At 40.2% G+C, this 436,192-nt stretch overlaps 4 protein-coding genes, 1 non-coding gene and 2 pseudogenes across 14 annotated transcripts; 3 read left to right on the top strand and 4 right to left on the bottom strand.

The window, feature by feature from the left end:
* The first annotated feature begins 28,846 nt into the window (after positions 1-28,846).
* Positions 28,847-314,177, top strand: USP34 (ubiquitin specific peptidase 34). Of its 6 annotated transcripts, none has more exons than XM_007970503.3 (80): positions 28,847-29,285; positions 80,628-80,715; positions 96,298-96,718; positions 106,401-106,451; positions 106,638-106,787; positions 116,882-116,949; positions 119,585-119,777; positions 121,512-121,573; positions 130,004-130,085; positions 130,170-130,262; positions 149,223-149,348; positions 149,536-149,665; positions 150,645-150,680; positions 151,043-151,173; positions 151,444-152,054; positions 154,584-154,798; positions 158,892-159,007; positions 159,098-159,225; positions 164,818-164,907; positions 167,733-167,828; positions 173,550-173,632; positions 179,501-179,655; positions 181,097-181,210; positions 184,249-184,348; positions 184,478-184,637; positions 187,312-187,438; positions 187,535-187,682; positions 196,158-196,258; positions 196,450-196,659; positions 201,333-201,458; positions 202,951-203,073; positions 203,205-203,288; positions 204,722-204,808; positions 209,361-209,561; positions 212,989-213,071; positions 214,504-214,544; positions 214,683-214,807; positions 216,693-216,845; positions 217,586-217,690; positions 219,396-219,451; positions 219,545-219,665; positions 231,943-232,126; positions 232,541-232,701; positions 238,360-238,425; positions 240,799-240,945; positions 241,041-241,097; positions 241,201-241,278; positions 241,669-241,763; positions 249,786-249,958; positions 252,829-252,982; positions 254,027-254,105; positions 257,735-257,788; positions 257,899-257,994; positions 262,873-262,937; positions 263,023-263,098; positions 263,187-263,234; positions 263,356-263,421; positions 266,685-266,765; positions 269,768-269,853; positions 270,417-270,585; positions 270,693-270,767; positions 272,088-272,239; positions 276,029-276,077; positions 276,161-276,265; positions 276,657-276,701; positions 277,714-277,818; positions 278,857-279,004; positions 284,843-285,477; positions 287,598-287,755; positions 290,556-290,634; positions 292,655-292,781; positions 293,413-293,520; positions 294,944-295,048; positions 295,165-295,289; positions 296,282-296,405; positions 308,700-308,779; positions 311,039-311,179; positions 311,282-311,425; positions 312,587-312,746; positions 312,946-314,177. In XM_007970503.3, exons 1-80 carry the CDS (start codon positions 29,243-29,245, stop codon positions 313,551-313,553), a joined length of 10,641 nt encoding a protein of 3,546 aa, XP_007968694.3. In that variant the 5' UTR covers positions 28,847-29,242; the 3' UTR covers positions 313,554-314,177. The 6 variants fall into 6 exon arrangements, with proteins under 6 accessions (XP_007968694.3, XP_072879128.1, XP_007968696.3 ...); XM_007970505.3 differs by having other exon boundaries at positions 29,117-29,285; positions 187,613-187,682; XM_007970504.3 differs by lacking the exon at positions 238,360-238,425 and having other exon boundaries at positions 29,117-29,285.
* Positions 84,054-84,189, top strand: LOC119627423 (small nucleolar RNA SNORA70). Its single transcript, XR_005243617.1, has one exon. It is a non-coding gene; the product is annotated as a small nucleolar RNA SNORA70 (small nucleolar RNA).
* LOC103220194 (alpha-endosulfine pseudogene) lies at positions 88,544-92,354 on the top strand (annotated as a pseudogene).
* On the bottom strand, positions 314,097-324,437 carry AHSA2P (activator of HSP90 ATPase homolog 2). 2 transcript variants are annotated; one of them, XM_073023030.1, is made up of 7 exons: positions 324,016-324,437; positions 322,412-322,602; positions 316,806-316,894; positions 315,996-316,112; positions 315,532-315,633; positions 315,111-315,162; positions 314,097-314,990 (listed from the first exon to the last, which is right to left on the bottom strand). In XM_073023030.1, the coding sequence occupies exons 1-7, from the start codon at positions 324,093-324,095 to the stop codon at positions 314,818-314,820; spliced, it is 804 nt and encodes a 267-aa protein (XP_072879131.1). In that variant the 5' UTR covers positions 324,096-324,437; the 3' UTR covers positions 314,097-314,817. The 2 variants fall into 2 exon arrangements, with proteins under 2 accessions (XP_072879131.1, XP_072879132.1); XM_073023031.1 differs by lacking the exon at positions 324,016-324,437 and adding an exon at positions 323,818-323,897.
* Positions 324,438-335,014: 10,577 nt separating this feature from the next.
* On the bottom strand, positions 335,015-339,391 carry C14H2orf74 (chromosome 14 C2orf74 homolog). The gene is made up of 4 exons (XM_007970510.3): positions 337,233-339,391; positions 336,886-336,999; positions 336,609-336,789; positions 335,015-335,486 (listed from the first exon to the last, which is right to left on the bottom strand). Exons 1-4 carry the CDS (start codon positions 337,346-337,348, stop codon positions 335,313-335,315), a joined length of 585 nt encoding a protein of 194 aa, XP_007968701.1. The 5' UTR covers positions 337,349-339,391; the 3' UTR covers positions 335,015-335,312.
* Positions 339,392-373,884: 34,493 nt separating this feature from the next.
* On the bottom strand, positions 373,885-374,710 carry LOC103220197 (chromobox protein homolog 3 pseudogene; annotated as a pseudogene).
* An 8,909-nt stretch (positions 374,711-383,619) lies between these two features.
* Positions 383,620-435,822, bottom strand: SANBR (SANT and BTB domain regulator of CSR). 4 transcript variants are annotated; one of them, XM_073023025.1, is made up of 22 exons: positions 435,707-435,820; positions 434,931-435,089; positions 433,728-433,914; positions 431,627-431,720; positions 429,454-429,573; positions 427,752-427,990; positions 423,452-423,510; positions 421,647-421,807; positions 416,418-416,504; positions 416,195-416,305; positions 412,250-412,373; positions 407,116-407,268; positions 400,694-400,839; positions 398,291-398,390; positions 396,609-396,641; positions 395,371-395,470; positions 389,907-389,998; positions 388,592-388,620; positions 388,437-388,510; positions 387,864-387,952; positions 384,790-384,881; positions 383,620-383,940 (listed from the first exon to the last, which is right to left on the bottom strand). In XM_073023025.1, exons 1-22 carry the CDS (start codon positions 435,731-435,733, stop codon positions 383,904-383,906), a joined length of 2,313 nt encoding a protein of 770 aa, XP_072879126.1. In that variant the 5' UTR covers positions 435,734-435,820; the 3' UTR covers positions 383,620-383,903. The 4 variants fall into 4 exon arrangements, 2 of the variants coding, with proteins under 2 accessions (XP_072879126.1, XP_072879127.1); XM_073023026.1 differs by lacking the exon at positions 429,454-429,573 and having other exon boundaries at positions 435,707-435,810; XR_012095297.1 differs by lacking the exons at positions 383,620-383,940; positions 384,790-384,881; positions 388,592-388,620 and having other exon boundaries at positions 435,707-435,821.
* Positions 435,823-436,192: the final 370 nt, after the last annotated feature.

Below are 436,192 nucleotides of genomic sequence, written 5' to 3'. Positions count from 1 at the left end.
AAACATTAGCCTTAGAATGAGAACATAGATGTAACCTGGTACAAATATCAGTTGTATTCTTATAAAATGTAAGTAAGCTAAGTAGCCATAAGCCTTCTAAAAAGGGTGAGTAGAACTAGGTTTGGCAGCTCACACCTAGTAATCCCAACCCTTTGGGAGGCCAAGGTGGGTGGGTCACATGAGACCAAGAGTTCCAGACCAGCCTGGCCAACATGGTGAAACCCTGTCTCTACTCCCGGTAGGAGCCCAATGTACAACATGCAAGAAAGAATAAATGAATGTACACACAAAGTAAGAGTGAAGGATTGAGGCAATGGTCCATGGTAGTTGTTTCTGAAGTTACTTGAGCAAGGACATTTTCTTTTTTTTCTTTTCTTTTCTTTTTTTTTTTTTTTTTTTTGAGACGGAATCTCCCTCTGTCACCCAGGCTTTAATGCAGTGGCATAATCTCGGCTCACTGCAACCTCTGCCTTCTGGGTTCAAGTGATTCTTCTGCCTCAGCCTCCCAAGTAGCTGGGATTACAGGCATGTGCCACCATACGCAGGTGCGTGCCACCACGCCCGGCTAATTTTTATTCTTCAGTAGAGACAGGATTTCACCATATTGGCCAGGCTGGTCTCAAACTCCTGACGTCGTGATCCGCCCGCCTCAGCCTCCCAAAATGCTGGGATTACAGGCATGAGCCACTGTGCCTGGCCTTCTCTATACATTTTATATAATGTGTGTGTAAATGGACAACTAAGGACTGAGGGCAGTCTCAATACCAAAAAATGGAAATAAACAGAAAAAAAGGCAAGTTGGAAACAGACGACATAGGCAAAAGTAAACAAGCAAAAACAAAAAACTATCACCAATACCCTTAGAAAAGTTGAGAGGTTTTTGCAAGCAAGAAAAACAATACCACAGTAAATGTACATCAAGAGAACAAAATTTTGGAAATTAGAGAATAGCAGAAATAGTTGGAGAGGCCAGGCACAGTGGCTCACACCTGTGATCCCAGCACTTTGGGAGGCCAAGGTGGGCGGATCATGAGGTCAGGAGATCGAGACTATCCTGGCTGACACAGTGAAACCCTGTCTCCACTAAAAATACAAGAGAGTTAGTGGGCATGGTGGCGGGCACCTGTAGTCCCAGCTACTCGGGAGGCTGAGGCAGGAGAATGGCGTGAACCCAGGAGGCGGAGCTTGTAGTGAGCCGAGATTGCGCCACTGCACTCCAGCTTGGGCGACAGGGCAAGATTCCATCTCAAAAAAAAAAAAAAAAAAAAAAAGTGTTTTTGAGACAGAGCCTTGCTCTGTCTCCCAGGCTGGAGTGTAGTGGTGTGATCTCAGCTCACTGCAATCTCCTGTCTCCTGGGTTCAAGCAATTCTGCCTCAGCCTCCCAAGTAGCTGGGACTACAGGTGGCCGCCACCATGCCCAGATGATTTTTTAAATTTTTAGTAGAAACAGTTTCACCATATTAGCCAGGATAGTCTCGATGGCCTGACCTCGTGATCTGCCCGCCTTGGCCTCCCAAAGTGCTGGGATTACAGGTGTGAGCCACTGTGCCCGGCTTCTTTTTTGAGATGGAGTCTCACTGTCGCCCAGGCCGGAGTGCAGTGGTGCGATCTTGGCTCATTGCAACCTCCAACTCAATGCAATTCTGTCTCAGCCTCCCGAGTGGCTGAGATTACAGGCGCCCACCACCACACCCAGCCAATTTTTTTTTGTATTTTTACCTAGAGATGGGCTTTCACTATGTTGGTCAGGCTGGTCTCGAACTCCTGACCTTATGATCCGCCCACCTCGGCCTCCCAAAGTGCTGGGGTTACAGGTGTGAGCCATGGCGCCTGGCCATAAATAATTCTTGTGAATGCAGTAGCTTGAAGAAATTTGTACCAAACTTGTATCAGAATCAGAGGGAGAAATAAAAGGTGGAAGCTGAAGAAACCTTATGCTCACATGAAGGAAACATTTAGGCTTTGACTAAGAAAAATATGCAGAGAAAGAGCAAAAGACATAGAATGAGACTGTGAAGCATAAAAGTGAAATTAAGATGAAAGGCGGCCAGGTGTGGTGGCTCACACCTGTAATCCCAGCACTTTGGGAGGCTGAGGTAGGCAGATCATCTGAGGTCAGGGGTTCGAGACTATCCTGGCCAACATGGTGAAACCATGTCTATCAAAAACAAAAAAATTAGGCCGGGCGCGGTGGCTCACGCCTGTAATCCCAGCACTTTGGGAGGCCGAGGCGGGCGGATCACAAGGTCAGGAGATCAAGACCACGGTGAAACCCCGTCTCTACTAAAAATACAAAAAACTAGCCGGGCGCAGGCGCCTGTAGTCCCAGCTACTCAGGAGGCTGAGGCAGGAGAATGGCGTGAACCCGGGAGGTGGACCTTGCAGTGAGCTGAGATCGCGCCACTGCACTCCAGCCTGGGCGACAGAGCGAGACTCCAGGTCTCAAAAAAAAAAAAAAAAAAAAATTAGCCAGGCGTGGTGGTGGGCACTAGTAATCCCAGCTAGTTGGGAGGCTGAGGCAGGAGAATCGCCTGACCCCGAGAGACGGAGGTTGCAGTGAGCTGAGATCATGCCACTGCACTCCAGTCTGGACGACAGAGTGAAACTCGGTCTCAAAAAAAAAAAAAAAAAAAATAGATAAATAGGCCGGGCGCAGTGGCTCACATCTGTAATCCCAACACTTTTGGAGGCCAAGGTGGACGGATCACAAGATCAGGAGTTTGAGACCAGCCTGGCCACATAGTGAAACCCTGTCTCTACTAAAAATACAAAAAATTAGCCTGACGTGGTGGCAGGCACCTGTAATCCTAGCTACTTGGGAGGCTGAGGCAGCAGAATTGTTTGAACCCAAGAGGTGGAGGTTGCAGTGAGCGGAGATTGCACCACTGCACTCCAGCCTGGGTGACGGTATGAGACTCTGTCTCAAAATAAATACATAAATAAATAAAAAGATGAAAGGCACAGGAATGGAGAGATGGAAGGAGACAAAATAGGCTGACTGTACGGTACATTCCAGGGTGAATGTTATTTTGTGATAAAGTGCCTCCTGTTCATTTGAGTTGTGGCAAATAATTTAACTGTCGTAACTGGTCCTCAAAATGTTGATCAACAGTTATACACACTTACTAAACTTTCCGTTGTTTCATACCCATAATGAATGCTTCCTTATTTTTATCTTGCAGTGGCTGGTGCCAGGGCAAGATCGCCTAAGGAGGCCAGGTGAAATAAAACTGAAATCTTGTTCCATGAGTCAAAGAGGAAATTTGACATATCTGTCTTCAGCATCAACCAGAGTAATTTTCAGAACCTAGTCTTCCAGAATGAATTGAGGGTCAGAATTGTTGCTAGGCACTCCAACTTGATATAAAATAGTAAAATTTTATTTCATATTCTACCTTATTCTCAAGTTACCAGATAGCTCTAAAGTCAATGAATTTATGGAAACTAGGTAAAATGAATTGATTAGTTCAGAATATTGCTACTGGATAATTCTTCATGATTTAATCATAGACATTAAAGAAAGCACGTAGGAGGGCATCTAACCCCACCTTCCTTCTGAGACATTCCAGCTAACTGGACCATCATGTATGTATAGCGAATACATTCATCATTTGGCACTGCGTAACACAGGGACAGGGAGTGATCTGGATCACTGGAGTACTTCAAATTGATGAGGTTTCTGGGACAAACTTTTCTTTTTTCTTTTTTTGAGACAGGCTTTTGCTCTGTGGCCCAGACTGGAGTGAAGTAGCATGATCACTCAGCCTCAAACTTTGGGGCTCAAGTGATCCTCCCACCTCAGTCTCCCAAGTAGCTGGGACTACAGGTGTGTGCCACCATGCCCAGTTATTTTTTGTAGTTTTTTTGGTCTTGCTATATTGTTCAGGCTGGTCTTGAACTCCTTGGCTCAAGTGATCCTCTTGCCTTGGTCTCCCAAAATGCTGAGATTACAGGTGCGAGTCACTGTGTTCAGCCTAAAACTGTATAATTTCAATTTTGTTTTTGGCCACGTGTGGTGACTCACGCCTGTAATCCCAACACTTTGGGAGGCCGAGGCGAATGGATCATGAGGTCAGGAGTTCAAGATCGGCCTGGCCAAGATGGTGAAACCCCATCTCTAGTAAAAACACACAAAAATTAGCCAGGCGTGGTGGTGGGTTTCTGTAATCCCAGTTACCTGGGAGGCTGAGGCAGAGAATCGCTTGAACCTGGGAGGCGGAGCTTGCAGTGAGCCGCGATCGTGCCACTGTACTCTAGCTTGGGCAATAGAGCGAGACTTCATCTCAAAAATAATAATAATAATAATTTCAATTTTTATTATGCTACCATCACATATTCAAGAGTATTTGAAAAGAAACTACAAGGATAATAGTTTGGATGAGAGGCTCTGCATTTAAAAAAAAAAAAAAAAAAAGGCTAGGCAAGGTGGCTCACATCCGTAATCCCAGCATTTTGGGAGGCCCAGGCAGGCGGATCACCTGATGTCAGGAGTACGAGACCAGCCTGACCAACATGGTGAAACCCTGTCTCTACTATAAATACAAAACTTAGCCAGGCGTGGGGTTGGGTGCCTGTAATCCCGGCTACCAGGGAGGCTGAGGCAGGAGAATCGTTTGAATCCAGGAGGCAGAAGTTGCAAGGAGCCAAGATCCAGCTGCTGCACCCTAGCCTGGGCAACAAGAACAAAACTCCATCTCGGAAAAAAAAAAAAAGAAAAATTGTTGTTCAACATTGAAATCCAGAAAAAAAAAGGCCAAGCACAATGGCTCACACCTGTAATTCCAGCACTTTGGGAGGCCAACGCAGGCAGATCACTTGAGGTCAGGAGTTTGAGACCAGCCTGGCCAACATGGTGAAACCCTGTCTCAACTAAAAATACCAAAAAATTAGCTGGGTGTAGTGGTGCGCACCTGTAACCCCAGTTACTCAGCCGAGATCTTGCCACTGCACTCCAGCTTGGGTGACAGAGCAAGACTCCATCTCAAAAAAAAAAAAAAAAAAGTAAGACAATTTTCCATACACGATGAATAAGATGAAATTCCACAAAAATCAAATTAGTAAATATTAAAATATATCCAGTACAGCCAAGATATAAGAAAATGGGAACTCTGCTGATAGTATAAAATGATACAAAATTAATGCATTTATTAACTGGTAAATATTTAATGACTGAATACCTTGTGCTCAGGATATAATGAAGAATGAAACAAAGGTCCAGCTCCCATGGAGATTACATTGTAGTGGAAGAGGAAGACAGATAACAAACAAATATGTTCATAATAGGTATGGAGATTGACTAGGGGGTGATATTTTACACAGGGTGGCCAAGGAAGGCTTCTCTGTAAGGTAATATTTGCGCAGGAAGTTAGGAAGCAAGCCATATAATTATCTAGGAAAAGTGCATTCAGGTAGAGGGATCAGTGAGTGCAAAGTTCCTAAGATGGAACATACTTGGTGCATTAGAGCAGGGTTTCTCAACCTCAGCACAAATGGCATTTGGGGCAGGTTAATTTTTTTTTTCTTTTTTGAGATAGAATCTCCCTCTGTCCCCCAGGCTGAAGTGCAATGGCACGATCTTGGCTCACTCTAATATCCGCCTCCCAAGTTCAAGCAATTCTCCTGCCTCAGCCTCCCAAGTGGCTGGGACTACAGGCATACACCACCACGTCTGGCTAATTTTTGTATTTTTAGTAGAAACCGGGTTTCACCATATTGCTCAGGCTGGTCTCAAAGTCCTGACCTCAGGTAATCCACCCGCCTCGGCCTCCAATAGTGCTAGGATTACAGATGTAAGTCACTGCACCCAATTTTTTCCTTTTTTCTTATAGACAGGGTCTCCCTCTGTTGCCCAGGCTGAAGTGCTGTAGTGCAATCATGGCTCACTGCAGCCTGAAACTCCTGGGCTCAAGCCATCTTCCTGCCTCAGCCTCTTGAGTAGCTGGGATTGCTGGCACAAGCTACTGTGCTTGGCTCTGGGCAGGATAATTCTTTGTTGTGGGGGCTGTCCTATGCATTGTAAGATGTTTAGCAGCATCCCTGGACTCTCTCCACTGGATGCCAGTAGCACCTCCTTTCTCTTGTTGTGACAACCAAAAATGTCTCCAGATATTGACTAATGTCTCCCAAGGAGAAAATGCTTCTCACTCAAAATCACTGTTTAGAGGAACAGCAAGAGGGTTAGCAGGGCCACAGGGGTATGTGAAGAGGAAATAGTGGAAAACACAGATCAGAGAGGCAATAGAGGCAGGGCCCAGTTGCTTACCCCTGTAATCCCAGAACTTTGGGAGGCTGAGGCAGGAAGATTACTTGAGCCTGGAGACTGAGGCTGCAGTAAGTAAGCTATGATTGCACCACTGCACTGCAATCTGGGTAACAGAGAGAAACCCTATCTCAAAAAAAAAAGAAAAGAAAAGAAAAGAAAAGAAAAGAGGTAATAGAAGGTCAAATCACATAGGGATTTAAAGGTCATAGCAAAGACTATGCATTTTATTCTGAATAAAAGGAGAAGCATGGCTGGGTGTGGTGGCTCATGCCTGTGATCACAGCACTTTGGGAGGCTAAGTTGGGTGAATCACCTGAAGTCACGAGTTTAAGACCAGCCTGGTCAACATGGCAAAAAATACATAAATTAGCTGGTGGCACACACCTGTAGTCCCAGCTACTAGGGAGGGTGAGGCAGAAGAATCACTTGAACCCAGGAGGCGGAGGTTGCAGTAAGCCTCCAGCCTGGGCAACAGAGCAAGATTCCATCTGAGACAGAGAAAAAAAAGAGAAGCTACTGAAGTTTTGACCAGAGAAATGACATTATTCAATTTGTAATCCGGGTATGAAGTGATTGTGGCTTGCACTGGGTGAAAGTGGTCAGATTCTTGATATAGTCTGAAAGCTGAGCCAACAGGATTTGCATTGTTAATGGAATGTGAGGAAAAGATTTCTGACCCAAGCAACTGGTTAAAGCTGCCCTTTACTGAAAAGGGGTAGGTTGGGAAAGGAGCAGATTTGGCAGAGATAATCAAAAGTTCAAATATGGACCTGTTAAGTTTGAAGTAGTCATTAGATAAGTGAACAGTTCAAGTCAACATTTAGATCCAGTGGAGAAGCTGGATTGGAGAAATGAGTTTATTAGCCAGACAGTATTTCAAACTATGGAACTTGATGTGATCATCTAGGAAGTTAATGAGACTCAGTTGGGCACGGGGCCCTGGGCACCTCAGTGCTTAGAAGTCAGTAAGATGAAAAGAAGCCAACAAAGAAGAGAGAGAACAAATATCCAAGACACAAAAGATCCATGTGAAGACTGTCATTCTAACAATTCCTTTTTTTTTTTTTTTTTTTTTTTTTTGAGACTGAGTCTTTCTCTGTCATCCAGCCTGAAGTGCAGTGACTTGATCTCAGCTCACTGCAACCTCCGCCTACCAGGTTCAAGCGATTCTCCTGCCTCAGCCTCCCAAGTAGCTGGGACTACAGGCACGCGACACCATGCCTGCCTAATTTTTGTATATTTAGTAGAGATGGGGTTTCACCATATTGGTTAGGCTGGTTTCGAACTCTTGATCTCATGATCTGCTCACCTCCTCGGCCTCCCATAGTGATGGGATTTCAGGCGTGAGCCACAGCGCCTGGCCATTTTTAAAAATTGGTTCTAAGACAGTAAATAAAACAGTACACAGAGATGTCTGTTTTAGAAAGTTTATTGTTGGTGTTGCTTAAGAGGGGAAACTTGAGACAACTTAAGGTCTCAACTGAGTCCAATTTAAAGAAATTATTGTGAAACTGGGTGAGGTGACTCACACCTGTAATCCCAGCACTTTGGGAGGCTGAGGCAGGTGGATCACCTGAGGTCAGGAGTTCGAGACCAGCCTGGCCAACATGGTGAATCTCATCTCTACTAAAAATAAAAAAACTAGCCAGTTGTGGTAGCATGCTCCTGTAATCCCAGCTACTCGGGAAGCTGAGAAGGAGAATCACTTGAGCAGAGGTTGCAGTGAGCCAAGATCGAGTCACTGCACTCCAGCCTGGGTGATAGAGGAAAAAAAAAAAAGAGAGGCCGGGCCCGGTGGCTCACACCTGTAATCCCAGAACTTTGAGAGGTCAAGGCGGGCAGATCATAAGGTCAGGAGTTCGAGACCATACTGGGCAACATGGTGAAACCCTGTCTCTACTAAAAATACAAAAATTAGCAGGGCGTGGTGGCACGTGCCTGTAATTCTAGCTCTTGCGAGGCTGAGGCAGGAGAATCGCTTGAACCCGAGGGGCAGAGATTACAGCAAGCTGAGTTCAAGCCATTGCACTCCAGCTTGGGCAACAGAGTGAGACTCCATCTCGAAACAAAAAAAGATATGAATTAAGATGTTAACTGTGCCTATGATTGGGAATGAGATAATGGTCAGTATTTAGTTTCTTCATATTTTTCTATAGTTTTTACTATAAGCATGTTTTACTTTTATAAGGAGAAAAGTGGTTACAATAATAAACAACTGCAAAATACTGCAGGTATGTTAAAGGAACAATTGTACAAATATAGGGAAAGATTTGGCTTTCCAGCAAAACATGTGAAAAATACCTAAATATAAGGCCGGGCGCGGTGGCTCAAGCCTGTAATCCCAGCACTTTGGGAGGCCGAGACGGGCGGATCACGAGGTCAGGAGATCGAGACCATCCTGGCTAACAAGGTGAAACCCCGTCTCTACTAAAAAATACAAAAAAAACTAGCCGGGCGTGGTGGCGGGCGCCTGTAGTCCCAGCTACTCGGGAGGCTGAGGCAGGAGAATGGCATGAACCCGGGAGGCGGAGTTTGCAGTGAGCTGAGATCGGGCCACTGCACTCCAGCCTGGGCGACAAAGCGAGACTCCGTCTCAAAAAAAAAAAAGAAAAATACCTAAATATTTTAATTAACTATAGTTTAGAATGGCTAAATATTATGATGTGGCTACATTAAAGTGTGTTGCCCAGAGAGATAATATGCTACTCTGTGCTGTCATTCCATACTTTGAGATATTATGTTTTAATTAAATATTGCTTATTCTCTAGACAAGACTTAATTTCTCACTCAGGATCACATACAGACCTGAAGCTATTTTACATGAGGAAGAAGTAAAAGAACTCTGGATGTTCTGAGCCAAAGAAAAATCTCAAGGGAAATCGGACTTCTGCTTTCAAACATAGGAAGAAATTACTTGAGGAAATAGGATTAAACTTGACTATTGTGTTTCTCCTGGGTCAGACAAGGACCATTTGCATTAGAATTACCTAGAGCACTTACTAAAATAGTTTATTTGCACCAGGCCTACATAGTCACAATATTTGGGAAACAGGCAAAGAATAAGCTTTTTTTATGAGACATAGTCTCGCTCTGTTTCTAAGGCTGAAGTGCAGTGGTGCGATCTCAGCTCACTGCAACTGTCGCCTCCCAGGTTCAAGCAATTCTCATGCTTCAGCCTCCGAGTAGTTGAGGCTACAGGATGCGCACCACCCTTTTTTTTTTTTTTTAAACAGAGTCTCTCTCTGTCACCCAGGCTGGAGTACAGTGGCACAATCTTGGCTCACTGCAACGTCCACCTCCCGGGTTCAAACAACTATCCTGCCTCAGCCTCCTAAGTAGCTGGGATTACAGGCATGTGCCACCATACCCAGCTAGTTTTTGTATTTTTAGTAGAGATAGGGTTTCGCCATGTTGGCCAGGCTGGTCTTGAACGCCTGACCTCAAGTGATTTGCTCACCTCGGCCTCCCAGACTGGTGGGATTACAGATGTGAGCCACTGCACCCAGCCTAGAATATGTTCTTGTTTTCTTTTTTAAAAACACACAAGGCCCTCCAAGGTATTCTCATGACAATCAAAGTTTCAGAAAACAGAAATTCCAAGGAGGCAATTTTTTAAATCTCCAAATAGTAGCTTACATGCTTACATTTAATTATTTGCTTATTATGAGTCAAACACTGTTCTACACACTTCATCTATATTAACCCATTTAATCCTCACAACAATCCTGACGTAAGTACTATCATTAATCTCCATTTTATAGTTGAGGAAACTGAGCCACATAAAGATTAAGTAACTTGCTTAAGGTCATTTAGTGGTAGTTACAGAAAAAGATCCTTCAGATGGAATGAATCTCCCTTAGTCTGTAAGTCCCTGTCTCTACTAAAAATACAAAAATTAGCCCGGCATGGTGGTGGGTGCCTATAATCCCAGCTACTTGGGAGGCTGAGGCAGGAGAATTGCTTGAACCTGGGAGGTGGAGGTTACAGTGAGCCGAGATTACATCACTTCACTCCAGGGCGACGGAGTGAAACTCCATCTCGAAAAAAAAAAAAAGGACAGTCTTGCCTACACTTATCTCAAACACCTAGCCTCAAGTGAGCCTCCTACCTGGGTCTCCCAAAGTTCTGGGATTACAGGTGTGTGCCTGGCCAACCAAGCACATTCTGTAAATGTGAGGCCTCTTCTCTTCCTTTACTGAAATTTTATTTTATTTTATTTATTTATTTATTTATTTTCTTTTTTTTTTCTTTTTGAGACGGAGTCTCGCTCTGTCGCCCAGGCTGGAGTGCAGTGGCCGGATCTCAGCTCACTGCAAGCTCCGCCTCCCGGGTTCACGCCATTCTCCTGCCTCAGCCTCCCGAGTAGCTGGGACTACAGGCGCCCGCCACTAAGCCCAGCTATTTTTTTTTGCATTTTTTAGTAGAGACGGGGTTTCACCGTGTTAGCTAGGATGGTCTCGATCTCCTGACCTCATGAACCACACGCCTCGGCCTCCCAAAGTGCTGGGATTACAGGCGTGAGCCACCCGCGGCTGGCCTTTTTTTCTTTTTTTCAGACAGAGTCTCGCTTTGTCGCCAAGGCTGGAGTGCAATGGAGCGATATGGACTCATTGCAAACTCCGCCTCAGGTTCAATTGATTCCCCTGCCTCAGCCTCCTGAATAGCTGGGATTACAGGTGCACGCCATCACACCCGGCTAATTTTTGTATTTTCGTATTTTTAGTAGAGACGGTGTTTCACCATGTTGGTCAGGCTTGTCCCAACTGCTGACCTCGTGATCCACCCACCTTGGCCCTTGGCCTACCAAAATGATGGGATTACAGGTGTGTGGGCCACCGCGCCCGACCTTCTCTGGCCTTTAAATTCAAAAACAGCTGCCTACTCAACAATTCCTTTTAGTAATCTCACAGGTACTTCAAATTGAACACTTTCAAGATAATGCTCCTCATCTTAACTTCATCTCCCTTTGGTGCTCCTTCAAGTGATCTCTATCTTTGCTAAAGGCACTAGTTTATGGGCACTTAGTCAATGGGCATATTAACTCACCTGTGCAAATCACAAATCTGGAGACAGCCCTGATACTGTTTTTTGCCTCTCTTCATACTCATCAACCATGTCTTTTTCCTTTCTCCCCTAAAACATCCTTAGAGTTGACTCTCTTTTCTCCATTTCTTTCCTATTATCCTAGTCCAAGCTATCGTTATCTTTTTGGATTAATATTCTTCGCCCTCCAGTTTTCTACTTTCTTTTTTTTTTCAGACGGAGTCTTGCTCTGTCGCCCAGGCTGGAGTGCAGTGGCGCAATCTCGGCTCACTGCAAGCTCCGCCTCCTGGGTTCAGGCTATTCTCCTGCCTCAGCCTCCCCAGTAGGTGGGACTTCAGGTGCCAGCCACCACACCCGGCTTATTTTTTGTATTTTTAGTGGAGACGGGGTTTCACCTTGTTAGCCAGGATGGTCTCGATCTCCTGACCTCATGATCCACCCACCCAGGCCTCCCAAAGTGCTGGGATTACAGGCGTGAGCCACTGCGCTGGGCCCAGTTTTCTACTTTCAACCCATGCTCTACAGATTGGTCACAATGTTTTAAAATACAAACCTGGCTGGGCACAGTGGCTCATGCCTGTAATCCCAGCAATTTGGGAGGCTGAGGTAGATGGATCACCTGAGGTCAGGAGTTCAAAACCAGTCTGGCCAACATGGTGAAACCCCATCTATACCAAAAATACACAAAAAATTAGCCAAGCATAATGGTGTGTGCCTGAAATCCCAGCTACTCGCGAGGCTGAGGCTGAGGCTGAGGCAGGAGAATCGCTTCAATCTGGGAGGCAAAGGTTGCAGTAAGCTGAGCTCGTGCCACTGCATTCCAGCCTGGAGGACAGAGCAAAACTCAGTCTCAATAATAATAACAACATACAAAATAAAATACAAATCTGATTTTGCTGCTTCCAGACTTCAAAGTTTCCCATTGCTTGTATGATGTAGGCAAAAATCTTGGCAAGATTTTTGTGCTCTGCAACATCTGGCTCAGGTCTTTTCTGTCAACCACATTGTAGTCATGATGGCTGTTGCAAGTGTGACAGGCTGGGGCTGGTGTCATGGGCAGGAATTTACCAAGATGGTCATAGGTAAAGAAGGGCAGATGTATTAGTGAAAGTATGAAGATACACTGCAAGGGTGCAACGGTCAGCACAGCAAAGAAGGGGCTGTCTGCAAAGAGGCAGGGGCTGAAGGGAAGTTTTATAAGGTCTTGCTGGAGGGTGCTACATGCGGAATGAGGTTATGCCACTGGGGCTATGTGTGGAGCAAGGTAGTTGTGCTAGTGGGTTGTATGGGATTAGTAGTCTCTGAGACACATTGTTCTCCCAGACCTGGCCCCAGTCCCCTTCCTCATTGTTGCTTATTTACCAGGACTCTACAACCCACCCCAAGAACAGTGACAAATCTTTGGCACTGGGGTGGAGATCTCATCTTCCAATTACTTTCTGCTGACCCTGGGCATAGGACTGGCCCTACCTATTATTGTTGGTCTGTTAGGAGACCCTGTGAATCTCTGTTCCTGATTGTGGGACTTAGGATATTGGATTTTGCTGGAGGGAGTCATCAGAGAAGGAGAGCATGTCAAAGTGAAACTGGCATTCAGTTGAATCCAGGGGAGATTTGGAAAGGTAGCAGGCATCACTGGGGAGAGACTAATATCCCATTTGCAGCATCACTGGAAGGTAAAACTGTTGTTGAATTCCAGAAGATAGTTTTGTTTCTTAAGCCAGTTACCGAAAAGGCAAAGAAAAATTTTTTGTAGTGTGACTGTTTTACCTTACTGGAAGCCCATTTAGATAACCTGGAAATTAAACTCAATGAAAAAGTGTTTGAATTTAATTAGACACAGCATAGGGAACCAATTTTAGAGTTTTTTTTTTTTTTTTTTTTTTTTTTGAGATGGAGTCTTACACTGTCACTAGGCTGGAGTGTAGTGAATCTCAGCTCACTGTAGCCCTCACCTCTGGATTCAAGTAACTTTCCTGCCTCAGTCTCCCAAGTAGCTGGAATTATAGGCACGCGCCACCATGCCCAGCTAATTTTTGTATTTTTAGTAGAGACGGGGTTTCACCATGTTGGCCAGGCTGGTCTCAAACTCCTGACCTTGCGACCCGCCCGCCTTGGCCTCCCAAAGTGCTGGGATTACAGGCATGAGCCACCACGCCCGGTGATTATTATGCCTTAATTACATACAATATCCCTTTTATAAATTTCCTTTCATGAATTTTCTCATGACTTAGATAATCTACAACATTCTTGGACTTTTACTTGTCCTAAACATCCTTCTTTTAAAACAACGAGTCATTTTACTTTAGAACAAGAATTTACCGTATGAGATCCTTTCTCATATAAAATCTCTTTTAAATAACCTTCCTTACCAAAAATACCTCTTTACCTTTACAACCTTTTTTTGGTAGGAGGGATGGAGTCTTGCTCTGTCTCCCAGGCTGGAGTGCCATGGTGCGATCTCGGCTCACTGCAACCTCTGCTTCCCAGATTAAAGTGATTCTCCTGCCTCAGCCTCCTGAGTAGCTGGGATTACAAGTACACACCACCACACCCGGCTAACTTTTTGTATTTTTAGTAGAGAGAGGGTTTCACCATGTTAGCCAGGATGGTCTCTATCTCCTGCCCTTGTGATCCACCTGCCTTGGCTTCCCAAAGTGCTAGGATTATAGATGTGAGCTACTGCACCCAGCCACCTTTACAACCTTTATAGTGTAGAAGTTCCCCCTTCTTAAAAAATTGCTTGGTTAGATTTCTTGCCACGGCTTGTTTGAATAAATGTGGGCTTGTTTGAATAAGTATTTTAAACCCCTGAGTTAGGGCTATCTAGGTTGAAGTTATTGGTTAAAGATTTAGGTGGCTTTCCTGGGATAAATAGGGCTATTAGAGGGAAAGATGAATTCAGAGCATGGGTAAATATTAAACAGGCACCCATCTTTGCCCCAGAGGGATGTGGGGTATTTAGACATTACCAGGGACTGGTGGGAGAATGGTAACTGATCCCTTAAGTAATGTAAAGGGGTGTGAATTTGTTTTTTGGAGGGAGGGGTGCCATCTGCCCCAAACCCAACAGGATTTGGAGGAGAGTTGCTCAGAGCAGATAAGTACAGAGTAGGCAGTTCTTGAACCCAAAGGGAAATTTATAACTTTACTTGCTATTTTCAGAGTTGCCCTTGGCTTTGTCCTGCTGCTGCTGATGTCTGATTTGCAAGCCAGCTGGAGCAGAGCCTCTTCAGCTCAATGCCATTGAGGGTTGGGATTCTGTCCTGGGGGCCCTTTGGCTCTCAGGGAAGTCCTATTTTCAGTGACTGAGCTTGTGGCAAAGGGCGCAAGTCACATGGGGCTTTTTCCCATTTATTCCATTGGGGCAGTTTGGCTTCCTTCCAGTGGCCTGTCTTCCTGCACCAATGGCAATTACCTTGAGGAGTGTCTTTAAGGCAACCTGGAGGGGGTCAGGGAGTTCTAGAGCAGCTAACAGTTGAGCCTGCCTCTTGTTCCTGTGGGTGTTTTTTTTTTTTTGTTTTGTTTTGTTTTGTTTTTTTTTGAGACGAAGTCTTGCTCTGCTGCCAGGATGGAGTGCAGTGGCACCATCTCAGCTCACTACAACCTCGGACTCCCTGATTCCAGCGATTCTCCTGCCTCAGCCTCCTGAGTAGCTGGGATTAGAGGCACGCACCACCACGCCCAGCTAATTTTTGTATTTTTAGTAGAGACGGGGTTTCACCATGTTGGCCAGGATGGTCTCCATCTCCTGACATCGTGATCCGCCTGCCTCGGCCTCCCAAAGTGCTGGGATTACAGGCGTGAGCCACTGTGCCAGGCTTTCTTTTTTTTGAGACAGAGTTTCACTCTGTCGCCAGACGAGTGCAATGGCACAATATAGGTTCACTGCAACCTCTGCCTCCCAGACTCAGGTGATCCTCCCACTTCGGCCTCCCCTGTAGCTGGGAAACCACCACCACACTCAGCTAATTTTTGTACTTTTTTTTTTTTTTTAATTTGAGATGGAGTTTCACTCTTGTCACCCAGGCTGGAGTGCAATAGTGCGATCTCAGCTCACTGCAATCTCCGCCTCCTGGGTTCAAGCGATTCTCCTGTCTCAGCCTCCCCCGTAGCTGGGATTACAGGCACCTGTCACCATGCCCAGCTAATTTTTGTATTTTTTTTTTTTTTTTTTTTTTGAGAGAGACTCTCACTCTGTCACCCAGGCTGAAGTGGAGTGGTGTGATCTTGGCTCACTGCAACCTGCAGCTCCTGGGTTCAAGCGATTCTCCTGCCTCAGCCTCCTGAGTAGCTGAGATTACAGGCACCCACCACAATATCTGGCTAATTTTTGTATTTTTAGTAGAGGCTAGGCTGGTCTCGAACTCCTGACCTCAGGTGATCCACCCGCCTTGGCCGCCCAAACTGCTGGGATTACAGGTGTGAGCCACCGTGCCCAGCCTAATTTTTGTATTTTTAGTAGAGGCAGGGTTTCACCATGTTGGTCAGGCTGGTCTTGAACTCCTGGAGTCAAGCAATCCACCTACCTTGGCCTCCCAAAGTGCTGGGATCACAGGCACAAACCACTGTGTCCAGGCTGTCCCTGTGCTTTTCTTTCTCCTTAGCCTTGTCCTCCTTATTCTGCTCTCATTTATGTAAGAATGAGGAGCCAATTTGAGGATTTCTTGCATAGGGGCTATGCTGTATTACCATCACCACCAATAAAAAAACATTTCTTTTTCAGAGGCTGAATGTCAAATTTATCCCGCCTTTTTTTTTTTTTGAGACAGAGTTTCGCTCTCATCACCCAGGCTGGAGTGCAATGGTGCAATCTTGGCTCACTCCAACTTCCATTTCCCAGGTTCAATCGATTTATCTTGGCTCACTCCAACTTCCACCTCCCAGGTTCAATCGGTTTTCCTGCCTCAGCCCCCTGAGTAGCTGAGATTACAGGCGCCCATCACCATGCCCAGCTAATTTTTGTATTTGTAGTACAGACGAGGTTTCATCATGTTGGCTAGACTGGTCTCGAACTCCTAACCTCAAGTGATCCACCTGCCTCGGTCTCCCAAAGTGTTGGGATGACAGGCATGAGCCACCATGCCTGGCTAGCCAATATTTTATTTATTTATTTTGAGACAGAGTCTCACTCTGTCTTTGCACAGGTTGTAGTGCAGTGGCGCAATCTCAGCTCACTGCAGCCTCCGCCTCCCAGGTTCAGGCGATTCTCCTGTCTCAGCCTCCGGAGTAGCTGGGACTACAGGTGAGCACCACCACGTCCTGCTAATTTACGTATTTTTAGTAGAGACGGGGTTTTACCATGTTGGCCAGGCTGGTCTCGCACTCCTGACCTCAGGCGATCTGCCCATCTGGGCCTCCCAAAGTTCTGGGATTGTAGTGTGAGCCACTGAGGCTGGCCTAGGGATGCACTTTTTTTTTTTTTTTCTTTTTGAGACAGAGTCTTGCTCTGTCGCCCAGGCTGGAGTGCAGTGGCCGGATTTCAGCTCACTGCAAGCTCCGCCTCCCGAGTTTACGCCATTCTCCTGCCTCAGCTTCCCGAGTAGCTGGGACTACAGGCGCCCGCCACCTCGCCCGGCTAGTTTTTTGGATTTTTTAGTAGAGACGGGGTTTCACCGTGTTAGCCAGGATGGTCTTAATCTCCTGACCTCGTGATCCGCCCATCTCGGCCTCCCAAAGTGCTGGGATTACAGGCGTGAGCCACTGTCCCTGGCCAGAGATGCACTTTTCTTTTCTTTTCTTTTTTTTTTTTTTGAGACGGAGTCTGGCTGTGTCCCCCAGGCTGGAGTACAGTGGCACGATCTCGGCTCACTGCGAGCTTCGCCTCCCAGGTTCACGCCATTCTCCTGCCTCAGCCTCCTGAGTAGCTGGGACTACAGGCGCCCACTACCGCGCCCGGCTAATTTTTTGTATTTTTAGTAGAGATGGGGTTTCACCGTGGTCTCGATCTCCTGACCTTGTGATCCGCCCGCCTTGGCCTCCCAAAGTACTAGGATTACAGGCGTGAGCCACCGCGCCCGGCCAAGATGCACTTTTCAAAGGGGTGTTCCACCTATTGGAAAGGATCTCCTGGTGCTAGGGCCTCACACTGGATGAACACTGGGTGAGTGATCCCAGGTTAGTCCAGGTATGAATTATGCTATGTGCTTAATCTAGGTATGAGGGGAAAAGGTTGAGGGAAGACTCACAGTTCTGGTGCTGTTTGGGATCACCTGGCTTAAGACATCCCGAACAGGATGGCTGGTTGTCTTCACAGGAGAACTAGGGGGTGAGTTCCCCAAAACGTGTATAGGCTTGCCCTGGTTGATGTTCCGCTGCCAATTGAGCTACCAGCAGTGATTGGGGACTTTTGACCAGAAAAGATGAGAGCCTTCCTCCCTTCTGGGCAAGGCAGGCAAACTTGTTCAAACCCTGGCCTTCAGGCTACAACAGGGAGTGGCCCTAGCCAGTTGCCATCAATTGCCAGAGGGATACTGGAGTTCGTCCACCGGAAGCAAACTCTGAACCTCTCACCTGATTGGGCCGTGGTGGTCAGATGTCTTTCCACCGGGATCTTCTGATCTGCTGGGGAGTGGCCCTGGCCGGGGACCTTCAATTGTCCCTCATGGATTCTGTCCACCAAGAAGCTGGAATTGGAGGAATAGGAGAGAAGGGAGTAGTCCCCAATCACTCCCCATATGGCCACCAAAATGTCACGAGTGCGACTGGCTAGGGCTGGTGTCATGGGCAGGAAAGGAAATGTACCAAGACAGTCGTAAATGTATTAGAGAAAGTATAAAGAGGCCGGGCGCAGTGGCCCACACCTGTAATCCCAGTACTTCGGGAGGCTGAGGTGGGCGGATTACAAGATCAGGAGATCGAGACCATCCTGGCCAACATGGTGAAACCCAGCCTTTACTAAAATATAAAAAATTAGCCGTGCGTGGTGGCAGGCACCTGTAGTCCCGGTTACTCAGGAAGCTGAGGCAGGGGAATCGCTTGAACCCAGGAGGTGAAGCTTGCAGTGAGCCAGATTGCGCCACTGCACTCCAGCCTGGTGAGAGAGCAAGACTCCGTCTCCAAAAAAAAAAAAAAAAAAAAAAAAAAAAGTATAAAGATATGTTGCAAGGGTGCAAGGGGCATCACAGCAGAGAAAGGTCTGCAAAGAGGTAAGGGCTGGAGGCAAGTTTTAGAGGGTTGTGCTGGACAGGGCTACGTGTGGAGTGAGGTTATGCTGCTGGGGCTATGTGTGGAGTAAGGTAGCTGTGCCAGTGGGTTGTCTGTGGTTAGCGGTCTCTCAGAACAATTGTTCTCCCCCACCTGGGTCCCCTTCCTTCTTGTTGGTTATTTATCATGACTACATACTTGCTAATTTTTGTTCCTAGAAACAGCCAAGTTATTTTATGTCTCAGAGGTTTTGCATATGCTGTTCCCTATTTTTGCATGCTACCTGTATTTTTTTTTTTTTCTGTTTTTGAGATGGTTTCATTCTTGTTGCCCAGGGTGGTACAACGGCGCAATCTCGGCTCACTGCAACCTCTGCCTCACGGGTTCAAGCGATTCTGCTGTCTCAGCCTCCTGAATAGCTGGGATTACAGGCATGTGCCACCATGCCCAGCTAATTTTGTATTTTTAGTAGAGACGGGGTTTCTCCGTGTTGGTCAGGCTGGTCTCGAACTCCCGACCTCAGGTGATCCGCCTGCCTCGGCCTCCCAAAGTGCTGGGATTACAGCGTGAGCCACTATGCCTGGTGTTACCTCTATTAATTTTCTATTGCTGTTAAATTACCGTAACTCTAGAGGCTTAGGACAACCCACTTATAGGTGGGTTTTTTTTTTTTTTTTTGAGATGGAGTTTTCCTCTCGTTGCCCAGGCTGGAGTGCAATGATGTGATCTCGGTTCACTGCAACCTCTGCCTCTTGGGTTCAAGCGATTCTCCTGCCTCAGCCTCCTGAGTAGCTGGGATTACAGGCATGCGCCACCACGCCCAGCTAATTTTTGTATTTTTAGTAGAGATGGGGTTTCTCTATGTTGGTCAGGCTGGTCTCGAACTCCTGACCTCAGGTGATCCACCCGCCTCGGCCTCCCAAAGTGCTGGGATTATAAGCTTGAGCCCCTGCGTCCGGGCGAACAACCCACTTATAGTTCTGTAAGCAAGCAGTACAATATGGGTCTCAGCGGGCTAAAAATAAGATGTCAGCAGTGCTGTGTTCCTTTCCGGAGGTTAAAGGGGAGAATCTATTTTCTTGTCTTTTCCAGCTTCTGGAGACTCACCCACATTTCTTGAGTCCTAGTCCCCCTTCCTCCACCTTCAAAGCCAGCAAGAGAGTCCTAGTCCCCCTTCCTCCACCTTCAAAGCCAGCAACATTGTATCTTTGGTGTTGTGTAGTCATAGATCGTGGGAAAAAAGCTGGAAAAGGCACTCTTGTTTTCAGGGCTCCGTGTAATTAATTGGCCTCACCTGAAAAATCCAGGATACTCTTCCCCATCTCAAGGTTCTTACTGTATTTACACTGGCAAAGTCCCTTTGGCTATGTGAGGTACCCAGATTCTGGGGATTTGGACATGGACATGTGGTGCGCGGAGGAGGAGTTATTATGCTTACCACACTACTCTAATGACTGCATTGGGCTGCAAAAACCCAACCTTGGCTTTTGGGTTTTATTTTTGTTAGATAGTCAAAAGCTTTACACAGCAATAAGAAGGCAGTTGATAGCACTGATGAGCCGATTAACAATGCCAACAGGGACCCAGGACTTTTCTTACCATTTTGCCATCTTCAATGCCTTGACATTTGCTACTCCAGACAGCACACGTATTCAAGGCAGACAGAAGAGGGAAGGGGGGCTGGGCACAGTAGCTCATGCCTGTTATCCCAGCACTTTGGGAAGGCATGGCAGACGGATCACCTGAGGTCAGAAGTTCGAGACCAGCCTGACCAACATGGAGAAACCCCATCTCTACCAAAAATACAAAATTAGCCAGGCATAGTGGCGCATGCCTGTAGTCCTGGCTACTTGGGAGGCTGAGGGAGGAGAATCGCTTGGACCCAGGAGGCAGAGGTTGCAGTGAGCCAAGATTGCACCACTGCACTCCAGCCTGAGCAACAGAGCGAGATACCATCTCAGAAAAAAGAGTAGAAAGGTAAGTTGGAGAAGACCCAAGTAGTTTATTCTAGATGCAACAGGAAATTACTGAAGAGTTTTAATCAGCAAAGTGATGTAATCCAATTTGTTTAAATATAATCATTCTAGCAATAACTAGACAGCAATTTGCTGAGCTTATGTACAAACTGCTGTACAAACGATGCACTTGACTGGGTGCTGTGGAAAGTATACAATAGCATACCTGCCTTCTAATAATGGCCCTAAGTTGTACAAAATAGTACCTGGAGTGTGGATGTGAGGGAGAAAAGTATACTCCACAGTAATTCTGGTCTTTTCTCCCAAACGTCAGATACAATAAAGACACAAAGGTTAAAGGCCTATGTTCAGGCCGGGTGTGGTGGCTCACACGTGTAATCCCAGCACTTCGGGAGGCCAAAGCAGGCAGATCACTTGAAGGCAGGAGTTCGAGACCAGCCTGACCAACACGGTAAAACCTCGCCTCTACTAAAAATACAAAAACTAGCCAGATGTGGTAGCGGGCACCTGTAATCCCAGCTACTGGGGAGGCTGAGACAGGAGAATCACTTGAGCCCAGGAGGTGGAGGTTGCATTGAGTGGAGATCATCAGGCTGGGCAACAGAGCTAGACTTTGTCTTTAAACAAACAAACAAACAAACAAAAGCCTATGTTCAATAATAGCAACCAGTATACTAAGAAGGACAAATCATTTCCATGGAAATAGTAATTTTCCAAAGTTGTTTATGTGGCGCTGGTTTTCAGACAAGTTCTTAGGAACATACTACCAATTGTAGAATTAGAAATTTCATATAGTAGATTATTTTTATTCAGAGGTTAGTTCTACCACTAGATGATGACATATAAACAAAATATTGAAAACAGTCAACTTCAAGCTATCAAAGATAGTATGATTATTGCTGATTATGGTTTTGAAAATTCAAATTTACAAGAAATGATGGGATATTTATAAAATGTAAGACATTCTGCTTCACTGTTCTTTTAGAATGCACACTCTTCAAGAACATTAAAAGGTCCCTGTTGATACATATACTAAGTCAGCATGGCAGAGTGAAGGGTCGAGAGTTAGGAGGCAGTTAAAACCTTGTTTCTACTGGCTTCTGTGCCTTATCTTTTTTTTTTTTTTTTTGAGATGGAGTATCGCTGTTGCCCAGGCTGGAGTGCAGTGGTACATCTCGGCTCACCACAACCTCCGCCTCCCAGGTTTAAGCAATTCTCTTGCCTCAGCCTCCCGAGCTGGGACTACAGGCGCACACCACCATGCCTGGCTAATTTTTGTATTTTTAGTAAAAATGGGGTTTCACTATGTTGGCCAGGCTGGTTGTGAACTCCTGACCTCATGATCCGCCTGCCGCAACCTCCCAAAGTGCTGGGATTACAGGCATGAACCACCACCTCTGTCTTATCTGTTAATCAATTGAAGTAGATAAGGGGTTGGTAAATTGCAGCCCAAAGGCTACTTCTGGTCTACTATATGCTTTGTGTGGCTTGTGGGCTAAGAATGGTTTTAACATTTTAAATGGTTGAAAAAAATTAAAGAAAAATATTATTTTATGACACATGAAAATTATACAAATTTCAAAGTCCATAAATAAGGTTTTATTGAAACATAGCCATTTATTCCCCTATTATCTACATCTGCTTTTGTGCTAACAGAGTAGTTGTGATAAGAGACCCATATTATCTATGAAGTATAAAATCTTTACTATTTGCACTTTATACAAAAAGTCTGTTGAGGCTGAGCATGGTGGCTCAACCCTGTAATCCCAGCACTTTGGAAGGCCAAGGCAGGCAGATCACCTGAGCTCCAGAGTTCGAGGCCAGTCAGGGAAACATGGTGAAAACCCATTTCTATAAAAAATACAAAAATTACATGGGTGTGGTGGCATGCTGAAGCAGAAGTGTTTGAGCCCAAGAGGTGGAGGTTACAGTGAGCCAAGATCATGCCACTGCACTCCAGACTTGGCAACAGAGCGAGACTTTGCCTCAAAAAAAAAAAAAAAAAAGTTTATTCAGGTCTGATGTAGATGATTGAAGAGCAATGACCATTTATGACAACAATTCTCTAAATTCTCAAAGCATGTTAAGCATCATGTATGTTTTTAAAGAAACAAAACCGGCCAGGCGCGGTGTCTCACGCCTGTAATCCCAGTACTTTGGGAGGCCGAGGTGGGCAGATCACGAGGTCAGGAGATCGAGACCATCCTGGCTAACACGGTGAAACCCCGTCTCTACTAAAAATACAAAAAATTAGTCAGGTGTGGTGGTGGGCGCCTGTAGTACCAACTACTTGGGAGGCTGAGGCAGGAGAATGGCGTGAAACTGGGAGACAGAGCTTGCAGCGAGCAGAGATTGCGGCACTGCACTCTGGCCTGGGGGACAAAGCAAGACTCCATCTCAAAAAAAAAAAAAACAGAAACAAAACCTAAGAAGCAAGAGATTTTTTTTTTTTTTTTTTTTTGATAGAGTCTCGCTCTGTCCCCCATGCTGGAGTGCAGTGGCACAATCTGGACTCACTGTAAGCTCCGCCTCCTGGGTTCACGCCATTCTCCTGCCTCTGCCTCCCAAGTAGCTGGGACTACAAGTGTCCACCACCACACCCGGCTAATTTTTTGTATTTTTAGTAGACACGGGGTTTCACCGTGTTAGCTAGGATGGTCTCAATCTCCTGACCTCGTGATCCGCCCATCTTGGCCTCCCAAAGTGCTGGGATTACAGGCATGAGTCACAGCGCCCAGCCGCAAGAGATTCTTTAAAAAAAATTCTGTAAGGATCAGAGTGTGTCTTTAACACATCATATTACTATGCATCTACAATAGTTGTTCTGCATGTTTTTTTTTTTTTTTTTTTAAGATGGAGTCTCGCTCTGTCGCCCAGGCTGGAGTGCAGAGACCAGATCTCAGCTCACTGCAAGCTCCGCCTCCCAGGTTTTATGCCATTCTCCTGCCTCAGCCTCCCGAGTCGCTGGGACTACAGATGCCCACCACCTCGCCCGGCTAGTTTTTTGTATTTTTCAGTAGAGACAGGGTTTCACCGTGTTAGCCAGGATGGTCTCGATCGGGATCCCGACCTAGTGATCTGCCCGTCTTAGCCTCCCAAAGTGCTGGGATTACAGGCTTGAGCCACCGTGCCCGGCCTCAAGTTCTGCATGTTCTTTTGAGACAGGGTCTCACTCAATCTCCCAGGCTGGAGTGCAGTGGCCCAATCATGGCTCACCCCAGCCTCAACCTCCTGGGCTCAGGTGATCCTCCCATCTCGGCATCTGAAGTATTTAATGGCGAAAACTGCAACTACTGGCTCAGCGCTGTGGTTCACGCCTGTAATCCCAAGCACTTCAGGATGCCGAGGCGGGTGGATCACGAGGTCAGGAGATCGAGACCAACCTGGCTAACACAGCGAAACCCTGTCGCTACTAAAAATACAAAAAATTAGCCGGGTGTGGTAGCACACACTTGTAATCCCAGCTACTCAGGAGGGTAAGGCAGGGTAATTATTTGAGCCCAGGAGGTGGAGGTTGCAGTGAGCCGAGATCATGCTACTGCACTCCAGCCTGGGCAACAGAGCAAGACTCTATCTCAAAAACAAAAAATTAGGAAAAAAAAAAAAAAATTGCAATTACTTTCGCACCAATTTAAACAGCTGGGACTACAGGTGTGTACCACCATGCCTGGCTAATTTGTAAAATTTTTTTGTAGAGACCGGGTTTCACCATGTTGCCCAGGTTGTTCTCAAACCCTTGGGCTCAAGCAATCCTCTAGCCTCAGCCTCCCAAAGTGCTAGGATTACAGGCCTGAGCCACCGTGCCTCGCCTGTCCTGTATGTTTTTTTTTTTTTTTGAGACAGAGTTTTGCTCTTGTTGCCCAGGCTGGAGTGCAATGGCACGATCTCGGGTTACCACAACCTCCACCTCCCGGGTTCAAGTGATTCTCCTGCCTCAGCCTCCCGAGTAGCTGGGATTACAGTCATGTGCCACCATGCCCAGCTAATTTTGTATTTTTAGTAGAGACGGGGTTTCTCCATATTGGTCAGGCTGGTCTTAAACTTCTGACCTCAGGTGATCCTCCCGCCTCGACCTCCTGAAGAGCTGGGATTACAGGCATAAGCCACTTCGCCCTGTAATCCCAGCACTTTGGGAGGCCGAGGCAGGCGGATCACGAGGTCAGGAGTTCAAGACTAGCCTGGCCAATATGGTGAAACCCCATCTCTACTAAAAATACAAAAATTAGTGGGGTGTGGTGGTGCATGCCTGTAGTCCCAGCTACTCGGGAGGCTGAGGCAGAAGAATCGCTTGAACCTGGGAGGTAGAGGTTGCAGTGAGCCGAGACCACGCCACTGCACTCCAGCCTGGGCGACAGAGTGAGATTTCGTCAAAAAAAAAAAAAAAAAAAAAAAAAAGAAAAATCTCTATCAAGCCAGGTGCAGTGGCTCTCACCTGTAATCCCAGCACTTTTGGAGGCCAAGACGGGTAGATCACTTGAAGCCAGGAGTTCAAGACCCGCCTGGCTAACACGGTGAAACCCCGTCTCTACTAAAAATACAAAAAATTAGCCGAGCATGGTGGCCGGCACCTGTAGTCCCAGCTACTCGGGAGAATGAGGCAGGAGAATGGTGTGAACCCGGGAGGCAGAGGTTGCAGTGAGCTGAGATCGTGCCACTGCACTCTAGCCTGGGTGACAGAGCGAGACTCCGTCTTAAAAAAAAAAAAAAAAAAAAGGAAAAAAGAGTATCTGTATCAGTTAGAAATGTGTTTGGTTACAAGTAACGAAAATCTGAAAAATGGCTTAAAGAAAATGAACTTTTTTGACCAGTCTTGCTCTGTCATCCAGGCTGGAGTGCAATGACAACCGCAGGTCACTGCAACCTCCGTCTCCCGGGTTCAAGCAATTCTCCTGCCTCAGCCTCCCAAGTGGTTGGGATTACACGCACCCTCTACCACGCCCGGCTAATTTTTTTTTTTTTTTTTTTTTTTGAGACGGAGTCTCGCTCTGTCCCCCAGGCTGGAGTGCAGTGGTGTGATCCTGGCTCACCGCAACCTCTGCCTCCCGGGTTCAAGTGATTCTCGTCTCAGCCTCCTGAATAGCTGGGACTATAGGCGTGCGCCACCAAGCCCAGCTAATTTCTGTAGTTTTAGTAGAGACAAGGTTTCACTATGTTGGCCAGGCTGGTCTTGAACTCCTGACCTCGTGATCTGCCCACCTCGGCCTCCCAAAGTGCTGGGATTACCGGTGTGAGCCACTATGCCCAGCCTAATTTTTGTATTTTTAGTAGAAACAGGTTTCATTAAGTTGGCCAGGCCAGTCTCTAACTTCTGACCTCAAGTGATCTGCCCTCCTTGGCCTCTCAAAGTTCTGGGAATACAGGTGTGAACCACCACACTCAGCCAAGAAAAATAAGTTTTATTTTTCTCACATAAGCAGTCTGGGCATAGACTGCTGTTCAGATGCATCAGGGATCCACATGTTATGATTCCGTTTTATCATTTTTTTTTTCTTTTTTTTGAGACGGATTTTTTTTGCTCGTTGCCCAGGCTGGAATGCAATGGCAGAATCTCGGCTCACTGCCAAAAAAAAAAAAAAAAAAAAAAAAAAAAAAAAAACCAAAAAAACACCTCCACTCCCTGGGTTCAAGTAATTCTGTAGCCTCAGCCTCCTGAGTAGCTGGGATTACAGGCACTCATCACCACACCTGGATAATTTTTTGCATTTTTAGTACAGATGGGGTTTCACCATGTTGGTCAGGCTGGTCTTGAACTCCTGACCTCAGGTGATCCACCTGCCTCAGCCTCCCAAAGTGCTGGGATTACAGGCGTTAGCCACTGTGCCTGGCCTGTTTAATCAAATTTTTTAAACAATGAAACTGCAAATGGGATAAAATTGTTTAAAAAATTACAAGATGGGTATTACTTTGTGTATCGAGACCATGTTTCAGGCAGAAAGAAGGTTTAAACGGTATGTTAGCTGAATTTGTCCCTTATTGTATCAGGAAAGGGGAATTCTTCCCAAAGAACCCATCCTGCAGATTTCTGCTTACATTTCTTTTTTTTCCAGAGAGGGTCTCACTGTCACCCAGGCTAGACTGCCGTGGTATGATCACAGCTCACTGCAGTCTCAATCTCCTAGGCTCTAGTGATCCTCCCACCTCAGCCTCCCCAGTAGCTGGGATTACAGGTGCGCACCACGCTAATATTCTTATTTATTGGAGATGGAGTTTTACCATGCTGCCCAGGCTGATGTAGAACTCCCGGGCTCAAGCAATCCATCTGCCTTGGATTCCCAAAGTGTTGTGATTGTAGTCGTGAGCCACCACTACCAGATAAAAACATTTTTTTTTTTTTTTTGAGACGGAGTTTCACTCTCGTTGCTCAGGCTGGAGTGCAATGGCGCCATCTTGGCTCACTGCAACCTCTGACTCCTGGGTTCAAGCGATTCTCCTGCCTCAGCCTCCTGAGTAGCTGGGATTACAGGCATGTGCCACCACGCCTGGCTAATTTTGTATTTTTAGTAGAGATGAGCTTTCTCCATGTTGGTCAGACTGGTCTCGAACTCCCGACCTCAGGTGATTGGCTCACCTTGGCTTCCTAAAGTGCTGGAATTACAGGCGTGAGCCAACGCACCCGGCTAATTTTTAAATTTTTGTAGACAGAGGGCTCCCATTGTTGCTCAGGATTGTTGCTTACCTCGCATCAGGAAGAGCTCAAATAATGTATGGCCAGCCCTAGAGAAGTCAGATCACCATGATGGTTGGTTTCAACCGCTACCTGAAAAAATGTGAGACCAGCACGTTCGCTCACACCTGTAATCCCAACATTTTGGACCGGAGGATCAATTGAGGCCAGAAGTTTGAGGCCAGCCTGGACAACAGAGCAAGACCCTATCCCTACTAAAAATAAAAAAACAATTAGCTACGTGTGGTGGAGAGCGCCTGTAGTTCCAGCTACTAGGGAGGTGGGAGGATCCCTTGAGCCCAGAAAATGGAGGCTATAGTGAACTGTGATCGCAACACTGCACTCTAACCTGGGCGACAGAGTGAGATTCTGTCTCAAAAACAAACAAACAAAAAAAAACCCAAATAAATAAAAATATTTGGGGTTGTGTTGGGAGGGAAAAAAAGGATAGGTGGGAATGTATGTTGAGTGAACAATGAATGTCAACCTCAGGATCCAAATTAAGTCTGCAAAAACCCAACTCTGTGAGAAAGACAAGGAAGAAGGAAGATGATGGCAGAATAGATCTACAATCCTAAGGATCACCTGCTAGTAGGAAACAAAACAGGTTGGGCAGAATGTTTACAGTATCAACTTCAAGCAGCTGAAGGTAAAGCATTTGGAACCAGGTGGTTCTGGCATGGAGAGATGGGCGCGCCATAACCTCCACAAAAGCTATCAACAGAATTACTACAGGGCCTTGATAGACACCTGGTTATCATTCAGAGATTATGTACACGACCTTACGGACTTTGCAGTTAGATGTCTATGTAAACACGTTGGACACAAAAATTAGCAAGCAAGGTGTAACTGCGGGCGGGAGGAAAATTCCCTTACAAACTTCAGTTGACTGCCCCCTTCACCTGTTCTTTATCTTAATATCCTCGTTATTTGCTCTCAGCTGAGAAGCATTACTTGCTATTTCAGGTGGAGCTGATGGGCACATCGTGAGGGGCCCTCTTCCGTAAAAACGAGGCGATGTCAGGCAAACACTCTTTACTCCGCCATTTCTAGTTACGTCAAGGATCTTACTGCTCCAGGACGGAGGACCTTCAAGGTAATCAGGGTAGCGATAATCACCGATACAGTTAAGCGGGGCCCTGGGCTGATGCACTCTCAGACCCCGTGGGGAGTGGCCCTTGCGCCCGAAAGAGAGCAACGGAGTAGCCCCGGCCCGGCACTCCAGTTAACTCCCTGCTTCCCCCACCCCAAAAGCCTGAGCGCGGAAGAGGGGGGACACCAAAGAAACCCGCACCAATTCCCTGACCCGGCCCTGGGGAAAAATGGCGAAGCCCAGGGGCGGGGGACAGGACGGCACGAGTGACCCGGCGCTCGCCGGGCCTCGGAGCCCGTGAAGTGTGTCGCGGTGGGTGACGCCGCGCAACTGCTACCCGTTCGTTGCCTCCGCCATCTTCTCTTACTCACCCGGACTCCCCCCGCGGCCGCGCTGGCTTCGCGTTTCCCTTCCGGCCGCGACAGAGATCCGGGCTGGGCGGGGTGGGCGAGCGCGCGGAGGGGGTGGACCGAGGGCGGGGAGGCCGGACGGAAGAGGAAAGGGAGGGCGGCGAGCCAGCCACGGCGGGGTGTGGAGCGTGCGGCGTGTGTGCGGAGGGAGAGGTGGGGGACGGAGGAGAGGCGAGGGAGGGAGGGAGGCGGAGGAATGAGAGCGCGCGGCGCCTCTCGGCCGCTCCTAAGCCCGAGCGGAAAGAGCCGAGCGCAGCCCGAGCGCTCTGTTAAAATGGCGGCGGCGTCGGCGGTGGCCGCGGCGTCTGGTCGGTGAAGTGACTCTGCTGCTTCTCTCCCCACCCGCCCCCTCCCTCCCTCTCCCCTTCCCCCGTCCTTCCCCTCCTTCCCCGTCGCCGGCGCCTCCGCGCCCCTCCGGCCTGCGCACCTCCCCTCGCTCCCCTCCTTTCCCCCGCCCGCTGCGGGGACCGCCGGCCCCCTCCCCCATTCTCTTGCTCCCCGCCCCGTCCCCGCCGCCGCCCGCCCTCGTCGCCTCCCCGCCCCGCCGGCCGGCCAGCCCCCTCCTCCGCCTCTCTCCCCTCCCCCCCGCCGGTCGGGATCAGTCAGTGTGATCCGAAGCGGGGGAGGGGGGGGGCGGCGGCCGAACGATGTGCGAGAACTGCGCAGACCTGGTGGAGGTGTTAAATGAAAGTAAGTAGCCGCCGTAGCGGCCTGTCGGGGTGCACGGTTTGGGGTCCTCGCGCAGCTCTCTGGCTTCCCCGGGCTGCCGCGGCCTGCGGGAGGCGACGGCCGGGCAGGGCGGCGTGCGGGCCTAGCGCCCTGGGAAGGTGCGCGGTGGCGCGGCCGCCGCGGCGCCTCGGGCCCAACCCGGCGGGGTTACCTGGGCGCCCGAGAGGCGGCCGCCGCGGAGCTCCGGCCCGGCCGGGCCCGGGTGCTCTGGGCTCTGGGAAAGTTTCCTCATTACAGGTGTCAATTAATGAAGGCAGTAATGAGACCCTTGCCGCCTTCACCCCTTTCGCCCCCTTCGCCCTGCCAGGAAGGTGCGGGGAGGTGGGGTCGGAGGACGAGGCTTTCCTCCGCAGTCCAAGCCCTCCGGCAGCCCTCTTTGATTTCCAGCGTGCTGCCAAGGCCTCTCTTACCTGCTAATTTTCATTAAACTCCCCGGGAGCAGGGTGGTGGTTTTTCCCTCCCTTGCGGGTGTGTGGGTGTCTTAAACACTTCAGCCAGACCTTAAATAGCTGAAAACGAACTGTGATAGTGATGACTGGAACCTTCATACCTATTTTAAAAATAAATTTATTAATGATGTTTCTTAGTGTAGCATTCACCGCTTTAATGGAAAATTGTGTTAGGCAGAGCACTGTGCTACACATACCATCCCGGGATAGTTATGGCCTATCTCTCCTGGAAGGAAAGGCCTTTTACCTGATACTTTACTTTCTATTAAAGAGGGTACGTTGATCTTTTCTGGCCTTTTTGTTTTATTTTCGACCCTTGCAAGATGGTGTTTCAGCTTATAGAAGATACATGGCAAATCACCTACTTCTGGGCCTAAAGGCCTGGTTGGCAAAGGTGAATTAGATGGATCAATTTACAAAAAGTTGGTTGTTGAAAAAATGCTCACTTATGAACAGTTTATGTGGGTTTTGGATTTGTATTCTGTTTGTGATATTTCCACAGATAGACTTTCAGACTATCTAATTTTGTAGTACAATTCACTCAGTTGATTTATAATATATACGTTTGTGTTTGAATTTTATTTTGTGTTTGAATGTCAGTTGAATGACCAAAGACAACAATAAAAGTGGAAGGGTTCTAACTTAATTTCAACTCCGTATTTACTTCCTGATAGATGGAATAGGCTTTTGCACATATTCCAACTGTTGGTTCCGGTATTTGTGTCACCCTAAATTGTCCTAGAATTTTAAGATTATTTGTGTGTATTTTGAGATATTTTTATTTCTGGTGCAGGTGGTTTACGATATGATAAACTTAAATCTTCAATACTTACTGTATTTTATATACCAGATACAAGTTGTGTGATTATGTTTGTTATGCTCAACTTGGAAAGTTAATAGCTTTGCAATGTAATATGAGGAACAAGTACTTAATTTCGTTGGTGATTTTAAATTTTTTTTTTTTCCCCCTGAGACAGAGTTTTGCTCTTGTTGCCCAGGCTGGAGGGCAATGGCACGATCTTGGCTCACTGCAACCTCTGCCTCCCAGGTTGAAGCGATTCTCCTGCCTAAGCCTCCCGTGTAGCTGGGAATACAGGTTCCCCCCACCATACCCGGCTGATTTTCGTATTTTTAGTAGAGATGGGGTTTCACCATGTTGGTCAGGCTGGTCTCGAACTCCTGACCTTGTGATCTGCCCGCCTCGGCCTCCCAAAGTGCTGGGAATACTGGCGTGAGCCACTGAGCCTGGCTGATTTTAAAATATCTTAAACTTGGAAAATTTTAAACAAAACATCTGAAGAAAGTAAAGTTTGTTTATCTTTTGAAAACAGGTGGCATCTTGATCATAATGAAAGGTCTTATTTAAGATTATCTGGGAAACCCCTAGAACTTTGGTTAGAAGCACTGAAAAATGCAATGCATTTATGGAGAGTTAGAAATGTGGAGAATTGAGACAGAATTTAGCTTTTATTACCTTTAAGCAAATACGGTTAGTTCAACCAGGTTCACAAAATCTGGTCATGTGCACCCTCTAAGAAACCTGTTTTAATGAATAAGTAAGGATTTTCTATTTGTGTGTAAGCCAGTGCACTCTAAAAATATGTAATTTCTTAATATTGCCTTTGAGGCTCAATATAAAAATTTAACTCTTAAACAATAATCTCACAGTGATGCTTCCTTTTTAAAAAAATTTACGGCCGGGGGCAGTGGCTCATGCCTGTAATCCCAGCAATTTTCGAGGCCGAGATTGGCGGATCACCTGAGGTTGGGAGTTCAAGACCAGCCTACTAACATGGAGAAACTCCGTGTCTACTAAAAATATAGAATTAGCCTGGCATAGTGGCACATGCCTGTAATCCCAGCTACTCGGGAGGCTGAGGCAGGAGAATCGGTTGAACCCGGGAGGCAGAGTTTGCAGTGAGCTGAGATCACACCATTGCACTCCAGCCTGGGCAACAAGAACGAAACTCTGTCTCAAAAAAATTTTTTTCTACTTCAACAATTTTCTGTGTAGTTTATACCACACTATTACAAGTTGTTTTTTTCCCTGTAGTTCTTTACTTATCCATGGCTATGATGGAGTATGATAATGAACATGAGTGGTTGGAGCTTGATAAAACTTGTTGAAGTAGATTATATGTGTTTCTTGTGATCTCATTTGCAGTAATTACCTATAAAGTCTGCCCTTTTCCCCCCTGTAACTTGTGCAAAGATGAACATCAGTTCAACCTTGATCTAGAAATTCAGAGTTGGCCAGGCGACTCTGAATACAGCTCATGCCTGTATTCCCAGCACTTTGGGAGACCGAGGTGGGCGGATCACAAGGTCAGGAGCTTGAGACTAGCCTGGCCAATATGGTGAAACCCCATCTCTACTAAAAATGCACAAATTAGCTGGGTGTGGTGGTAGGCACCTGTAGTCCCAGTTGCTTGGGAGGCTGAGGCAGGAGAATTGCTTGAATCCCAGTAGGCAGAGGTTGCGGTGAGCCGCGATCGTGCCACTGCACTCCAGCCTGGGCGACAGAGCAAGACTCCATCTCAAAAAAAAAAAAACAAAAAAAAACAAATTCAAAGTTACAGTCCTCCCAAAATGTGCTCAGAATTTGTCTTTAAATACAACACCCTGTAACAGTTTAGCCAGCTAAGAGAAGCAATAAAATTGTGCATATTTTTGGGTGGTGTGTTTCCAGGTCATGTTGAAAAATACATAGTGTTAAACCAACCTCACAAAACATGTGGTGATGCGCCCCTGTAATCCCACTAGGCAGGAGGCTGAGGCAGGAGGATTGTTTGAGGCTGGGAGTTCGAGACCAGCCTAGACAACATAGTAAGACTGCTTTTTTTTTTTTTTGAGACAGAGTCTCGCTCTGTCACCCAGTCTGGAGTGCAGTGGCATGGTTTCGACTCACTAGAACCTCTGCCTCCCTGGGTTCAGCAGTTCTCCTGCCTCGGCCTCCCAAGTGGCTGGAATTACAGGCACAAGTCACCATGCCCAGCTAATTTTTGTATTTAGTAGAAACGGGGTTTCACCATATTGGCCGGGCTGGTCTTGAACTCCTGACCTTGTGATCCACCCGCGTTGGCCTCCCAAAGTGCTAGGATTAACAGGCATGAGCCGCTGTGCCCGGTGAAGACAGCTTTCCTTAATAAACAAACCAAAAGCCCTATTTCTTGTGAAATTTACACTGATCACCCTTAGAGAAGGCTACCTGGACAAGCAAGAGTGTAATAATTTTTTTTTTTTTTTGACGTGGAGTCTAGCTCTCACCCAGGCTGGAGCGCACTGTCGGCTCGCTGCAACCTCCACCTCCCGGGTTCAAGTGATTCTTCTGCCTCAGCCTCCTGAGTAACTGAGACTACAGGCACCCGCCACCTCGCCCAGCTGAGTTTTGTATTTTTAGTAGAGATGGGATTTTGCCATGTTGGCCAGGCTTGTCTCGAACTCCTGACCTCAGGCGATCTGCCTGCCTGGGCCTCCCAAAGTGCTGCAATTACAGGAGTGAGCCAATGTGCCTGGCCTAAAAATTTTGTTTAAAAAAGTTTTAGTTGATAAGTAATTTTTACATATTCATGGGGTACATAGTGATGTTTCAGTACATAAAAAGTATAGTGATCAGTTGAAGACAATTAGTATATCCATCATCTCAAACATTTAGCATTTGCGTTAGGAACATTGAATATTCTCCTAGCTATTTTCAACTGTATCATATATTATTGTTTTTTTGAGACAGAGTTTCTCTCCCGTTGCCCAGGCTGAAGGGCAGTGGTATGCTCTTGGGCCACTACAGCCTCCGCTTCCTGGGCTTAAGCAATCCTCCTGCCACATCCTCCCAAGTAGCTGGGGCTACAGGTGTGTGCCACCAAGCCCAGCTAATTTTCGTATTTTTAGTAGAGATGGGGTTTCACCATGTTGGCCAGGCTGGTGTTGAACTCCTGAACTCAAGTGATCTGCCCGCCTTGGCCTCCCAAAGTGGATTAGAGGCATGAGCCACCATGCCCGGCTTGTGTAATATATTATTGTTAACCGTAGTCATTCTGTAGTGGTATAGAACACTAGAACTTAATCCTCCTATCTCACTGTAATTTTGTATCCTTTAACAAATCTCTCCCTATCTCTCCCCTCCCTCTACCATTCCCAGCAAATTTTGTGTGTGTTTTTGTTTATTAATAGAGACAGGGTCTCGCATTGTTGCCCAGGCTGGTCTCAAACTCCTGGCCTTAAGCCGTTCTCCTGCCTAAGCCTCCCAAAGTACTGGGATTACAGGCATGAGCCACCATGCCTGGCTAGATAATTGTGTTTTTTTTTTTTTTTTAAGGAGTCTCGCTCTGTCGCCCAGGCTGGAGCGCAGTGGCCGGATCTCAGCTCACTGCAAGGTCCGCCTCCCGGGTTCACGCCATTCTCCTGCCTCAGCCTCCCGAGTAGCTGGGACTACAGGCGCCCGCCACCTCGCCCGGCTAGTTTTTTTTTTGTATTTTTTTAGTAGAGACGGGGTTTCACCGTGTTAGCCAGGTTGGTCTCGATCTCCTGACCTCGTGATCCGCCAGTCTCGGCCTCCCAAAGTGCTGGGATTACAGGCTTGAGCCCCCGCGCCCGGCTGATAATTGCGTTTTAAATGAAAGGGTAGACATAGTGTGGGTAGTACAGCTTTATATCAGATATGCAGTCTTTTTGATAAGAGTAACAACTTCATGTGGAATGTTTAAAGTTTGGCAGAATGAATATCGTTAAAATAAAAATTAGTAACAAAGATTGTGAACAGTTCCTTTTGTCATCAGTTTTTGGTGAGAGTATTAGTATTATTAGTTATACCTCCAGTCCTGAGAATCTGAAGCTGTAAAGTTTCACTATGGAAACATGCAGAGGCATACAGATACAGAATTGTGCTTACAGGTTGAGGACCCATTGAAGTGTGTTCCTGGAAGCAGACTAAGGATCCTATCTTAAGTACCGCGCTCCCCCCCCCTCCCCCGCTGCACCCACCCTTTTAAAATATAATCTTGACCCATATCATAAAAGTTGAAACTACATTTCAAAATCACGTTTGACTTTAGTGTTAGAATGACCAATCCCAACAATACTAAAATATTGGACTTGCCATTTTCTTTTAATGCTTCATTTTTAAAACATTTAAAAAGCTTGGATGTATTGAGTAAATTTTGCTGTTATCATTTTGTGGGCTTGTATTCTGTTTAGGATAAATTTTAAATTTCTATTCCTCTGCTTCTGCTTGTTCTGTTGAGTTTATATGATAACTGCTTTTGTAGTTACTTTTGTGAACCACTTTACAAAGGCCAAAGCATTTCTAGATCTTGGAGAGGAGTTGGAGGCCTAAAGTTACATACTTTAAGCCATCACCATAGCAAACTCACTAGTAAATTGAGGTTATTTACCTCATAAGGTAAATTTCTCTGAAAGCAGAGTGAAAATTATATCGTACATCTTTTTTTTTTTTTTTTGAGATGGAGTCTCACTCTGTCGCCCAGGCTGGAGTGCTGTGGCACGGTAAGCCACCGCTCCTGGTGTATGTCATTGTTTTAAACCATTTATATGTTGTAGATTTTACTCTCTATATTCGTTTAGTGGATTATAGTTTACCATATTGTCCAAAATGGATAATTCATGTGAGATAGGCAAGAGCAGTATTATATCCCAATACCAATTGGTGAAAAAGTTGAACTTCACAAAGGATAAGTAGTTTGCCAAGATCACTTGTCAACCTGCATAGTCAAATTTGAGATGGAACTCAGCTACTCTGATATCTGTATTTGCAGAATAATTCTGTTGTGTTTATTTTGTTGGTGGTGGTGGTTTTGAGACGGAGTCTTACTCTGTTGCCCAGGCTGCAGTGCAGTGGCTCCACCTCAGCTCATTGCAACTTCCGCCTCCTTGGTTCAGCTACTCTGCCTCAGCCTCCCGAGTAGCTGGGATTAGAGGTGCCCGCCACCACGCCCAGCTAATGTTTGTATTTTTAGTAGAGATGGGTTTTCACCAGTTTGGCCAGGCTGGTCTCGAACTCATGACCTCAGGTGATCCACCCGCCTCAGCCTTTCAATATGTTTTATTATTAAAGCAGATTATTTTATTGAGTTTGTGTTGGGTACTTAAGTACTTTGCATGCTGCTGATTTCTTTGAGGGAGGTACTCTATCCTTTTCAGATGAGAGAACCAAGGTTTATAGAGTTTATGTGACTTGCTTAGGGTCACATGTGACTGTGTTTGGTGGAACCACAGGACTTAATCCCAGATTAGGCTAACAGTTCTTTTTTTTGTTGTTGTTGAAAAGGCGTTTCACTCTTGTTGGCCATGCTGGAGTGCAATGGCATAATCTAGGCTCGCTGTAACCTCCACCTCCTGGGTTCAAGCGATTCTCCTGCCTCAGCCTCCTAAGTAGCTGGAATTACAGGCATGCACCACCGTGCCTGGCTAATTTTTGTAATTTTAGTCGATGTGGGGTTTTACCATGTTGGCCAGGCTGGTCTTGGATTCCTAACCCCAGGTAATCCTCCTCCCTTGGCCTCCGAAAGTGTTGGGTTTACAGGCGTGAGCCATCCTGCCTGGCCTAAAAGTTCTTGCTAGTTACATTGTATAAATTTTATGATGATCTGTCTGAATCATCACTGTTCAGTTGGCAAAGTAAAAATACCATGTTTTATGTATCTTCAAAAATTCAGACAAATTTCTGTGGTAATTGTAGTAGGAATTCAAAAGTAATAAACACAGCTGAATAAGAATCTTTTTCATTGAAAAAAATTTTTAATTTTTTGATTTTTAATTATTTTTTAAGAGATAGTGTATCACCCGTGCTGGGGTGCAGTGACCCAGTTATAGCTCACTGCAGCCTTAAGCTCTTGGGCTCAAGTGATCCTCCTGCCTCGGCCTCCCAGAGTATTGGAGTACACTGTGTCCGACTGAGAATCTTTCTTAATACTGTTATTCTGCAGTGAGCCGTTTAATAAAACTACATGTTTCCAGGGCTTTTTAGATACTCTAAGTATATAGGTACTAAATCAATTAATAACATACCTTTTTCAGTAGACATTTAATCTAAAGTTAGAATTTTTTTCCCCCCTGTTTAGAGATGGGGTCTTATTCTGTCATCCAGGCTGGAGTGCAGTGATGTGATTCTTGTACACTGTAACCTCGACCTCCTGGGCTCAAGCAAGTTTCCTGCCTCACCCTCCTGAGTAGTCGGGAACTATAGGTATATGCCAGCACACCTGGCTGCCTTTTTTTTTTTTTTTTTGAGACAGAGTTTCCCTCTGTCTCTCAGGCTGGAGTGCAGTGGTACAGTCTCGGCTCACTGCAACCTCTGCCTTGGGGACTGAAGCAGTTCTTGTGCCTCAGCCTCCCAAGTAGCTGGGATTATAGGCATGCGTCATCATGCCGGGCTAATTTTTCTATGTTTAGTAGAGATGGGGTTTCGCCATGTTGGTCAGGCTGGTCTCAAAACTCCTGGCCTCAAGTGATCCGCCTGCCTCAACCTCCCAGAGTGCTGGGATTACAGGTGTGAGCTACTCTGTCCAGTCCTCCTGAATTGATTTTTTTTTTTTTTTTTGAGTCTCACTCTGTGGCCCAGGTTGGAGTGCAGTAGCATGATCTTGGCTCACTCAACCTCCACTTCCTGGGTTCAAGTGATTCTCCTGCCTCAGCCTCCTGAGTAGCTGGGATTACAGGTGTGTACCACCATGCCCAGCTAATATTTGTGCTTTTGTAGAAGTGGTGTTTCACTGTGTTGCCTAGGCTGTTCTCAAACTCCTAGCCTCAAGTGATTCACCCACCTTGGCCTCCCAAAGAGCTAGGATTACAGGCATGAGCCATCACACCTGGCTGATTTTTTTTTTTTCTTTTTTTTTCCTGAGATGGAGTCTTGCTCTGTCACCCCAGGCTGGAGTGCAATGGCGCGATCTTGGCTCACTGCAACCTCCACCTCCCAGGTTCAAGTGATTTTCCTGCCTCAACCTCCCGGGTAGCTGGGATTACAGGCACCCACCACCACGTCCGGCCAGTTTTTGTTGTGTTTAGTAGAGACGAGGTTTCACCATGTTGGCCAGGCTGGTCTTGAACTCTTGACTTCGTGATCTACCCTCCTTGGCCCCCCAAAATGCTGGGACTACAGGTGTGAGCCACTGCATCTGGCTGAAAACATGTTTTTATATAAGATTTCATTTTGTATGAAATTTAATGTATCTGTTTCCAGTTCTCCCATATTATGAATAATGCTGAAAATGTACATCTTTCTACTTAAATCTTTTAACTACATCCCTGGTTCTTTTAGATACCTAGAAGTGACTTTACTATGTCAAAAAATATAAACATTTTTCATTATTTGCATACTCTTTGCTTGCGAGAAAGGATATATTGATCTCTTAGTCATGCCTGTGTAAGGACACTTTCACCTGTGTTGAATATTATCATTTAGAAAGTGTTATTTTAGCAGGGCATGGTGACGTGTGCCTCTAGTATTCCCAGCTACTCAGGAGGTTGAGGTGGGAGGATCACTTGAGTCCTGGAATTCAAGGCCAGCCTGGGTAACATAGCAAGACTTCATCTCTTAAAAAGAAAGTTATTTTGGCAGAAAATGTAATAAGCAATTACTAGTAAATTTAACCATTCGTATTTTTATTTAATGAATTGTATGTGTTCTTTTTCTGTGTTTCAGATTTCAGTGTTTTGGGTTTTTATTTTTATTTTTTTGAGACGGAATTTTGCTCTTGTTCCCTAGGCTGGAGTGCGATGGTTTGATCTTAGCTCGCTGCAACCTCTGCCTCCCAGGTTCAAGTGATTCTCCTGCCTCAGACTCCCAAGTAGCTGGGATTACAGGTGCCTGCCACCACACCTGGCTAATTCTTTTGTATTTTTAGTAGAGACAGGGTTTCATTCTGTTGGCCAGGCAGATCTTGAACTTCTGAGCTCGAGTGATCCACCTGACTCAGCCTCCCAAAATGCTGGGATTACAGGTGTGAGCTACCGTGCCCGGCCCCTCTTACCTTCTTTCAAAATTCAAAGCTCACTTTTTTTCTAACTTGTAAGTTTTCTTGATAAGAATGAAACAACAACAAAAAGCTCACCTTTACCAGTTTTTTTTTTTTTTGAGATAGAGTCTTGCCCTGTTGCCACGCTGGAGTACAGTGGCGCAATCTTTGCTCACTGCAACCTCCGCCTCCTAAGTTTAAGCGATTATCCTGCCTCAGTCTCCGGATTAGCTGGGACTGCAGGCGTGCGTCACCACGCCCAGCTAATTTTTATATTTTTAGTAGAGATGAAGTTTCTCCATGTTGGCCAGGATGGTCTCCATCTGACCTCGTGATCCGCCTGTCTCGGCCTCCTGAAGTGGTGGGATTACAGGCATGAGCCACCACGCCTGGCCTACTACCTGTTTTATAAATCGGAATTCTATGTAAGATTTCTTTTGAGGAGAAAAGGGTATACTGTAGTCCCCCCTCATCCAAGTGGGATGTGTTCTGAGACCTGCCGTGGATACCTGAAACCACAGATGGTGCTGTATCCTATATACTGTTTTTTTTTCTCATTATTTTGAGAACTTTGACCTTTTCACTTCAAATAAGCTTTTCTTTGGCATATCTGAATTACTAGTATCGCTGCTCTTGCACTTTAGGGCCATTATTGGGTAAAGTAAGGGGTACTTGAATACAATCATTGTGTACTACCACAGTGGATCTGATAACCAGATGATTCACCTCCTAGACGGGACAGCACAGGATTTCATCATGCCAGTCGTAATGACAGACAATTTAAAACTTATAAATTGTTTATTTCTGGAATTTTCCATTTATTCTTGGACCATGGTTGATTGTGGGTAACTATGGAAAGCAAAGCCAAAGATAAGAGGGGGACTGTTGTAGTTTCTTAATAAGCTTGAAAACTGTTATTATGTGGGTGCTCAAAAAAAGCCAACATAACATAAAACTGTTTTCAAGTATCTTTGTTTTTTTGAGGTGGAGTCTCACTCTGCCGCTCAGCTTGGAGTGCAGTGGTGCGATCTCAGCTCACTGCAAGCTCTGCTTCCCAGGTTCACACCATTCTCCTAAATCAGCCTCCCGAGTAGCTGGAACTATAGGTGTCCGCCACCACACCCATCTAATTATTTTGTATTTTTAGTGGAGACGGGGTTTCACTGTGTTAGCCAGGATGGTTTCGATCTCCTGGCCTCGTGATCTGCCCGCCTTGGCCTCCGAAAGTGCTGGGATTACAGGCGTGAGCATGCCCGGCCTTTTTTTTTTTTTGAGACGAGAGTCTTGCTCTGTCGCTTAGGCTGGAGTGCAGTGGCTTAATCTCAGCTCACTGAAGCCTTCACCTCCTGGGTTCAAGCGATTCTCCTGCCTCAGCCTCCTGAGTAGCTGGGATTACAGGTGCCTGCCACCACGCTCGGCTAATTCTTTTGTATTTTTAGTAGAGATAGGGTTTCATCGTGTTGGCCAGGCTGGCTTCGAACTCTTGACCTCAAGTGATCCATCTGTCTTGGCCTCCCTAAGTACTAGGATTATGGGTGTGAGCTATTGTGCCCGGCCTGTTTTCAAGTATCTTAAGAATTGTGCCCAAATTTTAGGAGGTAGTGTCATGCTTATGAAGTTGGAATACTGTGATGAATTACATTTAATACAGTGATGATCATACACTTCTGTAACTATTTGAACACTGAAATTTCTTAGTGTTTTCTTTGAAGGTACTTCCTTTGTAAGAGTAATGAGAAATAGAATGATTTATCTAAGGTCACACAGCTAAGTAGCACCAGGGGTAGGACTAGAATTTAGTTGTTCTTTCTTCTTCTCAGTGTACTTTTCATTAACCAAGCTATCTTTATTTTTATTTTTAAATTTTTATTTATTTATTTATTTTTTTGAGACAGAGTCTCGCTTTATCGCCCAGGCTGGAATGCGGTGGCGCAATCTCAGCTCACTGCAAGCTCCGCCTCCCGGGTTCACGCCATTCTCCTGCCTCAGCCTCCGGAGTAGCTGGGACTACAGGTGCCTGCCACTGTGCCCGGCTAATTTTTTCTATTTTTAGTAGAGACGGGGTTTCACCGTGGTCTCGATCTCCTGACCTTGTGATCCGCCCGCCTTGGCCTCCCAAAGTGCTGGGATTACAGGCGTGAGCCACCGCGCCCGGCGTTATTTATTTTTTTTTGAGACGGAGTCTCCCTGTCGTCCAGGCTGGAATGCAGTGGCGTGATCTCAGCTCACTGAATGCTCCGTCTCCCAGGTTCACGCCATTCTCCTGCCTCAGCCTCCTGAGTAGCTGGGACTACAGGCACCTGCCACCACGCTTGGCTAATTTTTTGTATTTTTAGTAGAGACGAGGTTTCACCGTGTTAGCCAGGATGGTCTTGATCTCCTGACCTCTTGATCTGTCCGCCTTGGCCTCCCAAAGTGCTGTGATTATAGGTGTGAGCCATGAACCACCACGCCTGGCCTTAATTGCTTTTTTTTTTTTTTTGAGACGGAGTTTTGCTCTGTTGCCCAGGCTGGAGTGAAGTGGCGCGATTTTGGCTCACTGCAAGCTCCGCCTCCTGGGTTCACGCCATTCTCCTGCCTCAGCCTCCCAAGTAGCTGGGACTACAGGCGCTCGCACACACCAGGCTAATTTTTTTGTATTTTTAGTAGAGACGAGGTTTCACAGTGTTAGCCAGGATGGTCTCCATCTCCTGACTTCGTGATCCGCCCGCCTTGGCCTCCCAAAGTGCTGGGATTACAGGCGTGAGCCACCGCGCCTGGCCTTAATTTTTAAGAGGACCCTGACTGTGGAAGTTGGGAAACTCGTAAGAAACTGTTAAAGGAACTGTGGAGAGATTTATTCAGGCTAAAGTGGATTAGGTAAGATTTGTTTTTATTTTTTTCCAAGATGGAGTCTTGTTTTGTCATTCAGGCTGGATTGCAGTGGCACAGTCTTGGCTCACTGCAGCTTTCACCTCCCGGGTTCAAGCAATTCTCCTCAGCTTCCCAAGTAGCTGGGATTACAGGCGCCCGCCACTGTGCCCAGCTCATTTTTGTAAATTTAGTAGAGTTGGGGTTTTACCATGTTGGCCAGACTGGTCTCGAACTCCTGACCTCGCCATCTACCTGCCTTGGCCTCCCAAAGTGCTGGGATTACAGGCGTGAGCCACTGGGCCCCACCAAGATTTTAAGGAAGATGGAAGATAAGTGGGCCCTGTTTGGAGTAGTTGCTGGTAATGAGAGGAGTGAAATGTCCTACCTTGACTTGTGAAGGCTCTATATGACGTAGCCTCTGCTAACTTTATTCCCTTGTTCTCTTTGCCTTCTTTTTTTTTTTTTTTTCCTGTCTTCTTTGATTGATTACGCTGAGTGTTTATTACACTTTTTTTTTTTTTTTATTTGAGACGAGTTTCACTCTAGGCTGGAGTGCAATGGTGCGATCTTGGCTCGCTGCAACCTCTGCTTCCTGGGTTAAATGATTCTCCTGCCTCAGCCTCCCAAGTAGCTGGGATTACAAGCACTACACCCGGCTAATTTTTGTGTTTTTGGTAGAGACTGGGTTTCACCATGTTGGCTAGGCTTCTCTCGAACTCCTGACCTCAGGTGATGTGCCCGCCTCGGCCTCCCAAAGTGCTGGGATTACAGGTGTGAACCACCATGCCTGGCCTGTATATACCTTCTTATGCTTTCAAGTTTTGACTTAAATGATTCTTTTTCAGAGAGGTCTTTCCCGAACACCCTGTCTGAAGTAGCTCTGGTTCTTTTTGTTTATAGCATTTACCACAATTTAGAATTATGTATTTATGTAACTAATTTTTTTATTCTATGAGACTATCAGTTCTGTGATTGCAACTGTTATTACTGTTTTACAGTGCCTGCATGTGATAGGATCAATGTTTATTTAAGGTATCTGAAAAATCTTAAGATCACTGTGGGTTGATAATAGAAGGGAAAACAAGAGTAGGCTACATTTGGTGTTTCTTTTTTTCTCAGTTTTCTTGGATATATCAAGTACTGTCAGTCCATTTTTTTTTTTTTTTGAGACAGAGTCTCGCTCTATCCCCCAGGTTGGAGTGCAGTGACCGGATCTCAGCTCACTGCAAGCTCCGCCTCCCGGGTTTATGCCATTCTCCTGCCTCAGCCTCCCAAGTAGCTGGGACTACAGGCGCTTGCCACCTCGCCTGGCTAGTTTTTTGTATTTTTTAGTAGAGACGGGGTTTCACCATGTAGACCAGGATGGTCTTGATCTCCTGACCTAGTGATCCGCCCATCTCGACCTCCCAAAGTGCTGGGATTACAGGCTTGAGCCACCACGCCTGGCCTACTGTCAGTCCTTGATTTTGTGATGTCTTGCTTGCCACCCCCTTCATAAAATGGTACTTTTTGTTGGTGCTGCTCTTTGTTTTTGGAGACAGGGTCTCACTCTGTTGCTCAGGCTAGAGTGCAGTGGCGTGATCCTAGCTCACTGCAGCCTTGACCTCCTGGACTCAAGAGAGCCTCCTAAGTAGCTGGCACTACGAGTGCTCATGATGACACCTGACTTACTTGCTTATTTATTTGAGAATGGGTTTCACTATATTTCCCAGGCTGGTCTCGAACTTCTGGTCTCAAGTGATTCTCCCGCCTCAGCCTCCCAAAGTGCTGGGATTGCAGGCATGAGGTGCCAGACACACTGCTTTATTAGTTTGTGTTTTTAGCACCTGTGGGTTAAATTTAAGGTTGAGAATTATTATTCTTTTTGAATTAGTTGGGATTCTGTCTCAAGGACCAGAAAAAACAGCTTCTTTGGCAGAAACAGAAAGGTTTTTTTTTTTTTAAAGATGGAGTTGTGCTCTTGTTGCCCAGGCTGGCGTGAAATGGCACAATCTCGGCTCACTGCAACCTCTGCCTCCCGGGTTCAAGCAGTTCTCCTGCTTCACCCTCCTAAGTAGCTGGGATTGCAGGCATGCGCCATCACTCCTGGCTAATTTTGTATTTTCTTTTTCTTTTTTTTTTTTTTTGAGATGGAGTCTGTCTCTGTCGCCCAGGCTGGAGTGCAGTGGCCGGATCTCAGCTCACTGCAAGCTCCGCCTCCCGGGTTCACGCCATTCTCCTGCCTCAGCCTCCTGAGTACCTGGGACTACAGGTGCCCGGCACCTCGCCCGGCACCTCGCCCGGCTAGTTTTTTTGTATTTTTTAGTAGAGACGGGGTTTCACCGTGTTCGCCAGGATGGTCTCGATCTCCTGACCTCATGATCTGCCCGTCTCGGCCTCCCAAAGTGCTGGGATTACAGGCCTGAGCCACCGCGCCCGGCCTCTTTTTTTTTTTTTTTTGAGATGGAGTCTCGCACTGTCGCCTAGGCTGGAGTGCAGTGGCCGGACCTTGGCTCACTGCAAGCTCTGCCTCCCGGGTTTACGCCATTCTCCTGCCTCAGCCTCTGAGTAGCTGGGACTACAGGCGCCCGCCGCCTTGCCTGGCTAGTTTTTTTGTATTTTTTAGTAGAGACGGGGTTTCACTCTGTTCGCCAGAATGGTCTTGATCTCCTGACCTTGTGATCCGCCTGTCTTGGCCTCCCAAAGTGCTGGGATTACAGGCTTGAGCCACCGCGCCCAGCCTTGTATTTTCAATAGAGACGGGGTTTCTCCATGTTGGTCAGGCTAGTCTCAAACTCCCAACCTCAGGTGATCTGCCCACCTCGGCCTCCCAAAGTGCTGGGATTACAGGCTGAGCCACTGCGCCCAGCCGAGAAAGGGTTTTTCTTTAAAAGCTGTAAGTAGGCAGTCTAGGTGTATATTCAGGTGTGCTTTACTTTTAATCATTGGGTTTATAACATCATCAGGACTTTATTTCTCTGTGTGGCTTGCTGTGCTTCCTTGGTTTTGACCTCAGTTTGGCCCTTCCCATGGTAACAGAAATGTCTACTGCACCCTGTTTATTTATTTGACAGGGTCTTGCTCTGTTGCCCAGTCTGGAGTGCAGTGGCATGATCATGGCTCACTGTAGTCTTGACCTCGCAAGCTCAAGAGATCGTCCCACCTCAGCCACCTGAGTAGTTGGAACTACAAGCCTGCGCCGTCAGACCTGGCTAATTTTTGTAGAGACAGGGTTTCACCATGTTACCCAGGCTGGCCTTGAACTCCTGGGCTCAAGTTATCCTTCTACTCCAGCCTCCTAAAGTGCTGGGGTTATAGGTGTGAGCAGTCACCCTTGGTCTGTTTATTTTTTTCTGACAGGGTCTTCCTCTGTTTCCCAGGCTGGAGTGCACTGGCTCAGTCATGGCTCACTGCAGCCTCAACCTCCCGGGCAGGCCCAAGCTATCCTCCTGCCTCAGCTTCCATAGTAGCTGGGACTGCGTGTCTGTGCCACCACACCCAGAAAATATTCGTTTTGGTGTTTATTTTTATTATTATTTTTTTACTGTGTTAATAAATTGAGATGGGGTCCCACTGTGTTGCCCACGCTGGTCGTGAACTCCTGGGCTCAAACTATCTTCCTGGCTCAGCCACCCAAAATGTTGGGATTATAGGCGTGAACTACCATGCCTAGTTATTTTTTTTGTATTTTTAGTAGACATGGGATTTCACCATGTTTCCCAGGCTGGTCTCCAACTCCTGGGCTCAAGTGATCTCCCTACTTTGGCTTCCTAAAGTGCTGGGATTGTAGGTGTGAGCCACTGTGCCCGGCGCTACTGTGCCATTTTTATGCCACATCTTCATACCACAGTGTTTGGACATCACATACTTAAACTATGCAGAGAAAAAGCATGAATCTTTTCTGGAACTTACTGTACAAGAACAAGAAAGCTTCTTTTTCCAAAATCTCCCCGACAAATGTCATTTCATATATTATTGGCTCTATTCCTGAAATAGAGTTCAAAGAGGATGGACTTTGATTGGTTTAAACTAATCAGGACCTATTCTTGAAGCTGATCTCACCCAAATCTCATAACTAAGAGTGTGCTTCTGGAAAAGAAATCTGGCACATTGTTACCATGAAAGAGGTGAAATTGCTTCTGGGCAGTAAGCCCACAGATGTCTAATACACTGAAAACCATTTCTTAATATTTACGGAATTGTCTCACCTTAATTCTGTTTAAATATTTGTTTTTTTAAAAAACATACAACACTTGTGTAAAACATTCTGCTGCATGCTGGTAACTATAGAAATACATTTAGCTGTGTATTTTTCCTTAAGGGAGGTTCCAGAGTCCAGATGAGGCAGTAGAATGGTACTTGAGTGAGTGATCTTTGGAACTTAGTAGGCCTGAGTTCAAATCCTGCTTCTGTCATTTATTAAGTCTCCGACTTTGGCTAAGTTCCCTTACCTCTTAGTGCCTTGTTTCTTATTTGGAAATGAGGATGTTACTAATACATATCTCATAAGGATTTTGTGAGGAGTGAATAAGGTAATGCCTATCAACATTTAACACAGTGCTAACATAAGAAACATGCAAAACAACAGTATGTAAAAATGGTGAATTTTATGAAATAGCTATAGTTGAAGTGCAGTGGGAAGAGTTTAGTTTTGGGAAGATTGGAGAAAACTTTGTGGACTTCATATAATTTAAGTTGCTCTAAGTGGTATATATGCATATACTTTTTCGAGATGGGGGTCTTGGTATGTTGCCTGGGCTGGTCTTGAACTTCCAGGCTCAAATGATCCTCCTCACTCAGATTCACGTTAGCTGGGATTACAGGCACACACCACTGCACCTGGCCATCTTTGAGTGATTAAAAAACAAAAACAAAAAAATCCTGTAATCCCAGCACTTTGGGAGGCTGAGGCTTGTGGCTTGCCTGAGCTCAGGAGTTCAAGACCAGCGTGGGCAACATGGTGAAATTCCATCTCTATTAAAATTATAAAAACTAGTTGGGCATGGTAGTGCACACCTGTAATCCCAGCTACCCAGGAGACTGAGGCATGAGAATTGCTTGAACCCGGGAGAGGAGGAGGTTGCAGTGAGCTGAGATTGTACCACTGCACTCCAGGTTGGGTGACAGAGGGAGACTGTCTCAAAAACAAAAGGCTGGGGTGTAGTGGCTCACGCCTGTAATCCCAGCATTTTGGGAGGCCGAGGCAGGCATATCACCAGAGGTCAGGAGTTCAATACCAGACTGGCCAACATGGTGAAACCCTGTCTCTACTAAAAATACAAAAATTAGCCTAGCATTGTGGTGTGTGCCTATAATCCCAGCTGCTTGTGAGGCTGAGGGGGAGAATCACTTGAACTCAGGAGGTAGAGGTTGCAGTGAGCTGAGATGGCACCATCACACTCCATCCAGTCTGGGCGACTAATGACACTCCAATTTAAATAAACAACAACAACAAAACCCACTGTATTTGCTGGGTGTGGTGGCTATGCGTGTAATCCTAGCACTTTGGGAGGCCTAGGTGGGTGGATCACCTGAGGCCAGGAGTTCGAGACCAGCCTGGCCAACGTGGTGAAACTCCATGTCTACTAAAAATACAAAAATTAGGCTAGGCTCGGTGGCTCATGCCTGTAATCCCAGCACTTTGGGAAGCTGAAGTGGGCGGATCACGAGGTCAGGAGATCAAGACTATCCTGGCTAACACAGTGAAATCTGTGTTAGCTCTACTAAAAATTACAAAAAATTAGCAGGGCGTGGTGGCAGGCTGCCTGTAGTCCCAGCTACTCAGGAGGCTGAGGCAGGAGAATGGCGTGAACCCGGGAAGCGGAGCTTGCAGTGAGCCGAGATTGTGCCACTGCACTGCAGCGTGGGCGACAGAGGGAGACTCAGTCTCAAAATAAGTAAGTAAATAAATAAATAAATACAAAAATTAGGTGGGTGTGGTGGTGGGCCCCTGTAATCTTGGCTACTCGAGGAGGCTGAGGCAGGAGAATCACCCGAACTTGGGAGGCTTAGGTTGAAGTGAGCAGAGGTTGTGTCACTGTACTCTAGTCTGGGCGACAGAGGGAGACTCCATCTGAAAACAAAACACTATATTGATGCAGTCACCAGTGACCTGTTGTTTATGAAAGTAAATGGAGAGGTTTTCTCTCTAACTCCATGGATCCAGTGCTTTCCCTTTAAAAAAAAAAAAAAAAAAAAAAAAAAAAAAAAAAAAACTGGCCGGGCTCAGTGGCTCATGCCTGTAATCCCAGCACTTTGGAAGGCCAAGGTAGGTGAATCACTTGCAGTCAGGAGTTCAATACCAGCCTGGCCAACATGGCGAAACCCTGTCTCTACTAAAAACAAAAACTATCTGGGCATGGTGGCACACGCCTGTAATCCCAGCTACTCGGGAAGCTGAGGCAGGAGAGTCACTTGAACCTGGGAGGCGGAGGTTTCAGGGAGCCGAGATCACACCCCTGCACTCCAGCTTGGGTGACAGAGGGAGACTCCTTCTCGAAAAACCCCAAACCCTTTCTTTTCCTGCCTATAATTTAATCGCCGTAGAAAGCTGTAGAAAATACTGAAGAATCAAGCCTGTAATCCCAGCACTTTGGGAGGCCGAGACGGGTGGATCACGAGGTCAGGAGATCGAGACCATCCTGGCTAACACGGTGAAACCCCATCTCTACTAAAAAATACAAAAAACTAGCCGAGCGAGGTGGCGGGTGCCTGTAGTCCCAGCTACTCAGGAGGCTGAGGCAGGAGAATGGCGTGAACCCGGGAGGTGGAGCTTGCAGTGAGCCGAGATCTGGCCACTGCACTCCATCCTGGGCGACAGAGCGAGACTCCGTCTCAAAAAAAAAAAAAAAAAAAAAGAAAATACTGAAGAAATACAAACCTTGTAATTTTATTGTTAAAATTTTGGTTTATGTAAATCCAGCTATTTTCTGTAAATATGTATAAACTGAGTTTATACTTATCTACTCTTTTTTTATGAGCATTTTCTCATACCTTTAAGTATCTGAACAGAATTTAATGGCAACCTACTTTTAGTCTTCTGAATGTGACACATATTTAACTAGTGTTTTCCTGTTTAAAAAAATATGAAAATATTTTTAAGCATAGAAATCTGGGTCATGTCCCAGGTCGAGATGTAAATTTGGTGTTTTTTCTTCCTTTTTTTTTTTTTTTCCCCCGGAGATGGAGTGTCACTCTGTTGCTTGGGCTGGAGTGCAGTGGTGTGGTGCGATCTCCTCTCAGTGCAACCGCCGCCTCCTTGGTTCAAGTGATTCTCCTGACCTCAAGTGATTCACCCACCTGTGCTTCCCAAAGTGCTGGGATTACAGGCATGAGTCATGGCACCTGCCCTGTTTTCTGTTTTTGAGACAGGATCTTACTCTGTCATCTATGCTGGAGTACAGTGGTGCGATCATGGCTCACTGCAACCTCTACCTTCCAGACTTAAGTGGTCCTCCCATCTCAGCCTCCTGAGCAGCTGGGATTATAGGCACAGGCCACCACACTTGGCTAATGTTTTTGGTATTTTTAGTACAGATGGGGTTTCACCGTGTTGCCTAGGCTGGTCTCAAACTCATGGGCTCTAGCGATCCACCTGCTTCAGCGTCTCTAAGTGCTGGGATTATAGGCATGAGCCACAGCACCCAGCCTACATGTGATTATTTAAGGGTTTTGATTATCAGTTGCCCTCTAGAAAGGTGGTATTTATTGTCTAAAAGCTTTATTATGATAGTGCCTTTTTAAAAAATATTATGTACTCTATTTTTAAGAATCTATGTGATAGGGTGTCCTAACACGATAGGATATCTTAACTTACTGTATTTGTTCCTGCAAGGCTGTGGGTGTTTTTTTTGGAGGGGGAGGGTGTAGGTGGTGGGACACAGTGTCTTGGTCTGTCTCTAAGGACTGGAGTGTAGTGGCATGATCAAGACTGACTGCAGCCTTGACCTCTCAGACTCAAGTGATCCTCCAATGTCAGCCTCCTGACTGCAGGTCTGTGCTGCCAAGTCCCGCTAATTCTTTTCTTTTCTTTTTTTGGGTGGAGACAGGGCCTCATTGTGTTTCCCAGGCTGGTCTTGAACTCCTGGGTTCAAGTAATCCTCCTGTTTCGGCCTTCCAAAGTGCTGGGGATTACAGGCCAGTGCAGTGGCTGACGCCTATAATCCCAGCACTTTGGTGGGTGGATCACCTGAGGTCAGGAGTTCGAGACCAGCCTGACCAACATGGTGAAACCCTGTATCTACCCAAAATACAAAAATTAGCAGGGTGTGGTGATGCACGCCTGTAATCCCAGCTACTCGGGAGGCTGAGGCATGAGAATCTCTTGAACCCAGGAGGTCGAGGTTGCAGTGAGCTGAGATTGTGCCACTACACTCCAGCCGGGGTGACCGAGTGAGACTGTGTCTCAGGGGAAAAAAAAAAAAAAAAAGTGCTGGGAATTACAGGCATGAGCCACTTCACTTGGCATAGTTCTTGAGTTTGTTTGTTTTTTGTTTTGAGACAGAGTCTCGCTCTGTCACCCAGGCTGGAGTACAGTGGAGCGATCTGCAAGCTGTGCTTCCCGGGTTCACGCCATTCTCCTGCCTCAGCCTCCCGAGTAGCTGGGACTACAGGTGCCCGCTACCAAGCCTGGCTGATTTTTTGTATTTTTAGTAGAGACGGGGTTTCACCGTGTTAGCCAGGATGGTCTCGATCTCCTGACCTTGTGATCCGCCCACCTCAGCCTCCCAAAGTGCTGGGATTACAGGCGTGAGCTACCGTGCCAGGGTGGTTCTTGAGTTTTAATGGCAACTAGTCTTTTGTTGTTTAGAAAGGTCGTTCCCACTTAAGATTAGCTACTCAGTTAAGTCTTTTTCTAGCTTTTATGGATTTGTTAAATTTAATTTTTTATTCATTTGGAATTTATTTTGGTATAAAGTATGACGTAGGATCTAACATTGATTTTTCTGAACTATGACTTAGTGATTTTAGCAAATTTGAATAATTTCTCTTTTCCATTGATTTGAAATGCCATGTCTGTCTTTTTTTAGTTTTTATTTTTTTTTTTATTTTGAGATGGAGTTTCACTCTTGTTGCCCAGGCTGGAGTGCAATGGCATGATCTCGGCTCACCACAGCCTCCACCTCCCGGGTTCATGCGATTCTCCTGCCTCAGCCTCCCGAGTAGCTGGGATTACAGGCATGTGCCGCCATGCCCAGCTAATTTTGTATTTTTAGTAGAGATAGGATTTCTCTATGTTGGTCAGGCTGGTCGCAAACTCCCAGCCTTAGGTGATATGCCCACCTCGGCCTCCGAAAGTGCTGGGATTATAGGCGTGAGCCACTGCGCCTAGTGCCATGTCTGTCTTGTACAGAATTTATGAGTATATTCTTGGAGGCCTATTTTTAAGCTCTTTATTATTTCATCATCTGGTTTTAATTTAGTCACTTTATAATTTATCTTTGTACCTGGTACCGTTAAACCAAATAGGTTGTGAAAAGTTGGTCATTTCCTTTTTTTATTTTTATTTTTTGAGGTGGAGCCTTGTACTGTCACCTGGGCTGGAGTGCAGTGGCATGATCTTGGCTCACTGCAACCTCCACCTCCCGGATTCAAGTGATTCTCCTGTCTCAGCCTCTTGAGTAGCTGGGATTACAGGTGCCCGCCACCACGCACAGTCAAGTTTTTTACATTTTAATAGAGATCGTGTTTCACCATGTTGACCAGGCTGGTCTTGAACTCCTGACCTTGTGATCCACCTGTCTTCGCCTCCCAAAGTGCTGGGATTACAGGCATGAGCCACTGTGACTGGCCAAGTTATTCATTTCTTAGGATGAAACTTTAGAATCCTTTTATTTTTTTGCATCTCCTTCATTTCTATTGGAATTTTTATTGAAATTGGATGTTTATAAGTGGGGTAAGAATTGACATCTTACGGTGTCTTTCCCAAAAGGGAAAGGAAATAGCGTATCTTCCCATTTTTACATAATTTTTGTTTCTTCTTGACGTTTTGTATTTTTTCCCTTTATGTAGGTTCTGCTTTTTTCTTTTTACATGTATCCTGGATATTTTTGTTGTTCCCAATTAAAATGGGATTTTGCATATCTTTATCATTTATTTTACTTTATTATTTATTTGTTTGATATTTTTAGTAGAGACGGGGTTTCACCGCGTTGGCCTGGCTGGTCTAGAACTCCTGCCCTCAAATGTTCCGCCCACCTCGGCCTCCCATACTTTATTATTATTATTTTTAAGCTATAGTGAACTGTTGGGTTGGTGTGAAAGTAATTGGGGTTTTGCCACTTTTGAAGCGCAATTACTTTTGTACCAATCTAATTCACATACTTTACTGTCACCCGACTCTGATTCAGAGTTGTGCAGCCATCACCACAAACAAGTCTAGAACACTTGATCACCTCAAAAGGATTCCCCCACCTTTGAGCAATCGGTCACCCTAAGCTACTTACCATTTCTGTAGCACGAAGCAACAACCAATATGCATTCTTAGTATATTTGCCTATTCTGAACCTTTCGTGTATGTGGAATACTAATATATGTTTTTTGTGACTGTCTTCTTTCACTTAGCATAATGCTTTCCACGTTTGTCCATGTTGTAGCATCTGCCGCTACTTTAGTCCTTTTTTTTTTTTTAAGAATTTTTAAATTTTCATTTTAATTTAATTTAATTTTTTTTTTTTTATTTTTTGAGACGGAGTCTTGCTTTGTCACCCAGGCTGGAGTGCAGTGGCGTGAACTCGGCTCACCGCAACCTCTGCCTCCCGGGTTCAAGTGATTCTTCTGTCTCAGCCTCCTGAGTGACTGGGACTACAGATGCCCACCAACATGCCCAGCTAATTTTTGTATTTTTAGTAGAGATGAGGTTTCATCATATTGGCCAGGCTGGTCTCAAAACTCCTGACCTCATGCTCCACCCACCTCAGCCTCCCAAAGTGCTGGGATAATAGATGTGAGCCACTGCGCCTGGCCAATACAACTTGATTCTTTTGCATGAGGCTGTTCAGTTGTCCCAGCTTCATTTTTGGCAAAATCTATTCTTTGTTGCATGGTCTTGGCATCCTTGTTTGAAAATCATTTGCCTGTACATATATAGGTTTTTTTTCTGTACTTTGTATTCTATGTCATTGATCTGTGTGTCTATTCTTATGTCAGTACTACACTGTCTTGATTACTGTAGCTTTGTAGTAAAATTGGAAATCAGAAAGTGTAAACTTTTTTTTTTTTTTTTTTTTTTTTTTTTTTTTTTTTTTTTTGAGAAAGAGTCTCGCTCTGTCGCTCAGGCTGGAGTGCAGTGGCTGGATCTCGGCTCACTCCAAGCTCTGCCTCCCGGGTTTACGTCATTCTCCTGCCTCAGCCTCCCGAGTAGCTGGGACTACAGGCGCCTGCCACCTCGCCCTGCTAGTTTTTTTTTTTTTTTTTTTGTATTTTTTAGTAGAGACGGGGTTTCACCATGTTAGCTAGGATGGTCTCGATCTCCTGACCTCGTGATCCACCCATCTTGGCCTCCCAAAGTGCTGGGATTACAGGCTTGAGCCACTGTGCCCAGCCAACCTTTTTTTTTTTTCCCCCCCCAAAATTATGTTGGCTTTTCAGGGTGTCTTGAGTTTCCTTATCAATTTTAGGATCAACTTGTCAACTTCTACAAGGATGCCAGCTGGAATTCTGGTAGACATTGTAGTGAATCTGTGTATCAAGTTGAGGATTATTACTATCTTGACAATATTAAGTCTCCTGATCCATGAACGTGGGATATCTTTCTATTTATTTAAGTTGTCTATAATGCTTTAAACAATGTTTTGTAGTTTTCCACTTTTTTTTTTTAGAGGGAGTCTCACTGTCAGGCTAGAGTAGAGTGGCATGACTTCAGTTCACTGCAACTTCTGCCTTCCAGGCTCGAGCACTCCTCTCATCTCAGCCTCCCGAGTAGCTGGGACTGTGGCATGTGCCACCACACATGTATCTTTTGTAGAGATATGCTTTCACCATGTTGCTCAGTGTGGTCTTCAACTCCTGGGTTCAAGCAATCCTCCTCCTTCAGCCTCCCAAGTAGTTGGGATTATAGATACATGCTACCACACTCAGCTAATTTTCATATTTTTTGTAGAGTTGGGCTTTTACCATGTTGCCCAGGCTAGTTTTGAACTCCAAGAATTAAGCGGTGTACCTGCCTTGGCCTTCCAAAGTGCTGGGATTACAGGCATGAACCCCTGCACCTGGCCTGCACTTTTTCTTTTTTTTCTTTTTTTTTTTGAGATGGAGTTTTGCTCTTGTTGCCCAGGCTGGAGTGCAGTGGCACGATCTTGGCTCACCACAACCTCCACTTCCCAGGTTCAAGGGATTCTTCTGCCTCAGCCTCCAGAGTAGCTGGGATGATAACAGGCATGCACCACCACACCTGGCTAATTTTTATATTTTTAGTAGAGACGGGTTTCTCCGTGTTGGCCAGGCTGGTCTTGAACTTCCAACCTCAGGTGATCTGCCCGCCTCGACCTCCCAAAGTGCTGAGATTGCAGGCATGAGCCACTGTGCCTGGCCTCTGGCCTGAACTTTTTATTATTCAATACATTTTGGGCAAAGAAGAAGAATCTTATTCTTTCTGATGCTGTTGTCAAATTGTTTTTCTACATTTCACATCTGGATTATTCATTGCTAATGTATAGAAATATGGTTGATTTGGTACATTGATCTTGTATCTTGCAACCTTGTTGAACTCATTTATAAATTGTTTAGTGGATCTCTTAGGACTTTTTTATATAATATGTCATCTCTGGATGGAAACAGTTTATTCTTTCCATTTGGGATGACTTTTACTTCATATACTTATTATTAAAAATATATCTTCATTTGGCTCTATCAATGGTTATCAAAGTATGATCTGTGAGCCATGGAGATCCCAGAGAGCCTGTCAAAGAGTCGTCGAGATAAGACATTATTTGCATTTTTCCCCCCTCCTTGAGACGGGGCCTCACTCACTCTGCCAGAGTGCAGTGCTATTATCAGCTCACTACAGACTTGAACCCCTCGGCTCAGGTGATCCTCCTGGGACTGCAGGCATGTGCCACCACACCAGGCTAAATTTTTTTATTTCTGTAGAGACAGATCTCACTGCATTGCCCAACCTAGTCTTGAACTCCTGGCCTGAAGCAGTCCTCCCGCCTTGGCCTCCCACAGTACTGGGATTATAGACATGGGCCCTCATGCCTGGCCAGTTTGTGTTTTTCATTGTGTTGACATTTGTATTGATAGTTCAAAAGTGTCATGGGTAAAACTGCTGGCCACTTTGTATGAAGAAAGACAGTGGCATTAAGTAGATATTGTATTCTTCACTCCCAAACATTTGTTATTTAAAATAAATTTTGACTTGATGTTCGATAAAGCAAAATTATTTTAAATTTCACAGATATTGGCTTTTGCCTGTAATCCCAGTACTTTGGGAGGCCAAGGCAGGTGGATCACCTGAGGTCAGGAGTTCAAGAACAGCCTGGCCAACATGGTGAAATCTTGTCTCTACTAAAAATACAAAAATTAGCTGGGTGTGGTGGCGTGCGCCTGTAATCCCAGCTACTCGGGAGACTGAGGCAGGAGAATGGCTTGATTCCGGTAGGCGGCGGTTGCAGCGAGCTGACATCGCACCACTGTCTTCCAGCCTAGGCAACAGAGAGAGACTGTGTCTCAAAAACCAAAACTAAAAAAATAAATTTCACAGATGTTGTATTCATGTCTTTTTATATTCTGTGATGAAATGAGTTCATATACAGCATTTCTTTCCTTACCGTAGTAAGATGATTCCTTTGAGAAAATGGGCAAGTGGTTTGAGTTGTGAGCTGAGCTAGCTGCTTTTTTTCATGAAATATCCACTTGAAAGAGTGATGGACTCATCATGCAAGGCTATCCAGATTTTTTATATTTAACAAGTATTTTCTTGAAAAAAACCAAGCTTGTCACTTCAAGGAAGACTGATAATATTAATTGCCAGTGATAAAATTTGAACTTTGATAGAAAAATTAAAGTTTCAGAAAACTTGAACCCGACACCATGAACTTGAAAGGTGCCCAATACTTAACAGATTTTTCTGATGAGATCAATGGGACTACGTATATTTTCTTTTTCTTTTCTTTCTTTCTTTTTTTTTGGAGACAGTCTCACTCTGTTGCCCAGGCTGGAGCGCAGTGGTGCGATCTCCGCTCACTGCAACCTCTGCCTTCTGGCTTCAAATGATTCGGGTGCCTCAGACTCCCGAGTAGCTGGGACTGCAGGTGCATGCCACGATGCCTGGCTGATTTTTGTATTTTTGGTAGAGGCAGGATTTCACCATGTTGGCTAGGCTAGTCTCGAACTCGTGACCTCAGGTGATGTGCTTGCCTTGGCCTCCCAAAATGCTGGGATTACAGGCGTGAGCCACCACGCCCGGCCTGATGTTATTTTCTGATACTATGTAATGAAATGTGTCAACATTGGAAAGATGATCAGCATAACTTAGTGGACCAGTATTTTCCAGATCACTAATATATTATGTTACAAAATTATGCATGGGCAAAGTATCTACTCAGAGGATAAAGCAGATCGGTGGAATTTTTTTTTTTTTTTTTTTTTGAAATGGAGTCTTGCTCTGTTGCCCAGGCTGCAGGACAGTTTCACGATCTTGGCTCATTGCAACCTCTGCATCTTGGATTCTAGGGCTTCTGTCACCTCAGCCTCCTGAGTAGCTGAGATTACAGACATATACTACCACGCCTGGCTAATTTTTGTATTTTTAGTAGAGATAGGACTTCACCATGTTGGCCAGGCTGGTCTTGAGCTCCTTACTTTAAGTAATCCGCCTGTCTTAGCTTCCCAAAAGGCTGGAATTACAGGAGTGAGCTACCACACCCGACCTTCATCACCGGATTTTAATGTAACAGACAGTACTTATGTGATTTCAGTTTTCATATTACAACTCATTCTAAGAAATTACCGTTTATTGAGTTTTGGTGTAATATTGAAGAAGAAAATACTTAGACAAAGCTATTAAAATATTCCTACTTTCAACTTTAGATCATTTCAGGATGGATTTTCTTCATATACTTCAATCAGGACAATATATGTCTGACGGAGTACAGAGCACTTAGAAGGATACAGCCATCTTCTATTCAGCTAGACCCTAGATTTTAAAAAATGTGTAACAGTTCCACTTGTCTCATTGGTGTTTTTTGGTGGAAAATATTTATGTGATGAAGTTATTTATAAATGAATGAATAAATATGTAGACATTTCTAAGTTTTAGGTTTTTTTTTTTGTTTGTTTGGTTTTTTTGTTTTTTTTTTAAATTTGAGACGGAGTCTCTCTGTCACCCAGACTGGAGTGCAGTGGTGCGATCCTGGCTCACTGCAATCTCTGCCTTCCTGGGTTCAGGTGATTCTCCTGCTTCAGCCTCCCGAGTGACTGGGGTTACAGGCGCCCACCAAATTAGAGGCTAATTTTTTTTTTTCCCCCAAGAAGGAGTCTCCCTGTGTCGCCCAGGCTGGAGTGCAGTGGCACAATCTCGGCTCACTGCAACCTCCACCTCTCAGGTTCAAGCGATGCTCATGCCACAGGCTCCTGAGTAGCTGGGATTACAGGTGCACACCACCACTCTGGGCTAATTTTTTGTATTTTTTAAAATAGAGACGGAGTTTCACCATGTTGGTCAGGCTGGTCCTGAACTCCTGACCTCGTGATCCGCCTGTCTTGGCCTCCCAGAGTGCTGAGATTACAGGCATGAGTCATTGTGCCTGGCCTGTAAGACATTATTATTTTATACAGTTTATGTTAATTTAGATTTACCCACATTTACTCTTTCTGTTGCTCTTCTTTTTTGTGTCTCTTGACTTTCATCTGGGATCATTTTTCTCTTAGCTTTTTTTTTTTTTTTTTTGAGATGGAGTCTTGCTCCGTCGCCCAGGTTGGAGTGCAGTGGCATGATCTCCGCTCACTGCAAGCTCCGCCTCCCAGGTGCACACCATTCTTCTGCCTCAGCCTCCCGAGTAGCTGTACTACAGGCGCCCACCACCACGCCTGGCTAGTTTTTTGTATTTTTAGTAGAGACGGGGTTTCACCTTGTTAGCCAGGATGGTCTCAATCTCCTGACCTTGTGATCCACCTGCCTTAGCCTCCCAAAGTGTTAGGATTACAGGCATGAGCCACCGTGCCTGGGCAACTTTTTTTTTTTTTTTTTTTTTTTTAAATGTGGTTCTGTTGACAGTTTTTTCTCTTAGCCTTCTTTTTTTTAAGTGGTTCTGCTGTTGACAATTTGTTTTCAATGTTTGCTTGTTTTCTAAAGTTCATTTTTAGACTAACACTGAAGTAGGATAATGAATTACAAGTTGGCAGTTACTATTGCTTCTTCAAACCAATCATTCTATTGTTTCCTGGCTTTCATTGTTTATACGGAGATGTCAGCCATCAGTTTTACTGTTACTTCCTTGAAGATAAGTTTTTTCCTCATCTGCTCAATTTTTTTTTTTTTTTTAGTTTTAAGGAGCAGAGTTCAGTAGGCAAGAAAGGAAAGATAAGGCAGAAGGAAGAGGCTCCCCTGTACAGAGATAGAGGGAGGGGGTGCTGCAAAGCCAAAAGAGGAGGTCTCTAAGTGTGGTGGACACCAGCCAGGTATATATGCAGAGGCTGGAGGAGGCGATGTCTGATTTGCATAGGGCTCAGGATTTATTTGACTAGGCGTGTCATTCACGTAGCCTGAGAGAAAGCTGGCCCTCCCACCCTAGCCTTTTAATATGCATCATTTGCTCAGTTTTAAGATTTTCTTTGTTTTTTGTCTTTGGTAGTTAACTATGACAAGTCTGCATCTGATTTTGTATTTATTGGGATTCATAGTGCTTCTTGACTGTGAGTTTTTTCAAAATTTATTTTAGAAGTACTTAGCCATTATTTTTTCTAGTATAGTCCCTGTCTCTGTCTTTCATCACCTTTTGATCTTCCTTCTCTCTTTTGCTGTCTTCTATATTTTTCATCCTTTTGGCTTTTGTGTCTTCATACTTCAGTCTGGATATTTTCTTTGACCCATCTTCCTTTGTTGATTCCTCAGTCATGTTTAATCTGGTATTAAAGCCAGCTATCAATTTTAATTTCTGTTGCTGTATATTTTAATTCTTAGACTTTTGAATTTTTTTCTTTTTAATAGACTTTATTTTTGAGACAGGGTTTTGCCCTGTCACCCAGGCTGGAGTGCAGTGGCAGAATCTTGTTGCCTTGACCTTCTGGGCCCAAGTGATCCTCCCACCTCAGCCTCCTGAGTAGCTGGGACTACAGACATGCACCACCATACCTACAGTTTTATTTATATTTTTAGCAATTAAGTCTCCCTATGTTGCCCAGGCTCAAGCAGTCCTGCTTTTGCCTCCCAGAGTGCTAGGATTAGAGGCATGAGCCACCTTGCCTGGTCAGCATTATTTTTTTAGAGCAGTTTTTAGTTCACACCAAAATTGAACAGAAGGTGCAGATATTTACTGTATGCCACTTGACTCCCCACACACGAAGCCTCCTCCATTATCAGTATCTGATACCAGAGTGGTACATTTGTTACAACTGGTGAATCTACATTAACATATCATTATGACTCAAAGTCCACAGTCCACTTTAGGGTTCACTGTTGGGTTTTGACAAATGTGTGATAACTTATCCACCAGTACAGTGTCGTGCAAAGTAGTTTCACTACCCTAAAATCCTGTGTGCTCTGCCTGTTCATTCCTTCCTCCCCACTAACTACTGGCAACTGCTGATCTTTTTACTGTCTCTATAGTTCTGCCTTTCCTAGTACATCATATAGTTGGAATCATACGGTATGTTGCCAGTTAACATTGATTTCTTTCACTTAGTAATAGGAATTTAAATTTTCTTTATGTGTTTTCATGGCTTGATAGTTTTTTTTTTTTTTTTTTTTTTTTTTGAGACAGTCTCGCTGTGTTGCCCAGGCCAGAATGCACTGGCATTCCCAGGTTCATGCCATTCTCCCCACGCCCGGCTAATTTTTTGTATTTTTAGTAGAGATGGGGTTTCACCGTGTTAGCCAGGATGGTCTTGATCTCCTGACCCCGTGATCCGCCCAGCTCGGCCTCCCAAAGTGCTGGGATTACAGGTGTGAGCCACCACGCCTGGCCTAGCTTTTTTTTTTTTTGTTTTAAAACACCTGCTGGCAGGAAGATAGCTTTTTCTTCTTTTTTTTTTTTTTTTTGAGACAGAGTCTCACTCTGTCGCCCAGGCTGGAGTGCGGTGGCTGGATCTCAGCTCACTGCAAGCTCCGCCTCTCAGGTTTACACCATTCTCCTGCCTCAGCCTCCCGAGTAGCTGGGACTACAGGCGCCCGCCACCTCGCCCGGCTAGTTTTTTTGTATTTTTTAGTAGAGTCGGGGTTTCACTGTGTTAGCCAGGATGGTCTTGATCTCCTGACCTCGTGATCCGCCTGCCTCGGCCTCCCAAAGTGCTGGGATTACAGGCTTGAGCCACCGCGCCCGGCGAAGATAGCTTTTTAAAAAGACATTTATTTTAATTGACATATAATAATTGTACACGTTTATGGGATATGTAGTGATTTTTTAATGCAAGATTTTATCATATAGTGATATATTGATACATAGTGATCAGATCAGGGTAATTAGTGTATTCATCTCAAACATCCTTTTTTTTTTTGCGTTGGGAACCTTCTGTGTCCTTTTTGTAGCTTTTTGAATCTGTATAATGTGTTATTGTTAACTGTAGTCATTCCATAGTTATATAGAACACTGGAACTTATTCCTTCTATCTAGCTGTAATTTTGTATTCTTTCACAAACCTCTCCCTATCCCTCCCTTTCCCGTGTCCTTTCAACCTTCTTGTATCCTCTGTTATACTTTTTACTTACATGAGATGAACCTTTTTTTAGCTTCCACTTAGGAGTAAGAACCTGTGGTGGTTAACTTTCTGCTTCTGGCTTATTTCACGTAAGATAATGTCCTCTAGTTCGATGTATGCTGCTGCAAATGACAGGATTTCATTATTTATGGCTGTATAATATTCCTGTGTGTGTGTGTGTGTGTGTGTGTATATGGCTTGGCTGCTGTGAATAGTGCTGCAGTATTCATGGGAATGCAGACGTCTCTGATACAATATTTTCCTTTCCTTTGGATAAATGCCCATCAGTGGGATTGTTGGATCGTATGGTAGTTGTGTTTGTAGTTTTTTGAGGAGCCTTGATACTGTTCTCCATAGTGGCTCTGCTAGTTTACGTTCCCACTAACAGTGTATAAGAGTTCCCTTTTCTATGCATTTGCTATGCAATTTTCTATGCAATTTGTTATGCATTTTCTATGCAATTGCTAGCATTGGTTATTTTTTGTGTTTTTGATAATAGCTATCCTAACTGGGGTAAGATAATTCTTTTTTTTTGAGGCGGAGTCTCACTCAGTGGCCCAGACTGGAGTGCGGTGTTGTGATCTTAGCTCACTGCAAGCTGTGCCTCCCAGATTCACGCCATTGTCCTGCCTCAGCCTCCCGAGTAGCTGGGACTACAGGCACCTGCCACCACGCCTGGCTAATTTTTTGTATTTTTAGTAGAGACAGGATTTCACCATGTTAGCCAGGATGGTCTCGATTTCCTGACCTCGTGATCCACCCGTCTCAGCCTCCTATAGTGCTGGGATTACAGGTGTGAGCCACCGCACCCGAAAAAAATTTTTTTTAAGTTAAAAAAGTAGGCCGCGTATGGTGGCTCACACCTGTAATCCCAGCACTTTGGAAGGCCAAAGCAGGCGGATGGCGAAACTCCGTCTCTACTAAAATACAAAAATTAGCCGGACATGGTGGCGGGCGCCTTTAATCCCAGCTACTTGGGAGGCTGAGGCAGGAGAATGGCTTGAACCCAGGAGGAAGAGGAGATTGCAGTGAGCAGAGATTGCGCCACTGTACTCCAGCCTGGACAAGAGCAAAACTCCATCTCAGGAAAAAAAAAAAAAAAAAGGAAAAATATTAAAGGGAACTTTTTCTAGAAAAATGGAGGGGAAAGGGCTTGAAGAGGAATTCCCTCTGCAGCAGAGCAAGTTCCTTCCATGGAGGAATAAGAAGCTGCAATCACTATTTGCAGCTGGGCACAGCTGCCATGACATTTCAAACAGCAGCCATTGACCTGCTTCCTCCTGATGTCCTGTCTAGGCACATCCTCCAGCAGGGCCACCAGGGAGGCAGGGATGGCAGCCCTTGCAACTTCGCTTTGACCTCAAGGAATTTGAGAAATTGAGGTGTGGGATGGCAGAGTGGTGGTGTTTGGAGGCCAGGAGGGAGAGGCTGATGCCCGCAACTCTGCAAGACTCAAGGAGCCCACCCTGATGCCCTAGATGAGTGCTGGGGAAGGACGGCCATGCTGCTGGCTTCCTGTGCAGCACTCAGGCGCCTCAGTGAGCCCTCAGAACCCGGGAGGAGGAGGTTGCAAAGCAACAGCCTGATGCCCAGGGCCTTGCACCTTGTCTTGGGGAGCCCATACTGTCCCTCCTGGGGTCCCTGCACTAGGCTAGGATGCCCCTGTCCTCCCACAGCCTCTGCTCCCTGTACCCTGTTGGCCCAGCAGCAGTCACTGTCCTAAAGGCACAGGGCAGCAATCCACAGAATCCACACCCAGACACCTCTCTGGGCCACGCATCATGAGGTCTTCACCCAGTTGTGTATGACCTTCATAGTGACAGGGTATGGCTGAGCAGGTCTCCAGGCTCACCCTCTGCCTGTAGCCTCCAGCATCCGTGCGGTGAGACACACATGCAAGGGTCACAGGTCAGCAAGTCTGTTCTCTAAGACTCAGAAACATGCCAAGGTCAGGTGTGGGCCACTTGTGCTCTATGGGGGCTGCCATGCTGCCTTCTTGGAGCACCCAGGTGTCCCCCTCAGATATTGTAACCTGAGTACCCAGAGCTTCTTGTGGTGAAGGCTGACTGCGGGTGCTCACTGACCACCTGCTCAGCACATGGCTGGATGGTGCTGGGCACTGGGCCTTCCAAGAAACAAACGGCCCCTTCCCTCCCAGTGCTCACATACAGCAGGGAAGACAGGATGGCTGGACAGGATGGTGCCACGTGTGAGTGCTGCAGGCAGATCCCCATGGAGGGAGCCAGGGACCGGCTGGAGGGCTGACATCAGAGCTGTGCACATACCTGAGCATTCTTGCTAGCACAAGGCATGAGGGTCAAGTGGCTCTACACAGCTGAGGCACAGCAGGAGGAGGGGGCACATAACCTAGCTAATTTTTTGTAGAGACATGGTTTTACCATGTTACCCAGACTGGTTTCGAACTCCTGAGCTCAAGTAATCGTCCCAGCTCAGCCTCCCAAATTGTTGGGATTACAGGCGTGAGCCACCATGCCCAGCTGTTTTTAGGTCTTTCACTGCCTTTATTAAATTTATTCCTATTTGACTTTTTTCCTAGCTATTGTAAATGAAATTGCCTTCTTGATTTCTTTTCAGATAGTGTGTTGTTTGTATATGGAAACATCACTGATTTTTTTAAAAATAGTAATTTTGTATCCTACAACTTTACTGAATTTATTAGCTCGCAGGTGTTTGTTTTTAGTGGAGCATAGGTTTTACTATATATAAGGTCATGTCATCTGCAACTGTAAACACAGGGACAGTTTGACTTCTTCCTTTCCAGTTTGGACGCCCAGAACTACTTTGTCTTGCTCTGGCTGGTACTTACAGTAGTATGTTGGGTAAGAGTGGTAGGGGTACGCATCCTTGTCTAGGTTCAGTTACTGGAGGAAAAGCTTTTATCTTTCTCTCATTGAGTAAGATGATAGCTGTGGTTTTGTCATATATGGCCTTTATTATGTTGGTGTACTTTCCTTTTATACCTAATTTATTGAGAGTGTTTTTTGTTGTTGTTGTTGTTTTTTGTTTTTTTGGAGATGGAGTCTCACTCTTGTCGCCCAGGCTGGAGTGCAGTGGTGTGATCTTGGCTCACTGCAACCTCTGCCTCCCAGGTTCAAGCCATTCTTCTGCTTCAACCTCCTGAGTAGCTAGGATTACAGCGCCCGGCTAATTTTTATAGTTTTAGTAGAGATGGGATTTTACCATGTTGGCCAGGCTGGTCTCGAACTCCTGACCTTGTGATCTGCCCGCCTCAACCTGCCAAAGTGCTGGGATTACAGGTGTGAGCCGCTGCGCCCGGCAGGTAGTTTCTTGTCAGTTCAATCTTAGTAGATTGTATGTGTTCAGGAATTTGTTCCTTTCCTCTAGGTTTTTAAATTTATTGCTGTGTAGTTGGTCAGCAGTCTCTAATGATCCTTTGTACCTCTGTGGTATCCGTAATGATGTTTCCTTTTTTGTTTCTGATTTCTTTTATTTGGGTCTTGTCTCTTTTTTTCCTTAGTCTAGCTAAAGGTTTGTTGATTTTGTTTATCTTTTTAGATGACCTGCTTTTTTCCTGATCTTTGATCTTCTGTCATTTGTTTTAGTCTCAATTTTTATTTCAACTCTGATCTTGTCTTTCCTTCTACTAATTTTGGGTTTGTTCTTTTTGGTTCCTTGAAATGCATCATTGGTTGTTTGAAATGTTTCTAGGTTCTTGGCATAGGCATTTATTGCTCTAAACTTCGCTCTTAGCAATGCACTGCTTTTGCTGTATCCCACAGGCTTTTGTGTTGTGTTTCCGTTTTCATTTTTTTTTTTTTTTTTTTTTTTTTGAGACGGAGTCTTGCTCTGTGGCCCAGGCTGGAGTGCAGTAGCCAGATCTCAGCTTACTGCAAGCTCCGCCTCCCAGGTTCACGCCATTTTCCTGCCTCAGCCTCCCGAGTAGCTGGGACTACAGGCGCCGGCCACCTCGCCCGGCTAGTTTTTTGGATTTTTTAGTAGAGACGGGGTTTCACCGTGTCAGCCAGGATGGTCTCGATCTCCTGACCTCGTGATCCGCCTGTCTCGGCCTCCCAAAGTGCTGGGATTACAGGCTTGAGCCACCGCGCCCGGCCCCGTTTTCATTTGTTTCAAGACATTATTTTATTTCCATCTTAATTTCTTCATTGACCCAGTGGTCATTCAGGAGCATGTTGTTTAATTTCCATGTATTTGTATAGTTTCCAGCGTTTCTCTTGTATTGATTTCTATTTTTATTCCATTGTGGTCTAAGAAGATAGTTGACATGATTTTTTCAGTTATTTTAAAATTTGGTTGAGACTTGTTTTATGTCCTAAAATATGGTCAGTTCTGGAGAATGTTTCATGTGCTGCTATAAGAGTGTGTATTCTGCTACTGTTAGGTGAAATGTTCTCTAAATATCTGTTGGTCTCATTTGATCTGTGATGCAGTTGAAAACTGTTTCTTTGTTTATATTCTGTCTAGATGATCTGTCCAATGCTGTTGAAGTCCCCAACTATTGGGGTCTGTCTCTCTCTCGTTAGATCTAATAATTATGTTGTATATCTGGGTCCTCTGGTGTTGGTTGCATATGCATTTACAATTCTTATATCCCCTTACTGAATTGATCCCTTTATTATAGTGTCCTTCTTTGTCTCAATTTACAACTTTTGACTTGAAGTCTGTTTTGTCTGATATATGTAAAGCTACTCCAGCTCACTTTTGGTTTCTGTTTACATGGAATGTCTTTTTCTGTCCTTTCACTTTTAGTCTGTGTGTGACTTTATTTTGTTGGAACAGAGTTTTGTTCTGTTGCACAGGCTGGCCCAATCTTGACTCACTGCAACCTCTTCCTCCCAGGTTCAAGCAGTTCTCGTACCTCAGATTCCCAAGTAGCTGAGATTACAGGCATGAGTCACTGCGCCCAGCCAATTTTTTTGTATTTTTAGTACAGACGGGGTTTTGTCATGTTGGCCAGGCTCTGTGGGTGACTTTAAAGATGATGTTAGTACCTTGTTGACAGCATATTGTTGAATTTTTTGTTGTTGTTATTCTGTCTATAACTTCTATTTTTTATTTATTTTTTTGAGATGGAGTCTCACTTTGTCACCCAACCTGGAGTGCAGTAGAGTGATCTTGGTTTACTGCAACCTCCGCCTCCCAGGTTCAAGCGATTCTCCTGCCTCAGCCTCCCTAGTGGCTGGGATTACAGGTGCATGCCACTGTGTCTGGCTAATTTTTGTATTTTAGTAGAGACGAGGTTTTACATATTGGCCAGGCTGGTCTCGAACTCCTGACCTCAAGTGATCTGCCCGTTGTGGACTCCCAAAGTGCTGGGATTACAGGCATGAGGCACCGCGCATGGCCAATGTATAACTTTTAAATGGAGAAATTTAAATCATTTATGCTCAAGGGTATTATTTATAGGTGAGGACTTACTCCTGCTGTTTTATTGTTTTCTAGTTATTACATTATGTATCCTTTGCTCCTTGCTGGTTCTTCCAGATGTGAAATTCTTGAGCATTTCTTATAAGGCAATCTACTGATGACGTATTGCCTCAGTTTTTCCTTGTTGGTGAAGGTTTATTTCTCTTGCGTTTCTGCAGGACAGCTTTGCTGGGTTATGATCTTGATTTGCATTTTTTTTTTGTTTTTCTTTTAGTACTTTGAATCTGTTAGTCCCATTCATTCCTTGCCTGAAAGGATTCTACTGAAGAATCTGTTAGTCTAAAGGAGATACTTTTACCTGAGACTTGATGCTTTTCTTTTGCTGCTTTTAGAGTTCTTTTTTTTTGTTTGTTTGCTTTTTTGAAACAAAGTCTCAGTCTCTTGCCCAGGCTAGGTAGAGTACAGTGGCACAATTAAAGCTCATTGCAGCCTTGACTTCCTGGGCTCAGGTGATTCGCCCACCTCAGCCTCCTGAGTAGCTGGGACTATAAGCATGCACCACCAAGCCCCGCTAATTTTTATATTTTTTGTAGAGATGGGGTCTCACCACATTGCCCAGGCTGGTTTTGAACTCCTGGCCTTAAGCTATCCTTCTGCCTTGGCCTCCCAAAGTGCTGAGATTATACGTGTGAGCTGCTGTGCCTGGCCTCTCTGTTGAATTTCTCGTTAAACTCATGAATTATTTTCCTTATTTCGTTAAAGTTCTTACCTGTATTCTCTTGTACCTCCTGAGTTTCCTTAAGATTGTTATTTTGAGTTCTTTTTCTGTCATTTTATATATTTCTTTATGATTGGGGTCTATTACTGGAAAATTACTGTTTTCCTTGGAAGATGTCATGTTTCTTTTTTCTCTGTTGATTTCTACATTGTTTCTACACATTGTTGGAAACGTCCCCCCTTCCAATTTTATGGAGTAAATGTTATAGGGAAAGACTTAATTTATATTAGTGGATCTTGGATCAGTGAAGTGTGTTGACCTTGGTTCTATGTGGACACAGTAATGTAGTCTCCATGTAGTTTCTTCATCTATAATCTGTACTAGTGACATTTGAGAGTTTCTTAGCAGCCTAGGATGAGGGAGTTTGTGGTGACTGTAGTGCAGCTTTGCCAGGGGGGTTGGGTCATTTGGCTGTTCTCAAATCAGGGACACATGTATGCATATGGTGAGTTGGCCAACTTGGGGTCTGGCTTGCTGGGGTTGAGGCCACAGGACTGTTACTCTGGCCAGGAGCACAGGCATGTGGTTGCTCAGTTGGCTTGATGTTGTGCCTGCCAGGAGTGGCCCATGGTGTGGTTTCTCAGGTCTGGGACACAGGTGCACAACTGGTCAGCCAGCCTGAGTGTAACTGCCAGGGGTTGCCCATTGGGCTGTTTCTTAGGACTGGGATGTGGACTCTTGGCTGCCTGGTTAGCCTGGGGGGATGCCCATCGGGGCGACCTGCGGTAATGTGTCTGAGGCTGTTATTGGGGGCACAGGGTCATTGGGGAGGCCAGAGGGATGTCTACATGGGGCAGAGGTGCTAGGAGCCTTTTTCTTAGGCACTGAGTAAGGGTGCATGGCTGCTTCACTAACGTTGGGGTTTATCACATGCTCTTTGGCTTGGGGGCCTCCCCTACTTTGGAGAGAGCTTATAGTGTCTTGGTTGGCTTATGGGCAGGTTTGTCCTGGATGGGACTGTCAGACTGTTCCTTTGGCTTGAAGTGTGGTCTGGTTGTGGGAGTTGGTTTTCCCTGCTGTGTGGGATCAAAGTTGCAGCTATAGTTGTGGCATTCATTCACATGTGTGGCCTTGGTGTAATGAAGATGGAGCTGAAGTGCTGCAGAGGTACAGTGGCTACTGGCCCCCAGAAAGGGTGCACTCCAGATATGGCTCTGGTTTCAAGATGGTGTCACACTGCCACAGCTTGTTTCACTGGGGGTAAGTGGGGGTCAGGGAGCACATTCCTTGTGCTCCTGATTTGGGCAGTGCAGCTGTGTGGATTTCTAGCAGTTTTTTTGTTTTTTTTTTTTTTTTTTTTTTTTTGAGATGGAGTCTCGCTCTGTCGCCCAGGCTGGAGTGCAGTGGCGCAATCTCGGCTCACTGCAAGCTCCGCCTCCCGGGTTCACGCCATTCTCCTACCTCAGCCTCCCGAGTAGCTGGGACTACAGGCGCCCGCCACTGCGCCCGGCTAATTTTTTTCTATTTTTTAGTAGAGACGGGGTTTCACCATGGTCTCGATCTCCTGACCTTGTGATCCGCCTGCCTCGGCCTCCCAAAGTGCTGGGATTACAGGCGTGAGCCACCGCGCCCGGCCAGCAGTTTTTAAAATTAGGCCCAGGGCTTGCAAGGACTGTGGGATTCTACTTTTTATTTTATTTATTTTTTTTGAGATGGAGTCTCACTCTGTTGCCCAGGCTGGAGTGCAGTGGCGCGATCTTGGCTCAGTGCAACCTCTGCCTCCTGCGTTCAAGTGATTCTCCTGCCTCAGCCTCCTGAGTACCTGGGATTACAGGCACCAACGACCATGCCTGGCTAATTTTTATATTTTTAGTAGAGATGGGGTTTCACCTTCTTGGCCAGGGTGGTCTTGAACTCATGACCTCAAGTGATCATTAGACTGCCTTGGCTTCTCGAAGTGCTGGGATTACAGGCATGAGCCACTGCACCTGGCCAGATTCGCCTCTTGTAAGGATTGTAGGTGTTTGTGGTGGTAATGGGAGTGCTGGTGAGGGATCTTCTGCTTGCCTTTTCCCTGCATCAGGAAGTTCCTGCTGACCGCAGGCAGATCCCATCTGGGCAAGGGGAGATGGGACTGCAGAGGCTGGATGCTTCCATACTGCCTTCCTGGACTTTGTCACCAACTGGTGTGTTTCCATTCCCCAACTGCACTCAGATGGTCTCTCTGACACGCCTGTCAGATCTTAGCTGTTTATTTGTTAACCTTTGTCCTTTCTTGTGTATAGGATGAATGCCAGGTGTCTCTAGTCAGTCTCCCTGATTCTTTTTTAATGTTCTTCATAACTTTGCTGAAATTCTTCAGCTTATCATCTAATATCTTGAATATATTACCTATTATAACTAATACCTTAATCTTCTGTTTTATTGTCTTATTTTCACCCTTGTTTCTGGCTATGTGGTGTGTGGTCTTGTTTTTCAGTTCTCTGGTCATTGTAGAAAATTTTAGATTATCTAGAGTCATGTGCAGAAGTGGGAAAGTTTATGGGCAGTGAACACTTATGTACCCATCACCCAGTCAACATTTACCAACTCATGGGTAGTTTTTTTTTCACCTGTGCCTTACCGCTTTTCTCTCTCCCACCCACTGGATTAATTTGAAGTAAATCCAGGTGTTACATATTTTCTGTATATATTTAAATATATTAAAATAACCATTTAACATTTTTAAATTTTATTTTTGAAGATGGGGTCTTGCTGTGTTGCCCAGGCTGGCCTAGAACTCTTGAGCTCAAACAATCCTCTCACCTAAGCCTCCTGAATAGTTGGAACTAGAGACACACACAGACACACACCACTGTGCCTAGTTTTGTTTGTGTATGTATTTACGAGACAAGGTCTCACTCTGTCGCCTAGGCTGGAGTGCAGTGGCGTGATCTTGGCTCACTGCAGCCTTGACTTCCTGGGGCTCAAGCTGTCTGCCCACCTCAGCTTCCCTATAGGTACGGGATACTACGCCTAGCTAATCTTTGTCTTTTTCTTTTTTTTGTAGAGATGGGGCTTTGTCATGTTGTCCAGGCTGGTCTTGAACGCTTGAATTCAAGCCACCTGCCCACCTTGGCAGCTCAAAGTGCTAGGATTACAAGAAAATGTCACCACATTCCATGTCTTTTTTTTTTTAATTGAAAAACGGTGGGGTCTCGCTACATTGCCCGGGCTAGTCTCAAACACCTGGGCCCAAGCAAATCCTGCGTTGGCCTCCCAAAGTGCTGTGATTACAGGCGTGAGCTGCTACCCCTGGCCATGGCCTGTTTTTTGTTATTTTAAATTGACGTGTAATTCTTATACATATTTATAGGGTACAGCATGCTATTTCAGTACCTTTATATGGTGTGTAATGATCAAACTGGGGTAATTACTGTTATCTCAAACATTTATCATTCTTTGTGTTGGGAACATTCAAAATTCTCTGCTATTTATTTATCTATTTTTTTTGAGATGGAGTCTTGCTCTTGTTGCCCAGGCTGGAGTGCAATGATGCGATTTCAGCTCACTGCAACCTCCGCCTCCCAGGATCCACTGATTCTCCTGCCTCAGCCTCCCAAGTAGCTGGGATTACAGGCACCCACCACCATGCCCGGCTAAGGTTTTGCATTTTTAGTAGAGATGAAGTTTCACCATGTTGGCCAGACTGGTCTCGAACTTCTAACCTCAGGTGTTCCACCTGCCTTGGCCTCCCAGAGTGCTGGGATTACAGGTGTGAGCCACCACACCTGGCCTCTGCTAGCTATTTAAAAATATCAAATAAGTTATTAACTATAGTAATCCTAAAGCCAGGGTTAGTGACTCGTATATAATCCCAGTGCTTTGGGTGGCTGAGGCAGAAGGACCACTTGAGGCCAGGAGTTAAAGATCAGTGTGGGCAGCACAGCAAGACTCTGTCTCTAAAAAAGTTTAAATAATAATTACTTGGATGTGGTGCAATGCGCCTGTAGTCTCAGCTACTTGGGAGGCTGAGGCAAGGGGATTGTTAGAGCCCAGGAGGTCCAGGCTGCAGTGACCTGATCCGTGATTGTGCCACTGCACTCCAGCCTGAGTGACAGCTAAATCTCTTCTCTAAACAAAAACCTGAATAAAGCTCCAAAGAACAACAACAACAAAAAGTCATCCTGCAGTACTATAAAACAGTACAGTGTATTCCTCCTGGCTAGATATAATTCTCTGTTCATTAACCAGTCTTTCCCTACATTCCTCTTCTCTACCCTTTCTAGTGTCTAGTTGTGTAAATTTCTTTAGTTTTCTTTTTGTTTTGTTTCATTTCTTTTCTATTTTTCTTTTTTTAAAGAGTAAGGGTCTTGTTGCCCAGGCTTCAGTGTAGGGGCACACGATCATAGCTCACTATGAGCCTCAAACTCCTGGGCTCAAGTCATCCTCTCTTCTCAGCCTCCCAAGTAGCTGAGATTACAGGCTTGCACTACCATGCCCAGTTAATTATTTTATTTTTTGTAGTGAAGGGGTTGCCCAGGGTGGTCTTGAGCTCCTGGCCTCAAGAGATCTCTTGCCTCGGTCTCCCAAAGAGTAATTTCTTAATATGAAATAGTTGGCATTCAAGTTCCCTTATATTCTCAGTTTTAAAAAATTCTAACTTTTCCTTCGCAATTTGAATCAAGATTCACATGAGACCTATTAGAATTGCTGATTTTAAAAAATTAAATCAACTAAATTGTTATCTAATTTACATACAATAAGGTTAGTCTATTGTAAGGGTTTTTATTCATTTTGACAAATGTATACACTCATGTGAGAACCACCACAATCGAATGTTTCCATCACCCAATTATTCCTCATGCCTCTTTGTAGTCAGCCCCACCACCAAGTCTGCATTGTCGTAACTGCTGATGTGCTTTGTCACGTAAGCTTTATTTTTAAATTTATTTTATTATTACTGTTTTTTGAGGCAGTCTTCCTCTGCCATCCAGACTGGAGTGCAATGGCACGATCCTGGCTCATTGCAACCTCTGCCTCCTGGGTTCAAGTGATTCTTCTGCCTCAGCTTCCCGAGTAGCTGGGATTACAGGCATGTGCTAACGTGCCTGGCTAATTTTTGTATTTTTTTGATGGAGTCTTGCTCTGTTGCCCAGGCTGGAGTGCAGTGGCACGATCTCAGCTCACTGCAAGCTCCGCCTCCCGGGTTTATGCCATTCTCCTGCCTCAGCCTCCTGAGTAGCTGGAAATACAGGCGCTCGCCACCATGCCCAGCTAATATTTTGTATTTTTAGTAGAGACGGGGTTCACCATGTTAGCCAGGATGGTCTTGATCTCCTGACCTCGTGATCTACCCGTCTCGGCCCCCCAAATTGCTGGGATTACAGGCGTGAGCCACCGCGCCCAGCCTAATTTTTGTATTTTTACAAATACAAAATTTTAGTGGAGATGGGGTTTTACCATGTTGGCCAAACTGGTCTTGAACTCCTGACCTCAGGTGATCTGCCTGCCTCGGCCTCCCAAAGTGCTGGGATTACAGGCATGAGCCACTGTGCCCAGCTGGAAATAAACTTTATGTACTACTTACATCTAGTTGATACTCTTTTTACTTCGCATATGGTTAGATGTCATCCATGTTGCTTATTGGTGCATCAGTAGTCGGTTTCTTTTTATTGTTGAATAGAATTCCATATATTGGCATATATATGATAACTTTTTTTTTTGAGGTAGTCTTGCTCTGTTACCTGTCATATGTGGTGCCATTACGGCTCACTGCAGTCTTGACTGCTTGCTCTTAAGCAACCCATTCACCTCAGCCTCCTGGATAGCTGGGACTACAGGCGCATGCTACCACACCCAGCTAATTTTAAAATTTGCTTTGTAGAGATAGTGTCTTATACCATTGCCCAGGCTGGTCTAGAACTCCTAGCCTTAAGCAGTCCTCCTGCCTTGGCCTCCCAAAGTGCGTCCTTTTTATTTATTTATTTATTTTTAAACTCAATCCACTCTAATGGAAATTTGGTTTGTTTCTAGTGTGAGTAAAGTTATTATTTTGTTTTGCTCTTTGTGTTTTGTTTGTTGGCTACCTGTCTGAACTAATTCTGTGAATTTTGGCTGCCCTGTAGTTCGTAGCCACTGATGTCTCTGGTGGTTATTATTAGTGTTTTAATACATAATTCTTTTCTCTCTTTATTTTCAAGCCTCACTTCCTAGGAGTTACCTCTGAATTGGCATAGCATATTTTTTTCCTAAGTCTGTTTTAATTTCTAGGTTCCCCTCTTTATGCCTTTTTATTTGTTACAGAAGCTGCCCATTCCATGGCTTATTTAGTGCATAAGATTTCCCATCTGGATTTTGCAGATTTTATCCTTGTGCACTTATTTAATATGCTTTGTCATTTCTATTTCCATACTTTTATTATTAGATCTAGAGGCTTGATCAGATTCAGGTTAAATTTCTTGGCAAGACTGTTTCATAGGTTGTGTTGTGTTCTTCCATGGGGTTGGAGTGTCAATGTCATAGTTATGCTTGTTTTGTAATGCAAGCAGCCATTGCCTTGGGCTTTTATTACATTAACAGTTACAAAACTAATCCTGTCACTTTTTTCTTTGATTAGGTGTACTATCTGTATCAGGAGAAACTTGCTTTTGTTACCTGTTTCATTACTTTCATTTACTATTTTTACGTGAGAGTCAGGATAAATGGCTGATTTTTCCCTTTGTTAACCGGTTTTCAGTGAGTGATTTAACATTTGCCTTTTTTTTTTTTTTTGAGAATCATTAGGAAATCATGTACTCAAAAATAACATTTTTGCCTTTATTCATTTAATATTTGGGAGATTTTTTTCTTTTTTCTTTTGAGACAAAGTTTTACTCTTGTTGCTCAGGCTGGAGTGCAGTGGCGTGATCACGGCTCGCTGCAACCTCTGCTTCCTGGGTTCAAGCGATTCTTCTGCCTCAGCCTCCCAAGTAGCTGGGACTACAGGCACGTGCCGCCATGCCTGGCCAGTTTCTTTTGTATTCTTAGTAGAGACGGGGTTACGCTATGTTGGCCAGGCTGGTCTCAAACTCGTGACCTCAGATGAGCCACTTGCCTCAGTCTCCCAAAGTGCTGGGATTACAGGCATCAGTCACTGCGCCTGGCCACCAAAAACTCTTTAGATTTGCCCTTTTGAGGCTATTTTCTAGATCCCGTAGGCATGCTTCATTTTTAGAAATTCCTTTTTCTTTTGTCTCCTCTGACTTGTGTGTTTTCAAATAGCCTGTGTTTGAACTCAGTAATTCTTACTTCTCTGTCACCAATTCTGCTGCGAAAGACTGATGCATTCTTTAGTATGCCAATTGCATTTTTCAGCTCCAGAATTTCTGCTGGAGTCTTTTTACATGTTTTAATCTTCATTAAAGTTATCTGCTAGCATTCTGTATTCTTCTGTGTTATCTTCAATTTCTTTGAATTTCCTCAACACGGCTGTTTTTAATTCCCTGTCTGAAAGGTCACATATCTGTTTCTCCAGGATTGGTCCCTGAAGCCTTATTTGGTTTATTTGGTGAGGTTATGTTTTCCTGGATGGTGTTGATGCTAGTAGATGTTCTTGAGTAACTGGGTGTTGAAGAGTTAGGTATTTTTTGTAGGCTTCACTGTCTGGCCTTATTTGAAGCTGTTCTTGGGAAGGCTTTCTGGATATTTGAAAGAACTTGGGTATTGTGATCTAAGCTGTATCTGCTTTAGGGGGTACCCCAAGCCCAGTAATTCTGTGGTTCTTGCAGACTCATACAGGTACCACCTTGATGGTCTTGGACAAGATCTGGGTAATTCTGTGGATTACCGGGCCGAGACTCTTGTTCTCTTTCCTTACTTTCTCCCAAACACAGTCTCTCTGTTATGAGCCACGTAAAGCTGGGGTTGGCGTGAGTGACACAAGCACCCCTGTGACCACCGTGACTGTGCTAGGTCAGTCTTGAAATTAGGATTGTGCTGGGTTTTACCCAAGGCCTGCTGTAACTGCACTCTGGCTACCTCCCTTGTTTGCTCAAGGCCCTGGTGCTGTGCAGTCAGCAGTTGGCAAAGCCAGCCAGACCTGCATTCTTCCTTCAGGGCAGCAAGGTGTCTAGACCCCAGGTGGGTCCAGAGGTTTCTTGTCTGGGAGTTAAGGGACTAGAGCAATATTCTTATATTGTGGCTGAGCTGGCATTCATACCACAAGACGAGGTACTTCTCACTCTTCCTTCCTTTTTCTAAAAGCAGAGGAACCTCACCTGATAGCCACCGCCACCCCCAGGCCACAAGGAGTGCTGCCAGGCTATCACCGATGTTCCCCTAAGGCCCAGTGTCTCTGAAGTCAGCTTGTTGTGAATGCTCTGTCACCTGGTACTCACCCTTCAGGGCAGTGGGCTCCCCTGTGGCCCAGGGCAGGTCCAGAAATACCATTTGAGTCAGGTCTTAGAATTGGGGATACACAAGAGTCCACTGGTGCTCTACCCCGCTGTGTTTGTGCTGGTACCTAAGCTGTAAGACCAAATCCCCTTTACTCTTGCCCTCTGCTTTTCTCAAGTAGAAGGAGTTTTGCCCCATAGCCACCACTGCTGGTAATGTGCTGAATCTCACTGAAGGCAGCAAGTCTCAGAGGCTTACCTGAGGCCCTCAATGTAGTACTTGGATATCGCTACTGGTTATTAAGGGCCCAAGGGCTCTTCAGTTAGGTGATGAATGCTGTTAGGTCCTGTCTTCTGGCCCAGGGTGTGTGTAGAAATGTCTGGGAGCTAGGGCCCTGAATGGGGACCTCGTGACTCTGAGCGGTGACCTGTCTTGCTGTGGCTGAACTGGTATCCAAGGTGCAAGACAGAGGGAAGGCATCTTTCTTGGAGCCCTGAGCTGTGCAGCCTGTCTAGGAGAAGGGGTGATGGGCCAGCACTCCATTGGCAGCCCCACCTGGTGTCTCAGTATGTCTCATTCCCTGCTTCCCATCCCCCTTCCCACCACCTCTGCTGTTTTGGGGCCCAGTTCATTCATTACTGGGAATCGGATAAGAGTTGTAGTCCTTACGGCTTAGACTGCCGAAAAGTTTACTTGGAAACATGGAGTGCTGTGGCCCTCCGTGGTGAGGCTGATGGGAACTCAAGTTGGGACCCCTGGGATCGGCAATTGCCCTCTGCCTTAGGGTTGGTTTAAATGCTCCCTCCCTGGGTTCGTCTCACCTGAGTTTGGTCTGGTTTTCCTTTCTGCTTTAACAGGACAGCACTGAGTTTAATGGCTTGCAATTGCTGCGTTCGCCCTCCCCCAGCACCGAGAGGCTCTAGGCACCAGGACTTTGCTACTGGATGGGGGAACACTAAGTGTGTGTGGTTGCTAATTGAGGTCTGTTGTTTCTCTCTGCGTTGCCTCTTTCAGTGATATGCAGTTAAAACCAGGTACTATGAGTAGTCATCTGATTGTTTTTTATGAAGGTGTTTTTTCTGTGTAGATCTAAATTTCATATCTTTGTTGGTGGGGGCATGGGCATGATCAGTGGAGCCTTCTATTCTTGCTCTGCCTCCCACCTGTTTTCAGTCTAGAAAATCAGTGGCAGCCAGGTGCAGTGGCTCACACCTGTAATCCCAGGAGGCTGAGGCGGGTGGATCACGAGGTCAGGAGTTTGAGACCAGCCTGGCCAACATGGTGAAACCCCGTCTCTACTAAAAATACAAAAATTAGCCTGGCATGGTGGTATGCACCTGTAATCCCAGCTACTCAGCAGGAGAATCACTTGAACCTGGGAGGTAGAGGTTGCAGTGAGTCTAGATTGCACCATTGCACTCTACCCTGGGGGATAGAGTGAGACTCCTCTCAAAAAAAATTCAGTGGCTTCCATTAAACTGCAGTTTGGATTTCCCTAACTCCTTTAAAGAATAATTGCAAAAATTTAAAAAAAAAAAAAAAAAAAATTTTTAATTGTAAAAAAGTACAGAACATAAAATTTAGTTTTGTTGTTTTTTTTTCAATAGAGAAAGGGTCTTGCCATGTTGCCCAGGCTGGCGTTGAATTTTTGGGCTCAAGCGATCCTCTTGCCTTGGCCTGCCAAAGTGTTGGGATTACAGACATGAACCGAAAATGTCTTTTCTTAATCATTTTTATGTATATAGTTGAGTAGTGTTAGAAATGTTAACATTCTTGGGCAACAAATCTCTATAACTTTTTCATGTGACAAAACTGAAATCCATTTCTGGGCAACCACCCTTCTCCTTTGTTTCTGTGAATTTGGCTACTTTAAATACCTCATACCACTTGAATTGTACAAGTACAGTCATGGACCCAGTAATGATGTTTTGGTCAATGATGGACCTAGTGTAGGACAGTGGTCCTAAGGTTATAATACTGTATTTTTACTCTACATTTTCTATGCTTAAATGTGTTTAGATAAATACTTACCATCGTGTTATAGTTTCCTAGAGTATTCATTTCAGTTACATGCCATACAGGTTTGAAGCCTAGGAGCAATGAGGCATGTAGCGTAGTAGCCTATATCATCTAGGTTTATGTAAGTATAATCTGTGATGTTTGTGCAACTATGCAGTCACATGTTTTTTAGAATGTATCATTGTCTTTAATCATCAAGCAATGCATAACTGTTTATATCTTTTCATGCTGACTTATTTCACTTCGTTTAATGTCCTTAAGGTTCATCTGTATTGTACTGTATAACAGGATTTTCTTTTTAAGGATGAATGGTACTTCATTGTATGTACATACCACTTTTTGTTTATCCATTCACCCATTGGTAGATGTTGGGGTTGCTTTGAACTCTTAGCTGTCGTAGATAATGCTGCTATGAACATAAGGGTGCAAAGATCTCTTGGAGATGATGCTTTCAATTCATTTCAGTATATATGCTCACCAGTGGGGTTGCTGGATCATATGGTAATTCTGTTTCTAATTTTTCAAGGAACTGTCCTACTGTTTTCCACAGCAGCTGCAACATTTTATATTCCCAGCAAGAGTACACAATGGTTCCAGTTCCACATAACTTGTGAACACTTATTTATTTTTGTTGTTTGTTTTTTAAGAGACAGCATTTTGCCCTGTCACTCATGCTGGAGTGCAGTGGCATGATCATATCTCACTATAGTGTTGAACTCCTGGGCTTAAGCCATTCTCCCACCTTATCCTTAGTGTCCTGAGTAGCTAGAACTATAGGCGTGTGCCACCATGCCTGGCTAATTTTTTTAAAAATATATTTTTTTAGAGATGGTGCCTTGCTGTGTTGCCCAGTCTGGTCTTGAATTCCTGGCCTCAAGCAGTCTTCCTGCCTCGACCTACCAAAGCAGTAGGATCGGAGGTGTGAGCTGCTGGGCCTCACTGGGAATTTTGATAGGGATTGCTTTTAATTCATAAATCAATTTAGGTAGTGTCGATATTTAACAATATAATGTCTTCCAACCCATGAATGTGGGATTTCTTTCCATTTATTTGCATCTTCTTTAATTCCTTTTAGCAACATTTTGTAGTTTTCAGTGTTAACAAGTCTTTTGCCTCCTTGTTCTTTTTTTTCTTTTTGATGCTGACTCAAATGTAATTTTAAAAATATTTCCTTTTTAAATTGTTCATTGTTAGTGTATTAGAAATGCATCTGACTTGTAATCCCAGCACTTTGGGAGACTGAGGTGGGTGGATTACTTATGATCAGGAGTTCGAAATCGGCCTGGCCATCATGGTGAAACCCCGTCTCTACAAAATACAAAAACTAGCCAGGCATGGTGGGGCGCCTGTAATCCCAGCTACTCAGGAGGCTGAGGCAGGAGAATCGCTTGAACCAGGGAGGCAGCGGTTGCAGTGAGCCAAGATTGTGTCACTGCACTCCAGCCTGGGCAAAAGAGTGAGACTGTCTCAAAAAACCAAAAATTTAAAAAGACAAAAGTGTATCTGCTTTTTGTGTTTTGAATTTGTATCCTGTAACTTTGTTGAATTCATTTATTAGTTTTTTGTCTGTCTTTGAGAGGAGGTCTCACTCTGTTACCCAGGTTGGAATACTGAAATCCAAACTGCAGTTTAATGGGAGCCACTGATTTTTTTCGGCTCGCTGCGGCCTTAACCTTCCAGGTTCAAGTAATCCTTCCGCCTCAGCCTCCTGAGTAGCTGGGACCAGAGGTGTGCACCACCGTGCCTGGCTGTTTATATTTTTTGGTAGAGATGGGGTTTCACTATGCTGCTCAGGCTGGTCTTGACCTCCTAAGCTCAAACAATCTGCCCGCCTTGGCCTTCTAAAGTGCTGGGATTACAGGCTGTTCTAACAGTTCTTTTTGTGTAATCCTTAGGGTTTTCTGTTGGTTCGTGTTATCTGCGGACAGAGGTGACTTGAATTCTTTCCATTTTTTTTTCCTCACTGAATTGCTCTGACTAGAATTTCCAATACTGTGTTGAATAGAAGTTATGAAAGTGGCCACCTTATCTTGGTCCTGATCTTAGAGGAAGAGCTTTCGGGCTTTCACCATTGAGTATGATGATAGCTGTGTGTTTGGAGAACTCTAGTCTGATGAAATGTCCTTCCCTTGCCTTTCTGGTTCTGGGTTGGATGGAATGAGATGGAAAGTTTTTGTTGTTTAGCAGTTAGGCTGCCAGGCGGGCCTCTGGTGAGGCTGGTTTTCTGACCACACAAACTTTTTTCAGAATGTGTGTCCTGTGTGTTTTTTGTTAGAGAGGGATATGATGGTTGTAGCCACTCTTCCCTGTGTTTTTAAGCACTGTTAAGGCTGGGGAAGGAAAACTGACAGAGCGTACTGTGATCCCTTCTTCACCTTGCTGAAATCATACGATGCCAGAGGTTGTTTTTAGTGGTTGCTTCATCTTAGGCCCCCACTTTATCTTATTCTGTCCTAGTTGCTAGGCTTTGTTGCCTGAGTCTTCTCTCTGATGGTCAGTAGTGTCTACGGCTTCCAGGGCTTCAGATGTGATCTAGGTCCCAAAAGCCTGGTCTTGGGTGTAGGTGTTACTGCCTTGTGACTGTTCCACATGTATTTTGGCCTTACGCCTTTTCCTTTTCTCCTTGGCCGAGGTAATTTTTTTTAAACCCCTTCTTGGTTAATCAGTATTACCAGAGAGGAATCTTCCAACCTCCTAGTTCAGCTTACCAGCATTTTTGGAGCTGAGTTGAGGAAGTGTGCTGTAAGTCTTAACATTGTGTATATAGTCTGATTAAGTAGAAGGGGTGTGTGTGTGTGTTAAATGTAAACTAACCTCATATGTATTTGGTACAGGAAAGATATTAGTATAGTGGGACATCTTACTGCTTCATAGGGGATTTCTCCTCCTCACATTAATGTGATGCAGAAATCCAGGTAGGATTTCTTGGGATTAAAGAGAAGACACTAGCAACATATAAAGAAACAGTGAAAAAGCTGATAAGCCTCAAAAATGCTTTCTTGTACATACATAATAATTGCTTTAGTGGCTTCAAAGACCCTTATGTTTTCTACTTTGTAAAACTGTGTGGACCAGCCGAAGAAGGTAAAAGGCATTAAAATGATGGAATTATGAGAATGATTATGTTCAATTTTTATTATTTTGGGAAATGGTCTTTTAATGAGAACTGAATGCTCTCAAGCTTCCTTATATCAAAAGAGGAAGGCCGTGTGAAGGAAGCTATGACTTCAAGGAAGGTATGCTCTGTGGCTACTGCTGATACAGCTGAGAGGAGTGCCATGAGACTGGTTCTTGGAATACTAAGCTGGAGGCTAGAATCAGTGCTATTGCTTTCAGATACAGCAAGCTGACAAGTCCTTGGTCTCTCCTCCTGCCTTCTTCTAGTACCCTATAGGCACTGGAGGAACAAGATCTTAACAGGAAGACAGCTGGAAATGAAAAATGTAGCTTGCATGGTCCCAGCCTCAGCATCACAACAGAAGGGTGGTTTTGGAGATGAGAGATAATCCCAGAATAAGTGGCGAAGTCTCACCACCCCCCTCACCCCTTACATCTGTCAAAAATCTGTTCTTAAGCTCATATGAGTTATTAATTAAAAGTAGACTTATTTTCTTTGGAAGCAAAAGAATGATTATCTGAAATGTTTGCATTTGTAACTCTTGACTTTATTTTGAACTATTGGCTTTAATACTGGTTTAGCATTATTCATAATTTTAAAATTTCTTTTTTATTTCAGTATCAGATGTAGAAGGTGGTGATGGACTGCAGCTCAGAAAGGAACATACTCTCAAAATATTTACTTATATCAATTCCTGGACACAGAGGTATGCATCTTTAGGTATTTTGAAGACTAATTTTTGTAAGTTGTGTTATAAGTTGCCATTTTTGTTGTCACATTTTCTTTTTAGGATGTTGGGTTAGATACCATTAGTTACTAAATGACAGTTTTTCAGTATTTATTAAATCTTTACTCATGAGGTCGATCATGATTCTGTTTTTAAAACATGGGCATAAATAATAGTTTCTTTCTTTGACCCCTCCTTATTTAGGGATATGAGAGTGACAGAAATTCTGAAAAATAACTGTTTTGAGAGATTAAATAATTTTTATAGTGTAGCTAAAGGCTTGTAACAATCTTAATCCTTAGAAAAATCATTGTGATAGGGGATACTTTTAAGCCACTTGCTATCTGTTTCTTTTCTGTAATTATGTATATCAGACCAGTTTCTAAATAATACATTTATTGAGACTATAGGAAATAAAATTTTAGGAAAACAAGTGTTAATATAATCGAAGTTTATAACAAGGATTCCTGTTCCTCAGTGTGATTTGAACTAGTCTTTGCTAATAATTTTTTCCCTTGAATAAACAAATGAAAATAAACATTATTTTAACTTCTGTGCCTACCTAGTTTAAACTTAGTCCTTCTAAAACATTTTATGGATAAGAATGTTTGAAGCATTGTGTGCCAGTGAACATGTTAAATGCAGTGATACATAAATGAATGTTCTGAGGTATACAGTCTAGCCGAACATAGAGTTTAGCTGAATAGTTTAGCTTCAAATAACATTTGCTCTACGGTAATATCCTTTTTGCTTCTTTCAGTAAAGTTGGCAGATACCCTTGTTGCAAAAGAGTTTGTGGATTTTATGTAAACATTCTGTACCATCATTATTGGCATTTCTTTTTCAGTCTCACTGAATTTCAGTAAATTTAGCAGTGGTTGCTATTGCATTATGGATGGAATAGATGAATATTATATGATACTAATATGTTTATGATTGAAGGTGAACTTTAATAGTCCACAGTGATTTGCTGAGAAATGTTGCATCTGAGTCATAATCTTGAGTTTTAATTATTGTAACTACAGCTAGGGTGGCAACATGTTATACTGGGAAAAAAAATCTACACTTCTGATTTCAGGATCTGTAAGTTTGCCACTGAATAAAATGAAATCCAGAGAAACAAAATCATTTTCCTAAAATCTCATCACTAGTTATTGGTGGAGATGGGGTGGGAGTTATATTTTCTCATTCCTAATAGACTTGTATTCTAGCTTATTTTTAATCCCTGTATTATGAAATTTTAACCAAGAGTCTGTGGATGGCAATGAAATTATAAAGGAGGTTTTCATATGTGCAGTTTTAGGCAGTAATTCTTAGATCTTATTAGAATATCAAAGTGTTTGCCTCCAAACCATAGAGAGCCTGTGGTTTATCTCGTGTTGCCCTAGAATGTAGTGATTAAGAAAAGTGTGGCCTGGCAGGGTGTGGCGGCTCATGCCTCTCTCTTTGAGAGGCTCTGAGGCGGAGGATCACTTGAGCCTAGGAGTTCGAGACCTGCCTGGGCTACAGGGCGAGATCCCATCTCTGTTTTAAAAAAAAAAAAAAAAAAAAGTGGCCTTGGCTCTAGATAGACAAGGATTCTAGTCCTGCTTCATCACCTGTGAATGAGTGATTATGACAAATTAGTTAAGTTGTATAAACTCTCACTTCCTCATTGGTGGAAATAGAATAATAATAATAAAGCTACTACTGTCTTAATGACATTGTAAGGAAACAAAGTGCTTAGCTCTGTATTTGCTAAAAGGACTTAAACACCTATTTTGATTAAATTTGTTAAAATTTGTTCTGGAAAATGAAATACAAATTAAAAGATGTAAAGCTAAGCTAGAGAACATTGAATAGTTTGTAATTTTGTTCACCTGTCAATAAGTATGAACAGTTGTTAGCTCGTAGTAACAAAAGTGGAATGTTATACTCTTAATTGTTCGTGCTGATAGAAGGGAGAACAGGTAAAAATAAGTTAGTTAGATCACAGTGCTTTGTAGTGAAAATTTTTGTCTATTCTCATCTCCCTCTCTTCTTCCCCTAAATTATTTTCTTGAGCTTCAGAAAATATTGTTGCCTAGATTAAGATTGTGGTTCTCATTAGGGGATAAACAGGTACTAATAAAGCATGTATAATCTCCAAAAGGCGTTATTAACTTGGGGGCTGTGGAGCAGGTGAGTCCATAAGTGAACCTTAGCGTGCTGATAAACCCATGATATTTCATACAACATGTTATTAAGTTTCCTGAAGAAAAAAAACTTTCGTAAGATTATCAGTGGTCATAAATTGTTTTGTAGTGTATTAACTACAATATAGATAATGGAGAATGTTCACTTCAAAAATAGTATTGATAGGCCAGGTGTGGTTGCTTCTGTGTGTAATCCCAGCACTTTGAGAGGCCAACATGAGTGGATCACCTGAGGTCAGGAGTTCAAGACCAGCCTGACCAACATGGTGAAACCCCATCTCTAATAAAAATACAAAATTAGCCAGGGGTGGTGGTGTGTACCAGTAATCCCAGCTACTCGGAGACTGAGGCATCAGAATCATTTGAACCCAGAGTCGGAGGTTGCAGTGAGCTGAGATTTGTGCCACTGCATTCCAGCCTGGGCAATAGAGTGAGACTCCATCTCAAAAAAAAAAAAGTATGTTAACAATAATTTAATATTTACAAGCATTATAAAGATTTTTGGCCCAGGGTAATGGCTCATGCCTGTAATCCCAGCACTTTGGGAGGCCCAGGGAGGTGGATCACTTGAGTTCAGGAGTTCAAGACCAGCCTGGTCAACATGATGAAACCTTGTCTCTACTGAAAATACAAAAATTAGCCAGGTGTGGTGGTGCTCATGTGTAACCCCAGCTACTCGGGAGCCTGAGGCAGGAGAATCATTTGAACTTGGGAGACAGAGGTTGCAGTGAGCTGAGATCGCGCCACTGTACTCCAGCCTCGGGGATAGAGCAAGATTGTGTCGCAAAAAAGATTTTAGTATTTTATACTATTTTTTCTCTTATTTAAATGATACAGTCATTGTAGGGGAAAAAAAGAAACTTTGATAAACTAGAGAATCGAAGTTAAATACAAAAACATGCCACGATTCAGAGCAACAACTTGTAACTTTTTGTGTATATCCATGGTGTGAGAGATTGCGAACAGTACAGTTTTAAATTTTACAAAAATGTGGTTTTACTATATGTATACTTTATGGTCTGATATTTCAGGTACCGTTAACTGTGGTCAGTCTCTGTGATCAAGTTATCTGCGTCATCATTTTTAAGTGCTGTTTAACAGTCATATAGCTATCTCTACTTTGGCTATAACATGACGGAGGTCCTGCAGCCAATTAAGCCAACTGAGTTCCCTTCCTTATGGGGGCCCCAGTGTGCAGTCGCTGCAAACAGCAGCTTCCTTGGTAGTGTATGCAGCCTGTTTGTTGTATGGGTTGCTCTAAGGGACCTTGGAGACAGGCCTTTCAGATGTATATTCATGTTTCTGACCTTGTGCTATCCCAATGTAGGCTCCACACAGGCATGCGAGGTGCCTTTGGAAAGCCCCAGGGCACCGTGTCCAGGGTTCACGCTGGCCAAGTTATGTCCTCCTGCACTAAGCTGCAGAACAAGGAGCATGTGATTGAGGCCCTGCGCAGGGCCAAGTTCAGGTTCCCCAGCTGAAAATCCACATCTCAAAGAAGTGGGGCTTCACCAAGTTCAATGCCGATGAATTTGAAGACATGGTGGCTGAGAAGCCGCTCATCCTAGATGGCTGTGGGTTCAAGTACATCCCCAGTCATGGCCCTCTGGACAAGTGGCTGGCCCTGCAATCATGAGGGCTTCCACTGTGCTGCGGCCTCTTAATACTCACCAATACATTCTACTTACTGTCCACCCCTCCCCCAAAAAAAAAGATTAGGGAGGTTAATAACACATGTTTGTTTACCAGATTATCATCATTTTGTTAATTTAATGATTGGGAATGGAATAGGAGGAAAACTAACTCAGAAAATGGGAAGAGAAAGGAATAGGAGAATAAATTGAAGACTAAATTAGGGAAAGGGCATATACACATCTGCAAAGGAATATCATGTATGACAGAAGCTCCGCTACCACAGAGCATAATTCTTCATGTTGTAAGTGTTGATTTTTTTTTTTTTTTTTTTTTTTTTTTTTTTGCTTGTTTTAAGCTTACTACAAAATGGAGTTAGGTTTATATCTTGGAAATTCCATATTCCTTAGCAGGTATTTAAAGCTTTTTATTGTCTCCTACCTATCAACTCTTTATTTCAGGAATTTCTTCTGTATAAGAACTCTGGATGCCAGCCAGGGTGAAGTTCTCTGTCAGGTTTCCAGGCTAAAAGTAGTACATTTTATACTTGTCATTTGTGCTTAGTCTTTGAAGCTTTTACTTTTATGTTTTCATTCTTTTAATAAATTTTATTTTTTAGAATAGTTTTAGAAGCCATTGCTTTTAAATAGGTTAAATGTATGTGGTTCACTCTTTTTTTTTGTTTTTTTTTTTTTGAGACGGAGTCTCGCTGTTGCCCAGGCTGGAGTACAGTGGTATGATCTCGGCTCACTGCAAGCTCTCGGCCTCCCAAAGTGCTGGGATTACAGGCATGAGCCACCACGCCTGGCCAACGTACGCATATGTGGTTCACTCTTTAAGGCTCTGCCTTTTATTTTGGCATCAAGAAATTTGTTTGACCAATGGACTATTGATACTGACTGCTGTTTAAAGTAGTGCTTTTCATAAATTAGCTGATACATAAAACAGTTTTTGGTGAGGTTGAATACTGTAGAGTAATAATAGTCCTTTCATGCTTTCAGCAGAATCCTTTCATGCTTTCAGCAGAGCTAGGCTAGGGAAATGATATTAGACCTGTTGGAATATTTGTTGCTAGATGGAATTCTAAAACCTAACCTGCAAAGAATTTTATTTTGACATACAGATTCCTCATGAATGTTTACTTAGTATTAATTTTAAAATTAAAGCTACATATTTTATATGAGGCATTTAGAAATTTTTATCATTGCATTTCAGAAACATAAGTGCATTTTATTTAGGTGGGCAGCATATAATTCTTCTTAGATACTTTTAGCAGGCAGAAATAAGACTGAGAAGAAAATAAGATAAGCTCAGATGGTGGAAGGATATGTATGATATTGGTGTACCAACATAAGTAATACAGAGTTAAAAATTAGTTGGCAGGGAAATGCCTATAATAAAAAAGTCCCTGTGTCCCCTGTCTCCTCACCCTCCTTTCTGTCTTCACCTTTTTCAGATGTTGGTTGTTTTTTTTTTTTTTTTTTTTTTTTTTTTTTTTTTTTTTTTGAGACAGTCTCGCTCTGTCCCCCAGGTTGGAGTGCAGTGGCATGATCTCAGCTCACTGCAAGCTCCACCTCCCGGGTTCACACCATTCTCCTGCCTCAGCCTCCTAAGTAACTGGGACTACAGGCGCCCGCCACCACGCCCACTTAATTTTTTGTATTTTTAGTAGAGACGGGGTTTCACTGTATTAGCCAGGACGGTCTTGATCTCCTGACCTCGTGATCTGGTCGCCTTGGCCTCCCAAAGTGCTGGGATTACAGGCGTGAGCCACCACACCAGGCTGGTTTTGATATTAACCTCTATACAGTATTCTGAAATACTCTTCTTATATTGCTGTTGCTACATCAATTTTAGGTGTAACCTATTAACTTCCATTTATGATATATAAGGATTTCATTCTTTTACCCTCTCCAATTCTCTCAGTATAGTTACATCTGTTCTTAGAGTAGTTCTAAAAATAAAAATGTTGCTCAGCAATGAGCCAAAAAAGTTCCCTAGTTCATTTTATATCTTGCATGTTCTCTCTTTCTTGGTTTACTTTTTTCATTCAGTTAATTTTCTGTGTGTGGATCACTTTATTCTTCTCAAACGCTCGTAAACTATGCATTATTAGGTGATCTATTATCCCCCCACCCCTGGTCATAGCCCTAGAGTATTGATTACTTTCTAGAATTACTAAACTACCTTCCCTTCACATCTCATCCTTATAATTCATTTTGCTTGTCTCTGAGGCAGGAGAACTTTAGGGTCTGGAGGCAGGGAATCTGAGGCCAATTCACGCTGACTTCCTAGAATTGAATGAAAAGGAAAACCCTAAGATTCCATGCCTGAGTAACAAAAGGACCAGAGGCTACCTGCTTTGCAACCTCCCCACACTTTTCTGTGTGGCAGGTGAAAAATTGAAATTACCATTGATTGGTCCCCTCCTGCAACTAATTACGCTGGTGGCAGGCCAAGTCTTCATCTGCATAGGAGTATAGCTTTGTAACTTCAGCCTCTGACTGGTCTTTGGCATAGGGTGTAACTTTGTAACTTCAGACTGATTATGGGCCACTACTTCATTTAGGTAGGGTGTACACCAAGTAACCTATAGGAAACCTCTAGAGGGTATTTAAATCCCAGAAAATTCTGTAACTGGGTCCTTGACTCCCTTGCTCTGACTGTTCCCACCCTGTGGAGTATACTTTCATTTTCAATAAGTCTCTGCTTTTGTTGCTTTATTCTTTGCTCACTTTGTTTGTGCTTTTGTCCTATTCTTTGCTCAAAGCGCCAAGAACCTGGGTACCCTCCTCTGGTAACATCTCCTTTCTTGGATCTCCAAGTTTCCTGGATTCCATTTTGTCATCTTTTTAGTTTACTTCCTTGTTGTGGAGGACATCTTTTCTGAGAGAGGATACATGGGGAGACAAATGTTTGTTAGACCTTCCAGAGCTGAAATGTCTCTCCTACCCTTATACTTACTGATAGGTCTTACTGGATACAGAATTATAGGTGGAAAATTTCTTGCAGAATTTCGGTAGTATTGATCCATTGTATTCTAGGTTCCAGTATTGCTTTGGAGAAGCAGTAGCCCTTTTTATTTCTGTGCTTTTCCTTGATACTCTTTTGTTTTTTAAAATTATTTATTTATTTTTGTAGAGACGGAGTCTCACTCTGTAGCCCAGGCTGGAGTGCTGGAGTGCAGTGACATGATCTTGGCTCACTGCAACCTCCGCCTCCTGGGTCCAAGCGGTTCTCCTGCCTCAGCCTCCCGAATAGCTGGGACTACAGGCGCACGCTGCCACGCCTGGCTAATTTCTTTTGTGTTTTAGTAGAGACGGGGTTTCACCTTGTTGTCTGGGCTAGTCTCGAACTCTTGAGCTCAGGCAATCCACCCACCTTAGCCTCCCAAAGTGCTAGGATTACAGGCATGAGCCACTGCACTTGGCCTCTTTTATTTTTTTATTTTTTACCTTTTAAATTTTTTTGAGACAGAGTCTCGCTCTGTTGCCAAGCTGGAGTGCAATGGCGTGATCTTGGCTCACTACAACTTCTGCCTTCCAGGTTCAAGCAATTCTCCTGCCTCAGCCTCCTGAGTATCTTGAACTACACACACATGTCACCACACCCAGCTAATTTTTGTACTTTTAGTAGAGTCGTGGTTTCACCATGGATGGTCTCTATCTCCTGACCTCGTGATCCACCTGCCTCAACCTCCCGAAGTGCTGGGTTTACAGGCATGAGCCACCACGCCTGGCCTCCTTGATAATCTTTATCACCCTCCCTGAAAGCTTTTAGGATCTGTATCCCTCCTCAGCTTCAGCAATTTTCTGTCTGTTTTGGTGGGCCTTTTGGTTGTGAAAATTTTATTTCATAATTTCCTTAATTCCGTATTTATTGCTCTCACTTCCTGGAACTATATTAGTGAGATATTGTACCCTTCTTGATTACTTCCTTTTCATATTCACCCTTTTTTTTTTTTTTTTTTTTTGAGATGGGATTGCTGTGTTGCTAAGGTTGGAGTGCAGTGGCGTGATTATGGCTCACTGTGGCCTCAACTTCCTGGGCTCAAGTGATTTTCCCACCTCAGCCTCCCAAGTAGCTGGGACCACAGGCATATGCCATTATACTCAGCTAATACATTTTTTTATTGTAGAGAGGAGGTCTCACGATGTTGCCCAGGTTGGTCTTGAACTCCTGGGTTCAAGCAGTCATCCCACCTTAGCCTCCTAAAGTGCCGGGATTACAGGTGTGAGCCACTGCACCAAGTCTTTTCTCTCCATTATTAATATTTTTTTTTCTATTTTGTGGGAGATTTCATTTTTCCCTTTTGCAGACCTTTTGTTGACTTTTACAAATTGCTATAATTTTAATTGATTTTTAAATTGTAAATGATGTATATGCAAAAAGGTATATGACATGTATTTGTGTACATTACAGTGCTCTGAATTTTGTTATTATTTTGGCTCACTGACCAAAAAAATGCTCTGTTTTGTAATCTGAATTTATATTTTCAAAACATTTCATTCTTATTTCAGTAATCTAATATCTTCTATATCTCAGAATATAAATTACAGCTAAAGTCTTTTTTTTTCTTTTTGTGTTTTATCTATTTCCTCTAAATTTCTTTTCCTTTCTTTTTTCTTTTCTTTTTTTTTTTCTTTTTTTTGAGACACAGTTTCACTCTTGTTGCCCAGGCTGGAGTGCAATAGCATGATCTTGGCTCACTGCAACCTCTGCCTCCTGGGTTCAGGTGGTTCTCCTGCCTCAGCCTCCCGAGTAGCTGGGATTACAGGCATGTACCACCATGCCCAGCTGATTTTGTATTTTTAGTAGTGACAGGGTTTCTCCATGTTGGTCAGGCTGGTCTCAAACTTCTGACCTCAGGTGATCTGCCCGCCTCACCTCCCAAAGTGTTGGGATTACAGGCATGAGCCACCGTGTCGCTCTTACTGTTTGTTTTTATCTGCCTTTGGTGATCCAAAGGCAGATAAAATTTTTCTTGCAAATCTTATTATTGTTATTCTTTCATGGTTATGAGAGGAGTACTAAACAGTGAATTTGAAGGTCTCTGTGGTCAGGGCATCTCAGATGTTGGCCACCACTGTATGATGGTTAAATGGTGAGTAGGCTTTCTTGTTGGGGCTAAATGGGCTTTTTCTATTCCAAACCCCACCACAAATACACTAAACTAAGAACACTCTAGGACAGAAAGCATGGGACGAAAGATGACAACTATCAGCGTAGTTTGGATGACAGAAAAGGGACAAATAGTAACTCAGAGTGAAAGAAACTTGGAAAGAGCTACAAAAAGACATTTAAAAGAAGTATCTTTCAATCTTTGGCTTTGAGATATGTTAGTCTGGTGGTTGGGGTACCAGATAGGAAAGGTACTTGAGGAGGTTTACCATTTAAGTCATATATTTCACTTATCTTGCTTTCAGTTTTTTTCCCTTTCTTTTCTTTTCTTTTTTTTTTCCAGACAGCGTCTCGATCTGTCACTGGGCTGGAGTGCAGTGGCATAGTCTAGCTCACTGCAGCCTTGACCTGTGGGTTTGATTTTTCTTTTTCTTTGTAAATCTCTTTCATAGCTAGTTAGAAGTTTATTCCTTTCGAGTGGCAGGAGCCGAAGCGGCAGCACAGGTTGTCCCCGTTTCCCCTCCCCCTTCCCTTCTCTAGTTGCCTTCCCGGGCCCCCTACACTCCACAGTCCCAGTCCCGCCATGTCCGAGAAAGAAGAGAACCCTGCAGAGGAGATCGGTGAGGAGAAGCGGGGCACGCAGAAGAAAGAAGGTATTCTCCCTGAGAGAGCTGAAGAGGCAAAGCTAAAGGCCAAATACCCAAGCCTAGGACAAAAGCCTGGAGGCTCCGACTTCCTCATGAAGAGACTCCAGAAAGGGCAAAAGTAATTTGACTCAGGAGGCTACAACATGGCCAAAGCCGAGATGAAGAATAAGCAGCTGCCACGTACAGGACCAGATAAGAACCTGGTGACTGGTGACCACATCCCCACCCCACAGGATCTGCCCCAGAGAAAGTCCTCGCTCCTCACCAGCAAGCTTGCGGGTGGCCAAGTTGAACGATGCTGCCGGGGCTCCGCCAGATCCTGAGACGTTGCCCCCCTCCCCCCTGCCCCACACCTGGGTCCTGTGCTGGCTCCTGCCCCTTCTTGCTTTTGCAGCCAGGGGTCAGGAGGTGGCTCCGGTGTGGGCTGGAGAGGCAGCAGCCCTTGCCCGTTGGTGTCCCCGGCACGTGGAGCCCCTTGGGCTGAGCACCAAGACCTTGAACCTTTTTTGTTTTACCTTTTTTCCAAATAACAATTGGGAGAAATCTCAATGAAATTCTGGGGGTGGGGGTGGGAGATACGGAGGAATATGAATTAGGGCTTGGAGTTAGTAAAAGAAACATTCCAGACTATCCTTCTTAACCGCGTGGCTGGTGTGGGGTAGGTGTGAGGGGAAGGTAGTGGAGTGGACTAATGAAGAGGGGTTCTAGTTGAGCTCTGTAGATAAATGTCTTGTTTCAGTGTGGTTGGAGACCTGGTGTCAGATGAAAGAAACTCCATCTGCACAGACAGATGCAAACTGCTCCTCTGGTTCTGCAGAACTAGTTGAGAACTCAACGTTAATCATTTTAAAAAGTACTATCCTTGAAATAGATTTGCTGTGGGGAGCGGTGAGTGTGGGAGAAAGGAGCCATAAGCATGGGGAACCCCACAGAGCCCAAAGGACTTTTTCAGTATTTGAAATAAACAAAACAAAAACCCATGAAAACACCCCCCCAAAAAAGAACTTTATTTCTTTCACTCTGAATTACTTACTATTTTTCCCTTTTCTGTGTTGATAGCTGTCATCTTCTGTTTCATTATTTCTATTTTTCTAGAGTGTTCTTTAGTATATTTGTAGTAGGATTTGGAATAGAGAACAAGTAAGTTTATGTGTAAAATCAAGCTGGTTTTCGTGAAGCTTGTAGCTAAAAAAAATTCAAACTGGTTTTGACTGAAAGTGATGTTTTTATTTAAAACACCTTTCTGCCTTGCATTTTGGATACAATGTACAGCAAGGGTCCCCAGCCCCTGGGCCACACACTGGTACCCAATTAGGAACCGGGCCACACAGTAGGAGGTGAAGGGCAGATGAGTGAGTGAAGCTTCATCTGTATTTACAGCCATTCCCCATTGCTCACATTACCACCTGAACTCCACCTCCTGTCAGATCAGTGGCAGCATCAGATTCTCACAGGAGCGTGAATCCTGTTGTGAACTGTACGTGTGAGGGATCTAGGTTGCACACTCCTTATGAGAATATAATGCTTGATGATCTATCGCTGTCTCCTATCACCCCCAGATGGTACCATCTAGTTGTAGGAAAACAAGCTCAGGGCTCCCACTAATGCTACATTATGGTGAGTTGTATAATTATTTCATTATGTATTACAATGTGATACTATAACATGCACAATAAATGTAATGTGCTTGAATCATCCCAAAGTCCTCTGGGTCCTGGGAGAAATTGTCTTCCACAGAACGGGTCCCTGGTGCCAAAAAGGTTGGAAACCATTGATATACAGAGAGAAATGCTGTATTGAGAATTCACATGCCTAGACTTCTCAGAATTGAGTGTAATAGAATGAAAAATATTATTTACGTAATATACAGTTATTTAAAAAATACATACATTTGTGTACGTGTGTGTTCCCCCATGAGACTCACAACTCTTTTTGAACTTGTTTATTTTGGGTATGGAAGGACCCAGACCCAGTTTCTTTTGTTACTTTGTTGACGTAATTTTTGTCTTTGAAGATCATCAGTTTTAGGTCCATTACCAAGCAGTTTAATGCTCATTGTCTAACATTTTTATTTTATTTTATTTTATTTTATTTTTATTTTTATTTTGTTTTATTTTATTTTATTTTTTTATTTTATTTATTTTATTTTTTAAATTTTATTTATTTTAGACATGGCGTCTCGCTCTGTTGCCCAGGCTGGAGTGCAGTGGCACAGTCTTGGCTCACTGCAACCTCCGCTTCCTGGGTTCAAGCAATTATCCTGTCTCTGCCTCCCAAGTAGCTGGAATTACAGGCACCCGCCACCACACCTGGCTAATTTTTGTATTTTTAGTAGAGACGGGGTTTCACGATGTTGGCCAGGCTGGTCTCAAGCTCCTGACCTCAAGTGATCCACCTGCCTTGGCCTCCCAAAGTGCTGGCATTACAGACAAGAGCCACTGCACCTGGCCCTAACACTTATTTTAAAAGTAAATTTGGCTGAATCTTTGGCTTTCTCCATCCAAATCTGACTTCAAGATCGTTTTCTGGGATTTCAGATTCCATTTTTAGTAAATGATCTGCCTGCCTCAGCCTCCCACAGTGCTTGCAGGCGTGAGCCACCACACCTGGCCTGACCTCTTTGAACCGGATTTTTCTAAGTTTTTTATGTTTTTTCAGACAGTCTCCCTCTATCACCCAGGCTGGAGTACGGTGGTGCAATCTTGGCTCACTGCAATTTCCGCCTCCCAGGTTCAGACAATTCTTGTGCCTCAGCCTCCTGAGTAGGTAGGATTACAGGTGTTTGTCACCACGCCCAGCTAATTTTCGTATTTTTAGTAGAGATGAGGTTTTGCTATATTGGCCAGGTTGGTCTCGAACTCCTGGTCTCTAGTGGTATGCCTACTTTGGCTTCCCAAAGTGCTGGGATTACAGGCTGAGACAGTGCACCTGCCCGACACTCAAGTTTATATGACCTCTCACTTTGGTTTTGTATGTGTTTTGAGAGAGTCTCACTCTGTCGCCCGGGCTGGAGTGCAGGGGTGCGATCTTGGCTCGCTGCAACCTCCCCCTCCCAAGTTCAAGTGACTTTCCTGCCTCAGCCTCCTTAGTATCTGGGATTACAGGTGGACCACCACGCCCATCTAATTTTTTATTTTTAGTAGAGATGAGATTTCACCATGTTGGGCAGGCTGGTCTCAAACTCCTGACCTTAAGTGATCTGTCTGCCTCAGCCCCCCAAAGTGCTGGGATTACAGGCATGAGCCACCACACTCAGCCTGACCTCTTACTTTAAACCTGATTTTTCCTAAACATCAGAGGAAGAAGCTGTTAATCAGAAGAATTGGAGGAGAAATGTGTTTATTTTTCTTCTTGTGGGAGTTGTGATATTATAGAATTGTAAAGCTGGAGAGGTCTTAGAGGTAAAAATAAAAACCCTTTCATTTTGCCACAGATAAAAAAGATGTGATGCATTATTTATATATATTTACATAATTATATATTTCTGTGTGACAGAAATGCTCCAAAAGTAGTACTGTGTCTTAAAACAGCAGTAAACATTTATTATCCTCAAGTTTCAATGGGACAGGAATTTGGGACTCCTTTAGCTATTCGGTTCTGGGTTGGGTTTCTCATAATGTTTTAGTCAGGATGTTGGCCCGGTGATAGTCATGTAAAGGCTCATGCGGGGCTGGAGGATATACTTCCAAGTTGGCTTGCTTTAGTTAGTGATCAGGTTAGTGCTGGGTTTTTTTTTTTTTTTTTTTTTTTTTTTTTTTTTTTTTTGAGACAGAATCTTGCTTTGTCACCCAGACTGGAGTGCAGTGGCATCATCTCCTGCCTCAGCATCCTGAGTACCTGGGATTACAGGTGCCCACCACCACGCCTGGCTAATTTTTGTATTTTTAGTAGAGATGGGGCTTCACCATGTTGACCAGGCTGATCTTGAACTCCTGACTTCAGGTGTTCCACCCACCTCAGCCTCCCAAAGTGCTGGGATTACAGGTGTGAACCACCTCACCCGGCCTCAGTGCTGGTTGTTAATGGGAGGTCTTGGTACTTCCTCTTGTGAACTCCTAAAGGGCTGCTTGAGTGTTTTTCCGTGATAGGTGGCTTTCCCTAGAGTAAGTGATCCAAAAGAGAGCAAGGCAGAAGTGACAGTGTCTTTTATGACCTAGTCTCAGATGTCACACATTGTCACGTCTACCACATTCTATTCACTAGAAGTGAGTTCCATCTACACAGAAGAGTATCAAGTAATTTGTGGCTGTACTTCAAATTCACGCTTGGAGAAATAAAATTATTTCCACATGATCATACAGGGCATTGGTGATCTATTCAGACTACAATATAGATGTTTTGATGCTATTACTAGGTGCAGATTATAGATTATAGTTGCTTAGCTGTCATCTTTCATTGGATACAAGTATTAGAACCAGGTACTTGTGTGTGTATGGATTACCTATTGATTCACCAGACCATTCCCTGCCTTTTTTTGATACGTGATTTCGCTCTGTCACTCAGGCATGATCAGGGCTCACTGCTGTCTCAGCCACCTGGGCTCAAGCGTCTCGAATAGCTGGGACTGCAGGCACAAGCCATGATGCCTAGCTAATTCTTTTATTTTTTATTTTTTGTAGAGATAGGCCTCATTATGTTGCCCTGGCTTGTCTTGAGCTCCTGGACTTAAGTGATCCTCCCATCTTGGTCTCCCAGAGTGTTGGGATTACAGGTGTGAGCCACTGCACCTGGCTGAGATCCTTTTAATTATCTACATATGCCAGGCGTTGTGCTACTAACTGAACATGTCTAAGGAGAACTGGATTTGTTTGTAATACTTTTTTTTTTGAGACTGTGTTTTGGTCTTGTTGCCCAGGCTGGAGTGCAGTGGTGTAATCTTGGCTCACTACAACCTCCGCCTCCTGGGTTCAAGTGATTCTCCTACCTAAGCCTCCCAAGTAACTGGGATTACAGGTGCCCACAACCATACCTAGCTAATTTTTTTTGTATTTTTAGTAGAGACAGGGTTTCATCATGTGGATCATGCTGATTTCGAACTCCTGACCTCAAATGATCCACCTGCCTGGACCTTCCAAAGTACTGGGATTACAGGCATGAGCCACCGCGCCTGGCCGATCCTGTTTTTTATATATATGTATATTTTACAGGAGCTGGGGAGAGAAAGTGTGTGTGTGTTTTGTGCCTAAACACTTTTGATTTACCAGATAGTGTCAGAGCACCCCTCCCAAATAGTCTTCAAGGACATTAACTTAAAAATGTGGCTGTTGGCCGGGCGTGGTGGCTCAAGCCTGTAATCCCAGCACTTTGGGAGGCTGAGACGGGCGGATCACAAGGTCAGAAGATCGAGACCATCCTGGCTAAACCGGTGAAACCCCATCTCTACTAAAAAATACAAAAAAAAAAACTAGCCGGGCGAGGTGGCGGGCGCCTGTAGTCCCAGCTACTCGGGAGGCTGAGGCAGGAGAATGGCGTGAACCCGGGAGGCGGAGCTTGCAGTGAGCTGAGATCCGGCCACTGCACTCCAGCCTGGGTGACAGAGCAAGACTCCGTCTCAGAAAAAAAAAAAAAAAAATGTGGCTGTTTTATTAGTTGACAACAAAATTCCTTATATTAAATAGCTGGCTTTATTAGTAAGATATTTTGTTATAGCCAGTTTCCTAATAACTTGCTCAACATATATTGAGTACTTGATACTGGAGAAACAAAATGCCACAATTCTTGTTTTTAAATAGTTCCTTGTGTAGAAGGACAGACAAATCCATACATAAAACTGAAGATAATAGCTGTAAACCTAACATGATGACTTTATACTAAGATACCAGTTGTTGTTGCGATGCTATCTTTGTTATTAAGGTGTACCACAGCAGGAAGGAAAAAATAAAAGCAAGTCTACAAATAACTTAGTATTTGCTTACTTATTTTTTTTTTTATTAAAAAATACAACTGCTGCTCTATTACTAATTTATTCATTTTTTTTTCTCTTATAGGCAATGTCTATGCTGCTTCAAGGAATATAAGCATTTGGAGATTTTTAATCAAGTAGTGTGTGCACTTATTAACTTAGTGATTGCCCAAGTTCAAGTGCTCCGGGACCAGCTTTGTAAACATTGTACTACTATTAACATAGATTCCACGTGGCAAGATGAGAGTAATCAAGCAGAAGAACCACTGAATATAGATAGAGAGTGTAATGAAGGAAGTTCAGAAAGACAAAAATCAATAGAAAAAAAATCAAACTCTACAAGAATTTGTAATCTGACTGAGGAGGAATCTTCAAAGAGTTCTGATCCTTTTAGTTTATGGAGTACAGATGAGAAGGAAAAACTCTTACTGTGTGTGGCAAAAATTTTTCAAATTCAGTTTCCCTTATATACCGCTTACAAGCATAATACTCACCCTACTATTGAGGTATGTAAAAATAGCTGTTGTGAATTTTAAATAATACCAAGACTTGACTTGGCAGTCTGTTTCTCACTGATAAGTATGAAGACAGTTTTTGCTGGCAGAAAATCATTATTGTCACCAGAATTATTTAATGTTTCTCCAGAACTTTTTTTTTTTTAGCAGTTTGTGCTGCAGATTTGCTCAATATAGTTCATCCTATCAAGGAAAGATGTATACATTGAACTCAGAAAGTAAGCTGGTAGTGATCTAAACATTTTACTGGTATAGATCTATGCTTATTTTATGACTCTTAATAAAAGTTGGCCGGGTGTTGTGGCTCAAGCCTGTAATCTCAGCACTTTGGGAGGCTGAGACGGGATGATCACGAGGTCGAGATCGAGACCATCCTGGCTAACCTGGTGAAACCCCGTCTCTACTGAAAAATACAAAAAACTAGCCGGGCGAGGTGGCGGGCGCCTGTAGTCCCAGCTCCTCAGGAGGCTGAGGCAGGAGAATGGCGTAAACCCGGGAGGCGGAGTTTACAGTGAGCCGAGATCTGGCCACTGCACTCCAGCCTGGGCGACAGAGTGAGACTCCGCCTCAAAATAAATAAATAAATAAATAAATAATAGTTGAGGGAAAGGAAACACGTGGAATTTTAAATTTCATTCTTAGAAACAGTCTACAGACCAGAATTTGCTTTCATCAAGAGAAAAGCTTAGCAAATTATCTGTAATTAGTAGTTTCAAATAATAGTATTTTCTTTTGTAAGTTAAGATGTAGCCTTTGAGATGTCACAGTATAATTCTGCCATATTCTATTGTGCTGCTTTCTGTTACTTGAAGCAGTTCACAAGGGCAGCCCAGATTTAAAGGGGTAGTGAAGTAGACTCCATTTCTGGGGGGAGGAGAGGTGTAAAATTTCATTTTATATGTTATACATTCTGTTTCCTGTGCATCCTGGGAAATGAAGAGTTATGGCCATTAGAGAATCTACTATATTTTTTTGTTGTTGGTTTTAATCTGCCTTTTCTCTCTAGCTTACTTGTTCTGTAACCTTTATACTTCTCTTTCTTCGTGTGGAAAGTAGTAGTCCTTTACTGAGATATTTTCAGGTTGAATGGAGACTTGCTTGAAAACATAGCCTGAGGGCAGATATTTTCCCTGTTAGAATTCTTTGTAAGAATATTTTAAATCAGGCACACTTGGTTTCTCAAGTCACCCACTTGGCCTTCTTCCAAGTTGTAGTTTCGGTCCTTCTTTCTTTCCTTTCTTCCCTTACTGTTCTAAAAAGTTTTTTTTTTGTTTTGTTTTTGAGATAGTCTTGCTCTGTAGCCCAGGCTGGAGTGCAGTGGCGCGATCTCGGCTCACTGCAAGCTCCACCTCCCGGGTTCACACCATTCTCCTGCCTCAGCCTCCTGAGTAGCTGGGACTACAGGCGCCTGCCACCACGCCTGGCTAATTTTTTTCTTTGTATTTTTTAGTAGAGATGGGGTTTCACCCTTTTAGCCAGGATGGTCTCGATCTCCTGGCCTGATGATCCGCTCACCTCGGCCTCCCAAAGTGCTGGGATTACAGGCATGAGTCACTGCGCCCGGCCTCTAAAGCTTTTTGATAAACTTTCATTCACTCCTGCTCTAGGTGGGGGGAAAAAGAGTATTTAAAATCAGATTGTGCTCTGTCTTCTAAAAATCTTAACCTATGATCATCCAGTATAGAAACTGTTAATCTCTTATATGATATAAAATATATTAAATATTCTAAAAAAGTCATCTCAGTCTTTTTTCAACAAAAGAGAGTCCCATCAGGCAAACTTGAAACATTTAATCTACATAAACACATCTACATGGTGCTTTAGTATCTTAACTTGGTAATTGAAAGATGCTGAAAATAGTTTTCGTTAGGGACTTAGATATGTGAAATTCACAGAGATTTTTTCCAACTAAATTTCTTAATGATATAGAACTATAAGCAATACTGAATCTGCTGCTTCTAAAATAAACTTGCTTATCAGTGTTCTTTCTTATTTTCAAAAATGGTAATCTCTAAATGTAGGCATAATTACACTCCTCTACTTTCTTTGTTTTAAAGTTCTTTGTTATTACTCTTCTTGAGTATTTTATGTTACTCCTTGGTTGAAAGCAATGGTTTTGTGAGGTCTTTGAGGAAAATTCTAACAAAGAATACCCATAGATATAGTAAAAGAGTAACCTCCTTATACCAAATTCTATAATTTATTAGATATGTGCTTTTAAAATTTTCGTAATAGTTGTTTCCCAGGTTTCTGTTATGTTAATAATGATCTGTTACAAGTGCTCTAAAATTTCTAGTTTCTGTCCTAATGACGATTTAATTAAATGTGGTAAGTTGGGTCAACTGTTTCAGATGGTCCTAGATCAAACACTTGGTAGCATACATATTATAAAATTATATATATGTATAAATTTGTGTGTATATACACACAATTATTTTAAAGCAAATTATTATGAAATGTAATAAAGCTTACTAGAGATTTTTATCCCACTTTTCTTTGAGGAAATAGTCCACCCAGTCTTTTTTTTACTGCTGTGCTGTCCTTTCTGAAGCCTTTGATTTTGATTTTTAGTTAATATTTTTTAAAGAGGCACAACTTGGCGAAAATTTTTAGAAGGACAAGATTCAAAACTCATGTGTTAGTATTTTGATAGCTGTGTCTTTAGAAACCTACTCAACACTTTTATTTTATAGAAGAAGCAATTGGCCTACAAAGGCTAAAAGATTTGATCGGGCATATTGCTGAGAAGAGTCCTAGAATCCGGGTCTTACTCTACTGCACTACTTCTAAATCATTTTGAACGAATTACTGTATTCTAAATAATACGGAAATTTGGAGACCCTCCTTCTGTCTCTTCCTTCCTCTCTTTCCTGTTGTCCCCATCAAAGCTGATAATATTGTGAAAGGTTCGGTAATTGGACATAAGTAATATTAATTCAGAATAAAAAGGGGAAATGGCCTAGTTTTTTTTTCCCCCTTAGAAGACAGGGTCTTGCTCTCCCAGGCTGGAGTGCGGTGGTGTGATCATAGGTCACCGTAACCTTGAATTCCTGGGCTCAAACGATCCACCCACCTCAGCCTCCTAAGTAACTTGGACACTAGGCACCCACCACAGTGCCTGGCTAAGTTTATTTATTTTTTTTATTATTTTTACTTTAAGAGATGTGGTTTATCTGTGTTTATGGGGTTTATCGAGACCAGGCTGGTCTCGAACTCTTGGCCTCAGGTGATCCTCCTGCCTTGGCCTCCAAAGTGCTGGGATTACAGACTTGAGCCACGGTGCCTTGCCATGCTAGTTGCATTCTTTATCCTGAATAATTATGTGTAGTTCTGTGAAATGAGATATTGCCCTAGTGTTGTAAGTTTTTTCTAAGTATAGGGAAAAAGATTATGAAAATGATAGAAAGGGCCAGGTACAGTGGCTCACACCTGTAATCCCAGCATTTTTGGAAGCCAAGGCAAGAGGACCACTTGAAGACGGGAGTTCAAGTCTAGGCTGCGCAACATAGCAAGAGCTCATCTCTACAAAAGAAAAGAAAAAAAATTAACTGGGCATAGTGGTACATGCCTGTATTCCCAGCTACTTGGGAGGCTGAGGCAAAAGGATCACTTGAGCCAGGAGTTCAAGGCTGCCGTGAGCTATGATCATGCCTCTACATGACAGAGTGGGACCCTATCTTTAAAAAAGTAGAAAGGAGAGAAACCACTGCATTTATGTTAAATATACATATGGTATAATCAGACAGGTTATATACTTGAGGCGTTTATTTTTTAATTTTTTTTTTTTTGAGATGGAGTCTCGCTCGGTCGCCAGGCTAGAGTGCAATGGCGCAGTCTCAGCTCACTGCAACCTCTGCCTCCTGGGTTCAAGCGATACTCCTGCCTTACCCTCCCAAGTAGCTGGGACTACAGGCACGCACCACAATGCCCAGCTAATTTTTGTATTTTTAGTAGAGGTGGGGTTTCACCATGTTGGCCATGTAGGATGGTCTCGATCTCTTGACCTTGTGACCCGCCAGCCTTGGCCTCCCAAAGTGCTGGAATTATAGCCGCACCTGGCCTTATTTTTAAATTTTTGAATCAGGGTCTTCCTCTGTCACCCAGGCTGGAGGAGTACACTGGCACAATTATGATTCACTGTAGCCTTGAATTCCTGGGCTTAAGTAATCCTTCAACTTCAGTATCCTAAGTAGCTGGGAGTACAGGTGCAAGCCTCTATGCCTAGCTAGTTTTTTAATTTTTTTGAGGAGACAGGGTCTCGCTCTGTTGCCTGGGCTGGCTTTGAACTCCTGGCTTTGGGCAGTCCTCCTGCCTCAGCCTCCCAAAGTGCTGGGATTATGAGCATGAGCCACCACGACCAGCCAGTTTAGTATCTTTTAGAATAATTCCAATGTCGTACAATTATCACTACTAATTCCAACATCACTTACTGCCTTTTAAGTGAAAATTTTATTTGAGACATTGAGTTCTTCTTGATCATGGAGCAACATTTGCTTAATTTACATAGAATTGCCTTTCCTCTATAGTTACTCTTTTATTTCTCTCTGTTTTCTCTTTTAAAATAACCAAACAGGCCGGGCGCGGTGGCTCAAGCCTGTAATCCCAGCACTTTGGGAGGCCAAGGTGGGCGGATCACGAGGTCAGGAGATCGAGACCATCCTGGCTAACATGGTGAAACCCCGTCTCTACTAAAAATACAAAAAACTAGCCAGGTGGGTAGCTGGTGCCTGTAGTCCCAGCTACTCGGGAGGCTGAGGCAGGAGAATGGCGTAAACCTGGGAGGCGGAGCTTGCAGTGAGCTGAGATCCGGCCACTGCACTCCAGCCTGGGCGACAGAGAGAGACTCTGCCTCAAAAATAAATTAATAAATAAAAAAAAATAAATAACCAAATTTCTCTGCTATAAATAGGATGGGATCAACTCATGTAGTAAATGGGAGGTGTTTGAGGAAAAAAGCCCAAGACTTTAAAAATCATTGATAAGTTTATTAAGGCCTTTCTCAGGGATTACCTAAAATAAGAACTTTTGAAAAATACTGCCTTTTTTTTTTTTTGGGAGACAGAGTCTTGCACTGTCGCTGAGGCTGGAGTGCAGTGGCGTGATCTCAGCTCACTGCAACCTCCGCCTCCCAGGTACAAGCAATTCACCTGCCTCAGCCTCCCAAGTAGCTGGGATTACAGATGCTCGCCACCCGCCTGGCTAGTTTTTTTGTATTTTTAGTAGAGATGGGGTTTCACTATGTTGGGCAGGGTGGTCTCCACCTCCTGACCTCGTGATCCACCTGCCTCAGCCTTCCAACATGCTGGGATTACAGTCGTGAGCCACTGCACCCAGGGCCGTTAATTCATTTTTTAATGAGACTTCCTAGTGGTGTTAATGTTTTTTTAACCTATAGATCTGTGTTAATTTTTTATATACTACTAAAAATGCGATTATAACAATATTTTAGGATGCTAGCTTTATGTATTCAGATTAGAAATAGAGTGGTAAAACAGTTCCCCTGAATCACCAAAATAGATGTAATCAAACAGAACTCTGTTAGATTTTTTTTTTTTTTTTTTTTTTGAAACAGAGTTTTGATCTTGTCGCCCAGACTGGAGTGTGGTGGCATGATATCGGCTCACTGCAGCCTCCACCTCCCAGGATTCAAGTGATTCTCCTGCTTCAGCCTCCTGAGTAGCTGAGATTACAGGCGCACGCCGCCACACCCCGCTGATTTTTGTAGTTTTAGTAGAGACCACGTTAGGCTGCTCTTGAACTCCTGACCTCGTGATCCACCTGCCTAGGCCTCTCAGAGTGCTGGGATTACAAGCATGAGCCACTGCGCCGACCACTAGGAGATTTTTTAACTGTGTCCATTATAGGCACTAGAAATCTTGACTCTTAAAATTATAGCATGGTTCACCTGGTCCATGATTCCGTATTTAACAGTACCGCAGGAGGTCGTAAATTCTGGACTTTTTGAAGACCATGAAAAAGTTTGTTGAGACTAACATAAAACTTCGCCTCTGGCCCTGGTTGTCATAGCTAGGAGTGGATTTAGGAAGTTTAGTACACTTACTTTGAGAATTGATTTCTCTAAGGGCATTTTTTGTTTATTTTGAAATGTTCTGAGTTCTGTATGATTGCTTTCAGTCAATGGTTTTCAGACTTCATTTCAGCAGTGTAACTTAAATATCTAAAATAGGTGATGGCAATGAATGGGTTTCTTTGGTAGCTTTTTTCCGATGAAAGTTTCTGACTAGCTTTCTGATCATAAAAGCAGTATTTTCTCTCTCCCTCCCCTTTCTCCCTCCCCTTTCTCCTTCCCCTTTCTCCCTCCCCTTTCTCCCTCCCCTTTCTCCCTCCCCTTTCTCCCTCCCCTTTCTCCCTCCTTCCCCCACTTTTCCCTCCTTCCCCCACTTTCCCCTCCTTCCCCCACTTTCCCCTCCTTCCTCCCCCTTCCTCCCCCTTTCTCCCCCCTTCTCCTCCCTTCTCTCCCCTTCTCCTCCCTTCTCTCCCCTTCTCCTCCCTTCTCCCCCCTTCTCTCCGTCTCCTCCCTCTCTTTGTTCTCCCCCGCCTCTCTCCTCTGTGGCATGAACATGGCTCATTGCAGCCTAGACCTCCCAAGTTCATGCAATGCTCTCACCTCAGCCTCCTGAGTATCTGGGAGGACAGATATGCACCACCATGCCTGGCTAATATTTTAAAATTTTTAATAGAGATTGAGTCTCGCCCATGTGTACCAGGCTAGTCTTGAACTCCTGGGTTCAAGCAGTCCTCCTGCCTCAGCCTCCCAAAGTGCTGGGATTACAGGTGTGAGCCACCGTGCCCAACCTAAAAGCAATCTTTTTTTTGGAGATGGAGTCTCACTCTGTCGCCCAAGCTAGAGTGCAGTGGTGTGATCTCAGCTCACTGCAGCCCACTCTCCTGGGTTCAAGTGATTCTTGTGCCTCAGCCTCCTGAACAGCTGGGATTACAGGTGTACGCCACCACCCCTGGTTAGTTTTTCTTTCTTTCTTTCTTTTTTTTTTTTTGAGACGGAGGCTTGCTCTGTCGTCTAGGCTGGAGTTCAGTGGTGCGATTTCAGCTTACTGCATTCTTCGCCTCCCGGGTTCAAGCAGTTCCACTGCCTCAGCCTCCTGAGGAGCTGGGACTACTGGTGTGTGCCACCACGCCCAGCTAATTTTTGTAATTTTAATAGAGACGGGGTTTTACCATGTTGGCCAGGATGGTCTCAATCTCCTGACCTCGTGATCCGCCCACCTTGGCCTCCCAAAGTGCTGGGATTACAGGTGTGAGCCATTGCACACTTTATTAGAGATGGCGGTTTTACCATGTTGGCCAGGCTGGTCTTGAACTCCTGACCTCAAGTAATTCGCTGGCCTCAGCCTCCCAAAGTGTTGGGATTCTAAATGTGAGCCATTGGGCCTGGTCAAAAGCAATCTTTTCAGTGTGGATTTTTTTTTTTTTTTTTTTGAGATGGAGTCTTGCTCATCGCCCAGGCTGGAGTGCGGTGGCGCAATCTCGGCTCACTGCAAGCTCCACCTCCTGGGTTCATGCCATTCTCCTGTCTTAGCCTCCCGAGTAGCTGGGACTACAGGTGCCCACCACCACGCCTAGGTAATTTTTTGTATTTTTGGTAGAGACGGGGGTTTCACCTTGTTAGCCAGGATGGTCTCGATCTCCTGACCTCGTGTTCCGCCCGCGTCGGCCTCCCAAAGTGCTGAGATTACACGCTTGAGCCACCGCGCCTGGCCTTTTTATTTTTTTGAGATGGAGCCTCATTTTGTCTCCCAGACTGGAGTGCAGTGGTGTGATTGCGGCTCACTGCAACCTCTGCCTCCTGGGTTCAAGCAATTCTCCTTCCTCAGCCTCCCAAGTAGCTGGGTTTACACGTGTCTACCACCACACCTGGCTAATTTTTGTATTTTTAGTAGAGACAGGGTTTCAGTATGTTGGCCAGACTGGTCTAGAACTCCTGATCTCGAGTGATCTGCCCACCTCGGCCTCCCAAAGTGCTGGGATTACATGCGTGAGCCGCCATGCCTGGCCTCTGTGTGAAAAATTAAATACAGAATATACAAAATACAGACTTTGAAAGGCCTTTTAACTTGTCTTTTTTCTTTTCTCTTCTCTAAAAAACACATAAGTTCAGATATTTCCAAATCTAAAAATTATGAAGATCGGATCATCATAAATTTTCTTCTTTCAGAAATGTAACATAGGTGTTTTGTCTGTACATAAGATTTTGCCTTATTTTCAGACAGCCTTTTAAAGGTATAACCATAAAAATCACTTGATTATATAGTTTATTTTCAGTAGATTTACAGAGTTGTGCAACCATCATCACATTCTAATTTTAGAGTATTTCCATCATCCCCCAAAGATCACTCATGCCTGTTTCACCTTATTGTAAAGAGTTAGGGCTAGGTGAGGTGTCTCATGCCTGTAATCCCAGCACTTTGGGAGGCCAAGGCGGGCGGATCACAAACAAGGTCAGGAGATCGAGACCATCCTGGCTAACATGGTGAAACCCCCGTCTCTACCAAAAATACAAAAAATTAGCGGGGCATGGTGGTGGGCGCCTGTAGTCCCACCTATTCTGGAGGCTGAGGCAGGAGAATGGCGTGAACTTCGGAGGCGGAGCTTGCAGTGATCTGAGATCTCAGTACTGCACTTGAGCCTGGGCGACAGTGCGAGACTCTGTCTCAAAAAAAAAAAAAAAAAAAAAATTAGCTGGAATGGTTATGCCACCATCAAATTGATGGATGTCAGTTGTTACTAATTATGGGTTAATGAGCATTGTTATGCATTTATTTTCTAGTACTACTGTGATTAGTTCCTTAGGACAAAAAGCTAGAATTGCTGGGTTAAAGGAATGTATATTTTAAATATTGATGAATATTGCCAAATTGCCTTCCAAAAAGTTCATACGAACTTATACTCACCAACAATGGATAACTTTGCTTTTAGGCAGTTTAAATCTTACGCATGGAAAGCACATTGTATAACTCTTCAGTGTACCTCTAGGGAATTCCAGAGCACAGTTTCAAAAACTATGAAAAAGTTTGTTGAGAAACTTTCCAAAACTCAGAAACCACTTAACTGTAATGTATTTTTATCAGAATTACCTTGAGTTTTATTTTAAACTTTTTTTTTTGTTTGTTTTGGAGACAGTTGTGCTCTGTCACCCAGGCTGGAGTGCAACGGCGTGATTTCGGCTCACTGCAACCTCTGCCTCCCAGGTTCAAGCCATTCTTGTGCCCTCAGTCTCCTGAGTATTATAGGTGCCTGCCACCACACTGGCAATTTTTTTTATTTTTAGTAGAGACAGGGTTTTACCATGTTGGTCGGGCTGATCTCGAATTCCTGACCTCAGGTGATCCACCCACCTCAGCCTCCGAAAGTGCTGAGATTTTAAACATTTATGTTTTTAAGGCAAGGTTACTTAATGTTTAATAAGGCAAAATAGTGCGTAGTATGTACTGTGGAATGGTTTCTATTTAAAGGAGGACTAAAATATACCTTAGAGCTGAATAATATTAGCTTCAGTTAGGAGTATCACTGTTTATTAGGAGTAATTGCAGAATAATCTGTTTATTCAGTTTTTATAAAATCAGTCTTATAGAATTGTATTTTTTAAAGATTGGTAGTTGTAACCTAATTTTATTTGCTTTTTTTTTAAAATTAGGATATATCAACTCAAGAAAGTAACATATTAGGGGCATTCTGTGATATGAATGTAAGTGTTTACCTTTTTTATTCTTTTATGGAAAATATTATTTTTCTTTTTTTTAACAAAGCCTCATCCATATGTTTTATTATTTTTGTATGTCTTTTGAGTTTCTCATCAGTATCTTTCCAGTATTGCTAATAAGATAATAATTATTCGTGTGTTTTCAAATAATGGCATATTTTATTTTCCCAGGATGTAGAAGTACCATTGCATTTGCTTCGTTATGTATGTTTGTTTTGTGGGAAAAATGGCCTTTCTCTCATGAAGGATTGCTTTGAATATGGAACTCCTGAAACTTTGCCATTTCTTATAGCACATGCGTTTATTACAGTTGTGTCTAATGTAAGTATTGTTTTGAATTGATCTTAATTTGGGAGCAATGTCTAGCATATCAGTAACATGAATTTTATGCTCTGAAAAGGTTTTGAATGATTTGCATGTATAATTTTTTTTTTTTGGTTTTGACAAAATGAGTACAGAAACATTTTAACAGTCTTTATTATTAAGATTAGAGTTTGAATAAAATTTAAAGTTACTGTTTTAAAGCTAAAAGGAGTCATGGCTATAACTATCTATTTAATCTAAAATAGATAGGTGACGGTGCACAAAACTTTTGCTTTTTTATTTTTTAACTTTTTGTTTTGTTTTGTTTTGAGAGAGGGTCTCACTCTGTTGCCTAGGCTGCAGCTTCTACCTCCTGGGCTCAGGTGATCCTCCCACCTCACCCTCCTGAGTAGCTGGGACTAGAGGTGTGCACCACCATGCCTGGCTGAATTTTTGTACTTTTTTTTAGAGACAGGGTTTCACCATGTTGCCCAGGCCATTTTAAACTTGCTCTGCCTGGGATTCTGTCCTGGGAAATATTTGACTTTTTAGTTTATTGGTTACTTTAAATTATGCTTGCCTAGGTTACTATTGTAGTATGCCTGAATTCTCTCTATATTACACATGAAGATGTAACATTTCTTCTTGCCTTTGAAAATAGGGTAATTCTTCTGCATCCTGTGAATGTCAGTTTACTGGGAAGCACAGTGGATATGGAAAGAAAGATACTTTTATTTTTTTTCAGACAGTCTTGCTCTGTCCCCCAGGCTGGAGTGCAGTGGTGCAGTCTCAGCTCACTGCACCCTCTGCCTCCTGGGTTCAAGCGATTCTTCTGCCTCAGCCTCCCGAGTAGCTGGGACTATAGGCGTGAGCTACCATGCCTGGCTAATTTTTGTATTTTTAGTACATGTTGGCCAGGCTGGTCTCAAACTCCTGACCTCATGATCCACCCACCTTGGCCTCCCAAAGTGCTGGGATTACAGGCATGAGCCACCACGCCCGGCCTGGAAAGAAAGATATTTAAATACTCATGTATTAAAATTCATCCTTTAATAACCTATTCTGGTCATCATTTAAAAAATTGGTAAAGCAAAAGTTCAGTGTACCTTTACCAAACCCTAAAATCTTGTGTAATGGAATTACCTTAATTAATAGCTAATATCAGCTGTTTAAATTATCTATAAAATAAAAATATTGAGTGAAAAGGTACTCAACCAAACATTTTGTTGCATTGCTTCCAATGCTATGTGCTTTGCAGTGATGTCGTACATTGGAAACAACACTGACATTACTAAAATTGGTAATAAATGATTATTGTCAAGGTCATTTTTAGTTAAAAAATTCCATGCATTCTGATAGGTTGAAAATATTACATACAGTAGTAGTATATAGCATGTAGGTTAATAATGTAGCTTTTTTTTTTTTGAGACGGAGTCTCGCTCTGTTGCCCAGGCTGGAGTGCAGTGGCGTGATCTTGGCTCACTGTAAGCTCCGCTTCCCGGGTTCATGCCATTCTTCTGCCTCAGCCTCCCGAGTAGCTGGGACTACAGGCAGCCACCACCACATCTGGCTAATTTTTTGTATTTATTTTTTTAGTAGAGACAAGGTTTCACTGTATTAGCCAGGATGGTCTTGATCTGCTGACATTGTGATCTGCCCACCTCGGCCTCCCAAAGTGCTGGGATTACAGGCGTGAGCCCCTGCGCCCTACCTTTTTTTAGACAGAGTCTGGCTCTGTTGCCCAGGCTGGAGTGCAGTGGCATGATCTGGCTCACTGCAACCTCCGTCTCCCGGATTTAAGCGATTCTCCTGCTTCAGCCTCCCGAATAGCTGGGACTACAGGTGCATGCCACTATGCCTGGTTAATTTTTGTATTTTTAATAGAGATGGGGTTTCACTATGTTGTCTAGGCTGGTCTCAAACTCCTAACCTCAGGTGATCCTCCCACCTCAGCCTCCCAAAGTGCTGGGATTACGAGCGTGAGCCACTGTGTGTGATCTAAGCCTTAATTTTTTTCATTTGCAAAACGGGAATGATGATGGTATCCATCTACCTTAGAGGATTGTTGTGAGGTTTAAAATGAGAAAGATTTTAAGCTCATAATGTAGCACTTGACATATAAAGTATGTAGTAACTGGTAGCTTTTACTAACTTCGGCTGTTATTAAATACTTAAGTGATCCTGTTATTCTGATTGAACTTACTTGTTTGATAGGAAGTTTTATGTACTTTGGCATTGTCTGAGAGAAAATATCTCAGTTAAGTGAAATGCTGTGATAACATTTTTAGTTTACACTATGGTAATTTTGGAGAGGGCATATAATTTTGAAACACCAAATTATCAAAGGGTTTACTTAATCAGGAATATTACATAAACCTGAATTAAACTGTTTCTTGAATTTATTTGTACTAATTTTTGGTTAACAGTCTAGTATGGAAGGCTTCTTAAAGAGTTTATTACTGTATGTTTGTAAGTTATTGTTTACGGATTTTTTTTTCCTTTATCTATTTTTTTGAGACAGAGTCTCACTCTGTCACCCGGGCTAGAGTGCAGTGGCACGATCTTGGCTTACTGCAGCGTCCACCTCCCGAGTTCAAGCGATTGTCCTGCCTCAGCCTCCCTAGTGGCTGGGATAACTAGTGCATGATACCACACCCGGCTAATTTTTGTGTTTTTGGTAGACACGGGGTTTCGCCATGTTGTCCAGGCTGGTCTCAAAATCCTGTCCTCCCATGATCTGCCCACCTCGGCCTCCCAGAGTGCTGGGATTACAGGCTTGAGCCACTGCACCTGGCCTTTGTTTTGGTTTTGTTTTTGTTTTGAGAGAGAGGTCTGCTGTGCGGTAGCATAATAGCAGCTCACTGCAGCGTTAACCTCCTAGGCTCAAGCAAACCTCCCGTGTCAGCCTCCCAAGTACCTGCAACTAAAGGTGCATGTCACCATGCCTGGCTAAATTAAAAATTGTTTTTGTAGAGATGGAGTTACACTGTTGCCCAACCTGTATAGTTACCCTTTACTAAATAGCAAGGTTTAGGCTTAGATTCTGTTTTGTCTTTCTCTTCAGCTCTTTTATGACTGCTAATTAGTGGGCTGTTGACAATTTGCATAGTTTTCTTTATCTTGCAACTCAACTGAGGCCATCAAAGCAAAGTTGTACTATTTAAATTAATAATGTATTTTTTGAACACCATAATACTATAATACTATATAATTTGTGTTTGTTAATTTTCTGAGAATAATAACTCAATGGAGTTAAGCTTTAATTGGCATCTTTTCCTTATAAAAAATATTTTAGATTGGCTCTCTGCAAGTTAATTTTTCATATAGCTAATATTTTAGTGTACATTAACAGTTTAGAGTTCTTTTTGTAATCAAGCTTACTACAAAAGTTGTGCTTTATTTATTTATTTCATAGTAATTTCCTCTAGTGGGTCATTGTATAAACCCTAATCATTTTTATATGTTCATTCCTTTTCTTGCGAAGTGGGCAACTTGTTTAGCCATGGTGTTTTGGCTTCAATAGGGTGAGGTCTCTATTTGGGAATCTCTGAATTTCACAGGAAGGAGTAGAACTATATTTAGCAATGAAAAAAAATAGCATTAGATTTTAGGGCAATCCTTTGTAAAGAAAAGAAAATAACTCATAAATAACTTATGGCAAGACAGATAAGGGCTGACATTACTGAATAACTCTTTTTCTCAGTTTATTATAGTAAATTACACATTCAGAAGAGAACATGTTTATAGCATTTCCTGGGATTCAGGAAATGATCCCATTCTGTTTATTTTCTAGGATGGTTTCCTCCTCACTTAAAGAAAAAAAATCTGTATATTTATTTTGAGACTGGCTAATTTTTATGTTTTTGGTAGAGACAGTGTTTCACCATGTTCCCCAGGCTGGTCTTGAACTCCTGGGCTCAAATGATCTGCCTGTCTCGGCCTCCTAAAGTGCTGGGATTACAGGTGTGTGCCGCTGCACCTGGCTGATTTCCTCACTCTTACTGAGGAAAGGTAACTTTGTCAGATGGTGTTATTTTTTTGGTTTTTTTGAAACGGAGTCTCACTCTGTTGCCAGGCTGGATTGCAGTGGCACGATCTCTGCTTACTGCAGCCTCCGCCTCCTGGGTTCAAGCAATTCTCCTGCCTCAGCTTCCTGAGTAGCTGGAACTACAGGCACGCACCACCACGTCAAGCTAATTTTTGTATTTTTAGTAGAGATGGGGTTTCGCCATGTTGGCCAGGATGGTCTCGATCTCTTGACCTTGTGATGCCTCCACCTCAGCCTCCCAGAGTGCTGGGATTACAGGTGTGAGCCACCGCGTCTGACTCGTGAGTTATTTTTTAGAACCTGAATCTAGAATCCTGAAATTGCATCTCAGGAAAACTCACTCTGCTCTGGGTTTGAATTATCAACAAAGAAAGGAAATTCTTACCTTATCAGATTAAGGTTCAAATCTGATAACAACATCAAGCCCATACATTTATTTCAATCTCAAAAACTTTAACAGATTCTTAACTACAACTTCAGCAATTCTTAACTAGCTCTGAGTTTTAGGAGATATCTCAGTTTGCACAAATATTATTCCACCTATTATATGGATCGTTCTTTAATAACAGCTGTACCCACAAGAAAACAATGAAGATCTTTATATAGTTTTCTTACTTTGCAAATGCAGTTTACTAACATTTAACACAGCTTAGAGAAATAGAACACAGAGACACACAAGTTTCTCCACTGAGACCCAAATGAAAGTTAATTTTACTTTTGTTGAGTTACATTTGGTTTTAGCTTACAGTATCGTTCCTCAGTCCTCAGCTCTTTGCCTGAGTTTGTCATCTCATAGATTACACCTTTTATTTATAAAGAATCCAATAGAGACGAGGGATTTATTTTGTTATGGAGGAGAAAGAAGTGCAAATGAGGCTTAACAAAAGAACGTCACACAAAATATGCTTTAGACAAATTATTAAGTAGGAGATGTAGGTCAAAGGTATACGCTTGTAGGGCTTAAGTAACATAGAGGGGGACACAATAACAATTTCTGAATGCTCAGTGTCCTAAGACTGCTTTTTAGAAATATACTAGCAAAGACTGTTTAGTATCAGAAGCTAGGGTAGGATTACATATTTTTTGATATCTGTCTACTAGATAGGAGAATAGGAAATTAAGTTTTCATGATGCCACTTTGTCAGAACTAGGTTTGATGCAGAATGCTGTTTTTCTGCAGTTAGAGGGAGCAAGGAACTTTTTTTTTCTTTTTTTCCCTATTTGAGAGTTTTAACCTAGAGGTTAGGAGGGCTGCTAGAATTCCGTTAGCACTAAGCAGGGGTTGGGGAGATGCAAACCTGAAAAGCTCAAAACTTACAGTAAAATATGATAAAGGACACACTGTAGGATTAATGGCATATGGAATTTGGTTTTTATGATGGGATCTATAGTAGTGTTAAAGAATGCTGATTTTTATAACGATATAATCCTAGGTTTGAATTGTACCTCTGTTGCATAGTATGTAATTTTGTTTTCATTAGTTTTATAAGCCTTACTTTTCTCATTTATCACAATGGGAATATTAAGGACTTAGTAAATGGTAGCTCTTTTTTGTATTAAAATTTTTTCTTGTATTTACATTTTTTTCATTTGCTATTTTTTATTGAAATTTTTACTCACTTGTGTCTGTGTATTCTAAAATAAAAGATATACCTATGTCCTCCGATGTATCTTGTATAAAATAGGATTTTTTAACCTTCTGTTAAAATTTGAAAAATAACATTCATACAGAAACGTACACAAAGTGATAACATGTGGCTCAGTGATTTATCAAAGCAAATACTCGTTTAACCATCACTCAAACCAAGAAACAGAACATTGTCAACTCCCCAGAAGCCTACCTTATGACTCCTTCTGGCCATTAACTATTCCATCTCTTCTTCTTTAAAAATAAACACAATTCATACTTTAATGCTGATCATTCTCCTGCTTTTTTTTTTTTTAAAGTTTGATCACCTAATCTTATATCCCTAAACACTATAATTTGGTTTTGTCTGTTTTCACCATGCAGCCAGAATCACATACTGTGCATTCTTTCATGCCTGGTTACTTTTTTTAAATGCTGAAATTTATATTGCATGTATTTCTAGTATGTTCATTTTTATTGTTGAATAATCTTTTAAAATATACCAGTTTATTTTACTGGTGATGGACATTTAGTTATTACAGTTCATGTGGGTGTCAGCATTCTTTTATGTGTGTTTTGGTGCACATGTGTGTGCATTTAATTTGGATATATATTTAGTGGAATTTCTTATCAGTAGGGTGTGTGTGTGTGTATATAATATATACACTTTTTGTTGTGTTTCTGAGATGGACTCTCACTCTGTTGCCCAGGCTGTAGTGCAGTGGCGTGATCTTGGCTCACTGCAGTCTCCACCTCCTGGGTTCAAGCCATTCTCTTGCCTCAGCTTCCCAAGTAGCTGGGATTACAGGGACCTGCCACCAAGCCTGGCTAAATTTTTTGTACTTTTAGTAGAGAAGGGGTTTCACTATGTTGGCCAGCTTGGTCTCGAACTCCTGACCTCAGAGTGATCCAACTGCTTCAGCCCCCAAAGTGCTGGGATTATAGGTGTGAGCCACTGCACCTGACCTGTTATGTATTTGTAATGACTAGTGAGAATGAGCACGTTTTCATAGGCATATTACTTATTTGGATTTTTTTTTTTGCGAAGTACCTGTTTAAATCTTTTCCCATTTGCAAAATTGGATTGTCTTTTTCTTGCTGATGTTTAGGAGTTCCTTATGTGTTTTAGATAGAAGTCTTTTTAGGTAGAAGTCTTTTGTTTGATATATGTATTGCCAATATCTTCCACTCTCATGTTGCTTTTCACTCTTGTGTTTAAGAAATATTATGTGTCAAGCTTCATACTGTATAATTTGTCAGTGTTTTTCTTTATGGTTAAGGTTTTCATTTTTGATTGAAAAAGTCATTTTTTACTCTAAGGCCATGAAGATACTTACAAAGTTTTTTTTTGCTCACTGCAACCTCCGCCTTTTGGGTTTAAGCGATTCTCCTGCCTCAGCCTCCTAAGTAGCTGAGACTACAGACACTTGCCACCACGCCCAGCTAATTTTTTGTTTTTTTAGTATAGATGGGGTTTCACCATGTTGGCCAGGATGGTATCGATCTCCTGACCTTGTGATCCGCCTGCCTTGGCCCCCCAAAGTGCTGGGATTACAGGTGTGAGCCACCATGCCTGGCCAAAGTTTTTGTTTCTTTGAAAAGTTCTTTTATTTTTTCTTGCTTCCTTGATCAGGAAACAAGTATCATTGCTTTACCTTTCATATTTTGATCTATTCAACTGCAGTACATTTATATTTATAGTTTCGGGGAGGGATTAAGATTCATTTTCCTTTTCATAGAGATATCCAGTGTTCCTAACAGTGTCACAAAGACAGTCATTTCTTTGTTCTGTAGTACTACTTTTGTTGCACAGGTTAGTCTTGAACTCCTGGCCTGAAGTGATCCTTCCATCTCGGCCTCCAAAAGTATTGGTTACAGGTGACTCATGCCTCATCACTACACTGAGCCAAATCAGATGTCTTTATGTGCATGGGTTTGGGCTCTCTGGCACAGTACACTATTTTGTTTGCTTAATTTTGTGCTGTTTTGCCCATTGCCTTAATTATTGAAACTTTACAAGAAGTCTTGCTCTCTGGGAAAGCAAGTGCTACTTCCCTGTCGTATTTCTCTCCCCTCCGCTCCCCTCCCCTCTGTTCACCTCTCCTCTCCTCTGTTTTTGAGACAGTCTTACTTTGTCACCTAGGCTGGAGTGCAGTGGGACGATCTTGGCTCACTGCAACCTCTGTCTCCTGGGGTTCAAGTGATTCTCCTGTCTCAGCATCCCAAGTAGCTGGGATCACACGTGTGCATCACCACTCCCAGCTCTTTTTTTTTTTTTTTTTTTTTGTATTTTCGGTAGAGACAGAGTTTCACCATGCTGGCCAAACTGGTCTTGAACTCCTGACCTCAGGTGGTCTGCCCACCTCGGCCTCCTAGAGTGCTGGGATTACAGGCGTGAGCCACTGCACCCAACCTCTCCTTGTTGTGTTTCTTAGAGAGTTTTGGCTCTTCTTGGACTTTTGTGCTTTGAATGAGTTTTGTAAGTTCTGCACATAAACCTTTTTGGATTGCACTGAATCTATAGATGAATTTCGGGAAAACCATTATCTTCATGACAAATATGGCATATGTCTCATTATTTACATGTTCTTTAATTGTTTTCCAGCTTTTTCTGTAGAGGTCTCATATCTGGTTAGATTATTTCTGGACACATGTTTTTGATACTGTCGTTAAGGGAATCTTTTTGAAAACTTATTTGTTGCTGGTGTGTAAGAAAAAAGCATAGGGTGTTGTATGTGTGTATATATAGGTGTGTACATATTCATTTATATTAACCTAAGCAGCAGTATTGCTCAACTCTTCAGTTTCAGTGTTTGATAATTATTTTGGGTTTTCCAGTTATATTATCTCAGAGTATTATTTTAAATTCTTCCTTTCTAGTCCTTTGCCTTTCGTTTAGTTTCTTACCTTATTATACTGTCTAGGGCCTTCAGTTCAAGTGGAATTAGGGCTTCCTTGTCTTGTTCCTAGTCTCAGAAGGCAGAGTTTTTAACTTTTCACCATTAACGTAGTATTTACTACAGGATTTTTATAGACGTCTTTTATTTGATTAGAGTGAATCCCTACATTCTGTATTCCCAAATTCTTTAAAAAAAATTTTTTTTTTTGTTTTGAGACAAGGTCTCGCTCGGTCGTCCATGGTTGGAGTACAGTGATGCGATCTTGGCTCACTCAGACTTCCACCTCCTGGGTTCAAGTGAATCTCGCACCTCAACCTCCCAGAGTGTTGAAACTACAGACATGTGACACCATGCCTGGCTTATTTTTGTATTTTTTTGGTAGAGACGGGGTTTCAGCCGTGTTGGCCAGGCTAATCTTGAACTCCTGACCTCAAGTGATACACCTGCAGCGATCTCCCACCAGAGTGCTGGGATTATAGGCATTAGTCACCGAGCCTGTCCAGATTTGTATTTAATTTGTATCTCCTGCCTGTGTCAACACTAAGTATCAGAGTTTTTTGTTTGATGATTGGGTTAGGATTTTTATTCTTACTATTTTTGAAAATAAAACTATTATAATGTATTCACATTTGATTTATAAATGTTAAAATATAGTGCAGAAAAAATAAGGAAATATATTTATTATAACTTTTATTATAATTTCATTAAGTTGTAAGTTACTTATAGTAAGAGCTTATTTCAGTAAGTACTTGTTGATACTGTAATCAGTGTGTGACTGTAAAATATATTTGTTTCAGATGGATATTGAAGTGACTAGAAAGTATGGGTAATTTGAAATTTTTTAGGAAGGAATGAGATGATTAGTTAAAAACTAATATGATTTATTAAAAAACCAATGCAGTGTCTTGTATTGGGGATGCTACCATACAAAGAGGTATAGATAATTATTTGGTAAGAAAATATTACTTTGAGAAATGGTTTTTTTCTTTTCAGCAAGAAGCTAAGATTAATTTTTCAGATAAGACTTTATGTAAAATAAGATATAGGTAAAATTTCCTGATACATGTGTAATTCTGTTTTGTACTATACTCTTTTCATAATTGATAATATATGTAATTGTGGAGGCATCAAAATATTAAATGATCCTGGTTTTTGTTCTGTTTTGTTATTTGAGACGGAGTCTTGCTCCGTTGCCCAGGCTGGAGTGCAGTGGTGCAATCTGGGCTCACCACATCCTCTTCCCCACCAGGGTTCAAGCGATTCTCCTGCCTCAGCCTCTCAGCTAGCTGGGACTACAGGTGTGCGCCACCATGCTCAGCCAGTTTTTGTGTTTTTAGTAGAGACGGGATTTTACTGTGTTGGCCAGGCTAGTCTCAAACTCCTGACTTCGTGATCTGCCCGCCTCAGCCTCCCAAAGTGCTGGGATTATAGGCGTGAGCCACTGCGCCTGGCCTGTGCTCTGTTTTTCATTAGTGAAAGACATATGTATTTCACATACTTGTTAGGCATTAATGTTGTTTTTATGTTTCTTATATAGATTAGAATATGGCTACATATTCCTGCTGTCATGCAGCACATTATACCTTTTAGGACCTATGTTATTAGGTAAGTTTATAAAGTCTCTTTCCCCTGATTATCAATGTAATATATTTAAACAATTTATAATACAGAATTATATTGTTTGAAAGTCCCCTATAGTCATACCCTCTAGAGAAAATTTCAAGTAACAGTTTGGAATATAGTGTTTTTTATGCACATATATGGGTTTATATTTAATGTTTACTTTTTAGCAAATTATGTTGGACTTTTTTTTACATGAGTATGTAAAAAGAATTAAAGAAATTAATAATGGTTATTCCACTGTATTTAGTCAGTCAACAAATACACAGTGTCTGTTACATTCTAGGCACTGAGGATATAGCAGAGAAGAAAACAAATTGCAAAAATCTCTGCTCTTGTGCAGTCTGTTTACAAAAGAAGTAGATGATAATACTACATCAGAAAGTGATAAGTATTATAAGATAAATAGCAGCAAATGTAGATTGAGAGTTCTAGAGGGTGGGTTACAGTTTAAATATGGGGACAGGGAAGGTCTCATCGAACGGGAGGTGACATTTGAATTTTATAAGTCTCAACCTGAAAAGGAAGCCTAAGAAGATGGAGAAAGGGTTGTACTGATTAGAATTAAAGTATGAGCTATCAGGATTCTGCATATTTTATTGATAACATTTATGAGAGTATTGTACTTTTTTTCTCATTTGCAAAGGTTTGAGTGTCTCCCTTTTTCACAGTACTACTCAACTTTTGGGAGACAGTATCAGGCAAAGAATCAGATAGTGATGAATGCTATGAAAGTAAGTTAGTGTGATACAGAAGGAGTATGGGGCCTTTCTGAAAGGTGATATCTTAAGGACATGAGTCAGCTATTCAAGTGATTATCAGAAAGATGTATTGTAGAAGGAACATGTGAGTGTAGACTTTGAAGTTAGCATAACTTCAAAGTTATGAAGAAGAAACTAGAAGCAGATTGGTGTGGAGAATAATGTGTAAAGGGATATAATTATGAGGGTGGAGGGATAAGCAGGGGCAGGTGATTCAGGACCTTGTAGGCCACTGTAAGGAGTATGGATTTAATTTTTTCAATGGGAATCTATTGAAGGGTTTTTAGCAGGTGTTTCAGGATTTTTTAAAAGTTTTATTTGGCCTTTTAGTGGATCATAAATATAGGGTGGCTGGAATAGAAGCTAGAGGGAGACCAATTGAAATGTTTATGTATTAGTCCTGGAAGGAAAATGATGATTACTTGTAGTAGGATTGTTAATGATGATTTTGAAAATTGGATGAATGTAAGTGAAAATAAAATCAATAAGACTGGTCATTATAGGGTATAAAGAAAAGGGTAGTATTGTACATGTGGATGACATTCAGCACCCCCCTCCTCAATTTTTTATTTGTAATGTGGATATCATTACTGAGATGTGAAAATCTAGGAGAACTTAAATGTCCCACAGGCCTCTCAAAGTCTTCTTGTCTTTAAGTGGCACTGGCAAATTGGGAATATGAACTTGTAGTTCAGAATAGTTTCATTAATTTAAGAGTTGTGAGTGTAAAGATGGTATTTAAAAACCACAGGAGTCACCTGAGGAGAGCATACAGGAAAAGAATAGAAGTGAGTCTAAGATAGAACTCTGTATCAGTTGGTTTTGCTATGTAAGGAAACATCTCTCAAAATTTAGTGGCTTAAAACAATAGCCACCCAGGCATGGTGGCTCATGCCTGTAATCCCAGCACTTTGGGAGGCCGAGGCGGGAGGATCACCTGAGCCCAGGAGTTCGAGACCAGCCTGGGCAACATAGCGAGACTCCATCTCTGCGCAGGGGAAAAAAATTAACTGGTGGTGGTGGCACACTCCTATAGTCCCAGCTACTAGGGAGGCTGAGGTAGGAGGATCACTTGAGCCCAGGAGGTCGAGGCTGCAGTGAGCTCTGATTGAGCAGTTGTACTCCAGCGTGAGTGACAAAGCAAGACTTTGTTTCATAAAAAAAGAAAATATAAAACAATAGCCATTTATTATTTCTCACAGTTCTCTGGTTAGCTGGGCAGTTTTGTTGATCTGTATTGACTTGGCTGAAACTGGATGGTCTAGGTTAGCCTTGTTCCCACATTGTGTGATTGCCATGCTGATTGGTCTTGTGGGGTGAGGGGGAATCTCATATATGTCTTGCAGTTGGCTTCATGTCAGTTGGAGCATCAGATACTTCTCTTTCATCCGGCAGGCTAACCTTGGTTCCTTGTTTTGGTGGTGATTAGAGTTCCCAGCAAGAGAAGGCAAGCTCAAAGGCTTTTCTAGCTTCCCCTTATGTCATGTCTATTAATATTTCATTGGCCAAAGCAGATCATATGGCAAGGCCCAGATTTAAGGGTGTAGAAATAGATTACACCTTTTGATGAGAGGAATAGCTAAGTCACATTGCAAAGTCTTGTACATATAATGATGGGAGGAATTTGTGGCCATTTTGTAATCCATTACAGGCCTTCAGGAACACTAATGTTGAAAGGTTGGACAGCACAGAAGGAATCTGCCAAAGAGATTAGGCAGGGCCTGAGAGGAAAACCAGAGGTTTGTGGGTTTTGGACACAAAAAAATGTTCATGCTTACAATGTACATTTTAAGTTATTGAGTGGTCTTTTAAAATGCTTTATGAGTTTTTATGTATTTTCAATTTCTGAATCATTTCAGGTATTTATGCAAGCTCTCTGATCAGGAGTTACGACAGAGTGCAGCTCGTAACATGGCTGACTTAATGTGGAGCACAGTGAAAGAACCATTGGATACAACATTATGCTTTGATAAAGAAAGCCTAGATCTTGCATTTAAGTACTTTATGTCACCTACTTTGACTATGAGGTTGGCTGGATTGAGTCAGATAACAGTAAGCTGTGTTTGCTTTATTTTTGGTCATTGTTTATTTGCTTTCTGGTCTATCATAATAATACTACCCACTATTTATGGAGCCCTTCATACTAGGCATTGTGCTAAGTATTTTACATGGATTACTTTGTATGGCCTTCACAGATAATTTCTGTGTTTCTCTTATTTTAAAGATGAAAAAATCTGAAGCTTAGATTTATATGGATTTATACTGTGGGTCCATTCGATTTCCGGGTCCAACTCTTTCATCATTTTGTTTTTGTCTTTTTAAACTATTCAGGTTTTTATGTTTATAGATGTTTTGTGAAAGAGAAATAATTGGAGGGCTTTATAAGCAGTTAATTAATTTTCCAGGCAGAAACCATAGATTATTGGGCCATAGGCCAAATTTTACTAAATGTTTGTTTTGAATAGTCTTAAATACTGTTTTTAAGTAGGACAAAGTAACATAAAAATCTGTATTCTTGGCTTCTCATGGTGAGGGGGTTGGAAGAAGGCCTGGTATCCTTGGGTCTGTATTCTTACATAACGACAGTCTGTTAGAACTAAATAATTAACTTTATCCTTCAGAATGAACATGCTTTCTCCAGTTTGTTACAGTCCCCATTTGCTTTACTCCTTTACATTTCTGGGTTTTTTTTTTTTTCTTTCCTTGGAGATAGAGTCCCATTCCGTTGCACAGTGGCGTGATCTCGGCTTACTGCAACCTCCATCTCTCGGGTTTAAGTGATTCTCTTGCCTCAGCCTCCTGAGTAGCTGGGACTACAGGTGTGAGCCACACGCTTGGCTAATTTTTTGTATTTTTAGTAGAGATGGGGTTTCACTGTGTTGGCCAGGCTGGTCTGGAATTCCTGACCTCAGGTGATCCAACCGTCTTGTCCTCCCAAAGTGTTGTGATTACAGGCATGAGCCCCACCCCACCCAGCCACATTACTGGTTTTTTGTTTGTTTGTTTGTTTGTTTTTTTGTTTTGTTTTGTTTTGTTTTGGTAGTGTAGTCACACTGAAAATCTGAAGTAGCTAGAGTTTGTGTACCGGGCTTCATAAGATACTTGTTGACATTGTCTCAGATAAATCTTGAGTGGATTTATCTAGGAAACCTTTCCTGAAACTTTGTCTATAATGACATTACTTGCTCTCTTGCATTAGATTGTTGTGTTTTTTTACTTACTCAGCTTTGTTTTCTCTAGTGTGCTTAGTGTAATAAAGAATACTATTTGCGGCATGAATTTAATTTTTTTTTTCCTTTTTTTGAGATGGACTCTTACTCTGTCGCCCAGGCTGGAGTGCAGCAGCGCCATCTTGGCTCAGTGCAACCTCTGCCTCCTGGGTTCAAGTGATTCTCGTGCCTCAGCCTCCTGAGTAGCTGGTATTATAGGCGCGTGCCACCATACCCAGCTAATTTTGTATTTTTAATAGAAATGGAGATTTACTATGTTGGCAAGGCTGGTCTCGGAATGCCTGACCTCAGGTGATCCACCTGCCTCGGCCTCCTAAAGTGCTGGGATTACAGGTGTGAGCCCCTGCACCTGGCCCTTATTTAGTATTTTAATATAACAGAAGTAGTTTTACTAATTGAGAAGCGTATGTCTCTGATTATGTCTTAGATTTTGTAATGTTAATCTAGTTATCGTGATCTACATATGTCAGTCAGTTTACCATGTTTCTTAGTACTTGCTGACATGCAAGAATAATTTTGGAAATAAAAACCCTTAATTTCTTGTCTTTAATCATAGAATCAACTCCATACCTTCAATGATGTGTGCAATAATGAATCATTAGTATCAGACACAGAAACGTAAGTAGGAGCATTAATTTATATGTAAGTATACCATTTTAATGTACAGTTGTTTATATGGTAAATTCTAATTTTAGATTTAAAATTTTTACTAGAAATTCTTTGCCCCGTGACAACTTGCGCAGTCTTTATCAAGCTTTCAGAACATTATGCTGTCTGTAATGTAACTCCCTCTCCCTCTTTTTTTTGAGACAGGGTCTTGCTCTGTTGCCCAGGGTGGAAGTACAGTGGTGGGACCATGGCTCACTACGGCCTCAACTTCACAGGGTCAGGCGATCCTCCCACCTTAGCCTCCTGGGTAGCTGGGACTACAGGCACATGCCAGCATGCCTGGCTAATTTTTGTAGAGTCAGAGTTTTGCCATGTTGCTCAATCTGGTCTTGCAGACTCAAGCCATCCACTTGCCTCAGCCTCCCAAAGTGCTCAGTCTGGTCTTGTAGACTCAAGCCATTCACTTGCCTCAGCCTCCCAAAGTGTTGGGATTACAGGTGTGAGCCACTGCGTCTGGCCACATTTCTCTCTTTTAAAAGCATATACCAACATATAGTACTATTTATCATGGTATGAAAGCATACTGTTTATACTAGAGAATTTAATCTTGAAGAATATGGTACTGATAGTTTTCAGAAAGTACACTGTCTTAGTCCAGGCTGCTGCAACAAAGTACCACAGATTGGATGACTTATAGACAACAGAAATTTATTTCCCATAGTTCTGGAGGCTGGAAGTCCAAGATCAGGTTGTTGTCAGCCTCATCAAGTTCTGGTGGGGCCTTCTTCTGGACTGTAGACTGCCATTTTCTTTTTTTATTTTTGCATGGTGGAAAGAAGCAGAGAGGTCTCTGGAGTCCCTTTTATTAGGCCACTAATCTCATTCATGAAGGCTCCACCCTCATGACCTAATTATCTCCCAAAGGCCCCATTTCCAATAACATCACATTGGGAGTTTAAAAAGTAGTTTTTATAGCTTAGACTTCTTGAGTTCTGAGAAATATATATATTCCATTTAATTGTTCATCTGGTAGAGAAATCGTTTTTAAAATCTAAACAGTAAGGTAGAATATCTTCTGGAACAGAGTTGTATTGCTCTGTTAGAAAATTCGTAATTATACATGTGAGTCATTCTTTAGTGTAACTTGATCTTACTACTGCTCTAAGGCGCTAATCTCAGTTGAACTTAAGTCTTGAATTTGGAAACCAGAGACTGTGTCTCTTGACTCTTTTTTCCCTTTAGACTAAAGAGTTCTTATTCTCCTAGTTGTTCTTTATATGGTATGGTTTTTGAATTTATCACTATATGAGTCATTCATCTCTGGCAATATTCTTTGTCAGTAGTCCCCTTAAAATGTGTTGCCTAGAATTTTTCATTGCTTTATACATTCTGGATCATATTAGAAGTGTTATTTCACACTGTCAAGACATTATGTAGACCATATCCAATGTATTTATAAAGCTACGGCTCTGCGCCAGGCACAGTGGCTCACACCTGTATCCCAGCACTTTGGGAGGCTGAGGTGGGCAGATCACTTGAGGCCAGGAGTTTCAAGACCAGCCTGGCCAACATGGCGAAATTCCATCTCTACTATAAATAACAAAAATTAGGTGTGGTGGCGCATGCCTATGATTCCAGCTATTTGGGTAGCTGAGGCACAAGAATCATTTAAACCCAGAGACAGAGATTGCAGTGAGCCGAGATAGTGCCATTTTCACTTCAGCCTGGGTGACAGAGCGAGATTCTGTCTCAGAAAAAAACCAAAACAAACAAAAGAAACCTACAGCTCTGGATTTTCCTTTTCATCCTCTGTGTCCCCTCACCCTTCTACCTCTGCAAGACCGCTTAAAGAGAACCTTATATAATTGCTAATGTGATACTCATATTCCTCTCATCCCCTGTGAAAAGGATTAAAAATTTGGAATGTTCACTGCAGTAATAACACATTCAGGCTAGGTGTTGTGTGAAAACAGTGAATAGGGGAATAAGAAGGAATTCCAGTAACAAATGCAAGGAATATACATCCTAAAGACATGTTTAAGAGAATAGAGAGGAGAGTAAAAGTATTGAGGACTGGTGGTAAAGAGTTCAAAATGGGAAGGGAGAGTGTGTATACAGTGTGAGAAAATTGGAGTAAAGAGAAAAAGTATGTGATAAATACTGTGGCGGCTGTGAACTGGGTGTTTTTAAGCAGTTTTATTAACATACATATAAAATTCACTTGTTTTATATATACAAGTCAGTGAATTTTATAATAGTAAATTTTTAGAGTTGTGCAACTGTCACCACAGTCCAATTCTAGAACATTTCCATCACTTAAAAAAGATGTCTTTTGCCCATTTGTAGCCAGTACCTATTATTTCCAGCCTCACTAATCTACTTTCTATCTCTGTAGATTTACCCATTTTGGGATATTTCATTTAAAAAGAATCAAATGATAGTGATCTTTTCTGGCTTCTTTTCACTTAGTATACTCTTGTTTGTTTGAGGTTCGTTGAGATTGTAGTTTGTACTTTATTCCTTTTTATTGCTTAATAGTATTACACTGTATGGATATACCACACTTGATCAATTGCCAGTTGATGGATATTTGGTTTGTTTCTACATTTTTTTTTTTTTTTTTGAGACAGGAGTCTCGCTCTGACCCCCATGCTGGAGTGCAGTGGCACGATCTTGTCTCACTGCAAGCTCTGCCTCCCGGGTTCACGCCATTCTCCCGCCTCAGCCTCCAGAGTAGCTGGGACTACAGGCGCCCGCCACCACGCCCGGCTGATTTGTTTTTGTATTTTTAGTAGAGACGGGGGTTTCATCGTGTTAGCCAGGATGGTCTCTATCTCCTGAGCTCGTGATCCACCTGCCTCGGCCTCCCAAAGTGCTGGGATTACAGGTGTGAGCCACTGCGCCCGGCTACATTTTTTTTTTTTTTTTTGAGACGGGAGTCTCGCTCTGACCCCCAGGTTGGAGTGCAGTGGGCCAGCTCTACCTGCCGGGTTCACGCCATTCTTCCGCCTCAGCCTCCCAAATAGCCGGGACTACAGGCGCCCGCCACCACACCTGGCTAATCTTTCGTAGTTTTAGTAGAGACGGGGTTTGACGGTGTGAGCCAGGATGGACTCGATCTCCTGACCTCGTGATCCGCCCGCTTGGCCTCCCAAAGTACTGGGATTACAGGCGTGAGCCACCGCGCCCAGCGTGTTTCTACTTTTTGATTGGTATAAATAATGCCATTATAAACATTTATGTAAAGTCCTTTTGTGATCGTATGTTTTCATTTTTTGTAGTAGATACTTAGGATTAGAATTGTTGCTTATATGATTAGTTTACCTTTAACTTTTATAGGAGCTATCCAACTGTTTTCCAGTATACCTGCATTATTTTACATGCCCACTAGCATTGTAGGAGGTTTCCAGTTTCTCCCCATTCTTGCCAGCAGTTATTATTATCTAGATTTATTATTGCCATTTGGAGATATAAAGTAGCATTTCATCATGGTTTTAATTTGCGTTTCCCTAATTGTTGACATAGAACATCTTTTTATGTGGTTATTTACCATAATGTTTCTTCGTTCACAACATTGCCCAGTTTTTAATTGGATTCTTGGTTTTGTTTTATGGCTTAATGTGGTCTGTACTACAGACTGTTCTGTGTGTGCTTAAGAAGACTGTACATTCTGCTGTTGTCGTATGGGGTGTTCTATAGATGTCTGTTAGGTCAGATTGGTTTGTAGCATTGTTGTCTGTCTCCTATATTCTTGTTGCATTTTCTGCCTCATTCTTTCTATTATTGAAAGTAGGAGATCGAGTGCAGTGGCTCATGCCTGTAATCCCAGCACTTTGGGAGGCCAAGGCTGGTGGATCACCTGAAGTCGGGAGTTCAAGACCAGCCTGGGCAACATGGCGAAACCCCGTCTCTACTAAAAATACAAAAATTAGCTGGGCCTGGTGGTGTGGTGGTGCGTGCCTGTAGTCCAGCTACTTGGGAGGCTGAGGCAGTAGAATCACTTGAACCTGAGAGGTGGAGGTTGCAGTGAGCTGAGGTCACACCACTGTACTCCGGCCTGGGCAACAGAGCAAGAGTCTGTCCCAAAAAAAAGAAAAAAAAAAAAAAAAGATGCTGAAGTCTCCAAATACATTTGATCCTGAGTGTTTGCGGATTTAGTCGTCTCAATGAGCTCTGAAGCAAGATGACAGAGTGCCACCTTGTTTGACTTTAGTTAGGAATGTGCATATTGGAAAATTCTAATCTTTCACTGCTATGTGCATGTCTGTGAGTGCCTATGAAAATGCTACAAATACTGATTTTGGAGCTACAAATAAATTGCAGCAAATGGATGAATTTGCAAATATAGAAACCATGGAAGAGAAGAAAAAATATTTTTATTTCTTCACAAATACGGAATATGGAGATGGAGGTGCTGAGGGCCAGTGTGGTGGAGTGTAAGAAGTCCTGGCGCCACTTGGATGGGGTTTGAATCCCAACCGTAGCACTTGTTTAGGCATAGGAGATGGCCTCAGGCAAGGCATCTAAACGCTTCTGAACCTCATTTCCTCTCTCTCTCTCTTTTTTTTTTTTTTTTTTTCCCCTGAGATGGAGTCTTGCTCTGTTTGTTGCCCAGGCTGGAGTGCAACGGCACGATCTCAGCTCACTGCAACCTCTGCCTCTTGACTTCAAGCTATTGTGCTGCCTCAGTCTCCTGAGTAACTGGGATTACAGGCACCTGCCACCACACCCGGCTAATTTTTGTATTTTTGGTTAGAGACAGGGTTTCGCCGTGTTGGTCAGGCTGGTCTTAAGCTCCTGACCTCGAGCAGTCCACCTGCCTTGGCCTCCCAAAGTGCTGAGATTACAGGTGTGAGCTGGCCACGCTGTTTTCTCTTTTTAGAAAATAGAATCAACTAGTATGAGAGGTTTTTCACATTAAAAATCTGTGTATGATATCTATATTATGTACATATTTCTTGTAGGACCAAGGGTTCAGCATTAGGTAATTCAGTGTTTGCAGTGACTCTGTAGAATATAATTAATGCGAGTAACAAGAATTAGCTGTGTTGCTGAATTGTCTGTTTCTCCTTTTAATTCTGTCATCAATTTTTGCTTCATGTATTTCAGGAATTCTTTTGTTAGGTCCATATGTATTCCTGATAACTTGATCCTTTTTTTCATTTTAAATGTCCTTCTTTGTCTCTTTCAGACATTTTTTTGGCTTAGTCTATTTTATTTGATATTGGTGTAACCCCTGAACCTTTCTTAAGCTTATTTTTGGCATGACTTATCTTTTTCCATTCTTTTATTTTCAGTCTGCTTGTTTTGAACCTAAAGTATGTCTTAGGGGTAGCATATGGTTGGATCTTTAAAAAAAAAAATCTAGTCGTATAATCTCTGCCTTGATGACAGTTCTTAAATCCCTAATAATTTTGTATAGCTTGTTTTACATCTGTCATTTTGCTGTTGGTTTTCTGTGTATCTCATATCTTGTTTCTCTGTTTCTCCTTCACTGTCTATTTCTATAGTTGTATACGTAGATTCTAGTGTGCCATTTTAATTCCATTGATTTAAAAAATACCTCAATTTTCTTAGTGGTTTTGTGGGTTAAATATGCATTTAATTTCTTGACATACTGATTTAACTCTAATAAAATAAGATAAAAAACATTGCTCCTATGTAGCTCTATTACTGTTTGGGATAAGAAGTTAGCTATTAATCTTATTCTGGTTCCCTTGTATATGCTTAGTTGTTTTTCTCTCACTGCTTTGAATCATTTGACTACAGTATGTATAGATGTGGATTTCTTTGTGTTTATCCTCCTGGGGTTTGTTCTACTTCTTGCTTGGATGTGTAGATGAATGTGTTTCATCAACTTTGGTAAGTTTGAGGTATTCAGATATTTTTTCTGGCACCTCTTCCCACTTTTCTTTGACCCCCATTGCATGTATGTTTTCAGACCTCCGAATAGTGGTTGTTAATGATACTGTCCAATTTTATAGTTGCATCGTTACTATGAAAGTCCCTGGTCTCCCCTTTAAATTTTTGAGACGGTGTCTTGCCCTGTTGCCCAAGCTGGAGTGTAGCAGCACAATTACGCCTTACTACAGCTCTGACCAGGGCTCAAATGATCCTCCCACCTCAACTCTTTAGTAGCTGAGACCACAGGCATGAGCCACCATGCCTGGCTGATTTTATTTTATTTTTTGTAGAAACAGGCTTTTATTATGTTACCCAGCCTGGCTTGGAACTCCTAGGCTCAAGCAGTCCGCCCCCGCCCCGACTTCAGTCTCCCAAAGTGCTAGGATTACAGGCGTGAACCACAGCACCAGCCTGGGTCTTTTAGTGTTCTTTAATAGACTTACTTAATAGTGGGATTTTTTTTTTAAATTAATTTTGTTTCTTGAACTATTATGTAAATCAGAGAGTTGAATCTTATGGATCATAACTTCAGTAGGGCTACTCAGAAATAGGTAAAATATACCTAGTTTTATTTTTAATGTTTTACCCTTTGAGGCCCGTGTGTCTAATTCCTAGTGTTTTTTTTTTAATAAATAAAAATTGTTAGCATAAAATTCTGTTATAGAATGTAAATTCTTTGTTGGATATGCAATAAGAAAGTAAATTACTTAATCCTTCTAGTTTATCTGTATATAATATCGCTGAAAAAATTGGGGACCTTTTATTGTACAATTTATTTCGAAGCTTATTTTCTTCCACCCATTTTATAATGTAGTCATATGGTACTTAATGACAGGGATACTTTCTGAGAAATGCATCATGAGGTGATTTCATTGTGCAAAGTTATACAAACCTAGGTGGTATAACCTGTTGCTCCTAGGCTTCAAGCCTGTACAGCATGTTACTGTCCTTAATTCTGTGGGCATTTGTAACGCTCTGTAAGTATATGTGTATCTAAACATATCTAACTGTAGAAAAAATAATGTAAAAAATCCGCAAAAAAGATAAAATAGGGTTTTGCCTGTATAGGACGCTTACCAAGAATGGAGTTTGCAGGACTGGAAGTTGCTCTGGGTGAGTTGGTGAGTGAGCGCTGAGCGGATGTGAAGGCCTAGGATGTGACTTTACACTACTGTAGACTTTATAAGCACTGTACACTTAGGCTACACAAATTATTTAAAAATTTTTTTGTTTCACTATTAAATTAACCTTAGCTTACTCTTTTTATTTAATTTTATAAACTTAAAATTTTTTTAACGTTTTGACTCTTATAACATTTAAAATACAAACACGCCATCCTGGCGAACACGGTGAAACCCCGTCTCTACTAAAAATACAAAAAATTAGCCGGGCGAGGTGGCGGGTGCCTGTAGTCCCAGCTACTCGGGAGGCTGAGGCAGGAGAATGGCGTAAACCCGGGAGGCGGACCTTGCAGTGAGCTGAGATCCGGCCACTGCACTCCAGCCTGGGAGACAGCGAGACTCCGTCTCAAAAAAAAAAAAAAAATAAATAAAATAAAATAAAATAAAATAAAATAAAATAAAATACAAACACGTTATATGGCTATACAGAAGTGTTTTTTCTTTATATCCTTATTCTTTATATCCTAAGAAGAAAATAAAGAAGCTTTATTCTTTTTTTTGTTTTACTTTTTAGTAATACACATGGAGCTGTCATCTCCCGTGCTGACAATGCCTTTCTTTTTTTAAAAACTAGAAAGAGTATCCTTTAAAGATAAAAAGTATAGTAAATACATAAACTAGCAACAGTCATTTATTAAGTTTTATATACTGTATGTACATGCTGTACTTTTGTATTACTGGCAGTGCAGTAGATTTGTTTACATCAGCATCACCACAAACGTGTGAGTAATGCATTGCTCTGTGACATGGTGGCCACAGTGACATTAGGTGATAGGAATTGTTCACGTCAGTTTTAATCTTATGGGACCACTGTTGTATAGTTGGTCCATCCTTTGGTCTGTCTTTGACCAAATCATTATTATGCAGTACATGACTGTCGGTTACTTTACTTTTTATCTATTAGTAGAATCTTCAATAGCACTTATAGTTTGGCTTGGGGGTAATTCTTTTGTTGTTCATCCTTTTGGTAATCTGCTTTCCTGTGTCATTATAAAGGGCATACTGGGAAACCTTTCCTGAGTGCTTCAGTACATACTATGGAAATTAAAAAGTGGGAAGACAAAGACCTCGAGTAGGATAATACATCACTAATTCAGTGTTACACCTGTGTACCTGGTGTTACTTGTTAGTGTTTCAGTTATTTGTTGCTTGTTTATAAACTCAGGAAATTTGAATTTATAAATTCAGTGTCATATTTCATTCTAGTTATGCTTTGTAGTATTCTGTAAAACTGATTGTGTCTAATTCTTTGTAATTCCTATGGGAACAAATTTAGGTTTTCAATTGAGTCTACCTTTTAGACATGATTAAAGATGACAATATTTTTTTAATGTACTATTTTTTATTACTTTAGGTCCATTGCAAAAGAACTTGCAGACTGGCTTATTAGCAACAATGTGGTGGAGCATATATTTGGACCAAATTTACACATTGAGGTATGTGGATAATTACATGACTTCTCTGTTCTGTTGATAGAGAAGAATATTTTAAAAAATTGATATTAAGTTTTTCTTTTCCAGATTATCAAACAATGCCAAGTGATTTTGAATTTTTTGGCAGCAGAAGGGCGACTGAGTACTCAACATATTGACTGCATTTGGGCTGCAGCACAGGTAATACTAACAGCTCACGTTTATTGAGTGCTTTGCTTATCATATGTTGTAAGTGCTTCTCTATGAGGTAAATTCTATTATCCTGTTTTATAGCTAAGGAGACCAAGACATGGACAAGCTGGGACTGAAATCTGGCTTCCGAGTCCATGTCTTACTATGTTACTGGTAGAATGGAAGGAAATCAGAGTCAGTCAGTTGGAGCTTCTTCATGAAACCATCCTGGTTTAATAAAGAGACATTTTCCTGTTATTCTCATTTATACAGTCTACCTTTCTATCTTGAATTATTGTATTGATATGTTTCTTGTCTATTGTACTGTTTTTTTATTTTTTAAAATAGGCATATGTCCACATGATTCAAAATTCCAAAAGTAAATATAAAAGATATATTACATGTTTTTCCTTTTTGCCCCGTCTCTCAGGCATATAGTTCTTATCCTCTCAGGTATATCAGAGTTGTTTTTTGTATAAATAGTGAACTGTATACATTTTTCTTCTTTCTTTTTCACAAATGTAGCATACCAACCAGACTTGGCTTTGGTTTTTTTTTTTCTTTTTTTTTCTTTGTTCTGGAGATTACTCATCAATATATGAAGTGCTTCTCATCTTCTTGGAAGACTGTATAGTGTTTAATTAAATGTATGCACCATAATTAATTTAACCAGTTCCCATTTATGGGCAGTGTTTTTTCCCCAGCCTTTTTTTTTTTTTTTTTTTTTTTTTTTGAGACGGAGTCTTGCTTTGTCGCCCAGGCTGGAGTGCCATGGCGCAATCTTGGCTTACTGCAACCTCCGCCTCCCCAGTTCAAGTGATTCTCCTGCCTCAGTCTTCTGAGTAGCTGGGAAACTACAGGTATGTGCCACCATGCCCAGCTAATTTTTGTATTTTTAGTGGACATGGGGTTTCACCATGTTGGTCAGGCTGGTCTCAGGCTCCTGACCTCATGATCCACCCGCCTTGGCCTCCCAATGTGCTGGGATTACAGGCATGAGCCACCACTCCTGGCCGCCCGAGTCTTTTCTGTTACAAACAATGCTGTAATAAGTAACTTCTAACATGTTTATTTCATCCTTGTGTAAAACTTTTGTGTAGCTATGATAAATTCCTACTTACAAGTAGAATTAGAATTACTAGGTTAAAGCATACGTGTGGTTTGCTTGTGGTAGATACTGGTATTGCAGTTTCACTTTCCCCTTAATTTCATCAGCACATTAAATTTCATGATCTTTGCCAACCTCATGGGTGAGAAGTGATATCATTGGCATTTTAAATTTGTGTTTCTTTTATTATGAGTGAGTTTGCAAATCTTGTGTTTAAGAGCCATTTTGTTGCTTTTTCTGGAATTGTTCATATTTTTTTGCCATTTATCAATTGTTTTTCTTATTTTTTAATTTGTAGGAGCTCTTTATGTGTCGCTGAAATTGATCTTTTGTTTGTGATTACAACTTATAACTGTATCCTGGTTTGATGCCTTTTGCTTTGCTTAAGTTGGTTTTTACTATTCAGTTTCATATTTGTGGTTGTAGTTATTAATGGTCTGTGGATTTTGTATCTTGGTCTGAAATGCCTTCTCCATTGACAACATTATAAAAGAATTCTCCTTTAGTTTCTTCCTGTATATTTTCTGTTGCAATTATATATCTTAATCTTTGATCCAGCTGGGATTTATGTTGGCTTAAAGTGTTGTGTATGTGTCCAACTTTCCTCCCTTTTTTGTTGTAGAATTTTTCCAATTCTAGTTGTTTACTAACTCTTCTTTCTGACTTGAGATACCAATTTTGTCTTGACTGGGTCATTTTTTGAACTTTCTAGACTGACCTATTTGTATGTATAATTATGATCTGTACCAGGGATTGGTAAACTTATAGTCTGTGGGCCAACTATGTGTTTTTGGAAATTTTTGCTACACAGACATGCCAATTCTTCTTCTTTCTTTTTTTTTTTCTTTTTTCCTGAGATGGAGTCTTGCTATGTTGCCCAGGCTGGAGTTCTGTGGCATGATCTTGGCTCACTGCAACGTCCGCCTCTCAGGTTCAAGGAATTCTCCTGCCTCAGCCTCCCAAGAAGCTGGGATTACAGGCACACGCCACTGCCCAGCTAATTTTTGTATTTTTAGTAGAGACGAGGTTTCACCATGTTGGCCAGGATGGTCTCAATCTCTTAACCTCATAATCCTTCTGCCTTGGCCTCCCAAAGTACTGGCATTACAGGCGTGAGCCAGTGCGCCCGGCCTGATGTGCCCATTTTTTTACGTATTGTCCATGGTGGCTTCCACAGCACAACAGCAGAGTTTAGTAATCATAACAGAGACCCTGTCACCCATAATCCTAAAATATTTACTTTCTGGTCCTTTAAGAACATGTTCGTTGAGTTTATACTATTTTTTTTCTTTATTTTTACTTGTATCTTTGTAATATTTTAAAATGCCTGAGACGACTAGTCCCTCCTCATTATTGTCATAACTTTTCTGTCTTATTTATTTCTTCATGTGAATTTTAGTATTGACGTAAAATGTTTTCATTGTGTTAATGATGATTAATTTGAGAACCTAAGTTCTGTCTTCCTGTCCAAAGTATGATACTCCTTTTCTTTTTTCTTTTGCATTATTCACAGTCTCAAAGTTATTTGTATATAGATTTTTATTTCGTGCTCTGCTTAATCTTAGGAATTTGTTTTTTTATTGCTATTATAAATTGTGATATCTTCAACTATATTTAATTTCTTCCATTATGTTGCTCTTCCTTTTATTATATTTAGTGATGGAGATATAGAGATATATATATATAATTAAAATATTTTTCATTACTAATGATTGTGTGCCTTGAGCCTTCACTGAATTCTTAGCTTTTTCACGGTAGGTTTTCAATGTATTTTCTTTGGCTTCCCGTGTCTAACATTGTGTGCTTGTTTGAGATGGAGTCTCCAGCTCTCACCTAGGCTGGAGTGCAGTAGTGTAATTAGCTCATTGCAGCCTTGAACTTCTGGGCTCAAGTGAACTTTTCAAGTAGCTGAAACTACAGACACGAGCCACCACCTGGCTAATTTTGTGTGTGTGTGTGTGCGCATTTCTAAACTTATTTTATTATTGCCTTGTAAGACATTGTTGCATGCTGCTAGCATGTGAAGTTACAACTATACTTGAGTTATAGTCTGGCCACTGCAATAGCTGTTTCTATATTACGTTTCATAATTTGAATCTTATTCCTTCTTGCCCTTTCAGGAACTGTTACTAGGAGGGATTATTTCTTCCTCTATTACATATTCATATCTCTTGTCTGTACTGGATTTTTTATGTTGTGGGTCTCTTCTTATGCCTTTGCTGTTTGTTCTGTTGCCAAGGCTAGAGTACGGTGGTGCAGTCTTGACTTGCTGCAGCTTCTGCCTCCTGGGCTGAAATTATTGTCCCACCTCAGCCTCCTGAGTAGCTGGGACTACAGATGCACACCACTGTGCCTGGCTAATTTTTGTGTTTTTTGCAGAGACGAGGCTTCGCCTTGTTGCCCAGACTGGTCTCGAACTCCTGAGCTCAAGCGATTCTCCCACCTTGTGCCCCCAAAGTGCAGGGATTGTAGGTGTGAGCCACCACACCTGGCCACATTCATATTTCTACAAGACAACTAGATATATGTTGTATATACTTTGGAGTTTCATAAAATACTTTTCTAATAGTGCTGTCTCTCAAATGGAACTCTTGTCTGGCAACTTCTCGGGGAATAGTATTGGAGGCGTAACTACTTGTACTTTTCTCGTTTGTCTCATCAGGCTTTCATTTCAGGTTGTAGGACTCTAAATGAGAGAATGTGCAGCAGTACCAGTATCTATATTTACTTGCAATTACTTTATATAGTTTTCTCCCCCAGGGAAGATCTCTGGTGGATGGGTTACCTATATGTTGGCTGCTCGTGTTTTTCTGACTGACGAATGGCTGACAGAAAGAATCATTCTTTATGGAGAACTTCATTTAAGTCCTGTCTCCATCTCTGTTTCTTCGTTCTGTCCATCATATCTGTTACTCTGAGCCCAGAATCTTTCTCAGTTATGTTGGGAATATTGTCTCACGTACCTCCTCTATAGCTTTCTTACAGCTTACTCTGAGCTACAACTTTCTTTACCTATTACATTTTAAAAAGATATTCTCAGGCTGGGCATGGTGGCTCACGCCTGTAATCCCAGCACTTTAGGAGGCCAACATGGGCAGATCATGAGGTCAGCAGTTCAAGACCAGCCTGACCAACATGATGAAACCCCATCTCTACTAAAACTACAAAAATTAGCCAGGCATGGAGACGCATGCCTGTAATCCCAGCTACTCAGGAGACTGAGGCAGGAGAATTGCTTGAACCCGGAAGGCAGAGGTTGCAGTGAGCCAAGATGACGCCATTATACCCTAGCCTGGGCAACAAAGTGAGACTATGTCTCAAGCAAACAAACAAATAAATAAATAAAAAGATATTCCCAGTCATTTTAATCTTTCAGAAATTTGTAAGTTTCGTGTCTGATGGGAACTTTAATTTTCTTTGAGCCTCCCGAGCTCAAGCAATACTTGTACCTCAGCCTCCCGAGTAACTGGGATTACAGATGTGCACCACCACATCGGCTAATTTTTGTGTTTTTAATAGAGACAGGGTTTCATCATGTCAACCAGGCTGTTCTCAAACTCCTGACCTCAAGTGATCTACCTGTCTCAACCTCCCTAAGTGCTGGGATAATAGGCATGAGCCACCGCACCTGGCCTTGGTCGAAGGCTTTTAATATATATGTTCTTTTTCTTGTATTTTTCTTTTATTTTATATTGTGGTAAAATATGCATAACATAAAATTTACCATTTTCACCATTTATAAGTGTACAAGTCAGTGGGATTAAAAATATTCATAATGTTATGTAACTATCACCACTGTCTGTATGCAAAAACATTTTCATCACCAGTAACAAGTTGGTACCTATAAAACAACAACTCTTAATTTCCTTCCTTTCAGCCCCTGGTTTCTTCTATTTTACATTGGTTTTTTGGAGACAGCGTCTTGCTGTATCACTCGTGCTGGATGCAGCAGCGCAATTACAGCTCACTGCTGCAGCCTCAAAACTCCTGGGCTCAAGTGACCCTCCAGCCTCAGGCTCCAGAGTAGCTGGGACTAAAGCATGCCTACCTAATTTTTGTATTTTATGTAGAGATGGGGTCTTGTTGTATTGCTCAGGCTGGTCTCCAGTGTTTGGGCTCAAGCCATTCACCTGCCTTGGTCTCCCAAAGTGCAGGGATTATAGGTGTGAGCCACCACGCTCAGCTGTTCTGTTGTCTTCTGTCTCCATGAGTTTGCCTATTCTAGGTACCTCATATAAGTGGAATCAGAATATTTGTCTTCCTCTGTGTGGCTTACTTTACTAACATAATGTTTCCAAAGTCAGTCTGTGTCATAGCATACATTACAACTTCATTCCTTTTATGACTAATATTCCACTGTATGTATATACAGCATTTTATTCATCCATCAGTGGACATTTGGGTTATTTCCACCTTTTGGATATTATGAGCAATGCTGCTGTGAACATGGGTTTACAAATATGTGTTCAATTTCCTGCTTTCAGTTATTTTGTATATACAGTCATGCATTGTATAAGCATGTTTCAGTCAGCAGAGCACATACATATACAACCGTGGTCCCATAAGATTATAATGGAGCTTATTATAATTCCTGTCGCCTGGTGACATTGTGATAGCTGTCCTAGTGTAGTGCAACAAATTACTTTTTCTGTGTTTACATACACAAAAACTTACCATTGAGTTACAGTTACCTACAGTATTTAGTACAGTGACATGCTGTACAGGAGCAATAAACTATAGCATGTAGCCTAAGTGTGTAGTAGACTTTACCATCTTTTGTGTAAGTATACTCTTATGTTCACAAGAGGGCATTTCTCAGAACGTATCCCTATCCTTAAGCCATACGGAACCGTATACCTAGGAGTAGCATGTCTGGATCACATGGTAATTCTGTGTTTAACTTTTTGAGAAGCCACCAAATTGTTTTGCACAGCAGCTGCACCATTTTACATTCTCACCAGTGACACCAGAGGGTTCTGGTTTCTCCACATCCTTGCCAATACTTGTTACTTCCCTTTTGAAAAAAAAATTCAGATATCCTAGTAGGTGTGAATTTGTATCTCATTGTGTTTTTTATTTGTATTTTCCTGATGATTAATTATATTGAACATGCTTTCCTGTGCTCGTTGGCTATTTGCATATTTGCTTTGGAGAAATGTCTGTTCATGTCTTTTGCCCATTTTTGGTTGGGTTTTGTTTGGTTTTCTTTTGAGTTTTACAAAAAATATTCTGGATATTAGTATTTTAAATCAGGTATATAATTTGCATATAATTTCTCTGTTTTTCTTTTTAAATTGAGATATAGGCAAATATTGAAATACTATATAAATATAAAAATTATGTATTCAGGGTGTACAACTTCATGTTTTAATGTGCATAGTTGAAATAATCACTACAATCAAGCTAATTCACATATATTACCTCACATAGTTACCATTTTCTTTCAAGTATGCAATACAGTATTGTTAACTATAGTCACATTGCTGTATGTGAGATCTCCAGAATTTACTCATTTTGGAGAACTTAAATTTTATACCCTTTTACCGATGTCAACTTATTTCTCTGTCCTTCTGTATTCTCTGCTGCTTTGACTACTTTAAATTGATCATGTGAGACTGTGCAGTATTTCTCTCTGTCTGCTTTATTTCACCTAGCATAGTGTTTTCTAGGGTCAGTCATGTTGTCAAAAATGGAAGGATTTCCTCCTCTTTAAAAGCTGAATAATATCCCTGTGTGTGTATGTATATGTACACCACGTTTTGTTTTTTCATCTGTGGAAAGATAATTTAGTTTTTTTCCGTATCTTGGCTCTTGGGAATAATGCTGCAGTGAATGTGAGAGTGAAGATATCTCGATATCTCTGAGATAGTGATTTCATTTCCTTTGGATATATATCCAAAGTGGGATTGTGGATCATAACATAAGATAGTTCTGTTTAATTTTTTGAGGAACATCCATATTGCTTTCAAAAATGACCGTACCAGTTTTCATTCCCACCAACAGTGTATAAGGATTCCCATTTCTCCACGTTCTTGCTAACATTTATCTTTTGTCCTTTTGATAATAGCTGTTACAACGTAGGTGTGAGATAATATCTCATGCTTTTGATTTGCGTTTCTCTCATGATTAGTAATATTGAGCAGCTTTTATACCTGTTGGCTATTTGTATGTCTTTTTTTTTGAGAAATGTCTATTTTCTTTGCACTACATGGGGTTATTTTTTTATTTTTTATTTTTTTGCTATTGTACGAGTTTCTTAAATATTCTGAATATTAACCCCTAATCAAATACATGGTTTGTAAATATTTTCTTTCATTCTATAGGTTGCCTTTTCACTCTGATTGTTTCCTTTGCTGTGCAGAAGCTTCTTGGTTTTGATAAAATCTCAGTTGTATATTTTGGCTTATGTTGCCTATGCTAATAGTTGCTGTCAAATTATTTCCTAGACCATTGTCAAGAAGCTTTTTACCTATGTCACCTTCTAGTAGTTTTACAATTTCAGGTCTTAAATGTACTTTGAAGTTTTTAAATCCTTTTGAGTTCATTTTTGTATGTAGTATAAGATAAGGATCCAATTTCATTCTGTATATGGATATCAGGTTTTTCCATCACCTTTTGTTGAAGGGACTGTCCTTTCCCTATCACATGTTCTTGGCATCCTTCTGGAAGATCAGTTGATTGTAGATACATGGATTTATTTCTGGGGTTTTTATTTGTTCTGTGGGTTCATATGTCTATTTTTATGCCAGTACCATATATAATATATATTTTTAATGTACAGGGTCTTGCTCTGTTGTCCAGGTTGGAGTGCAGTGGTTCAGTCATAGCTCATTACAGCCTCAACTTCCTGCACTGAGGTGATCTTCCTGCCTCAGCTTCTCAAAATAGCTAGGACTACAAGAGCATGCCACCATGCCCAGCTAATTTTTAATTTTTTTAAGTTGTTTTGTAGAGACTGGGTCTTGCTCTGTTGCCCAGGCAAGTCTCAAACTTCTGGCCTCAAGCAATCCTCCTGCCTCAGCCTCCCAGAATGTTGAGATTACATGTGTGAGCCACTGCACCTGGCTTATATTGTTTTGATTAGTGTAGTCATGTAGTGTATTTTGGAATTAAAAAGTGTGATACCTCCAGCTGTATTCTTACTCAAGATTGTTTTTTGCTATTTGGGGCCTTTTGTGGTTCTGTATGAATTTTAGGATTGTTTTTTCTATTTTTGTAAGGGATGCCTTTGAGGCCGGGTGTGGTAGCGCACGCTTATTAATCCCAGCACTTTGGGCAGGCCAAGGATGGTGGATAGCTTGAGCCCAGAAGTTCGCGTCTAGCCTGGGCAGCATGCTGAAACCCTGTCACTACCAAAAATACTAAAAACTAGTTGGACATGGTGGTACGTCCCTGTAGTCCCAGCTACTTGGGAGGCCGAGGTGGAGGATTGCTTGGGCCCAGGACGTTGAGGCTGCAATGAGCCAAGATCGTGCCACTGTACTCCAGCCTGGCTGACAAAGTGAGACCCTGTCTTGAAACAAAAGACTGCCATTGAGATTTTGATAGGGATTGTGTCGACTCTATAGGTCACTTTGGGTAGTATGGACTTTTAATGGTATTTTTCTTTCAGTGCATGAATGTTGGAATGTCTTTTTATTTATCTGTGTCTTCCTTAATTTTCTTCAGTGTTTTATAATTTTCAATGTACAACTCTTTTACTTATTTGGCTAAGTTTATTTCTAAATATTATAAAATGCTTTTGTTGCTGTGGTAAATGGGACTGTTTTCTTAATTGCCTTTTCAGATAGCCTGTTTGTGCTTAGAAATGCCACTGGTTTTTGTATGTTAATTTGGATCCAGCAACTCTACTGTATTTACTATTAGTTCTAACAGTTTTTTATTGTTGTGGAGTCGTAAAGTTTTTCTACACATATATGATCATTTGTAAAAAGATAATTTTTCTTCCTGTTTTCTTTGTGGAGTCCTTTTATTCCTTAAGTCCTCTCTTGGAATTTCAGTATTAAATTGAATAGGAGTGGTGATACTGGGGCGTCCTTGCCTGTCCCAGATCTTAGAGGAAAAGCTTTCAGTTTTTCCCTATTGATTATGCTATTATTTATGTGCTTTATATATGAAAGAAAAGCTGGTAGTCATGCTGGCTAACACCTGTTATCCCAGCATTTTGGGAATCCGAGGCAGGTGGATCACGAGGTCAGGAGTTCGGGACCAGCCTGGCCAACATAGTGAAACCCCATATCTACTAAAAATACAAAAATTAGCCGGGTGTGGTGGTGGGCGCCTGTAGTCCCAGCTACTTGGGAGGCTACTTGGGAGGAGAATTGCTTCAACCTGGGAGGCAGAAGTTGCAGTGAGCCAAGATCGCACCATTGCACTTTAGGCTGTGTGACAGAGTGAGACTCTGTCCTCCCCACCCCAAAAAAAAAAAAAAAAACAAAAAAAACAAAAACAAAACTGTAGGCTTTTCATATATGGCCTCCCTTATGTTGAGGTAAGTTCCTTCTATGCCTGTTCTTTTGAGCGGTTTTACTATGAATGGTTGTTGAATTTTGTCAGATACTTCTTTATTTTTTGCCGTGTGATCTATGGTTTATTTTCATTCTTTTAGTGTCCTTTGATACACAAAAGTTTTTAATTTTGATGAAGTCTAACGTATCTTTGTTGTTATTGTTGACTATTTTTGGTATCATACCCATGAAATAATTTTAAAATCCAACGTCATGAAGATTACAATCCTTACCTTTTTCTTCTAAGGGTTTTTTAAAAGATTTTTCTTTTAAGTTTAAGTATTTGATGTGCTTTGAGTTGTTATATATGGTGTAAGGTAAAGATTAAACTTTATTCTTTTTACAAGTAAATATTCAGTTTTCGTAACACCATTTGTTGAAAAAACTGTCCTTTCCCCCATTAAATGGTCTTGGCAACCTTGGTTGAAAGTCAGTTGACCTTTTTCATGTGAATGTTTATTTTTGGGATCTTCATTCTACTCCATTGGCGTACATGTGTGTCCTTACGTCAGTACCATACTGTTTAATTACTACTGTTGCTTTTTGTTATTTCTTTTTTTCCTTTTTGCAGGTTTCAAAGTCATCTTTTTCAGACTGTTGGCTATTTAGAGTCCATTGCAATTCTGTATGAATTTGAGGACCAGCTTTTCCAGTTTTGTAAAAAAGAATAGGTATTGCATTGACTCTGTGGATCACTTTGGAGGCAATATTAATATCTTAACAATATAAGTCTTCCTATCCATTAACATGGATGTCTTTCTCTTTAGGTTTTTAATTTATTTTAGCAGTGTTTTGTAGTCTTCAGTATACAAAACTTTACCTTCTTTGGTTAGATTTGTTCCTAAGTATTCTTTTACATGCTATTGAAAATTCTGTTACTTTCTTAATTTTCTTTTCAGATTGTTCATTTCTAGTGTATAGAAATATAGCTGATTTTTGCATTTTGACCTTGTTCCTTGCAACTTTGTGAATTTGCTTCTCAGGTTAGTAGTTCTTCTGTGGATTCTTTAGGATTTTCTATATATATGATTATGTCATTTGCAGTCAGAGATAGTTTTACATCTTCCTTTCTCATTTGAATGCCTTTCATTCTTTTGTCTAATAGCTCTGGCTAGAAGTTCAGTACAGTGTTAAGTAGCAGTGATAAATATGGGCATCCTTGTCTTGTTCTGATCTTAGGGGGAAATATGTCATTCATCATTGAGTATAATATTGCCTGTGGGTTTTTTGTAAGTACCCCTTGTCATGTTGAGGATTTTTTTTCTTCTAGTTTTCTGAGAGTTTTTATCATGAAAGGAGTCTTACAGGTTGTCTTAATTTTCTGGTTTACAATTAGTTATAATATCTCATAATTTTTTTAGAACTGTAAGTTTAGTATGAATGCCCTCATTTTCGTTGCAGCTTTTAGTTCTTTGTCTTTTTTTTCCCCCCATAATCTAACTAAAGGGTTGTCGTTGATAAAGTCCTTTAACAAACCCTCCTTTGGTTTTATTAGTTTTCTCTATTAACTTTCTGTTTTTTTTTTTGAGACAGAATAGCTGTCTGTCTTGCCCAGGCTGGAGTGCCGTGGTGTGATCTTGGTTCACTGCAGCCTCCGCCTCCCAGGTTCAAGTGATTCTCCTGTCTCAGCCTCCTGAGTAGCTGGGACTACAGTCATGTGCCACCATACCCACCAAATTTTTTGTATTTTTAGTAGACACAGGATTTCGCCATTTTAGCCAGGCTGGTCTCAAACTCACAACCTCATGTGATCCACCTGCCTTGGCCTCCCAAAGTACTGGGATTACAGACGTGAGCCACCGTGCCTGGCCCATTCTTACTGTTTTTTAAAGAGAGAATTTCTTGCTCTGTTGCCCAAGCTGGAGTGCAGTGCTGTAATCTTAACCTCCTGGGCTCAGGCAGTCCTTCTGCCTTAGCCTCTCAAGGAGCTAGGACTACAGGCTTGTGCCATCACTCCTGGCTAATTTTTAAATATTTTTTTGTAAAAGGATTTCACTGTGTTGCTCAGGTTGGTCTTGAACTTCTGGTGTAAAACAGTCTTCCCTCCTTGGCCTCTCAAATTGAAAGTATTACAACAGGCATGAACTGCATCTGACCAGCTTTCTCTACTATTTTCATATTCTTTATTTTATTTATCTCTGATCATTGTCTTCCTTCTACTAGCTTTAGGTTTAATTATTTCTCTTGTAGTTCCTTCCTTAAGTTGTGAAGTTTGGTTGTTGAATTGAGATTTTTTTTTTTTTAATTCACATTTACATTTGTAAACATAAGTTTTCATGTATAAATTTTCCTCTGAACATTGTTCTTTCTGCATTCTATTTTTTGTTGTATTTTATCTGTAAATATTTTCTAATTTCCCTTGTGATTCCTTTTTTGATCCTTTGGCTGTTTGAATGTGTTAATTTCCACAAATTTGTGAGCTTTCCAGTTTTTCTTCTGATACTGATTTTTAGCTTCTTCCTGCTGTGGGTAGAGAAACATTTTAGTATGATTATCTGTATTTTAATATCTGTTGAGACTTGTGGTCTAGCATCCAGTCTATCTTGGAACATGTCCCACACATTTGAAAAAAATGTGTTTTCTGCTGCTGTTGTATGAAGTGTTCTGTATATGCCTCCTAGGTCTATTTGGCTTATTGTGTTATTCAGATTCTCTATGTCCTTGTTTATGGTTATTCTCTTTATTGAAAATTGGATATTGAAGTCTCCAACTATTATTGTGGAACTTTTTATTTCTCTGTTTCTTCCAGTCTTCATAATGTTTATGATCATATCTTGGTATTTTGAATCTTTTATTACTAAAGTTTTTCTTTATCTTTGGTGAACTTATGAAAACATTTTAAACTGTGGTTTGAAAAAAATAGTTTATCCCCTTTGATCATTTTTAAGTGTGTAGTTCACTAGTGTTAAGTCTATTCACATTGTGTAATAGATCTCTAGAACTTATATTGCAAAACTGAAACTCTATACCCACTGAACAACAACTCTCCTCATTTCCCCCTCTCATCAGCCTTGGGTAACCTCTATTCTGCTTTGTGTTTCCATGATTTTGAGTACTCTAGGTTTCTGATGTAAGTGGAATCATTAAATATTTGTCCTTTTGTGACTGACTTTTTCACTCAACCTAATCTCTTCAACATTCATCTGTGTTGTGGCATGTGTCAGCATTTTCTTCCTTTTTAAGGATGAAGAATACTGCATTGTGCGCGCGCACGTACACACACACACACACACACACACACACACACACTAATTTTTCTTTTCTTTGAGACACGGTCTTGTTCTTTCACCTGGGCTGGAGTGCTGTGGCACAATTATGGCTCACTGCAACCTTGACCTTCCAGGCTTAAGCCATCCTCCCACTTCAGCCTCTGAAGTAGATGTGACTATGAGCACATGCCCACCATGCCTGGCTAAGTTTTGTATTTTTTTTTAGTAGAGACAGGGTTTTGACATGTTGACCCGGCTAGTTTTGAGCTCCTGGGCTCAAGTGATCCACCTGCCTTGGCCTCCCAAAGTGCTGGGATTACAGGCATGAGCCACCATGCCTGGCCTGTAGCACCTTTTTTTTTTTTTTATTCATTCATCTGTTGATGGACATTTGGCTGCTTTTACATCCTGGCTGTTAGGAATAACGCTGTAGTGATCATGGGAGTACAGATAGCTCTCTGAGATCTTGCTTTGAATTCTTTTAGACATATACCTGGGAATCAGATTACTGGATTAAATGATAATTCCATTTGTTTTTTCTGGTAACCTTTTTACAATTTAAATTGTATCTTATTTGATATTAGTATAGCCAGCCCAGCTTGCTTTTGCTTGCTGTTTGCATGGAATATCTTTTTCTGTCCTTTCACATTCAACCTTTTTGTGTCTTTGGATATAAAGCAAACCTCTTAAAGACAATTGGATCAAGTTTTTGAAAAATATCAATTCTGTCTTTTTCTTTTGATTGGAGAGTTAAACCATTTGCATTTAAAATACTCATAAAGAGGGACAAACTTGTGTTATTTTGCCTTTTCTTTTCTCTATGTCTTATTGTGGTTTTCTCCTTCCTTTCTTCCATTACTGCCTTTTTTGTATGTTTAGTTGTTTTGGTGGTGGTGTTTTTGTTGTTGTTTTTTTGTTTGTTTTTTGTAGTGAAACAGTTTGATTTCCTTTTAATTTTCTTTTGTATTTAATATGGAGATTACATTTAACATCCTAAAGGTATAACAGTCTAATTTCAATTTATACCAGCTTAACTTCAATGCCATGTAAAAACTCTGCTCCTAATAACTCCATCCCTCCATTTTTATTACTGCTGTCACAAATTGCAACTTGGTATATTGTGTGCCCAGTAAGGCAGGTTAATAATAATTCTTTGTATTTGTTTTTTAAATCATGTGAAAAATAAAAAGTAGAGTTATAAACTAAAATTTCAATACTGTCTGTAATAATTGCCTATGTATTTATCAGATATCTTCTTTTTTTTTTTTTTTTTTTTTTGAGACAGAGTCTCGCTCTGTCGCCCAGGCTGAAGTGCAGTGGCCGCATCTCAGCTCACTGCAAGCTCCGCCTCCCAGGTTTATGCCATTCTCCTGCCTCAGCCTCCCGAGTAGCTGGGACTACAGGCACCCGCCACCTCGCCCGGCTAGTTTTTTGTATTTTTTAGTAGAGACGGGGTTTCACTGTGTTAGCCAGGATGGTCTCGATCTCCTGACCTCATGATCCGCCCGTCTCGGCCTCCCAAAGTGCTGGGATTACAGGCTTGAGCCACCGCGCCCGGCCCCAGATATCTTATTTCAACTGGAAGGACTCTTGTTAGCATTTGTCTCGTTTTTTTTCTCTTTGCAAGACAATTCATATTTATTCATCTTGTACCCTACTCAAAGACCAAATTAAATCATTCCGTTATTCCCCAGAACTTTTGAACACATGAAAAGGGTTCTTTCCAACAATTACTAGTGCCTGTTTTTGCTGGTTTCATGCTGGTCAGAGAACACAGAGATAGTTCATTGCTGCTGTCCCTCTCCTCGGGGAGTGCCTGTCCTGCAGGAGACAGACAGGTGCCCCATGGGGGATACAGCAACAACAGAGGGATGTGGGGCTCTTGAGATTGGGCTGGTCCCAGCAAGCTTATATAGTATGGGGCATGATACGGTGCTCCACGAGAGCACCAAGTACTCAGGAGTTGGAGGTGAGCTTGGGGCCAAGGTCCTTGAAGCACTCTGGCAAGTCACCCAAGGGTCTGCCTCAATGTGAGCACCTCTGAGCCCCAGCCTCACATTTCCTCAATTCCTGGGCCCAGGCTCCAGGCTTTCAGTTCCTCCACATGTTGCCCAACACAACATAGTGAAAACTTTTTCCTCAAGTATTCTAGGTTTTCTGAGTCATTTGGCCGGCTGTGAAAAAAGAGCCACCCTTTCAACTCAGGCCAGCTCAGCCAAGTCATTTCAGCTCTGGCTGCCCCAGTGCTAACCAGGTCATTGAGCAGCGGTGGGAGGCTGGATCTAGAGTTTGTGGCTGCTACCATCTTGTGTCCTCTTCTCCCATTTAGTGGCTGGAAGCACACTGGGAAACTGCCTTTTAGCAATTTTTATGGGGCAGGTATAAGTGTCACAAACTCCTTTAGCTTTTTTCTGTGAATGTCTTAATTTCAGCCCTAATTTTTGAAGGACAGTTTTGCTGAATTTAAAATTCTTATTGCAAGGTTTTTATTTTAGCCCTTTGAATATATCAACTCATTGCTTCTGGCCTCTTAAGTTTTTGGAAGAGTAATTGCTGATAATCTTACTGAGGATCTCTTGTATGCGACAAGTTACTTGTGGTTTTTGAGATTTTCGTCTTTGGCTTCCTGTATTCTGATTGCATTGTGTATCGATAGAGGTCTTTTTGAGTGTATCCTTCTTGGAGTTTGTTGAACATCTTGGATTTGTAGATTCATATCTTTCATCAAATTGGGTTGTATTTAGTTATTATTTAAGTATTCTGTTTTTCCATTTTTCTTTGCATTCTAGGATTTCCAAAATGAATGTGTTGCTCTGCTTCATGGTATCCCACAGGTCCTTTAGGCTATTCATTTTTCTTCTTTTCCTCAGACTTGATAATTTCAGTTGTCCTACTTTCAGGTATGCTGATTCTTTTTCCTGCTTGCTCAGAGCTGCCTTTGAATCCTTGTGTAGTGAAGTGTATTGTTCCTTTCTGTTCTTGTGTTTTTCATTTCCATAATTTCTTTTTGGTTCCCTTTTATAATTTCTGTTCCTTTGCTGATATTCTCATTTTGTTCATGCAGTGTTTTCCTGTCTTTACTCTTTTATTATCTTTGAGATAAAGTTATTTAAAATCTTTGTCTAGTGGCTGGGCATGGTGGCTCACACCTGTAATTGTAGCACTTTGGGAGGCCGAGGCAGGTGGATGACTTGAGGTCAGAAGTTCAAGACCAGCCTGGCCAACATGGGGAAACCCTGTCTTCACTAAAAATATAAAAACAAAACAAAAAACCCCACAGAATTAGCTAGGTATGGTGGCACACGCCTATGGTCCAGCTGCTCGGGGAGGCTGAGGCGGGAGAATCACTTGAACCTGGGAGGTGCTGGTTGCAGTGAGCTGAGATCGCACCACTGCACTCCAGCCTGGGTGACAGAGCAAGACTGTCTCCAAAAAAAAAATTCATCTAGGAAGTGCAGCAGGTGGACTTCAGGTGTATTTTCTGTGGACTTGTTGTTGTTTCCTTTTTGGTTTTGTTCCCCAAAAAACAAGTGCAACTCTAAGACCTCTAGTAATCATTTCAGGTGATTTGTGTTGAAACAATGGCAGCCAGCCTCAGTGCCTGCACCTTATCAGTCAGAATTAGCAATCAGCTAGCTGTCAGAACAGAGAATCTTAATGTTGGGGGACGTGGTTCTTATTGCCCACCTGTGTCCAGAAACTGTACCAGAAACCTGTATTGCCGTCTCCATAGCTGCCTGTCATTGCATGGGCGGGGTGGGAGTATGCGTGTCAGAAATGGGTAGCAGTAGCAGTTATGGCATTGGAGGCTGAAATTGGTAAGTATAGAAATTCAGATTGACTCTGGAGTTCCAGGATACTTACATCTGATTTGGCTAGCACAGTTTTTGTCTTGGTATAGATATAGATTCCTGGCGTTTTCTATTCTCCCATCTTCCCTGATATCCTTTTCTGTTTCATCTTCATCATCTTTGTTTTCGTCTTTCTTCTTTGTCGTCTTCATCATCCTTTGTTTCTTCATCTTCCTTATCCTCCTCCTCTTTATCCTCTTCCTCCTCCTCCTCTGCTGCTGCCACCACCACGCATTCTTAATACTTTTTCTGTATTTTGGAATAAAATAATGTACACATTTGAAAGAGTGGGTTTTTTTTTTTTTTTTACCTCAGTTACAGGATTTTATGATTTTTTTTTTTTTTTTTTTTCTCAAGGATCTTGTTACTTAAAAATAAGCTCAGTGCCTCATTCCTATAATTTCAACACTTGGGGAGGCTGAGGCAAGAGGATCACTTGAGCAGGCGTTTTAAAATTAGACTGGGCAATATCATGAGACTTCATCTCCCTATATAAAACGAAACAAAACAAAAATAACCAAGTGGCAGATTAATCCCTCAAAACCCCAACAAGATATTCGATTATCAAAATTAAGTATATTATGGAAATTTCATTATATTAGTGGTTAAATTGGCAGAAAATCAGAAGTTTATTATACATTACGTGTAGTATATATGGTTTATATACATACATATATATAAAAACATGTATATATGTGTGTTTATCATGTTTTAAGTAGAAAAACTATATATGAGTTACTTGTTGGCAAAAAGTAGAGAAAACCGTTAGTACAGATCGAGAATTCCTAATCCAGAACTCTAAAATTTGAACTGCTACGAAGTTTGAGATCTGAGTGCCAACATGGTGCTCAAAGGAAGTACTCATTGGAACATTTCAGATTTTGGAGTTTTGAATTAGAGATCTTCAACTGGTAAGTATATAATGCAGATAATCCAAAGTGTGGAAAAATCCAAAATCTGAAACACTTCTGCTTCCAAGCATTTCAGATAGGGGATACTTAACCTGTATATTTTAATCTGTAATGTTATTTAATACTATATTTAAATGAACATTCTTAGTCAAGACCTATAAAAGTGTTAAACTTATTGGTATTCACTTCTCCTTAAAATCAAATACTGTTTGTAGTATTGAAGTACTAGCATTGTTTTTTAAATGAATATCTAATGATGTTAAAGTAAATAGTAGTAGAAGCACATAGTGTAATTTATAAGAAGCCTCACCAAGATAGAATTCCTCCAGTGTTAGGTTTTCTTACATGTTTTTCACCTTATATTTCAGTATTAGGTTGTGCATATTTACCCTGAAAGAGAAGCAGCAGAAGAGAATTCATGTGTATGCCTACAAAATATAAAAATCAGTGTTTTTGAATAAAATCTATATTTTAGTAGACTTTTTATGTATTAAAAGTGGGAAACTTTACACTTGACAGCCCTCAAATTGGGAATTACTTGTCTAATCTTCTGTTTATTACCTTGATTTAGTAGTTAGCAACTTGATGGCTGTAAAATGCTTTTATTTTACATGATGTAATATTTGGTTTTTATATCTTCATAAATATTGTATTGTCCTTCATGAATTTACATGTTTGTGTTTATTATAACAAAGAAGTCTTTGTATCTCATGGTTTATTATTTCGTAGATCTTTGTCAGGGTTTCTATTGTGTACTCTAGTGAAATAAAAGCATTATATAAATACTTTATAAAGATTTAATAAGAGAAATCTGGCATAGCTGTGATAATTTACTTTTTTCTCCTAAGTGTAATTTGTTGTCTTATTTGTATTTTAATTTACTATTTAACTTATTTTTGTATTATGACATGTAAATTAATTCCTTTGATATCAAGAGATCTTCCACCATAGCCACCTATGTAGCTGGGACCGCAGGTGTGCACCTCAGCACCCAGCTAATTTTAAAATGTATTTTTTATAGAGGTGAGGTCTTGCTATGTTGCCTAGGCTGATCTGAGACTCCTGGGCTCAAGCTGTCCTGCCAACTCAACCTCCCAAAGTATTGGAATTATAGACATCAGCCACCACACCCAGCCTTCCCTCTTGTAATTAGGAAATTCAGCTTGTCATTTGTTAGGTTAAGTTTAATTTCTGTTTAGGTGAATTTATTTTTGCTCTTTTATGCACTGCTGTTCCTCATCTTGGATAATTAGCATTTTACCATTATATTAAAAAATATTAGTGTACTGGCCAAATTTTTGACTTTCAAGCTGTTTTTATATCAGGTAATCTACATGTATTGGGCAATTATTTTTGACCATTCTCTCTAACTTGATTTTCTAGTTGAAACATTGTAGTCGGTATATACATGACTTATTTCCTTCACTCATCAAGAATTTGGATCCGGTACCACTTAGACATCTACTTAATCTGGTCTCAGCTCTTGAGCCAAGTGTTCATACTGAACAGGTAATACATTCAAAACATAATGATAGTTTTTTTTTTTTTCTTTCTCGTAAAGTGAAAATTTCTTTGTGATTCAGATAATTTAACTTTCATTTTATTGGCTTGGCATTTCAGTGTGACAAAAAGGATATTAAATTTGTTAGTGTTGCCTGGAATTCTCCAACTTTAATCTCTCCCTCTCTTTTTTTAGACATTGTACTTGGCATCCATGTTAATTAAAGCACTGTGGAATAATGCATTAGCAGCTAAGGCTCAGTTATCTAAACAGAGTTCTTTTGCATCTTTATTAAATACTAATATTCCCATTGGAAATAAGAAAGGTTAGTAGTGTCATGTATTTTGAAGGAAATTGTTGAGAGCTTCTCATTCAGATTTGAAGTATTTTCTGCTTATACATTCAGTTCAATCTTTATTTTAAAATAAGTGTGGGATGGGTGGAAGAGTACATATAAAAGGATTAATACTGTGATTAGTTCGTATTTTGGTTTACCTTTTAAGTGAAGGATAGTGATAAAGTCTTTGTAGTTACTGGATTTTCTCAGCTTTGGTTATCTTTTTTTTTAAACAAAAGCTTTGGGGATTTCATTTTGTAAACAAGTTTCGTTTTAAAAATTTAAGAGTAGAACATAATGATTCAATTATCTTTCTGTGTTTTCTGCTTCAAAGTTTTCTGCCATATCGGGTGCTTTGTGGGTTTTTTTTGGTTTTGTTTTTTTGTTTTGTTTTGAGATGGAGCCTTGCTCTGTTGCCCAGGCTGGAGTGCAGTGGCGTGATTTTGGCTCAGTGCAAGCTCTTCCTCCTGGTTTCAGGTCATTCTCCTGCCTCAGCCTCCCGAGTAGCTGGGACTAGAGCCGCCCGCCACCACACCTGGCTAATTTTTTTGTATTTTTAGTAGAGATGGGGTTTCACCATGTTAGCCAGGATGGTCTCGATCTCCTGACCTCATGATTCGTCTGCCTTGGCCTCCCAAAGTGCTGGGGTTACAGGCGTGAGCCACTGCTCCCGGCCAGTGGGTTTTTTTTTTTTTTTTTTTTTTTTTTTTTACATATATAGCTTTCAAGGGCTTTCTGAAACGTTACTTGAACTCAGTTTTTGTCTCCTGGCAACGTATACTACCCTTCTCTTAGGCTTTTCTGTGCAGGCACCCCCAGCAACTACTGCAGGTGGCGGAGACTTGACCTTATTGCAGGTTTCTCTGCCTGCATCTTGTTGATTATACAATATAAACAACTGATACACTGTCCCAAAGAAGCTCAGTCACTTAGAATGTTTTTCTCTTGGTTTTTCCTTTTCCTTCAGAGGAAGAAGAGCTCAGAAGAACAGCTCCATCACCTTGTAAGTTGAGCGTTAGAAATTCATGGCAACATGACTTAGTTTTGTTTTAGTGATTTCCTAGAGTTCATTGATTTTATATAATGATATATTTGTATCAGTCATAAAGTTCATTTTGAGGAGATGTAAACCTTTTAACATATTCGTGTTACCCATTTTTCTTAAAACTATAAACATCTTGACTTTTAATTGAAATCTATTACATTTTTAGAAATGAGCAAATGTTAACATATTTAGAGATTTTATTTTTGGCTACTTAGCGTAAAGCTTTGGTAACTAGGTCAAGGAGTCAGATGATAATGTCATTTTGTTAAGTCCATGTTAATATAAATTAGAAGTAAAAATAAAAAATGTATTTTATATAGGGTCACCTGCAGCTAGTCCTCAAAGCAGTGATAATAGCGATACACATCAAAGTGGAGGTAGTGACATTGAAATGGATGAGCAGCTTATTAATAGAACCAAACATGTGCAACAACGACTTTCAGACACAGAGGTATGAAATTAGGTTTTTCTTCTTTTAAAGGCGTTTTTGGCTTTCTGGCATGTTTATCATTTGAATTGGGTATATATACATAATTCATGTTCGGGCTTGTCCTCTCCTTTACATAATATTTTTGACGTCCTTTGAGTTTTTAATTCCATTTTGTATTGTTCAAAGGGGTATAACAAGACTGACAGCGTTTTTAAAAAGTTTATTAATGTTGGTTACCTTTTTTCTTATTGGTTTAAATATTTATTTACATCTGTTTGTTTCAAAATATAGGAATCCATGCAGGGAAGTTCTGACGAAACTGCCAACAGTGGTGAAGATGGAAGCAGTGGTCCTGGTAGCAGTAGTGGGCATAGTGATGGATCTAGCAATGAGGTCAATTCTAGCCATGCAAGCCATTCAGCTGGGAGCCCTGGCAGTGAGGTACAGTCAGAAGACATTGCAGATATTGAAGCCCTCAAAGAAGAAGATGAAGATGACGATCATGGTCATAATCCTCCCAAAAGCAGTTGTGGTGCAGATCTTCGGAATAGAAAGTTAGAGAGTCAAGCAGGCATTTGCCTGGGGGACTCCCAAGGCACGTCAGAAAGAAATGGGACGAGCAGCGGAACAGGAAAGGACCTGGTTTTTAACACCGAATCATTGCCGTCAGTAGATAATCGAATGCGAATGCTGGATGCTTGTTCACACTCTGAAGACCCAGAACACGATATTTCAGGGGAAATGAATGCTACTCATATAGCACAAGGGTCTCAGGAGTCTTGTATCGCACGAACTGGGGACTTCCTTGGGGAGACTATTGGGAATGAATTATTTAATTGTCGACAATTTATTGGTCCACAGCATCACCACCACCACCACCACCACCACCACCACCACGATGGGTAAGCCTACTTCAAAATAAATATTCAGTTCATATTTCCTTTAGGGAAGTATTATATCCTGTGTTTATTCAATTGCAATTTATTCTGTATTAGTACTATTCATTAGTAGTATAGTGCAAAGTATTAATGTAAAGCTACAAATAGATAATTTCAAATTTTCTATTGGGCACATTTAAAAACAAAATGAAGCAGGTTGTTGGCCAGGCACGGTGGCTATGTTGCCCAGGCTGGTCTTGAAGCCAAGACCTCAGATGGTCCTTCCGCCTCAGCCCAAAGCTCTGGGATTACAGGTGTGAGCCACTTATACCCAGCCTAGACCTGGCATGTTTTATGTGTGTAATGGTCACATATGGCTAGTCAGTATTATACTGGATAGCACAGGATTAGATTTTGAACTTCTTGTAGTAAATACCTAAAAAAGATATGAGTACTTATGGAAACATGCCTAAATTGTGATGAAGAAAGGGAAATTTTACACGTCTCCTAATTTTAGGGTATTTAAAAGGATAAGCTCTATCATAAAACTTTTTGGTTATCTGTGAAATATGCCAAATATGTGATTCTGTCACTTACTGGTGGTATTATGATGGGCAAAATAATTAATTTTTTATTTTTTTCTTCTATAAAATGAGAACAATAATCCCAGTGCTTTGGAGGCTAAGGCAGGAGGATTGTTTGAGGCCAGGAGTTTGAGATCAGCCTGGGCAATGTAGTGGGGGCCTGTCTCTACAAAAACATTTTTAAAAACCCGCCAGGCATGGCAGCACACACCTGTAGTTCTAGATAATTGGGAGGCTGAGGTGGAAGGATCGCTTGAGTCCAGGAGATCAAGACTGCAGTGAGCTATGATTGCACCACTACACTCCAGCCTGGGCAATAGAATGAGACTCTGTCTCTAAAAATAAAATGGGCACAGTAGTATCTATCTCATGGTTTTATTGTGAGGATTTCCTGGGCTAACTAATGTGATTGGTACACAGTAAGTGCTCATTAAGTGTTAGCTGCATATTTATTATTGTCGTTACAAGTGATAGTATGTGAGTTTATGGTGAATCATGGATATGCCCTTTATCAGATTGAGTTTTGCTATACTCAACAATTTGTCAGATCTTCCAGAATTCAGTTAAGTTGTTAAGGTGAACTACATATCTATATGTATTACTTCTTTATTTCCTTTGCTTTTTAATTCTTACCACTGATGCATCTGAGTTTAAGGAAGTGTTTTTTTAAAGATTGGCATTTTGGGCCAGATAATTAATTTTTTTTTTTTTTTTTTTTTTTTTTTTTTAAAACAGCGTTACACTCTGTTGTTGAGGCTGGAGTGCAGTGGCACGATCTTGGCTCACTGCAACCTCCACCTCCTGGGTTCAAGTGATTCTCCTGCCTCAGCCTCCTGAGTAGCTGGGATTATAGGCATCTGCCACCATGCCCCAGCTAATTTTTGTATTTTTAGTAGAGACAGGGTTTCACCATGTTGGCCAGGCTGGTCTTGAGCTGCTCACCTCAAGTGATCCGCCTGCCTCGGCCTCCCAAAGTGCTGGGATTACAGGTGTGAGCCACCATGCCCAGCCTTGGGCCAGAACACTTTTTTTGGTTTGAATTTATAGCAATGTTAATGTTGTCCTGTGCATTGCAGAATGTTTGCCAGTATCCTGAGCCTTATCTTTAGATTCCACTAGCATCTCCTCAGTTTTGACATCCAAAAATATCTCTAGATATTTCTAGATTTCCCCCAGGGGCCTAAATTCACCCCTAATTGAGAACCACCGGCTCACTATCTGGCATTATAGATAGAAACATTCACAATTGTCCCCAGCACAGCTTATGATGAAGACAAAGAATTGGTTTGTTACAAAACTGAGGTGCAGTATATTCAGTTTGGTACACTGCAGATCTTAATTTTGACACATGTACCCATTCCATACCTCACAAGACATAATGATTTAATTTTTCATTTTAGCTCTTCTCATATTCTGTGTATTAATGGTACTACTTTTGAGTCTCTAAATCAACCTGAACTTCATGTTATTTTTCGATTTTTTAAAATCATTTTGTCTTTATGTCCAATAACAGTGTGTTTTAGAAATGAATACTTACTTTGCGTTTGTTGAGTTAGAAGTTCCCTATTTAATATTAAGTCCATCAAGACTGCAGCCTTAAATTGAAATTTTTTTTGGTTTGATTCTACAGTTGTATAAAACCACATGTTTTATGGTTTCACATTTTATAGACTTTGTATAATATGCAAATAGTGAGTATTAGTGATCTTGTTAAAATTGTTCTTTGAATTTGTTCTGATGAGGTGTGTGAGTAGGCTTGGTAATACGAGTGTGTATTGTAAAATTATTAAATAATACTGACGGTGTGAAGTTTTCAGTTTCGTAAAGCTCTCAACATTCCATATTGTTAATAAGCAGATGTAGCTTTGTTTCTGAGTGTATTTGTAAGTTTAAGAGAGGTGTTTTTTGTGGTTCCCAAATTAGATTTACATTTGTAATTACTAACTTTGTGCTTTTCTCTGTTTTGTAGGCATATGGTTGATGATATGCTAAGTGCAGATGATGTCAGTTGTAGTAGCTCCCAGGTCAGTGCAAAATCAGAAAAAAATATGGCTGATTTTGATGGTGAAGAATCTGGATGTGAAGAGGAGCTAGTTCAGATTAATTCACATGCAGAACTGACGTCTCACCTCCAACAACATCTTCCCAATTTAGCTTCCATTTACCATGAACATCTTAGTCAAGGTAAGACTCTACAGTAAGTGAAATATATTACCTTCTTCACAACAGGAATAATTTATCTTACACTGTTGAAAGGAATCAGTAGTTAAGGTTTGGTACTTAAATGTTTTTGTCAAAACAGTTTCCATATGGTAGTTTTTTTTCCCCCAAGGGAATTATTATAAATACTCCATCATGAATATAAATAAGGCCTGCAGTTCTATCGATATTCAGTGGGAAAAGAAAATATATAGCAATAATATGTAATAAAGCTCTGTATTTTAGAAAATATATGGTTGTATTATAATTTATATTTAGAAATCATAGGACCTAAAAGTGATAGGAAATCACAAAAGATAAAATTATATGATTCCATTTATATGATATGTCTAGAATAGGCAAATCTGCAGGCAGAAGGAAAGTTAGTGGTTGCTTGGGGTTAGGGAAGGGTAGGAGGGAATAAAGAGGAGTGAGTTTGAGAAATCATTGTTCAAGTCTAAATCAATCTTAAAGTAATAGGACTTGACCAGACTTGAAAGAATGGAAGATGGAGGAAGGTAAATAGTACTAGGGAATTAATGAGTAAAGCAAGAAAAAAATAAGAAAGTAAAAACAGTTTTAGAATTGGAAGTTTAAAGGCCTTTAACCTCTTATTTGGTTGGTATCATCAATGTATACTGGCCTAGTAAATGGGTTTTGGGATGCCAGTATGTTAAAAGTAAACCTGATGGATTAGGTTTAGGCTGAGGCCATGAACGCACTTGGAAACACAACTTGTGGATCTTGGATCAGTTTACTGATTTGTACATCTTTTTTGTACGTGATCTGTCTAGGTTAAGTTACTTTGACTTATTGTTGTGCTGTTGTGGTTGTTGAGAAGGCAATAGGTTAGATTGAGGTCATCTGACTGAATGTGATGCCATATTTGTAAATTGTTACCATTCTTATCTCAAATTTTCCTTTAATCAGTATTTTACCTATTTTTTACTGCATGGAGTTAGAAATTGAACAAAATGGTTATTTTCTTTTCACAACCCTTTGTAGACAGAATAAAATGATAGTATATGTTAATGCTTTCCAAGTCTACCTTGTATTACAATGTTTTTAGTACTAGAAGACCTCCTCCAACACAGTAAGACAATCACTGTAAAAATGGGCAAAAGTGTCAGATACTGCATAAAAGATGATACATAGAAATGGTCAATAAGGGCTGGGTATGGTGGCTTACACCTATAATCCTAGCACTTTGGAAAGCTGAGGTGGGCAGATCCCTTGAGGTCAGGAGTTCGAGACTAGCCTAGCCAACATGGTGAAACTCCATCCCTACTAAAAATGAAAAAAAAAAAAAAAAAAAAATTAGCTTGGCATGGTGGTGCTTGCCTGTAGTCCCAGCTACTTGGGAGGCTGAGGGAGGAAAACCGCTTGAACCTGGGCAATGGAGGTTGCAGTGAGCCGAGATCACGCCACTGCACTCCAGCCTGGGTGACAGTGTGATACTCCGTTTAAAAAAAAAAAGAAATGGGCAATAAGTACATTCACAGTATTTCTTGTCATCTGGTAAATGTAAGTTAAAACCACAGTGAGGTACTACTACATACCTATTGAAATGAGTAAAATTAAGGACTGATACTATCAAGGATTAACATCAGAATGTGGAGCTGGAACTGTCATATCTTGCTGTGGAACATAAAATATAATCACTTGGGAGAACTGTGTGTTAGTCCATTATTGTGTTGCTGTAAACAAATGGCCTGGTGCAGTGGCTCACGCCTGTAATCCCAGCACTTTGGGAGGCCGAGACAGGTGGATCACTTGAGTTCAGCAGCTTGAGGCCAGCCTGGCCAACATGGTGAAACCCTGTTAGTATTAAAAATACAAAAATTAGCTGGATGTGGTGGTGGGCACCTGTCGTCCCAGCTATTTGGGAGGCTGAAGCACGAGAATCACTTGAACCCGAGAGGTGGGGGTTGCAGTGAGCCAAGATCACACCACTCCACTCCATCCTGGGCAACAGAGTGAGACTGCATCTCAAAAAAAAAAAAAGAAAAAGAAAAAAAGAAATACCTGAGGCTGGGTAGTTTATAAACAGAAGTGGTTTATTTTGGCTCACAGTTCTGAAGGTTGTGCAAGAAGCATAGTGCCAGCATCTGCTTCTGATGAGGGCCACAGGGAGCTTACAATCATGGCAGAATGTGAAGGGGGAGCAGAGGTCTCATGGTGAAAGTGGAAACGGGGGGTTTGAGGGGTGCCACTCTCTTCTAAACAACCAGGTCTCATCTGAAGTCAATATGAGAACTCACACTATGATGAGGACAGCATGAAAACATTCATGAGGGATCTGCTGCCATGACCCAAACGCCTCCTACTAGGCTCACCTCCAACATTGGAGGTCACATTTCAACATGAGATTTGGAGGGGACAAAACATTCAAACTGTATCAAATTGCTTTATCACAAAGTTAAATATTTACCTACCATATGACCCAGAAGTTTTTTTGCCCTCAGTTTTTACCCAAGAGAAATGAAAACATGTCTGCCAAAAGATTTATTCATGTATGTGCCTTTATTCAGAAGCCCTTCCAACTGGAATTAACTGGCATATTCACATAGTGGAATTTTGCTGATCAGTAGAAAGGAAAGAACTACATAGACACGTCCAAAATCATGGATGAATATTGAGAAACATCATTCTGAGCAAAAGAAGCTAGAAATAGAAGAAAGTACATACTATGTATTACTTATGTGCAGTTCTAGAACGGTCAAAAGTAATTTGTAAGGACAGAAAGCTCCTCAGTCATTGCCTAGGGCTTTGAGGGTGGGGATTGATTGTAAAGGATCACAAGGGAACTTTCTGAGGAGATAGAAATGTTCTCCATCTTGATTATGTATATATTTTAATAAAATTTTAAAAGGTAAATACCAAAACAATCCCCCCACCCATCCAAAAAAAAAAAGCCACAGACTAGAAGAAATATTTGAAAATTATATATGTAAGAAATTGATTGTATTTGGAATATAAAATAATTTCATAACTCAATAGTAAGACAGCCCAATTAAAGAGTAGCAAATTATTTATTTCACCAAAAAGGTATACACATAGCTACTAAGCACACGAAAAGATTCACAACATCATTAGTCAGTCATTAGAGAAATGGAAATTAAAAACCTTAATGAGATTACACCACATACCTGTTAGAATGGCTGAAATTAAAGAGTGACAGTGCTACGATATTAGGGAGGATATGGAAGAAAGGGACTAACTGTTACTCTCATACACTGCTGATGGGAATGTAAAATGGCACAACCACTTTGGAAATCTTTTCAGCAGTTTTCTGTTAAACATACATAATACCTTATGACTCAGCGATGTCAATCCTTGGTATTTACCCAAGAGAAAGGAAAGGAAATTACACAAAATTTGTTACACGGATGTTTATGGTAGTTTTTTAATAATAGTGTAAAACTAGAAACTATCCAGATGTTTCTTGTTTGGATAGTTACAGGACTGTAACTGGTGAATATCTAAACAAAATGTAGTACTTCTATAATAGTCTTTTAATTTGAATGTTTTGGGTAAATTATCTCCAATAAAAATAGTGTTTTTTTAAAAATATAGGGATTATAAAAGATTATATAGGTCATTTAGAGGAATGTCTGTTGGGAAAATTATTTCAAATACATTGTCTTACACTCAGTTTCAAGTATTTATGTACAGTTCTTTTGATGTGAAAATATTAATTATAAATAGCAAAGAGACTATAGCAAGGAAACGATTTCACTTTAGCCTTACCAAATCTAAATGGCACTTTTCTTTTCATAAGTATTGTGCCATGCTGGGTGCAGTGACTTACACCTGTAATCCCAACACTTTGGGAGGCTGAAGAAGGATATTATTGGAGGCCACAAGTTTGAGACCAGCCTGGCTAACAAAGTGAGACTCAGTCTCTTTAAAAAGAAACAAAAACAAAACAACAAAAAAAATTGTGCTAATGTATTTTTATTTTATGATCTGAGAAAAATATCCTATACTTTTGTTTGGATTTGCTAACCATACGAATGCTATAATCAGTCAGCTGCGTTTCTCTATAGTATGCTGTTTTTTTTTCCCCCATTTTCAGGACCTGTAGTTCATAAACATCAATTCAACAGTAATGCTGTTACAGACATTAATTTGGATAATGTTTGCAAGAAAGGAAACACTTTGTTGTGGGATATAGTCCAAGATGAAGATGCAGTAAGTTATTTAAATTAAGAGCCAGAAGACTAAGAAATTTCAGCAAGATGCAATTAGGATAAATAATAATTTTATGTACATTTTTTATAGGTTAATCTTTCTGAAGGATTAATAAATGAAGCAGAGAAACTTCTTTGTTCGTTAGTATGTTGGTTTACAGATAGACAGATTCGAATGAGATTCATTGAAGGTTGCCTTGAAAACTTGGGAAACAACAGGTAAAGAGGAATTTAAAAATTTTTAATGCAGTAGTCAAAGTAGTTGGGTGTCGGGGACATTCTTGTTGACTAGGTGTGATGTTTTTATACTGTTTCATATACCTGTATTAATCTGTTTCTTAGTAATTGTAGTTTTCATTAAATTTAGAGGCTTCTTCCTCACATGGTTCATATTTTAAGCACTCAGTGTTGCTCTTTTCAGCACCTTTCACCATTCTTTGTTAGATCCACCCAACAGAGACAAAAAAAAAAGATACTGTCTTTTTGATTCTGGAAACACCTTGGTGATTACTGTGTTTTCAAATTGCAGTTAAATGTTCTTGAACTGTCTCATAAAGGATGCTAAATAAGTTAAGTGAAATTTTACTTAAGCTACAATATAAACACTTTGATAACAGCATTGTTCTTCCATTTAGGTGTGTCTTTTAATGTCTCAGCATTTGTAGTACATGAAAGACTAGGTTAGTAACTCATCAAGTTGTATATATTAGATATGTACAGTTCTTTGTCATAACTCAAAGTGTGTTTTTTTTTTATTTTTTTTTGTTTTTGTTTTGAACAGGTTAGTGTTTTTTCTCTCGTTTGAATTCTGCCTCATAGTTATGTACTTCTCATTGGGACTCAGTTGATTACACATTTCTTGATTTTCAGTGTTCTTCCGTGGATATAGTTTCATGTTTCCTTGACCTATACTGCTCTGATAGTGTTCTATTCTCTAATATAGTGAAAATATGATTCTGATGTGTATGTTGTCAGTTCAGTTATTAATATATTGTTTTCCGCTCACATCTGTGTAGGCCTGCTGTGATTGTTTAATTTTATCGAATATCTAAGTGCTTGAAAATATTTTTTCCCCAATTGAATTTTAAAGGTACATGCTATATTTTCTTTTCTTTTTTTTTTTTTGGTTCTTTTTTTTTTGAGACGGAGTCTCGCTCTGTCGCCCAGGCTGGAGTGCAGTGGCCGGATCTCAGCTCACTGCAAGCTCCGCCTCCCGGGTTCATGCCATTCTCCTGCCTCAGCCTCCTGAGTAGCTGGGACTACAGGCGCCCGCCACCTCGCCCGGCTAGTTTTTTTGTAGTTTTAGTAGAGACGGGGTTTCACCGTGTTAGCCAGGATGGTCTCGATCTTCTGACCTCGTGATCCGCCCGCCTCGGCCTCCCAAAGTGCTGGGATTACAGGCTTGAGCCACCGCGCCCGGCCTTTTTTGGTTCTTTAAAGGGCAATACGTTGAACAGTTACAGTAGAAAAATTCCTTGTTCATGCACATATAAGAAACCACTAATAGAACTCTGTAAATCAGTTGCCTCCTTTGGTATACGTTCTTTGTTTTTTTTTTGACATGGAGTCTTGCTCCATTGTCCAGGCTGGAATGCAATGGTGTGATCTTGGCTCACTGCAACCTCTGCCTCCCGCATTCAAGCAGTTCTCCCACCTCAGCCTCCTGAGTAGCTGGGATTACAGGCTCCTGCCATCATGGCTGGCTAATTTTTGTATTTTTGTAGAGAGGGGGTTTCACCATGTTGTCCAGGCTGGTCTTCAACTCCTCACCTCAAGTGATCCTCCTGCCTTGGCTTCCCAAAGTGCTGGGATTACACACTGTGCCTGGCCGGTATATATTCTTTGAAAAGAATTCCTTTAATGGCTGGATGATATGTCATCATTTACATAGGCTTTATAACAGTTAATTGTAAAATGTTAATTTTCTTTTAAAAGTCTTCGTGAAAACACAAATTTTAATAAGTGGTTCAATAATTTGTACTCCCGGCATGTGTGTCTGCCTACCCTGTGACCCAGTAATTCCTCTTCTAAGTATATGCCTCACAAAATACACCCTGGTGATCACTCAAAGGCAGAGTCAAGAATGCTAACAGCAGCCCTATTGAAAATAACTGGGCCAGGTGCGGTAGCTCATGGCTATAATCCCAGCACTTTGGGAGGCCAAGATAGGTGGATTGCATGAGCCCAGGACTGAGACCAGCATGGGCAGTGTGGTAAAACCTCACCTCTACAAAAAATACCAATAAAAGTATCCAGGTGTGGTGGTGCGTGCCTGTAGTCCCAGCTACTTGGGAGGCTGAGGTAGGAGGATTGCTTGTGCCTGGGGAGGTTCAGGCTGCAGTGAGTCATGATCATGTCACTGCACTCCAGCCCTGAGCAACAGAGTGAGACCCTGTCTCAAAATAAATAACATAACTACATATTCTTTGCATAGCTATTCAAATGCAAAAAAAAAAGTAGAAAGGATAATTGTGGACTACTCATAGAAATACTATATAGCAATAACATTGAATGAACAGTAAAACAATTACATGGAACAACTTGGATGAATATCACAAACACAGTGTTGCAAGAAAGAAGCCAGACATAAAAACAACATATATCTCTATTATTTTATTTATATCATGTAAAAACAGGTGAGTTCTTGTATTTAGTAGACTGGATAATAGCTACCCTGAGGGGTGACTAGTGGTTGGAATGGGACACAGTAGAGGCTCTTGGAATGCTGATATTGATATATTTCTTGATTTGGTTGCTGGTTGCATAGATGTGTTTACCTCAGAATTTTGAACTGTGCCCTCTTTTGTATGTATGTTTATTATACTTCAACAAGAAGATAAAGCTGTATGAAAGATTAGATATCATGCAGCCATTAAGGGTTCTGTTTTCAAAAATTATATAATGATTGAGGCAAATAATTACAGGCCTAACTGTTAAAAAGAAAAGGTTGTAAGAAATAGAATGTAATCTCTACAATACAGTTATTTTTGGGAGGATTGAGGTTTGCTTTTTTGTTTTGTTTTTTGGAGATGGAATCTCGCTCAGTTGCTCAGGCTGGAGTGCAGTGACATGATCTTGGCTCACTGCAACCTCTGCCTCCCAGGTTCAAGTGATTCTCCTAACTCAGCCTCTGCAGTAACTGGGAATATAGGTGTACACCACCTTGCCCAGCTAACTTTTATATTTTTAGTAGAGATGGAGTTTTGCCATGTTGGCCAGACTGGTCTCAAACTCCCGACCTCAAGTGATCTGCTCGCCTTGACCTGTCAAAGTGTTGGGATTACAGGCGTGAGCCACCGCACCCAGTTTGAATTTTTTTTTTTCTTCGAGCCTTTTTGTTACTCAGTTTTCCTAAAATGAGTACATACTTCTTTTATAGGTAGGAAAATTTAAAAGATCCAAAAGGGACCAGGTACAGTGTCTCATGACTGTAATTCCAACACTTTGAGAGGCTGAGACGGGGGATCTATTGAGCCCAGTAGTTTGAGACCAGCCTTGGCAACATAGGAAGACCCCATCTCTACAGAAAAACTTTAAAATTAGCTGGGCATGGTGGCACATACCTGTAGTTACAGCTACTTGGGAGGCTGAGGTGGGAAGTTAAGGCTGCAGCGAGCCAAGATTGCACCACTGCACTCCAACTTGGGCAACACAGTGAGACCCTGTCTCAAAAAAATAAATAAAAAATAAAGAAATGTGCAGACACACACAATTTGTTTTCCTTCCCTAGAGACTATATTATATATGGCATTTCATGTCAACTTTTGATATATACTGTAGTTTTAAATGACTATATTATAGAATATACTTCTTTAAAATATGGAATCCTAGATTAGACGAAATCATCCATATGTAACTTCAGCTGTGAAGACCAACAGTGAATATCTCTGTTCTAAGATAACAAAAAACTGCGTTAGTAATTCTTATGGGACTACCACACTGTTGCATAGTCATAAGCTTTTGGTTACAACGCAAACTCTTGAAATAAACCAAACAGCTAGTGCAATTCAGTATGATAGGATTATTCTTGAGTCTAAAATTAGTGTATTACTACTCTGGATCATTGAACCTTTTTCTTCTCTGTGAGACAGTCTCACTCTGTTGCCCAGGCCCAAGTGCAGTGGTGTGATCTCAGCTCACTGCAGTCTCCGCCTCCCAGGCTCAGGCAAGTCTCCCACCTCAGCCTCCTGAGGAGGTGGGACTACAGGCACGTGCCATCATGGCCGGCTAATCTTCTGTATTTTTTGCAGAGACCAGGTCTCACTGTGTTGTCCTGGCTGGTCTCAAACTCCTGGGCTCAATCTGCTCACCTTGACTTCCCAAAGTGTTGGGATTACAGGCATGAACCATTATGCATTGGCCATTGAGCCTTTTTATCCTAACCACATTGTTGCCTAAAATTGTGTGTTTTGGTATTTGCAATTTTCACTCTTGAAAGAATCTGTGAAATGTAAGTTTGACTATAACACTTCCCTTTTATGCTTTTGTTAGTTTTGTAAGCATATCAGTAGTCAGAACTACTTGGGCAAAGAAGTTGGTAGTATAACATCTCATAGTCATTATACGAGAAATTCTACAATTTAATCATCATTGGAATGAGTTGTATATTTGATTTTGTAAAGTTTCCTTTTTCATTGAAACATAAATTATTATCACCAAGCCAATAAATTATCTTTCCCATTCTGTGTTTCATTAATTTTTAGTCTAAAAGCTGTACTTTCTATCATTTAAAAACAAATTTCTCAGTTTTAATAATGTTTAGTGCTTTAGGATGACTTTGAATCTGTCCTTGGTCATTATAGCACTTAAAATGTGTGTCTTTGTTCTTTGGAATTTAATTCTTTTAAATGGGAGAAAAGTTGGAATTTTTTAGATAATCTTAGGAAAAACTAAAAATTTTTTAGTCATGTACAATGTAATTATTCCTCAGTAATTCTGGAGAACAGCATTCCTTTAGGGTAGGAGTAGAGGGAAGATGAGTCTTATTTCTACATTCCTACTTCTGGTTTTTCTCTTACATGAACCACACCAGTATTCACTGAGCTCAGTAACCACTTAGTGCCTGGCATCCTGTTTCTCTAACGTCAAACATCATATACTTGCTTCCACATTGCATTTTATAAATGAAAACATGTTTATTGAAGAAATTTTATTTACTGCCTAAATTCATGAAAAATTTTTTCATGAAGCAATATTGGCTCCTAAGATTAAAATAAGTTTAGTTCTTCAGTAGAATTTGTTTTGCCTCTCTTAAGGCTCATGCAGCCAACCTCCTTTCCTACTTCCAGGATTTCTATGTCAGTATCTGTCCTATACCTGTTCCTTTCAGAGGACAGGCAGACTCAAATCTACCTGAAGTTTTAAAGTAACTTCCTTTCCCCTTTCTGCTCCTTATACTTTTGAGGTATGTGGCATGCTTCCATTAGTGACATGGTTCATAAGGCCATGATTCTCAATTTGAATGCAAAGCATGTTGAGAATTTAGGAGAAAGTGGTAGTGATGACTTGTGAAGAAATAGTTTAAGAAAGATCTTTAAATGCTCTTCACTTGCTTTTATACCCAGATATTTATAGTATGTTTTACCTTAAAGGTCTTGGATTGGAATTTTTAAACTTGGACTTCTTGCCCTAATATATATAAAGTGTAAAATGAATTTATACTTTTGAGAAAAAAATTTAATGTTTGTGTAAATAATATATCTCGATATAAAATTCATTCAAACTTTTAGCATTTAAAATTTTAAATAGCCAAATTTCTATAAAAATAATTACTAAAATTACTTTATTCTGTGAATGTTTCTTCTGTTTCAGATCAGTAGTAATTTCACTTCGTCTTCTTCCAAAACTATTTGGTACTTTTCAGCAGTTTGGGAGCAGTTACGATACACACTGGATAACAATGTAAGTAAATAAAATAAAGTATTTATTTTAAAGATGTTTTTCAAATTATAGTTATCTAAAGGTTTTGACTAACCTACAAGCTTTTTTTTTTTTTTCTTTTTTTGAGACGAAGTCTCACTCTTTCGCCCAGGCCTGACTGCAGTGGTGCTGTCTCGGCTCACTGCAAGCTCTGCCTCTTGGGTTCGCGCCATTCTCCTGCCTCAGCCTCCTGAGTAGCTGGGACTACAGGCGCCTGCCACCGTGCCCGGCTAATTTTTTGTATTTTTAGTAGAGACAGGGTTTCACTGTGTTAGCCAGGATGGTCTTGATCTCCTGACCTCATGATCCGCCCACCTTGGCCTCCCAAAATGCTGGGATTACAGGTGTGAGCCACCACGCCTGGCCAGCCTACAAGCTTTTACTCTGTACCAGGAAAATTTGAGTTTCATGTGATTTGTTTTCTTAGATTTCTCTGCCACTTCGCCCTGTGGAGATTATATCCTGATGAGTAGGAAAATCTGTGTTTTATTTTCTTTGTAGTTTGAGAACAGTACTTTAGCAATTAATACTCTAATTTTAGAGAGATGTTTAGTGTATGCAGCTACAGCAGAGTACTTTTGAAGAAGAGCCACACTAAAGTAAACTCTAGCGTGCCTTTAATTTTTCCCGTTTCTAGGAATTGGCTGTAGACCTATAGTCATGTTTGGGGCAATTTGACACTATCCTATTACAGGTTGAGTATGCCTAATCTGAAAAATCTAAAATCTGAAATGCTCCATAATCCAACATTTTTAGAGCACCAGTATGACGCTCAAGGAAAATGTTCATTGGAGCATTTTGGAATTTGGATTTTTGGATTAGCTATGTTCAGCTGCTATGCATTCTGCAAATATTCCAGAATCTGAAAAAATCTGAAACACTTCTGGTCCCTGGCATTTTGGATAAGGGATATTCAACTTGTATTGCTTTACATTTATGGAGAACTTATGATTAATGAATATTAAAATAATTCTCCAAAGGTAGAACTTTTATGTGAAATTGACCCCATGTTTTGGTAATAAGTCTAGAGAAGGTTGTCTACCATGAACAATACACTAGGAAGATGTGTTGTGTACTTTATTCTAAATAAGCTTTTGGAGAGATTGCAGAGACATTTGAATTTTAGGGAATATTCGACTTGTTGAAGGATTCATTTGTGAGGTCAGATTCTCAATTCTAAGCTTAGGTGGTAAGAACATTTGTTTGCTTTCACAATGGTGTATCGCTTTTATAGTTCTTGGAAGTCTGCAGTGTAATTCCAGATTGGGTGAAGTTAGTTCTTCTGAGTCATATACCTTGCTTCTTATTGTTCTTTTAAAGGGAGTATGTTTAATCTGAACTTTTAGTATTTAGAAGTATATTAGTCTCTTTCTTTGGTTAATACTACAGTAGGAATCCAGTGAAAGTTCTATTTTTGCAAGGATGGTCCTTAAGTTTCCAAAAGGAAGGGTAGGGGAAAGCATTTAACATCACTGAAGAACAAGAATAGTGTGAGCCCTTTTTCATTGCCTCTTTCTGTAGTTTTTAAGTGGCTGAATTTCAAAATTCTAATGCAGTAAAGGTATTTATTTGGTGCTAACACAGGTGAGCAGGTGTCATTTTAATCAGTGGAGGTGCTTCATATTAAGGAGCAACTTTCTTGTATAGAAGGGGCAGTCTCTGAATATTCAGTTACTTAATCAAGTACCTGAACCTAAGTATTACTGAGTTGAAACCCTTTTAGCTTGTTCCTTAAATTAAATGTAAATAAACTTAATTAAGGAAAATTCACAGGGTTTCCATTACCACAAGAGATTGGTATCCTAAATTTCATAAAGTACATCACTTAAAAGAACTCTAAGCTCCTGTGGTTATTTGACATCAGTAACAACAAAAACTATCATTTATTGTGAATCTAGTATGTGTAGCAGCACTCAATATTTAGTACATATTCTCTCTTAAACTCACTCTAATAGCCCATAGTTTAAAATTGGAAACTTATCCTTGACTCTTTTAATAAACCTTCAAGCAAACAGACTTCCAGAGGTCAGCTTACTTGCCTGAAGCCGTGTTACAGCAAGTATATTGGAGCTGGTTTCAAACCCAAAGTCTTTCTTCTTTCTACCACTTGACCTTTAGTGATTAGCAAGGTGAAAGTAACTTCTGTTTAAAATATGGCTATAACAGAAACATGATGTAAATTATATTGGAACTTACAGAATTTTAGTACTTCTACATCTGTACATTTTAGCGGATAAATTACTAATAGGTGTTATATGAAATACATTATGTTATGGAAGTTATGGACCCTGGGATCTCTGAATGTATATGCCACTATTTGTGTTTTCATTGTAGTATTTCTACATTATTTTGGAACTCAGTGCTGGGTATTTCTTTTTTTTTTTTTTTTTTTTTTTAAATTCATTCAAAAATAAGCAAATTAATGACAAAAGTTATATGCAGTAAGTTTATTGTATGCCTTCCATATGCCAGATATTCTGCTAAGCAATGACCAAAGCACATAGTATATCCTTATATGAAATGGTATCATATTACTTTTAATATTAACTCAAATTAGTCATTGATAATAGCGCTTTCACAGGCATTATTTTGAGATTAAAAACTTATAAAGATACTTTAAATTCATAAAAATGAAGGAACATTGCTTTATATCTTTTCACCATTCAAATATAAAACGTGTATATTTTTGGTAACTGTAAAATTTTACATTTGAAGATTTTTTAAGATTTGCATATTTACTGTCATAGCATAGATTTATTCTCTTACCCTGCCCACTTTAAAATTATTTTTTCTTTTATTTGGGCCAGGTGGGCAGAAAAAGAACTGAACATGATGAAGCTTTTCTTTGATAATTTGGTATACTACATTCAAACTGTGAGAGAAGGAAGACAAAAACATGCACTGTAAGTACCTCTCAACTGAGTTAAATACGTTCGTGTGGATTGTCTTTCCTTTGAAAGATAATTTCCCAGTGTTTTAACTTTTTTCCATTTAGTAAATAATTGTAACAGAAAACTTCATTTGTATAAAATTACGAAAAGGCTGCTAGAACTTTTTAAGCTGAAAGATTCTTAGGAGGTTACTCTTAAATTCTTAGGTAAATGTAACTGACTCACTTTTGGGGGTTGGTTAACCTTCACTATTGAGATTTGTTCAGACATACTGTTTTTAGGAATCAAAAGTAAATATATTTTTCAGAAACCATGGATATGCTTGTCTTAACATATTAGAGCATTGATTCTAAAATTTGTAAATATTTACTTAAAAAATACTATATTTAACATATAGTTAAGTTAAAACATTTTATTATAATTGCATACTAGTAGAGAGTTTAGGACGTGGAAGGTTTTAAAACTGGTGGTATATCATTAATGTTTTCTTATGTATCAAAATATTCTCTGGATATATTCAAGTGATTTAGGACAAGAATTGGTAGAAATGGATTGGTGGTGGTATAGCTGTATTTGAGGGGAGATGGCATAGGAGATTCAGAAGATTTCTGTGGGTGAACTGATTGTTGTGGACTGATGTCCATGTTGAGGAAACCAGTTCAATGCCACTACTGGCGTGTTAGTGGAGAAGAGGAGGAATCACGCTGTGATCGAAAAAAATCACATAGAAAACTTCCACAAAGGTGGAAACTAAGCAGACTATGGAAGTGTTGGGAAAAGTCATAGATATTTAAGGCATACATACTTCTAAAAATAAATTTATTTCCCTGCACAAATCAGTTCTCCGGATGTTATTTTTACTGTGTCCTTTAGGGTGCAGCTATCTTCCCACTTGCCTAAAAGTTGAGACTTGAGGCATTTTTGTACGCTTATTTCCAAACATGAGTAATGATGATGATGATGATAACCAAAAAGCCAGTGCTTATTGATATATACCAATGTGTCAGATACCAACTACTTTAAGATATGCAACAACCCGTTTGAGACAGTCTTACTTTACAAATGAGTATACTGAAGCTATGATATGACAACTTCTCCAATGTCACACATAAAAATAGAGCGAGCTTTTTTACCGCCACAGTCTGTTTCTGTTATAGAATTTGTATTTGTAAATGTGACATTATGCTGCCATTATTCTCTACCTTTTTGTTAAAATATACCGCATGTCTTTTCACAAATTGACATTTCCCCAAACACTACTTTTGTCCTTATAACTACTTCTAGGTAGTCTCCTTGCCTCAGTCTCCCCATATGCTGGTTCAGTCCTTCTGTCAAATTAGGAAAGCAGTATGGTACTGGTGGGAAGCCCATGGGCTTGAGAATCATACAGACATAGATCCAGGTTATTAATCTATTATTTTAACCTTATTTCAATTATTTACCCCTCTAATTCCAATTATTTACCTTATAAGTGTTTGTAAGAATTTAATGAAATGATACAGTGAATTGCACCTGGCACATAGATTATCTACAAATTGTAGTTACCTGGTTAAAACAAAGAATGTAGCATAAGAAAGATACAAGAATTCTGTCTCTTAACCCCATCCAGAGATTCTTCATGGCATAAAAAATAAAATACCAGTCTCTTCAGCTTAATATTCTGGGCTGCCTATGATCTAAACTCAACCTTTCCAGTTTTATTGTTGAATTTTTTTTTTTTTTTTTAAGACAGCTTATTCTACAAGCTTATCAAATTATTTCTGGAGTATTTCTATTTACTGTATCCCATAGCTTTGCTTGCAAAGTTAGCTTTAAACACAATGTGTTCTTTTAAAATTAAAGTTCTAACTGTTCTTCCAAGTCAGTATCCTTCTTTATTCCTATTGAAGCAGAGTTTGAGGATAATGTTGGCCTCTTGAATCCGAACATTCTGTTTATGCTCTATAAAAATCATAGGATTGCCAGGCATGGTGGCTCATGGCTGTAATCCCAACACTTTGGGAGGCCGAGGCGGGCGGATCACCTGAGGTTGGGAGTTCAGGACCAGCCTGACCAACATGGAAAAACCTCGTCTCTACTAAAAATACAAAAAAAATTAGCCAGGTGTGGTGGCGCATACTTGTAATCCCAGCTACTCAGAAGGCTGAGGCAGGAGAACCACTTGAACCCAGGAGGTGGAGGTTGCAGTGAGCCAAAATTGCACCACTGTACTCCAGCCTGGGCAACAAGAGTGAAACTCCGTCTCAAAAACAAAACAAACAGAAATCACAGGATCAACAAAGAGCAGAAATAAAAACCACACATAACCCACGTTTTTATTAGGAGATGGGGAGTTAATTGCTTGTCAGCAAAGAAATAAACACTAGGTTATAAAAGAGCTCCCACCAAGAGCAGGACTTGAGAGGCATAGTGAAAGGGGAATGGAAGTCATAAAATGAATCATCCTCATAAAGAGAAAATCCAACATTAAGTATCAAAAAGGAACATACGTCTGAGACTTAGTTGTTCACTGCTTTGAAAACAGTGGAGTTACTCATTTTGTTAGTGGAATCAGAGGTGAGCAAAACATTGCTTCTGCATTGAAAAATGAGTAGGGCTCCTTGGATATGTGTTTTATGTTTTTTTTTTTTTAGGGTATACTAGAATAATCTTTCCAACCTTTCAATCTGCCTTGTTGGCTGCCGTCCTAGGAGACTAAAACTCTTAGAACAGAGAGATGTTGTCTGGACTATTTTGGTATAATTTCCCTATTCCTTCGGGGTGTAAAACAGTTGTACATTTGCTACTTTTTGTTCAAGCATACTTATTTCAGTATTTTTTTTTCAGTGCAGATTAAAATCGGAAAGTTCTGAAATGTTTCACCAAGGGAGGAAAAAGATTCTTGTAGTATGAAAGATAATATTTTTATTTTTTTATTTTGTCATTTTTGTTTTTTGCTTTTACATTTTTATTTTATTTTTTGATGGAATTTTTGCTCTTTTGTCCAGACTGGAGCGCAATGGTGTGATCGATCTCAGCTCACTGCAACCTCCACCTCCTTTCAAGTGATTCTCCTGCCTCAGCCTCCCGAGTAGCTGGGATTACAGGTGCCTGTCACCGCACCTGGCTAATTATTGTATTTTTAGTAGACAAGGTTTCACCATGTTGGCCAGGCTGGTCTCGAACTCTTGACCTCAGGCGATCCATCCGCCTCTGCCTCCCAAAGTGCTAGGATTACAGGCATGAGCCACCGCGCCAGTAGTATATTCGTAAAAGGAGACATTAATGTGTTTCTTGAATCCAGGGGCCTCTAGAGAAAATCTTGTCTGCGGAGGCTACAAAGAGATTTTCTTTTAAGGCAGTAATCTGTTACTAAAGTTTCATATCTTTGGGGAGACTATTTTTGTCCTGTATTTCTTGTGATGTCAGAAGCCATGGACAAGCCCGTGAGAATTTGTCAATATTGGTACCATCTTTGTCTGATATCCCAAGAAATTTTTCTCACTGGTGGTTTCAACAGCCCATAGGAACCTGAAGGAGCAGGGTCTTTGAAGTGCAGCGTCAGGGGCTATACTATGGGAGTACAAAGGGACTAGACCCATGCCTTCAGGGTTATGAGTCCCTTATTCCGAGATGCAAGTATAGGGGGGCATTATTTCACATGTAAAGGCACTTAGTAAAGGGTGAGGCTTTATTCTTCCTTTACGTTTGATTGATGTCCCCTAGACAAGGCAAGAGGAATACGGTAATGTAAAACTGCAGAACTGATGGGTCATACAACTCATTTTTGAATTTGTACTCAAGGCCTCTGCTACAAAATCTCTTGTTCTTTAACTTAAAAAGCCTTGAAGCCCTTAAGAGCTAGCTGTTCTTGAATGTTATCTGGGTTGCCTTGTAGTCTGAGAGGTGCTTATCAGATTTCCTCTCCCCTACATCTCATCATACGTATTTTCACCTTCACAAAGGTCAGTACAGCATTAATGAAAAAGTTAATCTTTTCTTTGCCAGCGTTAATAAGAGACCCTAAAGAGCAGCAAAGGCATGTCCAGTGAACTCAATCTTCAGAAAACTTAAGCTTTAAAACTTCGATAATGAATTTAGTGCAATTTTGGGAAGCTAATTTTGGGATGCTGTTAAAATTTTGTTCTTACTTGGGGATTACAGAACATCGAATTAAGATGCCCAGACTGTGCACAGTGGCTCATGCCTATAATCCCAGCACTTTGGGAGGCCAAGGTGGGCAGGTCACCTGAGGTCAGGAGTTCGAGACCAGCCTGGCCAACATGGTAACACCATATTTCACTAAAAATACAAAAAAATTAGCCAGAAACCTGTAATTCCAGCTCCTCTGAAGGCTGAGGCAGGAGAATTGCTTGAACCCAGGAGGCAGCGAGCCAAGATCACGCCACTGCACTCCAACCTGGGCGAGTGTGAGACTCCATTTCCCAAAAAAAAAAAAAAAAAAAAAAAAAAAGCCCTTTGACCCTCTCCATGCTAGGTTATAGATCAGAGCATAGACCAGCCACTGTTGCATGTTGGCAAAGCAGTTTGGGCAGTCGATCCACAATCTGCCTTTTGATCTGTAAAACAGAGATAATAGCTTGTTATTGACTTAGTTTCATTGAGTGCTCAAGTACTTAGACTAGAATGTGATATTATAGACACAGTTAAATATGCAGTTCACTGGGGTTGCTAAAGGAGAGGAATCCTTTTAAAATGCAAAACTGGGCCAGGCGTGCTGACACCTGTTGTAATCCCAGCACTTTGGGAGGCCAAGGCAGGCAGATCACTTGAGGTCAGGAGTTTGAGACAGCCTGGCCAACATGGTGAAACCCCGTCTCTACTATAATAAAAATAACAAAAATTGGCTGGGTGTGGTGGCGCACACCTGTAATCCCAGCTACTCCGGAGGCTAAGGCACGAGAATCACTTGAACCTGGAAGGCAGAGGTTGCAGTGAGTGGCGATTCTGCCACTGCACTCCAGCTTAGACAACAGAGTGAGACTCTGCCCCCTACTCCGCCAACACACACACACACACACAAATTTTTTAAAAAGCAAACCTGATGATTACCTCCACCCCAAACATGGTCCCCTCACCCCCAACTCTCCAACACTCTTCCTTGACTTCCTTTTCCATCTCTTCTTTCTGACATTGGGGCTGACCACAGTCTCTCGTTTATCTAGTCAGACTCATCTCCTACCCTACCTAGCAACTTTTTTATTAAGCATCAAATTTTATGCATGTGAATTATAATTATTTAGATTTGAAATAACATTCAAAAATGCCAAGTTTGTGTCAGCTCTATTTTTCATGAACTAGATTTAAGGAAATATTATTTTATTAGTGTTTCTTGGGTACAGAATATATTATCACCATAGGGACCATGATATGAAGCATGTACTTTTTAGATAGAGATGGTGTTTTTTATTTGTTGCCTGTTCTAATTTATGTGTGTACTACATACTTTTAAAATGACATACTTCCTCTGCTTCACTGTTGAATTTTTGTGTGCTTTCTTACATAATTTGAAAATAAACTGTTATAGTTTCAAGATTTGTATAATTTATTAAATAGTTTAAATTTGTGTTTTGTTTTGTCTTTATGAACTTTTTTGTGTAACCAAAGACATAGTTAAAATAATTACAGATTATTAAAACAATTTTTGGTATAAGTTATGCATAGGACCACTAAAGTTTTAGAAGTAATTAAGAAATAGGATGTTTAATTATTTTAATGACTTTTTAATTATAGGTACAGCCATAGTGCTGAAGTTCAAGTTCGACTTCAATTCTTGACTTGTGTATTTTCGACTCTGGGATCACCTGATCATTTCAGTAAGTTTTAAAATCAGTACTTTTTTCAAATCTGTTTTGACTATTGGAAGAACTGAATTTACTCGCTCTTTGGATTTCTGCAGTGATTATTTTAAAATTTAATTTAATTTTAGAGTAAGTGGGTACATGTATGTTTGTTATAGGGGTATATTGCATACTGGTGGGGATTGGGCTTCTTGTGTACCCATTACTCAAATAGCGAACACTGTACCCGATAGATTATTTTTCAACCCTTGTTCTGCTCCTGCCATATCCCCGTTTGGAGACCCTGGTGTCTAGTAGTTTCATTTATATGTCCATGTGTACCCATTGTTTAGCTCCTGCTTACAAGCAAGAATGTAAGGTACTTGATTTTCTGTTGCTGAGTTAGTTCACTTAGAATAATGGCCTCCAGTTCCATTTATGTTGCTGCAAAGGACACGATTTCATTTGTTTTTATGGCTGCTGCAGATTATTCTTAATACATTTATAAATTATACCAACATTCAGATAATTTATTCAAATAATTGAGATTGTTTGCATTTTAAATAAATTAAAAAAATTTTTTTAGTTCTATAAGACCTTTTCTCTTTTCTTTTTTGAGACAGGGTCTCACACTGTCTCCTAGGCTGGAGTACAGTGGTGCGATTACAGCTCATTGCAGCTGTTGACCTCCCCGGCTCAAGCAGTCATCCCACCTTAGCCTCCTGAGTAACTGGGACTATGCACCACCATAGCCAGCTAATTTTTTTTTAATTTGCATAGAGATAGGGTTTCACTGTGTTGCCCAGGCTGGTCTCAAACTCATGGGCCCAAACAGTCATCCTGCCTTGGCCTCCCAAAGTGCTGGGATTACCTGCATGAGTCACTGCACCGGGCTGACTGCATCTTTTATTATTTTTGCTTATAGAATCTTTCTTTCCCTTTGGTTGGAAATAGGTATTAATTATGCATTATTATCGGGGCTAATCTTTTGAAAATTACTTGGCTTGATGGGTGATGGAGACACTTGGAGGCCCCAGTTTTATTTAGTTTCACTTTAAACTGAGTTTTGTTAACAGTTAATTTTTTTTTTTTTTATTCAAGTTCTAGGGTACATGTGCACAACGTGCAGGTTTGTTACATATGTATATGTGTGCCATGTTGGTGTGCTGCACCCATTAACTCGTCATTTACATTATTTATATCTCCTAATGCTATCCCTCCCCCCTCCCCCAACAGTTAATTTTTTTAAAGTAGAGCTTGGTCTGTTATATTCAGGTTGTGCACCATATCCAAATCCATGTGGTTGCAAACGAGCTTGATTTCTGTTAGCCAAAGCTCCTTTTTCCTTCATATACTGACTGTCATCTTTTACTCTACATCCTTCTTTTTCTGTGTGTCAATATCAAGCCTTATTTTTTTAGAAGGATATTGTCTCTTTAACTGTGATTACTATATTTTCAGCCTGATGGGTGTCTTGCTAGCAGTTGTCATGACTTTTTTCAAGGCTATACCTATGCTTGAGATATACTGTATTTATCTTATTGTTTAAGTCTGTTATTTCCTTTTTTTGTTCAAACTATTTATAACGAATGCCACCAACACTGTGATAACAGATTTCAAAAATAAGCTACCTGATTTTGGTAGGAAATTTCTCTTTCGTGTTACTAGGTCATTTATTGACCCATTATGACTGATAAAATTCAAGAAATAAGTAAACTAAAATACAGCAAAACCAATCTATAGGGAGAAGTCAAACTAAAACACATATAGTCAACATAGATACTATGAACATTTAAGTTTCATGTTTATTATACACAGTATAGATTCTCTGTGAATTTCCAACAGACACTAGCTACTGTCCAGATAGTATCAAATCTAAAACTTCACTTTCCCACATCATGGCTCTTCTCCTTCCCACTTCACCTGCCCTCAAAGTGATCTTCCCATGTCAATCTCCAGAGTAGCTAGGACCACAGGTGCATATCACCATACCTGGCTAATTTTTAAATTGTTTGTACAGAGTCTCATTATGTTGCCCAGCCTGGTCTGAAACTCCTGGGCTCAAGCGATACTCCGGCTGCCTTAACTTCCCAAAGTGCTAGGGTTACAGGCCTCAGACCACTGTGCATGGCTGGTTGTACTTCTCTTACTGGCACAGTTCCTGTTATCCATAATGAAATTACTCCAAAGTTATATGTAATTACATCCAATATTTTAATACTGATTTTCAATATGACAATAACTATAGTCTTTAAAAAAAATAATGAAAGTGTATAAGTTGCGTGTTGAATGTGGACTGGTGATTCAGCCAATTATGGATATACTTCTGTTTTATTATTTAGTTGAGTATAATTAACCTGGATACTCTTTATCTTGTTCTCCTTAATTACTTAACATGTTTAAGTTCTGATATATACTAGAGTTGTTTTGGGTTTATTTATATTTGCTCCTATGGGCACAAGTTCTCAGAACAAATAATGTACACATTAACTGTGTCAGTGAGAAACAGATAGGATAACTTTTTTTCTGATAAAACTCTTTAGACTGATACTGCTACTAGGGTGAATATGTCTGGGGAATTTTTCTTTATTTTGTCATTTCACCTACTTTTCCCAAGAAAAAAATTTCTTTTAGTGGTACCATACCATCATGTCCCTTCTGGTTCTAGGGCACCACCCCAGGGTTTGGAACCTCTTAAAATGTACTTCAGAAATCCCTGGGATGCTTTTGTTCTAACCTTTTGGACTGTCTAATTTTTTTCATATTCATACTTGTGATTGCCTATAATGCCTTCCCTTTTGTTCTGAATAATTCATCTGTCTTCTGCCACATTCGGGAATCCTTTAATACTTGGGTCAAAGTACAATACAAATTTTTTCTCATTAGTCTGACTCCCTAGCTGATTATGTCCTCTGATAGGTTGCTGTTGTCTGTTTTACGCACTTTACTTTTGCTTTGTTCATCATAAGGGTCCTTTTTTCTTTGTTTTGCTTTGTTTTGAGATGAAGTCTCACTCTTGTCGCCCAGGCTGGAGCGATCTTGACTCAACACAACCTCCACCTCCTGTGTTGAAGCGGTTCTCCTGCCTCAGCCTCCTGAGTAACTGGTATTACAGGCATGTGCCACCATGCCTGGCTAATTTTTTGTATTTTTAGTAGAGACGGGGTTTCTCCATGTTGGTCAGTCTGGTCTCGAACTCTCGACCTCAGGTGATCCACCCAACTTAGCCTCCCAAAGTGCTGGAATTACAGGCATGAGCCACTGCACCCGGCCTCCTTTTTTCATATTTTATAAAAATAATATTTATCTCCTATATACAGAGAGTGACCTTTGAACATGGTATACGCTTTATTTATAATACTCAAACCTTACCACTGACTCCTCAATTTTTAGGATTACCTCTCCCAGTCATTATTACTATTATACAGATGTGCTCCTATTTTAGGGAGAAGAATTTTCTTCCTAAATGAATTCTTTGAGAATACTTCATAAGTTATGCATTTTTAGGTGATTTACCTATGGGTTATCTTAAAGTACATTTTAAAAACATAAATTATGTGAAAATTCGTATTAAATACTTGTAAAAGGCTCTACGATACCTCCTTTGTGTTTCTGGCTATATTGGTGCTTCTGGTACGTTCATTTAGGACCAAAATGTTATATGAATATGATTTTAAATTTTACAAATGGGATGACATAAGAAATAGTTATTGAGATTTATTTATTTATTTTTTTGAGATGGAGTCTCACACTGTCACCAGGCTGGAGAGCAGTGGCACAGTCTCAGCTCACTGTAACTTCCGCCTCCTGGGTTCAAGCAGTTCTCTTGCCTCAGCCTCCCGAGCAGCTGGGACTACAGGGGTGTGTGCCACCACACTTAGCTAATTTTTGTATTTTTAATAAAGACGAAGTTTCACCATGTTGGCCAGGATGTCTTGATCTCCTGACCTTGTGATCTGCCCACCTCAGCCTTCCAAGGTGCTAGGATTACAGGCGTGAGCCACCGCACCCAACTGTTTTTTGTTTGTTTGTTTTTTTTAAGACAGTCTCGCTGTGTCATCCAGGCTGAAGTGCAGTGGCATGATCATAGTCCACTGCAGCCTTTAACTCCTGGGCTCGAGGAGTCTTCCCACCTCAGCCTCCCGAGTAGCTAGGACTAAAGGTGCGTGTCACCCTGCCCAGCTACTTTTTTGTTTATTTTTGACGTGGAGTCTTGCTCTTTTTGCCCAGTCTGAAGTACAGTGACGAGGCCTTGGCTCACTGCAACCTCCGCCTCCCAGGTTCCAGCAATTCTCATGCCTCGTCCTCCCAAGTAGCTGGGATTACAGGCACCCACTACTACACCTGGCAAATTTTTGTATTTTTAGTAGAGACGGGATTTCACCATGTTGGCTAGACTGGTCCTGAACTGCTGACCTCAGGTGATCCACCCACCTCATCTTCCCAAAGGGCTGGGATTACAGGCGTGAACCCCCACGCCTGGCCTACAAATTTTTGTTTTTTAATTTTTTGTAAAGACAGGGTCTTCCTATATTGCCCAGGCTGGTCTCAAACTCATGGCCACGAGTGATTCTCCCACCTCGGCTTCCCAAAGTACTGGGATTACATGTGTAAGCCACTGCGCCTGGATGAGATAATAAATATTTTATACACTTCTATATAAATAAACTACAGGAGATTGTCAAAGAATGTTTTAACATTATTGAGGAAAAAAACTGATTCCCGGCCAGGGCCACTGCCTGTGCAGAATTTGCACATTCTCCCCATGTCGGCGTGGATTTTCTCTGGGTACCCTGGTTTCCTCCCACATCCCAAAGACATGCACTGTAGATTCATTGGCACGTCTAAATGATCTCAATCTGAATGAGTGTGGGCATGTGTATGAGTGCAGTCTGCAATGGAATGGCATCCTGGTCAAGGTTAGTTAGTGCTTTGTCCTTGAGATGCTAGTCCCTAAGATGCTAGGATACGATTTGGCCAGCAACAGCCCTGAGCTCTGGAATAAGCGAGTTGGAAAATGAGCAAATGAATGAATACAAATTGTAACATAGAAATTTGTAAGCTCTATGATATTCATACAAATGCATAGTCATAAATGATGTGGTACAAAAGCGAGCCCACTAAATTTGTTACTGTTTGTGTTTGAACTGCCTGGTGGTAGGAAGTGTTCCTTAAAGTGTTTAATTTGTAACCATTTAGTCCTTGATTTTATTTACCACCACCACTGATTTGCCAAAAATTGGGTAACTATCTGAGTGGTTTGTATTAATCTTTCTTAAATGTATATATAGCTCACACTTATTCCAGTGTTTAATATTCAGAGTGTTAACTTTTAAATAAGGAAGTTTAGCGATTTTTTGTTTTTGTTTTTTTTTTTGTTATTTTTTGAGGTGGAGTCTTGCTCTGTTGCCCAGGCTGGAGTGCAGTGGCGTGATCTCAGCTCACCACAATCTCCACCTCCCAGGTTCAGGCAATTCTCCTGTCTCAGCCTCCTGAGTAACGGGGATTACAGATGCATGCCACCATGCCCAGCTAATTTTTTGTATTTTTGTAGAGGCGGCGTTTCACCGTGTTGGCGAGGCTGGTCTCGATCTCCCGAGCTCGGGCAATCCACCTCCCTTGGCCTCCCGAAGTGCTAGGATTACAGACGTAAGCCACTACGCCTGGCTGCTGTGATTTTTTTTTTTTTTTTAAATCATAAATATGCTGTAGGAACACAACTCTTCTTCATATCAATTAACATATGGTAAAATTCGTTTCATTATGCATCATTTCAATTAAAATTGCAATTTCCAAGAACCTATCCATGTTAAGTGAGGACTTACTATATGTACACATGCCTAAAAGAAGTATAATTTTTTTATGTGTAGTTAATAAAGTATGAAATTTATAATTTTTATCTAGGGTTAAGTTTAGAGCAAGTTGACATCTTATGGCATTGTTTGGTAGAGGATTCTGAATGTTATGATGATGCACTCCATTGGTTTTTAAATCAAGTTCGAAGTAAAGATCAACATGCTATGGGTATGGAAACCTACAAACATCTTTTCATGGAGAAGGTAATTACATTTCTCACAGTTTGTTACTATTTTTCCATGTTCCCTTTTTCATCTCTTGAAATACGAATTCTGTAATGCCTTTTTTTTTTTTTTTTTTTTGACAGTTTTTTAAAGTAGCCAAATGTAATGATTTTTAGTAGTCCTAGTATAATTTTTGGTCAGATTGTGCTCATATTTTGTTGTTTATACTGTTTACATCTAAATTAGTTGTTTATAAAAATATTCTGTTAGCTACAATAATTAAACTAACAATCAGAATAACTTTTGAAGGCAGCACTAATTAGAAATGTGGAGGGTTTTTCTTAGTGTTTGTTTTTTAAAATCATCAGTAATATTGTAGTCCAATTTTCAGGGGTGGTGCCCACACCCACAAGTGTGAGAGCTGTTTTCTGTGACTCTTTCTTATTTAAATGACTGACTGCATTGCAGTCAGTCTTTTGGGCAAAGATAAGCCATTCTCCAGTATATGTAGATTCTGGGAAGGCATATTAGGAAGTGCTGTCATTATCGTAAAGATGTTCCAATTTTTGTTCTTCTTTACCACATGCCACAGTTAGTTCAGGTGACATTATTCTGAATGAGCTCTTCCCAACTGAATTTTGAAACTTAGTGAAAATAATGCAAAATACTTTTTTATGCTTATTTTTGAGATTATGAAGGCTGTCCGCAAAGTGTGACATTATCTCTGTGTTAGAACTGAGTAGATATATGAATGAGTTTTAGTGTGTATAAACTAAATCACTTAACAGACCCAAGACAGAGCTACAAATATAACTTTTGCCATCTTAAATTTCAACTGCTGACTTTAACAAAAACTGTACTTGTAGCTGTACGTCCCGTAAGTTTGTATGATATAGATATACAATGCATGGTAGATGTTTTTATTTATGTCCTCTGATTTGGGTCTGTGCACATCTTCAGAATTGAAACCTGTATCAGACAGGTTTCAGTTATTACCTGAATAAAATATTCATTAAATCACATACATATATATTTTTATTTTTCGTTTCATTTTTTTTTTGAGATAGGCTTGCTGTGTCTCTGACTGGAGTGCAGTAGTGTGATCACGTCTCACTGTAGCCTTGACCTCCCAGTCTCAAGCAATTCTCCCACTACAGCCTCCTGAGTAGTTGGGACTGCAGCCACATACCACCATGCCCGGCTGATTTTTGTATTTTTCACAGAGATGAGGTTTCGCCATGTTCCCCAGGCTGGTCTCAAACTTCAGAGCTCAAGCTGTCTGCCTGCCTTGGCTTCCCAAAGTACTGAGCCGCCGTGTCCAGCCGAATTATTACATATTTTTATTTTTTTTAATTATCACTAAAAATTCAAGCTGATCTGTTTCCTTCCATAATGTTTTCAGTAACATTTATTTAAATTTAATAAAATCTGTGAATTATCACACTAAATTAGCTTTGTGTTTCCCCCTACGCTCCCAAAGATGCCCCAGCTAAAACCTGAAACAATTAGCATGACTGGCTTAAACCTGTTTCAGCATCTCTGTAACTTGGCTCGATTGGCTACCAGTGCCTACGATGGTGGTTCAAATTCTGAGGTAAGGATTTAGACTTACTTTATTAGGCAACTTTATTCCTCAAATTAGATTATCAAATTTGGTTACCAAATTATTTTTCTACAAAGCATAGAATTTACTACTTGTGCAATGCAGTTGGGTTGGTTGGTTGGTTTGTTTTGAAATGGAGTCTAGCTCTGTCGTCCAGGCTAGAGTGCAGTGGTGCGATCTCAGCTCACTGCAGCCTCCACCTCCCGGATTCAAGCGATTCTCCAGTCTCAGCCCCCCAAGTAGCTGGGATTACAGACATTTGCCGCCATGCCTCGCTAATTTTTATATTTTTGGTAGAGACGGGGTTTTACTATGTTACTCAGGCTAGTCTCGCACTCCTGACCTTAAATGATCTGCCTGCCTCAGCCTCCCAGAGTGCTGGAATTACAGGCATGAGCCAACGTGCTCAGCCTAATTCTGTTCTCTGGTTTCAAAAGTTTTATAAAGCAAATTTATTTTTCAGTACCAAAGATAACATTGGGTGTGCTTAATGAAAACCTGTTACATGTTTCTTGATTTATAAAGTGGTCATGTGAGTGTTCTTTGATTCTCCTAGACATTCCTAGATAATGCAGCCAAATATTTTACTTCAAATAAAAGATTGATTTGTCTCAAATATGATTTTTATGCCATTTGGTTCAGCCTGGGCAACAGAGCAAGACTCCATCTAAAAAAAAAAAAAAGAATAATTTTATCTCTTGGCAAATTTGGGGAAATTTTTTAAAAAAGGAAAAAGAATAATTTTTTAAAATTTTTATTGTTGGTATTTTTTGAGACGGAGTCTGGCTCTGTCACCTAGGCAGGAGTGCAGTGGTGTGATCTCAGCTCACTGCAACCTCCACCTCCTGGGTTCTAGCAATTATCTTGTCCCAGTTTCCTGTAGTAGCTGGGAATACAGGGGTGTGCCACCATGCCTGGCTAATTTTTGTATTTTTAGTTTAGGCGGGGCTGGTTTCGAACTCCTAACCTCAGGTGATCCCACCTGCCTTGGCCTCCCGAAGTGCTGGGATTACAGGCATGAGCCACTGCACCAGGCCATTATGATTAGTTTTTTTGAGATGGCGTCTCGCTCTGTTACCCAGGTTGGAGTACAGTGCCACAGTCTCGGCTCACTGTAGGCTCCGCCTCCCAAGTTCATGCCATTTTCCTGTCACAGCCTCCTGAGTAGTTGGGACAACAGGTGTGTGCCACCACGCCCAGCTAATTTTTGTATTTTTTTTTTTTTTTGAGATGGAGTCTTGCTATGTCGCCCAGGTTAGAGTGCAGTGGGACAATCTCAGCTCACTGCAAGCTCTGCCTCATGGGTTCACGCCATTCTCCTGCCTCAGCCTCCCGAGTAGCTGGACCTACAGGCGCCCGCCACCACACCCGGCTAGTTTTTTGTGTTTTTTAGTAGAGACAGGGTTTCACCGGGTTAGCCAGGATGGTCTTGGTCTCCTGACCTCATGATCTGCCCACCTCGGCCTCCCAAATTGCTGGGATTACAGGCTTGAGCCACCGCGCCCGGCCTAATTTTTGTATTTTTAGTAGAGTTGGGTTTTCACCATATTGGCCAGACTGGTCTCGAACTCCTGACCTCAAGTTTTCCACCCGCCTTGGCCTCCCAAAGTGCTAGGATTATAGGTATGAGCTACTATGCCTGGCCAGAATAATTTTAATTGTATCTAAAATGCTTTTATTTTATTTTCCTACTGCCTTCTTTTCTCGTCTGAGTAGGTTTTTAAGTGTTTTTTAGTCCTAACTCTTGCTTCAGTATCACTTTGATAACTTTTTTTTTTTTTTGGAGATGGAGTCTTGCTCTGTCATCCAGGCTGGAGTCCAGTGGCACAATCTCAGCTCACTGCAACCTCTGCCAACCAGGTTCAACCAATTCTCCTGCCTTAACCTCCAGAGTAGCTGGGATGACAGGAACATGCCTCCACGCCTGGCTTTTTTTTTTTTTTTTTAAAGTAGAGACGGGGTTTCACTGTGCTGGCCAGGCTCAAACTCCAGGCTCAGGCAATCCGCCTGCCTCAGCCTCCCAAAGTGCTGGGATTAGAGGCTTGAGCCACTGTGCCCGGCCCACTATGATGATTTTCAATTTGGTAATTTCAGACAACTAAACATATTTGATTTACCTAAGAAGTAGTCATGCTCTATTATGAAACAATACTACCTTTTTAAAGAAGGTGACGTTAACACTAAAGTTGTTCAGCTGCCAACTTAGAAGGACATCTTTCTTTGCCCAACTTTTGGAAGCTTCCACTCCCTACTTTTTCTGTAGTTTTTAGTGAAGCCTTTTTTTTTTGGTCATCTCATGGTTAACATCATAAATTTGAATGAGGCTGGACGCAGTGGCCCCACGCCTGTAATTCCACCTTTTTGGGAGGCCGAGGCGAGCGAATCAGCTGAGGTAGGGAGTTCGAGACCAGCCTGGCCAACATGGTGAAACCCTGTCTCTACTAAAATACAGAAAAATCAGCCAGACGTTGTGGCGCATGCCTGTAATCCCAGCTACTTGGGAGGCTAAGGCATGAGAATCCCTGGAATCCTGGGAGGCAGATGTTGTAGTGAGCCAAGATTGTGCCACTGCACTCCAGTCTGGGCAAATGAGTGAGACTCTGTTCTCAAAAAAAAAAAAAAAAGAGTGAGAACTTGAGTTAGCATATCTTGTTAATATTCTGTGAATACCAGAAGGCAGTGGTTTTATCAGTGTAAGTTGGATGGATTCATTGAAGCATTGTGCTCATTATTGTATTTGTGTTTTATTCCTTTGTGGTATGTTTTTCAGGACTAGAATTTTCCTACTATGTAGTCACAACTTGTGAGTTAAACATTATGTATATATTGTTAGCTGCTGTGTAAATAGTTTTTAGAATTAGTACAGGTGTATTTCACCAATTGAGGAAATTCTTAAATCATTTATTTTTGTTATTTAATAGCTGAATAATAGGAGTTGCCTATGATTTTTACTTTTGATACTTCAGTCTTACGATGAGTTACATAGTTTGACAGACAAAATTTAGAGGTATCATATTTTTCTTTCTTAGCTGTGTGGTATGGACCAATTTTGGGGCATTGCTTTAAGAGCACAATCTGGTGATGTCAGTCGAGCAGCTATCCAGTATATTAACTCCTATTATATTAATGGTAAGTGATTTGAAATATTGTCTAATAGGTAATTTTTTTGGGAGGGTGTTTCGTTAAGCTAAAATTTTTCTTTGATATAGCTAAACAAGAATATAAGGCTAATAGATGTGTCTAAACATTGTCTTTCAGGTAAAACGGGTTTGGAGAAGGAGCAAGAATTTATTAGTAAGTGCATGGAGAGTCTTATGATAGCTTCTAGCAGTCTTGAGCAGGAATCACACTCAAGTCTCATGGTTATAGAAAGAGGACTCCTTATGCTGAAGACACATCTGGAAGCGTTTAGGAGAAGGTAATTTTTTAAATATAACACTGTTAGAATGAATTTCATTTTTATTCCTGACATATCCAGAAATATTCTTAAAGTGAATCTAAAGTTTTTGTTGGGGTCAGGTAGAAAGCATAATTTACCAAAGTGAAGGGTCAGTAATAGAAGTAATTTTTATTAAGAGTATATACCATGTTGCCTTGGAATAGGCAATACGGGTTCCTGATAAATATTGCACAGCTTTAATAATAATTAGAGTTTGAGCAGATATGCATGAATAAGAATCGTTAGACAGAATTCCATCTCTAAGAAAGTATTGACTTTGATTAAAAAGGCAGAGCACCACTACTAAAAAAAAGTTTCTCTCAAACTCTTACCAAGAACATCAAATAATCTCATAGTTGAATCAAGTTGAGTCATATGTTTCATTTGCTGTTTTTTTTTTCTTCCTGGACTAGGAGACAGTATTTTAATTTTGAATTTCCATTTACCATGGAAACATGACCAAAAAATTCTGTTAATGAATATCTGTATAATTAATTTAGACATAACCTGTGTAATACAGAAATAAAGCAAATTAATATTTATGAATATATCGACTGAAATGAAAGGTGAGTAGATAGTTTTAAGAAATTCTATTTGTTAAAAATCATTATGAGCAAATGTAAAAGTACTAAGAACTGTGTTGAAAAAAATTGTTAAAATTAGTAACTTTTTTCAACTTCAGATCTTAGTTTGATATTGAAAAGTGATACAATTTATATTTATTGACATTTTTAAAGTATCAAGAAATATTGCATAGTAAAGATATTTTATACATTCCTTATAACATGCTTCCATGATTTGAAACATTTGGACATTATGAAATTCTTTATTTTGATTAAGATTGCAATTCATGGAAATTCCGCTTAAAGAATTCCTTGTGTTTTTTATGAATGTGGAAGGGAACTCGTTTTTTTGCACAGAAACTTTATACTGCCTTATAACTTTAACCACTTAAAAAGATAAAGTGTTAAAAAGAGCAAATGTGGTGGTGTATCTTATTCAAATTAATACATATTATAAAATTCAGATATTACACTGTGATGTAGAAAATGAAAGTCTGCTATAATTGCTGTCTTCCTCGTGGAGATAGTTACTGTTAATGATACCCATACTTCCAGAATTTTTTCTATGCTATAGGATCTACAGACAACAAACCAATAAGGGCCTGTCGATTCACACCCTTAGTCCTTGCACAATATTACCAGTGTCTAAAATAAGTACTTACTTTAAGCCTTTAAAAATTACTCGTTTTTTGAGTGTTCAGTGGTGGTTTTGTAAATTTAATGAATTTAAGTCCAAAAATTCCTTCTCAGATGTACAGATTTTTTTCTAACTCAGTTGTGAAAAAAAAATTTGTTCTTGATATCTTATTTGTTCATGTTTTTGCTGAAAGTTAATGTTGATGTTAAATAGTTTATATAAAAATGTTTTGTTACTAGTAGAATAACTAGGATATGGATAAAATTGAACAGTCACAAAACTAAGCAGTAGTTAAAAAAAATTTACCTAGGTATTTTTCATGCAAAATTTTGTTCTTGATGTGCTTAGTGCTATTATTAATTGAAGATTACCTAACATCTGTAGATTGAAAAATAGAATTTTTTTTTGTGTTCTGTATATTAAGGGAATAAAAAATAATGTCTTAAATTGTTTTCTTTTTAAAAAGAGATAAAGTTATAATCTTAAATAGTGGTTCCAGCCAGAAATATTTTTGTTTCCCAAAATGTAGTATATAATCCCTGGAGACACTTCTGATTATCATAGCAAGGGAGCATGTTGTTGGTATCTGGTGAGATGCTGTTGAATATGAGAGCATGAGATATAGCCTCCTTCACCCCTATTCATCTCTGCCTTCTGATAACAAATTATTAATTGGGCTTAAAATGTCAGTAGTGCCACTGTGGAGAAACTCTGGTCTTCAATATGTAGCAGGAAACATTGTTTTAAGATTACTCTTTTGCTCATACATCAGATCATGTGGAAATTAGACAAGTTCATTCATTCCCTCAGTTTTTATCCTTTTATTCCGAATTTGCTGATTAGTTTTAGGTACATCTGAAAATTAGTTAGAAAATTGTTTAGTGATTATCATGCTAGGTGCCTGTTTCCTTTGAAATACAAGTCTTTGTAATTCACTTTATAATTTTAACAGCCATGAATTGACTCTCAAATTCTATTAGGCTGGTTAGTATATATTACTAGAATGTTTCTGTGCCCGAAAAATATGTTTCTTAATATGTTTTTTCCTTCTGAATGTAGGAATCACAGCTTGCTATTTCGTTTACTGGATTAGTTTTTTTGTTTTTTTTTTTTTTTTAAATTCCCCCTGACTCTCCTACTAATATTTCTGTTCTCTCTATTAAAACAAAACAAAACAAAACAAAACTGACCTTAAGGAGATTTTTTTTTTCCTCAGTAATTTCTCTTGGTGACTATTTTGTTAGGAGCTCGTAGCTGTTATTATGCATTTAGCTTTGATTCAGTGTGATGAATCTGAACTTAAATTTGTTGCTGTAGAATAAATTGGAATGAACTTAGAACTTCTTTTGGACTTTTCCAGTCTGTAAGATGATAAAAGCTTGCGTAACTTTAAAATGGTTTAAAATGGCATAAAATGGTATCCTTTGTATTTGTTGTTTTTGTCATGTTTTAGGTTTGCATATCATCTGAGACAGTGGCAAATTGAAGGCACTGGTATTAGTAGTCATTTGAAAGCACTGAGTGACAAACAGTCTCTGCCGCTAAGGGTTGTATGCCAGCCAGCTGGACTTCCTGACAAGGTACTTACATAGTTTTAATTTCGAAGTTGATAACATTTCCCAGGTCAAATATATGTTCTTTTTGTATTTTTAAATTGGTTGCATCTCATATTTCAGATGACTATTGAAATGTATCCTAGTGACCAGGTAGCAGATCTTAGGGCTGAAGTAACTCATTGGTATGAAAATTTACAGAAAGAACAAATAAACCAACAAGCTCAGCTTCAGGAGTTTGGTCAAAGCAACCGAAAAGGAGAGTTTCCTGGTAAGCCTTTCAATTCAAATTTTCTCTTTCTCTCTCCTTCCTCCCTCCCTCCCTCCCTCCCTCCCTCCCTCCCTCCCTTCCTTCCTTCCTTCCTTCCTTCCTTCCTTTTTTCTTTCTTTTTCTTTCTCTTTTCTCTCTCCTTTTTTTTCTTTTATTGGTTGTATCATATAGCAACTGTCTTGGTTTGTCTTGTGTTGCTATGACAATACTACAAACTAGGTAAAGAACAGAATTTGAGAAGTCCAAGATCAAGGTACCAGCATCTGGTGAGGGCTCCTCTCTGCTTTCAAAGTGGCAGCTTGAATGCTGCCTCCTCACAGGCAGAGGGTGAAAGGGTGAAAAAGGAACAGACTCCCTCCATCAGACCCTTTTATAATGTCATTAATTCATTCATGGCCTCTCCAAAGGCCCCACCTCTAAAACCTGTTGCATTGGAGATGAATGTTCAACATGAGTTTTCAGAGAGAACAAAATAATTCAAACCAAAGTAGCAACTTTGAAGTTTTACTTTGAAGGTCCACCATCCATGTTCATGGCTCCCCTCACCCTCCCCTCCCTTTAGTACCATTCATTCTTAGATAAGAAGCTGTTGAGAGTTGCTTCAGATGCTATTTGCAAAAAATTCTTTTGTTTCTCAAAAAATTCTATTTTAGACTTTTGATGTGACCATAAAATAATTCTTGAAATTTATTTCATAAGCAATTTGGGAATTTTTGGTAAATTTAAATTTCCATATACTACTCATCCACTTTAACCCAACAGTTTTTTTCATATATTTCATTTTCATTTTTTCTGAGTATATAAAAATAACACACCTTCATGTCCCACCTGTGCATCTCTCCTTGCCTACCAAAAGTATCTTAAGAAATTTTTCACGTAGGCCTAATATATATATATATATATTTCTCATATCTAATATATATGTTTCTGATCTCTTTCCAGAGATACCAAGATATAATGTAAGAATATATATATATACACACACACACACACGCACACACACACACACACGTATATTTAAAACACAAATGGTAGAATTCCATCTTTCCTGTTCTGTTTGCTTGTAGGGCATATCATTATCTTAGAAAACCCTTCATGTTAGTTCATGTAGAAAGTTACCTCATTCTTTTTGAGATCTGCATAGTTCACTATATAGTAATAACTTGATTCATTTTCCCTGTTCTCTACTAATGGACATTTAGATTGTTTTCATTATTTTGCTGTTACAAACGATGTGACAGAGAATATCTTTGTCTCTACATTATTTCATGTATGTTGGATAAATACCTCATTATGGAATTTCTGAATCCAAATGTATCTACTTTCATTAGGTTGAAATGTATTGTGTGTAAAGTGTATGAAAATAATAAAGTGAAAATCCATGTACCTACCATCCAGGTTAAGAACTGGAACGTTAGTAGAAGCTACTATTGTGTCCCTACCCAATAACATAATTTCCACTTCTCCTTAACACTGTCTTGATTTTTTAATTTGTTTTTTTAGTGTTGTTTACAGCCTTACCTCCATCTATGTGTTTTTATTTAGTTTTGTGAAACAGTTTAGCAACCACAAACCTAGTGGATAAAGAAAAAGGGACATATGGCTACTATTAGATATAGGATTGCAGAAGATGACAAGTTATAAACCTTCCCTACAGATATGTGTAGCCTAATTTGGGGGTATCAGTGGGAAAGTTCTCAAGTATATGTCTCAGCACAGTTACGATATATCCTATTGCTATAATGTTGATAAAAATACTGGAATATCCAACAGAAATGTTTTCATAGAATTTGTATTTTCTTTTTCTAAGCTCTTCATGATCTACAATAACTCTCAGGAGTAGGTCAAAGCAGAATTTCTTCTGTAGGATGAAATGAATGTCCTCTACTGATTCAAGCAGTAGTACATGGAGGTGAGAGCAGGAACCTCCCTAGCGCTTCGTAAAGACGGTCCACATACAGATAAGAATCTGGACCAGGTTCATTGTCCATTCTTTTGTAACATAGAGAAGATAGTACAGTGGCAGCAGGGGTCTTGGTCATGATAACCCTCAATGCGTTTCTCCAAAGTCACACTGATCTTACTAATTGTCCTCCAAATTTGGTGCACAGCAGTCATTGTGTGATATCTTTTATCATCCTTCTGGTGATTCTCTTCTCTCCTATGTTGGGTATTCTGTTTCCATTATCCATACCTTTCTCGTTATTGGTTGACTTTGTGTGTGTGTGTTTCTGTAATACAAGGGAGTGTTCTATTCAGTGGTTTCTTGTGATAAGATTGTCGGGGTAATGTTTTTTATTCCTTGCATGATTAATAATATGTATCTCATGTTTTCATACCCAAATGATAAATTAGCTGGGTATAGAATTTTAAGTTGGAAATAATTTTGTTGCAAAATTTTAGAGGTGCTTCTCCATTGTTTCTTGCTTTCATTGTTGCTGTTGAATTCTGAAGCCATTCTGATTTCTGATATTTTTTACATACAGTATGTCTTTTTTTTTTTTTTTTGAGATAGTCTCCCTCTGTCACCCAGGCTGGAGTGCAGTGGCATGATCATGGCTTACTGCAACCTTCGTGTTCAAGTGATTCTCCCACCTCAGCCCCCTGAGTAGCTGGGGCTGCAGGCAGGTGCTACCATTCCCGGCTAATTTTTTGTATGTTTAGTAGAGACAGGTTTTCACCATGTTGCCTAGGCTGGTCTCAAACTCCTGAGCTCAAACTTTCTGCCCACTTAGGCCTCCCGAAGTGCTGGGATTACAGGCATGAGCCACCACGCCCAGCTAACATGCAGTATTTTTTCTTGTAGACGTTAATCAGTCTTCACTTTTTTCTTAGTGTTCTGGACCTGAATATAGGTCTTTTTTCAATGATTGTGATGGGTGCTTCAGTATTTACGTATTTAGGTATTTAGCGTTGGGCCCTTTCAGTTTGGCAGATTATAATTTTCAGTTTGGAGAAATTTTCTTGAAATGGTTCATAGATTTCTTGTCTTCTGTTTTATCATTTTCTCTCTTTATGGAGCATATCCATTATCTAGATGTTTCGTCTCTAAGACTCTCCCTAATTTCTATGTTTCTTTTTATAAGTTTTAACTCAAGTTCCTGAGAGATGTTCTCAATATTATTTTGCAGTCTTTCTACTGAGTTTTTCATTTCTACTGTCATACTTTCAATATCTAAGAGCTCTTTTTTCTCTGAAAAACTATGCCTATTTTTAAAGTTGAAATACCTTTTTGAGATTAACATTTTGCTTAATTGTTGAATTTTGCTTTTTTTGGTTCATTCTGTTGGTGTCTGCATTTTAGTGTTTAGATTATTTACATTCAATGTAAGTATTTTCTATTTGTCCCATCTCTTCAGTTTCTTTTTTAGCACATATTTAGCACTTCTGACACTTTGCATTCCTGTGCATAGATCTAAGTTTCTCTTTGGTTTCTTTTCCACCTTTCTTTCTGTTATTTTATTTTGTTTTTATTTATTTATTTTTTTGAAACAGGGTCTCACTCTGTCACCTGGGCTGGAGTGAAGTGGCATAATCATAGTTCACCACAGCCTTAACCTCCCGTTCTCAGGTGATCCTCCCACCTCAGTCTCCTGAGTAGCTGGGACTACAGGTGCCAGCCATCATGCCCAGCTGATTTTTGTATTTTTTGTAGAGACAGGGTTTTGCCATATTGCCCAGGCTGGTCTTGAACTCCTGGGCTCAAACGATTCTCTCACCTTGCCGCCCAAAGTCCTAGGATTACAAGGGTGACCCACTGCGCCAGACCTCTTCCCTTTCTTTCTGATAAACTTCCGTTAAAGCTTTGTACGCTAGGTGTTCTGGTGACAAATTTTCTCAAGCTTTTGTTTGTCTAGAAAAAAGTTTATTTAAAAATGTTTATTTTGCCTTCATTGTTGATGGGTAGTTTCACTGGACATCGAATTCTAGGTCATGAGGTTTTTTATCCTCTTTCAGAACTTTAAAATTGTTGTTCTGTTATTATTTGGCTTGCAAAGTTTGTGACCTGAGTCGGTGGCTTTCCTTATCTTTTGTCCTTTAAAGCCGACGCTGGAGGAAAGAAAAAGGATATAAAGCTTTTTCTTTAACATTGATTTTCAGCATTTTGATTATGAGTGTGCCTTTCTTTGTGTTTGAGATCTGGGTTTAGTTTGCCTTCTCAGATCTGTGAGTTTATAACTTTTATCAAACTTAGAAAAGGTTAGCAATTATATAGTGCTTCATTTTTTTCTCTTTTTCTTCTCTCTTTACCCTTTTAATTTCTGAGCCTATAATGTTTCTAGGCTGTTGGTTAAGGTGTTGCGTATTTCTGAGGTACTGTTCCTTTTCTTTCTTCCTTTTGTTTTTTGTGTGTGAGGATTAGATGTTAATCTTATTCTTACGCTAAATCATTTTGTGATGTATCTTTTTTTGGGGCTTACTGTTCATCACGAGTTTATTTTGTGGTCATCTTGCAAACTTTATTGGTACTATCTCCTTTTTTTCTCCTTGTCAGTTTATGTCTGTAAATTTTTTTTTTTCTTGAGTCTCGCACTGTTGCCCAGGCTGGAGTGCAATGGCATGGTATCAGTTCACTGCAACCTCTGCCTTCAGGTTCAAGCGATTTTCCTGCCTCAGCCTCCCAAGTAGCCGCAACTAGATGTGCGTGCCACCACACCCTGCTAAGTTTTGTATTTTTGGTAGAGACAGGGTTTCGTCATACTGGCCAGGCTGGTCTCGAACTCCTGACCTCATGATCGACCCACCTCGGCCTCCCAAAGTGCTGGGATTACAGGCGTGAGCCACCACACTCGTCCTATCTCTGTAAAATTTTTAAAATTTATTTTATTGGAGTTGTAAAGGGGAAAAATTACATGTGTGTTTTCAGTATTCAATTAGAAATCAAGAGTTTTTAAGATTTCATTTTGTCTTGAAACATTAATTTTTTTAAAAAGGTAAAAATTCTGTTAAGAACTGATAAGGAATAAGTAGCTCTTATGTTAAAAAGATCTTCTCAAAAGTAATAAAAGATAGAAAGCAGCTCAATGTATTATAAAATCCAATTCAGCCATAATAGTCAACATTAATGTGTTGTCATTGTCCATCCAGCGTGCTATATAAAAATACCATAAACGGGGTAGCTTATAAACAAAAGAAATTTATTTCTCATGGTCTGGAACCTGGGAATTCCAAGATCAAGGTGCCAGCAGATTCGATGTCTAGTGACAGCTTTCTCATAGATGGTGCTTTATTGCTGTGTCTTCATGTGGTAAAAGGCTCAAGCAAGCTCCTTTGGACCTCTTTTGTAGAGACACCACTCCCATTGATGGAGGACTCTGCCTAATACCTAATAACCTCTGAAAGATCCCACTTCCAAAATATCATCACCTTGATCATTAGGATTCGACATATGAATTTGGGGACACATATGTTCAGACCATAACACTTGTCATTAACACACAGAATATTGGCCTATCTCACATCAAATACAGGCCATTATGCTAAATAAAATGCTAGTCATTGCATAACTTTTGGAACAAAATTATGCATGCTTAATTAGAGTAGCAATTAATCATGACTAAGAGTGTTTTAATATTGCAAGTATTAATAATTACATTTAATTGTCTCACCAAGTTAGACATTTAATAAAAATCGACCAAAGCTTTGCTAGGCATGGTAGCTCATGCCTGTAATCCCAAGGCTTTAAGGCTGAGGCAGGTGGATCATCTGTGGTCAGGGGTTCAAGACCAGCCTGGCCAACATGGCAAAACCCTGTCTCTGCTAAAAATATAAAAATTAGCTGGGCCTGGTGGTGTGCCCCTGTAATCCCAGCTACTTGGGAGGCTGAGGCATGAGAATCGCTTAAGCCCAGGAGGTGGAGGTTGCAGTGAGCCAAGATCATGCCACTGCAGTCCAGCCTGGGCGACAGAGCGAGACTCTGTCAAAAAAAAAAAAAAAAACTACCAAAGTATTAATGGCTCACGCCTGTAATCCCAACACTTTGGGAGGCCGAGGTGGGCAGATTATGAGGTCAGAAGATCGAAACCAACCTTCTTGGCTAACACGGTGAAACCCCGTCTCCACTAAAAAATACAAAAAATTAGCCGGGCGTGGTGGCGAGCGCCTATAGTCCCAGCTACTTGGGAGGCTGAGGCAGGAGAATGGTGTGAACTCGGGAGGCGGAGCTTGCAGTGAGCCGAGATAGTGCCAGTGCACTCCAGCCTAGGTGACAGAGTGAGACTCCCATCTCAAAAAAAAAAAAAAAAAGTTTAATACAGAATTTCTGTCTATCCAGTAGCCAAAGCTTTTCTTAATGAACACGCTGCTTTATAAGCATTTACTTTTCTTTTAGTTTTGTATGATACAAAACGATACAAATTTATAACATAAATAATAATAAATAATAAATTTATAAAAATCAATAAATCAATAAAATAAATAAAAATAAAAAATGAATAAAATGTACTGTAAAAGTATAGCTATTAGATTATTCAGTTATAATTTGTGAGCAACATGATGAATCGGGCACTAAAGAAATCAAGTATACAATAGCAATTTTTAAATGTTACGATATTCTGGCTGGGCGTGGTGGCTCATGCCTGTAATCCCAGCACTTTGGGTGACCGAGGCAGGCAGATCACTTGAGGTCAAGAGTTCGAGACCAGCCTGGCCAACATGGTCAAACCCGTCTCTACTAAAAACACAGAAATTAGTTAGGTGTGATGGTGCACGCCTGTAGTCGCAGGTATTCAGGAGGCCAAGACTGGAGAATTACTTGAACCCAGGAGGCAGAGGTTGCACTGAGCTGAGGTTGAGCCACTGCACTCCAGCCTGGGTGACAGAGTGAGACTCATCTCAAAAAAAAAAAAAAGAAAAAAGAAGAAAAGTATGATATTATGAGGTCTTTGTAAAATGTGAGAATAAAACTTTTTGAGGTAATTGAACTGCTGAGTAAATTGAAATAGCATGCCTCTGTACAGAATATTGTAAAGATGTTAGGTAAATTTATTTTTTAACATGTTCTATCAAAAATTCTGATGTAATTTTTGTTTAAAATTTGATGAAATTATGGTGAAGTTATCTATATGAATAAACTAAGCAATATTAGAAGTTCTGGGAGGTCAGTAAATTGGTACTTTACAAAAAAAGGAAAAAGAACAAAAAGTTCTGGGAGAAAAACTCAAGGATAATAGAAGGTTGAACTTCTGTACTAGCTATATAAACATTTAAACCATAATATGATTTTGGTGTGGGAATTGTTAGTTAAATGATACAGAATGGATACCGAAAATCAGTCATATGATTTGTTCAGTTTGGGGAAAGAAAAACCCCTTCTAATATTTAGGATATGTTTAAAATGTCATATCTGCATTAACAAATGGTAGGAAAATTTAGAAGAAAATAGGATTGAATGTTTGTCAAACCATTTTGAGGGCCAAGATTGAGGGCTAGAAATAATGAGAAAGGGAAAGAATTATAGATTTAGCTACACAATGATTAGCAATTTAGTTAAAAAAAAAATTGTGCTTAAGGCAAATTGCCAATATGACTCCTCTTGGGAGAAAAACATATTTCTTGTCTGTGTTTGAAATATTTTTTCCACAGACCTTTTTTATTTATGTGAAGGGAAAGGTAATTTTGAAATGTTATATGTCATTATGAAAAGCAATAGCCTTACCACACTCATTTTTCTTGAAAGTAATTAGTGTCCAGTGGAGTTTTTCTATATTGAATGAAATTTAGCAATAGGTTTAAAGTTTAAATTATTCATCAGACATTTAATTTTGCTTGCTTTTTGTGCTGTAATCATTTTTTTCCCCCCAAAAAACGTGTACATTATACATTACTTAATTTGAATGTGTTCTCCATTTTAGTGCCGGGAATGCATGTGTGAATAAAACAACCTCTGCCCTTGTGGAACTGGGAATTTGTCATTCTTCCTTTCCTTTTTTTTTTTTTTCTTTCTGTTTTTCTTTACCTTTTTCCTTGCTTCTGTCTTTTTTTCTCCTTCCCTTCCCGGATAACAAATATGAGGTGTTAACAAGTGCTTTAAAAAAAGATAAAGCAGAATAAAGGGTTAATGGTGAAGTGAAGCTTTTAGATTGGGTGGTAAAGCGAAAGCTCCCATTAGATGAGAGAATTGAAAGAGGTGAGAAAATAAGTATCTTGAATTCCTGGAGAGGAATCTTAGTCCTTGAGGTCATAATATACTTGGTATTTTCAAGAAAGGGCAAGGAGGCCAGTTGAGTATAGTGTGAGGTAGGGAAGCTGGTGGCAAATGAAGTTGAAGGTGTAGGCAGCAAAAAGGACTTAGTGCATTCTAGAAATGTCTGTGCTTAATCTATTGAGTTTTCTCTCTTTACCTTGGATCTAGAGGGTTGGAATTACATTTAAGCTTTACGTGTAGTGTGATTAATTGCTACAACTACATATTCTTATCAGTAAATAAGTTAATTCTTAAAAACAAATTCATTTCCTTGTTCTGCTGCTTTTAAGGAGGCCTCATGGGACCTGTCAGGATGATTTCATCTGGACACGAGTTAACAACAGATTATGATGAAAAAGCACTTCATGAGCTTGGTTTTAAGGATATGCAGGTACATATATAAAACTTGGTTTGAGTTTTAATGATCTGTTTATAATCATCAGTTGAATAGTCACATGTAGTTTAAAAACAGCTCTTATTACTTTGTTATATTACAATTCTAAGTGATTTTATACTTCAGATTCATTGTTTTATTAAACCAAAAGCTTGATCTGCATAAATTTTTTTTCCTGTTTTTTATAGATGGTATTTGTATCTTTGGGTGCACCAAGGAGAGAGCGGAAAGGGGAAGGTGTTCAGCTGCCAGCGTCTTGCCTCCCACCCCCTCAGAAGGACAACATTCCAATGCTTTTGCTTTTACAAGAACCTCATTTAACTACTCTTTTTGATTTATTAGAGATGCTTGCATCATTTAAACCACCCTCAGGAAAAGTAGCAGTGGATGATAGTGAGGTGACTATGTTTCATTTTCACAAATCTTGTCTCTCTTTTGAGAGGATATAGTAACTTTAATACAACTATAAATTATAAAATGTTATAAAATATAATTTTCTCACTTATCTTGTATTTTTTTGAGACGGTGTCTCACTCTGTTAACCAGGCTGGAGTACAGTGGCATGATCTCAGCTCACTGCAAGCTCCGCCTTCCGGGTTCACGCCATTCTCCTGCCTCAGCCTCCTTTGTAGCTGAGATTACAGGTGCGTGCCACCACAACCGGCTAATTTTTGTATTTCTAGTAGAGATGAGGTTTCACCATGCTGGTCAGGCTGGTTTTGAACTCCTGACTTTGTGATCCACCCACCTCGGCCTCCCAAATTGCTGGAATTACAGGCATGAGCCACTGTGCCTGGCCCTCAGTAATCTTTTAAGAGTAGTAAAATTGGGCTGGGTGCAGTGGCTCACACCTGTAATCCTAGCACTTTGGGAGGCTGAGATGGGCAGATCACGAGGTCAGGAATTCAAGACCAGCCTGACCAACATGGTGAAACCCCGTCTCTACTGAAAATACAAAAGTTAGCTGGGCATGGTGGCACGCGCCTGTAATCCCAGCTACTCCAGAAGCTGAGGCAGGATAGTCGCTTGAATCCAAGAGGCAGAGGTTGCAGTGAGCCGAGATTGTGCCACTATACTCCAGCCTGGACAACAGAGCAAGACACCACCTCAAAACAAAAACAAAAAAAAAGGTAAAATTAAGAACCCATTTATTTGTTCGTTAACTATTTAAGTACCTAATGTGATGCAGGCATACTGTTTTAATCAAATTATTGTTTATAATACTTTGGTCTAGAAAGGGCTCTCTGAGGGAGACTATATATAATCTGAGCTAGAAGGATGAAAAGCCAGTTAGAAAGATGAGATATGGTCTGGATAGAGTAATCTGGAGAAAGAGTTTCTGGGGAAATGCTTGATAAAAGGAGTTAGGCAGGTTTAGGAATTGTTACAGCTAGAAAGGAGAATGTGGAAGAGGATAGGAGAGTAGAATGAGAGGAAAGAAATTGGAAAGGTAGGCAGAGCAAAATAATGTAAACCTTTTGTATCATTGTGAGTCATTTCCATTTTACTCAAAGTGGACATCATTAAAAGATTTTAAACAGGGGATAAACACATGTTCTGATTGTTGTTTTACACCTGATACCTAATATACCTAGTAAGTTTCTTTGGCAAAAATAACAAAGTCAGTAAAGCATTTGATGTGCAAGTCCAGGAAGGAGTTGCCCTGGAATAGGATGGCAGCAGTGGAAATAAATGGACAACAGGTCAAAGCATCACTTGGTGGTGTTTTGGGTTTTAGGAGTAGGGAATGAAGAGGAGAAGGAAGACAGAAATGGCATTGGGTTTCTGGCCTGTGCAACTGGGGGGGGATTCCATTTGACCTGAAGGATAGATGGATTCCTGTGGGACATCAAGTAGAGATGTCAGGTAATCACTTGAATATGTAAGTATGGAGCTCAGAGAAAAGGTACAGTCTAGAAAAATGGTTTGTGGGTTATCACTATGAAGGTCCCATTTATTTTATTTTATTTTATTTTTTTGTGAGACACAGTCTTGGTGTGTCACCCAGGCTGCAGTGCAGTGGTATGATCATAGCTCAGTATAGCCTTGATCTCTCAGGTTGAAGCGATTGCTGCTTCAGCCTCCTGCATAGGTGGAACTCCAGGTGCATGCCAGTGTGCCTGGCTAATTTTTTAATTGTTTTGTAGACATGGTCTCTCTATGTTGCCCAGGTCGGTTTCAAACCTTGGTCTCAAGCGATTCTTCCACCTCAGCTTCCCAAAGTGCTGGGATCATAGGCATAAGCTGCTGTGCCCAGCCTGAAGATGGCATTCAGAGGCAAGAATGTGTATGACATCACCTAAAGGAGCCATATTCAATCCACTGACTTTTAAAACAATGCCTTTAAATGGGCTTCTTCTAAGATATTTTCGTGTATTCATGTAGCTTATGCAGTAAATTACAATTTTGAGATTTAGAGGCAGGTAAAATGGTGGTATTCTGATGGGTTTCTCTGTGTTAGGCTAGTATTCTTTTCTTTCTTCCCCAAGATTGTTAAGTGACTTCTTCCCATTTCCATGATGTGTTTGATCATGGATGCAGTGGGCTGCCATTGAGCCCTCTGTTTCTTATACCTCAGTTTCTCACATGATGGTACATTCTTAAATTCCCTAGAAATCTCCATTGTTTTTTCAAGCAAAATAATCATTAATAGGTGCCCATGAAACCTCTGTTTTCTCACCTAGTGCTGGTGTTCTGTTCCTTGTATTAGGGGAATAATGAGCGGGGGGGGGACAAAAATTTTGCAGAAGGTTTTTTCAAAAGAGGAGTTGTTCAAATTGGGTCCAGCTACTGATAAGAGTGAAGAGAAAAGCATTACAGATTTTCTTCATTAAGAAAGCAAATGACATGTCTGAGGAACTGGGAATATGAGCATAGTGTAATTTAAGTATTAGGACAGAAAGGTTGACTGTAACCTATATCACAAAAGGACCTTAAATGATTTTTTTTTTTTAAATCCATCATTATGGCTGGCTTTAAGCAGCAAAATGAGCTCTTTTTCTGGGCTTTTAGAAACAATTTAGATGTTTGTGTGGAGGGTATAGTAGAGAAAACTAGGACCAGTGATAAGAGATCCTGGGCTATTATGTTAATAGGCTGTTACGTTATTCTGAGTAGTGAGGCTTAAACCAAAGGGAAAGCATTTCATTGTTTTAGCAGATTTTTTTTTTTAGACAGAGTCTCACTCTGTCCTCCAGGCTGGAGTGCAGTGATGTGATACTGGCTCAATGCAACCTCCACCTCCCAGGTTCAAGCGATTCTCCTGCCTCAGCCTCCTGAGTAGCTGGGACTACAGGTGCACACCACCATGCCCAGCTAGTTTTGTTTGTATTTTTAGTAGAGACAGGGTTTCACTGTGTTAGCCAGGATGGTCTCGATCTCTGACCTCATGATCCTCCTGCCTCGGCCTCCCAAAGTGCTGGGATTACAGGTGGGAGACACTGCGCCCGGCCGCAGATACTGTATTGAATCTTATTTTTGACAGGTTGATACAGGGATTCTTTGATTCTTTGTTTGGCCCTGATGAGAGTTACACAAAAAAGAAGAAATAAAGTATCTTTACTGTGTATGTCTCATGAGACTTTCAGTCATAGAAGAACATAGTTATGCACACTTGGAAGATATTTTTCCTTCAAATCCTTTTTTGCATAGAGTTCAATATTTCTCTCTTTTTAATGGTTATTTACAAAGGAATGATGAGTCATTTTTATTGAAGAACTGAGGGCCGTTTCCTCAAGTAAAGCGCCAGTGTTACTCAAGGGTTGCTTCTCTTTGTTCATCAAGCTTGTGAAAGACCAAATTTACCTTGAAACTTTCTTTTTTTTTTTTTTTTTTTTTTTTTGAGACGGAGTCTTGCTCTGTCACCCAGGCTGGAGTGCAGTGGCCGGATCTCAGCTCACTGCAAGCTCCACCTCCCAGGTTTACGCCATTCTCCTGCCTCAGCCTCCCGAGTAGCTGGGACTACAGGCGCCCGCCATGTCGCCCGGCTAGTTTTTTGTATTTTTTAGTAGAGATGGGGTTTCACCGTGTTAGCCAGGATGGTCTCGATCTCCTGACCTCGTGATCCACCCGTCTCGGCCTCCCAAAGTGCTGGGATTACAGGCTTGAGCCACCGTGCCCGGCCTACCTTGAAACTTTCTAAGATTTCCTTGACATTGGAGAATCACTTGAACCCGGGAGGCAGAGGTTGCAGTGAGTCGAGATTGCATCATTACACTCCAGCCTGGGCAACAAGAGCGAAACTCTGTCTCAAAAAAAAAAAAAAAATTTCCTTGCCATCAAAGTATACCATCTTTCTGCCATTATACCAACAGAACTACATTTCTTTTTATAGGCTTATAGAATATCCCTAGACCATATTATACCAAAGAATCACTATGATAGTAGCAGTAGTAATAAATTTATACTCCGTGGAAAATACCAAAACTGTCAATTTAGTTTTTACTCTTTTTACCTCTCAGGGTGGTACTTTTAATTTTTTTTAATTGCCTATTTCCTAAATTGTTTTTGAGACATTACTTAACTTACTCTTGCCTTAGCAAGTTTCTGAACTCAGATTTAACAAATGGTAATGGAAGAAAATAGGTCTCTAAAATCGTTTGCTTTCTTCTTAATGTCTGCCTATCTGAGACTGAAAAATGAAGTTTAGATTAGCAAAATGAGAGAAACAGATAGGCTCTTTTCCTAAATGGAAGTTCAAGGATTTAATTCATCAAGTCTTTGTTGTGCTTAGAATAGTGACCTGCAAAATGGAAATAGATAATAGTCATATTGAAATTTGTTAGAATGGCCTTTAGACAGATGTTTTCACTTTTATTTCAAAAGTTTCCTGAGGAACATCATCAGTCTTAGAGGAAAGCTTTTCTAGCAAAATGTTCAGTAAGAAGTTGAAAAAACACTGCTTGACTATTAATTTTCTCAAATATTATGTATCATATAAGAAATGTTTCATTTCTCACTTTTCAAAAAGGCTAAAAATATTAGCAAATTTGATAATATTTTTACACAAAAATTTGAACTTAAAACATTTTTCTGATCTGTTTTGATAAAGTAGTTGTTCTTATTTGTGTAGAGCTTACGATGTGAAGAACTTCATCTTCATGCAGAAAATCTGTCTAGGCGGGTCTGGGAGCTACTGATGCTTCTTCCTACATGTCCTAATATGTTGATGGCATTCCAGAATATCTCAGATGAGCAGGTGAGGCCACAAAATCTGTTTACTCTCCTAGAGGCTGTTGCCAGTTTAGATTCCTATTGATAGTGTAGAAGGTTGCCTGTTGACGTACCCTTAGTAAATCTGAATATAGTTTTTAACCCATATAATAGGTAAAAAGTGCCACTTCATTTTAATGTTCATTTGTTTATTTAGTGAGGGTGAATAACATACGCTGAATACAAGATGAAGATGTTTTCTAAAATTGTTGACATTTTATATTAGTGTTTTTTCATAGTACAGTATGCTTTTAATACTGTTTTTTGCTCTTAGTAACAAAAGTAATGTTTAGAGAAAATACACCGAGGTGAAATGACGTGCGTCAATGTTTGTTTTGTATGTTTATACGAATTAACTGACGGAATTGGAGAAAATGAGGCAAATAAATTTAATATGTGTGTGGTAATTTTTTTTCCATATGGATACCACCTCACGTGTGTTGGGTATCTTTGTAAAGTCTTTAACATTAAAGACTGTTTTTATTTATTTATTTATTTATTTTTGAGATACTGTCTCACTCTGTTACCCAGCCTGGAGTACAGTGGCGTGGTCTCAGCTCACTGCAGCCACAGCCACAGCCACCAGGGCTCAAGTGATCCTTCCTCCCCCAACCTTCCCCAGTAGCTGAGACCATAGGCGTGTGCCACCATGCCTAGCTCATTTTTGTATTTTTAGTAAAGACAGGGTTTCACTCTTTTGGCCAAGTTGATCTCTAACTCCTGACCTCAAATGATCTGCCCACCTCAGCCTCCCAAAGTACTGGGATTGTAGGCATGAACCACTGCTCCTGGCTTAAAGACTGTTTTTAAAATTTATGTAATAAGTAGTTTATTTGAGGAGATCTCCAAAAGAACTCCTGTAGGATGAATGAAAAAACAAATGTCCTAATGTTATGCAAATTCTAGGATTTGGAACATTATCATGTGATTTTGGGAGATCCAGTATCTCACATGACTTGGAAGTCAAGAAGATGGGCTCTTGAAAATACCAAATGATGACTTACAGTAGCACTAGTAATAGCATTTCAAAGATGCACATTAAGTGTGAATTACATTATTTCATGAATTGATAGTAGAAAACAGCAATGTTCCTAAGTTCATATATTTGTATGACTTTTAAATATGTAGTTGTAACTATTAAGTATAGACGTTTAATTCATCAACATCTTCAGAAGTTTACCCACTCAACTAGACTGCAATGTTCTTTCTTCTTTTAATTGGGAAGATTAACAGTTCATTATTTTCCCATGCTGCTGTTTGTATATTAATTTTATTAGTTTTATTTTCAGAAAATTTAATGAATAATTGATGTTTTAAGCATACCATTTGTACCAGTTATATAGCTAGTCTTCATATGTTTTAATATGTTTCAAAGTATATATAATTTAAGTTTTTATGTAGTGTCAGTTTGTTTAAAGTTTTTCTTTTTTGTGTTCCCTGAGTAAGTTGGCTTGAGAAACATGTTTTTCTAATTTAAGAGTAATGATGGATTTAATTGGAAAGAACTTCTCAAAATTAAGAGCGCCCACAAGCTATTGTATGCTCTGGAAATTATTGAAGCACTGGGAAAACCTAATAGAAGAATAAGGAGAGAGTCAACGGTAATTGCATTTCTGTTATTATCATTAAATGTTTGTATTTTCTGTGGAGCAAAATTCTGTAATGTCTTTTCCATTCTAGAATAATTTTTTCTTCCGCCATTCTGCCTTATTTTTTTTTGCCTTTCTTGTAGGGAAGTTACAGTGATCTTTATCCAGATTCAGATGATTCAAGTGAGGATCAAGTGGAAAATAGTAAAAATTCCTGGAGTTGCAAGGTTTGATCATATGTGTTTTTCAATGTATTGATAAAAATAATTTATCTCCAGTTTTTCAAAAGCGCATACCATAATTCTTCATTGTTTTTAAACTAATAATACCATTAAAACAAAGCATAGTTTAAAAATTATGTATTACTTTAAGTTGCAATAATGTAAACTGAGATTTAATGCCTTGGTGCTCCTATTTTTAGCTCTGATTTTCCCTGTGTCAAAATACTGTGAGAGGCCTGGCATGGTGGCTCATGCCTGTGATCCAGTACTTTTGGAGGCTGAGACGGATGGATCACTTGAGGTCAGGAGTTTGAGACCAACATGGCCAACATGGTAAAACCCGTCTCCACTAAAAATGCAAAAATGAGCTGGGTGTGGTAGCATATCGCCCATAATCCCAGATACCCAGGTGGCTGAGGCAGGAGAATCACTTGAATCCAGGAGGTGGAGGTTGCAGTAAGCCGAGATCGCACCACGGCACTCCAGCCTGGGCAGCAAAAAAAGATACTGTGAGGACATCCCGGTGTCTAGGACTAAATGGCTAATGGAATATAAAGACATTTATAGCCTTTTTCAAGTGTGTGTGTGTGTGTGTGTCTGTGTGTGTGTGTGTGTGTATATATATATATATTTTTTTTTTTTGAGACAGAGTCTCGCTCTGTCACCCAGGCTGGAGTGCGGTGGCGCGATCTCTGCTCACTGCAAGCTCCGCTTTCCAGTTTCATGCCATTTTCCTGCCTCAGCCTCCGAAGTAGCTGGTACTACAGACGCCCGCCACCACACCCGGCTAATTTTTTGTATTTTTAGTAGAGACGGGGTTTCACCTTGTTAGCCAGGATGGTCTCGATCTCCTGACCTCGTGATCCGCCCGCCTCAGCCTCCCAAAGTGCTGGGATTATAGGCATGAGCCACTGCGCCCGGCCTCAAGTGTATGTTTTTGAAAATTTTTGTTTGTTTTATTTTGTTTTGTTTGAGACAGGGTCTCACCTTGTCACGCAGGCTGGATTGCAGTGGCATGATCATGGCTCACTGCAGCCTTGACCTCTTGGGTTCAAGTGATCCTCCTACCTCAGCCTCCCTAGTAGCTGAAACTGTAGGCACCAGCCACCATACCTGGCCAATTTTTTTACTTTTTGTAGCGATGAGGTCTTCCTAAGTTGCCTAGGCTGGTCTCAAAGTCCTAGCCTCAAGCCATCCTCTGGCTTTGGCCTTCCAAAGTGCTAGAATTGCAGGCATGAGCCGTTGCACCCACCCTTAAATTCTTGAAAGTAGGCTCTATCTTATTGTTTTGTATAGAAATTATTTTGGTAATTTAAATGAAGGAATATAGTGTAAATAAAAGATATGTAAAATATTACATATCCAGTTACTGAATCAATAAGCATTATTGCATTATGTATCTGCTTTTCTCTTACTATTACTTTCACAATTGCCTACAGTTTGTTGCTGCTGGAGGGCTTCAACAGTTACTAGAAATTTTTAATTCTGGAATTCTAGAGCCTAAAGAGCAGGAATCATGGACGGTGGTAAGTGCAAATTTACTGTTTCAACTAGTTACAGTAGTTACCGCATTTGATACACTTCCATTTCATCAGCAAGTATAGCTTTTGCCATATAGTTCATTATAATAAAGTATGGAATATAGCAGAAATGAATTTAAAAATACAGAGTTTGATTAATTATGGAATAAGCGTTTTTCATGTTAACTGTATTAAAAATTCTTATGATAAAATTAATTACTCTAAACTCTGGCCAGTTCATAAACATGTTTCCTTTAGGTTGATAAATTATATATTAATATTTACATAAAGTTTGGTTGCTTTTTAAAAATTTGGTTTACATCTTAGGTTTTTTAAAAAACTTTTTTTCTTATTTTGTTTTGATCATTTCTTCCTTTATAGTAGTAATACTAAAAAATGTGTTTCCAGACCATGTTGACTGGCTTACATTAAGATGGATACAGAAATTGAAATTTTTATAGCAGTTAGACATTGTTTCTGTATTTTTATAATACTTTATAAAAGTATTGGTCCTCAACAAAGTGGAATTTTTTTTTCTGTGAACTTGCATGTAAAAATGGAAATTTAAAAAAATGTTTCTCTACCACTGTGATTTGAAGAAGTACTATATGAAAATAAAATTGCTTGTAGAATATTTAAATCTGCATAATGATATACAAAACTGCACAGGTCAGTTTCAAACTCAATGTGAAGGACATTCCGTTTTCTTCCATCCCAAAACAGTTTAGCATTATCAAACATTGAATTCAAGTATTTTCTTAGTTCCTGTGTTTGTTTTGTTTTGTTTTGAATTGCCTTCGAACCTAGGAGTCAAGTGTAATGATTTGACATCAGGTACTCTTACGTCTAAATGTTTTAGCTCATCGACTATCATCAGTGTTAGTGTATTTCACATGTGGGCCAAGAGAGTTGTTCTTCCAGTGTGGCCCTGGGAAGCCAAAAGATTGGACACCCCTGCATTAAAGGTTTTCTCTGTTTGTTTTTCTTGAAATTATGAATACTTTCCTGAAGTAGTATTAATAACATTTTATTGCCAATATGTGGCTTTTGTAGCTTTGTAATGCCCAAGATGCAAAGCATGTCTAGGAAACAAATTGCTCCCAGGTCAACTGGTATTTCCTGTTTATAATGCATCTCTCTTAATATTATGAAATACTTCTAAGTTCAGGATTGTTATTTCTTTTTTTTTTTTTTCCCCTTTTCAAATGAGTTCAGTTGAAGTCTATCTTTAAATTTTTTTTTTGAGATGTAGTTAACATGCAATCAATGTACTTCTCCAAAATATAATGTTTTTACTATAGTCACAAAGTTGTGTGACCATGACCAGCATCTAGTTCCAGAACAATTGTATCACCTCAAAAGAAACCTCCCCCCAAACGCTTTAGCCCTGGGTAAACACCATTATAGTCTGCTTTCTGTTTCTGTGGATTTGCCCATTCTGGACATTTCCTATAAATGGAACCATACAATGTATCATCCATTGTGACTGGTTTCTTTCACTTATCTATTTTCAAGATTCATCCTTGGAAGTAGCAAGTGTCAGTAATTCATTTTTTTATAGTTATATTACATGTTTATCCATTCACCAATTGAGAGGCATTTGGGTTATTTCTACACTTTGACTATTATGAGCATTTGTTTATGAATTTATGCATGGATAATGCATTTTCACCTCTTTTTGGCATATGCTTAGGAGTGGTATACCTTGCCAATACTTTAGTATTTTATTGTGATTTCTAACATTTACGTTTTCCTCGTGCTAAGGATCTTGAGCAGCTTTTCATGTGTCTGTTGACCATTCATAAGCATGTATGCATGTATGTGTGTGTACATATATACACACACACACACATTCATTCATACGTCTTTGGCGAAATGTTTGGTCAGTCACAGCTGAATCCAGGGAGTGGAAGATTGATCAGTTGGTGAACATTTGCATTGTTTCCAGTTTGGGGCTATTATTGATAATGTTGTTATAAACAGTGGTGCCTTGGGTATAGAGTGCAATTTCTGGGTCCTGTGGTAACTTCTGACTTTTTGAGGAATTTCCAAACAGTTTACCAGAGCTGCAACATTTTACATTTCTGCCAGCAATGTGTGAGGATTCCAGTTTCTCCACATCCTTTTCAAGACTTGTTAGTGTCTTTTTTATTTTAGCTATCCTAATGTGTAAAGTGGTACCTAGCTGTGGTTTTGATTTGCATTTCCTTGGTGACTAATGAGGTTGAACATCTTTTCATGTGCTTATTGGCCACTTGTTTATCTTTCGAGTAATGTCAATTCACATCCATTACCCACTTTTAATTGGGTTGTCTTTTTGTTGATTTGTTAGAATTCCTTATGTATTTCAGATACTGATTCCTCATAGTGCATGTGATTTGCAAATGTTTTCTCCCATTATATGGGTTACCTTTTTCCCTTTCTAGAGGCTATCCTGTGATTTACAAACATTTCTAATTTTAATGAAATCTAGTGTCTGTTTTCCTTTGTGCTTGTCCTTTTGGTGTTCTATCTACAAAACTGTTACCTAATCCCCTTATGCAGAGATTGATGACTCTATTTTCTGTTAAGAGGTTTATGGTTTTAGCTTACTTTTTTAAGTCTTTGGTCCATTTTAAGTTAATTTTTGCATATGATGTGAGGTTGCAGTATACTTTTCATGTAATAAATAATGCACTCATTTTAAAGAGTGAGTTTTGAAAAATGTTTAATGCTCTAACATCCAAATAAAGAATATTTCTATTAAGAAGTTCTGTCCTGCAGTTTTACTATTAATTTTTCTTTATCTGCTTTCTGTTAAAATAGATGAGATTTGCATTTTATAGAATTTCATGTAATTGGATCAGTGCAATATGTACCCTTTTGTATCTGGCTGCTTTTATTCAGAATGCTTTTTGAGGTTGTTAAATGTGTATTAGTAGTTGGTTTGTTTTCATTGCTGAGTAATGTATTCGTTGTATAGGTATACCACAATTCATTTATCTGCTTACCTATTGACATTTGAGTGGTTTGTAGTTTTGGGTTATTACAAATAAAGCTTCTGTAAACATTCACGTACAGGTCATTTGGTATATGTATGTTTTTATCTCTCGGATTAATGCCAGGTAATGAAATTGCTAAATAATATGGTGAGTGGAAGATTAACCTTATAAGAAGCTGCCAAACTGTTTTCCAAAACAGTTGTACTATGCAACATATGAGAATTTCATTTACTTCACATCCTTGCCAGAAGTTGATATGGCCAGGGTTTTAAAATTGGAGCTATTCTAGTGGATATAGTAGTGTTATCTCATGGTGGCTTCACTTGTCCTTCCCTCATTACTAATGATGTTTAGCATTATGTGGTGTGTTTGTTGATTGTGTATTTATCTTCTTTTGTGAAACGTCTTAGTATATAGTTGTGAGATGGTCTTTTCCCTTAAACATTATGGAGAAGTCTTTCTCTGATGTATGTATGGGGACAAGCCCCACACATGTGCTATGGCTTACTTTTTCGTTGTACTGACAGTATCTTTTAGGGGAGAGGTTTTAATTTTAATGAAATTTGTATCCAGTCTACAAATATTTGTTCTATGGTCACAAAGACTTTTCTCCTCTGCTTTCTGTAAGTTTTATAGTCTTCTTTTACATTTAGTTCTATAATGATACATTTCGCATTTTGTGTGTGCAGTATTGAATTTTTTTCCTTCTTCATACGGCTGTTTGGTTTTTGTAGCACCAATTTGTTGAAAAGACTTTTTTTCTGTCTGAATTATCTTACTATCTTTCTTTTAGTTCAGTAATATGGTATTGCTATTATTGCAGGAAGAAAGTACTGTTTCCTGGTATATTTGTATAGGAATATTTTTGGCAGTGGAATCAGGAAAGCAGGAGGTTAAGAGCTATTGAAGAAAAAGCTGTGGAACTCTCATCTTGTACATAAGTGATATTCTAATTAAAGAAAGTACACTAAGTTATTAAAATTGAGCTTCCAGTCAGCTGTAAATATTATTTTTTATACATACTAAACAATATTTAAAACAAATTTTAAAATAAATGTTTGTTTTTAATGTGGTTGTGGAAAGTGCAAGATTTTCGTTTGAATTATTTTCTAGAATTACTAAGAATTGCTTTGGTCCCTAAATTTTAAGAGTCTGTGCCACTTTTGTGGAGAAACAGCATAGAATACTTTGTTTCTCAGTTGATTTTACTGATAAGTAATATCCTTGACATCATTTTAGTTTTTAAAAAAATTCTAAATTATGAGCAGTATGTTTTTCAAAAATCTCGTAGCTCTCTATTACATACATTTTTATGATGCCTTCATTAAAGAAATGAAAGTGTCATTTCCATTTCATTAAATACATCTTGTATACCCTCTTTATTTCTAGATAATTTTTCTTCATTTTTATAAAATTGAATTATTACTGACCATAATATTTGAGCAGCGAAATTTTTATAGTATGTGATTAAGTACTAGCTATAATTTTTTATTTTCTGGTCTTTTAATCTCAGAATTGTATAATGGCCATTCTAAATTAATGGAAATAGGGAAATGACCATTTCTTTTCATTTACAGTGGCAGCTAGACTGTCTTGCTTGCTTGCTGAAGTTAATATGCCAGTTTGCAGTAGATCCATCCGATTTGGATTTAGCTTATCATGATGTCTTCGCCTGGTCTGGTATAGCGGAAAGCCATAGGAAAAGAACCTGGCCAGGCAAATCAAGGAAGGCTGCTGGTGATCATGCTAAGGGTCTTCATATACCACGATTAACAGAGGTAAAGTGCAGAAGTTAATGTTTAATTGTAGTGATGAATTCCATTTATTTTTATAAGCTGAAGAAATATGCTAATGCTTAAGAAATGTATTCTAGATTACTGTGACTTAACCTGACAGCCAAACTGATGGCATTGTTTTAAAGCAGTAGTGATTATGAAGCAGTAATGCTTTTCATTTCATCATCCAGAATGCAGAAATGAATCATGCCATTTTAATATCTGTGAGACTGAATTTATTATTTGGACTCAGTAATTTATATACTTTGAGGGTGCATTTATGAAAACAAGCCATAGTTGGTATTTCAACATAGGAAATTTAAAATAGGGAATCGGTTTTACATGTATGTGTTACAAGACTGTAAAAGCAAAAGGGAATGGTGAGGTAATCCAGATAAGGAGCCATTTACCACCCCTAGATCTTGTGGAACATTAGGGAAGTGGTTGGGTCATCAGGAACTTAGAAGCTTGCAGGAGGGATCTCTTTAAACTGGGGTTTAGGACTCTGAGAAATCAGTTACGCTCTTATGGTCATCTGCTAAGATTCTCAGAGGGGACCTGATAAAGCTGGTGCTAGGAGTGCCTAAAAAAGCCAAAGGCTGCAGCTAGCTGTCTCTTCTAGGTAAATACTTTCAGATAAATGCTGACAGAAAAAAGAAAGGAGTCTCTCTAGTATCCTAGACTGGCACAACCTAATAGGAAGCCAACTGGTGAAGGAGGCATTTGGTTTTTGATATATTAGGCCTAGCGTAATAGAACAAGTGTATAAGAGGGTGGATTTCGAGATGAAAGAAAATACAGTTGGCCCTTGAAAAATAGAGGAGTTAAGGATGCTGATCCTCCATACAGTCAAAAATCTGTGTATAACTTTTGACTCCCCCAGAACTTAACTAATAGCCTACTGTTAACCAGAAGCCTTACCAATAACATAAACAGTTGGTTAATGCATATTTTGTATGTTAATACTATCATATACTGTATTCTTAAAGTAAGCTAGAGAAAAGAAAGTATTAAGAATCATAAGGAAGAGAAAATATATTTTCTGTTCTTCAAGTGGAAGTGAGTCATCATAAAGGTCTTCATCCTCATGGTCTTCACACTGATTAGGCAGTAGAAGAGGAGGAGGAAGGTGAGAGGTTGGTCTTGCTGTCTTACGAGTGCGAGTGCCATAGTTGGGAGAAAACCCATATATAAGTGGATCTGTGCAGTTCAGACCTGTGTTGTTCAAGGGTCAACTGTATTAACCAGGACATCCAGCAATAAAAATAGAATCTTTTTGATTGTGGATTCTGTAATCACATATTTGCCTTTCCAACATCTCCATCAGTGAGCTGGGAAGTAGGGAGTGATGAAGATGAGATTTTAGGGAGATCTCATTCTGTAACCTTTTGAGAACCTTACCTCATATCTACCCAAGAAACATCAAAGTAATGAATTGTTACTGATAGATTGTGACGAACATAAGGTTAAAAAGTACTGGTATAAATGGAAACCTGAAGCAGATTTCCTTGTTAGAATTTTGGGGGTTAAATGGGAAAAGTGTTCTCTGCTAGTATTCCAAATAATTTACATCTAATAAAATTAAATATATGCAGAGTACAATATAATCTGAATGTATTCTACAGTGTTCTGTGTTGTGAACTACCACTTTAGTAACCTTACTATAATGTTTTGGTCATGTTTTTTTCAGAATAAAGTTTCAGGTTATAGTAATTGTGATCCTTTCCATCAACTCACTAAATAATTTCAATGTTTGTTGACCTTTATTAGCTATTTCCTTTTGAGATTTTAATAATACAAATATACATAAGTGTATGTGTAAAATACATGTGCACATTTATGGAGTTTTATAGGTTATTGGTTTGTGTTTAAAATAATACGCAACTACAAGCTTATTACAGGCACATGCCACTGTGGCTAATTTTTGTATTTTTAGTAGAGACGGGGTTTTGCCATCTTGGCCAGGCTAATCTCAAACTCCTGACCTCAAGTGATCTGCCTGCCTCGGCCTCCCAAAGTGCTGGGATTATAGGTGTGAGCCACTGCGCCTGGCCAATGTTATTTTTTTTTAGTTTAGAAAAGGTGTATATTATATAGTTTTGCATGAGTGTATTTCCCAAAATAATTACAGCTTAGTATGTATATCTAAGATCTATGGAAATAAAAATTTTTGTTGCGTTAATACCGAAGACAGTCATCTAATGTTGATATACTGTAGGTAGTAAGGAAGAACACTAACTTATTTGAGTTTACCATCATTTTTCCATGTGATCTTGTTCATAGCATTTTAGAAAGTTACTTGCAAAATTTAGCCTAAACATCAACTTTTCTGGAAGCTTTCTCACTTCTGCCAGGGACAGATTTAGTTGCTGCTCCCTTCTTTTGCTTATTTGCACATTGTATATACTTGTGTTACGATGTTTTCTGTAGCTGCCTGCCCCAGTGCAGAAACAGTACCTTATGAAGTATGCACAGAATGCCTTCCAACCTGCAGAAGGAATTTAATAATTCATTAAGTTAGTGAATTATTTTCTCCCATTGTATGGAGGAAGAACTAGAACTGAGAAATTCCATATATATTAGGATCATGTAACCTGAAGCTGAATGTTGAGCTTCAGGATTTTGAATCTAGCATGCTCTGTACCCGTGGTATATTATATGGCTTTTTAATTTTTATTTCAGGATAGTTGAGGAATATATTACTACTTGATGGTTTTTATTTTCTTCCAAAGTAAAAACATGTTTAATTCTTCACCAACCCCTTCCCAAGAAACCACTGACATATATATATTTCTTTCCCCCAATTCAGTGGTATGCAGAGAATCTGTGAATCAAATGTAAAGACTATTTTTGCCCCTATTTCTAAATTCTTAGTAATTTCTTTTTTTTTTTCTTTTTCTTTTTTTTGAGACAGATTTTCATTTTGTTGTTCAGGCTGGAGTGCAGTGGCACAATCTTGGCTCACTGCAGCCACTGCTTCCAAGACTCAGGTGTTTCTCCTTTCTCAGCCTTCAAAATGGATGAGACTATAGACATGCACCACACACCCAGCTAATTTTTGTATTTTAGTGGAAACAGAGTTTCACCATGTTGGCCAGGCTAATGTCAGATTTCTGGGCTCAAGCAGTCCACCCACCTGAGCCTCCCTAATTGCTGGGATTACAGCATTTACAGTGAGCCACCATACCCAGCCTACAGTTGCTGCTCTTAAGTGTGATTATAAAATTCTGGTTTTCTGATTCTTGGCATTTTTACAGTATTTTCAAAGAATTCTTAAGACAGTATTGTGTTACAGATAAATGTCAGTAATTTGGAATTTTGGGTTAAAATTTTGTAATACACATCTCTTTAGTAACTAAGTCATGAGTGCTTTTTGAGGGTTTTCCTTTTGCTGTATTTAAATATCTTTTAAAATGTTTTTGTTTTAAAGGTATTTCTTGTTCTTGTCCAAGGAACCAGTTTGATTCAGCGACTTATGTCTGTTGCTTATACGTATGATAATCTGGCTCCTAGGTATGCATTTTAAAATATATTTTGTGTGTTCATGTATAGCAGGAATATAATGTTTTAAAACTTTATTTTGAAAAATTTTAAACTTACTAGAAAAATTTGGGGGATATTATGAAATCTCTCATACCTTTCATCCAAATTTACATGTTATTAACCTCTTGCTAAAATGTGTCTTGTATTTATGAGTTACATATTTTCTGTGTTTACATGTTTTCCTGAATCTTATGAGACTGAATTGCAGATATCATGACTGTTTACCAGTACTTTGTTGTATATCTCCTAAGACCAAGGACATTTTCTTAATAGAGTAAAATTTTTAAATTTATAAAATTTAACATTGACATATTATCCTAACATATAGTTGGTATTAAAATAATCCTATTGGTATTCTGAATAACAATATTTTTCTTGCTTCAGGATCAACTAAATGTATTGCATTTAGTTGTCAGTTCTTCTATTCATCAGAGTAGAATTCTTCCTATTCATTCATAACATTCTCAGCTTTTCTCTCATGATACATTTTCAAGTAATACAGGCCAATTATTTTTTAGAGTACTTTTCAGTTTGGGTTTTCATGATTAACCTTCATGATTAGATTCAGTTATTTTTTAAAAGACTCTTAAGTTTAGACTCTAAATCATTATAACCTATGTGTTTGTCATACACATCTCTTTAGTAACTAAATCATGAGCACTTCTTGAGGGTTTACTTATTTCAGTCAATGTTTTATTCATTCAAATTTTGTTTATTAAATCTGAAGTCATTTGGTATTTGCTGTAATAAGATTTTACCAGTGATTCTTTTTTTTGTTTTTTTATTTTCAAACATACAATATATTTTTATTGACTATACACCCTGCTGTGTGATAGATCTCAAAACTTCCTGCTCTATCTGGAACTTCATACCCTTTGACTTAGACCCTCTGCCCCACCCCACCCTAGCCTACCCCACCTTCCAGCCTCTGGTAATCATTATTCTACTCTCTTCTTTAATGAGTTTGACTCTTCTTTAGTGAGTCTTTAAATAAATGATAAAAAATATAGAACAAATAAATAATGGAGCTCTCTTAAAATATAGTCTCTTTTGCAAAAATTAGCTGGGTGTGGTGGCACGTACCTGTAGTCCCAGCTATTGGGAGGCTGAGGTGGGAGGATTGCTTGAACCTGGGAGGTCAAGCCTGCAGTGAGCCATGATCATGCCACTGCACTCTGGCCTGGGCAACAGAGTGAGACCCTGTCTCCTGTCTTTTAAAACACATAAACACACATACTCACTCTCTCTCTCTCGCTCACTCAGTGTCTCACTCTGTCACTCTCACCCACTGCTTCCCTTTTTTGGGGGTAAGTGATAACCTTATAGGATATATGTTAATAAATTGAATTATTTTTAATTCATTGCTGAATTTAATTGGTGGTGGTATGTTTTTACTTTACAGAGTTTTAAAAGCTCAGTCTGATCACAGGTCTAGACATGAAGGTAAGGGTTCCACAAAGTTAACTTTTAGTGAATAAAATCTTGAATAATATATTGATATATTTTACCTTTAATAATGAACATTGTGTTTTCATTTTAGCACAGATCTTTATAGTGAACTGTTTTCTAATTTTTCTTTAGTTTCACATTATTCAATGTGGCTCTTGGTGAGTTGGGCTCATTGCTGTTCTTTAGTGAAATCTAGCCTTGCTGATAGTGATCATTTACAAGATTGGCTAAAGAAATTGACTCTCCTTATTCCTGAGGTAAGATAAAGGTTGAAGGTTAATACTATTACTTTTATATGTTTTCATGTTATTAGCATTGATAATAAATAAAAGAGCTAATGGAAACAAATGTGCATGAGTCCATAAATATATCACATTATCTACTTAACCCTTTAAGGTCTGGAGTGTTTTGAACTATGTATAATGTTTAAGAACTTTTGACTATTATATATTATGTAGCATTTATATTTTTCTGAAATGTTTATAGAATGATTATTTTGCTTTGGATTAATAAAAATTTTTTTCCAGGCAGTAGGAAGGGCTTGAGAATTTATTTTGGTAATTTATGTTTTAGAAAAGTTCTGTGGCCGTTTTTTTTTCTTTGAGACAGAATCTCCATGTTCCCTGTATCACCCAGGCTAGAGTGCAGTGGTGCCATCATGGCTCCCTGCAGCCTCAACCTCCTGGGAACAAGCAATCCTCTGACCTCAGCCTCCCAAGTAGCTGAGACCATAGGTGCACATCACCATGCTCAGCTAGTTTTTAAACTTTTTTGTAGAGACGGGGTCTCGCTGTGTTGTCCAGGCTGGTCTTGAACTCCTGGTGTCATGTAATACTCCTGCCTCGGCCTTCCAAACTGCTTGGGATTATAGGCATGAGTCACTGCACCCAGCCTGCGTTTTCTATTTAAGTAGAAAAATAGAGGCTAGAGAGACTACAAATAAAAGAAATATATTTTGCTTCCCATGTTCACACTGAGACCAGTATAATTTTTATTAGCCATATCTTGGCATTACCTCATATTCCTACGTGAAATAATAGAAACACACTTACTAATACATTTAGCTCCAAAGTCACTTATTTTTTAAATCTGCATTGTCTAAGGGGCTGGGCACTGTGGCTCACACCTCTAATCCCAGCACTTGGGGAGGCCAAAGTGGTGGATCACATGAGGTCAGGAGTGCAAGACTAGCCTGGCCAATATGGTGAAACCCTGTCTCTACCAGAAATACAAAAAATTAGCTGGGCGTGGTGGCAGGCGCCTGTAATCCCAGTTACTCGGGAGGCTGAGGCAGGAGAATCGCTTGAACCCAGGAGGCAGAGGTTGCAGTAAGCCAAGGTCATGCCACTGCACTCCAGCCTGGACAACAGAGTAAGACTGTGTCTCAAAAAGAAAAAAAAAAAAATTAGCTCTGGATTTAATGCTGTATGTGTTCTTGTCCTGTCTCAGGTAACCATTTTGACATTTGTATGGTTTCCTTCCTATCTGTAGACTATTCTGATTGAAGTTGCTTCTGTGTTGCTTCTAGTTCTGAAAATATTTTATCCTCTGTCTTGTAAATAACTTAAATGATTCTAAATGTCCTTACTCAGTTATTCCTTGTATTTACTTCTTGTTCTTATTTTTGTTTTGTTTCTGTTTTTATGACCATGCTTTAGGATTTCTAAAATACTGTATATATTATGGTATACCTTGAGGTACTTTATTTGATCACGTGTGATTTACATGTATATATGTATGGGTTTAGAACATTATATTTATTAATTATTTTTATGAGGCATAATCTTGTTCTGCCACCCAGTCTGGAGAGCAGTGGCATACCAGCTCACTGCAGACTCTACCTTCCTGGTTCAAGCAATTCTTGTGCCTGTCTCCAGAGTAGCTGGGACTACAGATGCAAGCCACCACATCTGGTTAATTTTTGTATTTTTTGTAGTGATGGGGTTTTGCCATGTTGGCCAGGCTGGTCTCTAGACTCCTGGCCTCAGGTTATCCCCCTGCCTGGGCCTCCCAAAGTGCTGGGATTACAGACTTGCCCAGCAGAACATTGTATTTAAAATCACCTAAAATCGTTTCTGCTCACATATTATTAACTTTCTAATACTAACTCAGACTGTCTTTGGAACTTTCTTTTTCGTCTAGACTGCAGTTCGTCATGAATCATGCAATGGTCTTTATAAGTTATCCCTGTCAGGGCTGGATGGAGGAGACTCAATCAATCGTTCTTTTCTGCTCTTGGCTGCCTCAACATTATTGAAATTTCTTCCTGATGCTCAAGCACTCAAACCTATTAGGGTAAGATTTTACTGTGTTTAGAAGCGATTTCTATTTTTGAAATTTCCTTTGCCTCAAGTTTACCATTGTAATATAACCTTAAAATTTTGATCATTTGACTACTGTATGTGATTTTTTACCAAGAGGATAGTAGTTATATACTTCTTAAGGTGACAGCATTGTGACACATTATGTCCATGTTACTACTAGGAAGAGACTGATTTCAGCTCTGTGGTCTCTCTCGTGGATACTCTATTTTAGATATGGCATTTATTCTCACTTGGTTCTGGGCCTTGTGTTAATAAGTTGACTGATAAAAAAATCATAAATGGAGCTCTCTTCTCTAGTAAGTCAGTTTTTTTATCTTTATGATATTCGGAATTTTAAATTTTATTTCCTACCTTAGTGCATGTACTAGTCTTGTAAAAGGCTTCTACTACATAATAAATTTAGAGCCCACTTTTTACTAATCCCAGAAATTCAATGTGTTGTTGGATTTACATTATTTTCCTCCTTATTCGTATGTTTTTCAAATGTTAGTAATTTGAGACTAATATTTTCTTGAAAGTTCTTATGTTAGTCATTTTTGTGCCTGGTTATTCTGATTTTATAGAAACTAAGTGTGTACTCTCCATTTTTAAAAAGATTTTGAATACTGTTTAGTTGATACAGGAATTTATTTCATAAAGCCTCTAGTTTCTTAAATGTATTATAATTTTATTTTTAAAATGTTTTCACACAGTATAAAATTTTTTTAATAGATAGATGATTATGAGGAAGAACCAATGTTAAAACCAGGATGTAAAGAGTATTTTTGGTTGTTATGCAAATTAGTTGACAACATACATATAAAGGACGCTAGTCAGGTATGTTCAGAAAATTATATACTATTCTATATATTCTATTCTTGTTAATAGATACGAATTATGACATACATGTTCATTACTTCATCGGTTCTTATTAAGTGTACTTTATTAATCTATAACTTGTTGGTAGTGTCATATTTCTACTATATTTGTGCTTTTCCACCTTATTCTAATTCCTTTAGTGTTTTTACTCTGACCTTAGTTGAAACGTCTTCATCTGGTATCTATCCTTAATTTCCTGTCTCTTCTCAATAAGATATGTGGATGTAACATCTTATTTGGAAAGGGAAATGTAGATTTTAAATTTAAAAATACAGCTTTCTATAATAGCATGTAGTTTGGAGTACCGAATATGTAAAATAAAATTGCAATTCAAATAGAAGTTACTTTAAAGAAACACAGTCAGTTTTTGCAGATCTAATTTTCTTAGACTAAAATGACATTTCCATTCAAACAAAGTAATGTTTAAAACAAGTAAATTTCAGGCCCGGTGCAGTGGCTCATGCCTGTAATCCCAGCACTTTGGGAGGCCGAGGCGGGCGGATCACGAGGTCAAAAGGTGGAGACCATCCTGGCCAACGTGGTGAAACTCCATCTCTACTAAAAATACAAAAATTAGCCAGGCATGGTCACAGACACCTGTAGTTCCAGCTACTCAGGAGGGCTGAGGCAGAATCGCTTGAACCCGGCAGGTGGGGAGGTTGCAATCAGTGAGCTGAGATCACGCTACTGCACTCTAGCCTGGCGACAGAGTGAAACTCCGTCTCAAAAAAAAAAAAAAGTAAATTTCAAAGCAAATCTTGCCACATAAACACTTGCGTTTTTTCCAGTGTACATAAATTTACTAAATTAAAATGTGTCTAAGTTGTCAATTCAGAAGAAAATGAGAAACACATAAAGAAGATCCTTTGAAATATTTAGGACACGTTTTTCTTAAACTTTTAAATGTATTTAAATGAAAGTTCAATGTGTTCACTTTAAAAGTTCTATAGTGTTAATACTTTTTGCTTTTTAGTTAACATCTGAATTCTTAAAATCTTTTCATTTGAGAAATAATTACAAAACTTAGTATTGAGCAAGTTTTAATATACTTATTGTTAATTAAAATATTGATGCCAAATAAACATTGTACTTAAAAAAAAAGAAAAAAAACCTGGGCTTTCCCCTTTAAGCTAAAATAGGAATCTGATCTTGCTTGCTTGTAAAGTAATTTTCCTTTTCAGAGATTTGGGTTTCTTTGAGGGGACTCAAGTTATATTTTGTGAAGTCTGTTTTAATGTTGTTGCTCAGTTATAATGAGAAGTAAAGTTTTTTTTGGAATGAACTGTAGAATTTAATATATTGTTAAAAGTCTAATTTAAGGGTATTGTTAAAAACAAACCTTGGTGAATTGTATGTGAATTACATCTCAATAAAGTCATTAAAAAAAAACTTTAGTGTCTTCTCAATAGATTACTGTGACTTTCTTAATTTATTATCAACATTCCATTGATTCTTTTTTGTAGAATGATTAGTGATGTATTTAAGACTAATTTGATTAATTGACATAATGTATAAGTGAAGAGTTAGGTGTATTATGTTTATAACTTACTGAATTTTGGAGAACTAAATTATTGTTGCCTGTAAGGAAATGATTCTGTTTTAATTTATGTTTGGTAAAACATAAAAATTTATATTTGAATTTTTATTTTCTTTTTATATTAAGACAACGCTCCTCGACTTAGATGCCTTGGCAAGACATTTGGCTGACTGTATTAGAAGGTAAAATTTGATGTGAAATTGAAATTCATATTGTTAAGAAAAGAAGACATAATTATGTGAACTATCTGTGTGTATTTTTTTTCTTTTTTGTAGTAGGGAGATCCTTGATCATCAGGATGGTAATGTAGAAGATGATGGGCTTACAGGACTCCTAAGGCTTGCAACAAGTGTTATTAAACACAAACCACCCTTTAAATTTTCAAGGGAAGGACAGGTAAGTATTAAGGTATTCAATGTTTCTATGAAATGTGATTGAAACCTTTTGTTGTTACATTGTGTATTAGTCTGTTTTTTACACTGCTGATAAAGACATACCCCAGACTGGGCAGTTTACAGAAGAAAAGGGTTTAATTTGACTCAAGAGTTCCACGTGACTGGGGAGGCCTCACAATCATGCCGGTAGGCAAGTCGGAGCAAGTCGCATCTTATGTGGATGAGGACAGGCAAAAAAAGAATGAGAACCAAGTGAAAGGGGTTTCTCCTTATAAAGCCATCATATCTCTTGAGACTTATTCACTTACCACAATATGGGGGAAACTGCCACCATGATTCAGTCATCTCCCACCAGGTCCCTCCCACAACAATAGGAGTTACAGGTGATATAATTCAAGATGAGATTTGAGTGGAGACACAACCAAACTATATCACATTGTATATGGATATGTTAAAATTTTTAAACATATAGACATAAAAATTGCTAGAACTTAATTACTGGCAAGAAAAGCAAATTTTAAATAAATTGAATTCTGGAAATATAAAACATGGGCTTGTTTTTAGAATGCAAAATCCGATGTTAATTCCTGTGATTGACTGTATATAGAAAGGTAACCTAAGGATGGGCGTGGTGACTCATGCCTATAATCCTAGCACTTTGGGTGGCTGAGGTAGGTGGATTGCTTGAAACCAGGAGTTCCGAGACCAGCCAAGGCAACATGGTGAAACCTCATCCCTACAGAAAATACAAACATTTGCTGGGTGTGGTGGCGCACACCTGTAGTCTCAGCTACTCAGGAGGCTGGGGTGGGAGGATTGCTTGAGCCCAAGAGGTCGAGGCTTCAGTGAGCCGTGATCACACCACTGCACTGTAGCCTAGGTGACAGAAGGAGACCTTGTCTCAAAAAAAAAAAAAAAAAAAGGGGTAACCTATATTTTATTAGTGTGCTTTCTATAGAATTGTGTATTTTGAATTACTGTCCTAAACTGTGAATCATATCCTAATACAGTGGAATTAATAAGTAGTCATTGTTGGGTACTTGTTTCATATTTTAAAGACCTATGTGACATAAAATCTATCTCTGAATATTGGAAACACTTCATGCCTCTGTACCAACAAATGCCTCATTTTGATTGTCTCTTGATTAAGTAGTTTATCTTATCTTACCATTGGTACATTTGTCCTGGTCATTGAAGGAATTTGTTATGGTCTGGAGAGCTGTTATCTTAAAGTTACTGAATGTGTTAGGAAACAGCAACCAAAGGGATAGAAGATTGTCCTCATAGGCATAGACTAAAGGATTCTTGAGAGCAACTTAAGATTACAGTCTTATCTGTTTGAAATCTTTGCTACTTCCCCTAATGCACAAAACTTCTTGTGCTATTTCTTACAGGGATTTTGCCTTTTCCATTACACTCACTGGAAATGATTTGGTTGATTTACAGCCTTGTTGGTTGAAGTCTTCTCTTATATATAAACTAGTGTATAACTTTTATCCCCAAATATAAATATATTAATTGGTTTTTCTGATAATGTTGTAAAGCAAAAGTCATTGTTAAGAAAAAGTAATTTTAGATAGTATAAAAAAAGAATATTCCCATTTGGTTTGATTTTCTCTGATGCTGTGGTGATGGCCTTCCAGGACTTTTCATGGATACAGTAAATATGCATGTATAAAATTCATATTTATAGAAATTTTACAGTTTATAAATAATATTCTGTGATTGGTTTTCACTAAAAAATGAGTACATTAAAAAAATGTATTTTTTAAAATTGACTAAGGCAATAATTTAAATCTTTGAATTTATGATGTTATAGAAAAAACTGTAAAGGCAGCATCTTTGCATACTTGTCCCATTATTTACTCATGAACTCTTTAAAGTAAAATAGGTTGATTCTAATCCATAGTTTATATCAGGATACAAAAGGATACATAAGTTTACACTTGTAGCCACACTGTATGAGAATGCCTTTATCAAGCATCTGCAGATTCTTATGTCACTGAGATCTTTACCAATTTTGATGTTGCTTTAGTTTTATTTCTTTGTTAATTGGTGAGTTTCTTTCCATTTATTTTTGTACTTGATATTTATTTGTTCAGTTGCTATATGGTTTCTCATTTATTTGTAAAAGTTATTTATTTTGAATATGTCAGCCCTTTCTGTCGTATTTGCTGAATATATTTTTTCCAAAGTCTTATTTCTCTTTATTATTTTTTTACTTGTCTTCTGTTTATTGATTTATACAAGTTGTTATTCTAGGACAAATTTTTGAGGCTTTAAAAGGTGGATATTATTAGACCCAATTTTGACAGATGATGCAACTGAGGCATAGACAGGTTAAGCGAGTTGTACGTGACTGAGTCACTTACTCTTCACTTGGCTAAGCTTTTAACCATTATGCAATACTGTCTACACATGATAACATATTAAACACACTGTTCTATACTTTGCTATTTTTGAGCTGTCTTACAGTTTTTCAAATTCAGTATATAACAGTTCATTTTTTTCAAAAAAGAAAAAAAAGTGAAGGGGAGGACAGGGTCTCTGTATTGAAGCTGGAGTGCAGTGGCACAATCATAGCTCATTGCAGCCTTGAAGTACTGGGTCAAGTGATTCACCTGCCCCAGCCTCCCAGGTAGCTAGGACTATAGGCATACGCCACCATGCCCAGCTAATTTATTTATTTATTTTTGTAGAGATGGGGTTTTACTGTGTTGCCCAGGCTGTTCTCAAACTCCTGCCCCTAAGTGATCCTCCTGTCTTGGCCTCCCAACTGTTGGGATTACTGATGTGAACCAATGCACACCGCCATGCTTGGCTATTCATTTTGTAAAAGTAACTTCAAAATAATATTGTTATTATTGTTATTATCTTTGAGACAAGGGTCTGGCTCTGTCACACAGGCTGGACTGCAGTGGCATGATCTCAGCTCACTGCAGCCTCCACCTCCCAGGCTCAAGCAGTCCTCCCACCTCAGCCTCCCGAGCAGCTGGGACTACAGGCGGACACCACCATACCCAGCTAATTTTTAAAAATCTTTTGTAGAGATGGGATTTCGCCATGTTTCCCTGGCTGGCCTCAAACTCCTGGGCTCAAGCAGTCCTGCCTTGGCCTCCTAACGTGCCAGGATTATAGGCATGAGCCACCATGCCTGGCCCAGAATGTTATTTTATCTGCATGTATGTGGCATATATGTAATTAACTAGCTTCCTAATGATCAGCTTTGTCTTAAACTATTTCTAGTGATATTACAGAGATCTTTATTCATTTAACACATAGATTTAGGAAATGGAGGAAGACATTCTAAAAGTTAGAACTGCTAGTTCTTGGACTATACATTTATAGTTTTGGTTATGTTAAAAACCAAAACCAAGTTAACTATCTATGGAGGCTGAGCCAATTTATGATTGTACCTACAACCCAAGATTAAGTTGCAATTTTTCCAACATTTCTACCAACATACTATACATTTAGATAATTTCTACCAGTCTGATAGAAGCAAAGAAATTCTCTTGGTTTTGTTTTCTATTACTTTTATTAGTTAGGCCGACTTCCCTTCATGTGTTTGAAAGCCATTTGTGTTATCTTTTCTCTGACTACTCAGATACTTTTCCTTTATCCCTATTATGTATGTTATGGTCCTTAACTAATTTGTAGAATATTTTATATTAAGGAAAGTATCTCATTGTAATGTGAATCGCAATATTTTTGTTTTCTGTCTTGACTTCATGGTTTTTGTTATGCTTGTTTCTTATTTATTTATTTATTTGAGACAGAGTCTTGCTCTAGCACCTAGGCTGGAATGCAGTGGCATGATCTCAGCTCACCTCAACCTTCACCTTCCAGGTTCAAGCAATTCTCCTGCTTCAGCCTCCCTACTAGCTGGGATTACAGGCGTGCACCACCATGTCTGGCTAGCTTTTATATTTTTAGTGGAGACTGGATTTCACCATTTTGGCCAGGCTGGTCTTGAACTCCTGACCTCAGGTGACCTGCCCGCCTTGGCCTCCCAAAGTGCTGGCATTGCAGGTATGAACTGCCTCACCCGACCTGCTTATTTTCTAAGCAGAGTTTTTTTTTTTCATGTAGTCAGGTGTATTGATCTTTTACAGCTACTAGATGTGTTACACTTTAAAAACTCCCTGTTTTTTCATGCTTTCATAACTTAATATTTTACATTTAAGTTTTTCTATCAGGAAATTGTTTAGGTGAAAGGAATGAAATGGATAACTTTTTTTTCAGATACATACCCAGTTATCCTAATAACTAACTGATTTATTTTTTTATCTACTGATTACAAATGCTTCCTTTATCAAGTAAACTGCCATATGTATTTCTGGACTTTCTGTTTCATCTTATTGATGTGTTTCTTCATTCACCAATATCATATTTTAATTACGTAGATTTAAAGTTAATACCCTGTAGAGATGGTCCCTTTGTTTGTTTTTTGAGACAGTGTCTCACTCTGTCACCCAGGCTGGAGTACAGTGATGCAGTGGCTCACTGTAATCTCTGCCTCCCAGGTTCAAGTGATCCTCCTGCCTCAGCCTCCTGAGTAGCTGGGACTACAGGCACCCTGCCACCACGCCCAACTAACTTTTGTATCTTTGATAGAGAAGGGTTTCACCATGTTGGTCAAGCTGGTCTTAAACTCCTGACCTCAGGTGATCTGCCTGCCTCAGTCTCCCAAAGTGCTGGGATTACAAGCGTGAGCCGCTACGCCTGACCGAGGTAGTCCATTTTCATTATTATTTCTTTTCAGCATTTTCCTGGCTGTTTGTTTTTCCACATAAACTTTAGAATCAGTTCATCTAGTTCTTTTAAAAAATAAAGGCCGGGCGCGGTGGCTCAAGCCTGTAATCCCAGCACTTTGGGAGGCCGAGACGGGCGGATCATGAGGTCAGGAGATCAAGACCATCCTGGCGAACACGGTGAAACCCCGTCTCTACTAAAAAATACAAAAAAAAAAACTAGCCGGGTGAGGTGGCGGGCGCCTGTAGTCCCAGCTACTCGGGAGGCTGAGGCAGGAGAATGGCGTAAACCCGGGAGGCGGACCTTGCAGTGAGCTGAGATCCAGCCACTGCACTCCAGCCTGGGCGACAGAGCCAGACTCCATCTCAAAAAAAAAAAAAAAAAAAAATTGTGTTACTTTTTTCGTTGAGATTGTATTATATTTCCAGATTGATGCATAATTAACTTTATGATACTGAATTTGCCTATAGAAGAGTAGGATTTGTTGTATTTATACAAAACCAATCATTTTGTTTTTTATTTTAAAGATTTTTTTCCTACAAAATTCAGGTTTTAAGTGTTTCTTAGTAAGTTTATTCCTAGGAGTTTTGTCCTTTTTGTTGATACATTGATATGGAATCATCGCTTATGTTTTTTAACTTGTCATTTATGTATAGTAAGAATTTGTGTATGCATTTGTTGCAGGCTATCTGAATTTGACTTATTGTTGGTAGACTGTTTTCAGTTATCTTTAACTGTTAGTGTTGTCTTTGGTTATTGATTTGTTTTTGGTTTATTATCTGCAAGTAATTCTTGTGTTTCTGTTATTTTCCCCAAGCAGACTCATGTCACAATCATCTGCAAGTAATTCTATTACTTCCTCTTTTACAAGTTTAACTCTTTCCATTTCTTCACCAAATTTTTTTCTCAAACATTCAGAATAATGTCAAGTTAGTTGTTTTTAGCATTCTTTATTGAGAAGGTCTTCATGTACATGTAGTCAGATTATAATTTCCCCTTGGTTTCAGTGTTAAGGGAAAACTTTAGAAGCTTTCATACAGGAGAGATGTGATCTGAATGAACATTTTAAAGGGTTTACTCATACTCCAGTTGGAAAATTCATCTATGGGCAAACTCAAAGGGCAAATGTATGAGTCAAGGGATCCAGTTAGGAAGTTTTTCATTGGTTCCAGAGAGGGACAGTGGTGAAAAGTGCTTTGACTTGGAATATTTATTGAAGGTAGAGCTCACAGGTCACAGATTTGGATAGACTTGTTGGGTTTGAGAAAAGTTCATAAAGAATGACTCCTAAATTTTAAGCCTGAGAAGCTAAGGGAATGATAATGCCAATTATTAAGAAAAGGAAAACTCAGAAATGGGAGAGGATAATGGCCGGTAAAATCAAGAGTTCTGTTTTGGAAATGTTAAATATGAAATGTCAATTAGATATCCGAGTGGATATTTGGTTTTGTTGTAGTATTAAGGAAAACATGCCTTAACTCCAAGGTATTTAAAATCTCTTCTACTTTAATGATTTTTACTTTTTTCCTTAAGTATTTTTAAAAGTTATTTCTAGAATTTACTTCCATGCAGGATTTGGTAAACCTTTTTTTATAAAGAGCCTTATGATAAATATTTTACACTTTGCAGCTGTATAATAATCTGTCATCAGCAACACTACCACTATCACTACTACTGCTTCCTCCTCCTTCCCCTTTTTCCCCTCCTTTCTCCTCTTTCTTCTTTCTTTTACCTTTCCAGTGGTGCTAATCTTTATTTTCCCTTTTTTCTCCTCCTTCCTTCCTTTTTCTTCTTTTTCCTCCTTTTCCATTCCTCCTTTCTTCTCCTTTTAAAGTATGAGTATCATTCTTATCTCTAATGCCTTGCATAGTGTCTAAAAACTATGTTGAGCAAATGGATGATGGCAACTCAGACCTGATTCTTAGAACTGACAGTCAGACTACATTTGTCTTACGCAAAATTTGCATGTATCCTTACAAATTATGGCTGCTCATGATATTTATACTTCATGGAAATAAATAATAGTTATTAAAAAGAGATATCATCAGAGATTTAGAAGATCAGATTGCATTGACATGATTAGGAAAGGCTTTGAAGAAGATACAACTTTGCCCAGGTTGGAATGCAGTGGTGTGATCTCTGTCCACTGCAACCTCTGCCTCCCAGGTTTAAGGGATTCTCCTGCCTCAGCCTCCCGAGTAGCTGGGATTACAAGCGTTTGTCACCACACCCAGCTAATTTTTTTTTTCTTTTTCTTTTTTTCTTTCTTTCCTTCCTTCCTTCTTTCCTTCCCTCCCTTCCTTCCTTCCCTCCCTTCCTTCCCTTCCTTCCCTCCTTCCCTTCCTTCCCTTCCTTTTTCCTTGCTTTCCTTGCTTTCCTTCCTTTCTTGTAGAGGCGGGTTTTCACCATGTTGGCCATGCTGGTCCTGAATTCCTGACCTCAGGTGATCCCCCCCTGCCTTGGCCTCCCAATGTGCTGGGATTACAGGCATGAGCCACCGCGCCTGGCCAGATACAGCTTTTTTAATGGGTATCTTTTGTAGAAAAGTAAGGGAAACATTTAAGTCATAGGAAAGAATATGAGTAAAAATTAAGTCATAGGAAAGCACTGGTTTTATGCAGAAAATTGGTTGGTTCAGTTTAGCCTGTGTTTTAGGAAGTATAGAAACTTAGGTGGCCATCTATTGTGGGCACAGGAAATTATTTTTATGTATAAAACAAAAGCATTGTCTTAGTCTGTTCAGGCTGCTGTGATAAAATACTGTAAACTGGGCCAGGCGCAGTGGCTCACGTCTGTAATCCTAGCACTTTGGGAGGCCAAGGCAACTGGATTGCTTGAGCTCAGGAGTTTGAGACCAGCCTGGCCAATGTGGTGAAACCCCGTCTCTACTAAAAATACAAAAATTAGCTGGGCATGGTGGTGCATACCTGTAATCACAGCTACTCGGGAGGCTGAGGCACGACAATCCCTTGAACCAGGGAGGTGGAGGCTGCAGTGAGCCAAGATTGTGCCACTGCACTCCAGACTGGCAACAGAGCAAGACTGTCTCAAAAATAAATAAAATAAAATATTGTATACTGGGCAGCTTATAATGACAGAAGTTTACTTTTCACAATTCTGGAGGCTGGGAGTAGTACAAGATCAAAACTCTGGCAGCTTCATGGTGTCTTGTGAAGGCCTACATTTTGATTCATAGATGGCAGCTTCTCATGGAGCCCTTAGATGATGGGAGGGGTAGGAGGTCTCTCTAGTGCTTCTTTCATAAGGGCAGAGTCCTCATGACTTAATAACCTTCCAAGGTCCCGCCTTCTAATACCATCACATTGGTGGTTAGGTTTCAACATACAGATTTCAGAGTGACAAAAACTTTTAGACCATGGCAATTACTTTTGTAATTTTTGGCTAGGTAGGGATGGGATGAAGAGAGATTTGCTAATGAATATAAACATACACTTGGAGTAATAAATTCTAGTGCTCAGTAGCACAGTAGGATGAGTATTGTTAAAAATTTTTTGTGTGTATTCAAAATAGCTAAAAGGGAGGATTTGAAATGTTCCCAATAAAAGAAATGATAAATGCTTGAAATGATGGGTATTCCAAATACCCTGATTTGGTCATTATACATTGTATTTATGTGTCAAAATATCATGTATTCCATTAATATATATAATTATTTTATATCAATAGATAAATGTAAAAACAGGAGCCTTTGAAGGGTTTGATCAAATGTCAGGAGGATGTGCATTAACAAAATAAATATGGTAATGGATTGAGAGCCAGCAGAGTGCACAAGTCTTTAAACTTTTGTTGTTTACATATTTCTTAAGGAATGTTGAAAAACCTAGGTGTCTCCTAGGCAGATTTTTTAAATTTGTAAATTTTTGAGTTTTAAGTATTTGTAAACAAAATATATTCGGGAAATTATTGAAATTGATGTTTTTAAAGACAAAATTATGGTCCTCTTTTAGATTAATGAAATGTAAGTGCTGTAGCAACTTTTATTCATCTCTCTTAAAATGTATAAACTCTCAGCCATAATCTCAGCACTTCGTGAGGTTGAGGCAAGAGGATTGCTTGAGCCCAGGAGTTGGAGACCAGCCTGGGCAACCTGGTGAAACCCCATCTCTATAAAATAAATAAATAAATAAGCAAGCCAGGTGTGGTGAGCATCTGTAGTTCAAGCTACTCACGAGGCTGAGTTGGGAGGATTGACTGAGCCTGGGAGATCCAGGCTGCAGTGAACCATGATCCCACCACGGTATTCTATCTAGCCTGGGTGATGGAGTGAGACCCTGTCTCCAGACTCCTTTCTGAAATTTTACTGAGCTGAATTTTTTCCTAATTCCTCCATAGTATTTCCACTTGACTCCCCCACAGAATGTAATTGTAATGTATTTATTAGTGTATTTATTAGTATATTTGAACATCTTTTATTATTTGCATATCATACTTCTCTACAACAAAATATGTTAATAAAAATTTTTCCTGTGTACGTGATATTGTCTTAAATTTCTTCTATAGTTATTACATTTATTAGGACATGGCAATCAAAGGAGCATAAATATACTTTGTTTTGCCAAACTAGTATGAAACATTAAAAAAATTTTAATGAAAATATGCATTAGTGAGAAGAACGGGCCTTATTAATATAGTTGTAGGTGAATATTAAGCTAGAATGATAGTGTTCATTAATTCTTCCTACTTTCTATTTTTATATATGTGAATTCTGAAAAACCTTATGTAATGTTTTTAGTGCACATGGAAATTTTGGGTAACTTTTTAAATTGAATTTCTTCTGAATTATAAGTCAGAAATTACACTATGATCTATTGCTGTATTAGTCCATTTTGCAGTGTTTTAAGGGAATACCTGATGCTGGGTATAAAAAAAGAGGTTTATTTGTTGAGGCCTCAGAGGTCTTTGACTCATAGTAGGCCTTGAGAGAACAGCTGTGTCACATGGTAAGAAAGGGAGGTGGGAGGTGCCACCCTTTTTTTTTTTTTTTTTTTTTTTTTTTTAAGAAGAGCTCTTGCATGAACTCAGTGAGATCTCTCCCATTCCTGTGTGGTAGGAACCAAGCTCTTCAGGGATACACCCTGATGACCCAAATACCTCTCACTACACCTCACCTCCAACATTGGGGAGCACATTTCACCATTAGATGTGGTGAAATGGGATTACAGATGTGAGCCACTGCACCCAGCCCTGTTTACAATATTTTATTACAGCAGCCTAAACAGACTAAGACAATAATTTTTTTTTTTTTTTTTTGTGAGACGGAGTCTTGCTCTGTCGCCCAGGCTGGAGTGCAATGGCCGGATCTCAGCTCACTGCAAGGTCCGCCTCCCGGGTTCACGCCATTCTCCTGCCTCAGCTTCCCGAGTAGCTGGGACTACAGGACCCCGCCACCTCGCCCGGCTAGTTTTTTTGTATTTTTTAGTAGAGACGGGGTTTCACTAGGTTAGCCAGGATGGTCTCGATCTCCTGACTTCGTGATCCACCCGTCTCGGCCTCCCAAAGTGCTGGGATTACAGGCTTGAGCCACCGCACCTAGCGACAATAATTCTTTTATTGGACAAATACCCAAACCATATCAGTCACCAAAAACTACTTTTAGTATTCTCTCAGGTCATAGTTTGAGTAGGTTCTTATTTCTGTGAAGTATAAAGTCTTATAAAAATAAGCCCTTTGCCAGGCGCAGTGACTCACACCCGTAATCCCAGCACTTTGGGAGGCCGAGGCGGGCGAATTACGAGGTCAGGAGTTCAAGACCAGCCTGGCCAACATGGTGAAACCCCATCTCTACTAAAAATACAAAAAATTGGCCGGGCGTGGTGCCTGTGGGAGGCCGAGGCAGGCAGATCACGAAGTCAGGAGGTCAGGTCTTGGCTAAGACGGCAAAACCAGGTATCTACTAAAAATACAAAAAATTAGCCGGGCGTGGTAGCAGTCACCTGTAGTCCCATCTACTCGGGAGGCTGAAGCAGGAGAATGGTGTAAACCTGGGAGGCGGAGCTTGCAGTGAGCCGAGATGGCGCCACTGCACTCCAGCCTGGGCAACAGAGCGAGACTCCGTCTCAACAAAACAAAAAATTAGCTGGGTGTAGGTTCAAATGCCTGTAATCCCAGCTACTCAGGGGGCTGAGGCAGGAGAATCGCTCGAACCCAGGAGGCGGAGGTTGCAATGAGCTGAGATTGTGCTACTGCACTCCAGCCCAGGTGACAGAGTGAGATTGTCTTTTTTTTTTTTTTCTTTTTTTAAAAAAAGCTCCTAACCACTTTCCATATTTCCTAGCTAACGTTACTTTTCTTTGCTAAGAACTATGAATTACACATTCTTTAACAATAGTGAGTTGAATGAGTTGAGGTCATTATGGAAAAATATTTCAAAAATTTCTTTTTTTGGTACGTCTTTCAAGAGTTTCCCTGACCCACCCCCAGGTTTGTTGATTCACTGACTCACAGGACTCAGCATAGTAGTCATATTCATGGCTAAGATTTATTACAGCAAAATGATAAAAAGCAAAATCATGAAAAGAAAAAGGTGTCAAAGCAAAGTCTGGAGGAACCCAGTTGCAACTTTCTAAGAGTTGTCTTCCATTGGAGTTCCACAAGATGTGCTCAGTGAGCATGATGACGCGTGTGAATTATTGTCTACCAAAAAAGTTCTCTTGAGCCTAGGAGTCCTTGGTTTTATCACAGGGTGGGTCATGTAGTCACATAGTGCCTGTGAAACTGACCAGAGTTGCCCAAATTCCAGACTCCTGAAAGGAAAACAGATCTTTAGCATAAACCTGTTAGGCACAGTGAGCCACTCTTCTCACTTAGAGAGTTTTATATCAAGGTAGGGAGCTGTTTACCTACCAGTGATGTTTGCAGACTGTAGGCAAAGGCCTGCCTTTCTGTGGGTAGCAAGAGTCTCAGTCTTACTGTGTTATCTCTTTTCTGCATAGTACCCCAGGAGGTTTTATACTCCAGAACAATGTGTCATAGTACTATTTGGGATGTGTGAGGGTGATCACTTGGTAAAATAGCAAAGGACCAATTAGAAAAGAACAAGTGGAAAAGATAACCCAGCACCCACTTTCTCAGACTACATTTTGGAAAAAGTACAACAGTACTACCGTACTACCTTTCAACAGTATGAGTGAATTGTTGATTTTGCCACTGTTACTGTTGCTATTATTTATTAGTAGAGTGAAGTAAGGGAAAAGTTAATGCAGAAGTGCCAGTCAGACTTGTCAAGGGAGTAATGTGGCCTTAACAAAAACTTTACATCGTATGTGAAAAGTCTAAGAATTAGCTGATTAGGTATCAAAAAGGAGAGAAGAGTGAAGATGATCGCCACCTTCGTTTTTTCTAAGAAATGAACATAGGGAGGACTTTCAGATGATGGTATATCATGCTGCTATATGTTTTTGAGTAGCTTAATTGTAGCTTGTCATCCTGTTTATATGTTAACTATATTTGGAATGTAATTATTATCTCAGTTTAGATAACTTATGTTTCCCTTTACTCCCCAGGAATTTTTGAGAGATATCTTCAATCTCCTGTTTTTGTTGCCAAGTCTAAAGGACCGACAACAGCCAAAGTGCAAATCACATTCTTCAAGAGCTGCTGCTTACGATTTGTTAGTAGAGATGGTAAAGGGGTCTGTTGAGAACTACAGGCTAATACACAACTGGGTTATGGCACAACACATGCAGTGTAAGCATTCTTCTTTTCCTTTAAGCTTTATACAGTTTGAATTCAGAAATAAGATTTTGAGGGCACTGTTAAACAAAGAAATCTGCTCTTCACACACTTTATAAATGATTATTGGTAGGGTGTTATTAAAGTTAAAAAGTAAACATTGATGTGAAGGACCTTTTTATATGCATTTTAAATACTTTGGCTTTTTTTGTAAAAGTAATTTGATGCCAAGTAAAATCAAGTTTTAAAAGTCTTGAATTTTTAGAGAATAAATTAGTTTCCATGTGTTTTTTATTTAAAAAGTTATATGTAACCTATATATATATTAACAAGGTAACTAATGGAGGTAGAGGCTGTTAATGTAAGCAAAATACATTATGTTTCATAGTTTGTTTGGGGGGGATCTTTTCCTCCCTCTTTCTTCAGCAGCCCATGCACCTTATAAGTGGGATTACTGGCCTCATGAAGATGTCCGTGCTGAATGTAGATTTGTTGGCCTTACTAACCTTGGAGCTACTTGTTACTTGGCTTCTACTATTCAGCAACTTTATATGATACCTGAGGCAAGACAGGCTGTCTTCACTGCCAAGGTAGAATTTTCCTCACTTTAAAAATCAAAATTATAAACCAGATTTTAATATTTTGTTGATAAATTTTTATTTCAGTGTAGTAAATGTTTGAAAAAATAATTTGTGAATAAATAAGAGTAAATTTGATTACAGTAACTAGCTAATGTGTATTTTACATAGTTTTACATTTTAGTAGATTGCTGGGCATGGTAGCTCATGCCTGTAATCCCAGCACTTTGGGAGGCCGAGGCGGGCGGATCATGAGGTCAGGAGATCGAGACCATCCTGGCTAACACGGTGAAACCCCATCTCTACTAAAAATACAAAAAATTAGCCGGGCGTGGTGGTGCGTGCCTGTAGTCTCAGCTACTCGGAGGCTGAGGCAGGAGAATGGCGTGAACGCAGGAGGCGGAGCTTGCAGTGAGCCGAGATGGTGCCACTGCACTCCATCCTGGGTGACAAAGCGAGACTCCATCTCCAAAAAAAAAAAAAAAAAAAAAAAAAAAAACATTTTAGTAGATTACTCATAATGCTGTAGTACAATTTAGTTCTCAAAGGAAAACACAGCTATGGAAGATACATACTCTGTATACAGTGAATATCATGTTGTCAGTAAAAATGCATTCACTGGGAGAACATATGAGAATAAAAAACAAAAAAAATACATATTTTTTATTACAGAGAAAGTAAGGAAACCCTGAATCCAAGTAGAGAAATATTACCAGAATCACTGAGCTTGTTTCTTTTATATTTATCCCAAAGTGAATCTGATTGTGGACCTAATTTGTTTGTGTAAGCTTTGCTTCATGTTATTTTTATTCACTTTCTAGTTGTTTTTTAAAATAATAAATAGAGATGGGGTCTCTCTGTGTTGACCAGGGTGACTCCTGGCCTCAAGCGATCCTCCCATTTGAACTCCCAAAGTGCTGGGATTATAGGTGTGAGCCACCATGCCCACCAACCATGGGATATTCTTTAGTTTGCCTTTTGTGCTGCTTTTAGGGTTTTTTGATGAGCTTCCTTTATACTTGCTCTCGGATTTTTTTATTTTTATTTTTCTGAGGCAAGCCTCAGTGTCTGTCACCCTGACTGGAGTGCAGTGGCGTGAACATAGCGCACTGCAGTGTTGACATCCTGAGCTCAAGTGATCTTCCCACCTCAGCCTCCTGAGTAACTGGGACTATAGGCATATGCCACTATGCCTGGCTAATTTTTTTACTTTTACTTTTTGTAGAGACAGGGTCTCACTGTGTTGCCCAGGCTAGTCTCAAATCCTGGGCTTACTAGATGCTGGGATTATTGGTGTAAAGCTACCAAGCCTGGCCTCATCATGTTATCTTTTGTCTTGGTTTCTTTTTCCCTGTTAAGTATTGCAGTGCTTTATATACTTTCTCTGAATTCTTTGTTATGTTTAAGTTACTCTTTAAAGTCTCCAGTTTATAGTTTACTCAAGTGGTTCTGGGTGTTTTGGCTTTAGTTATTGATTATTTTAAAATCTATTCTGCACATTATGACTAAAAGTAGTTGAATGATTAGTTCATTTAGCTTATGGAAATATTTCTGAATAAATTTGGTATACCCACCTGCATAGTCTTATTATAAAAACAGTTGTTACTAAAGAAGCATGTTTTCAGTGGTTTTCTTTCTAGCTGGCAACTTGATCATGCTGCTTGGTTTTTCTTCTTCATATTGATAACCACCTTTAAAGCTATTAACACTTTTAGGAATTAGTAGAAACAGAAGGAACACTCAGACGTGCTGATTATGAGTAGGTCTCATAAATGGTATTTTTAGTTAAAAAATAAATTTACAAGCAAAAACAACCCCATTAAAAAGTGGACAAAACAGCTTGGCCAGTATGGTGAAACCCTATCTCTACCAAATATACAAAAGTTAGCTGTGCGTGGGGTGCGGTGGCTCACGCCTGTTATCCCAGCACTTTGGGAGGCAGAGGTGGGCGGATCACGAAGTTAGGAGATCAAGACCATCCTGGCCAACATGGTGAAACCCCATCTCTACTAAAAATACAAAAAATATAGCTGGGCGTGGTGGTGGGTGCTTCTAATCCCAGCTATTTGGGAGGCTGAGGCAGGAGAATCGCTTGAATCCAGGAGGTGGAGGTTGCAGTGGGCCAATATGGCGCCAATGCATTGCAACCTGGGCGACAGAGTGAGACTTTGTCTCAAAAAAAAAAAAAGAAAGAAAGGCCTTTGGCCAGGCACACGCCTGTAATCCTAGCCCCTTGAAAGGCCGAGGCAGGCAGATCACCTGAGGTCAGGAGTTTGAGACCAGCCTGGCCAACATACAAAAATTAGCCAGGCATGACGGCAGGTGACTCAATCCCAGCTACTTGGGAGGCAGAGGCAGAAGAATTGTTTGAACTCGGGAGGCAGAGGTTGCAGTGAGCTGAGATGGAGCCATTGCACTCAAACTTGGGGGACAAGAGGGAGACTTCTCTCAGGGGAAAAAAAAAAAAAAGGCTATGTGTGGTGGCACGTGCCTATAGTCCCAGCTACTCAGGAGGCCGGGCCAGGAGAATCGCTTGATCCCAGGAGGCAGAGGTTGCAGTGAGCCGAGATTGTGCCACAAAGGACAAAGGACACGAACAGACACTTTTCAAAAGAAGACATCCATGTGGCCAATAAGCATACGAGAAAATGCTCAATATTACTAATCATTAGAGAAATACAAAACTAAACTGCAGTGAGATACTATCTCAAACCAGTCGGAATAGCTATTAATAAAAAGTCAAAAAATAACATGCTGGCAATATTGCAAAGAAAAGGGAATGCATATACACTGCTGGTGGAAATGTAAATTAGTTTAGCCATTGTGGAAAGCACCTTGGCAATTTCTGAAATAAAACAGAATTACTATTCAGCTCAGCTATCCCATTGGGTATATACCCAAAGAAATATAAAACATCCTACCGTAAAGACACATTCACGTGCATGTTTACCACAGCACTGTTCACAATAGCAAAAATGTGGAATCAACCTACATGCCCATCAACAGTGGACTAGGTAACGAAAATGTAGTACATATACAGCACAGAATACTATGCAGCTGTTTAAAAGAATAAGACCATGTCTTTTGCAACAACATGTATGGAACTGGAGGCCATTATCCTAAGTGAACTAACACAACAACAGGGAACCAAATACCATATGTTCTCGTTTATAAGTGGGAGCTAAGTGTTGAGTACATATGGACACACGGGAACAATGGACATTGTGTCCTCTTGAGGGTGGAGTATGAGAAGAGGATCAGGATTAAAAAGCTACCTATTGGTACTATTATTACCTGGGTGATAGAACAATCTATATACCAAACTCCCGTTACACACGGTTTACCTGTATAACAAACCTGCATATGTACCCCTGAATCTAAAATAAGAGTAAACAGTTAAAAAAAAAAAAATGTAGAGCTATGCACATAGAAAAAAAAATTTTTTTGAGACGAAGTCTTGCTTTGTTGCCCAAGCTAGAGTGCAGTGGTGCGATCTCAGCTCACTGCAACCTCCGCCTCCCGAGTTAAGGCAGTTCTCCTGCCTTAGCCTCCCGAGTAGCTGAGATTACAGATGCCCGGCTAATTTTTATATTTTTAGCAGAGACAGGGTTTCACCATCTTGGCCAGGCTGATACCAAACTCCTGACCTCGTGATCCACCCGCCTTGGCCTCTGAAAGTGCTGGGATTACAGGTTTTAGCCACCGTGCCCAGTCAAAAATTCTTAACAGAATTTGATATGATTCTGGCAAGTACTCTAGTCAAGTGGGCACTTTATTCTTAAGATGAACGCTTCAGTTATTTCTATTGTTCCCTTTTCTGATGCTCACAGAAAATTTAAAGAAAGCTACATATATTCTAATTGTGGTGAAATACATACAACATAAAATTCATCATTTGAACTATTTATACATATATGTAGTTCGTGGGATTAAATACATTCACATTATTTTGCAGCCATCACCACCATTCCATCTCGAACTTTTTCACCTTCCCCACAGAAACTTGTTAAACACTTAACTCTCCATTCTCCCTCTGAACCCCACTTGCAACCACTATTCTACTTTCCATCTCTGTGAATTTAACTGTTTCAGGTACCTCATATAAGTGGAGTCATATAGTATCAGCCCTTTTGTGACTGGCTGTGAGTGGCTTATTTCACTTAAGGTATCTTCAAGGGTTATCCATGCTGTTGTATGTATCAGAAGTTCTTTCCTTTTAAGGCTGAATTATAATGTATTGTATTTATGTACCACATTTTGTGTATTCTTTCACTTGTCAGCGGATACTTGGATTGCTTTCACCTTTTGGCTGTTTTGAATAATGCTGTTATGGACATGGGTGTACAAACACGTTTGAGTTCCTGCTTTTACTAGTTTTCGGTGTATACCAGAAGTGGAATTGTTGGATCATATGGGAATTCTGTGTTTAATTTTTTGAAGAATAGTCTTACCTTTTCCACAGGGCTTACACCATTTTACATGCACAAGGGTTTAATTTCTCCACATCCTTGCTAACACTTGTCATTTTCTGTTTTAATAATAGCCATCCTAATGGATGTGAACACACTTTTTTAGGTAGTTAATACATATAGATGCAGGCTATGTGTATTTATTTTAAAATTGCACGTTAAGTAAAATTCCCTCGTTGCTTGACTTCAGTAAATTTAGGCAGCTCTTTTCTTGAGCCAACTCATACTTTATTCTTGAATAATAAAAATATAAATCCAGGTCTTTATCCCTGACCTTTTTTGTATTCTGAATCGATGCTTTGATACATTGGAAAATTTCATTTTGTGTGACTTTTTTCATAATATGGAATATTAAGCCTCTCATATAACAGGAGTACACTGGAGTTATTTTGCCAATTTTGTTGATTCCCTTTATTCAATTCCTGTTGCATTTAATATTTAATTTTATAGTAATTACATACTGAGCAGATCTCTGTTTTAGTCCATATCTTGACCTCAATTTGATTATAAGCTGCTAAACAGCAGAGCCATATTACTTACAGTCTTACTTCCATAAAGCTGGCAAAAATAACTAATGTATACTCTTGACATGTGGACGCCTATTACTCCACAAGACTTTCAAAGTTATGAGAGGTAATAATTTGTAATAAGGATAATACCTACTTTATAGTAATTTATTTTAATACTTGAGTGAGGTAGGCTATGTCTAGTAAGTACCTTGCATGAATATGGATCTTTCCGATAAGGCTTGGTGTTCAATACTAAGTCTCTAATGTGTGAGTCTAGCCAGATTCCTGAATTTGAGTTATTGATAGTTGAATGTTCAGACAGTTTTCAAAGATCCTGGCTGATATTTGTCTTCATTGTGAAGAATATACTGTTCCAGAAAGACTAACGATATGAATAAATGATGATGGGATGTCATTGGTTAATATTTCAAATGTATTTTTTTTTTAATGTGTAGGTTTACTTGTGGAAGACAACTTTGATTGCACCTGAAGTGTTTTTCATTCTTGCGTTCTTGGAAATCAGCATTGTACGAAATAAGTACTAAAGAATTGAATGTGTCAGTGTTTTTGTTTTATATAGCCAAAAGAATGGAAACAGATACAGTGCACAATTGCAAGACCTTCTCTGCTAGAATGCCTAATTTACTACTATCATGTCTGTGTTTTTAATGGTGTTTTCTCATGATTTTCAGTATTCAGAGGATATGAAGCACAAGACTACTCTTCTGGAGCTTCAGAAAATGTTTACATATTTAATGGTATGTTTAAGAATCATGGAGGCTAGGCCAGGCACTGTGGCTCATGCCTGTAATTATAGCATTTGGGGAGGCCAAGGTGGCTTGAGTTCAAGAGCTTGAGATGAGCCTGGGCAACATGGTGAAACCCCATCTCTACTAAAAAAAATTACAAAAAATTAGCCAGGCGTGGTGGTGCATGCCTGTAGTTCCAGCTGCTTTGGAGGCTGAAATGGGAGGATCGCTTGAGCCCAGGAGGCAGAGGTTGCAGCAAGCTGAGATCTCACTACTGCACTCGAGTCTAGGTGACAGAATGAGACTCTGTTTCAAGAAAAAAAAAAAGAAAGAAACATGGAGGGAAACGAATTAGGTATACCCTGTAACAGAACCTAAAAACGTTAAATGGAGCTCGTTTGAACTGGCTTTGTCATAACTATGTACCTTCCTTTTTCTTACTTTTTTTTCTTTTTTATTTATTTATTTATTTATTTATTTATTTATTTATTTATTTATTTATTGAGTCAGAGTCTTGCTCTGTCAACCAGGCTAGAGTGCAGTGGTGTGATCTCAATTCACTGCAACCCTCCACCTCCCAGGTTCAAGTGATTCTCCTGCCTCAGCCTCCCAAGTAGCTGGGAATACAGGCACACACCACCATGCCTGGCTAAATTTTGTATTTTTAGTAGAGATAGGTTCCACTATGTTGGCCAGGCTGGTCTTGAACTCCTGATCTCAAGTGATCTGCGCCTTGGCCTCCAAAGTGTTGGGATTACAGACGTGAGCCACCATGCCTGGAGCTGTATGTCAGTTATGTTATTTGTCATAATAACTTTTAAAAGTTATCTCAGTTGTCTATTCTCTTAATTTGTCCTTTGAAGAATCTGTTGTGTCTCATCCTTTTTCTGTCACAAGGTCTTCCCCTTTTATGCTTGCAGCTTTCTAGCTGATTTATCTTTTTATCCCTTAATTACAATGCCTAAAACTATAAAAGTGATCAGTCTTTTAAAAAGATAGTAGATCTTACAATATCATTCCCCTGCTTAAAACTCTTGAGTGCTGCTTCATTACGAACAGAATGGTATTCAAGCTCATCACCATGGCACACACCCCCTGGGTTTTTTGCCCCTACCCTTCATTCAACCTCCTATCTTATCCCTCTCCATTTGGAGCCCATCACTCTGCTGTTTCATTACTTGTGGGTTTATTTTTGCTGTTGTTTCTTACCTGCATCACTCTTCTCCATTTTCTTCTGATGTTCAGTTTTCAGGAGTCAGCTTGGTTTTTACCTCTGTAAGAGACCATCTATTCCACAGATTAACCGGAGGATTCCAAGTCACCATTCCTCTTTGTTGTTTCTACCTCGTATATATGTTACTTTTCTCACCTGTTACATCTTGAGGACAGGGATTGTGTCATACTTTCTTCTGTATTTTTTACTGTGTTTATCTTTTGAGGTAGGGTCTCACTCTGTCACCCAGGCTGGAGTTCAGTGGTGCCATCTCATCTCATGGCAACCTCGACACTGCCCCACCGCCTGAGACCATAGGCATGTACCTCTATGCCTGGCTATCTTTTTTATTTTTTGTAGAGACATGGTCTCACTATGTTCCCCAAGCTGATGTTGAACTCCTGGCCTCAAGCAATCCGCTCGCCTCACCCTCCCAAAGTACTGGGATTACAGGCATGAGCCACCACCCCTAGCCTTTAATCTCCTTTTAACAGAGCTAGAAATGCCATTTGAATTGACAAATAGAAAATTGCTGGTTTAAATGACTATTTTAAAAGCTATTAAAGTTCAATCTCTGGGAAAGTTTATTCAGCCTGTGAAGATTTTATATTTTATGCTTTGCAATATAGATGTGAGTGGTTTTTTTCTGTTTGTTTGTTTGAGATGGAATCTTGCTCTGTTGGCAGGCTGGAGTGCAGTGGCATGATCTCGGCTCACTGCAACCTCTGCCTCCTGAGTAGCTGGGACTACAAGCATGCGTAACCATACCCAGCTAATTTTTGTATTTTTAGTAGAGACGAGGTTTGACCATGTTGGCCAGGATGGTCTCAATCTCTTGGCCTCATAATCTGCCTGCTTCAGTCTCCTAAAGTGCTAGGGTTATAGGCATGAGCCACTGCGCCTGGCTGTGAGTCATTTGAATCTCAGATTTCTTCCTATAAATTCCTTGACTTGAAAATACATATATCCTAGGTAATTTAAGAATCTTCTAGCACCAAGACCATTAAACTAAAAATGCTATGAAAATTAGAGAGAAATAGACCATTTTAAAACTAACTTCATAGATTTACTACCTGTTCTTTTGTTTTTGTTATGCGTTCATTGAAGAACCTGTAATTTTCTTATTTTTATCTGACACTTAGAATGTTCCCCTTTCTTTTTCTTTGCAGGAGAGTGAATGCAAAGCATATAATCCTAGACCTTTCTGTAAAACATACACCATGGATAAGCAGCCTCTGAATACTGGGGAACAGAAAGATATGACAGAGTTTTTTACTGATCTGATTACCAAAATCGAAGAAATGTCTCCAGAACTGGTTAGTATCAGAATACTGAAAAGTGTCTTTGAAATTTGAACAAGTTTGCCTGTGTTTTAACTAGTTTCATATTTTTTGTTTGTTTTATGTTAAAGAAAAATACTGTCAAAAGTTTATTTGGAGGTGTAATTACAAACAATGTTGTATCCTTGGTAAGTATTATACCTGGTTTTTACTTTTTGGAGCTCTTAATATATTTTCATTTATATTATAATTTGCTAATTTTTACTAATTTTTTTTATGTCTGTTGATTAGGATTGTGAACATGTTAGTCAAACTGCTGAAGAGTTTTATACTGTGAGGTGCCAAGTGGCTGATATGAAGAACATTTATGTGAGTAATAATGCACATAATTTTTTTACTTTATGCTTTTAACTATTTGTGTATAGTGGGTTTATGTTTGTCATCTTGATATTTTTAAACTTTTTTCATGTTTTTATGTATTTTCTTCTTACTGTACTATTCAAATAAGAATTAAGGATCAACCGTAAAGTTCTTTTTTGCCCAATCAAAATTTAAATTTTTAATTAACCCTTCAAAAAAGTTCCTAAGATTCGTAGAATATCTTAATATGAGGAAAAACAGTTTACTAAAATTTAAGAATTTACTTTTAAAAAAAATTTTTTTTGCTGAGCATTCTGCCAAAATTGTAATTGCCACCTTTTGTATATTTGCATGGTATAAACAATCATGTGAAGCTTTTAAATGTGGTCTTATACACAGGAATCTCTTGATGAAGTTACTATAAAAGACACTTTGGAAGGTGATAACATGTATACTTGTTCTCATTGTGGGAAGAAAGTACGAGCCGAAAAAAGGTATGCTTTTTCAAATGATTTTTATTGTTTTCACCATAGATGTGGAACACAAACTAAGGGTAAACTAAGATTAAATTTTTATGGAAATTATATGATTAGGGTAAAATCAGCTGCATGGAGCTCAGTCTCGTGGAGCAACTTTTCATCTAGTTGTTCAATGAATCACCATTTATTTTGACATATACTGAGCTGTATGAAAGTGGTAATCAGTCAACTTGAAACAGTGTAGATTTTGGGGAGCAGATACATGGACGATAAGTACATTGATCATTTTCATCATTATCTGTATCGAGTCTCAAATGTCTAGCTTTTGTGGCATTTTCTTAGGTAATACAGTAGACCCCCTTATCCTCGGGAAATTTTGCAAGACCCCACAATAGATGTCTGAAACCTCAATTGTACTGAACCCTATATGTACTGCTTTTTGCTGTACATAACATACCTATGATAAAGTTTAAATTACAAATGAAGCTCAGTATTCTTGCCCTTTGGGGCCATTATTAACTCAAATAAGGGTTACTTGAACACAAGCATTGCAGTACTATGACAGTCCATGTAATAATTAAGGGAGCTACTAAGTGACCAGTAAGTGGGTAGTGTCTGCAGCATAGATAAGCTGGACAAAGGGATGATTCACATCCTAAGCAGGATGGTACAAGATTTTATCGTGATACTCAGAACACCACACCACTTATGAACTGTTTATTTTTGGAATTTTCCGTAGTAGCTAACTAGGGACTTTTGTACTAGCTAGCCTTTCCAAAGTATTTTTTGTTTAGCAAGCACTGTTCTGAGAACTTTAATCCAGTTAATTCTCACAACATTTCTTTGCAATAGATGCTGTTATTATCCCCATTTTACATGTGAAGACATGGAGTCACAGAATAAAGAAACTTTCCCAATGCTGATTCCTAAGATACAAATAAGCAAATTTCAGGGAGATAATGAAGTTGAATTTGAGTTCTCATTGGGGCATCTAGGTAGAAAGGTCCTGCAGGCAGTTGGCTGTTATGGTTAGAGCTTGGTGAGAGGTCTAGAGTAGAGGTAGATTTGAGAGTTAATAACTGTTGAGTTAGAGTGTTAAATAAGTGTTTATACTATAATACATTCAAGCTGGTTCTTCTTTCCTTTCCAGTGTATTGTTGTTATTTTTGGATACATATATTTTTGGTACATTGATCAAAAATAGTCTTCCTCAGCTTTCATTTTTAGTAGAATTTCTTGTAAAATAACAATTTAGTGGTCTTCAAATAAAAATTCGAAGCCTTACACATACAGTGGCTCCCATCTGTAATCCCAGCACTTTGAGAGTTCAAGGATGTTCACTTGAGCCCAGGAGGGCAACAGAGGGAAACACTGTTGCTACAAAAAATTTTAGAAATTAGCCAGGTGTGGTGACATGCACTTACAGTCTCAGCTACTTGGCAGGCTGAATCTGGAGGATCACTTGAGCCTGGGAGGTAGCTTGCGGTGAACCATGATCGTGCCTTTGCACTGCAGCCTTGGCGATAAATTGAGAACCTGTCTCAAAAAAATAAAAATAAAAATAAAAATTGCTGTACTTGTTTTACTAATGCATGCCAAACATGCATTAGTTTTCTTTATTAATTATTATTTCATGATTCACGTGTTCCCCAGGCTGGTCTTGATCTCTTGGACTCAAACAATCTGCCCACCTCAGCCTCCAAAAATGCTGGGATTACAGGCATGAAGCCACTGCACCTGGCCAAAAGGCTCTTAAGAGCCATAAAATGGCAAGTTTAGGACAGAGTAGTTGAGTAAACATTGTAATGTTACACTGAAAGACAAATAGAAATTGAATTGAAAAGAGCGTCTTACGCAGTTAGTTACTAGGAGCAAATGCTGAGAAATAGAAATGTCCTTGAATGTGCTTAAAATCTAGGATTAGGTCAGCCTGCATTTTTAAGTACTGTATTCACATGGAACAGTAGTGGAAAACAAGATTGGTAACACGATGGCATCAAATTATTGCCATCCCAGTTTTAGGTTTATCTGTGTGATTGAATCCATCAGAATATCTGCCTGAGAAATAATGTAGTTGTTGGAAAAGACTTAAGAGCTAAGCCAACCTAAAAGTACAGAAGACGAAGTGACAGATGAAAGACAAGGAAAGACAGAAAATCAGGATAAAATGGTAACCCGAAAACTGGGAAGAGAATCTCAAGAAGAAAATAATCAATTAACGTAATTCACAGAGATGAAAGAAAATGACAGCTGAATAAAAGTATTGGGTTTTTCCAGAAGGTAGTTTAGTGATGTGTTTTGTCAGGTTATAGGAATAGAAGCAACATTGTCGGGACACATGGAATCAAGCATAAATGATTCATTTTTAAAGTTTGGCAACAGGCTGGGCATGGTGGCTCATGCCTGTAATCCCAGCACTTTGGGAGCCCAAGGCAGGTGGATTGCCTGAGGTCAGGAGTTCAAGACCAGCCTGGCCAACATGGTGAAACCCTGTCTCTACTAAAAATATAAAAATTAGCTGGTTGTGGTGGCTCACACCTGTAGTCCCAGCTACTTGGGAGACTGGGGCAGGAGAATCGCTTGAACCTGGGAGGTGGAGGTTGCAGTGAGCCAAGATCATGCCACTGCACTCCAGCCTGGGTGACAGAGCAAGACTACGTCTTAAAAAGAAAAAAAAAAAAACAATGAAAACAGCAAGACAGCAAGGAAGATAGTAGCTAGAAAGAGTCTTGGGGCTCAAAGGATTTTTCTAGATGAAAGATACCTGAGCATGTTTGAAGGCAGAGAATAAAAAGTCATTCTACAATAAGACACTGAAGTTGCTTAAGAGGAGGTTTTCCAGGTCAGTATTTATTTGAAAGGGATGATATTCATTTTTCCAATTTCAAGAAGTATAGTTGGACAAGTTGTTAGGTGGACATAGTCAAATGAAAGCATAGCTATGCAGGTTGTTACACGAAGAAGACAAACTCATCTGATGAGAGTTTGGTTAGGATAAGAGTTAGGGACAGATATATAATGGAGTCAGTCAAAAGTTAACTGTTGTAGAGCAATATAATAAATGAGTCACTAAAAGATCATCAAGGGTCTGAGTCAAGTTCTTTGGAGAATCTCTTTCTAATTGGAATAAATGTATTGAATAAATCCATCATTCTTGATAACCTCCTTCTTTTGACTGATAAGATTCCGCTGTTTTTCTGAAATACGTGTCACATCTCTCCCAGGTAGTCAGTCATTTTTGTTCTTACCATACTTTTGTATCTCTGTACTAACATAATATTCAACAGAAATGGGCCAATTGAGGAAGTGAACAAAGCGCTTATTATCCTCAATAGGATCATATTCTGCTCTATCTTCAGACCTCTGGTTTTCTCAGTCTATTCATTTTACCTGAGTAATTTATCAATCACCATAATACCAATTTTTTACTGATACGCTACTGACAAAGCATTCTAAACTAAGAAAATGACAGTTGAATAAAAGCATTGGGTTTTTCCAGAAGGTAGTTTAGTGATATGTTTTATTTTTGTCATCTTGGTTTAGAATGCTTTTCTGTGCTTATCACTTGTCCTCCAGTCTTTGCAGATCTGCTCATCTCTTTTATTGACACAATGCATGCTTTCATCCCATGCCACAAGCTCATTAGTTATTCTTCAGAATTGTTAGGAAGAAGTTCATACTCTGTCATTACATACATTTGACTCTGTTATACTTCATTTGCCAGTCTCCCAAATAATCTAAAATAGTGAAGTTTTGAATGTTTTATTCCCTCTGCCTGTAACATCTGTCATTCCTTGTTTCCCTAAATTCACACTTTTTTTATTTTTGACTGTGCTCTTGGTTTAAATTCTCTTTTGATTTTTGTGTGCAGTGAAAAATTACTCCCTAAAATTCATTTTTTTGTATATCAAAGTTTGTATATATTTTTTTAAATTGAACATATTGCTAATTATGGTATAGGATTTAGATGATCAGTTGATTTTCTGCTGTTGCTGCTGCTGCTATTGTTATTGTAGTAGCAGCAGTTGACACTTAACTGAATGCTGTTTGCCAGGCCATGTTTCAGTCTCCATTTTACAACCCAGCAATTAAGCTCAGAGAGGTTAAGTAACTTATATAGGGTCATTCATCTAATAAGGGATTACAACCAGACTTTGCAATTCTGGTTCACAAGAATAAGTAATTTTATTCCTTTTATTTAGGGAAGAAAACTCTGAACCAAAGATCTCCTTGACCCCAGAGTGTGATGGGACTCATTTTCTTGCTTCCATAGTACCCTTTTGTATCTTTATCATGGTGTTTACTATAGTTTACCATAACATTTTATTTTTCTTATCTTGACACAGGAAAATCTTTTCAGAATGGAAAAAGTCATGAATGTGTTTGCTGTTTTTTTAAATTAAAATGTTTGATTTAACAACCAAATTAAGTATGAAAAGATGAAACAAATGCACAGTCACATATATGCAGTATATCAAGGGGGCAACCTTTCTAACAAGAATGCTGTAGAAAGAAAAAAATGTCCAAATGGGGAACAGTCCTGGTTTCATCAAGAAGCTTTTATGATATTTGATGTTAAACCTTATGTAAATACAGTAATCTGATGGATTCGGCAAATATTTTTTTCATTTCCAGTCTTTTAAAGTAGACACAGATTTGCTTAGAATAAAGCTGATTTTTAAGAGCACACAAAAGTTGAGAACAAAGGATAGGAAGAAATTCACAAATGCAGAGTGATGAAGAGTAAAAAGATACTGAGCAGCTGACTCATCATCCAGGGTGATTACCTAATAATCAGAGGCTGAAGACTTTATACTGCAAAAGCAAGGATAGTTTAGTATATAAACGATACAGCTGAGTTTGTAGTTATATCTTGGCTTCTGTTTATTAAGAAAAATTAGCATAGTTATGTACAATCTTTAGTAGACAACCCGCATTCATTTAAATTAAATAATTTCTTTTTTTTTTTTTTCTTTTGAGACGGAGTCTTGCTCTGTCGCCCAGGCTGGAGTACAGTGGCCGGATCTCAGCTCACTGCAAGCTCCGCCTCCCGGGTTCATGCCATTCTCCTGCCTCAGCCTCCTGAGTAGCTGGGACTACAGGCGCCCGCCACCTCGCCTGGCTAGTTTTTTGTATTTTTTAGTAGAGACAGGGTTTCACCGGGTTAGCCAGGATGGTCTCGATCTCCTGACCTCGTGATCCGCCCATCTCGGCCTCCCAAAGTACTGGGATTACAGGCTTGAGCCACCGAGCCCGGCCAAATTAAATAATATTTTCTATAATAGTGGAATATAAGGCCACAGTATTTATTTTGGACAAACTCCTTAAAGTAGTGATTTTAATATCAGTGTTACTCATTCTTTACTATTCAAAACTAGTAAAACACTGTTACTATTCAAAACTTATTGAAATAGTTCTTTAACTGAATTAAGGTTATAATTTTTAAAATACTACAGGACTAGTAAAATAATTTATATTCAGGTATTTATATCTAATATCCAGTGAAAATGTACTACCAAGTTTTTACAGTAGATTTTAATCAGTCTGACTTGCCTATTGATCCCATAAGTATAATTATACATCAGCCTGATTTTAGTGTCTATTCTTTGATTTTATTAAATTAGGAATGCAGCAGTTATAGAGCAAATAAACACAAGTGATGCAGCCATACAAGGTTCATAACGGCTCTTCAGTTAACTATGTGCAAGCTCAAATACAGTCCCATTAATGAACAGCCAGATTCCAATTCTTCATGAAAAGGTGCTGGGTGAAGGTTGTCAGCCTCCTTTTGATAGGCATCCCCAATCCAGTGGCCAGTAAATGAGAGAACAGCCAAGACAGAAGAAAAATCTTCAGAAATTTTGCAGAGAATATGCCCCCCTTTCTTCATGATGCTTGTGTTTCTCATGCTGAGAGTGGCCATGCACGTGGGGTGTTTAATCTATAAACAGGAGAGAGTAACAGTACCTTTCTTATAGGATTGTTGTAAAACTTATATGCGTTAATGTACAGCAAGCCCTTAGGAGAGGAACTCCTTGGGCGGGGGGGAGGATTTTTTCTGGTTAACTCAACCAATCCTATGTGCAGTCTGAGGTGTTTTTTGAAGATGCTTTCAACTTCTTTCCTTCTTTCAATGTAACTTTCCTCAGACTGAGAGCTGTTTTTCTTTTTTCTTTTTTGAGTCTTGCTCTGTTGTCCAGGCTGGAATGCTGTGATGTGATCTTTGCTTCCTGCAGCCTCAGCCTCCCAAGTAGGTGGGATTATAGGCGTGCACACTCCCACACCTGGCTAATTTTTATATTTCTTGTAGAGACATGGTTACACCATGTTGGCCAGAATGGTCTCGAACTCCTGGCCTCAAGCAATCTGCCCACCTTAGCTTTCCAAAGTGCTGATATTACAGGCGTGAGCCACCACGCCCAGCCTTAGAGCTGTTTTTCTCTCCAATGCTATGGCTGTCTATTTCAGCAGCTCTGTTGATATATTCTGATGTCTGTGAGCGAGGTATCCTGTCACAGTGAGAACTCTTGGAGCTATTCTGTCCAGACTCATGCTGGGCATCCAACAGTACTTTTTCCATGTCACCAGTAGAAGTAGAAACTAAGGCTGGAACACTGCTCCCATTCCTATTATTGCTAAAGTGTAATTCTACCCAGAAGCCTTGCAGACTCTAATCCTGCATCGTGGGGGCTGTGCTCTGTGACATGGTGCTAGAGGGCGGCTGCCAGGCATCGGGCTGCCTTTCAGTAGTGGGCCGTGGGGAAAGGGTGAGGACGAGTGCTGCTGCCTGGTGCTCAGGGACTGACTGTATAGTTTTAATAAGAATGTTATTTAGAATACTTCTGTAGTTTCCCTTCTGTGTGGTTTTGTTTTTTGTAGTTTGTTTACCTGCAGACAAGGAAGGTCTGAAAATATTACATAGAAAATTTCAAAAATAATTCTTTTCCTTTTTTTTTTTTTTTTTTTTGAGACGGAGTCTGGCTCTGTCGCCCAGGCTGGAGTGCAGTGGCCGGATCTCAGCTCACTGCAAGCTCCGCCTCCCGGGTTTACGCCATTCTCCTGCCTCAGCCTCCCGAGTAGCTGGGACTACAGGCGCCGCCACCACGCCCGGCTAGTTTTTTGTATTTTTTAGTAGAGACGGAGTTTCACCGTGTTAGCCAGGATGGTCTCGATCTCCTGACCTCGTGATCCGCCCGTCTCGGCCTCCCAAAGTGCTGGGATTACAGGCTTGAGCCACCGCGCCCGGCCTCAAAAATAATTCTTAAGTTTTAAATTGCCCACTGGACTGAGTAGCATGATAAAATCTGGCACAGTCCCCATTTGGGATGTAAACCATCCTTTTGTTCTATTACGTCCATGGTGCATACACTACTTGTTCATTAGTCTGTTAGTAGCCCTTTTGGTTACCTTTGCAGTATTGCACTGCTTGTATTCAAGAAACCTTTATTTTACTTAATGGCACCAAAGTGTAAGAGTAGTGATCATAGCAGTTGGGCTTTGCCAAAGAGAAGCTGTAAAATGCCTTAAAGTTCTCAACTTAATATGAAAAGAAAAAAGAATCATACGATGAGGTTGCTAAAATCTGTAAAATTGTGAACAGTATATTGTTATAATTGTTCTATTTTATTAATACTTGTTAATCTCTTGCTGTGCCTAATTTATAAATTAAACTTTATCCGGAATATGGAAAGAAAAAATCTGATGAGGTTGCTAAAATCTGTGAAATTGTGAACAGTATATTGTTATAATTCTATTTTATTAATACTTGTTATTAATCTCTTGCTGTGCCTAATTTATAAATTAACTTTATTATAGGTATGTCTGTTTAAGAGAAATCATAGTGTATATAGAGTTCAGTACTGTCCTCAGTTTCAGGCAGACACGGGGAGTCTCAGATGGTATCCCCTGCGGATAAGGGGGATTACTATACTTCTTAACTCTGAGTTGAAAATTAAAATGGATATAGCATAACAGAAATCAAACCAACTGAAGTATTTGTGAAAAGTAATCTTTATTAATTTTTTTCTTGTCTCTCAGGGCATGTTTTAAGAAATTGCCTCGCATTTTGAGTTTCAATACTATGAGATACACATTTAATATGGTCACGATGATGAAAGAGAAAGTGAATACACACTTTTCCTTCCCATTACGTTTGGACATGACGCCCTATACAGAAGATTTTCTTATGGGAAAGAGTGAGAGGAAAGAAGGTGATTTTTCCATTTATTTCTCTTGTCTGTGATTATTGTCAATCTCCATAACAAGGTAGTCATGATTACAAAGTTTTCATCAGCTACATAGTTAACACAAATTGAATCTTAGAAGGGAGAATGTTTGTTAAGACAATGATGTGCGTTCAGTCAGTTAATCAGTAAATATTTAGTATTTACTAGGACTGTGTTCCTAGACATTATTCTATATACTGGAGTCACAGTGGTGAACAGGATAAGCATGGTTGTCGCTCTTGTGGAGCTTAAATCTCGTGGGGTGAGTCTTTTTATGTTGTTTTGTGTGTGTGTGTGTGTGTGTGTGTGTGTGTGTGTGTGTGTGTGTTTTTTCCCCGAGGCACAATCTTACTCTGTCCCACAGGCTGGAATGCAGTGGCACGATCTTGGCTCACTCCACCTCCCAGGTTCAGGTAATTCTTGAGCCTCAGCCTCCCAAGAAGCTGGAACCATAGGCATGCACCGCCAGGCCCAGCTAATTTTTGTATTTTTAGTAGAGACAGGGTTTCGCCGTGTTGGGCAGTCGGGTCTCGAAATCCTGATCTCAGGCGATCCACCTGCCTCGGCCTCCTCAAGTGCTTGGATTACAGGTGTGAGCCACTGCGCCTGGCCTCTTGCTCATTTTTCCTTCTTTAGGAATAAGTTCTGTTTTGTCTAAACTAGGGTCCTGGCAATGTTTATTTGTATAAAGAGTTCTGATTAAAATTTTAAAGGTTTGGAAAAGCCACTTACACTGTACGCTAAGCTTCAGGAAAGAGAACCATGTTATAATCTTTAACTCCAGTGCCTAGCATTTAGTGAGTATCCAATAAATGTTTTACCCTCACTCAATGGGAGATGAGAGGTGTAAGCAGTGAATGCACACTCTTTTTTCAGGAGACATACACTTTCCTTGAAGAGAGTAGAGAAGATGGTAACTGTAGCTGTAAAGAAATACAGAGTTAAGAGAGGGAATTATTACTGTTAGGCTTTGGGTATATTTATACCTTGTAGAAGGCAGGGCACAGTGGCTCATGCCTGTAATTCCAGCACTTTGGCAGGCCAAGGCAGGCGGTCACCTTAGATCAGAAGTTCGAGACCAGGCTGGCTAACATGGTGAAACCCCGTCTCTACTAAAAATACAAAAAAATTAGCTAGATGTGGTAACACATGCCTGTAACCCCAGCTACTCAGGAGGCTGAGGCAGGAGAATTACTTGAACCCAGGGAGGCAGAGGGTGCAGTGAGCTGAGATCGTGCCCACTGCACTGCAGCCTGGGTGACAGAGCGAGATTCTGTCTCAAAAAAATAAGTTGTAAGGCATGGCCCAATAGAGATGACAGGCAAAGTTAAGAAGTGGGCATTGTATGTATACATCCTGCTTTTTTTTTTTTTTTGGGGGGGGGGGGGGTTCATGTCATTCTCCTGCCTCAGCCTCCCAAGTAGCTGGGACTACAGGCACCAACCACCACACCCAGCTAATTATTTTGTATTTTTAGTAGAGACGGGGTTTTACTGTGTTAGCCAGGATGGTCTTGATCTCCTGACCTCGCAGTCCACCCGCCTCGGCCTCCCAAAGTGCTGGGATTACAGGCGTGAGCCACCGTGCCTGGCACATCCTACTTTTTAGACCTATTATTAAACCATTTAAAAAATTAGCCAGGTGCAGTGACACATGCCTGTAGTCACAGCTATTGGGAGGCTGAGATGGGAGGATCACTTGAGCCCAGGAGTCCAGGGCTGCGGTAAGCTATGATTATGCCACTACATTCCAGCCTGGATGGTAGAGCAAGACTCCATCTATTTGAAAAAAAAATTTTTTTTTCTGGAAAAGTATAGCAGAACCTCCTCACAGCTGTGCTTCATTGTATTTCTTGTGATGTTTCCACTTGTGGAGATAGCAGAATTTATGCCACGATAAAGGAATTTGTTAGGCCACAAGTGATGCAGTCAGATCCTGGCACTGCCTCTGTAAGCATATCTACACTCCTCAGCCACTGCCTTGACACCTTGAGTCATATGCTTCTCTTACTGACCTAATTATCTCTTCATGTTCCAGTTCAGACTGTACCCTCAAGTCAGCCAAGTCTCGTCATTTCCTTATTCCATATTCTACTTTTTCCTTTCTGTGTGGTAGTGGGAATACAGATCATAAATCATACATCGTCTTTAAACTTGCTAGACTATTCTATATGTTTTTTCCTCAGTATCTTTTATTACCTTTAGATTTTAAATCTTTGGGGATAGGAAGTGTACCTTTTTCTTTATTTTGTTTCTGTCTACACAAATCTCCTAATACGTAGTGTTTTTTATTAACTGATGTGTATTTGGAAGCTGCCAGTACAATGCTTCGTTTTCTTTTTTTTGGCCAACTGTTCAAACCATGTTTAAACCACTTTTCTTAACATGAGAATAAAAGAAAGTATGCCAGTTCCTTTTTAGGTCCTTTGTTTGCCTGCTCCTAGTAAAGATTAAATAGAATGGAGCATTTTGTACTACCTATTTCAAAAGACTAGTCAGATTAAACAAAAATATTTTATATTTATACTTTATATTGAAGTTGTCCATAATTATGTACTAACACGTGGTGGTTTTACTAGTGGTTTGTATAATATGTCCTTTATGGTACTAAGCTAAAGATGGTGAATGACTAGCAAATAGTTGTTTTGTACATATTTAACATATAAACTATTTGTGCCTATTTCTGTAAAGTTTATTATAAAAAGTGATTCTACGTAACTGTTGTGACATTGGGAAAATTATTTTTATTAAAATAGCGTTAATAAAATAAAGTAATAAAGTTCATTATAAAAAGGGCTTCTAAGTAACTGTTGTGAAGTTTGGGCAATTATTTCCATTCTATGTAAATCATTTCAGGTTTTAAAGAAGTCAATGATCATTCAAAAGACTCAGAGAGCTATGAATATGACTTGATAGGAGTGACTGTTCACACAGGAACGGCAGATGGTGGACACTATTATAGCTTTATCAGAGATATAGTAAATCCCCATGCTTATAAAAACAATAAATGGTGAGTTTTAAATATTTCAAAACTTTTTTCCTTTAAGAACTTATGGTATTTTTCTGAAATGTTTTCAGTGCTTAGTTTTCTAAAAACTTTCTACAAAAGTTGGAAATGAGGCAGACAAAATTTTTAAATGAAGATAACTTTCAACAGACAATATAAATCAGTTCTTAAACATACAGATCTTTTAACTCTTGAGAATTTGTATCCTTTCCTCAGAGAAGTGAATACACAGTTTTGCAGACAACTTTAGGAGCTTTATAGACAACATTTCAATTCTTACCTTCTCTATTAATTTAAGAGCTGTTTATTGAGTATCTTCTACAGGTTAGCCTTATATGTGCCATTAGAAGTTACCTGCATGCTCTGCTTGCTTCACCTCCTATTGGGAGGACCACACACACTTTCTTTTTATCCTTTTATCAAGTTAATGGTTGGAAGTCATTAAACAGTCCCTAGTACCTGTTTTTTGGTCTTCAGATATTGTTAGGTAAGGTCTAGCCTATAGATACTGTATGTGTGCTAGTCACTGTTCTAACTGCTGGGGATATTGCTTTGAAGAAAATGTACAATTGTTAATTGATTTTCAGTTAGCAGAATGGTTTCATTCAGTTATTTTTCACTTCTTCACCCATCGTGTCTATGGTGCCTTTTCCTTTTTTTATCCATTTGAATGTTTCCATAAGTATATTTTGAATCTTTTTTTGATCATAAATTTTGAAATGGTATCTGTCTTTGAAAGTTCTCACATCTCTTAATTTTTCCTAATAGCATTACATGTTATATTTAAGCAAACTTTTTTATTTCTTTTATGAATTCTTTTGTTAATCCTAGGTAATAAATGGATCTATCTGATTATAAGGTGGTTAAGAGTATGTTATAAAATTATATTTCCAATTTCTAGTAGATCAGAATTGTAAAAATAAGAACTTAGAATTTATCTCATGAAATAATAGACACTTGTAACATTGGTTATTCAAAAAATAGTAGACATAATATGAAGATATTCAGTATATGCTTACTGGATTAATACTATATGCTCTATTTTAGGTATCTTTTTAATGATGCTGAGGTAAAACCTTTTGATTCTGCTCAGCTTGCATCTGAATGTTTTGGTGGAGAGATGACGGTAAGTTTTATTCAGAAATTATAAATGGTTTGTGCCTTGTCATATCCAAAATCCAGTAGCAGAGTTGCTTAACTTTCTTTTAATTGCTATGATTAAATTAAAGATGTATTCAATTGATATTTATTAGAAGTTTAGTGTATTTACAGAAATATTTTTAAAGTGCTGTTTCTACTTTCCACAACAGCCTGATTAAGAAGGTAAGACAAATAAAAAGCTTAGTAGTATGGGAGTGGAATTACAGTGCCATGAGAATAAGGATTGAGTAAATTGTTTACTCAGTGAATTCTGTGGGATTAGAGCAAAAAGAAATTACTGTTTACTGACTTAATCTGAAAAATCTTTGACAAGGGAGTCTCTCTTAGCTAACTGTGGCTCAAGAGGCTACCTGATTCACAATAGGAAAAAAAGAAATTAAAAAAATGTTTGGCAAGGAAGTTGGCTTGAGCTAAGTTTTAAAGGATTGTTCTTTCAGTGCTTTTTTTTTTTTTTGAGACGGAGTCTCGCTCTGTCGCCCAGGCTGGAGTACAGTGGCGCGATCTCCACTCACTGCAAGCTCCGCCTCCCGGGTTCATGCCATTCTCCTGCCTCAACCTCCCGAGTAGCTGGGACTACAGGCGCCCGCCACCGCGCCCGGCTAATTTTTGTGTTTTTTAGTAGAGACGGGGTTTCACCCTGTTAGTCAGGATGGTCTCGATCTCCTGACCTCGTGATCCGCCCGTCTTGGCCTCCCAAAGTGCTGTGATTACAGGCGTGAGCCACCGCGCCCGGCCTCAGTGCTTTTTATAACACCAGCAGCAACCTGGATAACACTAGTTACTGCACAGAAAAAGGACATCTTCTCTGTGACATAATTGACAAAAGACTTTTTTGTTTTTTGCCCCCAAGTCGGAATCTTGCTGTGTCACCCAGGCTGGAGTGCAGTGGCGTGATCTTGGCTCACTGCAACCTCCACCTCTTGGGTTCCAGCTGTTCTCGAGCCTCAGCCTCGGGAGTAGCTGGGATTACAGGTGCCTGCCACCATCCCCAGCCAATTTTTGTATTTTTGATAGAGATGGGGTTTCACCATGTTGGCCAGGCTGGTCTCAAACTCCTGAACTCAAGTGATCCACCTACCTCAGCCTCCCAAGTGCTGGGATTACAGACATGAGCCACGGCACCTAGCCGACAATAGACGTTTAAAAAGACATTTAGGTTGGAGGAGTAGTGTAATAATTTCACTTCTCTATAGACAGTTTATCCTAGAATCAATTTTCTGAGAACTGTGTTAAAATATTCTCTTGATTCTCCACAAGACAAATATTAGTCATTTCTGTTTCATAGTTTTGCCCAAATAAAGTTGTTGTTTGACTTAATAACCATATTTGTTATGAATTAGCCATTTACATTCTGGATTTTATAGTTGATCTTAGCCAAAAGTTGAGAAATAATACACATTCCAGATTTTAATGAAGCGTTTCCTTGTTGCTTCTCAGTGTTCTTGTCTACTCTGCTGAACGGAAAAAGAAAAGCAGGCCACTTGCTAACAACTTGGAAATGGGTAGAATAGGGAAGTAAATATTTAGTTACAACTAAAGCCACCACTAAATGAATTACATCTGTAGATGTTATTCCTAGAATGTTTCCTTTTTTTTTTTTGAGACGGAGTCTCACTCTGTCGCCAAGCTGGGGTACAGTGGCATGATCTCGGCTCACTGCACCCTCCAACTCCCTGGTTCAACCGTTTCTCCTGCCTCGGCCTCCCAAATAGCTGGGATCAGAGGCACACGCCACCCTGCCCAGCCAATTTTTGTGTTTTTAGTAGAGACGGGGTTTCACTATGTTGGCCAGTATGGTCTCGATCTCCTGACCTTGTGATCGCCCACCTCGGGCTCCCAAAGTGCAGGGATTACAGTCATGAGCCACTGTACCCGGCTGAATGTTTCCTTTTTTTAAAAAAAAAATGAAGAGCAAGGCTCTTCTCTTAAAAAGTAGTTTTTCAAATTGCAGGTCCACTTTTTTTTTCTTTTATTTATTTTATCGTAAAGTATCTTTAAAAAATGTTTTGAGATCGGGTGTGGTGGCTCATGCCTGTAATCCCAGCACATTGGGAGGCTGAAGTGGGTGGATCACCTGAGGTCAGGAGTTCAACACCAGCATGGCCAATGTGGGGAAACCCCACCTCCACTAAAAATATAAAAATCAGCCAGGCATAGTGGCAGGCGCCTGTAGTCCCAGCTGCTCGGGAGGCTGAGGCAGGAGAATCGCTTGAACTCGGAATGTGGAGGTTGCAGTGAGCTGAGATCCTGCCATTGAACTCCAGCCTTGGTAACAAGAGCAAAACTCTACCTCAAGAAAAAAAAAAAAAGAAAGAAATAGGCTGGGCGTAATGTCTCAGGCCTGTAATCTCAGCACTTTGGGTGGCCAAGGCGGGTGGATTGCTTGAGGTCAGGAGTTCAAGACCATCCTGGCCAACATGGTGAAACCCTGTCTCTACTAAAAACACACAAAAAATTAGCCGAGTGTGATAGCAGGCACCTGTAATCCCAGCTACTCGGGAGACTGAGGCAGGAGAATCGCTTGAATCAGGCAGAGGTTGCAGTGAGCCGAGATCATGCCATTTTGCTCCAGCCTGGGAGACAAAAGCAAAACTCCGTCTCCAAAAAAAAAAGTATTGAATCTTTGTGTTTTAAAATGTCTGCCTCTGTCCCTTCTGATTTCATTGCCTATAATGCTGCTTGTCTGCTTCCCTTGGCTTTTTAAATTTTTTCTGTCACAACACACCTGAAGTTCTCCAGAATTACCAGTAGAATCCTCATGTCCTTACTCATTAGGAAACAGCCTTTAAGTTCTCAGAAGCCCCACCACTGAATTCCTCGTAATATTCCACAAGTTCACTTAGCTGTCTGTGATCCTTTGTTCAGCCTCCTTTTGTCCTGTGATCTTTCTTATTCAAATCTAGATCTTTACTGATTGCTTCTCATTACTTCGTGGTCCGTTTTCTTTCCTTTGCATCTTGTGTGTGTGCATGCGTGTGTGCGTGTGTGTGTGTATTATCTTTGGTTGACTCTTTTTCTGATGCTTCTTTTGCTGTCTCCCATCAGGCACTGCTTAAAGTGTGTACTGACCAATCCATTTCATCTGCATAAAGTTACTTACAACTCTGAGGTTCAAAATTATGTTTGTGAAGGATTGGTGGAGGTAGATGTTTTGAGATGTCAGAATAAGTTACAGCTTCATGCCAATGAGATATTTTAATAATATGCTTTTCTCATTTATAATGTTGCTGAGTAATAACTATTTAAATTCGGTTTTTATTTCTACTTACCGCATTTACCAAAATTAGGACAAGGCCAACTATTTCCTTGCCTCACTGTCTTCATTTGTTTTCTTTTGTTACAGTAAAATTTTCTCAGTCTCAACTTTATAGTGTTCTCTAAAAATAATAAAAATAATAAAAACTGAAAAAAAGATATTAGGATATATTGGCCAAATTGTGAAGTACATAGAATTTTTATGAACGCGGTGTTGTTTGAAAACTACTTACAAAGGTGCTGTTAAGTATAAAGTAGCTGTTTATGAAATAACATATATAAATATAGCTGAGTATACCCATTTTTTCAAAGAAGTAAAACTTTTGTATTTTTAAACAGACCAAGACCTATGATTCTGTTACAGATAAATTTATGGATTTCTCTTTTGAAAAGGTAACCATTTTTTTATGTATAGTTTTATATTGTTTTTTTCTTCTGCATTGTCTTATTTTTAGAGTGATACTTTGTCAAAATGAAAATATATTTTTTCTTGCTTCTTAAAGACACACAGTGCATATATGCTGTTTTACAAACGCATGGAACCAGAGGAAGAAAATGGCAGAGAATACAAATTTGATGTTTCGTCAGAGTTACTAGAGGTATAAGTTAATTTCACTTGAGCAACATTTAAAAAATATGTTAAGTGTTTATGCAAGGAATACTGTAGTGTAAGAACAGGCTCTACAGGTTGATATCTGTAATTCTGAGTAGATCTTAAGAGTATTTACAAATAGTCTTGGTAATACTGACATAAGACTGGTAAATGAAAATGAATGAGATTAAATGGAGTAGAAAGTATCACTAAAAGAGAGTAGGTGGCCAGGTGCGGTGGCTCATGCCTGTAATCTCAGCATGTTGGGAGGCCAAGGCGAGTAGATCAGGAGGTCACAGGTTTATGACCAGCCTAGCCAAATGGTGAAACACCCTGTCTCTACTAAAAATACAAAAATTAGCTGAGTGTGGTGGTGGGCGCCTGTAATCCCAGCTACTTGGGAGGCTGAGGCAGAGATAATTGCTTGAACCCGGGAATCGGAGGTTGCAGTGAATGGAGATCGCACCACTGCACTTCATTCAGCCTAGGTGACAGTGAGACTCCATCTCAGAAACAACAACAAAAAGGCAGAAAGGTTGAGGGAATCAGAGTGACTTAACAATTTGTGAGGTTAGGTAATGTTTTGCTTCTTAGATTGGATGATGGGTTTGTAAGAGTTCCTTCTGTTGTGCCTCATGATATAGACATGCCCTCAAGCATGCATTGTAATTGAAATGCCGTTAAAATGTATTTTACACCCGGGGGCAATGGCTTACACCTATGATCCCAGCATTTTGGGAGGCTCAGACGGGTGGATCACCTGAGGTCAGGAGTTCGAGACCAACCTGGCCAACATGGCAAAACCGCAGCTCTACTAAAAATAGAAAGACTAGCTAGGCGTGTTAGTGGGTGCCTGTAATGCCAGCTACTCAGGAGTCCTAAGGGAGAGAATCCCTTGAACCCAAGAGGTGGAGGTTACAGTGAGCCTAGATAACACCACTGCATTTCAGCCTGGGCAACACAGCAAAACTCTGTCTCAAAAAAAAAAAAAAAAGGCCGGGCGCGGTAGCTCACGCCTGTAATCCCAGCACTTTGAGAGACTGAGGTGGGTGGATCACGAGGTCAGGAGATCGAGACCATCCTGGCTAACATGGTAAAACCCCGTCTCTACTAAAAATACAAAAAATTCCCTGGGTGTGCTGGCGGGCGCCTGTAGTCCCAGATACTCTGGAGGCTGAGGCAGGAGAATGGCGTGAACCCCGGAGGTGGAGCTTGAAGTGAGCCGAGATCGTGCCACTGTACTCCAGCCTGGGCGACAGAATGAGACTGTCTCAAAAAAAAGTATTTTACATATGAAGGAATAAAAACGCGTTCATTTGTAGTTATGAGGCTTTCTTCATTTCATAATATAGTAGGTAGTAATAGTACATTATTGAGTACATAGCTCAATGTGTATTGTGTTGGTGTTAGGAATTCAGTCAGCCAAAAACACAAAAAAGTAAATCTTCTCCAGAAATGCATGCCTGATTAAATTGTATGCATTCATCTAGACAATTCAGCTTTTACTGTCTGGAAAAAAAAAATTTTTTTGTATTATTGCAATCAAGTCTTAAAACTGGGTATTGTTCTGAAATGCTTTTGACTAGTATCTTGCCTGCACATGTGTTAATGGTAAAAAGCCAGGAATATTGTCTTTTTTAAATTCCTTGAATTGGATTTAGTAGCTGAATTAGATGGTATTCATTATAAATGGCTTCATTAGATTTGAAGCTACTAAACTTACCTATTTGTATAAAAATTTATCTCAACCGTCATTATAACCACAATTAATTTTAATCATTTTTTGTGCAAAGCTTTTTGCCCTAAAGATATTTAGACAAATCTAGACCTTGCTTTATATAAGTACCCGACAGTATTTAATGAGTTACGCCACTTGTGAAGTAAAATGAAATTTTTTGAATAAAACCTTTACAATGATGATGTATTTTGTTTGTTTACATCAGTGGTTCTCAAACTTCTGTGTATGTGTGAGTGACAGGGTCCTCATTTAAAGTGAGGAAGCTTAATCATTCCTGGCTTTTGATTTAAGGTGAAAGATATGTGACTCCTCATTTTACTTGATACAGAGAGGCCATTGTAGGGTTGTTAATTGACCTAATTCCAGTATTATCTCAGGGAATGTGGAGGCCTGAGGAGAGGGAGAAAGTGAACAGCTAGTTGGTGGAGCAGTCAGAACACACACAACTTGTATTAAGTGTGCTGTATTATATCGGTGTAGTTCGTGGTACCCTGAAACAATCACAATAGTAACCTCAAAAAATCACACTGATGATAGATCACCATAATATAATATAATATGTAATATAATACATAATATAATAATATATAATGACGAAAATGTTTGAAATATTTCAGGAATTACCAGAATGTGACAGACACAAAGTGAGGACATGCTAGTAAAAAAATGGTGCCAATAGACGCTTGATTGCAAGGCTGCCACAGCCCTTCAGTTTGTTGAAAAATACAGCATCTGCAAAGTGCAGTGAAGTGAAACAATAAAATGAGATATGCCTGTACATTAGAAAATTCCTCATTGCAGACCTAAGCCAACAATTTTTTGTGTAATTGTTCCAGCTTACTATTGTTAAATGAGTGTGCCTACATGTTTTCTTAAAATTAAATTTAAAATGTAAATACTGTGTATATGAACATTAATATGGTTTTAGATATAAACCAGAATGTGGTTCTTTAGATTTGTACATTTAAAGCGTAGCCATTAATCCCAAAAGATAACATAAAACATTTTAGAAGCATAAAAGAGATAAAGCAAATTAGTTATAAATTGTAATGATTCTTACAGATAATATAAGGTAAGAGTTCTCAGAAAGTGTAGCTGATAGGGTTTGCTAGAAAAGGGTCAGGAACTACTTCGGGAAGTTAACCTTAAACTGAAACTTGAAAGTTAGAGAAGAGGTAATCATGTGAAGAATGCTCGGGGCCAGGCAAAGAAAACTTTATGTACAAATTGCCTAGGAAGGACAGAGCTTATTGGCATGTTTCAGAAGCCAAAAGATGACCTATATGGCTATGATGGTAGTTTAAGGAAAAGTGGCCCAAGATGAGGATGGACAGTTTTACGTAGAAAATAGCTAGGGTAAGGCTGGGCGCAGTGGCTCCCACCTGTAATCTCAGCACTTTGGGAGGCTGAGGCAGTTGGTTCACCTGAGGTCAGGAGTTCGAGACCAGCCTGGCCACCATGATGAAACCCCCTCTCTACTAAAAACACAAAAATTCACTGGGTGTGGTGGCGGGCACCTGTAATCCCAGCTACTTGGGAGGCTGAAGGAAGAGAATCGCTCGAACCTAGAGGTGGAGATTGCAGTGAGCCGAGATCGCACCATTGCACTCCAGCCTGGGCAACAAGAATGAAACTCTGTCTCAAAAAAAGAAAAAGAAAAGAAAAAAGAAAACAGGGTGGCTGGGCAGAGTAGGCAGGATGAGATTACCCCTGTAATCTCAGCACTTTGAGAGGTAGGCAGATTGCTTGACCCCAGGAGTTCAAGACCAGCCTGGGCAACATGGTAAAACCCCATCTCTACCAAAAAAAAATGTATATATATATTAGCTGGGCATGGTGGCACACACCTGTGGTCCCAGCTACTCAGGAAGCTGAGGTGGGAGGATCACTTGAGGCCAGGGAAGTCAAGGCTGCAGTAAGCTATCCTGCTGCTGCACTCCAGCCCAGGTGACAGAGTGAGACCCTGTCTCCAAAATAAATAAATAAATAAAAAAATCCACGAAAAATAGCTATACACATACATAGATACAATATAAAAAGGACTATCAAGCAGATGAATGTTTCTGTAAAACAAAAATAGAGCAGAACCAAAAACACTTATATGGTAGAAACCACAGTATTACCTGCCTTTAGGTTCAGGAGATCATGTTGACCAGTAGTTAGGCCCTAATGGGATTGAGGGGACAAAAATTGTGACACAGAATCTACAACTGAGCTTATGGCTGGAATCCAGAGTTTAGAATGGGTCTCCCTTGTTATAAAAAGTACTGAATGAGATGGGCAGAATGCTATCAGACTCCGCATGATACAGAGTCTGATACAGGGGCTACAGCTTAATAGAATGTTTTCGTACCTGGAAATGCTCAAGAACTCTGAAGCAGGCTATTCACTGATTAGACTGTGATTTCCCAAATATCACTGTAGAACAGGAACCCTATTAGGTTCTAAATTAGTGTAGTGGACTGGGGAGGCAAAGAGAGATAGCTGAAAATCTTCAATGGAAGATTAAAGATAAGGTTGGGACTTTCAGCTCAAAATGAACCTATCGACCAAAATTCCAAAATAAAATCAGAAGTTTAGCCCTACAAAAGACAGCTAGTAATACCAGTAGTCAGAACATCTAGATAAAAATAGTTTTATGGAACTGACAAAAACATAAGGCCTATTTTAAGGTATTCAGAGGGATGAAGACAAAAACAGCAGAGTGATCCTACAGTGCTAATTTTTCATGATTTTTATAAACAAATCACGTCTGATTTGGGTCTGCCAACCAGAATTAAGTATTGTACCAACTTTTAAATGTAAACCTTTCTTTTATAACCTTATCAGAATGTAACATGACTTATATTTTATTCATTTATATACTTGCTCTTCAGATAGGATTTCAGAATTTTTGCAGCATTTTAATAAATACAATAAAAACCTCACAGTTGCTTGAGGTAGCCAGGTAAGTATTAATAATTACAAAATATTAGTAGCAACCATTTATACGAGTATACTTGGGGAAAAAATAAAAATGAACTTTAAGTGCATGTATTTTATTTTGCGGTTTTTTAGAGGAGACTTTTTGTCTAATAAAAATATTAGTAAAATGTAATGAAGTAAACTGCTTTATCATATATCTAATGTTAACATTTTTGTTTTCAGTGGATTTGGCATGATAACATGCAGTTTCTTCAAGACAAAAACATTTTTGAACATACATATTTTGGGTAAGTTTGGTAAATTTCATAGATATTTTACACATTTAAAAAAAATCTTATGTGTGAATTTTAAATGATTATTTTTAAATTCTAGATTTATGTGGCAATTGTGTAGTTGTATTCCCAGTACATTACCAGATCCTAAAGCTGTGTCCCTAATGACAGCAAAGGTAATAAATATATGAACTTTAAATAATTCTGTCAAAATTTACTACTTTAAAATGATTGAAGCTTTTTTTGCTGTATCTTTTCTTACAGTTAAGCACTTCTTTTGTCCTTGAGACATTTATTCATTCTAAAGAAAAGGTATGTGTTTTATACTATGGATTTTTTTTTGTCATTTATGTTTTTATCAGGTATCTTTTGGTTTTTGTTATTGTTGGCTCAGAAGTTCGTAAACTTTGACTGACTTCTTTTTCTTTTCTAGCCCACAATGCTTCAGTGGATTGAACTATTGACCAAACAGTTTAATAATAGTCAGGCAGCTTGTGAGGTAAGGTGATAATTCAACAACTAATGCATAGCTTAAGATTCTTTTTTTTTCCCCTCTTATCTAAGATGCTATAGCAAAGTTGTTTTTTCTATCACAGGGAGCCAAATGTAAGTCATTCCTAAAATCATTTAGCTGAGAAAGTTATAATTTAATATATCACATCCATTACACTGATTAAATAATTGATTATTAAGTCACTTAAAAATTCATGTTTTGGCCAGATGTAGTGGCTCATGCCTGTAACCCCAGCACCTTGGAAGGCTGAGGCGGGCAGATTACGAGATCAAGAGATCGAGACCATCTTGGCCAACATGGTGAAATCCTTTCTCTACTAAAAATACAAAAAATAGCAGGGTGGGGTAACGCATGCCTGTCGTCCCAGTGCCTGGGGAGGCAGAGGCAGGAGAATCACTTGAACCTGGGAGGCGGAGGTTGCAGTGAGCTGAGGTTGTGCCACTGCACTCCAGCCTGATGACATAGTGAGAGACTGTCTCAAAAAAAAATTTTTTTCCCCCTTCATCTAACAGAAGGAAAAACTATGTATAGAATATTCAAGACTCTTCCAAATATTTCTTAACTACTTTTGTTTTTACAGCCTTATTAAGGTATAAATGACAAAAATTTTATATATTCAAGGTATACAAAATGATTTGATGTATACATTGTGAAGCGATTACCACATTCAAATTAATTAACACATTTATCACCACATAGTTATGCGTATGTGTGAGTGGTGAGGACATACACCTCCCTTAGCAAATTTCAAGTAAACTATGCAAAAAATTTTTAATCTTTTTTTAGTCAGTTTTGTCTCAAAACAATACAATATTATAACTAGTGTCATGGTGCTGTACATAAGATCCCCAGAATTTACTTAAAATGGAAACTTGGGATTGGGCACGGTGGCTCACGCCTGTATTCCCAGTACTTTGGGAGGCCAAGGCAGGCGGATCACTTGAGGTCAGGAGTTTGAGACCAGCCCAGGCCACATGCGAAACCACGTCTCTACTAAAAATTAAAAAAAAGTAACTGGTCATGGTGGTGTGCACTTGTAATCCCAACTACTGGGGAGCCTGAGGCAGGAGAATCGCTTGAACCCTGGAGGCGAAGGTGCAGTGAGCTGAGATCACACCACTGCATTCCAGCCTGAGTAACAGAGTGAGACTGTCTCAATTTAACAAAATAAAAATAAAAAACCTGAAACTTTGTACTCTTTGGCCAACCTCATCTTCCTATTTCTTCCATGCCTCTCTTAACTCCTCTTGTATGTTGTTAGGAAATGCTTAACATCATCTGTCACTTCCTCTTTCCCCACTCTCTCTGCCAAAAAAAAATTCACCTATCCACCTATCTCAGTAGATCAATTTATGCCTGGCGTTAGCTCCCCATACCCCATTTTAAGAGATGCATCCCTAAGGATAACCTGCTCACAGGTAATGACAACTTAATCATATTGCCATCTTAATTTTTAGATTAGCAACCAAAGAGTTGTAAAATCCATAGGAATGCAAGTGTTACAAATTAACAGAAGTGGGAAATAGCAGTCTAGTATATAATTGATGAATTATATTTAAACGTTTTTTGCGTATTTAGAAGTTCATCTAATTATACCTTATAGAAATAGAGTAAGGGAATCTATTCCTCAGAAATTTCAAACACAAAAGTATAACTTTTTGAAACTTTGTAATGAGAATTTGGAAACATGGACAGAAGTAGAAAGGGACCATAAGCTGTCACATACCTGTTCCTCAGCTTCAATAAATAATAATATTCTTTCATTCTTGTTTCATCTACCCCCTGTTTTTTTTTCCCCATAATGGAAGAATTTTAAAGGAGATGCAAATAAATTATGCATCTATAAACACCCGGTGTATATTTCTAACATAAGAAAACTTTAAAAACATATGCAACCAGTAATATTATAAGTGATTTCTCATCTTTATAACTTTTTTTTACCCCCAGAGAGGGTGGTGTTCTGTCACCCAGGCTGTTGAATGCAGTGGTGCACAATCATAGCTCACTGCAACCTCAAAATCCTGGGCTTGAGCAATCCTCCTCCCTCAGCCTCCCGAGTAGCTGGGACCACAGGCACACACCAACACACTCAGCTAATTTTTTTCTTTTTTTTTTTATAGAGACGGAGTCTCTTTGTTGCGCAGCTGGTCTCAAACTCCAAGCTTCAAGCTATCCTCCTGCCTCTGCCTCCCAAATTGCTGAGATTACAGTCATGAGCCATTACGCCTGGCCAGAAGTGATTTATTCTTGTCATCTAATACCCATCCTATGTTCAGTTTTCTTTATCTCAAAAAAAATTTTCAGTTGATTGGTTTAAAAGAGTGGTTCAAACAAGTTCCACATTTTGCATTCATCTGTCTCTTAAGTCTTCCTTAATCTGTAAAAGTTACTTTTTTTTCTCCATGCCATTTTTTGTCATTTGTGCTTTAGGATTTCCCTCATGCCTTCTTTGACTACTTGGATTTTCCTGGTGGTGGTTAACATGTTCCTCTGTTTCCTTCTCCTCTCATGGCTGTTTGATAGATCCAGAGTTTCTCCAGTGCTAATTAGATCATAATTTGTTTTTAAACAGAAAGAAAATGAATCATGCTCATATCATATATTATTAATAGGAGGCCGGGTGTGGTGGCTCACGCCTATAATACCAGCACTTTGGGAGGCCAAGGCGGCTGGATCACCTGAGGTCAGGAGTTCGAGACCAGCCTGGCCAACATAGTGAAACCCCGTTTCTACTAAAAATACAAAAATAAGCCGGGCATGGTGGTGTGTGCCTGTAATCTCAGCTACTCGGGAGGAGAATCCCTTGAACCTGGGAGGCAGAGGTTTTAGTGAGCCGAGATCGTGCCACTGCACTCCAGCCTGGGCAATGGAGCAAGATCTGTCTCTGTCTCTCTCTCTCTTTCTCTCTCTCTATATCTTTATTTATTTTAATTAAGGAGTAAAGATTCTATAGTGTGACATTTATGAGGGCTAAGAGAATGATACTTCATTTTATTATGATAAAGGACCACAGGTTGTCATCATGCACATTGTGTACTGTAATATAAATGGCATTCCATGGAGTTGTGTAATGATGTAACCCTTATTATGATTTTTAGAGTTTGGACTTTTATAACAATTAGAGAAACTTTTCTGGTAAGAACTTAAAAGAATTAAAACATTGACTAGAAATAAAATCCTTATGTGACTGTTAGCCCATGTAACAAATATTTATTGAATGTTAAAGTCATACTGTGTTATTTTTACAGTGGTTTTTAGATCGCATGGCTGATGATGACTGGTGGCCAATGCAGATACTAATTAAGTGCCCTAATCAGATTGTGAGACAGGTAAGAAAAAAATGTGTTTGAAAAAAATTATTTGGAAAAGAAGTTACTTTCAATTTAATTATTCTAAATTTGCTTATTAGTGTATCTTAACCTAATATTGATAATAGTATGAAAAGATTTACCTCCTATCATAAAAGTCATTTTGTTGTTGGTTTCACCAGGCTCTTTTAACATCAGCTCTCTAATAAGGTGATTAAAATTATGCACATTTCCTGGATATAGGAAGATTGACTGTAACTTCCTATTCTTTTATTATTAGATCCTGCTCTTTATTATTAGATGCTTTATGAGTTGTACTGATTCTTTTAAAATCCTTAGACATTCTAACCATGGTGTAGGGTACTATAGTGACCTTGAAAGCTAATGAGAAGACTGTAACTTACTTCTGTGATTGGGTCTGAACTGTCATACGAAACAGTTTGTTTTCTTTAAATTGTTGGGTACAATAGACAATGAAATGTAAATATTACTTTATAGTCACTTTTGACAAAATCAAAAACTTAATCTATGCCACTTTCCAGTTACTGTTGAGATAGATATGCGTGTGTGTATATATAAAATATACATTATATATAACATATGTATACATGTGTTATATATAATGTATATTATATATAATATGTTATATATAATGTATATTATATATAATATGTTATATATAATGTATATTATATATAATATGTTATATATAATGTATATTATATATAATATGGTATATATAATGTATATTATATATAATATGTTATATATAATGTATATTATATATAATATGTTATATATAATAGATATTTTATGTGTGTATATATATAGAATTTGTTTTTTAAGAGTATTTTGCTCTGTTTCAAGCAGTCCTCTTGCCTCAGCAGCTAGGACTACAGGCACGTACCACCACACCTGGCTAATTTTGTTTTGTTTTGTTTTTAGACAGGCTCTTGCTCTGTCACCCTGGCTGTAGTGCAGTGGTGCTACATGACTCACTGCAGCTTCCACCTCCTGGGCTCAAGCAGTTCTCCCACCTCAGCCTCCTGAGTAGCTGGAACTACAGGCACACACTACCACACCTAGCTAATTTTTATATTTTTTTTTGTGGAGAGAGTGTGTGTCTCCCCTGTTGCCTAGGCTGGTCTCAAATTCCTGGGCTGAGGCAATCTTCCACCTTAGCCTCCCAGAGTTCTGGGATTATACTTGTGAGCCACTGAGCCGGCTTAAGATACAATTGTTACACCATAAAATTTACCCAAACCTTTCAAAATGTAAAATGTAGTGGTTTTTAGTATAGTCACAAAGTTGTGCAACCATCACTACTACCTAATTTTGGAACATTTGTCACCCCTACCCCCCACCAAAAAAAAAAAACCCTATACCCATTAGCAATCAGTTGCTATTTTATGCTGTCCTTTCTCCTCAATCCCTGACAACTACTAGTCTATTTTCTATCTTTATAGATTTGCCTATTTTGACCATTTCATATTAATGGAATCATACAGTATTAGTCTTTTGTGACTTACTGCTTTGGTTTAACAATCTTTTAGGATTTATTCATGTTATAGCATGTATCCATATTACATTTTCTTTTTTTGCCCAATATTTTGTCAAATGTATATACCCCCCATTTTGTATATCTGTTCATCAGCGGAACATTTGAGATGTTTCTACTTTTTGGCTATTTTTAATAATGCTATTAGGAACTTTTAGTACAAGTTTTTGTTTGGACATATATTGTCACTTCTTTGTATACATTTTTAGAACTGGCAAACTTTTTTGTTTTTGTGTTTTGTGTTTCTTTTTGAGACGGAGTTTCACTCTTGTGGCCCAGGCTGGAGTGCAATGCTGTGGTCTCAGCTCACTGCAACTTCTGCCTCCAGGGTTCAAGCGATTCTCCTGCCTCAGCTTTCCAAGTAGCTGGGATTGCAGGCGTGCACCACCGTGCCCAGCTAATTTTTTGTATTTTTAGTACAGGATTTCACCTTTTTGGCCAGGCTGGTCTCAAACTCCTGACCTTAGGTGATCTGCCTGCCTTGGCCTCCCAAAGTGCTGTTATTACAGCCACCGCACCAGCGGTAAACTGGTGTTTTTTGGTTAGTTGGTTGGTTGGTGTTGGTTTTGAGATGGAGTCTTGCTCTGTCACCCAGGTTGGAGTGTAATGGCGTGATCGCATCTCAATGCAACCTCCACCTCCCGAATTCACACAGTTCTCCCTGCCTCAGCCTCCTGAGTAGCTGAGATTACAGGTGCCCACTGCCACACCCAGCTAATTTTTGTATTTTTAGTACAAACGGGGTTTCACCATGTTGGCTAGGCTGGTCTCGAATTCCTGACCTCAGGTGGTCCACCCACCACAGCCTCCCAAAGTGCTGGGATTATAGGCTTCAGCCACTGTGCCCGGCTGGTAAACTGTGTTTTTTTTATAGTGACTGCAGTGTTTGATGTTCTTGCCAGTGATATATAAGAGTTCCAATTTCACCATAATCTTTAGCAGGTAATACTGTCTTTTTTATTTTAGCCATCCTAGAAGGTATGAAGTGGTATCTTATTGTGGTTTTGGTATGCATTTTCCTAAAAATTGTTACGCATTTTTTCATGTGATTGTGGTTCACTTGTGTATCTTTAAAGAATCCTCACATTTCCTTCTCCTAGCTGCTGACTCGATGATGAGCAGCTTCCCTTCCCCATTCCGCTCTTCTTAAGGAATTGGATACTAGATTTTCCTTTATCTGTATCCCCACTAGCTAAAAGGATTTTTTGAAACTTTGTTTTTGATCATCTGTATTACTGAAACATACAGTTTGTTGAGTTTTTTTTCTCTTTATCATAAAACTGATTTTTTTATGCTAACTTTGCCGTATTTCCTTAGTCCATTGTTGAGACTCCAGAAAAGCTCCAGAATACTAAGATAATCTTGTGCAAAGTATAAATGGGTGGCAGAGAATTTTGAATCAAGTTAATTTTTCAAATCTTTGTTACCTGATAAGTTGGCTCTTGTTTTATCTTTATCTTCACAGATGTTTCAGCGTTTGTGTATCCATGTGATTCAGAGGCTGAGACCTGTGCATGCTCATCTCTATTTGCAGCCAGGAATGGAAGATGGGTAAGAAGTACTTTTTGAACGTGTGTGTGTGTGTGTGTGTGTGTGTGTGTGTTGTTTTTGTTTTTTGTTTTGTTTTGTTTTGTTTTTTTAAAGAGATAGGGTTTCTTCATGTTGCCCAGGCTGGTCTCAAACTGTTAGGTTCAAATGATCTGCCCGCCTCGTCCTCCCAGATTGCTAGGATTACAGGCGTGAGCCACCTTGCTTGGCCCTAATTTTTAAGTTTCTTGACGACCTGCCTACAAAGTATTTTTTTTTAAATCCACACTGAAATATTTGTTCTGTTTAAAAATAATCTGTAATAATACATTCAAGAAGGTAAAACTATTTTTGTTTTGTTTAAATTTTGCATCTGCAAAATCCTTTACAAACTACGTTATGGCTTAGTCTTTTTGTTTGCATTGATTTAGCCAGTCACAGTAATTGGAGTCTAGCTACTTATATTATTGCAGTTGATATTCATTATCTCAAAGATAGAGAAATTCAGAGTTTAAAAAATATTTTTTCTCTCGAACAGTATTTCCAGGTCTCATACATTCTCTAAGATCTATTTAATTGTCTTTTAGGTCAGATGATATGGATGCCTCGGTTGAAGATATTGGCGGTCGTTCATGTGTCACTCGCTTTGTGAGAACCCTGTTATTAATTATGGAACATGGTGTAAAACCTCACAGTAAACATCTTACAGAGTATTTTGCCTTCCTTTACGAATTTGCAAAAATGGGTGAAGAAGAGGTGAGGCTATATCTTGTCTATTTTTTGGATTATCTATCTTTTTTCAGTATTTGCAACTTAATTGCTTTTATTTTACATTTTTAAATTTTGTTTGTTTGTTTGTTTAGAGCCAATTTTTGCTTTCATTGCAAGCTATATCTACAATGGTACATTTTTACATGGGAACAAAAGGACCTGAAAATGTAAGTACAATTCTATTATACATCAGGAATTAGAGGCCATGGTTTTCATAGTTTACATCGTGCGAAGTCCTGAGATGTTAGAACCCTTTTTAAAATCCCTTCTGGAACCTGATGTTAGATAATGTGAAGGGTCTAAGATTGGTTGATGTTTTTAATGTAACTTGAATGGATATAGCAAGAAAGAAACAACTAGGTCGTTCATTGGTCATGTCTGGAACAAAGCAAATAAACTGAGGCAAAGTGGTCACCTAGTTTGGGGTCTTATTAACAGTGAATTGTTTTTGTGAACATTTTGGTGGTCACATTTTTAAGTTCTTTGCTATTAAGTTTATGAGAGTCTTTCCAAAATTTAAGTAGCTGGTCTATTAATAATATTAAAGTATTACATCAGTTTTGTGTTTTTCATAACAAATGCATTGGGTTGTATGATCTACTCGCACTCTTATTTAGTCCTTTTCTTAACCATAAGAGATAAGTACCCTTTATAACTCCATTTAACAGATGAGACAGTTGAGACTTAGAGAAGTTAATTTGTAATGCTTCACAGAATATACACTAGTAGATCATAAAATCTTTTGACTCTCTGCCTTTAAAAGCCCAAGTGAATGTCTCTTTGAAATACCTACTATTTGGATTATCAGGAAACTATAAATAAGAATTTCTTATTTTGTATGACTGGCATTTTTATTAAATAGGAAATGTTTTATCATACTTGTAATTTTTATCCTGATTTGTCTTCCAATGAGCTTGCTTATAAGAAAAAAGTTATTCAAGGATTTATAGGTAAGGTAAGTAGTCAGTGTTGAGAATTTTTTTTTTTTTTTTTCTTTTTGAGATGGAGTCTCACTCTGTCACCGAGGCTGGAGTGCAGTGGTGCTATCTCGACTCATTGCAACCTCTGCCTCCTGTGTTCAGGCGATTCTCCTGCCTCAGCCTCCTGAGTAGCTGGGATTCTAAGCGTGTGCCACTACTGCTGGCTAATTTTTGTATTTTTAGTAGAAACGGAATTTCAGCATGTCGGCCAGGCTGATGTCGAACTCCTGACCTCAAATGATCCACCCACCGCAGCCTCCCAAAGTGCTGGGATTACATGAGCCACCGTGCATGGCAGAAAATTGTTATTCTTCACAGTTCTGGCAATTTAATCTAAGATTGTCCTGAATGTGGTTTAGTTTTACATTAGATTTAGGTCTTTGTGCAGTTGGTTTTCATGTTACAAGCTCCTGCCACCATCTACACTGTTAAATAAAACATGTCATTTGTTCTCAAAATGATATTAAAACTACTACCATATTAAAATTGAATTTTATTCCAACTTAGCCTCAAGTTGAAGTGTTATCAGAGGAAGAAGGGGAAGAAGAAGAGGAGGAAGAAGATATCCTCTCTTTGGCAGAAGAAAAATACAGGCCAGCTGCCCTTGAAAAGATGATAGCTTTAGTTGCTCTTTTGGTTGAACAGTCTCGATCAGAAAGGTGAAATGTTTCGAATTTAAAATGTTTAAAGCACGTTTGGTTTTATTATTTTTACATATTGTTTACCACTAGCTTTTCCACTAGCTTTTTATTATATATGTTTAATTATGTAATTGTTATGCACTAGCTTTTATTATATAATTCCTTTTAAATAATACTACTATTCATCAACTCTTGTGGCATAAGAATTTCAGTTTTTTTCTACCAAACTTTTGCTTTATCTTTGAGTCATGTTAGAAATAGTCATTGAAAAAATACACAGTAAAATATCTAGCAAAATAGAGCGTGCATTCGTTCTTTAACCTAGCAACTTCATTTCTAGGAATCTGTGTCCAAAATACAGAAAGATGTATATGCAGATCTGTTTATTGAAACCATGCTTCTGATAGTAAAAGACTAGAATCAGCTGAATGTACATCAAAAGGAAACTAGTTGAAAAAACAGCGTCTATTCAAAAGAGTACTCTATAGCTGAAAAAGGAAATATGGAATTTATCTGTACTACCACAAAGAAATCTTTAGGATCTATTACTAGTAAAAAAAAAAAGCAAAGGTGGGAAAACGTGTATACGGTATCGTATTTTTTCAGGGAATGCTATGATGACAGAGAGAGAGAGGGAGAGGGAGAGTGTGTGTGTGTGTGTGTGTGTGTGTGTGTGTGTGTACAACCAAACCTCATTATTTGTGGATTTCCTATTTGCAAATTCATTCATTTGCTAAAATGCATTTGTAATGCCAAAATTGGCACTCGGGGAGCTTTTGCAGTCATTCACAGATGTGTGCATATGCAGAGTGGCAAAAAACTTGAGTTGCCTGACATGCCTTTCTAGGTAAGGTCAAACAAGGCAACAATTTGCCTTTTTGTTTCAGTTTCCATATTGTAAACAAATGTACTTTTCATGGTGTATGCTGTGAAAATTTTTCGTATATTTATATTTTTTGTTCATGATTTTACTCTTTAAAAGGGCCCTCAACCAGGTGTGGTGGCACGCGCCTGTAGTCTCAACTACTTGGGAGGATGAGGTGGATTTTGAGGCTGCAGTACGCTACTTTGGAACCTGTGAATAGCCATTACAGTCCAGTTTGGGCAATATAGGAAGATCCATCTGTAAAAATAAATAAATAAATAAATAAATAAATAAATAAATAAATAAATAAATAAATAAATAAAATGGCCCTCAAGTGTAGTGCTGAAGTGCTCTCTAGTGTTCTTAAGCTCAAGAAGGCTGTGATACGACTTATAGGGAAAATATATATGTTAGATATGTTTCATTCATATGAGTTTTAATACTACTGGCAGTGAGTTAAACAGTGAATCAACAATATATACTAAATAAGGTATCTTTAAACAGAAACACTCATAAAACAAGGTAATTGTATTGATTGGTTGATAAAAATATTGCCAGAGGCTCACAGAAATTTGTGTATTTTCCCTAGTAGTGATAATTTGGTATTTGCTAATTCAGTATTTGCCACACTTTACAGAACACAACTACCTCAAATACAAGAATTGACTATAAATCAGAAACTTTTTTTTTTAAATGGTTTCCAGTGGATAGAGGAAGAAAAACAGGGTGGAGGGGGCGGGAATGGATTCTCAACAGATTTAACTTTGGAATCATATAAATGTATAATTATAAATAAGTGAATAAGAAGTAATCTCTAAAAATCAAAAGCACAGTGAAATAAATGAACTTAACTATATATTAAATAGGTAAATTTCTAGTGAGATGTATAAGAAGGACAAAGAGAATTGCAAAATTTTCCTAAACTGTAATAGTAATTACATTGTTTGTAATAGAAGTATTATTCTGAAAATATTAATGTATATTACAGGATGAAGCAAATAAGTAACTGTTAATGTCATTGGAAACCAAGATTTTCAGCAAAAGAAAGATAAAAATATAGGGTTTTGCATAACTTATTTAAAACTAAATTTGAATTGGAAATATCAGTAGCAGTTTATGGTGTATTTGCAAACAGAAAATCTATTACACAAAATGTTTTATCTACCACTGTTTTCTGAAAAGACCTGGAAACTCTGTACAACCCAGAATCAGTGAGTGTACCCTTGGCATCTAGGGTATAGTCTCTAGGTTTCACTTCCCACTGAAAGAATTGGGGTTCCTTGGAAAAATGACCAGTTCCAGTTCTTGGGAAAGAAATGAATGAGAAGCTTGGAATGTCTTGTCATTTTGGAAAGCAAGGAGGCAGTCTAAGACTACTGAGGTCATGGTAAAGAAACTCAAGAGCCAACTTACGGAGGTTTCTACTGGTCATAGATTGGACAGCTTTGAGCATTGGTAATAACTGCAGTGGACTGTGAATCAAATCCATAATAATACCTAAAAAGAAATTTTTTTTAGTTTACTGGCAACTTTTGGAGTATACTAGGAAATCAAATCATTATTTTTGAAACTGATAAATAATGGAAACAGTATCAAGCATTTATTCTACTTGCAAGTATACTTCATGGCAGCCAAATGGTGATTGAGGGGAAGTTTGTGTTCTTATATGTATTCAAGCTAATTAATGAGCAAGGACAATTGGAATTAGAATATCACTGTTTTGGAATCCCAGATGAAATAATGGATCTAGGCAGTTATCATCATTGACAGAAAACCTTGCAGAAAGACTAACCCTTCCTTGTGTGCCTTCTACAAGATACTATTAATTAAAAGTCAAACTTAGATCTCATGAAGTCTGGATCTGACTACCAGTTTATAGAAAATGCAGGGAGAGAGTAACACGTTAAGACAGCACCATGAGGATACAATCAGCAAAGTAAAAATGTGAGAGAAACTACAGGACAAATGACCTTCAACAAATAAATTGCAAACACAAAGCTGGTGGGGAAACCAATAGATTGAAATATTTAAGAGACATTTCAACTAATTATGGCAAAAGACTTTATTTGAATCCTGATTCAAACAAGTTAATTTTTAAAATGTTTTTAGAAACTTCAGGAAATGTGTACACTGGATATTGTATGATAGTGCGGAATTATTCATTTAGGCATGAATAATGGTACTGTGGTTATGTTTTTGAAACCTATGTGTTAAAGATACTATGATTTATGGATTAAATGATAAAATACTTGGAGTTTGCTTCAGAATAATTCATATTGAGTGGATGGGGGTTCAAATGAAACAAGACTGGCTATGATTTTGGTAAATTTGAAGCTGACAGATGGAATACTTGTGCTATTCTATTTTTTAATATAGCTGAAATTTTTATAAGTTATAAAAGAAATACGCAATCTAGGTGTCGTGGCTTGTGTCTGAATCCTGGTTACGTAGGAAGATCCCCTGAGCCTAGTAATTCGAGGCTGCAGTGAGCTGCGATCACATCACTGCACTCCTGCCTGGGCAACAGAAGTAGACTCCATCTCTAAAAAGAAGGAAAGGAAAAAAGGAAGAAATATACAGTAATTTTAAACTGGGAGATGAAATGCTAATTTCTAGAAGTCCATTTGGTTTTGAAGGGTCTCATGTCCAAAAAAAAAAAAAAAAAGTAAGTAAAATAAGACCCATCCTACTGTTTTATATACTAAAATAGTAAGTTAATTAAATGAAAATGAAGTACATTTGGGCTTTCATTTACCAATCCTGGAATGTTGAAAAATTGCCTAAAAGACATTTAGCAAGCAAGTGTAGCTAGCAAAAAATCATTTTATGATGGCAGGTTAGTACAGTTACAATTGAATCAACAATTTTTGATACATGTTGTAAATCGCTGTAAAGTAATACAGAAGGAAGAAAAACTTATTTCCACTAATATTTTCTTTCAGGCATTTGACATTATCACAGACTGACATGGCAGCATTAACAGGAGGAAAGGTAGTACATTCTCTAATATTAGACAATTTGATCATCACAAAAATAATAACAGTTCTTAAATGAACAACTTTTGCTTTTGACAGGGATTTCCCTTCTTGTTTCAACATATTCGTGATGGCATCAATATAAGACAAACTTGTAATCTGATTTTCAGCCTGTGTCGATACAATAATCGACTTGCAGAACATGTAAGTGCTAAGGAACAGTCTTAAAGATTTTTGGAAATTTTTAAAAAGATTACCCTGAAATCTGGCCGGGTGCGGTGGCTCATGCCTGTAATCCCAGCACTTTGGGAGGCCAAGGCGGGAGGATCGCTTGAGCCTAGGAGTTTGAGACCAGCCTAGGCAACATAGTGAGAACCCGTCTCTACACAAAATAGAAAAAGCTAGCCGGGTGTAGTGGCACATGCCTGTAGTCCCAGCTATTCGGAGGCTGAGGCAGGAGGATCGCTTGAGCCTGAGAAGTCAAGGCTGCAGTGAGCTGTGATCTTGCCACTGCATCCCAGCCTGGGCGACAGAGCGAAACCCTGTCTCAAAAACAAAACAAGAATATCCTGAAATCCTCCTCTTTCTGTTTTAGATTGTATCTATGCTTTTCACATCAATAGCAAAGTTGACTCCTGAGGTATGTAAACATTTGTTAATTTATGTTTTTAAAACAATTTTCAGCACTGCTAATGCTTTCAAATGAGCCTAATTGTTCTTGAGAACAAATTTATCAGGGTTTCTCCCATAATATAATAACTTATTTTTAAGTGTATAATGTTAATAAAATGAATTACTAATCATGTCTTATTACGAATATAATTTTCCCAACTAAATGTAAATATGTATGTAGACTCATTGTATCAGAGTGCCACCTGGATGCCAGGCTTTAAAGTTGTTTGATTTGGAGCATATATCGTAATTGTGCCCAAAGAAAAAGTAGAGCAACCAGGACTCAGCGTATGTGTAAACGTATGTAGAAAATAGAATACAGTGTTATATAAAAGTATTTTCGTAAAATGGAAATGTTATAACTATTTTAACAATCGATGTCAAACGTTACCATAAATTACCCCAAGGTTGTTATAGGAAGCTTTTAATCTAAATTTTTCAGTAGAACACAGTTGTCTCATTAACAATTTATTTTTGGGGTTGGGGACATGTTGCTTAAAGGATACATGTTTTCATGAATAAGTTCCAGAGATCTCTTGTGCAGTGTGGTGACAATAGTTAATTATACTTGAAAATCATTGAGTAGATTTTAAGTGTTCTGACAAAAAATAAGAGTGTGAGGTAATGCATATGTGATTAGCTTGATTTTGCCATTCTACAATGTGTACATATTCCAAAATGATGTACATCATAAATATTTACAGTGTTTGTCAATTTAGAGAATATTTTTATAATTATCTTTTCCAAAATACACTTGACATCCAGAAAAATCTATTGGACGTGGTTCCCAGTTGACTTTGTATCCCCTCGCTGATCCTGCTGCTTTATGGTAGTTCAGTTTCACATGTAGAAGTACTGGCTGAGCTCTTCTCCCTTAACACAGATTTAAACGTAGTGTGTAGTAGAATATATGTTTCTTTTCTACTGAAAGAGATGGGTTCAGATTGATCTAAATACACAGTCACATATGTGTTTTACAGGCAGCCAATCCTTTCTTTAAGTTGTTGACTATGCTAATGGAGTTTGCTGGTGGACCTCCAGGGATGCCTCCCTTTGCATCTTATATTCTGCAGAGGATATGGGAGGTAAGTCTTGCAGCAGGTGTTTTCAATGTTTATTTCCCTGAGGCTTTTATTTTTATAATATAGTCACTACCATTTTAAGTACCAGTTTCTTATTACCCCAAGATGGTTTTAGTAAGTCACAGGTTTGGGGAAGAAAAGAGTTCTTAGCTAGTCTCCTATTGTATTAAAGACATTCTTGTAGCATTATAAACAGCTTTAGCCTATTTGAAGTTTTCATTCCCCTACCCTCCAAAGTTCCATAAAGCAACTAGAAGTCCTAGAAATACAAACCAAGTGTTTTCAAGAATTGACAGAAATGGTAGAGGAAGCACCAACCACCCTTTTTCTTTGAGTTATGGCTGAGGTCACAAAATTTCTCCTTGTTTGAGTATTGGAAAAGCTTAAGACCAGGGGACAGCAAATCTTTTCCTGAAAGGGTCAGAGAGAAAATATTTTAGACTTTGTGTGCCATACAGTGTCTGTTGAAACTACTCAACTTTGCTGTGGTAGCATATAAGCAATCATGGACAAGAAATGAGTGGGTATGGCTGTGTTTCAATAAAACAACAAAAATTGGCAGCCACAGAATTTGACCTACTGGGCATAGTTTACCATCCCCTACTCTAGATTCCTAGGATTCCCCTTTCTCATGAAAAAACTCTCCACAGCAGTACAGTGAGCTTCTTGTATTCTCACTTAGTACCAGGTTGGACATGTAATCAGAAAAGTAAAGATGAGAAACCTTAGAGAAATAAAAATACTTTTAAATAAATTTCCAAATTTAGCAAGACCTAGAAGTCTGAAGTTCTCATATTTGTCTTATGGTTCTTGGTTATTTTAAATTTATTTTGTAAACCAGTGACACATTTTTCTGAACATTTCTGTTGACAAAAGTAGTTTTTAAAATGGGAAAAAAAATAGGGTGAAACCTTTTTAATCTCTAATTGTCAAGAAAATACTTTAGCTTTAAGTGTTTAATAGTATATACAAAAAGTAAGTAAAAGAAGTAATTGCTCATTCAGTTGGCCTTATATTCTGTTCTTGTCATGTTATTTGTAGGTGATTGAATACAATCCTTCTCAGTGTCTAGATTGGTTGGCAGTGCAGACACCCCGAAATAAACTGGCACACAGCTGGGTCCTACAGAATATGGAAAACTGGGTCGAGCGGTTTCTTTTGGCTCACAATTATCCTAGAGTGAGGACTTGTAAGTCAAATATTCAGAATTTCATAAGCCATTTATTTATTGTTCAAAGTTATGTTTTGTTTTGTTTTTAGACAACTACATGCCCATTGTTGTATAATACAGAATTTTTGGAGGTATTTTTTCTTTGTTTTTTGTTTTTTTAAGCATAGGAAACCATGTTATATCTTGGGTAATATCGTCACTATTATCATTTTTGTTTCCTTGCTTGATAAGAGTGATAAGGCATGATCAGCATTAATGAAGGGAGTAAAAGCTTAGAAAATTCTGTCTCAAAAATAACTTTTGAGAAGGTTAAGGATAAAATGGTAATAAAGACATAAGCTGAGAAAAACTATTGGCTGAAATTATGAGAGTTATATAAACACTTTAAGTTGTATACAAGCCAGTAAAAAAGATCTTAGGAAGACAAATATCAAAAACAATTTACAAAATAGAAAGTTGCTTGGAAATAAACATAGAAAATGTTATTTTGATAGTTCAAGAAATGAAAATCTAATTTTTAAATTTCTTATAATTGTTATAAACTTTTCTATTTGCTGAGAAGGCCCTACAGTCAGTGATACTTAAGTAGCAATAAACACATCTGGAATCCAGATGTTGGATTTTTTTTTTTTTTTTTTTTTTGAGACAGTTTCACTCTGTTGCTCAGGCTGGAGTGCAGTGGTTCAGTCTCAGCACACTGCAGCCTCTGCCTGTTGGGTTCAACTGATTCATGTTAGCCTCCTAAGTAGCTGAGATAACAGGTGCACCCCACCACACTCAGCTAATTTTTGTATTTTTAGTAGAGACAGGGTTTCACCATGTTGGCCAGGCTGATCTGGAACTCCTGACCTCAAGTGATCCTCCTGCCTCTGCCTCCCAAAGTGTTGGGATTACAGGTGTGAGCCACTACACCTGGCCCAGATGTTGGATTCTGAACACCATTCTCCAGTAAAAGAATTCACAGCTCCTAGGAGAAATCACTGATTTTAGGGCTAGGGCAGGGAATATACAAGATGAGTGTGGAATATCCTATATAGTGCCAGAAAGTGAAAGTACTCAAAAATTAAAATGGTGGGGGTATGTCAAAGAAACACAGAGCTAACCTGAAAAGAACTCCCAATGGCCAAAGCTGAAACAATTTGAGTAACAAATTATGTAGCACTGGATTATAACCCCAAGGATAAAATAAATATTCATGAGTCCATACTTAGTAGAAATAAATGATTGGATAAATAAATGTAGAAGCAGCAAATCTCCCATACAACAGAATTCCATATAATTTATGTACACATCTCCCCAGGAGGTGGAGCTTAATTCCTCACTCCTTGAGTATGAGCTTAGTGACTTTCTTCCAAGGAGTGGGGTGTGGGGGAAGTAACTTTACAGTGAAGAAACTTTACAGATACAACTCAGCCAGGTGATAAAGGTTAACATCTTTGTTGATGGATGAGGTTGATAGTATGTACCCTTGATATGGCGTGATGGCAAAGGGCACTTCATCTCTTGTGGTCTTCCTTCCAAAAACCCATAACCTAAATCTCACCGTGACACACATCAGACAAACTCAGATTGAGGGACATTCTATGAAATACCTGACCAGTATTCCTTGAAACTGTAAAGGTCATTAGAAACAAGGAAAATCTAAGAAACTGTCACAGCCAAGAGGAAGTTAAGGAGACATAATGACTAGCTGTAATGTATACTAGATGGGATCCTGGAACAAAAAAAGGACATTAGGGCAAAACAAGTGAAATCTAAAGTTGAGAGTTTGGTTAGTAGTAATGTACTTGTGTTAGTTCCTTAGTCACAACAAATGTACCATCATAAAATGTTAACTATGGGGAAAACTAGGTGAGGGGGTATATCGAAGTGGTTCTGCTTATTTTAAAATAGAAGATTCATTTGAGAGAAGCACCTTTCAGTGGTGTGATCACATATGGATTGGCATGGGCACTCTGCTCATGGGCCTTTTTTTTTTTCCTGCAAGTTTAGTTAACCCCGCCATAATAGGATCTTTGTAAGAGCACATAGCCAAGAGCTACGTGAGAGCTGTGCGCTCTTACAAAGAGGTGTGTGCTGGTTGGCATTTATGTCTTGACCACTGACCATAAAACCAAAAAAAAAAAAATACTACCTTGAACCCCCAAAAAGGTTTTTCAGAAAGCTACTATGCCTAATACTGATGACAGTGCTGAGGAAATGGCATTCTTGTACACTGCAGTGGCATTGTTTAATATTACCCTTATGAAAGACAATTTAACAGATCTTTACCAAGATTCTTAAAAATTGTATGCCCTTTTATTTATTTATTTTTATTTTCTTACTCTTTTTTTTTTTTTTTTTTTTTCGGGATGGAGTCTTGCTGTGTGACCCAGGCTGGAGTGTAGTGGCACAATCTCGGCTCACTGCAACCTCTGCCACCCAGGTTCAAGCGATACTCCTGCCTCAGCCTCCTGAGTACCTGGGATTATAGGCACCCACCACCATGCCTGGCTAATTTTTTTGTATTTTTAGTAGAGTCGGGGTTTCACCATATTGGTCAGGCTGGTCACAAAATCCTGACCTCGTGATCCGCCCACATTGGCCTCCCAAAGTGCTGGATTATAGGCGTGAGCCACTGTGCCCGGCCAGTATGCCCTTTTAATCTCAGTAATACTATTTTAGGGATTCTAGTGTAAGTATATGTATGCCCAACAGCATGATTTATAGTAGTGAAAAATTTTAAACTGTTCAGTTGGGAAACATTGTTATAATGCATCATTTTAAAATTATGATATGTGAAGACTAGTAATATGAAAAAGTGCTTGTGCTGTAACTTGATAAGAGTCCAAATATTTGAGTAGAATTAGTATAACTTAGAATAAGAATTAAAATAATGTGTAGAAAAGCTTCATAGAAATATTTCTAAATACAACAAAATAAGTGAGAACTTTTAATATAGAGAAAGGAAGAAAAATTGAGGCGTCAGTGTCTTAGAGTTGCCATATATACATGGAAGTAGACTTAACGTTTTTTGTAACATACAGCTAGATCCAGGGACTCTTAAGTTAGAGGAAGGCAGTTAACCAAATGGCAAGATGGCCTTTTCTTCCAAATTAACCCTCCTGTCTGTTCTTAAAGAAGAACATAATTTTAAAGTTGTATTTTTTCTGTAGCATAATTTCCCTTTTATTTATTTATTTATTTATTTTATTTATTTTTGAGACGGAGTCTCACTCTGTCGCCCAGGCTGGAGTGCAGTGGCCGGATCTCGGCTCACTGCAAGCTCCGCCTCCCGGGTTTACGCCATTCTCCTGCCTCAGCCTCCCGAGTAGCTGGGACTACAGACGCTCGCCACCTCGCCCGGCTATTTTTTTGTATTTTTTACTAGAGACGAGGTTTCACCGGGTTAGCCAGGATGGTCTTGATCTCCTAACCTCGTGATCCGCCTGTCTCGGCCTCCCAAAGTGCTGGGATTACAGGCTTGAGCCACCGTGCCCGGCCCCTTCCCTTTTATTTAAAAGCAAGTAGCTTTTATAGGAAAAGAAGAGGTGGTTAGGTATATGATAAAGCAAAGTAAAATGTTAATTGTAGAATCTCAGTGGTAGGTCTTGGTCTTAGTAGAGTTCTTTCCAACCTTATAATGTGTCCAAAAAATTGTCCCAATGAAATGTTGAAGTGAAAGTATATAACTCACACCAAGCAAATGACTGTTTTTTTGTTTTTTTGAGATGGAGTCTTGTCCCATCGCCCAGGCTGGGATGTAGTGCTGCAATCTCAGCTCACTGCAGCCTCCACCTCCAGAGTTCAAGTGATTAATGTGCCTCAGCCTCCTGATTAGCTGGGATTACAGGCGCCCACCACCACGCCCAGCTAATTTTTGTATTCTTAGTAGAGATTGAGTTTCACCATGTTGGACAGGCTGGTCTTGAACTCCTGACCTCAGATGATCTGCCCGCCCCAGCCTCCCAAAGTGCCGGGATTACAGGCATGAGACACCGCACCCAGCCAAATGACTTTTTTAAATCATAAATTACTTTTCTCAATTGCAGTTTGATGCAAAAATTGATCAGGATGATACCTACATGCCAGGTTTTTATATTTGAAACACATAAAAAACTGAGCCTTAAAAATTCTGACTAAGAAGACTAGTATATAGGTAAAGAAATATCTAGAAAGTCATGCACAAAATTTAATTTGGAAAGAAATTTATAAGATAAACTAATATTAATTTTAGAAACCCTAACTTCGTTTGCTTTGACAGTACAATGGAAATTAACAAATTATCATTAGAATAGGGGAAGACAAGTAATAGTTGTACTGAAAAGAACTCAAACTCGGCCGGGCACGGGGACTCAAGCCTGTAATCCCAGCACTTTGGGAGGCCGAGACAGGCGGATCACGAGGTCAGGAGATCGAGACCATCCTGGCTAACACAGTGAAACCCCGTCTCTATAAAAAATACAAAAAAAACTAGCCGGGCGAGGTGGCGGGCGCCTGTAGTCCCAGCTACTCGGGAGGCTGAGGCAGGAGAATGGCGTAAACCCAGGAGGCGGAACTTGCAGTCAGCTGAGATCTGGCCACTGCACTCCAGCCTGGGCGACAGAGCGAGACTCCGTCTCCAAAAAAAAAAAAAAAGTAGTGAATGTTAGGATTAACCTGTGAATCTGATAGGCTGGATTTGAATCCCAGCTCTGCCACTAGCTGTGTAAGCTGAGATAGCCCCATCGTTGTAAGCCTGAGTGAAAGTGGGGATAATAAACACAATGCCTAACACATAATGTCCAATAGCATACATTCAGTAAAGGTTCACAGTTCTTATTATAGTTACTACTATTATTGTTTTACCATTATCATTATCATCATCATTATTTCTCAAGGCAAAATCTAGGCTCCACCTCTTTATCTGTGTGACCTTGGTCTTTGCTTCTCTGAGATTCAGATTTTCCAGAGCACTGTTAACTCCATCCAGAGTGATTGTGAGGATTAAATGAGAAGTTTATACAGCACCTAGGTCAATGCTTTGTTGATAGTAACTGCTTTTACAGGTTAACACAACTAATAAGTCATTAACCCCTCAGCATTATAACATAGGCTTAGTAAGTTTAACACCCAATTCCTTCCTTGGGTGTAAGTTTAGCCTTAAAAGACTTTTAAAGATTTTCCAAAGTTAATGTTCTATAATTAGCATATATGTAATCAAATAGGACTTTTATGTGTATCTCATTCTTTCTTTATAACTTAAGTGTATATTATCTGGTTACAGTTTAACACCCAATTCTTTCCTTTGGTGTAAGGTTAGCCTTAGAAGACTTTTAAAGATTTTCCGTAGTGTTCTATAATGAGCATATATGTAATCTTATATATGAACTTTTATGTATATTTATTTCTGTCTTTATAACTTAAGTACATTTTACCATAACTGTAAGTTATTACAAAGTAATTTATCATTGTTTTTCAATTAAGAAGAAAACTAAGACTGTAGAACATTAAATGGTTTGACCTTCTCAGGCACCTTTTGGTAGATTTTCTGACTGCAAATGCTGGGTTCCCTCTGTTAAATCATACTACTTCCTGAGAAGAAATAAAAGATAAAGTGGGAAAATTCTGCATCTTAGGCAAGCTAAAGAAAAGTGGTTTAAAAATTATTGCCACTTCAAAAATAACAATGGCAGAATAGAAGGTATCTATTTTTATCACCCCTTGGGATCTTTTTGTGGGGCCAAGAGGAAAGCAGAAAGATATTAAAAGAGATGTTCATGTCCCTTTTTATTCATTTGAATTATTAAAGGGAACAGTGGCTTTGTGATTAATGACTGCTGTTCAGTCTATTTTATATCTTACAAGGATCTGACAGTTTTGTTTTACATTTTATAGCTGCAGCTTATCTTCTGGTGTCCCTTATACCAAGCAATTCATTCCGTCAGATGTTCCGGTCAACAAGGTCTTTGCACATCCCAACCCGTGACCTTCCACTCAGTCCAGACACAACAGTAGTCCTACATCAGGTCTACAACGTGCTCCTTGGTTTGCTCTCAAGAGCCAAACTTTATGTTGATGCTGCTGTTCATGGCACTACAAAACTAGTGCCCTATTTTAGCTTTATGACTTACTGTTTAATTTCCAAAACTGAGAAGCTGATGTTTTCCACATATTTCATGGATTTGTGGAACCTTTTCCAGCCTAAACTTTCTGAGCCAGCAATAGCTACAAATCACAATAAACAGGCTTTGCTTTCATTTTGGTACAATGTCTGTGCTGACTGTCCAGAGAATATCCGCCTTATTGTTCAGAACCCAGTGGTAACCAAGAACATTGCCTTCAATTACATCCTTGCTGACCATGATGATCAGGATGTGGTGCTTTTTAACCGTGGGATGCTGCCTGCCTACTATGGCATTCTGAGGCTCTGCTGTGAGCAGTCTCCTGCATTCACACGACAACTGGCTTCTCACCAGAACATCCAGTGGGCCTTTAAGAATCTTACACCACATGCCAGCCAATACCCTGGAGTGAGTAAAATTGATACTCTTTTATCTGTATCCTCAAATAGATTGGAAATACCTGTTTTTTCCCTTGTGGGAAGTGGTGGCAGAATATAGAATCGTCTCACCATTCTTTCTGAAGAACTTAATGTATATTTGTTTTTTTAAATACATATATAAAATGCTATGTTGTTATAAAATTGATAACTGTGAGGATAACTTTTCTTAGGGTGAAGTTAAAGTTTCATATCTAGTGAAACTTACCTCTTTTCTAATTTGTGGTTTTGTAAATGCATTCTTCATGTGTGCCTAATGAAAAAAGTCAGCTTTGTGGTACAGTTTTAAGGAATTGAGTACTTTGCTATTTAAAAATCAGATATTTGTATCAAGATCTACATGCTGTGCCTAAACAGTGAACTAGACAATTTTGTATCCAAAGCTAGTAGTATTCCCCAGTATTTATTCTCAAGCTGCATCCAAACAAATGAAATGCTTAAGAAATCAATCAAGATACATGTATATGCAGTCTAAATTGGGTCCCTTTTTCTCTGTAGACTATTTGTAGGTTTTATATTAAGTTTCCTCCCCTCAGTGTAAAACTGTCAAACCTGGATAATACTTTTCACTGTTGCCTCTTATTCTCTGTTGTAAACTGTACTTTAAAGATAGACCATCCTTTATAGATCAGATTGTTTTTTCTAGATGATGTAATGAGTTGTATAGAATCTCACACCTGGGAGAATAACCTAATTTCTAGTCAGAGAAAATTAGAATCCCAGGCCGGCACGGTGGCTCACACCTCTAATTTCAGCACTTTGGGAGGCCAAGGCACGCGGATCCCTTGAGCCCAGGAGTTCAAGACCAGCCTGGGCAACATGCCGAAATTCCATCTCTACAAAAAATACAAAATTAGCCGGGTGTAGTGGTGTGCACCTATAGTCCCAGCTACTTGGGAGGCTGAGGTGGGAGAATTGCTTGAGCCCAGGAGATTGAGGCTTCATTGAGCCATTGTACTACAGCCTGGGCAACAAAGCAAGACCCTGTCTCAAAAGAAAAAATCAGAATCCCTACAATGCAGGAAAGAGAGTGAGTGTACAAGTACCAAGAAATTCAAAACTAATGCCATAAGAATGTCAATCTTTCTGACTTAAAAGGGGTCAGGATAAGATTTACTAAGTTTCAATGAATTTGTCTGTATCATATTCACGTAAATAATATTTGATCTAGTTACTAGATGTGATGTCCAGAATTAAATATACTTTTGACAAGTACTAGTTGAGTTAGAATGTATCCCTCCATGTTATTTCTTGCCCTTGACATCAGTGAAATGTAATGTCTTTTATTGTTGAATGTCCTTATCTAATTAGAAATTTTCATGAAAATGGTACTTAGTTTTTTGCTTTGAAAAATAAGCTGGGGGTTTCAGTTCATTGACAAGTATGTGTTAGAAGAGCAGTCCTCTCCTGACATGTGCATATGAGTCTATAAAATCACAGCTAGTGATTTTACTAAAATGTTTATTTTTACTTTTTATTCATCAGGAACTTGGACTGAGCATCATTCTAGAAAAGCATTTTAAATGTTGGAACAAAGGATTACCTCATATACACTATTAATTTAAGGATTATTTAGGCATTTAAAATCTTTGTGACAAAGTAATGATTTCTCATTAAAGAAAAAGTGGGTAGGAGATGGTGTGACATGCCTCTGGGTTTACATTTGAAGTTACAAAAGTAGTGCTTTAAGCAGTAGTAAGACTAAAAATGAATTGTATTCACTTATAGTTTTTACTGTTTCTAAACTTGTATTTTAAGATTTGTTGAGTTCTTTTAGTGTTTATTATTATTATTATTATTTGTATTTTAGTAGAGACAGAGTTTCATCATGTTGCCTTGGCTGGTCTCGAACTCCTGAGCTCAGGCAGTCTGCCTGCCTCGGCCTCCCAAAGTGCTAGGCGTGAGCCACCGCGCCTGGCCAAATTTGTTTAAATAGAATTTGTTACTAATTTTATAACTATCTCTGAATGGTAGTATAATCTAACTTATTTGTATAGTTTTAAGGGTTGGTTAATGAACATAGAAATGAGAAACTGACCCTCTAAAATGCTACAGGGTTAAAAGATCATATGGCTTATTTGGCTTTTTTAGGCAGTAGAAGAACTATTTAACCTGATGCAGCTATTTATAGCTCAGAGGCCAGATATGAGAGAAGAAGAATTAGAAGATATTAAACAGTTCAAGAAAACAACCATAAGTTGTTACTTACGTTGCTTAGATGGCCGCTCCTGCTGGACTACTTTAATAAGGTAAAAAGATGTTTTTAGTTTTGTCTTGTTTTTTCAAGTGAGATGAGGACCATCCTTTTGATGTTATTTACATTGGGGAAGCATTTGTGCATGTAGCCACTTTGGAAGAACTTACATTTTGAAGGTTCATGAACTACTTTTAAGCAGTGTTTGGTCTGACTTTGGTTTGTATTTGTGATATGTTTTATCATTTTAGGGTTGAAAGGAACCTTAATGTACAGCCTTCTACCTAAAGCTTGAATTGTCTGGAATTGTCTTGTTTATGGCAATTTATCCTTAGACTTGATAGTTCTGTTCTAGAGGCCTCCAGAAAGTTTTCTGCACCTTTGGATGAGTCTTTTAATGTTTTGCATTCTGTTTAGCCCGTATATATCTATCTGGCCTTGCTATACAACTTGGCCAAAATTATAAAACATAATCTTTATAATTAATTTTTCAGAACTACAGAAGTTATTGAATGGTTACGGGAACTGCTACAAATTACCCTTAATTCCCCTTACCTATAGAAATAAAACTCAAGCTAATTTCTTAAAATTCTATGTATTACATCTAAGATTTGGAAATGTTTTTTATTGGGCACTTTTTTAAAAAAATGGTACTTTACTGAAGACTTCACTGTAATATCTTAAGCTACTCAATCTAAGATGAGGTTATTTCAGATTGCCTTCTTTGGAAAGCTTTCAAATGTGAGTCTTCATTAGTAAACAATGAAATTAACTATGCCGTTGCCGAGGTTTCTTAAAGAAATTGTTTTTAAATTTCGGATTAATTTTGAATACAATCGTTTTCCCAGGGTTTACTACTTAAAGCTTTATTTCAAAAAAGATTTAGAGCAGCCTGGGCAACATAGTAAAACCCCATCTCTATAAAAATAAATAAATTAGCAAATCCATCAGTGTGCGATGGCGTGCACCTGTAGTCCCAGCTCCTCGCAGGGCTGAGGTGGGAAGATCCTGGAGCCCAAAAGGTGGAAGCTGCAGTGAGCCATGATTGTGCCATTGCACTCCAGCCTGGGTGACAGAGCAAGTCTCAAAAAAAGAAAAAAAATGATTGGAGATTTCTTAACTCTTCTTGAAAAAGGAAAGGAATAGAGATTTCTTAACTCTTCTTGAAAAAGGAAAGGAATAAAGTAGAAGGATTTCCAGTTGTAATCTATAACAACATTTTTCTGGTATCTAATGAAATAAGACCTGTTAACAGTAATATATAACTATGTGAGTAATTACAGTCATATATTGCATAACAACAGGGTTATATTGTGAGAAATGCATTTTTAGGCTATTTCATCATTGTGCAAACATCAGAGTGACTACTCACACACAACTGGATAGTAGCGCCTGCTGCACACCTAGGATATATGGTATAGCCAACTGCTCCTAGGCTGTAAATCTGTATAACCTGTTACTACACTGAATATTGTAGGCAATTTTAACACAAAGGTAACTATTTGTGTATCTAAACATATTTAAACATAGAAAAGGTACAGTAAAAAGACAGAATAAAAGACGGAAAATGGTACACCTGTATAAGGCACTTATTGTGAATGGTGCTTGCAAGACTGGAAGTTGCCCAGGGTGAGCCCGTGAATGAGTGATGAGGGAATGTGAAGGCCTAGGACATAACTGTACCGTACACTAATAGACTTCACATTATACACTAAAGCTACACTAAATTTATTTTAAAATACTTTTTCTTCAATATTAATGTACCGAACTTTTACTTTATACATTTTTTTAATTTCTTGATTCTTTTATTGTAACTGTTAAAACACACATTTTATAGCTGAACAAAAGTATTTTCTTTATATCTTTATAAGATTTTCATATTTAAAAATTTTTTTCTTTTTAAATGTTTTTGTTAAAAACTAAGACATAAACACACACAATTAGGCTAGGCCTATGCAGGGTCGGGATCATGAGTATCTCTGTCTCCCACCTCCACATCTTGTCCCACTTGGGAGGTCTTCAGAGGCAGTAACTAGCTTAGAGCTGTCATCTCCTCTGACAATGATGCCTTCTTTTGGAGTCCCTCCTGTAGGGCCTAAGGCTGTTTTACATTTAACTTTTTTTAAAATAAGTAATAATGATACTATAGTAAATACATAAACCAGTAACAGTCATTTATTAACATTATCAAGTATTATGTACTGTACATAGTTGTGGTATACTTACAAGACTGGCCAGTACAACAGGTTTGTTTATACCAGCATCATCAGAGACATGTGGGTAAGGCATTGTGAATGTTACCATGGTTGTGAAGTCACTAGGCTAATAGGAATTTATCAGCTCCATTATAATCTTATGGGACCACCATTGTGTTTGTGATCCATCATTTACCAAAATTTCATTTTGTGGCACATGACTGTATTATATAAACTATTTTCGAGGCTGACACATTTTTAGTATTTTTTTCTTCATGTTACGCTTTCTTAATAACCAGCTGATGAGTGTTTAGGTAATATGGGTGAATTTTATTATTATCCAGAATTTAACCATCAGAAGATGAGCTCATTATAAAAACCAACATTGTTTATGTGGAAACTTTAAAAATATTCCTATATCTTCTGCCATTGTAGATAATTAAGGGTGGTAGATATTAATATACGTAATTTTTTTTAGAGTTTCTTATTTAATATTATTTCCTTATACTACATTTCCAGGAAACAGATGTAGCAGTCTCTTTTCTGTAGGTAGGAAAGCAGAGAGCTTTTAAATGACGATTTTATTTCTGTTTGTTTTTTCATCACCTAAGTGTTGTGTTCTTATTCAGAGTTCTCAAACTGAACTTTATTTTCTTCTAGTGCCTTCAGAATACTATTAGAATCTGATGAAGACAGACTTCTTGTTGTATTTAATCGAGGGTTGATTCTAATGACAGAGGTAAATATTTTATTGCATTTTACTGTGTGGATATATCTCATTTTAATGTTCTCACCAAGACTTCTTATTTCATAGACATTTAGAGTTTATGGTAAACTGTTTTACAGGTGGCAAGGTTTTAATTATATAGATCAGTAAGTCTGAATTTATATTCCAAGAATAATTAGGTAATAATTTTTAGGGTGCTGTTTCTTTTTCCATAGTAATTCCATACTTTTCCCATCATTTTGTATGTAGAACAGCCAAGTGAAATAGACTAGTTTTATTCATTTTTAGGGACAAAAATGAAATACGTGTGATTTAATTAAGGGCACACATAATTTCCCAAAAGCCTACTTATTTGGCAGAGTATAGAAACTGAGGTTACCATTGTGAACCCAGAAAATCCGAGACAGGTCTCAGTTAATTTAGAAAGTTTATTTTGCCAAGGTTGAGGATACACCCTTGACACAGCCTCAGGAAGTCCTGATGACATGTGCCCAAGGTGGTCAGGACACAGCTTGATTTTATACGTTTTAGGGAGATATGAGACATCAGTCTGTATGTAAGAAGTACATTAGCTCCATCCAGAAAGGCAGAGACAACCCAAAGCAAGGCCCCTCCCTCCTCTGGGGCCTTCTCGATCATAGGTACATGAGAGACAGATGGTTGCATTCTTTTGAGTCTCCGATAAGTCTTTCCAAAAGAGTCAGTCCGAATATGCATCTATCTCATTGAGTAGAGGGATGACTTTGAATAGTATGGGAGGCTGATTTGCCCTGAGTGGTTCCCAGCTTGAAGGGGCCCAAGATATTTTCCTTTCACACCATCCTCAGAGGAAACCAGAAGGACTATTACAGGGTTAAAATCAGCCGTTTATGCTTCCTATAATTCTTGAACATCCACAAGTATGAGATGGCTACAAAGTCACCAGAAGTACATTGAGCCCTTTAGCCTAATAAACATGCCAAGAGTACCGTAAGAATTCAAAAGTAGGATGTTTTTTCAGTTGATGATAATAAAAAATAAGAGAACAGGTTTGCACTTTGAAGAATGTGGATTTGCAAAGGTAAGGGGGAAAACATTTAAATAAATGACAATAAGCACTGAGGCAAAGAAATATTGGTTATGTTTGAGAAAGGCTAAGTATTTTAAAAAGGTATGTGAAGAGGAGTAGTAAGCATTTCATTCTTTAAGATGCAACAGATGTTTATGCTGCTTTAGTTGTGTTTTTAGAAAAAAAATTTTTTTTAATGCAACAGATGTTTAAATGACTACCTCTGCGCCAAGCACTGTGCTAAGGTACTAGGGACACAGCAGTGAACAAGACATACCTGGTTCCTGTCCTCACAGCTTACACGTTAAATACTTTACAAGTACATTGTTCATATTAGGTACTGCCGCAGGTTCTGGGCTAAGAATTTTAACCTTTGAACTGTGGGTATTATAGATAGTGTGTAAGCTGTAGTGAACTGGTTGAAGAGGATTCAAAGGGTGCTGTATAGTAAAACAGGGAAAAAACTAAGGGCTTAATTAAGCTAATACAGTTAAAGGAATTAAAAGATTTAACAAGCCAATATAAAGGAAATTAATTCCTACCTTTTGCAGCTGTATTTTACCTCTTTCAGGCCTACTGTTTTGAGTATGGCCGACAGTCACTTTACCATTGTCTTTGGACAGAGGCCCTGAAAAGTTAGTTAAGCTTTTGCCTATTCTCCCAAATCTTTTGTGACCTACTGCTTTATAATTTCGAAGACTTATAATCTTAGAGCAAGTACTGTTTCAAAAAAAATGTAATTAAACTATTTCTTCAGACTAGAATATACACACAAAATAGCAGAACTCCGAAGGTGAGGAATGTTTAAAAGAGCTTAATGAGAGAATTTAACTTCAGGATAGAAAGCGAATACATTTGCTTTGCACACATGTGCACACACAGTCTGAGTCTGAAAACATCTATCATAGAGGACGAGTACTACCATTTTGTGGCTCAGTAAGTAAAAATGAAATTAAGTTTTCAATTTTTTCAAATCATTTGTAGTCTTTCAACACTTTGCACATGATGTATCACGAAGCTACAGCTTGCCATGTGACTGGAGATTTAGTAGAACTTCTGTCAATATTTCTTTCGGTTTTGAAGTCTACACGCCCTTATCTTCAGAGAAAAGGTTTGGTCATTCCTACTTCTTATTTTTTGTTAGTGCTACTATTAGAGAGAAGGTTTTAAAATCATGTGCCCCAGAGAAATTGTTTTTATCCTAGTTTATGCACAGAAGATGAGGCTGAAGCTAGCTAACCATCAGGAAATGTTTGTCATGAACTCCTGATGTAAAGCTGGAAGGCTCTTCTATATTTTTGTACCTGTCTGAAAAATACGCAAGCAGGTATCAAGATTTCAGAGATTGGAAAACATTTCCAAACACAATAACAAGTTGGGCACTTTGTAAAGATTCTCCAGCTGGAAACTTCTTTGGCTTAGATTAGATCATTTGCAGTTTCAAGCGAGGTAACTATAAAACATACCTCTCTTATGTCCCTATAAGATAGTGTGAACTCTGAACTTTTTCATATACGTTCCTAGAAAGTGGGGCATATTATCAATGAAATATGTTCTTTAAGAAATCTAGCAGGTTTAACATTAGCAGTAATCATCTCATGAAAATGACTTAGCTTTCACCAAAGATGTTTTTGTAATTAATCTGAATTTCTACCATTAGCATTCTATAGTTTACAGTAGAAAACATTTGTGAGGAAGTTTGATCTCAGGTGGCATATTTATTTGTGCTTTTATGTTTGCAGATGTGAAACAAGCATTAATCCAGTGGCAGGAGCGAATTGAATTTGCCCATAAACTGTTAACTCTTCTTAATTCCTATAGTCCTCCAGAACTTAGAAATGCCTGTATAGGTAAGTTACTTGAAAAGTTCACCTGTGTAAAAACCTAGTAGAAGAACATTGTTGTGAGTTTTTCCGTGATGTTAAGCCTGTATTGTTTGAAAGATATTTGTGCTTTTTATGTGTAACTCACACTAGCTAGCAGTTCCTAAGAAAATAAAGAAAATTTCTTAACTGGCTCATAATTACCCACATGATAATGGGCAGATTATTTAATATATATATATATACGGTCTCCCCAACCTTAGTTCATCTCTAGCTTCTTACAGCTCTAAAATCTTGTGATCCTATATAAGCAAAGTTGAATCATATAAATGTTTACAAGGTAGAACTGACATTCTAAAAGATAAGAGTACTTATTTCATTGTGAGTTCTTTTGCCTAAAGATACTTCTCAGTATCTGTTCTTAGGCTCTGAGTATTGCATCTTTTTATTGATTGCATATTTATAATAAGATGCTAATTTGTGGCTTTTAAAAAACACCCATTTTAAGTTTATAGTGTTTTTTGTTTTGTTTTGACTACCTTAGAAACTTCTTGAGAGCCATAACTGTTTTACACTTTCTCAAAATAGCGTGGATAACTAACTGGCTATCATGTATAAGCAGTCCGTCTTGAAGTTCTGTGTAATTGCTTCTCTAGCAAGAGGGGAAGGGCACATAAGCAGTAACCTGTGATCACCAGAAACTGCCTATAGTCTGTCATCATGAACTTTATTCCTTCCTGTGTGATTGGAGAGTGAGAATCAGTCCAGCCAGCATCGTAAAACATTAAAAGTAGATTAAGGGTTATCCCTTAGAGCAAAAGAATTTTGAACCTTAGGTTTCTTTCTAAGCTGTTGTGGTTGATTTTATGAGACACATAATCAATGTACATTAAATAATCTGGGCTGACTCATGCCTGTAATCCATGCAGTTCGGGAGGTTTAGGCCGGAGAGGATTGCTTGAGACCAGCAGTTCAAAACCAGCCTGGGCAACATAGCAAGACCTCATCTCTACGAAAACAAAAAATAGCTGGGTGTGGTGGTGCATGCCTGTAGTTTCAGCTACTTGGGAGGCTGAGGCAGGAGAATCACTTGTGCCCAGGAGCTCAAGGCTGTAGTGAGCTGATTGTACCATTGCCCTCCAGCCTGGGAGACAGAGGGGAAAAAAAAAAAAATCCCTCACTGTACTTTGCCAGAAAGTATCTCATACTTAAACAAGATACTAATGAATAGTGTTTTAATCTTTTGTTTCCACATGATGCCCTATTGTAGTTATTTACTGCTGATCTGGTCTTGGTTGAGCATGAGACAGAATTTCTACTCATGTCAGGAGCTTAGTTTTAGACTCATTAAACTGGTTGCAGTGAGGCAATCATAGGATTTGTAAGATTGAAAGTAGCAGGCAGATATAACCCTAATTTTTTGCTACCCAAACTTTGTTTTTATTTTCAGATGTCCTCAAGGAACTTGTACTTTTGAGTCCCCATGATTTTCTTCATACTCTGGTTCCCTTTCTACAACACAACCATTGTACTTACCATCACAGTAATATACCAAGTACGTATTTACCTAGCACAGTACTTCAATATGGTTCGCATTTAATCGTTCTGCACACTGAAGCATGGAGATTTATTTTTTCCATTTATTCTTATTGTACACTTTTAATATCTTAGTGTCTCTTGGACCTTATTTCCCTTGTCGAGAAAATATCAAGCTAATAGGAGGGAAAAGCAATATTCGGCCTCCGCGCCCTGAACTCAATATGTGCCTCTTGCCCACAATGGTGGAAACCAGTAAGGTATGTTGGGATGCCAGGAAAATCCATGTTGCTATAGTACAAAGTAATTTGAAATTTTTCCCCTGGCAGTTATGAGTAGGTTAGACTTAAGTGACCAATTTTGTGGATCCTAAGAAGATTAGATTCATTTGGACTTTTTCCTTTTAGTGCTCTGAAATGTTGGTTGAACATTTGCAAAATCAACAATAAGCACAAGTAGTAAGTTTTTTTTCCCCCTCAAAAATTACCTTAATAGTCTTAATATTTGTCACTAGGCTAAATTATAACTGGGTCATATATCTAAATTTGAAAAGTCATTAGGTACTAACTTTTTTTTTTTTTTTTTAATTTGACCATATAATCAATGACTTCTTCTACTTCCCTTAAATTATATTCCTTTGACTTAAGCATAATATCATTGATTGATAGATTTGTCATCATTTTTAGTCTGGTTCCTTTCTTCTAACTCGTATTCTAAAATAATGCCAATTCTAAATTATAGAGACAAGGTACATTGATACAGGATAATTTATCTTAGTTTCAACTTTTTTAAAAACAATTTTTCCCTTTATCTTTCTTTACCCACACTTCATTCACACACTCCCTTGCTTGCCATCTTTAGATCGTTAGTATACTTGAGAAGTTCTTACAAGATAAAATATTTAAAATAATTAACATTATAGGAATAACTTGGAATCTATTTCAAAAGTCAAACTTAATTCATTTTTCTTGATATGTCTGTAGAGCTAAAGTGTCAAATTTTAAAATCCTACAGTAATTTTACTTTATTAAAGTATATAGAAATAATGGGTAATTTTAATTGATAGCATTTGCACACTGAAAATAAACTTATGACAAGATCATAACATTACTAGAAATTTGGATTTTAAAACTAGGTTCTTACAGAATATAAATATTGAATCAGCTTTTTAGTTAAACTTATTACATTTGCACAAAATATGCTCTTTATTATACAATTTAAGTGCAACCATTTTATCATCTTTAACCTTCAGGGCAAAGATGACGTTTATGATCGTATGCTGCTAGACTACTTCTTTTCTTATCATCAATTCATCCATCTATTATGCCGAGTTGCAATCAACTGTGAAAAATTTACTGAAACATTAGTTAAGCTGAGTAAGTATAAAAGATGAGCAGTAAATTCCACTGAATTATTTTAAGCCCCTAGGCATTCAGGAAGGGGAGAAAAAATATGAGACAATCCTTTTTTTCTTTTTAAAGTGAATGTTTAAAAATATTAATATTCTTGGGAACATTTTAATTTTCATTAAGAAAACACCAACTTACTGGTTTCCATTGACTAGTTCTGCCCAGAGTTTCAGCTGGCCTATAAAGGAGTGTGGAGTAGGGCTGATCACTTCTGTACATAGAAGCCCACATCCTCCACCATCTGCCCAGCAGATTTTGAAAACAAAAAACAAAACTGCTCTGCTTAGGGAGGCAGGCTTAGAGGTGGACTTCCCCAGCCCTGATCTTGAGGGTAAGATGAGATCTATAGTGCCAGCTGTGCTTTGGAGCTGGCAATGGCAAGAGCAAACAGTGGGCTTGCCAGTGTGAAGCAGAGGTGCATATATGAGTAATTAGGAGGTAAGTCTCATAAAATAGGTGAGTGAGAAGAAGAGAAACTTGAAAACGGAGATGATGAGAACTAGAAAACAAAACCAGCAGTGAATTATGTAGGTGGGGGAAAACTCTCAAATATCTTTAGTAATATTGTCTCTGCAGTGATGTGCCTAAGAGCTGTTAGAGAACTGCTCCCTTCGGGTAACATTCCTATACCGGATAAGTTTTTCGGAGGCATGCAGCTCTCCTCCAGAGGTCCTCTATCTCAGGACTTCCAGAGTTCTAGGCCTCTGTGTCCTCTCTCTTGACTTCATTAGGGATTGGTCAGGATCCTCTCCAATGTTCTGTAGTTTTGAAGGTGGGAAGTGACATACTTGTGGAACTACTACCCAGACCAAGAAATAAAATACTGCCATACCCTGCAAGTCTTCTTCGTGCCCCTCGTCAGTCACAGCATTCTCCTTCCTATGGAAAAGGTTTTGATCCATTCCAGGTAGGGCAGAAGATGTGACCCTACCTTAGATTTCATTATCCACGAAGAAGGAGGTGGTAACAGCTGTCAGGGATAATTCCACTTCAGCAAAACCATCTTAATGGCAAGTGATTTAGAGCATTTTTAGATTTGAAAGCTGGTTCCTGGTAACCTGGTATTGTTAGCTGGTTTTATATATGGGTGGCTGGAATGCCAAGATGTAGGGGGATGAGAATATATTCAAATTGGCCATTTCAGGATTATGCACCTGGGTCATGGTACTTGGTAAAAGGCCAAAACCCATCAGTGGCAGTAATCAGGTATAAGACAATATTCAGGAATTCTAGTAGTACAGCCTTGCTCCCATATAAAGAAGGGGAATTATAAAAACACTGACCTTTTAAAAAGTTTTTGGTAATTGTGTTCATATAATTTATACTAAAAGTTATGTAAGAAACTATTCTAGCTACTTGGACAACTTTAACCAAATACTGAATGTTCTACCCTGTTTTGGGTTGTCTTGTCAACGCAAGTGCACACTTTCAGGGAAATTAAACATGGTGGAGAAGTGGAAGAAGGGAAAGAATACTTCCCGTCACATCAGCTGAATCAACTTTTATGATATTTTATAGTCTTACCACTTTCATAACCATGAAGCACTATCACTGCTGCCTCATAGGGCTTAGTTCTCTGTATTAGCACGATTTTATAGAACTTTCTGTAAGGGCTGGGCACGGTGGCTCACACCTGTAATCCCAGCACTTTGGGAGGCCAAGGCGGGCGGATCACGAGGTCAAGAGATCAAGACCATCCTGGCCAACATGGTGAAACCCTGTCTCTACCAAAAATTAGCCAGGCGTGGTGGTGCACACCTGTAGTTCCAGCTACTCGGGAGGCTGAGGCAGGAGAATCGCTGGAACCTGGGAGGCGGAGGTTGCAGTGAGCCAAGATCCCGCCACTACACTCCCGCCTGGCAACAGACTCAGTCTCACAAGAGGAAAAAAAAAAAAAAAACACTTTATATAAGGATGGAAATTTCTTTGACTGTACCATAGTCAGTAGCCCGTCATTTGTGAGTATTGAGAACTTGAAATATGACTTAGGAACTGAATTTTTACTTTCTTTAATTTTAACCAAAATAAATTTAAATAGCCAAATGTGACTGGTGGCACGGCACTAAATATAAATCAAAATCTTCACAAATTGAGCAAGAAAAAGAAATTTTTCTTGGTTAATACAGAAAATTGGAAATTGTCTTAGATACAAAGTTCTTAGATCTTTGTCTAAGACCTAAAAACAATCTTATTGTTACGTCCTCTGTAAATGGAGAGAGTTGTGTCCCATAGTTTGAGCTGACAGAATTACTTTTTCCAAGGAGAGGCCCAGGAAAGGGCTTGAGAAAAGAAAGTCCACATTAATGACCACGCAGAGTTGGTAGAGAATTTTAATTTGTATAATTTCTTTAAGAAATTATATTTGGAAACAAGAAATGAAAAGGGTAAGTTTAAATTGGTTATATCTTTAATCATTTGAACGTTGAGGTTTCATGTCCAAGGGCTGCAATATTAAAATATTGTGACCATAGGTGAGAACATCTCAAGACCTATATTAGATTGTAAGTCATTTCCAGTTGTGAGGAAAAATCTTTTGTGGTAATTTTTACATGGGCAACCGAGCAGATCTTAAGATTGGTTAGAGGATAAAGAGAAATATATAATAATTACAGGTTTGAATTGCAGAGAACAGTACAGTTGCAGGTACTAAATAATAAGCGAGAGGGTTGGAGTGTTTTTGAAGTGAGGATGGTGAGGGGATGGGGTTGGAGGAGACAGAAAGAAAGGGAAAGAGAATTCAGGAAGGGTGAACAAAGCTGCCAACTGCCGCCTGAAAAAAGTGTAGGCAACCACAGTATTTTGATACTTAAAAATAACAGAAGCCTGGGCAACATGGGGAGACCCCTTCTCTACAAAAAAATTTTTTTTTTAATTAGCCACACATGGTGTCACACACCTGTGGTCCCAGCTACTCGGGAGGCTGAGGTGGAAGGATCACTTTAGCCCAGGAAGTCAAAGCTAGAGTGAGCTGTGATCACACCACTATATTCCAGCCAGGGCAACAGAGCAAGACCCTCTTTCTCTGCCCCCAACCACACCCACACACACACACCAGGGTTTAGCCTAAAAAAACGCTGAAAAAGTGATGGTAAGAGGGACTGGCACTGCTGATTCGTAAAATAGTTATTAAAGTTACAATAGTTTTTATTTTTTAGAATTTAATACATAGTCCACAGTTCAAAATATCAGAAAGATAAATATGAAGATATCACAGACCTGTCCCCACCATTTTAAATTTTTGTCCTTTTTTCAAATATAGATGTTTTTCTTCCTTTCTTTCACAACAGTAAGCTATAATGATTAAAACCATGTAGTATAGGTTCAGAAATACATAGGCAAAACAGTGGGTAAACAGCCTCAACAAACATAAAGATACACGAGGATTTGGTAGATGATAAAGATGACATCTGAATTTGGTGGGATAGAGGTGGTACTGACATAACTGGCTAGCTCTCTATGTGGCAAGTCTTTAATACGTTACTCTTTAGACCAAAATTAATAGGAGGATTAAAGACTTAATTGTGGGCAGGGCACAGTGGCTCACGCCTATAATCCCAGCACTTCGGGAGGCCGAGGTGGGTGGATCACCTGAAGTTCGGAGTTCTGCCTAGGAGACCAGCCTAGCCTGCATGGTGAAACCCTGTCTCTACTAAAAATAAAAAAAGTTAGCTGGGTGTGGTGGCGAGCACTTGTGATCCCAGCTACTGGGGAGACTGAAGCAGGAGAATCGCTTGAACCCAGGAGGTGGAGGTTGCAGTGAGCCAAGATCAACACCATTGCACTCCAGTTTGGGCGACAAGAGCGAAACTCCGTCTCAAAAAAAAAAAAGGACTTAATTGTGAAAAAAATTATTGAAACATTAAAGGAAAACGTAACATCACATGAATACCACCATGAGATTTGAAAGACCATGCTACATAGGACACAAAACCTAGAAACAATAAAATAAGAAGTTGAAAGTTTTGACTACATAAAAATTGAAAATATTACATGGTGAAAATGCCATAAACTGAATTAAAACACAAACAGCTAATTGGGAAAATGTTTGCATACTTAATAGATAAACAGCCAATACTGCCAATATATAAAGAATTTTTAGGATTTGCTAAGATAGTGAAGAATGTTAAGTAAAATCAGCAAAGGACATGAATAGGCTGTTTACACACAAAAAAGTGTTTGGTAACCACATGAGAAGTTGCCCAGACTTACTAATAAAGCAAACGATTTGAGACAGTGTCACTCTGTCGCCCAGGCTGAAGTGCAGTGGCATGACCTCGGCTCATGGCAACCTCCACCTCCCAGGTTCAAGCAATTCTCCTGCCTCAGCCTCCCAAGTAGCTGGGACTACAGGTGCCTGCCACCACGCCTGGCTAATTTTTGTATTTTTATTAGAGATGGGGTTTCACCATATTAGCCAGGCTGGTCTTGAACTCCTGACCTTGTGATCCACCTGCCTCTGCCTCCCAAAGTGCTGGGATTATAGGCATGAGCCACCGCACCCAGCCTATTTATCTCTCTTTAAAAAAAAATACATAGATAAGGTGAAGCTCAGATGATACCCATATGGTTTGAGAAAAGCAGAGATCTTACAATGGAGTGCTAGTCAAGAGTCCATTTGGGAGGCAATTTGGCCTGATTAATTAAATTTAGAATGTTCATGTTTGACCCAACAATACCGTGTCCAGGAATCTACCATATTCTACTCATAAAAGTGTACAGCAGTATACAGAGGATATTTATTTTCACTTTGGTTGTAATGAGTAAAACTGGAAACAACCCAAATGTCTATCAGTAGGAGCTTGGTTAAGTAAACCGTAGTTCACCTGTATTGAGACACGAAAACAAGATAGGAGTATTCACTGAATTACATAAAAAAGTAAAAACAATATACAGAATATAAACATTTTTATAAACAAGGGGAAAATCGCTTAGTACATGTACAGAAAAAGAGGAATTTTACTCTATAAGGATGAAATTATAGAATGCCTTCATTTTCCAGGTTAAATATATCTGTAAGGTTTAAAATTAATTGTAATGATTATGCATTGGTTTTGTAATTTTAATAAGTTACTTTAATATTATGGAAAACTGGTACTGCCGGCCGGGCACGGTGGCTTACGCCTGTAATCCAAGCACTTTGGGAGTCTGAGGCAGGTGGATCACGAGGTCAAGAGATTGAGACCATCCTGGCCAACATGGTGAAACCCTGTCTCTACTAAAAATACAAAAATCTAGCTGGGCCTGGTGATGTGCACCACCTATAGTCCCAGCTACTTGGGAGGCTGAGGCAGGAGAATCACTTGAACCTGGGAGGCAGAGGTTGCAGTGAGCTGAGATGGCGCCACTGCACTGCAGCCTGAGCAACAGAGTGAGACTCCGTTTCCCCCAGCCCCCAAAAAAAGGAATAAAAAGAAAACTGGTACTGCAAATTCTGGAATGATACCATTTTTTAGGTACCATAATTCACATGTGAAATCAACAATGGACTATAAATCCCTAGTGTTCATCACTCTTTAATTAAATAATTTTAACGACAAACCAAGGATCTCTTTATCACCTTTAGTTAACATTTTTAAAAATTTTCTTGATGCATTAGTAAGTGAAAGTAAGCAAATTGATGTGCAAGTAACATTATTATATACCTAGAAAATCCAAAAATTTCCAAATCTGTGGAATTAAAATGTATAATTACAAAAATTATAAAAAACATATAAAACATATAAAAATTCCAAGTATGGAACTCACAACTGATACACACTTCATTTCTTTGTGATATCATGATGGTGTTGACTGGGGAAATGCCTGGTTAGCTGTTTCCCAAAAGCCTTCCTAGGGTAAATATACTTCAGACCAGACCAGACCAGTGCCAGGCATCCAGTGCAGATCAGAAGCCAACTTTTTACCAGCTCACCAAGAGTAAATCCGTTTATGCCAGGCTAATACACAGTAATTACATTCAAGAGACATATTTATAATCCCAAAGTTGGTTACCAGTTTATAGAAAGGAAGAACTGGCACAGGATTTGTATATTTCATCATAGGGCCGTCAATCTTTTTCAGTAACCTCCGTGGGAAGCCAGACAGGGTAACAGTAAGTTGATTAGTGGGTGTGAAGTCAGAACAAGGGGAACTGGACAAATCAGTTGTCTCATATCCTTAGAGTATCTTATGAATCACTCACAGTAGAGCATTAGTCATGGGCTTTCATCCAGTGGCTAAAGCCACCACTTCCCCTGGATAATGCTTGGATGGGATTAAACACTCCTATAGAAAACTAGACAGAGAATCATGACACAATTCAGATTATGTTTTTTTATATATATGTATGATACATACGAAATATTTCATCCTCACAGCAATCATAGAAGTACAAATAATTCAAAATACCATTTTACCTACAAAAGCAGTTTTTGTTTGTTTTGAGACAGGATCTCACTCTCTTGCCCCGGCTGGAGTGCAGTGGCACAATCTCTGCTTACTGTGACCTCTGCCTCCCAGGCTCAAGCGATTCTCCCATCTCAGCCTTCCAAGTAGCTGGGATTATAGGCACACGCCACCATGCTCAGCTAATTTTTGTATTTTTAGTAGAGATGGAGTTTTGCCATGTTGGCCAGGCTGGTCTGGAACTCCTGACCTCAGGTGATCCGCCCATCTCAGCCTCCCAAAGTGCTGGGATTACAGGTGTGAGCCACCGTACCCAGCTAGTTTTTAAAAGATTTTTTTTTTTTTTTTAGTGACACATCCAGTAGCTTCTACAGTATACACTGTTACTAATGAGGAAAGGGTACACTTGAAACAGTTTTTTGTTTTGTATATTCCTTCACGCGTGGGGATGGGACAGGTTACAGACCTTGTTGAGGATACCTGAAGTCACAGGGTGAAGAAAGTGGTACAGAAGCCAAGATATTTTAGATGTGCCCATCCTGTTTACAGAGGCAAAGCTTAGATGTGTACCTGAGAACTTTGGTGATTGCATCTTCCTGTGCTTTGCATCCCGTTAGTGAGACACTCCATAAGGTATTGGAGGAGGCGTGCATGGAATAGGAGGGCATTGGCCTTTAACTTGAACCACTGAACCAAGGGGCTCCTTACCCCCAGTGCTTTGCGAAGATGCTAGAAAGAAACTGAAACTCAGTTGCTGAAGGGGTGGACTTCCAAAGGTGTTGCAGTTTTGAGAGGAAACAGGTAGGACTCTGAGAAAGGTGTCTTTAGCTCACCATGGGTGGTGGTATAGTGTTTTCCTGACTGAACTGTTCAAGTGAGTCTAGGGGAAATAATTTTTATATTAGTAAGTTCATATGGTTCTTACTGTGTTACAAACTAGTACATCAAATTGACGATTTCCCAGATGTTATATTGCCTAAAATAAGGCTTAGGTAGTATTAGCCTCTGTAAGTGAATATAAAGAAAAGCATTAAGTAGACGGGTGTGATGATTCAGTCCTGTAATCTTAACACTTTGGGAGGCCAAGGCCAGAGGACTGCTTGAGCCAGGGATTGGAGACCAGACCGGGCAACAGCAGTTGCTACAAAAAAAAAAAAAAAAAAAAAAGGCAGGCTTGGTGGCATGCACCTGTAGTCGTAGCTACTCAAGAGGCTGAGGCAGGAGGATCACTTGAGCCCAGGAGTTCAAGGTTACAATGAGCTATGATTGGACCACTGAACTACAGTCTGGGCAACAAAGCAAAATCCTGTCTCAAAAGAGAGAAAGTATTAACTAAATAGTATAGGTGATGGCAGATGTGAAGAAAATCATGAAAATGCTAACAAATGGACTAAAGTTGCGGAAAACGTTGAAAAGCTTATGGGCTTTAGAATCAAATAAATCTAGGGTAGACTACAGTCTGAACTATATCAATACTGACTTTGGAATGAATTTGAGAGGATTATATAATCTCTGAGCCTGCCTAATTTCCTCATCCAAAAGAAGTACAAAATTAGGATTTAAAAAAGGCTCTCAAAATTGATGAGAAAATTTAATGTAATGATCTGACATACCTAGAAAATGTTTATTTCTTTCTTTAATTGTTGTTGTTTTGAGACAAAGTCTCGCTCTGTCCCCCAGGCTGTAGTACAGTGGCACGATCTCGGCTCACTGCAACCTCTGCCTCCAGGGTTCAAGTGATTTCTCCTGCCTCCGCCTCCTGAGTAGCTTGGATTACATGCCCAACTAATTTTTGTTTGTTTGTTTGTTTTTTAATAGAGTCGGGGTTTCACTATGTTGGCCAGGCTGGTCTCGAATTCCTAACTGCAAGTGATCCGCCAACCTTGGCCTCCCAAAGTCCGGGGATTATAGGCATGAGCCACCATGCCTGGTCTGTTTCCATCTTTACTTGTAAAATAGAGATACTTATAACAGAATGCTACTTCAAAGTGATTAGAGATCATAAAAGGCCTCCATGGTATTTTTTGTTTGTCGTAGTAGTGCTGGCTTTTTGGTAGTTGTGGAAAATAGGTACAGAGATTGCTTTTATATTTAGCTGGATGTGATGACTCACACCTGTAATCCCAGCACTCTGTAAAACTGAGGCAGCCGGATCACTTGAGCCTAGGAGTTCAAGAGCAGACTGGGCAACATGGCAGAACCCTGTCTCTACAAAAAATAGAAAAATAAGCTGGGCGTTGGAGGCACACACCAGTAGTCTCAGCTACTCGAGAGGCTGAGGTGGGAGAATCAGCTGAGCCTGGGAAGGTCGAGGCTGCAGTGAGCCAAGATGATGCCACTGCAACATGCCTTGGGCAACAGAGTGAAACTGCCTTAAAAAAAAAAAAAAAAAAAAATTGTTTAGGACTGGGTGCAGTGGCTCATACCCATCAATCCCAGCACTTTGGGAGGCCAAGGCAAGCGGATCACTTGAGCTCACGAATTGAAGATCAGCCTGGGCAACATGGTGAAACCTCATGTCTACAAAAAATACAAAAATTAACCATGGATGGCTTGAGCCCAGGAGGCAGAGGTTGCAGTGAGCCAAGATCATGCCAGTTGTCCTCCAGCCTGGGTGATAAGAGCCAGACCTTGTCTCAAAAAAAGAAAAAAAAAATTGAAGATTATTTTACTTTGGGGGGATAATAGGGGAGAAATGACTAGAGAAATTACAGTATACAGTCTGCTTGCTCATAAGAGGGTTAATGTCAAAGCAGTCTCTAGTTCAGAGGTTAGCAGGTTAGCAGACTCTTTGCAAAGAGTAGACACTAAATATTTTAGACTTCCACAGGCCACAAGTCTCTGTCACATACTATTTTTTGTTTGGCTAATTTTTTTTTGTTTTGTTTGAGACAGAGTCTTGCTCTGTTGCCCAGGCTAGAGTGCAATGGCACAATCTCGTCTCACTGCAACTTCTGTCTCCCAGGTTCAAGTGATTTTCCTGCCTCAGCCTCCTGAGTAGCTGGGATTATAGGCACATGCCACCACGCCTGGCTAATTTTTGTATTTTTAGTAGAGACAGGGTTTCACCATGTTGGTCAGGCTGGTCTCGAACTCCTGACCTCATGATCCACCTGTCTTGGCCTCCCAAAGTGCTGAGATTACAGGTGTGAGCCACCGTGCCCAACCTGGCTGATTTTTTTTTTTTAAACCTTTAAAAATATAAAAGCCAGCCGGACATGATGGCCCACACCTGTACTCCCAGCACTTTCTTTTTTTTTCTGAGACGGGAGTCTTGCTCTGTCACCCAGGCTGGAGTGCAGTGGCCGGATCTCAGCTCACTGCAAGCTCTGCCTCCCGAGTTTATGCCATTCTCCTGCCTCAGCCTCCCGAGTAACTGGGACTACAGGTGCCCGCCACCACGCCCAGCTAGTTTTTTGTATTTTTTAGTAGAGACGGGGTTTCACCGTGTTAGCCAGGATGGTCTCGATCTCCTGACCTCGTGATCCGCCCGTCTTGGCCTCCCAAAGTGCTGGGATTACAGGCTTGAGCCACCACGCCCGGCCTTTCCCAGCACTTTCAAAGTCCAGTGCAAGAGGATCAGTTATGCCAGGAGTTTGAGACTGGCCTGGGCAACATGGCAAGACCCCATTTCTGTAAAACTTTTTGAGAGAGTTTGCTCTGTCACCCAGGCTGGAGTGCAGTTGCGCGATCTCGGCTCACTGCAACCTCTGCCTTCTGGGTTCAAGCAATTCTTCTGCCTCAGCCTTCCGAATAGCTGGGATTAGAGGTGTGTGCCACCATACCCAGTGAATTTTTGTATTTTTAGTAGAGACAGGGTTTCATTATTCTCCTGCCTCGGCCTCCCAAAGTGCCAGGATTACCAGTGTGAGTCACCATGCCTGGCCCAAAAGTTTTTTTTTTTTTTTTGAGACAGAGTTTCACTCTTGTTGCCCAGGGTGGAGTGCAATGGCATGATCTTGGCTCACCACAACCTCCAACCTCCAAGGTTCAAGCAGTTCTCCTGCCTCAGCCTCCCGAGTAGCTGGGATTACTGGGATGCGCCACCATGCCCCGCTAATTTTGTATTTTTAGTAGAGACAGGGTTTCTCCATGTTGGTCAGGCTGGTCACGAACTCCTGACCTCAGGTGATCCACCCACCTCGGCCTCCCAAAGTGCTGGGATTACAGGCGTGAGTCACCGTGCCTGACCCCAAAACATTTTTTTAAGAAAGTTGTGCGGGCCTGTAGTCTTAGCTATTACAGAGGCTAAGGTGTGCGGATCACTTGAGCACAGGAGTTCGAGGCTGCGCCTGATCTGTGATCACGCCACTGCACTCCAACCTGGGCAAAAGAGTGAAGACGCTGTCTCAAAGAAAAAGCCATTCTTAGCTCACAAGTCCATATAAAAACAGGGTATGGGTCAGATTTGGCCTGAGGGCCATAGTTTGCTAACCCCTCCTCTACTTTGATGAGTAATTAGGATACAGGAACATGGGAACGTAGGAACTCTCTTCCCTGTAGCCACAGATGTGATGACATGTCCTTGTTTACTTACGTGTATTGTGATACTATGGTGGGTATATGCTGCCAAATACCAACCAGATTAGGTTAGGATAAAGGGGAAGTAGCATTTCCTTGCGTCTTGCATCCAAAGGGACTCATCTTGACAGGAAAATAAATTGGCTTACCTGTGGAAGGGATCTTAGGCATCCTTGGTAAGGCTGAGTGAGTGACCTGACTTACATGTGTAAGATGTTCTCAAGTCCTTGGTCTAACCCAGGGTTTGGCAAATTACAACCCACGTGCTGCCTGTTTTTGTATAACCATGGCCTGCTAGCTAAGAATAGTTTTCATATTTTTAAATTTTTTAAAAATACAGAATTATATTTTCTGATATATGAAAATTATGATTCCAATTTCAGTGTTCGTAAAGTTTTACTGAAAGACAGCCACACCCATTTCCTTACTCTTATCTAAGGCTGCCTTCACACTGCCTCAGCAGGGTTGAGCTGTGGTAACAGAGCATGGCCACAAAGCCTCACATACTATTTGGCCCTTCCCAGAACAAGTTTGCTGACTCCTGGTCTAACTTACAGTCTTAACTGGAGGAGGATGGTCTGTGTTATATTTCTTCTTCTCCATGATTATACTTGCCCTGGGGACCCTGGGGGATGTGGAAGATGAGAAATTCATTTAAGACTGTGGTAATGAAGCTTCTATACTTTGAGAGATAGGATGACAGAGGATAGGGGCACACATCTCTTAGTGACATATTTTACATCTGGAATAGTCAAGAAGTGGAGAGGTAAATTCATAGAGGTTCCAAATAGCACTCTCTGACATAGTGCCAGATGCGGTCCACTCAGAAGATCCTCAGAAGAACAAGCCAAGAAACTGGTGCTCAGGGCAGCGTTGACTTAAATGTACCACAAAGGTCATTCTATCTTTGAAGAAAAGAAGGTAAAAGAGGAAAGATATGTTTAATTCTCCACATCTTTTTTTTTTTTTTTTTTTCTTCACCTCTCCCCTCCTCTCTCCTGAAGTCTAGCCATTCTATGAAAATTTTCTAATAGGCAGAGTGGTACCTTAATCCAAGAAAGATTTGGAGCCACTTCAGTAACTTTTTTTTTTCCCAGATAAAGTTCTAATACTCAAAAAGAAGAGTTGATTTAAGTCCCATATCCTTCAGGAATGAGGTATAGGATATAAATAAATTCAAGTACCACATTCTAAGATATTTCACTAAACATTGGAATGAATTTTTCCCCTTTACATACTTTCTTTAAAATGTAGAAAATATGCAAAGTTATGACTAGAAATAGCTGTAATATTGTACCTGCAGAGTATCTCAGTAGTATAATTTATAACCTATTCTGATTTCTTTTCAAATATTAGGTGTCCTAGTTGCCTATGAAGGTTTGCCACTTCATCTTGCACTGTTCCCCAAACTTTGGACTGAGCTATGCCAGACTCAGGTAAAGAAAATGAGTTTTAGATGATTGGTCTTTAATCTCATCTGACCAAGTGGTCAATAATTTTAGGAACAATGGATTGAAGACTTGCTGAAAAGTGGGGATGTTTTAGAATCTTGATAGGTAAAATATGAATGAATGAAAATACTATTACATATTGGGCATCTAGGTCCCCTTTGATTTTTTTTTTAAACTTGTATTTGTATCATAGAGGATATTTTAAGTAAGCTGGTTATAATTGAATTTCTCATTTATAGATGTATATCAACAGTTGTGGGGGGTCCAAAACAGGGAGATAGTGGGGAAAAGGCACATGCCACTTCTTCTCCTTCACCTCCCTATCTCTTCCTCTTTCCCACCATTCCAAAACCTCTAGCGGAAACCCTGTCAGCAGTCTGTCTTTTAGCTTTTCATGATCTGTAGTTTTTCAAGGGTCTGATGCGCTTGTTTTCTTAAAACAATCACCTTGAAAACAAGAAAGATTACCGTTCCTACCTTAAGTGTCTAAGAGCCAACTCCTTAAAATTAAGTGGCTGCATAAATAAAGCTTGTTAAGTTACAAAGGGAGAATTGGGAAGAGGAGAAAGAACCTGATAATAATTAATAATGCTTAAGTTATAAAGGGAGAATTGGGAAGAGGAGGAGGTACTAAGGTTTGGCTCATTCCCTGGATCAGGCATAAAGGATCCCCACTCCCTTCAGTCAGTCCCTGAAAAAACTGGTGATTGTCCTGCCTGGTTGCATCTGCTCTACCCCATTGGAAGAGATGAATTTATTCACCTTCCTTAGGTTCAACTTTGACCCACATCATGCTTTCTGAAGTATTTTGAGTCTGGTTCAGCCTCCTACCAGGCTGTAGTGTGCTCTGTATTCTCCTACATGTTTGTCATCCTGTACCATATTGGTTGTTTCTCTGCTTTTCCCAAACAGAGCTCAAGTGTAGAGACCTTATCAGAGTCAACTCCATTCCCTGAAGAAATGCCACTTTGTTCTCTACAGTAGAAATCTTTCAGAGGCTACTAGTATACATTGATCTTAGCTCCCTTGACTTAGCATTTAGTAGGCATTCAGAAAATGAGTTTATCAGTTGATTTTTGAGCTGAGTGTTCAGTCAGTTGGAGATCTCATTTTCCCTTTCCACTGCTACTGCTGCTCTTTTTCATTCTTCCTGATTTGGGTAGTGTCTTGGTTTCTGTACTCTCCCACTACCTATTGCTCCCTATTGCCTTCTCTACTTCTGCACCGCAGGACTCCCTTCACTTGACTTCTTTCACAGACAGAACTCCCTGTGCCCCCGAATTTCCCTTAAAACAAAGCTGAACCATATAAGGCCTCCAAAGCTTCCAGTCTTACAGAAGCAGCCATCCTGAGCAAGAAACATAGGCAGAGGCTATGACTGGTAGACCAAGGCAGATTTTTCTTAGTGTTAAGGATCTCAAGACCTGGGTCTTGGTCCTACTTGAATCCTAATTTCTTGACTGACCTTGAGTAATTTACTTATGACAGCTGCTTACTCTAATAAAATATACACATATGCATATATACATATTATCTAAATTTTGTCCTATTTAAAATATTGCTTTTTTCCATATAAATAAATGATCTATTATTAAAATACACATTTAAATCTACGGAGTATATCTGCTTAAAGACATACTACTTGTGTTTAAGAGCCATGACTATTTGAAAACAGGAAAACCAAATTTTAGTAAAATTTCCATATATTGGGACCACTGATTCTGTGTGAGATAATTAGGAAAGAAGGCTTATTGTTTATCTTTGTAGTGTTTATGGGGGGAGAAGGTATTTACAAAATTACTGTTGCTAATGAGAATATACAGTAAAGTTTAAAACATTTTGGATAATTGATTTTGATTCTTAAAATGTGTCTTTTCACAACATACGGTCTGGTTACCTATAAATACATTAATTTGGCCCTTGAAAACATTCACATCCTATTCTTTGTTAGGTTTATTTTTCCAGTCCTTGTTAACTCTCTCAGTGCTGGATAATAAACCTGCATTTCTTTTACAACATTTGTTCAGTTTTGGCATCAGTGTCTTTCCCCCAGCACTCCCATAGTCCAAATTAGTAACATTTTACTGTATGAAAAATAGTTGCTGTTAACTAAAAAATCAATAGGCGAGTTAGACATGGCTTTTCATGTAGGATTTTCAATGGCTTCAGATTCCGTCATACACAAGTGTTTAAGCCCCAGTTATTTCCGTGTTCAACCATAAGTGCTTCTTCTCCCCACTTTAGTCTGCTATGTCAAAAAATTGCATCAAGCTTTTGTGTGAAGATCCTGTTTTCGCAGAATATATTAAATGTATCCTAATGGATGAAAGAACTTTTTTAAACAACAACATTGTCTACACGTTCATGACACATTTCCTTCTAAAGGTATGTAGTACTCTGGAAACTCAGTGTGTCATTTCCAATTAGTTAAGCTTGTGTTTTCATTATGCTGGTCTTTTGGAGATTTTTAAAAATCATCTTTTTCAGGTTCAAAGTCAAGTGTTTTCTGAAGCAAACTGTGCCAATTTGATCAGCACTCTTATTACAAACTTGATAAGTCAGTATCAGAACCTACAGTCTGATTTCTCCAACCGAGCTGAAATTTCCAAAGCAAGTGCTTCTTTAAATGGGGTAAGAACTATGCAGAGGCGGCGGCGGCACACACTTCTAAACTGTCCTTCAGTTAACTATGTGGCCTTCGTATTTTGCTCTCGTAACTTTTACTGATTCGAACTCTAAGCCATGTACGACAAAAAACAAATTTTAATTACGCGTTCACAATGCCTTGTATGTACACAGCACACTCCATCACCTTGGAAGCTACAAGCTGGTATCATTAAATGCTAAGGGTAATAAAGGGAACGTCTTAGTGGTCTTCTCTCTACTTGAGTATATTTTTGGAAACATTACTTGTGATGTTTCTATTACTGCCTATGGCTGCGAAGTAACTGAAACAATGATCTACTGATTTAAAAAGGCAGTTAAATCTAGAGCATTAGTTGCCTTGTGCAGACTCCCATGACAGCCATGTCCTAGAATAATGGAACACCCTGGAAATAGGCTAGAATGTTGAGCAGCAGCCTCCCAAATCACAATAGCAGAAAAGCCAGAACAGATGACAGAGCTCAGTAAGCAAGACCTTACTATTTGTGACATCAGAATTTAACTTGAGAAACTATGATTTCAAGGTTTGTTTTTGAAATTCTTGTATTTCCTTTTCCATTTTCAGAAAACACTATTTGTCTTTGGTCTGACTTACTTGTTTGTGGGCATAAAATAATGCTATTAGTGACTTTAAGAACTAATGAGGCCGGGCAGTGGCTCACGCCTGCAATCCCAGCATTTTGGGAGGCCGAGGCCAGTAGATAAGGAGGTCAGAAGATGGAGACCATCCTGACCAACATGGTGAAACCCCGTCTCTACTAAAATACAAAAAATTAAGCCAGGTGTGGTGGCAGGCGCCTGTAGTCCCAGCTACTCAGGAGGCTGAGGGAGGGGAATCGCTTGAACCCGGAGGTGGAGGTTGCAGCGAGCTGAGATTACACCACTGCACTCCAGCCTTGCCATAGAACAAGACACTACCTCAAAACAACAACAACAAAAAACTAATGAAATGCTGTAGTATCCTAACACTGGCTTTCTGGTTTTATCATTCTAAGAATCCCAGAGAAACCAGAGTATTCTTAGGAAAGAATGGATTCCTGGGAAAATAAACATCTGCAATTAACTATAAACAACTGCATCAAAGTATTGGCTTTAGAATTTGAAATGTTCCTATCTGGGTTTTTGTAGGACCTGAGGGCACTTGCTTTGCTCCTGTCAGTACACACTCCCAAACAGTTAAACCCAGCTCTGATTCCAACTCTGCAAGAGCTTTTAAGCAAATGCAGGACTTGTCTGCAACAGAGAAACTCACTCCAAGAGCAAGAAGCCAAAGAAAGAAAAACTAAAGGTTAGCTTTATGGACTACTATCATTATTACTTTTAGGGTGGGAGGAGGGAGTAATACACTTGGTGTAGCTGGTTTAATAGTTGTATGTTCAGCTGAACCTCCTAAATATAAATGCTAGAAACAAAATTAACTTCCCACATCCCCCATGTGATCTTAATGACTTTCAGAGAAGTTTCCGTTTTGGCGTATGTTTTCACAGATGATGAAGGAGCAACTCCCGTTAAAAGAAGGCGTGTTAGCAGTGATGAGGAGCACACTGTAGACAGCTGCATCAGTGACATGAAAACAGAAACCCGGGAGGTCCTGACCCCAACGAGCACTTCTGACAATGAGACCAGAGACTCCTCAATTATTGATCCAGGAACTGAGCAAGATCTTCCTTCCCCCGAAAATAGTTCTGTTAAAGAATATCGAATGGAAGTTCCATCTTCGTTTTCAGAAGACATGTCAAATATCAGGTCACAGCACACAGAAGAACAGTCCAGCAATGGTAGATATGACGATTGTAAAGAATTTAAAGACCTCCACTGTTCCAAGGATTCTACCCTAGCTGAGGAAGAATCTGAGTTCCCTTCTACTTCTATCTCTGCAGTTCTGTCTGACTTAGCTGACTTGAGAAGCTGTGATGGCCAACCTTTGCCCTCCCAGGACCCCGAGGTTGCTTTGTCTCTCAGTTGTGGCCATTCCAGAGGACTCTTTAGTCATATGCAGCAACATGACATTTTAGATACCCTGTGTAGGACCATTGAATCTACAATCCATGTGGTCACAAGGATATCTGGCAAAGGAAACCAAGCTGCTTCTTGACATTAGGTGTAGCATGTCTACTTTTAAGTCCCTCACCCCCATGCTGTTTGTATAAGTTTTGCTTATTTGTTTTTGTGCTTCAGTTTGTCTAGTGCTCTCTGCTTGAATGGCAAGATAGATTTATAGGCTTAATTCTTGGTCAGGCAGAACTCCAGATGAAAAAAACTTGCATCTTCAGTATACTTCCTAAAGGGCAATCAGATAATGGATATGTTTTATGTAATTAAGAGTTCACTGTAGTGGCTTTCATTTAATATGGCTGTCTGGGAAGAACAGGGTTCCCTAGCCCTGTACGATGTAATTTAAACTTACAGCATTTTTACTGTGTATAATATGGTGTCCTCTGTGCCAGTTTTGTACCTTATAGAGGCAGATTGCCTCCGATCGCTGTGGTTCTTATTATCAAAATTAAGTTTACTTGTATACGGAACAACCACAAGAAATTTGATTCTGTAAAGAATCCTCTTTAGCTGTGGCCTGGCAGTATATAAATGGTGCTTTATTTAACAGAATACCTGTGGAGGAAATAAAGCACACTTGATGTAAAAATAATTGTTTTATTTTTATTGACATGACTGATTGCTATTCTGTGCACTTAATTAAACTGATTGTGATGATTTTTCATTTGTTTACATACGTTGCTTCAGTCTTCTCAGGTGAAAGTAGTGAAAAACCGTGAACGAGGGGAAACACTTATCCATTATATGCTGTTTCACTGGAAGTGTTACCAGCAGTCTACAAAATCAGTGTGTCCCCACAGACTTCTCAGTCCTCTCCACCCCAAAGTGCAAAACCACAGCAGGAAGAAGTGGAGCAAAACACAGCCAATTTGCCCATCAACATGCTTTGAATGCAATATACCACTGTTTTACTACCTTAAGATATATACACCTTAAAAACCCTAAGTAAAATAAAGGAACAGTGTCAACCTGCCATTTATTTTTTGTCATCTTGAACTAAAAGTACAGCTGCAAGCAAGCTTGCTGTAGGACAAGCTTCAGTTTGGGAAACCAACTATCTACACTCGGGACTTAGCTATTTCTAGAGTATCTATGGAAGGTCAGGTTAATACCTAATTTCAGGTTTGCTACTTTTAACTCAATGCAGTGTCTAGTTATAACAGAGTCAATGCTTTAAATTGTGTATACGTTCACAGATTTCATCCAATATAAAATAAAGATGGTCCTTTTTAAAAAAAAAAAGTATATAGCGAAGAGGTCAATGTGACACTTCTGCGTACAAAAAGTAATGCCTTACAAAATTTTCAACCATTTAGGGGGGTCAGCTGCAGTAAACCTTTTATTTCTTCAAAATGCTGCTTCTGCCAACAGAATTTCATGTTCTCTTCTTTACAGACAGGAACTCCTTTACAGTCCAATTGTAATTCCGTTTGCCCTAGAGTAGGCACAAAATTCAGTGCAACCGTGGCATAGTGTTCTAAGAAAAAAAATAGGAACCTTATTACTGCATTATGAAAAGGAAAATGTATCCATATGAAAAACCCAGCCTTAAGTGTTCTGGGGCCTTTAACATAAAGGGCACTAATTCGTAACATACCTTCTGGCCAGTTCCTACATCTCCATTTCATGACGATCTTCTTATTTGTTAACTGAAAAGAAAGGGGAAACTCCACTGAAAATCTTTTAAAACTCCCCACAATACAACACAGAAAAACAAATCCTTTCACTGAAACTCCTAAATACTAGAAGAATCAATGAACAATATACGGTCCCTCTTCCAGTTTATACATCAGCACCACTGATAATTGTCTTCAGTGTCAAAATGTCTTAAAACAGCAGTAACATCACGAACAGTAGGAATATATAATATTGTTTTAAGTACAGTAATAGTAACCAGAACAGAGGGCTGCTATTAAGGGTGAGGCAACAGAGACCCTAGTGATTTTGGTGCTAAAAACAGCACGTATAAAAAGTAATACTGAGTTAATCCCATCTTCTTTAACCTTGAGTCTACTTACCAATTCTAGATATTCACCAGTGATGTTCCCATTAAACATCTGGAATTTCCCTCCCTTTTCAGCTTCTAATACAGCAGTAGATTTAGAAAACTTTTGCACCAACTAACCAAATAAAACAGATGTTATTCCAGCACACACTATCACATATTTTAATGTAATTATGAGATACAAAATATAACAATTACTATGGTTTAAAAATCCTAAACATGTAGCTTTTACTTATGGAAAATAAAATACAAACTTTCTCTTCCTAGAAGAGAAAACTCAATGTAATATGGACATAGTCCCAAAGAATGCCCATCTCCCCTCCAATTATTCAGAAACTATGCTCAGACTTCCTGTCACCACCATCCCACATCCCTTCAATCAAAAACACAAGGAAAACCAAAAACCAGCTCCTGTTCTTTGTGATGTATTTTCTCCCAATGTCAGCATTTAACATGCTAGCTTAGGGAGTTACTCACATCCTTCACAGTGAAGATGCTATACAGCTGCTCTACAGTTGTGTCAAACAGTTCCATCATGTGAAGAGCCACAGTGGGAATCCTTACACCCAGTGCCACTGGAGATGAGGCCTGAACCTGGAGAAGGGAAGAAGTTCCAGGGAATGTTTAGCATAACAAGAGATAAAGCTGCTTGGATTGAAATAAGTCTTCTCAAGAAAAAAGCAAATGTCCCAAATTCCATACTGCCTATTCCAGACACACGCAAAAGCAGCATGAAAAGCCTTTTTAGCACCACCAGTCTTGGTCTTTACTTTGGAACCAGAGCTCACTGTTCCTACAGCTCTTTAGCTCCGTTCCCAGGTTATAACTGAATACCCCTAATCCTAGCTGGATTTCCAGATATAGCCGTGAGCAGATGAAAGACAACTGCACCTAAAGCTAAAGGGTGTCAATTACACATAAAACACCCATTCCAAGAACCGATCTAAAAATCTCCCAAAGTCAGCAAAGAAGGTTCTTTCATTGTGCTATGTGTATCTTGAAAGTCATCTGGTTTTGTAATCTGTGGCCTACCAAAGAACACTGCCTTTAGGAGAGTCTTGAGTCAAATATCTCATAGAAAGGTGTGTCTGTAACAATCCATCAAGAATCAAAGTCTCATTTTATCATTTGCACAACAAAATGGGAGATCTTAGAGGACTCACGGGAGACCCAAAGGTGGAAAAGGCCCTCACGTCCTCATTTCTCCAACAACACAAGGTTATTCAGAGCCCTAACTCAAATACTTCCTTTAACCCTTCCCTACATTTTGGCCAACAGAGCTCATACCTGCAGGGTATTCTCACTCGGTTTTCTTTTGACAGTCAATTCCTGGGCTGCCATAGCTTTCGCTGGTAAAATCATTCCCGTTGTAAATTCTATAAAGAAATAAGGGAAGTGGTTTTAATAAAGACCTTTCTCCTTTTAAGCACAAAGAGTAAGGTAGAAAACCCAAAACAGCGTGTAAGAAAATAAAACATATTTATAAAAATAATTCCTATAACATTTTGAGAATATCAAGACCATTCCGTGTTTTTACATATAAAACTGATAGATTAACAACGTGAGTTCCACAGCAACAAAAGCCTTTTCTTTTTTCAAACGCCTCACTTTTACCAAGTTTTTGCTAAAACTGCAAAATTTTCCAAAGTTCTTTTGCACACAGCTAAGTTTTATGAGATTAACTACTAATAGCTTTGTGGCTCTAACCCACTGTGAAAACAGACAATTTCTCATGTGAGGGTGGCCACCGCCTCACAAAGCCTGTCTTCACAGTAGTCAAGCCTGTGAGCCAGCTACACGTGCACTCCCATGGGAAAAGTGACAACCCCAAACCCATCCATGCCAACACCCAGATACTCAGGTAGCAGGGTCCAAGAATGAGGTACAGAGATACAGGCACTGCTGGCCATCTTGCCTGGGTCACTTCTCTAATTTAGGGAAGACGACAATAACCACATTTCCATGCAATGTTGATATTATCTAGGTATTTCTCAACTACACCTGTAATACCTGCAGTCACTTTCATCCATTCATTCATTCATCCAACAAAGATATATTAAGCACCTACTATGTGCCAGACATTGTGCTAGATGCTGGAGATACAGCAGTGAACAAGACAGACACCTTCCATGCCCTCATGGAGCTTATAGTCTAGCAAGGAAGACAGACATTAAACAAGTAATTACACAAACAACTGATTTTCATTCCAGAAAACTACAATTAACAGTTCTGTAGGCAAAATGGTTCATGCTGTGTACAGTAGTGATGATCACTAATTATGGTCTTAACCATGACTAGCTCTCAACTTCCAGACTACAATTTATTCTGAAGTATAAACTTGCTTCTGGAGCCTCTGACCACAGTGCAGAGTATAACGGGTAAATAGAAAAGGGACCCTCTGATTCACAAGGGATGCCTTCTTTACCCATCTTAACTGCCTTCAGGTAATCTCCAAGGGCCTGCCTGACCTTGGCGGTGCCTGCAGTTTTCATAAGATCCTTCAGTATATCCCCATCTCCTTTCTTTTTACTCACGTTCACCTACAAATCAGAAAAATACAAACCAAAGAAAGATCTGGTTTGATGTATTCTTACAACATTGGGCTGTATGGATGAGAGAACTATGGCAGTGGAGGAAGGAAAGAAGTGGATGTAAGAGATGTGCAGGGCAGGATTTTAAGGGTTTTTAATCCAGGGTCCGTGACAGGGTTGGGGGCCAATCTTGCATGGACTTCATAGAATGTAAACCCCTTAATTTGCATACAAAATTGTGCATGTGTATGTATATAAATTCTATTGCTGATGTGGTCCGTGGCTTTCATGGCATCTAGAAATGCACTGTCCGGTATGGTAGCCACTAGTCACATGTGGCTACTGAGAACCTGAAATGTGGCTGGCCTGAATCAAGAAGTGCTGTGTGAAATAATACGTGCCAGACTCCAAAGACTTAGTACCAAAAAAGAATGTAAAATACCTCATATTTTTTATATTAATTACATGCTAAAATCTTTTTTATATACTGGGTTAAATAAAATATATTAAAATTAATTTCACCTGTTTATCTTTTTTTTTTTTAAGAGCTTGTATCTCGTTATGTTGCCAAGGCTAGACCCAAACTCCTGGGCTCAAACGATGTTTCCCCTCGACCTCCCAAGCAGCTGGGATTACAGGCATCTGCCACTACACCCGGGCTCTAATTTTTTTTTTTAAGAGACAGGGTCTCCCTGTTGCCTAGACTGGAGTTCAGTAGCATGACCATGGCTCATTGCAGCCTCGAACTCCTGGGCTCAAGTGAGCCTCGTACCTTGGCCTCCCAAAGTGCTGGGATCACAAGTGTGAGTCACCATGCCCAGCCATAGCTTTAACTTTTTAAGTACAGCTACTAGTAAAACTTAAAATTGCACATGTGGCTTGCATTATATTTACATGGAACAGTGCTGGTATAGAACCCAAAGCCACCGTAATTAGGGAAATCAAGTTCCCATATAACCCAGCCTTGGACTATATACTTTTTTGACAAAGAACAAAATTGGGAAAGGGAGAAGAGTAGAAGACAGGCAAAGGGAAGGAAGAAGAGAGGGGAGGAGGGGGAGACCGAGGGATAAGGAAGCAACAGAGGGCTTTGGGGAAGTCTCTAGCATTCCCAGAAGAAAAAGAGGTGTTGATTTGAAAAAATTTAGCATCTCGATGCTTCAGCTGAGGTGGGCCTGATCTTGGGCCCCAGTTTGAATCTATAGAGTTTGTTCTGTAATGCCACTGAGGGATTAAATCTTAAAAACCAGTTAAACATTCTGTTGAAAAACTTCTCAGCTGATGGATCTGAATATAACAAAGTGGAATCTCAAGCCCTGAGTGGAGGAACCACATAACTGAAGACAGGTCTGGGACAGCCCTGGCCTGTGGCACTGTATAACCTTCGGGCCAGAAGACATGCTGCTGGGCAGGAGTCAGCCTATCTTGGAAAGCCCTCACGTTAAATACATTCACAAATCAAAAAAGATCCTTTGTCAGACTATCTTGGTGTGAAAAATATAGCAGCTGTAAAAATGGTCTCACCCCCAAAACCCAGCTTTCAGCCAGAAGAGGGCACTAACTGGAAGCCAAGCGTGGGAGTTACACACGACTCTGCCTCCCAGGAGAGCCACAAAAGCAACGCGTACTAACTGGGTAGTTCACAAAAAGCCGTGAGGCATAACCAAGGGATAGCTCGCAGCTAAAAGCTGAGACTTCTCACTGTTAAAGGGAAACAGCAAAGGTGCAGGAGAGAGAGAAAGTCACGTTCATCAAGCCATGCAAGCTGCCTGAGCAGTTCACAGTGCACACACTGTCACATTTAACCTGACAACACCCCTGGAAGAGAAATTAACCCCTTTTCACAGATGAGGAGGCTAAGAAGGGTGCAGTCAGCTGCCCAGGCCCCTTGCCTGGTCCTTGGGGGAGCTCAGGGCTTCCTGGGGCTTACTCTCTTTCCTGTACCACTCCAGCTCCACACAACATGCTGCCCCCACAGTATGGCAATCCTTCTCAGCAAACAGGCCCTCCACAAGGCAACCGAACTACCACACAGGAACTACAGTCTGATCAACACTATTTGAAATGCCCAATGTCTGTAGCAGAAGCTTGACTGAAAAGAGAACAGAAGAAATAGAAACTTGATCACATACCTCAGTGTCATCTACTTAATTTTCCTCAGAAAGACTGGGTATTTCAATCAATCCCTTGTGCTTCACTCCAGATTCTTTAACGATGCCTAAAATGAGCAAAATGGGTTCTTCAATTATAATAAAAAGTAACAACTGGGCCAGGCACTGTGGCACACGCCTATAATCTCAGCACTTTGAGAGGCTGAGGTGGGAGGATGGATTGAGCCCAGGAGTTTAAAGACCATCCTGGGCAACACAGGGAGACACCATCTCTACAAAATAAAATTATCTGGGCATGGTGCCGCACACCTGTGGTCTCTGTTACTTGGAAGGCTGAGGTGGGAGGATTGCTGGGCGGACAAGGCTGCAGTGAGCCTTGTCTTGAAAAGAAAAAAAAAAACAAAACTGCTTTTATGAAAAACTGTCCTGCCTCACTGAATAGCCCAGCGGCCCTCACAGAGTTCCACCACTCCAGGGCCCCCTGAGCAGCCACGGAAGAAAGGCCAGGCAGACCATGACCAAGGAGAGGGCATGAAGAGTCAGCGGCCTGCCGTCCTGAGGGGAGTGTGGGGCAAGTGTACCCATATTTCTCTTTTTGTCCCAGGGTATTCTTTGCCTGGGCAAAGCAGGATAAAGGAGTACCTTGAAGGGGAGAAGCATCACAAAAGCGATGGAAGGACAGAAAGGGACAGTGTGTTCCGACCACGGAGCGGAGGGAAGCTCTGGCCTGGGGACATTGTGTGGGGATGCCAGGCAGGTGGACTTCTCCCAGGACTAGAGTGTTGCCTCCTCCCCAGTGGGTCCCAGCTGCCACCCTAGACTCACTGCTAGAGGAGAGCAGCTGGAGGCGTTACAACAAGCCCTCACAGCCTGTCCTCTGGCTGCTGCCTGGCAATGGCTGGGTCTCATCCTTGCAAAGAAGCCAAGGGAGACGGAAAAGACACAAGGCCCACAAGGTTCCTCGGGCCCTAGGGCCCAGTGCTGGGGGAGCAGGCAGGGAGCCACACTGCTATGATCCAGCCAGCAGCAGACACCGGGGGGTTGCAAGAGAGGCAAACTCCCAGCCAGAGGGTCCTGTTCTGAGGCGGTGGGGAGGGGCTGAACACCCTCGTCTGCTAGAAAGGCAGCCAGCAGGGCAGAGGCTCGAGGCCAACTCACTGGACTACTCTGGGACACAAACTCCAGATAGAAGCTGACTCCCGGACTGAGGCGCAAACCCTAACTCCTCCTCTTCCCTTCCCTGCATCTCCACAGCCTTGGCTCCCTCAACAAGGACTGAGTGCACACACACTGTCTGTCCAGCCAGGATCGAGGCACCACTGAAGAACTGAACCCACAGACCCCAAAAGTGGACACACCCGAAATGCCCAGCAACTGATAAATGGAGAAACAAAATGCGGTATATGCACCCATGGAATATTCATCATCTATAAAAAAGAATAAAGTGCTGCTACCTGCCACAATACAGACGACCCTTGAACACATTATGAAGCAAAAGAAGGCAGACACCAAAAAACACATCCTGCATGATTCATGTATGTGAAATGTCCAGAGGCCAATCCAGAGAAAATGGGGGAGTGGATGCCAGGGGCTGGGGAAGAGGAGGGCAACAAGAGTGACTGCTCATGGGTCCAGGGTTTTGTTTTGGGGTGGTTAAATGTTCCCAAATTGATTGTAGTGATGGCTGCACAACTCTGTGACTATACTGAAAACCAATGAATTATACACACTAAATGAGTGAATTATGTCTCAATAAAGCCGTTTAAAAAAAAAATCCCCGCACTAATGAATGACAGGAAGATGGAGCAGGACAGAAAGCAAACTATTTTTGTAAAGCAAGTTTCAGTGCCTTGGGGAAAAATAAAGTAGGGAAGAAAGATGGCACAAGGCAGGGGTTTCCAAGCATGCAGAGAGATGGCTTCACTCAGGACAAAGACCTGAAGGAGGCAGGCAGCTACCTGGAGGAAGAGTGCTTCAGGCAGCAACGCCCAGAGACTCCTGTTCACAAGTGCCTGGTAGAAGAGGGCCCAGCTGACAGCAATGAACTCTAAGCAGCTGCAAGTGCTCCGAGAAGGGAAACCCCCACCCTTCTTGGACCATGGAACTGAAGTGTGGCCAGAATGTCAAGAACTACTAACGCTGATTCAGGAGCCAGTCAGTGCCAGGCCCATAGCAGGAGCTGTAAAAACATTCACTGAATGATGAACGCACTTTGTCCCCAGCCCCGCTAGTACCCTGAGGCCCCCGTTACCTTTCCAGCCCAGTTTGATGTACCACTCATAGAAGAAAATCAGCTTTCCTTTGCGACTACTGCACGAAGCCTCCCCTTCCACCTGCTTCAACTCGCTGATCTCGCCGCGACCAACGTCATTCTCCACAACGATGCCCACCAGGAGCTCCTGGAACTTCCCTTTGGACCAGCTGGTGGCATCCCGCTCTGTCCTGCCAGGGACCAGAAAGTCGTGAATGGAAGCCCCAGCTAGGATCCACCTGCCTGGGTGCCAGCGTCACGTCTAAGCCCAGCCCAGATCAGCCCAAGTCCTCTCAAGCAGCCTCGAGACCTGCCAAACTCCAACGTGCTCCTCAAACCTGCTTTCTACCAAATTATTTTCATTCTGCTCAGTTCTTTAAGATATTATTCTCCACTACGCAAGTAGTATTCTGTCTTAAAAACACTGGCTTATTTAGGGGAGAAGGGTCTAGCTAGCTCGCCCACTGGAAATAGACAGACAAAGCCTGGGCCACATGGAAAGTAGCAGTAGTGAAATAATCAGAATCATGACAATACCAGCTATCAAGTTTCTTCACATACACATCGTCTAATGTAATCTTCCCAAGTAATAGTCTCCCTTTACGGGACAGAAACCAGCTGAGAGGACTGACGTGTCCATCGGGCCAAAGCCAGGACACTAGAAAGTCAGTTCTTGGCCGGGCGCCGTAGCTCACGCCTGTAATCCCAGCACTTTGGGAGGCCGAGGCGGGCGGATCACGAGGTCTGGAGTTCGAGACCAGCCTGACCAACATGGTGAAACCCCGTCTCTACTAAAAATACAAACATCAGACTGGCGTGGTGGCTCACGCCTGTAGTCCCAGCTACTCATGAGGCTGAGGCAGGAGACTCGCTTGACCCGGGAAGCGGAGATTGCGTGAGCCAAGATTGCCCATGCCCTCATGGCTCCTCCGGACCAGCCAAGTCATGTTCCCCTGGGGACCGGCCTCAGCATCCCCTTGACGGCCTGGAGGGACCACAGCCCCGGCCAGGGGCGCAGGGCAGAGGACACCCCTTCCGGAGGTTCTGCAGCAGAGGGCGGCCGACCTCGCTCCACGCGCCAGGTGAGGCGCGCGAAGTATGGGGAGCTTGTCTCACTCACAGTAGGCCCGGCTGGCGGGGGACGCCTGCGGGGTGGGCGCGAACTGAGACCCAAATTTCTGCTCTTTCCACTACGTTCCATGCCCCCGCCCCCGCCCCTAACACACTCTCTCAATCCAGCTCCCTTCGAACTCCCCGAAACATCCAGAGGAGTGGGGCGGGAGGAGAAGGGAAGGCCCTAAGACCACAGACGGTGGGAGTGGAAAGGTCTGTCGGAAGTCACTCATGGGGCCCAACCCAACTTTCAAAAAGAGGCAGCTGCAACCCGCCCTCGCCGGTCTCCGTACCCAAGGACGCTCCCGAGCCCAGGCGGAGGCCGAAACCTGCGTCCAGCAGCTGAGGGGGGGGCGTGGCCCCCTAGTCCCCTCACCCCCGCGACCCTGCGGCCCCGCACAGACCCCAGCGCAGTCCCAGCTCCCGCGGGCCGGCCCTCCCCAGATCCCGGAAGGAGGCCGCCGCCGGTCGCGCCACCCCGCCGGCCGCACCAATGCCAGTTGTTCACGTTGGTCCCGTCCTCCCGCTCCTCCACGATCCAGCGCAGGTCCCCCTGGCCCCACTTGGCCATGGCGGCGCGGGCGGCGCAGACTGGACGGAAAACACGGAGAGGCCAAAGCGCTGCGGCTCCGAAGCCGGCGTTTCTGGCCGCCGAGCTCCGGAGCGGCGCGTTCGCAGCGCCCAGTAACTGCCAGAAGGCCCCGCCCCGCCGCGGCGCGCCCGGGAGCCCCGGCCGGGATCTGAGAGGCGGGTCGTACGGGGATGCGGAGGCGGGGAGGGGCTAGGACCGCCGCGGTTCCGCTGCGCGTCTCCTAACGCTGGGGCGAGACGGGGCTGCCTGGGCCGCCTGCGAAGGGCGGAGGCCGCTGCAGGACCCGCGGTGCTGGCTGGCTCGTGGTTCCCGGCGCCGGATAACGGGGCTCTGAGTAGCGGGTGCCTGAGAGCCCAACCGGCGGTGCAGACGCGAGATGGCCGTGCGGTGGCCTCGGCAGGCTCCCTGGCCCTCGAGGACACGACCTTGAACGCCCAGGTCGCTGTGAGACCAGCCTTTGGGGCCACAACGTGCTCCCGTCACACCGTTTGCGGTTTTCGCCTGAGAGCGAGTTCGCGCGCAGTAGCTGCGCTGCGGCGTTCTCCGCGACGCGGTTTCTCTCCCTCCCGCATTCCCAGCACCTTTCCAACTAGTCCCATGTTACTGCAGGAGTATTTCCGTTTTATTCACGTAACAGCCCTTTAGAGAGAACCAAAGAATGTGATTGCAAACGCATATTACTGCAAACTGATGCACTTTATCTTGGAGTATTGATTCCTTTCACGAATTTTCGACTTCTAGCAAAAACTTTGCCCGAACTATTTGGACAATGTTACTGGGGTGTTCTCTGCTAACTACATGGGTAGTTAGCACAGAAATGGGTAGGACAGTGAAAGGGTGGAAGCAGCTGGCTGTTCTCTTCCCCTGTGCCGACCTGTCCTTTGCCTGCGGTAGTCCACGAAATAACGCTCACGAGTGCAGACATTTTCTCTATTTGACTACCGGAGCTACCACGTTCCAACCACGTTCCAACATTATCTTCCAGAAAGCTACAACAGTCATGTAAACATACTGCTTCAAGGCGTTTTGACCTCAAAACAAAAAGACGTTTTGATTTCACCTTTCACACTTCACTAAAGCAGCTATAACAGAGTCACATGAAGGAGCAGCGGGGTGGGGTTGCCTGATCATAAGATGCCTCGTTTCCCCTGCTAAGGAGCTTGCACTTGGTCGTACAGGCAATGGGCAACCACTGAGGCAACCTAAATGGAGAAATGACACGGTCAAATATGTTCTAGAAAAATCAGTCTTGGCCGGGCGCGGTGGCTCACGCCTGTAATCCCAGCACTTTGGAAGGCCAAGGCGAGCGGATCACGAGGTCAGGAGATGGAGACCATCATGTCTAACACCGTGAAACTCCGTCTCTACTAAAAATACAAAAAAATTAGCCGGGCGTGGTGGCGGGCGCCTGTAGTCCCAGCTACTCGGGAGGCTGACACAGGAGAATGGCGTGAACCCGGGAGCCGAGATCGCGCCACTGCACTCCAGCCTGGGAAACAGAGCGAGACTCTGTCACCAAAAAAAAAAAAAAAAAAAAATCATTCTTACGGACTTTTGGACAATGGATAGGAGTAAGATGGAAACTGGAAGGAGGGGGACTTGTCAGGGTGGAGAAGGGGTGACAAATATTCAGGGATGAGAGGTGTTCAGAAGTGGAATCTGAGTGCGTCAGACACGGGGGTGCAGCAGAGAAAAACGTTTTGTTCAGCGACTGAGACTTGCAGCTTGGTTAGTAGCTGTGCCCTCAGAGACTAGAATGGAAAGAGGCTGGAATGAGGCTTGGGCTATAACTCTGGAAAAAATCAGCAGGTAAGAGGTAGGCAGGGAAGACGGGGCCTGCAAAGAGCGACTAAGAAGGAGGAAGGCAATCACAGAAGCATTTAATCAGGGACCCAGGGTACACGGTAGAGGCAGTGGCCATTGGCATCAAGTGTGGAAAAGTACGAGTCGGATGATAAAGATATATAGAGATAGGTATTGGGTGTAACAACAAAGAAGGTCCTTGGACCCTTTGCAGAGAGCAGTTTCAGTGAACGATAGGGCGGAAGCTTGGTCACCGATGACGAGTGAATGGGAGGAGAGAAGGAGCCCGAGACTGCTTTCAGAATGTTGGGCAAGGACAGGTAAGACAATTGGACAGTAATGAGATAGAGAAGTGGATGAAGGGAGATTTTGCCTTTTCCCTTTAAATGTTTCTGTCCCCTGGTAGGGATCAGCTGGTGAAAAGAGGGACAAGTGGTGCAGCCAAGTCCCAGAAGCCATGAGAGGAGATGGGTCCGAAGGGTCAGCCTGCAATAGGAAGACCCAAAATAATGTTGGAACGTGGTAGCTCCGGTAGGCAAATGGAGAAAATGCCTCCACTCGTGAGTGTATTTCGTGGACCACCGCAGGCAAAGGACGGGTCGGCACAGGGGAAGAGAACAGCCAGCTGCTTCCACCCTTTCACTGTCCTACCGGTTTCTCTACTAAGATCAGAAAGATCAGAATGAATGTTTCTCTACCTACCTTGTTTTGATTGGTTTGATGTGGGAGAGGATGCAAGTGAGGTGGCAAGTTGGACAACTTCAGGTGGCAGCTTACATGCAGCAAAGTGAGGGTGACAACACTGACAGACTTTGGGGGAAGAAATGTAAAATCCTCTCAAGTATGTCCTTTCTCCCATAACCGACCTGTGCTGGGGTAAACCCAGATTATTTTCACCTTTTCTAAACACAACTCCATCACACTTCATCTGTCTCAAGAGAAAGGGGTTGAAATGTACATATCCAGGATTGACTTTTTTTGTGTGACGGAGTCTCGCTCTGTTGCCCAGGCTGGAGTGCAGTGGCATGATCTCGGCTCACTGCAACCTCTGCCTCCCAGGTTCAAGCAATTCCTTCCTCAGCTTCCCAAGTAGCTGGAATTACAGGCGCGTGCCACCATGCCCAGCTAATTTTTGTATTTTTAGTAGAGACAGGGTTTCACCATATCGGCGAGGCTGGTCTTGAACTCCTGACCTCAGGTGATCTGCCCGCCTTGGACTCCCAAAGTGCTGGGATTATAGGCATGAGCTACCACACCTAGCCCAGGATTGACTCTTATTAGCAATGCACTAGAGAATCAGAAGTTGGATGCCAGTTTCACATCACAGTAGACCCATGAGCTGCTAAGGGTCTGCTTTTGAGGAAGTCACTATTCCATTTTCTTTTTATAATTTTGGTGCCTATCCCTTAGTTTAATTCTCTTAATATTTGTTGAGCTACCAGCATGCACATGTGTCCCAAGCACACTACCACTATAGCACATAGCACTGTGTGTGTAGCCTTTGCTCTCAAGCTCTGTTATCTTCATTGGCCTGCTCACCTTGAGGGCAAAACACTCTTCCTCCTTTTTATTCCGATGCCAAAGCTGTGCCCAGCACATAGTGGGCACCAAGGACATCTTTGTTTAGATGATTGGGTGAAGGATGGAATGAATATTTCTCAAACTTGTGTGTTCCAGCTCATTAATAGGCTCTTAATTGGCTATAAAATTAATTTTAGTAGAGGTAAAATTTTACAGAAGGTATCAACCATCATTTTTATCTTAATGAAATAGAATAGAATTGAGTTTAAATGATCAGAATGGCTACATATAGTAAAGGTAAATATTGTTTCTTAAATCATTGGGGGTTGTGTGTGTGTGTGGTGATGTATTATGGTTAGACTATGTTTGTTTTTTAAGTTTGAAAGCCACTGCTGTAGCAAACCCAAAGATAAGTACAGTAGCTTACAACTAACTTCATCTGTTTTACACATTGTAGAATCCCTTGTGCCCAGCACACAGCAGATCTCAATAAATATTTGTGAAATACATCAGTTCGTAAGAGTGGATGAAGTCATTTGTTGGAGGAATATGAAAGAAGATGGGCCTTGATGGATGAATGGAATTTCAACAGGTAGAGAGATGAGAGAGTTCCTTCCAGACCAAAGAAGAATCACATCAGCAAAGATGTGCAGGTTAGGAATGAGTGGAAAGTAGGATGGGCACAAAGCAGAATGGGTGAGAAGACAAAAGTGAGGACATTTGGACAGGGGAGTGAAAGCCACCATGAAGTCTTTTTATACCATCAGTGAAGCAAATGTGTGCTGAGTTGTGTCTTCTCTAGCAGCAGTGGCCCACACCGGCCGCCCACACTGGCCGGCTCTGAAGCCCTGTGCTTGGATCCAAGTCTTGGCTCTGCCACTTACCGGATGAGTGACCTCAGGCAAGTTCCTTAATCTCTGTGTACTTCATTGTTTGTAAAATGGAAATAGTGTTACCATCTGTCTGCATTAGGATTAGATTCCACTGCTAGTAACAGTGGGAGACCAAAATTTGAAGGATTGTTGAGCTGAAGACAGTTAAGAAGCCAGCCAGGCACGGATGGATCTTTGCTTGGATCTCTGCAAGGTCTTCCTAATGGTCTCTCTGTCCCTGTTAGTCTCTTTCTCCTCCAGTCCAGCCTCCACTGCCTCCATGCGATCTCTCTAAAACCAGGGGCACTTTCACTTGGCAGTGTCTTAAAACTGCTCTTCACCTCTGCTGAAGTCAAGTATTTCCCAAGAGGACTGATGTTTGCTTTCCCCACCACCTAGGGCAGTACCAACCTGAGTCTCTGTGGCAGGCAGCCTCTGAGATGACCCTCACCTATCCCTCCCTCTTGGTATTTGTGCCCTTCTGTAATCCCCTCCCCTTGAGTGTGGGCTGGACCCGGTGACTTGCTTCTGATGGACAGAATACAGCAAAAGTGATGAGATGTTCCCTACAAGATTAGGTGTTCCCTACAAGATTAGGTTACCAAAAGACTGCCCTTTTTTTTTTTTTTTTTTTTTTTTTTGGAGACAGAGTCACACTCTGTTGCCAGGCTGGAGTGCAGTGGTATGATCTCAGCTCACTGCAACCTCTGCCTCCCGGGTTCAAGCAATTCTCCTGCTTCAGTCTCCTGAGTACCTGGGATTACAGGCACATGCCACTATGCCCGGCTAATTTTTGTATTTTTAGTAGAGATGGAGTTTCACCATGTTGGCCAGGATGGTCTCCATCTCCTGACCTTGTGATCTGCCCACCTTGACCTCCCAAAGTGCTAGGATTACAGGTGTGAGCCACCGCGCCGGGGCTTTTTTTTTTTTTTTTTAATTAAGACGGAGTCTTGCTCTGTCGACCAGGCTGGAGTGCAGTGGTGCAATCTCAGCTCACTGCAACCTCCGCGTCCTGGGTTCAAGTGATTCTCCTGCCTCAGCCTCCTAAGTAGCTGGGATTACAGGTGCCTGCCACCATGCCAAGCTGATTTTTATATTTTTAGTAGAGACGGGTTTCACCACCTTGGCCAGGCTGGTCTCAAATTACTGACCTCAGGTGATCCACCCACCTCAGCATCCCAAAGTGCTGGGATTACAGTCATGAGCAACCGTGCCCAGCCAAAACTCCCCATTTTCTTGCTGGTGGGTTGCCTACCTCTCTCTCTCCCTCGTTCCCTCTTCCTCCTTCTCTTTTCCTGCGCCTCACTTGGAGGAAACAAGCAAGTTTATGCATGGGTAAAGTTTTGCAAGTTTATCACAGGGTACATTCTAGCTAGTGGCATGCAGAAAGGAAAGGTGCATATATTTTCAATTTTGACAGAAACTGCCCAGTTATCCTCCAGAAAGATTTATCAACTTACACAGTTGACCCCTATACAACATGGGGGGTTTAGGGGGACTGACTCCCCCACACAGTCAGAAATTTGTGTATAACTTTTGGCTTCCCCAAAACTTAACTATTACTAGCCACTGTTGGCTGGAAGCCTTATCTAGAAGAGTTGATTAACATATATTTTGTATATTATATTTACCATATTCTTACAATAAAGTAAGCTAGAGGAAAAAAAGTTTTATTAAGAAAATCATAAGGAAGCCCAGGCACTGTGGCTCACGGCTGTAATGCCAGCACTTTGGAAGGCCAAGGCAGGCGAATCACCTGAGGTCAGGAATTCAAGCCCACCCTGGCCAACATGATGAAACCCCGCCTCTACAAAAATACAAAAATTAGCCGGGCATGATAGTGGGTGCCTGTAATCTCAGCTACTTGGGAGGCTGAGGCAGGAGAATCGCTTGAACCCGGGAGGCAGAGGTTGCAGTGAGTCAGAATCATGCCACTGCACTCCAGCCTGGGCGACAGAGTAAGACTCTGTCTCAAAAAAAAAAAAAAAAAAAAAAAGAAAGTAAGGAAGAGAAAATATATTTACTGTTCATTAAGTGGAAGTAGATCACCATAAAGGTCTTCATCCTTATCATCTTCATGCTGAGTAGGCTAAGGAGGAGGAAGAGGAGGGCTTGGTCTTGCTGTCTCAGGGCTGGCAGAGGCAGAAGAGGTAGAGGAGGTAGAAGGGGAGGCAGGAGAGGCAGGCACACACTCAGTAACTTTTACTGAAAAAAATCTGCATATAAGTGGGCCCATGTTGTTCACGGGTCAGTTACTTTTGTCTAATGAGAATTCTTTTCCTCCTCCTCTTTAACCCTTCACCAGTATCAGCCATCTTTCTAATATTTGACAGTATGATAGATTAAAAATCAATATAATTTTTTTATGAATAAATATTTATTGTTTTACTTTAGTTTTTTTTTGAAGTCAGGTGAGCATCTAAATTTTTTTTGGCCATTTATTTTTCTGCCTATACATATTATCTTTGCCAATTTAAAACTAGGTGATTCATATTTTCTTATTCCTATGGGTGAAATAATTTCTTATGTATCTGAATGTTCTTAATCATTTCTTTATAAGGAAATCAACTTTTGGTCATAAATTAAAAAAAAAAAAAAACATTTCCCAGCATAACAATCACCAGAGTCAATAATGCTGGAGCTGAGGATACTTGACCCTGTGTTTGGTGGAATCATGATAAACAGGGGATTGAGCAATAAGTAAGTAAATTGAGCATAATGGAAGCCAGATTTCTCGTTATTAGAGAAGGTGTTTACAAATATGGAGTGAGTAAAGCTATAATACACCCTATTGGATTGGAATTGGAGGTGCTGGTGTGAGCCCATGGTCTTGTATAAGGATAGATAGCTACAGAAATGGATACTCTGGTCCACAACTTTTTTGAAACTTTCCCCTTCAAAAGGTATAATCTCCTTGCCCTTGAACATGGGCTGGACTTAGTGACTTGCTTCTCACCAACCAGAATGTGATGGAAGGGATGTATCTATATACATGTTCTTCTATACATATATATTTAATATATATATTAAATTGGGACACTGGCAAATTTTGAATGGGGACTGCAGATAGATAGTGGTAATAGTGAATCAATCTTAATTGATGGTTGACCTGCAGTTATCTGGGAGAATGTTGCAGATTTTCAGAAATATGTGTTGAAGTACCAAGGGCAAATGATACATAATGTTTGCATCTTACTCTCAAATGCTGTAAAAATGTGAATATGTATATATGGAGAGAGAAAATGGTAAGACTATTGTGGTAAACTGTTAACTGAGGAATCTGAGTGAAGTTCTTTCTACTACTCTTGCAGCCTTTTTATAAATCTGAAATTATTTCAGTATAAAAGTTGTTTTAGGCCAGGTGTGGTGGCTCACACCTGTAATCCCAGCACTTTGGGAGGCTGAGGCAGGCAGATCACGAGGTCAGGAGATCGAGACCATCCTGGCTAACATGGTGAAACCCCATCTCTACTAAAAATGCAAAAATTAGCCGGCCGTGGTGGCGGGCGCCTGTAGTCACAGCTACTCGGGAGGCTGAGGCAGAAGAATGGCATGAACCCAGGAGGCGAAGCTTGCAGTGAGCCGAGATCGCACCACTGCACTCCAGCCTGAGTGACGGAGCGAGACTCCTTCTCAAAAAAAAAGTTGTTTTAAAAATAGGCCTTCCTAGTTTGTTGTTGGAGTTTTGACTTTATATATTTTTTTGTTTTGTTTTGTTTTTTTGCTAAACAAACAAACAAAAATTTTAAGTAGTCCAAGCTTTATCAGACTTTTCCCTTTTGGCTTTTGGGTGATGTGTCCTGTTTGAGGCAGTCATTTGAAGAAAGTCCCTGGACCAACAGCTAATTAAAGAGGTAAAGTGGCAAGTTTGATCCCACTTTTGCAAGAGAAATACCAACAGGCATTGAGAAAAAACTGCTCAACTTTTCTCTGGGGCCATAGCTTAGGAGATAGACACATGGAGCCCTACAGCTTCACTGTCCACGGAGCATCTTCAGTTGAATCTGTAGTCAGTACTTCAAATATAACAGAGCTAAAACCTGCCTATCTTTTTGCCCTAACTAGTTACTTCTCTGGACTCTCCTATTCCTGTCTCGCAGGTATCCAAACTCAGGAGCCATCTTTGCGCCCTCCTCTCGCTCCTCCCACATCTAACCAGGAAGTGATGTGCCTTAATCTTTCATCTTCTCATTACATTCTGCCACCTCCTATTCCAGGTCCACATCCTTCAAATCTGAATTGTCACTGGAGCCATCTCCATTTACCACCTCCGAGTTGCTAATCCTCAATAACTTACTCCTGGAGGAAAGCTCTAATGGACTTCTTCCCTTATTACCTAAGATTATTTATATTATAGTGTCACTTAAAAATATGTAGAAATGCAAAGATGGATATCAACTCCCTTCATCCAACTTTAAAAGATATTTGCAAATCAAATACAACAAAAGCACAGAACCAATAAAAGTCAAATGGACATTTAGTGCCAGATGCTCTTTGTTGACTGTTCTGCTGTTCACGCTATAGTCATGATCTGGATGGCCTTCTGGAATTCCGTGTGCCTATATGGTTATAGGTATTGATGGCCAATTTTCCCATCATGTTCCTCTATTGGAACTTCTACAAAACTGTGGTGACAGTTGCACTGCAATGTGAATGTACTTAAAACACTATTGAACTGTGCACTTAAAAGTGGCTAAGATGAAGCCAGGCATGGTGGCTCACACCTGTAATCCCAGCACTTTGGGAGGCCAAGATGGGTGGATTGCTTGAGCTCAGCAGTTCAAGACCAGCCCGGGCAACATGATGAAATCCTAGCTCAACAAAAAATACTAAAGTTAGCTGGGCATGGTGGCATGTGCCTGTAGTCCCAGTTCCTCTGGTGGCTGAGGTGGGAGGATTGCTTAAGCCCCAGAGGTCAAGGCTGCAATAAGCCCTGATCATACCACTGCACTCCAGCCTGGGCAACAGAGTGAGACACTGTCTCAAAAAATAAAATTAAAATTAAAGTTAAATAAAATGTTAAGATGGCAAGTTTTATGTTATATACCTTTTACCAAAATGAACAAAATTTTAAATTTAGTATTATCATCAGGCGAAAGACAAAAAATGTAAAGAGACTCTGAATATATGTGCAGGCAACCTCCCCCAGCAGTCCACACAGCTTGGATCCATTTCCCACTTTATACCCTTAGCCTGGGATCCTAAGTGAACCTCACTTTGACTTCTCACCACACTTCACTGTTGCCCCTCAACTCTCCTCTACATCCACCTTCAGTGCCAGCCAACCGGTGTGAATCAAACCCAATATACATCCTCACCTCTTTGCCTTGGCTCATGTTCTTCCCCAGCTGCTTGTCTTATCTATCTAATCCTTCCATTTGTCTAAGTCCCTTTTCCTCCTCACAGTGGGATGGTCCCAGCCCACAGCAACATGCCTCCCAGCAGAGGGTGTCAATACACCCCATTTGGCAATAGTTCCACATTCTAAAATATTTATCACTTATACTCCCAATCATTTCACAGACATTTATGGAACATCCACATGACAATGGGCTAAGCCCCTGAATTAAACAAATCTGCTTTTTCTCTCTCTCAGAGCCCCTTAGACATTTCACAAATGTATATTGCAGGTGTGTGGATGATGTCGTACCAGTCTGTACTGTCATATTTCACACATGGACAGCAAGATTTAAACCACTGAAATCAAGAATAGTATAATCTCAGGACTTGCCTAAAATAATAGGATGTTTTGTTGTTGGTAGTAGTTTGTGTTTTTGTTTTATTTTTTGAGATGGAGTCTCCCTCTGTCACCCAGGCTGGTGTGCAGTGGCACAATCTCAGCTCATTGCAATCTCTGCCTCCCAGGTTCAAGCAATTCCCCTGCCTCAGTCTCCTGAGTAGCTGGGATTACAGGAGTGCGCTACCACGCCCTACTAGTTTTTTTGTATTTTTAGTAGAGATGAGGTTTTACCATGTTGGCCAGGCTGGGTCTCAAACTCCTGGCCTCAGGTGATCTGCCCACCTCAGCCTCCCAAAGTGCTGGGATTAAAGGTGTGAGCCACCATGTCTGGCCTGTTTCTCCCTAGTAGCTGGGACCAAAGGCATGCACCACCATGCCAGGCTTATTTTATTTTATTTTTATTTTTTGTCAAGACAGAGTTTCCCTATATTGCCCACGCTGGTGTAGTTTGTTTTCTGTAACAATTTTTTTTTTTTTTTTTTGAGACGGGGTCTTTCTCTGTTGCCCAGGCTGAAGTGCAGTGGCACAATCTCGGCTCCCTGGTTCAAGCAATTCTCCCACCTCAGCCTCCGGAGTAGCTGGGATTACAGGCACGCACCACCACACCTGGCTAATTTTTGTATTTTTAGTAGAGATGGGGTTTCACCATGTTGGCCAGGCTGGTCTCAAACTCCTGACCTCAGGTGACCCACCCACCTCGGCCTCCCAGAGTGCTGGGATTACAGGCAGGAGCCACCGCGCCCAGCCTGTACCAATTTTTAAAAAGCAGTGGTCAGTACAAGAAACATTTCAGGACTGAGTTCAATGGGGGATTATGTAGTAGAAGACGACAGTTATGGAAGCTTCCGTGATGACAGCTGTAATGTTAATTGGTCATGAATGCCTATGATCAGAGGATGCAGAACATGTATTATTTCAAAAAATCCCCCTTGAATAATGATGTACATAATAGGCATATGTACAAACAAAAATCACTTTATTCACATGCCAGAACGGTGTTTGAGTAGACAGTTTTAAGGGCAATACAATCAATTTCTTGAACTCAGATTTGAATTTTTAAAAAACTATATTCAAGTTCTAAGTATTTTACTTACAGAATTTTGCATATGGCCCACTTCTTTCTGCACAAAGGTAAAATACTATCTTTATTTGCTTAATTCCCCATTGTTTTGTTGTTTCAACATGATTTTGTACCCTCAGTCATTTCAATGTTAGTCAAAGGTTACATTTTCTTTCACTCTTACCCTTTTTTGAGCTTCATTTTCTCTCTTTATGTTCTCGAGTATAGCTTCGAGGTGTAGGGTATTCATTTCCAAGATCCACAACAATTACCTCCCTAGAAAATGTCACTCCTTTTAAAGGTCTTTTTTGGCTTTCAACAGCTGATGGAGTTCTAGTGACAGATATGTGTATTTTCTGCAAACCATCATCCTGCAAGAGAATGGGACAAACAATATAAACAAATAATCAATTTATGACATGCCCTGCTTTTAAAATTACAGGTTATATGTACACTGTTAACGAGAAACAGAAAAAGCATTTCTAAATGATATAGGAAAGCAGCAATAATCTATCACATTTTCACATTTGTATGGTTATAAAAGCATACACTGACATATTCAAATAACATTTGGTGACATGTAATTCTCTCCACGAAGCGGTCAAACCCAAGAGCCATCAGGACCATCATTCTGTCATGGACTGGGCATGGCCATGCGGTGGGAGGGCATGTGAGTTGTTCTTATTAGGGAGTCCCAGACACGGAGCTTAAGAAGGCCCCAGCCATGCTGTGTGCTGTTGTAGGACCCTAGATCTAGGACAGGGGGCCACAGTGTGGGCCTAAGCTTGGCCACAGTGGAGAGGTAAACAATTCATCTCATTTTCTCATTGGAAACAGGAGAGGGTTGGATCACTAGATACTCTCTTAACAGCTCTAAGATTCTAGGATTTTGAGAAAAACAAACTGAAGGGGAATTATTAAGAAAAACACAAATATAAGAATGAAGACTAAGCAAGTTTCTAGACTTGGCATATGTAATGGTTTAGTAACATGAACTGATAAGCAACTAGAATGGCTTAAATGACTGTGGGCATTGGACTCATTCTACCTACAAACCTAAGTTACAGGCAACTCCATCTCCTATTATTATTATTATTATTATTATTTTACTTTTATTTTTGAGACGGAGTCTCGCTCTGTCACCAGGCTGGAGTGCAGTGGCAATCTTGGCCCACTGCAACTTCCGACTCCCGGGTTCAAGTGATTCTCCTGCCTCAGTCTCCCAAGTAGCTGGGATTATGGGCGTGCGCCACCACGCCCGGCTAATTTTTGTATTTTTAGTAGAGATGGGGGTTTCACCGTGTTGACCAGGCTGGTCTCGATCTCCTGACCTCATGATCCAGCCTCCTCGGCCTCCCAAAGTGCTGGGATTACAGGCGTGAGCCACCGCGCCTGGCCCTCCATCTCCTATTATTATACCTAGCTGAGGAATGTACCTTCTTTTCAATCAAACAAATTCTAAACTGCTCCTTGAGAGTAGAAAAACACATCACCTCTTCTTGACCAGTTTCTCCAGCATTCTTAGGCTCTTGCTTCTCATTTATTTGGTTCTTCTCTTCTGCCTCCATGTCCCTTCTGTTTTCTAAGGGTGTGGCCAACACTTCCTTACTCTGTCTCTGGACAAGAATGCCAGGCCTCATTGGCACATCCAAATTCATGACTTGCATTAATACCCTAGAAAATTAATCGGTAGAGTTTTAAACATTCATGCATCCTCATCCCCACTATCACACACAAAATGGCCTCTGACATATCCTGCGCCACACTCGCCTTTCATGGTCCCCTGGATTGCTTGTCACCACTTCAGCAGCTGCACAGTCTACACCTCCGTTTGCATCTGTACAAGGCACTTTCTTTGTCTCTTTACCTTTCCTGCCTTGGAAACTGAAAACAAACAAGCCACAAATTCAGAAAAGGAAGAATGGCCCTGATTTTAAGGTGTGGCATAGAAACTTCACTTTTAAACAGCATATCAGCATTTCTAAAATGCTGAAATGAAAAAAGTAGATAATGATGGTATCATTACTTGTTCTATTTTAAATTGTTTTACATTATTTCTAGATACATTTGCTAATGTGACTTGAAATCTGATCCCAATTATCAGCATGGATTTATACCATTTATATAAAAAGACCACCAATAAAAGGAGGATGCAAATGAAGCAAATTAGAAGGATGATGAAGAAAGTGATTGCTGTGATTTCAAAGCTCATAGGTTTAGCTAGAAGACTCATCCACTCTCACAATCACAGATTGTCCAAATATTCTTTTCCAACTCAATTTGAATGTAGTTCTCTTGTTCTTTAAGTTTTCTAGAAACAGAGGAACAAAAAGCTGTTTTCATTGTTGTTCTTTTGGTCAGTTCAGCTTCAGGAAAGATGCTCTGCTTGTTGTGGAGTTGACTCACACTGGCTAATTTCTCTCCATAACTGTGGTGGGGGCTGAGGTGGCCAGAGGGGAGACTGAGCTGGGACACGTGTGATCACGCAGCTCACCTCCCTCACCCCAAAAACTATCAGGATCCAGAGGAGAGAGGAATCGGAACAGCTGGAGCTGAGCCCAGCTCCCCATTCTTCTCTCTTCAGTGACATCACAGAATCATGGAGCCCTTGAGTTGGAGACACCAGAGAGCCAGTCCAACCCCAGCCCATCACCTGGAGGCTGGAGAACCACGAGGCTGTTGCCTGTTCATCCCCTCCTCTGAGAGGTCCAGGTTAGAGGCCATATGAAACTGCCTTGACCATTCTTTGGGCAAGGATTTTCTCCCTACTCTCCAAACACCACCTTTCCTTTCCTAACCTGAGCCTGTTTCTTTTATTGCTTCTTTCACAGACCATGAACAATTGGTCTGCTTCCTTCTTATGAAATCCCTCTCTATAGCCCTGAGCTCAAGGCTTCACTGTGGAATTCTACCAAACATTTAACGAAGAACTAACACCAATCTTTCTCAAACCTTTCAAAAAATGGAAGAGGGAACACTTACTAGTCATTCTATGAAGCTAGCATTACCCTGATACCAAAGCCACTACAAAAAAAGAAAGCTACAGACCAATATCCTTTATGAATATTGATGTACAAGTCTTCAACAAAGTACTAGGATACCAAATTCAGCAACATATTCAAAGGATTACACACCGTGACCAAGTGGGACTTATTCCTGGAATGCAAAGATGGTTTAGTACACAAAAATCAACCAATGTAATATATCACATTAACAGAATAAAAGTGAAAAATAAACACATTATCATCTCAACTGATGCAGAAAAAGCACTTGACAAAATTTAACACACTTTCATGATAAAACCACTCAACAAATGAGAAATAGAACTACCTCAACATAATAAAAGCCATATGTGAAAATCCAACAACATAATCTTCAATGGTGAGAACATACTTGTAAATCACATAGTCTATTAATGGACTGATATCCAGAATATATAAAGAACTCCTACAACTCAACAACAACAAACCCAATTTTGAAACAGGCAAAGAATTTCAAGACATTTCTCCAAAGAAGATACACAAATGATCAATAAGCACACACACAAAAAGATCAACATCACTAATTATTAGGGAAGTGCAAATCAAAACCACAATGTGTTACTACCTCATACCCAATAGGGGGGTTATTACTTTAGAAAGAAAAAAAAAGTGTTGGTGAGGATATGGAGAAATTGGAACCCTTGTGCATTGCTGGTGGGAATGTAAAGTGGTACAGTCACTGTAGAAAACAGTATGGCAGTTCCTCAAAAAATTAAGTAAAGAATTACTATACGATGCAGTAATTCCATTTCTGGGTGCATACACTAAGAATTGCAAGCAGGGACTCAAACAGATATTTGTAAACCCTTGCTCATAGCAGAATTATTCAAAATAGCCAAAAGGTGGAAAAACCCAAAATGTCCATCGAAGGATGGATAGATAAAACGTGGTGGCTGGGCATGGTGGCTCATGCCTGTAATCCCACCTCTTTGGGAGGCCGAGGCGGGTGGATCACCTGGGGTCAGGAGTTCAAGAACAGCCTGGTCAACGTGGTGAAACCCTGTTTCTACTAAAAATGCAAAAATTAGCTGGGCATGGTAGCAGGTGCCTGTAATCCCAGCTACTCGGGAGGCTGAGGCAGAAGAATTGCTTGAACCTGGGAGGCAGAGGTTGCAGTCAGTGGAGATCGTGCCATTGCACTCCAGCCTGGGTGACACAGTGGGACTCCATCTAAAAAACAAAACAAAACAAAACAATGTGGTATATACACACAATGGAATACTATTCAGCTTTAAAAGGAATGAAATTCTGGGCTGGGCACGGTGGCTCATGCCTGTAATCCCGGCATTTTGGGAGGCCGAGGCGGGTGGATCACCTGAGGAGGGGAGTTCTAGACCAGCCTGGCCAACATGGTGAAACCCCATCTCTACTAAAAATACAAAAATTAGCCAGGCCTGGTGGCAGGTGCCTGTAATCCCAGTTACTCAGGGAGCCAAGAAAGGAGAATTGCTTGAACCTGGGAGGCAGAGGTTGCAGTAAGCCAAGATTGTGCCATCGCACTCCAGCCTGGGGAACAAGAGTGAGATTTCATCTCAAAAAAAAAAAAGGAATGACATTCTGATACATGCTACAACATGGATGAATTTTGTAGGCATTATGCTAAGTAAAGTAAGCCAGACACAATAGGTCACATGTTGTATGATTCCACTTATATGAAGTACCTGAAATAGTCAAATTTATAGACACAGAAAGCAGAATCATGGCTAGCAGGTGCTGCAGAGAGGAAGAAATGGGAAATCAGTGTTTAATGGCTGTAGAGTTTCAATTTAGAATTATGAAAAAGTTCTAGAGGTGGACAGTGGTGATGGTAGCACAATAATGTGAATATACTTAATACCACCAAAGTGCACACTTAAAAATGGTTAAAATGGTAAATTTTGTTATGTATATTTTATCACAATTTTTAAAATTATTTATGGAACAAAGAAAAGGGAATTTGTCTGTAAAGTGGCCAGGTATGCAACAGGCATTGCAAAAATAAAAATACCAGCACATACAGATTTTATTTCAATCTCCACTCATTCGTTCAATTTGTTTCCCCACTGTGAATGTCCTACCCCTACCCCTTTACCTGTCCCACCTCTCAATCCTTTAAGACTTGGTTCTTGGCCGGGTGTGGTGGCTCACGCCTGTAATCCCAGCACTTTGGGAGATCAAAGTGGGAGGATCATTTGAGGACAGGAGTTTGAGACCAGCCTGGTATGGGAAACCCTGTCTCAACTAAAAATACAAAAATTAGCCAGCATGGTGGTGTGCGCCTGTAATCCCAGCTACCTGGGAGGCTGAGGCAGGAGAATTGCTTGAACTGGGAAGGCAGAAGTAGCAGTGAGCTGAGATCATGTCACTGCACTCCAGCCTAGGTGACAGAGACTTCATCTTGAAAAAAAAAAAGGCCAGGTGCAGTGGCTCAAGCCTGTAATCCTAGCACTTTGGGAGGCTGAGGCAGGAGGATCACGAGGTCAGGAGATTGAGGTCATCCTGGCTAACATGGTGAAACCCCATCTCTACTAAAAATACAAAAAATTAGCTGTGTGTGTTGGCACGCCTCTGTAGTCCCAGCTACTTTGGAGGCTGAGGCAGGAGAATTGCTTGAACCCAGGAGGTGGAGGTTGCGGTGAGCTGAGATCACACCACTGCACTCCATCCTGGCAACAGAGTGAAACCCCATCTAAAAAAAAAAGGACTTGGTTCTTGGATTCCCTTCCATTATGCAATCACCATCCATTGGGCTTCCTTTTGAAATCAGCCCAATTGTCCCATAAAGCTAATAAGCTAATATTTATAGTTTGTTGAATAAACATAGAAATGGACTCTCCCTGGTCTTAAAACTTGAAACAGATTCATCTCATCAGAGTTTCTTCCTCAGGAAACTGACCCTCAGGCAAGGAACTAAAACCCATCCGATCACTACCTCCAGACAATGAGACACCAGACCCCCCATCCTGACTGCTTCTTTACCTCTCCCTAATTCCTGTTTTTCTGCCTTCCCCACTATGTAAATCCCTCAGTTTTAATCGATTGGGGAGACAGATTTGAGACTTTATCTCCTGTTCACCTCAGCTGCACCACCAGATTAAAGCCTAAGCCTTCTTCCCTGGCAATACTCGTTGTCTCAGTGATTGGCTTTCTGAGCGGCCGACAGCAAGACCTAGACAGAACCCCTGGCGTTTCAGTGACACTTCCAATCGTGCTTTCTCCGAGTTCTCACTTGATGTAGAAAACACCTTGTCACTTACCTATATCCCAACCCCTTGCCCTGTCCAGCTCCGGTCCCAAGCATGCTGGGAAGTGACAGGGTCTTTCAGTCTTTGCAATTTCTCACCTCCTACCCCCAAGGTCTTTCATAGTCTTTGTAATTTCTCATCTCCTACCCTACACTGATTTTTATTCCCTCTTGTTAACAAAACCTGTTTTCTAACTCTTCACAACAAGAATGCTTGATAGTAACTCTCATGGATATCTATACCTTAACGTGGGCCTAAGGTTAAAGACGGTCATGGTAGAATTTCAGGCACTAACCAGAAGATGAGGGAGCAAGGGTTCTCTTTGGAGCAAGGGGGGCTTTTCTCGTGCTCCTGGCATCTGTCATGTTGGGGTCAGATATTGCCTCTTCCATACAGAATAAGCAGTCCTGCCCTACTGCCTACCTCCTGCCTGCAGACTTCTTTGCTATGGTGGCCAGAGGGTGTGCACTCCTGGTGACAGGGTCTGCAGCCCTTGGGCTCCCGATGGTCCAGGGCATATGTGAATCCCCAACCACCTCCCTAAGGCCTTGACCATGTGATCTGTTGAAATCCTGTGACAAAAACGTGATCCAGGAATTACAGGATGAGTGAGGACACTCAAAGGACTCCTGAATTAAGCTGCCTGAGTTTAGAAACCAGGGGCAGTGGACACAGGACCCAGGCCTGGCTGATCAGGATAGTCCACAGTTCAAGGCTCAACATATGATCTAAATCAGCTTAATTAACCTCAGTGTTAAGATATCTGCAGGAACTTCCAGCATGGAAGAAAGCAGGGCTGAGAGTATGGAGAGAGATAAATTAAAAAGGGCTCTGCTTGATCTAGCTATGCCTGAAGTCTTGACTTACAGTGTGGACTGGAAGCTGGACTTTCAGCTGTATGAGTCAATGCCTTTTCTTTTTGGCTTAAGCTGGTTTAATTGGGGTTCATGGGCATTGCACCCCAAGATTCCTGACCAACACAGCATTGCAACGAGCATCACACTGCCTCCTTTTCTGAGCCCTGATACAAGAGTCATAGCACCCATCTGCCATTTCCTGATCTGACTTGTTGAGCATTAAATAGGTTCTCTCCAGGCCAGGCACAGTGGCTCACACCTGTCAATCCCAGCTCTTTGGGAGGCTGAGGCAGGTGGATAACTTGAGTCCAGGACTTCGAGACCAGCCTGGCCAAGATGGTAAAACCGGTCTCTACTAAAAATGCAAAAATTAGCCAGGTGTGGTGGTGTGGGCCTGTAAACCCAGCTACTCAGGAGGCTGAGGCAGGAGAATGACTTGAACCCGGGAGGCAGATGGGAGGTTGCAGTGAGCCGAGATCACGCCACTGCACTCCAGCCTATGTGACAGAGTGAGACTTCATCTCAAATCAATCAATCAATCAAATATTTGAGGGATTTGGTCACTAGTACTACTCTAAGTAGATCTATAGACTGGTGTAGTCCCTAAATTGTCATTGGTCTGCAACAAAACACAGAAATGGAGACTAAATACCTAGAATCTTTTTGTTGTGGTGGTTGTTTTTGAGAGGGTCTCACTGTCACCCAGGATGGAGTGTAGTGGCACGATCTTGGTTCATTGCAGCCTCCACCTCCTGGGCTCAAGCGATCCTCCTGCCTTAGCTCCCCAAGTAGTTGGAATTACAGGTGCATGCCACCATGCCCACTAACTTTTTGTATTTTTTTAGAGACGAGGTCTCACCATGTTGCCTATGCTGGTCTCAAACCCCTTAGCTCAAGCGATCTGCCCACCTTGGCCTCTGAAAGTGTTAGGATTACAGGCATGAGCCACCACGCCCAGCCAATTACTTTCTTATTGTTGGACAACTTACTGCTTTTATTAATAGCATTGATGGACATATTTGTACATATATATGTGAGCACAACTCTGATATTAAAATATTAATGTTTTATTTTCAAAATTTATTGGCCTCTGGCTCTTCATCTTTTATTCTAAATCTCATCCATTTTGTTTCATTGTTTTTTGACTCCAAATATCTTATGTTTTGATTTTTGTTTTCTTTTTTAAAAGAGACAGGGTTTTGCCATGTTGCCCAGGCTGGTCTTGAACTCGTGGGCTTAAGTGATCCGCCTTCCTCAGCCTCCCAAAGTGCCAGGATTATAGGCATGAGCCACAGAACCCAGCTGATTATTTTAACTTCTATTCATTCCTTTTTCTTCAATATGTTTTTACTTAATTTCTTTTTCTGGGACTGGGTCTTGCTCTGTTATGCAGACTAGAGTGCAGTAGTGCAATTATAGCTCACTGCAGCCTTAACCTACCAGGGTCAAGTGATCCTCCCACCTCAGCCTCCTGAGTAGCTGGAACTACAGGCACATGCCATCATGCCTGGCTAATTTTTTATTTTTTTTGTAGAGACAAGGTCTGGTTATGTTGCCCCGGCTGGTCTCGAACTCCTGGGCTCAAGTAATCTTCCCACTTGGCCTCCTAAAGTGCTGGGATTACAGGCATGAACCACCACGCCCGGCCTTATTTCTAATTCTCAAGATTCAGTCTCCTCTTAACCTTTGTTAAAAAAAAAGCAATGTTCTGCTTTAGGTTTAAAAACTGTTAAAACAAACAAACAAACAAACAAACATTGATTTCTTTATAATCTATCTCATTCGCTTGCAAAAGGGAGATAATAAATCACATTCATTTGAATAGCCCAACAACTATTCTGGCTTTTTGGGGGGACGTAGAGGCGAGGATGAAAAAAATCAAAAGAGGAAAAAAAATGCATTGGTGATGAGACTGAAATTGTTAAAATAGTAGAAACATTTCATAAACAATTAATGGGAAATAAAACATATTTTCTGACTCAAAGCAATTTTCTCAAGCCTAGAAATTAGTTTCTCTTGTAGATGTCAAAGTCTTTCTTAACCACAGGAGTCTTTATTTCTCTTTGTTGAATTAAAAGAAACCCCTGAATCACAAATTTGTCATCTGAGCAACTTAATTGTATTGGGAACTTGCTTAAATATGATTAGTCAAACACTTTAAACTTTTCTTTTTTTTTTTTTTTTTTTTTTGAGACAGAGTCTCACTCTGTTGCCCAGGCTGGAGTGCAGTGGCTTGATCTCAGCTCACTGCAACCTCCGCCTCCTGGGTTCAAGCCATTCTCCGGTCTCAGCCTCCTGAGTAGCTGGGATTACAGGCATGCACCACCACACCTGACTAATTTTTGTATTTTTTTTTAGTAGAGACGGGGTTTCACCATGTTGGCCAGGCTGGTTTCGAACTCCTGACCTCAAGCGATCCGCCTACCTTGGCCTCCCAAAGTACTGGGATTATAGGCGTGAGCCACCCAGCCCGGCCTTTTCTGTTTCTTTTTAAGCACACACTAAAAATATTCACGGCTCATGATTGGTAACCTAGTGCTCAAGTGGATGTTTTCCTCTCTGTAAAGATTTTGGTAACTGTTGGGCAAAAACAGACTTAAAACAATTTTTTTGGATGTTTTCGGATTTATAGAAAAGTTGAGAAGACAGTACAGGGGGTTCTCATATACCTCACCCCCATTTTCCCCTATTATTAATATCGTAAATCAGTGTGATCTATTCGTTATGATTTATGAACCAATACTGATAAATTATTATTAACTAAAGCCCATGGTTAATTCACATTCTCTTAGTTTTCACCTAATGTCTTTTTTGGGTCCAGGACCCCATTCGGGACACTATATTACAATGAAATCATGTCTCCTTCGGCTCCTCTTGGCTGTAACAATTTCTCAAACTTTCCTTGTTTTTGATGACCTTGACAGCTTTGTAAAGCACTGATCAAGTATACTGTAGGATGACCCACTATTGGAACTTGAACTTTTGAATTCTAATTTTTTCTTTTTTTTGGGGGGGACAGAATTTCGCTCTTATTGCCCAGGCTGGAGTGCAACGGCATGATCTCAGCTCACTGCAACCTCTGCCTCCCAGGTTCAAGAGATTCTCCTGCCTCAGCCTCCTGAGTAGCTGGGATTGGATTACACATCTGCAGCACCACGCCTAGCTAATTTTTTTTTTTTTTTCTTCTTTTTTTTTTTTTTCTTTTTTTTTTTTTTACGAGGCGGAGTCTTGCTCTGTCGCTCAGGCTGGAGTGCAGTGGCGCTATCTCGGCTCACTGCAAGCTCCGCCTCCTGGGTTCACGCCATTCTCCTGCCTCAGCCTCCCGAGTAGCTGGGACTACAGGCGCCTGCCACCACGCCCGGCTAATTTTTTTGTATTTTTTAGTAGAGATGGGGTTTCACCGTGTTAGCCAGGATGGTCTCGATCTCCTGACCTCGTGATCCACCCACCTCGGCCTCCCAAAGTGCTGGGATTACAGGCTTGAGCCACCGCGCCCGGCCGCCTAGCTAATTTTTATATTTTTAGTGGAGATGGAGTTTCACCATGTTGGCCTGGCTGGTCTTGAACTCTTGACCTCAGGTGATCTGCCAGCCTCAGCTTCCCAAAGTGCTGGGATTACAGGCGTGAGCCACCGCACCCAGTTTATACATTTTAAATTTCACATCTTTATCCTTCTACTGCTGATTTACTGAAACATTTTAAATTGTCTTCCTCCTGTCTGTCCTCACTTCTATTTTCCCTTCATTTATAATGATGCTTGGTAATGTTTAGTAAACAGCACAGTCAGGCTACCAGGTAGCTTTAAGGAGAGAGTCCACTCCACAAACCGATGTTGGCAGGATCCCTGTCCTGCATTTCCGAACACACTCTTTGTTCTCCCCCCAGCCTTTAAAGCATGGCCTTCTGAAAACCTGACCCTGGGAGACCTGGGAGCCTCAACTGTGTGCAGACTCCAAATGAGACTCGCCTTGATGCGTCAGAAATCTCACATCTCTAATCCACAAAAGGGAGAAGCTTCATGGTTTAAATACCATTGTCTCCAAGAGACTGAAATCACTGGATCTGCGGCAAACCAGGGCAGTGTGGCCTTTGCCACAATGCACCTGGGCTGAATTTGTGGAGATCAATTTGGTGTTGGACTTTGTGATGGTTTTAATTATTTAATATTCCTCCCTTCCCTCGAGTCTGAACTGGATTTATAGTAGTAAATCTCTTCTAATGACTAAAATGAAGCAAAAGGGAGGGCCTGTGAGTTCTGAGAGTAGGTCATAAAACGCACTGTGGCTTCCTCCTTGCCTTTTCTCTCAGGTCACCTGCTCTGTGAGAAGCCGGTTGCCGTGTTGTGGGGACACTCAAGCAGCCCATGGAATGACCCACATGTTGAAGAACTGAGCCCCACCTCCTTCCAACAGCCAGGAACTAGGGCTTCTTGCCAATAACCATGTGAAGAAGCTTGGAAATGGATTCTCCCCCAAATGAGTCTTCAGATTACTGCAGACTAACATCTTGACTGCAACCTCTAGAAAGACCCTGAGCCAGGATCACCACGCACACAGAAGCTAACAGTTCATAAATGTCTGCATTAAGCTGCTACGTTTTGGAGTCACTTGTTATGTAGCAATACGTATCTAGTACAGCCTGTATTTATATATTTTGATCTTCTGTATATTATGATGTATTGTATATCATATGTATACAATGTATGTATGTATGATCTTCTGTATATTATGATGTTTTGACATCTTTTTTTTTTTTTTTTTTTTTTTTTTTTTGAGACGGAGTCTTGCTCTGTCACCCAGGCTAGAGTGCAGTGGTGCAATCTCGGCTCACTGCAACCTCCACCTCCCGGGTTCCAGCGATTCTCCTGCCTCAGCCTCTCAAGTAGCTGGGATTACAGGCATCTGCCATCACACCTGGCTAATTTTTGTATTTTTAGTAGAGACGGGGTTTCACCATCTTGGCCAGGCTGGTCTTGAGCTCCTGACCTTGTGATCCTTCCACCTCGGCCTCCCAAAGTGCTGGGATTACAGGCGCAAGCCACTGCACCCAGCCTGTTTTGACATCTTAAAAACCTTTCTAGCTGAGGCTGCCCCTCCTGGGACTAGCCAATTCTTAGTGAAAGCAAAGGGTGCGGCCTGTGGCATCCCGCTGATATGAAACCAACCAATCCAGAGCCAAGTCTCCTCCATCTGGCCAGCACACCCCAGGAGACAATATTCCTCTGCCTTCAGCATCCCTGGGGCCAAGCAGAGCCCTGAAACTATTCAAACTAGCCAATCTTGAGAAACTGAGTTTCCTCAGAAACTCCAACAAAAACCATGACCTATTCTCTCCTCTAGTTCTTGCCCCCTCTACCTCCTGCTCCATGCTGTGGGGCTTTCCCACTGGCCCTATGTGGTGTGCAGGGCCTCCTGTTTTTAGGGCCTATGAGGACAGTCAGCTTTGTTTTCCTGATCTTCTCATGTCTCCTCTTGTAGCTGCATCTGACTGACTATATGTAGGCATAAAGGAACACAGAACACAGGCTCTGTGATGGAACATGTGGAGGGAGGACCAATGTGGATCTTACAGCAGGCCCCAATGTGTCTCAGTGTTTCTGTCCAGGAGGCCCATTTTCCCTCTCAACATCACAGGATGATCCTCTTAGTGCAGGACTCACTGTAGCTCTCACTCCTTATAAAGATCAAGAAGGTACCTTCAAGAGGTAGGCTTCCCATCAAGGGGAGTTTATACAGTAACACCAGCTATACTCTTGCTGGAGGTGCTCTTAATGTTAGGAGGAATCCTGGATAGTCAAGACCTCACTAGAATCTAAAAGAAAATGGAAGGCCAGGTGCACCTCCATCCCAGGAATCCTAGATCTCTGGGGCACAGAACTTGGATCAGAGGAACGTGGCTGAGTTTTAGTTTATTGACTCTCGGCCTAAGGGAGAACCGAGATCTAACCCCAAAGGACAACTTCACCAACCCTCAGCACCTGGCCCTATAGAGAATATCCATGACTTGCCATAATATTTTTCCATTAACCATTATGGGATCTTTGCAGATCCAGTATTATGCAACATGACCATAACAGCTACCTAGTCCCAGGAAAGGCCATCTCCAACACAGGGACAAGAAGAACTAGACTAAGCCACTTCGTCTGTTGACTCAAATCTGCCTTCATGAAAATTACCCTTGAGATGCCTCTTTTGGGCTCCCCCATCAAGAAGCCCGACATCATCTGGGCACGGTGGCTCATGCCTGTAATCCCAGCACTTTGGGAGGCCAAGGCGGGTGAATTGCCTGAGGTCAGAAGTTCGAGACCAGCCTGACCAACATGGAGAAACCCCGTCTTTACTAAAAAAATACAAAATTAGCCAGGCGTGGTGGTGCATGCCTGTAATTCCAGCTACTCGTGAGGCTGAGGCAGGGGAATCACTTGAACCCAGGAGGTGGAAGTTGCAGTGAGCCAAGATTGCGCCACTGCACTCCAGCCTGGGCAACAGAGCGAGACTCCATCTAAAAAAAAAAAAAAAAAAAAAATTTTAAAAAAGGCACCCAACATCTAGACAGGGAAGTCGGCCCAGAAAGTCCACAGCATCCCTATTTTCAGTTGGACCAGGACAGCCTCGCAAGTGCTGAGGTACATCGAAGGGCCAAAAGTTTTTCTGACTTTAGCTCTGGAATAAACCTTGGCGTTGCACTTTTATAAACACCCTAGGCAGCTGTGAAATAGAACTAAGGTCTGCAGGAGGCCTTATTACAGCATCCAGGACTATGAAGCTATAAAAGGACACACCTAAGGCCCTGAAACACCCTTCCTGCTACATATTGGTTAACTCCCACTCCGGAGAAAACCACACTCACTCTCCTGACTCTAATCCCCTGCAAAAACGTTATTCTTGTTGAATACAGATACACAGGCCATGCTTGAAGTCAGAGGGGAGATATTTTTTGGTCTCCATGGTCTCCATATCTGAAGCAATGTTTGTGAGTATCACCTTGCCCTTGAAGCTCATCTGCGCTCACGTTTGTACCAGGAGGTTAGACAGATTGTGCAGGACTTCTTGTTTGTTTTGAAGACCTTATTTCTCTAGAGCAGTTTTAGGTTCATAGCAAAATTTAGCAGAAGATACAGAGTTTTCCCAAAGACCTCCTGCCCCAACACAGGCATAGCCTGCCAGTTATCAACATCTCTGTCTGTACTGAAAATACAAAAATTAGCGGGGTGTGGTGGTGTGCACCTATAATCCCAGCTACTCGGGAGGCTGAGGCAGGAGAATCACTTAAACCCAGGAGACGGAGGTTGAAGTGAGCTGAGATTGTGCCCACTGCACTTCAGCCTGGGTGACAGGGCAAGACTCCATCTCAAAAAAAAAAAGAAAAAGAAAAAGAAAAAGAAAAGAAAAGACAAGCCAAAGACTATGTACAAAGGACATGTATTCAGAATATATAAAGAATTCTTGTAAATCAATAAAACAATAGAAAAAGGGGCAAAGACTTGAACAGGCACTTCACACAAGAGGATATCCAAATGAGTAACAAACATTAGGGTCAGATTTTAAAATTAGTTAAAAAAAAAAAAAAAACCTCTCCTCTATTTCCAAAACATGTAAAACAATAAAAATAATTTTATTAAAATATTCCTTTCCAGGTCAGGTACAGTGGCTGATGCCTGAAATCCCAGCACTTTGGGAGGCCGAGGCGAGTGGATCACCTGAAGTCAGGATTTCGAGACCAGCCTGGCCAACATGGTGAAACCTCATCTCTACTAAAAATATAAAAATCTGCTGGGAGTGGAGGCAGGCACCTGTAATCCCAGCTAATCAGGAGGCTGAGGCAGGAGAATTGCTTGAAGCTATGGGGTAGAGGTTGCAGTAAGCCGAGATGGCACCACTGCACTCCAGCCTGGGCGACAGAGCGAGACTCAGTCTCAAGACAAACAAAAACCAAACAAACAAAAAGGCAACCCACAGACTGGTAGAAAATATTTGCCACACAAATAATCTTTAAGAATCAACATATAGAATACATTTTTAAAAACTCCTATGAAAAAGGGAAAGGCAAAACAGAAAAAAGGTACTTCTCAAAAAACAAAGCATGAATGGGCAATAAATCTAAGAGGCTCACCTCACTAATAATCACAGAAGTGCAAAGTGAAAACAAAATCAGGTAATATTTTATACCACAAGATTGACAAAAAAAGTAGTCTGTCAATTCTAAGAATTGGTGAGAACATGCAGCAAGGGGAAGGTTTTCTATATTGCAGGTGGAAATGTAAATTGGCAAAACATTTTGGATGAACTCTTGTTATTCCAAGAAAACTCTTGTGTGTTAAAAACATATAAAATAGGCCGGGCGCGGTGGCTCAAGCCTGTAATCCCAGCACTTTGGGAGGCCGAGACGGGCGGATCACGAGGTCAGGAGATCGAGACCATCCTGGCAACATGGTGAAACCCCGTCTCTACTAAAAAAAATACAAAAAACTAGCTGGGCGAGGTGGCGGGCGCCTGTAGTCCCAGCTACTCGGGAGGCTGAGGCAGGAGAATGGCGTAAACCCGGGAGGCGGAGCTTGCAGTGAGCTGAGATCCGGCCGCTGCACTCCAACCCGGGCGACAGAGCGAGACTCTGTCTCAAAAAAAAAAAAAAAAAAAAAAAAAAACATATAAAATAATATTCTTGTCTGGGAACAGTGGCTCACCCTGTAATCCCAACACTTTGGGAGGCTGAGGCCGGCAGATCGCTTGAGCGTGGGCAGTGAGTTGTGATCGTGCCGCTGCACTCCAGTCTGGGCAACAGAGGAAATCCTATCAAAAAAAAAAAAAAAAAAAAAAAAAGGAAAGGAAAAATCTCCCATAATTTCACCTTTTTTCTTTCTTTCTCTTTTTTTGAGAGTCTCCCTCTGCCACCCAGGCTGCAGTGCAGTGGCAGGATCTCAGCTCACTGTAACCTCTGCCTCCTGGGCTCAACCGGCCCTCCCACCTCAATCTCCCTGGTAGTTGGGACTACAGGTGCTCGCCACCACACTCCCATCTAATTTTGTTTTGTTGTTGTTGTTGTTGATGTTCTTTTTGTAGACACGGGTTTTCACCATGTTGCCCAGGTTGGTCTCAAACTCCTGTGCTCAAGCAATCCTCCTGTCTCAGTCTTCCAAAGTGGTGGGATTACAGGTGTGAGCCACACACCCAGCCTCCAGTTTTTTTTTTTTTGTTGTTGTTGTTGTTGTTGTTTTGAGACGAAGTCTTGCTCTGTCACCAGGCTGGAGTGCAGTGGCACCATCTCGGCTCACTGCAACCTCTGACTACCTGGTTCAAGCGATTCGATTCTCCTGCCTTAGCCTCCAGAGTAGCTAAGACTACAGGCATGCGCCATCACGCCTGTCTAATTTTTGTATTTTTAGTAGAGACGGGGTTTCACCACGTTGCCCACGATGGTCTCCATCTCCTGACCTCGTGATCTGCCCTTCTCAGCCTCCCAAAGTGCTGTGATTACAAGCAGGAGCCACCGCACCTGGCCCCTTTTTTTTATATTATACGTGTCTAGCTTTTAAAAAAAAAGTTACTGTAGTCTTTTGTTTTCAATGAACAGCATTCAGATAATTCAAAAAACAATATGTTATAATGAGGTATACATTAAGAAGTCTCTCACCCTATTTCAGTCCTACCCTCCATCTCATATGAAACCATGATTATTTGTTTCTTGAGTATATTACCAGAATTTATGTGGAAATAAGGATCATATACTCTCATTTATCTTTTTCTACACAAAAGCATAATTTATACACTGTTTGGCACCTGGGCTTTTTTCACTTAGTAAGATATGCTAGAGATGGTTCCACATTAGTATATTGGGAACTGATTCCTCACTCTTTTTCATAGCTGCACAATGCTCCATTGTGCATATGTACTATAGTTTATAATATCAGTCCTCTGATGGATACTCGCGTAGTTTACAATCTTTTGCTATTACAATCAATAACCTCCTACACATATTACTCTATATGTAAGCAAGTGTATTTGGAGGCAAAATTCCCCAAAGTGGGATTGTTGGGTCAAAATGCAAATGTTATTCAGTGTGGTTTTGATAACCACAAAGGATTGCTGCATTCTGCTCCTACTAGCACCGTAACTCAGCATCTGTTTCCCTTACATCCTCCTATATTGAGTATATTACCAAACGTTTCAATGTTTACCAATCATGATGATTTGCATTCTTATTAAAACTGATGCTGGCTTGTAATCCTAGCACTTGGTGAAACTAAGGTGGGAGGATTACTTGGGCCTGGGAAGTGGAGGCTGCAGTGAGCTGTGATTGTGCCACCTGTCTCAGAAAAACAAAACAAAACAAACAAAACAAAATAAACAAAACAGGCCAGGCGTGGTGGCTCACGCCTGTAATCTCAGCACTTTGGGAGGCTGAGGCGGGTGGATCACCTGAGGTCAGGAGTTTGAGACCAGCCTGGCTAACATCGTGAACCTCATTTCTACTAAAAATACAAACATTAGCCTGGCGTGGTGGCACCTGCCTGTAATCCCAGCTACTCAGGAGGCTGAGGTGGGAGAATCACTTGAACCTGGGAAGCGGAGGTTGCAGTGAGCCGAGATTGCATTACTGCACTCCAGCGTGGGCAACACAGTGAGACTCCATCTCAAATAAATTAATTAATTTAATTAAATTTTTAAAAAACCACAAAAACATGCAGCTAAGCATCTTTTCACATATTTAAAGTCTATTTTGAACTATTATTTTTCTGTGAACTTTGCACCCCAGTCCTTTGCCTATTTGTCTAATGCACTGCTGCCTGTTAATTCTCAGATATTTTAAAATGAATATTTAATATATTTATATTTGGAAAAACTTATCCAAGGAAAAAAGACGACCCTAAAACTCCTGTTATAAAACGAACATACCATGCCTTTCCCCCTCGAGTCTGGAATCCGGCCAGAGCAGGTTTTTAACAGACTCTCGGACGACGTCAACATGTCCTCGGACCTGACCGCTCACGCTCCAAATAGCGCGCCCAAACCTTAACATCTGTGTGCGCATGCTCGCTTGAGTCCTAGCGGAAAGTTTGTGTGCGCATGCTCCAAGGAGCCGCGCCCCATCGGCTTCCCTAACAGAAAATCCGCGGCGCAAGCTGACAAACCTGCTTTCTTAGGCTACCTGAAGGCTGCTTCCGCTAACCCGGGCTGGCGCTGCTAACTTCACCCAGGGACCCTGCTGTCGGAAGATGTCCAGAGGCACCATCCCTCCTATGAAGAGGGAATACCAGTACAACAGCCACAAGGCGTCTTCCTGTGGCTCTCAAACAAAAATACACCGCATTACATCAGCAGGTGTTCAGCACCTGGCCCTCTCCAAACGGTGTCTAAATCGAGTTTTAAAAATTAATGTTGGCTCGGCGCGGTAGCTCACGTCTGTAATCCCAGCACTTTGGGAGGCCAAGGTGGGCGGATCACGAGGCCAGGAGATCGAGACCATCCTGGCTAACACGGTGAAATCCCGTGTCTACTAAAAATACAAAATAGCCAGGCGGGGTGGCGGGCGCCTGTAGCCCCAGCTACTCCGGCTGAGGCAGGAGAATGGCGTGAACCCGGTAGGCGGAGCTTGCAGTGAGCCGAGATCGCGCCACTGCACTGCAGCCTGGGCGACAGAGCAAGACTCCGTCTCAAAAAAAAAAAAAAAGAATGTTAGGAGCAGGACAGCGAGGGTGGAAAAAATTAAAAATTACATTAATTTTTTTCTCTTTTTTAGAAACGGAGTCTCACCCTGTCCCCAGGCTGGAGTGCAGTGGCGCGATCGGCTCACTGGGATTACAGGCGAGCCACCACTCCTGGCTAATTTTTATTTTAGTAGAGACGGAGTTTCGCCGTGTTGCCCAGGCTGGTCTCTAACTCCTGAGCTCAGGCAATCCACCCGCCTCAGCCTCCCAACGTGCTAGAATTACAGGCGTGAGTCACCCCGCCCGGCCAAATTACATTAATATTTTATATTGAGGAGGAAGTTGGTTATAAAGGACTTTCAAGCGTGTCAGGGGTTAATAATCTACATATTTAAAAATATTCCAGGTTGGGCGCAGTGGCTCACGCCTGTAATCCCAGCACTATGGGAGGCCGAGACATGCGGATCATGAGATCAGGAGATCGAGACCATCCTGGCTAACGCGGTGAAACCCCGTCTCTACTGAAAATACAAAAAATTAGCTGGCGTGGTGGCGGGCGCCTGTAGTCCCAGCTACTCGGGAGGCTGCGGCAGGAGAATGGCGTGAAACCAGGAGGCAGAGCTTGCAGTGAGCCGAGATCACACCACTGCCCTCTAGCCTGGGCGACAGAGCGAGACTCCGTCTCAAAAAAAAAATAATGTATTTCATAGACTGCATTGGAGAGAAAGGTGCCAGGACAGAAAAGCCTGAGAGAAACCACCTGTCATTCTTGGAGAAAAGGATGCTCCGACTTTCCCGATTTGGTTGATGGTATGGAAATTCAGCCCTTACAGAAAGACATCACCAATTCCGGAAAGGATGCTGCGCCAGTCACATTTCTACATTTGTGAGAGGTTGAAATCTCCAGAAGTTGCCCAAGGTTTTCAAGCTGAACACGGGAGAAATGACTCTGGATCCTTGAGGACGGTTTTCCTCAATAAGGAGCTGCAATCTTGGCTCCACGACCCTCCCTCCAAAACATCTCGGGTGTCTGGTATCTGGTTATATTGTGGCCTGAGAGAGAAGTTTCTTTAGGGGCCAGTGAATTTAAAAAAAAATAAAAAATAAAAAATAAATAAAACAAAACAAACAGGTCCTACCAACACATTAATACTTTAAATTTCCCTCTTTATAATAGGTTGAAATGTTTCAGTATCTCTTAAGAACAATGGCTGAACCAAATGTTTCCTCAAATCTCACAGTCTTTCCCACCATTTCAGAAGCTACCTCAGGACTAAGCTCTGATATATATATATATATATATTTTTTTTAAATCTTGCCCAAATTCCTATCTAAGGGGCCTGGGGAGTCATGCCCTACAAACCATAAATTCTCATCAGATGAGTTTTATTTAACCCTATATATGGTGAGTTGCTTTCCAGTCTGACTTTGGCATGATATTATGTGACAAAGAAGAAAGTCAAAATATTTTACCCCAAAACATGTTTCTTTGCCATATTTTGAAATGGTCCTGCAAAGCTGTGCTTTGTGGGGGAAAATATGCATCTGTAAAGAATCTCTATTAACGTAGCTAGATCTTTTTCTTCCAGACCCTCCCAAACCTGAAGAGACTGAAAGTCTAGCATCTTTTTAAAAGTCTGAATAGGAAACATTTGTCATCTGTCATCTCTAAGGGCAGCCATTATAAGACTTCAAAAGAACCTTTCGTGACTTTGGCCTGTGACAGCCCTCAGGAGGTCCTGAGAACATGTGCCCAAGGTGGTTGGGGCACAGCTTGGTTTTATACATTTTAGGGAGGCATGAGACATCAATGAAATACATTTAAGAAATACATTGGTTTGGTTCAGAAAGGCGGGACAACTCAAAGCAGGGACTCCCAGGCTATAGGTAAACGTAAACATTTTCTTTTTCTTTTTCTTTTTTGGGACGGAGTCTCACTTTGTCGCCCAAGCTGGAGTGCAGTGGCACCATCTCTGCTTACTGCAACCTCCGCCACGCCAGGTTCAAGCAATTCTGCCTCAGCTTCCTGAGTAGCTGGGTCTACAGGTGCATGCCTTTTGAACCTTTGAAGAACCTTTTGAAGTCTTATAATCTTTTATCTTAACCTGAACATGTCCTTCCTGTTGATCCCAGGTCTTCAGACAATTGTCAACTCAACCAATTGTCAATTAGAAAATATTTAAATTGGCCGGGCGCAGTGTCTCATGCCTCTAATCCCAGCACTTTAAAAGGCCAACACGGGCAGATTGCTGACCTCAGGAGTTCAAGACCAGCCTGGGCAACATGGTGAAACCCCATCTCTACTAAAATACAAAAAATTAGCCAGGCGTAGTGGCATGCACCTGTAGTCCCAGCTACTCGGGAAGCTGAGGCAGGAGAATTGCTTGAACCCAGGGGATGGAGGTTGCAGTAAGCAGAGATTGTGCCACTGCACTCCAGCTTGGGCGACAAAGTGAGACTCCATCCCAAAAAAGAAAATGTTTACATTTACCTATAGCCTGAAAGTCAATGCTTTGAGTTGCCCCACCTTTCTGAACCAAACCAATGTACTTCTTAAATGTATTTCATTGATGTCTCATGCCTCCCTAAAATGTATAAAACCAAGCTGTGCCCCAACCACCTTGGGCACATGTTCTCAGGACCTCCTGAGGGCTGTGTCATGGGCCATGGTCACTCATATTTGGCTCAGAATAAATCTCTTCAAATATTTTACAGAGTTGACTCTTCATCAACATGCCCATAACTGATGAGATGCTTCATCAAAATTCTAGTGGACTGTCTAGTTCAGAAAATGGACCAGCCAGGTTTGCTTAAATGCACCCCTCTACAACTATGTCACTCCTGCTTGGGGCTGGCTAGGTCAGGAGACCTGTCCCTAAACCAATGTACTCCATGTCTTAAGCCTTTTTTTTTTTTTTTTTTTTTTTTTTTTTTTGAGACACAGTCTCAGTCTGTCACCCAGGCTGGAGTGCAGTGGCGCGATCTTGGCTCACTGCAACCTCCGCCTCCCAGGTTCAAGTGATTCTCCTGTCTTGGCCTCCCAAGTAGCTGGGACTACAGGTGTGCACCACCATGCCCTGCTAATTTTTGTATTTTAAGTAGAGATGGGTTTTCACCATGTTGGCCAGGCTGGTCTCGAACTCCTGACCTCAAGTGATCCACCCACCTTGACCTCCCAAAGTGCTGGGATTACAGGTGTGAGCCCCCACGCCTGGCCCATGTGTCTTCGTCTTTTTTACTAATATTGACTATAAAATGGGTGAAACTTTGGATAAAATTTCTGCATTAGAATTTCTTTTTATATGTCCTGAAGCTTATAACTACTTGCTCATGATTTTTTGTGTATGTTTAGCAATGTGCATGTCATTGATGGCCTTTGTAAAAGTATGTTCAACATAGTTGTGGAGACAGAGGCGCAATTAGAGTAGGTTGTAAGAATTAAAAGGAGTAGGCAAAAAGGCATGTGTATACCAGTGGCCTTCAAAGCGTACACAGACTTTCTTCTTAAGGGATCAATTCCCAGATCTTCAGTTTCATATAAACTCTTCCCTAAAATTGACTTGCCTAAAAGCATGTTAAGTGTTGTAGGCACAGCTTCTCTTTTCTTATTTCTGCTTTTACAGTCATCCTTTTTCCAAAAGGAAGGTATATATGTCCTCCTCCTTGTCTAACAATGGCACATTGCCCCAGGGTGTAAAAAAGGTCAAGGGTGACAAGCAGAGACACAATTCAAAGCATTTGTATTAAGAGAGCAGTAACTCCAATGCTTTATTTTGCAAGTCACATTTTTTTGTTTTTGTTTGTTTTGAGACAGGGTCTCTGTTGCCCAGCCTGGAGTGCAGTGGTATGATCTCTGCTCATTGCAGCCTCGACCTCCCTGTTTGAAGGGATCCTCCCGCCTCAGCCCCCCAAGTAGCTGAGACTACAGGTACACAACACGCCTGGCTAATTTTTGTATTTTTTGTAGAGACAGGATTTTGCCATGTTGCCTAGTCTGGTCTTGAACTCCTGAGTTCAAGCTATCTGCCCACCTCGGCCTCTCAAGGTGCTGGGATTACAGGCATGAGCCACCACACCTGGTTTGAATCTATAATTTCAAAGTTAAAAATTTTTTAAGTCAGAACTATGTAAAAAGTTATGCTTAGAAAAGTCTAGCTTCCTCAGCTCTATCCCTTCCACCTATTCCTTCCTCTGTCCCCCAGAGATAACCTATTTCACTATTTTTGGTACATCTCTGTTTCTTTCTTTTTTTTTTTTTAGATGCAGTCTCACTCTGTCGCCTGGGCTGCAGTGCAGTGGCGCGATCTCAACTCACTGCAACCTCCGCCTCCCAGGTTCAAGCGATTCTCCTGCCTCAACCTCCTGAGTAGTTGGGATTACAGTCGCCCACCACTACACCTAGCTAATTTTTTGTATTGTTAGTAGAGATAGGGTTTCACCACATTGGCCAGGCTGGTCTCGAACTCCTGACCTTGTGATTCGCCCGCCTCAGACTCCCAAAAATGCTGGGATTACAGGCGTGAACCATCATGCCCAGCCACATCTCTGTTTCTTTTTGCAAAAAGAAATACATATATTTGTTTTTGGACTAATGTGGACATATTGTTAATTAAAATAGTAAATAAACTGTACTGTTAAAGAGAATCTATTAGATTCTTGTTTGTATTTCTTGAACGAAAGTATCTTGCTCTATATAGTTTTCTTTCCATTTCAATTCACAGAAATCGTCATTGTCCTTTTTTTTTTTTTTTTTTTTTTTTTTTTTGAGACAGGGTCTCATTTTGTCACCCAGGTTGAGTGGCATGATCTTATCTCACTACAGTCTCGACCTCCTGGGCTCAAGCAGTCCTCCCACTTCAGCCTCCCGAGTAGCTGGGACCATAGGGCTTGCCACCATACCCGGGTAATTTTATTTTTTGTAGAGATGACGTCTCACTATGTTGCCTAGGCTGGTCTTGAATTCCTGGGCTCAAGCTGTCCTCCCACCTCAGTCTCCCAAAGCGCTGGGATGACAGGAGTGAGCCACTGCGCAAAGCCTGTCCTTGTTTTTTTAATAGCTGTGCAATACTCCAGTGTGCTAATGTCCTATTATTCAACCCAGTCTCTTGCTAATGGACATTTGAGTTGTTTCCACATTATTGCTATTGTGTATAAATAATTCTACAATGAGTAATCTTATGCTCCTATTGTTCTATATTCGTCAAGTTGTATCTTCATAGTAAATTCCTAGAAGTGGCATTACTGGACCAAAAGATAAATATATATGAGCATTTGCTAGACATTGCCAAATTCCTCTCCTTGGAGTAGTACCATTTTGTACTTTTACATTTTTGCCAACATGATAGATAGGAATTAGTATTTCAGCATATTTTAAATTTGCATTTCCCTCATAATGAACATGTTGAGCATTTCATTTAAGGGCCATTCATATGTCTTTTTCTGTGGACAGTCTGTTCATATCTTTTTTCTTTTTCATAATAGGTTTGTATCTTTTTGTCTTTTTCATCCTGTTTTTTTTTTTTTTTTTAGACAGAGTCTCAGTCTGTCACCCAGGCTGGAGTACAGTGGTGCAATCTTGGCTCACTGCAACCTCCGCCTCCCGGGTTCAAGTGATTCTCCTGCCTCAGCCTCCTGAGTAGCTGGGATTACAGGCGCGTGCCACCACACCCAGCTAATTTTTGTGTTCTTTAGTAGAGACGAGGTTTCACCATATTGGTCATGCTGGTCTTGAACTCCTGACCTCGTGATCCGCCGGCCTCGGCCTACCAAAGTGCTGGGATTACAGGTGTGAGCCACCACACCCAGCCTTTTCATCCTGATTTTTAAAGAACTTGTATATTAGCCTTGCAGTATTTTCTCCCAGTTTGTCATCTTTTCTGACTTTTTTTTTTTTTTGCCATGAAGTTTTCTTTTTTAAGTAGTTAAGGTTATCAATCTTTCCTCTTATTTCTTTCTCCTACTCCTTGCTTATAAAGGAACTCATCCATATTTTCTTCTATTACTTATATGAATTAATTCTTTACATATAGCTCTCATTTGGATTTTATCCTTGTATATGGTGCCAGGTATAATCCAAATCTGTATTTTTCAAAATAATCAGTTGTCCCAGTGATATTTATTAAAAAGCTATCTAGTGATTTGAGATGCCACTTTTGCTATATATTAAACTTCTTTATTTTCTTGAGCCTATTTCTAGACTTTCTATTATGTTACATTGATTTGCCAACACACTCAGTTTTTACTGCAGAGGCTTTATAGTATACTCTTGTATCTTGTAGGACTAGTCTGTCTCTCTGAACCAAATTGAATTTTCTTTTACAAGATTTTTCTAGCTCTTCTTTCATATTTATTTTTTTCCTATGAACTTTATAATCAACTGATCTAGTTCCAGAATAAAAGGTATTTGTAGGCCGGCACGGTGGCTCACGCCTGTAATCCCAGCACTTTGGGAGGCCAAGGCGGGTGGATCACGAGGTCAGGAGATCGAGACCATCCTGGCTAACACGGTGAAACCCCGTCTCTACTAAAAATACAAAAAATTATCCGGGCGTGGTGGTGGGCGCCTGTAGTCCCAGCTACTCTAGAGGCTGAAGCAGGAGAATGGCAGGAACCCGGGAGGCGGAGCTTGCAGGAGCCGAGATCGTGCCACTGCACTCCAGCCTGGGCTACAGAGGGAGAGTTCATCGCAAACAAAAAAAAAAAAAAAAAAAAAATTGCCCTCCAGGCTGGGCACGGTGGCTCACGCCTGCAATCCCAGCACTTTGGGAGGCCGAGGCGAGCGAATTGGTGAAACCCTGTCTCTACTAAAAATACAAAAAATTAGCCGGGCGTGGTGTCGGGTGCCTGTAGTCCCAGCTACTCGGTAGGCTGAGGCAGGAGAATGGCGTGAACCCTGGAGGCGAGCTTGCACTGAGCCGACATCGCGCCATGGCACTCCAGCGTGGGCGACAGAGCAAGACTCCGTCTCAAAAACAAACAAACAAAAAGAACAAACAAACAAAAAAAAACTGCCCTCTGGACTAAATTTAAGGAAGTGCCATGAGCTAGTAATGAGAAAAATATGTTTTGTTTTTTTTTGAAATGGAGCCTCGTTCTGTCACTCAGGCTGGAGTGCAGTGGCGCGATCTCGGCTCGCTGCAAGCTCCGCCTCCCGGGTTCACGCCATTCTCCTGCCTCAGCCTCTGGAGTAGCTGGGACTACAGGCGCCTGCCACCACGCCTGGCTAATTTTCCATATTTTTAGTAGAGACGGGGTTTCACCGTGTAAGCCAGGATGGTCTCGATCTCCTCACCTCATGATCCGCCCGCCTTCCAAGTCCTGGGATTGCAGCCACCGCGCCCGGCCTTTTTTTTTTTTTTTTTTGAGACGGAGTTTCACCATTGTTGCCCAGGCTGGAGTGCAATGGCATGATCTTGGCTCACTGCAACCTATGCCTCCCGGTTCAAATGATTCTCTTGCCTCAGTCTCCAGAGTAGCTAGGATTATAGGCACCCACCACCACACCCAGCTAATTTTTGTATTTTTAGTAGAGATGGGGTTTCACCATGTTATCCGAGCTGGTCTTGAACTCCTGACCTCAGGTGATCCACCCACCTCAGCCTCCCAAAGTGCTGAGGTTACAGGTGTGAGCCACCACGCCTGGCCTTAATGGGACTTTTTTTAAAAGTTGGTTTTTTGAAAAACCTTAAAATATATCAGCCTTGGACAAGATTGATTAATGAAAAGAAAAAACAATAGGGAATACTAATTAGAAATTAAAAGCCTCCTTGGTTGGGTGCAGTGACTCATGCCTGTAATCCCAGCACTTTGGGAGGCCGAGGTGGGTGGATTGCTGGAGCTCAGGAATTCGAGACCAGCCTCGGCAACATGGCAAAACCCCATCTCTACAAAAAATGCAAAAATTAGCAGGGTGTGGTAGCACGTGCCTGTGGACCCAGCTACTGGGGAGGCTGAGGTGGTAGGACTGCTTTTGAGCCTAAGAGGCAGAGGTTGTAGTAAGCCTAGATCACCCCACTGTACTTCAGCCTGGGTAACACAGTGAGACCCTCTGTCTCAAAAAATAAAGAAAATAAAGAAAAGGTTCCTTAATGGAGAAATAGTAGATAGGCATGGCCACGTGAGTGAATTCAGGCAACTGAATGTGAGCAAAAATGATATATGCCACTACCAGCCTGTCCCACAAAAGTGCCTCACAAGCAATACCCTGCTCTCCCTCTCTCTGTCCTCTGACTTGAGACAGAACACCACCACACCATGGAAGCCATGTTTTAAAGAGACTGGAACCAGAACATGAGAAGAGCCTTGAATTACCAATCGAGAAAGCTGCCTGCCAATCAGGAACACATATTTGCATTTTATTCAAATGCGAAATAAACTTCTATTGTGTTGGAACCATTTTTTGCAGTTAGCATTACCTTAAACCAGAATTTAGTATGTAATAAATGCAGTATTTCAAACTAGTGGAAGAAAAAATTGTATTCAATAAGCGTGTTTATGGACACTGGAAATTGCACAGCCATCAGAAAGAAAAAAAAAGTTGGATGCCTATATCACACATTATACCATGTGAAAACTTTCAAGTGGATCAGATATTTACATGGGAAAATAAAACCATGCAAGTTTTAGAAGAAAATACGAATTTCTTTATAGGCTTTAAAAGTGTGAAAGGTCTTTCTAAATGTGACTCAAATGTAAAGTCATGAAAGATTAGATTGGTAAATTTGAGTAGCTAAAAAATTTTAAAAACCTTTCAGAATGGCCAAAAGACATAATTCACCAAGGGAAAAAATGCAAATGAAAAATAGGAAATTGGCCGGGTGCTGTGGCTCATGCCTGTAATCCCAGCACTTTGTGAGGCCGAGACGGGCAGATCACAAGGTCAGGAGATCTAGACTATCCTGGCTAGCATGGTGAAACCCCGTCTCTACTAAAAATACAAAAAAAAATTAGCCGGGCGTGGTAGCGGGCGCCTGTAGTCCCAGCTACTCGGGAAGCTGAGGCAGGAGAATGGCGTGAACCCAGGAGGTGGAGCTTGCAGTGAGCCGAGATCGTGCCACTGTACTCCAGCCTGGGTGACAGAGCAAGACTCTGTCTCAAAAAAAAAAGAAAAACAGGAGGCCGGGCGCGGTGGTTCAACCCTGTAATCCCAGCACTTTGGGAGGCCGAGACGGGTGGATCACGAGGTCAGGAGATCGAGACCATCTTGGCTAACACGTTGAAACTCCGTCTCTACTAAAAAATACAAAAAACTAGCCGGGCGAGGTGGCGGGCGCCTGTAGTCCCAGCTACTCTGGAGGCTGAGGCAGGAGAATGGCGTAAACCCGGGAGGCGGAGCTTGCAGTGAGCTGAGATCCGGCCCCTGCACTCCAGCCTGGGCGACAGAGCGACTACGTCTCAAAAAAAAAAACAAAAAACAAAAAAAACCCGGAAATTATTTGTTATTCATATCAGGCAAAAAGCTAGTACCCCTACTAAATAAAGAACCCTTAGAAATTGATGAGAAAACACTAAAAATCCAACATAAAAATGGGCAAAAGGGGTAGCCATGGTGGTTCACACCTGTAATCCCAATACTTTGAGTGACTGAGGTGAGCTGATCACTTGAGCCCATGCATTTGAGACCAGCCTGGACAACATTGCAAAACCTTGTCTCTACAAAAAAATATATATATATACAAAAATCAGCTGAATGTGGTGGTGTGCATCTGTAGTCCCAGCTATTTGGGAGGCTGAGGTGGGAGGATCACCTGAGCCAGGGAAGATCAAGGCTGCAGTGAGCCATGATCACATTACTGTACTCTAGCCTGGGTGACAGAGTAAGACTCTGTCAAAAACGAAAGAAAAAGAAAAGGAAAGGGAAAGGAAAAAGGAAAGGAAAGGGAAAGGAGGGAAAAGGAAAGGGAAAGAGAGAGGAAAGAAGAAAAGGAAGGAAGAGAAAGAAAGAGAAAGAAAAGAAAGAAAGAAAGAAAGAAAGAAAGAAAGAAAGAAAGAAAGAAAGAAAGAAAGAAAGAAAGAAAGAAAGAAAGAAAGAAAGAAAGAAAAGAAAGAAAGAAAGAAAGAGAAAGGAGGAAAGAGAAAGAAAGAAAGGAAGGAAGGAAGGAAAAGAAAAAAGAAAAGAAAAGAGAAAGAAAAGAAAGAAAAAAGAAAGGAAGGAAGGAAGGAGGGAAGAAAGGAAAAAGAAAAGAAAAGAAAAGAAAAGAAAAGGGCTCCATGCAGCATTTACCTAGCTTGCCTTTCCACCTTTTGCCCTGTGAGGACACACAAGAAGGCCCTCACCAGACCAAATGCCAGTTACTTGAGCTTAGACTTCCCAGCCTCCAGAGCTGTGAGAAATACATTTCTGTTCTTTATAAGTTATCCACTCTGGGGTATTCTGTTATAGCAGCATAAATGGACTAAGACCATGGGCAAAGGATATAAACAGGTAATTTTCAAAAGAGAAAACATAAGTGACCAACAAACTTATGAATGTATGTTCAACCTCATTAATAATCAGGATATATAAATAAAAATAAAGAGACTATTTCATACTCACTGCACTAGAAAAAGTATAGTTTATCAGTACCTGCAATCATCATTCACAGACATTCAGATCCTAAAGGTAGGAGTGAGAACTCTTTGAAGTTAGATGTGGTCACAAGACTTGTTAAAACAAGTGTTAGCCAATTAATTGTCAGCAGAATTGATATGGTCACTTGTGTGCAGAAATTGGGAAGAGCCAAATTTGAGCCCTTTAGTCAGTTTTTCCCCCTACTTCATAGAAGCAAGTGTCAGGATGGAAGTTCTGTCAGCCCTGGTCCCTGAGTGACTATGATAACAGAACTTCATGAAGAAGAAATAGACCGTTGAATTAAGACACTGAGATTTCTGTGATTGTGTTACTACAGCATAATTTAGTTATTCTGACTGATATAACCCCAACTGTTGCCGAGGAAACAACAACTGGGGCTTTCATATGCTGCTTGCGAGCCTAAGCTGGTACAACTCTGGAGAAGACTTTTTGCAAATATTTAGTCAAGTTGACAATGTGCATACAAATGTAGGCACAAGAAAAATGAGCGAAAGTTTTGCTACAACATTAAAGAAAAAACTGAAAATAACCTCAATGTCCGTAGACATGAAATATATTTTAGTAGATTAATAGAATAGATTACTATTGAGTAGCTAAAATAAACTTAAGCTACCTAAATCAAAATATATAATTCTCAAACAGAGTCTAAAAAATTGCATAAGGATATGAATAGTATGAGGTTATTATATAAAGTGTACATAACATATTATGCTGTAGCTACATAAAATATGTAGTAAAAGTATAACAACATGCATAGGCATAATAAGCATCAAATTCAGAGAAATGTTCACTTCTGGGAAAAGAAGAGGAGGATGCAGGATCCTCGGTGATAGGGTATTTGTAATGTTTTATGTCTCATTTCAAAACATCAAATGCTATTATGTAAAAATGATGGGTGGTGGGTACCTGGATATTTGTTGTATTATCCTTTGTACTTTTCTGTCTACTTGAAATACTGAATAACAATTAAAAAGAAAATACGAGCAAGCAAAAAGAAAAAGCATCTATAAGTCTTCCTCTCCTGCTCCATCTCTGAAATCACCTTAATTAATATATTGATGTAAATCTGTCCAATGTTCTTCCATATCTCTGTGTCTCTGCCTCACCTGGATAGGACGAAAAAGGTTATTCAGATAACTTATTCAGATAACTACGGTAAAAGTGTACAGTTTAGCAGGCTATGTACTCTACACCTTAATTTACATGTTTAGAAGATGTCGTTTTGCCAAGTTAAAAATATTTACTAAAAGGAGAAACATTTCATTATTATTATTATTATTATTATTATTATTATTATTCAGACAGGGTCTCGTTCTGTTGCCCAGATTGGAGACTGGCGTACAGTGGCATGATTATCGCTCACTACAGCCTTGACCTCTTGGGCTTAAGTGAGCCTCCCACCTCAGCCTCCTGAGTAGCTGGGACTACAGGCATGCACCATCATGCCTCATTAATTTTTTTTTTTTTTTTTTGTAGAAATGGGGTCTCAGTATGTTTCCTAGGCTTGTCTCACATTCTCAAGCGATCTTCCTACCTTGGTCTCCCAAAGTGCTGGGATTACAGGTGTGAGCCTCATTATTATTGTTGTTGTTGTTGTTACTATTTTTGAGATAGTCTCATTCTGTTGCATATGCTGGAGTGCAGTGACGCGATCTTGGCTCACTGCAACCTCTGCCTCCCGAGTTCAAGCAATTCTCTGCCTCAGCCTCCCGAGTAGCTGGGATTACAGGCACCTGCCACCACGCCTGGCTAATTTTTTTGTATTTTTAGTAGGGATGGGGTTTCACCATCTCGGCCAGGCTGGTCTTGAACTCCTGATCTCATGATCCACCCACCTTGGCCTCCCAAAGTGCTGGGATTACAGGTATGAGCCCCCACGCCTGGCCTGGCCTCATTATTCTTTAAGAGGTTGCATCAATTTGCTTGCCATCACCTTTTTTTTTTTTGAGACATAGTCTCGCTCTGTCACCCAGGCTGGAGTGCAGTGGCGCCATCTCAGCTCACTGCAACCTCTGCCTACTGGGTTCAAGTGATTCTCCCGCTTCAGCCTCCTGAGTAGCTGGGATTACAGGTGCATCCCACCATACCCAGCTAATTTTTGTATTTTTAGTAGAGACAGGGTTTCACCATGTTAGTCAGGCTGGTCTTGAATCCCTGACTCGTGGTCCACCCACCTCGGCCTCCCAAAGTGCTGGGATTACAGGTGTGAGCCACTGTGCCTGGCCGCCATCCACTTATATTGATTTGTTTAGATTCTTTTTTTTTTTTTTTTTCCAGACACAGTCTTGCTCTGTTGCCCAGGCTGGAGTGCAGTGGTGCAATCTTGGTTCACTGCAACCTCTACCTCCCAGGTTCAAGTGATTCTCCTGCCTTAGTCTCCCGAGTAGCTGGGACTACAGGCATGCGCCACCGTGCCCAGTGAATTTTTGTAGTTTAGGTAGAAATGTGGTTTCACCATGTTGGCCAGGCTGGTCTCGAACTCCTGACCTCAGGTGATTACAGGTGTGTGCCACCACACCTAGCTAATTTTTGTATTTTTAGTAGAGACGGAGTTTCACTATGTTGGCCAGGCTGGTCTTGAACTCCTGACCTCAGGTGATCTGCCCACCTCCTCGGCCTCCCAAAGTGCTGGGATTACAGGTGTGAGCCACCACTCCCAGCCAAAAAAATATTTATTTTTGAGTCTCACTCTGTTGCCAGGCTGGAGTGCAGTGGCGCAATTTTGGCTCACTGCAGCCTCCACCTCCTGGGTTGAAGCTATTCTCCTGCCTCAGCCTCCCAAGTAGCTGGGACTACAGGCATGTGCCACCAAGCCACCAGCTAATTTTTGTATTTTTAGTAGAGATAGGGGTTTCACCATGTTGGCCAGGATGGTCTCAATCCCCTGACCTGCCCACCTTGGCCTCGCAGTGCTGGGACTACAGGCGTGAGCCACCGCACCCGGCCAACAAAATATTTCTAATAGAGCAGAAGAGCTGGTCACAGAGTCAAGACCAATAACAACAAAACAATGAGAACATTAGACTGCTAGAGTGTGTCAATGTTGTGAGCACAATACCACACAGAAAGGTCAGCAGCTTCATGAAGGAGGTGAGATTTGAGCAGGGCCTTGAACAAGGGAACAATTTCAATAGGCAGCAAACAAAAGACAACCTTCTAGGTGGGGGAATAACGTGAGCCAAGCCAAAAATGGGAATAAGCACAATACAGCTATTTCTAAAAGTCCTTCATGTGGTCTACTAGTAATAGCTAACATTTTTGAGCACTTACTATATGTCAGGCAGTATTCCAAGTCCTTTCATGTATTAATTCGTTTAACACAGCAACACTGTCATCAAGAGCGCACTGCTCAAACCACTTTTTCTGTTGCTCTTAGACACAGTGCCGTCTCTGGGTCTCAGTTTGTCTGTCTGTAAAAAAGTAGATAATAACACTGCCCTGTGCATGATGGATATACACACATGGGCAAACACAAGAAGAGATTAAACAAAATGATGTAACCGTTAGGATAAATTGGTGAGATTATGGGTTATATTTCTATTACCCAAATGCAATTTAATGCAATATTGGCTTTTTTGAAACAGTTTTCTGGCAATATAATCCACATATCATACAATTCACCCATTTAAATGGTACAATCCAGTGGTTTTAAGTATACTCTCAGAGTTATGCAACCATTACCACAATCAGTTTTGAACATTTTCATCACCTCAAAGAGAAACTCTATAACCTTTAGCTATCATCCCAGGTGCCCATATCATTCTTCTCTCTCCTTCCCTGAGCAACCACTAATCTTGCCTGTCTCTATATATTTGCCCATTCTGGACATTTTATAAAAGTGGAATCATATGTGACGTTTTGTGGTTGTCTTCTTTCACATAGCATGTTTTCAAGGTTTATCCATGTTTTAGCACAAACCTACTTCATTCCTTTTTAAAATTTTTATTAATTTTTTTGTAGAGATAGGGTCTCGCTATGTTGCCCAGGCTGGTCTTGAACTCCTGGGCTCAAGCAATCCTCCTTCCTCGGCCTCCCAAAGTGTTGGGATTACAGGCGTGAGCCACCATGCCCAGCCTTCATTTTTTATTGAAAGTGAAATTCACATAAGAAAATTAACAAAAGTGTACAATTTAATGACATTTAGTGCATCCACAATGTTGTGCAACCACCACCTTCATCAAGCTCCAAAACATTTTCATTACCCCAAACAAAAACCACACATCCATTACGCACACATCCATTATGCAGTCACATTTTCTTTTCTCCAGTCCCTAACAATTTTTTTTTCAGAGTCTCACTGTGTTGCCCAGACTGGAGCGCAGTGCAGTAACATGTTCTCAGCCCACTGCAACCTCCACCTCCCAGGTTCAAGCAATTCTCGTGCCTCAGCCTCCCAAGTAGCTGGGATTACAGGAATGCACTATCATGCCCAGCTAATTTTTGTACTTTTAGTAGAGACAGGGTTACACCATGTTGACCAGGTTGGTCTCCAGCTCCCGACCTCAAGTGATCCGCCCGCCTTGGCCTCCCAAAGTGCTGGGATTACAGGCGTGAGTCACTGTGCCTGGCCAGTCCCTAACAATTTATAATTTGCTTTCTGTTGCTATGGATTTACCCATTCTGGATATTGTATACAAATAGTCATGCAGCGTGTGATCTTTTGTGTCTGGCTTCTTTCGCACAGCAAAACATTTACAAGGTTCATGCTTTTTGTGACTGATTACTATTCCATTGTATAGGTATACGACATTTTCTTTCTCCGTTTATCAATCAATAGATATTTGGTTTTTTCCCCACATTTTGGCTATTGTGAATAGTGTTGCTATGAGCATTTGTGTACAAGTATTGGTTTGAGTACCTGTTTTCAATTATTTTGCGTATATATCTGGGTCACATGGTAACTCTGTATGTTTAACTTTTTGAAGAACTGACAGGTGGCTTTCCAAAGTGGCTGCATTATTTTACATTCCCATCAGCAGTGTAGAGGGTTCCAGTTTCTCCACATCCTTGGCAACATTTGTTGTTATGCAGCTTTTTGCTTATAGCCATTCTACTGAGTGTTAAAGTGATATCTCACTGTGGTTTTGATTTGCATTTCCCTGATGGCCAATGATGTTGAGCAACTTTTCATGGGCTTATTGACTGTCTGTATATCTTCTTTGGAAAAATGTCTATTCAAGTCTTTCACCATTTAAAAAATTGGGTTATTTTTCTTTTAAATGTTGAGTTGTAGGCATTATTTATATATTCTGGATACACGTTCCCTTACCAGATACATACTTTGTAAACATTTTCTCATATTCTGTAAGCTATCTTTTCACTTTCTTGATGTTCCTTGAAGCACAAAAGTTTTTAATTTTGGTGTCTAATTTATTTTTTTGCTTGTTGCTTGTGATTTTAGTGTCTAAGAATCCATTGCCAAATCCAAGGTCACAAAGATTTACCCCTATGCTTTCTTATAAGAGTTTTACAGTTTTGACTCTTACATTTAGGTCTTTGATCCATTTTGGGTCAATTTTTACATATGGTGTGATGTAAGGATCCAACTTCATTATTTTGCATTAGCCTGTCTAGCTATCCTAGTGCCATTTGTAGAAAAGACTATTCTTTTTCACCCTTGATGAAAATCAGTTGACCATGGAAATGTGGGTTTATTTCTGGACTCCCAATTCTGTTCCATTGATCTGTATGTCTATCCTTATGCCAGTACTGCACTGTCTTGATTATTGTAGCTTTGTAGTAAGATTGGAAATGGGAAAGTGTAAATCTTCTTTGTTGTTTTCCAAAATTGTTTTGGCTGTTTTGAGTCCCTTGAGTTTTCACATAAATTTTAGAATCAGCTTGTTAATTTCTACAAGGAAGAGAGTCTCTTACAAGTCTCTCTCCTAGAGACTGTGGTGAATCTGTAGATTAAGTGGAGGAATATTCCCATCTTAACAACATTAAGTCTTATGATCCATGAACATAGGATGTCTTTCCATTTATTTAGGCCTTTAATTTCTTTCAACAATATTTTATTTGAATATGTTTTCAGAATGTTTTCTATTTGTTAAATTTATCCTTAAGCTCTTAATTTTTTGATGTTATAAGTTGTTTTCTTAATTTCAATTTTAGATTTTTCATTGCTACTGTATAGAAATAAGTTGATTTTGTCATATTTATCCTATATCCTGAAGTGCTGCTGAACTCAATTATCTGTTCTATTTTTTTTTTAGTGATTTCATAGAATTTCCTGCATACAGGATCAGGTCATCTCTGAATAGATACAGTTTTACTTCTTTTCCAGTTTAGATGCATTTTATGTCATTTTTTTGGCCCGACTGCTCTGGCTAGATCCTCCAGTACAATATTGAATAGAAATGTTGAGAATGGGATTGTCTTGTTCGTGATCTTAGTGGGAAAGTATCCATTTCTTCACCATTACGTGTAACGTTAACTGTGGGTGTTTTGTAGATGTCCTTTATCAAGTTAAGGAAGTTCCCTTCTATGTTGCTGTTTTTTTAATCATGAAAAAATATTGGGCTTGTCGATTGCTTTTTATGCATCTATTGAGATGATTGTGAAACCTTTTTTTTTTTTTTTTTTTTTTTTTTTTTTGTTGAGACAGAGTCTTGCTCTGTCACCCAGACTGGAGTGTAGTGGTATGATCTTGGCTCACTGCAACCTCCGCTTCCCAAGTTCAAGCCAATTCTCCTGCCTCAGCCCCCCGAATAGCAGGGATTACAGGCATATGCCACCATGCCTAATTTTTGTATTTTTAGTAGAGACGGGGTTTCACCATGTCGTCCAGGCTGGTCTAGAACTCCCAAACCTTGTGATCTGCCCGCCTCGGCCTCCCGAAGTGCTGGGATTACAGGTATGAGCCATCGCACCCAGCCAATTGTGAAACTTAAAAAAAAAATTATATTGATACAGTGTATTAATTGATTTTAAAATATTAAGTCAACTTTCCATTCTTGGAATAAATCTCCCTTGGAGTATAATTATTTTTGTATGTTGCTGGATTGCACTAGCGTATGTTGAAGATTTTTGCATCTATATTCATAGGAGATATTGGTCTGTAGTTTTCTTTTTCTTGTGATATCTTTGTCTAGTGATGTCTGGGCTTTTCTTTGTAGGCAGTGTTGGACAATTCAATGTCTTTTTTTTTTTTTTTTATGCGTAACATTCTTTTTTTTTTTTTAAATTTATTTATTATTATTAAACTTCAAGTTGTAGGGTACATGTGCACAACGTGCAGGTTTGCTACATATGTATACTTGTGCCATGTTGGTGTGCAATTCAATGTCTTTAGTTGTTATAGAGCTATTCATATTTTCTCTCCTTTTGAGTCAGTTTCAGTAGTTTGTGTCTTTCTAATAATTTGCTCATTTAATCTAAGTTATCTAATTTATTAGCACACAATTGTTCACAGTACTCCTTTATAAGCCTTTTTGTTTATCTTCTTTTTTTTTTTTTGAGACAGAGTCTTGCTCTGTCGCCCAGGCTGGAGTGCTATGGTGCAATCTCGGCTCACTGCAAGCTCTGGTTCCCGGGTTCACACCATTCTCCCGCTCAGCCTCCCAAGAAGCTGGAACTACAGGCGCCCGCCACCACACCCAGCTAATTTTTTGTATTTTTTAGTAGAGACGGGGTTTCACCATGTTAGCCAGGATGGTCTCGATCTCCTGACCTCGTGATCCACCCACCTCGGCCTCCCAAAGTGCTGGGATTACAGGCGTGAGCCACCATGCCTGGCCTTGTTTATCTTCTTTATATCTCTTCTTTCATTTCTGATTTTAGTAATTTGAGTCTCCCTTAGTTTAACTAAAAGGTTTGCCAATTTAAAAAATCTTTTCAAAACCTAGCTTTTGGTTTTGTTTTTCTCTATCGCATTTCCCTTCTCTAGTTCATTTGCTTCCATCTTTATTATTTTCTTTTAGTGTGCTTTTAATTGCTATTCTTTTTCCAGTGTCTTAAGGTGGAAGGTTAAGTGCTTGATTTGAAATCTTTCTTCGTGGCTGGGCGTGGTGGCTCATGCCTGTAATCTTAGCACTTATGGAGGCAAAGGCAGGCAGATACACTTGAGGCCAGGAGTTCAAGACCAGACTGGGTAACATGGTGAAGCCTCAACTATACTAAAAATACAAAAATTAGCCAAGCATGGTGGCACATGCCTATAATCCCAGCTACTTGGGAGGCTGAGGCATGAGAATTGCTTGTGCCCGGGAGGTGGAGGTTGCAGTGAGCTGAGATCACGCCACTGCACTCCAGCCTAGGCAACAGAATGAGACTCTATCTCAAAAACAAACAAACAAAAAACAAACCAAAAACCTTTCTTATTTTTTATTGTGTATATTTAAGGTATACAACATGATATAACATACACATATATAGTAAAATGGTTACTATAGTGGAACAAATGAACATATATATCCATCATCCTTACATAGTTATACATTTTCCTCTCTGTGGGCAGGAACAGCTATAAGCTACTCATTTAGCAAAAATCCCTAATAAAAGACTCTATTACTAACTATAGTCTTCATGTTGTATATTAGATCTTTTTTTTTTTTGCATAAAGGAATATAAAACTATTTATTAACCACTGGTTCACCAGTATTTACAATCAAGTAAACAATATACAGTTGGATAACACTCTGATTACTACAAAGTTGTTCTTCCTGGCTTTTGTTGAACCAGTAAAGCAAATAACTGAAGATTGAGCCTACATGTAAGGAATCAGTTGGGGTAAAGAAAAAACATGCAGGTCAATAGGTCAGCTTACAAAAGGTTGTTCACACATTTATGGCAGCAGGTCCTCAACTGCCAACATCTCTACCATCTGATTAGGTTTACATGAGCCAAGTCTTACATATTCCATTCATCATTACCTTTTAGTCAGTGTAGCAACAGGGATTTCAACATTTTGTTAAGGAATGGCTCACTAGGGAAATTTTTAAATTTTCATTTAACTTAGTTTTGTTTAGCTAGTTAAAACACACTAGCATTTGTCTAGTTTCCTCATCTGGATGAGGAAACCTGCTGTGATGGCAGTGAAAAAATCTTTCCTTTTAGGAAATTTGCAAATAAACCACTGCAATTATAGATACTTTAAAATTATCCAATTTAAATTGTCCTATTTAGAATTACTTATTTCCCTTGAAATGTATGGCTTCAGGAAAATTTTCAATTTAACTTGAAGTGATTATTTCTTATTTTGCTCAGAATAATGGCATCTCAGAAACATGGGTTTACCTGTGATTTTTTGTTTGGGTGAATGCTTAAAAACAAAGAAAAATTTACATATGCATTTTATGGATACACACACACACACAAAAAAAACATGTTAAAAACCTAAAATGGTCCTTAGGCTTATGAGAACACAAGTTTTGATTGAGTAATGACTACGGACATTTCCCCCAACATTTAGAAAAGCTGTTCTTTAATGAAGAGGAAATAATATACCATGGTATCAAATGTTCTTTTCTGATAAAGGAAGCAACTACAGAAAGCTTTTATTTATTTGTTCAAAGTAACCAGTGCTATGGATGCAAAAAACCCCCCAACAACTCTTCCAATGCTACTTTCAAAACAAACATATCAAACTTGATTTTCATTAGGATGCAGTTATTTCGTCACACTAGTAAATCAAAATCCAAGACCCAAATTTCATATATATATATAAATATATATAAAAAAACAATGTGAACAATTATTGAGCTTCATCTTCTGGACAAGAATGCCAAGTTAGTCTCTCTTCATAAAAAGCAATTACAATTTGAGGACACTTCATATTTGCCTCTTTCGCCAGCACCAAGTCTGCCTCATCTGCATCTTTCCATTTCATAAGAAACATCAATTCTCCACTGCTGTCTGTGGCACCAATTATTCTTTCAGGATCAAGACCTCTGGCAAATCCTCTTGGTTTGTCAGCAGCATGTCTTTTCTTCTTTGATTTGCTGTCATCAGATTCACTATCAGATAAAGATTTTCTTTTTGTACCGTCTTTTTCTTTGCCAGCTTTCTGAGAGTTAAGAAATGCTTCAATCAACTCTGGACAATCTAAATTTTCTTCAGGTTCCCAAGTATTGTCAGCATCTGTAAATCCCTTCCACTTCAGGAAATATTCCACTTTCCCATTCACTACACATTGATCTAGTACTTTTTCCACCACAAATTCTTCAGGCTCTGCCTCTTCAACTTTTTTACTCTTCCTATTGTTTTTTTCCTATTTTTTGAAATGTAGTTTTATTGGAGGCCATTTTTTATTGCAGACGTGAAGAGCTATTATTCACCACCTCCGAGCTGCTCCGGGTCGTGGGTCTGCAGCGTCTCCAGCCCTGTATGCCTACAGCTCGAGCCTGTATATTAGATCTTTAAACCTGTTTATCCTACATTATTTCTTCCTGTTTATTTAAGCATTTACAGTTACAAATTTCTCTCCAGGCACTGCTTTAGCTACATCCCATATGTTTTGGTATGTTGTCTTTCTTTTCATTTATCTCAAAGTATTTCCTAATTTCCCTTGTGATTTCTTCCTTCACCCATTAGTTACTCAGTAGTATGTTAACTTCCACATATCTGTGGATTTCTCAGATTTCCTTGTTCTTTCTCTTTCTTTTTTTGAGACAGGGTCTTGCTCTGTTGCCCACGTTAGAGTGCAGTGGTTTGAACATGGCTCACTGCAGCCTTGATCTCCTAAGTCAAGCAATTCTCCCACCTAAACCTCCCGAGTAGCTGGGACTACAGGCATGTGCCACTGTACCCGGCTAATTAAAAATAAATTTTTGTAGAGATGGGGGTCACATCATGTTGCCCACGCTGGTCCCAAACTCCTGGGCTCAAGTGATTCTCCAGACTTGGCCTCTCAGTGCTGCAATTACTGATGTGTGCCACCACACCAGCCTCTAATTTCTATTGTGGTATATTATTTTTAATTCCTTTGTGGTTAGAGAACATACTTTGCATTATTTCTTTCCTTTAAAATGTATTGGGTCTTGTATTATGGCTTAGCACATGGTCTATCCAGGAGAATGTTCCATATGCACTGGAGAAACATGTATATTCTGCTGTTGTGAGTGGAGGGTCTATAGATGTCTGTTGGTTTCGTTGGTTTATAGTGTTGTTCAAGTCATCTGTTTCCATGTCAATCTTCTGCCTTATTGGTCTATCCATTATTGAAAGCCCATTCTTGTTGAATTGTGTTATTTCCCCTTTCAGTTCTGGCAGTTTATACTTTATGAATTTTGGTGCTTTTTGGTTCACATATGGTTATAATTGTTGTATCTTCCTGATGGAGTGACCCTTTTATTATAAAATGTCCCTCTTTATTTCTAATAATTTTTTGAAGCCTATTTTGTATAACCACTCCTGCTTATGGTTGCTGTTTGCATGTTATATAATTTTTTATCCTTTTACTTTTAATCCATCTGTGTCCTTGAATTTAAAGTTTGTCTCCCATATACTGCGCTTAGTTGGGATTTTGTTTTCTTATCTAGTCTGATGTTCTCTGCCTTTTGATGGATAACATATTCACATTTAATGCTATTATTTATATAGCTGGATTTACTTTTGCTGGTTTACTTTTTGCTTTCTCCATGCCTCCTATGTTTTCTGTTTCTTTATTCCTCTTTTCCTTTCTTTTGCATTAAGTAAATATTTTCTGATGTAACATTAATTTTTAAATGATTTTTTACTATATATTTTTTGAATTGTTTCCTCAGTTGTTGCTCCAGGGCTTACCATATATACATCTTAACATCAGAATCTGCTTCACATTTACAATTCCAAAGAGATATAGAAACATTATTCGTATATAGCTCCATTCCCTGTTTCCTCTTGTGGTATTGTTATACATCTCTATATATGTTACAAACCCAGTAATATATTGCTATAATTATTACTTTACTTTTATACCTTTTTAAAAGCTGAGGGAAGAAAATGGAGAAAAAAATATACTTACAGCTTTTGTTGCATTGGCCTATAAATATATATTTATAGCTTTTATTGTATCAAATTTATTTCTCATTTCTGGTTCTCTTCATTTGTTCCTGTATTACCACTGGGAGTCATTTCCTTAGTCCAATATAGCTTTGCTCCCATCCACCTCTTCTGTACTGTTACTGGCAAATACACTACATTTCTTTGGTATAGTCCCAACAATAAAATTATATACATATTCAATTGCTTTTTAAAATTAGTTAAGAAAATAAATACGCATGCCATCTTTACTAATGCTTTTGTGTATTAGTATCTAGAGTCACTTGTTTCAGCCTCAATAACTTTTTTTTTTTTTTTTGAGGTGGAGTTTCACTGTTGTTGCCCAGGCTGGAGTGCAATGCCACGATCTCGGTTCACTGCAACCTCCGCCCCCCAGGTTCAAGTGATTCTCTTGCCTCAGCCTCCTGAGTAGCTGGGATTACAGGTGCCTGCCACCACACCCAGCTAATTTTTGTATTTTTAGTAGAGATGCAGTTTCATCATGTTGGCCAGGCTGGTCTCAAACTCCTGACCTCAGGTGATCCACCTGCCTTGGCTTCCCAAAGTGCTGGGATTATACGTGTGAGTCACCGTGCCTGGCCGCCTAAATAACTTTCTTTTAGTATTTTTTGTACAGTGGGTCTGATAGCAATGAATTATCTCAATTTTTGTTTATCTAGGAATCTCTTCATTTTGTCTTCATATTTGAAAGACAATTTTTGCTGAATGTAGGATTTTTGGTTGACAGATTTTCTTTGAGCACTTTGAATGTTATCCCAGTGCCTTCTCCTTCTCCTTCATTTTAGGACAGGATCTCCCTCTGTCTCCCATGCTGGAGTGCAGTGGTGTGATCATAGCTCACTGCAGCCTCCAACTCCTGGGCTCAAGTGATCCTCCCACCTAAGCCTCCCAAGTAGCTGGAATTACAGGTGTGTGCCACTATGTCTGGCTATTTAAAAAATTCATTTGTAAGGCCGGGTGTGGTGGCTCACGCCCGTAATCCCAGCACTTTGGGAGGCCGAGGCGGATGGATCACCTGAGGTCAGGAGTTCGAGACTAGCCTGACCAACACGGCGAAACTCCATCTCTACTAAAAATATAAAAAAATTAGTTGGGTGTGGTGGCCTGTAATCCCAGTTACTTGGAAGGCTGAGGCAGGAGAATCACTTGAACCTGGGAGGCGGAGGTTGCAGTGAGCTGAAATCACACCACTGTACTCCAGCCTGGGTGAAAAGAGCAAAACTCCATCTCAAAAAAAAAAAAAAAAAAAAAACAAATAAACAAAAAAAACCCAAACAATTATTTGTAGAGGTCTCCCTGTGTTGGTCAGGCTGGTCTTGAACTCTTAGCTTCAGGCAATCCTCCCTCCTTGGCCTGAGCCACTGTGCCTGGGCTGTTATCCACTGCATTCTATTCTCCACTGCCTCTGATGAGAAGTCAGCTGTTGATCTTATTGGGGTTCTCTTGTAAGTAAGGATTTTTCTTTTTTTCCTTTGAGACAGAGTCTCGCTGTGTCACCCAGGCTGGGGTGCAGTGGTGTGATCTTGGCTCACTGCAACCTCCACCTCCTGGGTTCAAGCAATTCTCCTGCCTAAACCTCCCGAGTAGCTGGGACTACAGGCGCATGCCACCATGTCCGGTTAATTTTTTGTGGTTTTAGTAGAGATGGGGTTTCACCATGTTAGCTAGGATGGTTTCAATCTCCTGACCTCGTGATCTGCCCGCCTCGGCCTCCCAAAGTGCTGGGATTACAGGTGTGAGCCACTGCACCCAACCATAAGTAAGGATTTTTCTCTTGCTTCTTCAAGCTTTTCTCTTTGTCCTTGACCATTTTTTACTATAATGTGTGTTTGTGGATATCTTTGCATTTAACCTCTTAAGAGTTTGTTGAGCTTCTTGTATGTGTAAAGTTTTCCATCAGATTTGGAAAGTTTTCAGCCCCTATTTATTTAAATATTTTTTTTCTCTTCTTTTCTCTCGCTCCTCTCCTTTTGGAACTTCCATTAGATGTATGTTAGCAAGCTTAATGATGTCTCATATTTCTCTGAGGCTCTGTTCATTTTTCTTCATTCTTTTTTTCCATTTATAATTTTATTTTTAGACAAAGAAAAAAGTGGGGAAAAGGTGGGAAAATATAAGGATGGAAAACAATTACCTAATCACTTTGGTGAGCTTATGAGATGCTCATAATTCCATAGCATCTTCACCATAAAATGCTGCAGTGGTTACTTATTATCCAAGTGTTCATGTTTAATATACTGTTGAGATAAAAGGGTGGCCATCAGGTCAGCTTACTTAACTTTCTATTCTGCTCAGAACTTGAAGCTGCCCAGATTTCAGCAGAATTCACCTGGACTCATGTCTACATCAAACTAATCTAGTATAACTTTCTATAGGTGACAGACTGATCTTGAGAACCCATGACAAGGTATTTGTGACAAGGCCTCTATCTGCTGCAACTCCAACAGATACAGATTACAATGATGCCAGGCTGAGGACAGTCCAGATCCTGGAGATACCACCCAAAAACATGAACTCCAGAGGAAAGGTTTTTGGTGCCAGCTACTCCAATCACTGTTCTAGGCACTGGGGACATAGCAGTAGTCAAGAAGACCAGGTCTCTGTTCTGGTGTTCACATTTTATCACGGGATACAGATTGCAAAACCAACAAATAAAGGAAGGAAAGTATCAGAGTAATAATGTCAGGTATGCACAGAAATAAACTATGAGGTAATGAGAGTGACTTGGATGGATATTTTATACTAAGCACATAGGAAATACCTCCTGTGAGGAAGTAACATCTAAACTAAAACTTGAATTATAACAGCCTTCTAGACAGTGGGAATGGCTAATGTCAAGGAATGGAAAGGTGGGAATGACTTACTACATTCCAGCGTAGTAATTAGGAGGGAAAATGAAGTCTGAGAGGCAGCCAGGGGCTAGGCCATGTAGGACTAGTGTAGGTTGGGATTTTTTTTTTTTTTTTTTTGAGACAGTGGCACGATCTCAGGTCACGGCAACCTCCACCTCCCGGGTTCAAGGAATTCTCCTGCTGCAGCCTCCTGAGTAGTTGGGATTGCAAGCACCCACCACCATTTCCAGCTAATTTTTCTATTTTTTAGTAGAGATGGAGTTTTGCCATGTTGGTCAGGCTGGTCTCAAACTCCTGACCTCAAGTGATCTGCCCATCTTGGCCTCCCAAAGTGCTGGGATTATAGGCGTGAGCAGCTGCGTCCAGCCCGAAGGTTGGATTTTATTCTAGGTTTGATGGGATGCTATTAGTGTTAAGCAGGGGAGTGATGTGATCTGAGTCACACTGAAAAATCACGAAAGTTGTTTTGTGCACAACAAGTTATACAGAGGTTGAAATGGAAGCTGGGGAATTACTTACAAGGCATTTGTAGCACTTCATGCAAAAGATGTTAATAACTGGGGGTGGTGATAGTGGAGATAGAGAGAAGCAAATGGATGTGCAGTATGTATGGGACTAGCTGATAAATTGAATGTCAGGTGTGAAGAAAAGAGAAGAGTAAGGAATACGTTCTAGATATTTGCCTTGTGCACTTTGGTAGGCAATAATGCCATTTACTGAACTGGAAAAGAATGGGTTTGAATAAGCAGGGAGTTTGGGGGCAGGAATGGGAAGGGATATCACAAGTTCTGTTTTGATTATGTTAATTAAGTTGGAGATACCTACTGGTACTCCAAGTACAAATGTTAAGCAGACAGTTGAATAAACAAGTCTGGAACTACAGAAAGCGTGCTGCAGTCACCTGCTTTCAGTCTGAAGAAGCTGCCAGTGAGGCAGGAGGCCTCTAAGAGAAAATTTTCAGGCAACCCAAGGGAAAACTATTTCAAGAAAGTGTTGGAATGTATTGATAAGCCCAGGTTCCAACCCCAGTATGTAGTTTACTTTGCCTCGCTGAACATTCTTTTCCACCTGTAAAATGTGATAATGCTCAATTTTTTGTGTGGTGGGGTTGTGAGGTTAAAGAAGATAAGGAATATATCAGGAGGATGATCTTCAGCATATCCAAAGCATTCAACAAATAGCAACTACTAGGACCATCACCTTCAGTTTGCTAAGAATTGGCTGTGTTCATAAACAAATAGTAAGAACCAAACTGGCTATATTTTCTCAAGGAAAGATACATCCTAGAAAGAGAGCTGCTATTAGACTTTGCTATGGCCTTCACTTACTGTCCTTCAGTTGAAGCCTCTTTGAAAACAGCATAGCTCCCTACCACATACTTCCCTACCACGTATCAGGAAACAGTATTCTTTACCTAGCTCTTTCTACGAATGCCACTTACTTTGCCTAAATAAGATAAGACATTTAATATGATTTTCTTTTAAATCTCAAATGATGCCATAGAAACCACGAAAGTATTAGGTGCCTCCCTTCTTGCACTAAATACATACACGCACACACATACACATAGGCCAGAAAGTACTGTGCTAGTTGTTTTAGATCTATTAACTCATTTAATTGCCCCCAAATCTTAAAAGGGTGGAATAATATTATTCTTGTACCATCTTCCCCAATAGATCAGCTTTAAATAAGAGACAGAGAGTTAGCCTATTAGAATTAAACTGGATAGGTATCCCAGTCCTGGGAGGTGTGACATAGTTGCTCAGTGAATAGCTGAAAGTTGGCTGCAGAATTCCAGGAATTAAAGACAAAATCTATTTTTTTGGTTTGTTTTTATATTATAACGTGCCTTTAGTAGACGAGCTTGACAGAGTTTCAGCCTCAGCTTCCAAAGCAATAAGCACATCTCACTGTAGCTGGCTGAGTATTGTGAAGGAAAGTAACAAATAAATGCAATCGTGTACAATCAGCATTGTTATCAGATCATCTTTTCTGAAGTATTTTATCCCTTAAATGTTTGGTAAATCTTTACCAGCATAACCTCATTTAAAATAATCTTTTTTTTTTTTTTTTTTAGACAGGGTCTTGCTCTGCTGCACAGGTTGGAGTGCAGTGGCACAATCATGGCTCACTGAAGCCTTGAACTCCCAGGTTCAAGCATTTCTTCCACCTCAGCCTCCCTAATACCTGGGACCACAGGTGCATGCCACCATGCCAGGTTAATTTTTTTAATTTTTATTTTTGTAGAGACGAGGTCTCACTATGTTACCTAGGCCGATCTTGAACTCCTGGGCTCAAGCAATCCTCCTGCCTTGGCCTCCAAAAGTGCTGGGATTGCAAAGGTGAGTCACTGTGCCTGGCCTAAAATAATCTTAAAACTTAAAAACTTCATCTTGTAGCAGAAATAACTTTCCATGAAAACTTGTGGAATCTAGAGCCACTCTGGACTTTTTTTCTGAGAAGATGGAATAATTCAGATAAATAGACTTTCCAAACAACTTTTGTCATTAACATTTATTTCGATTAAAGAAATGTGAATCCAGGATTAATGTAAGGTGAAATATTGAAGTATCTGGCAAAAGAAATGCTATTAAGAGTTTAAGTAAAATGTTTGTGGTACCTGTCCTATGTATAACAGACAAACATTAACAAAATAAAAAACACATTCTTTTTTTTTTTTAATTGAAATGGAGTCTCACTCTGTCACCCAGGCCAGGAGAGCAGCGGCATGATCTCGGCTCACTGCAACCTCTGCCGCCCGGGTTCAAACAATTCTTGTGCCTCAGCCTCCTGAGTAGCTGGGACTATAGGTGTGTGCCACCACGCCCTGCTAATCTTTTTGTATTTTTAGTAGAGATGGGGTTTCGCCATGTTGGCCAGGCTGGTCTCAAAGTCCTGACCTCAGGTGATCCGCCCGCCTCGGCCTCCCAAAGTGCTGGGATTACTGGCATGAGCCACTGCACCTGGCCAAAAGCATTCTGAAGAGAATCAAATTCTGATAAACTCTGGTTTGTAAAATCAATTCAGTAGTACAGTTCCCCCAGGGGAGAAGCAGTTTGCCTTTTTACCATCAGTTAAAAATTGAAAGAGCATATGTATTTTTTCCTTATCTAGTGACCATTACAGCACTGTTTACATGTACAAACCCAAATCCTTTTAACAGAAAACACAGTAAGCTACAAAAAAACTCTGGTGTTTAACAGAGTACTTACATATAATATGTACTACAAGACATTTTCTTTAGAAAATAAAAGTCTATTTCCACAGTATCAAACAATCGAAACAAATATAAACTGGAACAAAATTTCCAAGCAGCAGTTCAAAAACCTTGGCAAAGCCAAGGTTATCAAATAACATCTAGCTTCATTTATCAACTAAAAGACTCACTAAAAAGAATGATTTCTGTACGTGTAAACTGAGTGTAACACTTCAACATTTCAATGGAAATTGCTCTTTTGTCACACATTAAAGTCTGTTCTCTGAATAATCTGAAGAAATGTCAATTATAAGGCAAATTAAGACTTAAAAAAATAGAAACAGTGCATCTTAAAGTTTTTCAGAGACCTACATATAATTTACAAACACATAATTTATTATATGATTATAGTTTGGAACATATTTTCCCTGAGCACTCTTTCTTCCTGGTTAGAAAAATTTAAACATGATTTACAAAATATAATTTTATTTTGATTTTTCTTGAATATATGCAAATTTTCACCCATCTATTGTATTTGGAAAATTTTAGACATCTCGAACTAGCAAGTATAACTGTTTTAAGTAGTTATTTGAATGGTTATAGAAATATGGTTGGGTTTTAGAGCCCTGAGAACTGTATAGTGGGTGTCTCATACAACAGAAATGATTTACTATCCTAAAACTATCAATGGTTATTTTACCAAATTCAGAATGCCACTAGTTTCACAGAGGACAGAGGTAATAATCAGTAATTCCAGCTCAGATGATCAATAGAAAAGCATTAAAAACTGAAAGAAAAAAAAACTTGGATTAACATCGTACTTTCCATGATATAATGCTGAAAAAAATTAACCCTTCTGCCCAACACAATACTGAAATACCTTACCCTGAAACTTTATCTAATGCAGTCTTGAGACCTGTCACTCCTTAACATTCATGCAGACTTAAAATTAGCATCATTGGGAATTTCATCACACAAACTGCAGTTCTTAATGCTATCTCAAGATTTACAGCTCCAAAGACATACTACAATCAGCACACATGCATGGTAACACTACCAGTTGTGTTCCCCTAACTTTTAAGGTCTTAAAAAAACTTAGCTACCTGACAGTTTAGGCCTCTTCTTTTTCAAATAAATAAAGGAAAACACTGGGCATCTCAACTATGCAGATTTGTAAATAATTGCTCTCTACATAGCCTAGAATCATACTAAAAGAAAATCAGATTTTAAAAGTTTCATATTTACAATTAGATTTTCATAAAACCTAACTATATGTTTCTTTTAGCATTATGATTTATGTGGATTAAAATAATAATAACATAAAACAGTTGGAAGTCATTGTTCTGAAGATCTTCAAGAAGTGAGCAATTTCAGATGTCCAGGAGTGTGCCTTCTCTCTTTTTACTTATATTTTAAGGTGCTTTATGCAGGACGCCCTTGACCAAAACGACTTTTAGACCTAGATTTTTTAAACAGAAAAGGAGGTCAGAGTTGCTTCTAAAACAATAGAAAGTTGGTGCTCCTTTAGATTATGCTGACTTGGCAACATCATGGTTTAATAAATCTTCTTGCAGCTCTGTAATCCACCTTCTAAAACTCTTAAAGGGAGATGTATTTTTGGAATTCAGATTTGTTCTTTCTCAGAGATAATATATTATGTACATTGTATATAATGGATCTGGAGCAGTGCCCCATAATCAAATGTAAGTGGGATGAATAAAAAATATAAATGGTATCACAGCAGCTCAGTGCAAGTTTGAATTGCTACAAATGTATGAAAACAACTTTTAGCTTTTTGAACTTTCTGCATTTCAGAATTATAGATAAGGAATTAGAATCTGTAATATTAATGTTCAAATCTCAGTAACTGTTCATCTCTAACAGAAAACTTGTGATGTAAAATGACACAAGACCCACCAGTTAGATTTTATTACGAGAAATAAAATATAAAGCAAGGAATGGTAAAGATTACAGTGATTTATACAAAGTATTAATATGTGATCTACAAACAGTACAAAAATTCTGCTACTTCACAGAAGCACTATAGCTTACATTTTTATCAGGAGTTGGTTCAGAATGAAGCTAGTCCAATAAGCAGAAAACTTTAAAAATTCCACAAAGCTATACTTTCATTAGATTTTATCTTTTAAGTTAAAATCTGATTCTAATTAGTGCCTTGATAATATAATCACTGAAACAAAACATAAAACCAAACTCAAATTATGTTTCTAGTGTTCATATGATTTATCTTAAAAAAAAAATTCACTTCAAAGCCAGTGACACTCCAGTTTAGTTTATGCTGATTTACCTTGTGTTTTTCTCCGAGCTGCTTTGGCGTGCACTGACTGGCAACGAGGCCTTGATTTGTGCTTCCAACCTGGAATAAATACCTCCCGCAAACTGCAGAATAAAGAAGCAATACTGTTATCTTCACAGAATCAATAGAAGCTCTGCTTTATTAAAATGGGATTACTTTTTAATTTAGAAGTAATTTTATTTTGATTTTTTAAATCCAGTCTTTTTGAGGTTCAATTTACATAAAGAAAAATGTACCATTTTAGTGTACAGGTGTGGGTTTTGACAAATGCATACAGTTTTATAACTACTGTCACAATGAAGACACAGAAAATAGTCCTATCACCCCAAAGAAAATTCCCTTGTTCCCCTGTCAAGTCAATCTACCTACCACTACCAATTTCTGGCAACCATTTGTCTGTTTTCTATCCTTATAGTTTTGCATTTTCCAGAACATTATATAAGTAGAATCATATAGCATGTAGCCATTTGAACCTAGCTTCTTTCACGTATAGGAGATTCATCCATATTGATGTGTACATCAGAAATTTGTTCCTTTTTTTTTGGAGACAGCATCTCACTCTGTCAGCCAGGCTGGAGTGCAGTGGTGTGATCAAGGTTTACTGCAGCCCTGACCTCCTGGGTGATCCGCCTACCTCAGCCACCAGAGGAGCTGGGACCACAGGTGTGCACCACCATGCCCAACTAATTTCTTATTTTTTGTAGAAACAGGGTCTCCCTATTTTGCCCAGGCTGGTCTTGAATTCCTGGGCTCAATGTTCTTTTTTTTTTTTTTTTTTTTTTTTTGAGATGCAGTCTCACTCTGTTGTCCACGTTAGAGTGCAGTGCACGATCTTGGCTCACTGCAACCTCCGCCTCCCTGGTTCAAGTGATTCTCTTCCCTCAGCCTCCTGAGTAGCTGGGATTACAGGCCTGCACTACCACACCCAGCTAAGTTTTGTACTTTTAGTAGAGACGAGGTTTCACCATGTTGGCCAGGATGGTCTCAATCTCTTGACCTTGTGATCTGCCCACCTTGGCCTCCCAAACTGCTGGGATAACAGGTCTGAGTCACTGCACCCAGTCCAATGTTCTTTTTATATGCACAGTTTGTTTTCCCATTTGCCAGGTAAAGGACATCATTTATAGTATTTCTAGTTTTTAGCAATTATGAATAAAACTATTATAAAAATGTGTGAATTGACCATTCCTTTTTGCATTTCTACTAGCTATACATGAGAGTTCCAGTTGCTCCACATCCTCATCAGCACTTGGTATGGGATTTTTCCTTTGGAGACAGGGTCTTGTTCTGTTGCCCAGGCAGGAGTGTAGTGGTGTGCTCTTGGCTCATTGCAACTTCTGCCTCCCAGGCTCAAGTGATCCTCCTACTTCATCCTCGCAAGTAGCTGGGACTACAGGCATCCATCACCACACCCGGCTAATTTTTGTATTTTTGTGTAGAGATAGGGTTTCATCATGTTGCCCAGGCTGGTCTCAAACTCCGGGGTTCAAGTGATCCTTCTACCTTGGCCTCCCAAAGTGCTGGGATTACAGGTGTAAGCCACTGTATCTGGCCTCATTTAGGTTTTAATTTACATTTTCCTAAGGACTAATGATGTTGCTTATTTGGCATGGAAATCCTTTTTTTCATAGTGTCTGTTTACTCTTTTGCCCATTTATTTTTATTAGGTTTTTAAATTTTATTATTGAGTTTTGAGAGTTCTTTATAGATTCTGGATACACATCCCTTATCAGGTGTTTTACACATATTTTCTCATAGTTTATGGCTTGTCTTTTCATTGTTTAAATATTATCTTTTGAAAAGTAGAAATTTTAAATGCTGATGAAGTCCAATTTTTCATTTATGGATCATGCTTTTGGTATTGTAGGCCAGGAAATATTTTCCTAAGGTCACGAAGATTTTCTCCTATGTTTCCTTTTAGAAGTTTTATAGGGAAGTAAATTTTTAAATACAAGAATTAGGGCAAGAGTATGGTACTTACATAATACCAATACTAATGATAATACATAATGTCATGACTAAAATGTAATTCTAGCAAGAATATAGGTGTTTCTTGTCACCATTTTCAGCAAGAAAACATCTTATTTTAGAGATGACATCTAAGCACCACATGCAGAGTTGATGAAAATTGGTACTTTCAGACAGTCGCCCTCAGGAGTTAGCATTTGGTCAACAATGCACAGTTAACCTACTCTTGGTGTGATGACACGTTTTCAGCAATGATGTATTTTATTATATGTGTTATAGATGACCTGTGGACCATGGATAATAAGACATGGTGGGAAACCTTTACGTGAATAAGCTGGCTAACTGGTACAGAATATTAAAAAATACATAATTGTGGCTAGGCATGATGGCTCACGCCTGTAATCCCAGCACTTTAGGAGGCTGAGGTGGGTGGATCATGAAGTCAAAAGCTCAAGACCAGCCTGGCCAACATGGTGAGACCCTGTCTCTACTAAAAATGAAAAAATTATCTGGGCATGGTGGTGCACGCCTGTAGTCCCAGCTACTTGGGAGGCTGAGGCAGGAGAATCACTTGAACCTGGAAGGTAGAGGTTGCAGTGAGCCCAGATGGTGCCACTGCAAGTCTCAGTGAGCGAGACTCCGTCTCAAACAAACAAACAAACAAAAACACATATATTTGGCCAGGTGCGGTGGCTCATGCCTGTAATCCGAGCACTTTGGGAGGCCAAAGCAGGTGGATCACCTGAGGTCAGGAGTTTGAGACCAGCCTGACCAACACGGTGAAACCCCATCTCTACTAAATACAAAAAAATCAGCTGGGCATGGTAGCGCAGGCCTGTAACCCAGCTATTTGGGAGGGTGAGGCAGGAGAATTGCTTGAACCCGGGAGGCGAAGGTTGCAGTGAGCCAAGATTGCACCACTGCATTCCAGCCTGGGCAACAAGACTGAAACTCCATCTCAAAGGAAAAACAAAAACAAAAACACATAAATTACTCTTTTAAAATTCTGCCTAAAACATCTTTATAATCCTAAGCTGAAAAAAAAAGTAGGAAGGCATATTTTACACAAGTACAATATACTAGTACACAATTCTTACTTCTTTTGCTTCCTTTGACTTGACTCGGTCCAGATCCCCCAATCTCATTTTTATTAGATGCCCTGTAATTTCAGACATTCGCCGCTGATCTGAAGGGAAAAAAACAGTAAACTTTACTTTTTGTAAGGATGATATATAACTTTTTATTTCTCAAAAAAGACTGTAATCACCAAGGGTTTATGAAAATATCTTTTGATACTATTTTACAGACACATACATCTATTTGTGAAGAATTTAAGTTAGCAAGTGGCAAATGACTCATTTGTGGATAATTGTGCTGCTTTTTAGATTACCATAAAACAGCCTAAAACATATTCAGTCACCTTTATGGTGAACGTAATGGGCAAAAGTCAATGTGAGTGATCTCAAAACCACAGATGCATAAAATAATACATTATTTGGTGGGGTTGTGTAGTAATGAAACTCTGGTTGTTGCCTAAGGGAATATGTAAATTTTGGGCCTTACTTTAGTTAGAACCTCTAGAGCTATTCTGCATACTTTATAAACTGAAAGACACACTAATCATTGCTATTTACATCCAATTTGTACATTACCCAAATAATAAAATTTACCATCTTCTCTCTGTGCATCCTGGTTGAATCTCAAGGATCTTGTGGCATCCCACTTATTCTTCTGCATACTCACACTATTGAAAAAATTGAACAAAAATCAGCATTGATGCTTCTTTAAGAGTGGATATCCGATTGGATTAAGGAGCAATACTCACACGAAAGGAGACACATCTCTAGAAGCTGACTAAAAAAAAGTAGACAACATTGAGGCCCAATTAGAACATGTTTACTGATTAGCGCTATAGTTAGTAATAAAAAGAGTTCACTCTTATTGAGTGTGAAGACACTGTACCAAGAGCATTACAAGTGCTATTTCATTTAAACCTTGCACCAACCACATGAGACAGGCACTGTTAATATCTTCATAATAAAAGAGGTTCAGGGAAGTTAAGAAACTTCTCCAAAGAGATACAGACCTAGAATTTGAATCCAGCTTCATTTGTTAACCTTGGAATCCCAGCTTATGCAATTTCTTTTTTTTGGAGACAGGGTCTCACTCTGTTGCCCAGGCTGGAGTGCAGTGGCATGATTATAGCTCACTACAGCCTCGACTTCCTGGTCTCAAGTGATCCTCCCCCTCAGCCTCCTGAGTAGTTGGGACTACAGGTATGCGCCACCATGCTTCGCTAATTTTTGTTTTTTGTTTTTTTGTAGAAATGGGGTTTTGCCCAGGCTGGTCTCAAACTCTTGGGCTCAAGCAATCCACCTACCTTGACCTCCCAAAGTGCTAGAATTACAGGCATGAGCCATCATGCCCAGCCAGCTGATACAATTTTTTTAGAATTAACCCACTCATATGCCTGTGACACTTAACACAAAGATGAACGTACAATGTGTCCAATGTAACTCTGTGGATCTTAACCCAGCCTTAACCTAACACACATTTTTGAAATTCACAGTTTTTCTTTTAGTCAATTGTGGTTATTACTATTCTCTTATTCCTGTCTGGCTTTTTTACCCCTTCCTTCAAAGGCATGGAGAAATAAGAATTATTTTTAAATGTCATAAAATATAATTTATTTTTAATTTAACAGCCTATTTTTAATTTTTTGAATAAGTAATATTGGTTTAAACTTCAAAAGGTATAAATAGCACATACAATAAAAGACTCTCACTTCTGTCCCTTATACATTCAGTTCCCTTCCTAAGAGGCAACCAATTTTATCAAATTCTTATGTAGCCTTCCAGAGACATTTTATGCATATACAAGGAAGTTCATTTATATTTTTCCCCCATCTACTTTACACAAATGGTAGCATACTATATCACTATACATTTCTGCACCTTCCTTTTCTCATTTGTCAATATATCTTAGAGATCTTTAATCTCAGTCTATAAAAAACTTCATTTTTACATTGCTAGCATTCCATGTGTCTTCATTACTCTTAACTTTTTATTTTTTGCTGGCTATAGTCACGTGTTTATTTTTCCACATGAACTTTAAAATAACAACAGATAATTCAGAATTACCTTCTCCAATGCCTTTTCTTTCCTCTGAGCACAGGGTGAAGATACCTGCTTTTTTGGTTGTCTAGTGAACTTCTTTGGCTTCTCCTTTTTCCCTGATAATGAGAGGTCAATGTTATAAACTTAGGCCCCATATACCTTTCCAGTCTACTTGTTACTTCTAAACAATAAGACCATTAAGAAAAACATTGTTTTAAGAAAACTAACAAATTAACTTCTGGGTAAAAAGCAAATACACCATGAAGCAAAGCTGAAATTGCTTTACAGCGGTTCATTTTCATTTTCTTTTTTTTTTTTTTTTTGAGTCTTGCTCTGTCACTCATGCTGGAGCACAGTGGCATGATCTCGGCTCACTGCAATCTCTGCTTTGCAGGTTTAAGCGATTCTCATGCCTTGGCCTCCCAAGTAGCTGTAAGAAAAAGGTATTGAAATCTCTAGCTATAAGTGGTAATCTGTGTATTTTTCCTTACAGATTTGTCAGTTTTTGCTTTGTATATTTTAGGGCTTTATAATTAGGCACATTTACATTTATACTAAAAGTATAAAAATTAGCCAAGTATGGTGGTGTGTGCCTGTAATCCTAGCTACTCGGGAGACTAAGGCACAAGAATCGCTTGAACCCAGGAGGTAGAAGTTGCAGTGAGCCGAGATTGTGCCATTTCAGCCTGGTGATACAGTGAGATTCTGTCTCAAAAAAAAAAAAAGACTATGAGTGACTTTATGCCAATAAATCTGACAAATTGGATAAAATTCCTTGAAAGACAGAAATTATCAAAACAAATTGAAGAGGCAATAGAAAACCTGAATAGCATCTATTAACTAATTAAACTGAATTCATAATTTAAAGCCTTCCTATAACAAAAGCTCCAGGCCCATATGGCTTCACTGCTGAATTTTATTATTCTTTTAAGGGAGAAACAACACAAGTCCTATACAAACTCTTCCAGAAAAGAGGGGTGATGTCACTCATTTTCTAATGTCATTATGACTCTAGTACACCAGAATACTGGTGTAACATGTGAAAAATCAATTAATGTACCTAATTGATACAATAAAGGAGAACATCTATATGATCTTCTCAATAGATGGAGAAAAAGCATTTGACAAAAGGCAACACCTATTCGCTATAAAAACTCAGCAAAAGAGAAACAGAAAGGAACGTTCTCAACTGAGAAACAACATTTATGGGAAGCCGAAAACTAACATTACATACTTAATGATTAAAGACTGGATGTTTTCCCCATAAGACAAGGTAAGGAGGTCTGTCTCTTTTCACCACTTCTATTCAATATCAGGTCCTAACCAGCACAAAAGGCAAGACATGTAAATAAAAGGTATACAGGTTGGAATGAAATCTAATAAATGAAGAACAAATAACTGAATTTAGCAAGGTCATAGCACACAGTCAATATACAAACATCAATTGTATTTTGACCATCATTAGTATTACAATCAATGAGCAACCAGAAAAACAATTCCATTTATAATAGCATAAAAATAGGGAGGAATAAATTTAACAAAAGATTTCAACACCTGTACACTGAAACTACAAACATTGTTGAGAGACATTTAAAAAGTCCTAAATAAATGGAGAGATATTCCATGTTCATGGATGGGAAAAACTGCCATTAGAAAAAAAAGGAATTCACCCCAAATTGGATATGGGTTCAACATAATCCCAACAAAAATCCCAAAAAGATATTTGTAGAAATATCCACACAGACTCTAAAATTTGTAGAAAATGCAAAGCACCTTGAAAGGCCAAAATAATTTAAAATTAAAGAACAATTTTGGAGGACTCCCACCACCAGGTTTCAAGACTCACTAAAATCTACAAAAATTAATAGTGTGGTATTGATATGCTGATGTAAAGAAAGACATAAGAATCAATGGAAGAAAACAGATAGTTTGGAAATGTAAACAGTCAACTGATTTTTAACAGAGATGCCAAGGTATTCCAATATATTAGAAAAGAATAGTCTTTTCAATAAATGGCGCTGGAACAACCAGCTATGCCTATGGAAAAAAAGGAAGCTTGACCCTTAAGTCATACAATAAACAAAAATTAACCTGAATGGGATCATAATCTTAAATAAAAAGCTAAAATCATACAACTTCTAGAAGAAAGCAGCAGAAAATCTTTGTGACTTTGGGGTAGGCAAATACTTCTTAGCTATTAAATAATGGAACATAAAAAGGAAAAACTAAAATATTAGAATTCACAAAATTTAAAAGTTAAGCTCTTCAAAAGACATCATTAAGAAAATTAGGTCTGGTGCAGTGGCTCATGCCTGTAATCCTAGCACTTGGGAGGCCGAGACAGGCAGATCCTCTGAGATCAGGAGTTTGAGACCAGCTTGGCCAACATGGCAAAACCCCATCTCTACTAAAAATACAAAAAGTAGTCCAGTGTGGTGGTGCACACCTGTAATCCCAGCTACTCAGGTGGCTGAGGCAGAAGAATCGCTGGAACCCAGGAGGCAGAGGTTGCAGTGAGAGATCGTACCTCTACACTCCAGTCTGGATGACAGAACAAGACACTATCTCAAAAAAAAAAAAAAAAAAAAAAATTAAAAGGCAAGGCATAGACTAGGGGAAATATTGAGAAACATATGACTGACAAAAAAGATTTAGATCTAAAGTATATATAAAGAAATCTTACAACTCAATAATAAGGCAAAGGATTCAATAAAAATGGGCCGAAGATTTAAACAAACACTTCATTAAAAAGATATATAAATGGTCAATAAAAACATGAAAAGATGCTTATTACTATCTACCCACTAGAATGGCCAAAATTAAAAAGACCAGTAATACCAAGTATTAATGTGAATGTGCAGCAACTAGAACTCTCAGACACTGCTAGTGGGAACGCACAGTGGTGGGAATGCTCCACTGCTCGTGGAGATGCAAAACAGTCACTTTGCAAAACAATTTCGCAGTTTCTTATAAAGCGAAACATACACTTACCATATGATCTAGTAATTTTACTCCTAAGTACCTACCCAAGAAAAATGAAAACACATGTCCATATAGACTTGTATGCAAATGTTCATAGCAGCATTATTCACAACAGCCAACAAGAGGGAACAACCCATATGTCCATGAAATTGCGAATGGATAAACAAAGTATGGTATATCCATATAATGGAATATTACTCTGCAATAAAACGGACTAAACTACTGACACATGCAATAACATGGATGAATCTCAAAAACCTCATACTAAGCGAAAGAAGCCAGAGACAAAAAATTACTCACGATTCCATTCATATGAAACTCTTAAAAAGGAAAATTATTTTGACAAAACAGATTCATGGTTGCCTAAGGGCAGAACTGAAGAAAGGGAACTGAGTACAAAGGGGGATGAAGGAACTTTTTGAAATGATGTTCTAGATTTTGATTTTGGTGGTGGTTACACATCTGTGTGCCAAAACTCATCTACATGTACACTTAAAATGGGTGATTTTTGCAACATATAACTTACACCTCAAACTGTTGAAGAAAAAACCTAGTAGAACTTTCTCCTTTACTAATTAAAATTGACACAAAATTGCTAAAGAACCAGCTTTTTCATTGGAGGATTCAACATGTAAAGAAAAATTATGTAAAACTTGGAGAGAAGATAAAGGGAAGGCAGCATGTTTTTTCAATGTCATTGGAGGGCTGTTTAACATGCCTACTCAAGAATCATTTAATTCTCTAAGAGAATGTACCACGTCTGACTACCATCTACTGATGGCATCTGAAAGTTACATGTTAACTTTCAGGTTTTTGTGTCTAATAAAAATGCAAATGATTTCTAAAAAGATAACCTAAGAGTTATGGGTTCACTAAGTTGTATGACACTGATCAATTTTGTATCTAACTTACAATCTTCTTTTAAATTTTTTTTTTTCAGATGGAATTTCGCTCCGGTTGCCCAGGCTGGAGTGCAATGGGATGGTCTTGGCTCACTGCAACCTCCCCTTCCTGGGTTCAAGTGATTCTCCTGCCTCAGCCTCCTGAGTAGCTGGGATTACAGGCACCTGCCACCACATCCAGCTAATTTTTGTATTTTTTTTTTTTTTTTGAGAGTCTTGCTGTGTCGCCCAGGCTGGAGTGCAATGGCATGATCTCGGCTCACTGCAACCTCCACCTTGCGGGTTCAAGCAATTCTCCCACCTTAACCTCCCCATTAGCTGGGATTACAGGCACCTGTCATTATGCTCGGCTAATTTTTGTATTTTTGTAGAGATGGGGTTTCACCATGTTGGAGAGGCTGGTCTTGAGCTCCTGACCTCAGGTGATCTGCCTGCCTCAGCCTTCCAAAGTGCTGAGATTACAGGCATGAGTCACCACGCCCAGTCTAATTTTTGCATTTTTAGTAGCGATGGGGTTTCACCATGTTGGCCAGGCTGGTCTTGAACTCCTGACCTTAGGTGATCTGCCTGCCTCAGCCTCCCAAAGTGCTGGGATTACAGGTATGAGCCACCGCGCCCAGACCAACATTCTTTTTTCAAAAGTAGTATAATGGAATACTACACTGCAATAAAAAGGAATAAACAATATGAATGAATCTCAAAAACCTTATACTAAGTGAAAGAAGCCAGAGACAAAAGATTACTCATGATTCCACTCATATGAAATCCTAAAAGAGGTAAATTATTGTAACAAAATGGATTCATAATTGCCTATAAATACTTGAGTCTTCAAAGGTTCTTTGAACTAATTTTCCTTGCTGTTTCTTGGAACTAATGAGTTGAGAAATTTTGACACAAGTTAATTTTATAGTTGTATAATAATCATGCTTTCGGCCAGGCACAGTGGCTCACGCCTGTAATCCCAGCACTCTGGGAGGCCGAGGCAGGTGGATCATCTGAGGTCAGGAGTTCAAGACCAGCCTGACCAACATTGTGAAACTCTGTCTCTATTAAAAATGCAAAAAAATTAGCCGGGTGTGGTGGCATGCATCTGTAGCCCCAGCTACTCAGGAGACTGAGGCAGGAGAATTGCCTGAACTCAGGAAGCAGAGATTGCAGTGAGCCAAGATTGTGCCACTGTGACAGAGTGAGACTCAGTCTCAAAAAAAAAAAAAAAAACACAAACAAAAAACAAAACATGCTTTCCACTAAAAAAATCATACATTTATGAATGTTATTTAATGGTTCATTTGAGTATCACTCCAAATCATCTCAGGTACACATCTCAGATCACATTTCATCTGACATGAGTCACACATTTAGTTGCACCTGAAGTGAAAACCTGGAGTTCTTTCTCAGTGTACTGCCCTTTCTTTATAGCTTTGAGTATTCTGTGTTCATGCCCAGGTTAGGAAATCTTGATGGTGTCTCCTTTCTAATGTTTTTTTTCCTACGTTGCAACCTACTATATATATAAAACTAATTCCCTGTCCCTTGCATTAAAGGCTTCAGAATGTAACCCCTTCATAAACAGTGAGATTTGATTTTAACTTATAAACCAATACTTTGTTTTTTGGATACTTCTTCTTCATCTCCAACTTCATCTTCAGTGACCTCAGATCCAGTGGTATATTCTTCTTCTTCTGAAAACAGCGACTGTTGTTTCTAAGTTAAAAAAAAAAATCTATTATAAATGTAATATTATATTTTTAATGAATTCTTTCAAACACATTTATCTAAATTTCTTTTGAATGAATAAGTCAATCAAGAGCTGATAAAATAACCTCTGGCTAGTACAATATCCAGGAAATGGACATAAGAATTTTTACATTTGGAGCAGGCTTACATTACATCATATATTTTTTAATTCCTTCACAGAATCTAGAACAGTAGTAGGCACATAAGTACTCAGTATTTGTTGAATTGTACCTCTATCACTCTACTAAATGTGTATTCCTTGATATTAAGGTTAAATTATAATATAGTAACCACCACTATTAAAGTAGTCTTTTTTTTTTTTTTTTTTTTTTTGAGACGGAGTCTCCCTCTGTTGCCCAGGCTGGAGTGCAGTGGCGCGATCTCAGCTCACTGCAAGCTCTGCCTCCCAGGTTCATGCCATTCTCCTGCCTCAGCCTCCCGAGTAGCTGGGACTACAGGCGCCCACCACTGCGCCTGGTTGATTTTTTTGTATTTTTTTTTAGTAGAGACGGGGTTTCACTGTGTTAGCCAGGATGGTCTTGATCGCCTGACCTTGTGATGCACCCGCCTCGGCCTCCCAAAGTGCTGGGATTATAGGCGTGAGCCACTGTGCCCGGCCTAAAGTAGTCATAAACAAGCACATATGCACATTCTCCGGGTGAATGTGGCCCTGGATTATTCAACCATATCTGCATTACCTTCCTGCATCTCTGTGCCCTACTGTCTGTTATCACTAATCCAAATTCCTATTCCATTCTTATGAATATTGATTGCAGACAGAATTTTTTTAAAAAAGTCAACCAATCACTCAAACAATCAAATAATTGGAACTCAACAGATTTGTTGCTTTGTTCAATGTCCTAAATATGATGTAAGAGTGACTTTAAAAAGTCTTTTAACTAGATCTATGGATTATGCAGCCAGATATGGAATATGTGTCTGTCTTAAATAATTTAACGGCATTTTTAGTTAAGTGAAAATAGGAGAATCTGAAAAGGAAGATGTATATTTAACTAAAATTTGTAAAATAAGATACTAATATTAAACTAAACTTTAATTTAGGAAGAAAGAGATCCAGGAATGCTAACTATAATTGCTCACTTACCAGTTGTAGAGTCCAGTTTTTCAATGACAAGAACTATAAGACAGGAATAAGAGATTAATAAATCTGCATTTACCCAGATTGTAGCTCCTTATTTTCATATAGATATTGTAGAAGAGTTGAAAGAAGTTACAAATATAGTTCCCTTCCAGGCTGAAACATAATTTAAAACTCAGGCTGAAAGTGATATGTTACAGTCTTTAATATTCTCTGCCAGAGGAGGATGTGGATGCTTTCTAAAAAGAAAGACACTTTCCCAGTATTATTTCCAAAGGACAAGTCAATCACGTGCAAGTAAATAACTAAAATAATTTGTTATTTTTAGAACTATTTCAATCACTTTTTAATGTATATATTTTAATATAAATTTAGGAAGCCGACTACATATGGACATTCTGGACATTCAATTAATCTAGTTTGTTGTTTGACATATAATTGATAAAGAAATGTTAATGTGTGATTTTTTTTTTTTGAGACAGAGTCTCACTCTGTCGCCCAGGCTGGAGTGCAATGGCACAATCTCCACTCACCACAACCTCCACTTTCTGGGTTTAAGGGATTCTCCTGCCTCAGCCTCCTGAGTAGCTGGGATTACAGGGGCATGACACTGCACCCAGCTAAATTTTGTATTTTTAGTAGAGACAGGGTTTCACCATGTTGACCAGGCTGGTCTTGAACTCCTAATCTCAGTTTCCCAAAGTGCAGGGATTACAGGCATGAACCACCATGCCTGGCATGAGTGAATATTTGTATAGCTGTCTGAAGTTCATAAAGCACTTCACAGGGCATATTTCACTTTCTCAAGTAAATGCCATCTTAACCAACACAAAGACAGAACATTCATAGGCAAATAAGTTTAGTAACAAAGGCAATGGAATAAAAAGGAGTCAAAGGAATCAAGTTTTCTGGTCACTTTAAAAATATTTCAGTTTTGAAACTTTTGTGTGTTTGTTTTTTGAGACAGGGTCTCACTCTGTCACCTAGACTCCAGACTGGAACTTTTGAAGAATCTAAATATATTCCTAATTACAATAAAAGGATAATTTTAAGCCAAAAAAAAAAGTTACAGAACGAGGAGGAAACAAAATATCCATTCATGCTATCTTCATTCTTCAAATCATAATTTGTCCATAATAAAAACCTTAAAGAGCATGTTATGTTTTTGGTTTTTCTTTTTTTTTGAGACAGAGTCTCCCTCTGTCACCAAGGCTGCAGTGCAGTAGTGCGATCTCGGCTCACTGCAACCTCTGCCTCCTGGGCTTAAGCAATCTTCCCACCTCAGCCTCCCAGCGAAACTTCGACTACAGGCACAAGGCACTCCATTTGGCTAAGTTTTCAACCATTTTTGTAGAGATGAGGTCTCACTATATTGCCCAGGCTGGTCTCAAACTCCTGGGCTCAAGCCATCTTCCTGCCTCAGCCTCCCAAAGTGCTGGGATTACAGGTGTGAGTTACCATGCCTGACCCCATGTTGTTTTTTCCCCAAAATTTAAATGTATTCATTATTAATTCTTTAAGGGCAAGAAATGTGTCCTATTACCCTTAGAGTCCTATTAGTAGGCATAATACCTTCTTATGATTAGGTAGTCAGTTCAATTTCAACTTAAATTGATCAGGTTCCTGTCAAAAATTAAATGTCATTAATTATTTATGTAAATAAAGAATAAGTGAAACAAGCTACTCACAGCATTGAGCTCCCCAGTTTTGGGACCCCATGGTGTATTTGGCTCCAGTAAAACATCACATTCTATACCCTTTTCATCACAGGGGCCAACCCCAACATCACTTGAAAGAAAAAGACATTTTTATGGAGAAGAGTTTACTTTCTTAAAAATTTAAATGTGAATATCTTTTTATTGCAAATGTTTCATAAATTGCTCTTCAAAAATACAGTTCCTGAGTATAAGGATATCACTTCGACAATGACATTTCCTTTTTTTTGTTTGTTTTTTTGAGATGGGGTCTCGCTCTGTCACCCAGGCTGGAGAGTAATGGCATGATCTTGGCTCACTGCAACCTCTGCCTCCCAGGTACAAGCGATTCTCCTGTCTCAGCCTCCTGAGTAGCTGGGATTACAGGCACCTGCCATCATGCCTGGCTAATTTTGTATTTTCACCATGTTGGCCAGGCTGGTCTTGAACTCTTACCCTCAGGTGATCCATCCACCTTGGCTCCTAAAATGCTGGGATTACAGGTGTGAGCCACTGTGCCCAGCCAACAATGACATTTCTTAATTCGTATAGTGATTCCTCTAGCAAAAGACACCCCATACAGCAAGCACCATTGTACCTGAAGCATCGTACCTGCAAGGTGGTGGAATGGGCTGCATAATTGGTACTGTTTTGAGAACAGCCTTGGCTAAGCGCAGTGGATCACGCCTGTAATCCCAGCACTTTGGGAGGCTGAGGTGGGCAGATCACGAGGTCGGGAGATCGAGACCATCTTGGTCAACATGGTGAAACCCTGTCTCTACTAAAATATAAAAAATTATCTGGGCATGGTGGTACGTGCCTGTAATCCCAGCTACTTGGGAGGCTGAGGCAGGGCAATTGCTTGAACCCAGGAGGTGGAGGTTGCAGTGAGCTGAGATTGCGATGCTGCACTCCAGCCTGGTGACAGAGTGAGACTCCACCTCAAAAAAAAAAAAAAAAAAAAGTAGGGGGGGGTGGCTAGGCGCGGTGGCTCACGCCTGTAATCCCAGCACTTTGGGAGGCTGAGGTGGGTGGATCACGAGGTCAGGAGTTCGAGACCAGTAGTTCGAGACCAGCCTAGCCAACATGGTGAAACCCTGTCTCTACTAAAAATACAAAAATTAGCTAGGCGTAGTGGTGGGTAGCTGTAATCCCAGCTACTCAGGAGGCTGAGGCAGGAGAATCGCTTGAAACAGGGAGGCAGAGGTTGCAGTGAGCCGAGATCATGCCACCACACTCCAGCCTGGGCAAAAGAGCGAAACTCCAACTGAAAAAAAAAAAGATATTTCTTTTTTTCTTTTTGTTTTGAGACGGAGTCTCCCTCTGTTGCCCAGGCTGGAGTGCAGTGCACAATCTCAGCTCACTGCAGCCTCTGCCTCCCGGGTTCAAGCGATTCTCCTGCCTCAGCCTCCCAAATAGCTGGGATTACAGGCACCCGCCACTATGCCTGGTTAGAAGAGACAGGGTTTCCACACGTTGGCCAGGCTGGTCTCAAACTCCTGACTTCAAGTGATCGGCCTGCCTTGGCCTCCCAAAATACTGGGATTAAAGGTGTGAGCCACCGCGCCCAGCTAAGAACAGCCTCTTTTAAAGTGTCCTCCAGCCTCTAACCTTACAGCCTGCTGCCATTGCAAAATGATGAACGTGACTTCAGAAATTACTGAATTCGAGGAGTTCATACTTACGGAGAGATGAACTCAACCATCAATATTTTTTTCTAGTTGTATCAATCATGCACTGACTGATACAATCAATTGGTTGATCAATTGATTGAGAGGGCCTCAAGCAAATTGGGAACCCTCACCAGTCACCACCGCAAACTGGATTTAAGGTCTTAACCTTTTTAATCACCAGGGGCTCTTTTCATTTGTTTTTCCTCCCCTTGTACCTCCAGTATTTTTTTTTTTGAGACGGAGTCTTGCTCTGTTGCCCAGGCTGGAGTGCAGTGGCGCGATCTCGGCTCACTGCCAGCTCTGCCTCCCGGGTTCACACCATTCTCCTGCCTCAGTCTCCCGAGTAGCTGGGACTACAGGCGCCCACGACCATGCTCGGCTAATTTTTTGTATTTTTAGTAGAGACAGGGTTTCACCATGTTAGCCAGGATGATCTCGATCTCCTGACCTTGTGATCCGCCCACCTCGGCCTCCCAAAGTGCTGGGATTAAAGATGTGAGCCACCGTGCCCGGCCACCTCCAGTATTTTTAAGTGTTCTGCCTATCAAATAAATATCTCTCTGCTCTTATTGTAAGCTAACATATAATTTTAGTTTTCTGAAATAATGAAAACTACTTGAGGACTGACATTGCTGATTTGGGGAAGCACTATGGGATAAGGGATTCTGAAATAGGAACCACTGAATAAAGCTATAATACAGTGTTGGGTTTTTCCACCCCTCACCTAATTGTATCTTTTGAAAAAGGCACAACAATGACATCTCTGTACTTGTGCAAATCGTCCAATATTCTAGCAATGGGACAGGATGGCAAATCTCCGCCTTCACCTTGATCACGAAGTGTAATCATGTGGTCCCTTACTTTACAACCCTGTCACATAAGAGACAATAAATTAGAGGTTAGTTTCTTACAGAACACTCCTTTAAAGATCACTGTTTTTCTTTTCTTTGCCTAGTCATATTGTCATATACATATTTTACAACTTTTTCTCAAGAAAAACATTCCTCATATAGAAAAGAGATTCAATCATAACTGTATGGCTTAATAAATACCCAAGAATACCCATATTATCACAATCCACATTAAGAATTAGAACATTGCCAACACTCTAGGAGTCCCCACAGACCCAATTCTGATCATAATGGTTTCCCTCCTCCCAACAGGTAACCTCTACCCTGGCTTGTGGTAATTACTTCCTTGCTTTTCTTTATCCCTCTGCCACTTAAGGATGCATTCCTAAACACTATAGTTTAGTTTTGTCTCACCTGTTTTGCTTGACATTATGTTTCTACTGGGTGAGATGGCTCAAGCCTGTAATCCCAGCTCTTTGGGAGGCCGAGGTGGGTGGATTGCTTGAGCCCAGGAGTTTGAGATTAGCCTGGGCAACATGGCAAAACCCTGCCTCTAAAAAAGTAGAAAAAAAATTAGCTGGGTGTGGTGGTGCATGTCTCCAGTCCCAGCTACCTCAGGAAGCTGAATTGGGAGGATCACTTGAGCTCAGGGAGGTTGAGATTGCCTTTAGCAGTGATCAGGCCATAGCACTCCAGCTTGGGTGAGAGTGAAATCCTGTCTCATAAAAAAAAAAAAAAAAAAAAAGGCCAGGTGCGGTGGCTCACGCCTGTAATCCCAGCACTTTGGGAGGCCGAGGAGGGTGGATCACGAGTTCAGGAGATCGAGACCATCCTGGCTAACACGGTGAAACCCCATCTCTACTAAAAATACAAAAAAAAAAAAAAAAAATTAGCCGGGTGTGGTGGTGGGCGCCTGTAGTCCCAGCTACTCGGGAGGCTGAGGCAGGAGAATGGCGTGAACCCAGGAGGCGGAGCTTGCAGTGAGCCGAGATCGCGCCACTGCACTCCAGCCTGGGTGACAGAGCAAGACTCCCTCTCAAAAAAAAAAAAAAAAAATTATGTTTTTATGATTCAACGATGTTATTTCATGTAATAATAACATTTGCTTTAATGTATAGTGTTTCACAGCATGAATATACACCATTTATTTACCTCTTCCACCACTGATAGATGGGTTGTTTCTAGTTTGGGGCTACTAAAAATAATATTGCTATGAACATTCTTTTGTCTGTTTCCCAGTACACAGGTGCTCATGCGTACCAAATTATATTACCATCAGCAGTATACGAGGATTTCTGTTACTCCACATCCTTGCTAACACTTGGTCAGACATTTAAATTGTAGTCATTCTGGCTGGGCGTGGTGGCTCATCACTTTGGGAGGCCGAGGCAGGCAGATCACTTGAGGTTAAGAGTTCGAGACCAGCCTGGCCAACATGGTGAAACCCCGTCTCTAATAAAAATACAAAAATTTAGCCAGGCGTGGTGCCAGGCACCTGTAATCCAGCTACTCAGGAGGCTGAGGCATGAGAATTGCTTGAACCTGGGAGACAGAGGTTGCAGTGTGCCAACATTGTGCCACTACACTGCAGCCTGGGCAACAGAGCAAGACTCCACCTCAAAAAAAAAAAAAATTTAGTCATTCTGGTAAATGTGTATTGGTATTCATTCTGGCTTTAATTTGTATCTATCCAGTCACAAATGAGGTTGTCGTTTTCATGTTTACAGAACAACTGTTTTTTTGTCTGAAGTGCCTATTGTCTTTCTCCCGTTTTTTTTTTTTTTTGAGACACAGTCTTGCTCTGTTGCTAGGCTGGAGTGCAGTGGCACGATCTCACATCAATGCAATCTCTGCCTCCCGGGTTCAAGCAATTCTCCTGCCTCAGCCTCCCAAGTAGCTGGGACTACAGGCACACACCACCACACCCAGCTAATTTTTGTATTTTTACTAGAGACGGGGTTTCACCATGTTGGCCAGGGTGGTCCCGATCTCTTGATCTCATGATCTGACCACCTCGGCCTCCCAAAGTGCTGGGATCACAGGCATGAGCAACCGTGCCCAGCCGGGATACAAGCAACATATACATCAACAAAAGATTCATCATATATATATTTTGGTTTTTTTGAGATAGAGTCTTGCTCTGTCACCCAGGCTGGAGTACAATGGTCTGATCTTGGCTCACTGCAACCTCCGCCTCCTGGATTCAAGCGATTCTCCTGCCTCAGCCTCCTGAGTAGCTGGGATTACAGGCGCCCACCATGATGCCCAGCTAATTTTTGTATTTTCAGTAGAGACAGTGTTTTCCCCATATTGGCCAGGCTGGTCTTGAACTCCTGACCTCAGGTGATCCACCCATCTCGGCCTCCCAAAGTCCTGGGATTACAGGTATGAGCCACCCCGTGCCCGGCCTATATATATATATAATTTTTTTTTTCTTCAGACAATGTCATGACTTGTCGCCCAGGCTGGAGTGCAGTGGCGTGATCTTGGCTCACTGCAAGCTCCACCTCCCAGGTTCACACCATTCTCCTGCCTCAGCCTCCTGAGTAACTGGAACTATAGGCGCCCACCACCACGCCCAGATAATTTTTTGTATTTTTAGTAGAGAAGGGGCTTCACTGTGTTAGCCAGGATGGTCTTGATCTGCTGACCTCATGATCCGCCCGCCTCAGCCTCCCAAAGTGCTGGGATTACAGGCATGAGCCACCACGCCCAGCCGATATATTTTTTAAAGATGCCTACAAAGAAATATATTTTGCTCGAAACGATGTGGAAATGTGATAGCTAAAATGGAAACAAACTAACCACAAATGTAAATTTGTGGTTACAAACTAATGAGGTTAAAAATTAATGTGGTTAGAAAGAAATGTAAAGACTAAAAAATCATGTTACTGAAAAAAACATAATAGTAATGATGAATTAATGAAATATCTTGGGTCTAGCAAAGCTAATCTAATTTTGCTTAACTTTTGCTTAATTTTGCTTAACTTAAATCATGCCCCATTTAAGTATCTTTGTTTGTAAAATGTATAACTTTAAGAATAAATGTTATGTAAGTAATCTATTGCCTCACCGATAAAACTTTTAAGTATTCAAAGTTGGTAACGGATTGCAAATACAAGAAAACGAATCCAGTTTAAATTCCATGACCCATCATTCAGTAACATTCATGCCAATATCCCAGATTCCTTGCCCCTAAATTTCATCATCCCCATCTGGCAAAATCCTAACTCTAGATGAACTCAACTACCCATTTTCTCCCTGCCTGTACTCATGCAGCCAAGGGTTACTGGAGAGAGTGATATAAACAGGCATGATGAATTATATTGTGAACTTATGACTGCCAATCTCCAGTGAGCTCTCAAACTTCCTGGCAATATACATTTTCTCTGGAAAATTCACTCTTCTATTTTTCAAAATGCTATTTCAAACCTTCCATACTTCCCTCAAACCTTGGAACCTTCCCCTTTCCCCCTTATTCTTAGTGGATGGCTTAATCTTCTACTTTTTAGAGAACAGAAAAAGCATTAGATTGGAATAAGTTATCAACTAAATGACAAAAACACAATTTTACTAATATCGACAACCATTCTTCTCTTCTCTCCTGTTGTAACAGAGGAGCTGTCCATCCTCTTGTCGAAATTAATACCACTAAATGTGGTTAAGGTCCCACCCTACCCTGCCTTCTCACCTTATACCATCAACCTCTCCTTCTCAGCTGGATCCTTCCCACTGACTTTTAAAAGGTTCTCTCGTATCAAAACAGAAACAAGGTCAGGCATGGTGGCTCACGCCTATATTCCCAGCACTTTGGGGGGCCCAGATGGGCGGGTCATTTGAGGTCAGGAGTTTGAGACCAGCCTGGCCAATATGGTGAGACTCCATCTCTACTAAAAATACAAAAATTAGCCAGGCATGGTGGCACGTGCCTATAATTCCAGCTACTTGGGAGGCTGAGGCAAGAGAATCGCTTGAGTCCGGGAGGCAGAGATTGCAGTGAGCCGAGATCGTGCCACTGCACTCCAGCCTGGGCAACAGTGAGACTCCTTCTCAAACAAACAAACAAACAAAAAACAACCCCCAAAACACTAAACAAATATTCATAACTTAAATTACTAATCTATCTCCTCCCTTTCTCAAATTTCCCAAAAGAGATGTCATATATACTGTTCCCATTTGTTAATCTCTCACTCATTTCTCAACCCATACAAACCTGGCTTCTGGATCTAGCACTCCACCAAAACAGCTCTTCACACCTATGAATTCCCTGTCACTAAGGCCAAAGGACACAGTTCTTTCATTATTTTATTTGACCTCTTAGCCATACTAGGCACCACAGTCCACTCCTCTTTCTTTAATATTACTCCCTCAACATCCTCAATTTTTCTCCTATCATTCTGGCTGCCCCTGACCATTCTCCTTTGCTGGCTCATGCTGCTTCATCCAGACATAGCTGTAGTTTCCCTCTGCTCTTCATATGCTCACCTATACCTGCTGGCTTTAACTATCATCTATTGCAAGAAAACTTATGAGTTATTATCTCCAGCCTAACCACTTGTCTGAGCTCCAAAACTCATATATCTAACAGCCTCTATCTGGTTATCTCAGAAAGCACCTCAAACTCAAAATATCCAAACAGAACTCATGAGTCTCTCAAAACCTGATTTCTGTCTGCTGCTTCCTCTTCAGTGAATAGCAGCTATCCAGTAGCACCAACAAGAAACTGAGTCATCCTTCCCCCTCTCCCTCTGCAATATAATCTGTCAGATAATATCAGTTTCATCTCTTAAATATTAAATTCATCCACTTCTCTTAATCTTCACTGCTCTGGTACCATCATCTCTCTCTAAGACTACTATGATAACTTCCTTTTGTACGTGATTCCACTGACTACCCATCAAGTGTGCCTTCTCCACACTGCAACTGATATTTTCAAAATGGAGATAAAAGAAAAACTTGAACATGGCTTATGACATCCTGCTCCAGCATGGACTGACACCTACCTACCTCTCCAGACTTGTCTTGAACTATGCATGTTTTCTACGACAGCCTCAGATTGTCAGTCTCTTTTACTCACTGTGTTCCTTCTGACCTTGCTGTTCTGACTAGAACACTCTTTCCCTTCCTCTTCACCTCACATACTCCTATGAATCCTTCAGATCTCAACTTAATGCCAACTCCTTTGAGGATTTCCTTGACATCTATGGCTGAATCATGCCAGCCTATTATAGATATTTAGGGCCCTGTATGTGTCTTCAAACATTTACTTGGGTGCTTTTTTCCTTTTGGTATTACTGCCTCAGCTATAAGTTCCACAAGGGCATAAATGATCCGATTTTACATGCTATCCTCCGTCTTGCACAGTGTATGGCAATTTTTGGTGCTTTGTAAGTATTTTTTGTGTGGATGATGATAAAGAGCTTTAGGTTCCTTTCATTCACACATGACATTTAATTACAGAACATTTTCAAAAGTGTTTGTGATCAGAGAATCTAACCTATAGCAATACTCACACATTGCATCAATATGTATGTGCAAGGATACTCACTGCAACACAGTAATACCATCAGTCTAGAAACCACCTAAATGTTCATTAATAGGAGAATGGTTAAATTGTGATACATACATAGCTTGGAATATTATACAGCAGTTAAATAAAATAGCACAGAAAGATACCCTACTTACGTTGTTGAGTAAAAAAGGCAAATTACAGAATATTATTAGTATGATCTGGTTTCCAAAACAAAAAATCATATATAAATCTGGGTGTGGCGGCTCACACCTGTAATCCCAGCACTCTGGGAGGCCAAAGCAGGTAGCTCGCTTCAGTTCATGAGTTCGAGACCAGCCTGGGCAACATGGCGAAACCCCGTCTCTAACAAAAATACAAAAAATAACTGAGTATGGTGGCGTGTGCCTGGAGTCCCAGCTACTCGGAAGGCTGAGGTGGGAGGATTGTTTGAGCCTGGGAGGCAGAGGCTGGAGTGAGCCGAGATGGCACCACTGCACTCCAGCCTGGGCGACAGAGGGAGACCCCATCTCAAAAAACAAAAAACAAAAACCTCCAAAAAACAAAAAAAATATATAATTTGTGCCTGAAAGGTACAAAAGAAGGTCTGAAAGGAAACCATTAACAGTGATTATCTCTAAGAAGAGATGGAAAATGGGAGTGTTCTAAAGAGGAACTCCTTCTTCCTATACTTATTTATGTATTGTTGGAAGTCTTTTATACATTAATGTATTACTGTTATACTTTAAAAACTGTAGCTACAAAAGAGCAATATTCAAAATTCACCTTTGTAAGCTGAGTAGGATCAAACCGAAGAATCTTTTGGTTACAACAGGGATAAATTCCAGTGCCAACAGTATTCAATGAACTTGCTGCAGTAGGATAAACCACTGTTTCTGAGTGATACTGACAATGTGAAAATTCAATACAGAGAAAGGCCTAAGAAAGAAATAGATAAAATCAACTACTATTTCCACAACAAAATTATACATTTCAAAAATACTTAAGACCAAATATTATATGTTCCATTTATATGAAATATGCAGAAAAAGCCAATCTATACAGACACAAAATAGATCAGTGGTTGCCAGGGGTGGAAGGTTATAATGTGGAATAGCAGCAAATGGGCACGAGGGATCTTTTTGAGGTGATAGAAATGTGCTAAAATTGGATGATGGTGATGACTGTACAACTCTAAATTTACAAAAAAAAAAGTGAACTGCAGATTTAAAAACAGTAAATTCTGAACACAACCTAACTTAAAAAATAAAAATAAAAAAATAAAATGAGTAAATTTCATGGCATGTAATTCCACCTGAATAAAGCTATTAGAGAGCAAAAAATGAAATCACCTTAAGCAAAATTCAGATGAATTAAACTGATCTTGATATACATTCAATTTTACAATTGGCCAATCACCTCAAATGTTTTCCAAAGAAAAATAAAATTTTGCTTCATTTGGTTATTCCTTGATGCATTTTTTTTTTGAGACGGAATCTTGCTCTATTGCCCAGGCTGGAGTGAAGTGGTGCCATCTCGGCTCACTGCAACCTCCACCTCCCAGATTCAAGCGATTCTCCTGCCTCAGCCTGCCGAGTAGCTGGTATTACAGGTACACACCACCATATCTGGCTAATTTTTCTATTTTTAGTAGAGACAGGGTTTCGCCATGTTGGTCAGACTGGTCTTGAACTTTTGACATCAGGTGATCCGCCTGCCTTGGTCTCCCAAAGTGCTGGGATTACAGGCATGAGCCACCATGCCTGGTCCCTTGAGGCATTTTTAAGGTAAATATTTACATCAGTATTAATAAAAACTATGACGTAACTTTGAATCATTGGCTTTGAAAACTTCGATAAAAGCTTATCAAGGTTTAATTGTCAAATTAACCATCAGGTTTCAATTGTTTATAAGTTGGTAAAATAGGGCCAGGTGTGATGGTACACACCTGTCACTCCAGCTACTAGGGAGGCTGAGGCAGAAGGACTGCTTAAACCTAGGAATTCGAGGCCAGCCTCGGCAATGTAGCAAGATCCCATCTCAGGAAAAAAGAAGAAAAAAAAGAACATGGTGCAAGCACTGTCTAAGTGGAGTTTCAGTGGACGCAGGTGCTGCTTGCAATGGGAAAGACCACTGGGCTAGGCAGCTGGGGGCTGGCAGGTAGACAGAGGTTATGCCACCAGCTCAGAGAAAAGGTTGGTTGGGATGGACCCTGAGTCCCAGAAGTTGGTTTGGAGAGGGAAACTGAGGCTCTGAGTGGTGAAATTATTGGATTCAGAGATACTGTGGGGCTCTGAAGGTTGGATTCTGTTAGCCTTGTGGGCTAGGGAGAGCATCCTTGAGTAGATGATATCTTACTCAGATCTAGAGGGGACAAGACTTTTGGGCCTGTGCAGGGGGCACCATTGGTGGGTGATGATAATGTTGGGTTTTGAAGGCAGGAGACCTTGAGAAGGCAAAACCATTTTATCTGGAAAGAAAGGAAGGGGATGTTGGGCTTTTGTGTCATGGGTGGGGGAGCCATTGGGAGGGCAATTCCATTAGCCAGTGGGAGGTAGAAAGTTTGTAAGAAATACCATGCTAGGGGACTGCGGAAAGACCCCAGATGTCATTGCTTCTGGGTGGAGATTCTGTGTGAGTGGCAGTGGTGAATCCTAAAAGGGGGCAGTACCACTGGATGATTAAGGGCGGTCCCACAAGGCCTGGGGTGAAGAAAGACCTGAATGGGTAATACCATTAATCCCTGTCGGGGAAAGGACCAGAAAAGGTGAAAAAGTGATACCTTGGACTGGATGGAGGGGAGATCGCTGGGCTTTTGGGAGGTACCCTGACTGGTACTCTGATCACTTGTTTCTTTTTGAGGGGGGCTCTGAGATGGGATGAAAAGCTATAGCATCGCACCAGGAGCGGGCCCTTGTTAAGAGAGTTCCTCACTTGGGGAGACTTTAAGAAGGGAAACTCTGAATAGGGTCCTGTCAGGGGAGGAGGGACTCTGAGTGAGAACAGGTTAAAAAAAACAAGTTAGTAAGATAATTCAAATAAAAACACAACATTAACAATTCTAAGCACTGATCTGTTTTTTCTATTTATATTATGATGTACTGAAGTTGCTGAGATTTGATAAGCACTGATCTTTAACATAAATGCATTAAAGAATAGTCTATAATTCAGAATTTTTAGTTGTCTACAATTCAGAAATTTTAGTGTTAGTTTCAATTATGATGTTCACATAATGGTTTTTAATTTTAAAAATTTGAGAACTTATAAAAACTATAAGGTGCACATTCTCTTATATACAATATTCTGCATACAAACTATTATGAGTTTATGAGCTCTATAATAAATATTCAATATCAATCAATCAATATTCAATTTGCTGTAAAGGAGAGGAAAATAATCTCTCAAAGTTTCCGCATTCTGACATGTTGAGCAAGTCAGGTTTTAGAAGCTTGATATCCTTGATTATAAGTGACACTGACACTCAGATTGTGAGGAGGACCTTTACATACCTATTAGATTAACAAAAAAATCCAAACCTGACAATATCAATTGCTACTGAGATGTGGGGCAACTAGAACTCTCATACGTAGCTGGTAGAAATGCAAAATGATTCTGGGACTTTGGAAAACCGTTAGGCACGGCGAGTGTTAAACCACCACATAAACCAGCAATCCTACTCCTAGGTAGTAAGAAAGAAGAGAGGCCAGGCGTAGTGGCTCAGGCCTGTAATCCTAGTACTTTGGGAGGCCGAGGCAGGCAGATCACCTGAGGTCATGAGTTCAAGACCATCCTGGCTAACACAGTGAAACCCCATTTCTACTAAAAATACAAAAAATTAGCCTGGTGTGTTGGCGTGTGCCAGTAATCTCAGCTACTTGGGAGGCTGAGGCAGGAGAATCGCTTGAACCGGGGAGGTGGAGGTTGCAGTGAGTCAAGATGGCGCCATAGCACTCCAGCTTAGGCAAAAAGAGTGAAACTCCATCTCAAGAAAAAAAAAAAAAAAAGAGAAATAAATACATCCAAGAGAAATAAAATCCTATGTTCACAGGAAAACCTGTATGAAAATGTTTATAGCAGCTTTCTTCATAATGTCCCCACACTAGAACACTACAAACATCCTCCACCTGGTGAATGTCTGAACATACTGTGATATAGTCAAACAACAGATTACTACTTAGCCATAAAAAATAACAAACTAATTTATGAAACAACATCATGAATAGATTTTATATCCATTTTTCAAAGTGAAAGAAGCTAGATTCAAAAAGCTAAATGCTGTATGATTCTACTTATATGACGTTCTGGAAAAGGCAAAACTAAATATATATAAACAGACCAGTGGTTACCAGAGGCTAGGGTGGGGGAATGAATTGACTACAGAGGGGCACAAAGAAATTTCTTTTAGGGTGATGTAAGTGTTACATGCTTTGATTGCAGAGGTAGTTATACAATTGTATGCATTGTTGAAGGTCACAAAAAGGATGAATTTTACTGTATATAATACTTCAACAAACCTTTTTAAAATTGTGGTAATGTAGAACCCATTGAGTGGGACCTTAAACAGTTTAAAATCCCAATCTGAAGATTCCGACAGGCTGTTCTTCCTTCCCTCTATTGAAAATCATCACGCAAATGAGAGAGGAAAAGTACTGGGAAGAGGAAAACTTCAGGGATTCAAAAGAAATTATATGTCGAGAACGCTACATTTCTACATAAGATTAATTAGGAATGAGTGTGACTTAGAAAAACCTATTTATTCCATAAAAGGGTTTATTATAGGTTCCTACAAATAGCAAGTTTTCTTATGCTTTTATTATAAACATTAATAAAAAACAAAAACTTTTTGGGAACAAAATTGTTATAACAACAAAGGCACACATCAATAGCATCCTATCTGCAAAGGTGCTTCTGAATTTCTATAGAAATGTATAGAACATCAGAGAAAATAGTTTGGCTGGAAACAAGTGAAGGCAATAAGGACTTTTTTTATACAATTGTTTTCATTGAAAAACTGGATTTGATCACTTAAAACCAGTGAGGTTTTTTTTTTTTTTTTGAGATGGAGTTTCCCTCCTTCCCAGACTGCAGTGCAATGGTGCAATCTCGGATCACCGCGACCTCTGCCTGCCGGGTTCAAGTGATTCTCCCGCCTCAGCACCCTGAGTAGTTGGGATTACAGGCGTGAGCCACCATGCCCGGCCAAAACGTGTTACTTTTCTAAAAATTCAACAAGTCTTTGATTGTTTCAGGAATGGAAATAAAAAAAAGAAAAAGAGAAAGAAGAAACATGTCAAGAGATATGAAGCCAGATGCAAAAAACATTTAGCAGCACCCTTGCTTTTGTCACTAGTTTTATTTTTAATTTTATTTTATTTTTGAGATAGAGTCTTGCTCTGTCGCCCAGGCTAGAGGGCAGTGGCGCAATCTCGGCTCACTGTAACCTCTGCCTCCCAGGTTCAAGTGATTCTCCTGCCTCAGCCTCCCAAATAGCTGGGACTACAGGCACGTGCCACCACACCTGGCTAATTTTTCGTATTTTTACAAGAGATGGGGTTTCACCATGTTAGACAGGATGGTCTTGATCTCCTGACCTCGTGATCCACCCACCTCGGCCTCCCAAAGTGCTGGGATTACAGGCGTGAGTCACCGCACCGGGCCTAGTTTTATTTTTTTAAGAGATGGAGTCTCACTATGTTGCCCAGGCTGGTCTTGAGCTCCTGGGCCAAAACGATCTGCCTGCCTCGGCCTCTAAATGTGCTGGGATTACAGGCATGAGCCACCATGCCCAGCTGCCACTAGTTTCTTTAAAAAGATGTTGGATATTGTCCAAACACGTTTAAATACATTGATTAAACAGCAGATATCAAAAGAATCTTGCTCTCAATATTTGCAGAGCAGGATACTAAAAAAAAAAACTTACCTGATAACATCTTGAACAAGTCAGCCAGTTGATTGTTCCCCACAATCGCCAGTATACATCTCTCCAAGATTTTAATTCTTCGAAAAGACTATTCAAATACTCATGAACATCCCATGTCTTATCTCTGGGGAAAAAGCCTCAATTTTACAAGCAAGTGATATAAATGATTTGCTTTATTTATTTAGTATCTTTTTTGAGATGGAGTTTCGTTCTTGTTGCCCAGGCTGGAGTGCAATGGCATGATCTTGGCTCACTGCAACCACCACCTCCAGGATGCAAGCAATTCTCCTGCCTTGGCTTCCCAACTAGCTGGGATTACAGGCGTGTGCCACCACACCCGGCTAATTTTGTATTTTTAGTAGAGACAGGGTTTGTATATTTGGTGGACAACAGGAAAAGGTATGAATTATTTGAATATCAAATTATTTTGCAAAGCTAGATACAGGATTACAAATTAAATATAGTTTGAACAGGCCAACAGTTGGGAATTAGGCATATGTTAAATGGAAGCTTTATTCTAAATGCATATGTTATAGGACTGGTGATTCTAGACATTAGAATCATTAATGTATTTGTACATTTCATTAATGTATTAGTATTTTACACTATTTTCAAGTATTTTTTAGTAATTGAGCGATACAGAATATACAATCAGGTCTTGGTAATATAGATTTTTTAATTAAATAATATAAAGTTAAAAAACAGCAAAGGCTCAAAACCATATTTGCTATGGTCATATGCAACTCAAGTTTGTTTTTTTTGTTGTTGTTGTTGTTTTGTTTTTGAGAGAGGGTCATACTCTGTCACCCAGCCTGGAGTGCAGTGGTGCAATCATCATAGCTTATTGGCAACCTCAAACTCCTTGGTTCAAGTGATTCTCCCACCTCAGCCTCCTGAGTACCTGGGATTACAGGTATGTGTCATCACACCTGGCTAATTTTTTTTTTTTTTAGACCCAGTTTCACTCTTTTGCCCAGGCTGGAGTGAAGTGTCATGATACTGGCTCACTGCAACCTCTGCCCTGACGGGTTCAAGCGATTCTCCTGCCTCAGCCTCCCGAGTAGCTGGGATTACAGGTGCATGCCACCATGCCTGGCTAATTTTTGTATTTTTAGTAGAGACGGGGTTTTACCACATTGGCCAGGCTGGTCCCGAACTATTGACCTCAGGTGATCCACCCGCCTCAGCCTCCCAAAGTGCTAGGATTACAGGCATGAGCTACTGTGCCAAACCTACACCTGGCTAATATAAAAAATTTTTTGTAGAGAAAGGGGTCTCGCTATGTTGCCCAGGCCGGTCTTAAACTCCTGCCCTGAAGCAGTCCTCCTGACTCAGCCTCCCAAACTGCTGGGATTATAGACCTGATTCTTTTAAGTCTTTATTTCAGTCTTTTCTAACTTTGCCGGCTTTGTGCTTAGCTCAAAAATAAAATGTCATGATGTTATTACAAATTACACAGGCACATTTGTCTTAAAAGTAATTTTAGGTCAGAGAGGTTTACTCGGGAGGCTGAGGCTGAGGCAGAAGAATCATTTGAACCCGGGAGGTGGAGGTTGCAGTGAGCCAAGATTGCGCCATTGCACTCCAGCCTGGGCGACAGAGTGAGACTCTATCTCAAAAAAAAAATTAATTTAAAAACAATTTTTTAAATGTATATATCTGCCGGGAATGGTGGCTCACACCTGTAATCCTAGCACTTTGAGAGGTTGAAGTGGGAGGACTGCTTGAGGCCTGGGCCAGTAGTTGAAGACCAGCCTTGGCAACACAGTGAAACCCTGTGCGCGCGCGCACACACACACACACACACACACACATACACACAATTGCCAGGTTGCCAGGCATGGTGGTGCGCACCCATGGTCCCAGCTCAGGAGGCTGATATGGGAGCCTTGAGAGTCCAGGAGTTCAAGACTGCAGTGAGCTATGATTGCACCACTGCATTCCAGCCTGAGCAACAAAGACTGTCTCTAAAAAAAAAAAAAAAAAAAAAAAAGTATACATCAACTGCTGACATGTAGGAAAATACTTTGAATAAAACAACAAAAATGGATGTTGAGGTTAGTATCAATTACTTTTTCACATATTACTAATAGGTGTGTATATATATATATGAAATTTAACATTTGTAGGGTTTCTTTCATAACAGTGCATGCTCTAAATTTGTAATATAGAAAAAAGAACAAAAAGAAAATTAAAATCATCCGTAATACTATCACTGAAAGGTAACACCACAATTAATGTTGTAGTGAACATTCTATTTTTTTAACCACTAACAACTTTTATGTATGTATATACTTTTTTATAACTTTGTTTTTAAGAAACAGGGTCTTGCTCTGTTGTCCAGACTTCAGTTCAGTGGCATGCTCCTAGCTCATTGCAACCTCAAACTCCCGGGATCAAATGATCCTCCTGCCTCAGACTCCTAGCTAGGATTACCATGCTCAGCTAATTTTTAATTTTTTTTGTAGAGATGGGGTCTGGCTATGTTGCCCAGGCTGGTCTCAAACTCCTGGCCTCAAGTAATCCTCTCACCTAAGCCTCCCAAAATGCTGAGAATACAGGCAAGAAGATCTCTTGAGCCCAGGAGTTCAAGGCTGCGGTGAGCTATGATCACACCACTGCATTTCAGCCTGAATGATACTGGATGAAGGATGTTGTCAAAGAATACACATTTTGAGGTTTCTGCCTCCTGAGACATTATACCAAGTTACAACACCCACCCTCAACTCAGAATGAGAACTTGTTTTGAACACAAAGAGAAATATGTATTATGTATTTATTTATTTTACTGTTTTCAGACGGAATTTAACTTGTGTTATCCAGGCTGGAGTGCAATGGCGTGATCTCAGCTCACTGCAACCTCCACCTCCTGGGCTCAAGCGATTCTCCTGCCTTGGTCTCCCAAGTAGCTGGGGTTACAGGTGTGCACCACCATGCCCGGCTAATTTTTATTTTATTTATTTAGTTTTTTGAGACGGAGTCTTGCTCTGTCACCAGGCTGGAGTACAGTGGCATGATCTCGGCTCACTGCAACCTCCGCCTCCTGGGTTCAAGTGAGTCCCCTGCCTCAGCCTCCCAAGTAGCTGAGACTACAGGTGCCTGCCACCATGCCCGACTAGTTTTTTGTATTTAGTAGAGACAGGGTCTCACCACAGTCGTCAGGCTAGTCTCGAACTCCTGACTTCAGGTGATCCACCTGCCTTGGCCTCCCAAAGTGCTGGGATTACAGGTGTAAGCCACAGCGCCCAGCCTATATATTAATGAAATACTGACAAAGTATGAAGAACAAATAGATGACAGAAAATACAACGCAAAAGACAATTTTCCCCACCAAAATTTACCAGAAAGTAAATTTGGTTCTCTTGTAAAATTCAATATAACATTTGTACAGATAACTAAAATCTGTTAGTGAAAAGACAGCATTTTAAAGGCACTAACCAGAATACCTTTCAAGATTAACATACAATATTTTTTATCATTTTAATGTTTAAAACATTATGACATTTACCCAGTAAATAAAATGTACTAACAACTACCTTGTTTTGAAAGTATTTTTCTAAATGAAAGTTGGATCACACGCAAAAAAGATGTTATTCCATTCCTTATAAAAGTAGTTATATTTTTATAAATATGCACTTTGGGAGGCTGAGGTGGGTGAATCACGAGGTCAGGAGTTCGAGACCAGCCTGGCCAACATAGTGAAATCCCATCTATACTAAAAATACAAAATTAGCTGGGTGTCGTGGCATGCACCTGTAGTCCCAGCCACTCAGGAGGCTGAGGCAGGAGAATCACTTGAACCTGGGAGGGGAAGGTTGCAGTTAGCCAAGACCACGCCATTGCATGCCAGCCTGAGTGACAGAGTAGAACTCTGTCTCCAAAACAACAACAACAACAACAACAACAACAATACATATATAAAAATATATTTTATCTTCACGACACCTTATGTGAATATAGACAATATTTCCATGTCGATCCACATTGATTTTTCCAGGAATGCAAGGAATTCTTCTTTCTGTTTCTTTTGTTAAAAGTTTCTTGCACAAACAGCATCTATAAACAAAGAAAATACAAAAAATATCCAGGAAGAAGAATGTAAATGTAGTAAATTACAGAATATAGCTGCATTATAAAGTATATCAAAGAAAAAAACATGTTAGCATACCTATACAAGGTTGCTGCATTACTCCGAGAATCTGGATTCAAGTACTCAGGATCAAACAGTCTTTCAATCTTCTTACAAAAAAGTTTGCTATTAACAACAAATGACCAAAATATTAATTTTCTACATTTACTTTATAATGATGAAAATAAACAAACCAATCTGTGCATTTGCAAAATAAGATTAATAAATCCTTAGTGGCTCTCTTTGGGAGTTTGTAACACATTTTTAGTGTTCTAAGTAAACAAACAACAGTTTATCATTATCTAAGTAAATAAAATTAAGCAGTTCTGATGAAAACTGCTTGATCAATCATCTATTTTCTCATAAAAAATAAGATTGATAAATAGCTATCTTTTAGTCATTTTTAAATTGTATTTTATTATTTATTTATTTATTTATTTTTTGAGACGGAGTCTCACTGTGTTGCCCAGGCTGGAGTGCAACGGCGCGATCTCTGCTCACTGCAACCTCTGCCTTCTGGGTTCAAGCAATTTTTCTGTCTCAGCCTCCCGAGTAGCTGGGACTACAGGCGTGCACCACCACACCCAGCAAATTTTTTGTATTTTTAGTAGAGACGCGGTTTCACCATGTTGGCCAGGATAGTCTTGATCTCTTGACCTCGTGATCCACCCACGTTGGCCTCCCAAAGTGCTGGGATTACAGGCGTGAGTCACTGCGTCTGGCCTTATTTTATTTTGTTAGAGACAGGGTCTTGCTCCATCACCCAGGCTGGACTGCAATGCTGCCTCAGACTCCTGGGCCTCAAACACCTGGGCTCAGGTCATCTCCCACATCAGCCTCCCAAGTAGCTAGGACTACTGTGTGCCACCACACTCAGTTAATTAAAAAAAAAAAAAAAAAAAAAAACTGTAGAGATTGGGGCTGGCTATGTTACCCAGGCTGGCCTCAGACTTCTGGCCTTCAAGTAATCCTCCTGCTTTGGCCTCCCGAAGTCCTGAGATTACAGGCTTGCGCCACCTTGCCTGGCCTCTTTTAGTCCTTTGTTACTGGAATATCCCACATTAAAGATTTTGAGAATTTAACAACCCAGGCCTACCAATAACTAGATATATGATCTTTAGCAACTACTTAACCTCTTTGAACCTTGTTTTCTCAACTATAAAGTGTGGTTAGTATGTCCAATCTCATAAAGTTTTATGAGGGTTAAGTGATGTTTTTAAAGAGTACTAGATATAGTGTTAAGCATTCAATAAATGTTAATTGTTATTATGCATAATATAACTGAAGTTGAGTCTTCTAAGTATGTCTTTAATTCTAAATGTATATCCTACCTATCTCCATTTTTCCTTGTGTAATGTCTTCTGTTATTAAAAGTCAAATCTGGATTTAGAATTCCATTCCTGTTTTCAATTATTTAGCTCTTGGATAATTCCTCTCTGTCTCATTTCCCTTAAGGATTAAACTTTTTTTTTCTTTTGAGACGGAGTCTCACTCTGCCAGGCTGCAGTGCAGTGGCACGATCTCGGCTCACTGCAAGCTCTGCCTCCCGGGCTCACGCCATTCTCCTGCCTCAGCCTCCCAAGTAGCTGAGACTACTGGCACCCACCACCACGCCCGGCTAATTTTTTTTTTTTTTGTATATTTAGTAGAGATGGGGTTTCACTGTATTAGCCAGGATGGTCTCGATCTCCTGACCTCATGATCCACCCATCTCAGCCTCCCAAAGTGCTAGGATTACAGGTGTGAGCCACTGCGACCAGCCAGGATTAAATTCTTGAATAATCCTCTGAATTATTAATTTATTCCTAATGGATCATTCTGATCATATAAACATAATCTAGTATCTCCCTTCCTAAAAAAACAAAAAATCCTCTCTTGAGCCTACCTATCCCTAATAGATACTGCCAATTTTTTCAGCAATCATTCAAAGTAAAACATCTGGAAAAAAGTTTTCTAAATCCACTTGGTCACATTTCTGTCCCCATCTTACTCTATGTGATAGCAGCATTCCACATATTTGGTCACTTAATCATCATCTTCCTTTGGAAACCTTGTTTCCTTCTGCCTTCCTTTCTACTTCACTGGCTCCCCCTTCTCAGGCTCTTAACTGGCTACTTCTCCTCTGGTGAATCTAAATATTCGGTAGCTTTTATCAATACTATCTTGCTAACAATTAAAAAATGAAATAAATTAGAGTAGCACTTACAATAGCACCAATAATATTAAATACCTAGGAATAAGTTTAATTTTAAAAAGGAGGTTGGGTATGGTGGCTCACACCTGTAATTCCAAAACTTTGGAAGATCAAAGTGGGAGGATGCTTGAGCCCAGGAGTTTGAGGCTGCAGTAAGCCATGACTGTACGTACCACTACACTCCAGCCTGGGTGACTGAGCAAGACTCTGTCTCAAAAATTAAAATAGTGGCGGGGCGCGGTGGCTCAAGCCTGTAATCCCAGCACTTTGGGAGGCCGAGACGGGCGGATCACGAGGTCAGGAGATCGAGACCATCCTGGCTAACACGGTGAAACCCCGTCTCTACTAAAAATACAAAAAACTAGCCGGGCGAGGTGGCGGGCGCCTGTAGTCCCAGCTACTCGGGAGGCTGAGGCAGGAGAATGGCGTAAACCCGGGAGGCGGAGCTTGCAGTGAGCTGAGATCCGGCCACTGCAGTCCAGCCCGGGATACAGAGCAAGACTCCGTCTCAAAAAAAAAAAAAAAAAAAAAAAAAAAATTAAAATAAAATAAATAAATAAAGGAAAAATATCTCTACACTGTAAACTACAAGACATTGGTGAAATAAATTCAAATTAATGGAAGGTTATACCATATTCATGGATTGAAAGACACAGTATTATTAAAACGTTAAATCTTCCTAAATTGATCTACAGATTACATGAATCCCAAATTCTAGCATGTTTATGTGTTTGTGAGAAAGAGAAAATGGGTAAGCTGATTATCAAATTTATATAGAAATGCCAAAAACTTAATAGAGAACACTACAATCTTGAAGATAGCCAAAACCTGAGAATTTAAATTACCAGATGCCAAAAATTATTATAAGGCTATCATAATTAAGACAGTGTGTTGCCTGGGTGTGGTGGCTCATGTCTGTAATCTCAGCACTTTGGGAGGCCAAGGCGGGTGGATGACCTGAGGTCAGGAGTTTGAGACCAGCCTGGCCAGCATGGTGAAACCCCATCTCTACTAAAAATATAAAAATTAGCTGGGCGTGGTGGTGGGTGCCTATAGTCCCAGCTACTTGGGAGGCTGAGGCAGAATTGCTTGAACCCGGGAGGCGGAAGTTGCAGAGAGCTTAGATCTCATGATTGCACTCCAGCCTGGGTGACAAGAGTGAAACTCTCAAAAAAAAAAAAAAGACAGTGTGACAGTGTGCTACTGATACAAGGATAGACAAAGAAATCAACAGAACAAAAAGGACTATTCAGAAACATATAGTAAACGTACCACTGCAATTCAGTGGGGGAAAGGATGGTCTTTTTAACATATGGTATTGTGTCAACTAGATATCTATTTGAGAAAAAAAGAAAATGAACCTTGACCCCTACCTCATACCATATAAAAAAATTAGTTCAAGATGAATAACAGAAAAACATAGTACAATGTCTTCACCACTTTTAGGGAGGCAAAGATTTACTGAACAGGACAGACAAAAAAAGTATGGTCTCATCCAGTTCCACGGTTTCAAATCTCATCTACTCTTAAATTTCTATTTTAAGTCCTGACCTTTGACCTAAACTCCAGACTAATATACCCAGGTATCTACTTGTCATCCTACTTGAATGTCCAAGAAGTATGTTAAATAATCTCAAAAAGACCTAAATCTATCCTTGATTTCCCTTACCCCATTCCTTCCCCTCCCAATGTTTCCTTTCTCCATTAATAGCACTACCATCTACTTAGTTACTCAAACTGAAAACCTAATAATTATCCTGGAATCCTCTCTCTTCCCACATCATTACATTCATAAATCTAACAACTGAGTCCATCTACTTCTTTCCAGCTCTGCTGTTTCTACCCTAGTGCAAACCCTTTCATTTCTCAACAGACTACTGAACAGGTCTGAACAGGTCTCCTTGCTTCTTAAATCCCTAACATCTATTCTCCACATAGCAACCAAAATGGTCTCTTAAAAACAAATCAGATCACGTCACTCCCCTGCTTCCATTCACACCTAAAGTATATCCTCCTGGCTATGACCTAAACAGCCCCTAAATGATATAACCACTGCTGACCTCATTTCATACTACTTTTCCCTTTATCTAAGGTATGTTTTAATAATTTTTAGTTTTTTAGAAAAGGGTCTCACTATATTGCCCAGGCTGGAATGCAGTGGCTATTCACAGGGATAACAGTAGTGCCCTACAGCTTTGAACACCTGCCTCAAGTAATTATCCCACCTCAGCCTCTTCAGTAGCATCTTCATAATTAACATAATTCACTATCACTGTATATTCATATGTCCATTATACAAAGTAACTAATTACTAATTTTTATCTTGAGCCATTGGCTCTGGATAAATTTTACTTCACTTTACTTACTTCATTTAAAATAAAATAGAAATATATTTCTAAATATATTCTAAAAATAGAGTATTTTGGCCAGGCATGGTGGCTCACACCTGTAATCCTAGCACTTTGGGAGGCCAAGGCGGTTGGATCATTTGAGCCCAGGAATTCAAGACCAGGCTAGGCAACGTGGCAAACCCCCATCTCTACAAAAAATACAAAAATTAGCTCTGCATGGTGGTGTGTACCTGTGGTTCCACCTACTTGGACTGAGGTGGAAGGATCACTTGAGCCTGAAGGTGAAAGTTGTGGCTAAGATCTTGCTACTGCACTCCAGCCTGGGCAACAGAGAGAGACCATCTCAAAATAATAATAATAAGCTAACTATAAATGAAAAGAGAGAGTAAAAATTAATTTCAAAAACTGGGCAACTTTGTTGCCTGGGAAACAAAGTGAGACCCTGCCTCTACAAAAAGTTAATTTTTTTTTAAGTTAGCTGGGCATGGTGGTACACGCCTGTAGTCCCAGCTACTTCGGAGGCTGAGGTGTGAGAATCACTTGAGCTCAGGAGGTTGAGGCTACAGTGAGCCAAGATTGCATCACTGAACTCCAGCCTGAACAATAGAATGAAAACTTTTCTCAAAAAAAAAAAAAAAAAAAAAGAATATTTTACTCATATGAAACAGAAATATATTTCTTTTAACAGGAATATTAGGTTTAAAAATAAATTTTTGAAATTACCTTCTAAATTTATCTTTTTTGTCCTTTAAATCATCAACTTCATTGTGTGTGAACAGATCAGCTATACGTGTGAGAAGATTTGCATTAATACAGTTCATGTTGCATGGGGTAGCTACTATGGCATTCATATTTTTGTGGCAATACTGAATACACTGTTCAACCTAAAAAATCATAGAAAATAAATGTTGAAAATAGTAGCATGTAGGACAATGTCATAGCAATACCTTTCAAAGATAAAATTCATCAAAAGTCTAACCCATATATTGCTAGGTACTAACTGGGTTTTGCCTATTTGACTTAATCTATACTGTTCCAAAGGCAATCCAGCAGGTCAAATTTGTAACAACATACATACATACCTAAAAAATTATTTTCAACCTTCTTTAGAATATTTCAAATAATAATAATGCATCTTTTAAAATTGTGGCAGGTATAAATTTTAGTCTAAAAACTCAAGTGTACAGAATATGTAACTACTTTTTTTTTTTTTTTTTCCTGAGATGGAGTCTTCTGTCACCCAGGCTGGAATGCTATGGCACAATCTCAGCTCACTGCAACCTCCACCTCCTGGGTTCAAGCGATTCTCCTGCCTCAGCATTCCTGGGCTCACAGGTGCCCGCCACCACGCCTGGCTAATTTTTGTATTTTTAGTAGAGACAGGGTTTCACCATGTTGGCTAGGTTGGTCTTGAACTCCTGACCTCGTGATCCACCTGCCTTGGCCTCCCAAGTGCTAGGATTACAGGCGTGAGCCACTGTGCCGGGTCTGTAACTTCTTATAATTAAACTTAGCTAGAACTTTAAGCCTCCTTTTCCCTGGGTGTCAGAAACAAAATTTCAGTCAATTCAGAATTTTCACTTATGGTGGGTTTGCTCTCTTCCTTACATCCACTCTCTCTCCAACCTGAGGTATGTTTATTTACTTTAAAAGTAAAGAGAGGATAATCATGTATTCTTCCAAATATTTATGCTTACAGCATAAAAATTATTCTTTAGGGCTTAGATTTCAAAATTCAAAGGTTTCAAAAATTTCAAAACTCAAAAACTCATTTAGTCTCTGCTTTTTTTCTGTAACCCTTCCCTGAAGCAACTGATACCAGCTGGGCTAAATGCGGAAGAGCTAAGGAGTAGAAAGAATACAGGTAATTGGCCAGGCATGGTGGCTCACACCTATATCCCAGCACTTCAGGTGGCTGAGGCAGGAGGATCACTTGAGCCCAGGAGTTTGAGACCAGCCTGAGTAACATAGCAAGACCACCCCACCCCATCTCTATTTAATTTAAAAAATAAAAGAATACAGAGACTAGTACAAACCCCGAAGAGTCAAATAAATAAACTTCACATCTGCTAATATAGAAAAGGAGTATTCCGGCTGTGTGTGGTGGCTCACACCTGTAATTACAGCATTTTGGGAGGCCAAGGCAGGTGGCTTGCTTGAGATTAGGAGTTCAAGACCAGCCTGGGCAACATAGCAAAACCCCGTCTCTATAAAAAATAGAAAAATTAGCCGGGTGTAGCGGCATGAGCCTGTAGTCCAAGCTATTAGGGAGGCTGAGGTAGGAGGATCACTTGAGCCAGGGAAGCAGAGGTTGCAGTGAGCTGAGATCATCCCACTGCATTCCAGCCTGGGCGACAGAGAGAGACTGTCTCAAAAAAAAAGAAATTATACTCTTGAACTAACAATTTTTTAATTGTTTTTTAAATTAACAATAATTTTAATAAAGTGTCTCAGAATTTTTGAGATACTTGAAGGAAAAGAAAGCATAAGTGAACAGAAGCACTTTGATTTTTTAAGTCAATACTTACCAGTGAATCCATTTTTAAAAACTCTGAAGAAATAAGAATTGAAATGACATTTCCTGGCTCTAAAAAAAAAAAGAAAGAAATTAGATTATCCTTTTGATGAGTACCCCAATCTCCTCTGAACAGGCTCCTTCTCACCTTAAAAGAGGACATTACTGTAACAAGAATAATTTAATATAACCTTATTATAGCTTATGGGTTAGATACACAAAATAAAGAAAATTCAATGTTAAAACTTAGGTTATGGAGAAAATGCACAATAAATTTATTCTGGTGTTGGATTCATATAAACTAAAAAGACTCCAGTTAAAGATATGACATATGCAATCTTCTCCTTGACTAAATCAGGGAAAAAGATAATTGAGACTATAATTAATTGCATACACAATAGTTAGAAAACTTTTTAAATGATTAATGAGAGCATTTGTTATTAGAAAAGTTACTTTAAAAAGAGTTCAATGCTTGTTATGAACAAATATTTAATTTTAAAAGATTCTGAAAGATAAAAAATTTACTACTGCAGAGTACTAAACTTACTTCCTAAAGGCATAATGAGTGAACTTTCAGGCATACAGAAAAGGAGATGCTGCCTGATGCTGTAGTTTAGCAAACATGTCCTCTCCCATGAGGTATGTTTAAGGAAAGAAAACTGTGTTTTGCATCATTACAGTACTAAGACAATTCTAAATAAACGACTAAGCAGACAATAGTTAAAATAAGTAATCCCAATCTGTCTCTTTAAATAACAATTCTAGATTCAAGGCTTTTTTTTTTTTTTTTTTTTTTTGAGAGGGAGTCTCACTCTGTTGCCAGGCCAGAGTGCAGTGGTGCAATCTCTGCTCACTGCAACCTCTGTTCCTGGGTTTAAGAGTCTCCTGCCTCAGCCTCCCGCGTAGCTGGAACTACACTTGTTCACCATCACACCCAGCTAATTTTTGTATTTTTAGTAGAGACAGGGTTTCGTCATGTTGGCCAGGATGGTCTCCATCTCTTGACCTCGTGATCCACCCACCTTGGCCTCCCAAACTGCTGGGATGACAGGCGTGAACCACCGCGCCCGGTCAAGTCTCTTAAACACAAATGGTGAAGGGAGGAAGCAGCTGGTGAAAAAGCTCCCAGTTAGGAACCAGTGACTGGATTATTAGAAATGTAATTAAGCATTTTGGTAGTTTTCCTGGTTAGAAGACTTTTTTTTTTTTTGTAAATATTTACATTTATAGCCACTGATTTAAGGCAAAGATAACAGAATGACTAGCTTTGCTGCATTTCTTTTTTCTTTTTTGAGACAAAGTCTCGCTCCTTCGCCCAGACTGGAGTGTAGTGGCACGATCTTGGCTCACTGCAACCTCCGCCTTCCGGTTTCAAGCGATTCTCCTGCCTCAGCCTCCCGAATAGCTGAGACTACTGGCACCCTCAACCACGCCCGGCTAATTTCTGTACTTTTAGTACAGACGGGGTTTCACCATGTTAGCCAGCCTAGTCTCGCCTCCTGACCTCAGGTGATCCGCCCACCTCGGCCTCTCAATGTGCTAGGATTACAGGCGTGAGCCACAGAGACCGGTTTTTGTTTGTTTTTTTGTTTGTTTGTTTTTTAAATTGAGACAGAGTCTTGCCCTGTCGCCAGGCTGGAGTGCAGTGGCACAATCTCTGCTCACTGCAACCTCTGCCTCTTGGGTTCAAGAGATTCTCCTGCTTCAGCCTCCCCAAGTAGCCTGGACTACAGGCACACACCACCATACCAGGCTAATATTTTTTGGATTTTTAGTAGGGACAGGGTTTCACTATGCTGGCCAGGCTTGCTGCATTTCTTTTACCTTTACAACACTCTCTCTACATGTTTTGACTTTTATTTAACACATACATATTATAGCTGGTTAGTCTGGAATCTCTGGATTCTGGCTGAAATTTTTGATTTAGCAATCTTGTAATTTTTATTTAAGGACCACTAGAAACCTCTCCTATTAATGTGGTCACTAAATAATACAATAAATTACTAACTTTTTTCAAAAACTTTTACACTGTCAGCATAGATAGATTTTCCAGTAAGAGTTCTATTTTAATACTACTGTAAATAGCAATTCTAGTACACAGAAAGACTATTAAACCACAAGTGTGATCATACAATATATGCCCATTGAAATATTACTCAGTAATTATTCTTATTACAGTAATTCTACTAGTAATACTAGTAGTATGCTATCATTTAGAACACTGGTTCTTGAACTTTTAGATCTGAGAACCCCTTTACAAACTTAAAAACTGAGAATCCCAAAGGGTTTTTCTTTATGTGGGTTGTATCTGCCAGTATTTATCACATTAGAAATTAAAATAGAGAAAATAAAAAAATATGAATTCATTTACAAAGAACAAAAAACCTATTACATGTTAACATATTTTTATTAAAATAACTACGTTTTGTTTTTTTTTAGGAAGGGTCTCACTCTGTCGCCCAGGCTGGAATGCGGTGGTGCAGTTTTGGCTCACTGCAGCCTCTACCACATGGGCTCAAGCAATTCTCATGCCTAACCCTCCCAAGTCGCTGGGATTACAGGCAGGCACCACCGTGACAAGCTAATTTTTGTATCTTTAGTAGAGATGGGGTTTCGCCATGTTGGCCAGGCTGGTCTCGAACTCCTGGCCTCAAGTGATCCACCTACCTCAGCCTCCCAAAGTGCTGGGACTACAGGTGTGAGCCACCATGCCCTGCCTAAAATAACTACCTTTTCTAAAATGAAAAATATTAGGCCAGGCGCTGTGGCTCACACCTGTTATCTCAGCACTTTGGGCAGCTGAGGCGGGCGGATCAACTGAGGTCAGGAGTTTGAGACCAGCCTGATAAGGCAAAACCCTGTCTCTACTAAAAATACAAAAATTAGCCAGGCGTGGTGGCATGCACCTATAATCCCAGCTACTCGGGAGGCTGAGGCAGGAGAATCATCTGAACCCCGGAGGCAGAGGTTGCAGTGAGCTGAGATCACGCTGTTGCACTCCAGCCTGGGTGACAGAGCGGACTCTTTCTCAACAAGAACAAAAAATAGAGTGAAGAGTAGCACTGTTTGACATTTTTTGTAAATCTCTTTAATGTCTGACTTAATAGAAGACAACTGGATTCTCATATCTGTTTCTGCATTCAATTTATGGGTAGCCTTCTTTGATGTTACACCAAACTTGACAAATAGTAATTTCTTAAAGGTTAATTGCAATGGTATCTGAATTGTGTCAGTGAACTTTTCTGACTCTGTTAACAACAAAATTATCTAATTTATCTTGCACTTTGCATGAATCTTTCACCCATGCGTGACTTTTTGAAAATAAAATGCATTGGTCATTTGGAAAATGTTGGCTCAGTGAATTATACAGATATTCCAAATGTTCAAATACTTCATTGCACAATACATTTAAAAATCACAGTCATTAATATGATCACCAATCTCATCAGAAAAGTCAAGCATTGAGAAGCCTTCTGTCAAGCACATGGAAGCAGGTAAGTTTTCCAAAACTGTAATTCTCACTCGAAACCCTGAATTTTGTCACTGACAGCAGGTGACAAATGCTTTCAGCTTTAAGTGAAGAGCTCATTTTCAAGAAAATGTCTGCCAAATACCTAAGTCTGAATTACCATTATTTCTCTGTCAGTTGTTCTCTCAAGTAAAAATGGTTTTCAATTTTTAAAAGAGCAGCTAATCTACTTCAGGACTGAAAACGATCGCATAAGTGCTTTTCCTCAGGAGAATCATATGTTGGTGTGCAGTAGGAGTGGACTTTCCATTTCATCACAGTAAAGAGATGTATACTCAATGGTCAAGATTTAATAAAATTAGTAATTTTACTGCTTCACCAAGGACATTCTTAAGTGAAACTAGATTTTTTCTTATTAACTATGCAACTATGTACTTACTACTAGTACAGTTTGGTGCCCCTGCCTTGATCTTGTCTAAAGCTTCAACAGTTTTACCCACTATTGCTTTGGTACCATCTGAGTAACACAGTGAGAAAGTCAAGTGACATCTTGGTATTATTATGCAAACGTTTTGACCTTGTAGACACCCTAAAAGGGTCCCTAGTATCCCACTGGTCCATATACCATACATTGCGAACTGCTGATCTAGAGATCTGTTCATTTGCCATAAATTTACTATAATTTTCTAAAAAAGATGAGATTATCAGTTTCCTAAAAGGCTGTTAGTAATATGAGCATAAACACTGGTGTCCAAACAATTTTCCATATTTCACTTTTGGCCTGAAGAAACTACCGGGTGACACACAAATTTCACTACAAAATAAGCAACAGATTGTTTTTTACCTAAAGTGGGCATCTCACAATCTTTATTCTCCTCAGTGTTCCTTTTAACATATTTTATCAACCAGTTGAAAATGTGAACGTCACAATGAACTGAAATGTCCACCTCTTCCCAGCGCTGGGCATCCATAGATAAATATTCAGCAAAGTACTTCATTTCTGATATCAAAAGATCTCGCGGGCAAGTAAAATCTTCTTTCAAGTTTTTTGCTTCATCACACACATGGATCACCATGTTTGGCCTTCATAAAAAATGTTACACAAAAATGCAATTATTAGAGTTTTAGAAAAGGAGCCAAGAATACTGACATTTAGTGAAGGGAAGAGAATAAGATGTTTTTGACAATTCTGACCACCAATCAGTTTTATAGGGTCTTGACATTTTTCAAGTGTCTTGCAAGCCTGATCATATCTTAGATTATGACTAATTTTAGCAAATTACTGATAAAACAAATAAAATATTGTTACTACAGGACTAATAATTTACACAGTTTGAAATTTATTTTTCAAGTTATACATTAAAAATAAAGTTTATGGCCATGCGCAGTGGCTCGCACCTGTAATCCCAGCACTTTGGGAGGCTGAGGTGGGCGGATCACGAGGTCAGGAGATCGAGACCATCCTGGCTAATATGGTGAAACCCTGTCTCTGCTAAAAATACAAAAAATTAGCTGGGCATGGTGGCAGTGCCTGCAGTCCCAGCTACCTGGGAGGCTGAGGCAGGAGAATTGCTTGAGCCCGGGAGGCGGAGGTTGCAGTGAGCCGAGATGGCTCCACTACACTCCAGCCTGGGCAACAGAGCAAGACTCCGTCTCTAAATAAATAAATAAAGTTTATAAAAATAGTACCATTTCACAAAGAAAAATTAAGCAACACACTCTAATTCCTGTGAGGAACATAAAACAGCACTTTTACACGGTTATGGGCATGGGGGAGAGAGTATGATTAAATACTAAAATTTTCATTTTTTAAAAAAGGAAAAATAGCTATAATTCTTCACTGAAGAATCAAATGAAAAACTAGCATGGCTTCATTATTTTTAACAGCAAAAAAGTTTGCTTCTAGGCATTCATATACATAAAATATAAATGTATTAAATATAAATTAATAAATGTAGTTAAAAGCATTCCTAAGACTACAATGTGCTTATTTACATATTTAAACATAATTTAAGCACAAGTTTAAATGATACATCAGAGAGTCTGCTTCAAAAATTATAATCTCCTACTATTTACTTTCTTTGAAAATTATGTCAGCTGGGCATGGTGGCTGACGCCTGTAATCCCAGCACTTTGGGAGGCCAAGGCAGGAGGACTGATTGGGCCCAGGAGTTTCAGACCAGCCTGGGTAACATGGTGAAACCCTATCTCTACAGAAAAATTTTAAAAATTAGCCAGCATGGTGGTGCATGCTCGTGGTTCCAGCTACTCATGAGGCTGAAGTGGGAGGATCACCTGAGCGCAGGGAGGTCAAGCTCCAGTGAGTCGTGATAACATCACTGCACTCCATCCCAGGCAACAGAGTGAGACTTTGTCTCAAAAACAACAAAAAATTTCATCACCTTAAAAAGAAACATCAGTGTAATCTACATCTGTCTTCATGTCATTACAAAAGGAAGAGAATAGAGACACACTGTCCTACAACATGAATTTAATTGAATTGTGTGTTTAATTCACACATTCCTGATAGAAAAAAAGTACATTACTGGAGGGCCAGGCATGGTGGCTCACAACTGTAATCCCAGCACCTTGGGAGCCTGAAGTGGGAGGACTGCTTGAGCCCAGGAGTTTGGGACCAGACTGGGCAACACAGTGAGATCACGTCTCTAAAAAAAAAAAAGAATTAAATAAAATTGGGCTACCAGAAAAAGGATTATAATCAATGCTCTATCAAAGTCAAAAGAATTTAAACAAATTTTCACAAAATTGCTCTTCCAAAGAAATTATGGTCAAAACGTAAACAGGTAATAATTGACGTAATGAAACATAGAGTTTCCACAGTTTTTTAGACTACAGTGTAAAATATTAGATTATTTCAGTAAAAAAAAATTTTTGGCAAATTTTTGTGTCACACAAACCAACCAATCAGTTAAAAATCTGTGTTGCCGGGCGCGGTGGCTCAAGCCTGTAATCTCAGCACTTTGGGAGGCCGAGACGGGCGGATCACGAAGTCAGGAGATTGAGACCATCCTGGCTAACCTGGTGAAACCTCGTCTCTACTAAAAAATACAAAAAAAAAACTAGCTGGGCGAGGTGGCGGGCGCTTGTAGTCCCAGCTACTCAGGAGGCTGAGGCAGGAGAATGGCATAAACCTGGGAGGTGGAGCTTGCAGTGAGCTGAGATGCGGCCACTGCACTCCAGCCTGGGTGATAAACCAAGACTCCGTCTCAAAAAAAAAAAAAAAAAATCTGTGTGAATATGGCCAGGTGTGGTGGATCACACCTGTAATCCCAGCACTTTGGGAAGCCAAGGCAGGCAGATCACTTGAAGCCAGGAGTTCAAGACCAGGCTGGCCACCAAGGCGAAAGTCCATCTCTACTAAAAATACGAAAATGGGCATGGTGGCACACACTGTAGTCCCAGTTACTCAGGTGACTGAGGCATGAGAATTGCCTGAACCTAGGAGGCAGAAGGTGCAGAGAGCTGAGATGGAGCCACTGCCCTCCAGCTTGGGTGACAGAGTGAGACTTTGTCTCAGAAGAAAACCTCAAAGACTGTGCCAATAAACTAAACATAACTGAACTACACAGTTTAAAAGGGTGAATTTTTAAAATTGTGGTTAAATATACATAAAGGAAAATTTACCACTTTAACCACTTTTAAGTTCAGTGGCATTAAGTATATTCACACTGTTGTGCAATCAGCATAATCATCAACCTCCAGAGCTTTTTCAAAGGGTTCATTTAATGATATATGAATTACAGATAAAGCAAGCTGTTCTTGAAAATCTATAAAAAGTAAGATTTTCATAAAAATCCATGAAAAGTAAGTATACAAAGGAACTTTCAGAAATAATAAAAACATTCTGTGTCTTGATTTGGGTGATGGTTATATGGTATATCCATTTTTAAAAATTCATTAATTTTGAACACCTAACAATATTGTTTATTATAAAAACAGGCAGAACAAAACAAAACTATCAAAACTTGCAATACACTGAAAGATATTTTAATTTTCTATAATGAGTAGTTACGTTCAAATAGTTCTAAAATACCGTGTTTTTTTTTGTTGTTTTTTTTTTTTTGAGACGGAGTCTCACTCTGTCACCCAGGCTGGAGTGCCGTGGCCAGATCTCAGCTGACTGCAAGCTCCGCCTCCTGCGTTTACGCTATTCTCCTGCCTCAGCCTCCCGGGTAGCTGGGACTACAGGCGCCCGCCACCTCGCCTGGCTAGTTTTTTGTATTTTTTTTAGTAGAGACGGGGTTTCACTGTGTTAGCCAGGATGGTCTCGATCTCCTGACCTCGTGATCCGCCCGTCTCGGCCTCCGACAGAGCTGGGATTACAGGCTTGAGCCACCGTGCCCGGCCACACATCCAATTTCTTTAGTAAAGTTGGAGAATTAATGGCATAGAGTTTTTTTCCTTGGGTATTAAAATTTACTTTTAAAAGTTTTGTGTTAACAGATATTATTTCTAATATTTATAAAAATAAAAATAAAAATCTTTAAATAGAAAACTGTAATCCAATTTATAAATAATAACATGAATAAGTCAAGTTTAGGTCAGTTCCACACATGAACTAAGCTGATTCCAGTAGTTTCAGCAATTATGTAATATGAAATTCCTACCTTATGGTAACATGCATAAAACCACCAATCATATATTTTATAAAGTTGGTATCAATATTAAATCTTATTTAGCAAACAACCAGCCGCCTACCCTTCAGATTCTTCAGTCTTTTCTCCGCCATTATGAGTAGTACAATTTTCACTTTCTGAAGAACAATTCCTTGTAGAAGCTATACTATGTCTTCCTTAAATACAGAAACACAGAAACAAACACATACAAAAAAAAGGGTGGGGGTTAGTGTTTCTAGCTGAGAATGGGTTTTTATTTATTGAATGGTAATACTGTAAATGCATGGTTACCAAGGCTAAAGATGGTACTTATCAGGGTGGCATTTTCCTTTAGTATTTCTAAAGATATATGGAAGAAACAGTACACAAAAATGAATCACAAATTGCTACTGTTAGAACGAGAATTTCAAAAACTGCTAATGTGGTGTGTACAAACGGGATCAAATGTTCCAAAGCCAACAGCATAGTTTTCTCTTTCTGAAGCAAATTTTTACATCAATACTCTGCCGCTGCTGAGATTAAAATAACTCGCTACACTCAGAGGATTTCCAGAACCAGTTATTATTTCCAATGTAATTGCAGAAAACATCTTTTACCCCACTACATGTCAGTTGAAGCTCTTGTTGACTATAATAAAGAGTGGCTGTAGGCTCAGCACAGTAGCATGTACGTGTAGTTCCAGCTGCTCAGGAGGCTGCGGCAGGAGGATTGCTTAAGCTCAGGAGTTCAAGACCAGCCTGAGCAACACAGTGCAACCTCCATCTCCAAAAACAAAAAGAGTAGCTGTAAAAAAACAAACAAACAAACAGAAAACAAAAAAAAACATAACATGAGAGACAAGCAAGAGTCTCTCAGGAAAGAGGAATATTAAGTAAAGGGCACGGGGCAAACCCCTCTAAAAGAAAGTAAAAGAATATTTGTAGTAAAAAAAAAAAAAATACATGAAATTAACCAGGCCAGTAGATTAGAGTAGAACATTCTGACACAGTAAAGTGGGTTTTTTGGTGATTGTATTTGACCAATAGTTTAACACTTAAAAATTTATTTTTTAAAATGTTTAAATTTTTTTACAGAGAGTGTCTTGCTCAGACACCTAGGCCGAAGTGCAGTGGCTTGATCATAGCTCACTGTAACCCTGACCTCCTGGGCGTAAGCAAGCCTCTCACCTCAGCCTTCTGAGTAGCTAGGATCACAGGTGTGCACCATCACACCCAGCTAATTTTAATTTTTTATTTTTTTGTAAAGACAGGGTCTTGCTATGTTGCCCAGGCTGGTCTTGAACTCCTGGCCTCAAGTGATCCTTCCACCTTGGCCTCCTAAAGTGCTAAGATTACAGTTGTGAGCCACTGCATCTGGCCCTAAAACTTTTTTTAAAAAAGTAGCAAAGATAGGCTGGGCCCAGTGGCTCACGCCTGTAATCCCAGCACTTTGGGAGGCCGAGATGGGCGGATCACGAGGTCAGGAGATCAAGACCATCCTGGCTAACAAGGTGAAACCCTGTCTCTACTAAAAATACAAAAAAAAAAAAAAAAAAATAGCCAGGCGGGGTGGCGGGCGCCTGTAGTCCCAGCTACTTGGGAGACTGAGGCAGGAGAATGGCGTGAATCCGGGAGGCGGAGCTTGCAATGAGCCGAGATTGTGCCACTGCACTACAGCCTGGGCGACTGAGCAAGACTCCATCTCAAAGAAAAAGAAGAAGAAAAAAAGTAGCAAAGATAAACATAATTTAAAAAATTCAGGCCAGGTGCAGTGGCTCACATCTGTAATCCCAGCACTTTGGGAGGCTGAGGCGGATGGATGGCCTGAGCTCAGGGGCTCCAGACCAGCCTAGGCAACACAGCAAAACCCCGTCTCTACAAAAAATACAAAAATTAGCCAAGCATGGTGGTGCACTCCTCTAGTCCCAGCTACTTGGGAGGCTGAGGCAGGAGGATCTCTTGAGCCTGGAAGATGGAGGTTGCAGTGAGTTGAGATGGTGCCACTGTACTCCAGCCTGGGCAACAGAACAAGACCTTGTCTCAGAAAGAAAAAACAACAAAATTCAGGAAGATACAAACATGAATACATTTATCTATTAATGTTTATATTAGCCTTTAAACAAAGAAAGAAAAGTTGATTGGAATATATAATATTCTGCAGAATTATCATAAGGACAAGTACTACATTTTAGTTTAAAACCTTACCTGTTTTGGAAACTGCATCATGACCAACTGGAATCTCCTGAAATTCTCCATGTATGTCAAGAAGTGAGGATTTGATATATGTGGCTAAAGTTTCAACAGGACTCTCTCCAGCAGCCATGAAGGAATTATACTGGTTGTCAACAGGTGAGCCTCCGCTGCTCTTTAATTCATCAAACCTTTTTGCACACTGTCATAATATAAAATGAAAGAAATAGAGGTTTGGGAATTTTTTTTTTGAGACAGAGTCTCACATTGTCGCACAGGCTAGAGTGTAGTGGCGTGATCTTGGCTCACTGCAACCTCTGCCTCCCGGGTTCAAGCGATTCTCCTGCCTTAGCCTCCTGAGTAGCTGAGATTGCAGGTGCCTGCCACCATGCCCAGCAAATTTTTTAGATTTTTGGTAGAGACAGGGTTTCACTATGTTGGTCAGGCTGTTCTTGAACTCCTGATCTCACGATCCACCTGCCTCTGCTTCCCAAAGTGCTGGGATTATAGGCATGAGCTACCATGCCCAGCGGTTTGGGAATTTTTTAAATAAAAAATTGAGAAGATATTTTCTTGCCTTCTATTTGAAGATATTTTTCAATAATTACTTTTTGTAAGTGAGTATTAACCTGTAGAGTAACATCTAAAATACTTGTACACATTTCGCTATGCAAAAGTCTCTAACTTCTATTTTTACATTTTAAAATTCAGGGTAGAGTTTTATTTTAATGTGCTTTAACTCAAAGGCATATATATTTATGCTCCTGTAAAACAAGGAAGACCAGGTTTGGTATGGTGGACCATGCCTGTAATCCCAGCACTTTGGGAAGCAGAGGCAGAAAGATCATTTGAGGCCAGGAGTTCAAGACCAGTCTGGGCAACATAGTGAGACTCTGAGACAGACTGTGAGATGCTGAGGTGGGAAGATCACTTAAGCTTGGAAGGTTGAGGCTGCAGTGAACCGTGATGGCACCACTGTACTCCAGCCTGGGATGATAGAATGAGAGATCCTGCCTCAAAAAAGCAAAAACAACAACAAATATATACATATAATTTATGTAATTTGCATCTAGTCAAATTATATAGCTGTCTATTCAGTGTTAATACATACATTTGGATATGTAAAACTCAAATATTTTTCTCTCTGTTGGTGTTTCTTTAAATTGATGACCTTTTCTGAACATTTTCAGGAGATATTCTGGGGGGACTGTTATTTACCTCTTTCGGTGTTAATCCAGGCACGAGCCTTGCTATAGTTTCCCAGTTGATAGTCTGAGGGATTCCAACTAATGGATAAAGGATCATGTCCAACACCATTTGGTTATTATTGTTTAGGAAATTGTTGTTTTCTGAATATCCACGACTCATCTTTTGGAACTAGGGATAGGGAAAACAAAAAGCTTTATTAAACTCTGAAATCCAAATGTTTTCAGAACATTACAGATCAGTTATAATTCATTCCTAAGAAGTATCTGCTACCATGTAAAGGAAAAATAAAACTGACCTAAAATAAACATAGTATAGCCTAAATCTCTTCACATAAAAGGATTTGAATATTATGCATTGATAAATGGATGTATAAAAATATGGAGATGAATAAATATATGATAAAAAGCATATAATATTTTTTATCTTTTTTTCTTTAGAGACAGAGTCCCCAATTTTACAAGATGAGGTTCAGAGATGTTAAGTAAGTTTTACAAGATCACAGAGCTAAGAAGAGGCAGAGCAAGGATTCAAACCCAGGTAAAAATGATTCTCAATTCCACGCTCTTTCCGTTCCACACAAGAGGTATAGTACCGGCTAAGAGAGCAGATTGGAAATAATGGTTTAGGGTCAGTAGGGACAGAGTCTAATATATTTTGAAGTTAGTTATGATTCAGTTAAGTAATTCTGAAACTTTCTGTTTGTGAGGTGTGGGGAGAGGGTTATGATATCAAATAGAAAAAGAAACTATGCATGCAAACATAAAACATTTGAGGAACTTTCTTACATCAATGTGGACGACATACTTCTTCATTCAAACATTTACTGAGCCATCACTACGTGCCAGGCACTGTGTCTAAAGTTGGAACATTAATTTACAGATGAAAATAATGACGAAAGTTTTAACTAATTATATCTATGATTCAGCTGACACTGAATTCTGGGTTAGGAATACAGTCTCCAAATATAAACTGTTCCTATGGAAAAAAATGATCTATCTTAGGACAAGAAGTACAAAGCAGAGATTCACTGACAGATCAGTACAATAAAAAAAAGCAGTGTACACAGGCGTCTGAAGCTCTGGTTTGAGTTTTGGCTCCACCACCTGCTAGCCAAGGCAAGTCATCCAACTTTGCTGAAATGCAGCAATAAAAGCAGGTGATGGTAATACTTTTGACTGACAGCGTGGAAAGAATTAAAAGGGATTATTTTGTGAAAGCACTTTGAAGACGATAAAAGTATCTCACAAATGAGATGTTGCATAAATAATAGT

Source organism: Chlorocebus sabaeus, chromosome 14 (assembly GCF_047675955.1).
Source record: "Chlorocebus sabaeus isolate Y175 chromosome 14, mChlSab1.0.hap1, whole genome shotgun sequence".
Classification (NCBI taxonomy): Eukaryota; Metazoa; Chordata; class Mammalia; order Primates; family Cercopithecidae; genus Chlorocebus; species Chlorocebus sabaeus.
Note: the sequence above shows the minus strand (reverse complement) of the source record. Positions and strands in the feature narration are given on the sequence as shown.

Bases quoted from the DNA above. Each gene is read 5' to 3' on its own strand.
- C14H2orf74 (XM_007970510.3), bottom strand. From the start codon at position 337,348: ATGAGTCTTCTAGCTAAACCTATGAGCTTTGAAATCACAGCAATCACT. The intron at 337,000-337,232 runs GTATAAATCCAT...GTTTGTTTTCAG, and splicing joins GTGGTCTTTTTATATAAATG to TTTCCAAGGCAGGAAAGGTA. The intron at 335,487-336,608 runs GTGATGTGTTTT...ATTCTCTTGCAG, and splicing joins GAGAAACTGGTCAAGAAGAG to GATGATGGTTTGCAGAAAAT.
- SANBR (XM_073023025.1), bottom strand. From the start codon at position 435,733: ATGAAGAAGTATGTCGTCCACATTGAT. The intron at 435,090-435,706 runs GTAAGAAAGTTC...CCCTATCCCTAG, and splicing joins AGTATGTCGTCCACATTGAT to TTCCAAAAGATGAGTCGTGG. The intron at 427,991-429,453 runs GTAATGTACTTT...TTTTTTATGAAG, and splicing joins CCACCATGCCTGGCCCTCCA to GCCAAACATGGTGATCCATG.
- AHSA2P (XM_073023030.1), bottom strand. From the start codon at position 324,095: ATGGCCAAGTGGGGCCAGGGGGACCTGCGCTGGATCGTGGAGGAGCGG. The intron at 316,113-316,805 runs GTATGAGCTCTG...TCCCTTCTCCAG, and splicing joins CGAGTGAGAATACCCTGCAG to GTTCAGGCCTCATCTCCAGT. The intron at 314,991-315,110 runs GTATGTTACGAA...TTTTTTTCTTAG, and splicing joins ATGTAGGAACTGGCCAGAAG to AACACTATGCCACGGTTGCA.
- USP34 (XM_007970503.3), top strand. From the start codon at position 29,243: ATGTGCGAGAACTGCGCAGACCTGGTGGAGGTGTTAAATGAAA. The intron at 276,266-276,656 runs GTAAGTGCTAAG...TTTCTGTTTTAG, and splicing joins ATAATCGACTTGCAGAACAT to ATTGTATCTATGCTTTTCAC. The intron at 312,747-312,945 runs GTTAGCTTTATG...ATGTTTTCACAG, and splicing joins CAAAGAAAGAAAAACTAAAG to ATGATGAAGGAGCAACTCCC.